This window comes from Gopherus evgoodei, chromosome 11 (assembly GCF_007399415.2).
Source record: "Gopherus evgoodei ecotype Sinaloan lineage chromosome 11, rGopEvg1_v1.p, whole genome shotgun sequence".
NCBI classification, from domain to species: domain Eukaryota; kingdom Metazoa; phylum Chordata; order Testudines; family Testudinidae; genus Gopherus; species Gopherus evgoodei.
Window position 1 is genome coordinate 33,584,809 of NC_044332.1, and position 576,716 is coordinate 34,161,524.

The 576,716-nt window shown below is 40.9% G+C and overlaps 3 protein-coding genes and 1 long non-coding RNA gene across 20 annotated transcripts; 2 read left to right on the forward strand and 2 right to left on the reverse strand.

The window, feature by feature from the left end:
- Nucleotides 1-83,508: 83,508 nt before the first annotated feature.
- Nucleotides 83,509-367,489, forward strand: PDE1A (phosphodiesterase 1A). 8 transcript variants are annotated; one of them, XM_030580763.1, is made up of 16 exons: nt 83,669-84,396; nt 261,024-261,137; nt 285,103-285,285; nt 286,806-286,872; nt 287,689-287,805; nt 289,119-289,259; nt 303,166-303,266; nt 308,263-308,388; nt 316,938-317,039; nt 317,155-317,275; nt 322,686-322,767; nt 325,665-325,785; nt 328,840-329,027; nt 342,933-343,214; nt 344,099-344,386; nt 348,458-348,855. In XM_030580763.1, exons 1-16 carry the CDS (start codon nt 84,293-84,295, stop codon nt 348,853-348,855), a joined length of 2,535 nt encoding a protein of 844 aa, XP_030436623.1. In that variant the 5' UTR covers nt 83,669-84,292. The 8 variants fall into 8 exon arrangements, with proteins under 8 accessions (XP_030436617.1, XP_030436623.1, XP_030436618.1 ...); XM_030580759.1 differs by lacking the exons at nt 342,933-343,214; nt 344,099-344,386 and adding exons at nt 363,451-363,570; nt 363,943-367,489 and having other exon boundaries at nt 83,684-84,396; nt 348,458-348,742; XM_030580757.1 differs by lacking the exons at nt 342,933-343,214; nt 344,099-344,386 and adding an exon at nt 83,509-83,557 and having other exon boundaries at nt 84,283-84,396.
- Nucleotides 367,490-376,902: 9,413 nt separating this feature from the next.
- On the reverse strand, nt 376,903-457,895 carry PPP1R1C (protein phosphatase 1 regulatory inhibitor subunit 1C). Of its 4 annotated transcripts, XM_030580380.1 has the most exons (6): nt 457,660-457,895; nt 454,742-454,802; nt 423,140-423,177; nt 419,227-419,287; nt 387,224-387,373; nt 376,903-377,329 (listed from the first exon to the last, which is right to left on the reverse strand). In XM_030580380.1, exons 1-6 carry the CDS (start codon nt 457,738-457,740, stop codon nt 377,241-377,243), a joined length of 480 nt encoding a protein of 159 aa, XP_030436240.1. In that variant the 5' UTR covers nt 457,741-457,895; the 3' UTR covers nt 376,903-377,240. The 4 variants fall into 4 exon arrangements, with proteins under 4 accessions (XP_030436240.1, XP_030436241.1, XP_030436243.1 ...); XM_030580381.1 differs by lacking the exon at nt 387,224-387,373; XM_030580383.1 differs by lacking the exon at nt 387,224-387,373 and having other exon boundaries at nt 419,216-419,287.
- A 10,833-nt stretch (nt 457,896-468,728) lies between these two features.
- ITPRID2 (ITPR interacting domain containing 2) lies at nt 468,729-529,432 on the reverse strand. Of its 7 annotated transcripts, none has more exons than XM_030579813.1 (19): nt 529,257-529,341; nt 528,334-528,573; nt 527,919-527,964; nt 519,178-519,227; nt 518,199-518,255; nt 516,380-516,419; nt 514,626-514,724; nt 513,882-514,090; nt 511,773-512,491; nt 506,151-506,223; nt 492,795-492,877; nt 488,064-489,251; nt 485,300-485,377; nt 483,557-483,684; nt 482,258-482,408; nt 480,842-480,907; nt 479,618-480,025; nt 470,524-470,639; nt 468,729-469,947 (listed from the first exon to the last, which is right to left on the reverse strand). In XM_030579813.1, the coding sequence occupies exons 2-18, from the start codon at nt 528,512-528,514 to the stop codon at nt 470,529-470,531; spliced, it is 3,687 nt and encodes a 1,228-aa protein (XP_030435673.1). In that variant the 5' UTR covers nt 528,515-528,573; nt 529,257-529,341; the 3' UTR covers nt 468,729-469,947; nt 470,524-470,528. The 7 variants fall into 7 exon arrangements, with proteins under 7 accessions (XP_030435673.1, XP_030435672.1, XP_030435671.1 ...); XM_030579812.1 differs by having other exon boundaries at nt 468,729-469,952; XM_030579811.1 differs by having other exon boundaries at nt 470,515-470,639.
- A 9,891-nt stretch (nt 529,433-539,323) lies between these two features.
- LOC115659941 lies at nt 539,324-563,144 on the forward strand. Its single transcript, XR_004002674.1, has 4 exons — nt 539,324-539,334; nt 539,929-539,932; nt 542,529-542,538; nt 563,059-563,144. It is a non-coding gene; the product is annotated as an uncharacterized LOC115659941 (long non-coding RNA).
- The last annotated feature ends 13,572 nt before the right edge of the window (nt 563,145-576,716 follow it).

Genomic DNA, 576,716 nt, shown 5'->3' on the forward strand with positions numbered 1-576,716 from the left:
CCCAATCCATTGACAAACAAACAAACAAACAAAAAACCCCACAATACATTTTCCTAGCTGTGTCTCCTATACATATACTATTAATATTTGAACAATCCTATTTCAGGCTGCTCAAGGCTAAGTCAGTTTCTTGGGCTGATCTTTAGTACAGTAAACCAAAAATTTACCCAATCTTTTAGGAAAACAAACAATAGAAAATGTGTTCTAAATGGATATAGCAACTATATATTTGCTCATTTATTCTTTCTGGTCACAGATCTGACAAAGATACTAGTAGTAGTAATAGCAGTTTAAGTAGTAATAGTATTAGTTTAAAATGTACCAGAAAACTAATCCTATATAAATTTGTCCATGCTGGTGGAAAGTAAAACCTTGAGGGACTATGAAATGATGGCATTAGGGAATTGACTAGATGGTACTGCTTGCATTAGAGTAATTTAACATCAGTCATCTGGTATTGCATCAAATTGGCATTGATTGATAATGGTTTCAAGTGACAGTGACAATAATCATTCTAAACACATGCATCCCCTTGAAAATACAGGCTGCATCACATATGCAACGGTGTTTTATTTTGATACTCACTTTTATGCTTATGGGGCAAGTCATGTCTTGGGTACCTTTTTTTTTTGTCCCTCTCAAATGCACCCTTTGGGGACAGGTTTTATTAAAAATGCCAGAAGGCCAACAGGCATGGATCTTACTTACACCTTAATCTTTCCTAACCAGCTTTTGTAAGTTCTTCTCCACCCAGCTAACCCTCATCTCTGACTGGGAGAAACAGATTGTCTTGTTTGCAGCAGGCTCTCTCTGTGTCTGTGCATCAGTCTGTTTGGGTGGAAGCCTCTGACTGCTGACAACATGCCCCTTCTCTTTTCCAAGGCCAACATTTTTAATGTTTAGGATCTTCCTTGATCCTAGGCTGTCAGCTTAGGGGATAGTAAACCATATCAACCTGGAGGGACACACATAGGTAGCTACTTCCCAACTGATGGCCCAGTCATTATCTAAACCCCTTTGAGGATTACCCCACATTTCTTATCTTTGCCATTGGTTCATTTCCCCTTGGTTTCTCTTAACAGAACTCCTTTGATTTTCTGTCTGGCAGTTAGGCAGTGTAATGTCCGGGCTGCCCAGAGGTGGGGGCAAGTGGGGAAATTTGCCCCGGGCCCCACAGGGGCCCTCATGAGAGTTTTTCGGGGCCCCTGGAGCGGGGTCCTTCACTCACTCCAGGGGCCCCGGAAAACTCTTGCAGGGCCCGGACCCCCGGAGCTTCTTCCTCTCCCGGTCTTCGGTGGTGAGGGAGTCCTTCCACCCCAGGGCAGAAGGACTCCCCACCCCTGAATTACCGCCGAAGCAGGGGCCCCCCCGTTGACGAAGACCCCAGGCCCCCTGAATCCTCTGGGCAGCCTTGGTAATGTCAAACAGACAACCGTTTCTTTTATCATTTTTACTGTGCAAATATTTGTAATGAAATAATATAAAGTGAGCAGTGTACGCTTTGTATCAAATACAACACAGAATATCAATATATTTGAAAATGTAGAAAAACATCCAAAAATATTTAATACATTTCAATTGGTATTCTAGTGTTTAACAGTATGATTAAAACTGTGATTAATCGCGATTAATTTTTTTGTTAGTGTGAGTTAACGTAACACCGACACAGACAACCTGCCAACCTGAAACATATTCTCACCAGTAACTGCACACCGCACCATGGTAACTCTAGCTCAGGAACCAATCCATGCAACAAACCTCGATGCCAACTCTGCTCACATATCTACACCAGCGACGCCATCACAGGACCTAACCAGATCAGCCACACCATCACCGGTTCATTCACCTGAACATCCACCAATGTAATATATGCCATCATATGCCAGCAATGCCCCTCTGCTATGTACATCGGCCAAACTGGACAGTCTCTACGGAAAAGGATAAATGGACACAAATCAGATATTAGGAATGGCAACATACAAAAACCTGTAGGAGAACACTTCAACCTCCCTGGCCACACTATAGCAGATCTTAAGGTGGCCATCCTGCAGCAAAAAAACTTCAGGACCAGACTTCAAAGAGAAACTGCTGAGCTTCAGTTCATCTGCAAATTTGACACCATCAGCTCAGGATTAAACAAAGACTGTGAATGGCTTGCCAACTACAAAACCAGTTTCTCCTCCCTTGGTTTTCACACCTCAACTGCTAGAACAGGGCCTCATCCTCCCTGATTGAACTAACCTCGTTATCTCTAGATTGCTTGCATATATATACGTGCCCCTGGAAATTTCCACTACATGCATCTGACAAAGTGGGTATTCACCCATGAAAGCTCATGCTCCAAAATGTCTGTTAGTCTATAAGGTGCCACAGGATTCTTTGCTGCTTTTACAGATCCAGACTAACACGGCTACCCCTCTGATACTTAACGTGTGTGAGTTAACTATGATTAATCAATAGCCGTAATAGATACTACACATAACTCCCTCATACTTCACAAATGTTGAAGCATTTTATCCAGGATGGCTAACTGTTGAGTTATTTACTGTTCAAATCGAGAGAGACAAACTAGTAACTTGATCTTTAGTTTAGATGAGTTTAGATGGAAACTAGAGGAAGGCAATTGTAATCAAAGCTTTTATTTAGTGTTTTTTTGTAATTATAATCTGGTTTTGATTTCTTTTTCAAGTTAATTAAATAAAAGTACAAAGGCTAAATAAGGGCCTGATGCTGGGGAATTGAGTATAGGGGTGTGTGTGTGTGTAAGAGAGAGAGAGAAAGAAGGGTGGTCAGGTGCCCAGTTTTCTACCAGAAAGTCTGGTCGAAAAGATGACCTGACGGTGTCTGGTCAGATCTACTGACTGGTCATGCACAGTCTGGTTACTGCTGGCAGGGGAGGCGCTGAGTCATCACCCGCACCAGCCCCTACTTAGCCAGGGCTGCCTTCTACCTGTGTTGGGTGGCTGTAGCTCCCAGCCATGGCTCTGCAGGCAACTCCTTCCTGACCTGGGCAGAAGTAGGAAAGAAAGGAGAAGGGGGAGGAGCGATGGGGAGGGGAAAAGAAGAGTGAACAGGGGCAGGGCCTCAGGGGGAGAGGGAGGAGATAGGGCAGTGGTGGATCCTCAGGGGGAAGGGATGGGGAAGAAGCATTACAAAGTTGGAAATCCTATGTGTGATGGACAACAGTCTCTGGAGTGCTGCTTCCTTGTCTTTGCAGAAGTGTAGGTTTGCCATAGGGTCAGGAACATCTATGTGACAGTCATCATACAATGTAATAGTTTGGGGTGGGTGTTTGTGATGTTTCCATCAAGTGGCTGGCCCATAGGGAGAATTACTGACTCTATATAAGGAAGATTTTCTTTATCTCAGGTATAGAAGCCTGTATTTTTGGAACTGAAGGACAAGATTTCTTACCCGCCTTCTCCAGGTGCATGTGTGACTTATTGAACTATCATCTCAGATGCCTGGATTTGGTACAAATTTTCTCTACTGGATGTCTGACTGGGGTTATGCCATTAGCTTACCTACGAGAAGCAGTATTTTTGCAGCAGGAAAGATTGTGTTTTGATTCTCCTTGTGCCATCTATGCAGCTGGTGTACATCCATGGCTTCTATACGTATAAGGCCAGAGATTTTGATGCCATGTCAAATATCTCAAGTAAAGTATAACTTCATCTAAACAGATTTTTGTAGAGTAAAGTTGAGCATCTCTGGAAGCAGAATTACTTAGTATGCACACTACCTATCCCATGTTTCATAGTTGTCTGAGAATGATTTAAAAAGATCTAGTACTGTCAATAGCTATGTAATTAGTGTTCACATGAGAAGAAATTTCTACATGGATAAGCTGAATTCTAATGAAGCTTGACAAACCATTTAATATGAGCTGTTCAGGCTCATAATCTCATGGGCACAAATAAATATTCAAAATTTTTACTGGATATATCCATAGGAGGTATATGTTTTGGATTAGGATACTTTTACAATGATCTTTTCTTAAGCAAATAAATATACATTAAAATACCCCCAAAACGTTGAAACAAAAGTTGATCCAACTGAGGCCAGTAAACTGAAAAAAGGAATGAAAGTGAGGAAAATCAGATTTATATAATAAATCAGATGAAATGGATATTTCTACCACATTACAAGGGAAAGGATCACTGACCACAGAGATGGTCCTTTTAGTCAAAGTGATTCTCTGCTAATCCAGGCCCATTGTGTCTGAAGTAAAGGTGGTCATAGTCCTCTTTCTTTCAGGACAGTGCATACAACCAACAATGGTAAGAAGCAATGATTTTGAAACCAGAAATTAATATGTTTGTGAGGTTTAATGCATTGCTATTTTTGAGGTGCTTTGGCGCTATGGAAATGGCTCCGAATAGTATGGATTTGCCAAGAATCGTAGGACTGGAAGGGACCTCGAGAGGTCTTCTAGTCCAGTCCCCTGCACTCATGGCAGGACTAAGTATTATCTAGACCATCCCTGACAGATGTTTGTCTAGCCTGCTCTTAAAAATCTCCAATGACTGAGATTCTGCAACCTTCCTAGGCAATTTATTCCAGTCCCTGACAGTTAGGAAGTTTTTCCTAATGTCCAACTGTAGAGGGGCAGCTGCCCTACCCCAGTAGAACAGGGGTTAAAAGGAGCTCTGGAGAGTGCTGTGGCTGGGATAAGGAGTGAGAGCAACTGAGAGTGTAGCTGACCATAGGTGTAGCAAGCTCAATCAGGGGCCAGCTGGACACAGTACTCCAGTTGAGGCCTTATCAGCATGGAGTAGAGCAGAAAAATTACTTCTCGTGTGCTGCTTACAACACTCCTGCTAATAAGAACATCAGAACAGCCATACTGGGTCAGACCAAAGGTCCATCAAGCTCAGTATCCTGTCCTCTGACAATGGCCAATGGCAGGTGCCCCAAAGGGGATGAACAGACAGGTTATCATCAAGTGATCCATGCCCTGTCACTCAATCCCAGCTTCTGGCAAACAGAGGCTAGGGACACCATTCCTGCCCATCCTGGCTAATAGACATTGATGGACCTACCTTCCATGAATCTATCTAGCTCCCTTTTGAATCTCTTTATAGTATTGGCCTTCACAATGCCCTCTGGTAAGGAGTTCCAGAGGTTGACAGTGCGTTGCATGAAAAAATAATGTTTGTGTTTGTTTTAAACCTGCTACATATTAATTTCATTTGGTGGCCCCTTGTTCTTGTATTATGAGGAGGAGTAAATAACACTTCCTTATTTACTTTCTCCACACCAGTCATGACCTCTATCATACCCCCCCACCCTTAGTTGCCTCTTTTCCAAGATGAAAAGTCCCAATCTTATTAATCTCTCCTCATATGGAAGCTGTTCTATACCCCCCAATCATTTTTGTTGCCCTTCTCTCAACCTTTTCCAATTCCAATATATCTTTGTTGAGATGGGGCGACCTCATCTGCACTCAGTATTCAAGGTGGGAGTACCATGGATTTATACGAGGCAATACGATATTTTCTGTCCTATTATCTATCCCTTTCTTGATGATTTCCAACATTCTGTTCACTTTTTTGACTGCCTCAGCTCATTGAGTGGATGATTTCAGACTATCCACAATAACTCCAAGACCTTTCTTGAGTGGTGACAACTAATTTAGACCCCATCATTGTATATGTATAGTTAGGATTATGTTTTCCAATCTGCATTACTTTGCATTTATCAACATTGAATTTCATCTGCCATTTTGTTGCCCAGTCACCCAGTTTTGTGAGATCCTTTTGTAACTCTTCACAGTCTGCCTGGGACTCAACTATCTTGAGTTGTTTTGTATCATCTGCAAATTTTGCCACCTCACTGTTTTACCCCTTTTTCCAGATTGTTTAAGAATATGTTAAATAGGACTGGGCCCAGTACAGATCCCTGGGGGACACCACTATTTACCTCTCTCCCTTCTGAAAACTGACCATTTATTCCTACTCTTTGTTTCCTATCTTTTAACCAGTTACCAATCCATGAGAGAACCTTCCCTCTTATCCCATGACTGCTTATTTTGCTTAAGAGCCTTTGGTGAGGGACCTTGTCAAATGCTTTCTAAAAATCTAAATACACTATGTCCACTGGATCTCCTTTATCTGCATGCGTATATCCCAGAATGATCAGATTATTATTATTTTTTTTGGCAACACTGTTACTGTCATAACTATAAAGAGAAAGGTAACAACCCTCCTGTATACAATTCTATAAAATCCTTCCTGGCAAGAGGCACCAAAATCCTTTTACCCATAACGGCTTAAGAAGCTCAGGTAACCTGGCTGACATCTGACTCAAAGGACCAATAAGGGGACAAAATACTTTCAAATCTTGGGGTTTGGGGTGGGGAAAGGCTTTTGTTTGTGCTCTTTGTTTTGGTGGTGTTCGCTCTTGGGACTAAGAGGGACTAGACCTCAATCCATGTTCTTCAAATCTTTCTGCACAAGTCTCTCATGTTTCAAACTTGTAAGTAACAGCCAGGCAAGGTGTGTTAGTTTTATCTTTGTTTTCTCAACTGGTAAATGTTCCTTTGCTAGAGGGCTTACCTCTGTTTGCTATAACTTTGGACCGAAGGCTAGAGGGGGTTCCTCTGGGCTCTTTGAATCTGATTACCCTGTAAAGTTATTTCCATCTTGATTTTACAGAGATAAACTTTACCTTTTCTTTTAATAAAATCCTTCTTTTAAGAACCTGATTGATTTTTCATTGTTTTAATATCCCGGGTTTTGGATCTGTGTTCTTCAGGACTAATTGGTGAGGGTATACTCCCAGCCTACCCAGGAAAAGGGGTGTAAGGACTTGGTGGGGGAGGAATTAGTCTCAAATCTGCCCAGAAAAGGCGGGGAGATTAGGAACTTGGGAAATATTTGGGGGAAGGCAGAGTTCCAAGTGGCTCTCCCCTAAGATTTGGAACAAGCTTGGTGGTGGCAGTTTACTGTTAACCTAAGCTGGTAAATAAGCTTGGGGGTCTTTCATGCAGGTCCCCACATCTGTACCCTAAAGTTCAGAGTGGGGAAGGAACCCTGACAGTTTCTATTGACTCATATTTGGCCTGCAATCCACTATAACCCCCTGGATCACTTTCCACAATACTCCTTCCTAAGGAGTCATTTCCCATTTTGTATGTGTGCAACTGATTTGCTCCTTCTAAGTGAAGTACTTCGCATTTGTCCTAATTGAATTTCATCTTATTTACTTCAGACCATTTCTCCAGTTTGTCCAGATAATTTTAAATTTTAATCCTATCGTCCAAAGCACACACAACCCTGCCTGCCCAGCTTGGTATTGTCCGCAAACTTTATAGTGTATTTTCTATGCCATTATCTAAATCACTGATGAAGATATTGAACAGAACTTGCCTCAGAACTGATCCCTTCAGGACGCCACTTGATATGGCCTTCCAGCTTGACTGTGAACCACTGATAACTACTCTGTGGAAATAATTTTCCAACCAGTTATGCACACACCTTATAGTAGCTCCATCTAGGTTGTATTTCCCTAGTTTGTTTGAAACAGAGACAGTATCAAAATCCTTACTGAAGTCAAGATATATCAGGATATATATCTACTGCTTCCCCCATTCATAAGGCTTGTTACCCCATCAAAGAATGCTAGTAGGTAGATTTAACACAATTTGTTCTTGACAATCCATGCTGACTGTTACTTATTCCCTTATTATCTTCCAGGTGTCTGCAAATTGATTGCTTAATTATTTGCTCCATTATCTTTCCAGGTACTGAAGAAATAAAGAAAATCTCAATGATTTCCAAGCATGTAGGCAGCGATTGTTCCAGACCCCATTAAATTGGTTTAAAAATCTCAATGATGATTAGGCAGTTAATTTTGTGATTTACTGGCCAGCATGAAAAATAGTATTCTCATCTTTTCCTTGTGCTCCCCACATCTGTTTTATCCACCTGTTCTATATAGTCTTTGTCACAATTTGAGGGGTTCTATGGCCTGCTCCAGGAATGCTCCTGAGGTCTCAAGCCTCTAGCCTTCACCTTTCTCTGGGCCTGAGTCTTGCTCCTTTCTGACTGGGAGTTTTAGGCTGCAGTCTCCTGTGGTTCACTGTGAGTAAGCCAGGCTGCCTAAAGGCCAGCACCTGCACCTTGCGTCCTCTTCAAGGGCTATGAACCGTGTGTGCTTCCAATTACAAATTACCACTCAGCTCCTCCTCAACAAAGAACATTTATTCAGCTTCACAAGCAGACAGAGAAGATATAAAACCAATGTCCTACACTCACATTAAATGTACCAGAAATACCCCACTAGTTCTAAGGGGCCCTGGTGTAGGCCCAAGTCCTTCCAACCCTTCAGCAGGGGTAGGAACCCTCTAGGATCAAAGGTCCCATCCATTTGCTGGGTCAGAAAGAAGACCCTGAGTCTGTTTAAACTCAGCCTTTTATACCAAAATCTTGTTTTGTCTCCCAGCCTCTTGAAAACAGGTAAAATGGTTATTCCCCAGGACGTCAAGCTTCAAAGTCAGCCTTGGGATATGGTACTGATCACTCCCTAGTGATTCCAGGAACACATGAATACATGTGACTTGTAATTGTACAAAGGGCTGTGAATGTGCTATAACTTATACCATTTTGCCCATGTCAGGTTATGATGGCTTTTTGAGGGTTTTGTGCTTTCAATGTAAAATACATGGCTGCATGTGGTTGCAATATCTGTCAGTTTTATTGTAAGCTCTTAAGGACAGAGAGAATCTCTTTATTATATATTTATACAGTGTGTAGAGCAATGGGGCCATAGCCCCTAAATACTGCTGGAATATCATCATGAACATTCAGACCTAACTGTGGTTGTATAATTTGTTTTCTAAAATGGCACCTACAGGCCCCAGTCAAGACTGGCGCCTTATGTGCTAGCTGCTCTACATACTCATAGTGGGAAATGGTCCCTGCTTAAAGTGCTTACAAGATAAATAGACCAGACAGACAAAAGGTGGGAGAAAGGTAGCAATATAGCCAAACCTGCAGAATTTTACACCTTACCGTAGACAAAGAACCTGCCAAGGCTGTTTAATGGATACATTTTATTTTTTTTTTCTATGCTTCCTTTTCTCTGTCTGTTTTACAAATAATGGACTAGACTGTGGAGCCTTTGCTCCACCCTGCTCCAGGAGTGATGCCTTGGAGATGAGGAGAAAGGTCGTGAATGGTTAGATGCTTTCTAGAGGCCCAGTTTTGCTTATGTAAGCCATTTAAAGTTTTTCATTCACCTAATTGGGAACAGGATCTAGTCCAGACGTTTAATGTGTGTCTTGAAAAGTGATGCTTTAAAAAAAAAAAAAGTTCTACATGTGTTGTGTCTCCATGATTGTCATATATGTGCTCAGTTTACAAATAAAATATGTAGTGGTGTTTTTGGTAACTGCCTGCTCTGCAAAACTTGTCCCTGCTGAGAGTCACCCTTTCCATTTTATGCCCCATCATAGTAACAAAGTTTCTGAACACCTAATTAGGCCCTTGATTACACCTGTGACCCCCTATTGTTTTAATGAGTTTGCATGTATAACAATTGAAATTTATGAAACAAATCTGTTGCTGATGCACAAGATGGAGAACTCAGCTCATTCAGTTGTAGCTGCGCTAGCTCTACAGTATTAGGAAGTGCCAAACTTACTTTTGTCACTAAAGTCAGCCGCTGTCCATAGGAATGTACTTGGAAAGCAGAGTTCTTCAATAAGAAGGCACTGTATTTGGACCGTTGCTTTATAGAGTTGATCCACATCTTTAGATGGACTTATGTGGTACATATCGGCCTAATATGGGCCAAGCACAGGAGTGAAATTTACTTTGTAATCCAATCCTAGGAAGTACTGGAGTTAAAGGAAGAACAGACAGAAAAGAAGCAATTTCAGAAAAAGCAAAAACAGAGACAAGGCGAGAAATATAGGGAAAATATGAGTGTTTGGTACTTCCATTCTGTCAAACTGTGAGGGAACATGACTAATTTTTCCTTCTTCATTATTGTTTAGATGTCCTCCAAGATTTTTGGATTCTTTGCCCAATCATAATTCTCTTAATCTATATAACATTCCTTCTCAGAACATTATTGGCATTGCCCATGCACGTACAACAGCTCTTTTTAGAGGGTGAGAATGGCTCTTGCCACCTAGACAGTGAGAGCAGGCATAATGTAAAGGGGACTTAGGATAAATGAGAACAGGCCTGATATTTATAGTCCAATAGTTAGTATAACTTTTGATACTGGTTTTCAAAGGCAGAAATCCTTAATTCTGTATATGCAGTGGCATGTGTATTATTGGTGTAATTTATCCCCCATCTGTATGAAATGTGCATTATCCACTAACACAGCATCTTTACAAAGAGAAAGTATTTTTCTGTCTTTGAAATGTATTATAGATTAGACAGACATAATCAGGATGCCCTGATTCCAGAAGATATCCTGACTACACTCGGGAATAAATCTTAGATGTATTTTATGTCAGAATGAATTACTCCATATTTTTGTCTTTATAGACTGCAAACCTTCAGATATTATCGTTTTTTTCAGTTTTAAGGTTTTATGTAAGGTTCAGATGTTTCTGGAGGAAAACAAAGACATTAAAAGATTAAGCTCTGAGTAATTCTTATGAGAACTGCAGAATTGCTGTAACAGACAGGAACAATAAACAATGAAATAATAGATGTATATATCAAAACAAAACATCGTATTAATGGTTAACAGCCACTTAATAGAAGTTATAACATTGATAAACTACAAATATTTCCCAGAAAATCCTTGATTATTATCCATGTTTTGTTTAAAAAAATGCCATTAGCATTGCCATGCACTGGATATATGCCGTATGTTTTAGCTTTTGGTAAATAATCATAATCACTCATTTCCTATTAAAAGGAAACTCCAAAGTGCTCAAAAAAAGGGGTTTCTATGCTTTAATGCTCATTTATAAAGATGGAATTGTAACATCCTCTTAAAAAAAATACAAACATTTTCTATCTTGGAAATATCAGGTGGTATTTTTATGCAGGGATCCTTTGGAAGACCAGAGAACTGAAGTGGGTAGCGACATTGCAATATTTTTATTAGATTTATTCTTCTATTATTAGTGGAGAATTTAGGTGCCTAACTTTTATTAAAAAAAAAAATCAGTGAACGCTAACTACATGAATCCTCCTACTAATGCTATTTGACATTATTGCAACACCTTCCACTTCAAAGATCCCAGCATGTTTCACAAACCTGTCTGTTACAGCTATCCCCTATTCCATTTTGTTTCTTACAGCTGTCCCCAGACTCCATTTTGTTTTCTGTTCTCCTGTGGCCGCCCTTCCCTGGCTGTTAAGTTGTTTACCAGGGCCACTGCCCTTCTCAAAGGGAGGGCCCCTTAAGTTGTTTAACAAGAGCCATGCCCTTCTCAAAGGGATGGCCACTTGTGCTGCGTGCTAAGTGGGACCACTGCCCTGTTCAAAGGGTTAGTCCTGTTATCACCTCGTTGAGCCTGGGCTTGGTGTAGAGTAGGCAATGTCCAGAGCTGCAAGACCTAATGTGTTTTTAAGATCCTGGGCATGAGTCATAGGCCTCATGTGCTCTTGAGTCACCTATTGCACAGGACTATGTCCAGGCATGTCTCTGGGCTTACCTTCAGTTTTTTCCCTGTGCCCCCTCCCCTGTGACAGAGGGAGCCTATCAGGATTACTGGCAGGAAACTGCCCAAGTTTGCCTTTAAAACCAGACATTTTTGAAACACACCTCAGAAAGGTTCCTGCATTGCTGCCTGGTCTGATCAGCCAGGGGTTCTGGGGGGTCCTTTCTCCGCTCTCGTTTTATTTTTGAGCGTACCTTGGTTTTTTGAACGCCCCCCCCACGAAGAACGAATTGCTACCTGAGAGATCTCCTGATTATTGAGACTGTACCGAGCCCTCCTTGCCTCTTCTGATGTTGCTGCTGCTTCTGCCTTTGCTGCTGCCTTGGGGACTGATAAGAATCTCTCTGTAAAACTTTCTATACTTTTATTTTATTATTTTAGCTGCTGGCTCTGTTTCCCCAGCACACAGACTCAAGCTAAACCTTGGTCTGTGTCTTAAAACCTCTCTTAAACTCCAGGGCTCTTTGCCGCTAAAAATAAGTTTGTGCCGCTGCTAAGCTCTGCTCCTGTGGGCTTTGCCTTGGGGCTCTCTGCTTTCAGCTGTATTCACCGCTGTAGCCACCATCCCTTGGCTTCCTTGGGAGCTGGGTCCTGGACACATACCACTCTGCCCTCTGTAACCTCCCCACAGCATAAGGTGCACCATAGGTCTTGTTTTTTTTAGTTTAATAAGTCATAGTTTGTTAAGATTGTAGAGCTTGTAAGTTTCACCCGCCTTGTTATAGTTTACTGTTTTGTTGCTCCCTATAGTTGCTTGTTATAGTTTTGCTTAGAATTGTGATATTTGTTGTTTTGCCTAGTCGTTGGTTAAGATAGATAAGGTTTTTTGCTGCTTAAATTCGCCTTCCTGCTGTCCTGATCTCTCCCTGAACTTTCCCGTGTCTGTTTTTCCCCCGCTCCAATCTCCCCCTCTGTGTGCTCCTCCATGTCTCCCTGTTATAACCCTTTGCTGCTTTTCCCCCGCATCTGCACTCTCTCCGAACTTCCCAAACCCCTTGCTGCTTCTCCCCCTGTATAACTTCCCAAACCCTTTGCCGCTTTTTTTACCTTTGTTTTTGGTGTCCGCTTGTTGCTTAAACCTCTCTCTAGCCCTTCTCCGCTGCCCCTCCCCTACCGAAGATCACCATCACGCTGCTCCATTGTCCTTACCCTGCAGGGCTTCAGAGTCTCTCGCTGCTTCCAGCCGCTCGTCTGCATACCACTAATCACTCACCCCCTCTCCTGTTTCTTGACCCAGCCTTTATATTGATATTGTATTGTTGTACTGTAACTCACATTTTACTTGTAATTATAACACCCTATTGGTTGCCTCCACTTTTCTGATATACTTTGTATTTACATTGATGCCACTGTGTTACATTGTGTATCTAGCTGTTAACTCATATAGAAGCTACCATTTTATTTTGCATTTCTTTTGGGTACACATTGCATTTCCACACTGTGTCTAGAGTTGCTTATTGACTGTACTGTATCCCATTGTGCTGAACCCCACTTGCTGTAGCCCACTATTAGAACTCCCTACACTGTTCAATAAGAAGAACCCCTCCCATCGTTGTCTATTGTAAACACCCTATACACCCCATCCCATCGTATTTCATTATTAAATTCCCACCACTTCCTTTTTTTCTCTTTAATAAAGAAATTAATTGAAACCCCAGCTGTGTGGTAATTGCTCCCCAAGATGCCATATACCTGCAGGCAGGGACAAAACCCACTGTATAGGAAGACAATTGACAGAAAACAGTGCTAGACAGTGGTGAAGGAAGATTATTTACTGTAATGGCCACAAGGAGAGGCATGCCTAGCCCATGGCAGATGCAGAGTATCTGGTACTAAGTACAGTCTCCTTCCACAGTGTGCCTGTAGCGAGGAGGCTGTGTGGCATATAAGCCCCTACATTGGTTGTATACCCTGGAGCATCATCCTTGGATGAAGGTATTCCTCTCTGGTCTATTTTTAGGTGAAACGATGCAGCACAAGTAGATGCTATGTACCCTAGGATCTGACAGTTTTGCATTTATTATGAGCTAAGCCTTATATAAGACAGAAAAGGCAGGCGTTTGAGAGCTAATTCAAATATACTGGAATGTAGAGTACAAATTGCCCAAAACGCACATGGAGAAAATTTAGGATAACACCAAACAAATGACAGATAACAGATGTTACAAAATCACCTACTGCTGTCTGAATAGAACCCTACAGCGCTAATGACTTGTTTGAGGATTCATCAAGACAAATACATTGTTTCAGTTTGATGGTGTAGCTGGTTCAAAAGAGGGAATTGCATAATATTCTGTGATTTATTATGTGTGTATGCCACTAGCATAAATATAGAGTGCAGTGGTGGGAAGAGCTACTATGCGTTAAAATATTACACATTCGTTTCTTTTCTGTGCATAAGAAATTGGCTTTTCTTAATTTAAAAAAGACTTTTTTTCTTTTTAAAGGTTGTGGCCTAAATTTGGGCAAGGAATAGAGTCTGATTACTCACATGAGTAAAGCAAGCAGATATGGCCCAGTGTAGCTAATAAAGAAAACATATAGTAACAACTATGAAGAGATAAAATATAATTGTTGATAAAAGCAAGACAGGATGATATGCATCTCAGAGAATTAGCTAGCAAATTTAGTGAACCCACCAGCCTGGGAAATTGGTAACAATGAAGATACTGAGATTCTAAGAAGGAAAAAACAAATCCTAGGAATTACCATCTGGTAAACTTTAATCCCTAGAAAAAGGATAGAACAAATATTGGGTGGGGGGAGAGGGGAAGTCTGCAAACATCTAGAAGACAATGGAATCAGGAGCAAACCCAGTAAAAGGACACAGTATAAAGAACAAATTAGAATACATAAATATGAATGTTTCTTTGGATCATATTACACCGTCTGGATTCCTTTCCTCCACTAATTTTGTAATGTGCAGTTGGACTTCAGTAAAACATTTCCTATTCAAAATATAAAATTAATTCAAATGATTTGGTTATGAACATTGCTAAAGGGCTATGGATAATGTCCTGTACCTGCAGGCATGGTTACCTCCACTACTGGATGGAGAGCAAAACAGGACTCCCAGGTGCAATAAAGCTGATTTGTTTTGTGCCACCAGAAGACTCTAGCCAGAGAACAGCTCAATCACATCCCTGCTTCTCTGCCCCATGTGGAGGGCCTGGTTGGGGAAAAGAGACATGACTGGAGCACTACTGTGCTCTCAGTCCCTGGCTGCTGGAAGGGCCCCTTTGGGCCATTGACAACTGGGGGTAAGTTAGATCAGCCATGATACTGTTCTAAGGGCTTGTCTATATGGGCAACTCAACTAGAGGTGTGACATCAATGCATATAAATTAAGCTGTGGTAAATTACCTATGTGGAAGCTCTCCAAGGAGAATTAAGGCCATGTCTACACTACAAACTTTGACTGACACAAGTTACATCAGCATAAAACTGCTGCAGTTGGTACATCGCTTGTGTGCGTGCATACTTAGTTCCTTGATTAGGCACTGCACATGCTCGCCAGGAGTGCCTGTGTCGATGCATAGTGTGGTGCACAATGGGTTGGTATCCCAGTATGCAACTCACCACCATCCAAGGCACTGTATTTTGGGAAGTTTTGACACACAGGCGGAAATGAGTTGTGTGGGTGACTGGAGCCAAGGGTCAAGTTCCCAGCATGCATCTTTGCCCATTTCATACTCTCATCCATATGCTGCAATGTTCACACCTTTTTTAAAAAATCCCACAAACCTGCATAGACCTTGTCAGCTCTGCCAGAAGCATAGAACCTGTGCAGCTCTGCACTGTTGTCATGAGTGTTGTAGCACAGGACATACAATCCTCCACTTTTTGCAAAGCTGCAAAAACCACCACATCCACAGGGAATGTGATGATTTTGTGGATGACAGATTGCTGTGGGATATAGCGAAAACGAATTCAAGGCTTTTGGCATTCTTGGAGTAGCTGCAGATGGTAGAGCGCTGCTTCTTGGCCTGAGAAACGGGTATTGACTGGTTGGATCACATTATAATGGAGGCTTGGGAATACGAGCAGTGGCTGCAGAAACTGAGGATGCAAAAAGCCAAATTTTTGAATCTGTGTGCTGAGCTGGCCCCAGCTCTCCACTGCAAGGACACCAGAATGACAGCTGCTCTGACAGTGGAGATGCGAGTGGCGGTCACACTATGGAAACTTGCAGTGCTGGATTGCTACTGGTCAGTGGGAAATCATTCTGAAATTGTGGGGACTGTTAAATGTGCAGGCCCATTAATTTTCTCTTGGTATGCAGGACTGTGACTCATGGCAAATTGCAGGACATAATGGATGGATTTGCAGCTAAGGAGTTCCTGAACTGAGGTAGAATAATAAATAGCATGCTTTCCCTATTTTGGCACATGTCTACCTCATTCCAGCATATATCAACAGACAGGCTATTTTTCGATGGTTATCCAAGTATTTGGTAGATCGTTGGGGATGTTTCACTGGCATCAATATTGGCTGGTCAGGGAAGGTGCATGAGGCAGGTATTTCTGAGAACACAGCACTGTTCAGAAAGCTGCAAGCAGAGACTTCCTTTCCCAACGGGGGATTACCACTGGTGATATTGAAATGCCAATAATGATGATGGTGGGCACCCAGCCTACCCCTTGCTATTCTGGCTATTCCAGTTTTTGACCCCTTGGGCAGTGGAGTTCACAGATGTGAGCAGAGCTGTCAGTGTCTGGCATTGTAGGACAGCTGCAGGAAGACTGTCAGGGTCAATATAGGTAATGCAATGTCTATGTATTCCCTAGATTTATGCCATCCAGGGAACTGGTGTTACTTTGTCACTGTAAAGGGGTGCTTACATTGGTGGAAGACAAACTTAAGTGTAGACACATGCACAACTGGGTCGACACACTAACTCTGTAGTGTAGCCCAAGCTTCACTTTACTCCTGAATGAGAGCATCCATACTCAGGGCCACCCGGGAGGTGGGGGGCAAGTGGGGCAATTTGCCCCAGGTCCCCATGAGAATATAGTATTCTATAGTATTGCAACTTTTTTTTTATGGAAGGGGCCCCCAAAATTGCTTTGCCCCCGGCCCCCTGAATCCTCTGGGCAGCCCTGTCCATACTAAGGGTTAAAACTCTGTAACTTATGTGTATGAGGTCAATTTTCCTTAACTTTCTTGCATGTCCCCATGTCTGCATGTCCTGACTCTCATGTAGGGCTGTTTTCAGGGTCCAAGAGCTGTAAAGGTGAGAGATCTTGATTTTCCCCCTCCCTGCCCAGGCTCCAGTGTAAAATGCAGCTTGGCAAGCCCAAGCAGTGGAACCCATTCCCTTCAGAGGAACTTCTCTTGAATTCTATCAATGTAGCAGAGGAAAATCAGACCCAGGGTATGCCTCCAGGCCAGCACATACAGAGGCCATTTGGGGCAAAAGAAAGTCTTAAATTGTTAGGCCTCTAATCTGCTTTATTGAATTAGTAAAGTTTCTTCGTTACTGTGCTGGAAGATTGAATTTCTTAAAGGTGCATAACTAGTATTTCAAATTTATTTAGGTTAACCAGGCAACATTGTCCCCTAGCTGCATTTTTGTAGCCAGGTTTCAAGGAGTATCAGAAGAATTCAAAGATGAGCTTCATACACTCAGTGAGAACTGAGCTAACTGGAGACCTCAGTCCTGATGGTTTACACATTCTCCCCAGTTTATACTGGTCAGATTCATTTATGTAACTTGCCCTTCCTGTACCGACATGGCCTACTGCACCCCAAGGACTACATACAGGGAAGGACGGCTTTAGTTTTCACAGCTGGAAGAACAGATTTGTGTCTAGATTCTCTCTTTAAAAGATAATGGGAAACATTTGTTCTGCTGTGTACAAAACCCTAATTACTCAACAAAATATTTTGACCATTCATGGTCATTATTGCTGTAGTTGACCATTTCAAACCAATGCTAGGAAAAATGGAGCCCTGGCTACACTGTGACCCGCTCCCACTAGGGTCTTGTATTGGGCCAGAACTCTAATGGTTATTTTAGTGGATCAAGCAAAGGCACATCCTCTTTGATAGGTTCATCATGCCCAATCATACCCCGTTTCCTCCATATGTCCAAATTCTAAGGGTAAACAAATAAGCAAAAGTAATAATGGAAATAGACTACATATGCTCAGATGCCCCATTAATTACATATAATTCCAAACCTTAGTAATGGACTAAAGTGTTTGGGTTTTTAATTAAATATTAAGATATCTACAAGATGAAAAAGAATGTGAAATAAGTTCTCTCATTCAAATCATGGGGAGAGACAGTTTATACTGTACAAGTGTATAGTCCTCCTCTGCGAAGGGTATTTTCTCCTATTTCCTTCCATATCAGTACTGTTTATATGATCTCTTCCCGAAAATATGAAGCCTAAGTTACTGCTTCTGTTGTGAAAGGTATCTTGTAATAGGATAATTACAGTTCCCATACTGGATTGTATTTATGTTGTCCATATCCTGACTTCGAGTGATCTCAATATTTCTCCCATACATACATCTGCCACCAGGATACTTAATCACACCATTCTGCCATTGATTTTAGTCAAACTTCCTGTTGACTGCACATGGAATGACTGCAGAATATGACTCAGCATAGATCAGTCAGTACTACATGTGATTCTCTGAATACCCAATTTCCTACATGACTGCAGCTCAACATATGTAAAATGTACTGCTTGCTGATTTTGTTAAAGGGCCATTATGCTTCAATAAACCATTCCTGTGTAGCTGTGGGTCAAGTCTGAAATTAATTTGATTGTGCATTTGAGAGCTCTGTCATACATGGAGTGAAATATGAACAGGTCTGAACATCTGGATACAATGAAAAAACTGAACTGATTTAAAAATTATTCTCCCACTTGCACTGAAAACATTGCAGCACTTGTCCCCAGAAATTAGTTTGTTCTCTTTCTTAATATCCTGCTTGCTGAGCCAGTTTGCAATCTGAATTCAACAGCAGCAGGTAGGGTTTCATTGTTAACCTTTTAAACTTTAGTATTATTGTAGTTTTTACTGTTTATATTGTATAAATGCTGCCTGCTAATAGTCACAGGATAACAATCCCTGCATGGGGTTTTGAAAAGGCAAATGATAGTCTATATAATTTTATATTTTTTTACTCACTCACTTTTTTATTTAATAAGTTAATTTATATATAACAGCACTCCCAAATGCACAGATACCCATATAATACAGCACAGACTGTCACTTGCTTTTTCAAAACACTATGTATATATTTTTGTGTGTACAACCATGGGTAAATCTGAATTTAATTAAATCTTCTCTTTTTTTTTTTAACCTCTTCCCTGTATGGACTCTTTAAACTGGTTTCCTAATGGCTTAAGTTGCAAAATCTATTATCTTGCGGTAAAAGATAATTTAACTGACAGTGTCTGGCAGAGCAGGACTATTAGATGCGTTAATGTAACAGTCTTTTAAAAGAAGGTATTCTGCACTGCGGTTATTGCAGGGCTGCTTTCCAGGTCCAGCTGAAAACTTCCAGAAGTGAACTTTTAAACTCTCAACACTGGGGCTATTGCTTCTCTTTTGCCATGCTATCTTCCTTTTTAAGTGCGGTTCCTAATCTGAAAAGTGACTGTGTACAAACAGCATCTTCCTGAACAGATCGTTGTTCGTGTTCTGACTTTAGTCACAAAAGTAAGTTTTTGACCTTGTTAGCACTTCAACATCAGTAGAGTAAGAAGAGAATGACCTAGAGTCCATTCCTTTTTTATAGGGCTGTCCAGAAAACGAGAATTCTGTTTTGTGAAAACATTTTGAGCTTTCAAAATTTGGTTTTGTCTTGCATTGGAATGAAAATTAGATATTTTTATTTTATGTATTTTATTTTATTTTTTTATGAAAAAACACATGAGATACTTGCTCCAAATCAGGTAGCAGAGGGACTTAAACCTAGATTTCCCATCTCATAGATCAGAGCCCTATCTTTTGGGCTATTGGTTATTCAAGGCTAGTGCCTTCTCTTAGTTTCTCAGTTCATCCTGGACCTATCTCAACAAATTAGCATTCTCTGAGAAGAAAATATTTAGTCAAAAAATTGTTGATCATCTCTACTTTTTGATACACTGGAAGCTGATTGTGCAACAGAATTGTTTACTGCGTTCAATTTTAGTGACAATAAACTGCACTTGACAACCCCATTGAAGACACTTGGTCACATTCTGCTGTCTATTTATACAGGGCAAAATCAGAGGAGTTACTTTAATCTTACACTACTGACAAAGAGGTTAGAATCTGGCACAATGATTTTTTTAACAGTTTGCCACGGAGAGGTTTCAAAGTGTGTTTTCTTTTAAGATGACATTGAAGAAAATGGAGTTCTTTTATGCTGCTCTAGGTGCACAGGAACGAGGGTGAAATGGCTAACTTGAGGCATTTTCCCAACACAGAGGTGGCATGGTGTCAGCAAAGACAACAATACGCTATAGAGGCATGTCTGGGACAGGAGGAAGAGTGCCTAAAAGGGTCTGTATTCCAGCTCTTCCGGGCTACAGAGCACTCCATAGAAAATAATACGAGGCTGTCATAAGTTAGAGCAACCCCAGAGAGCTGAATCAGTCCCTAGCAGTTCCAGAATCCCAAGTCAAAGATGACGTAAACCACCTCTGCCTTCTCCACTCCCCCTCCTTGGTGGTGCCTCCTGAGACTCATAGCTCAAAACTGGGGCCAACATTTCTGAATGACAATTAGAAGTAGCTTGAGACCATTTGGACAGTTGATAGTCTACATGCTATTTGTGCTATTTTTTGTGCTAGAGTGAGCTTGTTAGATACAAGAGGGAAGTTCCCACTCCCGACTACTTGTCTGCTCTCTCAGAGATGGCTTATGAGGGAGTGTTCAGCTATTTTGTGATTATAATATTTTTCTCTGATAATTTCTATGGCATGTTAGCCTGCTCTCTACATCAGCTCCTGAAGGCAACTGACATTTTTTTTCTTCATGAAAGGAATTTTTAATGGATTCTGTCGTAGCTGGAACTAGCCATCTTGTGTAAAAATTATAGAATGTGAGTCATCAACAGTGGGAGAACTTAGATCCTCTGTAGCTCTCCATATCTTCTAGGGCCACATCAAGAGTCATTTAATCGGAGCAGGACATGTTCATGCCAGATAGCTACAGAAGGGTAAAATTTTCCAGAAAACAACTACCATAGTCTGTATCCTTCAGTCAAATCCATGTCATGTTGTTAATGAACCTTCTGTTTCATTTTAACTCATTTAGTTCCTGCTACCTTAAAGTGAAAAGGATAAAGAGAGTAGTGGTAACTATTTCTCTCTCTTGGAAGGAATAAAGAGGAAAAAGAACTGAAAGATCCAGATTTCAGTTGCTTCAGGAGTTGCTTTTCCAAAGACAACACTTTTGTGTTAATATCAAAGAGAAACTAATCATTACTGGGATACCAGGAATCTTTAAACAATTATTCCTCATATTTCTTTTGATAGAAAATAGTTCTTGTATGTCTTCATTAGTTTTAAAGATTTATTGAGCATTTTTTCTTATGGAGAATAATGTATGAATATTCAACTTTATGCAGTTGCACTTTTATCCAAGGATATCAAAGTGCTTTACAAGCATTCAGTTCTCACAATATCTCTGTGAAAGAGAGAGAGAGAAACTGAGGCAGAGAAAGGGTAGCTGGTGGTGTTCAAGGTCACACCGGTAACTTTTGAAAGAGCCAGCAATAAAACCAGGTCTCTTGACTTCTTTTGACTAAAGCACAGGACTAGACCAGCCTTACTTAGTGTTCTTGCTGAAGGCTACCAGGCATGTGAAATACCTAGGACACTTTGTTGCTTGAAAACAGAACTGAACAGACATCTTGTGTTTTTTAAAGGCTCACATCTGGGATCACGATCCCTGCACTATCATTTTAAAAATGAAAGTTTGGTGCTGTGACATTTTGAGCAGAATGGCAATGGCAGGAAAATTAGTCTTCTGTAGTAAGCAGCAGCTACTTGAACCTTCCTACAGCTAATCAAACTCTCCCAACCCTCCAAATCCATCTCCTCCTAGAGGGATGGCTGAAAGGGAGTCTTAGTCAAAAGGTTATTTACTTTCCAGATTGTACAGATGGGCACTGCAGACACTTGAAGAAAGTGACACCCAGGATCAGTTTTTACCTTTATTGCACCAAGTGCAATCCTCTGATGGAGAGTGGGGAATTGCCTTTGATGCTATCAGCTATTGGTGACAGCAAGAGCCAACTCCTTTTGCCTTGGTGGTGTGAGCAGGCATATCTTTTTTTCACCCGTTCTCTTCTGCTGCAGATAGCTCAGAGTCAGATTGGCTTCCTGTATACTATATGAATTGCTGCTGAATGACATAAGGCTCTCTCCTGCATAGAGTTTAGCATTCTCTCATCTCAGGGCTGCCAGGGGTGGGGTCGGGATAAGTGGGGCAATTTGCTCCAGGCCCTGGGCCCCGCAGGGGCCCCCAGGATGTTTTTTGGGCTGCTGTAGTGGGGTCCTTCATTCACTCAGGGGGTCCCAGAAAACTCTCACGGGGTCCAGGCCCCCAGAGCTTCTTCCACTCCAGGTCTTCGGCAGCAATTCGGCAGCAGGGGATCCTTCCAGCCTGGGACTCGCTGCCGAAGTACCAGGTCTTCAGCGGCAATTCAGTGGTTGGGGGCCCCAGCCATCAAAGACCTCAGGCCCCCTGAATCCTCTGGGTGGCCCTGTCTCTTATTTGATTTAAACTAAAGGCTCTGCACTGAAGATTAGGAATTGAGCACCAGATCTCCTACATGCAATCAGAGACACTGCACCATCCCTTCTGGATTAGTTTTGAAAGTTTTGCCAAGCAATTTCAAAGCAGGCTCTATTTTAAGTGTCTTTCCAATCAAGAGAGAATCCTGATGCTTTTCTATTTTAAAAATTCAACCCAACAGTGTCATTCTTGTTGTGGGTCAGAAGGTCTTGTAAAAGGCCATGGACCAGCTTCCACACTGATGTCCATCCTCTGCAACCCCACTGGCATCAGTAAGACTGCATGGGTGTAAATCAGTGCAGAATGATAGTTCAGTGGTTTGAGCATTGGCTTGCTAAACCCAGCGTTGTGAGTTCAATCCTTAAGGGGGTCATTTAGGGATCTGGGGCAAAAGTCTGTCTGGGGATTGGTCCTGCTTTGAGCAGGGGGTTGGACTAGATGACCTCCTGAGGTCCCTTCCAACCCTGATATTCTATGTGACCCTACAACTGGTTTGGGTATTAAGCTATCCATTTTCTTCAGCAGGACTTAATTCTGCCGATTAAACATCTTGAGGAGTTTTAGCTGTCTGCTGTAATCAGAGTGCTGCCAGTGCTGGTATCCTGGTGTGTCTATTGGTGCCTGGTCTGAATGCCAGTAACTATGCAAAGCTGTATTTAAAAGAACCAGGTTTCTTTCCACCTTCCCCCAGCAATGTCAGGATTGAGTTCGACAGACTGCTCGGGTGTCAGTGAGTTAGTTCCAAGCTTCAGTTCCCCACAAGGTAGCATATTTTGTTGCTGAGCAATATTGTAGCCACAGTCAATGTGGGGGTTTGAGATTTTAAGATGCTCATTAGTCTTTCTTTTTGGCAGAGCTCATGCTCCCCTGGTGAACCTTTTCATAGCAATGCTGAATAACAGCCAATGGGCTGTGTAGTCAGTGAAATTACTCCAGAATTGAATTTGGCCCTTCCCTCCTCCCCCACACCACATGGGCTACCTTGTCCGTTATCTCATTTTAAAAAAATTAATTAGTAAAGAATGCATGATTTCAAAACAATAGTTACTTTATTTCAAAGGGGGGAGGGTGGCTGGCTTACAAGGAATTAAAATCAACAAAAGGGGTGGATTTGCATCAAGGAGAAACACACACAACTGTCACACCATAGCCTGCCCAGTCGTGAACCTGGTTTTCAAAGCCTCTCTGATGCGCAGGCACCTTGCTGTGCTCTTCTAATCACCCTGGTGTCTGGCCTAAAATGATTGTCTGCTGTTGCTTTCACGGAGGGAGGGGCGACTGACGACATGTACCCAAAACCACCTGCGACAATGTTTTTGCCCCATCAGGCATTGGGAGCTTAACCCAGAACTCCAATGGGCGACGGAGACTGTGGGAACTGTGGGATAGCTAACCACAGCACACCGCTCTGTAAGTTGATGCTAGCCATGGTAGTGAGGACGCACTCCTGTCATAACCTTAGTCCCAGATTTGGACCTTAGCGTCCAAAATATGGGGGTTAGCATGAAAACCTCCAAGCTTAGTTACCAGCTTGGACCTGGTACTTGCTGCCACCACCCAAAAACTTAGAGTGCTTTGGGGCACTCTAGTCCCCCTGAAAAACCTTCCCTGGGGACCCCAAGACCCAAATCCCTTGAGTCTCACAACAAAGGGAAATAATCCTTTTTCCCTTCCCCCCTCCAGGTGCTCCTGGAGAGATACACAGAGACAAGCTCTGTGAAACTACACAGAGTGACTCCCCCTCTCTGTTCCCAGTCCTGGAAACAAAAGTACTTTCCTCTTCACCCAGAGGGAATGCAAAATCAGGCTAGCAAATCCAACACACACAGATCTCCCCCCCTGATTTCTTCCTCCCACCAATTCCCTGGTGAGTACAGACTCAATTTCCCTGAAGTAAAGAAAACTCCAACAGGTCTTAAAAGAAAGCTTTATATAAAAAGAAAGAAAAATACATACAAATGGTCTCTCTGTATTAAGGTGATGAAATACAGGGTCAATTGCTTAAAAGAATATTGAATAAACAGCCTTATTCAAAAAGAATACAAATCAAAGCACTCCAGCACTTATATTCATGCAAATACCAAAGAAAAGAAACCATATAACTTACTATCTGATCTCTTTGTCCTTACACTTAGAAACAGAAGACTAGAAAGTAGAAACTACTTCTCCAAAGCTCAGAGAAAGCAGGCAGACAGAAAACAAAGACCTCAGACACAAACTTCCCTCCACCCAAAGTTGGAAAAATCCGGTTTCCTGATTGGTCCTCTGGTCAGGTGCTTCAGGTGAAAGAGACATTAACCCTTAGCTATCTGTTTATGACAACTCCGCCAACTTAATGCACTTAGTGTGGACATACGCAATCGACTGTATAAAATCGATTTCTAAAAATCGACTTCTATAAAATCAACCTAATTTCGTAGTGTAGACATACCCTAAGATTACACAGTTCACCCAAATGCTTGCATTTAGTAGTTATTGTGTTCAAACAATTAATTGTGAAGTATTGAAAATACATGAATATAAATTCCAACAAAATTGGAGCTAGGAATAATACTATCTCTGAGTTCAATGGAGTTTCCTCCACCCATTTTTTTTAGAAGTGCTTTCCTCCTCACTTATAATAATAATAATAGGAGATATACCAATCTCCTAGAACTGGAAGGAACCTTGAAAGGTCATCGAGTCCAGCCCCCTGCCTTCACTAGCAGGACCAATTTTTGCCTCAAATCTGTAAGTGGCCCCCTCAAGGGTTGAACTCACAACCCTAAATTTAGCAGGCCAATGCTCAAACCACTGAGCTATCCACAAAAGTGGATGAGTCACATGTGATTCAATTTATTTTTTCCTAAGAGTTATCAAGAGCACAGCCCCACTGTATTTTTCAATTATTTTTATCAACGGTTATACAGTGGTGACCATACAAAAAAGAAAGGGCACTGACCCATATGGAAGCATGCATTAGTACACTTCCAATATATGTAGCATGGAAATCTTATTTTGGGTTCTTCCATGTGAAATGAATCAAGAAAAGGTTTTAGAAATGTAAGCTGGACTTCTGGTTAATATCTGGATGTGTTGTTAGTCATTGAACATTTGTTAAATATAAAGTACAAGTAAAATTTATACTTTAAATATTGATACCCAGGGTCTTTTCCATGTGAAAGAATTTTACGGCTGGCAATGCTTAATTTCTCATTTTAAATTCTCACAGACAAATTTCCTGTTAGATGTTGATTTTAGAGTGTTAGATGACAGCATGATGCCACTGGGGGATTGTTTGCACTCAAGAAAATCCACTGGGTTGTGGCTCTACATTATAGCATCAGTTAGGTCTCCTGACATGCTCCAAAGCAAGAAAATAAAATGTAGGGTCTAGCAAAAATGGAATATAATAATGCAACCAAAATATTCCTTGGGGGGAGGAAATCCAACCGGGGGTGGCTACTCCTTATAAATACACCAGTGTATGATATTACTGGCCAGAGAAAAATGTAAGTTGCAAAAAACCCAACCAAACAAAAAATCCAATCCACAACAAAACACAGTCCTTAAAGATTTCACTGCTGTGGACCCTGCAATTTCTTTTCCACTGCAGAATATATTTAAATATTAATGTTCAGTTGGAAAATTGGATGGTCAATAGGAAGTGGCTGGGGCAGTACTGGAAATCCATTCCCCAACCCCTTTCTACCGAATATGTTAGGCAGCACTGAATAGTTAAAACTTAATATTGACATATGCATCTATTGCAAATAGAAATGGGGAGATTCTGAAAATGTATACTATATATTAACTGGGATGTTACATACATCTGAAGGTGTAATAGTTACTGGTATTACATAATTATACAGTTTGGAGTGATATGTATTGCGTAGTATTAGCTGTAGTGTTATAGTAGGTGATATATACCATAAGATGTGTAGGAATACAGCAACTGCCATACTGGAAAGGTGCTTTGACGCAACTAGTCCAGTGTCTGGCCTCTGGCATTGGTCTAATTACACCTATTATAGGGCAGATACAGGAATTCTTCCCAACTCCAGTCACAGATCAACACAGGTCCTCAAGAATTCTCACTAGATCTTCTTTCTTAGGTTATGAATCAGCTTTTTCAATATTTCCCCACAAAATGTGGTTAAAAGTAAGGATGAACTTGAGCCACAGATTTTCGTTCCAGATCTGAGCTTTCACAGCATTCAGGGATGCTCAGTTCTGGGGTTTGAGTTCAGTCTGTCAGGAGAACAGGGGTCCTTCACAAAGTCTGGAATCAGACTTTCCTCTCATTTGGAGATTTCTGGATTCTAGGATTAATTTGGCGCCGTCTTGAGTTAGAGCAATATTATGACCTGATTTAAATAGAGAAGAGTCAGTAAATGTCTAATGAATGCTCAGGTTTATCTCATTGAATTGTTCCTGAGTATTCCATGATAACACCCATAAGACCACTAAAATAAAGCATTGGCATCCAGAAGTCAGTTATGATTCAACTTTCAGCCTCTTTAGCAGGTTTTCCTGCTGCATATCAGTGCACTTGAGAACCTTAACTTCACTGATACCTAACTGCGCTTGATAAGTCTAGCAAAACAAACCCAGCTGCTTGCAAGTGACATGCCATTTTTTTTCCTAACTAATTGAGGTTTCCTGGCAGTGCTCATGGCTGTAGAATCTGAGAATCTTTGAACTTGAGAGTTCAAAAAAATATGATCGTATTCTCCTGCTCCACAGAGGCTTCAGCAGGGAACTGTGCCAAAAGGATTAATATTCATTTACATGCAGTTGATGTGTATGCCTGAACCATGTAATTTTAAAAATTAAAGGTGTTTTGTCTAGAACTTGTCAAGAAAAGCATCTGACTAATGCTGCTTGTAGAATAAATCAAGGAAATAAATGTGCCTAGGCTAAAAGGCCTTGGAGACTAACCTTGAGCTCTCAGATGTCAGATCTGTAGGAACAGGTTTGATGGTGTGCTTCACACTTTAGATATCACCTTGAAGCTGATTTTATACGAACTTTGCAGTCTCAGAGCCAATTCCCTCAGTGCTTTAAGGCTGGATTGGATGCTATCTTCCTTTTGTCATATGCACAGATAGCAGAAAGAGGTCTTCAGTGCAGAAAATGGTATGACAAACTGAATAGGTTGATGGATGTCCATTCTCTGTATTTTGTTTGCACATTGTGCTCTAGCCTTTTCATGGAGGAGATGAGAATGTCAAATGCTATGCTCAGGCTACTGACGGGTAAGGTGAGTGAAGAGGGGTCCTTGTACCTGCTTGGGTTTCCTACTTCAGTTAAAACAAAACAAAAACTGTCTGAAGGCTGATTATTTAACTTCCAGCATTAAGCTGCCACTTTAACAGCCCCACCAGGCCTTTCACTAATCTCTTTGCTTTGGTAGCAAAATATCTAACATCTACCTTGATGAGGATATAACCAATGTTGCAGAAACTCGGAGAACTTCCTTTCTTTTCCCTTGTGTTTTTATTGAAGACACCCTGGCTGGCATTTGAAATGGCCAAATTGCTAAAACCCAGAGATTCCGATGTGTGACTCAGATTAGGGCCAGGTAGTGTCTGTCCCTGCATAGCAGAGAAATGGGGGTGGGAGCAAGGTTCCAAGAACCTTCCCCTTGCTTTACACTCCTACAATGGGGTTAGCAGCAATGCTAGATTTTGTGCAAGGCATGCAAGTTTAGCACCTGGGGTGGCTCTATACGCCTCAGAGGTCACTAGACAAGAGTGAACCCACCTAGTTCTATCCCAGACTCAGCTCTACTGACAGTGCAGGGGTTGGAGGCTCATGCCACACTGCTAATGGAGTTGCAGTGTCCATTCTCATGTGTGCTACATCAGTGCCTTGGTGAGTCAGACAGAGGCCCAAATCCACCAAGGGACCCTGTCGTTATACAACCTAACTTTTAGGCACCTTGAGAATCACTGTGATTCACAAAGCCTGAGTTAGGCACCTAGAGGCCCTATATAATGAATGGAGAGAGATAGGTGCCTTAAAATGCAATCCACAGAACCAGCGCTCTTAGCGGGGAGCTGCCTAAGCTAGCCCATGGGAGATCTCGATGAGAAGGATTTGTCCTAAGCACCAACCCTCTTGTGGAGTTCAGTGCTTGAGTCTGGGCTTCAAGGAGGTGCCTCTCTGTTGCAATCCACAGCTGGAAACCTCACTTCTGCAGTCAGGTGGCTTAGGTGCCTATGCCATTTCTTGCAAGAAACAACCTAGGCACCTGCCCACTTCCATGTAAAACAGCTGAGAAGACAGGAGGTGGAGGGGTCCCACTAATCTTTAGCCCACTGGTTGGGGTACTCACCTAGGAAGTGAGAGAACCTGGTTCAGTCCCCCTCTGCCCCAAAGCAGGATGAGGAGAAGACATTAGAACGGGGTCCCCTACCTCATCATTGGACTATGCAATATTCTGACACGGGGCTCCCTCAATCTCTCTTCTTGAAGCTCTTCCATTTTATTAACTAATTAGATTTTAATTGGGACAGAGTGAGAATCAGTCTATTAGGGTGACTAGATATCCTGATTGTATAGGGACAGTCCCGATATTTGGGGCTTTGTTTTATATAGGTGCCTATTACGCCCCCATACCCATCCTGATTTTTCAACATCTCTATCTGGTAGTCTATAGTCCAGTGGCAAGGGCACTCACCAAAGAGGTGGAGAATTCCTCTTTAAATCTCTTCTCATCATGCTGGGAGAAAATTGAACCAGGTTCTTTCATATATTGGGAAAGTACCCCACCCAGTGGGCTGAATATTATAAGGGAGGCCACTGCCACTTCCTCTCCATCTCACTGAACTTTCAACTAAATTGACTGGCGGGACACTTTTGTTGCAGCATAAAGAGATTTAACCACACTCACGTAATGAGTGTCTTGGCTAACACTGCTGCATGGAGATTATCTTGAATCATATGAATGTACATGGACATTGTGTCACTCAATGAGGAAAAGAAACTTCACCTTGAAAGATGTTCATTCTCTTGCTATTTTAAACAAGCAAATGCAGAAACAAAAGAGTTGTCAATGAAAGAGTGGGGCATAGACGGGGTTATACATTCATTTGCTTTTTAGTGATTGCTGGTTTATTTCTTGTGTCCAATACTGTAGGATCATTAGTCCTTTGTATGAAAAGAGCCAGTCTCTCATGCAATGACTGGGGATAAATATGGTTGAAACTTAAATTAATTTTTCAACAGTTTAATGAATGAAGTCTTAAAAAGTGGTTTTCTGAAATATTTCAGTGATTTTTTTTTACAGACTTTACAAAGCACTTGTGTTGGATGCAGAATCTTTGAAGGTTTAAGTGTAGGAATAAACTGAGGAGGATGGCTATTTACTGTTCATTTCAACATCACGTTTTCCTGTAAACTTAATGGAATTTATGCAGCCTGCACCACTTGGCACTTTCTCAAGTCTGCTATTGATTCCTGGAATCTAAACTTCCTCAGTGTTGATCCTGGCCAGGGAAGCATGGACATGTTAGAGGTTTTATCTGATTTTCTGCAGATGGGACTGCAATTTCTTGGTTTGCACATGGTAGGGTGAACTGCATTGTTTACTTTCATTCCTGTGCCTGTTATTTCCAAGAAGTTTGATTCACTATGGTCCTTCACATTAATTCAATATTGTACTTAATCTTCTCTAAAGAAGATTATATCTGTTTCATGCATGTCGGTTTCTATGGACATGATCCAGCAAAGCACTTAAGCATATGTGTAACTAGTCCCACTTACTTCAATGGGATTACTAAGGTACTTAAGCACTCTCTTGGATCAAGGCATATGAAAGTAAGTTGAGATCAGTGGGCACGAAAAAGTCGCAGGGGCGACAAGCGTAAGCATTTGACTCTGCTTTATTTTCCAAATGTTTCCATCTTTCTCAGAACATTATTAGAAATAGAACTAGACAAAAAAAGCAATAAACAGACAGCTACAGGCAACACAGAGGAAAGAAATGCAGCTGCTTCTATTGTGGTGCAAAGAGCTTTATAAAGTGGGGGAAAAGCTCAGGAGCGTTTTTTATATATATAATTGTATGCGTTTTGGTCAGTTCATGCTGATTATACTTAATTACAATTTTTCAAAAATACAGCCTGTAAACTGACAAAGCAGCAGATGAAGAAAGCAACACAACCGATACTTCACTTTGTAAGCTCTTTTTAAAGAGAAAATGAGTGGAGTTTCTGGCACTTTCAACCACTCCAGTACACCAGCTTTCCTTTACCCGCCTGGATAATGGGTGTCTAGAATGCACAGCTCTTCTGGCTGGCAGGTTTTTTTCCTGCACTGGAATTCCACTAGAGCAGTGGCTCTCAACCTTTCCGGACTACTGTACCCCTTTCAGGAGTCTCATTTGTCTTGTGTACCCCAGTGTTTCACCTCACTTAAAAACTACGTGCTTACAAAATCAGACATAAAAATACAGACTGTCACAGCACTCTACTACTGAAAAATTGCCCACTTTCTCATTTTTAGCATAGCATTATAAAATAAATCAACTGGAATATAAATACTGTGCTTATGTTTCAAAGTATTGCATATAAAGCAGTAATTGTCTGTATGCTTTTTATGTAGCCTGTTGTAAAATTAGGCAAATATCTAGATGAGTTGATGTACCCCCGGAAGACCTTTATGTACCCCCAGCGGTACACAAACTCCTGGTTGAAAACCACTGCACTAAAGCAGAGTGCACCCATTAAAACGTGGCACTGAAAGCCGTTGCTAATTCAGTCTGTGCCTAAAGTTGTCCTAATTACAAACTAATCTTTCTTTCTTCTTCTCAATAATTGTGTGTATGAGAGTTCAATGCTTGTGACGCCCAGCAGCTCAGAAAGGAGAAAACCTTCTAACGTTCCTAAACTGAGGTGTCTCATGTTATGTAATAAGTGCGCAGTGCTACATACTGAACTCTCTGGGTTCATTTCTTTTCATAATTGAGATATTAAATAATTTGAGGTTACAAATAGAAAACACACCCTTGCAGTCGAAATGAAGAATGCAGCTCTGACCTAGAAGAGGAAACAATTGTAGCCTTGCAGTGGAGTGCAAATCAGTCTATAAGGTGCCCACAAGAGAATGTCTGCTGTAGACATTAGCAGAGTGGAATAGAAACATTCCAAGGCTGACATAATCAATAAAACAATGTGCACGTAGATGCAACCATAGCAACATGCAGTTGATAGATGAGATGCAAACAGGACCAAACGGCACAATCAAAGGTTACGGTTAAATCAGGGAAGATTACAAGTATTGCTTTCACCTACAAAGAACAGGTAGGAAAGGCAGCATTAAAGCATTGATCCCCAATTCACTATTGATGTCTGCAGCAAAGAAACAAGGAAAAGGCTCCAGAGTCTTAATTGCACTTTTGTAAGGGACTATGCCAAACAGTGGGTGTTAGTCCACAAATCTCAGCAAAAGACACAAAAGAGAAGATCATTTCTGGGCAGCTTTTATGCTTCCTCATGTTTCCAGCTCAGCTTCCCATGTAAATTATAGGAGTCTTAGGACATCTCAAACTCATGGACTGGCTGTCAATTGCCCTAAGAATCATTCTATTGACTGACAACAGCTAGAGAACAACAGCACTTTAGTCGTCTCTTCTCCTCCAACTCCAGGCCTTTCCCCAGGGCTTCACACTGCCAGAATGGCATAAAAGGTCTTGGCATAAGAGAGAATGAGCTTCATGGAATCTAAGTCACCAGATGAAAGAGTCTCCCATTTTGCTCTTTCCAGATTTGCACATATGGTACCAAAAGCATCACTTTTGCATGTTATGATCAACTGTGTTCATTAATCAGCTAGTGCCTCAAAGAATTATGGCCATGAAGTCAAAGCGAAGCTTAATCTCTGTTCACAAAATACACACTGCCTAATGCCAAAGCTCTTTGCTATAAATCTGCTGTAGTTCAGATCCCATATATGGTGCAGCTCCTCTTCTTCCAGAATTTGCACACTGCACCAAAGCCTTGCTTGCCAAAGATAAAGTTATAACTATTTTATGTTTAATTTCAAAATTTCATATTCCAAAAACCACTTGAGTTTTGTTCCCACTATTGTCACCAAAGGACGCTAAAGGACTGAGATTGGTTGTAGCATCCTCTGACATGCTACCAGTCTGGGAGATTACAGCTGCAGGCATGGCACATGTTCATATTTTTCTGGCAGTAATAGTTCCATAAAATTCAGCAATACAGAAATAATAATTAAATAGGCTGATGCAGCTGCCACTGAACTCAAGGAGAGATTTGCTATTGACTTTAGTGGGTGGAGGAATTGGCACATTTTCTTGGAATCCTTTGTGGTGGTCTGTAGAATAAAAAAGATATGAAAACCAAATGCCATATATGCTGCTAGGAAAGGGAGTATAAGGGGAGTTTAAAGAGAGTAGCTCTCTTCCTCATATGAAAAAAGTCTGCAAATGGGAAAGTCTGAGAACCTATGAACTTGAATCATTCACTCTTCATTTCAGTGGGGGGAAAACTCCAGGAGAAGCTGGTAAACTTCATCACACACGCACACACTGTACACCATCCTTCATTCATCATCTAGATTTTCTGCAGCACCAGCTGCCAATTTCAAGTACACATGTAAAAGGACAATTTGGAGATTCTTCAGAAACAAGCTGCACAAGTGGATCTTCCTGAACTCTCTTTGAACTCCAAATGAAATGCAACACAGTTATCTAGCCTAAACATTGTTTTAGTTTGAGAAGATTCATTTACATAATTTTTTCTCGGTCTCATATATGGTATTAGAAGAAATAATAAAGGAATGGAACCAGAATCTTCCCAATTTTTGGCTTCCTGTGCACTGATATGCAAGATAACGTCTTCATGACTTAGTTATTGTTAGTGAGCATGCATGTATGAACATCTAATAGAAGAGCAATAAACACTATCTAGAAGAAAGTCTGATGCTAAAGGTTGAGATTTATACACTGCAAGCCCTTGCCTATCTCAGCATGATTTGCCAGGGCTATTTGTTTGTTTTTTTTGATTAAGTGGAGAGGTAGCTGAAGTCTTTTTCCAGGTCTTTGGGACACTTTCACTTTCCGGAATAGAACATAAGCTCAAAAATAGAGGGGAAATGTTGGTGTTTATCTGTGCTTTATATGCAATTTTATGAAGTGTGATGGGATGAATGAGACTACTTAGGGATATTGAAGTAATGTCACTAATACCCCCGTCCAAATAGCCACATCTGAATTTTCTAACAAGGGATGGTGAGATGAATGCTGATGAACTTAACTTATGCAGTGTTGTTGTAGCTGTGTCGATCCCAAGATAATAGAAAGACAAGGTGGGCGAGGTCACTGGCAGCAGACAACTTCCAAGGGAGCAATGATAGGGTGACCATATGTCTCACTTTGGCCAGGACAGTCCCTTTTTAAAAACCTGTCCTGGCCGTCCTGGCAAAAGTGGGCGTTTGTCCCCTTAATCAGTTGGCAAGAGCCAACAGGACAAATGCCTACTTTTGTCAAAGTAGAGTGTAGAGGAACATGTGAGGGGTGAGTGGTGATGCCAGCCCTGCATGGGGCTCAGACAAGCAGTTCAGGCCAATGCTGAGCAGGGGAACTGTCATGGTTTAATCCCTACTCTGAACCTTAGCGTCCAAAAGATGGGATACCAGCATGAATTCCTCTAAGCTCAATTACGAGCTTAGAACCTGTAGTGCTGCCACCAACCAGGAATTCCAGTGCCTGGTACAGTCTGGTCCCCCCAAGACCTTGCCCGGGGACCCCCAAGACCCAGACCCTCTGGATCTTAACACAAAGAAAGTAACTGTCACCGTCGCCTTTCCCAGGCTTCCCCTCCCTGGGTTACCGTGGAAGATTACTGTGATTCAAACTCCTTGAATCTTAAACAGAGAGGAAAATTCACCTTCCCCCCTCCTTCTCAATCCCCCTCCCAGACTCTCCCTGACAGAGAAAGTAATCCTGACACAGAGAGAAATTAACCTTTCTCACCCCCTTTCCTCCTTTCTCCCCACCAATTCCCTGGTGGATCCAGACCCAGTCCCCTGGGGTCTCACCAGAGTAAAAAAAAATCAGGTTCTTAAACAAGAAAAGCTTTTAATTAAAGAAAGAAAAAAACAGTAAAAATTATCTTTGTAAATTTAAGATGGAATATGTTACAGGGTCTTTCAGCTATAGACACTGGGAATACCCTCCAAGCCTAAGTATACAAGTACAAATTAAAATCCTTTCAGCCAAATACAAACTTGAACTCCTTCCAGCCAAATACACATTTGCAAATAAAGAAAACAAACATAAGCCTAACTCGCCTTATCTACCTAGTACTTACTATTCTGGACATATAAGAGCCTGTATTGGAGAGATTGGAGAGAAACCTGGTTGCACGTCTGGTCCTTCTGAGCCCCCAGAGTGAACAACAACCAAAATCTAACAGCACACACAAAAACTTCCCTCCCTCAAGATTTGAAAGTATCCTGTCCCCTGATTGGTCCTCTGGTCAGGTGACAGCCAGGCTCACTGATTTTGTTAACCCTTTACAGGCAAAAGAGATATGAAGTACTTCTGTTCTATTAACTCTTACTTATCTGTTTATGACAGGAACAATCTTAGGCTAGACCCACGTGTCCCATTTTCCCTTGGGGGAAATATGGTCACCCTAAGCAGTAATCTTAACCAATGGCTGGATGACTGTCAGACATGTGGCCCAGATCAATGTGCTTTGGCCCCTCAAGGAGGAATACCTGCCCACTTATCACCTAAATATACCTGTTTGAAAACAGACTACATTAATGCAAACTAGGTACTTTTTTCATTTGTGCCAGCAGTGTCTGCACTGGGGAGTTAAGGAGCAGTATGCTAGTGCACTCTGTGCAAACTGTGGAGCTGTGTCTAAGACAAAAATTTCAGAACTGTCCTAACTGAACTAATTTCTATTCCTCAGTTTTTGAGTACAGAGTTGAGCAGCTGCAACTCCCATTGTCTTCACTTGGTTTAAGATGCCCGTCAGGCTTAAGATGTCTGAATTGGTGCATCTCAAGGAAAAAGGCACTGAAATCAGAGGTGACCTCTGGAAAATTTTAGCCACAGTAGGCTTGGAGACATCCTGGCTGTGGTGCACACCATTACATTTGTAGAATGTTTTAGTTTTGGAATGCAAAGTTCCAGCTGGGTCACTGGCTGTTCTCATCTTCCATATGAGGACCAGTGATATCAGGAAGCTGCATTTTCTTCCTCATTTCAGATTAGATTCTTAGAGGTGGAAATATTCCAACAATCAGTGTGATGTTGGCTTCCAGCCATTTCCTCTTGACAACAGCCAATTATTGCTTATTTTCATAGTCCCACTCAAGGAACAGTAGATCTCCTCTGTGTGCTGAATGAATGCTTTTGATGTTGAAGACTATAAACCAAATGCTTCTTAAATGGTGTTGTTACTGTCTCTTTCATTCACCAGTACCCACAACCATATACTAGGTTCATAATGTGAAAGACAGATGCAAGGATACTGTATTAACTCATAGCTGATTGACAAATGACTAGTTCTTGCTTTAAAACATTGGTCTGAGTTTAATGCTCATAGTGCCAAAATGATAGGCTGAGGAAGCGCTGGATTCTTCCTCAGAACAAGCACAGTACAGACATCAGCAGTGCAAGCTTATCCACACTTCTCTGACAACATGCTTTAGTTCCCTGCCTGGAGTGGCAACCCCTAAGGAGCATATCATGAAATGCTAGTCTACACCTCCATTAAGTTCTTGGTTTAAATTCTGAGGCCACCAGATTTGTCAAGTTTAAAACTTTTAGGCTGGCCTGGATCACAGGTGAATATGGCAGGTGAAACCTTCTTAACTATACATCCAGACACAGTTTAAGATTCTGTAATAGACTCATAGACTCATAGACTCATAGGTCAGAATGTGATCTTCTGTTCATTTAGATAAAGCATTACCTTTTGATTTTCCTCACACCTGGCACTTTAGAAACTGTCTTACTAAAATATTGTTTTTATTAACTTTTTAAAGGGAAAAAAGCCACCTGTCTGTTTTATTCCAACTTGTTCGTTCTTTATTGTCATTCTTCTTAAATTTCTTTTCTCCCCAAAGACAGCCTGTCTCCAGCATTGTTTTCCCAATCAAGTGCTTTCTTTTTTGTCTAATTAGATGACTCCAGCTAGCATGAACTATGCAATAGACTTAAACAACATCAGCAGCTGATAGCGTAGTGTTGCTTAACAACTTGCAGAGCAGTTCCTCCATTTGTGCTTAGTTACCATAGTAATATCTGCCCACTGGTGGTGGACCCATTTAGAGAGAAATTTAAATGAAAACAACTGTCAGTATAACATGGTTGAAATTTTAACCACACAAACATTTGGGAAACTCAGTTATTCCCAAAGCAACTGTAGTGAGGCTGACTTTTGCATATGAAATCTCTGGGTTTTGGATACATGTTTATTTTCTATGGGTCCAATTATCTGTTGCCCTGTCCCTGCACTGGGTGCAGAGATGGATGGGAAGGGCCATGGTGGCTGTGCCACTTTTGTGTTCCAAAGCCACCTTTCAACCATCAGCATTTTGGAGCTGTTTAGGAGCCTGCCGGCTCCCAGTGTAAGTTAGGGGAGCTTACAGTTTGCTTCCCAAGACCCCTGATGAGTGATGGGAAGCAGCACCGAACCGAGGGGGGTGGTGCTAGCACCAGCTGTAAGCCAGCAAAATAGTCCCTGACAATACACATGGGGTGTTCTCTGTGGGATGTTTGTTTCTTGATGAAGCACAGTCGGGTAGAGAATGAGGTGAAGTAGCAGTAAGGGATTTCTCTTAAGTTTAAGGCTTAACACAAATAGAAAAAAAATAAAAATTGGAAGTGCCTTCTTCAGGTATTTTACATTATGAAAGAATGGGGAGGGGACTCTTCCAAAGTAAACTATACTTGATGGAAAGATATGTCACCTGACCAAACTCTGCTATGAAACATGGGGGTCTGAGACAGAGCTAGGCTTGTGATTCTCTCAGCTATTCCTAATAACTGGGCGTGCTCCAGAGAGATCCACCCGCCTTTGGTGCTGTGTGTTTGTTTGTAGAGCGTCTGCCATCTCCATTAAAGGTATTTATGCCCCCATAGAACTGTCACTCTCTCCACAGAATTTGACTGGTCCCAAAGTAGTGTTCTGTCCAATTCTTGCTGTAACCATGGAGGGGTCTGTACCTGCAGTCTGGCCATCTAGGCAGAATCAATATTTTATGACATTAGTGAATCAAAATAGTTTAATAACCTAGTTAATGAAAACTTGAATTTTCAAAAAGAGCCTAAATTCAACTGGACTTGGGCACCTATGTCAAGTATAATTCCCAATTCTGGACCTTAGCGTCCAAAATATGGGTACTAGCATGAATTCCCCTAAGCTTAATTACCAGCTTAGATCTGATAGGCTGCCACCAATCAGGACTTAGAGTAGAGTGCCTGATAGACTCTGGTCTCCCCCCAAAACCTTCCCTGGGGGTCCCAAGACCCAAATTCCTTGAGTCTCACACTAAAGGGAAATAAATCATTCCCCTCCCGCTTCTTCCTCCCAGCTCCTTCCCGCCCTGGGAACACTAGGAGATCGCCTGATTCAACTTTTTGAATCACCACACTGAGAGGAGTGTTACCTTCCTCCTCACCCAGAGGCAATACAAGCTGCGTGAATCTAACACAAAGAAAATTTATCCTTCCCTGCTCCCCACCAATTCCTTTGAACCTTAACTAGGAGAAAAAAATCAAACAGTCTTAAAAGCAAAACTTTTAATAAAAAAGAAAGAAAAAAGTAAAAGGTTTATCTCTGCACTTTAGATGGTAAAAAGGTACAGGGTCTTTCAACTATAAACAATAGAAAGAAACTTTCTCCAGCAGAAACACAATTTAAGCTACTTCCAGCAAGTACACATATGCAAATGGAAAAAAACAAATTAAAAGACTAAGACCGCCTTTTCTTACTTACAATTCTGAATAGACAAGAGACTGTAGCAGGGAGATTGGCAGAAACCTGGTTGCACCTCTAGTCCTGACCAGGACCCAGAGAGAACAAAACCAAACCCAAAACCCACAAACAAAGGGTTCCCTCCACGAGATTTGAAAGTATTTTGTCTCCTGATTGGTCCTCTGGTCAGGTGTTTGCAGGTCACTGTTTGTTAACCCTTTATAGGTGAAAGAGACATTAACCCTTAGCTATCTGTTTATGGATCAGAGGGGTAGCCGTGTTAGTCTGGATCTGTAAAAGCAGCAAAGAATCCTGTGGCACCTTATAGACTAACAGACGTTTTGGAGCATGAGCTTTCGTGGGTGAATACCCACTTCGTCAGATGCATGTAGACTACATGCATCTGACAAAGTGGGTATTCACCTATGAAAGCTCATGCTCCAAAACGTCTGTTAGTCTATAAGGTGCCACAGGATTCTTTGCTGCTATCTGTTTATGACAACCTAGCTCTTTTAGGTGCCTTTCAAGATGTCAGGTGATGTCTATGCTACACGGAGCAGCTGACATAAATCACATCATTGTACAGCCGCTAACTTTTGTATATCGCTCAGGGGCATGGATGCATGGGTGCTTGTATCAGCACCGTGCTTTCTCACCATGAGTGCTAGCATCAATGCAAAATGTGGTGCCACTATCTGGGTCAGTGCCTTGTGGGACATTTTCTCAGTGATTTGTGGGACACCAGAGATTTGCTCAGAGATTTCTGGGAACTAGGAGTCAAGTCCCAACCATCCCATAATTTTCATGTCATTTAAAAAAAATCCCCCAGTCTCATACTTTTCAGAAGCACAGACCCCGCACAGTTCAGTGCAAATCTCATGAGGATTGCTAATACAGGATGCACCATTCTCCTGGGGACTGGCTGTCGATGGAATTTGATCAGCTAGACTCAAGGACTATTAGAAGAGCCAACCATCGAGCTATCCAGCTGAGGGATGCCTTAAAAACATTTTAGCAATCTGGCACAGTAGGGTTGTCTGTTTTTATGAAAATAGCATCTCTCGTGTATGAAGATTAAATAGGGATGGGTAATTGCCTCCTGCTATGAATAGTGTATTGCTTGGTAGAAACTGAGTTTCTAAAAATAGAACTTTATTGTGTGCAAAGAAACAGGCAACAAAATGTAAGTGCAAAGAAACACACTAGGTTAAAAATCTTTTACCAGCATGGTAACTGGGTGAACCAAACTCTAAGACCACAAGTAAAAATGGAAGTGAACATTTATGGTCATGTATTTAAAACCTATTGCAATGTAGTAGGTTGTAGCTACACATACCAATGGATATGTGTAGCTGTTTTTCTCCTTTTTGTCCCAGAGCATGGGTTGAAAGGGTTATGGATGTACACCATGCCACTACCTGGTATGTTGGGGCCATAGGGAGCACCAGCCATGGTGTTCTCCAAGGATTGGAAAGGCTGCTGAGTCCAGGGTCTTTGGGCAGGTAGGTCAATAATGCTCTGCAACATATGAGTTTATTGTGTGAGCAAACCTACAATGTCCTGGTGCATTTTCCAATGTGCCTTTTAGTCCTGCTGTTTCCATTATTGGTTCTTCTCCTTGGTCATGGTCATATTATTTCTCTGTGCTCATGGTCCAAGGCCCTAGTCCTCTTCTTTTTCCTCCCAAGCAGGGTTAGATGTTCAGCAGGCATGGAGGGGGAACCTCTCATGGACCCCATGCCAGAGGCTGCAGATTAAAACAGAGAAACAGCATTAAATTTACAGTCACAGTGGAAAGGGAAAAGATGTGTCCAAATTCCCTTAGATCATACTTATAATACTTTAAATAAAACGTGCTCATTGTGACTTTAGCTTTGGATTATTATCTCAGTACTGTACTGCTCTGCAGCGCAAACCAAACCAGGCTAGTCTGGAGGGGAAAGGCAGGTGTTCTGCTGCAAGGCACCTGTAAATGCTGTGCACCTCTCCCCAGGTATGAGTATAAGGAAAGTGCAATGAATATTGGCAGTATTTGGACAGACGTGGAGATTTTGGGTGATCTCTCACTCCTGAGAGTGACAAAGGCACAGAGAACCCAGCTGCTACTGGCATCCTGAAGCCACCCAGGCCTGTATGCTGTAGATCTAGCTGATCACTTGTTTAGAGGGTCAGGAAGAAATTTTTTCTCCACTAGGGCAAATGGCAGAGAACCAGGGAGGTTTTTTTTGCCTTCCTTGCAGCACCTTCAAGCCATAGTGGATTGAGTAGGAATGTGCTCAGTACCTAACAGAGGTACTGGGGTATTGCTGGTTGTTCATCACAACTTGTGGCTGGTTTCCAGTGTGGTTAAGATAATAAAATAAACAGTTTCCAGAGGGATTTTGGTAGTGGTCCTTGGGCTTATGTGATGGGGTGAGCACTTGTGGCCTTCTTCGGCTGAGGTCAGACATTGTGGCCCTTGCAGGTTGAGGACCCCAGTCTGCTGCACCCTTTCTCCTCTTCCTGGGGGGAGGGTGCTAGGTCTCAACCTAAGCTGAGTCCTCGGAGTAGGCTGAGTTGAGCCTATCCCATGTTATTGGTTATATGGTAAGGAGCCCTTTACCCCCTCACTGCAACCAATTAAATGCCTGGTAGAGGGAAGTATGGGTGATGGGCAGGTAGCACCTCTCCCCTGTGTTAAAGCATAATAAAATTGCACCCTACTGCTTAATTCCATGTGTCTGTCTGTCCTCATTTTGCTGCTGTGTCCACATCAAGTTGAGTTGCTAGGAATGCACATTAAAATGGGCAATCAGGAAAAGACATTTCAAAAACACAGGAGGGTTTAAGTGTGTGTGTGGGGGGAGAGAGCTGGGGAGGGTTCCCCTGGGATGGGGAAGACCCAGATTGGAGGGGTTACTGCCAGGGGGTAGCACCCCAGGTAAACGGGGCCAGGGAGGAACACAGGGGCCAGAGGACAGGCAGATCACCGGCCTGCAGAGGGTGCTCCAGAGCTGGAAGAGCTAATTCCCAGAACAGATCAGCAGGAGGTACCATGGGGTGAGTCTGCACATCTACAATTTTAAACCAGCGACAGTTATTAGCTCATCTATTTTGCTTTTAAGAAAAGATCCACTGGGATTCTTTAGTCTTTTAATTTGGATGCATGGTTCCAAAGATGGTTCACATAATTTGAGGATGGAATAATGGGCTCTTCTTTCCTGAAATGGGAACTGTTTGGTTGGTTAGGTTTTCTGGATTAAAATTCAATTTAGTTAAATGCTCAGATAAAATGATGCTTTAATTCAGTCTCCATACAAGCATTTCCCCCCCCCCCCAAGCAGTAATTGTTTGCTTTGCTCAGTGCATTAAGCAGTAATAATATTATTTGATATCTGACTTTCTAGACTCTTGTCTTTGAACCACAGTGTGAAAATCTCCATTTAGAAAGCAGTGTTTATTGACAAGACCTTAATTGCTCCATCCCCAATGATCCATTGTTAAATAGAATGAAAGTGGTACTATTGTGTAAACAGGAATAGGATGGAATATTAATTGAGTACTGGTGATGTATTTTTTTTGTAATTTACAGACTATCACTCTAGTTAATAACAAGACTTACTGTATCTATGGAGACCGTAGGAGGGGAAAAATAGCTTCTGCATCTAAGGAATGTTCAAGGAAAGAAAATGCTTTAGTTGTCTTAAAAATCAGTGCTGATGTCTTGATTGGTGATCTTGTGGAGCTCTTGGTGCTACAAAGAGGAAATCAAGGAAATGCAAGTAGAACTTGAACAAATTAAGGGGAAAAAGTGACCTGCAGTGCTCAATGTATTTTACATATGCACTGCTGATGATAAAGTGGATTTTAATTGACAAATCAAATACAAGTGAGTGAGTTACAAGGGTTTTTGCTAGACACTCAACTAGAGCCAGTTTGGCAAGTTGAGTTTACCCAATTTCCTTGTGTCTTGCATCCATGAGTTGCTACTTTTTTGTGCTTTAGCAAGTCTTAATTGAAGATGAACTATAAACCCACCACATTTAGATCTTGGTCCAGAATTTGGGGATTTTGGGATCAAGGGTTTTTCTGTGGGCTGATCTTTATTTTTAGTGAGCTTCATGCAATGGTCCTGTTGTTAACTGGGTGAAACCTTGTTATGGGTTGAGCTCAAACCTCCATTGAGATTGGTGGATGTGAACACATCCCTCAACTAACATAACTGTAAGGATATGCTAATCACAATGCCTCACCTAAAACAAAAGGCTATGTGAATCCACTCAGAAGTTTTGGACTATGTGGATGGAGGGGTATTTGCTGAGTAGTGTAAGGAAGGTCACCCTTGAGAAGTTCTAGGTTTGGGGTGCTGACTGAGAAGATGCTTGGGCATGAAAGCTAAGAAACTACCCCTTTGCCTTTGGTTCCTCCTGCATTCAGAGAAACAGAATTGTGTACATTCCTTGTAAATAAACAAAACTGCATCAAAGAAAATGCTTGACTCCACTGTCAATTTCTACTCCAACTGGAACATCCCAGGGCCCTGAATTTTGATTACTTACTTGGGTCAAAAAGGAGTCAATTCATTCTAAATAAGTAACTAAAATGGTCATAAACCAATGGTAAAGACCCCCTCTCCTGCAAGAGTTGCTTAATTCTAACACTAAACAAAACCCTTTATGGAAAACTGTATTGGTCCTAAAACCCGTCTCACTGCTTCACTGTTAAGTCTAGAACTTTACCTACCTCCTTCTGAGTAGGTTCTGATGTAGACTGAAAGGAACAGTACACACATCCTCACCTTTCCCCTCTCTTGCCTTTATTTTCTGTGTAAACCCAACTGTGACCAGAAAAATATGTAACAGAAGATAGATTGAAGGCATGTCATGGACTTTGCCACTTACCCATATCAATTCAAATTCTAATCTTCAGGAGAGTTTTTTTGTCTTTGTGATTTACCCGGATTATCAAAACCCAAAGGTGTAGACTCCTTTTCAATAGTTTAAATCTGCTTAAAAGGGCTATTTCTTTTTTGAGTGGTCCCTATTGTATTTCACTGAGGGTTATGTGCATGCGCCTGGAGCCGGGGCTTATGAAAGTAGTACTGTTTGACAATCTGTGCATGTGCCCTATACCACCTCATGGTTTCACTTGAGGTGATAAAGGGCGCGGCAGGCCACTAGCATGGGCCAAGTTGAAGCTTCTACTCTCCTGTCAGCCTTGTGACACACTTCCCAAAACTTTACAAAAATATCCTTAAATTATTTGTAGCTTAGATTATTATTTTTGTTTGTTTGAATTTTCCTTCTTCATAGCAGATTCAAGACTTGGGACGCTGCTTTGGTGGTATTTCCTGCTGAACTCCCTTTTCCCACCCCCACCCCAATACACAAGCCTCGGTTCTGGATTATGCCAAAGATGCCAGGGTTCAAAACCTGTGCTTCCTGCCCCTGTTCTTTTTCCATCAGTGATGAGCACCAGTGCTATTTATACTGCTTGGGGGAAGCCCACATTGCATCCAGGTGCAGTATCTGCCTCTTTTCCTGCCCATGCTCAAGAGAACCAGACTCTCCACTACAGGAAATACCTTATGGAGAGGGCCATGGGAATGACATTGGATCCTAACTGGGGAACCCCCCCTTGTACATCAGCCTTGGAACGCATACTATTATCATCAGTGTTATGTGGTTTTGGAACCAGATAAAGATGCTGACTGTTTCTTCTTGACTGAGTACCTTGATCAGTCTCAACTATGCAGGCTGTCAGGGGGCAATATTACCAATGACAATAACTAGTATGTAATATTTTACCTCATCAGTTTTGTCAGGATGGGGTGGAGGTCTCCTAGTTTAAACTTGAGGGAGCTTTGGGCTGCATTTCAATGGTAAACAAAGAAAATCTAAGATGTCTTTTGCACCCTAGAGTCTGGATGCTTATCTAACATTCCAGAATCCTCAAATTTGGTCTATTCTGGCCTGGCCTAAATTTATACTGTGGGGAAGAGGCGGTGATACAGAAATAGAGGGGAAGGGGCCATCTGGGACTAATGCAGAAAACAAGAATAAGAAAGATACCACATCCAAAACAATTCAAATTGGACTTGCCAAAACATTTGCCTCAGATTTTGATTTTTGTTAGCACTTTTTGAAGGCCCATGTAAGACATAAAACAAAGATACTTTAAAACTACACCACACAAGCTGTTGTCATCATTGCATTGATAGGGTATGAATAATGCATGTTATTTGGTTAAAAAGAAACCAAGCATTGCTAGGAGTCCAAACATACTGTAATAGCTCCATCTGAACTTACCCCTTTTCACTAGATAACACAACTGTTCAATGTTTAGATGAAGATGATTTGGCACTTAAGTTTTCCATTGGTATTTATAGGTGATGGGTTTAGAGAAATGTTTTGCTGCAGCAGTCCATAGTACAGGATGATATAAGGTTATCTTACAGGATTGTCCATGAGTGACTAAATCCCTCCTGCAAATGTTTTATAAGGTGTGAGTAGTGAAATGCTCCAGCCTTATTTTTCTGTGAGGAAGAAGGGAAATAATTTTTTAAAATAGTTCCAGGAACAGCCGGTGTTTATATGAGTCTCGGATGGAAGATTTCCAGATCCTCTCTGTAAACCTTTATATGAAACCATGCATAATGTATAGTTTACAATTTGGAGTCCTCAAAAATATGAGAACATTTGGATGTTCCAGAAAACGTTAGATTTGTGTCACAGAAGAAGTCCCTTGGAGAAATGCAGATGGTGTACAAAAGACTTAGAGAGGCGCCTGGAAAAGCTTGGTGAGCAATCTGAAGGTGAATTATCTTTAATTGATATCGGATGTGCTTTCATTGTCTTAAGTCTGATAATGAGCGTGTATGAAAGATTTCACTATGAAATGATACTTACTGCTTCTCTGTTAGAAGGGCTGTAACTTCAAACCTCCTGCTCTCTCGTCTTCTCCTCCAAGAAGTATTAATGAGTGGATGATGATTGAAAATAGTAAATGGTGGAGGCTTTTTAAACTGACATGACATGTTTCACTTTTCTATGTAGATGTGGAATCTGAACTGCACCAGGAGTTAAGTGAGTTGCTCAAGGTCACACAGGCAGCACTAGGAATATAACCTACATTACAGCCTGATTCCCAGTCCAGTCCCTTTACCTCAGAACTACTCTTCCTCTTTGTTCATTACTCAAATATCCTTCAGAAGATGTCATTTTTAACAGAGTAAAGATCCAAATGATGCTCAAAGAGTCAAGGAGCAGAAAATAGCTACTGTGGCCATAACCGACCTTTTGGAATAACAGTTTTTGATAGATACCAAATTGAATTTACTTAGGTCCTCGAAAGATGTACATCTTAAAGATGGAGTTAAAAATAACAGTGCATCAGACAGCAGGATTAGTCAGTTTGTGTCTGGCAGCCACTACGACCAATTTACTGAGGCATAATTTTTGGATGTTGTCCATTTCACAAGTAAGCCTCACCAATATGATCTTTCAGATAGAATCCCTTGGGAACTTTAATAGAGCTGAGTGAATTCAAATAAAATCAGACAATTCATTCTCAAAATATCACAATACTTATTCAGTAAATTATTCCACCAGCTCCTATTCAGACTTATCTGAATTAGAATATTTCATGCTTATAGAAACATATATTAACTGTCGTGAAAAAGTTCTGAAAGTCTACATTTGCAATGCCCATATTTCAAGAAATACACACTTTTCAAAAATTCAGTTTCCTTCTGTTGCCTATGACTCTTTTTATTTGGAAGGAATCTTCACTGTAATGGCTGCCCTTCTTTGAAATCGACACTCTTCCCTTTTATATTCAGTCACATAATGCAAAGCAAGTTATTTCAGTGAACAGGAGCTGCAAATGGGAGTTTTGTGAGGGAGTGTGGGAGCCAGATATACCTAATAAACATTCCTTAAATTTAGGCCAATAACCCAGCCCATCCCCCATACACACAAAGAACAAACAAAAAAATCAACCTAGCAAGATTTGGCCGAAATAATGCAGGCAGAAGTCCCGCAGCAGTGAGGGCAGTAACCAGTATATTGCATTGAATGCAACATATGTGTGCAAGCAACTTATGTCCCTCAGACATTAGGGGCATGTCTACACTACCAAGTTTTGTTGACAAAACAAAAATCTCCAAAGGGTGATCATACTTGCTCCTTCTGTCGACAGATTCCATTGTATGCTCTTGCTGTTTTGTCACCAAAAGGCAGTTTTTGGCAACACAGCTTGCCAGTGTAGACAAGCCCATAGAATGGGCTCTACAGACCAGAGTGGCTGAACTGGAGGAACTAAGGGGAGCAGAGAGGTACATAGATGTGATTTTTCTGGGACAGAGTAGAGTAGTCCCATCCCCAGTTGGACAGACTCTATGTTGTTGAGGAGGATGAAAATCTTGGGGAAGGAGAACATCAAGCTGGACCAGAAGGAAATGATCCCACAGTTGGGACCCTTCTTCAAGTTGATGTCGTGGTATCTTCTTGCATGGAGGTTCCCCCCACAAAGGGAGGAACCCTGGGTGCTGGAACAATTTTTATAGTGAGGATGCAGAGAGTCATTGAACCAAACTGTAAACCCTATATATAATGGAAACCACTTCAAGCCAGAGGGTACAGCAGCACCCCCTGCATCCCTAGTTCCAGTACCTATGGAGGGACCCCAGTTATTAGGAAGAGACAGATGATAGTAATGGGGGATTTGATTATTAATAATATAGATGATTGGGTTTGTGATGAACAGGAGAAATGCATGGTGAATTGTTGGCCAGGTGCAAAGGCTGAGAACCTCTTGAGACATCTAGACAGACTTCTGTGCAGTGCTGGGGAGGAACAGGTAGCCATGCTATGTGTAGGTAACAATGAATAGGGAAAGATAGGGGATAGGTCCTGGAGGCCAAATTTAGGCTGCTAGGTAAGAGATTTACCAGGACCTCCATCGTAGCACTTGCTGAAATGCTTTCAGTTCCATGCATGGGGCCACAAAGACCATCAGAACTGAAGGTCTCAATGTGTGCATGAAACTATAGCATTTGGAGGAGGGATTTAGATTTAATAAGAACTGGGAACCTTTTGGGAAGCCTATATAGGGAGGATGGGCTCTACCTAAACCAAAATGGAACCATGCTGTTGGAATGTAAAATGAAAAAGGTCATTGAGGAGATTTTTAAACTAAGGGCTGTTGGAAAACCAAGAAGTGCAGAGGAGCACACGCTTCAGAAAGACACAGGTATACTCTATCCTAATAATGAGGCGAGGAGAGGATAGAAGTTGGAAAAAGTACATGCAGGAGCTGATGAGAGTCAAATGAAGAGTCCCATTCAGTTACAGGAAGGCAGACAACTAAATATTGACAATTTATAAATGCTTGTATACAAATGCAAGAAGCCTGAATACTAAGATGAGAGAACTTGATTGCCTGGTATTAAATGAGGATATTGATATAGGAGGCATTATGGAAAGTTGGTGAAATGATGATAATCACTGGGACACAGTAATAGCAGGGTCCAAAATACCTAGGAATAACAGAGTAGGTCATGCTGGTTGAGGAATGGCACTATGTGTGAAAGAAAATAGAGTCAAAAAAAGCAAGAATCTTAAGACTCAAACTGTACCATAGAATCTCTATGGATGGAAATTCCATGCTTGAATAATAAGAATATAGCAGCAGCAATATACTACTGACCCCCTGATCAGGATGGTGATTGTGAAATGCCCCGGGAGCTAAGAGATGCTTCAACAACATATACCCCAATAATGGAGCATTTCAGCTATCCCCATATTGTCTGGGTACATGTAACCTCAGAACGGAATGCAGAGAAAATTTCTAGACACCAGAAAATTTAAAATAAAATCAAGTAAGAGGACCAACAAAAATGCCACCATGGCTAAATAACAGAGTAAAAGAGGCAGTTAGAGACAAAAAGACATCTTTTACCAATTGGAAGTCAAATTCTAATGAGGATAACAAAAAGAAACATAAAATCGGGTAACTCAAGTGTAAAAATATAATTAAGCAGGTCAAAAAAGACTTTGAACAACTAGCCAAAGACACAATAATCAACAGCAATTTTTAAACAGTAAATCCAAAGCAGGAAGTCTATCAAACCATCAGGAGGGCCACTGGATGATTGAGATGCTAAAGGAATACTCAAGAAACACCAGACCATTGCAGAGAAGCTAAATTAATTATTTGCATTCCCACACCCGAGTCATTCTTTTTAGGTGGCAAAGCTGAGGAACTGTTGCAGATTGTCCCAAAACCACCTCTAGAGACCTCAGTCTGATAAATTAAACAATACTAAGTCACTAGGACCAGATGGTATTGAGCCAAGAATTCTGAAGGAACTCAAATATGAAATTGCAGACTGACTAACTGTGGTACGTAACTACTGCATAAATCAGCCTCTGTACTGGATGATGGGTGAATAGCTAATTTAACACATTTTAAAACAGGCTCCAGAGGCAATCCTGGCAATTTCAGCACAATAACCCTAAATTCAGTACCAAAAAAAATTGGTTGAAACTATAGCAAAACAGAATTATCAGACAGGTAGATGAACATGGTGTAATGCAAGAATCAGCACACCTTTTGTAAAGGGAAATCATGCCTCACAAGTCTCCTAGAATTCTTTCAGGGGGTCAACAAACATGTGGGCAAGGATGATTCAGTGGATATAGTGTACTTGGACTTTCAGGAAGCTTTTGACAAGATGCCTCACCAAAGGCTCTAAAGCATAGTAGTCAGTCATGGTATAAGAGGGAAGTTGCTCTCATGGATTAGTAACTGGTTAAAAGACAGGAAACAAAAGGGGGAGGGATAGCTCAGTGGTCTGAGCATTGGCCTGCTAAACCCAGTGTTGTGAGTTCAATCCTTAAGGGGGCCATTTAGGGATCTGGGGCAAAAATCTGTCTGGGGATTGGTCCTGCTTTGACTGGATGACCTCCTGGGCTCTCTTCCAATCCTGATATTCTATGAAAAGGGTAGGAATAAATGGTCAGTTTTCACAGTGGAGAGATGTAAATAGGGTCCTCCTGGGTCTAGTGCCGTTTAACATACAGTAGACCCTCGTTATAATACCCTTGTCAATAGCGAACCTTGGGCGATAGTGAATGTGGTCCCTGGATCCCACCCACTGTGGTGGGGGGCTGAGAGCTCCTCCAGGCATGGGGCTGCGGCAGGGGGCTGAACAGCTTCTCTGGCCCCAGGGCCACTGCTGGGAGACTGAGCTCCTCTGGCCCCACTGGGGCCCAGAGTCAGAGGAGCTCTGTCCCCCCATTCCCTCTCACTACAACAAACCCCTGGGTATACTGAACAAATGGCTTAGATCCCCATGGGTTTGTTATAGCAATGCTGTACTGTATTCATAAATGATCTCTAAAAAGGGGTTAACAGTGAGGTGACAAAGTTTGCGGACAATAAAAAGTTCCTCAAGATCATTAAGTCCAAAACTGACTGTGAAGAGTTACAAAGGGACCTCACAAAACCCCGGGACAAGGCAACAAAATGGCAGATGAAATTCATTGTTGATAAATGCAAAGTAATGCATATTGGAAAACATAATCCCAACGTTGCATACAAAATGATGGGGTCTAAATTAGCTGTTACCTCTCAAGAAAGAGATCTTGGAGTTATTGTACATAATTCTCTGAAAACATCTGCTCAGTGTGCTGCAGCAGTTAAATAATAATAAAAAAAAGCTAGCAGCATGTTAGGAACCATTAAGAAAGAGATTGATAATAGGTCAGTAAATACCATAATGCCACTACGTAAATCCATGTTACACCCACACATTGAATACTGCGTGCAATTCTGATTGACCATCTCAAAAAAGATATATTAGAATTAGAACAAGTACAGAGAAGGGCATTACAAATGATTAGGGGTATGGAACAGCTTCCGTGAGAGGAGAGATTGAAAAGACTGGGACTGTTCAGCTTAGCAAAGAAATGACCTGGGATATTGTAAAGGTCTATAAAATCATGACTGATGTGGAGAAAGTGAATAAGAATTCCTTATTTATCCCTTCACATTACATAAGAACCAGAGATCACCTATGGAAAGTAATAGGCAGCAGGTTTAAAACAAACATAAGGACGTATTTCTTCACACAACACACAGTCAACCTGTGGAACTCATTGCCAGGGGATGTTGTGAAGGCCAAAAGTATAACTGGGTTAAAAAAAGAATCAGATAACTTCATAGAGGATAGGTCCAGCAATGGCTAGTAGCCAAGATAGTCAGGGATGCCACTCCATGCTCTGGGTATCCCTAAACATCTGACTGCTAGAGGCTGGGAGTGGATGACAGGGGATGGATTGCTTGACAAATTGCCCTGTTCCATTCATTCCCATTAAGGCATCTCACACTGGCCACTGTCAGAAGATAGGATACTGGGCTAGATGGACCATTGGTCTGAGCCAGTATGGCCGTTCTTATGTAATACATCAGATGTCACTTATAGGATAATAAATCTGAGATGACTGCATGAACTGGTGAGAAGGGATGCGCAAAGGAAAACTGTACTCTTCCTTTAAATACTCTTTCTTTAATAACAGAAAAAGATATAAGCTCTATGACCTTAAAAGTAAAGGCTGAAGTTCATTCCTATGGTTCAATAACTGTTGAATCAAAAGTGCAATCCACCTGCCAAAATCATTTTACTCTAATGAATATTTAAAAAAGGAAAGGCTGTTGTATCCTCCTCTATAGCCACTTAAGTAGCTTGTATAAAGGAACCCAGTTATTTCTTTTACAATTACTTCTTACTTGTTAAGACAATATATTTTCTATGCACCAAAATAAGCCCTATCTGGAAGTACAATGGTGTCTTAAGGTATGTGTTTATACAACAGAGAAAACCTGTGGCTGGCCTGTGCCAGCCAACTTAAGCTCGTGGGGTTCTGGCTCCGAGGTTGTTTCATTGCTGTGTAAGCTTCTGGGCTCAGGCAGGAGCCTGAGCTCTGGGACCCTCTCACCCCGCAGAGTGCGAGCTGGAGTCGGCTGGCCTGGGCCAGCCACAGGTTTTTCTTTACTGTGAAGACATACCCTAAAATGAATACCTCATAGAGGAATAAACATAGAAAAGAATAGACACTTTAACATGCCAAAATACATACCATAATAGAAAATGGACCTAATAAAAATGTATACAGTGAGTACATTTCTGTGTGCATCAAACTCAAAATACCGAGGTAAATTCTCTGCTGGTGTAAACTGCTGCTGCTCCATCGACTTAGTTGCATGGTACCAATTCATACCAGCATCTAATTTGGCCCATACTGTCAAGGGGTTTGATCCTGCTTCTGTACAAATCAGTGGAAAAGACACCCGTTAACTTTAATGGTGCCAAATCAAGCCCTAAAAGAGCAGACTCGTCTTAAATGACCGCCTTCTAGAAGATGTGCAAGATTGTCCCTTTATCATCTTTATTGTATATATGCTGTGTATATCCTTCACGTCAGTAGCCTATACTGAGAACTGTCATGCGACTTTTGCCTGGGATATTATTGTTATTATTGTATTATACCCAAAGCTCCCAGTCAGACTCATTGTCCTGGGGCTGGACAAATACAGAGGAAGATGCAGTCCTTGCCTCAGAGACCCCATTTCTACAAACCACACCTGTAGAACTTTTTACTCATGATTAAACTTATGCTGTTGTGTAAACGTTTGCAGGTTTGGAGCCCATTTTTCTTTTTGTTAACATACCTATTTTTTAAAGAAAATGTCCCCTCTTGTGTATGTTGAACTGCTGCCCATATCTCTTAAGTGTAGAATAAATTCTAATAGCTTGACTGGAAAGGAGGCTTCATTTTAGTTAACCTGGATGAAATATTGTTGCATCTGGACAGTGGTGGTGTTTGGTTCAAGTTTCATATGCTTCACACGTTCAAGTTTTCATTATGTTCACGGAGAAACAAGTGTCATGATATGGGATGGGATGGCCTGGGCTGGACTGAAGGGGATGGTCCTCCACTTTCTAATATATATATGGTTTTGAGAATTACGCTGCCAACTGGCAGATATACCAATTGCAAAGGAGTCTCTGTTGATGGGAAATTTGGAGTTTTCAGTGTTCAAATCAATATTAAACTTCCAGTATTTAGGAGATTGTTTTCCTGTAACAAAACTGTGTTAAACACTCTCACTAAAAGTTAACACTGTGTTGTAACCAGCTGCTAATGCTTTAGGGTGATAGCGTAGATTATTGTGGTAGTAAATTGATTTGTAACATCTGGAAAAATGTTCTCATGTTATGATTTGTGCATACATTTAAATTTAGTGCTGCTATTGATTAAGGTATAGAACCAAGCCTTTCTGCTACTTTAACCACTGGATCTTATTCCGTTTTTAAATCAGTGCTCCAGTTCATCAATTAAGTACTCTTCTCTGTAATAAAGTAAGAGCACATGTTATCTCCATGTGTGGTATTCATGGAAGGCTAAATAAAAGGAAAATTACATGTAAGAACATTTGGATATGATGTATTTGCTACTGCAAAGTTTAAGTTCATAGAACATTTGTACTCCACTGTTTCTTTCTGGAAAACATAAAGACTAAGTTCATTTCTGCAGATGAGCTTACCGCTAAGGAAGCAAGCAAGGACGGAAGACTAACAAATCTGCATTTCAAAGAAATACTAACACCAATGCCTTGTCCTTATGCAATAGTGCATTAAAATTCAATATTATGGAATTGTAAAGGGCCACTGTCAAGATAAAAATCATATAAAAATTCTTTACTTGTGTGATTCAGACCTTTTAGCATTGAGGACTTTTCAGCGGGAACATGCTGTCAGGAGTCAGGACTCACAGCTGATCTTGGGACCAGCTAACTGCCCTGCAGTGAACACTCTGATTGACCATATCACCTGATTGGCTGAGAGGAACCACCAGATCTGTTCTGAAGCCCAGCAGCAGCACTAGACTAATAGTTACTCAACGCTTACGCTTGCAGCAGTGTTTGTTCTTCAGCTAGCCTTCCTATGCTGTTCGGTTCCTGACTTTGGCTCAGACTCTAGCTTTGACCTTTAGTGCTGTTTCTGCTCTCTGATCACCACTGCTCTAACCCTTCAGCTTGACCACTCACACCTTGTTTTGTGACATCTGCAGTCTGCTGTGTTTTAAATCTATGACCCATCAACAGGACGATTGCAGCTGATCTCAATTGTTTGGGACAGCCAATGAAAAGAAAGGCAGTTGCACAAGGCCCAGTCCTGCAAGGTGCTGAAATCAGTCGAGTTAAGGGAGTTTAACACCTTGTATCATTAAGTCCTTAGCCAGCATACAGACTTTATCTTAAAAACAGCATCTTACATTGCTCTGAGAGCAAACAGAAATTCAGCAAATCATGCAGAATGTGAGTGTAACATGCTCAGGACCAGTATCAGTGAGGAAAAAGTCTGCTACCTTCTATGCTAGCTGAAGGAACTTCCACGTGATCTTCAAGGTAACTCCCTCCACCTGCCCCCCTCTGAACAGTGATTCAGAAATCCCACCTGATGGGTATTTATGACAAATTATTTGCCTACTTGGAGTGTTTCTAAACCCTTACACAAGTACCTTTTGGAATGAATGTTTAATGATCAAAGTAGAACAAGCTCTCTCTCTACAATGAGGGTTATGAGGCTGACTTCAGCTTTATTGAATTTATAACTTTTTCAAACTGACATGGCAAATGCACAAACAAACCAACCCAAATAATTCCTATACATTTTTGTCTTGTAGTTCTTGTGGTTCTCTGGCAAATTAGTGCTATTACTATTATACTCAATGCTAATTACTGAAATACCAATGGTCTGATTTTTCAGAGGTGCCCAGCACTCACAACTTCCAACAAAGAAAGTGTTTTGATACTTCTGAAAATCAGATGATATAAAAGTATCCATAGTTATGTAGACCCCAGTTCAGCAAGATATTTGAACATGGGTCTAACCTTAGGCATGCAAGCATGCTCATTGACTTCAACAGGCCGTTCATGTGCTTCAGGTTATGCACATGCTTAAGTACCTTGAAGAACTGGGGCCTTAGTTGTAGTTTTCAGCACTTATTTCTGAAATTCAGTGTTTAACATATGCAAATTTTCAGGATGTTTGTCTGGTTTAGCAGTTAAGAAAAAATATTTCCAAAATATCTTTGGCCATATTATTCTCTTTTACATTTTTTTTTGATTCACAGGGGACACTCTCTTTGCAGTGTGAGGACATGAGCACAAACAGCCAGACTGTAAGCAGCAACTGGAGAACCCTTGAGGAAGTTCCGACGTTTATCAAGCTTCTTACTGCATCATTGCCTGGATTTCTCTGTTAACTCTGGAGCACTAGGAATTCTAAAATCACTGCACACTCTTCCCGAAAACAAGTAAAATTATAAGCAACAAAACTGCACTATTCTTTCTCTGGACTGAGCATTTAACTTCTCACAAACAAATTCATGTGCTTAAGTGCTTTGCTGGATTGGGGCCAGAGAGATCATCTTCCTGCAGGATCAAACACTATATGTAGTTTTATGCAATGCACCAAAAATTAAAGGGTAATAAGGAGAGAGTTGAATAGATTTAATTTCTCTTATGTAACCGGCAGTCATGTAGGTCTGTCATTACTATTCATACCTAACATCTGTCTGGGGCAGTTGTTGACTGAAATACACAGCTTGATAAGGAACTCTGCTCGTTTCAAGAGCAATGATTGCTTTGTCTGACTCTTTCTCTTCAGACTGAAATATTAGACTCTGTGGTAGTTCTTCTATTTTGAATCATGGATATTGGGGATTGACTGATAGTGAGAATAATATTATGAAGAATTACCTAAGCGTTATTGCTCTCAGAAAAAGTTTTTGTTTGTTTTTCTGTTGATCTATTTCCTGTTGTTTTCATACGACCACTTCAGCGTGTCTAGGTAGATTCTGTTTCATAGTTTGGGTTGGCCTGGATGGATATTTTGTTTTGATTAGGCCTTTTTTGTCTTCACTTTATTTATTTAACTTTCTTGTTGCACGAACATTACAAGAGCTGCTCTTTTCATCATGTTATCAGACATTTTATTGATCACACAAGGTGAAACCAGAGCTGTTTGAAAACTACCAATTGCTTTTTTTGTGTAGGAAATCTTGAAAAAATATTATTTGTTTTTTTTTCCTGAGAGAAACCTCTGTTTAAATGACATAAATATTTTTGGTGTCAAAAATCCTGAAAATTAAAAATATGTTGGGACTTCAATGAGAAACCAGAAAATTCTGACCAAATTTAAAAGTTTTTTAATGAAAAAACCATCATTTTTGGTTAAGTGTTTTTTTAAAATAAAACGCTTTCCACCATTTCTAAGTGAAACTCACCCTTGTGCAGCTTTCAGTTTAGGATTGAAGTGGACTGTAAGTGGTGCATAGGCTTTGTTTCACCCACGGCAACATACCAAAGGGACAAAGAAGGTGGTCAGTCATAAGTTCTGTCTTCCACAGTTCCCATACCATATCTACATCTGTTATGCAGTATACTATAACCAACCATACTGGGTTATATTTGTCTGTATATCGAGGGTAGTCAATAGGCAGACCATGGGCCAAATCTTGACCACTAGATGCTTTTGAACGGACCCCAACATATTTTTATTTAATTAAGTATTATTATTTATTATATCTCTTGTTGTTGTTGCCGGATTTCTTATTTGGAGTCTGGACCTTGACCAAGAAATTTGGACCTTGACAAAAAATAATTGGCTATTCTTGGTATAGACTGTCTGATCCTAAATACACCACATTTATAAAGAGTCAAATTAGGAAAAAGAACTTCTCCTCCAGAGAGAGAGAATGATAATAAAAATAGCCACGCTATGGAAATGGTTAAATAAGATCGTTTCCTAACTCATGCCCGGAAGCAGGGCTAATATATGTACCAGCACGATCTAAATTACGGATGGAAGTAAAGTTAACCATAACTGCCTTGTTTAACGTGTTCATTTATGGCCTACTATTCTTCCCTTTTGGCTCTTCCCCTGGCTTTCATTATGTAACAAGACACACTTAAAAATCTTGGATCTGCCAGAAAAACAATGTTTGGCAAACTCTTTAAAAAGATGGGTATTTTGTCATTTTAAAATCCATGAAAGAATAACTTTTTTAAAAACAAATTAAATCAGTTGTTTCACATCTGACATGGCTGGGGCCGGCTATCTGAAAAATAGTTTAGAAGAAGGCTTTCTTGTGTTTTTTTTGCCTTCAGCAAAGACTTATAACCCAGTTATAACAATTCTGAACAGGCAGCTCAGGATTGCTTTTGAAGTTCAATCTGAGGTAGAAAGTTATTGATGTTAACTTTCTCAATCTCTTTATGAGGAAATATAAAACATATATTTAATAAAACCTCATTAGTGCTGCTGCTGGCAGAGAGCATGACTGAAGAGAAGTGCTCCCCCCTCCTCTCTTTCTGTCATAAACAGATAGTTAAGGGTTAATGTCTCTTTTACCTGTAAAGGGTTAACAAACAGGGAACCAAACACCTGACCAGGGGACCAATCAGGAGACAAGATACTTTCAAATCTCGGTGGAGGGAAGCCTTTGTTTGTGTTTTTTGGGTTTGGCTTTGTTCTCTCTGGGCTCTGAGAGTGACCACACGTACCTACAGGCTCTCTAATCTTCTATTCCAATTTTGTAAGTAGAAAGGCGATATAGTCTTTTTATTTGTTTTTTCTTTATTTGCAAATGTGTATTTGGCTGGAAGTATTTTAAATTGTATTTCTGCTGGAGGAGGCTTTTTCTCCAGTTTCTATAAGCTGACAGACCCTGTAATATTCCATCTTGAATTTACAGTGATTTTCTTTATTCTTTTTTTCTTTTATTAAAAGTTTTGCTTTTAAGACCTGTCTGATTTTTCCCCCTTGTTGAGGCTCAAGGGAATTGAGTCTGTACTTAACAGGCAAGGAGAAGGGAGGGGGATAGAAAAGGGGGGAACCCACCTGATTTCTCTATGTTGTGATTCAAGGAGTTGGAATCATGGTGATCTCCTAGTGTACCCAGGGCAGGAAAGATCTGGGAGGAAGAAAGGAGAAGAGGGAATCCCTTTGTTTAGATTCACAGAGCTTGAATCTGTATATCTCTCCAGGAGCCCAGGGAGGGAACATCTGGACAGGAGGAGGGGGAAGGGAAATGGTTTATTTCCCTTTGTTGTGAGACTCAAGGAATTTGGGTCTTGGGGGTCCCCAGGGAAGGTTTTGGGGGAGACCAGAGTTTATCAGGCACTCTACTCTTAAGTCCTGACTGGTGGCAGCCTACAGGATCTAAGCTGGTAATTAAGCTTAGGGGAATTCATGCTAATACCTATATTGTGGACGCTAAGGTTCAGAATTGGGAATTATACTATGACACTTTCCCCTTGCCTACTTGGTTTATGAAGAAGTGGCAGGGGGAGGCTGTGAAGAAATGTACTGGAGCATAAAGATAGACTCTGGAGTCTCCCTGAGAAACAGCTACAGTATGGATGGCTGGATTGCTGATGATGTTTTCATCTGATAAGTTTCTGAGGCAGCACTCATGATAGTACATTTATTTTGCTGCAACAAGTAACTGTTCTTGTTTGCTTTCTCAGAGTTATATTTTTTCAAAACAAAAGCCTAGAAGCTTTGAGAATAAAATAGTTTTCAGGTTTATTCATGTCCTGAGGTGGGTGGGAGGCAGGTGGGGAATGCTACTGTTTCTATTTTATATCCTTTAGATTTTCTATAATATCCATTTGTGATTGTAAACATATTTTAACTACTCAGATGAGTTTGCAAGGAGCAATATAAATAATACATTTGAGATATTCAGTTAATCAAGGATGTAATGGCATTGTTCTCTTCTTATCTCAACTACTTGCCCTGAGGGCTCTGGCCAGTTTTGCTCTTGGTGGCTGCCTGAGTGATATTGCTGCAATTGAAATCAGCTTAGGTGCTTGCGTCCAGATCCACAAATGTACTTAAGCATCTAAGTACACCACTTGACTGCTGTCTAATATTGTGGGTGCCTAAACTCATTGAGCACCTACATTTTCATTCTAAAAGTTCCTAGGTGCCTAAATTTCTGCCTCTAGGCATGCACAGTGGACATGTGCCTTCTAGGAGCCTGGCCATCTCTCTCTCGCATATGCCCCTTGTGACAGACCCAGGCCAGTGGGGTACAGGAGTCTGGTAGAGGGCAAATATACTGGTCACTGGGTGAGTAGTTTTCTGTTCCCTGATTGACCAGAGCAGGGGCTGCAATAGAGTAATCAGGAACCTGCTAAAACCAATTAAGACAGGCTGATTAGAACACTTGTAGCCAATCAAGGCAGGCTAATCAGGACACCTGGGTTTAAAAAGGAGCTCACCTCCCCCCAGTCAGGGGAGGAGGAGCCAGAGGAGAGGAAGTGTGTGTGAGGAGCTGGGAGTAAGAGGCACAAGGAGCTGAGAGTGAGAGGGTGTGCTGCTGGAAGACCGGAGTACAAGTGTTATCATACACCAGGAGGAAGGTCCTGTGGTGAGGATAAAGAAGGTGTTTGGAGGAGGCCATGGGGAAGTAGCCCAGGGAGTTGTAGCTGTCATGCAGCTGTTACAAGAGGCACTATATACAGCTGCAATCCACAGGGCCCTGGGCTGGAACCTGGAGTAGAGGATGGGCCTGGTTTCCCCCCAAACCTCCCAACTCCTGATCAGACACAGGAGGAGTTGATCCAGACTGTGGGGAAGATCACTCAGGTGAGCAAATCTGCCAATATGCGCAGGACCCACCAAGGTAGAGTAGGGACTTTGTCACACCCTGTACAATCCACAAATGGGAGAGATGCACCTTCCCCTACCTATCTTGCCTGCAGGGCCTCATCCAGTAGGTATGCAAAAAGGCTGCCTACTGGCTTGTGTCCCATTGAAAATCTGGACAAAGGAGGAAGCGATGGTGCCCACCTTTATAACTTGTATCCCAATGACTAAAGAACTCACCTGGGATGGGGATGACCTAAACTCAGTTCTTCCCTTTGCCTAGTGTGGGGGTGGGGGCTGTGAGCAGGGGCTGTCCCATCTCTCAGAAGAGTGTTGCAACCACTGAGCTATGGGATATTCTGATATGGAGCTCTGTTCTGATGAGAGGGTCAAAGGAAAGTTTGGGCAAACTGGGATATGGGCTGGGATGCAGAGAAGAATTTTATTTTTGCATGCTTTGGGGAATTACTTCATTTTTCTTTTCTTGGAGTTATTTTTTATATTTGGCTACATAATGATTGATTCAAAGGCACCTACAGTCTTGGGTGCTTTTTTTTTTTTAATCGATGGAGATAAAAGTAAATATAAAAAAATTCCATTAATCAGGATAAATGGGACCTTTGCATGCAGGCACCCATTTAAAAGTGTCAGAGCGCCTAAGCAAATACAAGTTTGGCCTTGCAAATAGTGGATTTTGCAAATGGGTGTGCTTGCAATTTTGGAGGCACCTTTCAAAATGTTCACTAAACTCAAATCAAATCTCTTTTGAAATCATAAAATGCTCAGCTAAGTGTACTTTCATTTTATCTTTTCTGTATAGAAGTGGAAGTGCCAGAAATCTTACAAGAAAGCCTGCACTCATGACGCTTCCAGCCAAATTTCACACATTGAAGAGCTTTGGATAAGCTGTATACAGCTTATCTCTTCCAGTTTCTATTGATATTTAACCAACTTCTATCTAATACTCCTGATATCTTTGTCACAAATTTAAAAACTTGCTTAAGATCACAGCATCTGTGGCAGAGGCCAAAATATAACTCAGATCTCCAGTTTCCCAGGTCTGTGCTTTAACCACTAGATCAGGTGGGCAACCTGCAGGCCATGGGCAATCCGCTGGTGGGCTGCGAGACAGTTTGTTTACATCGACCTTCCACAGACATGGCCGCTGGCAGCTCCCAGTGGCCACGGTTCGCCGTTCCTGGCCAAAGGGAGCTGCGGGAAGGGGTCTAGTGCAGGTGTCTATCACTGCCCTAGATCATACATACCCCTTAAATTAAAAGAGAAATGTTCCTTCGTAATTTATATATATAAGAAATTGCCAATGGTGCATATGGCATTCATATATTGAATAGAATAAACTGTGTTACAAAGGAATCTCAAGTCTTTTCTTTTTAAGGATATAGAGTACCTTAATATTAAATTACATGAAGTGTCCTGGAATGTTATAGCAAACCTCTTTAACATGCATATTCATATACCTTAAACATGAAGACATATTCACAGAAACCTTATTTAGTTAAGTTGCTTTTTATTGTCTTCAGTAGATAATGTGTGAGTCAAATGGCTTTGAATCCAGGGAAGGCATTACTTTGACTAGGGCTTTATTGAAATTAAATTTAGAGTTTGAATCAATGCCCAGGAATGTCGTCAGATATAACAGATTCAATATGTTAGTCCCTTCACTTAAAATGTGTTTTTAAAAACAAAGATAATTCTTCCAAGCCTTCAGATTTCTAATGCTTTCAGCCTTTGCTTAGGCTGATTAACTGTTATTCTTTGGATTATTGTACATTAGAACTACCCTGTTGTGTCTGTCATATGATTACACATGAATATGATGCATAATGTGAATATAATTTGTAGATCTTTATCTATGTGCTTAACTATCATAGCTGTCTTTTTATTCATATATAAAATAAATATTGGAGGGGTGAAGGTAAAGGCATGGGTGCTAGAACAATTTTTATGGTGAGGGGGAGTGCTGAGAGCCATTGAACCAAACTTTAAAACCTGTATATGATAGAAACCACTTCAAGCCCTAGGGTGCGGCAGTACACTCAGCACCCTTAGTTCCAGCACCTATGGGTAAAGGGCAGGGCAGGGAGCATAGTTGTTGTTGCACTTCAATAAATACTGGGATTCTTCAAAAAGCCAAAGACAGCACAAGATTCTCTAAATACAGAAGTATGAAGATATTGTTCCTCATTGCAAAATAGACAAAGGTTCATCTAGTTCAGTTTCCTGTAGTGGCCTGTATCAGATATACCTGGCCGGTTCCGTTTTGCCATAACAAGGGATTTAAGCTCTAAAGCATGAGACTTACTAGTTCTTTTTACTTTTGCCCTATCTAATGTAATAGCAGATGCCATTATTATTTATAATATCTTTTAAAGCTCTTACTAAGCTAATTACCTCACTTCTATATTGCAGCAATGTGTTCCACAGTTAATGAGTTATGTAAACCCTGATGCTGAACTGGAGATTACATGAAGCTTCATGGATTTCAAGGACCAGGTAATTTTTTAAGAACCTTAAGTAGGTGACATTTGTAAATATGAAGTTCCAACACATCATGGATTTTTTTTGCTTGCTGTAGAGAGTATGAAGGAAATAATAATGGGCCAGATCCTTTAGTGTAGTGCAGCAGCTTTGCACCAGTGTTAGAGGCACACAGGATGCCACACCCCTCCCTGCTGGTGCAGTGGGTGTGGACAGAGAAAAGGAATAAGGATTTTTTGCACTGTATTTATCCTTTTGTGCTCACCATACGGACGTTAGCTCACAAGGAGCCAATGGCGTAAAAGGCCTCAAATCCGAAACTACAAAGGCCACTTTTATCTCACCTGTGAATCCTTCTCCCTCTGCTCTCCAGTGCTCAATCCCCATGATCTGATCCATTGTCTCTTGACCATCTGTGCTACTTATTGGTGCTAAAAAAAGATAGGTTCCTGCTGAGATTCAATCTTTTCTCATCTCTGAAGTGACTCAAAGACTGCTTTGCTTTCTTATTATTGAGAAAAATGAAAGTTATGTTGCTCTTATATTTGAAGCCAGATAAAATATGCTTCCTTTCTGTCATGTTCCACATGTTCTTATGTTCTTCTGTTTCTCAGTCTTGTGACCTTGTGTAGCACTAGCCACTGCACTGGGAAAAACTGTTTTTCTCCATGTTTTTTGTTTGATTCTGTTTTCCTTCAATCTTGGATTCTGTTTTCTGGGCTCTAGCAAAAGCCACTTGACAACTCCCAGAAAAGCAAGTCAGGCACCAAATCCTTTCTACAACGTAAAGCATCTTTCTGCATTTTTACACTAATTGAGTGCAGCCTAAAATGCAATAGACGTTTTCAAGTGCAGTAACAGCCATTTATTCCGATTCCTATCCCCTCTACTCTTCTTTGAGCATCCCTCCAGAAGAAAAAAAGAACACACGTTACCTTTGCTAATTTCAAGAACTCTTTTTGCAGTCATCCCATCTTGCTTTAAAAGCTCCATCCCTCTTTAAAGCACTCTGATGGCAGTAAGAAAGGAAATCTGCCGATGATAGGGGAGTAAGCTGTAATCACAAAGATGCTATTACAAATTCCCAACACCTTGGGTGAAACTCATCTTGTATAGTGTGCCTGCATGAGGCCTCTGCACTACCAAACTACTTAAAATAGAACTGAAGTGCTGCAAAGGCCTTCTGCTAGCCATGCGCACAGGGACGATTGTCTCCTTTTTTATTTCTTTTCTGCTGAATCCCAAGTTTTGTTTCAAATATTGGCCTGGGTTGCACAATGGAGTAAGGTGAAGCAGGGTCCGCAGGGTATTGTATTCTCCACTGGACAAGCAGATGGAAGAGGGAAGGATGAAACTTCACCCCCCCCTTCAATATGCCGGCCAGGTACTTCCTTCCTGGAGCAGCTGGGAGACTGGGAAGCAGCTTGTGACTTTGAGTTGGTCTCTCTCCTGAGCTGCTTCAGGGATGATGCAGTAAGGTGCTAACACTTATGCTGGGTAGACTGTAAAGTAATGATATAACTGGAGAAAGGAGAAGTTCGCACTTGCCAAGGGTAACCTTTTAGATTTCTCAAATGTTAAAAAAATCGCTAAATTCACCACTTTTGTTTCACACAGTGTTCTTTGATTTCTTTCACTGAGACACTGACATCTTCATTAGGTGCTGTTTAAATATTTTCTTGACTATGTTTAGCATTTTTCAAATAATAAATGCATCTTCCTCTATTAAGCAAAAACTTCTTTTGATAACTCCTGTTTTGTTTGAATAAAACTAGAAAAGTATATTCTCTGAATTTCTCTGCAGCATATGTCAGTAATTCAGAAAAATGTGATTCCTTATGCTCCATAATGATCCATTAGAAGTTCAGCTACAATACTGTACCATGAAGTTGAAATCATAATTGATTTTTGTCCTGCTAATTTCATAGCCTTCTATATGCCTTTGAAATAAGAATGAGGACTGGGAATTGGATTTGACAATACAGTTTGACTCATGCAGTTCAGTTTCATTTTGCATTTGTTGGAATGCAAAATGAACTTGTGTGCAAAGATGTGTGGCGCATTATATAGAAACCTGAAAAGACTGAATTCTAAGAACATGTTGAGCAGTGGGTATCAATTTGTCTAGCTAAAAAATGAATAGGCAAGTGTTATCACTATGGACAAAGTTTACATACTCATTAAAAAATGTGTACACAGCAGAATGGTTTCCATATGGTGGACTATTCCATAAATGGCTTTATTTAGTGAACAAAAGGGAATCTTAACTACAGTATCTTAGTAGTTGTAGTAATTCTTTGTCAGGTGTCTTTACTAAAATAGTAGGAACCATGATCATTGAAAGCATAGATGACTTGGGAACCATAGAAAGTCTTGTAGCCCAGTTAATAAATATATCACAAAGACTGACAACAGTTGGAAAGGACCAGTTGCTGTTTGTTTGTTATCTTATAGTTAATATATAATAAGTCAGGGTAAAGACAATGTAGTTCCTTGGGGTGATATCCTAACCACTCTGAAGTCAATAAGAGTTGCCAGTGACTTCACTGGGGCCAGGAATAATTATTGTGGTGGTGGTGGCGGCGGAGGCTTTTTTAAAAACAAACTGTTTGTTTGCTTTCTGTGCAGTTTATAGATGTTAACTTTTTTTCTTCACATACAGATTAACAGGTTGGATAATATATGTAGAAAAAGTAATTGTGACCATTTTTCCATAAATGTTTACTAGGTCTTTTGTAGTCACCATGGATCTGATTTTGTTTTTGTTCCTATGCTGATTAAAATAATCTATACACTTTTTGTATACAAAATTATGAATGGCAATGACAACAATTTGGGAATCTCTGTACAATTTATGTATTCTGTGTGAGATTATGAATTCTGTATCTTTACCAAGATGCAAACACCATTTGAATGTGAAGCCTTTTGCCTTTTCTGTGGTCTATTTACTTCCATGTTGTCCTGAAATTCCAAAGGTGGGTGGTAAGAGTAACAAAAGAGGGCTGTTGACATAAAATGCTCAACCACTGAAATGTAACACTCTAAACTGGCTCCTAACTAGCAAAAATGATTTAGCAGAGGAGAGGTCACCTTGGCAACAAAATCACCTGGCAGGGGTTTCTGATCATGTGGGGAGGCTGGAAGGACAATACCTGAAAAAGGGAACTAAAGGTTTAAATAGGGAGGAATTGACCTATCTGGGATCTTTGACCATTTTGTCTCCCACTGTGGAGGAGAGAGAAGCAATTCAGTACATACTGGCTGCATGAGGCAGGAAGCTCTGCTTGCCTCCCTGAGCCCAGAGGATCCCCAACAGAGGCTAATCTAGAAAGGGGCACTGCTTTCAGGATGGATGTTGTTTTCTAATTGATCTGTACTTTCTTGTGCTTTATATGATTATGTAAAATAGCAGTGACTCTTCTGATTCTGTGCAAAGTATCTCTGTATGTTAAATGGTTCACAGTCTGTTTGCCTCTGGAGAGAGTTAAACAGTGAACCAGAAGCATCATGCCTTTGGGAGGGAGTTCTGGGAACGGGTATGTGTAAGTGTGGGGAAATCTAAAGTGCTGAGCCTAGAAGGCATAGGTATCTGGACAGCGAGTTCCAGTTCTCAGAAGGCAGTGTTAGACCCTGGGTCCACACTCAATGTGTGCCTACTGACAGACCTGTCATTGGATAGCTGGTCCCTGTGAGTAGACTGAGCTAAGCACCCCTGTATCACAGCAGGTGAGCTGAATCCAGCCAATTAAAAGGGGCTGGGCTACACCTGCACCTATTCAGGGCTCTAGAGTCCAGGCAAAGAGGAGAGTGTTTGTTTGGGCCAGGCTGCACCTAGGAAAGAAGCTATTGTGGAGATGAGCTAATGCTCTAAGGACTTGCCATAAGAAAGTGGCCAGGTGCTCAGGGAGGCAACTCTGGGGCTACTGCTCTAGGAAGGGATCCAAGTGACTAGAACTGGGAAGGTGCCATTAGCAGATTCCAGGGAGGGGTGTCCCTGAAATCTGCAATCAAAGAGTGAGTTAAAAGACTGTTTCCGGTTTGTTTACTCTCTCTCTTGTATTAAGAGAAAAAAGCAGCCTGAAGGAGACTTGGTGTGGCAGCACATACTTGGCTAACAGTTGTGGGATGCTGGGGAAGAGACCTGCATGGTCACAGACCCTAAAACTTGGGAAGTGGCTGGGCTCTGTTCAGGTTCCAGGAGGCTTAAAACATCTGGAAACTCAGGTGTTGAATTGCACCCACAGTAGTACTGTGGGTGGCCGAGGGGTGCACAACTGGATCTATGACAGTAATATCATCTGGAATGGTGTCCAAAGCATACACGTTCTTGTACCATACATTTTGTGACTAATTTCTTATGATAAATAGTCCTTATTTGTTAGCCTGCTCTTTAATTTGGGCTTTTTGATTTGGACTTGAAGGCTAAGGTTTTATATTTAGGCTTCTAAAACCATGCTTAGGCACTTGAATAAGTGCCTTGATTTTCATGTAATTTCTTCTGATCACTCAGCACCTCCTACTGAAGTTAATGAGAATTGTGGCTGCTTGGCACTTTTGAAAAGCAGTCCATTTATTTAGGTAATTCAGAGCTCAATTTCTAGATTTTTCAGTGTTTGTTCAGATAAGTATCTAAACTTCTGGAAGCTTATTCGGAGTGAACATTTGGAGGTTTTTGCATCACCAATAAGGAATGGAATAACTAGATATAATCAAAGCCTAATGAAAAGGTGTTTTGTTCTTTGATATAAATCAGTAAGATCAAATAAATACACTGGTACAAATCCTCCAGTGCTGTTCAACTACTTGATGCCTCTTCACTTTGTGTCCTAAACCCACATAACCAGCAATGAGAGGACCACCCCAATGATTCCTTAGTGGCATAGGCTCAGCATAGCAATTCATAAGTCACTCTCCTCTTGGCTGCTAATGTAAGACGCATCATACATACTAAAAAGAAAAATACCTTCTCCTGAAGAACTATCATGAGCAAAGGTGTAGGGCTTAAATGTCTTGATTTTGAAGACTGCTCTGGTTCTATATGAACTGACTGTGGCATGTCTGTCTATATGCTACGAGCCAGTAATGATAGTGAGGTCCTCCCTGGACAAAGGTGACCAAACTCTTCAGCAGGGGAGCAAACACCCTCTTTCCTCATCTTAAAGATGCTTTCCCCAACCTACGGCATTTAACTAAATTTGGCTTCAGCCAGCTTGCTCCCAACGAAGTCCCTGTCTTGGCTAGCAGCTTGCTGCACAATCTGGATTTGATAAAGGAGTGTGTGCTCTCTCATTTCACTGTCTACCCCAACACCTTCATATATGTTTTCAACAGTAGGGCATACAGAATATATCCTTGTGGATCTTCACATGAGGGAAATCCCACAAGGAAGAAACATCCTATTCCTTTGACCTCAATGGGAACAGCATAACACCCTTAGAAAGAAAATAGAACCACCTGAGTAACATTGTCTCTTCTAGGCAGGATCCAGAGACACAGTGACTAAATCTTTTGGTTAATTGTGTCAAAGGCTGCTGACAGATCCAATCAAATCAACATGGACATGTGACTTTTTTGTCATCTTGTGTGTGTGTCTACGCAATCTATTTCTAATTTATTAAATTAGCTAAGTTAATTTATAAGTATTTTAAATAAATTAGGCCATATTAATAACATAATTTAGGTTTAGTTATGCTGAAAAATTTTAAACTGGATAAAATAGATTCCCCCCCCCCCCCCGAATAGTTGATGGATGCTCTTTTTTAATTTGAGGGTAAAAGTTAGTCTTGAGTAGAAACTTGATTAATGCTCATACGGACTCAACTGAGTCTTAGTGGAAAATTTTAGTAGCTCAAAATAAAGCCTAAGCAAATTAAAATAATGAATCTAACGTATGCACCATCTCAAAAGCTTCAATAGAACTGCATACTGGTTTAATCATGTTCATTGGACTCTACGGTAAACACTGATCTAGTAAAAATATGACTTATGAAATGTCACATTTTCCTTCAGGCATCTTTCTATCACAGTGTAGTAAATAATTTTCTGTCAGTGTTATAAAGCACAGTTCCCTAAAGGACAGGTTACATGACAATTTGAGGTACTGACAACTGTCTACCATTATTAATAATAAAGATGTTGCAATTCTTTTGCTACATAAATTGGCAATAATTTGGTTGGCTCAAAAATATGCCTCTAAAATCTTGTCTATATAGTCAAAGGAGCATGTCAATGTTTTCAGTATATGCAGACTTGATTCCTTTATCTGAAAGAAAACCAAATGACTAAAAATGAGATCCATGTACAGTTTCACTTTTTCTCATTTAGTATTTAGACATCTACTGTAGTAGTTGAACCATTTCAGCATCAAACATTACGCTGAAATGGGTTTAGCTGTATGACAAAATGATGGTAGTTCTGAACATAAGGCAAGTCACCTGTTACTCACCACCTAGTTATTTCTTGCAATATAGTTCAGAATATTAATTTGACATGCCTCTTGATTGTCTACCTTTAGACAATCAAAAGTAGATATTTGTTAGCACTTATACAAGTAGTTTCCTTGAATATTATTATATGCTCACCACTATGAGTAAGAGTTACCCAGTTGAACCCAACAATGTCATAATTTTGGTAACCATAATTAGCTTTTTGAAATAAATTCCTTTTGTGTGAATTTAGTGTTTTATAAAAGGTGGTAAATTCACCTCCCTGGAGAAGAGTTACAGCATAAAAAGCAGCATTGTAAGCTTTCCTATTTTGTCACAGAAATGTGCCTAAATTCTCTTCTGGAAAGGCCATCTCTAAATCTACATTCCAGCTAATGCCAATGGCGATGATGAGTTATTTTGTTTTGTGTTGTTTTTTTTTTTGTGACATTTAGGCTTGTCCACTGGGAACTTGACTGTGAAACTAGTTTGGTTGTCTCATTTAACTTATATTTTCTGAATTTAGAAAACCATTTTTGGTCTTATTGAAAGATTGAAAAACACGCCTTATTGTTAGAAACTCAAGGAGCTCCTATCTCTTTAGCTTATCAAATAGTGATTTGATCACAGTCTAGAAATACCTAGCTGGGACTAGACAGACATTGGATAATAGAAGACAAAGGTTTAACAACATCCAATGTCTGTCTAGCTCCAGCTTCCAAATTCAGATTAGAAACAAGGTACAAACTTTTTTAGGTGAGGGTCATTAACCTTTGGTATAGTTTACCAAGTGGTGTGGTGGATTCTCCATCACTGTGAACATTTAAATTGAGCTGAATTTTTTTTCTAAAATTATATGCTGTAGTTCAACCAAAGGTATTGGATTTGAAGCAGAAATTTAATTCAAGGGAATCCCATGTTATGGAGGAGGTCAGATTAGATGATCACAGTGGTCCCATCTTGCTTTAAAATCTATTGATGATTGTACTTTACAAACACTCTTTGAAGACTTGGAACTGAAAGTCATTCAGTTATTTGAGTGCTAGGTTGCTGGCATTTTAGAGAAATATTCCAAACTCCTTCCCTACTCATAAAAATAATTACATAGACTTTACAAAGAAAAGTGAAAAATTGGCCTTACCCACCTGAGGCTTGCTCCTGTGAGGTACTGAGCAGCCTATGTTTGTTATGCATTGTTCTACATTGCCCTGTTACTTTTGCTTCTCTATCTGATTCTCCTGCCATCCTCTTCTTCATGAGACATGTTTGACCAATCCAAACAAAAGCTAATTAAGACAGCTATTTTCTAATCTGAGGTGACTGAGCACATCCTCACTTTTTTTGTCAACATCATTTGTATTTTGCAACCAAGACTTCATCCTCATGTCACCAGAGATCATACTAACTGACACACAGCTCCTCTCTGAATTTATCACCAGTTATTCCTTAGTCATTAAAGGCAGGTTTTCATCCACATAATTTTGACAACTGTAGCCTGAGATCACATTGATGGAGATTAATACAGGCAGGAATTATTTACCAAGAAATGAATACCTGATTGTAGTGTCTAATAACCACACCTATAGAATACAAAAATAGATAGGCCAAGAATGGTACCCTACTAATGTAGAAAGAATAGGCTTTGTCTACAGTAGGCTCTTTTTCTTAAAATGTCATTCCCAGTGCAGCTTCATTAAATGTAATAATGGTGGTGTGCTAGTGACTACTGACCTCAGTCACTATAACCACTGTGTCATTTAACCCTGTTCAAAGCAGAGCAAGATAACACAAGGATTAAAACGCTGGCAGATGCCAGTGCATGGTTTCCCTAGCACTCTCATCATTGCTTTTATCCGTGGAACAGCATCCAATGACAGAAACTTTCCAAGAAGACAGTTAAATGTAGAGGAAAAGCCCAGAAGTGCTTAAGGAAGGGATCAACCTCAGGGTGCTGGGAAAAGAGAATGGAAGTCTAATTTTCTCCTCTTATCCTGCATATTCTCAGTCCTACTGGCATTTTCCTTTTACTCATTGAACCCATCCCCCAAGATCTGACTTCATTGCTGAGGCACTGCTTTACCAATAACATGCATTATTTTCTGTCTGCTTTTCTGCCTGTAAAAGGGAATAGTTATAATTACCACCACAGAAAGTCAGTCTGCAATGTGCATGTATACACTGCATTTCCTGAATAGTTAATATACTACTAGTTACACATGACAATTAAATTAAGTTTCCAAAATCCCTTATTCCAAGTGATTTTGAAAATATTAAACTAAAACTTGCTTTTCTTAGGTTTACCTTTTTAACCAAATTCACACATTTCCTTTTAGGAAGTCTATTAGTAAATCATAAACTGTCAAAGAATCTTTGACCTGGGTTACATTTTATCAGTTTGTCTTTAAAACTTGCTTAAATTTCACTCTTACACTTCAGGTGAATTTACAGCATGGTCCAATGATATTAAACATCTAATCAGGTCGTCTGAATTTTGCTCTCTTCTCCTTAATCTTTGTGCACTATAGCCTGTTGGACTCATTTTTCAATGTGCTGCCAGTTTTAAGTATCAGTTTTAATACTCTAGTCATCTTTTTAAGATGTTTAAAAACCAGATGCCAAAGTCCATGTGAGAGGAATTAAGATAATACAGAATGTATTATGGGAAGGGTCTCTTAAACATCAGGCTACACAGCAAGTCTCTACATTTCCATAGTACATAGATTGTTTTGCATACTCCAGTCTCGAGTCACATAGATCAGTATTCCATAAAATCCCCCTTATCCCTTTACTATGACTTTTGGAGAACATTAATATAGCACAGTTAAGAAATGAAAAGTCAGCAGATGCAAAAGTTAAAGTTACACATTCAGGATTTATGGCCATTATCCCTGCCTCCTTGTATCTACATAACGTATGCATTTTATTCTACATTACATGATATATAATTGTACATCTCAATACAGTAAAATAGTTTATATTTTTTTCCAATCACCTAAGAGACACACTTGTATTATCTTCTGTTCTGCACTGTGTATGGTGAGCAATGTCCCCAGAAGTCATTTTTATCAAACATATAGAATAAATCAAACATACTATAGATGAATTATAACTGGAAGGGGTAATAGTAAAAATGTGCTGGTATACACAGGATGTCTAAATTCATTGCTGAGTCTGCAGTATTTATCTAAGTAGGATATAATGTTCTTATAGTGGTACCTGTCACCACAGTGTCTTCCGGGCTGCCAAGATAGAAGACACTATTAAATCACAGAAGGCCAGTTGTCTGTCTTCCTTTTCATTTTTTTTCGCGTCCTCTTTGCTTTCCTGAGTTGTCATTGGAACATAAGTCCAGGAAGTGGCTTTGTTCCGAAGGCTGAAAGATTTGCATCCATTCTTATCTCATCCTGTGAAGGCTGAGTTTCAAACCCTTGGCACTGTTGCCAGAAATGACCAATCTCCCCCACACTTACAAGCTTCGCCTTTGAAGCTGACCGCATCATAGTTCTTGAGGAAGTAGCTTTCAGGGTGAGATGGTGGTTGTGGAAAGAGGTTCTCTGATATCTTGGGCTGATTCCATGGAGGGCCTTGAAGGTTAACAGTGAGCCTTTGAATTATTTGATCTATGGAGAACCAGTGTAGGGAGCAGAGCACAGGGGTAATGTGCAGGGCTCAGTTGGCTTGTACGTACATCTCCAGTCTGAGAAATTGTTATTTCATGATATCCCTGTGATGCGAAAACATATATTCTGGAAAAGCAGATGGCCTTCAGGAGGCTATTGGCTCCAGAAGAGGGAGGATGTTTTGAAGGAAGCAGTAGCTGCTGCTCACCCCACCCACTAAAGCCACAGAGGAGGAAAAGGAGCGTAGACCACTGCGGCCGCCCACCCCAGTTGCCCAGACTAGGCCCCTTCCCTTAGCAATGATACACCACACCCAAGATGAGGGAAGTGACTCAGGCTGAGGGTAACCATCACAGCTGCCTGGGGCTAATGCTGGAGTCACTCCTCTGTTGGGCCAGGGTTTCCCTCTTTAGTGCCCGCTGCTGCTGCTGGAGAGGGAGGGGATCAACCAGCTGCTCTTGCACTTCTGGCATCTGGGGAAGGGTGGGGCCCCGGCCACTATTGCCGCCACTGCTGCTGCTTCTCCTGTGGAGTGGTGGTTCCCTTGCTGGTTGGCCTGACCTCTTCCTCTGGCATCCAAGAGAGATGTAGTGGTTTTTATAGCTGCTGCTGGTCCCCTAGCAGATGGACAACTAGGAAGGATACAGTCCATGGCTTCATCTTCTAGCCTGGAACTTCCCTTTTACTCACCCTACCCAGGGCTGGTGCAAGGAAGTTTCATGCCTAGGCGAAACTTCCACCTTGCGCCCTTCCCAGCCCTGCAGCAGCTCCCCTCTACCCTGACGTGCCCCTCCTCCACGGCAGCTCCCCACCCCCAGGCCCGGGGAGCCCTGCGGTACCTCCCCACCCTAGCTCACCTCTGGTCCGCATCCTCTCTGAGCACGCTGTCTTGCTCTAATTCTCCTCCCAGGCTTGCGGCGCCAAACAGCTGATTGGCGCCGCAAGCTTGGGAGGCAGGAGAAGCGAAGCAGCGACTGCGCAGCGGAACCCCTGAGCTGCCGGCGGTGGCCCGCTGACTGAGGGGAACCCCTGGGCTGCCAGTGGCAGCTCAGACTCCCTCTCGCTCCCAGGGCAACGGCCGCTCAAGCACTTTAAAAAAAAAATTGGAGTTTGCTGCTTTTTGGCACCCCCAAATCCTGGTGCCCTAGGCAACTGCCTAGTCCGCCTAAATGGTAGCACCGGCCCTGACCCTACCACCTCTACAACTCTCCAGCCAGATAAAGGGTAGAGGAATGTTTGGTCTGCTGTCACAGCCACATCTCCTCATCTGGTGAGCTGGGACAGGAAGGGCGTGACCACTTTTCTGTGGGTGGAGAGTAAAAAAGGTCTGTCTCTCCACCAAGCCCCCAGTCCATTGCATGGAGCAGTGGTTCTTTTGAGTCCTTCCTGCAAAACGTAGACTGCAGAGTGCCTCGGAGGTTTGCTTCCTGAGCACCATACAAAGTGTGCAAGAGCCGTTGCTCAGTACTCCCCTTTGACAATAACTATATATTGTGCCAATTGAAGTCTGTAGAGTAACTCTGGGTTTATGTCAGTCTGAGAGTAGAATTTGGCCCATAGGTTGGTGTAAAGCACATTCAGTGTGAGGTGTATGGCGTTTCTTTTCTGACAGGAGGCTCTGACTTGTTTGCATATAAAATGTCCTATAAAGATTACTAGTGACTCTATGGATCTAGCCAATGCAGTTTTCTAAAGTTACCAATGGTGCAGAGCTCCTGTGGCAAGAAACTCTGAAGTCTGTGGCAATGTTAATTCTGTTACTCTGTTCGTTTGTTCTAGTGCCATGCAATAACTTTTATCTTTAATTAAATAGTTGTCAAAAGAAAAAACCCACAAAGTGAAAAGTGTAAGTTTTAGAACCTAACTCATTTATCTTATTTATTGGCTCTTACATTCCTGGCTTCCCTGATGGCTTTCCAGCCAGTCACGGCTGAATAAACATCCATTCCACATGTTCCAATTAGAGAGACAGTGACATTTGGGCTGCCATACCTAGAGAACCCACCTATCCCTTGGCATTGGTAGGAGAGAGGTCAGGCACTCAGCCAGAACTGAAAGCTTCAAGAGAAGCTGCTGAAGGCAGCCACCAGTTTGCTATCTCCCTGCGGCGCACATGTGGAGGCTGGGGAGGAAGAAGAGGGCTAAGCTGGGCTCAACTTGGTGACATTGAGGATAGAGCCAAATTTAGCTGATCTAAAATTCAGATCCAGGAATTGGGGTTCTGCTCAGGATTTACCTACATGTACTTTCTGGTCTTTGTCAAATACGCATTACAACTTTGATGGAAAAATACTAGAATTTGGAGTGTACAGGCTCCAAAGTCCATGGTTATACAAATCTGATAGGGTTGCAAGTAGGGTGACCAGATGTCCTGATTTTATAGGGACAGTCCCAATTTTTGGGTCTTTTTCTTATATAGGCTCCTATTACTCCCCACTCTCATCCCGATTTTACACATTTGCTGTCTGGTCACTCTAATTGCAAGACTCTTCTTTTCATTTTCTCATTTTTCCCCAGCTTCTGTTATCCTAGAAGTACTGAACATACAATTGCAGATGTAATCATAATTGACTGTTTCCACATTAAGCTGAAAGAATATTCAGGGCCAGATTTGTAGTTGGGTCCACTAAATATGTACAAGCCACCCATTGTGCACGTAACTACATTTTTACTTACACAGTCATCCATTTGATGTTAATTACTGTAGCTATTTCCTCCCACAAGTCCCATATCTTGCAGGCACAACATATTGTAAATTTTGCCTCTAATATTTTTAGTTATTGGATTAAGGAGGTCATGACCACTTTGTTCTCCTTTAAAAAAAAATTAGGGCTGTTGATTAATCGCAGTTCACTCACGTGATTGTCTAAATTTTTTTATTGCAATTAAAAAAATTAATCGTGATTAATCGTAGTTCTAATAACATTGTGAAACAATAGAATACCAATTGAAGTTTATTAAATATTTTTGGATATTTTTCTACATTTTCAAATATACTGATTTTAATTACAACACACAATACAAAGTGTACACTGCTCACTTTGTTAGATTTGATTACAAATATTTGCACTGTAAAAATGATAAAAGAAACTGTTTCTTTTTTCAGTTAATCTCATACAAGTACTGTAGTGCAAGCTCTTTATCATGAAAGTGCAATTTACAAATGTAGCTTTTTTTGGTTACATAATTGCACTCAAAAACAAAACAATGCAAAAATTTAGAGCCCACGAGTCTACTCAGTCCTACTTCTCGTTCAGCCAGTCACTAAAACAAACAAGTTTGTTTACATTTACAGGAGATAATGCTGCCCACTTCTTATTTACAACCTCACCAAAAGTGAGAACAAGTATTTGCATGGAACTTTTGTAGCCGATATTGCAAGGTATTTATGGGCCAGACATGCTAAAATTCATAAGCCCCTTCATGCTTCAGCCACCATTCCAGAGGACATGCTTCCATGCTGATGACACTCATTTAAAAAAATGTGTTAATTAAATTTGTGACTGAATTGTATTTATCTGGATATATTTTACCCACATTCTGTCATATATTTCATGTTATACTAGTCTCGGATGATGACTCAGCACGTTGTTCATTTTAAGAATACTTCTGCTGCAGATATGACAAAATGCGAAGAAGGTACCAATGTGAGATCTCTAAAAATAGCTACAGCACTCAAACCAAAGTTTAAGAATCTGAAGTGCCTTCCAAAATCTGAGAGGGATGAGGTGTGGAGCATGCTTTCAGAAGTCTTAAAAGATCAACACGCCAGTGTGGAAACTACAGAACCCAAATCGCCAAAATGAAAATCAACCTTCTGCTGGTGGCATCTGATTCAGATGATGAAAATGAACATGCATCAGTCCGCACTGCTTTGTATTGTTATCGAGCAGAACCTGTCATCAGCAAGGACACATGTCCTCTGGAATGGTGGTTGAAGCACGAAGGGACATGTGACTCTTTAGCGCATCTGGCATGTCAATTATCTTGCAACGCCTATTATAACAGTGCCATGTGAACACGTGTTCTCACTTTCAGGTGACATTATGAACAAGAAGAGAGCAGCATTATCTCCTGCAAATGTAAACAAACTTGTTTGTCTGAGCAATTGTCTGAACAAGAAGTAGGACTGAGTGGACTTGTAGGCTCTAAAGTTTTACATTGTTTTATTTTTTGTACATAAATCTACTTTTGTAAGTTCAACTTTCATGATAAAGAGATTGCACTACAGTACTTGTATTATGTTAATTGAAAAATGTTTCTTTTTTTACAGTGGAAATATTTGTAAGAAAAAATAAAGTGAGCACTGTACACTTTGTATTCTGGTATAATTGAAATCAATATATTTGAAAATGTTGAAAACATCCAAATATATTTAAATAAATGTTATTCTATTGTTTAACAGTGTGATTAATTTTGATTAATTTTTTTAATTGCTTGACAACCCTAAAAAAAAATAAAATGGCCCCCTCCTACCTCCTCCCCCACCCCCAATCCATAGGTGAAGACGGTGGTCAGGTATGGAAAGCACTATTTGATGTACATCATTCTCAAGGTACCCATGCGATATTGTATGTCATTCACAGCTATATAAATCATGCCTGGAGGTATGATAGGGATGTCCTTGTTTGTTCTTTTGTATTTGCTTTCTTGCTGTGTTCCTGCTTGTAGGTTATATTGTGGTCACTTTTGGGATGCTATGTGCTGAGCCTAGTGGCCTGTTAGGCGATGCTGAGAGCTTCCTAATGAGGCTCTAGCCTGACATGCCTTGATCCCTAATACCTTTAGGATTCCTTGCTACATAAGAGATTGAAGTCCAGGACCACCATATTAGCAGTCTCTGAAATGCTTCCAGTTCCTTGTGCAGGGCCGGTCAGACAGGCAGAACTGCAGGATCACATTGTGTGGATGAGACAATCGTATCCAGAAGAGGGATTTAGGTTTATTAGGAGCTGGAGGATGTGTTTGGAAAGGAGGAGCCTAGACAGGAACAATGGGCTCCACCTAAATCAAAACAAAAACAGATTGCTGCCATGTAAAATTGAAACAGGTCATAGAGATGTTTTAAAACTAAGTGCTGATGGAAAGCCAACAGGTGCAGAGGAGCTCAACATTTGCATAGACATATCCCTTAGGGGAGGATTTATTAAAGAGGATGTTCTATATGTTAGAGTAGAGGATAGAAGTTGGAAAAAATACACACGGGCTGAAGAGAAACAGTTCAAATGAAAGAATCCCCTTTGATTACATCACATGAAGTCAGACAACTAAATATTGATGAATTTTATAAGTGCTTGTATACAAATGCTTGAAGTCTATGGTGGGTGCCTAGTATTAAATGAGAATATTAATATAATAGGCATCACAAAGTTGGTGGAATAATAATAATCAATGGGACACAGTAATAGCAGGGTCCAAAATACATAGGAATGACAGAGTAGGTCATGTTGGTGGGGACCATATGTGAAAGAAAGCATAGACTCAAATATAGTAAAAATCTTAAAAGAATTAAACTCTACCATGAAATCTCCATGGCTAGAAATTTCATGCTTGAAGAATAATAGTATAGTGGTAAGAATACTATTACTGATCACCGTGATGGTGATGATTGTGAAATGCTCAGGGAGATTAGAGAGGATACAACAGAAAACAAAACAACAATGGGGGATTTATTTTCAACTATCCCTATATTGACGCCTAAGTTACATGACACCTCAGGACTGGATGCAGAGATAAAATGTCTAGACACCATTACTGACTGCTTCTCGAAACAGCTAATCCTGGAATCCAGAAGGGGAGAGGCAATTCTTGATTTAGTCATAAGTGGAGTACATGATATTGTCCAAGAGGGGAACATAGCTGAACTGTTTGGTAATAGCAACCATAATGTAATTAAATTTAATATCCTTGTAGGAGGGTGATTATACCAAAAACCCCCACCACAGTATCCTGTAACTCCAAAAAGGGAACTATTAAAAACTGGGGAGATTTGTTAAATGGAAATTAAAAGGAACAGTCACAAAAGTGAAATTCCTGCAAGCTGCATGGAAACCTTTTTTTTTAAAACCACTGTAATAGAAGCTCAAACTAAATATATACCCATAATAATTAATAAACAGTAAAAAAGCAAAAAATGCCACTGTGGCTAAACAGAGTAAAAGAGGCAGTTAGAGACAGACATCCTTTTATAAACTAGAAGTCAAATCCTACTGAAGAAAACAGAAAGGAGCATAAACTCCAGCAAGTAAAGTGTACAGTTATAATTAGGCAGGCCAAAAAAGACTTCGAAGAGCAACGAGCAAAACACATGCACACTAACAGCAATTATTTTTAAAGTGCCTCAGAAGCAGGGAGCCTGCTAAACAACCAGAGGGGCCACTGGATGATAAAGATGCTAAAGGAATACTCAAGGAAAACAAGGCCACTGCAGACAAGCTAAGTGGATTCTTTGCATTGATCTCACTGCTGGGGATGTGAGGGAGATTCCTACATCCAAACCATTAGGTGACAAATCTGAGCGACTGTCCAAGATTGAGGTGTCAATAGAGGAGGTTTTGGAATGAATTGATAAATTAAACTATAATAAGTCACCAGGACCTGATGGTATTTACTTGAGTTCTGAGGAAACTCAAATATGAAATTGCAGAACTACTAACTATGGTATGTAACCTATTGTTTAAATCAGCCTCTGTACCAGAAGACTGATAGATAGGTAATGTAATGCCAATTTTTATAAAAAGAATCCAGAGGCGATCCTGGCAATTACAGGCCAATAAGCCTAACTTCGGTACCAGGCGAATTGGTTGAAACAATAGAAAAGAACAGAATTATCAGAGACACAGATGTTGGGGGAAGAGTCAACATGGCTTTGTAAGGGGAAATCATACCTCACTAATCTCTGAGAATTCTTTGAAGGGGTCAACAAACATGTGGATAAGGGTAATAGAGTGGATATAGTGTGTGTGGATTTTCAGAAAGTCCTTGGCAAGGTCTCTCACCAAAGGCTCAATGGATCAGCAACTGGTTAAAAGATAGGAATCAAAGGGCAAGAATAAAGAGTCTTTTTGTTTGTTTGTTTGTTTTCAGTGGTGGTGCAGGGTAGGTGGCGAAAGCTATGTTAAGGCTGCATTTGGTGGACATGTTTTCTAATTTAAATCCTTTGTGTGATGGTGAAGAGATTCCCCCCCCCCCATGGCATCTGTTCCATTATAGCCTTTTATAAATATCAAGGAGTTTTTTCTTGTTGCCATGGTCCTTGTGGAAATACAGTACAGCTAGAGGGAACATTTTCTTGTTTCCTTTGAGCTGTTCAAAGTGAATGTCTAATGAAACTATTTCAAACAATTGTTAGCTAGAACAACATTTCGTGCTACCTGCTATGTCCGTGTCTCATCACAGTCAACTAGTTATCTCCTTAACCTTTTCTTGGTTTAGTGGGAGAAGCTGGCAGTCACTGTGTCAAACCCAGATTTCTTAATGCCTTTTGCATATTCCTTCCCTGCATTTCCTCTAGGCTGAGAGCGATCACTTGGCAATTAGTTTTTTCACAGGTTCCATTGAAACGTCAGTCATGGCTCTGAAATGTCTAGATTGATGTGTTTTAAGATACTTTATTAGTCAGAAGGGGTCAGGAAAGAGTATCATTTACTCCATAATGGCTGTATGAAAACACCTAAGGAGGTTGATGGAAGAGACTTTTATCAATTGATACAGCTGGTTTGTGGAAGCTGAAAAGAGACACAGTGAAACCCAGAATTTATTCTGTTCCTGTGTATTTGTAGAGCACAAGGTTATACCTCTGATCCTCTCTCTATGGTAATTTTGAAGTTGCGTAATACATTTCACATCCAGTGCAGTGCTGGCAGAGTTTCCAAAGCTCAGAGTATCAATTTTGTTGCCAAACCATTTTACTAATGATGTTTCCCAAAAGTAGTATTTGCTTCTTGAGTCCTTCCTCCTGTACTTCCACAGCTACTGTACTAAGCACACATGCTTTTTAAATAGAGATGTTAGGTCACACATCTGAAAGATTTTGGGGTTTTCTCATTCCTTACATGAATTACTGGCCCAAGAAATTCATGATCTGCTCCAAATAACTTAATGATTCTGCCTAGTCGTCTTCTGCTTGTTCTGACCAAAAATGTATTATTTCCTTCTAATTTATTTCAGTTAAATGTCTCAAAGGCATGGAGGGGATTTATTTTTGGAGGGGAGGAAGGGATGAAGAATGTCGTCAAGCTCTAGTCTATTGTCTTTATCCTTCACTCAATTTCAATGTATCTCCATCTGAAATCTTCAGTTCTTTCCACATCTTCTACATGTATATGTGCTTATCACCACTCCCACAATACTGCCAGTGTTTCCTCTAGACTTGGCTATTGTAACCTATCCCTATGCCCTTCCCAAATGGTCTGTAAAGTGGGGTGTGAAATTTTTCACAGCCGTCAGTGATGTAGTTGAGTCAGCTTAACTTCGTAGTGTAGACCAGCCCTAAGTTTAGGCATTGCCTCAGGTTACATCTACACTGCACACCACTGGTGGCAGCATGTAGAGTATGTGCAGCTACATGGAGTGGTGAAAAGCTGGCTGCATCCACACTGCGAGGTGTAGTCATATATGTCGTTGAAAGACTCTGGTGGAGGGAGGCAGCGCCCCTCACCAGAGCCTTTCCTCGCTGGAGGGAAAGCCTTGCTTACTTCAGTGACTTCAAATTCCTCAGTTAGTTCCTGTCTCTCCTGCAGTTCTCCTGATTAGGGAAGGTTGCATCGTAAGATTGGAAAAAATGAGCGATAATGAGAGTATGAGAAATCAGTTCTTCAGGTCTCTTGCTACTTTCTCTTTCTGTGCTAGTTTTGATCTACAGGTACTGAACAGAATAGTGAATAATGTGGCATGTTTTGTTTCCTTTCAGGAGTAAAAGATTTATCTAAAATAAATCTCTAACCTTCCTCATCAAGACCTGTGTTAGCCCTTATCCTAGTCCAGTGGCCAACTCTCTAATCCATCTAGTTGCAGGCTTTTCCCTCTTTTTAAAGTGGATTTTTCTGTGTAATTTTAAACTTTGATTATTATTCAGTGTTCATAGTACAAGGAAGGATGTTGCCTTTTTACCTGTATATTAAGACACTGTGTCTTTCTTTCCTAAAGCCAACATTCCATTTATTCTTAAGGAAAGGATGTACTTTGAATCATGGAAAGGGTGGGGGGGGGGGGCATACCATGTTCTATTTCAGCATCTGATTTAAGTACTTGTTTGAGGATTAAGTGGCACAGTGACAATTTTATCAGGCCTTAGGTAGGGGGATAGAGCAGGGTGCAAAAGAAATTTTAAAATCTCCAAACTGAATCATTAGAGCTTTGCCCAGTACCCAGAGACTTGTTTTGAATGAACAGATATCAGATTAACCCAGGAATATAAAGCTAAACTTCAAAAAGATGCAGGCAAGGGATGAAAAGATTGTTTGTTTTTGTTTTTTAAAGAGAGAGAGGAGAATGGGCTCTAAAACCTGGCAAGCTGAGAACATGACACAAGTTGTCCAGAACAAGAACATGGAGAGGCCAGAGAAAAATATTTATTACTTTACATTTAAAAAAAAACACTCATCAGTTCAGCTGCCAGCCCCTTGGGTAAATGCCTGTTCCTAAAATAATTGCCCACTGGTTAGTATTTGGAACTAGTTTAGGCTAGATTTTGCCTAGAACACAGCCCACCATAAGGGAGCAGCCCAGGCAGCCATAATTTCTCACCTGATCAGGGAGGAGGTTGTAATTTTATTGCTGTCCTCCTGACCAGCGAGTTGATGAGGGCAGATCTAAGGTTCTGTCTGTTCTCCATCCGTCCTGACTCCTACCCATCTTCCTATGGAAATAGTGGGTGAAGAATACCTGTTTATCCCTATGTGCCTGGCTCCACATTTTGGTAATGGAGTAGATATCTGTCATCCAATCCTGTTTATTTAGAAAGAATGTGTACAGTCCTGTTTCCCTGAACACAGTAGGAATTAAACAACTAAGTGGTTTGTTTTGTTCACAGTTCTAAGCCTCTTTTAGCATCACTTTGTCCCAAAAGCTGTTTCTCTAGCTTTTCTCTGGACCTCACACTCAGTGCTTGGGCTGGCTGTCTCCTTGGCTTTCTACTACCTTCTTTGTGTCTGCTTCTGTGTGTTTCTTGATGCTTCTCTCTCTCTCTCACAAATATTCAAAACTCCACCAATCATCTTCTAGCCCCTTTGCGCCACATGGTTCATATTCTACTCAAGCCTTGCCATGCATCAGTGCTCTGTGAGGTGCTCCCATTGCTTCAGCCATCTGGTTTCACAAAGGAACTCAATTGCTTTTTACACTCATCCTGAATGAAAGGCAGCTGTTACACCCACCAGCTTCAATGCAGTTTCCCAATGTATAGCATTATTGTCTTGGTTGCACATAACCTCTGCCCTACCTGAGAGGAGCAACCAGAGCGTAACACCTGAAGAACAAGCAACATTTTCTCCTCTTCAGAATATCACTTTTGATATTCTGAACCACTCCTTCTGTTCCATTGGGGGGAAAGAACAGCGTAAACATGGTGTTACTGCCAATAGGAGATGGCACTATTTCCCATCATAGCATCGTACTACAGGGGAGAATGCGTTATGAGGAAAAATAGGGGCTTAAAATTTCCCTCTGTCCCTGGAGGATTGTATGAATACATAATTATTTTCTTTGCATTGCTTCAGATGCAAGGGAGTGAGAGGTAGGGAGCAGGAAAGAATTCACATTAGTGCTAGTGATTCATATCTGTTACTCCCTGGGAGGATATATATACTATTTCTTTAAAACTGTACCAAGATGCCATGCAGAACAGAACTGGGAGGTTTCTAGGAAGAAGTTCCTTAGTGCAGCAGCAAAAGAAGGACAGTGTTACAGCTCCTACTCTCTTTCTTAATCTAATAAGTACTTTGTACAGTGTTTAAAGATAGTGATTGTTTCTGTGGTTCTTCAGTTTTGTCATGTGGCACTCTTCACTGCAAGCAAAAGGGGAGGTCTGGATCAGGCACTGACTTTTCTGAAAAAGCCCCATTGAAATCTATGGGTCTGATTCTGCTTTCTCTCTTATGCCTGTGTGAATCAGGAATATGTCTAGTGAAGTCCAGTATAATGACACCAGTTTAAAACCAGTGCAAGTGAGAGGTGAAACCTTTTGGAAAGATATGAAAGGCATCAGCTAATGATCTCTCTGACAGAAATCAGTGAAGAAAGAAGAAGAGCCAGTACAGAATAGAGATTAATAGAACATAAAGGGGATATTAAAATGTATTTTAATGGAGAGGAAATCATCCTAGTATTAGGAAACTTATGAGGAAAATAAAGGGAAATGATAGGGGAACTTCAGTGACAGTGAATTATTGTGATTGTTCTTCTTTTTCATTGGCATTTTCACCCATCTCTGCCAGCCATTTCAGATGGAGATCTTGCATAACCTCACATCTTTGTTACTTTTAAACACACACAATGCTCTGTGGTTGAAACTGCTGCCCAGACAAGCTAGTGGTATCTGGGACTATTGGGATCTTCCTCCAGAGTTGCAGATCCGTGTCTATTCACAAAACAAGAGGGAAGATGTTTATAAAATAAAGATGGAATTTTGAAAAGTTCTGCAAACACAGTTGAGCAAGCAATGAAAGATACTGATGCAGAACTAACCTCAGTTCTATTGAAACAGCAGCTTTGGCTGTGTAACTAAACGCATGGGTCTGCGCTGTAGAGATAGAGCTGGCAATCTGCTGCATGGCTGGCAGACCACTTAGTTCTCATTCCTTTTGCTCTTTACATGCACTTAATTTTTTCTCTGGCGTGCACAAACAGTGCAACATCAGATTTTGACACACGCAAGCTATTGTCCCAAAGGATTCACTGAGCAGGCTGTCTTGCAGCTGCTGCATTTTCTACCAGTTAAATTGACAGTTTCCTACTGTGTGGAGTTGCTAGGAGAAGGTGAATAGTCATGATTACAGCGTATTCCTTCAATAACAACCTGTAGAGCTCTCTGATTACTCTTCTGAAGGGATTTATACATGTCTTAGAGTCCCAACTTAACGTTTGTTCAGTTATGTTGTTAAGAGGCTGGTAGATATTTATTCACTGAAGACCAATTCAGGATCATCTAAAGAGACAAAAGCTCTGGCATTTAAGCAGGCATTCATTTCTAACTGTGGTGCAGCTGATATTGGTTTCTACCATCTGCTTTCCTATTGCAGCCTGCTTCTCCAACCTGCACAGCAAAAAAAAATAAAAAAATTAAATTTTCTGGACTGCTAAAGTCATTCACATTTATCCTGCCTGGCAATGAATTCTCATACATTTTAAGGAAGCTTTTGTGCTTCAGTGCACATCCCTACAACAAACGAAGTGCATGGGGAAAGAGCTTGAGCCGTCAGTCAGTGAGTAGTATAGTAGCTGGCTCACATGCATGGAGTAGACTTGTGAGGTCAGAAGAGCTGTTTATAGTGCTGTATGCTTAGGGGGAGAAAGAGAGTGGATTTGTCTATCAAAGTGAATAGCAATTCAACCGGAAGCTTTCCTTAGAATTCCTTGTAATTCTGAAATGTTTTGATAGACGAGAGCTGCTCCTGTATAACGTGTGGCTCCTCTGGCGTTTGTAGTGGACTAAGGAATGCTTTTACTTGCTGCTGAGCCTGACTGTAACTGTGTTGCTGTAGGACAATTACCATGGGGGCTAGAGCTACCGAAACAGCCCGGGAACTGGAAGGCACCTCTTTAAAGTACCAAATAGGAGGACACACTGAGAAAATGTGGCAACGGCTCAAAGGAATGTGAGTAGATCCTCTCCTTGTTTTTGTGCTGTTTCCTGGGTAAGATCTGTTGCTTTTGAATGTGACTAATGAATACAGGGGAGAATTATTTTATAAGCAGTTACTAGTATTTAATAGCAGAATGAAGTGTCTTTTTAAAATATATGGTAGTTATTAGATTCAGTCACTTTGTTTAAGAGAGACATGGGCAGTAAAATAACTACTGTCCAAATCCAAATGCATGTAACCTCTTGTATCTGACTATCCACTACGCTGTGACATTATTTTGCATGTACTATCTTCAGAATCAGCATTTTTATGGCTATGTCACCATTAGAAATGGTTCCCTTTAGAGCTGGTACTTGTTCTCCTGGAAATGGTGGTACATTTAGGTAAGTATATAGCTGTCTGAGGTATTCAAATTAGCTGTAATTCACACTGCTTGGGTGTGCAGGTGAATTAGCCTATATTGAGAGGGTCTTCGATATTCATAGGGATGCTGTATGATTCCTGTCTTGCATGGGTTTCTTTTTTTTTTAAACACTTAGAGGCTTATATAGTCACTCAGCTAACATCTACAACATGCAGGCAATTTAAATGCCGAAGAATAAATCCATTAGCCAGTGTGTTCCTAAAGCCACAAAACTTTAATAGTTTTTTTAGAATGGCCATTGCTCTAAAGGCTAATGTCAGTATATGTTACACTCAGATATGTACGTTACTTAAATAACAGTTTCCCTCTTCAGTGTTTTGTGAGCAAGGGAACAGCATTAGCTTTGGGATGGGGAGGTTTGAAAGGCTATGCAACAGATGTAATCTAGCGTGTAAATAGCAGACGGAACATTATTGATTTTAATTTAAAACCTATGGTACATTACAGCATTTAGAGGATTAGATGTAGTACAGGAAGGTATAAATTACCAGGCTTCCTGTGCCCAGAGTGGGGATTCATCCTGAGTGTGGGAAGGAGAGTTTTTACCACCTGTTTGCCTGCAGTGTTCCTTCAGTGGAAGTCAGCTTTAAGTCGTGATCAGGGCACTTTAGGAAACCAGCTGGCAAAGACAGTTGGTTACATGCACTGAATTATTTGGCCACTCTGTCCAACTCTGCGTGCTTTTGGGACAGTGCTGGCCCCTGTGAACGCCAGAGGGCCCTGGTGGTAGAGGTGTTTCAGCCATTTTTTGTGCCACAACCTCACCTGATGGAGTTTCTATCACTGGAGACCACCACCAATCTTTATACGGACTTCCATTGGTGCAGACTTTAAGTTGACTTAGTATTTGTAAGGTTCTCTGCTATTACTAGCCTCCTAGATTAAATGTTTTCTTTCAACTGTCTCTAATTAGTAAATTGGGTCAGTTTTATTATGATAACTAATTAATGTAATAAAAAACAGCCTCACTCTATACCGCATATCAAAGCAATAAGGTTAATTCCTTTGAGAGTATGTAAAGCAAATGCAAGGAGTTTGAGGCTTATCAAACCCAAAAGGAATCTGAAAAATCACAATATGCCCATATTGTAAGTAGGAGCCAACCGCATAAACATTGTTCCTCCTATAGGACTTGTTAAAGCTAAAACATTTTACAGTATTCTAAAATGAAAAAATATTATTTTGACAGATAGAACCAGCTGAGCACTTTCCTCAGCCTCTCCTATGATTTCATTGTGAGATTGTGAATATTACAAGGAATATTGAATGAATTGAGTCTAAATGTTAATTGTTTCAGGGGAGCTCTTTAAAGACCATATTTATTCAAAGCAGGAAATAGTGAGGAAAGGGACTGATTTCAGTGCACACACAGTGGTATTAAAACAAGTGTTCCAGGGATGGGGTGAGTGGAGCAGGACTGCAACATGTATCGTGGTTCTGAAGAAGAATCTCTATTTATAAATTAATTACTAATTAGCTAAGGGAATTGACATCTCATAGGTGAAGTACATGAAGGTGTCTGTTAAGGGAAATGAACATAACTCTAAAGTCAAATTCCACTATTAGCTGTCCGTGCACGGTTCTCATTGAAGGTGATGGGAGCTAAGCTTGTGATTCCAGAACAGAACTTTACCCGTGGGAGCACAACAAAACCCATGATTCTATCTCAGTTTCATCAGTTCAAAACTGTGGTTTCAGTAAGGCTTTCATTGTCACTTGTGAGGAGACCATGAGGATTTCTCTGGCCTGCAAACTGGTCCAAATTAATCTTTGAGTTTCATATGAGTTTTATTTTGTTGTATTTAATTTCAATAATAAGAAGCTAGGTTGTGCTTAATAGCTGCATGCTGCATCTGTATGCATAGTTGGTTTGTTTTTTTCTGTCAGAATTTCAAATACAAGCATTATATATGTAGTTCTGCAGATTATTCCAAGATGAGACACCTTAGTTCTATCTGAAACCATATGCCTTTTGATTATCGGTGGAATATTTTGGAAGTATCAGCAAATGTAATTGTTTGACTAAGTATTAACATGCAAGTCATCAGCCCAGAATCCAACCAGAATAACTGGTTTGGGCATTATGGATATGGTGAGATAAAAAGTTTTTTCCTTCCAGGGAATGGAATGGCTTTGCAGGCTGTAGCAACCCTATTGCCCTAATACACTTCTTCTGTGGTGGAGCCCTGGAGATTTAACAGGATTGAAACCTTTGGCCATGCCCCATCTCCATGTGATCCATGTGGCCCTGGAGTCACCAGAGAGCTGATCTGCAGGCTGTGCAGAGGACAGTGGATGTGCACCTCTGCCTGGCTGCCCCAAATCTATCTGCGTTGCTTGTGCACGAAAACTGCTGGCAAAGTGCTGGCCTTCTGTGGCAGTGGAGAAGAGGGCCAGATTTGTCCCAAATGAATGATTGCATAATACTCGATTCTGAGTTCATAGGTGACAGGGTTCACAATACCACCTTCCTGGAATAGGAGTGTCTTGACCTGAGCTGCTGTTCCTTGAATTAAGACACTTTGAATATTAAAAGTGTGAAGTCCAAATGTGTTGGTATTTCAGGAAGAAGCCAAAACAAGCTGGTATCTCAGTTAATAAAACAAATAATAAATGAGCCAAATTATTCCTTTAATTATTCACTCCTTACACAAACTGCATTTAAAGGAATAGTGGCAGAAGTCTCAGACGCTGCTGGTAGAGCTCATACCGCCCGTCTGAACTGCAGTTTTATACAAGCATCATTTACAAAAACCTCCCCTATATCTTAGTGTTAGGAGCAAATTCCACTCAAAGAACTGAAGCTCATACATGAGAAAAGAATTTACCTTTCATATAGGAATATTTGGCCTCTCTTTATTGTGCTAGAACTTTGGAATCTAAAAGTTTGGGAGGGATTTAATTCAGGGATATGGTTAGGGTTCATATCTAGCTAGAATTGTTTCTATTATGCAACCTGTAATTGTTTTAGAAGGAGAAAGTGGGTTATGTTCATCACTGCTCTAAGACCCTCTTTTATGCTAGCTTAGCTGGAACACAGGGGCCATTGGACAGGTATAAGTCCTGGGGAGAAATACCTCTGTTGCGGGAACACCCTTTTCATCTTAGTGCCAACTGTGTAATAGGGGTGGGCTTGGTAGTGTTGGGAGTGGGAGGAGGTGTGGTCAGGTCAGACCTGCAATCTAGTGATTCTGTACTCCTGCAGAAGTCCATATAAACTGTTACAGTATGTGAAAGCAGTCCTAAGGGCTTGCCTTAGTGTGTACCAAAGGCTTAACTGGCCCTTACAGCCCCTGAATAGGGAAGGCACAAATGGTCTTCCCTCTGCTAGTGCTGGCATCAGTGCAGAGGTGAATCTGCTCTTCAGTCATTAATTAATGGAAACATTTAAAAGAATATAGACAATTGTCTTCCTCAGTTTATGGTTAATTCCCAAAGGAGAACATTTTAAAGGAGAATAATTGTCATACATTTTTAAGGCTAGAAGGGACCAGTGTGTTCACCTTGTCTGACCTCCTATAAAGGCTATGGAACTTCACCCAATGATTCTAGCATCAAATCCATAACTTCTTTCTTGTATCATAACTAACAAATAAACCCAGTCATCTCTCCTTTGTTTTTCTTAGTTTTCTGTACACGTTTTTACTTTATACTGCATTTGGTGCTTAAATTTGTTGGATTCTTTTTCTCTTCTGCTCCACCTGCTTGATCCAAGAAAGTTCAGGAAAGCCTAGACTATTGCTACTGCAATTATTGCTGTAGCAAACAATGTAATGTCATAAACAGAAGAAAGAAGATGGTCTCGAAGGTGGATGGGCATGATAAAAATATCTAGCTATAGAAAAATCTGATTTAATGTGTAACTATCTACGGTGTTGGCAAATTGCTGCTTCTTTTCTAACTTAAAAAAAAAACTTTAGAGGAAAATCAAAAACGCCATTAGGTAGTCTCAAGTTTTCATTAGAACTAAAGCTAAATGGAATTGAAGTAAAATTAAACCCGTTACATGTCAAATATAATGTTTGACGAGAACAGAAAAATTGAGGAAATTTTATTATAATATACCTAGAATTATATACATCCCATTAAGTCTATAGTTACAGTGAGAGATTTTTCCATTATAAATCATGAACTTGTTCTTTTGATTTCTGAAGGTTAAAGTAAAACGTTGCTGTGTCCGTCGGTTAAGCAAGACTTTTTATGTGGATAGCTTTGTAACCTACAAACATGATTTTTTTTTTTATTGTTCAGTCACTGTAGATGTTTTAGTACTTCAGTTGCATAACCATGTTAGCACTGTAGAGGGACTGGAGTCCTGGCTTAGCGTATTATGACAGTAATATTCTTTTGCCATTAGAAAAACAGTTCATCTGTTGTAATGTACAGGAGGCAGTTACCTGTTCTAGCTCACATTGAGTATTGCCACAAGTCAAGATTGGTTTTGATGGCTAGGTTAAGATGGAATCCTATAATTTACAATGGGTGGATGGATTGTGTAGAGGACTCTATTGAAGTTGGTTGTAAAACTGCAGAGTTAGGGCCCTACTTTGTAACATTCCTAGCTATGCCTAGGAATGCCAGTTTCAGGCCTCTATAGGTCATATCATATCAATTTTTATGTATTACTGAACCGTAGAGCATAAGCATAGTGAGATATTGTAAGGGATATTTTCTTGAAGATATGTGGAGGGATTGAAGTAAAAATGTCTTTATTTCAAAATTATTACAAAGAACAAATATCTAAAATATTACTTTAATTTAAAGAGTTGAGGGCTAATTTATAATACAAACTAGAAATAAAATCAATGACCTACAGTTTTCTGCTAAGCTCAGACTTCTACTTCCTTCCACATTAAATTTAGCAGTTTCTAAACTCTACTAAAAGATGTTTCCTTGTCTGTGTAACTCTGCCCTCTTTATAGGAAGGGATTACACATAATCCATCACCTAAATAATTATATTCTCCTTCTTCATATGACCACTTCCTCCTTGACTTAACTTGCAGGTGCTGCAGACTGTTTAATATAAACCCTTTAATATAAAATTCCTTTGGTAAAACCACATTCTTTACTTTAGTCAATAAAATGTCTACAACAAAACAGTCAGTTATTAACCTGCATTTTCCCAAAAGCCATTGGCTAGAGTTCACATTAACCTTCCATGTATAAGAAGCCTCTGCTTCTGGCGGTAACTCTATTACAGGGAGCTGTAGAACGCAACTTGCATACCTGGGTACAGGGCTGGATTAACTCTCCTGTGGGCCTGGGACTGTTAGATTTTGTGGGGCCCCTGTATACAAGCCGTCTTCCTAATTTAGAACAAAAGATAACAATTATGGCATTGAGGCTATTAATGCTGTACTAAACTTGCCTTCTAATTAACATAAGGCTGTTCTGTGGTTATATTTCAGTCTTAAAACATGTAAAATATAGTTGTTAATACAAAATAGCCTACTTCTTACCTTGGAACAGCTGTTATATTAGTTTCTTTCTGGGAGGGAGTTTGGGTGCAGGAGGGGGTTCCAGACTGGGGCAGAATGTTGGGATGCAGGAGAGATGCGAGGTTTGAGAGAGAGTTTGGGTGTAGGAAGGGATTCTGACCTGGGGCAGAGGGGGTTCAGGTGAAGGAGGGGGTGCGAGCTGAAGGCTCCGACCAGCAGGTGCTTACCACAGGCAACTCCCGGCCAGCCGGCGGTGCAGCAGAGTTCAGGCAGGCTAACTGCCATTCCATGCTGCTCCTGCCACATATCTGCGCACCCCTGCAGGCAGGGGGACCACATGTCTCCTTCACTGCCCGGACCTGCAAGCGCTGCCCTCCACAGCTCCCATTGGCTGGCTCCCAATTGGTCAATGGGAGCTGCAGGGATGGTGCTGGGGATGGGAGCAGCACATGGCGCCTCCGCTCTACTCCTCCCCCGTGCCAGAGACATGCCAGCAGCCAGCCACTTCCGGGAGTGGCGTGGGGCCATGGCATGCAGGCAGCTTGCTTGAGCCCTGCTGCACTGGACCCCGCTTCGCCCAAGGCCCTGGGCTGCAGCCCCTAAAGCCCTTGCATTAATCCAGCCCTGCCTGGGTAAGTAGGAACTTCTCATCATGTGTTATTTAATGACATAAGCAAATATAATATCCCTTTCCCTCTGTCCCCAGAAAAAAAAACACACACCAGAAAACAGAGCCCTAAAAAGGTACCAGTTAACAATGCTTAAATATATTACTTTGTATCCAATAGGGTAACCATTTGTCCTTATTTTAAGGAACCTTTTTTCTTTTGAAGTCAATGCACCTTGTATCAGAGGGGTAGCTGTGTTAGTCTGGATCTGTAAAAGCAGCAGAGAGTCCTGTGGCACCTTATAGACTAACAGATGTATTGGAGCATAAGGTTTCGTGGATGAATACCCACTTTGTCAGATGCATGCCCCATGTAGAATCCATGTATTTTTTACCAATAATGTAGCAAAGAATCCTGTGCTATTGTACAAATGGAAGATTTTGTACCATATAAAACTTTTGGCACAGATATAATATTGAGTGGGAGAATGTCCGTTAAATAAGCTTATGTATTTTTCAAACATTTGTCATTTATTTCCTTAAAATATATTGGTCCCTCTATATACCAGGTCACTCTAGGTTGCACATAGCAACATATATATTTAACGTGTATGTGTACATCAATCATCCACAGCTCCTTGTTTTTCAAGGGCTAGATCCTATCAATTCAGTAGAGAAAGCATGCATATGTCTAGGATAGAAACAAGGAACTTGATTTTAATGGACCAGATTCTTGGCTGATGTAGATTGGTGTAACTCCACTGAAGTAAAAAGTTTCCCAAAATGTTGAAGTCACTGATAAATACAAATGAACTCTGTAGCTATTTGGTAGCTTGCAGTAATCAAGGCTTCCACTGTATTTTCCTATAGAGGATGTCATGCTAGGAAATTTAATTTGTTTTGGAGAAAGCTTGGTAGATATTTTCCAATCTTTTTTTTTTAATGACATATAATGTAGAGGATCATTTTCAGGTGTTAGATAAGTTTTAGGTAATCCATTCAACCCCCACCCCCACTAATTAGTGCTAAAGCAGATGATGTCAGAATATTTGATAGCAATAACTCTTGCTTTACAGCTGCTCCTGAAATAATCCAGTTTATACAGAGCAGATACTTAGAGAAATGCAAGTGATTAAGTACCTAAATGTTTTGGATATCCACTTGATATAATTAAAACACTTTGAAATCATTTCTATGAAGGAGAGGCTGCCAGGGAGAACCAGGGCCTAACTAGTCTATGTTGGCCATGTAAACTACACCTGGAAGCATGTAGGTTCTCCAGGTGGAGGCTCTTTAGCCAACTAGCCAGGGAGCAGCTGACTTGTACAAGCAGGAAGCTGACCAGATCGGAAGGGGAATCCCGGGATGATGAGAGTTCTATTGGTGGGGAAGGCCTTGGTGTGTAAACTGTGTGGGAACCTCCAGGAAGAAGTGCAGACTCTTGTATGGGAAGAGCCCTGAGTTAGGACTTTGAGGTAACTGGGGGAGCCCAGAAGAAAAACTGAGAGAGACCTGGAGGAAGAGAGACAATAGGGAACCTCTGGTTGTTGGCTTAGAGAGGAGAACTGGTGGTGTGCCTTGGGAGAGGCCCAGCTGTTTGGGTCTGACTGTAGGTGGTGAGTTGAACCACAGAAATAGTGCTAATTCCTGTGATAGGTCCCTGGAGCAAGGGGTCAGGTGTCCAGGAAGGCAGTCCTGGGCCTGGTGTTCAAAAAGGGAACAGGAAACAAAAGACACCCACAGGGAGCATAAGAAACAAACACTAAAAGAAAAAGTCCAGCAGGGGTGGAACACCAGTTGCTGTTCCATTAGGACTCCCACGGGGCAAAGCTCGTGTATGTGTGAGTGCTCTGCTGAGAGGGAGAAAGAACTGTGAGTCTGCTCAGGAGAGATGAAGGATGTTCTGTTTACATCATTTGGAACTTTGAGTAGCCCAGGGTTTGAACTTTAAGTTACTTGGCCACAGGGCTGAGCCCTGGAAGACCCATCGAGAGGCATACGGCCTGCAGGAGGCGCTGCAGCCCAGAATGCAGTGAAATTTTTGCACTGACACAAGGGGTTCTCTAAAGGTGCATGCACCCCTTAACAGAGGCCTAATCTCAGATTTACCCAAACTGGGTTTATAACCATAGATGGCGCTGTAATATTCAAACTAAGCTTTAAAAGTGAACTGAGAGTTAGCAGTGCTCCTATTACTATTTCCATCCAGCCCAGCCTATTGCTGGCATCAGCTCTGGTAGTGGGGAAGAATATAAAGCTGGCTGCACTATTTCAATTACTAGTGCTGCTGCCATTCCATAACGATCACCAAATGACTGCATCCAGGATTTAGCATCTAATAGAACATAGTAATTCCTAATGAACTGACTCTTAAAGATAAACTGAAGCACCTTTAGGAATTTTGGCCTGTAAACTAAATTATTCAGTGTGTAAGTCAAGTAGTTTGTCACCTAAACTGCTATGTTGTTTCTGTGGATTCCACTAGAATTTTCATTCTTGCTGAATACAATGAAGACTGACTGATACTCTATTGCCTAAGGGTCTGAGCACACCACCAGAAGCCAGACAACTGAGGCTTAATCTAGACTCTGACACTGAGTCACTAAGGTATACATGTACAGTGTATGGTGGCGAGCCTCTCCACCCAGACTTCGGTGAGCTGGGGCTTGCGGTAATGCTGTAAAAATAGCTGTGTAGACAGTGCATTGAAGTTGTGGCTCAGCCAGGCTCTGAATCCCACCCAACTCCCTAGGCATCAGAGTCCGAGCTGCAACTCCAAAGCTCTGTCTACACAGCTATTATTAAAGTGTGAGGTACCCAGGCTGGGAAGTGTGTTCCCACAGGCTGTGTAGACATATCCTGTGTGGCCTCAGGGAAGGCATTTGACACATCTGATTCTCTTTCCACATTTCTGAAACAGAGAGAATAATACTTGGGTTTAGAGTCATAGTGTAAACCAATCAGCTGCGATGTAATTTCTGAAAACACTGCACAACTTCCATGAATATTTATTGCATTAGCTGATGCAAAAGAAAGGGCAACCCGGACTTCACCTGCAGGACTGCAAATATCACTGAGTTCACAACAACTCAGGGTCAGGATAGCTAGTGGATAAAGAAGGTAGCTGGGTTGTTCTTGTTGTTTGGAATCTAAACTAATAAATGCTTGAGGGGGCATCTATATCTCCAGTCTTGAAAGGGATTTTTTTTAAAAAGCTCAATGATGTAAGATTTCTTTGTCTTATAAGTTCTTATGAGAGCATGAGTCTTATAAAATCCAATATCCTTCCCGCTCACAAAAATGAAACAGGAAGACACAGCAAAGGAATGATACAATGTGTTCCTGGTCTAATTTCAGACCGCTCAACTTTGCCAGTATATCTTTAAATATTGCTTATTGGAGACCAGAAAAATAAGCATCAGGCTACTGGTTCTGAAGTAACTTTCTGATCGGACTAATGGATCTATATAAACATCCTCTCAAAATGCAGTCCTCCCTGTCAATCTCACAACAAATGACCATCACTCCTGGCCAGGAAGCGAGATAAATAAAGGAACCAAAGACTTGAATAGGCTGTAGCTCAGGCCTTATGTATAGAGCTGATTACACCCTCTGCATAGAAGTGTTCATAATCATAATATGCAGCAATTGGCTGGACTCTTCCCAGTAGCTTGTCAGCGCTATCCTTGAAAAGAGAACAGCAGCAGCGCTGGCTGAATATAATCCATCCAGTACATTTTGTGGCCAATTTTGTTGTTTGTTGAATAACTCTTTACAGCAGTGGAAGCTTGATTATTTCTAGTGAGACCTGTTGAGACATAGTAGAGTTTTAGGGCTCGCTCAATAGCGACCATCCAAGCATAATGCATGTGTTCTCTGGTGCAGTGTTCTTTAACAGGCAGACATCTAAAGGAGGATTTCCTGCTCCATTATCTATTGTTTGACATTGGCTGCAGTTTATTTGACCCAACGTATTTGCAGACTTTTGGCGCCCCCAGGAAAACAAGTAGCCTCTATATATATTATTTGGACGTTTCACTGGTATGAATTTCCCTGATATATAGTGTGTTTGGAGGCAGTGACATCGAAACGGTTCACTGCTGGAGTGATTTATGCCTGAAGACACTAAGAAACAGACTGCAATGCAGTATTTACTTTTCTTTTCTTGTTCACACACTGTATTGAAATACTTCACGGCGTGTGAGAATTCAAAGGAGGCGAAGCCATTGTAGGTCTTACTGTTGTTTCACTCTGCAGAGCTAACTGAGGAATCAGTATCAAACATTACTTTTCCTGCACAGTTGTGTATTGTGTTTCATCTCTTTGTTTTGAATGGTTTGTTTGGTTAGTGAAATGTTCTCTCACCTCTCTATTTTTAAATTGTTTTTATAAAAAGGACTGCTGACTCTGACTCTTCTTCCTTCTTACTGTAGCTGTATGTGAATATGCTCTGTATTTCCTAACCCAGACTATTCTAGATTGAGAGAGTTGAGGGGCAACCACCCTGATCTCTGTCACTGATCTCAGATAGAGTTGGGAGTTGCAAGCGTTCGCCCCTTTAGAGAGTCTTGGAATCTTTCACCTGTTAGCGGCATCTGTTCAGATCTTAGTGCACAGATAACCAAATCACAATAAGCGCCACCCCACTGAACTCCACTAGACCTTTGTGGAAACTGAAATTCCCATTCCACAGACAATTCTGAAATTATACAAGAAAATCATTCTGAAATGAGACAAATAATCCAAATTCTGAAATTTTCAGTGGAATCTCAAAATCTTTTTATGAAAAAATTAAAATGACACATTGTTTTGACCTGTTCAACATGTTTTTGAGGCTCCCCAAGGTGTCTAGGGCTCTGACAGCCTGCTATGTGGAGAGCCTGGGGCTTTGGAGCCAGGGCTTCCAGACTGCTGAGAGACTGTGAGCTCTGGCTCCAGGGCAGTCTACCTTATGAGCTGCCCAAAGGCCTTGTAGTTCCAGCTCTGAGGCATCCCAGTAGGCAGGTTGTTGAGGAGTGAGGGAGGTGTAGAGATGAGAATTATTTTCCTACATAAAATTTTCCCGTGGAAAGTGAGTTTTCTGTTGGAAAGTAATTATCAGCTCTATCACCCTGGTCAGTCTCAGCGACTAGGCCAAGGACTAAATAGGCCACTGAAATTTGAATGTGTCTCTCTACCCCTGGAGGTGCTTCATCTTTTGTTGACGCATTATGTAATGTTTCGTCTGCCACTGCCTGTGCCATTCCTGTTCTCTGGTAAAATGGGAGACCAGTCTCCAGGGCTGTCGAGCTTACCCATGTCTTAACTCAAAAATAGTTCAAATTCAGAGAGATGCCAGATGAGGAGACTAAGGGCTTGATCCTACACATTGTGAGCTTTGTCATTGAATTCACTGTCAGTAGGAGCAGGACCTATTAGCGGTGCTTGGAATCAAGCATAGCAAAGTGCCTTTCCCAACACAGTTCTGCAAATATACATTTCTGTCATAACTAGCCACCCCCTTTTTATTTCACTCCTAAGCTATTGAGCAGGCACTATTAATTTATTTTGAGAAAATAGGGACTAGAGTGAGATTACTAAACTTATATACATGAAACACACTATACTGATTATTGTAGGGGCCTAAGAACTAATGTTCTTTTTCTGTGAAGTTCCTGATTTGGATACAAGCATGGTTAAGAGACAAGCATTGGACATATACTCCTGAGCAAGAGCACTTACGTTTGGTGTATATGTTTGCTTCTTTAGACTGTCTCCAATCAGGAGCAGTGCCAGGGTTTTTCCGCCCTAGGCGGGGTCCTTCCGCGCTCCCAGTCGTTGGCGGCAATTTCTGCAGCGGGAGGGGGATCCTTCTGTGCTCCCAGTGTTCCGGGCACTTTGGCGGCAGGTCCTGGAGCGAGTGAAGGACCTGCCACAGAATTGCCGACGACGACCCAGAGCGTGGAAGGACCCCCCGCTGCAGAATTGCTGCCGCGGGTGGCAAAATGCCGCCCTCCCAAATCCTGGTGCCCTAGGCGACCGCCTAAGTCGCCTAAATGGAAGCGCCGGCCCTGTCTCCAATCATATTGTTTGTGTTGCACTGAAATATGCTGCAATAAGACTATATAACTGTTGTCATCTGAGACCTTCATGGAAACAAGCCGGTTATCTCCTGAGGCCATCTCAGGAAGTAAAACTGTAAATAAAGTATGTGGTAGGAGATAAGTGGGAAATGTAACTTAGAAGTGGCTACAGCTGTTTTCTGACTTAGGTGCATTTTAAAATGTTTGGAATGTTTCATACTAAACCTTTTGTGCAACCTAAGTACCCACTTTATGGGTAGATCGATTGCGCTATTTGTGAGAAACAGCACGCTTTAGAATCCCATCTCTTTTCTAATGAATTTTAAACAGACTGATTTTAATATTAATTGCTCTTTCTAAAAATACCCTCATGAAAAAATCAGTTGATTACATGCCACAATGAGACTTTTTATAAAATATGCATTTAAACAGATCAGTGATAGGTGCAATTGTTTCCCTTAATAAACTGGAAGTTATTAGATAGTATTAGTTAAAATAATTTGTTTTGGATCATTGTGCAGTTAATATGAATTGCACATTGAAAAGTGATTGTGTTCATTTGAATCCTGGAACTTCTCTATGCTGCCAACAACACACAAATGAATATAATGCATATAAATTCTTGCATAAAAGGGTTAATATGTTTGGGCTCCATATGCTTCTGAACTTGCATAATTATCTTCCTGGCTGTGTAACGAATAAAACTGTGAGCAGCTCATACAATTAATTTGTTGTTGGGTGAGTTATGTCAGATAAACTTTAGTATAGTAGGTAGGAAAAGATAAAGCCAGTTAATCAGAATTCACATTTTTATAGATGCCAGATAATGAGAGCGCAGGACCAATAACACCTAATTCTGGGTTTGTAACCCCCCTCCCCTCGCCAATACACACATTCCTTGGCTACAAATATGTTACGTCTAGCTCTGGTTATATCCTTTGGTTTGCCATAGGGAATGAATGGGGAACCCTCTCCCCACTACATATTGTGTAAAGATATAAATGGCACATGGGATTGCGGGTAGGGGGGAGGGGCAGTGATATGTCCACATGCCAGATGAGGGGGAAAGGAGGGCTGTGTTTGTGGGCTGAGACCCATAGCTGCTTGTCTGCTCTACAGATGGGCCCTAGCCAAAATATTAGAATACCTTTAGGGAAGTTTGTAGTTAAATCTAAACTTTCTGACTAGCTCTTATCTCTGTAATGTGCTGCTCCAAAACGTGTGTCCAAACCCCTCTAAACCTTGGGAAGACTGGGATCAGTTTCATCCCTAATCAATTCATGCTTTTTTAAGCATTAAGAATAAAGATTTCTAGGTCTAGTTGAAATACTTCAGTGCTTGCGTTGATGGCATTTATATTAGATATGAAATCAAGTTTTTTGCTTATAAAAGACAGATACCAAACCTTGGCCTGCCTTGACTTTTTATTTTATTTTTTTAAGGGGAGAGCAGAGGCACCTGACAGAAAGTGTGTGTATATAATTTAACTGGAGACTTGCCTGTCGATTAATGTTAGAAACTGCTAACATTAACATGTTAGAGCTGTGCAATTAGATGTGCTTAAATTAGATAACAACAAACATGTTTAAGGGTTTTTATGTTGTCTCTTTCCAGAAAACTGAGGTTATAGTTTGTTAGGCTCAGATGGGTGATCAATCTGAGGCTTTCCTGTCTCCTGTTTCTATATTTTCTTAAACCCTTGGGTCATACTCAGGTTTTCCTAGCTCTAGTTAAGACATACACCTCTACCCTGATATAACATGAATTTGGATATAACGTGGTAAAGCAGCACTCCAGGAGGGGAGGGCTGCGTGCTCCGGCAGATCAAAGAAAGTTCAATATAACGTGGTTTCACCTATAACTCGGTAGATTTTTTGGCTCCAGAGGATAGCGTTATATCGGGGTAGAGGTGTACATGACCCAGGCTATCCTCTCCTATTGTACCCCTGTTTAGTTCTACCACAGGGCTATATTTTATCCTCTAACATTGCATAGAACTTCCTTTCATGTTAATGCATTCTTCCTGGAGCATATGCCTCACAAAATATGATTGTTTACTCTTTCGCAACAAACAGCAGCAAACTTTTGGGAGATATATATACACACATCACACACACGCTAGGTTACTCGGGATCATGCCTGTTTTTCATGCTTAGAATGAGTTGCTCATGTAGAAGGGATCATATTCACACGTATAGCTTCTCATTCTCACTGTTACTATCTGGACATAATTAGACAAGGTGCAAAGTATGGGAAAATAAAACATTACTCTGTGTATAGGGGTGTTCTAATATTCTGCTACAGAAGATCTTCACTTCAGAAAGCCAAGGAATTACAAATTTCATTCTCTGTCATTCTTTATCATACTGTGGCATTGTATTGTTTGTGTGTCCTGTTTAGGCTAGTGCGCAATCAATGTTACATGAATGTAGGAACCACGTCCCCTAGCACATGGTGAAAGCAGTAGTGTCAAATAATCCATTTGACAGCTTCAGTCTCTGTTGGTGCCAGTCTCACTTGGCATACTATATTTGATAAACATTGCAGCCAAAGACCAAAGCAACAAGTAGGAGTTAGATGACTGGCTGATGACTGCATGCCATCTCCTACAAATCTCTGCAAAGACCTTCTGGCATGGAATGTTAACTCAGAATGTCTTCATCAGCACAAAACGAGCACCTTCCTCTTTCCTTGTAAGATGAGGCCTCAAGAGTTGCAGAGTCCTTAAATCATGCTGTTATCCAGCCAACATCTTGGGACCCCTTGTTGCTTATGGAAGTTGACACTTTATGCATATTTGTGTTTTCACCAAGAACTGAACTGTATTCTCAAGATTCATAAGTTTGCTTTACCAAGGATAGTTTAAAACAAACAAACAAACAAAAATGTCTTCAGCTTCAATAAAGGAGACCTTGAAAGAATAAGAGAAGTTTTAAAGGTTTGGCATAATACAATCATGCCTCCTAATGAGATGCAACTTTTCATTTTCACGTGCAGCATCTTCACTGGTGAAATAAACTGGAAATATACAGCATACAATGGTGTAATGTCCAAAAGTGACAATGGATGAGATCTTTCATAATGAAGCTTGTTTCCATTATTTGATAATGTTCACTATCAAGAGGATCCTCTTGGCACAGAAGTGTAATTTTTCTACCTTTATGCAGGCTATACTAAATCCATTTTTAGGGGGTACCTATGCCCTGCTGAAATTGGCAGACTACCATGTGTGGGGCTGCTGCCAGCTTTCTAAGTTGGCACGAGCACAGAAACAGCCACATGATGCATCACTTTTGAGTATTAGTTGATGAATCCCTCAAGATGCTGCCTATGTAAAGCAATTATGTGTATCAGCAAAAATGCTTCATGGCCTGGCTGTGTGTTCTATTCAGAGGTTTAGTCAACTGCATTAATTTAATCTGTTAGGTTACCCCATCTCATAGACTCATAGACTCCAGGGTCAGAAGGGACCAATGTGATCATCATCTACATGACCTCTAATAGCTTTGCTCTGCTGGGATCTTATGACACAGGGTATGTCTACACTATGGGATTATTCCGATTTTACATAAACCGGTTTTGTAAAACAGATTTTATAAAGTCAAGTGCATGTGGCCACACTAAGCACATTAATTCGGTGGTGTGCGTCCATGTACCGAGGCTAGCGTCGATTTCTGGAGTGTTACACTGTGGGTAGCTATCCCGTAGCTATCCCATAGTTTACGCAGTCTCCCCCACCCATTGGAATTCTGGGTTGAGATCCCAATGCATGATGGTGCAAAAACAGTGTTGCGGGTGATTCTGGGTAAATGTCGTCACTCATTCCTTCCTCCGTGAAAGCAATGGCAGACAATCATTTCGCGCCCTTTTTCCCTGGATTGCCCTGGCAGACGCCATAGCATGGCAACCATGGAGCCCGTTTTGCCTTTTGTCACTGTCACCATATGTATACTGGATGCCGCTGAAAGAGGCGGTACTGCAGCGCAACACAGCAGCATTCATTTGCCATTGCAAGGTAGCAGAGATGGTTACCAGTCGTTCTGTACCATCTGCTGTGCCATTGTAAATTGGCAGTGAGATGATGGTTCTCAGTCATTCTGTACTGTCTGCTGCTGTCATGGGTGCTCCTGGCTGGCCTTAACTGAGGTCGGCTGGGGGCGCAAAGACAAAAATGGGAATGACTCCCTGTGTCAATCCCTCCTTTATGGTTTATCTAAAAATAGTCAGTCCTGCCTAGAATATGGGGCAAGTGTACTAGAGAACCAGTGTATCAGAGAACCAGAGAGCACCAGAGAGCCGCTTCATGTCAGATCCCGCAGAAATGATGAGCTGCATGCCATTCATGGGGGGTGCCCCTGCAACAACCCCACCCGTTGATTCTCTTCTGCCCCAACCTTTCTGGGCTACTGTGGCAGTGTCCCCTATTTGTGTGATGAAGTAATAAAGAATGCAGGAATAAGAAACACTGACTTTTTAGTGAGATAAAATGAGGGAGAGGCAGCCTCCAGCTGCTATGATAGCCCAGGCAGGACATTAAAAGGTGTGGGGGGGGGAGAGGAGCCCAGCATCCCGCTGCTATGATAGTCCAGGCAGTACAGAATATTTTCTTTAGACATGAAGGGGCGTGGGGGGGGGGCTGATGGAACTAAGCCCCCAGTTGCTTTGATGAGGACGGTTACCAGCCGTTCTGTACCATCTACCGGGAATGACCGGGAGTCATTCCTATTTTACCTCAGGCGCCCCCGGCTGACCTCACTTGAGGCCAGCCAGGAGCACTCACGGGCTGATGATGACGATGGATAGCAGTCATATTGTACCATCCGCCACCGGGGAGGGGAGAGGATGCTGCTTTTCATTGCTGCAGCACCGCGTCTACCAGCAGCATACAGTAGACATAGGGTGACGTACAAAAAAGTCAAGAAACGATTTTTTCCGCTTTTCTTTCACGGGTTGGGAGGGGGGGTAAATTGACGACATATACCCTGAAAGACCCCGGACAATGTGTTTGACCCATACAGGCATTGGGAGCTCAGCCAAGAATGCAAATTCTTTTCAGAGACTGTGGGAACTGTGGGATAGCTGGAGTCCTCAGTATCCCCTCCCTCCCTCCATGAGCATCCATTTGATTCTTTGGCTTTCCGTTATGCTTGTCACACAGCACTGTGCTGTGGCGTCTGTCTATCATAGCCTGGAGATTTTTTCAAATGCTTTCTCATTTCGTCTTCTGTAACGGAGCTGTGATAGAACAGATTTGTCACCCCATACAGCGATCAGATCCAGTATCTCCCGTACGGTCCATGCTGGAGCTCTTTTTGGATTTGGGACTGCATCGCGACCGGTACTGATCAGAGCTCCACGCTGGGCAAACAGGAAATGAAATTCAAAAGTTTGCAGGGCTTTTCCTGTTTACCTGGCCAGTGCATCTGAGTTCGGATTGCTGTCTAGAGCAGTCACAATGGTGCACTGTGGGTACCGCCCGGAGGCCAATACCATCAATTTGCGGCCCCCCAACCCTAATACGATATGGTAATACCGATTTCAGCGCTACTCCTCTCGTCAGGGAGGAGTACAGAAACCAGTTTAAAGAGCCCTTTATATCAATATAAAGGGCCTCGTTGTGTGGACAGGTGCAGCTTTAAATCGGTTTAACGCTGCTAAAATCGGTTTAAACTCACAGTGTAGACCAGGCCACAGTCTAATGAAGCTGATGATGTCAAACTTCATGAGACTGCACTTGAGAGATCTGATTGCCACAATCCGGTTTTCTATCTATTTATTGCTTCAGTAAACCATCACCTTTGAGCAACACCCTTGCTGACATGAGTAAAAAGCTCTTTTAAATGAGAGAAACTATAATGGATTTTAAGGCCTAAAGGCACCACTATCATTGTCTAGTTTTGCATAACATAGGCTATAGAACCTCACCTACTAATGTCTGCACCAAGTACATAATTTAATTAAATCTAAATGTTAAAAGCACTAATGATGTGGTTCTGGTCTCACTTACGCCAGTGTAACTGAAGGCTACCAGGTTATATCATGGTAAAAGTGAGACAAAAACCAGATTTTACAAGTTTATTGTATGATGATATTTTATGAATGCACTAGAATTTGGTTTGGTTTTATCTGTCACTTCCTGTTGGGATCATTTGACCAAATGGATTACATTTTAATTTTCTAATTTCTGTTGGTGCTGATGTTGGTTGCATTCTTATTTATCACTGGGCCGTTCAGCTGATAGGGAGAGATTTTAAGTGATTTCTTGGAGTCTGTTTTCAAAAGAAGGAAACAATTTTGCACCTTTCTGAGTTCCATTTGGCTGCAGGTAGAAACAACATAGGAGCACTAATTGGCACCAGTAAGAATTTGCTTCTGAGCACATGTGAGTCTTGGGATTATTGCCACTCAGTGACTTTTAGGCTCTAGCCTGTCACTAGGTGAGTTAATGGGGACCCAGGCCCACATGGGAGTGATGTTAGCCCAGTTTGCCATTCATTTATTTTCAGTAATAATAATAATTTATATTTACATTACTTTTTCCATCTGTATCTCTCAAAGCACTTTACAAAAGTGAGAAAATATAATTACCCCCCCCACACACACTTTACAGATGGGGAAGTGAAGCACAGAAATGAAATACCTGCTGTGTGATCTAGTACAAGTTAAGTGGCAGAACTGCTGTTAGAAATCAAGTCTCCTTACTCCTAGTCTTACGCTTTATCTGCTGGATCATACTGCTGTCCTATTTTTTTCCTGCAGCCCTTTCTGGCATTACTGTAGTCATTATAAAGCCTCCTGATTTTAGTCAAAAAAACAAAGCCGCCTCAAACAAGTAAGTTGATGGTAATATTGCTTAAATGTTTTTCTTTGAGCTCTTCTAGATATCTGTAACTAAAAAAAATAGAAATGTGAGGGAACCTTATTTTCAGTCACTTGTCTCTTAAATGAGCTTGGATAGGCTCTCCTGATAAGACAAAGGGTTTTAAAAACCATTTTGCCTTGATAAACAGTTTCTGGGCAAAGTGTTATTTTGAATGTTCAGTTATTACCCTCTGATTGTTCCATCATATTTCCTACCCTTACACATTTAGGACCAAATTCTGCCCTCGTTTTCACAATACAACCTCATTGCACTCAGTAAGATGCATTCTACACATGGACATGAAAAGACAATGTACTATGTTGGGGAAAATGGTAGTTCTAAAGCCTTGAAGTGGTGTAATTATACTGATATGGTGAGCATAGAAATGTAGGGCTGAAGGAACCTTAAAGTCATCAGGTTCAGCCCCCTCGTCTGAGGCACGACCAGGGGAACTAGACCATCTCTGATTGGTGTTTGTTGAACCTGTTCCTAAAAATCTCCTACGACGGGGATTCCACAATCTCCCTGAAAGCCTAATCCACAGTTTAACTGCCCTTCTTAAATTAGAAAGTGTTTCCTAATATCTAACCCAAATCTCCCTTGCTGCAGTTTAAGCCCATCTCTTCTTTGCCCTCCCTTCAGTGGACATGGAGAACAATTGATCTCAGTCTTCTTTATAATAGCCCTTAATAGATTTGAAGACTGAGGAGGGATCTGATAGCAGTCTTCTTTTCTCCACACTAAATATATCCAGTTATTGTAATCTCTTCTCATAGGTCAGGTTTTCTAAACTGTTTACCATTTTTGTTGCTCTGTTCTGGATGCCCTCCAGTTTGTCCACATCTTTCCTAAAGAGTGGTGTCCAGATTTTGACACAATACTCCAGCTGAGGCATCGCCAGTGCCGAATAGAGCAGGATAAGTACCTCTTCTGTCTTACATATGACACCTCTGTTAATATACCCTTCTTTAGCCTTTTTTGCCACTGCATCACATTGTTGACTCGTATCAATTTGTGATTCACTATAACCTACAGAGCCTTTTCAGTAGTACTACCGCCTAGCCAGCTGTTTCCTATTTTGTAGTTGTTCATTTGAGTTTTTTCCTTGCCAAGTGTAGTACTTTGCACTTGTCTGTACTGAATTTCATCTTGTTGATTTCAGACCAATTTGTCAGGGTCATTTTGAATTCTAATTCTGTCCTCCAAAGTGCTTGAAACTCCTCCCAGCTCAGTGTCAACTGCTGATGTTATATGCATAGTTTCCACTCCATCATGCAAGTCATTAATGAAAATATTGAATAGTAGCAGACCCGAGACTGACCCCTGCAGGACTTCATTAGATATGCCCTACCAGGTTGACAGCAAACCATTGATAACTACTCTCAGTACTGTCTTTCAACATGCTGTGCCCACCTTTATAGTAAATTCATTTAGACCACATTTCCCTGGCTTGCTTATGAGAATGTCGCATGGGGCTGTGTCAAAAGCCTTCCTAAAATCAGGATCACATCTACTGCTTCCTACATGTTCACTAAGCCAGTAACCCTGTCAAAGAAGGAAATGAGGTGGGTTTGGCATGATTTGTCCTTGACAAACCCATACTGGCTATTTTTTATAATCTTATTTTCCTCTACATACTTACAATTTGATTGTTTAATAATTTGTTCCAGCATTTTTCCAGGTACTAAAGTTAGGCTGACCAATCTATACTTCCAGGGTCCTCTTTTGTTCCCCTTTTAAAGGTTAGATACTATATTTATTTGCCCTTCTCAGACCTCCATGAGTTCATGAAGATAGTTGCTAATAGTTCTGAGATTACTTCAGCTACTTCCTTAAATACCCTAGGATGAATATGAATATCATTAGGATCTTTCAACTTGAAACAAAGAATATCTAGATAAATTAGCTGTAACTTGTTCTTTTCCTATTTTGGCTTTCGTGCTTTCCCCCTTGCTCCTTGAGTATTTGGTCACTGTTACCCTTTTAGTGAAGACTGAAGCATTAAACACCTCAGCCACCTTGATGTTACAGCAAAGAGTCCTGTGGCACCTTATAAACTAACAGACGTATTGGAGCATGAGCTTTTGTGGGTGAATACCCCTTCTTTAGCCTTTTTTGCCACTGCATCACATTGTTAACTCATATCAATTTGTGATTTGCTATAACCTACAGATCCTTTTCAGTAGTACTACCACCTAGCCAGCTGTTTCCGATGAAGTGGGTATTCACCCATGAAAGCTCATGCTTCAATACGTCTGTTAGTCTATAACGTGCCACAAGACTCTTTGCTGCTTTTACAGATTCAGACTAACACGGCTACCCCTCTGATACTTGATGTTACAGTTACTAGTACTCCATCACTGCTAAGCAGAGGACCTATGATTTCCATTGTCTTTCTCTTGCTCGTAATATATTTAAAGAGCCTCTTATATAACTCCCTGTGTGGACATTTTGGCATAAGAGTGGCTTTATCTATTTATTTATTTTTGATATAACAAACTCCTTCCTAAAGAAAATAAGCTAAACCAAAAAAGCACTCGTATTGCAATAATAGTATATAAATTTTAAATTTGCACCTTAGATAATACTGAAAAAAACTTTCCCATATAGGCGAGGCCTAACAAACAAAAGGAAATTGTATCAGAAATACCAACAAGACCATTGCCAATGCTGAGGTTTTCTTAGGAAAACATTCGATTTTTTTCTCCTGGCAGTTGAAAAATAATGCAGTTGAAATAATGAGAGACTCCCATTCAAAGACCAGCGTCTTTACATTTGCACAGCACCATGCTAACTTAATTCAGAATTGTCTTACGAGAGATTTTTTCCATATAAATAGAACAAGACATTCTGATACCACTTCTGGAATATGACTCTCAAGCAGAAGCAGCAGATAAACTGTTTTCCTCTTCTGCTTCTTTCATAAAAGCATTTACTTCATGTAAAGGTTGTGAACTATGGGTTTTTTGGTTTAATATTAAAAGAATTAAGTCACACATTTAATGTTTGGGGGTGGGGAAATCATCAAAGGTAAGAGATCCTCATCCTCTTCTTTTTCTATAATAAGCATGTTACATCCACTGTGTGTTCAGTCACTTCAGTGTGGAGAAATGAGTTCTTGGTACGATTACAAGCACCCTTGACTGATATAGCAGTAAACTGCTATGCTGATACCAATCACCAATCTTCACTATCCATTCATTCGCATAAGATTTGGGAATATCTTGACTTTTCTTTTGTAGCTAGGGTACTTCTTTCTTAGATTTATATTAACATACTGAATTGTCACTGCCTAACTTTTCCCTAAAAAGCTCTTAATATTCAGTTCATATTACTATACTTTGTATGGTAAGTGATGGAGCTTGCTCTTGCTCAGACAGGATCTTCATTAAAAATGCTGGCCAGCGGTAGCTCTCCTGCTCTTTATAAAGCCACAAATACAACAATCATTTCTATACTAGATTGACTCTGTGCTGCAGTCCTTCTATTTTGGTATAACTTTGGCCATCATCCTGTTCTCTTTAGCTGGGCTCCTGCTCCAGTGTGGTTCACTATGGCAACATTGCTGTGCTATCTAGGTTTGTAGCAGATCAAGCTGCTTCTGAAACATTTAAATAGCTCTTTCTGCTCAAGCAGCATGAACACTGCAGTGTTTCTGCCACTGATATCTATTGTCCAGAGACAAAGAGCATGCACATGTGAAAGTATAAGTGCTTAATTTTCAGAGTTTGCAGTGATTTACATGGCCTTTGTCATGTCACTGTGTTGGAAAAGCTGTTTCTCCCTCCAGGAAAGGGGCAGAGGGAATATGATTGACCTTGTGCAGCTGAACCAGAACTTCCACGTCATGGCATGGTGGATAAATAAATGTCATCAGGGCTCAGGGAAACATGCGGTTTTTGCTGGTTTACAGTAATTCCTGGATGTTACCATAGGTACCTCTATGCAACAGGAAAAATAGGACTTGTAGGAATTTGGAACACAACATGACTCTTAATATAGAAATAAAGCTAATCTTTGAGAAGTGGAAAATGTTGGGATTTGCTTAAAACAAATGTAGGTCAGCTAATTGGGAAAGAAAGCAACAGGTTGCCAGAACAAAATTGTCACTAAAGGTTGTTACAAGTGGACATATGCCTAGTGATTCATGGCTTGATGCCATCTACAGTGGTTAGACAATGTTTCTGAGCTGATCTTTGGGGCCTGTGAAGATTTTGGAAACTAGAAATGTCAGGGTTAACCTCAGTATTCACTTTTAAAAAAAGCTAGTTCCTAGACTCTTTCACTGAGTTTAAACTTGAACATTTAAATTAGTCACTGGAGTGTAAAGTTTCGTGGATGTCTTATTCCAGACAGGGCTGGCTCTAGCTTTTTTGCCGCCCCAAGCGGTGAAGAAAAAAAAAAAGATAAAGCCACGATCGGCGGCACTTGGGCGGCTGCTCTGCCACGCCTCTTCATTCTTTGGCGGCAATTCGGCGGCCGGTCCTTCCCTCTGAGAGGGACCTGCCGCTGAAGACCCGGATGTGCCGCCCATTTCCATTGGCCATCCCAAGCACCAGCTTCTTGCGCTGCGACCTGGAGCTGGCCTTGCTTCCAGATGCCACTGATCATTTACAGTTTCCTCTCAATACATCTACTGTGTCACTCATGCCTACATACTCTTCAACTTTTAGGAAGGACCTCAGAAACATCTGATTATGAAGGGTCATGCTACCCAGGACGTCCAGTGTTGCTTGTGTGTATTGCAGGCAAATCATGCTCCAGATCAGCAGACGGTGTGCAGCTGAGCTGGCTGACCGCAGAGGAGGAGTAACTCTAGCTTGAGATGTTATGTGGTCCTAGTAGACTAAGCACAAAGTTGACAGAATGGGATTCCTTTGTTCAAATTTTCACTCTTACTCTGTTGGTAAAATAGAAATTATAAGGCTTACCTGCACTTCAGAGGATTGTTGTGTCAATAATTCAAAATGCTTGTAAAGTACTAAAATTTACCATTATGTGCTACCCAACCCCAGCATATTTGCGTACATTTCTCTTGGAAAAGTTTTCTTGCATTGACAATTGTGAATGAAACCAAGTATAAGCAGCTGGACTCTGAGGATCTGATCCTATTTCCATTGTATTCAGTGGGACTCTTTCAATTGACTAACATAGGCATTGGATCAGGCCTCAAATGAAAGCTGGATGGAACATCAGATCTGCTCAAATGTGCATCATGTCTCCATCTAGTGGCTGATATATAGATGGTATAGAACAGGTGTCCACAACCTATGGCACACATGCCAAAGGCGGCACGCAAGCTGATTTTCAGTGGCACTCTGCTGCCGGCCTGCGGTTCCGTCTGTAAATGGCTTTCCATTTTTTGCAGTGCACTGTGCAATCTTGTAACTTCCTTCTGTAGGTTTGGCTGTTACACCTGGTCTAATTTCAGTTGCTGATGATTTATGACATGCAAGAGACCAGGCTAAATAAACTGGTGGTCCCGTCTGGCCCTGGACTCTCTGGCTTATCTGGCCCCCATCACTACAGTAGCTGAGCAATTCACTATTTTTAAGACACTTACCCTCCCGGCAGCCATGCGGGGCAGGGCACTTGTTCCCATTGTACAGAGGGAACACTAAGGCACAAAGGAGACATTCACACCATGATAAAAAACTTGCCACACCAAGTCTCAGCCTGGGTCAGCTGATTCAGGCTTGCAGGGCTAAACTGGAACTTTTTACTACTGGTGATGTAGGACCTGTTGTTTTGGAGCAGAGGGTCCGAATTCTATAGCTGACACAACAGATGTGCGTGCACTTTAATTGGTGATTGGATATTTGAATGTGTGCAGACACAGATTGTGTTACAGTATGATATGAGTAACTGGCAATAGTGACTTCACGTACTGGACCTCTTGAGTATTGAGATTTATTCGATAAAGAACCTAGCATAATAACACATAACAAGTAAAAGATTGGTCCTTGCCCTAAAGAGGTTACAATCAAGACTTTAAATAAAAAGTGAGTCTACTAAAACACTTTGGAAGTGTAGCAGTAGAGGGGTTATAATAACCTAGCCATATGGTTATCCAGTGACATGTGCGTATCTTGATGGTTTCATATGGATTTGTATGTGACAGTACCTCCAAATACCTAGTTAGACAGGAAACTTAAAAAGATGATCTTGATAGGAGCAATTCTTAATAATTTACTGGATTGCTTCTGATCTACATAATAATAGAATTATTATTCCTTTTTATTAGTAGGCACCAAAGACAGGAAAAAGAGACTAAGCTAAGCTATGCTAAATGCCTTTGTCTCAATAAGCTGTGTAAATCTCGATACTCAACAGGAATCTATGCAATTGAAATTTAAGCCTTAAAATCATATCTTCTGTAATATAGTTTGAAAAGTCTTTGTATAAACTAAAAAGAATCTATAGTATGGATTGAGCATAACTGAGCTGCAATATGCAATTTATGTCAAAGCTTATGCAGGTATTAACCTTGATGCTATGCTGAGCAGATGAGGTGCTCACTTGGAGCACTTGTTAGAGTTCTCTCACTTGTTCTGTGTATCAAAATCCTATCAACCAGTTTTTTAATTTAACTACATTGACTTCAAGTAGATCCAAATTAGAAGAAAAACCAAGTTAGAGTAAAAGGATCCCTTGCGCCCAAGCTGTGTAAATTCTTGCGGGGGGCAGGAATCATCTTTTTGTTCTGTTTTGTAGAGCACCCAACACAATAGGGCAGTGGTCCATGACTGGGGCTCCTAGGTGCTACAGTTGTACCAATAATGATTGATTAATAATAATCCAGTATCACTTCATTTGTGAGTTTAGTTTCTAACTGTCTCCACCTGCTACAGCTGCCAAATGGCAAGACTTTGCAGGACCAAATTCTGCCCTCAATTGCCAACCACCCAACCTAAGAGGTGGAACATTTTATCTGGATCCTCAAGGTGCTGGACAGCTGTAGAATACATTGGGACTGTACATGTGGGTAGGTTCCTTCCCCCTGACTTGCTATGAGTGCTCTTCTGCCTATTGGCCAGCCAGAGGGAAATGGGAGCAGATTTGCCTTTCTCCTTGTTGCTCCATTTTAGCTGAAACCATCCTCCCTTCCCACAGCTATATACTATAGGAACTGTAGTATTAGGATGCTGTGGGTCTGACCAATGCCCTGTTCTAGGATCAGGTGGACTTTTTTTTTTTCTCATTGAGGCCAAATTGGCTGAGGCTCATTAGGCTTTTTTGCCTACGTCACAGTATCATGAACCCACAGATTAAATAGGGATAGGACTTACAAATATAATAGTAGAGAGACAAGGTGGGTGAGGTGATGTCAGCTATTAGATCAACTTCTGTTGGTGAGAGAGACAAGCTTTTGAGCTTATACAGAGCTCTTCCTCAGCTCTGGGAAATGTATTCAGGGTGTTGCAGTTAAATACAAGGTGGAACATATTGTTTAACATAAGTAGTTAATGCATATTTCAAGAGATCATTGAAAGTGAAGTGGGCCATTAACATGTCTCCAGTCATGGGGAGGGGAGGGAAGGAGAGGGTTAGTGGGTAACCAGATTTGTTGTAATAAGGCATAAATGCAGTGTGTCTGTTCAGTCCATGATTTTTTAGTAACTAGCAAAGTTATGAATTTAAGCTCCCAAGCTCATCTTTTGAAAGTGTTGTGCAGGTTTCACTAATGGACCTTAAGCTACAAGTAAAGGAGAAACTCTCACCTACTAAGACCCCGTGTGAAGGAGACAGAAGATACCAAAGAGGGAAGGATGAGAGAATTCAGCCAAGCAAGCTGAATCCTGAATCCTAGGAGTAGGCCAGAGGGAGTCTACCATGAGTTATGAACTATGTGATAGCCTTGTTAACCCCATGCTGGACCTACTTAACAGTCTAGTGGGTGGAGATGGGGAAAATTGCACCCCTTCCCTGATGTTAAGTTTAATAAAGTTGTGGTCTGCTCCTTAAATCCATTGCTGTGTCGGTCCTTGTTCATTTGTGTGTCCTGATCACTTGTGCAAGACTACTGAAGATAGGATTGCACAGGTGTAACGGAGGCAGAAATTCCTACTTTTTCATAGTGTCTATCACTGTAGTTCCTAAGCACTTTTGCCACTCTCTCTGTGACTGAACTATAGACCCTGCTATTCAGGAAGGAAATAACACTTTTCAAGAACCCACACTTTAATATGAACCATCTGGCAGGATTTGGGCTGATGTGAAATTCTAACACAAAAGAAAGTTGGAGATGCAGAAGACTGAGCTGACTAGTGCATTGCTATGGTGCAGCACAGGGGAATGTTTTTTATAAACCGAGCAGGAATTGGTAAGTTAAATATGCTGGGGAGCAGGAGGTATCCGTTCTTTGTGATCAGTGTCCAAGCGGATAAAGTTCCATAGTTCAAACCACCTGGTGCGGTACATAAAGGTCTTTGCATCTACCCCGTGGCTTGAAAAACGTGTTTGGTGATTAATTACTAAGCTGCTAGGTTTGGTAGAGGGTTTATTCCTTGAGAGTGAGTGGGATTAGAGGCTGACCTCCAAGAAGCTCATGGGAAGAGTGAGATTGGAGGAGTGTTAATTGTTCCTTTGGGAAATTCTGTGGGTGGCTGTTGGAGGCAGATAAAAAATAATTTTGCTGCAATCAACATTTTCTCTAGAGAAGATAGTAGGAGGGATGAGAGTATTGATGAACTTTTGAGTTACAGGATTTAGAAGACATCTTCAGAAGCGATGTTGCAAAGTATTTGGAGGTGGTTCTCCTACATCAGGCAAGAGGAAATGAGTTTGTTTTCTTACATTAGTTTAGGGAGAAAAAATTAAGAGGTAGAGCCAGGTGAGGGAAGAGAAGTTACGTTTAAAGTTTAGGGAGAGCGGAGTTTCGAAAGGTAAAATTTGAATGTAATCTAACAGTAGTATTGGATGCAAGGGAGCCAGTTTGGCAAGACAAGGTGAGCTGAGAGAAGTATTCGCTAATAGCAGTTAAGCCTAGGAGTCAGTAACGGAATCAACTACACATGACTTTTTTTTTCAATTGCTTAACTACACACTTTTAAAAATCAGACGTTTGCTCTCCTTGACAGCTGTAGCAACTCATGAGAGTCAGGCAACTGCCACAACTTTCATGGCGAAAATCTAGCTCCACTGCACTTGGTGGGAGTTGTTATAATTTCTACAGATGAGTATTGTAGCAGGCGATACTCTTCCGGCCAGGCATCGATGAAACTGAAATGAAGCTGTGAGCACCACGTCAGCTGATGTCATTACAGGCACAGCACGAGGACTCTAGTGACTGAGCCATTCTCATACTGCTGAACGAGGGAGCAACTTTGATGGTGTCATCATCTGAACAGCGTGCTGAGCTGACTAACAAGAGGGAACTTATAATTTACAGTAATAAAGTTTAAAGGGATGTAATAAAACAATTACAGGCTAAGACATCTTAATGGTAATGTATGTAAATAGACTGCATTAGAGGCACAAGTGATTCCTTACAGTGAATAAGAAGATTAGAGTGTGTTTTGTGAAATAAAGATTGGATCCCTAGTTGCATCTGTACTTTGTCTTTTAATCCAGCTCATCTTGCCTCTGCTAAAACTAGATTCATATTATCCTACCATTGTGCATGCTGTGGGAGCAGGCATCCTGCTTATCACATCACGGTACGTGATATTTGAATCCAATACTGCCTCGGGGAATGCTGAGGAGTTGGAAAGATTTATGCATACATGCTCTCTGGGTCACTAAGCTCAAGTGAGGCAAGTGTCACTGTTGGTACTAACTTTGCACAGTGTTTGTGTTCCGGATTTGGACAGTGATTGTCACTAGCCCTGTGAAGTAGGAGGCTTTTTGTCTTGTCTTCTACTCATACCTTGCTCACTTAACAGGATCTGCCCAGGTTCCGTGCAAGGAGCTGCATGTAAATTACTATTGATTCATTGTGACAATTGTGACTTACTAAACTCCATCATGTAGGAAGATGGAAGAAGCTCCCTGGGCAAGGAAACAAAGGTCTAGTCCTGAAGAAAGAAACTCTGGCAGCAACCAGACCTTGGAGGAAGGCCTAAGTTGGGGCTCATGTAGTGTTGTTTTGGCATAATTTATCTTACCTTTTTTAATAAAACTGGGCCTGGGGGGGCAGGGGGAGGGAATTTTGTGTGAGAGCTCAACAAGCTTGCACCCCTGCTCTTTGCATCCCTAGGTGGATGTGGAGATCATTACAATCTAGCTCTTAATATTAACTTTTGTGTTCTGAACAGTGATGGTTGCATGTGATAAACTGTCAATATGACTCTCTTTTCCAGATGAACTTTCAAGTAGGCGTAAATGCCATGATAAGCATGCTGTTTTCATGTATCTGCCGAAAGTTATCTCCTCTTTTGAGTCTTATATAACTACACTTTACTTTTGGCTGATCAAATAAGAGTGTTTAATTTTAAAGTATTTTTTCTGTATCCAGCTGTATTCAACATATGTTCAAAATTGGAGGTTTTCCCTTAAGATAGTAAGATGAGTATTTTTTGTCCTTGAAATTATCTACTAAACTTGAGACTGCTACTGTTTTTCCACATTACCAGTTAAGTAGCCACAGTACACTGAGGTTAAATAAATCAACGACAATTGAATCTATGATACTCTGTAGGAAAAGCAATATACAGGTCCCTTCCTGTTATAGGAGAATAACAAAAGACAAGAATCATCCATTAGATGCTGTAGCATTGCTTGCTCAGTCTACCCACAGGACATCTAGATGGCTGAACACATCCAGATTCATAGAGCTATAAGGCAGATAAGACTTTAAAATACATATTATTTATGTTCACTTTGGCCTTTATTCACATCAGTTCACGGAAGCTAAGCAGCATTGGTGGCTCTTAGCAATAAATAGCAGGAAAACAGAAAATATAGTACAGAAGCTGAAACCTAGCTCAAAAGTTAATATGCATTTAACAGTTTGTCTATGGCAACTTGTATGCACAGTAATGGCAACTGGGAGTTGCTTGATTAACCTGAGGGACTGCATGTGACTTAGTTTCCAGTACTTTAAGAAAACAGTAAGTTACAATTTAATGTCAAAAATTACTTTAGAAACATGACATTGTGGTGATTAATTATATAATCACTGCAATTGATATGTGGTTAATGAACCAACCATATCATCTAAACTTTGTGTTTAAATACTTCTATAAATGGTTAGTCTACTAGATGTTGCTATTTTCCAGTGTCTTAATGGACAACGGTTTTTGTTTGGTTTGTTTTTTGGGGAACACTCATGCATGTTATGCTTTATGCTTCTCTGTTTTAGTGCCAGGTTTGTTTTCTTTGTCTGAAGCTTTTTCTGCTGTGTGTGGGCATGGATCCAGACCCATTGCATGTTTGGTGCAGCAAGAAGTGCATGTGCTTTAGAATTTTAGTATTTCCTGACTCTGGAGTTCTTCAACTTGAAACTTTTCACTTAATTGTTTTATTTGGTGTGCGTGCACACACAATAGAATTGGCTGTAAGGAGCACCATACCCATAAACTCTTCCTCTTACATTTTCTGTTTTTTAACCTCAGCTGGTAGGGGGAGGGAAACCTGTTATTGTCTGTACCTTGTGTTTTATGAATCTATGTGTATAGATGGTTCACTCACTACTGAAATCTGCCCCTCTTTGTGGTGAAATGCAATCAGTATTTAACAACACTATGTGACAGTTTAGGATACAAACAGAACAATGTGATACGTTTCTGACTATAGGGTGATGTTAAGTCCAGGACCGTATTATTAAGTAGTGTTGTACAGTAATCTTGTAAGTATTGATATATTCAGACAGGAAATGTTTGTATTCTAAATAAAGCCTACAGCACAGTCATAGAACTGATTAGGTATCCAAAAACACTGAAGAAATGTAGTTACTAATGTTGAATTAAATTAAAGAAAAGGTTGCTGTTAGCCTGCTGGATAGAAAATCTGTTCCATGAAATGCGGGAAACATACTAATGCAAGCACTCTGAACCGAAACGAAACCCCACCAAACCAAACAAATGTTGTGTTGTTCTCATGAGGTATGACAACTGCAGAAGGAAAACCAATCTCGATCTTCACATTTCAAATAGACATCAGTTTTTATATCATGTTAATGAGAATCTTAGGAAAAAACTTACTTTGCAGAGAAAAGAGATAAGGAAACAACTAAATAACTGTTGTGTCCACAACCCAGGCGCGCATATCTTGTAGAGACTGTTATTTACATTAAAATAACTAAAGAGATATTGAGAGCTCTGACAGCTTATTCACCAGTCGTGCCACATATTTAGTTGCTAGCATGTTAGTTAAATTTTTAGAGTTCACTACTAGTAGTGTTGATTTGTCTGATCATTATTCACTGACATAAAATGAGAAATTCCAAATGATCTGAATTTAAATGTGCTACGTTCTGAGCAATTTACATGAAAACCTAGTAGCGTTAAATCTTCACTTTATTTAGCCCTCACTGACAATCCAAGTGATCATTTCATGGAAAGATTTATACTGTAGTTTTCTATCCTTCCTTGTTAGGGTCAGTAACAACTGCTTGAACTTTAGTCTATTCATGTCAGATCAGTGTATGGAAACCTCAAAACAAGACTATATGCTAGTTTGAAACCTCTAAGAGCTTCTTTTTCAATGCCTACTGCAAAACATGAAAGGCAAAAGAGTCAAAGCAAAAGTTATCCAAACTACTTATGGGGTCCATGTGACCATCAGTGCTGAAAGGCCACAAGGAGAGAGCTTGAAAAGACAAAGAATTCTTAGGGGAGGTAGGAGAGAGATGTTCAATACCTGGATGGGTGTGCCCATGGGTAAATAACTTACAATCTCCTTTCTTGGATTTAATTATTTTAAGTCAAAGTCTCTAAATGTGATTTTGTTGGTTTACTTATCAACAGCAAAGCAGCACTACTGTATGAGAGTCTGTACTCAGAAGGGACAGGATGTGTCTGTCTAAGCTTTAAACGAAGCTCTATGTGAAACTCAAACAAATGCTGGGATCTTTTGATGGCATTTTAATGATGTGTAGGCACTACCTTCCAAAGTCTTTTAGTAGGACTTAGGTGAATAACTCTTAAGCACTTTAGAAAATCCCACCCAAAACCACTAGTGTAGATGAGAGGTAGATTCTCTGGGAAAACTGTTCTCAGAAAGTAGTTTTCAGTGGTTCACAGTAATGCTGGAAGGGCATAAGAAGTGGGGTCCCGCAGGGATCAGTTTGGGGTCCAGTTCTGTTCAATATCTTCATCAATGATTTAGATAATGGTATAGAGAGTACACTTATAAAGTTTGCGGATGATACCAAGTTGGGAGGGGTTACAAATGCTTTGGAGGATAGGATTAAAATTCCAAATGATCTGGACAAACTGGAGAAATTGTCTGAAGTAAATAGGATGAAATTCAGTCAGGACAAACATAAAGTACTCCACTTGGGAAGGAGCAATCAGTAGCACACACACAAAATAGGAAATTACTGCCTAAGAATGAGTACAGCGGAAAGGGATCTTGGGGTCATAGTGGATCACAAGCTAAATATGAGTCAACAGTGTAACTCTGTTGCAAAAAAAGGTGAAGATCATTTTGGGATGTATTAGCAGGAGTTTTGTAAGCAAGACACACAAATTAATTCTTCCGCTCTACTCTGCACTGATTAGGCCTCAGCTGGAGTATTGTATCCAGTTCTGGGTGCCACATTTCAGGAAAGATGTGGACAATCTGGAGAAAGTCCAAAGAAGATCAACAAAAATTATTAAAGGCCTAGAAAACATCACCTGTGAGGGAAGACTGAAAATATTGGATTTGTTTAGTCTGGAAAAGAGAAGACCAAGCGGGGACATAACAGTTTTCAAGTACGCAGAAGGTTGTTACAAGGAGGAGGGAGAAAAATTGTTGTTTTTTGCATCTGAGGGTAGGACCAGAAGTAATGGGTTTAAATTGAAGTAAGGGAGATTTAGGTGGGACATTAAGAAAAACTTCCTGTCAGGGTGGTTAAGCTCTGGAATAAATTGCATAGGGAGGTTGTGGAATCTCTATCATTGGAGATTAAGAACAGATTTGACAAACACCTGTCAGGAATGATCTAGGTAATACTTAGTCCTGCCATGAGTGCAGGGCACTGAAGTAGATGACCTCTCGAGGTCCCTTCCAGTCTTATGATTCCCATGATTATAAATAAAAATTTAATTATGGGCCAGCTCTTCAATTTGCGTAAACTGGTATAGCATAGTTGACTTCAGTGAAGTCTGCGTCTCAAAGAATTAACCCAGGTGGTTGTTCTCCATTTTCTCCTGTAATGTAGTGATGCAGGAGTTCTTTCGTCTTCCCTGATTCCTGGAGTCCTCAATGAGTTCCTTCAGTTCCTTTGGTTTATGCAGCTAGGTGGTTCTCTGGATCTCTTCCCAGTTCATATCTTTGTTGGACAGGTATTTAACTTCTTTTCCTGAGTTGTCTTCCACTTCTTGTGCAATGCCATTGATGTCATTTTCTGTGCTGGAGAGTTAATATCCACCTTTGCTGGCACCGTTAAACGAAGCTTGTATCACCATTGGCTGCTCCTCTTGTTCTTCTTAGTTGCTGGCCTAATAAAATATGCTGCAAGGGATTAGGAAATGTGCCAATATGTTATGGATAGACTCCAGCCTTTTAATTTTAAAATAAGCCATACAAGAGAGTATAGAATGACTCATCACTTCCTAGCAAGCATAATTATCAGTGCAATCATCATTCATTATCTATCTATGCTTTAAAATGTGCTAAATATTACTGTAAATGCAGGAAAATACACAGTGAAAAATTAACAAGCACAGGTGTGCAATTAAAACAGGAAGCAGTCATGATTTCCAAGTCTGAGTACTGCCTGTCTAAGAACAACTGTTAAGAAAAAAAAATTGTGTATTGTAGGGTTAGGAGACTTGCAAGGAGATGGGAAGTAAACTAGTCTCATCAGCAGCTTGGACTTTATTGCCAGCTGACAACCAATTTTTTTTTACATTTCCAGTCTGCGTCTGCTGGTAGATCTTTTTACCCCCTGCTTGGAATGGCATCTCTGGATTCTGGTAAAACAAGGATTACACCTTTATAAACCAAGTTGCTGGGTTTCTTACCTTGTTTTAGTCAATTCATTAGTAATTGACTATAAATAAATGAGAACAGGCCTGCTTTTTTAACCAGATATGTCTACATCTTCTCTCTATTGTGACCCTTGTTTAAAAAAAAATTAATGGATTCTGCTTATAAGTGAACAATTACACAAGTAATTTCATGTTTAGGGTCAAATTCAGTTCTGGTGAAAACTGAATATATCCATCAAATGGTAACTTGTATTTGAAGCTCTTTGAGGATGAGACTAGCTCTTTGTTTTCTATTTATACAGCATTTAGCACTATGGGGTACTGAGTCATGACTGGGGTTCTTAGATGCTACTGCAATACACTTAATAAATGGACAGCTTCGCTATCCTACAGTGCATCAAGAAAATATCATGTAAACAGTGGTACATTTGCCACCTCTGAATTTTTTAAAATTAGAAAAACTCAATGCTATTACTTCTCCATGTTGGGGAGTGGCAAGATTCTCTACACTGTCTAGACTCTGCTCATACACATGGGGGTGGGGCACAGGGAATCAGTTTTAGGTCCCTGGCCAGGTAAAGATCGCTCAGTGTGACATTAGGTCAGTGGAGGATGAAATGTGAGGTAATTCTGCTCTGCCACACACCACCACAGCACACCCCTCATAATGGGGGACTGGTACAGGTGTTTGTTTTGTTGTTTTATCTAAACTGGTGTGCGTTTGGATTGAAGTGTTTGAGGAACTTCATTTGAGGTTAACAGGATTTGTGAAACCAGATATTATGGAGATAACAGAAACATGGTGGAATAGTCGTCCTGACTGGAGTACAGGTATTGAAGGACATGTGCTGTTCAGGAAAGACAGAAATAAAGGCAAAGGTGGTGGAGTAGCATTGTATATTAATGATGAGGCAGACTAAAGAAATTAGAAGTGATGGAATGGATAAAACAGTCTGTCTGAAGTAAAATCACTTTGGGGGAAACAGCTACAAGAGGTTCCCCTGATATAGTGCATGGGGAGTGCTACAGACCACCCGGATCTGGGGTATGGATAGAAATCTCTTTAATATTTTTTAAAGAAATAAATACTGCTGTGAATTGTGTGATTACGAAAGACTTTAACTTCCCAGATGTGGATTGGAGGACAAATGCTACTAATAATAGTAGGGCCCAGGTTTTCCTGCATGTGATAGCTGACAGATTTCTTCACCAAACAATTGCTGAACCAACAAGAGGTGATGCCATTTTAGATTTGATATTAGTGAGTAGTGAGGGCCTCATAGAAGAATTGGTTGTAAAGGACAACCTTGGTTTGAGTGATCATGAGCTAATTCAATTTATACTAAATGGAAGGATAAACAAAAACAAATCTGCAACAAGGATCCTTGATTTCAAAAGAGCTAACTTAAAAAAATTAAGAGAATTAGTTAGTGGAGGAAGCTTGGAATTAGCTTCTGCAGCTTTGACAAAGTATCTGAAGCCTGTATCACAAGCAAGAGGAAAAAATCCAAGAAAGGGTTGCAGATGAGCAAACTGGATGAGCAAGCATCTCAAACAGGTGATTAAGAGAAATCAGCCTGTAAGGAATGGAAGATGGAAGGAATCAGCAAGGAAAGCTGCCTCTTGAAGGTCAGAGAGTGTAGGGATAAAGTGAGAACTTCCAAAAGCTAAGCAGAGTTGAACCTTTCGAAAGGAATTAAAACCAATGGTTAAAGGTTCTATAGCCATATAAATAAGAAAACTAGGAAAGAAGTGGTACCGCTAAACACTGAGGAAGGGTGGAGATTAAAGATTTATTTAGGCATGGCCCAACACCTAAACAAATACTTTGCCTCAGTTTTTTATGAGACTAATGAAGAGTTTAGGGGTAGTGAGAGGGTGGCTAATGGCAGCGAGGATATGGAGTTAGAAATGACCACATCCGAGGTGGAAGTCAAACTCAAATACTTTAATGGGACTAAATCAGGGGGCCCAGACAATCCTCATCCAAGGATCTGGCACATGAAATTACAAATCCAATAGCAAGGATTTTTAATGAATCTGTAAACTCAGGGGTCATACACTACGACTGGAGAATTGCCAATGTAGTTTCTGTTTTTGAAGAATGGGGAAAAAGTGATCCAGGAAACTACAGGCCTGTTAGTTTGACCTCAACTGCATGCAAGATCTTGGAACAAATTTTGAAAGAGAAAATTGTTAGGGACGTAGATGTGAATGGTGATTGGGATAAAATACAACATGATTTTATAAAAGATAGATCGTGCCGACCAACCTAATCTTCCTTGAGAAGATAACTGATTTTTTAGACAAAGGAAATGTAGTAGATCTAATCTCCCTGCATTTCAGTAAAGCACTGAATATATTTCTATATGGGAAAGTACTAGTTACATTGGAGAAGATGGGGATTAGTATGAGAACAGAAATATGGATAAGGAACTGGTTAAAGGGGAGGTTACTAGTGGAGTTAGTCAGGGATCGGTTTTGGGACCAATCTTATTTAACATTTTTACTACTGACTTGGCACAAAAAGTGAGTGTGGGCTTATAAAATTTGCAGATGACACAAAGTTGGGAGGATTTGCCAATATGGAGGAGGGCTGGAATATCATACAAGAAGATCTGGATAACCTTGTAAACCGGAGTAATAGAAATGGGATAAAATGTAATAGTGCAAGATTAGGGACTAACAACAAAAATTTTTGCTATAAGCTGGGGATTTATCAGTTGGAAGTGACAGAGGAAGAGAAAGACCTGGGTATATTGGTTGATCACAGGACGACTATGAGCCATCCATGTGATGTGGCCATGAAAAAGGCTAATACGCTCCTACAATGCCTCAGGTGAGGTATTTCCAGTAGAGACAGGGAAGTGTTAGTATCATTATACAAGGCACTGGTGAGACCTCATCTGGAATACTGTGTGCAATTCTGGTCTCCCATGTTTAACAGATGAATTTAAACTAAATATGTGCAGAGAAGGGCAACTAGGATGATCCAAGGAATGGAAAACTTACATTGAGAGAAGACTCAAAGAGCTTGGTTTGTTTAGCCTAACCAGAAGAAGACTGAGGGGAGATATTATTGCTCTCTGTAAATACATCACAGGGATAAACACCAAGGAGGGTGAGGCGTTATTTAAGTTAAGTGCCAATATGGACACAAGAACAAATAGATATAAACTGTTCTTCAAGTTTAGGCTTGAAATTAGACAAAGCTTTCTAACCATCATAGGAGTGAAGTTCTGGAACAGCCTTCCAAGGGGGAGCAGTAGGGGCAAAAAACCTAACTGGCTTCAAGACTGAGCTTGATAAATTTATGGAAGGGATGGTGTGATGGGACTGCCTATAATGGTGTGTGGCCCATCAGCGACTGCAAGTAGCAAAAATCCCCAATGGCTGGTGATGGAACACTAGATGGAGAGGGCTCTGAGTAACTACAGAGAATTCTTCCCCAGATAACTGACTAGTGGGTCTTGCCTACATGCTCAGAGTCTAACTGATCACCATATTTAGGGTTGAAAAGGAATTTTCTCCCCAATCAGATTGGCAGAGACTGTGAGGGGGTTTCACCTTCCTCTGTAGCGTGGGGCACGGGTCACTTGCAGATTTAGTGTAAATGGTGGATTCTTTGTTTTTAAACCATGGTTTGAGGACTTTAGTACCTGAGCCAGAAGTTAGGGGTCTGTTACAGGAGTGGGTGGGTGAGATTCTGTGGCCTGCAATGTGCAGGTCAGACTAGGTGATCACAATGCTCCCTTCTGACCTTAAAGTCTATGAGACTTTCTATGAGCTTGCATTGTCCAGAAGGAAAGAGATGGCAAGTACAAGACACACATTTCTGGGGAAAGTCTGGAACTAGGAATTTGCTGGTGTTGCTCTGTGGTTTAATTTAAGGGGTAGGGGACTGGCTAAAGTACTCTTGCAGTGTAGCTGGGAGTAATTTTCATGCTGGAGGCTGTGTGTGAGTAGGCCAGAAGTGGATGTTCTCACAGCGAAACAGTGTAAAAGGCACCCCAGGTTGGAGAACTGAGGGGGCACAGCTGTTCATTGGCCCAGATTATATCCTGGGGAATGTCACAACAGGGAAATCCTTGATTTGTATGTGTGGGGGAGACAGGCAGTAGGGCGGGATGGACAGGGGTAGGCGGGCACAGGATTAGCACTCCTCGGGCTTAGCGGGACAGACTGGTGGCCTAACCCCGTTAATGCCTCCCATCTAATTTGTGCTATGCTGTTGCTTTTGTTTATTTTTGATAAAACAAAACAGCGTTCCAAGACAGGCTGGTGCTTTAGAGTGAATATTATATAGTGTCTACTGGCCAGGCTGATTCTGAGTTTAAGAAAAGCTTTTCTTTAACTTGCAATAGTTTTTTACATAGGGAAATTAAATAAATGGCTATTCTGTACATATGCGTTTCACTTTAGACTCCTGCATGTTTGTCCTTTGTAAACTTCAAAATAGCCTAAAACGATAAAGAAAATACCCTTTCTAAAATTCATTAATTCTGCTTTAGAGTAAGTATATGAGTGGGAAGACTTCTGAATAGTTGCTGTGTTCCTGCGTAATTTTGCAGAATGAAAGACTAGTTAAGTCCTTGACTACTACTTGTGGCAACCTGTGAGAGGCTGGCTTTTGAAATTATAGTGCTGTTTCCCTTCTCACACTCCATGCTCCACAGCCAGGGTCTTTTATTTTCCTGCATAAGCAGCTGAAACAAAAAAAGATGTTTTTCATTGCATCGATTTATATTATTATGCTGCTTATCTTGAAAGGTTGCACTGTGCTAACTGGAGAGGGCAATCTGTTTTTGCCCATGTTCAGATGTTTGAACATTTTGATTCTAACTCCCATTTATTGGGTTCAGATGCTACTTAAACAAGGATGTGGGAAAGGAGCAGAGAGCAGGAGAAAGGAGAATCCATTGCAAAAATAGGATGAAACATGAGTAGAGAGTGGGCAAAGCATTTTTTTTTTAAAACACAGACACACACAGGCCCAAATCTAGCATCTGCCCCGGAATCAGTTCTGGGCTGAAATCTTGGTGGTCTGAACACAATGGCAGAACTCATGTTGATGTCAGTGGGATAGGATTTCATCCTGGTGTAAGTAGACGCAGCTTCATGGAAGCTGATGGAGTCACTCCAGGGCTGGATTTGTTCTTCTGAGTTTTAGAAAAACATTTTTATTTTCTTTAAGAACTCAAGTTTGGAAATTATGGCCTTGACTGAGTCCAATTCTCAATAGAGAGAAAACAAATAACACAAATTCTTTCAGATTAAAATATAATATCCCAAAGCCTATAAACTGTAATGGGTTATGTTTTCACTAAGCTAATGCAAAACTGCTCACCAATGACATCTATGGATGTTGAGTTGCTCATTTAGGGCCTTTGAAAGTCCATTGAAAAATCCATATGTTGACTCCAGTTGGCATTGGATCAAGTCTCTCGAGACTTTGCTGTAACTTCATCTGAGCATGAATCCAAGCAGTCAGCGCACATTTTACTCTCCAATATTCTGTGTGACATACTATGTGAAACAAGCAGGATATTATCGGAACTCAGCAAAACTGTCTCAGTGGTAATCAGACATTTGCATTACGATCATTTACCAACATGTGATGTCACCCCATCTAAAGGCAGCACTACCTCTGCCATTCACAAGGCACTTTTCTATTTGAAAAGCTTACTGGTCATAAGGAAATGAAATACTCTGAAACCACAGCTCAGTAAGCCAGCATAGGTAAATACAGTGGCTGTCTGCTATGAATACTCTTGGTCCTTCAGTTTCTCTTACTGTAATCTGCAGATGTGTGTTTGCATTATAGACTGCGAATAAATGGCTGTGGTATCAGAGGCAGGGTTTGCCAGCATACTGGTAGAACCTAAACTTTCCTTTGCCTGCATAGATCACATAATAAAATTTATCAAGCAATATTATGCAGACTCAAAATCTGTCAAGAGTTTGAGTGATGGAGTGACAGGAACCACCTGCATCTCTCATGATGTTCTAGGATCGAAGTACTGATAGGATGTTGCTGCAGCATGCCAAAAGGTGAGAGTTTGGGAGCAAAAATGCTGGGGATAATTTGATGTCCATCTAGTGCCTATTGTCACTTGAAAAGCAGTTCCCAGTGTTTATGTTGAGGCAGTGCCATATTTATTAAAGTGGCTACTGAAAAATAATAAGGCATGTATTCACAAGATGACAAAATCAATATGAAGCAAGTGAAATTGATAGCTAACCAGGAGGGAAAAGAGGAGCACTATAAGAATTTTACTGCAGAAACATAGGTAAACTCATAATTAAAGCAAAGGGCAACAGTTTGGGAAGTCAGCACTGAAATGAAAGGGAGAATATAATCTCCTGGAACAAGTGGAAAATAAGACTTTGTGTAAAGCCATTTTAATCAGTAAATCTCAAAACACCTTACAGAGGAGGTCAGTAACACTTGCCCCATTTTAAGACATGTGGAAACTGAGGGACAGAGGGGAAGTGACTTGCACAAGATCACCCAACAAGGTAGTGGAAGGGACAAGAATAGAGCCCAGTCTCCTGTATCCCAGTCCAGTACTATGTCCAGTTAACACTATTTCCAGTTTGAAGAGAGAAGTCAGGATAGTTATGCTGTTAACCTATTGGAAAAGCCACTTGCATTTGGTAGCAAAAGTGAGAGGAGCACCTTCTGAGAAGTGTGTAACTTTCACCATAGGCACAGCTCATGCATTCAAGGTTATGTGCAGTATTCACAGTAAAAGGTGGACTCATTGTGAATCTAAAATCCAAGCATGCTCACATTCAGGTGCCACCAAGGAGAGGTATGTGAATTAGTTATTGGTCAAAGAAGAAGAGTAATGATATCCTGAGTGTATTTCCAGCTTGTGAAGCAAATCGTTTCAAACACAATTTCTGAAATGGTTGTAAAAATGACTGTCTTGTCTACACTTGCAATCAAATAATATTTAACAGTAGTTTAGCTGGAACTGAAGTATGACTCACTGTTAACTATTGCCAGTATTAATACATACCTCCATGACAGAGCTTTTCATCTTCTAATCTCAAAGGTCTTCACCAAGGAGGGTCAGTATCATTCTCCCCATTTTTGAAGGTGGGGAAATTGAGGCACAGGGGAAACATGGCTTGCCCAACATCACCCAGTAGGCCAATCGCAGTCCAGTTTACTGTTCTACACAGACCCTTAGATGCAGGGCCTGCTCCAAGGGTTTTGCCGCCCCAACCAGCCAAAAAAAAAAAAAAGTCCCGATCATGATCTGCGGCAATTCAGCGGGAGGTCCTTCGCTCTGAGCGGGAGTGAGGGACCCTCCACCGAATTGCAGCCGAATACCTGAAAGTGCTACCCCAAGCACCTGCTTGATAAGCTGGTGGCTGGAGCCAGCCCTGCTTAGATGCGAAGGTTCTCTTTTTTTCTGCCAAACGGATTGAAATGAGAGGGTTAGGTGGCTATGTTTGTGGATATCCATTTATTTAATTTCCCTATGTAAAATATTCTATTTCAATACCGTTGGCAAACAGTCATTCTCTCTGTCAGTGCTACATGAATACCTAGACCAATACATTTTTTCCCCATGAGAGCCAGAGCATCTCTATGGGTGATATTTGTCGCCCGCTTTTTTAAATAAAGATTTTTAGAAAGAAAACTAGAGTTTCTAAGGACATATCTGTTATGATTCCTGTTGTGTTTAAATCTCTGCCTTATTAGCATAAGCAAAGTGATTTGTACTAGAATGTTTTGTATTCCTAATTTTCTGTTTTTCACAATGTATCCTTATTTTATTTCTATTGATCTTACGCCTTTCTCCAGGGCCACCCTCTTATTTTTTTTCTAAAGATTGCTGTGCTTAAACAGTCCTAGCCAAGACTAACTCTCACCTCTTTCACTTCTCCTTAAGCTATACACTTATGTTGAATGCCTCAGTGAATCATACAGTTTTTCAGTGGTTCATGCAATCTCGTTCTTCACAACACTTTCTGGGAGGTAAAAGAATCTAATATATGAATTCACATAATGAATCTGTTTTTTAATTATCCATTTCTCCTCTGCATTGCTCCAAGTGTGAAGAATTCTGTGGTTAAATGACACTTTACAGACAAGCAGTGTGGGCACAGGCACTTGCTTATACAGAGTTCTCACAAGTCAGTGAGGAACCCAGTTTCATAAATGTCCCAACTGCTTTGTGAGAGAGGCTGATAAGTGAGCAATTATATTTTTAGTATCTGTCATGTAGTCATTAATTATAAAATGATCATTTCATTTTACCCACTATTTAATTGCTTAAAGTTCTTTCTTCGTTCCGTGAACTTGCAGAAGAAAGTCTCACATTCTAGACCAAATCAAAATCAACTTAATTTCCTGAGATGGTCTTTAACATCTTGCAAATTTAATCTGAGATAGATATTATGTTGTTAGCTATGAATGTTTAGATCTACCACTAACGGATATAGAACAAGGTCGTAAGAGTCTGCGTAAACAGGAAATTTATCCAGTCTTGCATTCACCCCAGCCATGGTGTGCTGGATCCCTGTAATCTCTACAATATTAAGGGTTTCTTCAAATATTAGAACTTGCATCCAAGAGTTTTAAACATGTTGGCTGAGGAACTCATTGGGCTGTTAATGGTAACCCTCTCACCCCAAGAGGTCTTGGAACACCAGGGCAGTTTCAAAGACTGGAAGAAAGCTGATTTTGTGCCAATTTTTAAAAAGGGTAAGTGGGATGATCTGGGTAATTATAGGCCTGTCGGTCTGATGTCAGTCCCAGGCAAGATAAATGAATGGCTGATACAGGACTTGATTAATAAAGAATTAAAGGATAATTAATGCCAATCGACTTAATTTCATGGAAAATAGATCATGTCATGCTAACTTAATATATATTTTTTAAATTATATCTCAAGTTAGGTTGATAAAGGTAATAGTATTGCTGTAATCTGCTTTGACTTCTTTAAGGTATTTGACTTGGTACTGTATTATATTTTGATTAAAAAAATCAGAAAGATTAACATGGCACATCTTAAATGGATTAAAAACTGGCTAACTGCTAGGTCAAAAATTATAGCTGTAAACACATAATCATTATTAAGCCTTTGTGCTCCTAGTGAAGTCCTGCAGGGATCAGTTTTTGGCCCTGCGCTACTTAATATTTTTATTACTGACTTGGAAGAAAACAAACACAAAATCAGAGGGGTAGCTGTGTTAGTCTCAATCTGATGAAGTAGATATTTACCCATGAAAGCTCATGCTCCAATATGTTTGTTAGTCTATAAGAACTCTTTGCCGCAAACACAAAATCATCACTGATAAAGTTTGCAGGTGATTTTTTTCTACCACAAAAGTCAGGGGAGTGGTAGAAACTGAAGAAGACAGGTGACTGATAGAGCTATCTGGGCCTCTTATAAACTGGGCTCAGGCAAACAATATGCATTTTAATATGACTAAATGTAAATGTATACATCTGGGAACAAAGAATGTAGGCCATACTTAAGGGATGGGGGAATCTATCTTGGGAAGCAGTTACTCTGAAAAAGTCTGGGGTTCCTGGTGGATAATCAGCTGATCATGAGCTCCCAAAGTGATACAGTGACCAAAAGGTCAAATGCAATGCTTGGACAGATAAACAGGAATCTCAAGTAGGCATAGAGTGGTTATTGTACCTCTGTATTTAGCACTTAGAACAGCTGCTGGAATACTACGTCCAGTTCTGGTGTCAACAGTTCAAGAAGAATGCTGATAAATTGGAGATGGTTCAGAAAAGAGCCATGAGAATGATTAAAGGGTTAGAAAACATGCCTTAAAGTGATAGATTCAAGGAGCTTAATCTATTTAGCTTAACAAAGAGAAGGTTAAGGGGTGACTTGATTACAGTCTGTAAATGCCTACATAAGGAACAAATATTTAATAATGGCCTCTTCAATCTAGCAGCAAAAGGTATAACACATCCAATGGCTGGAAGTTGAAGCTAGACCAATTCACACTGGAAATATGATGTAGGTTTTTAATGGTGAGAGGAATTAACTATTGGAACAATTTACCAAAGGTTGTGGTGGAGTCACAATCACTGACAATCTTTAAATCCAGATTGGATGCTTTTCAGAAAGACTTGATCTGGGAATTATTTTTGGGGAAGTTCTGTGGCTCGTGTTACACAAAACATCAAACTAGATTGTCCCAATGGTCTCTTCTGGCCTCGGAATCTAGGAATCTATGAAATAGTGTCAGTCTAACAAACAGATGGGTTAATTTACATGGACTTTATTAAACTTGCACAGAGAAAGTTCCAGCACTAAGCTTCAAGGAATTGTTGGAGAGGATACGAAATTAGAACTCTGTGTTTCTCCCTGCTCCTCCTACCTTCCCTGAATTAATTATGCAATTGGAATCATTTACACAATCTGCCTGGAAATAGCTTATTCTCTAAATCAGGGGTGGCCAACCGGAGCCTGAGAAAGAGCCAGAATTTACCGATGTGCTTTGTCAAAGAACCACAGTAACCTGTCAGCAGCCCCCTGTCAGCTTCCCCCATACCCCCAATGTCTCCCACCTGCTAGCAGCACCGCGAGTCAGCACCTAACCCTCCATCCCTCACTTTCCACCTGCCGCGATCAGCTGTTTTGTGGTGTGCAGTAGGCTCAGGGGGTGGGGCGGAGGCCTTAGAGGAAAGGATGGAGTGGGGCCGGGGGCTGGGGCAGAGCCAGGGGTTGAGCAGTGAGCACCCTGTAGCACACTGGAAAGTTGGCGCCTGTTGCTCCAGCCCCGGAGTCAGAGCCTATGCAAGGAGCTGCATATTAACCTCTGAAGAGCTGCATGCGGCTCTGGAACCACAGTTTGGTCACCTCTGCTCTAAATCCTTCTATTGAATCGCTACAAAAACACACTGCAATAAAAAATCATTGCTTCAGGTTCAGCCTGCCCCTTATGCAGGTGGGAAGGGCCCAATGATTCCCTCTCCCGTCCCCACCATGTGTGGTCCATGTAAGGAGCAGGTGGAATTCTAGTCCCTGCTCCCTCCCTACTCCCCCCAAGGTCGCACTGAGCACCAAAGAGAAAAGGGAGGGCTGGGATCATGGTCCTCTAAGCAGGAACAGAGCAGGCTGTAGTCCAGGCAGAGTGCTTGCTGAATGCAGTCTCCCTATGCAGTAGGGAGCATCTTGTGTTCTACTAGAATGACTCTGCTGCTCTCGGGATGCGTGGCTGTGCATTACAGGCACTATCAAGCCCATTATTTGTAGACAGTCCTCTGGTTTTGCTAGTGTCTTGGATGAACTATTGACACTTCCTATCATCTTCCTGAAATGACAGCAAGCAAAAAAGCACATTATTTAGGCTTTTGAATGTCTTCTAGCTTAGTTATATTTCTTCTAGAGAATGCGATATCTTATTGTCTCCCAGCTTTAGATTTATTTTTTCATGCAGCTGCAGCAGTGTTAACTTAATGCCACTCTAATTGGGTAGTTATAATTACCAAAGCACGGTTTTATGGAAACTCTTGGATTTATTTTTTTTAGACCCAACATACCAAAACACACCACACACATACAATGCCATTAAAATGAATACATCAGATTTGCTCTTAACCAGTTCTTAATCTGATCTAACTGCAGGAGATTTTCATTTCCCCAGTAATATGGTTTATTTTATTTTAAAATATTTTCCTGAGTTTGCTGGCATATTATTTCATGCTATGAGCCAAGAATGCACATTCACGTGGGTACATTCTTGCTTGTTGTCCCCTAGGCTAACAGATGCTGGATGTGATGCAGCAGTAAAATGTTCAACTCTTGTTTCCACTCATGGAAAATTCTCCAGCTTGTTCCCATTCATGGATCCTCTGGTTATTTTTTTGCATCTTTGGCTCAGAATGGTCCCCAAGTGCTTCCACCGCTACTTTTATCTATTTGACATCAAACACAAGCTCATTCAATTGTATCCCATGGTAACAAATGTTTGAAATCATTGCTAAACAGAAATATTGTTCCTATTACAGATGGACCTGAACCAAACCTCTGGATCTGAATACCCAGAGATTCTGGATATGAAATTCCCCAAATTTTGCAGCTGAACCCCAAACTCCAGACTCTCATATCCCTGGAAATTCAGATGTGGATATAAACTTTACAATTTGGACCATGTCTAACTGGAACCTTATTTGTAAGGGAATATGGGGGGAGGAGTGACACAGGTGAATGAGAGAAGATCATACAAGTCCTCTGACAAGCAGTAAGTTTTGAAACTAATCAGTTTAGCTCAGTCTCCCACCATCTCATGGTGAGCTAGAAACAAGTCTTTGGTTGAAACTAATATTCACAGCAGGAGCTGCTATCATGGTCTCTGTCTGCACTGGCAGTTTTGGGGAAATCTCCCATTGTAGCACTAGCACCAATGTGGTGATGAAAGCGCTAATGTATCTTAACCATTGAATCATCTAACCCATGCTTTAGAGGTGTTGTCTAACTGTGAGGCTTAGAGTAGATACCATGCTGAATAATGTCCTAGATCACATTGTGATGACAATGGGGGCTGGCCTATACTAGCATTCGGATCCTTGAACTATGCTGGTGCTAATGGCTGGCTATATGGTCCTTGACAAGTCATCTAATTTCTCTCTGCCTCATATGTTGTCTATCTGTAAAAGGGCATAATACCTGCCTCTCAAACTCTTTAGAGGCTTATTTAATTGATATTTGCAAAAGCTCCTTAGCTAAAAGGTACTATACAAGTGCACATTATTTTGGTATCTCTAAATGAAAGCAAAGAAAGCAATATGCTCAAAGTTGTATTGGGTGATCACAGAATATGCATCTTCTAGTAGCTTCATTGAAACTCATTAATACCTTTTTCTCTAAAAGAATGGGGAATGGCTCATTCCTAACGCAAGCCCATGTATGTTCTTCTCTATAAAGATGTTCTGATTAATGACATCCATCTGTTTGTTATCCTTTACTAAAGCAGTGTGAACAATTTGCTACAAATAACGAATAATTTTAGCTGCTTCATTTTTGTCTGTCTTCATAAGGGCCAGACTGTCAACCCTTTAATCACAAAATTACCCCCGCTGACTTCAATGGGACTAGTTATATGAGTAAGGGGCTTGAACTCTGGCCTTAAATATCCATGACCAGTGTGTGATTTCCTCAAGATTATTGGCAATTTTGAATTTATTCATCAAATTGCTTTGTGAATTAGTGTGTGTGCAAGATGGTGGTGGAGAGGGGATTAAATGCAACAGCTGACTGCAAGTGTCTGATGCTCAGTATTCCAAATTGGAGCTGTATTGGTTGGTTGTGACCAGGCATGTAAATCAGACAGTATTGTTTCTCTTGCCATAATGCATAAGCATAACTTGCACCAAGCGCTCTGCTCCCAATGCACATGCACATGCATATGAGTAAGAAGGGATAAGTTCACGGCCAACAGAGAATCCTTTTCATATCCCAGATAATGCTTCTGTAAATGTGCTTGTGATCACCCAGTTTTAGTTGTTATAGAATACTTTAGACATGGTGCTGTATCTGATAGGTAATGTGCTTGTTTATTTCACAAACAGTTTTGTTAAATGCTGTCTTGGCAAAAATAAAAATAAAACAAGCCAACTTGTTTCTTCCTGACAATCACCTGGTAATAGTAGAGCCACAAAATGCTTGACATTTTCCAAGGAACAGTCTCAAAGCTTGTGCAAAAATTATCAGTTTAACATATATTCATTAGTATTTTTTATTGTTTGACTGGACTGGATATTATTATCTTGGGTGTGCGTTAATTTAATTTGTGGTTTATATTGCCAGGATGATGGCAGAATAGCATTAATGAATATACATATTTCTGTGCTCAAAGATTTCAGCCTCAAGATCATGAAAAATCCACTGCTTGGATATTTACATCATTAATTTCAAATTAGTCTCATCAGGTCTTACCTGTTTGATGACAATTTGAGTAACAAGAGAAGCTTAAATGCATTGTACATGGCAGTGGGTTGTAGAAGATACTGAGACTTCTCTCTTTAATATTACTTTCTATCTTAAAACATTTTTGGAGGGATGAATCTGGTGCCTGTGAAAGTGAGACACGTAATGGACTAATTACTAGTGCCAAGTGTATTATGGATAGGAGCAGGAAAGAAAACTAGTAAATAAAATACATCTATCAAAGTTGCAGCTGATGCCAAAGTAACCGATGTAGGGGCAAAAATTCAATGTCATTTTAAAGGATCCAATCAGTCTTCCAGACAGCATTCTCGCTTCTATTGAGTTTGTGCATGGAGTTTCCTGTGGGCGTGGCTTGCATTATGATAGAGTACCTGTAGTGTTGGGAAATACTGAAGATGAACCTGATTTCTCCAGAGAACTTCTTTTGAAGAGTCCACTGGTTAGGATTTTGGAGTTTCTGACAAGTTCTAGACAGCTCTGAATGTCTGGGAGCTTTTGAGTCAAACTTTGTTCTTTGGTCTCAGTTCAAGACAGCATTTTTGTTCTGTGCTGAAGATTGAAGTTTTGTTACTACAGAATTTTTATTTCAGTATCCTGTTTTCAAAATTCCATTATCAGATATGAGGACTTCAGGAACTCCAAGTCTTGCAAATAATTTACTTTAGTTTCTGGATGATCTGTGCTGATGAGTATAGGCAAGTCAATATATCTGAAGAAGTGATTGGCTACAATAGCACGTGTATCCTTTCCAGGAAAACAAATCTGTGGCTACTATCTGCCAAGGTCTGTCAGGTAGCTTTGCTGAGATAGCGGTTTTGGTGATTTATTTTATTGTATTTTTTGTTACATACCTTGCAGCTCTCTACTAGGATCTGAATTTGCCTACTCAAACTCTGCACTTGTTTATACCTTGGTGTCCCTTGTGGATTTTAGAAAGCATCTCTTTCTTAAGTACCCTAGGGATAAAAACGTGCTGTCCTTTCGGAAGCAGGCCATCAGCTATGTGAAGGTCATTTTGGTTGGCCCTGCCAGCATGGTAATAAGTCTGTTGGAAATTGATTAATTTTTCACCTTCCTCTGCAGCATGGGGCATGGGTCACTTGCTGGAGGATTCCCTACATCTAGAGGTCTTTCAACCATGATTTGAGGACTTCAATAACTCAGACATACGTTAGGGGTTTGTTACAGGAGTGGGTGGGTGAGATTCTGTGGCCTGCATTGTGCAGGAGGTCAGACTAGATGACCATAGTGGTCCCTTCTGACCTTAAGTCTATGAATCGTTTGACCCCACCTTCTTTGGCACAATTGAGTTAGTTTTTTGGCAAGTCTCGTCCTTTAGTTGTTGATGTATGCAAATTAAAGGTAATCTCGTAGATGCCAGATTTGCTGCCAAAACATGGTCAGTGTGAACTTAGACATCTTTCTTTAAAGTTGCTGCTTCTTTTGTTGGTGGCTGCTTAATCAGAGCTACAGATAGCACTCATAGCAGCAAATATTTTCCCTAAAAGGTGTTCAGTCTCGAAAGTAAATCGCATCAGCTGTAGTTGAAATCTTTGAACCCTAGGTTTAAGGTCAGCCAATGGTTTCAAACCCAGTGATGGCACTAAGGGCTTGTGGTTTTTCTGTGTTTAAATCTAAGCTGAACAGATTGGCGTGGAGTTGTTCATGTGCCTGAAGGACTGCTAATGCTTCCTTTTCCAGGTAAGTGTACTGCGGCTTGGTATCTATGAGGCTTCTGGATATCAATGCAACAGGTCTCTTTCTAGCTGCTTTTGTGAGCACTGCTCCTAAACCATATGAAGATGCGCCAGCTGCTACTGTTGTTGGATAGTTTACTAGCTATTGTGTTGAAACAGGTGGAGCTGTCAGTAGTTTTTATTTTATTAAATGTGGTGGTTGTCTCCCTCAGATGCACATGTTGTGACCCTCACAGGTTTTTTAGATGAGCTAAATTTTGGTAGGAATTTCCCAAAATGAGCTTTCATGTCCAGGTGTCGTCTTAGACAAGAAATGTCTTGGGATTCAGGTAAGGTGAGTCATTAATGGCACCGGTTTCTAATTTTTATTCTCTCAATAGCATTCATAGCCCTGTGAAGGTGTATTTTGTTTAGTTTGCTTTTTGCCACTTATGAATTCCAGTTTCTCTATTAGGTGTAATCCTTTTATTGTTGCCAGCCTTAGTAGGGGTGGTGTTAGCCCTTATATTTCACATTTTTTGAAGAATTTTCCATTATTTCTCCAGTTTCCAAAGAAACTTGCCACAGACATCAAATGCAGTATTGCTAGTGCGACGTACAATTATATGTGGTCTTCACAGATCCTGGGATGGAGATCTGCAATGATTTTTTTTGGAATTGCAGAGACTGCTGCCCAAATATCACTTTTTTAAATTTAAGGTTTCAATTGTTAAGATTCATGCACGTGTACCAAGGTAGTGTCTCTTCTATTGAGAATGAGGAAATAGTCCCTAAAACTATGGACTCATTGTCGTCTCATAACATTCCCTCTTATATTGTTTCCACTATTCTTGGTGATCTGCATGTTATTGCAAAATGTCTCATTTTGTGGCATCTGATAATTTCTGCCACTTTTTACATTGTTGCCAGCTGTGACGTCTTGTCATATCTTCTGCACCTTTCCCTTCTTCCCTCATATTAAAGTTCTTTTGCATCCCACACTCTGATTCGCTATTCTTATGTATATAAATTTAAGACTGCTTTTCTCACAATTCTTTTCTGTTTATTTTGTCAGTGTTGTCTGATGCAGTCTCCCCTGTGTTGCTGTCATGTAAGTCACATTGCTGTTTCTCTTTCTCTTTCTCTCTTTCTTTCTTTTGCTATAGCTTTTACTAGTATGAGATCTGGATCTATCTGAAGCTGTGCTGATATTGGTGTGTCTTATGCCAACAACTATCTTGTCTTTTAATGTTTTGATATTTTCAACGTACAGCAAGACTATGAACTGCAGAAATAAAGGCCTTGGCTGTTTTTTCCCCTTCTTCCTGACACCTGTTAAATTTGAGCCTTTCATATACACCTCTACCCTGATATAACATGACCCAATATAACATGAATTCGGATATAATGCGGTAAAGCAGCGCTCTGGTGGGGCAGGGCTGCGCACTCCAGAGGATCAAAGCAAGTTCAATATAACACAGTTTCAGCTATAATGCGGTAAGATTTTTTGGCTCCCGAGGACAGCGTTATATCGGGGTAGAGGTGTATGATAATTTGTCAGCCTATGAAATGGGCATCAAAATCTTCTTTCACTTTGGTGTATTATTTTCCCTCCTCAGTGAGAGGTACAGCACAGATGTCATCATCAGCATTGCTCATGGCATACATCATGGCATTTACCTGGTGTCTGGTCCTTTTTGTATTAAGCCAGAAGCCATACAGAATTGTTGAAATCTCTGGATCCACCAAGGCCAGCTGTCTGAGTTGTCAAAATCAAACTTCTTTAAGAGTCTCTTGCATTATGGGCTCCCTTGCTGAATTGAGACAGTGCTCTGCCTCCTTCCTGCTGCCATTTTCATAAGTCTTCTCCCTGATTTTTCCATTTTCCCACTCTGGCAGTCTGGAGGTCTCTCTCCCTTATTCTTTCTTTAGAAGAAGGGATTCACTCATTTCTGAAACCATGTAGTGTGAGGACATAAACACACAGAGCCATGCATTAAGCAGTATGACAAGAACTCCCTGATTGGGAAATGCTTCCATTTATTAAGCTCCCTGGCATAAGATGTATACTGGTCTTCTCTGGTAACTGTGAAGGACTGGGAACTCTAACCATTCCACAGTTCACTTTTTTAGGGTTTGAAATGAACCCATTTGTCATTGGACATTTATCACTCTGATTGAAGAAGTTGGATCAAAATAAGTGTGTATTAAAATTGGTTTTAAAATCATCATCATCATTTTTCATCTATAGAAACTTGTTTTCTTACTGAAAAATGGGTTTTTGGTAAATGAAGAATTTCCACAGTGATTTTGATAAAAATGTCAAAGTTTTGATTAAAATTTTTGTGAATAAAGTTCTTAATTTTTCATGAAAACTTTATTTTTTTTAAACAGTCTGTTTATTGATGGGAGAACTGTCAGAAAAATGTTGACCTGCACTAGGTATAAGGCATGTTGATGGACCATGTAGAGAAGTTTGCACTATTACTGTGTACCTGTTTGCTGGATAAGCAAAAGTCTCCATTCTCCGAGACTGTCAATCTAACAATTTATATGAGCACTAAATTCATATGAAAAGTAAAAGTATGAGTAATAAAGCCAATTATATTGTACCCACATTAAAAGCTGCAGGAGAAGAGAACAAGCTTAATTAGCCTGCATCATAGAGGGGTGCTGGTACAGCATGCTCTCTTCCAGAAGCTATGAAATCTGCTCATTTAAGTAATCCCATTGCAGTATTTGGATAAAACAATGCAGACATTGATTTTCTGAAATGTGATTCTGAAAATATGAATGAACAAAGATTTCCAAGAGAGGAAAAACGAGCAAGAAATCCAAGTAGAGAGCATGAAGGAAACAATGACTCATTCATTGTTTATAAACTGAAACATGTTTGGTATGTTTAACTTTCTCTGGTCAGGTCCTTTTTTATTTTTCATTGCTTGCAAATGTTCAAACCATCTCAAAAAGGTGAGCATTATGGCCTGTTTTTTGTGTGCTGGATGCACTAAAATGATTGATTAGACCAGGGAAGTACTGACCCTGGGCAGAGTTTAGGAATTTGGCTTAAGGAACTCATTGGTGATGAACACAAGCATGGTCAGCTGGAATCCTTTCATGAGAGAACTTCCTTGGGCTCTCTAGGAAGGAGAAATATCAGCCTTCATTTCAAGGAAGATTCTAGGCCTTTTCCTTGTGAAGGTAGCCTGAAAATATAATCCTTTTGGGAGGACAGAAGATAAGAAGCAGCTAGGCTCCATTTCTGCAGCAGGAGGCTGTAGAATCCTGAAGACTTCCCCTCTCCCTTCACTCACAAACATATTTTTATGTTAGTTAGTTAAGTTTGAGGTATATTCCAAACAGTTGTCTCGCAGCTTCACCTTAATCCTCAAGATAGCCCTGTGCACGGTCTGTTCATGGTGGACAGCAATTAGTTATGTTGAGGGAGGAGATGCAAGCCATTGGAACACACAGCTCACCCCAAAATGCTAAGGCCTGCCATGCTTGTTAAAATTATTGTTCCTCTCTGAGGCTGGAACTGAGCTGGTTGCTGCTTACTCAGGCAGTTGCTGCATTGTAGGCACTCCCACCATTGATGAAGACATGGCAGCTACTACAAGGGGAACTTTTCTTCTGTCCCAGCTGCACTTTTAGGAGTGCACCATGTAGTCCCCCCCTCACCCAGAAGCTGCTCCAGCATATGGAAGATATGGGGCTGAGCATTATTGCATTGAGTGGGAGTTCTACCAAGATTGCAGCTTGCCTCTTTCCCCAGCTAGTGACTGCCTGTCCCTCTCCATCCTGCTTGGAATCTGAAGATATGGGAGGGAGCCATTACCTGCCCTAGAACCCCCACACCAGCCAAGTGAAACCATCTGATCCTAGCCTTCCATTTCCTATGTGACAAGGGATACTTGCTCCTCCACAAAAGCAGATAGGGAGACTTGCGTACTTCAGGAATAAAAGGGGAGCCATTCCTAAAGGATCCCCAAACCCACACCAGAGGAGCCTGCTACCCAACCAAACACCCCATAGCAAGATGAGCTACCTGGCAACCCTGCTGTCATCAGAGGTTGCATGGTGCCTACCTGTCACCAGTGCTGCTACTGTAAAGAACAACTGCCAGATAGGGATGCGCTGAGGAGCAGAAAACACTAGGTCACAAAGGAGGGGGCTGGAAAGACTGTTGAATTTGGGGAGGACTACAGAACTGCTAGCTGAATTATTTTTGTGGGGATGAGAAGTTCAGAATGTGAATTGTATTAATAGATGGGTTTGGAAGGTAGAAGGTTTGTTTTACACAGATGTGTCACCAAATTAGGTTGAAAACATTTGAAGGAGCCCCTTGTTAAAATGTTGGCAACTTACCACTGTGCATGCACTCTTTTAGAGATTGCAAGTTTGGGGAACGAGATCTGGAAGGGTAAACGTTAAGAGATAATTACCACCATTGAGTTCTTGCATGAACCTTGATATTTAAAAGCAATTTTTGTAATAATGGAAGGCTGTCTGAATACACTATGTGAATATCACTTGGCTTTGGAAGCCACAGGACCTGATTCTCACTTACACTAAGGCCCTTTACCCCATTCAGAATTGTGAAGGGGTGTGGTAAAGTGAGTAAAAACACATGCTACCAGAGTCCTATAAAGGGGCCTTAGTGTAACTGAGACCTAGGTCCACTGAAATTAAAGATGCTTACTCAAATTTAGTAGAACAAATGCACGCTAACGATTTCCGATAACTTATTTAATGCCGGCAGTGTATCCAGTTCACGTGCACTACCAACGCACGTGAACTGACTCGCATTTCTTTGCTTTCTAACTTAATGCTGGAGGTGGGAGTACTTGGCATTCTCATTTTTCATAACTAACTTTGTTTTTTCATAGTGATTTTTGTGATGCTGGACAGTCTTTTGGTCTTTGCTTGTATGTCACAATTAGTCATGATCTGATCTGTTTTATTGTACTGTACAAAAATAGATCCAGTCCCTGCCCTGAAGGGCTTACAGACTAAGGACCTGATCCTACAAATGGTGACGGGGTCTGCCTGCATGCAGTCATTTGCAAGATCAGGGCTTAAAGAGACACAGTAAATACACCTGAAAACCAAGAGAGAATACCAGTTGTCACCCACAATTATTCCAAGATCACTTCTTGTTGGCAACGTGACAGAAGTGGGTTTTAAAGAGATTTGAATAAGAGGTAGGAGGTGGTGGTGACTTGTTAATACAACAAAAGTGATACATTATTTCAAATGTAAAATGAAAGATGTAAAATCTGTGCAGTGCCTGCATTTGAGAACCAATACAGGGCCCATGTAAGAACCAAGTTAGGTAGAGAAATTATTTTAAAAATCATTAGTGTTAAGAATACTTTGAATAGAAAGATGAGTGTGATAAAAATGTTGATAGACGTACAGATTTCATAGTCACACACTGGATTTATGTTCATTTATGGTTATATCACATATCTGAGGGTGGGGTTGGACCCTTTGTGTCAATTTACCACTATTCATAGGGCTGCAAAAAGTAGTAATGGCAGCTTTCAAGGTGTCTAAATTAATTTTTAGAAACGAGCAAGGTGGCAATGCTCTGATGTTTGTTCCTGGTGATGCTGTTCCAGAGAGTAAGTTTCACTAGAAGGCTCATTCACCTTTAGAGTTTCTGCTGCTGTTTCTTTTTTGATTGCCAGTCCCTGGTAGTGGCAGCGGGACCAAAGAACAAAGAGTTGCCATGAAAGACACTCTAGCAGCAATTCTCAGATCATCATCTGTTCTCTGGTAAAATGTGTGCATACTTTTCCAGCTATCTCCCATGTTTGTCAACTAGATGCTGGAAATTTGATGATTGAAAGCAGAACTTTTCAGTATCTGTGCAGAAAAGAGAATTTTATCCAGTGAAACTCAGATTAGTCCCAGATGGGTCACAGATGCATTTTTTTTTTAAATTTCAGGCAGTGATTGTTGGCGCTAAAAATATTATTCCATCGCTTGATTTGAGACTAAGATCCTATAGCAAGTTATCTGAGGAGAAATTGTCTAAAATGTTAGACATATTTTCCTGTGCTTTGAATTTTTCATGTATCTCTAAATAGGAAGGATTATGTAATTCTCCCATGTCACTTGCTATGGCATCACTGTGATATAACTGATTGTTTAATATACTTTACCTGACTTTCCTACTCAGGCATAACTTCCCTCTCAACTACAACCACGGGCTGAAGGATTTGGACCCTCAGTTAAGGATAATAATCTATGGACTTGATAAGACAAGAAAAATAGGCATTCCAACTGGGAACTCCTGCCAAGTAGAGGGAGAAATGATATCAAAGAGGACTCTCAACTTTGTTTAAAAGTGAGATCCTGTAATTTGGTTTGGTGCTAGTGTCACTGATCTCTGCATCTGAATCCTTTCCACACCAACAAATGTTGCTTATAGAACAAACAAGGCTCCTCCATAGCTATCTTTCCTGAGCTGCTTTTTGCTTGTCTTCTATGTTAAGTTCCATAAATGGTTTTCCCCTCTGAATACTGCTCGATGGAGGAATTCCACCTGTCAGCCCCTTTTGCACGTTCCTCCAGATGCCATGGCACATGCTCTGGCTTCATTCTTAATGTGTCCCTAATATTTCCATCTTCTTTTCTGGATAACTGTGGAGATAAGGGGTCACTGAACTTTCTGACGCATCTTGGCATTTGTTATAATTTCATTCCATTTCTTACCTAGGGATTTCCTAAGGTCTTTGCTTTTGAAAGCTTCTTGATATCTCGCTGTACCTTCAGTGGATTTCCAACTTTCACATCACTGGATTAAAAAGGAAATAACAATTATGTTGAAGATTTGTCATTTAGCCTTTAAGCTGTAGATTTTTCAGTAACCAAATCTTATCTAAGAGAGGCTACTGCCTTGCCAATTTGGGACATTGTTTCCTTATGGATATCTCCATTGGCTTGCAAGTGACTACCAATGCACGTGAACTGACTCGCACTTCTTTGCTTTCTAACTTAATGCTGGAGGTGGGAGTATTTGGCATTATCATTTTTTAACTAACTTTGTTTTTTCATAGTGATTTTTGTGATGCTGGACAGTCTTTTGGTCTTTGCTTGTATGTCACAATCAGTCATGATCTGATCTGTTTTATTGTGTTTTGCCAAATGCACTGTAGCATGTTCTGTACTGTAGTTACCCTGAAAAGCTAGCCAGTTTTGCCTTAAATATGTGTTAGTACTGGCGGTGTTACTTAAATTTCCTTATTTACTAAAGGGAATACTGTAAATATTGAGGCAGCTATTTAGTCAGGGCCAGTGCAAGGAAGTTTTGCGCCCTAGGCGAAACTTCTACCTTGCGCCCCTCCCCCCAGCCCTGTGGCAGCTCCCTGCCCCCCCGGAGGTGGCCGCCCCAGCAGCTCCTCCCCCTGCCCTGAGGCACCCCCCCCAGCCCTGTGGCAGCTTCCTGCCCCCTGGGGAGCCGTGTGGCACCTCCCCACCCCAGCTCACCTCTGCTCCGCGTCCTCCCCAAGCATGCTGCCAGTGCTCTAATTCTCCTTCTCCTCCCAGGCTTGCGGCGCCAAACAGCTGATTGGTGCTGCAAGCCTGGGAGGTGGGAGAAGTGGAGCAGCGACCGTGCGCTTGGGGAGGAACCGCTGTAAAAAAACCAAACAAACAAACTGGGGGCACTGCTTTTTGGTGCCCCCAAATCTTGGCAACCCAAGCAACCGCCTAGTTCGCCTGAATGGTAGCACCGACCCTGTATTTAATTATCTATGAATCCAAATTATACAAATACTTAGCTAGTATGGTGCTTAATATCTCAATTTATCTCATCAAAAAGAGCTGGAGCAGCTCACAGCGGTAAATGCTGTGCCCATTATTGATGGTAGTAGCAACTGGCTAGTTTTTAAAATGGTGATCACTGTAAAAGGGGTGGAAACTATGTGCTGTGATTGCAGGACACCATACGCAGTAGTAATGCATCAATTTCTTCTTTCTAATTTTGCCTTCTTCCCTTTAGATTAATTAGCATTTGGCTGTTATTGAAAAGGTTATTTCTGTGCAATTTGGCCATTTCCCCACTCTGTCATTAGATGTATAGTATGTGTCAATATTACCTCTGGGGGGAACCCTTAAATTCTTTGTTCTTTCAAAAATGGTATTACACAGTGATACTGTCATTTTATGTTGTAATCAATATCTTTATTATTAGCATTATTTTAACTTCATCTTCTGTAGCCTGTCTGTACTGAATCAAGGATATTTTCTGACCCTTTAACAAGACGACATCATCTTTACTCTGAAGTTATAATGTTCAGTATACAGACATCATTATATGTATGCATTTAGAAAGCATATGACAAAACAATAATAATGTATTCCAGTAAAGACTGAAATTTTGTCCACCATGGCCAATAATAATATTGCACTGGCTCAGAGCCAGGAATGCCAGTTTTGACTTGTGTATCCCAGAACTATTTTAGCATCCTAAATCCCAAAGGAATTTTCTCCTTCCTGCTGTCTCTCCCCTCCAACCCCTCCCTCCCCTTACTTTTCCTCACCACTAAAAATGCCAAGTATAAAATCCTAATGAAAACTGACAAAATCCTAATAAATAAAAATAAAAGTAATGAAAATGTTCTCCAGAAAAGTTATTCACACTGACAAGTGACTGACTTCAATAGCCAATAGTCCATCTTCACTGGCGTCAGCAGGAGCATAAACAGTGCATATTTTACAGCGTATTGCCCTGGAGTCTGGGCCATCGCCCTCATTACCACATAATTGCAGCTAACTCTAACAGGCTTTTGGCACCCAACATACACCACCTTTCAATGGCCCTGACTCAGCTCCTGTCTTCTGCTGCCTCGTGATCAGACAGGAGCAAGATTGGGTCCTACAGCAAGTTGCGGGTGGGTTCCAAGGAAATGAATAGACTATCGTTATCCATTGTTGAATTCAGTGGTATGTAGTTAGTATGAAGACAGACAAATATTGATTGGAAAAGAATGCTGCTCTGGTTCATGATATCAAAAGAGTTTCAGTGAGGTTTGCTCACTTGAAAGAATCTATACTGTATCATGATATAGACTGGCAAGAAACCACTGGGAGAAATTCTTATTCTTGCCTTGTTTGGGGTGGGTGGGTGGCAACAATGGTTGTAAAGTGTAGATGTGGCCCAGCTTTGAAGTGTGTTGATTGTAGTATTTGTTGTGTTCCCCAGGAAACTGCTCTAATCCATGGCCTAGTACTTGATATTTTTTTCCTTATGGGTAAAATTTTCGGAAGGGCCTCTTTCCCACGGAAAGAAAGAAAAAAAAAGTTAAAAGGACCTAGGTTAAGTTGCCTAGACACAAAAAAAAATGTGACTGTCTTTTTGACTAGTTGGTACTAGATAGAATACAACTTGGTTGTTTCTCACTGTCATTCCCAGCATGAATAACTTGAAATTTAGAGATACACTGATGGTGCCTCTGTCTTTTGCCGTGGTTGATTACAGTCAGTTTGAGTCCTGCTTGTCCCTGCATGTTACAGTGCCTGTTAACACCAAGTGGTCTGACTCCAAAAACAAGCAATACATTGGTGGTGGGTGTGAGACATTTTCACTGTAATTCAATTTTGAGCTCTAGCAGCCCTAGAATTCAGGAGAGGCAACAGTGGCTGAAAGCTTGACCCTTGCATTTTTGTTAGAAAATGACATATTGTGGGTGTTGATTTAGCTTTTATGTAGGTACATTTATCAAATCAACTGATAGACCACTTGGTCTATTACAATATATGTATTAAAATGTATCTAGCTTTCTCCCAGACCCACATTAGCAGCCAATTGCATTGTTTCCCCTTATCTGTGGATTTAAGGAAGCACTTTAAAAGGACCGCTGCGTGCTCTCAGAACTTCTCCCACCCGTCAGGAAGGTTCATCCTTTCCCAGTTCGTCCTGGGTAACTGGACACTGTCAAACATCATAATCATGGCTGCTTGCCTTTTCTCAGGCTGCTTCTGCAATTACAGGCTTCCTGATTATATAATAATGTGGTTTTCCTTGCTGGAGTAAATTTTTACCAGCTCTACACCTAAGAACTGGCTGAGCAGGAGATAGGCTAGGATAGTAAATGGATTTTACTTGTGTATGCTCCTCTTCTAAAAAGAACTGAACCACAAAATTACAGGCATTTCTCTGACTGCCTATGCAGTCTGTTAAATAGATATAGTAGGTAAGACTGTAATATCACCATGTGGTGACTCTGGTTTTGGGCTCCAGGTCCCAGACTCACCTTCCCACCCAAAGATTCTTGCCTTGGGCACTTGGGAATTCCAGGGAGCCACTTTGTCATTCCCCTCTCCTCCAGAGTATGGTAGACGATGACTTCCTGTTCCCCAAACAGCCCCACAATTAGGATGATGGGGCAGGCTTGCAGAACATCAGGTTCCTTCCACACAAGGCGGCAGCAGGGAGCTCATGAGGATGTAAAAGCCAAGTTCACAGGTCTCATTATGAAATAGTTGCACCAATTTCTGTGAGCTTTGCTTTGAATATTTAGGCTTATGCAAATCTGAAACAAAAACCAAGAACATAAACCAAAGCCGCTGTGCTCCTGTATGAGCAGGAAAGTCTTAGCACGGAAATTAAATGTCCTACATGATGGCTTTGACGTAAGCCTCTGCTCTGTCTGTCTGTGTCTGAGAGTGAGAATTGTATAATTCATATTTATGAAAGGTGAAAAAGAAAGCCAGATCTTAGAGACCTTTACCACACATACTGCAATCGTAAGTAGTTTGCAAACTTTTCTATCCAGAGCCTGGATGAGTCACACCTATCTCCAGTACTGCCAAGTTTGGGAAGTCATTAGGTTAAGTTTCAGAATGTCTTTTTCCATTTGCTAACATCAACACACAGAAATAAATTGAGGATGTCCTACACATGTGTGTACTTAGAGTACTATAAGCTCAATGCAAACACAGTAGAGCTGTTGGGTGATGAAACATCATGAATCTGATCTGTGGCTTGATGAATCCTATTGAGGAATATGAGTGGCTATAACTGAATTCCTAAAACACTTATGGACAGTAGTGCGATATAGCAAATGTAATGTTGGGTATGTTGCACTCGGAATAAAGTTTACGCTTGGCATGCAGGGCTAACACGAAGTCCCCCATGTCACTTAAACCTTACAAGGGGGCTATGCCAGAGGACACCCAGCTGCATGGCTATGCAATGTCAGTGCAGAAGGGCCAGTTAGGTACAGTCTGGGGGATGTCTCAGAGCAGGCCAGCCATGGGGCTGTGGATCCTAATGAGATCCCATGAGCCCAGTGAAACTAGCAAGGACTTGCTGTGACTACTATTCTAGCTCAAGTACTGAAAGGCAGTCCCATATTGTGACCCTAGATTGGGTAGGTGAGTTTCACCTCCCTAGCTCCTCCATATTTTCTTCCCCACGGAGAAGTCGAATACTCAGGCTTTGTGCAGGTGGAGTGAATTTCACTGCCTGTGCACATGGCATATCCACCTACACATTTGCTAAAGGCTGTGCAAGGTACAGTACCATTGATTGACTATTCTAATATTTTTTGCATTTACGTATTAAAGACTAACTTCCTCTATGCATTGACTAAACAGAATCTGTGGCAAAGTACTGAAGCGAAAGATGAGATGGCAATCTCATTTAAATCTTTTCAATTTCAGACTTGGGCTTTTTTAAAAAATGAGTGTAGAAATCCATTGCTATAGGTAATTATTCCAGAATATAGACTTTAAAAAAATCTAACTCCAATTATATCTGTTGGACTTTGTGAACAATATGAGGAAGTTTAACACCTGTAAATTCCTTTGTATGCTAAATAAAAACTATGACACTCAGTGAATTAAAGCCCAAAATATCCAATGCAGATGCTTATAGTTAAGTAGCTAAATCCACATTTTTGCATCTAATAGTGTGGAAGCAGGTAGATGAGGGAGTGTAAAACCTAATGGATAGAGCTGGTCAGAAAATATTTGGGGTTTTTTCCCCCATAGAAAATTTAGATTTTTTCGGTGAAAAATAAAAAAAACTGAACATCTTTGTCAAAAACTTTGAAATGAAAACTGAAATATACAATTTTGAAATGTTACCAAGGTGCCTCACATCCCCATTCTCCCCTACGGGTTTGGTTTCCTAGCAGGACTACATCTCTGATGATACACCGCAGTCTCCTCTCTTGGCGAGGCTTTGGATTGCACGAAGGGAGTCCCTGTCTGTGATGAATCATGGGAGATGAGGTCCAGTTGCATAGAGGAGAATGGTAACGTGAGACATGGTACAGCTTCCATGAGGAATCAGAGTGGCATTTTCAAATTGAAACTTTTTGGGTTTGGATGTTCCTCTATTATTTTTTATTGTATTTATTAATAATAATAATATTTATTATTTAATCCACCCACAAAGTTTAAATTTTCCATGGAAAGCAGACAGTTCTTATGAAAGATGTTTTTACATCAAAACCTAAATTTTATGTCAAATATTTTTGATAAATATTTTGGCCAACCTTACCTGATGGACACAGGTGGGAGTTGCTGAGCATGGGAGGGTGGCCCTGTCACTCTTGTGACAATCTGTCCCTTCTCTGATCTCATTGAAGTTCCTCTACACATGTTGTTGGGGCTGGGGGATGAACTCTTTTTGGCATAATTCCTTTCTAAGCCACACAGGCATTTCACAAATAAATTATACTCCTTCCATCTGAAATGAATCCTCCTCCATAATGTGACCTTGTCCCCGACAGGGTGGTCCATGGCTATAGCTGTTGGGGGAGCTGCCTGAGGATTTTGGGGAGCTGGATTTTAATGCAAAGTTACAGGGTGTCTAAATGATCTCAGAGGATTCCATACTCTTCTCTACATCTGGGTCTAACTGAAGTATAGGAGAAAATACTGGATTACGGTGAATGACTGGAGAGAACCATCTGTCTGACCTTTTTAAATGGCTGCAAGATCTCAGCAGATACTCTTAGGTTTTCTCCATATAAGAGAAATTTGCTGCTTAAATTATTCAGCTAATGCAGAAACAGAATCTTTCATAGTGAGGGGATCAGTTTCTGTATGTTCCCTGGCCAACCCACCTGAAACTACTGATCTGCTTTATAAACAAGAAATATCCAATCTAGGAAGAGATTTTCAAAGACACTAATGGTAGCTAGATGCCTAAATGCCATGAAAAGTCAATGGGAAATAAGCGCTTACATGCCATGCGTGTCTGAAAATTGCTCTGCAAGAGTCTAAGGAAGAAGTGGTTGCCAGTAAGCGGTAGATGAGATTTCAAGGGGATGTCTTTCAAGAGAACATTTGAGATTTTACTAGGAGGCCTGCACAATGAGAGAGTGAGCACTAAATTGCTCAGATACCACTGTGACGGGAGCAGTGTAAAAACCTAAATAGTATTTCTTACTGATTATATGCATTGTTCTTTCATGGGAATTTTGCAGAATTAATAATTTTTAATATGCAATGTGGTTTTTTTTAACCTAAACACTTAAAAAAAATCTAGGACACATCTTGGCATGACTTATCCTGCTGTTTGGTTGTGCTGCTGTATTTATGACACCTCCAGATTTAATTTGGTTTTGTTTACATTGTATAATTTAATCATGTGGAATATCAATCTTAACGTCACAAAAAATAAAATTACAATGGCTTTCTTTGTGGCCTCTTTACCATTTCACTTACCCCAGTTTAATTGCATTACTACCGTTTAAGTTCCTCCTGATTTATGCTAGTTTGATGTCAGTCAGCTCTTAACATCTTGTTTCATCTGTTTGAATTCTCTGAAGTCTTTTGGTATAAACAACAGTGGTGCATTAGTGTAGTCAACTGAACTCGGCAGTCTTTCTTTTTCTCGCTCACGTAGAGAAGGTCTGGGTTTGTGTAGTAATGGTTCCACCAGCTGCAAACACCATACTCTGCTTCAGCCAACTGTAGGTTATTAGGTCACGAGTGCCAAAAATTATGAGCAGTGCTTCAATTTGCATAGCTATTATCCACATATCATTCAGAGTGAATAAAAGCCAGACTGTAAAATAATTACGATCTCTTGAAGTGGAGCCAGCCCCACAAACAAGATCCATCAGTCTTCATTAATTTGTATACTTTTTAGCAGAACAAACTTTCTGAAGGTACTTGCATGGGAATGTTGAGGCAGCTGCACAACTTTTATTTTGAAGAAAAAGTTGAGCCTCGGAACAGCGTGTTTGAGAGAGAGAGAGAGAGAGAGAGAGACTGCATTTAAGACTTTGACCAGCATGTGCGAGAAGTGTTCTCATGGCTGGAATACTCTAACACATTTTTACCTGGGTAACACTTGGCAAAGTTTCACACTTTCTTTCCACAGCTGAAAGGAATCCAGTACAATTCCCTGCTTCAATCAACTTGACTCCAGTGTTTTTGCATAGCCTGCACGGTTTGGTAGTGCACAGACGTGCCTGTCTTATGTGGCCTCTATGGCCCTTTTTTGCTCAACTATCAGAGAGAGGGAGGGAGTTTTTCCCCAGCACCAAAAATTCATTCTGTGTGCTCTCTGCAGCACAGTAGCTAAGAACAAGTTTCCAGATTACTCCCTGGGTTTTTTGGAGTTATTTTCAGGAAGAAGTCATCCCCCCCCCTTTAAATGGATGATTGTGTTACAATCAAGAAAAAGCATCTCCAAAGACCTATTTTTAGGTAAGTGATGCTCTTGTTACTTTGAACTGAAATGTTCCAGACTTCCTCCTACATACTTACTTATTAACTTACGTTAATAAATATACAGAAACAAAGAAAATAGTACAATGGATTGAGCCTCAAGTTTAACTTGGTGTGTCCCACTAAAACATTAGATGCTTTAGTAACTTGGAATTGTTCTTTCAGCTTATATTGAAACTTTGTGGACTTTTTTTTTTTTACTTCATCAACTTTTTCAGGTTTTTTTATGAGAGATTTTCCTTGTGAAAGAGGCACAGCACTTGAAAAACTTTTTTTTATTTACTAAAGCTCTGCCATCTCTGAATGTTTTCTGAATTATTAAGCCTTTTAAATGCAGAACATTGTTCTTGCTTGGTTTGGCTGATTATGTCTGAATGGCAGAATTTTCATGCTGGAAATGAGACACCTTTCAGAGTGAAGTAGCTTGCTCACAGGGACTTAAAGCCAAGCTTTACATGTGATCAAACTATACATTTTATAGCTAGCTCATAGGAATAATTATTCAGATGGGGAAGGAGGAAGATTAATGAATCAGAATTAGTTTTGTGTTTTGTGTGATCTTTTCTATGTATATCTTAATCTGTGAAATGTCCTGGTAATTTAGGAGATTGTTTTTATTTTATCTCTTTACTTTCTGATTTCTGGTATATTTAATTAGTTGTAAAGGTCCTTCGGTGTAGATCTGGCTAACATCATCATATACTCTAAAAATCCTCTCTTTACTCATCTAGCTTGAAAGCTAGTGAACTTGCATGGGAATAGCATTTTTCTACTGCTTTGAACAGGGATTCATGGCTGTAAAAAGCAAATAAAACTACAATAGTTCACACTTTTGTTTATTACTACTGACCCCCTAAAGACAGCGCTCAATCCTATTGGATAGAATACAATGATATCGATAGGGTATTGTAGCCAGAGTGTTGATATGATAGATAAATATAAGATTATAGATGGCACTATAGCATGTACAGGGTTGTAATTTAATTGTGTCATAAACTATGCAAGTACAGTAATCATTAGTGTCTGAGCTTCAGAGGAAATTCAGACAAGTACTTGTACCAGGATTTTCTACTGTTTGTTGTTTAAATATTGGGGGGAAGGAATCTTTAGAATATGATACCAGCAGAAAACCAGAACATTCTAAGGCATTGTGTAAATTAAATAGCTGGAATAGCAACTATAAACTTGAATAACTTGGATTCGCCACACAATATTCATGATGAATAAAACTGAATATGTTGCATTTATTAGATCAAAGACAAATATTTTTAATGTTAAAAGGTTTTGACTGAAGATTAAACAATGTGTAATATTTTCTTAATGTGACACCTTTCCATTCAAATTAATAGTTTCAGGAAAGTATATATCTGTTCACAGATCTATAATTATTTTTAAGATGCTCAGTAATTATCCAATAAGCTTTGACAAATGTTGTCTAAAACACACATTCTTCACCGTCTTTTGAAGCAATTATAGTCATGGGTGAATGAGTATATACTTCCTGGTATGTTTAGAGCACTTCTCTGATGACTTTAATTGCTGCCAGAGCTCAAGGCTGATGTAGCTAAGTCAGAGGCATATAGTTTACTGTAGCTGCTTCATGGAATTTTTCCCTAAGCATCTTCTGGGAGTAAATATTAAATGGACAGAATATTTCTATTTATTACTTTTTTACTTTTATTATTCAGCATTTCTCTCAAACCCATTCCCCCAAATCTGTTCTAAATGATGAACAGCTAATTGCTACTGCTGGCAACTTCACGGCCGTCGAACTAAAAAACCCTAACATGGACGGCACCCTAAGATTTCACTGAGTAGCAATTACTTCTCAGCCACAGAAACTGTGTATCTACTACAGAAATTTTTTAAGAAGTGTTCCGTCAGTCAAGACCAAATAGGAACAAAATCTCCTTGCAACATAAAAATCATCATATGCGGTAAATAAAGATCTTATCATATGAAATATTGTAGCTATGTTGGTCCCAGGATATTAGCAAGACAGGGTGGGTGAAGTTATATCTTTTATTGGATCAGCTTCTGTTGGTGAGAGAGAGACAAGCTTTCAAGCTACACAGAGCTCTTCTTCAGGTCTGGGAAAGGTACTAAGAGTGTCACAGCCAAATTCAAGATTTAGCAGATAGAATACGTGATAACTGCTTATACTGAACTAAGGGACCATTCAAGCTGAAGTGGCCTGTTAAAATCCCTGTAGTCGTAGTACAAAAAAGGGGGTTAGAGGGTTACTGTTTTGTTATGATAGAGACGATTTCTAGCAAAATTATAAATTTATTAAACTGTGGGTTTTTTTGTTGTGTTTATTTTCCTTCAAAATTTGGGGACCATTTGTCTTGCAAAACAAAGTACGTGTAATCAGAACTGTGAGGCTTTAGACCACACTTCTTTTAAAACAGGCATTTCTGAAAGTACAGATTAGATGGTTTCGTTAGGTACAAACTATAAAGTTGGTAGCTTAATCATTCATTCAAAGACTTTCCCCCTCAAAACATGTTGATCTATCAGCCCCATTAATACAAAAACTGTATTACCTGGCTATGTTGTGTCTCATTTTTATCAGACACTTTACAATACATACAAATCATCACTGTTGAAAGCTATAGTTGATCTTAACAAGTGCATATGAAACACTTTCCTTACTAACTAAAGTTGCATTCACAGTGGATATACAAATTACATTAATGTTAAATAAGGCTGGACAAACCAGTTCTGCTAAAAATAAGAATAAAATTGAATATTTGCCCCCCAAACAACCTTCAGTCACTAATTCCTTATGACAAATAACACTCTAAACAGGATAAGGGAGGAGAATTATATCTTCTAGAGGTCTTGATGCATCTTAAAGCCTACAAATAAATAGGAAATAGAATTTCAAGTTCATTTTCCCACATTTGATACTAAAATGAGGGAGAGGCTGGTCTTGTGGTCCACTCTAGCTGGGCCAGAAATGGAAAGTACCAAATATTTCTTATATATGTGCATGTGTGGGAGAGCTCTTTAAAAATTCCACACAGCTTTCGAGACCTAAGATATTCAGATAAGCCTCCAAAATTTTGCAGTCTTATCAAAACCAAACTTCCAAATATTTTGAGATTCACCTATCCCTTAATATTAAAACAGTTTGATAAACAGAACAAGGAATTTAAATAACACAACTCATGGCTTGGATATGCATTATTTTTATATTAATATTCATTACAAGGACATTCAGTATTTATTACTAAATCTGCTACATCTTGTGCAGATGGGTGAATTACTTCCGCTAATAATCAAAATCAACTTTCCCAAGAAAAGCAAAGTTGGGTCCCCATAGCTGTGACTTTTAAAACTGGACTAGAAAAAAGCTTTATAAAATACATTGTAGGGAATAAATTCAGTGCTGGTATGGGCATGGAGTAAATGACCTAATAGGTATTTTTATTCTCAAATTTCTGTCATTTTAATGAAAATATAAATCAACCCAAATATTTGCTCAAAGCTTGTATTGAAGCTAACCCTTTCCCCAGTTGGAAACCATTTACCTATTTTTTTTCTTCATGCAACTCTGGCTTTCCTGGTCCTGACTGAGACTGGAAACAGAAGGATCACAGTACCATGGGAGATTGTTCTTTTGGTATCATCATGCTGCCTGAAATAGATAATACCAGAATTGTTTCAAAGAAACTTTGATCTTGTGAGACTTCCAGAATAAAGAAGGTTGGGTAATAAATAAGAATTTGCATTTGATATATATACAGTAGTACCTTAGATCCAAGGATTTAAGTGTGTTTTTAAAATACAAATGCTTTATCTTTACAACACTTCTCTCTCTACCCCAATGCCTCCCATACCCCTGTGAGCCTGGCTAATACTATTCCAATTATACAGATGAAGAAACTGAAACCAGGGCCGGTGCAACCATTTAGGCAAACTAGGCGGCCGCCTAGGGCGCCTAGTGTTTGGGGGCGCCTAAAAGTCCCCTCAGGCGAGGAGGTGGAGTGGAGGTGAGCTGGGGGAGGGGGGTGCGCAGGGAGGGCTACCCGCAGTAACGGAGGGGGCGCACAGGGGAACAGCTCCCTGCCCCAGCTCACCTCCACTCTGCCTCCTCCACTGAGCACACAGCCTCTGCTCTAAGTCTCCTCCAATTGGCGCTGCACGCCTGGGCGGGGAGGAGAATTAGAGCGGTGCCAGCATGCTCAGCAGAGGAGGCGGAGCTGAGGTGAGCTGGATGGGGGAAAACCCAGGCAGGGTTAGCTGCTGTGGCGGGGGCGGGGGAGGTCTCCCCAGGCAGGGTTAGCTGCCGTGGCGGGGGTGGGGGAGGTCTCCCCAGGCAGGGTTAGCTGCCGTGGCGGGGGTGGGGGAAGTCTCCCCAGGCAGGGTTAGCTGCCACGGGGAGATGGGTGAGAATCTCCCCGGATGGGGTTAGCTGCCGTGGGGGGACAGGGGAGTCTCCCCGGGCAGGATTAGTTGCCGTGGGGGGACGGGGTGGAGAGGGGTTAGCTGTTGTGGTGGGCCGGGGGGTAGCTGCTGTGGAGGGGGCTCCCCAGGTGGGGGGCTGTTAGCTGCCATGGGGTGGCGGGGTTAGCTGGGTGGGGGGTGCAAGGTGGAAGTTTCGCCTAGGGCGTGAAACTTCCTTGCACTGGCCCTGACTGAAACACAGGGAGGTTCAGGGACAGAGGAAGTTGTGCCTGAGCTGGGACTAGAACTCATGTTTGCTGGTACCCATTTCAATACCTTAACTATAAACTCTGCTTTTCTCCCTAGAAAAGCATCAGTGCTTTTGGACGTTTATTCTGAACTGAATGGCCTGAACCTACAACATCTAGTATTTCACCCATCAATAATTAGATAATATATTTTCCTACTGATGTATCTGATCAGGATGCAATGGTGAGGATGAGTCTACGCAGAAGGTTTGGAAGTTCACTTTAAATAAGTGTCCCAAAAGTTGGCTGCTTATCTGAAACTGATGATGAATTTTTGAGACTCGCTCCTCGTTCCTATGCATGAGCCAGCAACAACTCCTGGCTCCTCTTTACTGTTATCTTTTAGCAGTACTCATCTTCATCTCTCTGAATCCACAACCCACCTAATTTTAAAGATTCATTGCAGAGTAGCCTCCCAACTAGATCACATCAGCTGCTGACCTTAAATTTCTTGTGCTCTGGAGACTACCTAGTGGTAGGGGACTTGAATTCAGCAGATGGTCAGGACCCAGCAGACAAGCTGTCTACCAGGCAATGCAGTTGGATATTCAAAGGAGTGGGCAGTCTGTTTAGAAAGCATTTCTCTGCTCCAATATACCACTTTCAGATATAGAGGAGCCTCAAACTTTCCAAAATTCTAAATGTTAATGCTATTTCAGGGCAGATAGCTTCCTTAACCACTGATGTGTAAGCTCAGGAAAGACCATTATTTCTGTGTAAAATACTTTTATATGGCTGTAGTATCAGAGCACTTGACAATCTTTAATGTAGTTCTCCACAAACACCCCTCTGAGGTGTGGGAAGTGCTCTTATCCTCATTTTACAGAGTGTCTCTCTGTGCCTCACTTCCCTAGGTGACTGGCTCAGGGTAACACAAGAAGTCTGCACTGGAGCAGGAACTTGACCCCAAGTCTCCCATGTGCCAGGCTAGTGCCCAAATTACTAGGCCATGCTTCAGATCTGTAATCTTGTCTTTGGTCTCCATACCTTAGATACCAGCAGACCTTAATCCTTTAGCCGCCTATTCTCGTCTATCATCGTCAGAGATAGGCCAACACCAAAGCCGGTTGTCTTTCCCACACGGCAAAAAACAAACAAACAACCACCCTCCCTCCAAATTTAGTATTTTAGATCAGAGTCTAGCTGGATCCAAACCACTTCTGGCTTTGCAAAGAGAGAATATCCCATTTGATAAAGATTTTGAAACTGAAGAACAAAATATGTTTTGCGCATATTAGACCCTTTCATATCAGGATCTCAAAGCATCTTGCTGTATTAATTCTCATGGTGTGTTTGTGAGGTAGGTAAATACGTGTGAGGAAACTGAGGCAAAGGGGCTAATGGACTTGCCAAAGATAACACAGAGAATCAGTGGTAGAATATAGAACTCCAGAGTGCCATGCTTTGCTAAACCATGCTCTCCTCCAAAATTCAAATCACCTTGTTTGCTTTTTTTATTACAATGGTCTTATATCCACTCACAAGACTTTTCCTGGATCTTATATATAAGATAGAGGGACAGTCATTGAGTTGAATGGAATGCCATTAATGAACTGTTGACACACATGCTATTTTATACATAACCATCCATGCTGATAACTTAATTCTGTTTTACAGAAGATGAAAGGAATTCAGATCAATAATTTATCAGAGATAAGAAAATACTTCCCACTCACTGGCTTTCCATGAAAAGACAAAGCTTGCACTTAAGATGGCACTGATGGACAAACAAAACAACAAATAATTGGTGCAGTTGGTCTGGTAGCATAAATTTTGTAATTGCATGAGATTGGACAAAATCTCAACAAGTTAGATTAAGAGTGTGCAGTATGTCCTTTTTGTGGGACACTGAGAAAAAAAGATATTCTGCACATTTGGTTCTGCTTCAATAATCCTAATAGTGCAGGGAAAGTTCAGAGATAAAAATGGAGCAGCTAAGTTACCTATCCCTAGCTTCTAGCAGCTTTTTAGATATTAATTGTGATATACATGGTGGATTATGTTCATGTGTGTACCAGTGTATGTCAGTCTATGTCTTGCAAATGGAATTTGCAGGCACAGATCAGGCATGTATTTTGTACTAAGTGAATGTAATTTTGAAGTTAAGGTGGTAATATTCCAAAATAAATGGATGAGTCTTAAAAGTGAAAAATTATTTTTCACTTGTAAATAGTGATTCCTCATTAGAGATACTAAATGGCTTGGCATGAAGTCAAGTAACAGCACAGCCACATGAGGTAGACTTTAAGATGGCCAGCCCTTTGAAATTTACCTGTGGAAAAAATTTCATATAGTAGAAGCAATAAAGCATTTCTTTAATAAAAGGAAAAAGAAAAGACCCTTATGATTATTCTTGTCAAAGCCAATTTTCTGAAGTGTTTACCTTTTAAAATCTGATTATATACGGTTTATGTCCTGGATTACCTGCTCTGCCAGACAACCCCATTCTATTCAATAAGGCAACATCACATAATGCAATTTGACTGGACAGATCTCAGTGTCTCAGCTATCATTTTCAAAAACACAGCATATTTCCTCAGCCAATATAACGATATGTGAACAACAAAACTATTTTTTAAACAAAATGATTTACTGCTATTGGTAATAATAGTAACTGCTTGATATGAAGCTCTCCATAGATAGGGTTAAACACAGGTAGCCTCAACATAGCTCGTCGACTGGTGTAAATGTAGCCCCAGTGATGTCCATGAAGCTGTGCTAATTGACATTAGCAGAGGGTCTGATTCAGAGACCCTTGCCCAAAGGATTCCACTAGAGCTGGCTAGAGCCCCATTGTCAGGGAGAGGAGATTTTCAAAAGCACAGATGAGAATTAGGTGCCTAACTTGGGGGTTGGGCACCTAGCTGCCTTTTTTGTATGCCTTTCAAAATCACCCCATATGGCTATAGTTTTGGTCAAGCGCGCACTCTTTTTTCTGTATGGAAACTTGCACAGAAGCCTGCTCAAGCCCTTTGTCATATTTGTTACTTGTATCGTGGTGATGCCTATAGGGCCACATCTTGTAAGCAGAAGCCCTGTTGTGCTTTGGACTGAGGGATTTTTTCCATAGAGTACCAGGGACAGACAGACATGGGGACATCACGCTGAAAGCAGGAGAAAATCAAAGAGGGTTAGAAAGGGAGCTGATTTTTCCAGCGACAGGACCAGGCACAGCAATGTCTTGTCTGTGGCTTCTGCATGTGGAATTACCTGTTTGTAGTCTTGTTGTTTCTGTCACTTCTGCTCTGTGTAAATAGGAATTGTGTACATATTATAAACAAATTAATTAGATTAGGGAATAGCTGGAGTCTCTAACTTCTCTTCCCAGTCCAAATATCCCAAAGCTGCTGTTTCTTGCCAAAAGAACAAGAGAACTTTGAGTTTAGCAGGCTCATTATTTTGCAGAACCCTGCCTGGGTATTTTCATGAGTAGCTAAAATCAAGTTCAAAAGTTGTGTACCAAACCTCTCTGCTGTTCCAGGGTGGAAGCTAATCAATGGGGATTTTTACATCAGCCATGTGTAGGTAGGCAATTCCACTAATGCTGTACACTAACGTGACAGTCATATCCTCCAGATTTCTGTACGGTGTTCGGTTTTTAGAAAATATTTATAGTGTTGCAATTTATAAGCTAATAAAGTAGCTTTTGGTTTGTTTTACTTAACTGCAGTGTAATAAACTATAGAGACTGCATGCTTTCTTTCAGACCTTATTTGTTGGCAAAGTCTTTCCTTTTCCCCCTTAAACAATATACTAAAATTTATTTTCTAGCAAAAAATAACTCTCCTTTCCAGCCAGCGATGTAATGCCCTTACATGGCTCTTTGCTGTTTCTTGAAGCTCAAAATACTCAACAGTTTTACTACAGGCAAGTGTACCCACCCATGTGGGAAAGCGTGAATGCTCAATCTTATTTACTAAAATCGTTCTATTTGTGGGTCAAGATCTCTAGTTCCCTGTGGCCCCAGTTCAGAACAATACTTATGCATGTGCTACATAGGAATGCTTTCCTGAATCAGGGCCTATTGGTTTGTTAATATTTGTCAGGAGGAGTATACCAAAAATTGGCACCTTTTTAATAAGTCCATGGAAAAGATGCCAAATCAGAGTCCTATGAAGTGGTTGACAATAACAAGGAAGCAATTCACTTATGTATGGGTGGCTTTATCATGTCACATGATATTTTCCCATTATTAGAATATTATATTGAAGTGGGCTGATGTCAAAATACTTTCTTGTGTAAATAACTGTTCATCTCACAGAACATGTCTTTAGCTAACTTCTAACCTAGGGTAAATGCATCAGTACCACCCTACCCACTCAGGAAGAACATCATTTAAAGAGCTGAGGCAGTCAAAATGGAATCATTTACTGTTTAAGTAAGCAGCCTAGAAAAGGAAAAGATTTTAGAGCAATTCAGAGAGTGCTTGTTAAAATGGGTTATTTATCCCCTTCACTTAAACAATTGTCTTCAAATGTGTCCAAACTGTTATCCTCCCTAATCCTCACAGTATGTCATTAATAAGTAGATGTGCTACAGTTTTAACAGGTTCATATGGAATTATGTACTGTAACTAATACAAATGTACATTGTCTGCCATTATTGCTAGTGATCAGTTAGTTGCTAATTGTACGTGAATGTAGCACATACACTTAATTAAGTGATTGATTATTCCCTGGGATCTAGAAACACCCTTTGCTTCTAGCCCTGAGCAAAGGGCCACATGTCCATGCACTGCTTCAGAAATCAGTGCTCCTTGCTTTAATGGGAAACTATTTTACTGCAGCTTTTTACAGGACACATCTTACTCCTCATCTTGCACCACCTCAGCGCTGCTGACCAGTGTGTTGGGTGGGGTGAAGCTTAAGGCTCAGCCTACTCCCCCCCGGGCATGTTCTACCCACCTGCTTGCTTATGGTGGGGAGTAGTGATCCCAAAAGATTGTGCAGGGGATAAGTTGGGGGTTCACATTCCCTTATGCTCCTGTGTGAGTACAACAGGATCACTGATGTCTGAACCCAAAGTTATTGTTTAACACTTAATTTTTAAAATGACATTTCATTAAATGGTTACTTCACAAGGCAGGAAGGTGAGGAGACTGACCTGGGGAGTCTTCATGGAAGAAGTGGGTTATGGGAAGAAGTCAAAAGAGGAGGGAGGGAAATGTCTCCATGCACAGGGGCAGTGTGAAAAGAAAGGTGTGAAGATGAGACTGGGAGAAGAATGTAGTGGGAGCGAAAGGAAAAACGGTCTGTGAGCAGTATAGAGAGCCAGATGGGGTGGGACAGTGGAAGGGAAGGAAAGTCGAGATGCAGGTGGCAGCAAGATGATGATGGTTGTAGAAGGTGAGATTGAACGTACTGGTTATGTGGGAACAGAGGTTAGTGGAGAGAGATGGAGAAAATGGCTTTAAAAATAGCACTGAGGCTGTGAGCCTGGGAGAAGAGGTGAAGGGTTTGAGTCGTTGGCCGAGCGAAGCAAGACCCTGCACTCAACTTGATAACATTTCTTTGTTTGTCTTCATGTAGTGTAGACAATTGATCTTTTTAAAACCAATTTTAAAACACGAGGGAATATCTGAGGCACCAGTGAGCCGAACTGTCACCAAAATCACTAATCAGAAAACCAGAAGGGAGACGTGAAGGACACATGAAGCCTTCCATCACAAGAACCCATTTCAACTGTAACCATTGTCCCACTAGAGTTTAAAATGTTAATGCCCCGAATGACTCCTCTCCCAGTCAGCAAGACAATAAATACCTTAACAAGTTACACATTATATAATTTTAACTATTTACATATTTAGATATGTCCCGGAAACGGAAGGGTAGCACACAGGGAACATGTATAACATGCCTGAGCAATTAAAAAAATATTACTTGCTCTCCCTCCTGAGAGATGCCTAACGGTTGTGGGGTTGGTTGTCAGCCAGAAGGGGAAGCTAGATGGAAAGGAGAGGGAATCAAACTTTATTCATTCATCTCTCTAGCATCTCTCACTTCCCAAAAACCTACACACTGAAAGGAAGAGAGAAAGAGAGGGCACCAGCTTTCTGTCCAAGCCTTCCAATCCAGGGCAAGACAGGGGCTTTGAAGGGGGGAAAATTGGGGAGACTGGTATAGGGGAGGTGAAAATGGGGGAATACAGAGACCCTGACATAGGGAAGAGAGGGAGAATGAAGGCACACACAGAGCCTTGGCATGGGGGATGAGAATGGGGGATCCTGGCATGGATGGGTATGCAGAGCCTTAGGTCTGAGGGACGGTACTGGGGACATTGTAGAAAGTCTCTGCACTAGAGTAGGTGTGGGCAGGATGGCACACCAGAATCTTGTGTGGGGAATAGAGGAATGCAAGGAGCCCATTGTGAGTGCATTGAGCTTGGGCTCCAGAAGCAGTGAAGTGTGTGAGCCTCTAGTGAATAGTGATAGAAAAGGAAGGAGAATAGTTTTGTTTTGGATAGATTGAACTTGAAATGCTGATGGGATATGCAGGAGGAGATGTCTAAGAGAGCTTGAGATGTGAGATAAGGAGTTGAGAGGTTGATTTGACAGTCAGTGGCAGAAAAATGGTAGGTAAACCCATGAAAGCAGAGGAGGTTACACAAAGGGGGAGGGGGATTAGACCGAGGACAAGGACATAACTTTTGAGGTTTGCCAATAAAAATGAGGGGGAAGAGAGGATGAGGATTTTCCAAATAAGAGATGGAAGGTGAATGGGAGTTTTGGAGAAAGCAGCTGCAGATCCTGTGGGGAGATAAAAGGATTTTGTGAGTTGTGTGTTGCATTTGGTCTGTGTGTTTTCGGCGAGTGCCGTGTGGCTGGGTTTTTGGGCCCCCGAGCAGGCCAAGAGAGAGAGGTCTTGTAAGGTCGTGTCTCTGTGGAGATCATATGATTGGAACTGTCATCAGCCCTGTAACTCCATTGATTTCAAGTCCCAATTCTCACAAGTGTGAAATCAGAATCATGTTTTATAAGAATAGAAATGTGCTTTGGCTCAGTAAGGAGGCCTTAGAAACATAGTCAAGGCAGTTTTATTGGAAGGCAGTCCATAGGAGATCCCAGTGAGAGGAGGCAGAGGAAGTCTGGATAGTGAGGGCAGATGGCATGCTCAAGTATTTTGTAGGAAAGGAGAGACAGGGCAGTAATTTTAAATAGGTGGGATCAAGGTGATGCCATTAAGACGACAGAATATAAAAGAGTGTTTGTTCTGTACAGAGATGAAAGGAGATAGATGCAAGAGCAGTTAAAGACATGTGAGGAAGGGAATATCATAATTTGCTTTTCTATCTTAAAACTATTTAGGTATATTGACACCGTTGTCCAAATGTTTGTATACAACTCATGCCAGTGTAAAATGAACAAATAGATTTTCAGTTATTTTTGTGAGGAAAAACTGATTTAAATGAAATGGTGTCTAAATTAGATTACTTTCTTTTACCTTTACGTAAGAACTGATCTGATTTCAGTTCAGACAGTAGACATGGGAAGAGAAGTGGCTAAGTGAGAATAGATGGGATCTTAATACCTTTGGAAATTTACAGTACGTATGGCAGCAGCATGCAAGCATGGTATGTCTAGAATCTAGAAGTCAGTGGTATGGATATGGTTCAGCCTCAACACTGAATTTCAAATACTTGTTTCAGTTTTCTTCCCCAGACTCAATGTTTCAATGTACTTTGTGTATATGAAATGTTTGGCTGAACCTTAAAGAAGTCAGCAGATAAAGTCATTAAAATCATTTGCAAACCAGGAGGGAATAACAGAGAGAGATCCAAGCCAACGTTCTATTTAGCACTGAATGCTATGGAAATCTTGAGCTCTCTTCTGAAATGCTGTTTAATTTTCCATTAAAGCAGTTCATGCTCACAAATGTACACTTTTTATTCTCAGATATTTCTCCTTTTATGTACATTATAAAAGCTAATAATGGAAAAAATGACACAAGCTGTCTAGTCACCTAAGAATGGGAACCATATTAAATTTACTTTTTTAAAGCAGGTAAAGATAGACATAGAAAACTGCTGTTTAAAAGGAATTTAAATGCTACTAAGCATTTTAATATGAATATAGTGCCTGCGAAGAAATACTGACAGTTACCAAGAAATTTTGCAGAGTCAATAAAGAGACCAGGAAACTGATTGCAGAAAGCGTTGTGACTCTTGTAACAATACAAAAATATTTACTTAGTTCTGCTCTTGAGTATAATTTAGAATTCATCCAAAAGCTGTGAATTTAAATAATTTGATCATGATAGACAACTGTATATGCTAAGGCTGACATTTAATACCAGATCTAGCTGGTATGACCTTTGTTATAGCAGGATTAATGAATATTAAAGAGGTGCCTGTCTTCTTTTATGTGATCTGAAATCAACATAGGTCTGATTTTCTAAACTAAGTTGCTAGTATGCAAAAATAGTATTAAAGGAATAGAATCTCCTTAATTCATAGTTATGCTGTACATTGGAAATATAGGTGCACTGGAAATGTCACCATTGGGTTTTGTGTCCTGCTGTGGTAATCTTACTGAATTCAGAGGCTGAGAACCACCTCTTCAGTAGGAAGAGGTGAAAAACAAGAACAACAGCAAAAGGTTTTGAAATTCCAGACACTTAACATTTATTGTTTTAACAAGATGCAAATATTACACATAGAAAGAAAAATATTTTCCATTACTTCGTTGTACAGTTTTGAAATTAGTAGACTATTCTGTGAATAAGTGAGCCATATTGGGATACATGAATGCAAAGAGGAACTGCAGTAATGACAAAATGATTTGTTGATTATATATTTGTACAAGTAATATTCCTTCTAGAATAAACCATCACAAAATATTTCCATGCGACTTCTGCAGAATGGATACTTATAAATCATTTTAAAAGGCCTCTAGTAAAGTTTATTAGTTTTGTAGCTTATTACAGTATAACAAACAAGTATCTGACATTTAGTGTCATGAGTTATTCCTACTATGCTAGCATCTAGAGGCCTGAGTCAGAACTGAAGCCTTACCTGCTAAGTGCTCTACAAACACAGAATAAAAGATACCTGGCCCAAAGAGCTTCCAAGCTAAGAAATTTTGATTGAAGGAGAGGGACTCAAGGCGGTGGTTATAGACAGCTTGTTCAATGAGTTAGGAGGTGAAGGGAGAGGTTAGTCAGTAGCTGGAAATAGAGGGGGATTCAAAGCTGAGTGTTCTTAGAATGGGGAAGGCAATAGTCTACTTGTATTGTGACGGGAAGAAACCTGATGAGTGTGAGACGTTAATGAAGGTGAAGAAGGCATTGAGTTGTGGCCAGGATGATCACAAGGTGGGAGGGGGTTAGGTCGCTGTGGCAAGTGTAGAGGGTGGAGGAGGAAAGCAGGCGAGAACTTTCAGTGAGACAGGAAAAGGGAGAAGAGAGTGATAAGTGGCAAATGAAAGAGAGTGATTTGTGGAGGGGAAAGTTTGGAAAAGTTGGCAATATCCTGCTCATTGAGGCCCCTGGGGGAGGATTTTTGGAGGGAGTCAAAAGGAGTGAATAAACTGCTGGGACTGTGGTGTGGGATTCAAAGAGAACGGATAAGTAGTGCTGCTTGATGAGGAGGATGGCAGAACAGATGAAGGAGAAAATCATTTGGTAGTGTAAGAAATCTGTTTTGGTCATGGAGTCTTTTTTGAGAGGCGCTCAGATTGTGTTGCAAGATCAGAGGAAATGGATGCTGGGGGGTGTGTGTGAACTGAGGTTGTGGGGGTAGACGTTGCTGTGGGGGAGAGGGGCAAAAGAGTCCGGCATGATTTGGACAGTGGAGTGGAGTGAGTAGACAACCGAGTCAAGTTGGGGGAAAGCATGGAAGAGGAGGTTGAGAGTGGCAGAGAAGTCATGGACATAGACTGACTGGCAATCACAAAAGTGCTTGGTGGAAAAGACAGGTAGGTAGTGCTGTATGACTGAGGAAACTGGTATTGGGAGACTTTTGAGTATTTAGTGAAAGCAAGGTCAAGAAAGTAGTCATTTTGGTGTGTTGGAGAGTGAACTCAGTGTTGATGGTCAAGTGGGCAAATGAGGATGAAGAAACAGGAGACTAAGCAGTCAGATGGAATATCACTATAGAAACTGAAGTTGATGAGGATGATTGGGGAAAGCTAGGAGTCAAAATCAGATGGGAAGATGGTTGGGAAGGATGAGGAGGGCAGTGATGATGGCTACATGGATGGGAAGAGTTTGGTGCAGTGTTGTTCAGAGGAGAAAAGAGCTAGAAGAGGGAAATGGTATGAGCTGGAGAGGATATGTCCACAGATGTGGAGGTGGTGACAAGGAAAGATGATGGGGTGGTTGTGATCATGGTGGAAAAGTAAGCCAAGTGTATGGGTAAACTGACACATTAATTAGCAAATGGTCAGTAATGTTTCTATAAGAATCCTGACCCTCACATGAAACCATATATATATATTTATGAATGTGTTAATTCCTTCATGTTATGGATATGTACAGTAAGTTGCACAGTGACAGTAGTGAAACACTCTTTGCACCTATAGTAATTCTTGTGACCTATTATATGTGTTGCTGCCATTCTGTGTGACATTACATCATCGTGAACTTTACCTCGATGGGTTGTTATGAAAAAGAGTGAGACTGAAACTAGATTAGTATTTTAGTCACTCTCCTGCTGACCTTTATAGGCTTGGTAATTCATCTGTATGTTTTTTGTCAAGAGCCACTGACTCCTTAAATTTACTCCAAGTTAAATTGTGACATCTACACAAAGAACCAGCTTTAACTTTCCATCAGTTCACAAACATTTTAAAAGTAAATCTTTTCCCTGATCACCTGAGACATTGGTTCTTGCCCTGCTTCCAAATTTGCAACATTGCCAAGATGAAGAAATTAATTCAGTATCATGCTTTCATTCTACTTTCCCCTTTCTTTGAATTGTAAGGTTCTTAGTATCTGTGTTCAACCCATGCCAAACTGATGGGTGGTGGTTATTACACAAACACAATATGTACTTCTTGAGCCACTACGTTTCGGCTGCTAGTCATGCTGAAGATGAAAAACATGGTGGTAAATGGTTGTTTCTTGAATTATTAACCTCCATGCTCTGAAAAACCTTGCCCAAAGCTGTGAATGTGTCAGAACAATATGCTGACCTCTAAATTGAAAACCAGCCACATGTTTTTTCAGGGCTCTGTGTGTAATTTGACTTGTAGTCACATTTTTACCCAAAGCAGGTAGGATGCATGGGTATAAAAAGGTAGCATATTACAGTTAGTCTTTATTGTTGGTAATAGTTGATTACTCTGAATTGTTTAATGATTAGTGTGAACCAGAACTAATGGCTTCTTCAGTGCTTTAAGAATTTAGAGATTGGTGGCATGGCTCAAAAAATCAAAACAAAACACAACCGTATTTATATAACTGAGATGACCAAGTAGTTAGTATTTTTCTACCAGTTTTGAGGGCGAAAAAGTTAAGCCACAAATTGATATTTATAAGTGTGATGGGTTCCCTCTGGGGTGCCACCTGGAACTGAGGTACCACTGAGCCCTCTGACCCACCAGCCTGGACTCCCTCACACACTGTGCTGCTGTGACACTCTGCACTTTCACCAACTTTCATACAGATAGGGATACATCCAGCTGCAATTACATGGAGGCTCTTTAACCACCAGCTTACCAGCCTGGGACCCCAGAGCAATGTCATCCTCCCCTGATCAAATCTGGCCAGTATATGGGTTTAATACAGGGGTTGGCAACCTTTCAGAAGTGGTGTGATGAGTCTTCATTTATTCACTCTAATTTAAGGTTTCGTGTGCCAGTCATATATTAACCTTTTTAGAAGGTCTCTTTCTATAAGTCTAGAATATATAACTAAACTGTTGTTGTATGTAAAGTAAATAAAGTTTTGAAAATGTTTAAGAAGCTTCATTTAAAATGAAATTTAAAATGCAGAGCCCCTCCAAACTGGGGGCCAGGACCCGGGCAGTGTGAGTGCCACTGAAAATCAGCTTGTGTGCTGCCTTTGGCACGCATGTCATAGGTTGCCTGTCACTGGTTTAATACCTGGTCTGCCTCTCCCTCAATGTGAAGAGAACAATGCACATTTATGGTAACCAAGCAGAGATTTTCCCCAGCGTTCAAGTCAAAGCTCACTAGTTTGTATTAAAACATAAAATAAGTTTATGAACTACAAAACATAGATTTTAAGTGATCATAAGTGACAGCAAACAGATCAAAGCAGATTATCTAGTAAATAAAACACAAACTAAGTCTAAGATACTAGAAGGATAGGATATGAACTAGCAGATTCTCACTCTGAGAGATGATACAAGGTGGCTGAAGATTCTTAAGGGGTAAGCTGCACTTTCTTTATAGCTTGGAAAACCCTGGCCTTTCATACACAGGCTAGAAATCCCTTTAGTCTGGGTCCAGCACTTTGTTCCTCAGGTCTTTCCGGAAGTCTTTTTGTGTGGGGAGTGAAGAACCACAGTTGATGTCACTCCCTGCCTTATATAGTTTTAGCATATGGCAGGAATCCTTTGTTTCAAAACTTCGTTCTCAGACAGGTTTGTGGAAAAATACTTACATCCCAAGATGGAGTCCAGAGACATGTGGTCTGGTCACATGACCTTACAATGTTATAGCAGTCATTGCTGGCCAAAATGCCCACAAGAAGGTTAAACTATTCTACAGTCCATTGTCTTCACTGATGGGCCATTAACCCTGTCTGGCTTCTTCATTGTTGTATCTGAAAGGCTGGCTGTGGGTGTTTTCCAGAGTAACCCTATTTGAAATACAGATCCCTAGTCAATATTCATAACTTTAGATAAAAAATGATACATGCATAAAAATAGGATAGTCATATTCAGCAAATCATAACTTTTCCAGTGACGCCTCACATGACCTATCTTGTACAAAATACATCATAACCATTCCATAGCCATATTATAATATTACTATGACAAATATGGGGTGCAGTGTCACAATGGATGCATGCAGATTTTAAATAATTTCAACAATGGCTAATATAGGTGGAATGATTGCCCCTCAAGGACCTAAAATAAAAGGTATAATTGATTACCTTTCCCCTTCCATGGGGGGAGAGGGAAATATACCTCCAAGTCTCCCATTCCCCTTTTAGAATGGAAGAATGGTTTTAATGAGTCCATAGCCTAATGTAAAATTAAATCAAATCAACAATTAAAGAATTTCTGAAGGGTCCATGTTTCATACAGTAACTCCTTGCTTAACGTTGCAGTTATGTTCCTGAAAAATGCGACTTTAAGCAAAACGATGTTAAGCAAATCCAATTTCCCCATAAGAATTAATATAAATAAGGGGGTTAGGTTCCAGGGAAATATTTTTTCATCTCTCTCTCTCTCTCTCTCTCTCTCTCTCTCTCTCTCTCTCTCTCTCTCACACACACACACACACACACACACACACACACAAAGTTTTAAACAATTAATTTAATACTGGTACACAGTGATGATGATTGTGAAGCTTGGTGGAGGTGGAGGAGTCAGAGGGTGGGATATTTTCCAGGGAATGCGTTAGTGCTAAGTGATCTAGCAATTGGCTGAGCCCTCAAGGGTTAACTCTCACACTCTAAAAGGCAGCAGAAATGGAGGGAGGGGCGACAGCATCGCAGACAGAGACAGAGACACACATCATGTGTGTGGGAGACAGAGATGCGCATTTCCCCTTCAAGTACACCGACCCTACTCTTAGGTAGACTGCCTTGTTAATTAGATCAGCTTGCTGAGACCACAGCTGCTACCAGCAAGGTCCCTCTGTCCTGAACCCTGTCATATGTCCCCCCTGTTCTATGAAAGATGGGGTGAGTAGGGTGCAGGAGCAGGGGGGAGTGGGACATCCTGACAGCCCCCCTCTTCCTCCCCTCCCCCCACACAGCAAGCAGGAGTCTCTGGGCGCAGCTCCAAGGCAGAGGGTAGGAGCAGTACATGGCAGTGAGGGGAGGGACAGCTGAACTGCTGATTGCTAGCCTGCTGGGCAACTGCTGAACAGGGAGCTTAGGGGAGCAGGGAGCTGATAGGGGGGCTGCCAGTCCATCCTGGTTCCAAGCCCTCACCAGCTAGCTCCAATGGGCTGCTCTTCCTGCAAGCAGTGGACAAAGCAGGCGGCTGTCAAACGACGTTAGAAGGGAGCATTGCACAACTTTAAACGAGCATGTTCCTTACTTGATCAGTAACGTAACAATGAAACGACGTTAACCGGGACGACTTTAAGTGAGGAGTTACTGTACTTATACTTAATTGCAGATCTTGAATCAGATAATTTTGATTCTGATCCAGATGTCTAACACTGCAAATTTCTGTAGTGTTTGTATACAGGGGTTCATTTGTGTCTATCTCTGTTGAATTGACTTTGTTCAGTTAAATATATTTATTCCCATGTATATTTGTGTGCTGGCTAACACTCGTGGTGGTTGACCTACTCCTAGCCAGACTTCAGTTTCCATATCCTTCAGATAATGTTGTCATCTGAGGGCCTGGTGCCGTTTCCACTGAAGTAAATAGCAGTTTTCCTACTAACTTCAGTAGGAATCAGACTGGACCCTAAAGTCCAGCATTCTGTTTATTTTAGCCAGGTGTCTGACAAGGTGTTAAGGGGGGACTGTCAAGTAATCCAGGCCCAAAGTTTAGGTTTCATTTGAACAAAAACACACTAACTAGGACAAAAGTCTCTGTTTGTTCAATCTCAGTTTGATAGTTTAGTCAATGGCTTGGATTTTCAGGGCTGTTAAAGGAATTTGGACACTCAATTCCCATTAATTTAAATACAAACTGGACAACCAGTTCTTTAGGCAGCTTTGACAACCTGTGTATATGTACATGCGTCTATCACATCTGTGCAGAAAAAGAACCATTAGAATCAAAATCTGCCATGGGTATCTTGGAGAATTTTGCCCCTAGTGTTAATGGTAGCTGTTTGAAACTTCAAGTAGAATAGCCTTTTGGTGGCATTTAACAATTATCTTGCAAACAGAGAAATGCGGTAATAATGCATGGTGAGAATAAGACATCTCCCAGAAATTGATGCTAAACAAACCAGTCTAGTTTCACTTTGAAGCAGAATGAAATCCAAATAAGTAAACACACAGCATGAACAGTTAGATTGGAAAACTCTGTTTAAATAACCTGAGGGGGTGGTAACTCATGCTGAGGAGTGTTAAAATACATTATTTCTATCCTGACAGTGTTCCTATAAAGCACAACTGTTCTTTTCATGAAAGTGTGCTTTCTTTATTAGCACTTCCTCGTGAATATTCATAGAATAAAGAGTAAGTAGATGAACTGCAACTACTACTCTTTGCTAGCCTCAACAGATCCATTAATGTGTACCTACAAAACTGTCAAATGAGGCCTCCTTATGAAACTTCCAACTATACATTTGTTTAAGCTTGCAAATTTATTTAGCAAGAAAGACTGATTTCATTATGCCCAAGGTGTGACTTTTTTTTCCTAGGGTGGTACCAATTTGTTAGACTGTCTATGAAGTAAAGGCATGATCCTTCAAAGTCTTATTCCCATGAGTAGTACATATTCACTGAAGTCTCACTGAAGTTAATGGAACTATTTTGTGAATGTATCAGCAGTTTCATTATTTTGCTTGGGATTGAAGTTAGGTTGACATGCCTACGATTACGTAGTTCCTCCTGTTTACCTTTTTTTAAACATTGGGATGCCATTAGCTTTCTTCCAGTATTATATGACCTGAATAAGTCATCTGACTTTTTCCCAAATACAGAATAGAAATAGTTGAACATTTCTGCCTTTTCTGGATTATTAATGACAATTCTACCATATCAATCTAGTAGTGGACCAATGTAATTGTTAGGATTCTTTTTGTTCCTGATATATTTGAAAAACTCCTTATTGTTTAACTCTGCTAGCCATGGATTTCTGTGCGTGTCCTACTGCTTCCCTTATACATTTTCTTCATTTTCTAGCTTATAACTTATATTTATTACTATCAGGTTCCTTTTTTCCTGACTTATGTTATATTGATGTGCTCACTTCCGCTCTAAACCAGACTATTTATTTAAGCAGCTGAGTCATCTTTCTTAATTTGTGAGATTGAGGCTTTTGGGGCATCTTGTAAAATGTTCTTCAACAGCTCCCAATTATCATTTACATTTTTCTGTTTAATTTCTTTCTCCCAACTCATTTGGCCCATAGTTGTTTTCAGCTTTGTGAAACTGGCCCTGTTAAAGTACCAAGAGGAATTGGAATTCCTCATTTTATGCTGCTTTGATTACTGTTATGTCCTAAACAGCTCTCTCTCTATATATATATATTCCATAACAGTAATCAAGTAAAGTTTACTTGCACCTGAGCAATCTCTAAATTTTAGTTCTATGATCAATTCCTCTTTATCACTATGAGGTCTATATAGAATTCTCTCATGCTGAATGTAACACTTTGAGTTCGGATATTGTCCATAGGTACTGTCTCTCCAAAGTGCTGGGGGGTGCTCAATCCCTGGCTCTGCCCCAGGCTCCACCCCCACTCCGCCCTTTCCCCCACGGTCCCACCCACACCTGACCTCTTCTCGCCCCCGCTTCACCCCTTCCTCCAAGGCCCTGCCCTCCTCCAACCCTGTCCCATCTCTTCCTGCCCCACTCCACCCCCGCCCCGCCTCTTCCAATCCAGTTCCACTCCTGAGCGTGCCACATCCTTGCTCCTCCCTTCTCCCTCCCAGCCGCCTGCATGCTGCAAAACAGCTGATTGCAGCAGGCAAGAGGTGCAGGGAGGTAGACAGAGGTGCTGATCCATGGGCCCACCGGCAGGCTGGATGCACTGGGGGGTTAGGGGGTGGAGCTGATAGTGGGGCTGCCAGTGGGTGATCAGCACCCACCATTATTTTTCCCCATGGGTGCTCCAGACCTGGAACACCCATGGAGTCTGCGTTTATGATATTATCAACTATAATTTTTAGGAATTCCAAGGAAGTTTTACTACTAGCATCTTGAGGCTTCCAGCATGTGTCACCCAGATTATGCATATTATAGGTAGGTACTTAAGGAGCCAGTCATCCTGCTCCCTTGTGTGATCTGGTTATCTGTAGCAGACACCAACTACTACCCCATATGGTACTTTGTCTGTTAGAACATTCATACACAAATATTCACAATCATTTGCTTCTGAGTTTTCAGTGAAACACACAGAAAGAAGTAATACCATTTTTGACAGTGTGCCACACTATCTTTCCTCTTTTGCCTACTCAGTCTTAATAGGTTATAACCAGTTATTTTAACATTCCAAACATGTGACTCTTTCCACCATGTTTCAGTAATACCAACTAAATCAAATTTATGCTCATAAATGAGCAATTCCAGTTCCTTTCGGTAATTACCCAGGTTCCTAACATTAATGTGCAGACAATTAAAGATTTTTGTCTTTTCATATGCCTTGATTAATTTTGTTCTTGACATCTTAATGTTTGTGCTAATTTATTCCCCCATTTAGCCCTTTTGCTATTAACGTCCTCCTGACCAGCCTAGTCAGCTTATCCTCTGAAAAATTCATTCCCTTTTTGCTGAGATGGAGGCAGTCCAAACTATATAATTCCCTCTGCCTACAGAAATCGGTCCAGTGTTCCACAAAATCAAAGCCTTACACCGTTTACCTAGATCAGGGGTAGGCAACCTATGGCACGTGTGCCGAAGGCGGCACGTGAGCTGATTTTCAGTGGCACTCATGCTGCCCAGGTCCTGGCCACCAGTCAGGGGGCTCTGCATTTTAATTTAATTTTAAATGAAGCTTCTTAAACATTTTAAAAACCTTATTTATTTTATATACAACAACATTTTAGTTATATATTATAGACTTATAGAAAGAGACCTAAAAACATTAAAATGTATGACTGGCATGCGAAACCTTAAATTAGAGTGAATAAATGAAGACTTGGCACATCACTTCTGAAAGGTTGCTGGCCCCTGACCTAGATAATGGTTTGCTTCCAGAATCTTCTGCTTTCCTTCTTCCATTGCTTGCAGGACAGGAAGGATCTCCAAGAAGATCACTTGGATGTTTGTCTCCTTCAGCACACTTCCTAGTTGTTGGAAGTCTGCTATAATCTGTGACGTATCATGTGATGCAGTTTCCTTAGTGCCAATATGTGCTATCAATAGTGAATTGTTTCCTGACTAATTTAGAAACTCATTCGATTTTGTAGTCATGCCTTGTGCCTTGACTTGGGGAGGACAACACACGATCCTGTAGTCCTGGGGTTCTCAACCTTTTTCTTTCTGAGGCCCCCCACAACATGCTATAAAAATTCCATGGCCCACTTTTGCCAAAACAACTGGCTTTCTGCATATCAAGGCTAGGGCCCGCATTAGGGGATAGCAAGCAGGACAATTGCCTGGAGCCTCCTGTCACAGGAGGCCCCTGTGAAGCTAAGTTGCTGAGGCTTCAGCTTTAGCCCTGGGTGGTGGGGTTTGGGGCCCTGGGCTTCAGCGCCATGTGGTGGGGCTTTGGCTTTCTGCCTTGGGCACTAGCAAGTTTAATGCTGGCCCTGCTTGATGGACCCCCTGAAATCTGCTTGGGCTCTGGAGCCCTGGTTGAGGACCACTGCTATAGTTGACTGCCCTGGCAGAATGTCCTTTCCATTCTTCTAACCACAGAATCCCCAACAGGGCTCGCGTGTCTTCTTTGGATGGTTAGAGATCTCTTTGTGGGTGCACTTGGTGATCTTGTAGGTTGGGCTGAGCAGCCATCCTCAGGAACGTTATATGCAGGTCTGTTCCATTTGACCAGCTGGATTTTCAGCAATATTTTCTGCAGTTATTATGCTGAGAACTTCATAATGATTGAATATTTCCAGTGCTGTGGAATTTTTTCTGGTTCTCTTCTCTTTGGTCACAGCCTGCCCATCGTCTTCTGCCTCTAGCAGCATAGGATGTAACTGGTCCTTTTTTCACATGGCTACAAACTGCCAGTCCTTCTCAACAGTTTCTACATTCTTTGATTCCTTGGTGGTCAATTCTTTTCTTTCTTGAATAAGGGGAAGTGATGCTTCCTGAATTTGTTTGTCCAGGTAATCCTTAACCTCTCTGATGCTTTGCTGTGTCAGTACTTGGTCTTTTGCAAACCATGAATCTTTTCTTCTAGCACAGCCACCAACTTGCAGTTCATAGAGTGGAAATCCCTCCTGGCTTTTGACAGGAAAGAAAACATGTCACAACTACTGTTCCTTTTGCTGGCCATAATTATATTGAATGTAGAACTCTACCTAGAAAGAGAGTGTTGGAATTATTAATAATACTTGAAATTATTAAGACTGATATGGGAAACTACCAAACACTAATTTAACTATAAATTCCTTTATGAAATCCAAATGCCAAATGGTATTCATACAATTGCAGTAAAATGTCTAAATAATAAGCAATTTACTGCACTCATTACAGTAATAAAAACTTTTTATAAGCATTTGATCAAGATACTTCAAATGGGCTAAACCAAGAGATGCTTAGACCCATATTGGTTGGCTCCAATGTGTTCAGGCAAGTATTAGCAATGAATTCTTTAAGAGTTTTCTTTTCATAGCCTTTCACAAACAAGTGCTGTCATCATCAGTTACTGACTTTAGCTAAAAAAACAATTTGAGACAGTTCACCCCTATTTCCAGTCTTAATCCAGTAAAGATTTACAACAGCCATTCTTTCCAAGGCCTTTTCTCCCCACCTTCTTGTTGCCCAAACATTTTTCCATTGCACCTGAGTTCACATAGGCTTTAACACTGGTGTATGGGGTGTCAAGGGCCATGTTGTCTCATTTTAAGACAGATTCTCTTTGAGTTATTTAAAATCATCTACAGTTACCCCTGTCAGTTAGAGGCCTTCTTTTTAGAAACTTGCCCTACTTCATTCCTTTTGGCCTTATAATTAATTATTTTCAAGGCCTTTCTTCTACTTCCTAGTCAGGGCCTTTCTTTACAACATATTTTTCTTAATCAAACTGTAGCTGACTCTAACTGTTTAATTTATTATTTCTACAGAGAGCCTCTCCCTCTCTAAACTGCCCCCCAAAACTCCCATTTGCCACTGCTGTTCCCCTACTGGAGAGTTCATTTGGTAATGGCCTTCTATACTAAACGTTGCTATTTAGCTCTAGCCCGTTGCTAACAGGGAGGGATTAACCACTCAGACTTCAAAATCTGGGATTGATCACAGACCCAAGGATTCCAGACACGTAGTCTCCACAGACACAAACTTACAGACCTATTTCACTTGGCCCAATCATGGGCCCAAAGGCCCCTCCACCTGCCCCTCATGGAGAACAAACAGACCAGACCAAACCAAAAACACAACTCACCAAGTCCCTTTATCTCCAGCACAGCACCTGCTTCTGTTCCTCCCAAAACTTCCCTCTTCTCCTGTTTACCTGCCCAATTTAAAGGTCCTGTAATTTTCACTTCTGCCATGGCTACCCTTAGTATCATTTCTATTTCTCCTCCATGAGGGCATCAATGCTCTGTGTACTAGTGTAAGTTGACTGGTGGGACTTGAGCCACTGTTTTGCCCAGCTCAGGTTTAGGTGACATGGTGGTTAAAACACCTGCTGCTGGTCTATGTAAGCACTGCCAGCTTTTAGGACAAGAACTCCCTGCTACACGCTGACTTTATTCTCCAGCTCTCTGTTCTGGCAGAGCTCCACTTGACACAGGACAGGAATGAGGTGAGGTGAGGGCTGACTGGAAGTGTGGAGAGTGGTGTTGCTGCTATGTGCAGTGAACTGTTTAAAAATAGACCTTTGTCTAATCTGTGTTGACTAAATAAGTAGCTGTTTTAACTATCAGGTACTGAGTCATAAAATCCTAGGAGTTAGCGAAAGAGGCCTATTAGATCATCTAGGCCAGTACCCTGCTAATACAGGATTTTTCCCTGTTGCACATTTTTCTAGTGGCTTGCCCAATTTAGTTTGAAATAGCCTAAGCAATGTGATTGCCATCCATTCCTTCCAGAGACTCAGGAAGCTTCTTCTCAATTTTCAGCCAAAATTTTTCATTTCTTAATTTCATTGTTACTGCTGGTTGGACCCCTTAATAATTCTTCCTCCTTGATGTTTACACTCTTCAGATACTTGTAGACTGTTATAGTCCCATCTTCTTTTGTCATGATTTAACCAAAATTGTACACACTTAATTGTACACCCTTTATCTCCAGCACAAAATTATACACCCTTTATCTCCAGCACAGCACCTGCTTCTGTTCCTCCCAAAACTCCCCTCTTCTCCTGTTTACCTGCCCAATTAAAGGTTCTGTAATTTTCACTTCTGCCATGGCTACCCTTAGTATCATTTCTATTTCTCCTCCATGAGGGCATCAATGCTCTGTGTACTAGTGTAAGTTGACTGGTGGGACTTGAGCCACTGTTTTGCCCAGCTCAGGTTTAGGTGACATGGTGGTTTTCAAAATTTTTCATTTCTTAATTTCATTGTTACTGCTGGTTGGACCCCTTAATAATTCTTCCTCCTTGATGTTTACACTCTTCAGGTACTTGTAGACTGTTATAGTCCCATCTTCTTTTGTCATGATTTAACCAAAATTGTACACAATTAATTGTTTTTTCCCCCCTGATTCTCCCAATTCCTCTTTCGTTGCTCTTCTGTGAACTCCCTCCATTCAAGCCTCTTGCCAGAATTTGGACAGCACAAAAGGTACTTACAGCCTCCTTTGAGCCATCTCCCTCTGTGCTGCTCCTTCTGTGCCACATCTCCCAGGGTGAATGGCACAGAATCCAAACCAGTGTTTAGATCTATTGCCTCATATTTTGTTAATTAAGGCCTCCTTTTTCTCTTGTTTAATCAGCCTCAGGGCTTGATCCTTTTAATATGCACAAAATTGGTTTATTAGTGCATGCTACAACCTCACAAGTGTGCTGAGCCAGACAAACAGGACTCTTGTAAGTAGGGGTGACCAGATATCCCAATTTTATAGGGACAGTCCCGATTTTGGAGTATTTTTCTTATATAAGCTCCTATTACCCCCTAGTCCCTGTCCTGATTTTTCACATGTGCTCTCTGGTCACCCTACTTGTAAGTAAGTATAATTTTTAAAAAATCCTTCAAAAATGCTCCAGTATCATGGGGCACGTACATTACTAGAATCACCCAGAGCATGCTGGATCATTGTACATTTCTACTCTTCAGCACTATATAAGGATCGCTCCATCTCTTTCACATACTCCACACTCAGTCATCACAGGAGATTAGAGACACACAGAGGAAAGATGCAACTTAGACTTTCCATAGCTACTGTATTTAAATCTTAAAAAAAAACAGCTTTCCCTGTTGTCAGCATCAAGTTTTGGATGCATCCCAGCTGGGCTGCTATAAATATTGTAAACAAAATAAGACAGGAAATTCTTTTTCCCTTTTGTCCTGGCCCACATGCACACAGTAGTAGCTGTTTCCACATTGTTTATCAGAGTTCAAAGCTTCCTGTCCACAAATCAGTCACTTCTAGCTCCTGGCTCGCAGTCATTTCAACTGTTGGGTTCCGTCATACAGCTATGTTTTGTTCATATAAAAACTACATTCATGCAAATTGTCCACTTTCATTACACAAAGAAGAATTTTTATATATTACAATGTAGAAATAATAGCTTATACTGTCTTTGAGGCTTAGGGTGCTATTTTCAAAAGACGTAAGTGACTTGGGAACAAAAGTCCCATTAATATTTCCCTCTCCTTCCTCTCCCCCCTCCCCCGAACTTGTATTCTAGTGTCACTGATGCTTTTGCAGGTTCCATCCATTCTTCCCCTTGTCTTGCTACTTTGTCATACAGGATTCCATTCTGGCAAATACTTTGAGCAGATAATCTTTCCTTATTGTCTGAATGTAGTTTCTACATTCTAGCTCAATGGTAAATTTCCACCTTATTTCTTTGAGTTTTCTAGATGCAGTCTTGAAGGTCTTTTTAATGCCAGTATTTTATGTGACCAATCTTAGTTCAGTCACATTTAATAGGTTAGCTATGATTTTTATAGCTATCTTGCTTCATTTTTAATTTGTCACCAATTACATACATGTAGCGCCAAGAAGGTTTTTTGAATTCTAAGTCACTCTGTCACAGGTCATGGCAAAGGATAGTCCCAAACAACAAATATTAATAATCCTGGCTAAAGCCTGCCAATAGGGAGGTTCAGCTTCCCCCTGCTCCCAAATCTCCAACCACCCTTCTTCTGCACTCAGTGGCTAGGGTCTGGTTGACAAGTTACCTCTAGGGATAACAGTACCACAACTAGAAGATGAGCCCATTTTTTCCTTTACTGATACTGGTCTACCAATTTGCATTATGTGGGAGTCCAAGGGTTTCACCTTCTTGAGGGATAGTGATCTCAGTGAGTGGCATGCAGTAATGTAGACTCTTCGTATAACTTAGGGGCCAGGCAGGCAAGTGGCCAAGAGCCATTGGGCCCTAGCTGTTTAACATAATATCAGTATAGAATTCTAATCGGCGCGTGAAAGATTCTTAGAGTTCTGTAAGCGTACACAGCACTTTACAAAACATGGTTTAAGGACAGCAAGGCAAGGACTTTCAATAGAAAGTGGCATTTAGATATTATGATGACTATATAATGGTTTGGTTCATCAAGGCACTTCAGTGCATATTTCAGCATATGAGTAGCCCCACTAATTTCAATAGGATTAGTCACATGCTTAAAGTTAAGCATGTGCTTTCATGCTTTGCTGAACTAGGGACTAAGAGACTTGTATGCCTTCTCTCATATCAATCTATACATTTATCATGCGTTGTGTGGCCAAAAGGATTGTTCCTCACAGCATTATGGAATATAGTTGTTAGGCAACTGTAGGCTTTTGATTTGTTCATTTTCGTAATAAAGTTCTTGGCATAAATACAGTATGAGTACTACCAAAGAGGCTTGCATAAGATGCAGCCCACTTCCAAAACTCTGGATCTGTGTCACTCGGTGAGCATTGATAGAAATTCAGTATATTTCCTTTATGAAGCCAGGGTTGGAACATTGTACAGTAAGTCAGTCATTTCTATGGCACCCGAGCTTCAGCTTCTGCTTCATTGTGTTGTGGCTTGAACATTTTTGTCCCCTTGAAAGTCTCTGAATTGTTATCAGACAACACTTGAGTTATTCGCTCTGTTTGACAAAATCACTCATATTATTTGAACATTTGTTGGCAAGTCAATAAACAGAAAAGATCATTCTGAAGAAGCTATCAGTGAAAAACCTTGAGGCAAAGGCCCTCACCTGCATAAGCTGTAAAACAAAACTCCCCACTTAAGTGTAATATTCTTATGTATTTGAAAATAGTTTGAGATTTATTGAAGTCATTTCTTGATTCAATCTCCAAGCGTAGAGCCATCTTAGCCTTGCACAGAGATATGAGCCTTCAAAAGTTATGCGCAGAATAGTTTTCTGTGATCTTCTCCAACATATGGCAAACACCTGTTCCATCCCTTCAGTTTATTTAGCACATATAGGAGTTTTCTAGTCTCCTTATCTCTGTAGCCTCCAAATGTCTCTGGCATAACTTTGAAGCCTAATGATAACAATTTAAAGATTGTCTATTCTGATTGATGATTTTAACAGAAATATCCCAAAGGTTTGGATATTATAGACCTTAGAGAATGCCCCATGATACACAGCCTGTCAGCCTTGCTGTACTAGCTTTAATATATCATTGGAGTGGTAAAGACCTGCTAGATCATTGTTTACTTCCATATGAAGAATATAATTTTCAGATTCTTGCAGAGGTCAGAATCTGCAGAAATCCTTCTAGAATGGAGGTCAGACTACTGGAACATCAGACTTCATGATATGGTATCAAGTGAGAGAGGAATACCATCATGGAGTATGTGGGATGCACATGAACATTTTCATCTTTTTTCAGAATCAAAGGCATATCCCTATTCCATGGTCTCAGATATTAACAGTATAGATACCATTGGGCAAGGAATGCATCTGGCAAAAAGATTACAATGGCTGTTCCTTGCATGTTAACATTAAGAAAGCAATATTTCTGTGCAGACTCAAACTCTGAACTAGGTAGACAGATCAAACATCTTTCAAGAAATACCACCTGTGAAATCAAAACTGAGGAATATTGCTATATCATATATTTAAGTGCCAAAATATAAAGAATTTCTAGCCTTGGATCAAGTGCTTTGTGGAATAAAGGACTTTCATTTTAGGCCTTGATCCTACAGGCAAGTGGACTGCAGCTCCTGTGTAGAGCCCAGTTTATTTTCATATAGCTCCAGGTGAACAAAAGTTGTCTTGCATACTATCAATTGTAGGCTGAGGTCTTTGACTTGTGATTTTTTTTTTTTAACCTCAGCAACAGTCATGATGGAAAATTAGGGTTATGCAAAATTGTGAAAATATTTGCATTAGCTGTCACTAAAGTTTTTCAGTTTTAGCTAGGAGAATCTTGTACCTGTGACATTTTGCCAAATGAGTTTGTATGAAACTTACAGAAATAAAAAAAATCATAGTTTAAAAAGTCTTTTTGAATTTTTCATGCTATAAGACTTGTGTGTTCCTAATTTTTGGTGGAAACCTGAAAAAAGTCAAATTTGTATCCTGTCAGTTGTGTATGGTATGTGTTGCGATTCCTGTGTGTTTTACTACTAGTTCTAGAAAAATAAATTAACTTCAACCTGAGACTTAGAACCTGAAGGACAGGCTAAAAACAGCTTGAAAATTGTAAGTCAGGCTTAGGAAGGTGCACAGAGTTTCACACCAAAAGTAACCAGACAAATTTTGTTCTCACTTTCCACTTTGGGTGCTGAACTTCAACCAGTAAACCCCCAAATTCCCACTCTACCCAAAGGCAGAGAGGTCAGTTAGGATTGGGTTTTTCAAATGAGGCTAAGGGAATCCATTAAACACCTTTGGAAAATTCCACTCTAAAATTGACTGTATTGCGGTTGCAGCACTAGTTGTAACCCAGTCTGGGATGCTGAAAAACACCTTATTAGCTGCCAGTGAAGTCAGGAATATGGGCCATGTATCCAGCAGAATGCACACCTGAGGGACACACGATTCTCAAAGGTGTTTACACGTTACTTTATTCTTGAGTTTCCAGGTGGAGGTAACTGAAGGTATTCTCATGGGCACAACATTAGTAATATACATTTGATGACCTAAAACGTTGAGAAGCAATAGATCAAAGGTCCAGCAAGTTGCAGGAGTTTGTATCCTGTTCACCAAGAGTGAAAGCACTGATCCCCATAGGAAATAAATGTATACACAGAAGAATTTAAGATGATGTTTTTGACCTCTTTCCCTGATACAGCTTGAGGTCTATAGGGGTGCCTGAGTTGGAGTTCTTCTTGTATAAGAAATTGGGAAACTGGCAGAGTATTCTCTGTGAGGGCAGGCCCTCACCTGTAGAACTTGCTTCCATACTCCTTTCTGAAATAACAGTAATTTACCGCCTTCAGGGTCTGCTATAAGATAATGTTTGCCCTAGGTGTGAAGAACCAGGAAGACTCTGGTGGGAGTAGATAGAGGTTGGGTTCTCAGCCTGGGGGTCATGGGCCCCTGGCATGGCCAAAAATAGATCTGGTTGGAAATTATTTGCAAATGTCCACATTTTAAATCAAGTTTCTTGAACGATTTCTGGTGGCAGCCACCCTTCCTTTTTGAAAGGTAGATGGGAAGGGAGTTCCAACGCATTTTTGTTGTAACATGGGGTTACTGTGGAAAATTTTGAGAACCAATGCCAAAGAGAAAAGGATGGGAGCGGAGCAGTCTTTAATGGGGGGAGAGCTAGCTCAGTGCTTTGAGCATCATCCTGTTTAACCCAAAACTGTGAGTTCAATCCTTGGGGGGACCATTTAGGGATCTGGGGCAAAAATCTGTCTGGGGATTGGTCTTGCCCTGAGCAGGGGGTTGGACTAGATGACCTCCTGAGGTCCCTTCCAACCCTGATATTCTATGACTACATGTGTAATTCAAAAGGAATAAATAAGTGACCTCATATCTAAGTCTTTCTCTCCCTACCTTCTTAACTCTGTTCCTGTTCCTTCCTTCTGAGTTTTTAAATGGTCAGTAGATATTTTAGAGTTTCCTTTTTCACTGTTCATGAAACGTGCCAACTATAGTAACTTCTTGCGTGATAGAGAGTGATCATTAGGGCCAGGAAAGCCTCAGTTCATTTATGGGATGTGTAGACTGTTCTCTCCCTTCTTGTTTCATGATAACTGCTCTGCCTTCCACTCAAAACATTTCATCCTAAAAACTTCAGCCTGGAGAGTATTTCCAGAAACAAACTGTTAGTCTGAATGTGGACTGCAATAACATAGGAAAAGTAGTTAGGAGGAAATGATGCTCTAAAACTGAAAGGAAAATATCTTAATTTTGAGCAAGTACATTTCCTGTGGATCAGATTTCTTCTTGAATGTGAGGTCAGGGCCCACTGAAATAATGGTGCGAACCTGCTGCCACAGGGTAACCCAACTATCATGACTGTGTTCCATCTAATGCTTGTGTGATGTTTTCTGCTCATGCTGCATGGTAGGGAGAATGAGCTGTTACATGCAGACTGAGCTCCATGGTGAAAACGTGAGCCAAGTGGGAAACCAGGACAAAGCTCAGTCACTTTATAATTGAGGGTTTCTGATTTTAACTGATAAACCACCTTCCTCTTTGGAGGTGGAGGGAGAAAAGAAAAACAAATTTGTGTTCATTCAATAACCACCAGAAATGATTACCCAATTAGCATTGTCTTCAGCTCTTTCCCAGTGCAGTTCATTTGTATAAGTGATGAACCTGCTTCTGGGTTAGTATCTAAGGCCTTGTCTATATGAAGCAGTAATGTGGAATATAGGGATGTGATATTTCTAAATTGCACTAACAAGTCGTGTATTAACTGTCTGTGTAGACCCCGGGGGTGTTCACTAAAGGTTCCCTAGCATGCTTTACGGTAGTGCAGTTGGAAACAATACTATGTTAAAGCCCACTAGGGAATAAACGCACAAAACTAAGGGTTTAATAAAAAGGGTACAAAGCTTTAAAAAGGACATTTATGTAATTTTTATTCTATGTAAAATTAAAAGTAAATCCTATTTAAAAAAGAAGTATGTGGAAAAAAATCTCAGTACAGTATCTGAAAGCCCCAACCCCATCGCCTCTGATTTTTGAACACCAACTTAGAAATAAAAAAATAGCTAAAAATATCCCTTCCCCAAAAATGAAATTAGTAAACCCAGAAGCTATCTATATATTTATTAGAGACGGTGAAGGTTGCAACACCTTTAGTTAAGGTTACATGAGACTTTTCATTGTAAAGACCTTGTTTTTTCAGTTGCTTATAACTTTAAATTTGGCAAAGTGTTTGAGTTGAGATTTTTCATGCAAGGTGTCTGACTCAGGATGAATTTTTTTGGGGGGAAGTTTCTGCCAAAACAGTTAAGTCATTTCTGAGAATGAGCAAGGGGAAAGTGTTGGTTTTTTGCCATGTTTAAAAAAAAATCTGGTGACCTTTTATTTGAGAAGTGTTAGCATCTGTAGGCTTTGGAGCAGGGGCTTGAAATTTGGCAGGGAGGCACATTTTTGTCAGAGATTTCTTTTACTAGCCTCATGAAGATTCATCCAAATCTGGCAGTTTTAAACTCTAAAAACAATTTCAGTTCACATATGTTCAATAGAGACTTGTTAAGAGTAGTAGCTAAATTATCTGAAGAGTCCTCCTGCACTGACCGTGCTCCATGTCCTCACCGCTCCAGTGTGCTGAATGGGGACTGCACATGTGACTCACAGAGCAGTTCAGCATGCTCAATCCTGGGGATGCAGAAGATGAGCAGTACTTTCCCTATACAGAGGCACCAAAACAGCCCCACTGTGCTCTTTGTTGGTTTTGTTAGCAATTCCGTTTTGAGATTTTCTATTTCTGCAAACCCGAGCTCAGTGCTAAATTCAGAGGTATCAAACTAAACTGAAATAGGGCTTGCAAATTTTTTTTCTGCTGAGAATTCTTAACATATCCTGGGATTTATTTACATAGGCATAAAAAAATTAAGGGCAAAGAAGTCTTTCTTTACATATATTCTTTTGAGGTCAGCACAATTTCATCAACTCTGCAGTTAAACAGGTTTTGTTCTGACAGCTACACATACAATATCCTGTAGTTAGCTAATAGTCCAAAAGGGTTAAAGCTGAGCCCTTCGCTGAAATTTTTCAGAATGAGCTACTGGCTGGTACAGCTCTAATAATCTAGCAGTTAAACATGCACCAGTACAAATCTTCTAGGTTTTCTTTGAATAAAAAAATCTCTTGAATTACAGGAAGGTGTGAAAGAACAAACCAGTACCATTAAATGTTTCCACAATCTGTCATCATCATGCCTAAAAAGGGCCTTGTAATGTTTGCTGTAAAAGCGAGAAAAGGGAAGTATGGAAAATGCATACTGAATTTGCTGCTGCAGAGCAGAGTAACAGCTAATTTACCAGCAATGAGACAGAAAAGCAGTTTGAAACAGTTAATTTTTCCTGCAGTATTTTTTCCAGAAACATTTGTTCTAGCTCCCTTTTGTCTCACTCCCCAAAAGCAGTATAGAGAGCTATTAAAACTTGTATCAATATAAGAGCACAGTACCATCACCAGGGGAACGAGAATGTATAAACAGTGTCATTGCTTGGCAGAGCTGCAGACTATCCTACTCCCCCTTTACTGGGTAGCTTTTTCATGTGATGTGACCGTCTGAATTTTCTCAGATGAGGAGGTTTATAGAAATGCAGGGAAAAAGAAACTCATGGGAAAATGCCTTTTGTAACCTTTTCCCTGTTACTTTTCTTGACTGTTTGGATTTTTATTCTCAACTGCATCATGTGTGTCTGCCATAGTATATGATTAATAATTACTCAGTTACTATCTTCATGTGTAAGTCCAACAAAAAATTACTTCACAAAATGACATCACAGCAGTTTCTGATTGATGGGTGTGGGGCGGGGGTTAAAATAAAAAGGCTAATAATAGAAAACGAGTATGAACTTAGCCATGTGAGCCATGGACACCGGGAACTCATTTCTGTCTGACATAGTGCAGTTGATGATTATCCTAGAGTTTTGTTTAAATCACGTTGTTTTTGTGGTTTTTTTGTAAAAAACCTTACGTAAATGCTTTCCCTCGCCCATAAAGTAACCACAAGCCCCAGATTGAGCTGTTTCATAAATGGCTTTCATAGACTGATTGTGCCAAGATAGTGTAGGAGACTTAGCCTTTGCAGTAATTAAGACAGAGTATAATTACTGTAACATTTTTTCTAACTTGCATATAGCTCAGCGAATGATGTAGTAGCATTAGCATTTCATTTAATAGAGACTAATTGCCAGGACAGCCCTGTTGGCATATTCAGTTGAAAGACTTGTGGCTGAATAGGCCTGGAGGGTGAACTATCCACTTATTTCTAGATCTGGTCCCTCTGGATCAGGTTCATAGCATATTGGTGGAGCATCATGGGGAGAAGCTTGAAGCACTGTATTTGTTCTGTGCTAAAGGTCCTTATCTGGCTCCCATTGACTCTAATGGTGCAGGACAAGGCCCATATGCTAGATTTCATTTGAGGGCGGGGGCTGTCACTTGGGCACTTCCCATGAGCACTAAAGTCACACTGAAAATAATAATGAGCCTGTTATTGAATACTTGAGCACAGAAATCTACATTCAGCTATCTTAAACATTGTGATCTAAGAATGTGTGTGTTCTGGCTTAAAATGTGCCCTACAAATGCCTTCAGAGTGGCATCCTTCCATGCACACTATTAGCTTGTAACTGATATTTATCTTTAAACCGCTATTTATTTTAGAAAGTGAGGGTCACATCACAGTTTAAATAACATTCTCAAGCTGCTTATAGTGCTGTGTAAGCCTCCTTAAACAAACCGAGGGCAGTGTCTCTGTGTATGATCACTGGTGCATGCCCAGGTGAAAAACAGTCACATGGGAAATGGTATACAGAAAATGGTTTTCCATGCTGGGCCAGTCAGCAGTTATGAGTCTTTCCCAGGATGGAGCAGATAGGTGCAATGAGGGTAACTTGAGAATTTACCTACACTCCAAAACACCTTTGAAGGTCACAATGTTGCCACTCAGCTATTCTACTAAATTTAATAGAAAAGTTCTTAGGGAAAAAAAATTACAAACCCATTTTTTAAAAAAGAAAGATAATGAAAAATGCAAACCAAGAGCTGATTTTTTTCTAATGATTTTGTGAGTTAGAGTAACTTTGAAAATTCCCCTTTAATCCCACTGAAGTTAATTGTCTGGTTTTTTGTGCTTTATTTCAAACTCCTCCAAATTTAACATCCTAATATTATAGCTATTTTATATTCTTTTTCTCTAATGCAATTTTTCTTCTCTTGCAAAAAAAAGACTTGGTAAATAAACATTGTATTTCCAATCTTCCCTGTCTGTCCATTGTACAGGGCTGCCAGGCGGGGGGGAGGGGGGGCGCAAGTGGGTCAATTTGCCCCGGGCCCCGCAGGGGCCCTGTCATGGTATAATTCTCCACTCTGAACCTTAGTGTCCAAAAGATGGGGTACCAGCATGAATTCCTCTAAGCTCAATTACCAGCTTAGTACTTGTAGCGCTGCCACCAACCAGGAATTCCAGTGCCTGGTACACTCTGGTCCCCCCAAAACCTTGCCCGGGGACCCCCAAGACCCAGTCCCTCTGGATCTTAACACAAGGAAAGTAAACCCTTTCCCTCACCGTTGCCTCTTCCAGGCTTCCCCTCCCTGGGTTACCCTGGAAGATAACTGTGATTCAAACTCCTTGAATCTTAAAACAGAGAGGAAAATTCACCTTCCCCCCTCCTTATCTCTCCCCCTCCCAGACTCTCCCTGAGAGAGAAAGTAATCCTAACATAGAGAGAAAATTAATCTTTCTCTCCCCCTTCCCTCCTTTCTCCCCACCAATTCCCTGGTGGATCCAGACCCAGTCCCCTTGGATCTCACACCAGAATAAAAAAAAACAATCAGGTTCTTAAACAAGAAAAGCTTTTAATTAAAGAAAGAAAAACAGTAAAATTTATCTTTGTAAATTTAAGATGGAATATGTTACAGGGTCTTTCAGCTATAGACACTGGGAATACCCTCCCAGCCTAAGTATACAAGTACAAGGTAAAATCCTCCCAACCAAATACACATTTGCAAATAAAGAAAACAAACATAAGCCTAACTTGCCTTATCTACCTAGTACTTACTATTCTGAACTTATAAGAACCTGTGTCAGGGAGATTGGAGAGAAACCTGGTTGCACGTCTGGTCCCTCTCAGAACCCAGAGAGAACAACAACCAAAAACTAACAGCACACACACAAACTTCCCTCCCTCAAGATTTGAAAGTATCCTGTCCCCTGATTGGTCCTCTAGTCAGGTGACAGCCAGGCTCACTGAACTTGTTAACCCTTTACATGCAAAAGAGACATAACTATCTGTTTGTGACAGGCCCCCACAAGAATATAGTATTCTATAGTATTGCAACTTTTTTTTTATGGAAGGGGCCCCCGAAATTGCTTTGCCCCAGGCCCCCTGAATCCTCTGGGTGGCCCTGCCATTGTATTTGTTGTGATGTTCTTATTTTCATTCAGAAATTGTTTATTAGATAGTCAGAGCACAGGTAAACAAACCCCAAATCATAAGTTTGTATTAGTGCTTTTCACGTCTCCAGTGGCTGGTTAAACTACCTACCCATAAACCTGGGTGAGGGGAACCAAAATTAGTATTAACACATTCCTTATCAAGTTGTGCTCTGCCCCTCACTGTAGATTCATTCATACAGATCACTCAAGTAACATCACTATGAGAAAAGCACTCTTATGAGTCACCTTGTGCAATGGACCCCAAGTATATGCCCATGGACTTTTTAAGATATCAGTGTGCTATCAGCTTTTTCTCTCTGAGCATTTGTGTAAAGAAGAGCAGGGAGTGCTGAATAAAGACACTGGTAATATCAGGGCTGTTGCTGGAAGTAAACAGAAATGTGAGTATAGTGTGTGTGAGGTGGTTGCTTGAAGGAGTGGGGGAGATGGTAAAGATGCTGGTATTATCAGACTACATGGACCATGAGACGGAACAATAAAATTGCTACCCACTGCATGAACTTGAACCGTCCTGTGAGTTTCCAAGGTACTGAAATCCAGCGTGACTTTTACTCTGAATATGTGCAATAATTCCCAGTGCGCTAAGAAAGGTGTTTGTCTAGTGCATTAGTTGGATGCTCATGTTGTGTTATGAAAAAAATATTGGTTGAAGGCTAGTTGTATGTTACTGTGAATGCATGGCTTTGGTAAGAAATAGCCTCTGGTATTTTGCTGGCTTAGCAGGGACTGCAGCCTTACTAAAGCAGAACACCCAGTGAAATGAAAGGAGCTTTGAGTGAGCAGGGAGTGCAGGATTTGACCCTGAATTAGTAGATCTACCTTTCTATGCAAGCATTCATCTAGACACATGGTAGTCCCAACAGTAGGGGCTACAGTGTGTTTAGCTCAAGAATAATTTAAACTGTGGGTAGCCCTCTTATCTATGTTCAGCATGCTCTGTGAATGTTGTTTCTCATTCCCAAGTGTCACAAATTTAATACTCCTAGGTTATTTAGTTATGTGTAATTGTATACAGTGCTCAATTCAGGTAAAATTCTTTCTTGTAAAGAGAGCTTAATTACCACTTAAATCCCATGTAAACCCACAAAATGTAAGCTTATACTGGCCCTTTGAACAGATTTCTCTTACAAAAGACAAGGAAGTTTAATACATTTGAAAATAGATCACTTTTTACGTGTCTATTTAAGGACAAAACAACGCAAGGATGTCTTTCAGTTGATGAGCATTCATATTCCTTTTTGACTTTGACACTGCATACTACTTTAGCTGAATAAAGTTTTGCATGGTATACTGGAAATATAAGCCACAGAACAGGGAAAACCATTACAAATCCTTAATAGCAGCACTAGCAAAGCTTCCCTTGCACAAATAAGCCTCCTGGGTTCCGTGGAATTATTAGCCCTTTCTCACAGTTACTTTTCCACAGCACTGTAAAGCTGTCTCTGCATCTCAGTGTTCAGTAGGATGGTTTTAAGTTATTACAATCAAACTCTGACCTCTGACTGTCCTCAGAATGAGCAGCTGTTACATATTAGATATCTTTATTATATGAATAAATATTTCTGTTATATGGCTTGTTCTCTATGCGGTGTTGTTTCAAGATGGTTACTAAATTCCTTTTCAAATATTTTGCCAAATCTGATTAGCTTTTCAAGCCAATTTGAGGTTTTTGTGACTAAACCTGAATAAACAACCTAATTTCAGAAAGCAACATTTTCCACATTAGAAAGATTAGTTAGTAGGTGATGTTAACTTTTGTTTCTTTGTGATGTAAGCAGCAGAAAAACAACTTTGCTCCAGGCAGTTAAGTTTGGAGGACTTAAAGTAGGTTTTATTTCTTTGCAATTAGTTCAAAGAGCAAATCAGAATGAAGTGTGTTCAGCAAGTATAAATTAGTTAACTTTGTAACTTTCATTGAGCCATTCTGAATTTGTTTAATAAAACTAAGAGTAGTACAATAATATACATTACATTAATATAAGAATTTTCTGATGAATTAAAGCCAAATGCTAATATTCAAATTCTGTCTACAGTTACCCCAGTGCACTTTCTTTGACGTTAGTGTGGTTTGAATGTGTGTTAACCAAGGGCAGAGTTTGGCACTAGACTTAAAATGTTCTGTTTACACAGAAAACTGTGTTTGCAGAAAGGAATGAGTATCATGATGCTTCTTAAAAGTTCTGGCACATTATTAAGAAGAAATATGTAAAGGGATACTGCCAAATTTAAAATAAAAGATATTTTCCCATCTACTTTATTACAAACATCTATTTAGATTATAAACACACAGACACACCTATATGAAAACTCTAGATACCATGAAAATTATGTAAACTCACAGCCCACATAGAACTTGACAACATTTTGCAGTAAAATTAATTAATTTACTCCCTAGTAATTCAAATCAGCAGAGCACAGCACTGCCTACTTCATCCAAAGCTCCATATGCTCAGCCCTCCCCTAAAGCATAAACAAACAATAGTATCTTAGAAACTATAGATCAAGTTTTGCTGGGATACATTATGCCTGGGGGAATTCTGCACCACTGCGCACATGCTGAATTTTTCTCCCACAGATTCCCCCTCCCCAAATGTAGATTCTGCTGGAGGTGCACTGCAGTTACACCTTTTGCCCACCAGGGGTTGCTGTGGCACCAGAAGAAAGGGCAGCCAGCTAGTGGAGAGGTTGCATTCCTCACAGTGGGGCCAGATGAGGAGGCACGGGAGGGACAGAGTGGGACACACAAGGCTGCTGGAGGATCACAGACTGGGGTTCAGAAAGGCTAATGAGGAGACAGAGTGCAGCGTGGGCTCAGGAGCTAATAGGGCTGAATGGGAGTGGGGCTGCAGGGACCACATGGGGAGAGAGAAGTGGTGGGGCTGCAGGGACACATGGGAACAGAAGGAGAAGAGGTGCAGGGACACACGGGGACCAGTGCAGATGTGCCTGACTGAATGGGAGAGGCTAGGGGTTAATCAGGGTCTGTGTAGGAGAGGCTCCTCAACTCCCTAACCCCTCCTCCCCCTCCCCACAAAAAAACCTGTTCCATACTTTTCCCACCCACACCCAACCACCCTCCAGGATCACTTCCAGGTTCCTTCCCAGCAGTAACGTCTCTCTCTCTCTCTGTCTCTCAGCTCCTCCTTTACCCTGATTCCCCCAATCCTTTGCACTGCTTCTGAGGGGTTTGGGAAATATATTTCTGTATTGTAGTTTAAATGAATTATTACTCAAAGTACTGTATTAATATGCCTCGTAAGGAATCTATTTTATCAAAAAAACACATTTCCAGAATCTTTTTTGTCTATATTGTTGCAGATATACTTGCTGACAGGTATTTTGAAATAAATTACCAACATAATTGAAATTGGTATGATTATATTGTTATTTTGGCAAATAAAATGTGCAGAATTTTGAAATATTGTACGCAGGCTTTTTAATTTTTTGGCACAGAATTCCCTCAGGAGTAATACATGCATTCACAACTCTTTGGAAGTTCAATGAGAATATCTAAGGGTAAAATATGACCACCTAAGTGAAAAATTTTTGGAACCTGGATATTCTCCAGTTGCAAAACTATTTTTATTTGCTAGCATTTGTGAAAATGGAGACAGATATCTTTATTAGTTCATTTACCCGATCATAGTAACATGATCATTTTTATGTACTGTACAGTCTGGGAACTATATATTCCTGTCATATAGCTATAGAAATTAGAGATGGAAAGGACCTACTGGCATTGGGTCAGTCAGCTATTTCCCAGGCCAGTGCAGGAGTATTCGCCAAACTACATTTTAAGTATTGTCTAGTCTAGTTTTAAGCTATGTGAATTCCACCACTTCCCCAGGGATATTGTTCTGCAGCCTAATGCATTTCACTACCAGGAAGTTTATCCTGATATTCATCTTAAATTTTTCCGTTCTTGGTTTTATTCCATTAATGTCAGGTATCATACTAAATAACTATTCTTCATTTCTGTTTATATCTTTCAAATATTTGTAGACCTATATCTCCATCTACTTAGTTGAATGATTTATGAGAAAAAAAATTATTGTTGTTCCTCTCTGAACAGCCTCTTATTTGACTATATCGGTATGGCTACATAGTGGCTAGTACTGAATAGAGTATTCCAGGTTTGACTGCACCAGCATCATTAAATGTGCTGCTCTCTCTGTGCCCTGAGACATGGTCCCTCTGTGTATTCAGCCCAAAATTGCATTGACCTTTTTTAGCCATATCACATTGTGAATTCCTGTCTTCTCTCTCTGACCCCCTACCTCAGAGTGACTGATTCTATCCCACCGAGTATAGTTATATTGTGTATCATTTTTTCTCACAGATGTGCTAAGCTGCAATGTTGAAAGAGAATTTCATTTTGTTGTTTTACAACTACGTTTCCAATTCCTCGCTGGGCCTCTTTTATTACTGGTATTTTTCTGTCCTGACTAGCATTTATAGCTCTTTGTAATGTGCAGATTTCATTAATGTGCTGCCTTCCACATCATTACTGAAAATGTTAAATATGTTTCCCAAAATGTACAGCCAGCATAGAAGACACATGACCCCAATCTTGACATAACTTTTGTTTTTTCAGCCAGTTTTCAGTCCACACAACTATCTTCCTATTGGAATTAAATTTTCAAGTTGATTTAATGAGACAGTATCCAAAGCTTTTCTGAAATCCAGTTATGTAACATCTACTGTGTTCCTTTCATCCACTAATTGTGCAGTTCCATCAAAAAGGCAATCAAGAGTTAATGTTGTTTGTTTCCTTTTAATGCATGTTTTGTTTTAGCAGGATTAGAAATTAGCAATTTTGTCAGTTATCAACCATTCATTCTATTACCTTCTTTTATTTAAAAAAATCAGTATTATGTTTGCTTTTCTCAGATCCTTCATTACCTTCCTAGTTCCTGATTTAAAAAAGATATATATTTGTCAGTAGTATGGCAAGCTTGTTTGCTAATTCCATCCTGACTGGCTGATTTGGAACCATCATTGATATGTTTGAACTACTTCTGTATCTTCATATCCTTATTGTGATTGTAAAAGGTCTGATCTTTAAGAAGAAAGCAAAGCCTGAGGAAAAGGGTCTTGGTTATGTGAAATTCCAAAGGAGCTGGAGAATGGGCTCCTGGCCCTTAAAATGGGAACAAAGCCCAGCCACCTGCCCAGCTTCTGAATCTAGTAGATACAGGCGAATATCACACTGCTGCTCTCCTAACTGTTTTTGTGCAAGGTAATGCAGGCTCCACGTGAACCCACTGGCTTCACCCCTAACACACCCACATTTAAATCATCCCCATGCCTTGTGGAAACCATGCTGAAGGTCTCCTCTGTTGTGTACATGGAGATGTGGAGTCTCCCTGCACTGATGCTCTGCCAGCTTGGCCGCCCAGGCTGTGGAAATACATTGTTTCCACAGCTTTGGGGCCCACACACATGAACTCAGATTTATGGGACTTTCGGTTTTCATTATTGTAGTGCTTCATATTTTTACACATAAACACAATGCCCTTCTTGCCCATTAATCAATTCTCTTCTGACCCTTTGGTGCTAAAATTCAAGAAATCCAATTTTTATCCCCAATTCTCTAAACATCTTCTCTCCAATTAAGGTCTGAAACCACTTACACTTTCTGCCTCCACAGAATATGGTTATTCCTGCCTCCTCCATACTTTCATGTACTAAACACATTTCTCCTTTTGGACCCTCAGTGTGTGAACATTCTTTCCTTTATTAGCCATAAATCCATCCTTACTCCTCTAGACCCCCAGAATGTCCTCATTTCCTTCTGGATGGATGGGATGGGGTTCTGGTTCCCATTCTGCATAGCCAGGAGGGCTGCAACCTGTTCTAATGCTGACTCTGACCTTTACAAAGAAAGCTTGGTTTATTTTAACTAAATTAGACATATTAGTCCCCTTAGGGGAATTAAAACTAGATGTTGGTTAGATCGTGACCTCAATCTTGTTATGAAATGCTTGGAATTGAAGGATTCTATAGGAGGGAAACCTGCTGTAGCAGGCACCATGTGGCAGAGTGCCAAGTACAAGGAGTACCAAGGAGTTTCTGTGAGGCAGGGGCAACTGAGGACAGAATAACAAGGTAAACATTAAGAATAAAGAGACGTGCCAATACTTAACCTGTGGCTAAAGCAAATTGAGATCTCTTAGGCTGACCGGAATAAAAGTCAAACCTTAGATCAGCATCCAGGACCAGACTGGGCCTGCTATGCAGTGGAATAAGGGGGGGGAACAACCCACCACACCCTTGTGAAACTGTGTGAGAGCTCCCAAACCTTAGGTAATGAGAGATGGGAGAGTAGAGGTTGCATGTTCTTATTCTCCCCTCTACCTCCTACGACACAAGCATGCAGATGAGGGAAGGATCATTTGGGGAGAGCAGTGAAAGCCTCAGCAGTGGGGACTTCCCAACTAGGTGGGGAGGATGACTCGGCACTATATGTGCTGGCCAGTGGAGATCTGTTGGCACAGGAGAAGGAATATGCTATGCCCAATAAAAGGTTATAGCGAAGTATTGGTTCCTCTAATCAGGAGCAAGCCTGTGACATAGTGCAGGGAGTTGGTAGGTGAGCCTGCATTCTGATCAGTGACATCCATTAGTTCCCCACACTCCTCAAGAAAGCTGATTATCTAATTGCCTTTAATCAGGTTGGCAGGTTGGGAGAGCCAACCAGCAAATTAGCCATCCGCTCAAGACTGATAAATAGGCAGAGTAAGGAAGTTCTAGGGGAGAAAGGAACAGGGCTAACTGAGCCCAGTCTCAGAAACCTCAGGGAAGGGAGATCTCTGCTCCTCTCAGACCCTGAGGGGAGGGCCGAAATGCAAGTGCTCAATATAGCTCTCAGTGCTTCTTCTACCTGTGACTTACTATGACTTTTTAGCAGAACATGTAATAAAATCAGTCTCTTTATAAGCACCTGAAAGAAAATATTAATCATAATCCTTAATGTGATAAACAGGTATAATGTGATAAATAAGGTGAACTTTAGTCCCCAATGATGCAAATGCTTACACATGTGAGTCGTCCCACTGAAGAAGTAATAGTCAATCATTTAAATATTCTTGTGTATTAGTTAAGAGCTGAAGTGCTTTTAGGTTCAGGGACTTGTTTTCTTTCTTTTTATTATAGTCAGCTTAGGCCTCATTTCAGGAAATTTCTTAAGAATGTGCTTAAATCTGTCCTATTCAGGAAGGCATTTAAGTGTGTGCTTTACTTTAACCATGTGCTTAAGTTTCGTCAATAGGGATGCTTTCCTGAACTTAATCCTTGGTGGATAAAGGAAAATGCAGTGACTTGTATCTCAGCTTTTGGTAAGGCAACTTATAGAATTTTGCACAAGTCTTAGGGAAATTAGTGAGATTTGTATTTGATGGATGAATGATTAGCTAAAAATAAACTGAACACTGAGTATTAATTGTTCAATGTCTATGATGTGTTCAGTAAGGTTTAACAGGGTACATTCTTCATCCTCTAATTATAAAAATATTGAATAGTAGTGAAGTCAAAGGAAAAGTTAATCAAATTCAGATAATACACCTCTCTCCCAATAGAACGCGACCCGATATAACACGAATTAGAATATAACACGGTGAAGCAGTGCTCTGGGGGGGTGGGGCTGCGCACTCCAGCGGATCAAAGCAAGTTTGATATAATGCGGTTTCACCTATAATGCGGTAAGATTTTTTGGCTCCTGAGGACAGCGTTATATCAGGGTAGAGATGTACTAAGAATACTTATGGATTCTTCAAAATTGGATAGAATTTTTGAAAAATGTCCTGAAATCTTTAAAATCTGATTCAAAACACAGTTATTCATAGGCAAAGGAATAATAAAATTCACCAAATAAAATCCAGTGAATATTAACCAGGCAGCAGAAAAACTATGGTGGATGCCCATCCTGAAATGTGTGTACTCCTTCTGCTTTCAATGAGTGGCCTTACATGTTGCAAACAGTATTGCTTTGAAAGTCATCTCAAACCAAAACAATGTCATTATACTGAAATACCACACTGCAAAATGAATATGTTTTGCAACATATTTTTATGTAATAATGAAGTAAAATAAGATGATGCAAAATTGTGACATTATTAGGCCCTCAGAGACTGTTTTTCAGTGATGGAAAAACAGAGCAAGAGGAATTTTGATAGTTTCCATATTTTGTAATTTATCTTACAGGAAATATTACCCCTCAGAGCCACAGCAAAGGCTAAACAATTGAATAAAATGAAGCTATCTCAAAAAAGCAAATAAGTAATTGTTTTAGGGGCTACTTAAAAAAAAAGAAGAAAAAACAAAGTTCAAGAGAGAGCAGCAACATAACTTGTTTGAGAAATAGGATGTGAGGAGAAAGGTTAAAATAAATGCTCAGCTAGAGAAAAGAAATTGAAAGGGAGACTTAACTGTCTACAAAGATGTGATTAAAAAGGACAGATAAATTATCCTCCATCCAGTGAATGAATGCTGCACAATGGATAATTTAAATATGATGAAATACATTAGAAGTATAAGAAATATTAGGCAATTAAGAGAAGCTGCCAAGGCAGATCATGGACTCCCCATGACTAGAATACAGTAATCAAATTTATTTATCCCTCTAGTAAGATGATTTTAAAAGTGATAAGAGCCTTTGAATTTAGGAACAAGTAGTTTTGTAAATAGAATAAAGGCATGTTATTTCCTATACTTAGATTGTTCACCTTTCCTTTTAAATTACATGATCTACTTAATGAGGTTTCAAATATATGAGCAGGAAAACCAATGACCTGAAGAAAAACTTTGAGGAAGCACAAAAGCTTGTCTTTTTCACCAACAGAAGTTGGTCCAATAAAAGATATTACCTCACCCACCTTGTCTTTCTAATATCTGGGACCAGCATAGCTACAACACTGCATACATGAAAACAAGTTATTTTCTTTCAGTGCAAAGGGGTTAAATTAGATAAACCTTAGTACCCAGCATTCTATCAATTTGTACAATGCATTATCAGCTAGTTTTTAAAATGCTAACATTAACCAGGTGTGACTGAAAACACCCTATAGTTCTACCCTATAGTCATATAGTCAATAGCATCATAGTGAAATGTATGTAGCAACATTATAAGTAAAAACAATGAGGAGTCCTTGCGGCACCTTAGAGACTAAAAATGTATTAGGGCATAAGCTTTCGTGGGCTATAACCCACTTCATCAGATACATGGAGTGGAAAATCCAATAGGCAGTGTGAGAGACCCAAACAAGTGGGGTACAGGAGTTTGGTAGAGGGCAAATATAGTGGTCACTGGGTGAGTAGTTTTCTGTTCCCTGAGTGACCAGAGCAGGGGCTGCACTAGAGTAATCAAGAACTTGCTAGAACCAATTAAGGCAGACAGGCTGATTAGATCACCTGCAGCCAATCAAGGCGGGCTAATCAGGGCACCTGGGTTTAAAAAGGAGCTCACTCCAGTCAGAGAGGGAGGAGCTAGAGGAGAGGAAGTGTGCGTGAGAGGAGCTGGGAGCAAGAGGCACAAGGAGCTGAGAGTGAGAGGCTGTGCTGCTGGAGGACTAAGGAGTACAAGTGTTATCAGACACCAGGAGGAAGGTCCTGTGGTGAGGATAAAGAAGGTGTTTGGAGGAGGCCATGGGGAAATAGCCCAGGGAGTTGTAGCTGTCATGCAGCTGTTACAGGAGGCACTACAGACAGCTGCAATCCACAGGGCCCTGGGCTGGAACCTGGAGTAGAGGGCGGGCCCAGGTTCCCCCCAAACCTCCCAACTCCTGATCAGACACAGGAGGAGTTGATGCAGACTGTGGGGGAGATCACTGAGGTGAGCAAATCTGCCAATAAGCGCAGGTCCCACCAAGGTAGAGGAGGAACTTTGTCACAGCAGATATAAATACACAGCACATGAAAAGATGGGAGTTGCCTTACTGAGTGTGTGGTGGGGTCAGTGCTAACAAGGCCAATTCAGTTAGGGTGGATGTGGCCCATTTCCAACAGTTGACAAGAAGGGGTGAATATCAACACAGGGGAAATTATTTTTTGTAGTGACTCAGCCATTCCCAGTTGTTGTTCAGGCGTAATTTGATGGTTGGCAAATTTAATTCCAGTTCTGCAGTTTTCACTGAAGTCTGTTTTTGAAGTTTTGAAGAATTGCCACTTTTAAGTCTTTACTGAGTGTCCAGGGAGATTGAAGTGCTCTCCTACCGGTTTTTGAATGTTACAATTCTTGATGTCTGATTTGTGTCTATTTATTCATTTGAGTAGAGACTGGGCAGTTTGTCCAATGTACATGGCAGAAGGGCATTGCTGGCACATGATGGCATATATCACATTGGTAGATGTGCAGGTGAACGAGCCCTGATGGTGTGGCTGATATGGTTAGGTCCTGTGATGGTGTCCCTTGAATAGATATGCGGACAGAGTTGACAACATGGTTTGTTGCAGGGATTGGTTCCTGGGTTAGTGTTTTTGTTGTGTTGTATCTAGTTGCTGTTGACTATTTGCTTCAGGCTGGAGGGCTGTCTGTAAGCGAGGACTGGTTTGTCTCCCAAGGTGTGTGAGAGTGAGGGATTGTCCTTTAGGATAGATTGTAGATCCTTGATGATGCACTGGAGAGGTTTTAGCTGGAGGCTGTAGGTGATGGCTAGTGGCATTCTGATACTTTCATTGTTGGGCCTGTCCTGTAGTAGGTGACTTCTAGGTATCCTTCTGAACTGTCAGTTTGTTTATTCATTTCCCCAGGTGGGTATTGTAGTTTTAAGAATGCTTGATAGAGATGGCGTAGGTGTTTGTCTCTGTCTGAGGGATTGGCACAAATGTGATTCTGTCTTAGGGCTTGGTTGTAGACAATGGATTGTTCAGTGTGGTTTGGATGAAAGCTGGAGGCATGTAGATAAGTATAATAGTCAGTAGGTTCCCGATATAGGGTAGTGTTTATGTGACCATCATTTATTTGCACAGTAGTGTCAAGGAAGTGGATCTTTTGTGTGGACTGGTCCAGGCTGAAGTTGATGGTGGAGTGGAAATTGTTGAAATCCTGGTGGAATTCCTCAAGGGCCTCCTTCCCATGGGTCCAGATTTGGGGACGATTCATACTTTTAAGGCAATGGCACTGCTATGGGTACCCACATAGCCCCACAGTATGCCAACATTTTTATGACTGACTTAGAACAATGCTTCCTCAGCTTTCATACCCTAGCACTGCTATTCTACTTGCGCTACATTGATGACATCGTCATCTGGACCCATGGGAAGGAGGCCTCGTTAGCATTAACCCCCCACTCGGTAAGGCAACTCCCATCTTTTCATGTGCTGTGTATTTATACCTGCCTACTGTATTTTCCACTCCATGCATCCGATGAAGTGGGTTATAGCCCACGAAAACTTATGCCCTAATAAATTTGTTAGTCTCTAAGGTGCCACAAGGACTCTTCATTGTTTTTTGCTGATACAGACTAACATTCTGAAACCTGTCACATTATAAGTAAAGTTATGAATTCCCCTTTGATGATGATGTTAGCACATGTTCAAATCCACATAGTCCTGGCTAGGCGGCAGTTGTTAAACAGGTCTGTCCTAAACAAACAAACGTATTTACTTCAGTTTACATATAAGTCATAAACAGGGTCCTTGGAACAGCAAGAGGGGCTAAACTGGTTCCTCAAAACCAAAAGACAAGCTGATGCTTCTAGCCTGGTGTCAAAGTTGATTGGCAAGGGTTCTTTGGTAATGAAGAGGGGGGGAAACAGATTGACCTGCCTTTTAGCAGACAACAAGGAACCTCTTTCACCATGAGACACCATGTCTCCATCCTCACAGCTGGAAGGAACTTTATCTAGGGGTGACCCTCAGGAAAACATATTTCAAAGGGTCAAAAACACTCCAGGTTATCTTTTACTCTCTCACTCTCTCTTTTAACCTAAGAAGACAAAGGAATGAGCATTTTGACTTTGGGAGGGATCCTGACTTTGGGAGGGATCCTGATTTGATCAGCAATGTTACTGGGAACCTGTTGTAAGGATTTTACATTGAACCAAATCTAGCTTTTTAAATTTTAGCTCCTAGAAGGCATTTTATCTTTTTCTCTTGTAACTATTTCTGATTTCAATACTTTATAATCTCTCTATGTAACTAAATAAACTTTTTATTTTTAATTCAAAGTAACCCAATGTTGTGTTTAAATTGAGCTGTTTGGTAACTCCATTTAAAGTAGCAGGCTGTTGGGTATTGACCCCTTACAGGAGCAATGGACCTGTAATATCTGAGCTGTCCAGGAGAAGGCTGGATTCTGGAGAACACACATTTTGGGGAGAAATTGGGACTGGGAGTGTGATGGGGTCACCCTGAAATTAGTAATCAGAGCTGCTGAAAGCCAGTGAATGCCTGGTGTATTGCTGAGAGGCTTCTGGGATCAGAAGATAAAAAAAGTTAATAGCACAGAAGTACTTTATATCTCTTTGCCTGGAAAGGGTTAACAAGAACAGTGAACCTGGCTGTCACCTGACCAGAGGACCAATCAGAGGACAGGATACTTTCAAATCTTGAAGGAGGGAAGTTTTTGTGCTGTGCTGTTAGTTTTGGTTGTTGTTCACTCTGGGGGCTCAGAGGGAGCAGATGTGCAACCAGGTTTCTCTCCAATCTCTCCAATACAGGCTCTTATAAGTTCAGACTAGTGAGTACTAGGTAGATAAAGCGAGTTAGGCTTATGTTTGTTTTCTTTATTTGCAAATGTGTATTTGGTTGGAAGAAGTTCAAATGTGCATTTGGCTGAAAGGAGTACAAATTTGTATTTTTGCTGAAAGGATTTTAATTTGTATTTGTATACTTAGGCTGGGAGGGTATTCCCAGTGTCTATAGCTGAAAGACCCTGTACCTATTCCATTTTTTTTAATTTACAAAGATAATTTTTACTGTCTTTTCTTTCTTTAATTAAAAGCTTTTCTTGTTTAAAAACCTATTTTTTTTTATTCTAGTGAGACCCCAGGGGACTGGGTCTGGATTCACCAGGGAATTGGTGGGGAGAAAGGAGGGAAGATGGAGAGAGAGGCTGATTTCTCTCTGTGCCAGGATTACTTTCTCTCAGGAAGAGTCTGGGAGGGGGAAAGAGAAGGAGGGAGGAAGATGAATTGTCCTCTCTGTTTTGTGATTCAAGGAATTTGAATCACACAGTGATCTTCCAGGGTAACCCAGGGAGGGGAAGCCTGGGAGAGGCAACGGTGGGGGAAAGGGTTTACTTTCCTTGTGTAGAGATCCAGAGGGTCTGGGTCTTGGGGGTCCCCGAGCAAGGTTTTGGGGGGGACCAGAGTGTACCAGGCACTGGAATTCCTGGTTGGTGGCAACGCTACAGGTTCTAAGCTGGGATTGAGCTTAGAGGAATTCATGCTGGTACCCCATCTTTTGGACGCTAAAGTTCAGAGTGGGGATTATACCATGACATTGGACCAGGACTGCAGCTATACACAGGCACTCAGGGTGTGACCTGCGTGCTGTTTGTGAGCTACAGCAGCAAAGCATGGTGAGGCACCCAAGGTCACAAGGCAGGTGGTGACACAGCCCCTCACTGGTCTGGATTGCACTCAAGAATGTGACAGCAGGCGATGGCAAATCTATTTGTCAAGGATTACGTTCTCTTACACTAGTCTACAATTTTTGAGAAGTCGTCTGCTTCAGAGATAAAATGTGATATTTATTATGTATTTTGATGTGCTGAATTCAAATATGACAATTAAAACAACTGATTGGCTACTGTTTCTAAGATATTTAAGTTTTTACATTTTATGTCTATGTATATTGTGTAGATAGTAGAGTTTTAATCATAAATTGTAAATCTAGGTCTTTTCATGTGTTTATGGTTGCTTTACATGATAATATTTCACCTGTCCTGTTTATGTAACACTTTAAAAATCAGCAAAAGGGTTATATAAATAAAATTTCTTATGAAACAAAAGGCAAAAAACTATTATGTACATAGTTTAGTCCTATTCACTGTCTACTCGGCGCTTCTTGGCTTGTCTCTTGTATTCATTAAATGAAGCATCTCTTGTCACTGTCCAGCAATAGTCTGCAAGCATTGATGGGCTCCATTTGCCCTGATAGCCTGCCAGGAGATTCCACTGCTGTAGTCTGGAGCCCAACAGCTGCCTTACTCTAGGGTAGTTCCAAATCCCTGACAAGGTCATTCAGTTCACCTTGTGTTATGAGGTGTGGTTCAGAGGAGGAGGATGGGAGAAAATGTGGGTCCTGTGACATTGATGGTTCAGGACCAGATGTTTCATCCTCTTCCTCTTCCTCATCTGACTCAAGTGAGACTGATTCTGGTGCATCAGGAACCGGCAGTCCTTCTCTGGGGGGTACTGGGCGTATAGCTGATGGAATGTTTGGATAATGCACAGTCCACTTTTTCTTCTTTGACACACCTTTCCCAACTGGAGGCACCATGCAGAAGTAACAATTGCTGGTATGATCTGTTGGCTCTGCAAAAGGCACTGCACTGCAAAAGGCATAGATTTCCTTTTCCTGTTCAACCACTGGCGAAGATTTGTTGCACAAGTGTTGTAGCATATGTGTGGGGCCCACCTCTTGTCCTGATCTCCAATTTTGCAGCCAAAAGAAAGGTGATAGGCTTTCTTAACCATAGTGGGTATACTGCGCTTTTGTGATGCAAAAGTCACTTCACTACAAACATAGCAGAAGTTATCTGCACTGTTCACACAAGTACGAGGCATCTCTGCTCACTTTGGCTAAACAGAAATGTGTCCCTTTGCAAAATCAAACACTGACAAATAAGAAAGCCCGACACTGTGTGATTTCTAGAGCTGATATAGGGCAATTTGTTTAGCAGAATGATGTAAGCTTCGTTATGATTGCATCATCCATGACTTCTAGGAATAACGATGCAATTCATATCACGTATGATGCAATACCAGCTTCAGATTGCATCATTCATTGTTTTGCCTAAAAAGCAAGTACTGTCCAAACCCACTCATAGATTTATTCATAGATCCAGTCAAAGATGTATTTTAGTCATTTCTGGTTTAAATTGAGATCCCTTCCCTTTATAACTCACTTATCCTCTGCCATTCCCAAGTCAAGGGTCGTATATACTGACCCAACAGCATATCTTGAAAACTAGAGCCAATCAACAATTTTAAGCATCATTTTCATTCTCAGTGACCCCGAATTAGTAAAGTTGGACTACATTTATTTCAGAAGCATTTTGGCTGTAGAGCAGTGTTATCAGAGAGACTTATAGACCAAACAACTTTCTGGTATGAGTCTAGCTCATTACATTATGATATGAGGTACGTTCCTATTCCTGAAAGCTCAGGACTCAAAAAAATCTCTCCTGAGCACATTGTTCCTATTTGTGTAGTTCTTACTCAAGCAAAAGTCCCATTGAAGACCATTATTATTATTAAGTAAACCAAAGCAATGTCTTTATTTTAAGCTAGCTGAAGTTAACTAAGGACCTGGCACCTCTTCCTACATAAGCAGCAAAGAGTCCTGTGGCACTTTACAGACTAACAGACGTATTGGAGCATGAGCTTTCGTGGGTCCAAATTTATGGGTCCAATCTTAAAGTTCAGGCATGTATGGATCTGGGATATTAGTTTAGCCCTTGGACCAGTCCTAAAGTTTGGATCTGGATCCATAATTCAGGATAGTAAGTCCAACCCCAAACTCTGGATCCATCTTTTATGTAGGATGTTGCATTGCATAACACAAAAATCCCCACTGTACATTCACCAGTTCCCTCTAATAAACACCGTGATATCAGTGTTAATAAAAACCCAAGTATTTTAATTAAGAGTTTTATGATGCTGTGTGGTCTCTGTATTTTAACAAAAGACTCTGAGCTAGGAGATTCCTGCTGATGATCCTTGCTCATGTGTAGACCTCCCTAGGTATCTATCAGTTCAGCTGGAAAGTGGAAGGAAGTGGGAGACGTTCAATTGGCTTTGCATCAGCCTTTACAATCGGCTATTCTGCTACAAGCCTACTATCAACTCTAGCACTCTGGTTCCTAACTCCAGTGCCACTATGGGTAAAGTACATAGTTTAAATGGTGCGAAGCCACTCGACCTATATGTTTATAAGCATCAAGAACTACCTTGGTTCTATAGAAATAATACAAACATGAGCACAAATACAGCTAAACTGATATCAGATTCTAATCAGTGAACACAGTGAAGTGCTTGACAATACAATGCCCTTTATGTCTACAATAGTATAATTCATGGGAAGCACAGTACCTCTGTTTTTCTTGGAAGTAAAGTTACCAAGATTCTGCAGTATGATGTATGTACATCAGTTTTTTTCTCATGTAACACAGGAACTTTAAAAAAAGCTATTAGACCTCTTTAACCTTCCGCAACTACATCTTTGAAATCTTTCCACAAAAAACTAAACATTTTGCAAAGTGACGAGAAGAACTAGACATCCATTATATACCCTGCAATTTATTCAAGAGAGTGCTGTACAGCAGCAGAAATGGTACTGAAAAGTGACACATGGAATAAGAGAGAGCATGGACAAGCTACTACATTATTACATTAACTTCAGAGAAGGGAGTTCTCTAACTGAGTTTAAGTACTTTATATTCATAAGACTTCACTGCCTGTCTTTTTGTGGAATGTAAAGTGCTCTTATCCAGTGTGCAGTTCCAATAACAGCTTACTTATAAGTCGCACTAGTTGGTATCACCCAGGCAGATCAAGAGAGTGCTTTAAGACTTCAGAAAGATAGTAACGAAGATCCTGATAGATAAATTGAGGCAAATTTTTAGTAACAGCTTCTAAACTTGCATCCAAAAAGTATGTGTGTATTTGAAATGGAAAAGGGAGTATTAGCATATTCAAATAGGACAGTTGGTTGGTTGACTGCCTCATTTGTGCACACACAATTTGCATTCCAAATTTAGAGTCTGACTTGATGCTGGCTGATAATTTGAGCCCGAGAAACTTCCTTGGGGTAAATTTAAGTCTGGTTAATCATTTATTCTTTGTTTGCTGGTAAAACATAATGACTTTGTTTGCAAAAGGTTGTAGAGAATGGTAAGTGCTTGTCATAAACTTAGCAGAGTTGTTGACAAAATCTTGTGAGCATTAAGGTCACATTAGGGCCATAGTCTGCCCTTGGATTCATACAGGCAGCTGCCATTGACTTTAATGAGAGCTGCCCACATGAGTCCACAGTTAGAATTTTGCAGTAAGTTTGGCATTGCTGTGGCTTCTTGTGAAGTAATGAAGCAGTTCTTAGAATTCTTGTAGTTCTCTTCCATGTAAGAATCAGGAGAATTCTTGTCCATAGGAAGAGAACATTGTGTTTAATTACTAGTTTGCGCACAACAGAACCTAGAAATGAACTGTTTTTTTCAACAGATCTTTTAAATCTTTCTTTTAAAGATACATAATCTGAGATAGGGGATCTACTGTAAAACTGCAGAATTGGAATATGGGATTTTTAAAGCAGCTAAGTGATTTAAAAGTTCGGTTTCTGCTGACTTTCAATGAAAGACCATCTGCTTTAGAGTCCTTCTTTCAGCTATGTACTTAAGCAAGTTCACAACTTTACTTAGGGATGTGGTGGATTCTCCATTCCATGACCTCGTTAAGTATGTTTTAGATGTCTTTCTGAAAGATATGCTGTAGCTCAGCCAGAAGTTGTGGACTTGATGCAGGAATTGCTGGATGATATTTATAGTCCTTGCTTGTTATGCAGGAGGTTAAATGAGATGATCATAGAAGTCCCTTCTGATATGAAAATCTATGAAGTTTAACCACATGCAGGGCCGGCTTTAGGAAGTGTGGGGCCCAATTCGAACAGTTTTGACGGGGCCCTGACAGGGATGACTAAAAAAAAAAAAAAAATCCAAAAACACACATGGGGTTTGTACTCACTGGGCAGTGCTCCGAGTCTTCAGCTGCAGGTCGTTCATTTACTCCAGGTCTTTGGCGGCACTGAAGGACCCAACACCGAAGTGCTGCCAAAGACCTGGAGCGTGCAAAGTACCTGCTGTCGAAGTGCCGCCAAAGACCTGGAGTGCCGCCTGGTGAGTAAAAATTAAAAAGGCACCTCTAGCCAGGGACGGGTTTCTCACTGGGTGCGGGGCCTTCTTAGGCACTGGGCTCGATTCGAGGGAATTGGTGGAATAGGCCTAAAGCCGGCCCTGACCACATGAGCAGCCACATTGATTTAGATGGGACTGCTCATGTGCTTAAAGTAATGCATATACTTAAGTACCTTGCTGAATCAGGGGCTAAATTAGCCTTTTAACTGTCAGCAGTTGATCCAGTTTTTCCACCAGAAAATCTCTGCAGATCAGTTGTTCAAGTTGGCAAATGGATATTGGAAATGGTCACATAAGAGTGTTTGCATCTCTTGTGGGGCAGCGGAGCTTGGGTGAACTGAGTTAGGCAGAGTGAGGCCAGAGTATTTGCGAACAGATCCTCCTCTCCATCTTTGGGAAGTTGGGAACCACATAAAGGCTTTTGGAAGCTACAGGAGAACCTCAGTTACGAACACTAGAGTTACGAACTGACCAGCCATCCACACACCCCATTTGAAACTGGAAGTACATGATGAAAAAGCATCGAAGACAAAAAAAAAAAAAAAAGAAAAAAAGAAAAGGACATTGCAGTGTTAAATGTAAACTACAAAATAAAAAGGGAAAGCCATGTTTTTCTTCTGCACAGTAAAGTTTCAAAGCCTTATTAAGTCAATGTTCAGTTGTAAACTTTTGAAAGAAATACCATAAAGTTTTGTTCAGAGGTCTGGACAACTTCTCTTCTGAAGGTGTTCATAACCTGGAGGTTCTACTGCACTTCATCTAGCAGTGGCTCCACAATCGGTACCAAAGACTGCGGGAGGAGATTCATTCATCTGCTCAGCATTAGCTTAACTGCTTGTGACAGGCACTCCGCTCAGGATTTGTTTCTAATGGAACTGGAAACATTGAAATGTTGTGTTTCAGGTTCATTAACTTTTACAACCTACTTTGTGCTTTAGCAAAGTAAAATATGTATATCTCCGTTAGAGTCAGTTAGAAGGAAGATCAGGCTGCAGTGCCTTGGCATAAATTGTTAGTTCACAGTCCAAAGGAAAAGGGCAGTTAAATGATCAAACCCTGCTTCTTCATCAACCCCTTTGTTACAGTAAAATGAAAGTTTTAAAACCATGTGTTTGAGAACTAATCTGAAATAGGTAGTAAATTATGATAGGTCAGTACCTGGGAAACATCATCCTTTCATTTTGTGATCTAGTGCCACTCATCCTCTGACAGAAAACAAGCATTCTTCTTCCCACAAATTTTGTAGCATTGTATTAAATATGGCCTATTTCCCAGCAGCTTTCAAAATCATTTTATTTCTACTTAACAAATTTGGTTTGTGCGCTATAGAAGTAAATCTTGGCAGTGAAAACGGTTTTGAATGTCTAGAAAGTTGCTCAAAATATGACAACCTATTTATGAACTTAAAAAACAAACAGAAAATTAACTGTGCCTTAGCACTGTTTATTAGAAAACAGTGGAATTGGCAATGACAACTGCATCTCTGCCCTATGAAACTGGAGGGGAAGGCAAAACAAAACAGTGCAATCAGGAGTTGGACAATACTGCTAGTTAGGTATTAGGGTAAATGGACAGAACATGCTGATGAGTTATTCCTTGGGCTACATGAAGAAGTCTCATTCTTTAGAAGATCCCCTGAAAAGTCATGGGGAATTGTGCCTTTTCTAGACAGGAGAAAAATGAAACATTTTTCCAGTATTACTGAAATTGTTTGGGTTTTCTATTGGGTAGAAAGCTTTGCAGGCCAAAAATAAGGCCTTTCTTCCTTGGTGTCTTGCCAGCATAGAAAGCGGCTTTGGTTACATAAATGCAAGTGCATCAGAAACTTGCAAGACTAAGAGTTTTTTTTAAAAACAAGAATGGATTTTTTTTTTGGTGTGCACAGATTAAATGAATTCAGTGATAATTTTCCAAGATTGAAGGAAATTAACAAATCTGCTGAGATCTGAAATAAAATGTCATGAACATTTCAGAGTGGGCAAAGCTAAAATAGTTTTTTCCTCAACTCTGCTTTTTAGATATTGGGGTTGTGTCACTTTAGAACTCTCAACTGCCAACAGGTAATTGTCTTCTTTAAATGAGATTCCTTGTGAAGTTTCAGTTAATAAATTCCAGGATTTTTAGGGTCAGAAGGGATTGTGATTGACTAATCTGGTATCCTGCATAACACTGGCAGAGGACTTCCTTGAATGAATTTCTGTTTCAAGTCCAATAGCTCTGGTTGAACTACAGCATATCTTTTAGAAAAATATCCAGTCTTGATTTTAACCATTTCCACTGATGGAGAATCCACTATAACCCTTGGGAGGTTGTTCCAATGGTTAATTACCTTCACTGTATTTAAATAAATTGTGCCGAATTTCTTGTCTGAACTTCTGCCTTCAACTTCCAGCCACAGGATCTTATTGTACTTTTGTCTGCTCGATTGAAGAGCCCTTTATCAAGTTTTTGTTCCCCATGTAGGAATGTACAGTTTTGATCAAAACACCCTGTAGATGTTTCCTTACATTGAATTATTTGAGTCCCTCTCTAGGAGCTACGATAAAACAAATTATGAACACTAATGCAAGGCATGTTTTCTAACCCTTTAATCATTCTTGGGGAATTTCTCTGAACCAACCCCAATTTTTAAATCTCCTGGAAGTGTGGACAACAGAACTGGACACAGTATTCCAATAGCATTTGCCAAGTAGAGCTAGTATAATCTCCCTACCCCTACTTGATCTATTCCTGTTTATACATCCAAAGATCACATTAGCCCATTTAACCACAGCTTTGCACTAGGAGCACATGTTTAGCTTATCATCCTCCGAGATGGCCCAATCCTGTAAGTATGTCCTACATTATTTGTTCCAGGATGTGATCTTATTTTTGGCCACACGAAAATGCATATTTGATTGCATCCAGTTCACTAAGCGATCCAGACCGCTCTCTGTTCATGACCTGTCCTCTTCATTTATCACTTGCCCCAATCTGCAAACAATGAGTAGTGATTTTGTTTTCTTCTGGCTCATTCATAAAAATATTAAATAGCATAGGGCCAAGAATTTGTATCTGAATGATCCAACTAGAAACACACCCACTGAATGACATTTCCCCATTTTAAAAAATGGTGTTTTTGATTTAGTACTTGACCCTTCTTCGCTGTGTGTTAGCACCAAACTAGTGTCCCAACCTGGCATGAGGGACACTGTCCTACTGAAAATGTCATTGGTGAAATAAGAGGTAAACAAGATCTTCTTTATTTTCTGTTGCACATATTTGCAAAAATAAGGTGTGTAACACCAGTACCCTGGCCAAATACCAGCTTGATGGTATATTAAAATATGTTGCCTACCTCTTTAATTCTTACTGTTATTTTATCTTACATTTACATTATAGAGGTTCTAGTGAGGATCAGGGCTCCATCATTCTATGCCCTGTACAAACACACACAAATACAGTCCCTGGTTGAAAGAACTTGCATTGCAGTTACAAACAATATTCTTCACTTCTTGTGTTCAATCATGAAGTGTTGCTAAGAGTTCCTAGACAATTGTTCCTTCAGATAGTACCATTTTTATGGTGACCAGAAATATTGCTATGAATATGAAGTTTTAGAGCAGAAAAAATTGGCAATTGTCACTTACATTTGTTTGCCAGGGTTATGCAAATCAGTATAAAAATTCTTAAATGGATTTGGTACTAGAAATAATTTGCAAATTTCTGAATTAAATAATTCTTCATCTGAGTTATAAATATTACAATCAAATATACAATTTGCAATTCACACTATCTTATGAATTGAGGTATCTTGACTACCTAAGTCATGTTAATTTACATACGTTACTATGTAAATTGCATATTTGATTGCAATATTTATAGCTTGCTCTGTTTTGGTCAGTTACCTGTGCCATCCAACCGGAAAACAAAAAATAATACCATGTGACTTACCAACCCTGTGCAAACTTTGAATTTTTCAAACAAAAATATAGTTTTGAAATTTGCTTTTGACAAATCTTAGAACACTTGATAGATTTACTTTTGACTTTAGCTTTGTATAGTTTAATAAGGGTTTTGTGACATTTTGCAAAGCACTTTGGGATCCATTGGGATGAAAGGCTCTAAACCAAACGTGCAAAAAATGAAAGCTTTGATTCAGGCAGGAGGTGATCCTGAAAATGTTCTGAAAACATGTACTTTAAAAAATTGATTCAAGGGAAATAAACTATCATTGTTTCAGTGACATTAATGTAGGATACTCCCACTTAAGCTGTCATCATCCACCACAGTGAAATCTGGAAAGAGGCAAAGCTAGGCTTGATAGTGGCTTGCTCTGCAATAAAATTCTGAGCAATGATGATGCTGTTGCCCAGGATGTATCGACTTCCAGGGCACTGATTTAGTTGCTTGCAACTCCCTATTGTGATACCTCCTGGGGCTACTCCTGGAAAGGCTCTTCTCAGGCAAGGTCTTCTGCAGGCATAGCTATGTCAGTAGGGGGTGTAAAGAGGTGTGAACTCTGATCAACAAAGCTAGGCAGACATCCCTAATACAAGCACAAGTATCTTGGCAGTGCTGCAGATTCCCTGGTATCACTCGTTTTGCTTGTGGGGGGTGGTTTTACTCTACTGGTACAAGCTTTGCTGGCGTAGCTGTATCCACATTAGTAGCACTTTGCTGGTGTAATATACTAGTATTCCTATATTGGTAAACGCTTTCGTAGTGTAGGCAGGCACTCCGAAGGAGAGTTTTCCTGCTCCTTCTTACTTACCCCCATATTGCAGTCTCTAGAAGAAGTCCGAATTAAGAAGGTTTAAGTTATTGAGTCAGCTTGCTAGAAGACTGCTTAAGGTTAGAGGTATGCCCTGGGACCTGATGTGTAGGGTGTGTGTGTGTGTGTGTGTGTGTAGGGGGCTTTAGGTTTGTTCTTTGAAGCAGGGGTAGGAGCTTGCCAACCTATTGGTGTGTTTCAGGGATTTATTCCAGGTTAACTTGGAGTTTTAGGGCCTCTGAAATCTCTGTTAACATTTACTTTCCACTATAAATGACCATTCAGCAAAAAAATTATTATGAAACATAAAAAACATGTTATTTCTTGATACCATATTTAGTATAGTATTTTTAGGAGAAAATGTGTATTAGGGCATAATATATGCATGGTCAGACTGACAGAAAATTGTACGTATTGGTACTAAACTATTTTATATGTACAGGTGAATTGCCAAACAATTTCTGACTCAAATATTCTTAATGAAATTATTTTTTGGAAGGCTTCCAACAATACAAAGGGAAATAGATTAGGAAAGTTTATCTAACTATTGCTATGTCATGTTTGTAATAATCACTCAACCCCTTCATCATTACAAAATGAAAAGGACTATTTATTATTGACACTAGTATGTTATTTTTGGTCAAAGATTTAGTTATGAAAATAATGTAAATATCCTACAATGTGTAGTTTGCAAATTTCGGAGAGAAGCTAGTAAAGCCTTTTGCATTAAAATCTTTTCTTGAACACCTGCCATGTTCTAGTAAGTTTATTTGATTTAAAAAGAAAAAATCAACAGAACCCCTAATTCTTGTGTAATTTCTTTTAGCTCATTTAATTTTATCTCACTATTTGTCTCTCATGCCCAACAACTTATGCATTATGAGAAAACAAAAGGAACATAGTAAAAAGTAGTATTGCACCATTAGTTAAACAGAGGCTGCCATTTATGTACCAGGCCATAGCAGGATTAATTTGTGACTTTTCCAAGGCTTTTTCTTTAATAAGAATATGTAGAGAACATGGGGTCCCTAGAATCTTTCTACTACTTAGCTTATTCTTTTCTTTGACTTTAAGATTGAACATATGTGTCCCTTAATAGTGCCAAATGAATAAGCAAAACAGCCAAGTTGTAATTAAAGACTGGATGCATTCTGACACAAGAAAGCAAAACTATAAACTGTTTCCTATTTAGACCTGCATGAAGTTACGTGGCACTTTTTAAATGAAAAAAAGTTCTTTGGTACAACAGGAATTATTGTTTGAGGAATGATGATTTTCTAATTTCTGAGCTCAAATGCATTCTGAGAGGCATTGCTATACAGGGATCTTTCCTTCGGAGGTCACTGAATTGCTAGAAAACCAGTATACAATTATTAAGTTTAACTTGAGTGCTAAGGCAGGACTGTATCCGAAAGAAATAATAGCCTGGTAACCCCAGCTCCCCTCTTTTTTTCAACTGGCAGTCTGTGTAAAACAAATCACATGCTATACCAAGAAATAATTTGGTCCTGCATGGTTTCTTGTGTCATTCCAAGCACACAGTCAACCTTTTTCTAAAGCACTTGGTAAGAGACACTGGTAAATATAGCAATATCCAAGTTTAGATAAAACCACTGGAATCTTGTAAAATTAAGATTACAAGGCTTGCACTGATGGGAATGCTTTATTCTTAGTGCAGCATCCACTATGCTGTCACAATGGACTATATTTGTAATGATAACATAGCCTGCTTTGTTAGAACATTACCATATAGTGGTATTTTCCATTGCATCACAGGCTTTGTATCCTGATATAGCTCCCAGTGCTTTTTTTCAGTTGCAGTTAGGAAACTTCTAATAGTGTAATTAACCTTGCAGTTAAAATATGCTAAGCCAGGAACCCATTTCACCAGCATATTTATCACTCACAGGTGAAAAGCTGACTGTGAAGTCAATTCTCAAATAATTAAGAAATAAGCAATCACCACTTCCGTGTTTATCTTTCAGGCTCTTTGTAATGAGCCTAATTTTAATTTTACTCCTGACTGACACTCAGGGCCGGCGCTTCCATTTAGGCGGCCTATGCAATCGCCTAGGGCGCCAGGATTATTGAGGGGTGGCATTTTGCCGGGGGCGTGGCAGGTGGCTCCGGTTGACCTGCCGCAGTCGTGCTTGCGGAGGGTCCGCTGATCCCGTGGCTCCAGTGGACCTGCCGTAGGCATTTCTGCAGGCACGACTGCGGCAGGTCCACCGGAGCTGCGGGACCAGCGCACAGGGCGGTGAAATGGCCGTGCGCCTAGGGCGCTAAAAATACTAGCGCCAGTCCTGCTGATACTGGCATGAGAGAGCTCAGAATCAGGCCTGATATCTCTTGCTTGAAGTTTGAAATTAATGAGCTATTCAGGCTAGTTTCAGTTGTGTCTTCCTGTAGTGTTTGAGTTCAGTGGATTAAGTTGAATGAGGATTTTGAGCACTGGATTTTGAGTGTAGAAGATTTCTTGGTTTGCAGGGTTGAGTCATGATTCAGATGCCCAACTCCTAAAACTTAGTTGGGCAAGGAATTTGTTTTGAGAAGTCTCAGAATGAACCCAAAGTAACAGGAAGAGAGCACATCAGTGGTTTGACTTCTTATATGGTGTGTCTCTTGATTCTGCTGGTATGACCCACTTACATGGCCTTGGCATTTGTCTACAGTGCAATCTTTTCTCCATATATGGTACAAGGGTATGTACTATTGCTGATGCTATGGTCTGCTGGTCTGCCCCACTGATGCTTCATCTAATCTGATGGTGTCCTTGTGAGAAATAGCTTTAATATTTCCTAATAGTCTAACTTGATGGAGTTGTACTGTGTACTCCATCACTCTTGGGCAAGTTGGAGACAGATTTGTTTATTTAAATTGCTTTTACTTTTCTTATGTAGCAATAATGGTGCCCTGAGCCAGAAGAGCAGTCAAGTATTTTCTCACAGCTGAACATTTTTTACAACAGCAGAAGCTGGTGGCTCTAGTGTTTACACTGTTAGGGAAATGGCAATGGAAGAGTGGAAGTACTGTTATTGTAATGGGGTTCACTCCTTGCTGGGGCACTTCTTTGTGGCCATATCTGGGGATTAGCTCCTTTTAGACCTGACACATTCCCCTGCCCCCTTCTGACAGTTCATCCTTTGTTCCTTCTCACTCTCCAAGACTCACAGTTCTCCTCCCCCTGTGTGACTCAGCCCTCCAGCCAGGTCACTGTATAGTCCTCCGACTCTAAGGTATCAAAGTTCCACTGGATTGGCCATCCACATGCCATTCCAGTCTTCTCATCCAAGATTATGTCCTGTGCCACTTTTCTAGCAGCTGGCAGGGGAACCTGACTTGCCCACCACTCTGGGTTCTAATTAGGTCAATTAACCTTATATGTTGCACCTGAATGACAGCCCATGTCCAGCAACTATAGTGTGCTTGCTCCCAGACCCTGTCACTATTTCCCTTGACTCCTTCTTACTTCCCTTCTCTATCTTCTCCTTACCAGCCCAAACTCCCTCTTCCCAGGGAGAAAGTGTAGAGTATCTCCATTCTTTGCCTCCTTACCAAACTCTGTCACCCCAAACAAACCTCCCTTCTTCTGGCAAGTGATTGCAGGCTACTATTCCTGCAGGCCCCTTGGCTTAGCAGCTTCATTTCTTTATACAGGCCCAACCTAATCCTTCCCAGCTCATCTTCATCTTTCTTTAGGCTTTATTGAGCCACGACTGTCTGCCAGGTGCAACATATAAGGTTTATTGACCTAGTTTAATCTGCTCTGCCTTATGTAAGGTGGACACATCATGACAGTCACCTACACAACATTCAGAATTTGTCAGTATTTCTTGTTGCATGTAGAAAGCCAGAAATACTAATGAAGTTCATGGGCTGGCTTAACATGAATGAAAAGTTTAGTCAACATCTATTTATAAAACTGTTCGATATTTCATTGAAATGTGTGGTAAGTTAAAATAATATCAAACCAGTATAAAATCATGAATGCACATACCTAATAATCTAATTTATTCATAGTTTGAATATATTCACTTTCAAGTTGTTATCGCTGTGCTAACAAATCTTATTCCCTCCAGGTAACAGGAATACTGGAGTGTATATACAGTAGGCATGTGCCCATGCATACATATGTATTTGCATATCCAGATTTCTTACGTCTCTCTGAAAAGTCAAATGCTCATGGAGTTAGATATTGTACCTCTCTATTAGGTAAAAATGCCTATCTAGGCATATGAAAAATATAATAGACTCTGGAGAACTTTGTAAAACTCCACCAACATAAACCACCCATTTGTATTGTTGTAGCATCTAATAACCCTGATCAGGGCCCCATTGTGCTAGTCACAGTATACAATTTATATCCTGTAAATTATGTAAATAGCAATTTCCACTATTCCACTGCACTGAGGTTAGCATAACTCCTGTCAGGCTGGCTAGAGGAAAACTTCCTTTTGCATCATCTGGTAGAGCTATTTGCTACAGTCCTGTTGAATTCTTGGCTGAAAGGTATGAAGGAAACGTGCAGTGAACAGTGCTAGGGCATTCTGCTAATAATCAATTAACTCTATTGCTGGGTCCCTAGTTGTGAGCCACAAACGCCTCTTCTCTCTCTGAGGGTTAGTTTGACATTAAAGTGTCTAGGTTGCTCTATTTTTCTTTCCATTGGAGTCATGTATCTTAAGCTATTTTAAAAATCCTGTGGTTTTTAACTGAAAATACCAATGTCAGATCTCGGACACAGCTATAATGCATAGAAAGGTCTGACTGGACATTCAACTTTAGACTTAAAATTGCTCTGACAGCATAAAGAGGCCTTAAAAGGGCCCTACTATAAATAAGTTTCAGGCCCACTCTGTCGTATGGGCATGATTCTCCACTCTGTTACTCTGGTTTCATATGTAGCCAAAATGATCTAAAACTGGCGTAACAGAGTGGAGAATCAGGCTCCATTTGTTGAAGCAGGGTTGCCAAGTATTATGAAAGACCGGTCAGGCATGTGTCTTATTAAACTAGCCTAATGGAAATCTTTCTACCATTTCAAAAGCACGCAGTATCTTCTCACATGTTTTCCTGTCTCCAGCCAGCGCATTTACAAGACTCCCCTTTTGTTTTTCAAGCCCTGCTGCCACAGTACCATTGCACAGTCTCTCTTATCTTTAAAGAAATCTAACCCCTTTCCTATTTATCTTGAATAAGGTTTCATTGATGTGGAGATTGACTATGACCCAGAATGCATGGTTGAGAAGCAAATATCTGGTTTATTCCTGTTTTGGGATGTAACTGATTTTTTATACGTATATTTGAGTATCTGTAACAATAGCACAGAAATAAAACTCTCTTGGGTTCTATTGTACAACCCACACTCACATCTATGAACATGTTTATCTCTGTATCTTGAAGCCAGTGGGACTACTCGTGCATAATTGCTCACTAATGTGCGTAAGGTGTGCACAGTCAGGCTTTTAATGCTCTCTAGTTTGAGGTGTGCAGCAGCTGTGCTTCTAGGCGAACCTTGTTGAAAGATGTACTGTTGAAACTCTGAGCTGCATGCAGTCCTAAAGGAAGAGTGATAGCACAACATTTCTGCAGCTATTATCTAATGTTACAAAGAGACTCTCAAGTCTAACCTCCAGTCTCGCAGTGTTGGCCTCAACACCTGGGAGCTCTTAGCCTCTGATAAGATTTGATGGCTGCAGCGCTGCCACCTCAGACTGAAAGCTTTTAAGAGCTCACGGGATTGCTGAAATCTAAGATGTGTGAGGCGTAAAGCTAAAAGCAGTGCACGTTCATCTACAATTGTCTTCATCTGTGGCACTTGTGGATAAGCTGCAGGTCCAAAACTGGTTTTTGGTCTCATTTCAGGACCCAAGTGACTGTAGCTCATCAGCAGAACTTGATGGGAGACACCATCATCTAGATGTGAACATATAAATTCATGCAGGCAGAGTTACACTTCAAAAACTGAAAGATCTCCCGCCAATTCAGAAAGTGTACGACTTGTGAAAGGAGCAGTAAAGGACTAGACTATATGGCATCTCCCATTGAGGCCAGATTTATGTTTTGTGGGCCAGAATGACATGAAACAAATACACTTCTTCCTGCTAAAGAAGCCTGCCGGTTTGTGGCTTTTCCAGCATCTTCATGTTTAAATGATAAACACAACTTTGAAAATATTTCTGTGCACCTGGGGACTGACCAAAGAAAACAAAGAACAGAACAGGAAATTGTAATTCCAATGTTCTTTTACACAGAAAGCTTTTCCCAGTCAAATTTGATTTTTAGCTGAGGATGACCCGACTGGTTTTATCTATATGTACTGGCTTTTAATGAGGTCAGTATAGGTATTTTGGTTGACAAATGGTAAGTGTGCCTCTATGCATTCTATGTATATCCAACTCCTTTCTCTCTCTTTTTTCTTAATTCTCTTAGGTCACTTGCTGCCTATATTGGTTTCACCGTTTCTCAGAGAGCAGAGTATTATGAGTTACAGTGAAATATATCCCCACAGAGAAGCCTTCAGAATGCAAAGGTCTATCAGACCAAACCAGCAGAATCATTTTTCCTTCTTCCTAGAACAAAATCATTGTAATAGTGACTTTTTTGTTAATTATTATTATCTTAATGTTTTGGTTACAGGAGACAAGCATTAATGGCAGCTTTCATAACATCACAGTTTTGTTACAACTGGCTTGTATTTTCTAAGGGACAATAAACCCCTTTCTTAAAAACACCCAGTAAAGCATTTAAGCACATGAATAATCTCACTGATGGCAATAGGGGGCTACTTACATGCTTGACATTGAGCACATGTTTAAGTGCTTTGTTGGATGGGGGCCTAAAATCATGTACTTGTAGAGCTGGTTTTAAACAAGAGTTTGAGTTAGGCAAATTCTCCCCTCAGATATACACAATTTCTGCTGAAGTCAGCCAGGATTTGAGCAGTTATCTCTGAGAATGGAGTTAGCCTTTTAGGGCCTACAGTCAATGGAAAGACTCCTATTAACTTAAATGAGGGTTGGACCAAGTCCGTAGAGCACAAGACAACTGTATGTGGCATTATAGAGGGGTGATCATGATGGACCTAATTTTGTACTTATTAATGTGAATAGGGGGCTTTTGCTGTTGACTCTAGTAGAAGCAGGAGCGGGGGCAGAAGCAATATGGAGTGAGTGCATGTGTGTCTGTGTTACCCTTCCTTTAGTTGGTTCTAGCTTAGAAAGGACATAAAGATTATAAGCAACCTGTTGGACCCTAACCATTCATTAACCATTTATTAATATCTCTATTAATTTTTTTAAAAGCAGCAAAGAGTCCTGTGGCACCTGATAGACTAACAGACGTATTGGAGCATGAGCTTTAGTGGTGAATACCCACTTCGTTGGATGAACTGTATATAAATGCAGCCTTAATCTAATATGGTACCCTCAATAGTATCTTGCTAAGTAGTTTTATTTCTCTGCCATTATAGACCTCTGTGCATGTAACCCTTATTGCTTTTTTTCCACCTTAAACTCTTTCATGCCCACTCTGCCTCCTTCCTTTTGCACCACAGATCTACCCAATACCATCAAATAAAATATCGACAACAAAAACTAGGAAATAACTTGATGCCTACTATCCGAACAAGTAGTCCCACAATGTTGTTCTTTGTATTCCCTTCTCCCTCTCTTCACCTCCTTTACCTAGTGTCATCTGTTCCCGTGACCTGGCCTGTCTGGTCAGGATCCAGTTGGATTGTAAACCCTTCAGAATAAGGACCAGGGACCAGATCCCTGGCATAAACAAATGCGCTGATGGAGCAGAGCAAAAAGATTTTAAAATTTCCCTCCATATGCTGCTGATGGAGGAAGCATTCTAGATTAAGTTAGGGCAGGGGTCCCCAATGCGGTGCTCCATCTAAATGTGCCTGCGTCCTGGCCAGCGGTCAAACATCCTTCAAAATGCCTCCGAAATCGGTGGCATTTCGGCGGCGATGCCTCTCGATGACGCTGCTTGCTGCCGACAAGTGACGTCATCGTGAGGGTTCGCCACCACCAAAATGCTGCCGAAATTCAGCAGCATTTCGGCAGATGCTTGACCGCCACCATGGTCCTTCATCTGGCAGTCACCAGACGAAAAGGTTGGGGACCACTGAGCTAGGGACTACCTATGTGTCCCAAACAGAGAAGGGCTAGAGGATACTGTGCTCTAATGATCTAAACTGGCACAAAAATCTCTATTGGAAACATGGTTTAAGAGCTTGATGCAGTTGAGGATCAAGTTGTTTGGGCCTAATTCTCCACTGCACTGCAGTTGCTGTAGACACCTAGAAAGTGGGTGTAAAATGCTTCCATTCTAGTAGCATTATGCACCCAATTTGAATTCACCTTCTACTGATGTAAGTCATGATGAGGTACAAGGCAATAGAGAGTTAAACCCTGAGCCTTTACTCACTACATACAGGGCCATGCATATCTGTGGCACTAAATACAAATGTTAATAATGATATTGTATCTCACCTAAGCATAAAACGGACAATGAGAACAAACTACTGTGACAGATTAGTGTAATACAATTATTGAGAAGAGAGTTAAACATATGAGCATTCTCATTTCTAGATTTAGAATGGTCATTAAGGTTAGCAGCTAAATCAAAAAATTTATAACCATCATTGTGAACCCAATCCTGCTCTCATTGAAATCTGTGAGAAAGTTCCAATCAGTAAGAGGATCAAACCCTCGGATCCTGCAGTACAAAGGCTACGTAGATGTAATTTTATTAATAACAATGGAAATATACTAAAAAAAATGTTACAAAGTACAACAGTGTTTATACTGTAAAAAATGAGCATTTGTTTCTATACAATGACTAACATATTAAAAAGATTCCATAAGAAGTGTGGATAGGATAATCTTGATATATTTATATGGATTGTTTTTTTTTTACAAAAAAACCTCAAAACACTGAAAGGTCTGGAAAACCTCTTAAATTACTTTTCTAAAGTTCCTATAATCCTATTTATAACTGAAAAGTTTCCATGTTCACTGACTGATGTAGGTCTGCAAAATACTGTTTAAAGATTTTTCTGCTTAAATATGATTTATGAGTGGATATATTTTGGAATAATGCCAGAGTTTAAAAAAAGTGGGGTTGGGGAAGTGCTAAGGAGATTCAAAAAGACAACTCAAAATCTTGGAAGTGATTATTCACTGCAAGAAAATGTTGGAGGGGGCAGGAGGATTGAAAGAAAATACCATGTTAATATTTAAAGAAGAGATCACATGTAGAATTGAGTATTGTAAAGGATATTATGGAAGAACTCAATAGTCGTAAGATACTATTAATTTCACCCATTCAGATGAAAGGAATATATGGATTACTTTCATTAAATGTGTCTTGAAGCCTTTCAGGATCAATCAGTCTCCTATGCCTTTTGTGAAAGATAACGGGTTTTCCTCTTGGCTTCATTTATGGCATTACAATAATTCTGTAGCAAAATCAAGGCAGGGGTTCTGTAAATTTAGTTCCCCAGATTTGGGGCCTGATCCTGGAGCATGGAGTGTACAGTATATAATTCAAATCAGCCTATAAGTGTATTTAACCAAGATCTCTCTCCTGTTCAAGGCACCAATCCATATGGGTCAAGAGTCTGCCTGTGACAACAGATCTCATTGTAGGTTTAGGGCCTAGAGTTTGTGCCTTTAAATTGAGAAGTTAGAATTTACATTCTTTCATTTGTACCTCAGCTGATGGCAGATGTAAAAAGTAGACACTGTTCTTGAAAGGTTAGGCCCACTAGGAGATTAACTTCCAACCTCTGAACTGAGGTTTAACTCACTTATTCTTGGAGATATTATTGCTCTGTCCTAGAGTTCAGAAGACCATGGGTTACTGCAAAAAATAACTATATTGGAACAAGAACTGACCACCCACAATGACCACCCTGGTTCTGAGGAATAAAGCAGAGGGAAGAGGAATTCATGTATTTCTCTTTAAAGGTTGGAATTAATTCAATAATTTCAGAGACACAGAAAATTATATAACAAAATGTCAATAGTCCAGTCAATGTTTTATTTCAATCATATATACAAGATTCTTATATTATTACCTCTAGTCCTTCAGCTCAAATTTCAGGGTTCAAGTCTGCTGACATGGGGCTTGTACCATAGCTACTTATACAGCTGGTATCTGCTGTACAAAAGAGCTTAAGAAGTAAAAGTGTTACTCACCCTACTAATATTTTGCATTCACAGTTCTTACAAATTTGCAGCCGTGATTTTTAAAAGGGTTCCATCTTGCCTCAAGGTTTTGTGTCAGCAAAACTGCAGGTGCAAATAATTGTACGGAACAATGTAATGCAGTTGCAAAAAGACTAATATCAGTCTGGGGCGCATTAAGAGGATTGCCTTGTGTAAGACAGTAGCTGTCCTGCTGTCCTTGACACTGAGACCCTAGCTGTGTCCAGTTCTGGGCAACACATTTCAGGAAATTTGTGCACACACTGGAGAGAATCCACAGGAGGAGAACAACAATGAAAAAGGTGTAGATAACCTGACCTATGAGGAAAGTCTAAAAAAACAAAACCCTGGGCATGTTTACCCTTGAGAGAAGACTGGGGACGGGGGGAACCTGATAAGCCTTCAAACATGTTAAGGGCTGTTATAAAGAGGACAGTGATCAATTGTTCACCATGTCCAGTGAAGGTAGGACAAGAAGTAAAGGGCTTAATCTGCAGCAACAGAGATTTAGCATAGATATTAGGAAAAACTTTCTAACTGTAAGATAGTTAAGCACTGGATTAGGCTCCCAAGAGAGATTGTGGAGTCCCCATCTGTCATAAACAGATAGCTAAGGGTTAATGTCTCTTACACCTGGAAAGAGGTAACCTGAAGCACCTGACCAGAGGACCAATCAGGAAACCAGACTTTTTCAGGTCTGGGTGGAGGAAAGTTTGTGTTTGAGTCTTTGTCTTGTGCCTATCTCTCTCTCAGCTATGAGAGGATCTCTGTTTCCTGCCTTTCTAATCTCCTGTTTCCCAGTTGTAAGTACAAAAAGATAGGTTTGTTCTTTTGTATTTACATAGTATAGTTGCTGGAGTGCTTTGAATTGTATTTTTTTAAAATAAGGCTGTTTATTTATATTTTTTTTAAGCAATTGACCCTGTATTTGTCACCTTAATACAGAGAGACCATTTTTATGTTTTGTTTTGTTTTTTTACATAAAGCTTTCTTTTTAAGACCTGTTGGAGTTTTTCTTTAGTGGGGAACTCCAGGGAATTGAGTCTGTGCTCACCAGGGAATTGGTGGGAGGAAGAAGTCAGGGAGAAATCTGTGTGTGTTAGATTTACTAGCCTAACTTTGCATTCCCTTTGCATTTGCGAGGGGGGAAGAGAGATTAGCTCTCGGTACTTCTGTTTTCCAAGGCTGGAAACGGGGAGGGTGGAATCCCTCTGTTTAGATTCACGGAGCGTGCTTCTGTGTATCTCTCCAGGAACACCTGGAGGGGGGAAGGGAAAAGGTTTATTTCCCTTTGTTGTGAGACTCAAGGGATTTGGGTCTTGGGGTCCCCAGGGAAGGTTTGGGGGGACCAGAGTGCCCCAAAACACTCTAATTTTCTGGGTGGTGGCAGCTTTACCAGGTCCAAGATGGTAACTAAGCTTGGAGGTTTTCATGCTAACCCCCATATTTTGGATGCTAAGGTCCAAATCTGGGACTAGGTTATGACACCATCATTGAAGGATTTTAAGAATAGGGTAGATGATCATTTGTCTAGGATGGTCTGGATATATTTGGTTCTGCCTCAGCAAAGAAGGCTGGATTTGATGACTTCCTGAGCACTATATTTCTATGATTTCACTGCCTTTTTATGACAACTTTGATTTTTCTGCATGATATTTTTTCAATGAAGTTAAATCATCCGGGCTGTGTTAGAAATGAGGGTTGGCTAGAAAACTTCTAAATTTCATCTAGAAAACATACATTCTCACAAGAAGTTTTGGTTTTTTGACAAATCAGCATTTTGGGAAGATAAATGGTTTCTTTGGAAAATTCCCTGCCAGCTCTATTAGAAACCCAGTATTTCCTTTTGTAATTGACCTAACTTCCAAATGTCACACAGCTACTATGTGATCTTCCAAACAAACTTCTGGTTTTTGGTTTTTGTTTGCTCTCTAATGATAAATAATTTAACTGTTAAAAAACAAAAACATTAATCTGGGGCCTCATAGGGACCTTTTAATCTTTGCAATGGTGACTTAACTGATTCATCATCATCATTAATTCCCAAATTCTGGCTCTAGACAACTTAAAACTTTGGGGAGAGGGAAGGTTTCAGAATTTAACCCTGCTTCTTTATCTGCAATACAAAGCAGCTTCTCCATAACTATGATGGGTTAAATCAAAGCCCCAAATCAAACATTTGCACCTTTAGAGGTTTGAAACCCAGATCTGATTTTGCAGCTAAGACCCATCTCCAGTTAAACGAAATTAACGTGCATGCATACTGCTGTATACCATAGTATTTGTAGCTCAGCATGAGCATCATTCATAATCCAGTGGAACATTCGTATACTCAGTTTAAAGAATAGCAAAGATTCTTGTTAATTAGAGGTTTACCTGTAAATTATATAACAAATTGTGTATTGTAAGGTGAATTGCAGAAGTACATGAGGGTAAACAATTGGAACAGAGAAAAATGTAGCTATGTGATGTATGTTTATCCCCAAATGTACTGAATGTTGAAGGAAAAAACAGTCTCATAGCGTACTGCTAGAACAAAATCAAGGTAGCCCACTGCTGTGTGAATGGCTTCCACTAGTGACTGTTTCCAGGCCATACACTCACATAGTGTGAGACATTGTGCAAATGTGATGTTTAGTTAACACCATCAATTAATCCAAATGTTTTAAAAAAATGTCCTTGGTGCAAAATGGCTTAGTTTTCCTATATGTTCGTTCATATATGGCAGAAACCCTTTGGACTATTGATGATGTAATGCTGTACGATTTTGTTCTTTCAGAGACAGTTGTGTGGGCCAGAGTAGAGGCACTGGTGTTGAATAAAGATATAACTGATCAATCAGGAGCATTAAACTTTCTTTTCTGAATGAACTTGATTAAGACTCAAGGAACATAACTAGTTAAGGTGAGATAGGCAAGAGTGGTCAATGGACACGGAACCTCAGACATGATAGCCTAAAAGAAATGGGTATACAGCAAGGCTTAACGCTATGGAGAATTCAGGTTTTATAAGTGTTTTACCCCCTCTCTTTCCCATTTATCTTCAATTTGTATTGTCTTCCACAGCTGCTTCATCCTGTAAATGACAAATTTAATCGCAATTCAGTATTTAATTTTTTAAAAGTCATTATATAGAAATAACTTGGTACAATTCATTATGATGATGCTTAAATGTTGCTGATATTTTGTCATTGGATGCAGACTAAAATTTTTTTCACAAAAGGAAAGCAAAAGAAGTTGAATCAGGATTAAATCCTCTAACAACTCACTTGTTATATGACCTACATTAGGCTTTTTAAAAAGGTATGCCAATTCCTGCATCTCTTTGACTTTTAAACATTACAGCAGTATCCACAGTGAATCAGATTGTCATCTGAGGTTAGCTCATTGGGTAATTTAAAGTAGCTTTGCCATAGAGTATCTACTGTTTACACTGGCTTTCAAAATTTACCCAGTACATAAACTGTTGCCTAAGCTTTTCATGTACTCTGAGTATTATTTTGAAGTCATTGTTTGTGCATCTAAGTTTAAATCTTAATCCAAAATGGCTAACTTCAGGCTGTTAGCTAGAATATACTGTTTCCAAAGTTCAGTGATGATCAACATCAAATGAATAAACCAAAAGAATGGAAAAGAACAATGTAACAATGCAATGGTGTCTTGTCTGCTAGATAAATACTAAAACGCAAAGCATTTATTATTATCAATATTATTTAGTAAATAAGAAAATATGCCAAACTTATGGAATGTTATGATGCTTTTCTGTTCTGTTAATGGACTGAAGACATCATTTTGTCTGATGGTAACGTCACAGTTGCTCACATGGCTACATTCTGACAGCTGCAGAGAAAAAGATTTTGGGGCTTCAGCCAATTGACAGCCATTTTGTTCATAACTACAGAAATTCCATTAAAAGTTTATAGCATTTCTATAAATGTTGAAGATTTTTTTAAGGTTTAGACTATCCATTAATCCGACTCTGGTTTAAGTTATTTTCTGCTATGGACTAGGCAACAACTGATCCCACTTCAGTCTTGGGAAAAGCTGAAAACCATGTGTCATACATGTTTGATCATAATTTGAGATGGAGCCCAAACCCCGATGCCAAACAACTCTAAACTTTGGATTGTACTAGGATTTCAGAATCTGAACCCTTATCTGATTTACACAGCTGATCCCATGGCCCGTGATGGGCTGAATCAAAACTACAGCTCAGACACCCCTCTGCTTTTAGGGATACGAGATCCAAATCTGAATTGTGCAGTTCTCACCCATCTTTAGTTTTGATACTATTAATTTGCATAAATTAATACAACGTGTCACAGCTACAAGGCAAGCTGCATCTTTTAGTCCCTCTCAAATGCATCCCTCTGGGGACAGGTTTTCTACCTTTACCTCTCTCAGAATGGAACAAAAGCAGTCCTCCCACATGTTCACTGGATGTGTGGGGGTAACTGTGTTTGGTACCTGCAAGCACTTTTCCTCTGGGAGCCTGTGACAGCAGCTGATTAAAATGACTCAAAAACAGCTTCTTCAAAACAAAGCATTATGTATTCATTCAACCCCACGGTACATAGCAATCAGAGACTGTGGTTAAAACAATAAAGTGTTAGACACACAATTCCTGTACCTAATCCTTAATCTTCCCTGGAAAGCTTTGGTAAGATCTATTCAGCCCAGTTACCTCCTTCTCTAGCTAGAGAGAAGCAGAGTTCCCTGCTGAAGCATCTCTCTCTCTTTGTTTCTTTTATCCCTGTCAGCCCTCATTGACACTTCCTGGACAGCCCCCAGCAACTCACACAGCCCACCTCCCTTTTCCAGTTTGCAGTCCTGTAATGGTTTAGTATTCCTTTTGACCTTGGGCTCAGGCCTGGAGAAAGTGAGGCTTGCCAGCCTGGCTGGAATCAAGCAGAGGCATTCTCCAATTCATAGCTCCCACCTTGTTCCATATAATAATACTCATGAGGTTCTGATTCTCTATATTTACTGCTCACTCAGTGCAGATTATTCATTATACATTTCTGTAGTCTCAGATTAGGTATATGGAACAGGATAAAATTATCCTTTTTTTTTTTTACATATGTACTTGAAGTGATCTGAATATTTGATCCTGTGTAATTAGTTGTGCTATTGGAGATGAAGGAGAACCATCCCTGTGAAACAGTCTTATATAGAAGTAAATATATACTTGTATGATGCTTGCTTATCCTCAATTGTACTGAACCATCCCTATGGAACTCACTCCTGGTAGTCAGAATGACCACACAGCTAAATGCAAACTTTGATTTCACTTTATTGATTATTTCGTGCACATGGGTGCACATGCATACTTACACTACACACGTGCATATGTATCTAGACAACCATAAAAAAAACAAAACTAGCAAAAACCAACGTACTGAACAAGTTATTTCACCTCAAATCTGAGAAATAACAGCAGTGACATCTCACCCTGTATTTCTATTTTGAAATACTTGGGAGGCACTCAAATACTATGGTAGTGGGAGCCATATAACACCTAGATGGCTAGATAGTTGTGATGGTACAAAGGAGCTGGAATTTCTGTTACACCAAGAATGGGATGTGGCAGAAAAAGTGGATGCACCATAGTCAGGCAGACTGGAATTGTGCAACTGTAGAGGCTCCTGTTACTGGGGTCCGATGCAGTTCCAATGGGGGTTAAAGGTGACTCTCCAGCAGGAACCCAAGGAGGACAGCAGCCAGAATACAGGGTTGAAATCCTAGATCCATTGACGTCAATGGCAAAACTCCCGGGGTGTATTTAACATTTCCAGAGGCTGGTTTAGCTGCATAGGCCCCTGTATACTAATGTAGAGGTCCAGTTCCCTCTGTGCTGCACAGCTGCAATTCACATTCATTTAAATAGGAATTGAGTCTGTGTAACAGAGGAGAGAATAGGACAACTAGTTTGCCTATCTATAACTTATACCACACCTAAATTTGGCCCTGTTGATACAGTTCAAATTGGAAACACACTGCAATATCTTTAAAGGAATTAAAATACTTTTATAGTCCTATAATATAAATTTACTGTACAAACAAATTATGCTCTCTTTCACAAGTACATGCTTTTCAAAGTCAATGCTGAAGACCCAGTTTTGCACTCCCTATTCGAGTAATGATCCCACTGATTTCACGGAGAGTTTTGTTTGTCTGAGGATTGAGTAAATGGATGTAAGTGCTTTATATGGGTTGAAGGTCCAGTTCCTACCTGGGAAAAGTAGTTTTAGATTGACACACCATTAACTTCCGTGGAATTACACCAGTTTACAACTAGTCTAGCAAAGCAAAGAACCAGATTCTTAAGGTACTGTATACAAATGGAAAGTAGCATAATGAAGAGAGACTGGGTTAGTCAATGCAATGATATCTTGAGTCCTGTTCTTATGATAATCCTAACATCTACTTTCAGTGCTGGAAAGCAATTCAATACTGACCTTTCAGCCATATACCAACTCTTTCCCGGTCCTTTCATTTATTTGGGACTTTTCATTGCCTCATATTGTATTTCAGTGCTGCTACGGAAACTTAATGTTGATAGGCCAGATCCTTGGTTGGTTTAAATTGGTGATGCTCCATTAAAGTTAATAAAGCTATGAAAGTTTACACTTGCCAAGTGTCTGGCCCAACACTTTCAGTTTCTCCCAGATGTGATGACTTAAAGAAGCAAAATGCAGTTCTTTCTAGGCCAAGGCTAATGTGCTGTTTTGTACTCTTATCATATATAAAAATGCTTTCACTACAAAGCATGTTGAACAATATTTATTATACGAGAGCTCTTTAGAAATGCATTGACAATTTTCACATATAGTACAAGGTTAGGGATTCACAAACAGTTTGTGAGGTGTGTTCCATTATTGCCACTGTTGAAGCAACAGTTTCCATAATACCATTAGCATCTCTCTTCAGCAATCAGAATGAGTTCTGTAATTGTAAGAGATTATAAATCCTATAGGTTTGACGTGGAAAAGTCCTATTACAGGCTGTCAGTGCAGAATTGTCCCCTACCATACAATTTCTAGTGTTTTGTCCCGTCTAGACTTTAAATGTCACAAGTGACAGGCTGTGCAATAATCTCCAATGGAAAATGATGGAAACCCTAACCTGATATTCAGCCTAAATGTTCCCTCTCTTAATTTTATCCCATCACTCCTAGTTTATATCTCCATGTCTTACCCTAAATAATTCGTCACCACGTTTCAAATCCTTGTAGGATCTACCTTATTTTGGCTGTCGCCAAATTGTCGATATTTCATTCTTGTAACCTTTCCCTAGGAACCCCTTTCCCTCTAGTCCCTTGATTATTTTACTTGCTTTTCTGCGAACTATCATATAATATTAAAGGTAGTGTGTAAAGTGGGAACTATTCATCCTGATCACAATCCAGCAAAGAATTTCAAACAAGTGCCTAACTATAAGAACCTGAATAGCTCCATTAAACCAAAGTGCATGCTTATGCCCTGTGCTGGAGAAGGACCTATAGGCAAAACCTTATTCAACATTTTGCTCACTTTCTTTCTCAGCCTCAGTTTATCCAGTGAGGAATGCAATACATTTGCAGAGAGAAGAGAAGATAATTTAAATATTGGTGTTAAAGATGAGAGTTATGGGCCACTGATAACAGAACACTTACAAACTGCTTTTAGGGGTGGGAGGGTGTTTGGAAAATGCTGATTTGCTACAAATTTTAAACCAGCATCTGTTTTTTGTATGTTTTTCCTTTGTACCTGTCTAAGGCCCTTATTCAGGAAAGCGTTAATTTTAAGCATATACTTAAGTGCTTTCCTGAATCAAGACTTGGATTACCCCAGTGTTAAAATTGTCCATCATTGGCTTCTTTTTTTCTCTTGGGTGGACTATCCACCCCTCTTCTCTGAGTTGTATTAATCTTTAGTATAAAGTGAACAATGTAGCTGTGATTACAGTACTCAGACAGGATGTCAAAAGTGAAGGTCATTGTAATAAATGTCTGGTATAATGGATTTTGAAAAGCAACAGGAAAGAAAAATGTTTATTTGAGGAATGTTTTGCCTGCCACATTTTATCTAGTTATACTATTTTAATCCCTCTTGCAAATCCTTTTTATGGATTATTTGGACTGTGTATCTTCTATTTATTAAACGTACAAGGCTATTTCTAAATCCACACACAGTCCAAGATTTTAAAGGAAATATTTAAAAAGCAATTTCTTCATGAGATAGAATCAAGACCTTCACTAGATTTACTATTTTGCAATTCAAACCTAACCTAGTTCCTACTTGGAATGAATTTGATGATTTTGCAGAGGCTGAAGGATAACAGTTTATTTGGTAAAACTATTACCAAAAAAAGCATAACTATCCCGCAAACCTGTTAGTCAGGGTCCCAGAGGCAGAGCTTTCCAGGAGTCAAGTTTCCAGACAGATTTCAAGTCCTTAGAAGGATGCACAAGGGGAAGTTGAACAAACATTAGGTTGAATATTTCAGCTACCCAGAGATGCACAGATCTTCAGAATACCATTTAAGCTTAGTAAAAGTTTTTGAAAATGGTTTGTATAGCTCTGAGTATCTAAAGGTCCATTCTGTTTTTTCTACTGAAAATGCTTTTTGTGCTTTCATTTATTTTGTGGTGAAAATGACTAATTACAGACAGTTGCACAAGTAATTTAAATATAGCTAGATGCACTTGGTTATTTGGTTAATTTTGAAATCAATAGGGGATTCTGCATAATGTTACAGTCTGAGCTGTAGGTGCATCATTTAGGGCAGGGGTCGCAATCTTTCAGAAGTGGTGTGCTGAGTCTTCATTTATTCACTCTAATTTAAGGTTTCACGTGCCAGTAATATATTAACCTTTTTAGAAGGTCTCTTTCTATAAGTCTATAATATATAACTAAACTATTGTTGTATATAAAGTAAATAAGGTTTTTAAAATGTTAAAGAAGCTTCATTTAAAATTAAATTAAAATGTAGACCCCCCTGGACCGGTGGCCAGGACCCAGGCAGTGTGAGTGCCACTGAAAATCAGCTTGCATGCCACCTTCGGCCCACGTGCCATAGGTTGCCTACCCCGATTTAGGGACTGACTGAGACAATCAACCTGTCAGATAAAATGAGAGCATTTTTGCCATAGGAACATAGTAAGGAACAACTAGTAAAACCTTGTTCAATAACTTACTTTCTACATTATCTTTTTGACATAAAAAGAAATTGCTTCTCATTCTGCCTCATGCAGTTCAGCAGCAGCTATTTACATGAGTATTGCTATTAAACTGCAGAATTAGTCTTATTAATAGTAATATAAACTAATGCAGAACTAGTTTTTTCTTCCCAATATGTAAATTTGAAATCTAGGACCTTCTGTAAATTAGTAACCCTATGAATATTGCACATGGAGTTGCATTGATTTTATACCAGCTGACTCTCAATTGACAGTATGGCATATGGAGCTAAATTGACTCCCGTGGACTGACTCCTGATTTATACCAGTCTGGCTCTTGATGCCTATTAAAAATTGGTAGAAAATTATCAACTTTAACGGTCAAGACACAACTAGGTGTTTTGCTTTGACTCTGACCTACTTCTGAACATCCAAGTGAGAGTTTATCAGTCCTAGGAAGATTCAAGTATTCCTAATTTCTAAATTGTCTTTTTTAACATTCTCATTGTTTTGGTGTCATTAAGTGCAGTGGAATACACAGTGGTCAGTTATCCTGGAGTAAACGTTGGAACCTTTCTTGATATGTTGCATGGCCGTTTGATGGTACGTTATTGCCTTAGCTTTCTTATGACACAGCCCATATGGAATAGCAAGAAATTTGGAGTCTGATCCTCCACTTGATTATACCAGTTTTGTGCTGATGTAACACCAATGAAGTTAGTGGTGATGTAGCTGCATGCATTCAGTGTACTGGAGTGGAGAATCAGGCCCTATGTGAAGCATGCTTTCGTCTTCTCGGAAAGGCATGGCACATTCCAGAAAATGCTGTAACTACACAATCTCTGGTTTGTAGAAGTGAATTCTATTCTGTTGTGTGAAAAAGTTAAGTAAAATGTTATCAGCTTTCACAAATGCAAAAATGACATTTATGAGTGAGTGTAATCTATGCATTGGTTTCTGAGCCTCAAGTCTTCCAGGCATTGTCATAAATCAGTTATGATGCCTTTGACTGCTAGGTTCTGAATTCTGATCGCCGATTTAGCTGAAATAGGTGTGAAGCCTGTGTAGCCAGACAAATCCCAATTGGCTGCACATACGAAAAGGATCAAGAGATTAATTTTATCCTTTTAACTTACAGTTTGTGCTTACTAAATTGGCTCAGTGAAGATCTTCCTGTTTCAGGTAGCAATATAAGACAAAATTACACTTGGGGCTAAAAATGCAGTTTCTGAAACAAATCTCACCACTTTTTGGAAATCCCGCATCACAAACGTGGAGCACATGCATAATTGGGACCTACAAAAAAATAGCAGCAGCATGTTTTTAAAGAGTAGGTTGAGAATCAAGCTGATTTAACACCATGTGTGCAGATTAGCTAAGAAAATTTTAGCAGTAATTGCAATTAGCAATTCTCACAAGAGATGCAGAAGGCATAGGGGAAGAGACTCAAACTCATGTATGTCCTGATTTCTTTGCTCTAGGCAATCATAAGACATGCTGTCATGGTATAAACCCCCACTCTGAACCTTAGCGTCCAAAAGATGGGGTACCAGCATGAATTCCTTTAAGCTCAATTACCAGCTTAGTACTTGTAGCACTGCCACCAACCAGGAATTCCAGTGCCTGGTACACTCTGGTCCCCCCAAAACCTTGCCCGGGGACCCCCAAGACCAGACCCTCTGGATCTTAACACAAGGAAAGTAAACCCTTTCCCTCACCGTTGCCTCTCCCAGGCTTCCCCTCCCTGGGTTACCCTGGAAGATCACTGTGATTCAAACTCCTTGAATCTTACAACAGAGAAGAAAATCCACCTTCCCCCCTCCTTCTCTCTCCCCCTCCCAGACTCTTCCTGAGAGAGAAAGTAATCCTAATACAGAGAGAAAATTAACCTTTCTCTCCCCCTTCCCTCCTTTCTCCCCACCAATTCCCTGGTGAATCCAGACCCAGTCCCATGGGATCTCACACTAGAATAAAAAAAAACAATCAGGTTCTTAAACAAGAACAGCTTTTAATTAAAGAAAGAAAAAGAGTAAAATTTATCTTTGTAAATTTAAGATGGAATATGGTACAGGGTCTTTCAGCTGTAGACACTGGGAATACCCTCCCAGCCTAAGTATACAAGTACAAATTAAAATCCTTTCAGCAAAATACAAATTTGAACTCCTTCCAGCCAAATACACATTTTCAAATAAAGAAAACAAACATAAGCCTAACTCGCCTTATCTACCTAGTACTCACTATTCTGGACATATAAGAGACTGTATCAGAGAGATTGGAGAGAAACTTGGTTGCACGTCTGGTCACTCTCAGAACCCAGAGTGAACAACAACCAAAAACTAACAGCACACACAAAAACTTCCCTCCCTCAAGATTTGAAAGTATCCTGTCCCCTGATTGGTTCTCTGGTCAGGTGACAGCCAGGCTCACCGAACTTGTTAACCCTTTACAGTCAAAAGAGACATGAAGTACTCCTGTTCTATTAACCCTTAACTATCAGTTTATGACACATGCATTGGGAGAAGAGCCCTCCTTCACAGAAAAATAGAAGTGTAAGACTGGAAGGGACCTTGATAGGTTATCTAGTCCAGTTCCCTGCATTGAGGCAGAACTAAGTATAATCTAGACCGGGGCAAGCAAACTTTTTGGCCTGAGGACTACATCGGGTTTTGGAAATTGTATGGAGGGCCGGTTAGGGGAGGGGAGCGTGGGCTGGTCCCCCCCATCTGTCCACCCTCCGCTCCTCACCTCCTGACGCCCCCCCCCCCCCCGGGACTCCCATCCCACCCAACCCATCTTGTTTCTTGACAGTCCCCTGGGACCCCTGCCCCATCCACCCCCCCACCCCCTGACTTCCCCTGGAACCCCTGTCCCTGACTGCCCTTCGCCACCCCATCCAACCCCCCCTCCTTCCTAACTGCCCCCCAGGACCCCTGCCCACATTCAAACTCCCCTGTTCCCCTCCCTCTGACCACCCAACCCCAATCAACACCCCTGCCCCCTGACCACCACCTCGAACTCCTCTGCCCTCTATCCAACCTCCCCTGCCCTCTGCCCCCTTAGCGCACTGCCTGGAGTACCGATGGCTGGCAGCACTACAGCCACACTGCGCAGCACAGAGCACCAGGTCAGGCTGGGCTCTGCAGCTGCACTGTCCCAGGAGCTCGCAGCCCCACCGCCCAGAGCATTGTGCTGGCAGCGAGGTGAGCTGAGGCTGCAGGGAACAGCAGGGGATGGGCTAGGGGCTGGCCTCCTGCGGCAGGAACTCAGGGGCCGGGCAGGAGGGTCCCGCAGGCCATTGTTTGCCCACCTCTGATCTAGACTATTCCTGATAGGTATTTGTCTAATCTGTTCTTAAAAACCTCCAATGACAGAGATTTCACACTCTCCCTAGATAATTTGTTCCATCGCTTAATACCCTGACAATTAGGAAATTTTTCTTAATGTCTAACCTAAATCTCCCTTGTTGCAATTTAAATCCATTGCTTCTTGTTCTGCCCTCTATGTATGAGAAGAACAATTTATCACTCTGTCTAGCACTGGACACAGTTGAGACCTTATCAGTGCTGAGTAGATGTGGAAAAATTACTACTTGTGATTTGCTTACACCTCTGCTAATACATCCCAGAATAATGTTTTTTTGCAACAGTGTTATATTATTGATTCATATTTAGTTTGTGATTCACTATAACCTCTAGATCCTTTTCTGCAGTACCTTCCTAAGAAATCATTTCCCATTTTGTATTTGTGCAGCTGATTGTTCCTTCCTAAGTATAGTACTTTGTATTTGTCCTCATTGAATTTCATTCTGTTGATTTCAGACCGTTTCTCCAGTTTTTCAAGATAATTTAGAATTCTAAACCTGTCCTGCAAGTGCTTGCAACTCCTCCCAGCTTGGTATCATCCACACACTTTATAAGTGTACTCTCTATACCATTGTCCAAATCGTTTATGAGGATATTGACGAGAAGTGGACCCAGGACAAATCCCTGCAGGACCCCACTCGATATGCCCTTCCAACTTGACTGTGAACCATTGATATCTGCTCTCTGGGAATGGTTTTTCCAACCATTTCCAACCAGTTGTGCACCCAGCTTATAGTAGATTCCCTAGTTTGTTTATGAGACAGTGTCTAAAGCCTTACTAACACTGATATATATTATATGACCACTTTCTGCTCCCTCCACAATATTTGTTACTCTCTCAAAGAAGGACAGTAGGTTGATTAGACATGATTTGTTCTTGACAAATCCATGTTGACTGTTACTTATCCCTTATTATCTTCTTACAAAGTGATTGTTTGATTATTTGCTCTATTATCTTTTTGGGTACCAAAATTAAGGTGTATAATTTCCTGGGTTGTCCTTATTCCTCTTTTATTGATAGGTACCATGTTTTCCCTTTCCCACTTCTTTCAGTTCTCTTCCGTGCTCCATGAGTTCTCAGAGATAATTGCTAATGGCTCAAAGGTCTCTTCAGCCAGTTCCATAAGTATTTTATCAAGACCTGCTGACTTGAAGACATCTAACTTTTCTGAGTAATTCTTAACTTTGTTCGTTCCTTATTTTAGTCTCAGATCTTTCCCCATTTACACTGTTGTTCTTGGTTAGTCGTTTGATCACTGCTAACTTTTTTTTTGTGAACACTGAAACAAGAAAGGCATTTAACACTTTGGTCTTTGCTAACTTTTCTGCTATAGTCTTCCATTCATGATAAAAAGAATTTATCGAGAGTCCTGCTCCACTGGCTCTCTTCTGGCCAATGTTCTGAAACTCCCATCAAGTCGGTTTTAGTGTATGAAGGGGGAACTTTGCTGCAGATAGTGCTGACTGAGTCAGGGGACTCTCCAAAGGCTGCGGAATGGCCGTTCCTTGACTTCTACTATAGTTCACCCCCTCCACACCTATAGAGCCTGAACCCTGTAGTCTGGGGTTCTGGGAATTCCATAGGATGTGAGAGAAGGCAGCAACGTGCCACATGACTGCTACGGGCCTCTTCCTGTGCTCAACAGGTTTTTGCTTGATTTTGCTACCACCACAGTAGTAAGTGTTTTGCAGAACTGGCCCCTATATACATATATGTCATCACTGAAATGCCGTTACCTCTAGTTTGAAAGGCAGCAATTATGTGTAATACTAGAAGAAGGAAAATTATGCCCAGTGACACCAAGACAACTCTCTACTCTTACAGAAGTGCCTATGAGATCTCTACTATCCATGCAGATCAGTCAAAGCCTAGTCTGTTCTTACGGACTTCTCCAAAAAACTGACACACCCAGTAAAATGCATGGGTCTCATTTGACTTCAGTGGGACTACCCTCACAAGTAAACAATATCCCTGATTGCAAACTATGTACACTAAATGTTAGTATGTGAAATCAGCTTTGCATATAATTTATAATGTTAATTTTACATTTTACCTTGTTTGATGCTCCATGCAGATCATGGTAAGGTGATATAGGGGAGTCTTCATTTAATTGATTCTTGTTTTACGCATTTATACAGCTCCTAGGTGTGTGTTAATCCTTAATGGTTCTATTCCTCATTACCAATGCACTGCTTTTACATATTTTTGATTTGGCAGTTCTTCAGCAGAACATTTATTTTTAACAATTTACAATACCAGAAGCTAGATTTACACAAGTAGCCTATTGAATTCTAGCATCTCCTATTTTTTCTTTATTCATTTTAATTTCAGTATTATAATTTTAAATAAAAGCCTATTCATGTGTTTAAGTTGCTATATACATTACATGCATTATATTCTTCCTACAGTCTCACGGAGATGGCAATGATTTTACTGCAAAATTGTACTGTAATTATTACTGCTGTTGTGCTGGTGCATTTGTCTTGTTCAGCCTTTTAAAGAAAAAATCTCTTCCTTAGTGAAAACTGTTTATTAATTTTTCAGGACAATTTTTCAGAATAAAAGACACAGAAATGAATTTGGTAACATTTTTTTCCAGGCCACTTCAGCAAATTCGTTTTTAGTACTTTATGCTGTGGAACATGATAGTTCATAATGCAAATCTTTTTATTTCTTTAGATTTATACACTTATCCCTTCAGAAGGAGTCTGAGTCCACTGCTCCTGATGCTTTTTGACACATTTTGAAATACAGTTTGAAAAATAGTTAACCCATCCTTAGCCAATAGTTAATATCACATAACTTTTACTTTCTGTTACTGTGATGGCTATTTAAAAACCATATGTTTTTGAAAAACTGAGACTCAATTTAAAAAAAAAACCTTTTCTAAACCAAAAATACGACTGAGGGCTCAGACGGAGCGTAATTACTCTTTGCATTAAGTAAGTTAGCCAGCTAGTGAACATGAGGGTATTTGCCTCTTTTATCTGTATCTATATCTTCCTTTCTATTGTGTATTATTTTAACTAGGTTGCTTTTGCCATTTCTATTGAACTTTTACCCTGCACCACTGAGTGGTATAGGTGTGTGTTTTTGGTGGAAGTGGGAAGGAGAAAAATATCCAGTGACTATATACTTAGACACTATTTTTTCAAAGTAATAGCACACAATTACTCTGGGAATATTATTTCTATTTCAATAGCACTCAAAGGTCCTAGTCAAGGCTCCAGTCGTGCAAAGACAAGTCATGTACAAAAATGTAAGCATGAGAGTCATCCCCCTGAAGTCACTGTAACTATTCATGTGCTAAAAGTCCAGCACTTCTGTAAATCTTGCTGTGTCTATACAGACACATCTGGAGACATTGTCCACGCTTTGAAGAGCTTGCTGTTTTACAGTTGAGGACATTCTGTTTCCAAACTGCACTCCACTACTACTGGAGCAAAAGGAGAATCTTGTTCCAATAGAAATATTTTAAACAGCAACAACCACAGTAATAATAGTAATAATTAACTAACAGTTTTAAACCATTCAAAAACCCAGATGACCCTGCCATACTCAACTACACTGGACCTGATTCAGTGCCCACTGAAGTCAATGGAGTGATTTCCATTAATTTCAATGGGCCTTAGATATGGGGCATAGATATCCTAATTTGTAAATATTTGTGGTGAAATCTTGTTCATTAGGGTCCTGATCCTGTTACTGGATCTCTGCAGCAGACACTTGAGTTATGAAGACTTTGACTACTTATTAGGGAGGGGAAGGGAAACACCTATCACATGTTTTTGCCACAAAAGTCATGGCTACTGCAAATATACAGCTTTATTTATGGAGGTTGTTCTGTGCCCTTAAGGAAGAGAATTCTGTCATTGTCTATCAAAGATATTCCCTCTGCCACCACAAATCTAACTAATTGATCTCTGGTATATATTGCAATCAAACTGCATGGAGAATTTATGACAAAAATAGTACATACTTTAATTTTAGTGAAGCAAAGTTGTTTGCTCATGAGTTATTTTATTAAAGATCAAACACAAGTTTACTAAATGTCAGACAGTAGTGTCCTTTGATCATTCGACAGGGACTTCATTTTCAACGTGCCACACATCAGTCTGTCCTTAGTATCACAAAAAAGGCTTTAAAAAGCAAAGACACACCACTTTATTTCATTATTATTATTACTGATTAAAGTCATTTCCTAACAAGATTTCCAGTTCCGACTGGTGAAGTATTTAACAAAATGAACGCCAAGTGACTTTTAATTTGATAGCTCTTTCTGAAGGAAGCAAAGAGAACTTGCTCCTTTGTAGCATGAAACTGTCAAAGCATGAGTTTTAGACAAAAATATACCAACCCAGACTGTCTCACCCCTAGATCTAGGCATGAAATGGACACTGCACATGGAAGGAGGTGGCTGAGCCATCCCTGTAAAAGAACCATCACCCTTGCCTGGTGTTGGGGAAGAAGAGAGGAGAAATAGTGGGCAAGGGAGAGGAATGTATGGGCTATGGATGGGGGAAGGGAACACATCATCTCTTCCCCCTTCCAGTACTACAGAACTTGGTCAAAAAAGATAATATAGCCCAAGAGTATATTGTCCTTTCCATGAGTTCCAAGTGTAGTCGTGGCAGGGAGTTTTTTCTGGCAGTGCTGTATGGGAGACAGGCCATTAGTAACCAGAGCCAGTGAAGAGGTGCATATTCTCTGTATTGCGTAGGTGGCTTCACACCGTTTCCCATGGATTCACCAGGTTTGGGGGCTTATTCCACAGGCTGCCTGGTGCATTTCTTGTGAGAAGGGTAAGTCTTGCCCTCTGACAAGCTGATGGGAGGGAGATCTCTATGAGAGAATATATTTGGAGCTTTCCATTTCCTGGCCACAGGTTTTTCCGTGCAATGAGGTGATCATCTAATTGAATTGTTAGGACACAAGAGCTAATAGTACTTGAACTGTTCAGACGCAAGTGGTAGTCCATACTGAGTATAACTCTGCTTCATCATAGTACTTATTTGTGTCATATAAAATCATGTTTAAGGTACGTAGAAACATTAACATCTAAGAGACCCCTCTTGTCAAGTTAAGCATTGTTATCTGCCTGGTTTATTGTTGTTTGGCCATGTCAGCTGGCCTCTGCTGAAGGAAGGATAGCAGATTATGTGAGCTAATGGTATAATGTGTGTCAGCAGCTCACTGTGCTATGTATGTTCAACAATATAGCAACCCATTCATCACTTTACTGTGCTGGTGTTCTCAAAAATATGGTGGGTATGCAGGCCCCATAAGATCCATCTTGCAGGAATCCTGAGAGTCTAGACACAGTCCCAGATCTTGTCAAGGGAAGGAAGAAATCCAAGTGGCTGTTTTACGAGATTTAAAGGCTTCACTTTTGCTTTAAACAGCTCTTTTGAACACAGTGATCAGAAAACTGTTTGAAGCAAAAATGGAGCTTTTAAGCTGCTAACGTGGCAATGGGGAATAAGGGATGCATGCAGTTTGGTGTGTTTGTTGGATTAACTTCAGTGTGAGTTTAAACCTTCCTAAAAAGTTTTTCTTCATCTTCAGGCATGATTTTTGACAAGCTGGATATTTTACATTTAATTTTCAGCTTGTTTTTAATAGTGAAGTTAGCTAAATTCTAATAAAAACTTTGACATATAAATATTCTGCACATATTTGAGAACTTCCATCCATTTAAAAAAATCAGTCTCTCTGTCTCTATAATGTGCATATGCAGAAGGAACTGTTATGGGCAAAATTAAACACTGGTGTAACTTCAGTGATGTCAGCAGTATTACTTCTAGGATGAATTTGGATTTATATCTCCAGATAACAAAACAGTGAAAGCCAATAAAAGGATAATCTGCAATTTACAAGTCAGTATTACAGATTTTACTTTACCTGTGTTTAATTTGCTCACATGGCTGTTAGGTGGGAGTATGGCAACTGAATGAGAGGAAGGGAATACTCATGGAGGCTTGAATCCTATGATCTATGTTACGATGAGCAGGGAAAGACTAGATATGTAAAGGCAAAGGGGAAGATGTGAGACAAATGTACATTTAATTTCTATCTCATTGGCTATGAATAGGGTGTTTAGAGGGGTGCGGGATGATGTCTTTTTAAGAGATCATACTTTTAGATTAATCTTGTTTAATACAAGGTAGATAATAAAACTGTTACCATCTGTTAGAGCTGGGCAGGAAATGTGTTTCATGCCCCCCAGGAAAATTTGAAGTATCTCAAAATGTTCCTGTTCCAAGTCGGGATGGAAATAAAAATCTCAAATTTCTAAAAAATCTGAAAAAAAAATTAGTTTGGGTCAGGTAAAACATTTGTTTTAATAATTTCTGAATGTTTTGTTTTGATTTTGATTATTTTTTTATTTTTAAACTGTTTCACTATACTTCACTTAAATTTTGAAATGAAAGGTTGTTTTGAACCAGAAAACTGGATTTTTTTATTTAGAAAAGGTCAAAACAATATTTTGATAATTTAAAACTTTTTCATAATTTTTACAAGTTGAAAAATTACTTGAAACGGACCCTTTCCTGCAAACAGTGAACAATAGTTTACCAAAAAATTCCTGAGCAGTTCTTCCATCCATTATTTGATTCTGGATGAGGCTCCTGACTTTCCATGTGTCAATGAATATGGGCTTTTTGATGCTGGAGGGCTCTTATTAACTCAGATGACCTCAGAGCACTTCTCTTAACAAGAACTGAGTGTGCTGATGAGCTGATATGGCTGTGTTTTTGACGGCTGATTTTAAATTCAGACCTCCCAGATCCATTTTGATATTCTGTCCATTTGGTATGCGAGTCCTGTCACAGGGTGAAGATAGAACTAATATTAGTGCATAAATCACCTTACTTGCACCATAGTATCCTTGCTTGAGTTGGTAAATGGTGCTTTGAGATAATCTAAATTATTCATGGTGACTTATGTAGCAACCTGCTGGAACCTGGAGGGAGGAGCACAAGTTGCAAAAGGGAGAAGAGTTTTTGGAGGAGGTACCAGGAAGTCAGTCTGTGTGCACATGGCTAGAATGCTGGCTGATCTCTATTAATAGTTCTTTTAATAAAGAGTCAACTGAGTTTTACAAGCATGGTGCCCTCTCATGTTGTTATCAAAACATGGTACATGAAATAGCTTAAATGTCCAGAGTGATGGTGCCTCCTATAGTTCACTCTAGGAATTCAAGGCCACTCTGACAACATGGATCTCTCAGCAATTGTCTGGTTCACCCTGTATAACTGGGTGTTCATTGTGTTCGGTAGTATGGGATTAGAGAGCAGTAGGATGGAATTGTGTCCTATCATGTCCCTACCATGTTCCTTTCATTCTGAAGCAGATGCACACCTTTGCTGTCAGGGAGAGGGGGCTGTTTTCATAGATTGTCTTCTGTATGTAATGAAACCCTTTGTGTTTCAGAAGGCACTTGGCAAAATCCTGTCATGTCAATAGAGCATTCAGCTATTGTTTAAATGGAACATTGTAATAATCTGGTGTTTTTCATCATTTATGCAGAGGATGTGGGAGACTGGGGAGGTTTTTTGCTTAGGATGCCTGTTGTTTTTATGGTTAAGTTCATAGAATCATAGACTTTAAGGTCAGAAGGGACCATTATGATCATCTAGTCTGACCTCCTGCACAATGCAGGTCACAGAATTGAGGTGTTTTAACTTTTTTGTATTATAAATGTTTAATGTACCCAGAGGATTGAATAGATGCAACTGGAAAAAATAAAGTGTTAATAAATGCAAATAAACTAAACAATCTGATCCATGGGGTCACTCAACTAGGCGTGGACCTGAAAAACCTATTTCTGTGGAGGCATCAAATTAGCTTCTTGCATCATTGCATCAACAATCATGTGCTGATAGTTTCTTATCAGAACTATTGGAAACTTTTCTAACGAAACTTAAAACTTGGCAAAACTCACCTGGTTTTCATTACAAACACTTGGACCAGGTTAGTTGAGAATTTTGCCAAAGTTCACAAACATTTTGTAGGGCTTGGGTCTGTTTATGGTCTCACACGGAAATCATTTAAAATTTTGTGGTTTTTGCATGGTTTGAGCCCAATATTAAAAAAACTCAGAAGTTTTGACTGAGTATTGCTTCAAGTTTTCCTATATGTTTGAAACCCAAGTGATGCTTAATACATTGGTGTTAGATACTATGGAATTAGACAGTGTGGAAACCCATATGATCGATGCATACAAAATGAAGCCACACAAAGAATTTACACAATCCCCCTGTGAAACAAAGCCACTTTATTTTGCTCAAATCTACTCAATCTTCTCACACCCACCTTACTTCCACCACCAAAATAGTCTTTGTCTCTATCAAAATGTAGATTTTGGTGTATAATATATATCTGCAGAAGCCAAAATTTGCATTTTAATCCTCCAGTATGGAGTAGTTTCAGTATATCAGAACATCAGCTGAATTTACAGCATATTGAATATTTATTTCCTAATGACTGAATCATAATTACAGATCAGAGTGTACCACTGGTGGTGCTTAAAATAACAGTGAAATAGATGTGATTCTTGAAACCCTTAGCAACGTTTCCTGTGCATATGCTCAGTTACAGGAGAGCCTCAAAAATAAGATCACAAAACCCATTTGCTGCCCTTAAAATGTGATATTTTTTACATATTAAGAAATATCCTTCTCGCATTTCACAGTATTGGAAGACAGTGGGAGATGCTACCCAAAAAATAGAAAGAAAATGTGAGATAACCAGTAAGAAAAGAGTGTTTTTCAAGTTGGGACAGTGGAGTAAGAATCCGGAGACCTTAGTCCGGCTCTGCCATTGACATACAGGCCTTGTCTTGACTGGCAAAATGGATGTTTTTCTGTCTTGGTAGCTTAACATGATCAAAAAGCCCTGTAAAGATGCTTGAAGCTATGTTATCTGGCCATGTCACAGCCTAGTCGCTGTTGATGCTATTCTGAGACATTAGTTTAATACTCAAAAAGAACAGGAGTACTTGTGGCACCTTAGAGATTAACATATTTATTTGAGCATAAGCTTTTGTGAGCTACAGCCCACTTCATCGGATGCAACATGAAAGCTTATGCTCAAATAAATTTGTTAGTCTCTAAAGTGCCACAAGTATTCCTGTTCTTTTTGTGGATACAGACTATCACGGCTGCTACTCTGAAACCTAGTTTAATACTGACTCAGAAGGAAAAAACACATCTACTGAATCTATATTAGCATTTCCTTGGTCTTTCTTTGAGGTCTCTCATCCAGGCATGTGATCAGGCCTGACATTGCATAGTTTTATATGATACAGGAGTGATTCTCAAACTTCATTGCACCACGACCTCCTTCTGCCAACAAAAATTACTACACGGCCTCAAGAGTGGGGGCTAAAGCCTGAGCCTGCCTGAGCCCTGCTGCTCCAGGGTGGGGGTGGGCAGGGAAGCAAAAAGCCCAAGCCCAAGGGCTTCATCTCTGGGCAGGGAGCCTGTAACTGGAGCCCCACTGCCCAGGGCTGAGGCCAAAGCCTGAGCCCCGGATGGGGGCGCTCAGGCTTCGGCTTTGGCCCCGGGCCCCAGCCAGTCTAACGCTAGCCCTGGCAACTTCATTAAAATGGGATTGTGACCCACTTTGGGGTCCTGACCCACAGTTTGAGAACCACTGTGATACAGTACATCTCTGGTCTTCATTTTTCACATGCAATATTCATTTTGCATCCAGCAAAAACATCCATAAGGCCATTATTTCTTTTGTTAAGATGCATAAAGATTTCTAGACACAAATATTTTTAGCAATGATGACTAGAGAAAGTAGGAAATTCAGGTTTTGTGTGTAGGCGCACTATCTGGTTGTTTAGTACTGTGTGCTATATGATTTCTGTTCCTCTGATATTTTTTGATGTATGGTATTTTTCTGTTTTTGTCAGAAGCACCATACTATTCAGATATGTGCCTTTTGTTGTTTTAGGAATGCAATTAAATAATAGATAGTCCTCCTAGTAAACTATAAAGTTCAGCTGTTTTTGAAACACTTATGGGAGGGAGGGGGAGATTATTTTTATAGGGAATTTTAGAAGTCAAAAGAGAAATAGGCTAGTTTGTTTAGCTGGTATGATTGTTCTGATATTGGGTTATTATCGTCCTATTTCTTGGTTCTCCTCTAAATGACTGAAGTATTTTGTGCAGCTACCTGAGCTCAGAACTGATATGGGTCCAGCCATCTTTGGTTTGTTTTGTGAGGGGATAGGGGATTGTTTAAAACAATCAGTCTTATTTTTAGTGCAGTGGGATGATGTGTTCTTATAACTGATGGGCCATTGGTGGCAATGTTTTGAATAATGATATATTTGCTGCCTTTGGAAGCTGGGAACTATTGGGTGAGTAATGGGTTCTGTCAGCTGTGAATATTATTTAACAGGTTATTGCGGATGTCGCCTACAGGTGGTAAAATTAGTTTCCAATTTGAAGGCTAGGTAATTGGAGGAAAATTACAAACTTACTAAAGTTACTGGAGACTTGTAAAGAACAAATCATCACTAATCACATTATCAGAATAGCTAAACCTCCTCCCCTGACTTTCAATTCTAAGATGCAGATTATTCCCTTTTTAGGTCTTTAAAAGTTCCTTTGAAGGGATCAAATACCCATATTTTCATATTTATGAGCAGTTATTTACTTTTCTAGACAGTGGCTCAATATTAAAATTTCTAAATAAAACATGCAATTATACACTAAATTAAACATTATCAAGTGCCCGTACTCCACTAAATAGAGAAGTATTTTCCAATTTTATTTTTCAAAGGATTAATACATTTTGCACACAAGGATTATCTCAGCTAGTCCTGGGAATTACTGCAGTATAAATGTTAAATGATGATAATAAACCTCATTTTCCCTTTGTTTCTCTAAGTTGCCTATTGGTATGTTAAGATTGTTACCCAGCCATGATATTGGTGCTCAGCAAGCACCCAACTTCAGTCTAACAAAATGTGCTACAAGAGGGGGTCTCTTCCCACACAATTTACCAATTGCAGATGTCCTCCTCATCCAGATTCATCCTTGCAGACTACAATTGCTAGTTTTGGAAGGACGTTACTGATCTTCCTAAAAAGATTATGCTTTGTTGTCCACAAATCTAGCCAAGAATTTCTTTTGCATGATGCATCAATTGCTCTGCCTCCTTTTTTTGTCTTAATTTCAGAATAGTTCATTTTTCTTATTTTATTACTATGGCCCCCTTCCTTCAGTTTTTATTATCATTATTGTTTATTATTTGTTAGCAATGCAGTTTGCAGGCCATAAATCTCCATCCCTGAGAAAGAGGTAACGGCATTCATGTCTATGTATTTGCCTAATGACTTGTCTTATATTTCCTTTGCATTCAGGAATTCAATTAATTCAAAGGAAAACTAACACTTAATTCAAAGGAAAACTAACACTTTAACAGAGGGAAAAAGTCCAGTACAACTGGAACAATAATTCAGTTTTGGAACTTTCTCCTTTGTTCCTATCATTTCCTTTGTTTCTTGATTTTTGGGCCAAGTGTGTTGTAACTACTTGTTACTTTGTCTCATTAATTGGCATATTTATTGTTTCCTCAAGCATTTGATCTCTGTACTAAATCTGTCAGCTCCTCTGCCTTAATCTCTATGGATATTTTGTTTTCATGCAACATTGAGTAACTATCTGTTGAAAGTTCACATGCCATGCTCACCCATTTAATTAGTTTGGCTGCTGGGGGAAATCATTCTATAACCTTTGCTGTGTTCTAGGTAATTATAATCATACAAATTATCCCTATGGAGTGTCCTACTCTGCCTGCTCTGGATCAGCTCCACACACTCTACCAGGCTTATTAATGCAGGAGACAAAAGTGCCATCAGTACCCACTTGTTATCATTTAATTGTACATCCTCTGTCCTTTTGTGATTGCCTGGCCTGTTCTGAATCTCTTAGACATTGCCTTGTGACACACTGTCAACAGCTGAAGCTTCTGTCTGGCTCTACCTTCTCTACACAAATATGAGCCATGATTCTAAATCATAGAAATATCAGGCTGGAAGAGATGTCAAGAGGTCATCTTGTTCAGCCACCTGCACTGTGGCAGGACTAAGTATACCTTGACCATCCCTGAAAATATGTTTGTCTAACCTGTACTTAAAAACCTCCAGAAATAAGGATTCCACCTTGGAAGCCTGCTTCAGAGCTTAGCTATCTTTGTAGTTAGAAAGTTTCCCCTAATATCTAACCTAAATCTCCCTTGCTACAGATTAAGTTTATTACTACTTACCCTACCTTCAGTAGACATGAAGAACAATTGATCACTACTACCCTCTTTGTAACAGCCCTTAACATATTTGAAGACTGTTTTCAGGTCCCCCCTCAGTCTTCTTTTCTCAAGACTAAACATCCTCGATTTCTTTAACCTTTCCTCACAGGTCAGGTTTCCTCATTTGTGTTGCTCTCCTCTGGACTCTCTCCACTTTGTCCACACACATCTTTCTTATCACGGCACCCAGTCATGGACACAGTACTCAGGCTGAGGCCTAACCAGGATCAAACAGAGTGGCACAGTTACCTCCCGTGTTTTACATACAACACTCCTATTAATACACCCCAGAATCTTAGCCTTTTTGTTAGCTGCATTACACTGTTGACTCATCATCAATTTGTGACCCATTATAACCAACTGATCCTTTTCATCCGTACTACTGCCTAGCCAGTTATTTTCCATTTAGATAGACAGGAGGAAAAGGGAGGAGGTGTTGCCTTATGTATTAAAAATGTACACACTTGGACTGAGGTGGAGATGGACATAAGAGATGGAAGTGTTGAGAGTCTCTGGGTTAGGCTAAAAGGGGTAAAAAAAAAAACCAAGAGTGATGTCATGCTAGGAGTCTACTACAAGCCACCTAACCAGGTGGAAGAGGTGGATGAGGCTCTTTTTAAATGACTAACAAAATCATCCAAAGCCCAAGATTTGGTGATGATGAGGGACTTCAACTATCCATATGTATTTTGGGAAAATAACACAGCGGGGCACAGACCATCCAATAAGTTCTTGGATTGCATTGCAGACAACTTTTTATTTCAGAAGGCTGAAAAAGCTACTGGGGGGAAGCTGTTCTAGACTTGATTTTAACAAATAGGGAGGAACTCGTTGAGAATTTGAAAGTAGAAGGCAGCTTGGATGAAAGTGATCATGAAATCATAGAGTTCACAATTCTAAGGAAGGGTTGAGGGAGTACAGCTAAATAGAGATAATGGATTTCAGGAAGGCATATTTTGGTAAGCTCAGAGAGCTGGTAGGTAAGGTCCGATGGGAATCAAAACTGAGGGGAAAAACAACTGAGGAGAGCTGGCAGTTTTTCAAAGGGACACTACTAAGGCCCAAAAGCAAGCTATTCTGCTGAGTAGGAAGGCTAGACAGTGGGGCAAAAGACCACCTTCGCTTAATCGCGAGATCTTGCGTGATCTAAAAAATAAAAAGGAGTCATATAAAAAATGGAAACTAGGACAGATTATAAAGGATGAGTATAGGCAAACAACACAGGAATGCAGGGCCAAGATTAGAAAGGCAAAGGTACAAAATGAGCTCAAACTAGCTACAGGAATAAAGGGAAACAAGAAGACTTTTCATCAATACATTAGAAGCAAGAGGAAGACCAAGGACAGGGTAGGCCCACTGCTCAGTGAGGAGGTAGAAAGAGTAACAGGAAACTTTGAAATGGCAGAGATGCTTAATGACTTCTTTGTTTCAGTCTTCACCGAGAACAAGTTAAAAATTACTTAGAGAAGTTAGATGCCTGCAAGTCACCAAGGCCTGATGGAATGCATCCTAGAATACTCCAGGAGCTAACAGAGGAGGTATCTGAGCCTCTAGGGTATTATCTTTGGAAAATCATGGGAGACAGGAGAGATTCCAGAAGACTGGAAAAGGGCAAATATAGTGCCCATCTATAAAAAGGGAAATAAAAACAACCCAAGAAACTACAGACCAGTTAGTTTAACTTCTGTGCCAGGGAAGATAATGGAGCAAGTAATTAAGGAAATCATCTGCAAACTCTTGGAAGGTGGTAAGGTGATAGGGAATAGCCAGCATGGATTTGTAAAGAACAAATCATGTCAGACCAATCTGACAGCTTTCTTTGATAGGATAACGAGTCTTGTGGATAAGGGAGAAGCAGTGGATGTTGTATGCCTTGACTTTAGTAAGGCATTTGATACAGTCTTACATGATATTTTTATCAATAAACTAGGCAAATACAACTTAGATGGGGCTACTATAAGGTGGGTGCATAACTGGCTGGATAGCCATACTCAGGGTATGTCTACACTATGGGATTATTCCGATTTTACATAAACCGGTTTTATAAAACAGATTGTATAAAGTCGAGTGCACACGGCCATACTAAGCATATTAATTCGACGGTGTGCGTCCATGGTCCGAGGCTAGCGTCGATTTCTGGAGCGTTGCACTGTGGGTAGCTATTCCGTAGCTATCCCATAGTTCCCGCAGCCTCCCCCACCCTTGGAATTCTGGGTTGAGAGCCCAGTGCCTGATGGGGCAAAAATCATTGTCGGGGGTGGTTCTGGGTACAGCCTCACCCCTCCCTTCGTGAAAGCAGCAGACAACCATTTCGCACCTTTTTTCCTGGGTGAACTGTGCAAATGCCATAGCACAGCAAGCTTGGACCCTGCTCAGATCAATACCACAATAGTGGACGTTGTAAACACCTCACGCATTCTCGTGCAGTCTATGCTGAACCAGGACCTGCAAAGCCAGGCAAGGAGGAGGCGGTAGCTACGGCAGAGCGGCGGCGAGAGTGATGAGGACATGGACACAGAATTATCTCAAACCGTGGGCCCCTGCGCTTGGAGATCCTGCTGGTAATGGGGCAGGTTCTAGCCATTGAACGCCAATTTTGGGACCGGGAAACAAGCACAGACTGGTGGGACCGCATAGTTCTGCCGGTGTGGGACGATTCCCAGTGGCTGCGAAACTTTTGCATGCGTAAGGGCACTTTCATGGAACTTTGTGACTTGCTTTCCCGTGTCCTGAAACGCCATAATACCAACATGAGAGCAGCCCTCACAGTGGAGAAGCGAGTGGCAATAGCTCTCTGGAAGCTTGCAACGCCAGACAGCTACCGGTCAGTCGGGAATCAATTTGGAGTGGGAAAATCTACTGTGGGGGCTGCTGTGATGCAAGTAGCCAAAGCAATCATTAAGCTGCTGCTACGAAAGGTTGTGACTCTGGGAAACGTGCAGGTCATAGTGGATGGCTTTGCTGTAATGGTATTCCCTAACTGTGGGAGGGCGATAGATGGAACCCATATCCCTATCTTGGCACCAGGGCACCCAGTACATAAACCGCAAAGGGTACTTTTCAATGGTGCTGCAAGCACTGGTGGATCACAAGGGACGTTTCACCAACATCCACGTGTGATGGCCAGGAAGGGTTCATGATGCTCGCGTCTTCAGAAGCACTGCTCTGTTTAAACTGCTGCAGCAAGGGTATTAGTCCCCAGACCAGAAAATAACAGTTGGGGATGTTGAAATGCCTATAGTTATCCTGGGGGACCCAGCCTACCCCTTGATGCCATGGCTCATGAAGCCATATACAGGCAGCCTGGACAGTGGTCAGGAGCTGTTCAACTACAGGCTGAGCAAGTGCAGAATAGTGGTAGAATATGCATTTTGCCGTTTAAAGGCGCGCTGGCACACATTACTGACTTGCTCAGACCTCAGCCAAACCAATGCCCCCTTTGTTATTGCTGCTTGCTGTGTGCTCCACAATCTCTGTGAGAGTAAGGAGGAGACCTTCATGGCGGGGTGGGAGGCTGAGGCAAATCACCTAGCTGCTGATTATGCGCAGCCAGACACCAGGGCGATTAGAAGAGCACACAAGGAAGCTGTGCGCATCAGAGAAGCTTTGAAAATGAGTTTCATCACAGGCCAGGGTACAGTGTGACTGCTGTGTTTGTTTCCCCTTCATGAACTCCCCCACCTTTATTGACTCCTTCCCTGTAAGCAACCCACCCTCCCCCTTCGATTACAGCTTGATTAAGGAAATAAAGTCACTATCATTTAAAAATCATGTATTCTTTATTAAAAGTCATTCCCTGTAAGCAACCCACCCTCCCTCTTCGATTACAGCTTGCTTAAGAAAATAAAGTCTCTATCGTTTAAAAATCATTTATTCATTATTAAAAAGAGGCAGAGAACTGACAAGGTATCCCGGGTGTGGTTTGGGAGGAGCATAGGAGGGAAGGAAAAGGCCATTAAATACATTTCAATGTAATGACAGCCTTTTGGTTGGACTGTCCACTGGGGTGGAGTGGGCGGGTGCACGAAGCCTTCTCCCACGCGTTCTTACACATCTGGGTGAGGAAGATATGGAACATGGTGAGTGGTGAGGGAGGTTACACAGGGGCTGCAGCAACACTCTGTGACCCCACTGCTCTTCCTGAAGATCCACCAGATGTCGGAGGATATCAGTTTGATCACACAGCAGCTCCAGCGTTGCATCCCGCCACCGCTGGTCTTCCTGCCTACACCTCTGATCTTCCTGCCGCCACCTCTCATCTCGAGCGTCTCTCCTATTCTCACGTTCATCCCTCCTATCCTCACGTTGGTCCCTCCTGTCCTCACGTTCACTGGCATCTTTCCTGTACTTTGCTACCACATCCTTCCAGTCATTCAGATGAGCTCTTTCATTGCGGGTTACTTCCATGATTTCTGAGAACATTTCGTCTCGTGTCTTCTTTTTCCTCAGCCTTATCTGAGAGAGCCTTCGGGATGGAGTAGAGAGGCTTGAAAAATGTGCAGCTGCATGAGGGAGGGAAAAAAGGGAGAGAAGTATTTAAAAAGATACATTTTACAGAACAATGGTTAAACTCTTTCACAGTGAACAACACTATTCATCTTACATAGCACATGTGATTTCACTACAAGGTCGCATTTTGCATCTTAATATTGAGTGCCTGCGGCTCTGGTGTTACAGATCTCACAGACGCAGGTCTGGGCATCACAATTCAGCTTGCATGCGGACATGGTAAGACATTGTCTTTCGGCTTCTCCAGCCTTCATATACACAGTGCCCTCTGATGCTTCTTCCTGTTAACATGCAGCAGCAGAAGCCAACCCTCCCATTCAATTCTCTAGGATCATTGCTTTACCCCCCCATCACCACATGGCTGGTAACTGGGACGATTCCTGCTAGCCAAACGCAAAAAAGCTTAGCGCAATCCTTCCTCCCCTCCCCCCACTTGGCTACGTGCAAGGAAGGATTTATTTTAAGCAACAGCCCAGTAGGAAAATGTCCATCTCTGTCCCCTTAATTAAATTCCTGACTTTCAACCAGGTTACCATGAATGATATCACTCTGCTGAGGATAACAGAGCGAGATAAAGAACGGATGTTTCTTGAATGCCAGCAATCACCGGGACCATACGCAGCTATGCTTTGTCATGCAGCGATACCCGATTACTTGCTACATGCATGGCGTGGTAAAGTGTCCTACCATGGTGGACGGAACAAGGCTGCCTTGCCCAGAAACCTTCTGCAAAGGCTTTTGGAGTACCTCCAGGAGCGCTTCATGGAGATGTCCCTGGAGGATTTCGGTTCCATCCCCAGACATGTTAACAAACTTTTCCAGTAACTTTACTGGCCGCGAATGCATCCCAAGCCCTCATGGCAAATCAATCATTAAAAAACATTTGCTTTTAAACCATGTTTTATATTTACAAAGGTACACTCACCAGAGGTCGCTTCCATGGCTTCACTGTCTGGGCTAGTGGCTTGGGAGGGCTGGGAGGGTAATTCTGTCTGAGTCACAAAAAGCTCCTGGCTGTTGGGGCTAATGGAGTGGTGTGTGCTCGCTGCAAGGTTGTCCTCCTCTTCCTCCTCCTCCTCCTCATCTTCCCCCCTCCGCAGAATCCTTAGCCATGGTTGAGATTACAACCCCCACCTCGGAATCCACGGACAGGGGTGGGGTAGTGGTGGTGCAGCCCCCTAAAATTGCATGCAGCTTATCGTAGAAGCGGCATGTTTTCGGCCCTGACCCGGACCTTCCGTTTGCTGCTTTGGTTTTCTGGTAGGCTTGTCTGAGCTCCTTAACTTTCACTCTGCACTGCACTGAGTCCCTGGTGTGGCCTTTGGCCATTATAGCCTTGGAAATTTTTTTAAATATTTTTTCATTTCGTCTATTGGAATGGAGTTCTGTTAGCACTGAATCCTCTCCCCATATAGCGATCAGATCCAGTACCTCCCATGTGGTCCATGCTGGAGCTCTTTTTCGATTCTCAGGAGATTGCATTGCTACCTGTGCTGATGAGCTCTGTGCGGTCACCTGTGCTGATCACAGCTCCACGCTGGCCAAACAGGAAATGAAATTCAAAAGTTCATGGGGCTTTTCCTGTATACCTGCCCAGTGCATCCGAGTTCAGACTGCTGTCCAGAGCGGTCACAGTGGTGCACTGTGGGATACCGCCCGGAAGCCAATACCGTCGATTTGCGGCCACACTAACCCTAATCCGATATGGTAATACCGATTTTAGTGCTACTCCTCTCGTCGGGGAGGAGTACAGAAACCGATATAAAGAGCCCTTTATATCAATATAAAAGGCCTCGTAGTGTGGACAGGTACAGCGTTAAATCGGTTTAATGCTGCTAAAATCGGTTTAAACGCGTAGTGTAGACCAGGCCTCAGAGACTAGTTATTAATGGTTCTCAATCCTGCTGGAAAAGTATAACAAGTGGGGTTCCGCAGGGGTCTGTTTTGGGACCAGCTCTGTTCAATGTCTTCATCAGTGACTTAGATATTGGCATAGAAAGTACGCTTATTAAGTTTGCAGATGATACCAAACTGGGAGGGATTGCAACTGCTTTGGAGGATAGGGTCATAAATCAAAATGATCTGGAAAAATTGGAGAAATGGTCTGAGGTAAACAGGATGAAGTTTAGCAAAGACAGATGCAAAGTGCTCAAGTAGAAAGGAACAATCAGTTTCACACATACAGAATAGGAAGAGACTGTCTAGGAAGAAGTACGGCAGAAAGGGATCTAGGGGTTATAGTGAACCACAAGCTAAATATGAGTCAACAGTGTGATGCTGTTGCAAAAAAAGCAAACATGATTCTGAGATGCATTAACAGGTGTGTTGTGAGCAAGACACGAGAAGTCATTCTTTCGCTCTGCTCTGCGCTGGTTAGGCCTCAACTGGAGTATTGTGTCCAGTTCTGGGCACCGCATTTCAAGAAAGATGTGGAGAAATTGGAGAGGGTCCAGAGAAGAGCAACAAGAATGATTAAAGGTCTAGAGAACATGACCTATGAAGAAAAGCTGAAAGAATTGAGTTTGTTTAGTTTGGAAAAGAGAAGACTGAGAGGGGACATGATAGCAGTTTTCAGGTATCTAAAAGGGTCTCATAGGGAGGAGTGAGAAAACTTGTTCACCTTAGCCTCCAATGATAGAACAAGAAGCAATGAGCTTAAACTGCAGCAAGGGAGGTTTAGGTTGGACAATTGGAAAAGTTCCTAACTGTCAGGGTGGTCAAACACTGGGATAAATTGCCTAGGGAGGTTGTGGAATTGCCATCTTTGGAGATATTTAAGAGTGGTTTAGATAAATGTCTATCCAGGATGGTCTAAACAGTATTTGGTCCTGCCATGAGGGCAGGGGACTGGACTCGATGACCTCTCAAGGTCCCTTCCGGTCCTAGAATCTATGAATCTATGAATTTTATATTTATGCATTTGATTTTCTTCTTCCTAAGTGGAGTACTTTGCACTTATCTTTATTGAATTTCATCATCTTGGTTTCAGAACAATTCTCCAATTTCCCTTCTAGTTTGGTGTCATCATTCACAAATTTTATAAGCATACTCTCCACTTCATTCCCAAAGTCATTAATGAAAATATTGAATTGTACTGGACCCAGGACAGACCTCTGTGAGATCCCACTAGATACATGCTCCTAGTTTGACAAAAAGCTACTCTAAGGGTACGTCTATACTACCCGCCGGATTGGTGGGTAGCGATCGATCTATCGCGTGTAGTGTAGCATGATAAATTGATCTCCGATCGCTTTCCCATCAACTGCTGAACTCCAGCTTGGCGAGAGGTGGAAGCAAAGTTGATGGGGGAGCCGTGGCGCGCTGTGAGGAAGCAAAATAAATAATTTTAATTCGATCTAAGATACGTCAACTTCAGCTGCACTATTCTCATAGCTGAAGTTGAGTATCTTAGATTTCCCCCCCCACCCCCAGTGTAGACCAGGCCTTAGTGCAGTCTTTCAACCAGTTGTGCACCCACCTTATAGTAATTTCATCTAGATCACATTTCCTAGTTTGCTTATGAGAATGCTAGTGGGACCATGCCAAAGCCTTACTGAAATCAAGATATATCCTGTCTACTGCTTCCCTCCCATCCACTAAGCTAGTAAACCTGTTGAAGAAGGCAGACTGTATCAATACACTGCTATCTTCATAATGTCATATTGTAAGGTCAATGTGGCTGACAGGCAGATTTCCCAGAAGGCCCCGGGATTTATAGGCTCCCATAGAACCCCTCCACTGGGTGGTAATTTAAGCATTAATCCATATCCAATCTCTGCATGCCCCAACAAAATTTAGAACCATCTATATGGAGTGGGATGCACCAGTGGAGAAGAGTGGGGCTAGGAGCTGGGATGGGGATACTAGGAGGGCTGACCTGGCTCACCTCTGCTGCCTATTGTATTTTTAATTTAACAGTCTATGCTGTGATCTGAGATTCCCTACAATGCATGCCATGGCAATATAACAAATTCAAACACTGAGGGAGCAGTGTACATGGCACCAAGTACTGAGGCACTCTGGCCTACTGGAGAACCACAACATGAAGTAGTGTCAGTGGTGTGCCTATCTCATCTGAGGGAAGAAAAGAGAGCCCCTGCCCCTACATCTTGTGATATTAGTGTTAGGCAGATACTCTATATGTGCAAAGAGCGGTGGCGGCAGAATGGGTTGGGGAGGGATGAGGATGCAGGCATCTCTTAAGTTACTGGTTTTCATTGTGGGGAACAGGCATCTCTTGGAGGGGGAGTGGAGGAGAGACATCTGTGTGGACATCTAGATCCATCTCCGTCTCCATGTGGCAGGCCTCTCTACGTGAATGACGGGGCAGCAGCATTTGTGAGTGGTGTACAGGAGAGAGTATATTATGGATGAAGGGAGAGATTGAGGTGCAGTGGTTAAGGAGAGACTGAGAAGTTCAAAAGTGAAAATTAGAAAAGCGAAACGGATGGTTAGAAAAGAGTGAGAAGACAGAAGAAAAGGGAGAAGAGGAAGAAAATAGTAAGGAAGATTAGAAAGAAGGAATGAGAAAGTGAAAATAAAGGGGAAGAAGGGTTAGAACAATATAGGAAAAGAAAGGGGGTGGAGAAATAGTGGAGACAGTGTCAAGAAAAAAACAATTATTGATATTTATTTGTTGAACACAGTAAGTTCACCACTGTCAGAAACACAATCCCTGGCCTAGAACTTACAGTCCAAAACCCTGATCTTGCAAAGAGCAGCATTGACTTCAGTGGGGCTCCAAGTGAGTACAGAGATACACCCACAGGTTTCACTTTTCAGGACTGTGCTATTAAACTGAATTGCCCTGGCTTTACTAGCATTTGTGTGAGGAATCCAAATGGGGAAATCTTTAAAGTGATTTGAGAGCATATGTTGTGCTGTCAGACAAACTGTTTCCACAAGGGAGGAAGAGAGCACAAGAACTGTCTCCTTCCCCTTTAGGCCTCCGTGCCAGGACCAGAGACATTCCTAGTCCTTAGGGGTTAGCCCTACAGTACAGTCAGCGGGTACTGTGATAAGGTTGTGCCCTATACATACCTGCGATAGAAGGGGGGGGGTTCTTGATGGTCCTGTGAAACAGCCAGCAGATCTGGTTCTGCACTCTCTAAAAGGGTGCAGCAGCAGCCAGTTCTCCCACAGAAACCATGCCTAGTTCAGACACAATGTCTCAGGCAGCTCCTCCTAAACAGGTGCACCTTGTGTTGGTCTTCACTTCTTTTCCCTCACTCCACACACCATGCTTCTCTGGCTTGAAGGCTTTACTTCTAGAACTTCCATTGCTAGGTTATCTTCTGTGATATACAGTTCAATGGGTAAATGACCAGTTAATTAAGATGACTAAAAAGAACACTATTCCTATCATTTCCTCTGCTAATCTGATTTGAAAGAGGACTTTCCACCTACTGGTCTGATAATTTTCATGTTTACATTTGACTGTAGTCTCTTTTAGTTATTCACACAATTAGATCATAGTCATTCATTGTCTTTGCCGTCCTATTGAACTCTTTGTGGTTATCTCTCCATCATCTTTGTGACCCTGGGCTGGCTACTGTATATCTTCTGCATTAGAGCCAAAAATACAAAAATAATGCAGGTTTTAAATGAGATGTTTTGTTTTTCTGCCTGTAAAGCATCTCTTTAAATTACAGACACTAATTTGGATTTTATTTAACTTTCAGAATAGACATTAGGATTTTTTCTTTCAGAAAACCCTTGCCCCATTTTTATGATGAGAATGACCTTGGCATGAGACAAGGTTCATTTGAAAATGGAATGCTGATTTCTCTTTCCAACGCTTCATGTGACTATAGCAGTATGCTACCAGAACTGCAGATATGATGTTTTAGTTGTAATAATAATAAAAAGACATGATGTCTCCTTATAGACTAACAGACGTATTGGAGCATATTGGACATATTGGAGCATGAGCTGTCCTGGCTGAATACCCACTTCGTCGGATGTATATCATGCATCCGACGAAGTGGGTATTCACCCAGGAAAGCTCATGCTCCAATATGTCTGTTAATCTATAAGGTGCCACAGGACTCTTTGCTTTTACAGATCCAGACTAACACAGCTGCCCCTCTGATACATGATGTCCCCTGTTTCTGTTTGTCCTGTATGGGCTAAGTCCTGCCCATGTCAGATCAGGAATTGCAAGAGTAGAAGCAGTGCCCAATGTATTCTCTCAGTAGGGTGATTTTTAGCTAGAACAGGTTTCTTACAGGGAAGGCTAGGGGCTGCAGCATGGAGAACATTTTGAAGAGCACCTAAATTGTGTCATTCCCTTCCCTTTTCACAGAGAAGGACACACAAAATATCACACCTTCTGTCAGGCTGCATTCCCCCGCTTCCCATCCTGGTACACAGTTCCCTACCCTCAGATTCTATCTGTATTTTAAAATTCCTTTTCCAAAAGAAGTTTTACAGGTTTTTCTGTTTCATAAGGGTATTTTTCTACAGGGCGAGTCTGAGAGAAATAGCACAAAAGGTGCTCAGGCCCCACCCTCTCCCTCTGTGCATCTTCCTGCTTGTCTCTTCAGCAGACAGCGTCAAGTGTTGAGGTGAAGTATCTTATCTTTCAAATACCTCTGTGGACTTGTAGAGGACTCCCATGGGGGAAGAATCATCCCCCTCACTGTTCCTATTACCTTGTCCACATGGGCCTTTTGCCCCTTTCTGAGATCTGGGGTGGAAACTTTCCAGGTTTCCATCGCTTCTCTGTTCTGTGCAGGGCGCTGAGGAGGAAAGAACTACTCTCCCTTGGTTCTCCAGGTTTTAGTTATTCCCCAGCAGGGCCACCTGGGGTGGGGGACAAGTGGGGCAATTTGCCCTAGGCCCTGCAGGGCCCCCACAAGAATATAGTATTCTGTAATATTGCAACTTTTTTTATGGAAGGGGCCCCCGAAATTGCTTTGCCCCAGGCCTCCTGAATCCTCTGGGCGGCCCTGTTCCCCAGCCTCCATGGAGGGGATTCCCTGCCCACCAGGCTTCTCGTTCTCTCTAGTACTATGTAAGATTCTAATGTGTGAAGAAAGGGGGCTCATCCAGCAGGCTCCTGTTATTCCCCAGCTCCTTCTGGAGATCATAGGAAAAGGAGACTCTTCTGACCCAAGCTTTTCTGCTGCTCTTACTGAAGAAGACCCTTTTGCAGAAGCAGAGTGAGCTCCCCAGACCAGCAGTCCATGAGAGTCATCATGTTAGTCTAGGTGACAAGTACACCTTTCCGTCAGCAAAACTATGAAACTGACAATATGCAAAGGGATGACAAGTGCATAAAATAAACAAAGTGTGTTTAGGGGATTGGGGGGAGAGACAGAAGAACATTATTTCTTATTAAGTTTCTACTAGAGTAATTTTAGGGATTTCTTGTAATTATAGTGGTAAAAAAATTTAAAACATTGATTTTTTCATGTTCTTTTAAGTTCTCCATCTCAGGGTCTTTAATAAAGCCCCATATTTATATCTTCACTGATGCTCTGTGGCCTCTGCACCTCATTAAAATACAGCAGGGAACTCTTTAAAATGTTTGAGTAAACACATACTGATGAACCATAAGTGCTTGATGCTTTGGCATATGATGATTCTTTTTCAGTAATAAGAGCCACTCAGTCACTTCCTGCAGATTACTAACATCCATTTAACTAGATGAGCTTCTGCTTCTAGATATTTATTCTTTACTTGAACAAATAAGGAAGTCAAACTGCATATCAGTTATTTAAATAATACAGCACTGTTATTTTGAATCTTCTCTCCCTTCTTTATGCATACATACATACAAATTAATCTCTTGTGTTGTGAGGCACAATTCCATTAGCTTCTGAGGAGTTGCAGCTGCTTATAGTGGGGCAGAATTTGGTCTATTGTGTGCCCTGATTATTACTAATTTATACAGAGTCCCTTCAGAGCTGTGAAGGTTAAAGTGGGCTCACTGCACATCATTCTGCCTGAAGTAGTTATGACTTCATGTCTCCTGGGAAAGTGTAATGGATCTCCTAGGGGGTTATTGCTTAAGGCTTAATTTTTTGCTTATTCTGCTATAAATTAGAACCTGTACTTGAGATAAAAAAAAAATAAACCACCCACTCAGCTAATGAAAATGCATGTGCAAAAGAAAGCAGATTTCAGTATTCCATCCAGGAACAGGTGGAAGGCATTGGGCATTAAAATATGTATGTATTTATATATGGCCCTGGACTGATCTACCCAGATAGCTGCAGACAGAGCTGAAATAATTTAAACCTAACTGCGCTGTTCATTTTCTTGTAATGTTGGTGAAGTCAGAACTGATCACTTTAATTTTCAGGTGGAAGGGTTTAAAAGGCTAGTTTGGTACAACAGAGTATCACATGTGTATATATATGTTACAGTACATAAAGTGGACTGATTCTGCTCTTACTTACACAAGTGTAAATCAGGAGTTGAACTCAAGGGGGTTGCCCTGGTGTGAAACAGATTCAAAACCCAGATGTATAATGAACCTCAGAAATTCTGGTACCCACACATGGTATAAATCAACAGTTGATGAATGCCAGACTGTTTTTGCTGAAAAATTGGTAACCTCTGATGGCAATCCTGTCCTAACCTCAGAGTCCTTGTAAAGCCAGTTTAAAAAATGCAGGTGGTTAATATCTATTTCCGCAAAGAGCTGCAAGTGAATATGTACCAGCTCCGGTTGTTATTGACATCAGTCGCACAACTATTGACTTCAGGGGAGCAGTACTAGTCCTTTAAAAACATTGCTTATCAAGAATATCCCCATGGGCCTGTGTTCTTCAGGGAAGGCTGAGACTAGGGTTACCAATTTTGGCTGGACATATTCCTGGAGGTTTCATCACATGATATAATTTTTAATTAAAGATTAATGTTTAATTTCTGGAGACCCCAGGACAACTCTGGAGGGTTGGCAACTCTAGCTGAGACCAGAACATATCTGGACTCATGTCAGAACAATATAGAGGAAAAAATAGCTTGGTTTCTATGGTTGATTACTTAGATTGTAAACTCTTTGGGACAGAGACTGTCCTTTTGTTCTGTGTCTGTAGCGCGTGTAGCACAATGCAGTCCTGGTCCATGCCTGAACCATGATGCTGGTGATACTAAGATAGTGCTTTTATACTTTAAATTTATTGTAAGAGTTTTGCTGCATATAGCATTTTAATTTTAAGTCCGTAAATTTTAATCAAGAATGATCCAATAGTGAGTACAGGCCTAATAAAAATCATAAGGAATGGACATTGGCTCCACATTACTTTTAATTAATTAACCTTTATCTTAATGTCTCACTGTAACTACAGGGACAGGAAATATAACTGCTTTTTCACAAAAGGGGCAGAAATATGAAATTACTTCTGAAGGGAGATTCAGATATTTAAATACACTTCTTCAGCCAAAAGCTTGCACTTCTACATTAGCTTGAAAAAAGTCAAGATAATAGTTTTAATAAAATTATATTAAAAGGAATGAATTGGCATATTTCATTTTAAAGATATGCTTTTGTCATGTCATATAATCCTGTGGTTCATTTCAGCATTGAAATAAAATAAATTGCCACATTCAAGAAAGGAAAATGCATCTTTGAAAAACCTGTACACCGTTTTTCAGGGGATTAATTTTTTCCCCATCAGTCTCAAAAGTTTTGTCTGGTCAAGTAGGAAGAAAAGGGTTATGGCTCCTTTAATGGTTCACCACCTCTTTGGGGCTGGGAAGGGGGCATCATCTGAGCTGCAGGCTGGCAGGAGGAATTCAGGTAAGCCAGTGGTTCTCTGTGGACCATATATGTCCTGTTCTGCCAGACAGAGCCCTCTCCCATATCGGTTCCTCCCGCACGTGGGATTGCAGTAGGCCAGGTTTTTGTGATCTCCTGTGGCCATTGCACTGATCGCCTCTTTTGAGACTGGTAAGGAATTTCCCCCTCACTTCCAGATTGGCTGGAGCAGGAATTTTTGTTTTGTTTTCACCTTCCGCGCAACAGCTCCAGCACTTGCCTAAATAGGTTAGGAGGAATGGTTCAAGTTGTCACAACTTGGCAGGTGCCCAGTGCAGGTACTCGTTCCATAGTGGGTCCAGTTCCCTGATAAACTGGGATGGGAAGTGGATTTAGGGGAAGGCATCCCCTAAAGAATCCTGGGAAGCAGGGTCAGGGCTTCTAATATCTGGCACTATGAAGAGACAAGTCCATTTACCCTTATATGAAGTGAGGGTGGTGGGATCCCAGCGACAGTCTGGGAACAGCTGGCGGGGAGGTGGGGGAGTGTGTGCTGATAACAACTGTCATAAACAGATGGTTAAGGGTTAATGTCTCTTTTACCTGTAAAGGGTTAAGAAGCTCAGTGAACCTGGCTGACACCTGACCAGAGGACCAATAGAGGGACAAGATACTTTCAAATCTTGGTGGAGGGAAGTCTTTGTGCTTTTTGTGTTGTTCATTGTTCGCTTTTGGGGCTAAGAGGGACCAGACATACACTCAGGCTTTCCCTATCTTTCTGAATCTGTCTTTCAGATTTCAAAATTGTAAGTAATAGCCAGGCAAGGCGGATTAGTCTTATGTTTGTTTTCTTAACTTGTAAATGTGTTTTTTTGCTGGAAGGATTTTTACCTTTGTTTGCTGTAACTTTGACTCTAAGGCTAGGGGGGAGTCCCTCTAGTCTATACGAATCTGAATACCCTGTAATGCATTTTCCATCCTGATTTTACAGAGATAATTTTTACCTTTTCTTTCTTTAATTAAAAGCTTTCTTTTTAAGAACCTGATTGATTTTTCCTTGTTTTAAAATCCAAGGGATTGAGTCTGAACTCACCAGGAATTGGTGGGGGGAAAGGAGGGGGATGGTTAATTCCTCCTTGTTTTAAGATCCAAGGAGTTTGGACCAGTGTGAAGCCTCACAAGGCAACCCAGGGAGGGGAAAGTCTGGGGGGAAAAGGAGGGGGATGATTAATTTCTCCTTGTTTTAAGACCCAAGGGGTTTGGGTCTGGGTTCCCCAGGGAAAGTTTTGGGGGAACAGAAAGTGTGCCAGACACTAAATTCTGGCTAGTGGCAGCGTACCAGATTTAAGCTAGTAATTAAGCTTAAAAGTGTTCATGCAGGTCCCCACTTTTTGTACCCTAAAGTTCAAAGTGGGGGAAAAACCTTGACAACAACCTTCACCCAATGGATACAAATGATTAAGGAAGGAATTGTGACATGCATTGTACAAGTTATTGCCAGGTAGTTCTCAGAGGAGTTCAGTTAATAAAGTTGTGGCCTAATTAAACTACATCCCTTGTTCTTGTTTTTCTTCCTGTATGTCTGGGACAACAGTGAACTGTCATTGATAGGACTGAAGTTGCATTGCTTTGTATGGTTAACTTAAGCAGGCTCAGAACTGAGTTTCCCCCCATCTATGGTAATGGGTGGAATCTGATGATCTAATAGCTTAGTAGGATAAATTGATTGCCATGGACACTTTAAATGGAAGCATTTAACTTTTGGGTGTATCCATGTTTATAATGCATAAGCATGTTCTCAAAACCAAAACAACACACAGGGGAATATGTTTGGATTTTTCTAATGCTATAGTTACCATCTTGCATCTGGCAAAAACAGTGAATCCTCGCTAAACAAAGGAAAGCAATAGAGCTTAACTTTAGTTTAATAACAAAAGCAAAATCTGAGGCTAAAATGTATTGGAGGAGAAAATAAAAATGAAAACAGGAATTGAAGCTAAGGCTAACATTTCACTGAATCTTGTTGACAGATGATTGTTTTTAAAGAGCAGGGCTTTTAGAACTAAATCAACTTCTTGCTAATATTGTACATTATGTATAAATTAGAGACATAACCTTCATAGGTATAATCATATTAAAAAAATATTTGTGCTAGTAATTATTGAGCTCCTCTGATTTTACTGAAGTTATCTTAATTATCTCATCTTAATATGTTACAAATTCACAAAGTTGTAAAAATGCACTGCTCATTACTGCTATCTGTGTTCTAAAAAGAGGTGCTTTTTAATAGAAAAGAGACAAGATAAAGGTTTCCTGCTTGCATTGTGGACAATTGTGTTATTTCCTAAACTCAGAATAGAATAGAGCTACTAAAATAGTTGCTACATTTTTATGAATCCCAGAACATACAATGATGTTTATATTTTGGGTTTGTTTTTTTTTAATAGATTAAGATGCCTGGTCAAGCAACTGGAGAAAGGTGATGTTAATGTGGTGGATTTAAAAAAGAATATTGAATATGCAGCATCTGTGTTGGAAGCAGTTTATATTGATGAAACCAGGTAAGTTTTCAAGGGGGAAAAACAAGAGTTTTATGATGGGGGCTCATATTCTACCATTGGTGTTTGCTCTTAATTCTGACATCAGCTGGTGCTCAGCAGAAGACATAAGGACAGAATATGGCTCTTAGGTCTTAAGAGCAAGCGAAAGAATTTAAGATTCAGGGTATCAAATGTCACCTTCTGGAAAGCTTGCTCAGTTCCCATTTACTTTAATGGGAAAATGGGTGAAGCACAATCCTATGTCATGAGAATTTATGATTGGGTGTAACTGAAAAATCCAGAAGCCAGATTCTGATACTCTTCATCACTGTGAGGAGTACTTTACAGCACGAACATGTCTGTTGAAGAGGAGAGATGTTGTCAAGTGAAATGCTAATGAAGCTAAGTCTGAGAATCATAATCTGGCCCACAATAAAGAACTTTATAAAAAACTAGGATTTGTTTTATTCTATTTTTTACAAATATAAAAACTTGATGATTGTTACTAGAACTATTACTTGCAATTATTTTTTTTAAATGGTTTGACTTTAATGAGACTGTAAATTCTAAATATTCCTATATTTGATTTCTTGAAATAATTCTAAGACTTGCCCTGTAATTGAAGTTAAACTAACTGTAAGGCAACTTTCTGGTGTTTCCCTCGGTCTTATATTTCACTGTGCTGACCTTTTAAAGTTTTCTCCTGAACTGAATGTGCTTCCAAGAATGCCTGCCAAAGCTTCTCCAATATTGTTTACATGTTGAAAATGTGTCTGGTCCTGTTTCCTTATTCAATTTAAGAATGCCTGACCTTTTAATAATCATTTCAAGGACTTAACTCATCTCAATGTGCTTAGTGCACTATTGGAGGGTGCTCGATATTATGGTGACGAGTGTAGCATTAGAACCTTTATAGAATAGAATAGCTTCTACATTTAGAAAGATGGATGGCAATACTCATGTAATGTTTCTGTTCCCTTTCCATTAATGTGAAACCTTCACATACCAAGCATTACACATCTATAATTTTGAAGGCTCTCCCATGGGGGAATTGTGGGGCTTGCTCCACTCTGAAAAATGAGAAAACGAAATCACTGCAAAATAAATTGACCTTCAGCAGCAGTCTGTGCACAGTAGTTCACTTCACAGACTAATTCTTGTGTCAGAAGGAGCCAGGCAGGATCAGCTGCTGCAGTGCCCTGTTCCTGTCCTTAGCATGTGCATATTCCTGTAAGGGATTGCAAAGCTGCAGCACCAGAAGGACTTTACTGAGTAGCCTGTTCACCATTACATAGTCCTGAGAGACACTTTCAAAAGTGCCCTGATTGTCCCCAGTTCCGCAAGGTACTTAAGCACAGGACCTAATGTAAAGCACATTAGGAGCCTCATTGACCTCTGTCCATGTGCTCTAAGGAAAATTGTGCTTTTAAGTTAGGTATGTGCTTAAATATTTAGCTGACTTGCAGATGTAATGAGCATTTACAAAGCTAAGACAAGTTCCAGTGCCCAACCTGAAAAGCTGATCCTAGAGCTACTACTGACCAACCATCTGCAAAGATGCTAAGGTTGAAGGCTTGAGGTTCAGGCCTTGTCTTCATGAGAAAGCTACGCCAATTTAATTTAATTCATTTTATACTGATTTAGTTAAATTGGTGCAAACCCCACTGCAGACATTTACTTCAGTTTATCTTAAATCAGTTCCTAATTGACTAAAGCTAAACCAAAATAAACCTGCTTTAAAGTGAACTGAGTGTCCACTCAAGGCTTTTGGTTTAATGAAGGCTGTTTAAAAATCACACCCTTTAGCCTGTGTGGTTTCCTCAGGTGGTCAAGCCCTCAGAAAAGTGCTGCACATTTCTTTGGGTTATGCCTTTCCTGATAATAAATCAGTGGTTCTCAAACTTTTGTACTGGGGATCCCTTTCACATAGCAAGCCACTGAGTGCAGCCTCCCTTATAAATTAAAAACACTTTTTTATATATTTAACACCATTATAAATGTTGGAGGCAAAGCGGGGTTTGGGGCGGAGGCTGACAGCTCGTGACCCCCCCATCGTAATAACCTCATGACCCCCTGAGGGGTCCCGACCCCCAGTTTGAGAACCCCTTTAATTTTGTTTTTTAAATCTCTCCAGTGTGCCGTGTCCACTGCCAGTTATAAACAATTATTTTCTCACAATTGCCTGTGCAGTTCACTTCCCCAGGAACCTTTAGAAAGTTATTTACCATTTTACTTCAAAGGGGACCGTGCAGTTCATAGTGATTGCTTCTTCTATTGCTAAATGGCCAAAAAAAGCATGTAATTCCCATTACTAATAATGGGAGCTATGTTAAATAGATTTCAGCATAGTCAGCTGTAGACAAAGGCATAAAGCACTGTTGGTGAGGGGAAAGTATTCTCTCCATCCACTTCTCAAACACTGTGGTTAGAGGGATGTACCATTTATAACCCAGTTCTCAGTAGGAGTACCATGACTATGTACATAATGTGAGTTTGGGCTCCTCTCAAACATGGGGTACTGTGGGGATATGAACAAAGCCATTATAATGAATTATCCAGGTTTTTATGGCTTTGTGTGGAAGGACATCACTGAGCAGGTCTAAGCACCCATGATGGCCAGCAGGTAGAATTTCATACAAACAGCAGGATAAAATGCCACACAAACGTATTTTGTGGCTGGAACAGGTGCATTACATTCACTATGAGCAAATCCTCAAATGACTTAGTCAGCATTAGGGGGCTAGCAAGCTTATTTTGACTGCCCAAATAAGAACAAACATAGACTCATAGATTCTAGGACTGGAAGGGACCTCGAGAGGTCATCGAGTCCAGTCCCCTGCCCTCATGGCAGGACCAAATACTCACTAGACCATCCCTAATAGACATTTATCTAACCTACTCTTAAATATCTCCAGAGATGGAGATTCCACAACTTCCCTAGGCAATCTATTCCAGTGTTTAACTACCCTGACAGTTAGGAACTTTTTCCTAATGTCCAACCTAAATCTCCCTTGCTGCAGTTTAAGCCCATTGCTTCTTGTTCTATCATTGGAGGCTAAGGTGAACAAGTTTTCTCCCTCCTCCTGATGACACCCTTTTAGATACCTGAAAACTGATATCAGGTCCCCTCTCAGTCTTCTCTTTTCCAAACTAAATAAACCCAATTCCTTCAGCCTTCCTTCATAGGTCATGTTCTCAAGACCTTTAATCATTCTTGTTGCTCTTCTCTGGACCCTCTCCAATTTCTCCACATCTTTCTTGAAATGCGGTGCCCAGAACTGGACACAATACTCCAGTTGAGGCCTAACCAGCGCAGAGTAAAGCGGAAGAATGACTTCTCGTGTCTTGTTTACAACACACCTGTTAATGCATCGCAGAATCACGTTTGCTTTTTTTGCAACAGTATCACACTGTTCACTCATATTAAGCTTGTGGTCCACTATGACCCCTAGATCTCTTTCTGCCATACTCCTTCCTAGACAGTCTCTTCCCATTCTGTATGTGTGAAACAGATTGTTCCTTCCTAAGTGGAGCACTTTGCATTTATCTTTATTGAACTTCATCCTGTTTACCTCAGACCATTTCTCCAATTTGTCCAGATCATTTTGAATTTTGACCCTGTCCTTCAGAGCAGTTGCAATCCCTCCCAGTTTGGTATCGTCCGCAAACTTAATAAGCGTACTTTCTATGCCAACATCTAAATCGTTGATGAAGAGATTGAACAGAACCGGTCCCAAAACAGACCCCTGCGGAACCCCACTTGTTATACCTTTCCAGCAGGATTGGGAGCCATTAACAACTACTCTCTGAGTACGGTTATCCAGCCAGTTATGCACCCACCTTATAGTAGCCCCATCTAAATTGTACTTTCCTAGCTTATCTATAAGAATATCATGCGAAACTGTATCAAATGCCTTACTAAAGTCTAGGTATATCACATCCACCGCTTCTCCCTTATCCACAAGGCTCGTTATCCTATCAAAGAACGTTATCAGATTAGTTTGACACGATTTGTTCTTTACAAATCCATGCTGGCTATTCCCTATCACCTTACCACCTTCCAAGTGTTTGCAGATGATTTCTTTGATTACCTGCTCCATTATATTCCCTGGCACAGAAGTTAAACTAACTGGTCTGTAGTTTCCTGGGTTGTTTTTATTTCCCTTTTTATAGATGGGCACTATATTTGCCCCCTTCCAGTCTTCTGGAATCTCCCCCGTCTCCCATGATTTCCCAAAGATAATAGCTAGAGGCTCAGATACCTCCTCTATTAACATATGTAATTTCACACTGGTTTGGAAAATTCCCATTCCTCTCAGGCTACTTTCCTAAGGAGACTAGTTTTATGTCCTGAGACTATTAAAATATTTTCGAGAACTGTAACTAAATCTTTGAATAAAAGACTTTTCGCTCTTCTCTGACCTTATGCAAAGCAACATTTATTCTTAAAACAATTCCCTGTAGGGTAATCTCATTTTTCACAGTACAAAATTGAAAGAAACCTGAGATTTTTCTCTCTTTTTTACTCTTACTGATAATTTTTATTCTCAAATACAACTTCAAAATGAGTGCTGACCTCAGTTCACAAGCTCACCAAGTTCTGGCAGCATTCCCTTTTATAAATGTATGCCGAGCTATAAAGTGACCCTGCCAATATTTTGTGTTATACACACACAAATACATATAACAGTTTTTCTTACCTCTGTTACTAATGGCTTGTTAAATAATAAAAACGGAAATAATTTTTAAAATTTACTTTTCATCATTTGTTATTTGTTTACTTATTGCGTGTGTGTGTGTGTGAGAGAGAGAGAGATAGTTTGATCCATGACAGGTACACAGTCTGCACCCAACCCTGAGCCAGTTCACAGCCTTATATTTACAAAATATTCTCTCTGGTGTTCCTTACAGTCTTGATTCTGGACCACTGAAATCAATTTGGAAATTAAAAGGGCTATTGTTCAGCACAGGGAACTGAAATCTCCATTATAATATATTCATAATAATACTAGCTCTTTTACATAGCACTCTGTCATGAGTAATGCAGAAAAGGTAACTGCACTTTAATCAGCCTTAGTGGTAAACTGTATTCCAAATCCCCAGTATAAAGTTTTTAGGTATAATCCATAGACAAATTCTATCCAGTCTTTGGAGAGGAAATTGGTCATTTGGCAGGAATGATAAAATATTAAGTCCCAGTGAATGAAGTGGGAAGAAACAATTCTGTGTGGTCACAGTTACTACCCATCCAAGAGGAAAGCCGGTGCTTTGTTCCACACAGGGTTTCTCCAATGAGAATTTGGAATGGAATTACATTTATCTCTTAGTAGATTAAAAATAATAGCCTAGATCATCAAAGGATGGGTTAATCCTTCCTCCTTGTAGTACTCTGGGAGCATTTAGTCCCAGATATTTTGAGCCTGAATATACATTTCTTAATAATGGAAAACTCAAATTGACTTCAGCAAGAGATTTGCTTACTTAAGGACTACAGCAGAGCATTCTTTAATTAGCACTTTACTTAGTGGCTATTTGTCAGCAGGTACCTTTATCAGTCTGTTTTCATACACGCTATGTTGAATCCAAGCTCAGTCCCTTCCTGGGATTTCATTTATTAACAGAAAAACTTACAATAAAATAATGTAGGCCCTGATCCTGCAAATATGTAATGTGTAGCCAACCTGCTGCTCTTACACAGAGCACAACTGAAATCAATGGGGCTCTGCATTCCTCCTGTGTGCTACACATTACAAGATAAGCCCCATAAGGTTCAGTTCAAACTTTTTGTCCCAGACTTCACTGTTCCTAGGGTTCCTCCCTCCAGACTGCTCATCCCACACCCTATATCCTCTGTAAGAGCCACTCTTACCTCTCATATCCAAATGAGGTAATAAGCCACCTGCCACATAAGCCAGCAAAACCCACCCAATCCTTTTCCAAGCAGAATCAACACATGCTAACAGGATGGGGTGTTTTGGATGAATATTGCCAGCCTGTTATTTTATGACTTGAGCTATTGCTATCCATATTTGTACATTATACTCCATTCGAGTCAGAGGAGAAGACTGGGTCTGCATAGAAAAGTTGGATGTATATTTCTGTAAGTAAAATTGCCAGAGCCTTGTTGGTTTATTTACAGGATGCAATACATATTGAAACTGGGGTTTAGAATGAAGCTGTTTAATACAGTAAGAAGGAAATCTTTCAGGTTCTCCTGTTTTCCTTCTGTTTGGTTCTGTGTTGCTCTACACTCTATCGTATCATCTGAGAATGTGGTAGAAAATGATTCCTTTTAAGATTTTACTATCCTTTTCCAAGAAATATGCTAATAACTTCATTTACGAAGTGCTGAAAGTAATCACCTTAGAAAGTAGCCTGGCAGTTGGGAAAGTCTTCCAGAGTGATGTGAAATTATGCTTTTCTTTTGGGCAGTGATTGTAAATGTCTCATTAAAAAAGCTGAAGCCTTCAGTCTTCAAAGGAGGCTTTTGACAATTTCTGAGTGAGTGAGAAATCTTAAAGCAAAAAGAAGTCAGAATGTGTCAAGGACATGTGCATGGTAGGAAAGCTGGTTATTATGAGTTTAATAGTCTGCCACTCCATTTTAAATATTCCTATGTTTCTGTTTTAATATCCAAATGGGAAATGAAAAACATAACAATGAAAGTAAGTTTCTTAAAGTCACCATCATTTTGTAGTGATACTTGTTTAAGTTTGCTGATTTTTGCTATTCTTGATCATTAGAAGTTGCTGCAAAAGTTTCTTTTTTAAGGAGAAATGAAAATGACAGTAATTGAATAGAAGAGCTGCAGTCTTAATTATCTGCTGAGAATACAGATTCAACAATGCTCCCGTGAAACTGCCATTTTGTATTCTGATGTCAACACGTCTCATGTTAAAGAAGCCTCAGGTGCTGCAAAAAATAGTGCTGGTTATTCGTGAGGTCTCTCTTGGTTAGTACTTAACCAATGCCCCAGGAGAGTGTGAGGGAGCACTGGACACTTGATTTTCCAGGAAAGACATAGGATCTGATTCTTCTACCGTTTAAACATGTTTTTGCTGGGATTCCATCTGAAACCTTTTCCACTTGGCTTATCCAGAACATCTTTTCCAGTTGTGGAAGAATACTTCAACCAGTTCTCTGGGATCTAAAAACTCAGTTTGAATCCAGATTTTGTCAGTAAGGTCCTTTATTTGGCATACAGTAAAGCTATGCTGAGGTGATCAGATTGAAGCGTAAGTGGTGGATATAGGACGTATCACACATCCAAAGGAAGACAGAAAACTTCTTTCTTTATATATATTTTCACAGTACTTTGCATTTACTATACATTGCATCACACGGTTTGGGACTGGCTTAGTTACTTTGAAGGAACGAATCCCTGCACAGCATGCTCTGCCCATGCATTTTCCATGTGGAATCTGATCTTTACATTCAGGTTTGTTGTCCATTATCCCTAGCATTAAGGTGTTCCTGCTTATCTTAGCTAGCATAGACATTCTGACTCCAGCATACTGCTTGTTATGACTCTGTTTACAACTTAACTTTCCATTCACTTTCCCAGTCCCACCCACTAAGGCTACATCTGCACTACAGCACTTACAGAGGCGCAGCTACACGGCTTGTGGCAGAGACACTGAAAGTAGATAGAAGAGAGTTCTCCTGTTGGCTTAATAACACCTGCCTCTGGCAATGGTGGCAGCTATGTCAGTGGGAGAAGCTCGTGCCGATATAGCGCTGTTTACACCGGCGCTTAAGTTGATATAATTTATGTCGTTCAGGATTGTGGCTTATTTTTTGGTTCAGCCACCAAAATGAAAAATCACTATTCCCCCAGCTCTAGTCCTTACTACAAGATCCATGACGTGTTTTGCAAGACCAGAGATAATGCTGGTGTTCTATCTGAATTCCACTTTGTTTTCAGATTCTACTACAATGAGAGTGATAGAAATGCCTGTAAATAAATACATTCTATTCTGCCTGTCTAAGCCAGTGGTTTCAGTTGAATAAATTATTCTTGGCTTTGTGTTGAACTGTTGTCTAGTGTCCTTTTAAAGGTTGCAATCACTAAGACCTTTTACCTGAGAGGTGTCTGTGTTTCAGAGGTGGATGAAGTAGTAGGTTAGTTTGCATATAGCTAGTAATTAGTTTGGGCACTGTTGGTTCTTTCTATGAAAGGAACTACATACATAAGTTTTTGTATTTTTGAAGCTGAGAACTGACAGTTGCTTGCTACAGTTATAACTAAAGATGGAATCACTATGTGCTTTAGAGGTCTTGAAACAATGCAGGATAACTCAGTGATATACTAAATAATCTTGCACACATTGCCTTCTGAAAAGAAGGTCGGTGTTAAAATTAATCATGCAGATGAACCTGAAGAAATGAAGGGCAATAATGTCACACACTTTGTGACTAGTGCCGTAACAACCACCCTGGGTCATAAATGTTCAATGTATATTTCTGGTAATTGAATGCACTTACCACCCACTTTCAACCACCTGCGCGTTAGCAGGTGATGCAACTATCATCCTAATCATTTTTTAAAATCTTAAAATTTGAAGCTAAAGTGAAATAAGAGTTTGGGATATGATCACATCTCTCATGGGTGGTGGAGGCATACGTGAGTTACTGCATTCCATCCCAAGTAGGTGGTGGTAAAATCTGTATACCACCGCACAATCATGCAGTCTGAATATGCCACATATATTACAGAAAAACTATTTCAGAATTTTTTCAGCTTTTATTTAATTTTTGGGCCTGATCCTGCCCCATGCAAGGGTTTCTTGTACTGCTGCAGCAAGGCAAATGGAGCATAACATCAGCTGAATCAGAGGGATCCCCAGGCATAGTACAGCCAGTGTAGCCTGCTCTAGACCAACTGTCTGTCAGCCTTTAGCCCCGGGGATGGAGGATGTTGGCCTAGAGCTGCCCTGTGCTCCTATGATCCCCTGCTACTACAACAGCCCCTTTGTGTCCATTGCATCTAGTTCAACTCAGAGCAGCCCTGAAGCTGCTCCAGATTGCACAAAAATCTGAAAGGAAAGGCTAACCTGGATGAGACAACTACAAAGATGACGTAGTCACATTTGTTACCCCTACCCCCAGTGGAGCTCCTGTGCCTTTTATTGATATTATTTTCCACATCCCTCTGTCTGTAAAGCATGGCTCCCTTAATTACTGTGGCCAGTTTTTTGTAACTGAAGAACATAAAGTTGGGTGGGCGTGGTGATACCTTTTATTGGACCAACTTCGGTGGCTGAGAGAAACAAGCTTTTGAGCTACTCAGAGCTCTTCTTTGGGTCTGGGAAAGGTACTCAGTGTCCCAGCTAAATACAAGGTTGAACAGCTTGTTTTGCATAAGTAGTTAACTGACATTCTATGGGATCATTCAAAGTGAAGTGGCCTGTTAATATTCCTGCAATAATAGAACAAAGAAGGGAGATTAGTGGGTTTCAAATTGTGGTAATAAACCATAAATCCAGTGTCTTTATTAAGATCATGATTTTTAGTGTCTAGCAAAGTTATGAATTTAAGCTCCCGGCTTGTCTTTTGAAGGTGTTTGTGCAGGCTTCCTTTGGGTATGAGGACTGAGAGCTCAGATGTGGAGTGGTCATTTTGTGAAAAGTGTTTGAAAATGGATAATGTAATGATTTTGGCTTATCTTTCTGTGTGAGTGTAGTGATTGTCCCCATAGTTGTTGGGGCATTTAATGCAATGGATGACATACAGTACACCATATGTTGTGATAAGCATATGTAGAAGAACCCAAAGATCTTGAAAGGAGTGTTGTGGAAAGTATTGTTCATTGTAGCAGTGGAGATATGTCTTGAGGTTTTGCATATGTTCTGGCAGGGTCTGGTGCGGCTTTTAGTTGGTGTATGCTGACTTACAGGGAGCTTGCTTCTGATGATGGTGTTAGCGAGGTGTATGTGAGGGGGTCTTTTGAAGGCCAGAAGAAGGTGTTTGGGAAAGATTTCTTTCAGGATGTGGTTCCCATCAAGTATAGGTTGTTGTTGTTTAATGATACCCCAATGGGTTCCAGTTTGGAGTGGTAGGTTACAACTAGAGGTGCGAAGTTGAAGAGTTGTTTTTCTGTATTGAAGCAGGTTCTCTCAGGGTATTTGGATGGCCTGTTCCATGATGTGATCTACTTCTCTAATGGAGTGTCCTCGTTTGGTGGAGGTGGCTTGAAGTGGGTGACAGCATGTATCTAAGACTTTCTCCTCAGAGAACATTCTCTGCTATCTGAGGACCGCACTGTAGATAACAGATTTCTTAGTGTGTTTGGGATGTTTACTGGATCTGTGAAGGAAGGTGTGGTGATCTGTGGGTTTCTTGTATATAGTTGTCTGTAGGGTTCCATTGTTGAAGCTCATTGTGGTGTCCAGAAAGTTCATGCTGTTTCATGTTTTGTTTATATATATATGTGTATAAATGTTGTGCTGGAAATCTGAGGAATTTTTTTTAATAAATGTTTTGTTTGACTCAGAATAAAATGTTATGTTTTGTTTACCTAAATTGAGACACCTACAAGCATAATTTTGCATTCCTATGTCACCAGTGTATGTTTGACTAACAAGGTTCAGTGAAGACTTTTGCTGAAATTTTTATTTTATTTCCTCTTCTGAGGTCCTAAGCTCCTATTGAAAGCACCTGACAGGAGGAGTTCATCATAGTGCTGAGCGAAATTTTTTTGACCAAAACCTTTTTCAATGAAAAATGCAGATTTGTTGATGCTAAAATGTTTTTCGAATTTCTTGGTTTCATCAAAGTTGTTCGTTTTGAAAAAAAAAAAGCTGAAAAAAATCAAACTTTTGGCATTTTGAAAATGCAACATTTCATTTTTTGTATAAAATCATTTTAATTTTCAAAATTTCCTTTTATTTGTGTTGTAAAAATCAGAAGTGTTAAAAATGTTCAAAATCAAAACAAAACATTTTGATTTTTGTCTAAAAGAAGTATTTTGTTCAACCTGAAATGAAACTTTTAGCCTTCTTATTTGCAGAAAATTTAGAAATTTTTGTTTTCAGACCAACCTGAAACAATTTTTAAAAAAAATTTTCAAAATTGCTAATGAGCTGAAAAATCTGCACAGCTCTAGTTCATCACTTGATATTAGGGGGCAATTACAGTCTCTATTTTCATAGAATATATAAATTGCTAAGTCCAGTTGACTCTCTAAGCTATAATACAATTGATTTTGTCCTGAAAACAGGGTGATGCATTTTCATAGACCAGGAGTAGGCAACCTATGGCACCCATGCCAAAGGCGGCCCTCAAGCTGATTTTCAGTGGCACTCACACTGCCCGGATCCCGGCCAGCGGTCTGAAGGCTCTGCATTTTAATTTAATTTTAAATGAAGCTTCTTAAACATTTTAAAAATCTTTTTTACTTTTCATACAACAATAGTTTAGTTATATATTATAGACTTATAGAAAGAGACCTTCTAAAAATGTTAACATGTATTACTGGCACGCGAAACCTTAAATTAGAGTGAATAAATGAAGCTTCGGCACACCACTTCTGAAAGGTTGCTGACTCCTGTCATAGACTCTTAGGTCCTGTCCATGCAAAACCAGATGTGCTTGTACTGAACCCTCTATGAGGTCATCAGCATAGTGATCTACTTTAGTACATCTCTTTGCAGGATTGGTGAAATCTTAATATCTAAAATAGATTTAGATATTTACTTAAATTTAAAAATCATACTGCCCCAATCCCTCTACCCCAAAAAATTGACTGATTAAGTCATTCATTTCTAAATGAAAAAAACAATGTGTATTACATGGTGCATCCATGAAAAATAAGAAGGGTTAGTGTTCGGAAGGTGACACAATTCATTTTAGAGGAGATGGGTAATATATTCAAGCAGATTGTGTTTTAAATTATGAATACCTAGAGAAATAAATCTGAGATTTCCAGAAGGATGACCAAATATCTGAAACAGATATTTACTGTGAGTCCACTGAGGGAAGGACACCTGGTCTGGCATTTATTGTCCAAATGGCGAAATATAAACTAGATGACTCCTCTTTGTACTTGGACCTGACAGATGGGTAATAGAATGTGATGATTCCATAAACAAAAAATTAAAATGTTGATCTACTTAAGTTTGATAATGTAATTTGAAACTACAGTTCAGATGAGTTTGCCATGACTTCATAGTACTCTTCTCAGGCTCCATCGTGTGACATGGTTGAATGTACTCTACCAGAAGTAGCCTTGCCCGCCATAAGTGCTTCATTCAAAGAAAATGATTCTGTGCACCCATCAAGAGAATTCACAAAAGATACTTCTGTGAAAACTGCTATTAAAGAAGCTTGTGTTGTCAAAAAGCTTTCAAGCCTTCTTAGCTTTACAAAAAATAATAATAATTTAAAAACTCTTTTAAAAGATCTTTTGTAATAAGCTGCAGGTTTTTCTTAGAGGTGAGTTTAGCACAATTACTGGGGATATGAAACACCTCTAAAATAACTGCAAATATCTGGGATTTTGTCTAAAATTCTGCAAATTTCCCCCCTCTCCTCCCAGTTCATATATGATGTTTAGTAAACTGATCAGGCCATTTTCAAGTAGTTACTGATTTTTACTAACTGAACATTATCTTTTTTAAAATTTTTCAGTCTTGTCCTAATTAAAAATAATCCTCAGTCTCTTTTATAATATCTTTCACTTGCCCGTTCCCTTCTCACCAACCTTGCATACTGCCTCAAAAGATCTTCCTTGTCTTCCCTTCCTTCCAAAATCTTGTGAGGGCCAACAAAAGGCAATTTGATAGAACATTCAAATATTTGCATTTTGAAAACCTTCAGCCTTATCTTCTCTGAAATGAGCTTTTTAATCAGAGATGGCCCTGGGCCAGACACCAGATACAACCCTCCTGGATTGTTGGGAAAAATTTGGGCTATAGATCCACACTTCTGAACAGAAAAGGCAGCTGAAAGAGGAAGGGTCATTTATTACATAAGATAATTTTTTCACTAACTTCTGTAGCAATGAAATCCAAAATTAGACATTTTATGTCCAACCACTACTCTATCACCACAGTGCCTATAGTTCTGCATATCGTTTTTACCATTTATTGCTATTAAGTTACTGCCAATAATGTCAGGACAACTATTCTAATCATGCTCCTTGGAACCCCTTGAGAGGCTAATATGGAGGTGGACTCTTCCCTGTAAGACTGATAGTTTTTTGCTTGGGCAAGAAAGTCCTATTTCTGCTCGAGATGGCCTCAACCACGTTGTATTTGATCCAACTTCAATGGAAGTGAATGAGAGTTTTTCAGTTGACCTAGGATGGGAAGTATTTGAGAATTGGATACAACTGTGCACATTAATTTAGGGAGAGAACGGTTAAGCCAGTAAAATTCATGAAAAGTCATGGCTGGTGGTTAAAATGCGAATGAATTTGCCGTTTGGACTATAAGTACTTTATCTTCCCATGGATTCTTAAGTTCTCTGTATGATAAGCACTTTATTTTATAAACAGTTTCCAGGGGGTTGATTCCAGGCTTTATCAGTTGACTGAGTTGAAGAGCCAATTTCCCCCCACTATGCATAACATTGGGTGCTGTGGAAGCCACAATATATTTTACTGAATTAGAACTTCAGTATCTTCACAGGCGGTATGACAGATCAGCAGTAAGAGTTTATTTTTTCACCATCGGATAATTTTAAGTGGTTTAAATTTGGACTCATTTTCTTATCTCTCATCTCCTCCATAGTACATTTTATGTATTCCTAAGGGAGAAGAAATGTACTTCTGACTATTCCATTATTATATTTAAAATTCTAATTAAATGAAAAGGCTGTAAATTAACAATACTTGGAGTCTGAAGAGTTACACTCTGTAAAAAGCATTCTACCATGACAAATAGATCAAGTTGTTAGTTATTCTAAGTACAATATTAATTTGTCTCATTTTTACAGTATGTTTTAAATGCTCTGGGCCATATTCTATATTCAGTTTTCGCACATCATTCCCACTACTGTCAATGAGAGTGCCACCCAGGGAATGAATATAATTAAATGCAAAATCTTAACACACCCACATTCCACATACTAGATATATTAAATATAAGATATTATATATGCGCAGTGCCAGAGAATTAATGTTACGTCAGTAAAATAAATCTTAGATTTAGCATTTCTTGACTTTTTGTGTTTAGCTAATTGTTACATTAATATAAGGGATTTTTGGTTCGTTTTTTATATCGTTTAGTTTTTAAGTAGAGTGAATATTACCTGTTTATGCATACTAAAATTTAAATAATTTCAACTAGCTTTGAAGTTCACACCTCCCAGATATTTATAGGATTCTGGGGAGCAGAGTAAACAACTTAGTGAGGTGAATAGGATAGAGGGGAGTGAGGAGCTCACATCTGTGCTGCAGTTATTTGACTGGATACATTTTTATGCAAGGCTAACTTTACAAGACAGTTGCATAACTGAAACAATATGAGAGACATCTGATTCCCTATTCTGCAAATGTTTATGCATGTGGGTATTCCCATTGAGCAAAGTCAAGGGTGCAGCTGGGGAAAAATTTGGGACCAAAACTTTTTTTTCCATGAAAAATGCAGATTTGGCAACAATGAAATGTTTTGAGAATCTTTTTGATGTCACCAAGTTGGTTATTTAAGGGGGGAAAGAATAATAAGTTAAGAAAAAATAAAAATGTTTTTTTTGGTATGAAACAACTTTTCATTTCAAAACTTCCTTTAATTTAGTTTTTTTTAAAAAGTTCAGAAACATTTAAGTGGTTGAAATCAAAACAAAATATTTCAGTTTTGTCAAAATTAAATGTTTTGTTAGACCAAAATTATATGTGTATTTTTACTTTTTGATTTTCTGAAAATTTCAAAAATTGTGTATGGTCTGACCTGAAACTATTTTTTTTTCAACTTTTCAAAATTGCCAACAAACCTCATTCTCCTGGTTCTACTCAAGAGTCTTCTCACATGTCTCCTTAAGTAACGTGTGTATGCTTGCAGAATCTGAGCCTTAATATGGAGATTGATGATGCATGTTTTATGGTCAGTCTCCTGCAGATCATCCCAACATCAGTTTCTGGTTCTTTGAGGCCAGGAAAGTATCGTGCACATGTGTGTATACACACACAACCCCCCACAAAAACCTAAGGCTTTCATTAAGATCTGCTAATTTTTAGCATGATTTTAAGTGAATGTGAAATGAAAATTTTAAACAAACATGCTCAGAAGTGATCAGTTTAATCTAACTTTCTGATTTGTAATTTTTTTTTACTTTTCATAAGTAGTAAAGAGCCTGGTCCTCACTTGTTCCAAGCAAAATTTGGAGGTTTTTCCTGAGTAACTTTGAGTTATTGATAAATGAAAAAAGTCTAAAAACAAATTTTGTAGTAGTAGTGTTTTTCCCCTTTCACTTTCCAGTAACTCAAAAGCAGCTGCGAGGATTTTCCTCAAATCAAAACAAATGAAAGTCATCACCTCTACTTTGTGAATGAACCTGGAAAGTTTCAGCCGCAAAGGAGAGTTTTTTCAGGAAATTAGGAGCAGATGCACAAAGTCCTGCCAAATTTTAACTCTCAAAACCTATGTTCTGTCTTAGTCTTTTCTTTCTAACAGTCATTACTTCTTTCTGTCTCCACTTTGTAAATACTCTTTCTGCACACACATAGCTAAGCCACGTGCTTTGAATCCTGTCTCCTAGAATTCATTCTGAATAATATTTCTTTGTCTCTGTCTTCTTTTGTGAGTGCAGGGGCGTTGAGAATAAAGTTGACAGCTCTAGGGATTAATGCTGGTTCTGTTTTTCCCTGCTTATTATTTATATAATGTCTTAACTCCTTCAGAATCAGACCATGAAAAAATCTTTTGCTTTAAACTTTGTGATCTCAACACTTCTAGTACAACTGAGATTTTCTATTTCCTCATTTTGTTGTGCTTATGGTACAGTTCCATGGTTCTGTTCTCAGTGTCACCCAGTTCTTCATGTTTTCTTTGACTGTAGGCACTATTGTATGTGATGATGATACTATACTTGTTCGGTGTTGTCTTTTCAAGAGACTGTACTTCAAGTTTAGTTGACATATCTTTCTTCTCCAACAAACGTATCTTTGAAGTACTCTTATGTATAAAGTTACTATCTGGCAATTCTGAATTTTGCATTACACCAAGGGCTTCCTGCTGAGCAGCCTGCAGGCGAAAGTCACAGGTGGGTTTGGAGGCAGGTCTGGCTGGCATGCTCTCTTCACCTGCAGTGTTTAATCATATTTGCGGCAAAGGTGTTGAATACTTAGATGGCCCCATTATAATCTTTCATGTGTGTGTCTGCCGTTTTTGAGTCTTAAATCTCTCTGTGAGGTTATGGAATACTATTATCCTCGTACAGATGGGAAACTAAGGCACAGAGAGACACTCACTTGCCTAGAGTAATAAAGGAAGTCTACGGTGGAGCAGGCACTTGAACCCAAGTCTCCAAGATTGTAGTCTAGTGACCTAATCACTGAATGGTCTTTCCTCTTGCTCCATTACTTGCAGTTAAACCCTGTTCGGCATCAGTTCAGCTGTACTCGATCTCTCAGCAGAAGGTAAATTCCCTAGAATAGATAAGGCCTCTGTGTCAAACATAACTGTTAAATGTGCAGGAGTATCAAGAAGGTGGAATAATTTGAGTGTCCGTGAGGCTTTCCAACTAATCTATAGCCAATCCTGGTCTTAATTAACATGAGTTCCACTTATCTGTACAGTAATAACTTTCATTGGAAAAAATCAATAATTCTTTGTTCTTTTATTGAAATTTTGTAAGGAAATGGAGATTTGAAGTGTATAGGTAATCAGAGATTACAGGTAAAAATACTCTTTAGTATGAAATTTTTGTATGTTAAATGATGCCATCCACATGGGTATACCATAGAGATTACACAGATCAGTGATTACATTACAATGATCAGTAATTGCATCAGCGTGACCTCATAATACATCTGCTCCAGAACCACACTGTTGTTGTTACTGCTATGTTCAGAGCAACCGTAGTAATAGTAAGAATGACCTTCACTTAGGAGAAGGGGCCATACAATTTACTTAATATATTTAATGTAGTGATTTACTGAAGTGGGCTAAGGCACAAAAAGCAGCTACAAAATGACCCAGGATAAAAAAGACAAAATTGGTGTCAAAACAAATTGCAGCTCAGCCAAATCAAAAACAGACAGCCATAAGGTCAAAAAAAAAATTTTATCCACTGTTATGTAAGTACTACATTAATATTTCTAGTTGATGCACACTTCTGTTCAATTGTTCCTTGTATCCCAATTCAGTCACATTTGTACTTACGTGTATTTTGTGAATAATACTTAAGACAATCTAAAGTTGTTTATAATATGCTTTAATGAGATTTTTATGACTTGGGAAGTATGTTTCAATTTGGGCAATTTTCAGTGTTCATTTACAGTGAAAGTAAAGTGAAATGTTTACTTTAATGCATACTCATGAGTCATAAGATCTGTATGTTATAGCATAGACTTTTCCAGAGTCCTGTACCTAACTAATGGTAGGGTGTTTACTGGTGGCCTAACTATTCACCTATATAAATGTAATTAGATATCATTCATTAGCATGACTAAGTGAATAGATTTGGAAGTAGACAAAAATAACAGGCTTTATTAGACAAGAGTTGTGTATTTTACGTAATAGGTATACAGTGAATTACAATGAATAATGTATTTGTTAGAGTAAGGCTACTTGTTTCTTTTGTGAGTAAGTAAATTATTTAGTTTTCCTTGGTTTAACTCAAATGTATGTTTGTTTGTTCATCTATATATCCAGCCAGCAAGGTATCTAGATTCTTATATGGCTCTTTACTGTAGTACCTCAGTGCCTCACAATCATTAATGAATTTAACCAAAGGCCATTCATATTTCCATCACCAATGTGCAATCTACATAATTCCCTACTCTACAATACCTTATTTCCCCAAAAGTCTTAGGTGTCTCTCTAAAACCCTTAGGAAAAAACAGTTTGTAGTGCATGTACTGCTGTAATTACAGCTCTGTGAATAACCAATTTTTTTTTTCAGTGAGTGAACTGAGGTGAAGGGGGGAGAGAAAGTTTAGGGCCAACTTGAAACAAAAAAAAATCAATTTTTTTCTTTCAACTGAAAAGGAAACAAAAAAATAGTTTCAGCTCAAACAAAACACTTTGTTCAATGAAATAATATGGGTTAGCATTATAGGCAGTGGTTTCAAATGCACCAGTAACCTAAACATTATCAAGATTTTGTTTGTTTTTATAGGAATTACAGCAAAGGAGAGTTTTTAAGGAGCAATTTGAAGGAGGATAATGAAGTAGCTTTGCAGATGTTTACAGGGAGTTCCTCCCTAGCAAGAGGAGCAGCACAGGAAAGGCACAAAGGTGCTTGTTTGAAAATTTAACAAGTGTGCAAAGGAGACTATTACCTGCACCAGTCAGAGGCAGGAGTTAACAACTTGATAGTAAATGAGAGATAGGGTGGGCGTAGACTATGAAACGTGTTAATAGGGAAGATAAGTAGCTTAAGTTTGATGTGATAGAGATGGGGGAGTCAATGAAAGGATTCAAGAGAGGGGTGACATGGTCAGTGTGATGGGCTAGGGATATGATCTTTGCAGCAGCTTTCTGAATGGATATGAGTAGTTCAAGATTGTCACGGTCAAAGAAAAGTATGTTGCAATAATTGAGATGCAAGATAATGACAACCTGGAGTTTTAGCTGTGTGATTAGATAAGAAAGGCCACATTTTAGACATGTTCTGCAGAAAAAAAATGTAAGATTTTGGCAAAGCCTGGATGTGAGGATCTGTTGAGAGGTCTGAGTTGAAGAGGATGCCTAGAGGACAGGCCTGTGGTGGTGTTTGCAGTGGTTGAGAAAGGAGTTGGGGAAGAGCTTAGGAGGAAAAGTTAAGAGCTCTGTTTTAGCCATGTTGAGTTGACAGCTAGATCCATGAGGAGATGTCAAAAAGTTTGGCTAAAAGAACAGGAGTACTTGTGGCATCTTAGAGACTAACAAATTTATTTGAGCATAAGCTTTCGTGGGCTACAGCCCACTTCTTCGGATGCATAGATTGGAACATATAGTGAGGAGATATATATATATACACATACAGAGAGCAACTTTCATAGAATATTAGGGTTGGAAGAGACGTCAGGAGGTCATCTAGTCCAACCCCCTGCTCAAAGCAGGACCAATCCCCACCTAAATCATCCCAGCCAGGGCTTCGTCAACCCTGACCTTAAAAACCTCTAAGGAAGGAGATTCCACTAGCTCCCTAGGTAACCCATTTCAGTGCTTCATCACCCTCCCAGTGAAAAAGTTTTTCCTAATATCCAATGTAAACTTCCCCCATTGCAACTTGAGACCATTATTCCTTGTTCTGTCATCTGGTACCACTGAAAACCGTCTAGATCCATCCTCTTTGGAACCCCCTTTCAGGTAGTTGAAAGCAGCTATCAAATCCCCCCTCATTCTTCTGTTCTGCAGACTAAACAATCCCAGTTCCCTCAGCCTCTCCTCACAAATCATGTGCTCCAGCCTCCTAATCATTTTTGTTGCCCTCCTTTTTGGCTAGGAATAGGCCTTTGGAGACTTTGATGAGCAGTTTCAGTTGAGTGCAGTGGGTGAAAGCATGATTGGAGAGGGGTTTAAGACGGAATTGGAGGAGAGGAACTCCAGACAGTAATGGTAGATATTGAAGGTAAAATGTTCATTCAGCTGGGTTCTTTAAAGAGACTAATAATGCATTAGGAAAACTTACTAAATCCTCTTAGCTATCCCAGGAAGGGAGCTGTACCAACTTATAATAGCTGAGGATGTGGCCCACTGTACAATGTCTGTATTGCAGCAGTTGGTTTCCTAGTTTGTTAAGCAGGAAGGAGAGCCATTTAGGATATGTTTACTCTACACACCACTGGTAGCAGCGTGTAAGGTCTGTGTATCTACATGCTACAGTGAAAAGCAGGCTACATTCACACTTGGGAGTGTAGCTACATGTGTCAGTGAAAGGCTCTGGCAGAGGGCTGGCAGCCTGGAAGGGCTTCAGCATCTCTTTACCAGAGCCTTTCTCTGCTGCAGGGAAAGGCTCCAGCAATGGGGAGCAGGCAAAGCCTTTTCCCTCTCTCACTCATTCCAGAGCCTTTCCCCGCTGGGGGGAGTCTTTTCCTGCAGAGAGGAAAGGCGCCAGCACCGGAAGCAGCACGACACCACACTGCTAAAAATAGCAGGGTAGACAGGGAGGCACAGCTTGGGGTGAGTAGAGTGTGAATGGTATTTACTCACCTCTATACCCACAACCTTCAGATGTGTTCTTACTCTACTTGTCTAAGCCGTGCCTCATCGCTTACGCTGCTATTTATACCTGTGCTGAGGTCAGGTATGTACTTTACATGCCCCCGAAACAAGCATGCAGTGTGGGTGTACCGTCAAACTGTCTCTTGCATGTAAATTGCCACCCGGGTATCTCTCATGAGAAATAAGGGGTCCCATGAGAATTGCTGGAGTGTGCCTTGAAAGAAGGCGGGGAAAACTAAACAGTAAAAAGAAACAACTTGGTTAAAAAGGCAATTTTCTCCCATTCCCCTGTTATTGTGCTGTGTTCATATAGAAACTTCTGTTAACATCCATCACAGGCAGACTAGGCCCTATCTTTGTGAGGGAATAGTAAAAATGGCCAGAGAAAACTAAATTTACAACCAGTTTCTAGTTTTTAATCTCCTTTCAGAGGAAAAATAGCAAGCTCTTCCATCCCCCACACAGTGTCAGAGAAAATGGGTTTGTATGTGATGGTTATGAAGAATTTGGAAAGTATTCAATTGTCCAGCCTGGAGGAGCCCTTTTAATGCTACTTCACCATTCCTTGGGCTGGAATCCATTGTGGAAAAGGACTGGAAAAGTTAATAGGAATGAAACCGAGAAGACTCAAGCCAAGAGGGTTCTAGAGAAATTACTTTCTAACTCTGTAGACTTTACTAGAGAATATAGGATTTTGGCGCTATCCAATAGAATTGTATAGCAGGTACAAAATTAAGTATTAAATTCAATAACTTTTGATGGTCCAAAAATCTATAGAAAAGTTATTTTCTATGAAATTCTATAGGACTTTTGGGTAAAGGATGGGGACTTCAAACCCTGAACACTCTCAGTACATGGCTCTTGCCATTGCTTTCAAGTTAAGTGCTCCCACCCACCATGCTCCTGGCCTGCCCTCAAACTCTTCTGCTGTAGCCTACACACAAAGCTGTTCATTTTTGTTTTTTACCAAATTTCCCAGAAAAATGTCCAGGTTTTGAAAAAGCAGTCAGGTTTTACCCACTTTTTTAACCCAAATTTTGAAAACGCTTGCACTCTCCAGACTTGGTTCCCCCTCAGGTAATTTCCATTGGCAGCTGCTGCTGCATAGTGGCTGAGCAGGATGGGCAAGGAGTTGGGGTCTGATAGCAGAGACCACCTGACCACTGCAGTGACAAGCCTGTAAAGAACAGAAGACCCACATTACCCCAACTTCGCCATCACCTTCCATACATACCAGGTAGCCCTCACCGCTCTGGCTGCTGGCTCTTCATTTTGGTTTTTACTGACTTTCCCTCCACCCCCATCTTTTCTGTTTTTTTTTATAAGTACAGATAAGTCCTAAGAAACTTTAAACAAAATATAAACCAAAAACAAAGGACCAGCTGCACCATACATGGATGTGTGCCTGTTCTGCAGCAGCCTAATTCCCATGCAATTTAAGATCCACATTGTGTTATACTGAAGTGCCTTCTGCAACTGTTACATTGCAGGTGAATTTAATCCCATTTGAGAAATAATTTGAACACTTATAAAATGATTGAGGGATTATAAGATTTTTTTTCCTGGTTATATAAAACATATATCAAATGCCAAATAGTCAGGATTATAAACATTGCAATTGCCCCAAAGATGTTTTATAATAAAGGTGAACTATTGGGGATTTATGTGGATTACACTGTAGTTTAAGTTTGGGGAACAAGATCAATTTGTGCCTTCAACCCAGGACCAACGGGAGGGGCACACCTGCTCCAGAGATGCCCTGTTTATAAAGGCTCCCTGGGCTTTCATCCAATTTGCCCGGAACTGTGTGGGAGATAGGTATGTATTATCATCCCTATTTTACAGATATGGAAATGGAGGCACAGAAAGTTAGGGCCTAAATATTCATACGTGTGTATATATCAAAATCCATATTGAGGCATCTGCTACTTTCAGAGATGCTGAGCTGGATTTAGGTGCCTAAGGGCTTGTCTTCACCACGGGGGCAAGTTGACCTAAATTCCAGTACTCCAGCTTTGTGAATAATGTAGCTGGAGTCGACGTAGCTTAGGTCAATTTACCACAGTGTCATCACTGCCCTGCGTCAACAGGAGATGCTCTGCAGTCAACTTCCCTTACTTTTCTCGGGGAGCTGGAGTACTGGAGTCGACTGGAGAATGCTCTGCCATTGTTTTAGTGGGTCTTCACTAGACCTGCTAATTCAGTCCCTGCTGCATTGATCACCCCGTAATGAAGACCAGCCTTAACTGGAGGCAGTGTGAAGCTGGGATTAATCCCTGGTTCTTCATCATTGGCTTCCCCTGAAGACACAAGCAAGGGAAACTCTTTCTGGTTCCAACACAACTCTGCTATCCGATATCCGAACGTCCTTTCCTATATCATTTTTTTTAAGAATATGAGATTAGCTTTTCTAACCTTTTTTATTAACTGAGAGCCTTGAGTGCCCAAGTTATTGTTATCCTTTGTGGTACAACACCTTTTCCACCACTACTGTTTTTTTCCTTTCTAATAGGCTGTCCAGACCTGTGCACAGCAAGTATTCCAAATTTAGCCTCATCAGTCATTTATATAATTCTGGAGTAATTTGTTAGTGATACATAATGGATGTGCAATTTTTGTGCTTTACCAACAGATGCCATACTCAGAGCTGTAGTAGTTTGAAATTGCTCAGATGTTCTGAAGAAAACTGTTGACTTTCTAGAGGCGTAGTATTTTGTCTAGGGCTTTTAGACAGTTATCACTCCAGTACAGAAGGCAAAACTTTTTTTTTGACACGGACCCAGAAACAATGAAACACAGTCATCATAATATAGTTAAATGTGGACACTCTATTTTATGCCAGACTTGCAGTAATCTTTCTGCTTTCATGCTTGAGGTTGGAGAGATGAAATGAGGAGAGGCACAAGCTGTTCTAGACATAGAGGCAAATGCCCACCTTGCCAGGTTTTGATGGTTCAAAAAATTTACAGAAAAATTTCCATTTGCTATGAAATTCTGTTGAACTTTTCTGTAAATGGTGGGGATTGCCAACCCTGCACACACTCCCAGCAGGTGGCTGTGGCCATTGCATTCAAGTTACTGTGCACCCAGCCACTGTATCTGGCCTGCCTTCCAACTTCCTTCTTTACTGGCCTATACAGACCAATGCCTAAGCAGCCGACTGGTCATAGGGACCTCAGTCAGACCTTACCTAACCCACCAACCACACTGGAACATGCTGCACTTGCAAGAATTGTAACTTAAACACCAAAAAACAGATGTGGTGGGTTGGACAACATGTGATCTTCCCACACCCTACAGCGTAGGAAGCGAAGGGGGTGGGAGGTGAGGGAAAGAGGTGAGATTAGAAGCTGTTCCCACACGTGAATGGCAAAGATGGGTGGAAGGAAGAAAGGAATAGGAGGCATGTAGAATGCTGTCACAACTGCTCCCTGTTGAGCTCCCTTGCCCCTCTCCCTCACTCCCTCCCATCCTCCCCCACCCTAAAGGATGTTTCCACTGCTCCAAGCCCTATCAAAGCCCTTCCCCAGTGAACAGGATAAGTGTTTTGTAATGAACCAGAGACAATGCTACAAACTAGTCTAATTGCCATTAAAACTGCACATTATCACCTGGTCACTTATTCCCTCCTCGTTGCTTCAGTTTGACAGATTCTCCGTTATTCATATCTTTTGTAGGAGACTTTTGGATACTGAAGATGAACTTTCTGACATCCAATCCGATTCAGTCCCACTGGAAGTACGGGACTGGCTGGCTTCTACCTTCACGAGGAAAATGGGGATGACGAAAAGGAGACCCGAAGAAAAGCCAAAATTTCGAAGCATCGTACATGCTGTACAGGCTGGGATATTTGTAGAAAGGTGATTGTGGATTTTAGTGTGATAGCAGATAACATGTTTAACCACAGTGGTGCTATCCGAGCCAAATGCTAGGCAACAAATGGGACCAGGATGCGTACCAAAATTGGAGATGACCCTGAACCAAATATCTGGGAAAGTTCAGATCTACATCTGAATGCCATCTTTGCCCCATCTTTCTAATGGTCTGTCCTGATTTCTAAATGAAACTCCTAGATACCAATCCTCTTGAACTCTGGAAAGTTCTGGACCCAAACTCCATGGCATAGACCTATCTACATCAAAATGTGCCAAAGACTCAACATTTACTTTTTTATTTATGATTTTGTATTTTTTTTTCAAATACAGCAAATATACCAAAATACCAGATTTATCAGAATACAAGTAAATAAAGATGGTTAGGAAAAAAGGGAAGGGAGGGGACGGGAAGTTACATAACTATCTAAAGGGTCTATATTAATCATAGACCTCTAAAAGTCAGCCCAAATTGCTTTGAATTTTTCCAGCTTTCCCTTTCTGAGAAATACCAGTTGTTCATTCGCTGCGACATCAGCCATATTTCTGAGCCAGGCATCAATATTTGGTGGGGATCAACTTTTCCATTTTTGCAGGATTCATTTTTTTGCAGCCAAAGCTGCACTCTGGAACCACGTTGCCTTGTTACCAGGTAATTTCCAGGTATCAGGAACATATCCAAGCGTGAAACTTCAGTGAAAATCCAACTTAGCATCCAATATGAAATTGGTCCTTTGACACCCCCACTTATCAGAAATTCTTGATACAGGAGGACTGCCAAAATATATGAGCTAAAGTAGCACAAAGGGAGTTAAATTTCCAACAGCATTTATGAGGACCATTACCTATGTGCAGACCAGAATATTTGCAAATGTGTCTTTTTGTGAAAAAACCATAGTCTCAGGTCTATAGTTGCTTTTTTTACATTAGATAAATTGTATTCCAATGGGTCAGAGATAGTTGTGTATCCAGATCTCTATTCCAAACAACTCAAATGATCTATCTTTGGCAACTCCACATTTACTTAAATAATAACACAATTAACTTAGTTATATTTGATATTCATGGTTTCATACTAAAATTAATTGAGCAGCACTGTCTTACACCAGCTGAGGATCTGTGCCTGAATATTTTAATACCTGAAGCCCATATGTAGGCCCATCCTTTGGTAGGAGACAAAGCAGGTGAATCCGTGATAGTGGTACTGATGACCATACTAAACTAAAATAGCATATTTTATTTATTGACATTGTGATATAAATAGCTACAACAATTACTTAGAGGAGCAAGAAGTATTCCTAGCAATGTAATATTAGACCAGAAAGTCACACTTTGTAGTACACAGGATCCTTCTTCAAAGCCAATGAAGTTCATAGAAAGACTCCCACTGAGTTGAATGGGTTTTGGATTAGGCCCTTAATTCAGGAATTATAAAAGAGAAACTGAAAAAAGAAATGTTTTTAAATGGCATAAGTACCACCTAATAAATAATTCATTTGTTCTTTTAGGATGTACCGAAGGACCTCTAACATGGTTGGTTTGGCATACCCAGCAGAAGTGATAGTAACATTTAAGGTGAAATCAGTTCAATTGTTGTGTAATTTCATTATATTTGTATGTATGCTAATTATTTTTTTAGGATGAAATTAGGGTGCTTTTTCTGAAAATATTATGGCCATATGTGGTACTGTAGAAATGAATATGCATAAGAGATAAAAGCCATATTGAAAAATTCATAAATAGCATATGATGATATTTATTATATCTCAATTTCATTATGATTTCATTTAGATATTGTTAGAGCAAGAGAACAAATTTGAGTAGAAAATTGCTTTATAAAATGTACCTGTCACGATTTTATCAGCTCCGAATTATAATAAAAATCCAGTGTCTCAGAGAGCAACATGTTTCCTTTTTGGGGATTTGGGGGAAGAGTAATCATGTTGTATATAGCTACAACATACAATTGACAATGGTATTTCTTAAGCAGGAAGGTAGTATGTAGCCTGTTTCCCTAAAAGACAAATGTTATAGTGTTTACCATGATTTTTTTAAAGTATTTATGGCATAGTCTATGCAAAAGAGCATTGTGTGGAACAATTTATGTGTGTAAAGTTGTTCGGGTGTTTGAAATATCAGGGCCTTAGACTGTGAGCATACAAAACAGCTTAGCAGTTTTTCCTACAATTATATAACTCAGGATACATGGGTTTTTTTCTAATAATTTTCCTAACTAGGTTTGTTATTAGTATTAGAATAACCCTTAGTATGAGTAACATGAAATAAAGGGAACCTGTGATTTTGGGGAAACAGATATTGTTTTAAACAATTCCATTTATTAGATGGGACCTATTTAAACATATGAAAGTGTTGTTTTTTTTAAATCTGCAGGATGTTGATAAATGGTCATTTGATGTGTTTGCCCTAAATGAAGCAAGTGGAGAGCACAGTCTGAAATTCATGATGTATGAGCTGTTCACCAGATATGACCTTATGAGCCGTTTCAAGGTCAGAAGCATCTCACAAAATTCAAATAGAAAAATAAGACATACATATTTAAAATATTAAAAAATCGGGTTATGTTTAAAATTATATTTTATTGAACAAATGAAGTACAGAATTGCAAAGTTTAAAAGACATCACATACAGGACATCAGACTATATTCATTGTAATAACAATAAAGTTCCACCTAATGTTGTCTACAGTCATTCTGCTGCTGTTGAAATCCTGAAAAAGATTGCAAGCTAAGCAGGTCTTCAGCTTTTGGATGGGAGGTCCCCAGTGCACAGCAGAGTGGTGCAAAAAGTGCACAGGTAGCTTGCTTCCTTATGAGTTTGTACCGAGCCCATGTCCCAGACTTGGGAAGGAGACACGGTGCTGGTAGACATGCAAACTTTGGTCCTGAGCATTTGAGATAGCTTAGATCACAATCTGCGGACCTAAATGCTCACTGGGGTTTCAGCTGAGTGCTATAAACTTCCTCTTCCTGTTCTAGATTGTTTTAATGGCGTAGTGTTAAACACCTGCCACATGCCACCCTAAAGGAGGCTACATAACAGTGCTGTCTGAGGGATATTGTATGACTTAACTATTTCATATTTGTAAAGCACTTTGATAGCACCTAAAGAGTGCTATCAAAGTGCACAATACTTTTTTATTTATTATTATTATGATATTGAACTAAAGTTTCACTGTCATTGTGGAAACCCAGTTTTCAGTATATCACACAAAATTGCTAGGAGTCTTGTCTTAGGAAAAAACTTATTATTTAACTGCCTAAAAAAATATAGAGCTAGATTGTGCCTGTACTTCACAGCCCTTCCTTGTGCACTGTGTGTGGCCCACACTGAGGGAGCGTGAGCTATTGAAGTCAGGGAACACCATTTGTAACCCTGACCTCCTGGTTAGGTGATTGGGGCCAGGATATAAAGATCAGTCTTCTACTAGTAATCCTATGTGTCATACCTTTGTTACATGAATGCCTCATGAGTTCCTAGACATACACGGAGAATGCTCCCCTACTGCACCTTTCTGGGTACAATCCATTCCCCCTTATATGCTGGTGCCACACTGCACGTAGTGTAAGCAGGGGAATGTGTCCCTTAAGGGGAGCAGGAGCAGAGCAGTCTGTGAATTCCTCCAGTGCAGATCAGGTTCTAGTCCTTTATGTTTTAGTAATTTGCCCCAACACCTGGATATTTGTGAACTGGTGTATCAGAGTTGCACTGTGTGTTAATTTATGTTTTAGTTATTATACCATTGACTTTGTAGCTGTTGCAAGAGAAACATAGCTTATTATTCTAATGTTTGCTTCTCACAGATCCCTGTGCCCAGTCTTATTTCATTTGCAGAAGCTTTGGAGGTTGGTTACAGCAAATACAAAAATCCGTACCACAATCTGATCCATGCAGCTGATGTTACTCAAACCGTGCATTACATAATGCTTCATACTGGTATCATGGTAAGAAGTACTACAGAACTCAGCCACTTTAGTTTCTCAAATTCACCGTTATATAGGTATCTACCTGGTTATCTATATGCAGGTTTACTGTTGCTACAGATGTCAATAATTTTAAAGGGGGCTTTATCTAGAGATGGGCCCAAACTCGGGAACTGGCTCTGAACCTCATGTCTCTATAGAGATTGCATGAAAATCACAGCTATAATCACAACCAAAATCAGGGACTCTAAATCTAAATGAGAGCTTTCTCAAATTTCTGATACTTGGATTTGGTGTGTGATCCATTCTGCAGACAGATTTGAGCTGCATACTGTGATACAAATCTCAATCAGGATCTGGGGTTCTGGGTGTGGGGCTGTTTCTAGCCACGGGGCATTCTCTCCCCAGGGAACAATAGTGTAGTTCAGCCGTACACATTGAACATGTGGATGAGGCAGCCTATTCATTTTCCTTTCTTTTTAGAACTCAGCAAAGGGAAATATGCTATAATATGTGGATGATTCTCCCTACATAAGTAAAAAGGCTTTAAAGAGGAGCTTCTCTTAATTTTCCCTGGAGCATCCCTGGAAGTGATTAGTGTGTCCTAGTAACCTAGAGGAGCATTCATCCACAAGGATGGGCAAGTGTTGTTTTCATTACCAGCCCTTACCCTGGAGGTTTTGCAGCTTTAATCTCTGCTGAGGGCTCTGCAGGTAAGGGACTGCACTGAACCAGTGCATCCCTTGCTACCTGCACAAAATTCTCTATTACTTACACTCTCTAGGGTCACCCACCTTTACCAAGTGTAGCGAGGTGGTCACCCGCTCCTGCCTTAAAAGGCTTTAAACAGTCCAGGGAGAGGGCTTTGGCAGGGAATGAAAAGCAGGGCTGATGGGGTGAAAGCAGCCTCAGCTTGGGGCCACGCCCCAATCAGGCCGAGGCTGGCTTAATGAGGGCCCAACTGGCCCTTATAAGAGGGCTGGGGCTAGAAGCCACAGAGAGACTCTCTCTAGCTTTGAGGGGGAGGGATCTGGCTTCAAGGAGCTGAGAGAAGGTACCTGGAGTGGAGCAGAGCTAGGGGAAGGCCAAGGGAGCTGGGGAGCTCCGGCCTGGAAACCCACCAGGCTGCGGCTGAGTGGAAGGATTGCAGGGGGCAGCCCACGAGTAGGCAGAGGCAGCAGGTCCAAAACTTCCTTGCCTATGGTGAGTGGCTTTTACACCGTAGTCTGCCTCAGTGAGTGGGGGCTCGATGGTGACTGGCAGTTGCCCATGACTGAGGTGAGGTGGGGATAGAGGGTTGGGGGTTGCCCTGGGTGGGGAGACCCTGACAACTGTGGGGGTACTGCCAGGGGGCAGCACCCCAGCCTGAAAGGGGCACCAGGGTCCAGGAGGGACTCGGGCCTAGCAGCAAGCGAGACACTGGCCTGCAGAGTGTGCTCTGGAGGCTGGAAGAGCTAATTCCCTGGATGATCAGCAGGAGGCGCCACAGGGGTGAGTCCTACCCTGTTACACCAAGTTCCTAGGGTTCAAGGCGTAACCCTCTTAAATTAGGCACCCACCCTTACCCAATTCCTAGGCTCAGGGCATAATTTTGTGCAGATTTGCAGGACCTTTTACCAATGGAAGAGTTTACCCAGTAATACCCTTATCATCTATCTATTAACCATCACCAAAAATAGCCCACACTACACATACAGTGCTCACCACTCCCAGTCCCAATAAAACAGATGAACTTTTTTTGATGACAAGTCAGGATCAGGTCCAACTGGGGGACTCCAGTTTCTGCACAGTGTCGTGGGCAGAGTGCTGAGGCCTGGCAGCTCTGATAGGGCTCTGTCCTGGAGCTGGTTTCCAAAGAGCTTCCTTTTGGACCCCAGTTTATATAGTGAAACTTGAGAACTGCTTAGCTGTACCTTAACCAATCATTATACTAAAATTTTACTAACCAATCCTAACATAGTGTAACAAAATTCTCTAACCAACCGTACCCTACCACCTTAATTGATTTACACCTACCAAAATTAACTATGTAACAGACAGAAACAATCAAAGAATGAGACACAGGTCATACACTCAAACAATAGAGAAGTGGGGACCATAAAGACAAAACAATAAAGAAATGGGGATTTCACAACAACAATTTTTGATAATTGCTTTCTTGCCAGGCAGGATGCTGTCAAACTAAGTTTTCCTTAACCAGCTTAAGATCCATTGCTTTATCTGGTGATGGTGGGTACTTTTAGGATGGATCTCCTTCTTAACAGCCCGATATTACAATGTTTTAATGTAATTTAGATGGAATGTGAGGATGTAACTTCCTGCTTCTCAGTTAATGGCTGCTGCTGTCCTAATACAGCTGCAGACAAAGGCCTTAGGCTTTAGACCTTACAATATGGCTACAGGAAAAGGCCTTATTACACTCTTAAACATTCTGAGGTCACTTGCTTCTCATAGAGCCTGTGGCAGCCAGGAGATTGCTTTGCCCTTCTACAATGTCCCAATGCATCCGTTTGTTGTCTTGCCTTTGGCAGCTGAAGCAGGTACATACACTCATCCTAACGTGCAATGTTTATACTATTGCCCTTTGACATTGCTTCAGTAAGGAATCTCCACACTACAGATTTGGTTAGTTAGACACTTGTTAGTCCTGACTCAGAATTCATGTTTCATCTCTGTCAATTATCTTTTGGGACGCTTTTAGTCCTGAGTGTGAACGTTGTGTTTTAAAAGACAGAGAATGAGAATGGAAGTGGTAACAATATATTATGAGACTTCTGTTTGTAAGATAGTAGAGTACAAAGCACTTGTGAAAATGGCAAGTTTACAGTTGGCTTTACGGGTTTTCAAGTTATGCCGTGATATACACCTTGTAAATCACTGAGGTTACATGTAATATAGGTGCCTGATACTTCCTCATTGACTGACAATGGGAAAAGAAACAAGCCCAATGACAATATAGAATTTGGTCTTAGTATTCTAGGAAATTTTGATTTCCTTTCTAGAAAAGTGTCTAAAGTATCAGACATTTAATTCTAATACTGTAAATGTTAATTATAATGTGTCTTACAAAGCGAGGGTCAATATCTGCAGTCTTTTCTTAGACACAATTCCCACTGGTGTCACTGGGAGCAATGACTTCAAGTCTCACCCTGAGTGATTAGTTAATACATGCCTGTAAGGAGCCTACCTGTCATAGTATCTTTCCCCAATCTGAACCTTAGAGTCCAAATGTTGGGGTACTAGCATGAATTCATCTAAGCTTAATTATCTGCTTAGATCTGATAAGCTGCCACCAATCAGGAATTCAAGTGCCAGATACACACTGGTCCCCCCAGAAACCTTCCCTGGGACCCCAAGACCCAAATTCCTTGAGTCACACAACAAACGGGAATAAACCATTTCCCTTCCCCCTTCTTCCTCCCTCCCAGCTCTTTCCTGCCCTGGGTACACCAGGAGGTCACCGTGATTCAAACTCCTTGAATCACCACACAGAGAGGAATGTTACCTTCCCCCTCTTCCTCTTTTCCCTTCACCCAGAGGCAATACAGATTCAAACTCCGTGAATCTAAAACAAAGAGGAAATTCACCTTTCCCTTCTCCCCACCAATTCCCTGGTGAGTACAGACTTAGTTCCCTTGAGCCTCAACAAGGGGAAAAATCAGACAGGTCTTAAAAGCAAAACTTTTAATAAAAAGAAAGAAAAAAGGTAAAAGTTATCTCTGCAATTTAGATGGTAAAAGTTACAGGATCGGTCAGCTTATAGAAACTGGAGAAAAAGCCTCCTCCAGCAGAAATACAATTTAAAATACTTTCAGCCAAATACACATTAGAACTCTACCAGGCAGATACACATTAAATTTCTACCAGCCAGATAAACATTTGCAAATAAATAGAAACAATCAAAAAGACTAAACTGCCTTTCTACCTTTGTACTTACTAAATTTGAACAGAAGATTAGAGAGCCTGTAGGTACGTGTGGTTACTCTGAGAACCCAGAGAGAGCAAAGCCAAACCCAAAAAACACAAAGGCTTCCCTCCACCGAGATTTGAAAGTATCTTGTCTCCTGATTGGTCCCCTGGTCAGGTGTTTGGTTCCCTGTTTGTTAACCCTTTACAGGAAAAAGAGACATTAACCCTTAACTATCTGTTTATGACACACACCCCAAATCGTAGACAGTGGGGAGCCTCACTGGCGGTGATTTCTTCCTAGAACTTTAGAATAAACAGATTAATACAACACATGCACCTCTACATATACTACTAAGTATGTAAACTACAATACTTTCTACATTTGAAGGACTTATTTTAACCAGTGGATTCTGGGAAACTCACGAGAGAGTGCGTCAGCTACTTTGTTAGAAGCTCCTGAAATGTGTTGAATTTCAAAATCAAAATCTTGGAGCGCTGAACTCCATTGAAGCAATTTTTTGCTGTTTCCCTTGGCAGTATGAAGCCACTTTAGCACAGCATAGTCGGTTTGTAGCTGGAACCTCCGTCCCCAAATGTATGGGCGTAGCTTTTCCAGGGCGTACACAATGGCATAGCATTCCTTTTCACTGACTGGCCAGTGACTTTCCCTCCCAGACAGTTTCTTGCTGAGAAACACGACAGGATGGAAGTTGTGATCCGGTTCTTCCTGCAAGAGCACTGCTCCTATACCACACTCAGATGCATCTGTGGTTACTAGGAATGGTTTTTCAAAGTCCGGGGCCCTTAGCACAGGGTCAGACATGAGCATTGCCTTAAGTTGGGTAAAGGCTTTTTGACACTCATTAGTTCACTTGACTGCATTCGGCTGGGTTTTTTTGGTCAGGTCAGTCAGTGGGGCAGTGATTTGGCTATAGTGTGGTACAAATCACCTGTAATACCCGGCCAAGCCTAAGAAGGATTGGACCTGTTTCTTGGACTTTGGGACAGGCCACTTTTGGATAGCATCCACCTTGGCCTGTAGGGGGTTTATGGTTCCTCGACCCACCTGGTGTCCCAGGTAAGTCACTTTGTTTTGGCCTATTTGACACTTTTTGGCCTTAACAGTTAGTCCTGCCTGCCTGATGCGCTTAAAGACTTTTTCCAGGTGTTCTAGGTGTTCGGGCCAGGAGTCAGAAAAAATGGCCACATCATCGAGGTAGACAACTGCATATTCTCCCAATCCTGCTAGTAGACCATCTACCAGCCTTTGGAAGGTGGCGGGTGCATTTTCTCAGCCCGTAAGGAAGCACATTAAATTCATACACCCCCGTATGGGTGATGAATGCTGACCTTTCCTTGGCAGGTTCATCTAGCGGTACTTGCCAGTACCCCTTGGTTAAGTCTATTGTAGATATGAACTGGGCACATCCCAACTTTTCCAATAGCTCATCGGTGTGTGGCATTGGATAGCTGTCTAGACGAGTTACCGCATTTAGCTTATGATAGTCCACGCAAAAGCGTATTTCCCCATCTGGTTTGGGTACCAGAACCACTGGAGATGCCCATGCACTGGTAGATGAGCGTATGATACCCATCTGTAGCATGTTCTGGATCTCCCGTTCTATTGCAGCTTGGGCGTGAGGAGACACTCCTAATCAGGTTTTTATTACCTGTGTCAATGGAGTGGTATGCCCGTTCAGTCTGTCCTGGGGTGGCTGAGAACAATGGGGCGAAGCTAGTGCACAGCTCCTTGATTTATTGTTGCTGCAGACATTCCAGGGTGGTGGAGAGGTTCACCTCTTCCGCGCCACCATCAGTTTTTCCTTCGTAGTAGACACCTTCAGGCCACTCAGCGTCATCTCCTCCCTGGACTGTAAACTGACAAACCTGTAAGTCTCTGGAATAAAAGGGCTTGAGAGAATTAACATGGTACACTCTGGGCTTTGGGGAGGAATTGGGAAATGCTATGAGGTACTTAACAGCTCCCAGGCGCTCTTGGACTGTGAACGGCCCTTTCCATGATGCTTCCATCTTATGGGCCTGTTGCGCCTTCCAGACCATAACCTGGTCTCCTACCTTGAAGGAACGCTCCCTGTTTAGGCTTTATCATACCAGGCCTTTTGCTCTTCCTGAGCATCCTTTAGGTTTTCTTTAGCAAGGGCTAAAGAGTGTCGGAGGGTGTTTTGTAGGTTGCTTACAAAGTCTAGAATTTTAGTTCCTGGAGAAGGCGTAAACCCCTCTCATTGCTGTTTCACCAACTGTAATGGCCCTTTAACCTCGTGGCCATACACAAGCTCAAACGGTGAAAACCCTAAACTGGGATGTGGTACAGCCCTGTAGGCAAAAAGCAACTGCTGCAACACTAGGTCCCAGTCATTGGAGTGTTCATTGATGAATTTACATATCATGGCCCCCAAAGTTCCATTAAACCTTTCGACCAGGCCATTGGTTTGATGGTGGTAAGGGCTGGCAACAAAGTGATTCACCCCATGAGTTTCGCAAAGTTCTTTCATGGTCCCTGCCAGGAAATTAGATCCTGAATCTGTAAGGATGTCGGAGGGCCAACCTACCCTGGCAAAAATGTCTGTTAGGGCCTGGCACACAGCTTTAGCCCTGGTGTTGCCGAGGGCTACTGCTTTCGGCCATCGGGTAGCAAAGTCCACGAAAGTCAGTATATACTGCTTTCCTCTGGGGGTCTTTTTTTGGGAAAGGACCCAGAATATCCACAGCTACTCGCTGAAATGGGACCTCAATTACGGGGAGTGGCTGGAGAGGGGCCTTGACCTGGTCTTGGGGTTTTCCCACTCTTTGGCACACCTCACAAGACTGGACATACTTGGCAACATCCTTGCCCATTCCCTCCCAGTGGAAGGACTTCCCCAACCGGTCTTTGGTTCTGTTCACCCCAGCATGGCCACTGGGATGATCATGGGCTAAGCTTAAGAGCTTTTCCCGGTACTTAGTTGAAACCACCAACTGTTTTTGCGGATGCCAGTCTTCCTGGTGTCCACCAGAAAGAGTCTCCTTGTATAAAAGTCCTTGTTCTACAACAACCTGGGATCGATTAGAAGAGCTGAGAGGCGGTGGGGTGCTCGGTGCTGCCGCCCAAGCTTTCTGAAGGCTGTCATCTGCTTCCTGCTCAGTCTGGAACTGTTCCCTTGAAGCTGGAGACACCAGTTCTTCCTTAGACTGTGGACTTGGGCTTGGTCCCTCTGGAAGCGATGTAGGTGATGGGGTTGTTTTCATTGCTGGTGAACCGCTCTCCGCTGCTGCACCAGGTGGTATTTCAGGCTCTGGCTGAGCCTCTTAGGTGTGGTTGTCTGCTGCTTTTGCCAGTTCAGGCTCGCTTGCGCCCTCCGGCGTTGGGGTTGAAGATGGATTTGCAAACGCTGGCATCAGTGCTGGCAACGGTTCTGGTGCTGGCTGCTTTTCCAATTCCTGGTCTGGGACTGGAGGCACTGTGGCTGTTTCAGTCGTTGGTAGGGGATCCGGGTCCACTACCTCTGTCTGGGTCTCTGGTAACACAGACGGGGCCTCTGTGGATGGCTCAGGAATAGGAATGGGTCTGGAAGCTTGCCTGGTTTGGCTGCGTGTAACCATTCCCACTCTCTTGGCCTGCTTCACCTGGTTGGCCAAGTCTTCCCCCAGCAGCATGGAGATGGGATAATTGTCATAGACTGCAAAAGTCCACATTCCTGACCAGCCTTTGTACTGGACAGGTAGTTTAGCTGTAGGCAAGTCTACAGCTTGTGACATGAAGGGGTAAATTGTCACTTGGGCCTTTGGGTTCATGAATTTGGGGTCGACGAAGGATTGGTGGATAGCTGACACTTGTGTCCCCATGTCTCTCCACGCAGTAACCTTCTTTCCACCCACTCTCAAAATTTCCCTTCACTCCAAGGGTATTTGAGAGGCATCTGGGCTTGGGGAATCTTTGGTGTGATGGTGGTGTAATGAACTGCACTCGGTTGGGGTTCTTTGGGCAGTTGGCCTTTATATGTCCCAGTTCATTACACTTAAAGCATCTTCCAGCTGACTGGTCACTGGGTTGAGGTGGGTTACTGTGAGGTGGGAGAATAGGGCGTCTGTGGCTTTCCTTGGGTTGTAGGTGGAGTCTTGGGCTGCCCTCGGTTGTAGGGTTTATTGTCAGTGTGCCCCCTGGGGTATTCATTCCCCTTGACAGTAGCTTTTTTCTTTTCTGCCACTTCCATCCATTTGGCTCCAATCTCCCCTGCCTCAGTTATCGTTTTGGGTTTCCCATCTAGGATGTACCTCTCTATTTCCTCAGGAACACCATCTAAGAAGTGCTCCATTTGTATCAGGAGGTGCAGCTCGTCCATATTGTTAACCTTTGTTCCTGATATCCAGGCTTCATAATTCTTTGCAATGTGGTAGGCGTGTCGGGGGAATGACACATCTGGTTTCCATTTTAGGGTTCTGAACCGCCGACAGGCGTGTTCAGGTGTTATCCCCATTCTGTATCTGGCCTTGGTTTGAAAAAGTTTATAATCGTTCATGTTCTTTTTAGGCATTTCAGCCGCCACCTCTGCTAAGGTGGCCTCAGCTTTATCATGGCCTCTGAACAGTGGCCTCAGCTCTATCATGTACTGATTTTCAGAGATGCTGTATCCATGGCAGGTCCTTTCAAAATTTTCTAAGAAGGCTTCAGTGTCATCACCTGCCTTGTAGGTGGGAAATTTTTTGGGATGTGGAACAACAACTGGTGAAGTGTTGTTAAGATTGGCTGTGTTCTGTTGCTTAGCCTGTTCTAATGTCAGGGCCTGCTGGTTGGCTTCCCTCTGGAGTTCCATCTGTCTTCGGTGGTCTGCCTCTTTTGCTTCTTGTTCTCTTTTGTGGGCTTCTTCTTTGACTGCTTGTTCTCTTTTGTGGACCGCCTCTTCTTTGGCTATTTCTGCATTAATTAGTTCTATCCGTCTCCTAGTTCGTTTTCTTTTTCTATGGCTTGTTGCCTTGCCCGTTCCTGTTTCAGGGTGTCCTTGATACTCATAGTTTCTGATGTCTTGTGTTGGGACACCCTCTGCTGGTTTACTGTCTGAACTGCTGCTTCTTTGTTGCCTTCTTGGGGTTGCTTAGTAACAGAGTCTTTCTACTTTTTCCACTAGCTACTCATGGTAAAGTAAAAAGAATTAAAAAAAACTTTTCATTTGCAAATATGTTCTGCTGGAGTCTATTGCTGACCACTTAAGCCTGCTTTGTTTAACAAAAGACCCTTGTTAAACCTTAATGTGCCTTGCCTTTAGGCCGTTTCTCTGGACAACCAGAAAGGAGCAAGGAAAAAAAAATTTCTCTGGCTGTAGTTTTAAAACCTTCTTCTCTCTGCTTACAAGCAGCTAGCAGAGAAAAAGAAAAATATTATTCCTACTGGCTTTTGGATTCCCTCTTTCCCACACACTGCCACCATGTCGTATCTTTCCCCAATCTGAACCTTAGAGTCCAAAAGTTGGGGTACTAGCATGAATTCCTCTAAGCTTAATTACCTGCTTAGATCTGATAAGCTGCCACCAATCAGGAATTCCAGTGCCTGATACACTCTGGTCCCCCCAAAAACCTTCCCTGGGGACCCCAAGACCCAAATTCCTTGAGTCTCACAAGAAAGGGGAATAAACTATTTCCCTTCCCCCTCCTTCCTCCCTCCCAGCTCTTTCCTGCCCTGGGTACACCAGGAGATCACCATGATTCAAACTCCTTGAATCACCATACGGAGAGGAATGTTATCTTCCCCCCCCTCCTCTTTTCCCTTCACCCAGAGGCAATACAGATTCAAAATCCGTGAATCTAAAACAAAGAGGAAATTCACCTTTCCCTTCTCCCCACCAATTCCCTGGTGAGCACAGACTCAGTTCCCTTGAGCCTCAACAAGGGGAAAAATCAGACAGGTCTTAAAAGCAAAACTTTTAATAAAAAGAAAGAAAAAAGATAAAAGTTATCTCTGCAATTTAGATAGTAAAAGTTACAGGGTCTGTCAGCTTATAGAAACTGGAGAAAAAGCCTCCTCCAGAAGAAATACAATTTAAAATACTTTCAGCCAAATACACATTAGAACTCTACCAGGCAGATACACATTAAATTTCTACCAGCCAGATAAACATTTGCAAATAAATAGAAACAATCAAAAAGACTAAACTGCCTTTCTACCTTTGTACTTACTAAATTTTGAACAGAAGATTAGAGAGCCTGTAGGTATGTGTGGTTACTCTGAGAACCCAGAGAGAACAAAGCCAAACCCAAAAAACACAAACAAAGGCTTCCCTCCACCGAGATTTGAAAGTATCTTGTCTCCTGAGTGGTCCCCTGGTCAGGTGTTTAGTTCCCTGTTTGTTAACCCTTTACAGGTAAAAGAGACATTAATCCTTAACTATCTGTTTATGACAGCAGACTATTACCACTATATAAATATGAAGACTAGAAGAAGAAAGCCCTAATACTGAAATTTGACCTCAGCCTACAGAGTTCAATGACACCCAGAGTGTATCCCTGAACACTGGATGGAGGAATACATTGCACATCAGAATCCTTGCTATTGAGTATTTGCATATCAGTACCCAGAATGCACTCAGGCGTATTGAGTTCTGTCCCACACTCCTAGACTTTATAGCTATTTCTTGTCCTGTGTAACACCATAATAATTTGTGCTGCCTATACAAATGGTTCTTAATTAATTAAGGCCTGTTTTAGATGGTCACAGTTGAAAATATTTATTGTAACGGTTCCTGGATGAGTTTTGTCACTGTTAGTGGGACAGCAGAAAGCCAACAGTATTTTCAAAGTGATGCAGCCTACCAGGCAAAATAATATTTTCGGAGTGTCAGTGCTTGAAAAAGGCCCTATTGATGCCATTGCCCTGCAGCGTATTAATGTCATGTAATAAAGGCTAAGTTAGGAGATGGTCCCATGGTTAGAACCGTAATCTGGGGCTCAGCATACCCAGTTTCAATTCCTGGCTCCACTATACACTTCCTATCAGCCCTTGCACCAGTCACTTTGTCATTCTGTGGCTCAGTTCCCCCTCTGTAAAATGGAGATAATAGTACTTCCCTTCCTCACAGGGGTGTCTGGAGGATAAATACATTTAAATGAATGTGAGCCATATCAGTACCTCACATAGCTAGATTGTACCACCCTCACCTGGGGGAGCTTGACAGTACAATGCACAAATGTTGTTATGTTTGTCTTTTCTCCTGCTTCTGTCACTTGCAACCTTATTTACCTGGTGAGAGTGACACACAGTACTGCTCACAAGCTAATTGTTTTCACAGCAGGCATCCCTTCTAATGCCTTTATCTGCACTGCCACTCTCCTCTCTGACATGTGCCTGGGATATTTCACCCACCTTTGATGTTGTTCTATAACGGGTGCTCACTGGAGTGGATTTATCAGTTCAGGCATGTCATTTGTAGTCTTTCTGTGTTTTCTCTGTAGCTTGTGGAACTGAGACAGAGAACTGCCAAGTATTGATCCTGTTTTTTCCCTCTGCACTTCTCTGGGCCATGGATTAAAGTAATGATAATGTAAAGCTGGGTTTTAGAAACCTCACAACCTCTAATCCTTTTTATAGAAGACATACATCTTAGTATCCTTAGTTTTACAGTTCTCCAGAGAATTGATGTGTTTCCAGTTTGCCAAAAACCCTAGATAGTCAGAATTCTCTTTTCCCAACTGTAGTATTTAATAAATGAAAACAAACAGACAAACAAACAAAAATACATTATTGGACCACTGAGTTATGAAAATCAAGAAATAAAAAAACTTTCAGGGTTATGAAAGTCAATAAATAAAGAAAATCATACTAACATTAATTTACCCAAAGTAAACACCTAATGGACTCTGTTATCCAAAACTTTCAGCTAATCAGAGAAGCTGCCTTTTCTGCTGCTATCTTAGTCCAGTCCTTGGACTCATACTGAAGATCTCGGTCTGGGATAATTCTAGTATCTGAAATCTGAGTCAAATAACAGATAAAATCTTTCCCTGGCCCTGATGTGTCTCAAATAGCTGAATACCCATCTGAAGAAGTCAGTGCTAACAAGGACCAGGTGTCTTGTCCAGCCAGGTGTCTATTAGACATACAAAGTCAAGAATCATGGGAGATGGAGAATTAGCCTCCAAACTTGCATTAAACCCCTGAACTGAAGGGTAGGGTCAATATTATCCGATGTTTTCAAAGATTAATCTCCAGATGAGACAGGTGGGACAGATAATATGGGTCTACAGTTAGGAACCAATGAATCTGATCCCCGAGATACAGATTCTTGTAGAATGTAGAAAATTGTATGGGGATTCTAAAGTCATTGTTTGTTTGTTTTTCTTTTTTATCTTGTGAACAATGCTCAAAGTAAGGGGAAAATGTGTTGTGATACTCCCACTTTCTTACATTTCCCACTATACCTTGTTTTTTATTTTTTTTCCCAACTCTGAGCAATGAAAAGTGGAGATAAGACATAACTATCTTTCCTATCCTCATTCCATGTCTTACATAAAGGCAGATGTTTGGAAGATTTTTGCCTTGTATTTCAATCTGTTAAAGGGACCACGTGTGTTTTATCTGAATACTTAACTGAATATTGTCTTCCCTACTGTAGCTACAATATTTGCCAGTATACAGTTTCACATGAAATTTGTCTGCAGTCCATAGACACCTTTGCAAGAAATTCTCTACTAATTATAGAAGGATTTTCCAGCAACTATTGTGGTTGCTAAAAAAATGATTTTATGAAGAGATGCTTAAAGATTTTCTGTTTAGCTTTAGTTACTAATAATGTATGAGTTTCTCTTTCAGTTGTTCTGTTGAAAACATTGTGGAAGTCAGTCCCAACTCAGGGCTTAGTTTTTATAATACAAAATACTATGGAGGTTGTTGTTTCCTTTTTTAGAACTTCTTACAGTACTTTCTCTCATTCCTTAACTGCAGTTTTCATAAATCTATATAGCTTCACCAACTAGTCAGTAGTCTCAGCATTCAGACAGTCTTATCTTTTCTCAGCATGTCCCACTACGTTATTCTAAAATACTAGTGAATCTTTACTGGCTGTTTTCATCCTCATGAAACAATCCGTGGTACTCATATCCATGCAGCTTATGAAACAGCACTTGTACCTTGTATGATATGAACCTGGTGCCATAATAATAATAGTGGATGGGTGAGTATAGTATGTATCAAATCCAAAGAGACCTTCAATTTAGTGAAAATTACAAAATGGGTGTAAGACATTTTTGGCCAAACCAGGCATATGTGTGGTTAATTTGTAGTCGTTACTAGATTTGTACTGGGTTCACTCTTAGATGGATACATTTCATCTAGACTGAGTAAATGTGTTCTGCAAGACAATAGAACTCGTATCATGTGTCTTTAGAAATGCAGCAGCACGGAATAGTATCAGATAGCAAGTAAAAAAAATATATAAAATTGCGTCACAAGTGTACCAAGCAGACCTCAGTTTAATACAAAACTACTGTTCTAAAATGGCAGTATTTTAACTATAAGAAGAAAAAAATAACCCAGTTTCCATCTTGCAAGATTGGTAAAGTCTATGTTTAAGGTTGATGATGTACTTGGAAAAACACTGTGCATTGTTCGTCTGAGGGTCAGATCTTACACTAAGTGGGAAATTACAATTGTAACTTAATACTAAGTTTTACGTGTAATTAATTTTGCAAGAGACAAACATTGGCTGGCTGACAGAAGACCTCATGTTCAAAACCTCTGCCAAATGTGTCACACGAGCTTTTATCAAATAATAACTATTTATTTATTTTTTTTAACATATAAGTTTTACATTGCTGTTGCACATAAATGGCCCATCCTGGTCCCAATGAAGTCAACAAAAGCTGAAGGAGACTCTTGTAGTGTACAGTATTTAGCAATGTTCAAGATTTTATGATTCAGTAGGAAAAGAGAAGTAAGGTTTAATTAAGCTACATGTAGAAACATTTTCAATAACGTAATATCACAGTTAAGCTGTTGTACAAAATGTGACTGATTTTTGCTTTTATTCACTAGCACTGGCTCACAGAACTGGAAATCTTAGCTATGATCTTCGCAGCTGCAGTCCATGATTATGAGCATACTGGGACCACAAACAATTTCCATATTCAGACAAGGTAAGTGTGCTTCACCTTGTGATAGTGTGTCTGAATGCAGCTGTTGCAGCACGATCTAGGAGAAAAAGGAAGGCAATTTAGTGGCATAGATCTGAGGTTCATACCCTTTGGATCACAGCTGCAAGGCACAGTGCCACTGGCTGTGGTCAAGATAGTACCTTAATACACTGAAGAGGAGATTCTTGACACTCATTCAGCTGGAAATGCTTCACCTGACCAGCAATTTCTCAGAATAGCCTTGCTGTGAACATTGAAGTTCTGCTTCCTAAAATGTTTTACTACTTTGGACACAGATGGCAGTCAGCTTTGCAGCCCTTACTTACCCATGTCATCCTTGCTCATGTGAGTAGCCTCCTTGGCTTTATGAGCAAGGACAGCATGTGAGAATAAGGATTACAGGATTTGGTCGCATATCTTTAAAGTGCAATCTTCACGTTGCTGTTCATTGGTATGTGAGGGGTCATGGCAAAATGCTTGGAACACTGACTGACAAGGATGCCAGTTGTACAGAATATTTCTGAACGTTCTCTCTTCTCATTATCCTTTGTACCCACTCCCTTTATATCTGGCTTAGTAGCTTCTTATAGTATCCCATTAAGTCATATATTTGAAGTAGGCCTCCCAGTCCCCAGACACCCTCCCGGCCCTCCTCCATATCTCTCCTTAAATGCTGCTTCCCCTCTAGCAATGTCTCCAAACCCACCTGAACTGTTATTTGGGGTGTCATATTTGTTTGTATTAAGTTGCAAGATCCTTGAGACACTAAGACATTTTCGAAGACACAAATGACAATTAGGCTTCGGGGGTAGGGTCTGAGGTGCCTTTCTCTGCCTATTTTGAGATCCTCTATATTGTGTAGTCCAATGGAGAGAGCACTGGACTGAGACTCAGAAGACCTGTGTTCTAGTCCAGGCACTGCCTTGCTATGGGATACTGAAAGTCTCTTTGCCTCAAGTTCCCTCCTTGTTAAATGGGGGTGATATTTACCCAGCTTTTAAAAATATTTTGAGATCTACAAATGAAAAACACTGTAAGTGGAAATTTAATGCTATTGCAGTAGAAAAAAAAGGTATAAAACGCATAGCAAGCCCTTTCCTCCTTAATCCAGAAGTGCGGGTGGGGTTGTGCCTCTCATGATATGGCATATGGAGACATTTAATAATAATTAATAATAGACTTAAGTATATTTTTGCTGAAATGACTATATCATTTAAAAGTATGTTGGGCAGGGATTGGTTTGTTTTAACTATAGAAAAAGTTGTCTTTTTCTTTAAATACTGTAGGGCAGATCCTGACCCACTGCTGCCCTGAGATTGCCCAGAGTAGGGGAACATCTGGTGGTGCTGTCTCTATCACTGCAGTTTGGGAAAGGGGTGTGGGCAGGACTCTGTATGTCAGATATCACTGGCTTCCATAATGACCCCTTGGCCCATAAACACAGCTGGTATGAGTTAGAGCAGCCAGGCATCATTGGAACACAGTGCCCCACCCTCTAATGTGAATTAGATTGGGGAACTGGGGATCAGTCTAGTGCAGAGTGGCTCATCAGGCACTTTTGCACCCCCTCAGCTGTACTGAAATACCTAACAATTATTTCCATCACTTCTATTTTGGCAAGAAAACCACTCTTCATAAAAGAGAACAGAAGTGTTCTTCCACTTAGCTAGGTTATACTGCCTGCCAGTGATACGCTTTAAATGCTGTAAGGACTGCATACAGGTTAATCAGTTGATGTGCTTTGGGACATATGGTTTGATAAATCTGATGATGAACAAATTCTATGTCTGCAGCTAGATTACGAGCAAAAGCCCTTTCCTCTTCAACATACTGGTGCATTCACACAGTCCAGCTAAAAATAAATTGTTGTATCACTTTAATCAGTTGTTCTAAGTTTAAACTGCTTTTCCATTTTAGTCTTATATATTTTGGTTTGAAGTACTGCAACAGTGGAAAATAAATTAAGTCGTTAAACTGAGTTTTACAGTTAAATACTTACTCGTACATGTTGAATCTGACCCTAAAAAAAGAGATCTATTTGCCTTTCATCCATGTTTCTATTGCTTCAGAAAGGTAGAAAAAATTACCCTCAGAGTCGTGTCAAATCTCTGCACTGATTAAAAACAACCATGATTAGCTATGTGGATCAAAAAAGTGTGCTTCACCAAAATACCTGATTGGCAAATCATAGATTTTCCCATATTAATAAGAGACTGGACAGAAACACTGTCAATATTTAGGTAGGATATGCTTTGTTCACTTAATCAACAAACTTTACAATCCTGCTTTACTTCTGTAGTTTCCCTGGTACCATGCCATATGCTTTTAGCTGCCTCTGATCAGACTCAAAGCAGTGTTGCAAAATATGTAGTCTTGTCTGGCTAATCAGGACACTTATAAAACAGAAGGCAAAAAGAGAGAAATAGAGGAAAGAGAAGAAATAAGGTGGGAAGGGAAAATGACACTTGAGGGAGGACATGACAGCAGGAACCCAAGTCTCTTTCCTGTTGGTGTTCAGGATTTAGCCAAAGCCGGGAGAGGTAGCAATGTTATCTGGTTCCCTCTTTCTGGTCTGGTCTGGTCAGGACACCTTTCAGGAATGGGATGATGAAATACCAGCAGTGTCCTTGTGGTTTCTGGAGTCCCAGGAAATGACGAGGTGGCAGCCCTGATGGCAAGGGCATAGGCCTTCTAGCCCAACTGGCATCCTAATTCCCCAACAACGTCAGTTTTTAAGGACCTCCAGAAGTGGAGATGAGAGGAATAGTCAACTTAAGAGTACAGGCCCCTGTGCAAATCTCAGGTTGAGCATCCAGAAAATGGGGAACACACAGAAGCCACTTGCAAAAAGTTCGGTATAAATGACTTGCCTGACATCTCACAGGAACTCTGTGGCAGAGGAATGATAGAATCCCATTTTTCAGGATGACATTCAACTGCCTAATCTATGAGACCATTCTTTCTCTTCATGCAGTCTCCTACCTCATTCACTATACACCTTTCAACTTCTGTAACAAATGAGGCAGACATTAACCACACAGTGGTGTCATTAACTACACAGCCTGATTTATTCCCAGAGCACCTTAATTCTGGCATTTCCTAACTCTTGAGTGCTTAATGGTGTGTGTGTGTGTGTGTGTGTGTGTGTGTGTGTGCGTGTGTGTGTGTAATTTCCTAGTTTTGTTTTTTTTTTTAAATGAAACTGAAAAACAAATTCCATGATGTGGAACCATACTGATCATATGGTTCTGAGCAGGGTTACAATCGTTAGTTTCACAATACAGGCTTCTACCACTTGAGCTAACAGTGTAACCAACAGCAGCCAAAGGTTATCATCCTCTGTGTGAGCCGGCCTTTAGAGGGAGATGAGGCGTACATTTTTGCCAGTGGGTTTCACAGCTATTTGCAGACAGCAGAGGAATGATGAGATTTATTCCAGATTCTGAGAAGTGCGTTCTCTAATGGTTATGGACTCTCCTGTCTCTGTTGTTCCCAGGCCTGACCCCTGCTATTCATGGCCCCTCCAGCCTGTCTTTGTCTAGGTCTCCCACCCCCACTCCCCCACTCAGCTCATCATCTCTATCCCAGGCATCCAAACGCCTCACCAGCTCCGCATCCTTGACTGTTTTCCTTTCATCCCCCTGGCCAAATCTTCATCTCAGCCACCCACCCACACCCTTGTCACTCCCTTCGCCACACCCTTTGGCTCCAGCTCCTCAGCCCTCTGCATTCCTTTCAGGTTCCTTCCTCCTGCTCCTAATTGCTGCCTGTGCACCAGCTATGGGGGGAGTGGGGGCATTGACATGAAAAGAAAGATCAGTTCTCATCCCTAGTGCCATAAACTGCCCCAAGTGGCTGGGAGGAGCAATTGCAGGAAGAGGCCTGCTCGGGCCCTGTAACCCTGAACTGGAGGATGCTTAGCATGGGTGGAATCTTCAGCGAATTTAGCTGCTAAACTCTAAAATGTCTCTACAGATCATGTGTGAACTGAGATTTTCAGAGGCTAATAATTTGATCCAATTCAGGTTGATTTTTACAGGTCAACCTCCTAACATTATGGTTTCCCACATCTGGCACATTTCAAATCCCCACTCCAAAATATGGAGGCTCAAGAACTTCTCTGTGAAATGGTGTTTAGAATTTTTTTACAAGGGCAGAACATATATTTCCTCTAACTCCATTTGAGAAATACCTGAACCATTTGTGCTGAAATTCCATCCACCTCTTTCTAACTCCTCATTCTAAAATAAAGTCAGCCTGAGGTAGATATCTAGCATGGATTTAGCCCAAATGGTTGAAATTTGAGAAAGTTATAAGCAATTGAAAACAAGGTTTTATAATGGGAACTGTCAGACAACTTGAAGTACAGGTCTCACTCTCTGCCCCACATATAATATCATATAAGTTTTATTATAATTTTTTTTTGTCAAAGCAAGCCTGATTTTGTAGTCTTTCCTTAGGACTCAGGCAAAACTGCCTTTAAATTCAATGAAAGTTTTCATTGTGTAAGTACTATAGGGTTGGACCCTTATCCTGTATACCTCATGAATTAGCTGTTTTATTGCTAACCAATGTAATGGGTACAAACATGAAAAAAGGCCCCTTTGATACCACTGGATGTACCTGGTCCAAATGCTTGTGAGACAGGTAGAAGAAGGAGTAATATTGTTTGAGGATATTATTTTTCTCTTAATTCCTCAAATTAATCTCTGATGTATTAATTACATATTATAAAGAGAAAACGATATATTCAAAATCTGGTTCTTGCCCTTTACAGTAGCTAATATGGCAAGTAAGTTCAATTACCAGCATAGTTGCACCTTTTTTTTTATTATGAGGAATTATCTGTGAGATTTTCTTTTCAGATCTTTATCTTCTAGGACGAAATAAATGTCATGTCAAACTAACTCAACAGACCCTTTAATGGCAACAGAGCCCCTTTCTCTCTATTATGCTAACATCAGTGTCCTGTTGCTAATCATACTTCTTTTATACCTAGGTCAGATGTTGCAATTTTGTACAATGATCGTTCTGTTCTTGAAAATCATCATGTGAGTGCTGCTTACAGACTTATGCAAGAGGATGAAATGAACATTCTGGCAAATTTAACCAAAGATGACTGGAGGTAAGATCTATTGGGACATTAAGGATGATTCCAATAAATAGAAAGGGTAGGTCTTCTCCTTTGCACCTCATTTTGGATATGTGTACACTTTGAATTGTGTACTCATATTCATTCTAACTCTCTTTGAGCTAGTGCACTAAAATCGAATGTAGTCCTGGCAGCACGATGGGCTAGCCACCCCGTGTACATACCAGTCCAAGACCCTAAGCATGAACTAAAGGCAACTAATCCATCCCACTTTCATGGCTATGTTCTATTTTTAGCACACTAGCTCAATAAGAGCTAGAGCAAGTATATCTTCTCAAGCTGAGAATCATACCGCCAGCCTGAAGTGTAGACATGCCCTTTGAGCTCTAGCTGAAACTGAAGAAGCCTTGGAAATGGAAGCATGTAAGAGCATTGGAACTTAAATGGGCATTAAAAAAGATGGTCAGAATCATAACTGACATTTCACAATAACTCGAGCCACAATATCATAAATGATAATTGTCAGGACTGCCTTGAGATCTTCCATTATTAAGAAAGTTGCTATGGTGTACAACAGTGCATGCAGAGAATTCAAATCACAAGCCTTCCTGTGTTACTATTGGTAGAGCTGTTATCATTCAAGTACGCCTAAAATATCTAACCAATAGCTGTATTGCAGTGTTACTGGCAGGTGTGCTGTATCTGGAGAACATTGCTTCCAGGAATGGTGTCCCTAAAGACAGAGTGCCAAATTCTGCTCACAATAATACCTGCACAATCCAATTGTCTTCGGAGGAGTTAAAAATTTGGCCCATCATGTACATAAAGCTGCAGTACTTGGCCCAGACAGAAGCCTCTTTCTGTAACACCTTCTTGTTTGCGTGTATTAATTTATTTCCTCTTTGGAATCAGACCATCGTTAGACAGTTCAGTTGCATGTAGCTGAATTCAGAGATGGAATGTGTAAAACTGGCTTACAGACAATCAAGGTGTTAATATTTAACAATACAGGGAGTTAAAACCTATTGATTTTTAATCCATTAATTACCCTTAATTGTTGCAGCACACCTCATACATAAAATATTTTTTTCATCTCTATGATTGAAGCAGACTGCTACATGTTTTTGACTTTATTTTTTTCTTTCAGAGCACGCTTACTCTCATTCATTGTCCTTAAATTTTTTAAATGAATTTAGTTCTGGACAAAGATCAATAGCTCTGAAAGCTGATTTTAGATTTGCACTATGAGAGTATTCTCTTACCCACACTGCCTCTATCCATATGACTTAACATAGTTCTGGAGGCTTCTACCTTCTGAGGATTGAAAGGATAGTTCTGTCTCTGTGATCCCTCTGCTTAGACTGCCACTGAACATACGAAGAAAGTGATAGTGTTTTGGGATCCTAGAAGAGCCAGCAAACAACTTTCAGATGCTGATACCTTTCAATCCCTAGCAGTCTGTGTCACTTAGAGAGTGAAAGATTCTGAATCTTTATGCCGCTTATGTGGAGGTGTGACGTCAGTAGTTTAACTTTTTCTCTTTATTTTTTCCCCTAGATATTTTATCCTAGCTAGATGTTTGTCACACTCATTAACATGTTATCGAAGTGCCTTAAGATATATAGGACTAGAATCTGGTCCAGCCGAGCTACAGTCAGTAAATGACTGGGGCAAAGACATCTCTGGGCTTCCCTGAACTTGGGATCACCAAGGACTAGTCCCCAACATAAATCAGTGCAATTTGGGCACTGACTGAATTTACACCCAGCTGCCCCCAGAGGCCACACTAGCAGCCTGGGATCAACAGGACCCAGTGCATTCCAGCCACTCCTTCCTCAGGTGGCTGTGGGAGGGGAGATAGGAATAGAATAGGAATCCCTATTGTTACACCAATTATATTAGACCAGTAAAAACCAGCAGGATCTTATTAAAGGGGACAAGGCAAAGATGCCACATTTATTATGATAACAATTTGATTTATGACTAATAACTAATATCTTAATTCTTATACACACACATTATACCTAATACCTATACACACACACACACACACATATTCACACACACACACACACACACATTCACACACACATCCATCAGATGTTCTGCAGCTGCTGCATAGTTACCAGTCCTGAAGATAGCTTAAGTTCATAGCTTGATTTTGTAGCTTGGGTTCGTAGCTTGTGGCGGCTAACTGGCCAGGAAAGCCAGGCACAAGGACAAGCTGGATCTCTGTTGGGCAGGCACTGATGTTCTTCCATGTTGGCAGCAGAGTCTCTCATCTCACCCTTCTTTTTTATAGGCTTTTAGTTTGGATTCAAAGTCTATAGGTCTTGCTGTGTCACGCTGCCTCTGGGTTTAGATTGATCACCCATCAATTGCAGGCGTGACTTTCAGCCTTGAACCTGGCTTTGATCTTCCTTCTGTTGTTCTGTTGTCCTTTTCTTTTTAGGGTGGATGCTTCTTACTTTGTTTAGGGCTGTTGTCTAGGTCTTCAGCCATTGGTATTTGAACTTTATCTCATCAGGACAGGCTGGGGCTGGAGGTTGATTCCGTCATCCACACATACCTCATTCACACATCTAAACTAAACTAAGATTACAGCAGGGTTTGCAAAAATGAAGGTTGGAGGAAGCTTTTACAAAATGGAGTGAGTGTTTTAAAATGGGGTTTGAATTACAATATGGAACAGAAGTTACAGTATAGGCAAGTGTAGTGAATGGTGAACAGAAGTTACATTAATAAAGTGAACAATTAAAAACAATTTCATTTATCAGTTCTACACTATGACAGCAGAAGATTTTCCAGTGCTGGGAGAAGCCTCCAGTTCCCAGATCTGTCAGCTCCATGCTGCTTTGCACTGGGAGACTGGAGCAGAGCAAGTCTCAGGATCTGGACTGTAATAGTGTAGTTTTTGTAGCATATACATGTATTTCTAAAATAGTCTTTTCTACCAAGACTGATCAATCTTCATACTAACTTTCCTTCTTTTTTATGCTGGACTGTACACAATGTGGCTCCTTTATGCTCTCTCAGTGGCACTCTGTCTCTTTCTCTTACATTTCTCTTTGCTTTCATGGTAATTTAGTATGCTCTTTCAGAAGTTGTTCAACTACTCTCCAATTGTGCTTGCACTGGCTTTTGAAATATCTTTTATTGTGACCTTTTCTGTATTTCCCATTTATTTTAGTGATGTTTTAGTATAGATATTTGTATCAGAATTTCTTTATATGGAATGGTTACACAGAGTCCAGATTCTGCTCTCTGTTGTACTCATCCAACCCATGTGAAGCCAGCGAGGTTGCATGGCAGCCATAGGGGGCAGAAATTTGGCCCCTTTAATGAGAGTATAAGATATGTATTTAATGGAGGCAGGAAGCCCAATTATTACATGTAGGTAGGTATCATTAATTGTGAAGACTTCTGAAAATTCTGCTATGACATCACTGATATTCAGACATGGAATAAAAGGATTTACTTACCTGAGCTAAAGTAGGGCACCCAATTCTCTATTTGGTCACATAAATCAGCATTTAATATCTCTAATATCTGTGCATGCCTAAGTACTGATTTGAATACCCATGCAGTTTGTGGAACTGGTTGACCTAATTATGAGGGTCAGATTGGAAAATTATCACCTGGTATTCATTTTGTAAGTTCAAAAATATTCTTGTTTCCCTGTTATTATTTGCAGTGGTTCAGTAGCACAGTGGAAAATCCGTTTAGCCACTTGAAAGAAGCACTTCAGGTTTTTTAAATTATTAATAGAATGAACTTTTTTGATTCTCTTTATTCAAATTCATGCCATTAAAATAGCTTTGAAGCTTACAATAAAGCAAATTGGCAGTAAATTGAAATGTTAATTTGTTCAACTTTTTCAAAACACGTCGTGTCTGATTCATTTCTTAAATACTGTCAGACCTGTTTTCTTCACTTGTACTGATTATTTTTTTAATGCCCATGCCTGGTTAAACTATGGCTTTGCTAATTATTTCATCAAGATAAAGAAAAGTGATTGAGTTTTTTTTTTTTTGCGTTACCATTTTTTTCTACCTGTTAACATCAGGGAGAATGTGCTAATAAACTGTCGGGCTCAATTAAGTTTAAAACACAAGGTTTGGGTCTGAATCAGTGAAATGCTGCCAACGTTGTAACAAGGGCTTTGTCAAGGTTAATACATGTGACATTCCCCAAGTAGTATTAGTCATTCCTCACGCTTTCCCTCAACCAAACCTCACCCACCCCCTCGACACACACAAAATCCTCCTTTCCATACTCTTCTCCCTTACCTACCTCCCCTCCCCCAAAAATCCAGCAATCCTTTTACCCTCCTTTCAAAGAGGAAATAAATGAATACATGCAAATAAGAAGGTGTTACACAGAGAGGCTTCTGTCTGGGCCAGTACTGCAGCTTAATGTACATGGTGGGCTAAATTGTGCTCTCACATCATGCAACTCCTCTGAAGACAATTGGACTGTGCTGGTATTATTGTGAGCAGAATTTGGTCTCCCTTTCCACACCAGCCATTATCCTTTGATTCGCCGTGCTTCCACCTCCCCAGCAGTATAGGGGTACTCTTCTAAGTGGCTCACACAGCAGCAGCAGTGCTGGCAGATGGGTGCCCTGTGGTCTTTGGCAGTAGTGGTGGTAGGCATCTTGTCCTGCAACCTTTGGGTGTCGGATAGGGCGACCACTTTTTCAAAAAGCAAATGTGGGACACATGCAGGAACCCCACCCCCCTCCATGGCCTGACCCCTTGCCCCTCCTCTTCCCTCAATCCCCCACCCCCTGGTCCTCCTTTTCCCCATGAGGCCTCGCCCCCTGGCCTGGCTGGAAGCCAGAGTCAGGCTGTGATAAGAACCACCCAGGTCCTTCCACCTGCCTTGTGCAGGGGGCTAGGGTGCCCGAGAGCAACCTCCAGCCTGTATCCCCACCTTCTTGGATGTGCCACCAAAGGCAGAGGAAGGGTCTAGGGCTCCCCACAGTGGTCCAAACACCCTGGGCAGCTCTTACCACAGCCTAGCTCAGGCTTCCAGTCTGTCCAGGGACAACCCTTGAGGGGAAGAGGAGGAGCAGGGGACAGGGCCTTGTGCTGAGAGAGGGATTACTCTTAAAAGTGAGCTCAAGAATTACAAGTTCAAAGGAAAGAAAAATCTGTAGAAAGAGGGAGTAGAAGTTTGTTTCAGGTTTGTGTTAGGTTTTTTTTCTTTCCTGTTTTCTCCCAAAACAGCAGAGTGTAACTAATATAAACCTCTCAGTTTCCATGCAACTTCTGCCTGTTTCTTACAAAAACTGTCTTGTTTCATTTGAAGTTCAAAGCAATGTGCAGGAGGAGCAGTTGGGATGCAAGTTAATTAGTGTCATATCAGAGGTCAGGCAAGGTTGCCATGGTTGCACATCATTATTTGAATAGCAAAGGGAGGCCTGAATCTCCACTCAGTTATACCAGTGCAAATCAGTAGTAAATCCATTGAAATTAATGAGTGACACCAGCTTAAACCTACTGTTGAGGGAGTTCAGTCTCAAAACTTATAATAAACCATCACATCTCCTCCAAACAGAATTGTAATTAACTCATATCTTAAAAACATAAACATAGAATTTCACATTAATATTTAACAAGGTTTGTTGTAGAACCCCCTGAATACCACATTTTATTCACAGACTCAAACTTTAATGTCACAAGGGACTATCATCATCTAGTCTGACCTCCTCCACATTGCAGGTCACAGAACCTCACCTACTCACTCCTGTAATAGACTCCTAACTGCCGGCTGAGTTACTGAAGTCCTCAACTCATGGTTTAAAGACTTCAAGATACAGAGAATCCACCATTTACACTAGTTGAAACCTGCAAGTAACCTGTGCCCCATGCTTCAGAGGAAGGTAAAAAAAATCCAACCCACCGGGGTCTCTGCCAATCTGACCTGGGGAAAATTTCTTCCCAACCACACACCTGGCGATGAATTAGACCCTGAGCATGTGGGAAAGACCCACCAGGCAGACACCTGGGAAAGAATTCTCTGTAGTAACTGAGAGCCCTCCCGACTGTGCTACTGTAACAGTCAATAAACTGCTTCCGGTCCTACACTCCCATCAGCATTCACACAGGCAGGGACACACCCAGCTGCAGTTGCGTGCAGGCTTTGGCCAGCTGCTGCATGAACCAACAATAGAGAGGCTACAGCCAAGATAACCCCCAGCTTCCCTGCCTAGGACCCCAGAACTGTACCATCCTGTTCTGGTCAAAACCCCAACCAGTACAAATTTATTACTCAGTTCTCCTCTCCCTCAATGTGAAGAGGAATGTACACAGTACACTCGTGTTAAACCAAGTTGAGATTTTCCCCGGACACTTCAGTTCAAAGGAACACTGGTTTAGATTAAAACAAAAGTTTAACTACAGAAAGACAGATTTTAAGTGATTATAAGTGATAGCAAACAAATCAAAGCAGATTACCTAGTATATAAACAAAACCGCAAACTAAGACTAAAATACTAGAAAGACTGGATATGAATTAGCAATCTCTCACCCTGACTGATGATACAAGCAGGCTTGCAGATTCTCAAGGCACAAGCTACATTTGCTTTACAACTTGGGATCCCCACCCCGTTCCAAGTCCTTTTCTTTCGGAGCTTCTCCAGGTGTTGAGTTGTGGGGGACTGAAGTACAACAGATGATGTCACTCCCTGCCTATTGCGGGAACCCTTTGTTCCAAAAAACAGTTCCAGCCCAGTTTGTGGAAAAATACAGGCACCCAAAATGGAGATCAGTGTCTTATAGTGTCATGTGGTCTGGTCTCATTCCCTTGCATGCCCTGCCAAGCCATAGCAGCCATTATTTACAGTCTGTCTGGAGCAATCTCAGGAAGGTTCACCAGGTGGGAGATAAGCTTCTCCTAAGGCAGGGGTTCCCAAACTTGGTTTGTGGCTTGTTCAGGGTAAGCCCCTGGTGGGCTGCGAGACACTTTGTTTACCTGAGCGTCCACTGATACAGCCACTCGCAGCTTCCAGTCTCTGCGTTTCGCTATTCCCGGCCAATGAGATCTGCAGGAAGCAGTGGCCCCACCCGCACCACTTCCCACAGCTCCCATTGGCTGGGAACGGCACACTGCAGCCACCGGGAGCTACTAGCGGCCGTACCTGTGGATGGTCAGGTAAACAAAGCATCTTGCAGTGCGCCAGGGGCTTACCCTGAATAAGCCGCAAACCAAATTTGGGAACCCCTGTCCTAAGGCCTATTGTTTTTCCTAATGGCCCATTACCCTGAGCAGGCCCTTCCCACCAGCTGTCTAGGCAGAAAGCATTTTGCCTAATGAGTGTCACCCAGGTGTAAACACATTTGAAACTCAGATACATAGTCAATATTCATAACTTCAGATCCAAAAAGGATACATGCATACAAATAGGAGAATCATATTCAGCAAATCATAATTTTCCACTGATTTACATCATAATCATATCATAATTGTACCCCCATGATAAATATGGGGTGTAGTGTCACACCATCTCCAACATGTCCTTGATCTAATTGATGCTGCTGTTTTTCAACAGTGAGTTCTCACAGAAAGGTCTGATACTGGGACCTTCATAAGCTGCATTATCAGTGGTTAGCAGTAGAGTCCAAGGTCTCAGTACTACAGAAGAAAGAATGTTAAGATCACAGAAGAATGCATAAGGTTGCATGCTTCATAAACACACATTTCAGGTTATGTATTCTACCCTACATCCTTCCACCTACCTGCTGCTCCCTTTCACCCTAATGGGATATGTATACAGCATGTCAGTTAAGAGTCAGTGAGTGAAGAAGCACTTGTTACCAAATCAGCAATTGCTAGTGATGGGAGTTAATGATTTATACTATATATGCATATGTTTGTGTGTTTATTGAATAGAAGGTTGGCAGACAAACCTTTGTCCTTGAAAGAAATAGGTACAAGCTGTAGATAAAATTTAGAGCTGTTCTAACTTATGCCAGTTTGTAATGGTCCATAGTGTTAAGCTCATGGGGTATTGGACACAGGTGCTGTTCTGACCAAACTTGAAAAAGTGGAAAAGAATAAAGAGGAACTTTAAATAGCCTGAATTCCTAACATTTCAGACTTGACACTTCTTCATCTCCTAAATGGCTCCTGAACCTTCTAGCTAATAATAGCGTTGTATCTGCTGTACACTAAGTTGGAAGCTTATATCCTCCTGCTGTTGTAGTGGACCCAATGGTCTAATTGGTCTCCCCTCTTTCTGAATGTGATGATCCTAGTACTGGAGTAAAATAAGCAAAAGAGTTATAGCCAGGATTGCACTTAATTATAGTTTGTGCACTAGAAAAGAGGAATCACAAACCAGCATGACTCTAAAATAATAATTGCAGAGCCGATTTTGTGAAGTATGCTGCTGCCACAGAATCCCTTTAGGGACTTGAGGTTCCAGTTGTTAATCATGTCTTGAAGTGCTTTTTTTAATTAAAAAAGTGTTCATTTTTGTTTAGAAAGATATGAATTAACCAGTGCTTCTCAAGCAAACGTTCCGTAAACAGAATAAATGAATTGTAATTAGTAACTTTGCTTTTGATTGCTTTTAGGGAACTGCGTAGCCTGGTCATTGAGATGGTCTTGTCAACAGATATGTCAGGACATTTCCAGCAAATTAAAACAATGCGACATACTCTGCAGCAAACAGAGGGGTAGGTTATTTTCCATTCTGTTCTTTAGAAGTTTTAAACGAGTTAATGCACAAGAAAATACTTTAAATAGTTGCTTTTGTTCTGAGATAATTGGAGCATGTCCTTGACTTAACAGGATAGACAAAGCCAAAGCAATGTCTTTGATTCTACATGCAGCAGACATAAGCCATCCAGCAAAATCTTGGGAACTGCACTACCGGTGGACAACGGCACTGATGGAAGAATTTTTTCGACAGGTGCCATTTTCAAAATCTGTTAACATAGTTAAAGTATTAGTTACACTGTTAGATATTTTGTAATTCCACCTGCGAGAATACTGTCAGTTATAATTTAGTAGAGTGATCAGAATCATGCTTGCCTTACTCTCAGAAGTAGTCCCACTGTCTTCAGTACAACTACTCATGTGAGTAAGATGAATAGGATGTTGGTTAATATCAATTTCGGCTGATAGCAGGCTCCAAAGCATTAGCTTTTTTCTTCTCTAACGGTATTATAATTTGTCAAGCTGATTTCATTCTTTAGACAGAGATCTGTATACACTCTGAACTAAAAAGAGGCATTGGGTAGGAGGGAGTACCTGGATATGTGAAGGATGTGTGTTCAGCAAAGAAGGCAGATGAATGTTGTATCCATATCATATTACATAAGTCTTCTCTTTTCCCCTTCTTGTGAGCTAGTGCTGTGCATATCCCACATAGGGATGGTGGATTTTTCCTTTCTTGCCCTATGTGGGCCTGATCTGGAGACCACTCATGTCAATGGGAGTCTTTCTATTGATAATGTGGCCATAATATTGGAATCAAACACAGTGACTCAGCAACGTGACAGTATTTTTTTGTGGTGGTGAAATAGTCGTACAAAAGACAAAAATGCAATTTAAAAAAAATGTGTGGTGTTGTACTGTTGCCAGCTTCTGATTCAATAGCAACATGTGTTTATTTCACAGAATGGAGAATTTTTTCTAGTAACAAACAATGAGTTTATCTTGAATCACTGAGCAAGTGCAATTAATGCTCATTTTAAGTAAAGATGAAGGGATTTGATAATGTTTACTTTGTTTTCACCTTTCTAGTCACTCCAAACACTTGTTGCTTGTAAACACAGAGAAAATTCTACTGTCTAGCAATACCACTGAGCAAACATTGTGTAGTTAGGGGAAAGCAAACATTTCAAGTGATGAAATGAAAAAAACAGGACATTTCAGGTGTCTTGCAAGAATTGTCTAGGATCCTAGGACATCATGTGAAACACTGGGTTTGTCTCGATAAAAAGACCACCTGTGATCACTTTACCAATTAACTATGAGTGAGTGATTTTTGCTTTCTGTTGTGTTCAGGATTTGGAAATTGCTTGAAATAAGAGAAAAATATATTCTAACCCCACCTTTTTATTTATCTCAATATTGAGCATCATTTTGATATGGGCCGTTAAAATGGTAACAAAAGAAGCAATAGCGGAATGGGAGAAATAGGTAATTTAATAGTAGGGACACTTTAGAAAAATGCATTTTGCTGTCTTCCATGTTTTCCTAATGCTCAATTTTAGTCTATGCAACTAGGCTATGCCTTCAGTATTAAAGTATTATGGGAGAAGTAGCACTTGGTAGAATATTCTAGACACTTCTTAGGAAGAGATTAACATTGAAATTAATTTGCTTTTAAATGGGCAGCTTTTGGTGGGGTGGGCATGAGATGATCACCAGAGGGATAAGAGGCATTTCCCCACTGTTCTGTACAGCATTTGAATAGTTCATTTTAGAGCACCATAATTATTTTAAATTAAAATATAGCCTTACAAAAGGAAAAGAAAGTTGAACATATAGATACTTCAGTGTCTTCCTGAATCAGCAAAGTAACTAAAGCAACTATTTCCCTGTATTTGGGATATAACATGCATCCCTATGAGTCTGGGCCCTGGACAAAGTTTTAAAACAACGATTAAATTAAAATTGGACCTAGCGGCGCAGAGAGAAGCAGCAATGTTATCACAAAAAGAGCTATAAAAAAAGCTGATCAAAACCTAATTTAGATAATATCATAGCACCTTCAGTGATTACATATTTGACAAGGCACATAAGGAAAGATAGATATTGGCTGCCTGGCTCATCTAGATCGTCCTTTTGCTATGTTGTATTTTGTGGCTTTCAAACAGGAGTAGTCATACATTAACCTGGAAGGGGTCAGGGCAATGAATGAGTCAGTAATTTACACCATCTGCTCTCGAGAGTTCTCTCTCAGTTCCTAAAGATGCTTACTACTGATTTTGAACAGTAAACTTCAGGACCTTATCGATTCTTTGATTTGCCTTTGGAGAAAGTGGAGAACTGGTGCCTTAATCTAAATAATGAATAAACCCAGTCCTGTAGAAATGTTGAGCAGCAGCAGATCATTAATTAAGTTCAACATCTGGACTTGAAGTCGGGAGTTACCAGTCGGTGCCTCTTACCGTAAATAGAAATGATGGTGATATAGAATGCTGGAGGAAAAGGGGAGAACCATCAACCCAGATGAATATTGTCAGAAGAGGTCAGAAATGAACAACTGTAGAAGGGTTTTAGACATAGGGAGGCAGGATACATAGACTCCATGGAACAGTGAGGCAATATGTTCAGGCCAGGGCTGTCACATTAACAATATATAGTTCTGTTCTGCCTTGGTCGTTGAGTAGGCAGGATCGGTTAACACTTTAGTTACTACTTTATCCTTTCACTATTTTTTGTCACTGAAATACACATATGCATTTCATAATTATAAAAATATGAAACTCTCTCATAGCACCTTCATTTCAAATGTACACAACAGAAACTGGGATAATATGCACTCAGCTGAGACAGGATATAAGCTGCACATATCTCTAATATGAACAGTTCTGGTTAATGTTAGTGAGAGATGAATCTCCAAAGCTTCTAAAATATGTTGCAGACAAGCACAGTCAAGGGGAGAGTGTCTAGTCTTATAGTCTGTATACAGCCAAAACTCCCACCCGGCGACTTCAGTCAGGGCTGCCCAGAGAATTCAGAGATCCTGGGGCAAAGCAATTTTGGGGGCCTCATCCATAAAAAAAGTTGCAATACTATAGAAAACTATATTCTTGTGGGGGCCCCACTTGCCCCCACCCACCCCCACTGGGCAGCCCTGACTTCTGTGCCTGTATAAGAACTGCAGGATTGGGTTATAACATTTAGCTGAACTCAGAGCCCATGGAAAGTAGAAAATGTGCTGGAATTTCATTTCCTTTTTCCATCCAGATTGGGAATTAGATGATAATAGCTATTTCACACTAGTTTGGTTTGTCTGTTTCTGGTCTCAGCCAAAGCCAGAAAGTGCAAAGCCATAAAAAATATAAGTAATAAAATAAAACTTAAACTTACAATTTCTGAACAAGATTCAGTTTGAGTTTCACATGAAGGCTTAATACTTTGTTTAACTCAAACTGGTTTGATAAATTAAATGGATGTAATAAAAGCAGTACTTGAAATATAATATGAAGAGCTTGAGCTCTGACATCCAACTTGATGTCTGTTAACCAATCTGTCTTATAAAATATGTGATGATGATGATACCTTAGGACTGCCAAGGAATTGGAAATTTATTTATTGTGTGTTTATTGCATTCTGTACTACATTGGTCAGTCAAAAAGATTAAATTCCAAATAGTAAAACACTGTTCATGTCAGAAGACCCAAGTATGATAAAGACATTTCAAGGCTTTGGAACTTAAATTTTTAAAAAATGTAATTTACCTGCTTACACTGCAATGCAGACAAAAGCAGCAGAAACTAAGAGTTTCTGAGAACATAGAAGTTTTTAATATGCAGTTTTAAAAGTGGGCACAGATGGAAAATGGACATTATCTTAGAAAACTTTATTCAACTGGCACTAAGATTTAAAATACATATCCGTAATAATTTCAAGGGCAAAGCCTTAGAACATTATCATAAAAAAATTGTTTTCACTTAAAAAAACCAAACAAACACAAACCACACCCACCCATTTCAAATGCATAATGATAAAGAAACATACAGCTCAGGTCCCTCAAACAACCACCCAGCCCTGACAGCATTCTGGTCTGGGTTTGAGTTTATTTAAAGACAAACAAATAAAATTTCAACTTTCAAATAATAATTTTTAAGTCATTTAATTGATTTTCTTCAAACTTAACTTGCTTAACTTTAATATCTCATGAGAATTAAAGATCATGTCAAATCTTAAGACTGTGTCATGTACTGCAATTTACAATATAAAAATTGTTTAAGAAATTACAGTTTTTATTATATATTGTATGAAATGTCAAAAATACATAATGCAGTAAAGAAGTATTTAAGGCATAAACTCGAGGTAGTTAAGTTTTTAGATTTTTAGTTCTGTGATTTTTACTCTTGCATGGAATTTCCTGACTTTTGAGTTCTCAAATGTAATGTTACTTTATCCCTGTCAAAAAAACCAATGTTAATGTAAGTAATAAAATGTTCCTGATGTTAGATAATTAGGCCACAATTCCAATGAGGAGTTCTGGAGGCATCTTAAGCCATGGTTGGTTAGCTCAGTTTTGTTTTTTTTTAGTAAAGCCTTTAGTGCAGTAGAAGCCCATTGAACCAAATCCTCAGCTAGTTGAAATCAGTGGAGCGCCTTCCTTTATATTCATGTGGTTCACTTCTGGGGACCATTAGCTCCTTTTGGTAATACTACCTGCTCCTGCTCTCTTCTGTTCCCTATAATCAAATTATGGGTACCTTCTATATGGGCAGGGTGAGGAAAGGGGTCCCTGAGCACTCTACCTATTTCAGGCATAAAACACAAGGTCAGCTATAATTTGGTCCTCTGTCTCTTTTCTTTCTGTCTGCGCCACCGATAGATTTTTTTTTACATATATATTTTCTCTCTGCTCTCTTCTTCCAGCTCTAGATATCTATCCACAGCTTCACTTAGGTTATGGAATTCAATTGGACTTTAAGGGAAGAAGTGGTGAAACCCTCCATTTCTATCTGAAGCACATTCTTCTATCTCTGAGGCTGTTTTTAAGCAGTTGTATTGAAATTATTTTTCTGTGCTTTTCTTACATCCGCTCCTTATTATTGTTCAGTGCTAAATGATAAGAATATCAAAGGTGTATATTTTAAATGCACCTGCAAATGGACTTAATGCTACAATTACAAATTTATCAATGAATTTCCAGGCAAATGTGGAGCCCCCAGCATTCTAAAATGCAGTTATATAACTGGGAAAATATCAGAATGGTCGGCTTCCCCTTCTCTCCTGGACTGTCTCTTCAAGAGAAGTTAAGTTGAATGATGTCTGGGTGCTCCAAGTCCAAGCTGTGAGGCTGCAGAAGGTCTCCTTATAAAACATGCTTTTTATTTTCCTTCCCTGACATATACTAAATCACAGTGGCAGATGCTTTAGTCTTGACGAGATCTTTGCTTTCAGTATATTCTTTTCAATGCAAATTGTTAAAATTAAGTTATAATGTTGACTTTTCCTTTTCTTCTCTCTTTTTCATTTAAAAAACAATATTAGATTTATTTTACCCACAGCTTGTTTTAATTTAGGAAAAGAAGTAAATTGTATAAGTAATTGGTCAGAGAGCAGTGTTCAGGCTTTCTCCATTGTATATGTATTCTTATAATATGAAACATTGCTTTTTCCAGGGAGACAAGGAGGCTGCTTTAGGTCTACCATTTTCCCCCCTCTGTGACCGCAAATCTACCATGGTGGCTCAGTCCCAAATAGGTAATGATCAGTGCTGTTTTCTTTTTCTCATAAATGTAGGAGCATGTAGTGTTGTCATCCTCCATTCGCACACTGCACACAATGTTTTCAAAAAGCTGTAGATACTACTATAAATGGCACATTTCTTCCTACACATTTACTCACAGAAATCAGAGCTTATTACACTAGTGAAGTGCTGTCGTCAAAAGGGACAGTAAGCTCTTTCAGCATGGCATATGAAGCATATGGGACAGTATGTTTGGTGGTTAGATCAGGGTACTTGAAATCTGCACTCTTGGGGTCCAGATATTACTATAGACATTTTAGAACTTGGTAAAGCAAAGAATGGAGAAGTTGTCACCTACTCAAAGTCACAAATATCTTATTGCAGTGCAGACATACCTTGTGGCTGGCCTGGGTCAGCTGACTTGGGCTCGCAGGGCTATAAAATTGCAGTGTAGACATTCAGGCTCAGGCCAGATTCTGAGACCATCCCTTTCACAGCATAGATATATCCATAGAGTCAAGCTGGCTGGATATAAGTAACTCACTGTTTTCAAAAGGCCCTTCAAACAAGCTCCTGGCATCTATCTCCAGCACTGCTGGTGACTCACTGTGTGACCGTAGGCAAGTGATTTCCGGTCTCACATAATCCAACTGTAAAATGGATATATTATTATTTATGTTCCCCCATTCAATGACTTTTAAAGTCTTATAATCTCAGCCCTTTTAAATTGTTCATCTGAAAAGTCATGTAAAGAACCTAGTCCATATTATTAACCAATAAGAATCAGAATTTATTTTTAAATTTTACATAGAGAAGCATGACACACCTATTAAATATTCTTTTCTCTTCTTAGAAAGAACCAGACTAGGTTCCACCCCCCAAATGCCAATTTCTAAGGCAGTGTGGTATTGTGGATTAATAACTGGAAGTTAATAAAACTCCTGGCTTCTAATACCAACTCTGCTGCTGATTGGGCCTCTGATCCTGAAAACATTTATATATGAACGTGAGTGGCCCCAGTGAATTCAATTGGACCACTCAAGTACAGTAACTCATCACTTAACATCCTCCCAGTTAATGTTTTTTCATTATTAGGGCGCTGACCTATCAGAGAACATACTCCTTTAGAGTCCTGCAATGTTCCCTTATAACGTTGTTTGACTCCCCGCACCCCCTCCTGCCAGGGAGCGGGGTCGAGGTGCCTGGGCTTGCCCGCTCCACCTACCCAGCATTCCAGCCGGGGAGCAGGCAAGCCCTGATGCCCCAACACCATTCCCCGGCTGGAACGTGTGGTGGGCGGAGCGGGGCAAGCCCCCACCACCCCAACCCTGCTACCCCCCTCCCTCAACCAAGCTTTGCAATCATCACTGGTGAGTGCAATATTAAATTGTTTGCTTAAAATTATTTAAAACTTATACAATGTATATAATGTCTTTTGTCCGGGGAAAAAATTTTCCCTGGAACCTAAGCTCCCCTATTTACATTTATTCTTGTGGGGAAATTGGAGTTGCTTAACATTGTTTTGCTTCAATTTGCATTTTTCAATAACATAATTAGGATGTTAACTGAGGAGTTACTGTAGGTGTTTGCCTGGTTAGGACCTATTCTGATTAGATATTAATCATTTGTATTTCAGTACCACTTAAGGGCCCCAATGAAAGATCATGATCTCATTGTATAAACACCTAAAGAAAAGATAGTATCTTCCGTGAGGAGCTTACATTCAAAGTAAAGAGCCTTAATGTGTAGCCTTGGGATAGCAAATTAGGGCCTAATTTTTTCAAAGGTGAAATGCAGGCCCTTGCCTTCCCCCATCATCTGTAAAGTAATTATTTGCATCCCTATTTTAAAGTTTTATGGGGCCAATAACAGGTATGAACTCTAAAAGTTTGCTGAGGAAAGCGTGCCTTGAAAAGTGCCTTTCACAGATGTCAACACATCCCCCCCAAATAATCCTGGGACTGGGAGATCCTATATGTTAAGATGTCATATCCTTGAACTGAACAGTATCCTCCAGTATTATCTTGTAATGTAATACGTCTCCCATTCCATTTCCAGCCAGACTCAAGTGACAACGTACTTGAGCTTATACCTGTTGCTCACCTTTGTGCTGAGTTAGAGTGTGAAGAGAGCCTGAAATCCGTAGCAAATCTCATGTTCTACCTACATTTTGTTTGCTAAGTGCTCAGCAGAGGATAATGCCTATTCTCTCTAGTTATGTCATTCTCTACCTTGATGAGCACTTTAAAATGTAAAATACATTGTTCAGTGCTGACATCTTAGAGCTGTGGGATGAATGCTGTCTCCCAGGGATATTACTTATTCTCTTCACTGATTTGACAGAACACTCCTACACACTGTGAAATAACACTTTACTTCCACAGAATAATAAACAGCAATTTGGAATATTGACTCATTGGCATAAGGCTCTGAATGGTAACATTGGTAGACTGACTTCTTGCCCACTGGTTCTGTCATGGCTTCCCTTTTATTCAGTAATTAATTGCAGTCTCCAATGGAAAGCTTATTGTGAAATGCACAGGGTTCAGTGGAGACAGGAGTGAAAAACTGTAAATATTAGCATTTAGTTACTTCTGTACCTCTCCAGGTGTTTTTTTGTTTCCTCAGCAGAATAACTACTATAGAAATTACACTGAGAGAGAAAAAAAGATCTCAAGTATATTGAATCTGGATTGCATTTGTATTCAGAATATTATCCTGATATTAAAACCTTGAAGTCCAATTTTTTCCAACTTGATCAGACATTATGGATGTCATTGGGTGACATTTCTCTTTCGTGTTTTGCTAATCTGGTTTCTGAAGTTGGAGCCAGAATAAAGACAGAGACTAGTCGTTGGCTTTGAGACCCATAAAAATGTACAACCTGAATTCATCTCATTCTGCTTTTCAGGTTTCATTGATTTCATAGTAGAGCCCACGTTTTCTCTTCTAACGGACTCAATGGAGAAAATTATTATTCCTCTTATAGAGGAAGCTTCAAAGTCTGAAAGTTCTGCCTTTGGGGCACCCAGGTTTGAACATTTTCTCCTTTTACTTTGTGATTCTTTGTAACTAGGCATTAGCAACAGCAGCATAATTATTTTCTAATCTGTTCATATTTTCAAAAGTCTGATGTGAATAGTTATACTGTGTTACCACCTAGTGGCTCTGTCTTGTAATTGCAGCTGTCTACTATGTTCTTGTACTGGACAAGGACACTGCACAGAAGGGCAAAAAACGCAATAAAGAACAAAGTACCCACCTCTAAGGACTTGAAGTTGAATTTTCTTCTGGACATACAAAAAGAAAATGTTTTCTGGTTCTTTTCCATCATAAAAAATACTGGGCCATTTCTTCTTAAAGCAAAACCCAGGAAGTGTCTATTATCACATTTTCTTTTTAATGTGTGGATTTAACCCTTCACTGTAGTATACCACTATAAAAACACTGCAGTGCAATAATTTCTTAGTGTATTGGTTAGATTTGGTAGTGTCAGAATGATGTGGCTATAACTTTGCTTTTTTAGGTTTAACTTATTCTTTGTGCATTTCTGTTGTGGGCAATGTTCCCAACCACTTTGGGTAACTGTGCTAGACTAAGACATCAGTGGTGTCACATACTATTTAACTGCTAACTTTTACTCCAGTTGGAGTTCAGGCAGCTTCACTCCCCGGTTTCACGTTAGTGTGCATAACTGAATGAGAGGTGAGCAGAGGCTTTCTACTGGGTCTTGCACAGAGGTTCAACATTAGGCACCTTGTCATGGTATAATTCCCCACTCTGAACCTTAGCGTCCAAAAGATGGGGTACCAGCATGAATTCCTCTAAGCTCAAGTACCAGCTTAGAACCTGTAGCGCTGCCACCAACCAGGAATTCCAGTGCCTGGTACACTCTGGTCCCCCCAAAAACCTTGTCCAGGGACCCCCAAGACCCAGACCCTCTGGATCTTAACACAAGGAAAGTAAACCCTTTCTCCACCAGTGCCTCTCCCAGGCTTCCCCTCCCTGGGTTACCCTGGAAGATCACTGTGATTCAAACTCCTAGAATCTTAAAACAGAGAGAAAAATCCACCTTCCCCCCTCCTTCTCTCTCCCCCTCCCAGATTCTCCCTGAGAGAGAAAGTAATCCTAACGCAGAGAGAAAATAACCTTTTTCTCCCCACCAATTCCCTGGTGGATCCAGATCCAGTCCCCTGGGGTCTCACCAGAGTAAAAAAACAATCAGGTTCTTAAACAAGAAAAGCTTTTAATTAAAGAAAGAAAAAACAGTAAAAATTATCTTTGTAAATTTAAGATGGAATATGTTACAGGGTCTTTCAGCTATAGACACTGGGAATATGCTCCCAGCCTAAGTATACAAGTACAAATTAAAATCCTTTCAGCAAAATACAAATTTGAACTGCTTCCAGCCAAATACATATTTGCAAATAAAGAAAACAAACATAAGCCTAACTCGCCTTATCTACCTAGTACTCACTATTCTGGACATATAAGAGACTGTATCAAAGAGATTGGAGATAAACCTGGTTGCACGTCTGGTCACTCTCAGAACCCAGAGTGAACAACAACCAAAATCTAACAGCACACACACAAACTTCCCTCCCTCAAGATTTGAAAGTATCCTGTCCCCTGATTGGTCCTCTGGTCAGGTGACAGCCAGGCTCACTGAACTTGTTAACCCTTTACAGTCAAAAGAGACATGAAGTACTCCTGTTCTATTAACCCTTAAATATCTGTTTATGACACACCTGATCCTGCAGGCCTTGTTTGTACAAAACTCCCACTGACTGCAAAGGGAGATTTTCTTAAATAAGAGATGCAGAAGTAGGCCCTATAGAAGGAATGGGGAGCCTGGAATATTATACACTGAAGTCTGTGCCAGCATTGATGCACATATACCAGTAGCTGGAGACCACTAATTTATTGTAGCCCATACACCTTCTGGGTGTGGTGTTTTGTCCCAGCTAGTGGCACTGAGAGCACTTAAAGAAAGATAAAATGAGTCTGTTTTACAGCCTTAGCTAACAGCCAGTTGGTTTTTAACTTATGCAGTAGAGGCTCGTGCAACCAGAGGTCCCAGGTTCGATCCCACCCGCCGACGACCGGGATCTGTCGGCATTACATAGGGAGTAAATTTTAAGTTGTTGACTGAAAAAAAAATTAGAAATACACCATATCCTTTCCATTTAACACCTCTGGGGCACAGGGAAGTTTAATTTGCAGTTCCTTACACCATACTTATACTTTCATGAAATATTACTTGTAACTGTACTTTTTCTTTGCTGGGAAAATTGGAGCCCATTTATGTGCATACAAGCATTTACTCTTTTGTGCTAAATCTTTCAGACCATATTAGGCAAGCAGTATTATGTGGAAAACAAATACTTGTAGGGCATGACTTGGGGCATGGCCACAAAATAGCCCCCACCCTTTAGTGTTAAGAGAATTAATTTTGAATGTTATCAGTTTCTCACATGTACAATCACACACTCTCTGACCTGATGTACTAACTGTTGCTTGGTGGATAATGCCAAATTTTCTTCTTAATATTTCAGCACATTTCTTAACACTTAGTCCTGCTTTACTTGTGTGTTTTGAAGCAATGGGGTTGAAGATAATTGAACCAAATCCTGCCTTTAGATTACATGCACAGAGCTACTGTGGTGTGTTCGCAATTGGAGCCAACCACATGCATCTGAAAGCAGAATCTATCTGCTCTGTCATGTATTGCTTTTCCGGCATGGATCAGCAGCAGATATCTCTCCAGAACAGCCCCACTCATTTCAAAGAGTTGAAGAGAAAGGTGCTACCAAACTTGGTATGTTAAAATTCTTCCAAGTACTTAGCCAGGAGGTTGGAGCACTGCCCCATTTTCATAGTAATTTCCTAGAAATGTGGCATTAAGAATTGTTCACAGGAAACAATTCACTTCATAAGGGAATGTGTCTTATACTTTCCTTGACTAAAGCCAGTTTTCTAGTTAGTGATTTACATATAGATCCTAAGGAATTAACGTGAATGAGCTATTTTTACGTAATGGAGACCCTCAACTCTTTTCATAATGTAAAGTTTTCTTATTTCTCTAGCCAGCATAGCTTGGGAGGAGTAAGCAATGCTGATGTGCAAAGAAGACCCAGTGTTAAAAGTACTACAAGTGATGGAGGGACTTCCACAGACAATTCTTTAGCAACAGTAGACCTATCAAGCTTTAAGGAAAACTTGGTGCAGATCATTCAAGAAAACAAAGGAAGATGGAAAGAGTTAGCTGTGCAAGGTATGATAAACCCATGGGGAATATTCTCTAAGTTATTCCCAAAACCCTCCTCTACCTACAGCACATGTTCATTTTATCCTTCAAACCCCCTCTTGATCTATAAAAATGCATCTAGTTGTCTTACGTGCATATTTTTTATTTATAATGTTTGCAGTGGTGGCTTCACTTTTCAGCTTATTACATGAGTTTGCAATTCTTTATGTGCAATATTAATCCTGTTTATGTTTTGTCCTGTGAAACACAAATAGATTTGTGTGAGTGGGGGAGGAGAAGAAATGCCAGACATTCCATAGTAAAGCACTGGGCTTCTCAACAGCCACTTCTTCAGAAGGTGCCATTTAGAAAAGGGCTAGGGGAGGGAGGGGAAGGGATGATGCAATGTCCTACATTTAATTATAACGTTCAGACTGCTATCCACTTTGAATACATACTGTATTAGCCAAAATCACAGGGTTCAAAGTATTCTTGCCTGCCACAGCAAGATTAAATATGAAGACTTTTATAAGCTGCAGTATAGGAAATGTGCTGCGTACCTTGGTACTCCATTGTCCAAATTTTTTTATTGCAAATTGTTACAACAATGTGGTTATATTCAACAGGGCCAAAATGTTAATGGAAGCTTTGTGCTCAAAGTAATGGAGGATCAGGCTATAAATCTTAAGAAACGTAGAAGTTAAGATGCAGGATTAAAAGTGGCTTTATTTGTTGTGGGAAGCAAAATGTAGTATTTCAGTCTACGTGGGATACCACTCTAAAAATCATTTAAGTGGATCTATGGATCTAAACATCTGGGCAGTCACAGAATGCACCAGATCCCAATAAGGTTGAAAAATGACCCTTTAGGTGTCTGCTGAAAGTGTAAAAATAAAAAATAAAAAAAAGTCACTCAGTTATAGGGTTAGCCAATGTTTCTTCAGTTTTGTTTAGTTGTCTTCTCCAGAATAAATGCTGTTTTGACAGATGAGCTCAAGGTGGAATTTGAATCAGACATAATGTATTTGGGCTATAGTACCTTCCTAGTACTACAATAAGCTATGCTCCTTAGAGCCACTCTGCTGCAAGGTTATTCTGATCATAGAAAAAAAATCCTCTTCATTATAAATCATTGGAGTAACAGTTGATTAAAAATAGCTAGATATGCAGACGTCATCTGTAAAAGGCTAAACAGATTTATGAATAGATTTGGCTTCTTTCAGTCAAACTGTATGCAGAATCCTCATTATGCTGTGTTTGGGGTCATTGTTCACTACTCAGTTTCATACTGAGGTGGTTATGGCTGTTGTCTGTTGATAATCTGATGTTTAATATATAGCATGGTCTCCCCAGTTGATAAGGTGTTATGCCCTGTTTTGTGTAATCTTTCGTTCTGTCTGAAGGTTGGAAGTTTGGTTTTTTGCTTACTTGTTTTGCTAAGCATATTTGGAATTAGATTGCATTATAGAGCTATTTAATCAGTTATTATGTTTGAGTGTTGCAGTCATTGTCTTTGTTTACCTTTTTAAAAATAAAATTAAAAAAGAATATTACAAACTATGAATGAGTGAGTCATACTCAGTAAACATGTATATGGGCTTAGATTTAACATATTTTGGAGTACACCTATTACTGTTTCTGGCTGGGATTCCTCTGTGCAGAGTGACAGCACAAGGCCTTTTTAAGGCCTAGGGCTGTCCTTAGCCATAGGCAGGTGCCTAGGGCACCACTAGGTCTGGGAGCACCGCTCTGCGAGAGCCTGAACAGACAGGAAGCAGTGGAGCATGTAAGAGCAGGGCTTCTGGGTCCTAGAGAGAGCCAAATGCAGCACAGTCTGAGGGAGGGGATTGGCTGCTGGTGTCTCTGGGAAGGGGTGGGGGAAGGAAATCACCTGTGAGTGTGACTCTTTCCCCTGGCGTGAGATGAGGCAGGCTTGGCAGCTCTGGCAGTATCCTTTGTTGTCCCTCATAACATCCATTCTTCTCCCCTCTGCCCCACAGAGCATCTCCCTGTTTCTCCCTCCCCCCACGGAGCACCCCTCTCTCCCCCCCTCCCCTCCATCAGGGCTGGGTTGGTGAGGTACTGGTGGGGAGGGGAGGCTGGCTGGCTGCCTGCTGAGGAATGACAGTGAAAGTAACTCACTTCCTCGGCAGGCAGCCAGGATTGGAATGGTTGCACAGGGCTGGGCTGGGATAGCCAGATAGCATGTGCGAAAAATCAGGATGGGGGGTTGGAGTAGGGTGAGGAGATGTCCCACTTTTGTAGGGACAGTCCCAATTTTGGGGTCTTTTTCTTATATAGGCTCCTGTTCCCCTCACCCCTGTCCTGATTTTTCACACTTGCTGTCTGATCACCCTAGGTGGGGGTAATTGGTGCCTATATAAGACAAAGCCTCAAATATCAGAACTGGCCTTATAAAATCAGGACATCGGGATCTGATCACCCTAGCTGGGGAGCGCATCTCTCCTCAGGGCTGGCAGTGATCCATCTCATCCAGGTGGCTCCATGGGTGCCCCGTCCCTGATATCAGATGCTGTGCTAACTTCACCATGGTCCGTTGGGCTGGTGATGGTGCCCATTGGCATGTGATTGGGCCTGAGGTTTGCTGCTGCTGTTGCCACTCTGCACGCCAAGAGGTGGATTTTGGGGTCCTGCAGTTTTCCACCTATCTTCTCCTCTACTGCAGCTGTTGGACCAGCAGGCTGGGGGGTGAGCCAAGCATGAAAGCAGTACTGTGTTGCCATTTAAAGTGTCATTTAACAACTTTGTTTGCCAAAAATGCTTGCTAACAATCCTGAATTCAATTTCAATATTTTTTTTTAAAAAATCAATATCTTAGCCAAAAACAGAAAATTAAGTTGTTGACAATTATTTGTGACAAGTTTGGTATGGGGAAGGAAGTGGACCAGTTTTCATCAGAGAAACAAAAAATATTGACTGACTTTGCTAGGGCCCTCTTACTGCTAAATAGAGCCCTCCAACAACTGTAATATGCTCATCTCCTTACTAGTGTATAGAGCAGGGGTTGGCAACCTACGGCACATATGCCAAAGGTGGCACGCGAGCTGATTTTTGATGGCATGCAGCGGTGGGCTGAGCAGCTCAGCCCGCCACTGCTCTGGGGTTCCGGCTGCTGCCACATTGCCACCCAGGGTCCTGGCCACCAGCCCCACTCAGCGCCCACTGCTGGCCTGGGGACCCCCAAGGAACCCCAGGCTGGCAGCAGCTGAGCAGATTGGCAACTGAGATCCCAGCTGAGCCACTCAACCCACTGTCGGACTGGGGTTCCATTCACTCAGCTGGCAGCAGGCTGAGCGGGACTAAATTCAGTGAAATAGGAAAACAAGAGCAACTAATGACAAAGTGCAAGAGCCTAGAGCAGTGGTCCCCAACCTTTTTCATCTGGCAGGTGCCAGATGAAGGACCGTGGTGGCGGACAAGCATCTGCCAAAATGATGCCGAATTTTGGTGGCATTTCGGCAGATGTTCGTCCTCCGGCCAGTACGTGGGTGCACTGAGAGGCCCCTGCGGGCACCGCGTAAGGGACCCCTGACCTAGAAAGCCTCCTGAAGCACGGTGATCATTTTGATTTAAATGGACTTGAACTGTACGAAAAATTGAGTTGTTACCACATGCAAAATCAATGATGGACATTGTACAGTTTAGTCATACCAGCAAACTTGTTGACATATATCCTAAGGTGTACATTGCCACTCGTATTCTACTGACAATTCCTGTAACAGTAGCATCAGGAGAATGGAGTTTTTCAAAACTAGAGCTCATTAAAAACTATCTCCGCTCTACAAGGAGTCAGGAACACTTGACTGGTCTTGCTATTCTTGCAATCGAAGACGACATCATTTTGTCTCTGTCATACGATGATATTATTACTGATTTTGCAGCCAAAAAAGCCAGAAAGATTGCTTTTAATTAAAAACTAATCCTTATTTCAATACCTTTTCATATAAATTTCCAATAAAATGTTGACAAATTTAAAAAAAAAATTTTATTTGCATCATTCTGTCAAATCAGAATTTTTTCTATAGTGCTACTTCTTTAGTGCTAGTCCATCAGCATTACAGTGTGCTTATTTAAGTTAAACTGGTTTTAATAACATGCATGTGGCAAGTTTTCCAATACTGTAAGCTTATGTTTGTGTTGCTAAGAGCAAGACAGGCACGGGGGCACCAGTTTAATAATCTCATCTAGGGCACCAGAAATCCTAAGGACGGCCCTGTTAAGGTCTGAACCATTTAAGTAGTTTAAATGAGAATTTAATGGTCTATGTATCTTATACTGGCCTTCCACACAGGGGTGTAGAATTGTAGCAGGTAAATATTAAAGGTGCCCTATATAGGAAGAATGTCTCTTATTGGAGCAGTATTTGTGCCACAATACTGAAGTCATAAAAGTCCTTAGTATTTGTAACCAAGCCTCTGAACACTCTTTTTGTGGCTTCTACCTCTGCTTTGAACAATTACATGCTTACATTTCACTACTTCTTCAAATAGGCTGAAATCGAAACCTCTCAGCTGAACACCATCTGTGCTATCATGCACTTTATCATGCACTTCTGAACACAAATTGACAGTTTAGCATGCATGATCCTTAAGCCAAGCTTATAGGGAATTTAAGTAAACTGAAATGGCTCGTGATATTTACTAACTACTACTATTAATAAACACCCTGCAAATGTCATCTCAATAGAGTGCTTAGTCTATTGAAATGTGTACTGGGGATTTACTGTAACATTTGTAGGAAACATATGGGTCTGTTGAGTCTCATGTTGTGTATTGGTAGGCACAAAATGGATACATGTTAGATGGTTGAACATCATATACTTGATTCCATTATGAGGACTGGTAGCTGTTGTGACAGGCTATAGTATCCATCTGCATGTTGGAAAGGGCAAGAGGGTATCTGGGTTAGATAACCTTGGGGTTCTATACAGAGAGAGGCAAGGGTTACCCAACAGAACTGCAAAACAGCTAGAACCTGAGTCTCCCAGGATGCCAGCCTGGAGCCATATAAAAAGGAAATGCAAGCTAGCAGCAAGGGGAATGGGAAATGAGCATGTAATGGCTTTATTGGAGAGGGTTAGCTCCTCACAGAGGCAGTGCTAATATCTTCAGCATAAATCTCTGGGAATTTTTTTGGCGCTATTTTGCTTGCAGCGAGTTTAAAGGCCCTATTTTCTTCCTCTTCAGAGGAGAGAAAGTGTGTTTAAAGACCACTGACCAGATTTTGCTTTATAGTCCAAACCCTTTTCACCGCTCAGGGTTCTCTTCACAGCTGTAAGGGTTGGGGACTTAATGTTCTTAAATTGGAAGCTTAAATTCTGGTACACAAGTTAAAGTTTCTGTAAGGGGGGTTACTACTTATGGCTAGTGCTTCTCCTTGGATTTAGGTTTGGAAATCCTTTGCATCATTGGTGCATCCCTCTTGCTACTCATTGCTCACTCCATGATGATCTTTCTTCTGGTAACTTGGCCTTCTGGCCAAGTCACGGTTCAGTCCACCCCTTCTGGGATTATGAAGTCCTACAGGACCACTGTCCAGATGCCTTCTCTGGACAATGTTCAGCCCCTCCTCGGGCTATTCCCGGACAATATCCCACGATTTACTCTTCCTCTGGACTTCCTCCTTGTTCCTGAAGGCTTCCCTGTAACTGTCCCTGCAACCCCATTCTGCTTTCAGCCTCCTGGTTTTGTAGTGCTTTCCCAACCGGGCTTCATTATCCGTTAGCCCTGGCCCTCCTTCTCTCCTGTGATGCCAGGTGACCTAACTGGCCTCTCAAACCCTCATTTATCTTACCTGGGCTGGTATGGGGTGCACACCCCATCACTGGCACCAAAGAAAAGAACCAAGCCAACTTACATGGTGCTCTTGGGCCTCCAAAGTCAAACTCAAAAATCTTGCAAGAACTAGAATTTTACCTCAACCTGAATTCATCTCAGCCTAGTTAGAGGTCTACCTGCATTCTTCAAACGTCTGCTCTTTGTGGTGTGATCTATGGCACTTTTAGATCTTATGCTGCTGCCCCTATCTCTGTTGCTTCTTGTAAAGTTCTGAGGTTGCTCTGGGTTTACTACTGAAGTTGAGTCTTATCTATATATTAACTTTAGCATGTAGTGAGGAAGGAAATACTGGCAGTAAATCACTAGCAAGCAACAGGGTGTTTCATTGCCACTGTCCTTCTCAGCTGGATAATTTATTAGCAACGATAAAGAGCTGGATGTATTATTAAGAAGGCTATATCTATTATAATGGAAGATCTGTGCTAGCAGCCATTCCTGCTGTTAGCAGAGATCTTCATACATGCTTCCCAAGTTGACTGTGACAGTAGTACCTCTGCTGCTGAAAAGGGCCGTCTGCACTCCTGCCTGTAGACTGCACACACCGGACATTGCTTTCCGCACTGCCAACTCAGTTCCATGGGCTTGAGAGGAATGGCCTCTCTTAAAAATAACAACAAACAGGTCCAATTAAATTAAAATTTTAAAAAAGGAAGGAAACTAAAAATTCCTGAGTAGGAGCTGAACTCTTGCCCCCTACCAGGCTGATATATTATCTTGAAAGCTATAGCACTTGCTGGGATGCAACTCTGCCCAGGTTTTGGGGCTGATAGTGTCCGTTGTGTACCTGAGCTGGGCAGAACAGAGCAGGGGATTCAGGCCCAGCAGGTGGTGGTGTTGTCATGGGCATCTTGCATGAAGATCTATCAGTAGTCAGGGCTTCTTGCACTGCCCCATTGTGAAGAGAGAGTTACTAACTCTCTAGAATATTGATTCAGAGTAAACAGCTTGTGTGTAGAGTAAAGTGCTTTATCTTGCAAAGGACCCCTGTTGGTAAGGAAGGTGTTTACACACAACCTACTTAGACAGCTGTTCAAGAGCTTCCTTAACAGAAGGCCCACTAAATGAATTACTCAATTTTGCTAAAAAGGCCATGTCTTGTATAATTGATGGCATAGGAGCTCAGTGCTCTATAGCCTAAGGGTCTTCAACCTTTCACCACTGGAGGATTAGTGGAATGTTTCTGAGGCCTTTAAGGGGACTCAGTTAACAGTGGATTATCATAATGATCAAACATCTGAGATTCTAATGTGAAAGCCTTGATGTTTAATTAATATTCCAAACCCCTAGTAACTATATAATCTGTCTTTTTTCTCTTCAGCACTTTTATAATACAGACTATTCAATCTTGTGCATATTTCAACAGATAGCAGTGACAGCAGCTGATAATTGCAGTGATGATACTTGATAACAATTTGACTGTAAAGACACTCTGACAAGTTTTATAGGTTGCTCCATTAGAGTAAATAATCTCTAAATTGATTTTAGGGACTGGGAGTTATTGATCTATTGAGAAAGCAGGCTATAACACAAATGTTATGACAAAAGGTTAAAAATACTACATAAGATCACTCATGTAGTATAGCTTTCCTCAGGACAAAGAAGTTGAAACACAAACAATTGTAAATTGACAGTGATTGGTGGAATCAGTTATTTTCAACTGAATATACAGTTCCACAAAAATAATCATATCTAGCACCTGCACAGCATTTTCCATCCTTAAATGAAAAAGCACAACGGTGCTTAAGTATCATTATCTGCTTTTGAGGGGAAAGATAGATGAGGTGATATCTTTTATTGGACCAACTTCTGTTAGTGAAAGACAAGTTTGAGCAACACTGAGCTTGTCTCTTTCACCAATAAAAGTTGATCCAATGAAAGGTATTACCTCACCCATCTTCTGTGTCTCTGGTATCCTGAGACCATCACTGCAAACAATTATCTGCATTTTGCAGATAGCAAACTGAGGCGCAGTGAGGTTAAGCAACTTGCCTTCGGACACACAGTGAGTCAATGGAAGAGTCTGGAATAGATCTAGAGACTGCCAGTTCAGTGTCTTCTCTACTGCAGCATGCTGCTGTTTCACACCTGAATGAGCTGATCAGAGTAAGGGACATGAGTGGGGCAGTACAGGGAACTTTGCGTAGCTGCTGGTCTTAGTTATTGTTCCTTTGCAGTGGAGGATGGAAGACTTCATTCTCCGAGAAATTCAGTCTGGCATCTTTTATGGACACTAAATTCACATGTTGGGCCATATTCCCTGATGGTGTAACTCCACTGAACTCTATCAGTCTACTCTAATTTCTTTTAAGAAAACTCCTCTGCCATGCATGCTACTGAATTGTTGGAGGTTTCAATTAATACTCTACAGCATGTACATCCAGTGAAGTAGTGCCTTATTTCTACAGCATTCCTGTACTTTAATTAAGAAAATGTATTCTATAAAACATGATTATATAGAAAACAGTAGCTAGAAGACATATTATTTTAAAAGAAGGATAATGTCATTGAAATGGAAGTATCAAGACGTGATAATTGTTCACAAAAGATGATGTATAGTGATTAGAACTGGTCAGAAACTGCTTTTCTCCCCATCACAGACAGTTGGCTTTTCAGCAAAAAAGAATGAAAACTGAAATATTTTGATTTTGAAATAATAGCATGCTGCCTCATGGGAGTTGTAACTTGGATGATCCGTTTTCCCTTTATTCTCCATAGGGTACACAATGCGTCATGGTCTTGGTTCTCTCTTGGTGAGGGAAAGTTGTGTGTCATGGGAGTTCCATGGCCATCCTGTCTTGTGGGAGATAAAGTCTGGTTGAGAAGCTCTGAAGGAGTCCCCGGGGTGTAACCTGCACTGTGAGAAAGCTGAGCCCTCTGTCCCATCAACCTGGGGCTGGTCTTCACACTGTGATGCTGATGTCAAGTTATATATCTCTGGCAGATACTGCACTTACAGAGCCATCCATGGGCAGGGACACACCCAACTGAGTTACATGAATGGTCTCCCAACCACTCATGAACCAACAACAGAGACACTCCAGCCAATTCTCCCCAGTCTTTCACCTCAGAACTGTACTGTCTTGCACTGGTCAGAAGCCTGGACAGTGTAAATTCATTATCCAGTTCTCCAATGTGGCGTGGACAAACACTAGCCTTTGTAAACTGAGCTGAGATTTCCCAAGCACTTCAGCCAAACGTATTGTTTTAGGTAAAATAGGTTTATTAACTACAGAAAGATGGATTTTAAGTTATTATAAGTAGCAAGTGTAGAGATCAAAGTTGGTTACTGAGAAATAAAAATAAATGTGCAGCCTAAGTTCTATGAACTAAACACAATTTGAATCAAACAGTTTCTTACCCTGACAGATGGTACAAGCAGGTTACAGATCCTCAATACACAGACCAGGACTACCTTCCAGTTCAAAGTCTTTGTCCTTCAGATATTCCTCCAGGTGTTGAATCGGGCTGGGCTGGAGAGAGGCCAAGTGATGATGCCACTGTCTCTCTCTTATAATTTCTTCCAGCTTGCTGGAAAGATCTTTGATGTGATGCAGGGGACTGGACTAGATCAGAGGTACTCAAAGCTGGTCCACTGCTTGTTCAGAGAAAGCCCCTGGCAGGCTGGGCCGGTTTGTTTACCTTCTGCGTCCATAGGTTCAGCCGATTGCGGTTCCCACTGGCCGTGGTTCGCCGCTCCAGGCCAATGAGGGCAGTGGGAAGTGGTGGCCAGCGCATGTCCATTGTCGTTCTGAGTGTTGTATACCATAATTTATAGATCATTGTTATTAAACTGGAAAAATATACAATTCCATATGCATAATTATTTGGCAACGGACAAGTGTAACCCTTCTGCCCCTCTGAGTTGGCAGCAACAAGGGCCGGGTTCAGTATCCAGGGTTTCCCTTTCAGTAACACAATGCATAACCGGCTCGAGCCCCCACCCAGTGACCTGGGACACTCACATACCACACCCCCCTGGGCGCCTCTAGGAGGCAATACTTCCCCTCTCGCAAGCACGGAGTCTGAATGTAGCAATATCTTTTTAATAAAGGAAGGAATTAATGCAGCATCCCATTGGAGAAACACCACAAACAGGGTTATAACACAAACCATAAACAAAAACCCACCTCCAAGTACTTTTGGCACTGTCCTTTTTCCCCTTAGGGTTTTAAGTCCAATCACCCCAAAGTCCAACAACCCAAAAGTCTCTGGTCAATGCCACCCCAGAGTTCAAGAGTTCATCTGTAGAGGTCCCTCCCCCCAGCCTGGATAGAAAGGGGCACCTTACGTGGTCCTGGGCCAACTGCCCTGCCTCTCCGTGGGTTCTGCTTCCGCCTTCTCCACGAACTGCTCCGCTTTACCAGCTGCTGTACGCTGCTCCTCCAGCCGTCCTCAGAAACTGCTCCGCTCCACCAGCTGCTCTGCTCCATGAGCTGCTCCGGTTCTCTCTGCAAACTGCTCGGCTCCGCTCGCTCTGTGGGCCGCTCCACCTGTCCCACAGCTACTCCGCTCTGTCAGCCACTCTGCTGCCACCAGCCGTCCCGTGATCCGCTCCAGCCATCCCCACAAACTGCTCCACTCCGCTAGCAGCTCTGTTCCACAGTATAGCTTTGGGCTCCCCACTAGTTAGCACCGTACTCAGTGCTCTCAGCTCAGTGATTTTAGCTCTTAGTGATTCCAGCTCACAGTAGGGGAGCCCCAGTGCTAGTGCACCATTAGCCCAAAGTGACTTCAGCTCAGTAACTTGCATTTAAATTCTTGAGGGAATAAAAAAATCAACTCTGACATTCCACAGTGGAGAGAGGAGGGGGTGCAACTGGTGCTTCTAGCTCCACAAGGAGACTACACCACCAGGCACAAATACCTGTCCCCAACCTCTCTCAATTCTCTGGGTTTTGGAACCCATGTCCCATGTCTAGCCAGTACCACCCAACTGAGGGTGAGCAATTTGTCACCAAGCAATCCCACAGCTTGGGAGTCTGGGATAGGGTGGGCGTGCCTATGCAAATACACTCTCTGAACTTCTTTCCACCAGATGTCAGTGTAGAGCTTATCCTGACTCTGCTTACACAAGTATTTGCCAGATATGCTCCTTATTAAATATTTCTTCTACTTTCTAAATTATTATGAGTTGCCTGGGCTTTTTAATCAACTGCCACTTTAAAACTCAACAGTAAAGCAAAAATAAAAGCAGAATTAAGCCCAGCTTTCCGTGCTGAATGCCTGTTAATCAAGCTGCTCCTCATGCATGGGACAAGCTCCCTGTAAAAATCCACAAAACAAAATCTTTATTCTCCTCCAAAACCCTCCTCAAAACTCTCCTTAGACATGATGCCTACAGAAAACCTGACAACAGTTAGGTTGCTGGGGTGCTGAGACCACAGCCCATCACATGGACCAATATGTCTTATTGTTTCCTTGTGCTCACCCTGGAGTGTATTTGTATCCACTTACTGTCTTTTGTCTATGCTCAGATCGTAAACGACTGGGACTGGCTTTTTGTTTTGTGTCTGTACAGCATCTAGTGCAATGGGAGTCTCTGCCTGGGCCGCTAGAGTAATAAATAATAATGATAACCAAACTTGGAGGGCATTCAATACGCAAATAAGTGTTAACTAACCCATAACAAATATTTTGTCTGTCTATGAAATCCTTGGAACTTCCTGGTTTACTTAAGGTATCCCAAAATATATAATGCTATGCTGTGACATCAAAAGAACCATGGCTTACGCAGGTTGCAGTGGAATTTATGGCATTTGTGATGTCATGTACTGTGATTAAACTTGTTTCATAACCTGGAAGTCAAAAGATATAAATAGCTATGAGATATTGACATTTATTGCTAGCATTGGAAGTGGCAGAAAGTCAGTCAGAATGACTTGCACTATGATATACTTTCAGGAAAATAAGCTTGTTAGGTTAAATTCCTCTGGAATTTACTTTCTTATGATTTATCCGTTGATTTTCATTTTAAGTTTATATGAATATATAGCATGTAGAATTACTGATTGGTTAGCCTACATAGAGAGCATATTATGTTATTGCTTGCAATGTCATTTCAGTGATTTCTGTTGGAAAGAATCGTTGTAGGTATTTTTCTCACCTTTCTTCATGTTTGACAGCAGTGCAAGTCAACATGATGACAGTTTCCATCAGAATTGCTTTGATTCTGGGATAATAGGATTAGAATCTGTGGCAATGGAGGATGTTGCAATTTGTTAAAAAAATCAAATATTTTGAAGTATTTTGGCTGTGTATTTATTAAGATTGTTACGATAATAAAACACAATTTGGAAAAAAAATCAATTTTTAAAACAATTTGGAAATGGGCCTTTTTTATATACCAGATAAATTACTTGTGGACAAACTAACTACATAGAAGTGATGTAATTGTTTCCAGGGATTCTTTTTCTTTATCAGAACCAGTTTGCATGGGTGTACAGGCCCTGCATTTTGAAGAAGACTATGTTCAAACACAGATATTGTACCTATGTCAAATCGTTTCACCAAACTATAGACAAGGTTTGAGTCTCAAGTGTTTGCATCCATTTGCAGAAATGTCATTGGAGTTTTTCTTTGAAATTTTACTAGAGACTGTCCTAGAAAATTCCATTGTTTTGTGCAATGTTCTTTAATTAACGTGGGCCAGATTATTAAAATATAGCATGGTCAATAGTCCTATCTATCTATCTATCTATCTATCTATCTATCTATCTATCTATCTATCTATCTATCTATCTACTCTTATCCAGGGCCGGCGCTTCCATTTAGGTGACCTAGGCGGTTGCCTAGGGCATTAGGATTTGGGGGGGCAGCATATTGCCACCCTCGGCGGCAATTTGGCGGTGGGAGGTCCTTCCGCGCTCCGGGTCTTCGGCGGCAATTCTGTGGCGGGTCCTTCACTCGTTCCGGGACCTGCCGCCAAAGTGCCCTGAAGACCGGGAGCCGCGGAAGGACCCCTCCCCGCCACAGAATTACTGCCAACAACCGGGAGTGCGGAAGGACACCCGCCTAGGGTGCCAAAAACCCTGGCCGCCACTCCTGCTCTTATCCATAGCAAGTAAAACAGTTTGCAGGAAGTATTCATTGACCATTGGCAGACATGAGGTTGTAGTTAATCAGTACTCATTCATTAACACAGAACACAATTGAATGTGGAGCAGTGTCAGGTCTGTTCAAAGTTCAAGTTTCACAGACCTCTTAACCACCAGTTTCCATGGGGTTTGTGCAGACAATGGCAAGTTTTTGTGAGCCCAAAAGGCAGAACTGAATGGAGAAGAGGAATATGAAGATCCTAGAGTGGAGTTGTAGGTTTCCTAAAAAAAATGTTTTGCTTGGCCACGAGCTACATGTTATCTGTCATGGGGAAGTTGAGTGGAGGTGATTCACTGTGATGTAATTTCACGAAAAAATAGTTCATCAAAATGTCACTAATGCAAAAATCTATAGCTTTTTTCTGTTCTAGTAAGACATTTGTCATACTGACAGTGATGATTCTAGTTCACAAAGTTTTGACATACAACTGTTTGGAGGCCTGCAAAAAAACGTGAGCTCACGCAATGGTGATTCTAGAACGATAAAACATAAATATACAAGGTTTTATAGAGACCAACTGTAAACCAGGTTCCCTTCCCATTGGCAGAGGTCAGGAGGGACCTTAATAGATATTGTTCATACTGAAGATGGATTTGTTTTCTCTCTCCAATTTGGTAAACTGTTAGCTTTAAATTGCTTCAGTGCTACTGGTGATATTATGCAAACCAATTTAGTTATTTTAGTCTATCTATAAGTAAAAAAACAATAATTCAATTCATCAATGATTTTATTTATTGGAGTTTTGCACTATAGAATTTTAATTATCTGTAAGTAGTTGCAATGTAGGCTGAATCTTGATGTACTGCTTTACTGCAATTTAAATTTTTTATTTTCCCCTTATGCACTCACCAGCATTTGTTGGTAGACACTCTAATGGTACAATAACTTGAACCAGAAATGCATCGTATACATATAAGACAATTATTCTACAGATGAGTGGTTGCAAGTTTACCTCTCTCTTTCATTCACCTTCCTACAGACATATCAGGAAAAGAAAGTAACAGAAGTAAAGACCAAGGCAGTAAAACAGCAGACGTAGGAATACAGGAGAAAGCATCAAGACGTAGAGAAGATTCTGTACTGTCTAATAAATCCTGTCCTGTCTCAACTCCACTACCAAATGTTCCCAGTGGTTCTGTAGTACAGTACCCTGATAGTAACACAGCTGAGCCAATGGAAATCAACTTTTTAGTTTATAATGCAGACTCAGAGCTTCTACAGTCACAGGACAGTGATACTATGGAGACCACAGAATCATATGGTAATCCATAGTCATTAACCACATTCCCACATGGATCAAATGCTAATAAATTTAGAGACAGATGTTGTGTTTATGCATAAGTGTGAGTGGGTATTAGTTCCTGGAGGGATTTAGCTTCTGAAAGGAGTTCGTATTTTCCTATAGCTTTGCTTTAAGGACAGAGTAAGATGCCAGATAGTCTGTAATACTTGTTGATTCTTTTGATTCCTCCACAATGATCAAGTGAGTTGACTGCTTCTACTCACTGCGAACAACAATACAAGAATGAAGTTGCAAGATTTCAGTGAAATAGCCAAGTTACAGGCTATTTTTACCTCTGGGATTAATGACCTTCAATAAAGGATTGGCTAAGTGTTCCTTTGTGTAACTAGCAATAGGTGAGGCTGCTGCCAGCTTCATTTAAGTGAAAGCCCTTGATAAAACACTATGCAATTTAATTGAAAACAGGTTGGGATGTTTTAATATCTTATTTTCAAAGCAACCCATTTTAGAGGTTGCAATATCCTCCCTGAAAAATATATTGGGTCAACCTACTTCTCTTGTCCTAGTACCAATGCTACCTCAGTCTTGTCTGGGCTGAATCACCAAATAGCCCCAATCCCAGCCCCATCCTCCTTTAGAAACTAGTGCATCCGTCATAGCAGTGGGATCGGACAAGGCAGAGTCAGTGAGCTGGATACCAGCAGCATGCAGCAGATACCACAGATCATATTTTCTTGCTAGTCCTCCAATATAATGTATAGCTCTTATATAATAAAGGGATATGTTTTTAATTGTTATGGATATTTTCTATCTAGCATACAACATAATCCATGAACAGCTGAAGTATTCTATCAGCTAAGGATTCCTAGTTTTATTTCTCTCTTTCTATTCCTGTTTTGCAGAGGATTTCATAGGGAATGAACCTGCAAGGAGTAAGGAGGGTCGGGACATAGAGTCAGATATACAAGAGATGAGAGACATGATACCAAGAACAAGGAGTCTGGGTCCTAATGAGAGTGATGATATCATCATTGAGGAATATATACCTGACTATCCTGAACCTGAATCCCAACCATTAACCCATGCCTGTGATTACACTGCCAAAACTTTTCAAGAACACACCACTAAATTTTCTTTTTTTCAGGCAGATTTAACTAAGAGTGACATGGAGATTTTATCACTGTGGAATGGTAATCACTATTCAGATTTCAAGACTGATTAAGCAATAGTTGTAGCATAAATCTTGGTGGAAAAAATACATGTAACACACTTGGAGGGATGGATATGCTATCAGCCTGCTCTAGGTGTCACTGAAGCCAGTGGTAGTTCTGCCATTAATCAGTTACAGTCCCATTCCTATTAAATTTACTGTGTAAGTTAAATTAGCAAGTTAGCTGATGGGTGACCAAGGGTAATAGTATAGTCAGAACCCAAACAATTTGTCATGATAATCAAAGAATTTTATGCTTGTTGAGATAAGAATACCAGACTTGTTCTGGCTATCAGGCTGAGCAGACATACAGTGGTTGCCATGGTAAGTCCAACATTTACCTACTGTTTTTACTCCATGGTATCCAAAATCCACTGTATGTTCACATTCTTAGAATTGAAAATAATAAGCTTTCACATATTCCAATTTACCAACATCTGTTCGGCCTGGTCTACACACAAAGTTATACCAGTGAGTGATGTTTCTCCACATGCCACCTTAATTATATTGGGGAATCTTAGATTTGTATAAAACTAGGTAACTTCTGTGTGTAGACAAGCCAATAGTAACAGAGGTAAACAGCCACACACTAGCTGTCCTACTTTGTGATTCAGATGTCGCCAGCCATAGGCACTCACTCAACCTGTGGTGAGCATGATGTAAACATTTAGATAGATAGATAACTGATCTCAACCAGTCAGAGGCACTTTTAGAAACAAGGGCTCAGTACAATAATAATCTATAACAGACCTTCAGTACTGTTTAGATGAAAATGCTAATTTTCCTTTGTCAACCCAAGTTTTGGAAGAACATAAATGACTTTTTTCCAAGACCAGTTCTAAGATGCTCAATTTTTCATTGCACAGACTAAGATGTGTGAGAATATTGGAGGTGAGGATATTTCAAAAGATTAACTTCTGATATGAACTTGAGCAGTACAGCCATCAGTTGTACCATAGCAAAGTAAAATTCTGTTCTGAAGTTTTCCTGAAATACCATCTCAGGTCTGCAAAAACTGCATTTCATCTTTTTTCCTGGCAGAAAACTTTCTTATCCCTGAGTTGAAATAGTATTCCTTCTTTACAGTACTAGAAATTTAAATGGAAAACATCTTAAAATAATATTGGAATATAACATCCTCAAAATTAGAAATCTTAGATTAAAAATGGAAAGTATTGAAATGCATTTTTAAGAACACTTAAACTTAACTCTGTTCCCATACTGTGTTATAAACAGGGCTGTCGATTTAATTGCAGTTAACTTGGGCGATTAACTCAAAAAAATTAATTGTGATTAAAAATATTAATCATGATTAATCCCAGTTTTAGTCACACTGTTAAACAGTAGAATACCAATTGAAATTTATTAAACATTTTAGATGTTTTTCTATATTTTCAAATATATTGATTTCAATTACAACACAGAATACAAAGTGTACAGTGATCACTTAATTTTATTATTTTTCATTACATATATTTTCACTGTAAAAATGATAAACAAAAGAAATAGTATTTTTCAATTACCTCATACAAGTACTGTAGTGCAATCTTTTTATTGTGAAAGTGCAACTTACAAATGTAGTTTTTTTGTTACATAACTGAACTAAAAAACAAAACAGTGTAAAACTTTAGCGTCAACAAGTCCACTGAGTCCTACTTCTTCTTCAGCCAATCTCAAAGAGAAACAAGTTTGTTTACATTTACAGGAGATAATGCTGCCTGCTTCTTATTTACAATGTCACCTGAAAGTGAGAACAGGTATTTGCATGGCATTTTTGTAGCTGGCATTGCAAGGTATTTATGTGCCAGATATGCTAAACATTTGTATGCCCCTTCATGCATTGGCCACTATTCCATTCTATTGTTTAACAGTGCGATTAACCAAAATTATTTTTTTTAATCATGCAATTAATTGTGATTAATGTTTTTAATCACTTGACAGACCTAGTTATAAACAGAGGATTATCTCCAGTTACTGTTTGTTCACAGTGAGGACAGGCTAAAATTGTTTGAATGATGCTAATGGTACATACTTTCTAATAGCTAATTTATTTTAATTTTTAAAGTATTATATTCATTTATAATTTATCATTTCCATGCTTTCCATTTTCTGTTTTGTTTCATAGTTGAACATTCTTTTAAATTCCCCTTCAATTTATTGATACAACTTAAACTTTGGTTTTTTGCCTTGGAATTTCCTTGGCTTTCTGATAAAGTCAAGGAAAATGCTTGTAGCTCTACCACATGGAAGCATATATTCACCAGCAAGTATGATATGTAAATTAGTTTCTTTGGGACAAAATCCTTAAGTAGATTATAGCATGAATGACATCTGCTTTAATTAATACAGCTTGGTAGAACTGCATGAAAATTGCTTCCAAACTACACCTACAGATTTTGTAATGTCTTTTAACACAGCCGGTTCTGCAGCAGGTCCCTAGAGGAAGCAATAGCTATGAAGAGATCAAAAGTCCCCTCAGTTATAGAATCCAGGAGAAATTTCCTGTTTCTCTAATGTTTGTAAGCAGTTTGGATCAATAAACCAAATGTGAAGTTCTTCTCTTTTTTAAAGCTATAACGGGCTAAAAAAAATTATAAGAACTGACAAAGAAGGGAAAGCACCTAATTGTTCAAACTTCCATATATTAGCAACATCTAATGAACTTGCCTCAGATTTGGAAGGAATGTTTCTCCTGTGTCCCACTTCCTCGGCCAAATTGCCCTGCAAAAGAACATGTCCTGAGGATCCAGGAGAGTAGTATGGAGGAGATAAATTCTGCTTATAATGATAATGTGGTTACAACCTGTGCCGCAGGATGCTTCTACCTCTCCATAATACTATGTGATCAGTTTTGGTCTGGGTTTAGATTTGGGCACTCACAGAACTGAAGTTTGTTCTCAGTCAAGCTAGCAATATCATGCTAGCAGAACAGGAACAATATTGTTGGGCCTGCTTTCCTCCTTTAATAACAGTGAAAACAGTGGGCTTGGGAAATCACACAATAATCCCCATAGAGTTCGTGGAGTTACAGGTCAAATTCTAATGCTCATCATTTTATAAAACTGGAGATATTTTATATCTGTCAAGAGATGTGAAAGCTGAACCTAAGAGATAGGAAAAGGCAAGTGTTCTAATAATAAAGAAAACCTGTGATTTGGCCCTCTTCTTGTCACCCCTTCCATCCCCACCACCAAAGTGTGCTCTCTATCCCCTCCCATACAAGTCTTCTCCATCCTCTGCTCTCTCTATCCTCTGACTCCTCCTACCAAACTCTCTCTCTCACACTCAAGTTATGTCCTCCTGAACTTCCCTTTTCTCAGTTCCGTGCCATCCCCCCAACCTTTCTTTCTTTACCTCCAGTTCTCTTCTTGCAACTGAGCTTTGGCCTCCTGGATCAGTCTCTCCCTTCCCTCACTGTCTGTCCCTCTGAAGTACTATTTTTTTGAGATTTGTCCCCTCCCCACTGTTGCTGCTGTTATTGTTAAAGCACAAATGTGTAACCTCCTAAAGCTCTCTCCATCCTGGGTTCTCTTTCTTTTGCTCTGATATCCTCTTCCTCCCTCCAGGGTTCATTCCCTCTCCTCCAGAGCTGCCACAGCTCTCTTCACTCCCTTCTTTCTGCAAGGCCCTCCCTGTCTACCTGTCTTGGGAGCTCCTAAGCTCTGCTTCCTCTAGCATTGCTGCCATAAACAGCATTGCTAAATGGAATGGCACTCGGCAGTGATCTCATTCTGTTTCCATCATTTCCATTCCCATGTGCACATGGTTTTTCCTGGAATGCTTGCCACTCCAGCTGCAGATGGAAGTACTGATTATAGATCAAACACCAAATCCAGCCACCACCACTTCTGTTGCACCTGTGTAACTGAGATCAGAACTTGACCTACTTTAAACAAACCAGTGCACATGTATTAACACTAAAAGCGACAAAGAATTCCCATGTGCACAATGTTTCCAAGTCCAACTCTAGGACAGAGCTATTGCTAAGAAATCAAAGCAACTGCAGCATATATTTCGTATCTAATTTACATATTTTGTTCCCTTTCTGTAGAAGAACTTGTGAGAAATGTTGGTGAACAGCAAAAAGACCAAAGCAGAAAACCCGCAGATGCACAATTACAGGAGGAAACAACCAGGACACAAAATGAGAGTAGTCAGGGAAGCGATGACACGCCTTTACCAAGAAGCGTCACTCCCAGTTCCTTCGTCCTACAAGTTATAACTTTCGACTGTCCTCCTAGCACATCCAGCTCGGAGAAATTCACTAACTCTGATCCAAACCAGAAAGATCTCACCGAGGCACAGCAAGAAACACAGCCCACTGACCCATTGAATGGTAATATCTCATCACAAAACACACATCAGTCTAACGAAGTGGTGCAGGGCGGAGCTGCTGCTGTGTCTGTTACATCCCTATTAAGCTTTGATATCCATAAAATGTCCAATTAAGTAGTTGTTCAAGCCTGCAGTTTAGGAATGGCCCTTCCTCAGACATATGTAGAAACTGAAATGTCATCAAATAAAAAACATTTGACATGAATAAATTTAACCTTTTTGATATTAAGTATTTGATATTTAATAGTAAATTATTTGGCCTAAAATACCAAAAATATGACAGTTGAACTCATAATTTAAAAATAATTTTAGATACGTATTTGCAGCTGTAGAAGTTTTAAGTTACTGGGAAATTACATAAACTCTGTAGAAACTGCTTGTCATTTTCTTTTTGAATAGGTAATTCAGCTTTGGCTATTGCAGGGCTTCTCACTTATTGTGGGCACTTATGATCAAAACTTCATTAATCAAATCATTTGTAATAAAAATTAATACAACTTCCCCCATTTATTTTGATCACTTTAAGCAGGTGTAATTTGATCATTAAAATAGATATAAAAAGTTGCCATTTCATTAACAAGGAAGGTGAAAATTTGGAATGTTAAGGGGGAAGGGGATGGAATAGCCAAAAACCCACGATGATGCAATATGATGAAAACGAAAAGGGTTTTATTGACATAGGCTGTGGTCTGCACATATGATCACCAGTGCCAAGGTGTCCAAGCGACAGTGGAACTTGATCTAAGCAGAAGGAAGGTATTGTGTGATGTTCCATTTTAACTTACAAATTGTACTGAAATTGATGATAAAGTAAGCTTTAAAAGAATGGGACATTGAGAAGAAAGTATTACCTCTAAGGGTACGTCTACACTATGAAATTAGGTCAAATTTATAGAAGTCGGTTCTTTGGCAATCATTTTTATATAGTCGATTGTATGTGTCGCCACAAAAAATGCTCTCAGTGCATTAAGTCGGCAGACTGCGTCCACAGTACCAAGGCTGGCATCGACTTCCGGAGCGTTGCACTGTGGGTAGCTATCCCACAGTTCCTGCAGTCTCCACTGCCCATTGGAATTCTCGGTTGAAATCCCAATGCCTGATGGGGCAAAAACAGTGTTGCGAGTAATTCTGGGTATGTGTCATCAGGCCCCCCCTCTCACCTTCCCTCCATGAAAGCAACAGCAGACAGTCGTTTCGCACCTTTTTTCCTGGGTTATCTGTGCAGATGGAGTCCACACAGCTGACCGTCACCGTAAGTCTCCTGGCTGCTGGCAGACATGAGATTGCATTGCTACACAGCAGCAGCTCATTGCCTTTTGGCAGCAAACGGTGTGTTACGAGTGGTAGCCATCATCATCGTACTCCTGGGTGAGGTCCGTTAGGGGCGCCTGGGCAGACATGGGAGTGACTCAGCCAGGTCATTCCCCAGTTGCACTGCACCGTCTTCTGCCAAGCACCCAGGAGATGACGATGGCTAGCAGTCAAACTGCACCGTCTGCTGTCAGCTAAAGATGTAAAAGATAGATGGAGTGGATCAAAACAAGAAATAGACCCGATTTGTTTTGTATTCATTTGCTTGCTCCCTCCCTCCCTCCCTCCGTGAAATCAACGGCCTGCTAAACCAACGGTTTTGAGTTCAGTCCTCGAGAGGGGCCATTCTGTGTGATAGTTGTTTGTGTTTCTCTTTGATGCAAAGCCACCCTCTTTGTGGACTTTAATTCCCTGTAAGCCATGTCGTCAGTTGCCCCTCCCTCCGTCAGAGCAGACAATCGTTTTGCACCTTTTTTCATCCCAGACACCATAGCACTGGGATCATGGAGCCCGCTCAGATCACCACGGCAATTATGAGCACTGTAAATACCACGCGCATTACCCTGGAGTATATGCAGAACCAGAACCTGCAAACGCAAAACCAGGTGAGGAGGTGATGGCAGCATGGTAACAAGAGTGATGAGGACAGAGACATGGACATAGACTTCTCACAAAGTACGGACCCCGACAATGTGCACATCAGGGTGTTAGTGGGGCAGGTTCATGCTGTGCAACGCCAATTCTGGGCCCGGGAAACAAGCACAGATTTGTGGGGCCGTATAGTGTTGCAAGTCTGGGGCGATTCCCAGTGGCTGCGAATCTTTCACATGCGTAAGGGCACTTACATGGAACTTTGTGACTTGCTTTCCTCTGCCCTGAAGCACCAGAAATACCAAGATGAGAGCAGCCCTCACAGCTGAGGAATGAGTAGCGATAGCCCTGTGGAAGCTTGCAATGCCAGACAGCTACCAGTCAGTCAGGCATCAATTTGGAGTGGGCAAATCTACTGTGGGGGCTGCTGTGATCCAAGTAGCCAACTCAATCAAAGAGCTGCTGATATCAATGGTAGTGACTCTGGGAAATGTGCAGATCATAGTGGATGGCTTTGCTGCAATGGCTAACAGCAGGGAACATTTCTGTTCAGCCACAGCCAAACAGCCGAGCAGGAACGGGCACCTCTGAATGTCCCCTTAATAAAAGCACCCTATTTCAACCAGATGACCATGAATTATATCACTCTCTTGAGGATAACACAGCGAGATAAAGAATGGATGTTGTTTGAATGCTTGCAAACACCAGAACCATCCGCTGCCAGGCTTTGTTATGCAATGATTCCTGACTACGTGCTACTGGCCTGGCGTGGTAAAGTGTCCTACCATGACGGACGGAATAAGGCTGCCCTCCCCAGAAACTTTTTGCAAAGGCTTTGGGAGTACATCCAGGAGAGCTTTATGGAGATGTCCCTGGGGGATTTCCGCTCCATCGCCATACATGTTAACAGACTTTTCCAGTAGCTGTTCTGGCCGCGAATGCCAAGGCAAATTAATCATTAAACACGCTTGCTTTTAAACCATGTACAATATTTACAAAGGTACACTCACCAGAGTCTCTTCTCCACCTTCAGGGTCCGGGAGCATGCTTTGGGTGGGTTCGGGAGTTACTGACTCCAGGTCCAGCATGAGAAACATATCTTGGCTGTTGGGGAAACTGGGTTCTCCACTTCCTTGCTGTGAGCTATCTTCAATCTCTTCATCATCATCTTCCTCATCCCCAAAACCCGCTTCCATGTTGTGTGATTCTCCATTGATGGAGTCAAAGCACAGGGTTGGGGTAGTGGTGGCTGCACCCCCCAGCATGGCATGCAGCTCATCATAGAAGCGGCATGCTGGGGGCTCTGATCCGGAGCGGCCATTTGCCTCTCTGGTTTTTTGGTAGGCTTGCCTAAGCTCCTTAAGTTTCACGACGCTGCTGTGCGTCCCTGTTATGTCCTCTATCTTTCATACCCTTTGAGACTTTTTCTAACATTTTGGCATTTCATTTACTGGAACGGAGTTCAGCTAGCACAGATTCGTCTCCCCATATGGCGAGCAGATCCCGTACCTCCCGTTCGGTTCATGCTGGAGCTCTTTTGCAATCCTGGGACTCCATCATGGTCACCTCTGCTAATGAGATCTGCACTCACCTGCATCTTGCCACGCTGACCAAACAGGAAATGAGATTCAAAAGTTCGTGGGCCTTTTCCTGTCTACCTGGCCAGTGCATCTGAGTTGAGAGTGCTGTCCAGAGAGGTCACAATGGAACACTCTGGGATAGCTCCCGGATTGTGTCCACACTACCCCAAATTCGACCCAACAAGGCCAATTTCAGCGCTAAACCCCTCGTCAGAGGTGGAGTAAAGAAATCGATGTAAAGAGCCCTTTATGTCGAAAAAAAAAAGGCTTCGTCGTGTGGACAAGTCCAGGCTTAAATTGAGGTAACACTGCTAAATTCGACCTAAAATCGTAGTGTAGACCAGGCCTCACTCTTCCTTCTGGGCTGATGCTCCTTCACATCTTTGCATGAGCCATGAAGATCCAACTCTCTCCCCTGGTGTATTGTACATTCTTGCCCACACTTACACAACCACACACTGAAGGGCTTATGATGGGCTAGATTGTGTGTTCTCAATCCATTCTGAGTAACAAGTGACTGCATTGCCCCAGGAAAGACCAGAGAATGAATTGGGGCTCTGAGCTCTACAATTCATCCCCTGCTTTCCCCTTGTTCTAAGGGAGGAATAAGTTACTCCACTCCATTTCATGGACCCTCCTGCTCCCTTCTTCCTCCACCCTCACATACACCCAGCCATTTATCATGGCCACTGAGTGAGGGGAAAGAGCCAGAGCTCCTCCCAGTCCCTGCCCCTCACCAATTTATTTGCTTGCAGCAAGGAGTATTGGGAGAGTAGCCCTTGTTCTCCATGGTGCAGCCAGGGTCATAATCTGATCAGAGCTGAATGGTAAAGTGAGGATCAGGGCCTTATTCTGCTGCAGGTGAAGAAAAATAAGGGGACTGAGTGAGAACCAAACAAAGTTGCTGCTTAATTTTTCCCTGTGTCTTGTACTTTAGGGGCTTGAGGTCATCACATGCTCTGTTCCCAGCTCAAACATTGGGTTCAGGTATGTCTTCTCTGAGGCTGAGCCTTGTGAGGCTGGGAGATGAGGTGGCACTGCCTGAGCATCACTGCATGGAAGTATAGCTTAGCACACCTCTCAATTGTCCCTCATCTTGAGAGATCTCCCTCATTTTATCCCCAGCATATCCTACACACACATTTGATGTCCTTTCATTTTTATTGTTGAAAACTGTTCATCAGAGTAAAGGATCACAAAGCTACTGTTCTAGACTGGATTATTTCTATGAAAAGAATGAATCCCCCAGTACTTAAAGTTTCTTAAATGAATATTTTTTGTCTCTTTCATTTTGAGTTTATGTCACACACTGCATGCTACATTTGGGCCTTGGCAGGTTGAAAATGAAGTGCCTTAGAAAGGTATAATGCCTGCTATGCACTAGAGGAGGAGCCCAAGGAGAGGCACTACTTGCTGTGCCCATAAAACAGGTATAACAGCCATCTTGTACTAAGGGTCATTACCGCACCACCAGTGCTATTTCTGCAGCACCTAGATGTTTCTTGGAGTTCTTCTGTCCAAACATTGACTCAGTCAGATCCTCGATAGCTTGAGAAATCTGACCAGATAATGGAATAAATTAGTATTGGTTGTAGGCATACAGTTCTTGCAGCATAAATTCCACCTTTCTTGTGCAATGAGCATATCATTATTTACAAGAACTCAGTGTTATCAAAAGGAATTCCTTCAGCATGGTAGGAAATCCCCTGTAGGACAGGCAGAATTTTAAGGCATCAGGACTGCAGTTTATGAAATTGGTAATAGCCTACATTTGATTTAGTCCCCATTGGAGTTATTTACTTTCCAAAGGTAAAATGGTTTAGAAATTATTTGTTTTGTTGGAAGAGGGTAGAAAAAGGAGGATGTGCAAAGCTGCAATAGACCAAGGAAGTGTTTTGGGTTTGTTTGTATGCTTGTTTTAGAGAGAAAAAAATAATGAAAGGGCTAAAAAGGAAGAGAGTGGGAGGGCAATAACTGAGTTTAATGAGGAGATGTGAATAATGTCAGTCAAGCTCCTGAACTGCAAGGCACAGATTATACGCCTACATCCTGCACCACTGAACTAAATGGCCCGTACAGAAGGCTCATTTCTGTATAAACTGACCCTAGGACATGCTATAAAAAAAGCCAGAGGTAGGGATTTGTAAGCCTAAAGTCTGTCATGGCAGTAGCAGGTTTATCCTATTATTAGACTGTAGTAGCAATAGTGACACCACCTTTTTAAGGTCCAGGTCACCTCCAGAAATTGATTTATGGTCCAAAACATCAATTATGTCTCCTCTAATTTATCTAACAGTGATGCATCTGAGCCTTCACAGTTAAATATCTGGCTGGAGCAAACATCAGGGCTAGTGCTGCTGATCCAGGAAGCTCAGCCACAGTATGTGAGATTCATTACAGATTTTGAGATAATAGCTGAATTGCGATGAAGGTGACTTTAGAAACTAAGTGAAATGGAAAAGGGCTCATATCCAAGACTGCCACCAACTGTTAATTGTCATCCCATTAGCAATGATGGGAACATATAAAGAGTATTGCTCATTGCTGGGCATGCTGTTGATAGACAACGTGCTAAACTATAATTATTTTAGTGCCATTCTGAGTTCTGAAACTTACTTCTACCTCATTTGAAACTATTCATCCCAGAGACAATGCAGGCCGGCTGACAGCCTGCCTCCAGGCAGAACAGTCAGTGGGTCCCCACACATGCACAAGCTGGCAGTTGTGTTGCACCTTACTGGCTGATGCCCAGCGAGCTGCTGGCTGCGCTGCTGGGTGCACTCCTCCAGCATGGCCAGGGTTCCACATGCCCACCTGGTAGGCTTGCCAGCTGTCTAATCATGCCAACCCAAAGCCCTTTGCTCCACCCCCTCCCTGAGACCACACCCCTGTCCCACCCCTTCTCTGAGGTCCTGCCCCCTGCTCACTCCATTCTCCCTCCCTCCATCACTCACTCTCCCCCACCTTCACTCACTTTCACCAGGCTGGGCAGGGGATTGGGGTGCGGGGTGCTGGCTCTGGGGGGGAGTCTAGGTGTAGGAGAGCGTACAGAGTCAGGCTGTAGGAGAGAGTTTGGGTCTGGGGTGTGGACTCTGGGCTGGTGCAGGGAGTTGGGGTGCAGGAGTGGGTTAGGGGGTCGGTGCTTACCTCAGGCAGCTTCCGAAAGCTACTGATACATCTCTCTTGCAGCAGCTCCTAGGCAGGAGATAGAGCAGTTCCAAGTCAATGGGAGCTGCAGAGTCAGCATTTGGAGTGGGGGCAGCTCACAGAGACCCTCTGTCACCACCCCCAGGGGCTGCAGGGACATGCCGGCCCCTACCGGGAGTAGCACAGAGCAAGGGCAGGCAGGAAGCCTACCTTCGCCCCACTGCACCAGTGATGGCTGGGGGCCCCCAAGCCCTTTTAACTCGCCCGGGCCCCTGGGCAATTGTCCCCTTTGCACTCCCCTGTCAGCGGGCCTGATACACTGTATGAACGTGTTTGCTTATTTATTCATTCATTCATATTGAGCTACTGGTGGAAATATCATTTTATACAGCTATAAAACAAGTTCCCTGCTCTCAGGATCTTACAATCTAGTTTACTCTGATTTGTCTTTTATGCACTAATGAATGTGCACATCTAGAGCTATTTTCAGACTAACTGAACCAGGAGATTATGCAGTAGGATGATACAATATAAGAATCTGGACACTGCATTTAGCTGTAGCTTAAATTAAAATGATTTTTTTTTTTTGCATAGCAGGCATTTCTGTATCCAAGTTGAATGAATGATCAGCTGCAGGCATCATACTGTGAGACTTCCTTTCATTAATCAATGTTGAATTTAGTCTCAACCATCTGCTTCAGTGATTGCTTGCCTCCATTTTCCAGCATAGATAAAAGTCACACTATGGAATGAAGAGTTTCTAATTTTCTTAATTAAGAAGGAATGTTGGATATTAGCAAATAATTAAAGGCACATATGAAATAGAAGTAAATCCATAATTTGACAGCACTACCTATTTCAAATGGATTTTATGTTTTTTGTGTCTATTTGAGATTAGTGAATAAATCAAGAAAGTATGAGACTTTCAAGGCTGATAATATATTTGAATGCTCAGTTCTCATTAACATTATCAGAAATTACTAGGTTATACAAAATATTCTTGTTGCCTTCAGCAAGCTATCAGAGGCTGAAGTCAGATAATGTATATTCTGTGGGTGAGCTCTTGGCTGCGTTGAAGTTAAAGGGAGTTTTCACCCTAGGTGGTATTTGAATTGTATTTGTTTTCTGATCATGATAGTCTGATTTATTTTGTAAATTTAATATTTCATATTTATATTTTTTCTTTTACAAAGGAAACCAAGAATTAAAATCTATCAGAAGTACAAACTGTTCCAGTCAGTTACAATCACTGTTTTCCAGATATAAAATGAATTGGTTCTGCCCAGACTGAGTAGCCTGCAGTTTCAGTAGGTTAGGTATTTTGACTGCCATTCTCACTTCAGAAATGTGTTTGATACACCTACTAAACCATTCGTTTGGGAAAGAAATCACTTCAGCACACCCTTTAATCTTTCTTTACCATGGGCAGTTGTTCTGATCTCAACAGTAAATCAATCTGACCTACCATTTGTAGTTTAGAAATTTTCCTGGCCAATTCCGATATTTTCAGTTTTGTGAATCTAATAAACAGAAGAGATCTGGTGTAATTCTTGACTAAGGCCATGTCTACACTGCTCTACAATTTGGGTTATGAGGATATGAATTGCAGTACAGACCAAAGTGCTGTGCTGTAATTCCTCCATGTGAACACTGTGGACATGAATGTAAAGGTCCCTAATGTGCACTAATGTAGTCCTTTTAGGGACCTTTAAATTCATGCCCACATGGGGGAGCTACAGTGCAGTTTATTTACACCCCCTTTTTCTGAACTGTGCTTTTTCTGAGCATGGTAGACAAGTCACCATGCTCTGATGTTACAGCTCCTTTTAATCTAGTAGAGTTTAGCTGTAGCAGGTTAAAAAGTTTCTACATAAAGTTCTTTGCTAATCGCTATTGTGATATGGAAAACATATTACATTTTACTGAGATTAGCTGAAGTCAGTTATATGCCTACAGAGGTACCATAGATGATAGAATTAAATAAAGCTGGATTTGAACTTCTTTGTAGCAGTCTGATTTTACATTTATATTGTTATTAATTGCATTACAGTAGTGTCTGAAACTGAGGTCATGGCTCCCTTGTGCAAGGCATTGCACAAATACATAGCAAGAGGCAGACCCCGTCCCTAGAGAATTAAAGAATGATGTTACCTGTGTACTTACCCATGTAGAGTGTGTAACATTGTGTCAGTGCTATCCGGAAAATAGACAATATGCAAAACTCCAGTCTGTGCAATTAAATTAAGATTAAACGAATTTGCAACATCCAATACCAAAGGGAAATCCCAGCCTTAAAAATAAAATACTTTGCGTTTCCGTTTCAAAACTATCATAATTCAAAATAACCTCTGCACACTAAAACTAGCAGACCAGCCTACAGTAAATCCATTCTACCTGGGGTGAATTACCTTATCCTGTCACACCCTCTAACCAAGTATTTAGCGCAAAAATATAAAATAAAATAAAAGCTTGATCTAGAATCCCCACAATGTGTTGGGTCACTGTTTTATTTCAAAGCATTGTTGATTAAAATTGTGCTAAGTGATTCTAGAAGGAAACCTTAATGCAATGGTTCTTAACCTTTATTGCAGCCTGCACCCCTTTGGTTCTCAAAATATGTTCTCGCACCCCTTAAACCTAGATATATTTTTTGTTTGTATATTACAGTAATCGTTAAAAATTTATAATGTTAATAAATACATAGGTTTGATGAAACAAAGTAGTTGTACTTCTGTGCCTGTGTTTAATTTATGTTTCCGATGATTTACCTTCTAAAAAAATCTGGCATGTCTCGCACCCCCAGAAAAGGCGTGCACCCCAGGTTAAGGACCACTGCCTTAATGGAATACAAAATTTAACCATTTAAAAGGGAGGAGATAGAGTAATCCTTTACAAAAAAGTCTTTCAGAAATTGATTCACTATATAAACTAATATAATTCACCAACAAGAATATTATAAGTGTGCAAATGAACAACTTTCTAAAGCAACTCATTTTCAACTTTCTTGTGTATATCATATATAGAGTTTATTGAAATTTTTCAACTGGAAAATTTCCTCACTGGTAAATGTGGTTTCATCAAAGTCTATGTTTTCTTGGGAAAATGCCAGTTTTGTAGAAATATTTTAATTTTCTGTTCAGATAGTCAAAACAAAAACATTTCTTTTAAGATGACATTATGAAACTAAATGAAAATTTTGTTTTGAAATGGTTGCCTTAATGTCATTTTAAGTCAAAATACCAATTCAAAACAATGTTTTTTATTTTAAAATGTTTGAGTCAAAAATATACAAACCTCTGCAATTTTTTGGAACATTTAGTTCTGTGAAAATTTTTTATATTCTAACTTTTCCTCCCAATTCAGAATGAAAACAAATGTCAAAATATCTGAATTTCCCTAGGATGGAAATTCTGTTTTCCAGCCAGCTGTAATCATGTCCAAGTTTCCAGTATTCGTGCAAGTATCAGTCAGATAGTAAGATGCAAATCACAGCTGTACAGAACACTAGGTGATCAGTGTTTATTGCAGTTTGTGGTGTATCATGCTGACATTTGTACACTCTTAGGTGACAAAAGTGTGAGACAAGTAATGTTTGAGTACAGAATGGAATTAAGGAGTGTACCAAAGAGAAAAAGGAAGACAGTTGTGTTGTTTCCTCCTGCAGCTCATGTAAACTCTTTAGTCCCACTGGAAAAACGTGATTGCAAGGCACGCCATGCTATCAGAAAAATCAATATTTGCTTCCTGCTAAAAATGTTTTCTCCTTGGGTGGAAAGGGAGGGTTGAGGGAAAAGCAAGTCAATGAGTTAATTAAGAGTCAGATGTGGAAGAAGACAATGGGATCTCCGTGAGCAGGAACCGGTGACCATAGAAGTGAAAACTGAGGTAGTTGAGAAGAGCTACCTGTTGAAGGCTCCAGGGAGTCATGAATGAATAAAGTATGCCAGCAGTGAAAGTGAAATATAGTTCCAATCTTCTCACGTATCTGTTGTTACCATTGGACTTGGTATCCATCCATCCTCCCCATAAGGCAGCTAGTACTTTTTCATTTAACTTAACAATGTAAAACTTGTAAACTTGCCATGATATTCATTGTCTTTACTGTATAAACGTCAATAACAAAGAACACATTATTATTATTTGTATTCCTATAGTGCCTAGGAGTCCCAGTCATAGACCTCATTGTGCTAGGTGCTGCACAAAGACAGAATGAAGAGAGAGTCCATGCACCATAGATCTTACCATCTTAGTACAAAATGAGACAACAGAGGGATACAGACAAACTGAGAGAACCTTTACTCTATGTAACCATTGAGAGGAAATCATACTTGCTCTGCAAAAAGGGAGAATATACACAATGTAAAACTAAAAATGACTTTAAAAGGGCTGTGGTAAAGAAAAGAGTTGAATGGAATACCCTTAAATACATATTTGTCCTGTAAGTCCACTCAAGGTTTTATGCTCTGTAGAAGAACTAGTATTTTATATTTACAGATTTTTATGAAAATATTTCTATAAAATGGGGTTTGTTTGGGATTTTAAAAAGAATGTCTACCAAATATCTGTAACCCTAGTGCCCTAGAATATGGGGTAAGGTTTGGTTCGTAAAACCAGTGGAGTGTTGGGGAGAGGAGTATAGGGAGAGAATGGACTGGTGATCAGTTTGTACCACATCATGCCTTTTTATCACAGGGAGGTGTAATGCCTCTAGAAAAGATGATGGAGGCAAACTCCACAATGGTTCTTGGGACCCCTGGGTAAAAGGTTCATCCCTTCTTTCCAGCGATGGCCTTTAAGTCACCAGCCATAGTACATGCAGAGTGGGACCCTGACTATGCCCCAACCCACACAGACATGCTCTTTTTGGATGGGTGTGCATCACCCTAGTGTTCCCTTTGCACTTCTGGGACCACAAGAAGTTACATTACCGTTACCTCCTTTGGGTGTGCTAGCAGGGAGGGCATGTCTCCCCTGGGTGATTATAGCCTTTTTCTTTTCATGCATGGGCAAATTTGGCTTCTGATCCAACCCAGAGTTAGTTGCTCCAACAAACATCTCTCAGTTTCTCAGACATTTTTGCATGTACTAGTTAGATATCTTTCTATCTGTCTGCATGTCTAATGTGCTGCCCATCACCATAGTACCTGCCCACCCAGTCCCAGCTCCCATGCCAGCAGTTTCCAAACCCTGGTCTATGGAGCACTTGCTGGTGCTCTGTGGAGAGATGGCACAGGTGATTCTTGTTTTATGCTGAGAAGAACAGAACAGATGTAAGGGGAGAGTAAATGAAGAGCACAGGGAGATAGCATGATTAATTTTTTTAATAGGATTAAAAACTATGCTTTAAAGACAACTAAACTACACAATTTCCTAATGGAAATGAGTAAGCAACTACTGCAGTCACTACAAAGATGTGAAGGGATTGTAAATTCAGGGCAAGGTGGTGTCACCATGCCTGCACATAGAGCAGGGTGATGGTCCTTGGCACCGTATATCAACTAAGAGGAGGTGCATGTGATGGCAAAACTCGGGATCTGCTGTCCTGGCATCTATCTGAGATTTAACTCTTGCAGGCACTCCTAGTTCATTAACCAAACCTGCTTCCTGCTCAGGCTAGCATTCATGCAAAACTGACCATCAAAAGTTTCCAAGGAAACACTTCCTGAAAAACAATTTATCTTTAATGTGTCAAGAAATACCAACGTTTAAGAAGCCAGTGAATCTGTGATTAAAAATGACTGACTATAGCATCAATCTTTGACAGTAGAGGACTATCCAGTAACTGCCAGTAGTATAAAACACACATGGGCAGTATTAGTTGATCACTGAAAGCCTCCTGGAGCATAAACAGATAGAATAGCAGCAGGAAAATCCACATCAGCAATGTGGCAATGTAATTGATGTTGGCTCAGATGACATCAGTTGATGACTCTCTGGCATATAAGTGTCAAAGGAGACATGGTAGATTCCTGGACCCCACTTCATACTTTTCCCTGCACTGGGTGTAATTATTTACATCAGTGCAAAGAGGTATTTGGTAGTATTTTAATCTACTTTGATGCTGGTGTAAGGCGCTAAACAAGGAGCAAAGCAATGCTGAATCACGGCACTGATCCTTCAATTATTATTAGGAGAAAAACATATGCTGATGTGGATAAAGAATAAGGTAAGATCAAAGTACAAAGCAATTGAGCTTTGATCAAAATGCTGCTCAGAGAAGCCTTGGCTGAACCATACTCCTTTGGAATATGCAATTCCATCAAAATCAAAACACTTCACAAAATCATATCAACTTTGCTGGAATTTAACTTTGAAGGGAAAATGGAGGGGAAAAGTTCCAACTATGTCCAGATGTCCTGTTTTGAGATTCTAGGAACAAACATTTCAGTTTCTTGTTCTGAAACTTATTTTTTTTCCATTTTTCATTATAGCTTATAATACGAACTATAAAAAGTTGAAATCAAACTGAAACAGGTAGTTTGACCCAAAATGAACGTTTCTTTTCAGAATTTTACTTCATGGGAAATTTTGAAATTCTCAGTTTTTATTTCGGTTAGAATGAGGCCAGATTCAGAAATCTTGAAATCCTTTGTGAAATGGAATTTCCATCCTTCACACGGCTCTGATAAACATCTTTAGAAAGGAAGACAGAGGGGGGCTGACCTAGCTTTCCAAATACTAGAGCATGGCATTCAGATATGTGAAACTGCAAGGGACTGAGAGCAGGGGTGAAATCCTGGCCCCACTGAAGTAAATGGCAAAACTCCCACTGTCTTCAGTGGCACTAAGATTTCACCCATAGTGAATTCAATGCTTTTCCTCCTCCTTCTGTCTCCTTCCCTCTATGATAAACTCTTACTCTGACACTTCTCTACTAATCATTCTGTTTTCAAGCTAAATTCCTCTTCCTTTTGTTTCCTCCCACTTGCAGACTATTGTTTGTCCTCCCTTAAAGACTCTTCCTCTACTTTAATTCTTAGCTTCTAATAGTGCTTCCTTCCTCTTTCAAACATCTTCCTCTGCCTTTCTCTATCTCCCTATCTGGTTTTCCTCTACTTCCCTGTCCTATGTTTCTCCTTGCTTTCCTTCCTCCACGATCTGCAAACTGGCTGTAGGTTTTATTGGTGCAAATCAGTGACCACAATGTGCATTTCATTGCTTAGAACTGAGCAGCTAATTCATATTCTATGTAGGGTGGACATATTTCACCTCTTTCTATAGTGGCAAATTGTCCAGTTTTTAATTTTTTATATTCAAAAATATTCACAGATAATTTCTATGATCTAAATACTGTTAATTGGGACTATTCAAGAGCTGAAATTCAAGCTGTGTTGCCTAGTTTTGAATGAATACATAAGTCATGTTGTATTGTTTCAGTTAGCAGACTGGACAAATGGAACTCTTAAAATTAGGCTTCGATTGCAAATTTACAGTATCATTGCTTTTCCAGGTGAAGCTCACCCCCAAAGTGGATTTAAGTAGCCATCTTCGCAGGGGTGAATTCTCCCCAAGAAACAGTTAAAATTTGTACAGAAAATATATTTAATTTTTTTCTAATACTTCATTAACAATAGACTAATAAAAATTGCTTTATGTTTGTCTCAATTAATGTTCTGATCCAGCGCTTTCATTCTGTGTCTTTCCACATGAGTAAATGAAAATGATTAAACTCAATCCCACATATTCACTCTGAAAAGGAAGTAATGATTGAAATGTAAGTATAAGATAGGCAACCTTTGGAAAAGGAAGGAAAAATGTCCTACTTAGATGTAATACTACAATATGTTATCCACAAAACAGGTTCATACACTTCTACCTTGATATAACACAAGCCGATATAACACAAATTCGGATATAACGCCATAAAGCAGTGCTCCGGGGGAGAGGGGGCAGGTCTGTGCATGCCAGTGGATCAAAGCAAGTTCAATATAATGCGGTTTCACCTATAACCCGGTTAGATGTTTTGGCTCCTGAGGACAGCATTATATCAAGGTAGAGGTGTATTATGTATGAAAATGTAAGCACATTCGGTTGACTTGATTAATGTCTTAAGGTACCTTCCCATCTGTGTGTTTTTCAGGTGAGCCCAAACACTGTCAAAAATCAGAAGATATAGTAAAAGCCACTGAACAAAAACACGCTGTGATACACAACTAGATTTGCTACTTCTTAAATGCTTCTGACATTTTAGTCATGAGAGGTAATTTTACCATTTTTACCATGTCATAATTCTGTAGTGTTTTGGTTGTAAGCATTGCAGAGGGATATTAATTGATTTGTAGTATTAGAAAAAATATTTCCAGTGGCATTTTAAAAAAACTATAAAAACATTTGTTACTTGTAGGTTTTTTACTAATTTGGGGGCCAACTGACCCTACAGCATCTCCTTAAGAAGTGGGACAGAGTAGAAGAGGGAAGGACTGATTAAAAGAGTACCTTAAGTTTCTTTGAATTCTCTTTTCCAGGCTAAATAATCTATCTGAAATGTAGCACTATAAGAATTGTAAATACTTGAAGTGTCATGGTAGAGCGCATGTCACATCATGTATTTTCATTTTAATTCTGTTTGCAGGAAAAATAGAACAGCACTACAAGCTCCTAATTCAGCTTTCTGTGAGGCTGTCATCTCCTCTATCTACTCGTTCTTGGACCATGCCATTTTTATGGACAACCATTGGACAAAATAATGATAGTAAAAACCATAAAATCCTGAGCTGGTAACTCAAGGCACTTAACAACTCTCAAAGTTTCAGATGTATTTGTAACTGTTTTATTTCCTCTTCTATTTTGCCTTCTTAAACCTAGCCGAATACTTTTTCAGCCAAAACTTGGACTTCATTTTATTCGTATCACTGAAACCAGTCATTGCCAAATGAGCATGAGATACATGTTGAAATATAAGGCACTTATCATTTGCACTGCTGGTAACCTTGATCTACATCCAACGGAAATGGAAAGCCAAAATGAAACTGCCACAGACAATTGTTTATGCATTCGCATTGTCAGATTTCTTAAAATGTTTGGAAACAAATTAGAATGTAGACTGTACAGAGAAATATTAATGTTGTACTAAGCATCCCATGTGAACAATCAATGTATCCTGATGCTGTGGCTGCAATTTGGAGAAAACGTGGTGTTTAATGAAACCAGCCTTTGAAATGTCGGTTGTAAACCTGTTAAGTAATTGTCAATGCTAAGATCAAAATATTCTAATGGTGTTCAGTAGGACCTTGGCAGTGGAGTCACATCTGCCATGGAGTTAGGTGTATATTGTTTGAGATCATGGCAGAGGAAATAGATACAAGAATGTTCAAGTGACACATTGGCTTCATGTAAGAAAAAACGTATAAATAGTATTTCAGATGGTATTGTGGCCCCTTACACTGAGCAGGAAGGGAAAATTTGGAGCCTTGTGGGTGATTCTGTTCATATGAAAACTCAGTGACAAGGAGTCAGGATAATCCATGCTGTATTTGGTTTATTTCCACAAATATTCATACAATCCTGTTTTCCCGAGCAGCAGTAGAAACATACAGCAATCAGGCAGTTAGTTTCCAGCCAGCACAGTGCCCAAGGAGAGGCTCCCTCCCTGACTCAGCTTCCTTCCAGGGTCACATGACTACTTCTCCTATCTCACTCCCTCTAACTCACACAATCTGCAATCAACTGCTCGCCCCTGCATCTGGAATCTAAAGGGAAACCCTGTAGCTCCACACTGCCCTCTGGGTTGCATGTTCTGAGCAGATGGCTTAGGCCGTTAAACTTACAAGACTCCTTTAAGAGACCTTTGGGTGGTGACCTCCGCAACCAACAACCCTTCATAAGCAGCCACTCGTCCCTTTCACAACATTATTCAGTGGGTGTGAAATTCACTCCTGTCTAGATGACCAAAATAAGACCAATGTACTATTTATTTTGGGACCCTAAGTGGGACTAAAGTGGAGCATAGGCCTCATACTGGTCCTCAGCAAGGTGAATTTCATCCGGGTTGAATAAGGACTAATGCAATAATCACAATTATGTTGATTTTCACTTGTGTCTGTATTTTTTGACTCTGCCTCTTTTTTGGCCTGCACACATCTGAGCAATTGTGATTGAACTGGGTATATTTCAAGCTCTCGATATTGGGGTTAAAGGACTACCAAAAGGTGGAACTCATGTCATTCAACACATAAGCCATATATTCACTATGCATATTTAGTGTGCATAGTTTTAATTTAAGAAATATTTGTGCATAGAGGGTGTAAAAACTGCATTTAAAATGTTTTTGAATCCAGTCCAGAGCTTGTATTTAGCATGGACTTTCTGTACAGTGCAAATAACAAATGAAATGTTAACATGAAATTGTATTATATACATTATAACATAACTGTTTTTTGGGGGGGTGGCGTGTTTTTTTTTTCCTGAGTTAAGGATTTATATATATACTCTGCTGGAGTTTGGGCAGATCATTAGATACCTGAATCACTCAATTGTACCTTCTCATTCTTTCATTGAATGTTTTTTGCCCCCTCTTATAATATACTATAAATAATCTAATGGTTCCTTAGAGCCATTATGACAATGAAAAAGACAGTATGGTCATATCAGAAGTAATTTTGTAAATTCTGAGCCGACTAGGTACTGTGGCAAAGCTTCCTTTGAATTCAGTGAAGCTTTGCCTCAGTAAGAGTGGAGTCAGAACTTTGGGATTTTGCCGTGTGGAAAAACATGGGGCTAGATTTTTCAGATGTGCTGAGCATCCGCAGCTCACACTGAAGTTGGTAGGAGCTGCAGGTGCTTGGCATCTTTGCAAATGAAATCAATGAAATCTTAGTGTTATGAGAGAATACCAGTATTTTCCAAACATGCTGTTCATGATTCATGGAGACTAAAAGCTTTGCACAAATGCATTAAAAGTTTGACCCCCACATTTCAACTTTTGACTTTTTTCAGAATTGAATTTGACCTCTCTGCTGTATCTATGTCCAGTAGTGATTTACACACAGCAGACATTTGTTACTGAAAATGTATTTACCAGCAGAATTCACTCCAGAATCTGCAAGGCACTGTGTGCCTTGTGTGAGGTGTTCAGCACACTCCACTCATATTGAGCACCCTCAACTCCTTGCCTGGGAGTTAAGCGAGCTATACACCTCATAGGAGGTATTCGGCACCTTCCATGACTGGATCATTAATCTGCAAATGTGTCTTGTGTATAAATAACCTGACTTGCCAGTTTATATTCAATTTTTAAGCATTGTGATGGACTGCATTGAAATAGTGAAGAAGGATGCTCCATTTTCTCAAGTATGTCTTCTAGTTAACATAAGTTAAGTTTCTTTCTTTCTTTGCAGTAAGATTGTGCCAGTGTTTGACCCAGATCCTGGGTTATTTATAGAGGTGAAATTTACCTCACTGGAGAGAACCAACTTGAAACCTATGCGCCAACTCATTTGACTCTTCAGAATATGGCATAAGGGGGACTTAAATGGTGTATAAACCTTGTGCTGAGGCCTCTGTAGGAGGATGAATTTCCCTCTTAAACATTTGAAGATGCACTAACACAATATTGCCTGGGGCTATAAGGAATGGGGTTTGTGTATGCATCTCCCCTAGGGCAGTGTTTCTCAGCTGGTGTGCTGTCAGGCCTGAACAGGTGTGTCACAGAATTTTTTGAAAAAACTCCATGTGAGAACAAAAAACCTTCCCATGTATTTTAATTAGCATCAGAGCTGGATTGCATTCTGTACTTTTGCTGTCTGGGACAAGGCTCCTTTCAAATATTATGCATGTGTCACATTCCATTTCCCAAAGTGAGGTTAAGATAGCAAATTTTACTCCTGTGGAAGGGTGGTGGGAATGAAGAAAGAAGGGAGGAAGGCACCTTCTCATTGGCCATCTGCCTCACTGCCCTGCCTCCTCCAGAGGCAGAGCAACCAATCAGAGTCAATTTCCCTCCCTCCTCCTGGCCTGGGAGCAACAGGTCAGCTCCTCTGTCCGTCCCACTCCCTGCTGCTGCTACCGGCTGAGTGGCGGGGGGAAGATCCCTGGAACCACCCCTGTCCCCAGCCTGCAAGTGGAGTGTGAACGCTGCTGCAGCACTCCAGGGTTGGAAGGGGGGAAGAACCCCAGGAGAAGCAGAGATGGGGGGGCTGAACTGGGGGATGGGGTTGGTCGTACTGGGGGGCATAACTGTTGGGGTGGGGGATCTAGGAAGACAGAATTGGTGTGAGGTGGGGACTAAGGAGATGTGGGGCAGAACTTGTGGGGCAGAATTGAGGTCTTGCTGGTGTGAATGTGTGAGTCAACTGAAAATACTTGTCACAGTCTGTGCAATAAAATTAATGATATTAGATTCTAGCATCATTAACTGTATTGTATAGACTGTAAATGGCAAGGGTGTTAAACTGCTTAAACTGAGAGGATAAGAGGGTGAGTTCATCTGGAGACAATATGGTGGTCTGCCTCAAAGTAACATGGTATCAAGGTGTGCCACAGCAGAGAAAAGTTTGGAACCACTGCACTATGGAAATTCACTCCCAGAGCACCATAGATAAGCATAGTCCTCAAGTTTCATTTTGTATTTTTATCTTGAGTTATCTGACGAATATATCCTGTAATATAGTTATGGATTATGATTTAGCCAGTATTTTTATTTAATTCTCAGCCTACAACTCTTGTGTTTTTATTCTGCTGTACGTGTCCGTATTTCCTATGATAATATTGCTAAATAAATCATATTTGAGGGCAAGGATTGTGAAACATTTGAGTATCAATACAAGTTTGCTTTACTGAAGCATGTTTGATCATTTGCATATGGATTGTCTTTGGAACAAATGACACAGCATAAATGGATTTTACCAAATCCTTCTCCCTTTTGTGACTCTGCACTTTTTTCATGCCGCCTCCTAGTTGCCAAGCAATTTTGCTTTCCTCAAGGCCATCTTGAAATTAACTTTTTTTTAGCTGGCCTGCCACAGTTAACCTTTGCATTTATGTTCAGACTTGGGCTTGTCCCCCTAAATATTACTCATATTAAGGAAAACATAACCAGCTAAACATGGGATCTTGCAAACCCTGACCCTGATTGGTTCCATTAAAGTCAATGGGGCTATTAGTTTGAGTAAGGGTTTGCAAGACTGGACCCACATCTGGAGCAAAGGGCTTAATCCAAAGCCTACTGAAGTAGATAGAAAGACTCTCATTGACTGCAGTGGACTCTAGATCCGAATACCTGGTTCCCATCCAACTCCCATTGAAATCAATATGAAATTTACAAGGGGAGATAAATAAAATCAACACATTTTCTCTATTATATCCCATCCCTCTTTATTTGTCTGGTCTATGTCTACTTTAGACTGTGAGCTCCACAAGGCAGATTTCTTATCTTTCTGTAAGGCTGTAAAATGCCATACAAGGCACTATAGAAATAATAAATAATTTAAAATAAACAATGATATTCAAGACTTCAGTGGTAAGGGTGTAATAATAGATATTTAATCATGTATTTTAACTGAATATTGGTGTGTAGTGATAGCCAATGACAGCAAGAGAGAAAATTAAATACAAAACAAATGTTCAACTGCAACTGTCAAGTAAAATCACAGTACGTAAGTGTCCTATCTAATTCTTTTTCTGAGGGTCTTTATAGCTAATGTGCTATTTGGTATTTAATTAGTATTATCAGATGGAACCCATGCAAATGTGTTAAGCCAAAATCTGTGTTCACTTATGTGGGTGTAAATCCTGTGGAATTCCATAGATACCAAAAGAGTAAGTCAGGATTTGGCTTTACACTGAATTAGCTGAGAGCAAAATTTGACGTGTCATGTTTTACACTGGGATTTTCAAATGCCCCTGAAGGATTTAGGCATCCAGCTCCCACTGACTTTGAACTCCCATTGACTTTTAAAAATCACATCCTTAGAAAACCAAGATAAGCAAAATATTGGTTTCTGATGCAATGTAGTGGTTTTAATTTATTTTTAAGTAAAAAAAAAATTAAAAATACATAGCTGCTTTATATAAGCTGCATTATGGGAAAAATATTTGGGACATTTAATTTCTCTGGGATTTGATTTAACTTTCCTGCTCATTTATTTATTTAGCAGGGCTCAAAACAACATTGTAAAAGGTGCTTTTCTCATGCCCAAGCATGGTGAATCTGGTATGAGTGAAGAGTTGTACTTACTTAGGCTCTGATCCTACAAAATCTTACACATGTGAGTCATCCTAAATCCTACTGAAGTCAATCAAACTATTCATGTTCATTGCAGGACCGGCACCTTAGTCATTTTAGGCTGAACACCCTTGCAAAAAAGTTCAGGTTTTGATTATGCAGCTACTTTGTTTATAATATCTTTATTCCAATGAAACTGATGCTGCCATCAGGAGAGTTTAGCCAACACTACAGCCCTCCAACAGAGATCAAATGGTCCACATTTTAGTTCATTACCACCTGTCATTTACTCAAGTGATGTAATTAACTAATTAATATTCAAGTGATGCATAAAGACTGACAAAACTAAAAGAAAACATAAAGGTACTGGAAAAACATGAGATGCTGATAAAGCTGCTTTTGTCTTTTAAATATCACTTGTGCTCTTGATCCCTGTTATATTGTTTTGGAAGACAGGATACTGGGCTAGACGGATGATAGATCTGACCCAGCATTGCTGTTCTTATGGTCTAACAAAAAGTTTGGATTTTTTTTTTGCTTAAAAATGATGGCTTGTGTCAAAACTTAGCTAAATTTATTTAAAACAAAACAAAAAGTGTAAAAAAAACCCTAAACATAACTAAAAAACTATAACCACAAAAATTAGTTTCAGGTCCAATAAAACTTTTCATTCAACCTCAGCTGAATTTTTTTTCAGTTTTTCATTTCAGAAAGAAAAATTAAATTCCTTTGGGGTCAACCCAAATTATTTTTTTTTTCAGATTTTTTCAGTTCAGTTCTACTCAGAACGTCATGAGCAATCATTTCAAATCCTGTAAAAATGTAAATTATTTTATTACTTGAAGAATAAATGGATTGATCTCCTGGGCCTAATTCAAGAACACAAGAGGTCAAATTCATCCCTGAGCTAACACTATTGCAGCCAGTGATATGATATGAGGGATGTGTTCATCCTACTGACTTTCTCTATTATTCGATTATATTATTGGTTATTTTCTATACGAGTATGGCTAGTCCTGTGAGGTACTAATGGTTGCCTGAGAGGCACTGCATGACATCAAGTCACATTCAACTACCCTATTGATGGGTGTACTCTGCACCTCATGGGATTGGGCTGTTAATTGGGAAACATAAACAACTCTATACAAACAGAGATATTCAGATTACCTTTATCTCATTTGAATATTAGTGTTTATCTTTTTCAGCGAGTACATTTTTATTGATCTAGAAAACATCTGTGTTAAGTGTTTTAACATAGCTTTTATAAGGTAGCTTTTGCTAGAGCAGAAAAATGGGGAGTTACATTGAGGGTGCTATTAAACAGATAGAATTGGTCTTGATTTGGTAGTTCTTTTTCTTGTCTGTCTTGAGAATGAGGACTGAATGGGGACCTGATAATGGTCTCCAATATGTTAAGGGCTGTTTATAAAGACGATGGTGATCAGTTGTTCTGCATGTCCAGTGTAGGCAGGACCAGAAGTACTTGGCTTAGTTTGCAGCAAGGGAGATTTAAATGTGATATCAGGGAAAAATGTCTAACTATAAGGATATTTAAAGTACTGGAATAAGTTACCAAAGTAGGTTGTGGAATCACCATAACTGAAGGTTTTTAACAATAGGTTCAACAAACACAGGTCAGGGAAGGCCTACTTACTAGGAGATGGACTAGATAACCTCTCAAATTCTATTCAGGTCCTACATTTCTGTGATTCGTGTGTATTGTCATGTGAATAATTCCTAGAAACTTGATACTTCTAAATTAGAGATTTACAGAAAAAAACAATCCCCCACACATGCAATTCAAATATTATTTATAATTGACCTTCATGTCAATTTTTTAATATTCAGTCTGCTGAGTGTTTAAAAAAGCAATTAAAAGACTCAAATAATGTTAAAACCCTCAATACATGTACTAAACAAATGACATTCAAAAGAGGGAATCTAAGTCCCATTAGGACAGAAAAAGAAGGATGAGAGCAACATATGGCAGTATAATTAGCATGATTAGGGAAGAACATCAATTGAACTAATGCTGCAGGAAAAAATGCAATAAGAAACCAACTGCCTTGAAAACTGAAAATATGTCTGCTTGAGAAAAGCAGACTGAGAGGCTGTGGCATTTGAAGCTGGTGTGTTCCTCTGCCATTGTTAAAAAGGTAGGCAATTATCTGCTAATTTCTTTCTTCCACCACTTATTTGTCTTGCTGCTTTAGATTTTAAGCTTCTCAGGATATGGATTGGCTTTTAGTGCCTATGTACAGCATGTAGAACAGGAGTGCTGGAAGAATTTTTATAGTGGAGGGGTGCTGAGACCCATTGAACCAAACAGTAAGCCTTGTATATAAGGGAAATCGCTTCAAGCCAGGAGATGCTGCTGCACCCCTATCACCCCTATGTGTAGCACATTAGGCAGATAACAGTTCATATGAATTAACTAGGACATTCAGAATCATGCTTCAGTAATTCCATAAGCCATATATATAAAAGAAGTATAATTAGTGTCTTATTAGAGTGCATCAGAACCAGTACAGGCGAGTATCGTCACTAGAGCTGACCACAGAAAGACACTGCTGTTTTGTAGCAACTTTCAATGTTTCAAAACCTTTAGAACAGTGGTCCACAAAATTTCAGGGTCATGCCCTCCCCCTTACCCATGTCTTCCCCACTGCCCTGGGAGCCAGGGCCAGGATTAGGGCTGTGGCTCCAAGGAGGAGGGGGAAGAAGGTGGGTCAAGGGCACGGCTGCATCTGGGGGCGGGTCTGAGGCTGGGCCTGGGAATGGAGCTGTGGCTAGGGGCAAAGGCTGGGGGTGGGGCTGGGGCTGGAGCTGGTAGCGAAGCCCTGGCTGGGGCAAAGGCAGGGACAGGGATGCAGCTGGGGGGCATAGCGGAGCTCGTGGCGCTCCTTCCCTGACCTCTATTGGGGCTGGCCTGGACTTGCCATTCCCCCACCCCCAACATCCGTCCATGCTCCCCCAAGGGACTGTGCCGGCACAGCTGGGGGACCACTGCTTTAGAATGTTTTCACAAAACTGGAAATGTTCATTTTTGGATCAAAAATCTAAGGGGAGTGGAGGGAGGGTGGTATAGTAGTCCCAGGTTCAAGTCTCTACTTCCCTTCCTGTTTCAGATCACTCCAAATCTGCCAGAGCTTGAATCTGCGTCTCTCACATCCAGGGCTAGTACAGTGAATACCAGGCACTAGAGCATAAGTCTCTGGCTCTCTTCCCCTCTCCCCACAACAAACTGTGTGACAACACAGTATGTTTTGAGAAAACACATGTGCTAACTGTTGCCCAACTTCCTCTCTCAAGCATTGCCCTTGGCCTCTCCCCAGGTGTAATTATACCCTCTCTTTACCAAGTCCTATCTCTCTCTCCAGCTAGAATTGATTCCTATTCCTATTGTCATCTTAGTCTGTAAGGTCTATGTGGTATCCTAGACTGCATAGTCTTTGTGATGGGATTTTTTTTTTGATTAGTAGCTACTGCAGCATATTCTGGGTCCTACCATAATTAATAAAAAATAATCCCCACTGCCCTGCCTCAGTTTCTTTCCTTTGATGTGACCAGTTAGATAGGGCTAAATTACCGGTACACACCAGAAAGCTTTCAGTAGGGTTTGCAGTGAGATTGATGGGAGGAAAAGCTTTCTGGCATGTGTTGAAGCTGCTGCCAATAGGTAGCAACTAGAAAGAAGCCCCGGAGTTTTGCTGACTGGTGAAACTGCAGGCAGGGAGACACTAGCAAATAAACACAACTAAACAGCAGGAAAGGGTGATGCGCAGTGTGCACATTTCAGTAGGGCAAGCACAGGTTTGGTTGCTCCCGCCCTCCCACCTCTGCCAATGGTGTCTGTATAGTTTTTCCCGTTGAGTGGGACAGAGTTGTTTCAGGGCCCTCACAAAACCGGCATGACAACATTTTCCTACTTATTAGTTACGCAACCTTTACTGTATTTCCAACGTGCTGTAAGTGCTAGGATCAAAGTGGTAAGCCACATAGACATGTGCACTGAAACGTGACTACCCTCTTTCAACTCCATGAATCATTTACGGAGACAGGGGAGCAATTGTTCTCCAGTGCTTGATTTGGGAATGGGGACTGGGCTTGAAAAACCAAGCTACTCTGTGACATAATGCCAGATTTTAAAGGGTCAGAAACTATGGTTCCTCCTGAGTTATCAATGGTGCTACCAAATTTCCCAATCCCAAGAGATGCCCACAAGAGGAATTTAGCTAGAGAAAGGCTTCTCTGCCTCTCCATTACATCTCAGAAAGAATCAGGCAGCAGAAGTGGACCTTTTGGCTGCTCTCCTGAGAGCCCAGATAAGGGAGGATTACCAGTCACTCGCAGAAGACATCAGAACTGGTCAGGAAGTTGCAGGTCCTCCCACAGAAAGAGCATGTTAGATAAGGGGAAGAGCTAAAGCCTGCTAAAGAGATGGGAATTTGCGTGAGGAGCGAGGCCCAGAGGATAAATTGTGAGGAGCAAGACAGAAGTGATTTGGGAGAAGCTCCACAGTAGGATATGCTCTTCAGTTACATCCCACGCGATTTGGATACATCTCTGAATGAAACCCTTATTGGTTCCCCCTTGTGCCATGCAAACCTAGAATGAGCATAAATGTACAGCCTGCAATCACAGAGAAGCTTGTCAAGAGCTAGAGTGGGACCAGGGCCGGTGCTTCCATTTAGGTGGCCTAGGCAATCGCCTAGAGCTCCAGGATTATTGGGGGGAGGCGGCATTTTGCCGGCGGGGGTTGGCAGATGGCTCCGGTGGACCTGCCACAGTTGTTCCTGCAGAGGGTGCCCTGGTCCCACAGCTCCAGTGGAGCTGCCGCAGGCATTCCTGTGGACGGTCCATTGCTCCTGTGGCTCCGGTGGACCTCCTGCAGGTGCAGCTGCGGCAGCTCCACTGGAGCTGCAGACCAGCATGCGGGGCAGCGAAATGGCTGTACGCCTAGGGCCCTAACAACACTAGCGCTGGTCCCGAGTGGGACATATTGCTATAAACTGCGCTGAAACTCATGAGGGAAACGACTGCAGCCACAGACAGTGGCCAGCTCCTCAGCTATTGTAAACTGGCACATCTTCATTGGCTGCAGTGGAACTATGGCAGCTTAGCACCAGCGCCCTCACTTTTAGAGCTGAATGTTAAAAGCCCTGGGTAATTTTACCACCATTAATGCCACTTTGGAGTTCTGTTATTAAAGGTAACAATACAGGTAATTAAACCACATGTTTCAAAGCATACAATGGTCCTCTCTAGGGGTCATCCCTCCTGCACAGACATACACCATATCCAATGTTGCACACAAGGCTGGATAGAGTTAGGGAGGGGGTTATGCATTCCTCTGAAATGTCAGATGTTGGCGACAGGACACAGGCATGGCTGGATCAAGGACTGAATTTGGGATAACAGGGCTGTTCCTTTGTACCTAAAAATATTAATCATTCTACTTAGCACTCGTATAGTCTCTTTCATCCGAGGCACTTCCAGACATAGCAGCCTCAAGTCACCGCAGAGAAAAGTCCAATATTGCAGCCTACTGGCACTGACAATAATACAGAAAAATATGTGGACAGCTGAATGTACAGAGGCAGCAGAGCTCTAAGAGCAACAGGTGCAAGGCCATCTCCTGTATACATACACTAGAACAGTGGTTCCCAAACTTGTTCTGCCGATTGTGCAGGGAAAGTCCCTGGTGGGCCAGGCCGGTTTGTTTACCTGCCCTGTCTGCTAGTCCGGCTGATCGCGGCTCCCAGTGGTGATGGATCACTGGTCCAGGCCAATGGGAGCTGTGGGAAGTGGTGGCTAGTATGTCCCTCAGCCCACACCACTTCCTGCAACTCCCATTGGCCTGGAGCCTGTTATCTGCCTAATGTGCTACACATAGGGATGATAGGGGTGCAGCAGCATCTCCTGGCTTGAAGCGATTTCCCTTATATACAAGGCTTACTGTTTGGTTCAATGGGTCTCAGCACCCCTCCACTATAAAAATTGTTCCAGCACTCCTGTTCTACATGCTGTACATAGGCACTAAAAGCCAATCCATATCCTGAGAAGCTTAAAATCTAAAGCAGCAAGACAAATAAGTGGTGGAAGAAAGAAATTAGCGCCACATCACACATGGCAAACTGGGGCACAGAATGATTAAGTGAGTTGCCCAAAGTAAGTAAGTTGGTCACAACCAAAATCTGTGGCAGTGCTGAGAAATAAACCCACCTCTTCTTGGTCCCAAGCCAATGCCTCAACTTTTTTTCTTTCAAATATTTTATGAAGGGAAGCTTCCTCTTTGGTTGTATTATAAAGAAACCTCAGTTCAGCACTGTGTCTACAGCACAAGTGAAGATTTCTTCTATTAGTCAGCGCTTCATTACATTATGGCCATAAATATCACTTGGAATGTCTATGACGGGAGCTGCAATAAAGAACTCATATACAGATATCCTCATATACAGAGTAAGATATGGCTGTCAAACAAAGAAACACTTGTTACAGAGCCTATGAATGCTAGGTCTTTTTGGAACAGTGTCTGTTTAAATTTGAGCCAAACGAGCGCTCAAGGCATTGACAAAAGAGTCTGTGTTTTCTTATCCTTTATCTGCTTTCAGTAGCTTGGCTTATCAAGTGGGACTCAAGGGTATGAAAGGCTAAATTCAAAATGAATCTTTATACCAAGGACAACCTTAGCTAATACTGTTCTACAGGTTGTGAATGGTTGTCCTTGGTTTAAAGATGGACCATTAAAAATAGGGAACAATATGTTAAATACAACTTTAAAGAAGTATGATTTGTCCACCCCATCTCATTTTCTGCTCCTTCATAAGCTTTCCTGATGTTCAGCACTCACAGAACATGACATGAGCTGTCAAATGGTAACAGCACTATTGAACCAGGCCAAAATTGAATCAGCTCTCTTAGAGCAGAAAGGCTCTGCAGCCTATCGCCAATATTTTGAGGCAGTCAGTCTCCACCAAATCAAAGATTTTCCTAATGTCCTCATATGCTTGTCTTCAGTAGTAAAAAAGGAAAAAATCAGTTAATGTATCATTGAATGACTGACATGACTGAGCAGTATCAAATACATACTTTATGGAAAGCAAGAAGTGGTGAACTGTTTTATGCAGTACATACCCTGAAAGCTACAAAGAACTAATGCAGTGCAGAATAAAGCAGGCATCTCTGCTTTAGCTTGGGTTTGAAGTATGTTACTAGGTGTAACTCTAATATGCGAAAAGATGCCTCTGGTCTAAAGACTCACCTTACCTAAAAATTTCTCTTCAAGTTAGACAGAAGCACAGCATGACATAAAATCATGTCTAAATGAATTTAGTATTTATTTGTAACTTTTAAATTGGTACTATTTACAATAAGTCTTGGAGTACAGATCACATTCAGTAATTAAGCTCTGGCAGTACCGAAGTTAGATTACTAACATATTTGCAACTTACATTTTTAAGTCATAAAAAAGGAAAGAAAAATGACTGTAAAATAAATGTTTATCTTTAGTTACAAGTAGCACAGGACAAGTTTGCAGAGTGCTGTAAAATCCAGTCAAGGAATACTCCCCAGAAAGCATCCTGCTATGTGTGCCTGGAGTGGTGAGATGAAGAATGTTTCAGAAACACAAGCAATGGAATTCCATGTTAAGTATGGAAAGTTTAGCAGTTCAGTTATTCACAATAACCTTTCTTACACAATGCTAATTAATGGTCCCATTCTTCTTCTCTTTCATTGACACCCTCTTCTTCCTCTGGGAATGCTGAGTCGTTCTGGCTTTTCAGATGTTTAACTCCTGCAAATACAAAGATTGTATTTAAAGACACATTTATTGAAATCAGACTGACTGTTTAAATCAAAAATCCCACAAAACAATGGAAAGGTTTTTTTTTTAAGTGACCTCATTAGTGCTGTCTTTCATAACCTTTCCATTCATACAAGCATTACATATTAGACTTTTTGTGATAGAACAGTATTTTCTTCTATTCCAGGATTCCTGACAGCATTCCTGGATTGGACTAGCAATATCACACTCCCTCAAGTTAAGTACCTGAAAAGCTAAAATAATGGCAGATGGCCATCAGAACTTAGAACGTCTGTCTAATTGTGAGCTCTGAAACGCATCTCTTGGAGAAGAGATGCATTGCAGACACAGGGCCCAAATCTTTGTACACTTGGTCTCAGCCGCTCCTGATCCCTCTCCTAAATGAATTCACCTTTTGTGTAAATTAATTAGAAGATTGTACAGGTTACTCATCCCTTGCAACATCCAGAAAACTGGAAAGTAACTACTCTGGGAACTGCATTTTGCCATTGCTACAAATGTGTCACTTCCAGGCAAGCCAACAGGAGTTTTGCAAAGGACTTTTGGATGCTATGTTCATCCTAGCGCATGTTCATTTGGTGTAAGGAGCTCCTGGCCCTCAGAGACTGAGTATGGGCTTTGGAGGCTATGATGGCGGAACTGGAGGAGCTAAGGGAGGCAGAGAGGTTTGTTGATGAGACTTTCTGGGACACTGTAGAATTGTCCCACCTCCGGTCAGACAACCCCTGTGCTGTTGAGGAGGATGAAAGGCCCAGGGAAGCAGAGCTGTTAACAGGAGCAGAGGGAAACCTTTCCATATTTGGGACCCTCCTTCCAGATGGTGTTAGGGTATCCTCTCGCACTGAGATTACCTCTCTGGGGGAGGGAACTCCAGTCACTAGGAAAAGGCAGGTGTTAGTAATGGGAGATTTGATCATTATAACCATAGATAGCTGGGTTTGTGATGACCAGGAGAACCATATGGTGATTTGCCTGCCTGGTGCGAAGGTTGAGGATTTCTCAAGGCATCTGGATAGACAAGTGTCGTGCTGGGGAGGAGCCAGTGGTTGTGGTACATGTAGGTACCAATGACATAGGGAAAGGTAGGAGAGACATCCTGGAGGCCAAAGTTAGGCTGTTAGGGAAGAGACTGAAATCCAGGACCTCTCTGGTGGCATTCTCAGAAATGCTCCCAGTTCCACTCTCAGGGCCATTGTTTTAGTCAAAGGGGGAAAATGTGACCTCAAATTTCATGCCTATTATTCATGTCTGAAATTACTCCTGGTCCAAAACAAACATAAAAGACCTCTATGACCAGGTCTCAGCACCACCTCCACAGCCCACAATGTGTAGTCACTAAATGTCTGGGACTGTATTTAGTTTCTGACTAACTCACTTGCCAGGCAGACATGTAACCAATAATCAAAGCTGACATGACTGGCAGGGATACAAAAAATAAAATGTTTGCTTAAACAAAATTTTCTTCAGCAGTTGTTCCAAGAGCTCAAATGTGTTTTTCCGTACAAGTCATGCATACTTTCATTTGCCACCTCAGCATCCCAAAATAACCATGTCTGATTTGTAGCCATTCCATTATTATAAGCCTTAGGCCTTGTCTACACTTGCAGCAGCATGTAGGAGATGTATAGCTATACACTGGACTGCGTAGCTTCAGGTGGCAGTGAAAGGAGCTGATGGGGCAAGGCAGCAAGGTGTTACACTGCTAAAAATAGCACTGCAGATGTGGGAGGCACTGCTTGGGCATGTAGGGTACATTCCCTAAGGTTCTGGTGTGTCTGTACACTACTTGGCTAAGCACTGCCTCGGTCTATGCTGCTATTTATACCCATGCAGGGTCTGTACTCTACACACCATCATAAGTATAGATATAGCCTTAGAGGCCAAGATTTTCTGAAGTGCCCTCTGAAGAGCTCACAAGATTTTCCTCAATTTTTTGGCACCCAAGCTTGAGACACCTAAAAGGGGCCACTTTTCAGAAAGTGTTAAGGACCTGCCCTCTGAAAATCAATGGTTCAAACTGGACACCCAAAAATGGAAATGTCCCCCTCCCACAAAAAACAGAACAAAACCAAAAAAAAGCCCCAAATGCCTAGTCACTTCTGAAAATCTTGGCTATTGTCATATAAAAACTTGATGGAACATAATGAACGTTATCAAAGGGATGTATTAAGCCTATAACAGGCTCAGATCAATATTTGTGTCACAATGGAAAAGCTTCATACTGAGACCCTTTGATAATAGGAGGTGCAGAAAGGCTAGCTCAAGTGCTTTACCCTTAATCTGTTACTGCTTCTGTTCCAAGATGGGACTTGATTTCCCGTTCATAGCATGTGGCAATCCAGAGTGTGTCCCGTCACATGTGCCAGAGATACCAAAGTGAAAGAGAGCAGCTCACAGAAATCTAGTAGTATTGTCAGTGCCATAGAGCTGGTTGAAAAGTTTCTGAAGGAATGTTTTTTCCCCAATGGAAAATTCTGATTTGTCAGAAGCAAAATGTTCTGCAGTAACATGTCAGTTTCAATGAAAGTTTTGTTTAAAAGGAAAACTTTTTTTTTTAAATGTTTTCATAAGGTCATATTGGAACATTTAGATTTTCTTTTTCAAAATGACTTTTCATTTCAATCTTATTTTATATTGCATACTAGAATATATATATATATTTAAAAAAATCAAAATCAGAATGAAATGGTTCGCTATTATCAAAACAAACGTTTCAACTGACCCCAAATTATTTTTTCCCCAGAAGTTCATTTGGCAGGAAACTTAATTTTTTACTTTTGTTCTGTTTCATAACAGAAAATGTTTGGACATTGTGGTATTCCCTGAGAAATGAAACATCCAGTTCCTGCCCAGCTCTAGCCATCAACAACGGCAGACAATGTCATGGTAATTCTCTTAGCATGTGGTACTGTATGAAACCAGCCAGTTCTAGTCTATTACTACACTAGAATTGTTGTTTTTCTGAAGCGTAAGGGTTAAATTGTATGGATTGCATGAAGAGCAGGCAGTTACAGTCCATGGCACTTATTCGGTTTCAATAACCTAATGTGTTCTATGAGAAACACAGGTTAGGCAATTTGGCATCTTAAAAAACATGAGGACAGATACTTGTCACACTTACACTGATAGAAATCTGGAATAACTTTATTAATTTCAGTGGACTATGCCAGGCATACCTGAGCTCAGAATCTAGCCCATGGTTCTGAACCTGAGGCTACCTCTTCACTACCTGCCGTATCGGTGGGTAGCAATCAATTGCTCGGTGATCGATATATTGCGTCTCATCTAGACGCGATATATCGATCCTCGAAAGCGCTTATATCGATTCCGGAACACCACCAACCCGAACGGAGTTGCAGAGTCGACAGGAGGAGCTGCAAACATCGATCCCGAGCTGTGAGGACAGTGAGAAATTCGATCTTAGATACTTCAACTTCAGCTACATTATTCACGTAGCTGAAGTTGCGTATCTGAGATCAATTTTCCCCCGTAGTGTAGACTAGCGCTGATAGTCATGTACACTCAATCCTGTATAGGTAAACATTCAGATTTCACAGGCACCCTTAATTCTGGCATTTCCTAATTTTTTTAGTGATTGACTTTGCAATCTAAATGTTTTTAATGTAATTTTTGAGGGTAATTTCCTAGTTTTTTTAAAAAAGCCAGAAAAAAATAAATATTATGTGGCATCAAATTAACCACCTACGTTCATCAGCAGCATTGGAACTATTAGATCTACCACATCGAATTCTGTCACCTGAGCTCAGATAGTTACCAATAGCAATAATATGTTCTTGTCCTCTGTGTGGACCATCACTGGAGATAGATGGGACACATGATTTGGCAGTGAGTTACACAGATATTTGCTGACAACTGAGGAAGGGTGAGACTCAGAAGTCTTGAGTTCAGTTGCAGGCTCTGGCATGGAGTGTTCTCTAATGTCCTCTGCCTGTTCCTTCCAAGTTTGATCCCTTCTTTCTGCTTCATCCATTCCAACCTGTCCCTGTCCTGCCTCTTCCCCACCCCTGACTCCTAGCCCTAGTCCCATTCTCCTTATCTACCCAGTCCCAATCTCCGCTCTTTAGGCTTCTCATCCCAGTCTCCTTGCGCAGCTGGTCCTAGTTTCCTTCTCCAAGCTCCCCATCTGAGTTCCACTCTCTCCTCAGTCCCAGTCTCCATGCCTGGGCATTCCAGTCTCCCTGCCCAACCAGGCCCAGCCTCCCTTCCTGGTTCCCACTTCTCCCCACCAACTCCCCATCACAGTTTCTCTCTTGCCCCACACCAGTCCCAGTCTCACCAGACCCTCCTCTTGTAATACATAGGAACTGTGAGGTGATAGCACATGCTCAGTGGAATCTCTGAAGATATTAACTATTAAACTGTAAAATGTCTCTACTGAGCGCGTGCAAAAAGATTTTTTCAAAGAGATTATAAATTGGCCAAGTGTGGGCTTTATTTCACAGGAAAAGCAAAAGGCATACCCCTGACACAAAGGCCACCCCCTTGCCAAATTTCAAGCCCTTGCACTAACACATGGATTCAAACAGCCTCCCAAAAAGAAGAATTTTCCAGCCTTGCAAAACAATGCATTTACTCCCAGCATCATTCTGAGAAACAGCTGAACCTTTTTAGTTGAATTTTTTCCAAAATGATCGGCTTGAGGCAGACACCTGACATGAAAAAAAAAAAAGTTAAAGTTTGGCAAAGTTGTAAACAACTTAAAACAGGGTCTTGTAAGGAGTGTCAGGCAACCTCAATAGGCAGTGCTACCAGCCCTGTCTCTAATATTGTCAATCAGTTCTCCATGCTGTGTTGTCATCTTTCCTGTTACTGTCAAGAATTACAGCACCCAAATCACTGGCAAACAGTTATTCAGATTTAAATCAAGCAGGCAAATTATGGGCCAACTCCTTCAACGCAGTTCTGCTTTATCTAGCATGTTTTAAGCCACTTGCATCAGACTGCGTAACTGTGAAAAGTGAAAAAAAAACCAATATTTTGGGTGCCCACATACAACAAGGACAATTGCTTTAGATAATGCCTTTAAAGAAGAGAAATACTTGTGTTCTAATTCCCCACAAATGTAGATTTATGAGCATTCAACTCAAACCAATGTGATGGCTCTGCAAATTCATCTCTTGTTGTTTTTCTCACTGGAGATGCTATATATTGCACATTTGCTGTACCTGTTTAATGAACACAAAATAAAAAGATCAAACAGAAATTGCTAGGAGGCAGAATAGTTAGTACTGCAGGTTGGGGGTTTTTTAGGACATGAAACAAGAGCTACGCCTAAAGGGGAGGACACAGGACATAAGACCAGTATGATGTAGTTCCGTGGAATGAAATTTTGGTAAGAGTGAAGTTTATTTTTTAGGATGCAATTACAAAGTGGGAGTTACACTATTGAGCGAGCATTGCACACTGAACTTTGTGTCTCATGTAAACTTGTGTTTTTCATAAGGAAACAGATCTCCCCGACCTACAGCCCACCATCACCTTTGTCACAAGACTCATTATATTACACAATAAGCTCCAAACTATTGCACTGCAGTTTTCCAAAATGAAGGCAGGCCCATATGATCAGTGGTCTTACGGAATGTGTCACCTAGCTACACAGTAAAACAAATTAGAGTGCAACCATGTGCAGATGGCGAAACATGTGATAACATCTAACCATGGTTAATAAACAGCTGCTTCCCTCTCCCATGCCCCAAGTTATACTCTATGCACTTGGTGCCAAGTTTTCTTGCTGCAATACAGAAACAACCAGTGTCCAGCAGCTAACTGGCCCACTGCTTACTCACAACAATTCTGACACTGGCAAAAGTAGGCAAAAGTCCTATTGACATTGTCAGCATTAACTTACATGAGCGATCCAGATATTGTTGGGAAAAGTTTGGAACTGTTGCACCCCCATAAATGTTTACAAATGTTTAAAGAAACAAATTCACTTAACTGGGACTTTTTGCTTTCATGTTGTTGTGTATTCTCAGACGTGAATGCTTTTGTTGTTGTTGTTCAGCCTTGATGGAGGTTACATGACTTCCTTACTGTCCTAGGATGCTTCTAAAGCACCACATGGTGGAGCCGCTTAATCCACCAGGACAAAATTCTAGCTTTTCCACCTAATCTGCAATGAACAACCGTGACTGCAAAAATGCAGAAAGTCACAAAGCTGTGCCTACACTAGACCTCTAAGATTTCCCAGCATTCTCCATAGCAGCAGCAATGGTACAAAATATTATGACAAGGCCAAAGAGATACTATAACAGACAGTCATTCAGAGGCTGTGGGAAGAGGCCTTTAAAGCCTCATCAAACTCACTTTCTAGGGCTTTTTAGATTATGTGGTTTGAACTACCTGACTCAGCAATAAGCCAGAGATAAGCAGATAATAAAATAATATCCTACATCGCCAGAGATAATGGACTTTAAGTTTTCTGAACTAGTTGGGCCAGTCTCTGAGTTGTGCCCATAGCTGTACCCAGTACCCTTTTATTTAGAAGTATCTAAATTGTTTACTAAACAATCATCTATCCGGTGATACTAGGGTAAAAGTTTTGTAACCTTGGTCACCATCATAGTCTTCACAACTGATTCCACAGCCGTGTTAATTAAGTAGGAAACAAAACTGGAAAGACAAAATTAAATTCTTTTTATCCTCTCTCATTCTGATCCTAATGCATGTTACATTAGCAATGTACTCCGCACCCTCTGCCCTTTTTTAATAGTAAGAAAGAGGTACCAGAGCAGCTGCTGTTCAGAGGTTATCTATATCCATCAAAACAAGAGTTTACCAAGGTCAAACCACAAATATAGACTCTAAAATATCACTCAGAAAAAAAATACAATATTAATGTAATGGGCAAAATTCTAGGCAGCAGATGTTGCTCTGTACATGTGAGAGTGCTAAGATCAACATATACAGTTTTAGATTTCATAATAATAATTGTAACGGGATATGTCTGAGTGCTGATCCATAAATGAGTCTCCCTTGCCCTCAAATATCTGTTTTTTCAGACTGTAAGTAATCCTGTGAGTTCATCTTTACACTCATGCTCTCGATCAGTTCTGCTTATATTCTGCCCTAAGGTTATTTTGCTTTCACAATATGCTCTGCCCTGAGCCACTTCTCAGTTTGCTTCACCCCTCTCACTCTTTGCTCTGTTGACACTCTGCCCTGAGGTTGCTCGCTCAGAGGATGTTCTGTTCTGCTTCTACTCTGGCTGCCCTAAGGTCACTCTGTTCACACTCTTCTTGCACCATTACATTTGCTCTGTTCATTTGCTGCTCCACAGTCCCTGTGCTCAGGTTTTAAATTCTACTCTGAAACGTCATTTCTTGTAGGTGGTTTTGCTCTTCTACCATCAGTTCTACAGCACTATCACTCATAATGCCATTCTGATTTCCCTTGCCCCTTATTTATCTCCTGCTTCCCCAACCCAACCATCAGTTGGTGCCTTTAGGCTGCTGTGCTTTAAAATTACTTTGCTCAAAGTCATTCTCTAGCCCACGCCAAAAGAAAGACTGCACAAGTGCTGCTTTTTATTTTACCTTAGCCTTCCCTTTTTCTTGTCTTGCTTTCTTAACCCCATCAGGCCAAGAAGTGTTTTAATCAAAGGATCAGATTTCACTGCAGATAATTTAATCCAATTAATGCTGATGAAAAAAGCCTGAATGCCAAACCATTTGCAGCAGGCGTGCACTAATACACTTTGAACTGGTAATGCATTTTAGATGAAATCACTGCCTCAAAGCATATTTGAAGCAGTGAAGCAACTTTATGACATTTCCATGGTCACATCATAAAATCTGCGATGGTTAACCAATAGCTTGACTTTTGCTTTTATCCACCTGATCAAAGCACTAGATTAGAAGGTTAATCAGTAGCACGAGATGTGAAATTACCAAATGTTACTGTAGTTACATCTGTTCTTAAAATTGGAGATAAGATCTGGGACTGATTTAATAGTGTGAGCCTGAATTAACATTGTGTACCCTGCCGCCTCCCCGTTCCCCACTCACAAAGCCCAAGACATGTTTGGATTACACTGTGACACATTAGAAATATAATGGCTATTTGCAAAACTCAGATTTAGATCTGTTTTGAACACCCTAGTGTATAGAGCAGTGTTTGGATACGAAGTTTTGGGTCTAGGCCCATCTCTATGAGAAACACGCAGGCCAAGATTTTCAGAAACGACTACTGATTTGAATCCCCAACATGAGACATTTTGAAGTGGCCAAATTTTCAGAGGGCAGATGCTCAGTCCTGTGAAAAATCAGGTTTCTTTAAATTGTTTCTAGTTGGACATTCAAAAATGGAGGTACCCCCCAAATCACTTTTGAATATGTTAGTTCATTTATTTTTGACAAAAAACAATAGTTATTTGAGGCAAATGGAGCACACATGTCACAACTCATTAATGCCTTTGAAGGATGTGGAATTCATTTTCTTATTTTACTTTGCTTAAAAAAATGGTCCCATGTCTCCACAGCTGAGGTTTGCTCTGACCCCTAAAATCAAAAAGCTTACAATTAAAGCAGGCACTTCCGTACAGCACAGTGAACAATACGGGAAGAAAACTGAGGCACACACAGGTTAAATGACTTGGTCCAATGTCACATAGGACTAGGTGGAGCCTCAGCTCTGAGCATGAGGTGGTGTGTAGCTGTGCCATGTCAAGGGGGACACTGAAAGAGAGTCACAACTCCTTCTTTGCTTCTGCTCTTGAAAGTAACTTTTCTCCACATGGAAACAATGTGCTGCTTGCAATGAGGCTACTCCCCTGGCGTGTCCTGCCACTTTTCTCCCCAACCTTCTGTGCCCAGGGTTGCAATCCAAGACAGTTCTGCATGGACACCCAAAGGCTGTTGGAATTACATCTCTTTGTCCCACTATATGATTTCACAGGACACAACTGATGCCAGTAGAACAATAGAATTTCTAGTGTTCCAACAGGAATTAGATTTCTAGTATCTGAATAGAAGACACTTCTGTTTTATGGAAAATAATTTAGAGATAGAAAAACAAGTGTTCTAGAAATATCATCTTGATCTTTTTTATTTTCAGTGTTTTAGTACATCTTCAGAGGGCTAGTTACCAATATGGTCAAAGAATATACACACACACACACAAATCAAGTCCCTTATTAGCAATAAACTCAGTTGTATAGATCATTATATTGGCTGGAGCATGCTCATTCACCTGGTACCACTTTGTGTCTCAGAAGTGGAGGGTTTTGTATGTGTGTGTGCATGTGTTTTTTAAAAACAGTTTATAAAAGCAAATTAAAATAGGTACCACATGGCCAAGGAATGAGTCTTGAGATCACAGTGGACACCAAGTGCCTCATAGTGGTGATGTACTTGGTCTCTGGGTTCATTCCACACCTCTGAATACCTGTCTAGAGAAAGAATGGGCCAGGTCCTCCACTGCCATAAATTGGCATCATGCTACTGACTTCAGTGAAACTATGCCAATTTACACCAGCTAAGGATCTGGCCCCTCATACCTTGCCAAAGATTTGTACCCCACACTTCTATCCCACAAGTACCAGGCAGTATCCACAAAAAGGAGAACACAAATGGTTTACACTGGGAGAGGAGGAGAGGGACAGGCGGGAGCACTGCAACACCTGAATGCCAATGTGGTACATCCCTCATTCATCTCAGAAAGGCCCAGCAACAGAAACTCCCACAAAAGTCCCATTACATTCTTTGTCTTCATTTTGTAGTGCCTAGTCCAACTCCCATAAAAGTTAAAAAAAAAAAGTCAGAAGTCATTGGCATTGATGTCAATGAGAAATTGGATAAAGCTTTAGCTATCTAAAAATCTATTGTGCATCTTGAAGCACCCTACCTGGAACAAACGGTGCTTGGTGCTGAAATGGTGTATCTTTCCGCCTTGGTTTCATAAGCTGATCATCTGCCTCAGTTACTCTCTGCTGCTGTATGGTGCCTGAGGAGTGGTGATTACCATTACATTTAATAGAATCTGCCTGTTCACTGCCTGCAGATGTAACAGATTTAAAAACATAGTAATAAAAACAAAAACCTAAGCACTCCTGTTATGAAAGAAATTACTTTTTCCTCGGTTATGTATATATACACAATAAAAGTGACAAACCTTCAGGACTTGACAAAATGTCTCAACCTAAGTATTTCAAAATGGCTGATTTTTGCTGCCTTCCCTGAATCCCCTTATAGGCCTGATTTTCAGAGGGTCAGTGTGCTGCACTTTCTGAAAATTGGGCCCCTTTGTGGTGTTTGAGGTAGAGCACTGAGAAATTAACGGTCCCAAAAGCACTTGCGCCTTTGGGAAATGTTGACATCTCTATACAAAAATCTGTTCTGAACCCTTAATGCACAACCTGCATGGATATTTTAAACAAAATTATATTGGAAAATGAAAAATATCAGAAATAGTTGGGTTTTATTAAAGGCTGTGAAAGTTGACTTAGGGCTTGATCTGCTAAGAGCTCCCCATACCCACAATGCCCTCCTACTTTAATGAGTGAACTGCGCTGGGAGTTCCTGTAGGATCAGACCATTAGTTCCCTTATTTGTATTTTTTAACTGTTTTCTATCCATGAGATGACACCTGAAGCAGCATGTCAGGCTGTTTACATGCTCAGCTTTTAGACCCAAGCATATATTAACCCAGCAGCAAACTCAGTCTCTTAGGTCTCTGGCGTGCCTGGCATCAGATGAGGGGGAACAATGCTGAGGGCTGCTAAACTTGATGCTTTGAAAGCTGTGATCCAGCAAGTTGAGAGGAGCGGGTGCTGCAGAGAGGTGGGGGCCTGCAGGAACTGTACCCAGCATAGGGCAGGAGACACTGAGCCTCTCACTAGGAGCGATATTGCTTTCTTATAATCATCAAGTGCATTTCTGGGCTATGGTCAGGACCAAGTCCCTCACAGCTGCCCTTGTTTTCAGGTTCTTCTAAGTGCACCTCGCAGGCACACATGAATGAGCCATTACTCCGGATTGGCAGGAGGAGTGACTGAAACTCCTAAAAAATGGTGGCTAAGCATAGCAGCGCTGTCACTGGACTGTGCTCAAGCATCTCGGCCCTGGCTACACCTTCTTAGGTACAGAGATTAGTCACATTGCTCAGCCTGCTGCACATTTCTGTACACCAGGCCCAATTGTGCAAGGTGTAAAACACCTTCCTCTGTTGTTGACGTCAGTGAAAGTTGACGGCACTCAGCATTTTACAGGACCAGGCCCACTAAATACAAGCCTCCTTCACAGGCACAAAGCATGTGGCAAGCATGCTCCTTCTCCACATTTTTCAGCAGCTCAGCAGCCTGTAGGCTCCAGCTCTTGCTGCTTAAATATCTTCCATTCTCCCTGCTCCAGTAAGAATTCAGGAAGAGAAAATGTGTGGATTACTGCCTTCAGCTACCTGGTGGTTCAGTTCATTTCCACTACTCGGCTAAAGGTCAGCAAGCATATAGGGCAGATGCTCAGCTGGTGTATATTGGCATAGCTCCATTGAACTCAGCTTCAGTGAAATCAATAGACCTATGACAGTGACACCAGATAAGATGCTGTCCCATAATGTCAATGCTACTGGCCAAACAGTTGGCACTGTTTAGTTTAATTTTTCAGAGAGTCGAACATTTTCAGCATGATGTACATCATTGAATTATTTTTTAAACAAAGATTCATATGTTCTGTATAGAAATGTAAAACATACATGATGTGCAAAGAAGTCCCAGTTTCACATTTCAATAAAATCCCTATAACACATTGGAAATCATTTTAATTCCACACACATACAATTCATAATAGTTCCATATACTTTTCTGCTCTTCCAAATATTTTACATACATACATACTCTGTAGGCTATATTGCACTGTATATGTTGGCCAGGTTCTACATAATGTAGATGCCAAATATGCATTATTGTACTTAATTTTTTTCATATGACAAAGATTTAAGAAGCACATCTCATTATGGTTCATGGAAAACGTTTAGCTAATTTCCCACACACCACAGTGGAAAAATATACCCTAAGCCCTTCAACCTTATTAATCAAAACTCCTCTGACTAAACAGTTTAAGTTTTATCCTAGCTATATTAAGTCCTTAAATAGTTTAAGATGTACTGAAGAAAGAGATCCAGGCAGTTGTAAAACAGTAAATCAGGCAGCAAGAAGGGAAGTGATAGAGTTTCCCAAGTGCCTATTTTGGGCTTTCTTCTTTTCCCTTTGCATAAGTGACTTGCAATCTGTATCAAGGGGTTGTTCTGCAAGGTTTATTCATTTTCACTTAATTGCCTTGTTCAGGCAAACGGCCACTGCAGTCAGAGCTCAGTTGAGGGAAGCATAGTTAATGGGAGATTGACACAGTGCTGAGTGCCAGGTTATAACTGGGTGACTGTATAGGGAGGACGCTAAAGGAAATTCCCCTTGTGCCCTCCCTTCCATCTCTGAGTACAAGGATGACTTGAGTCTACTGCCACTGCTAGCATTTGATGTCTCACAGATTGTGTGCTTATGCCCCTACTCACTTTTTGTGCCAGGCAGAGTTGGCCCCATTCAGGGGAAGCACACATGGGCCCTTCTTCAAGGCAGGCACAGCAGATGTGCTCCCCAGATGCTCCTGAAGGCAGCATATCTGTCTAAAGCATAATGCTTCTAGGAGCTCTCCTAGATGCAGGGCAATATCACATCATCTCCTACCCTCTGCTCTATGGTAGTATCACAATTGAACCCTAAATAAGATATATCCCTCCTGCTAGCTTTGGCCCGCTGAGTCATTGGGAGTTTTGCCTGAGAAAGAACAAAGTAATAATCAAGAACTTCAGGCTTTGGCCCATGATGCAGACCTTAGTTATGCCACCCTTACTCAAGTGAGTCAGTGGTCTGCCTGAACACAACCAGGGTTCTTACACTGTTTAAAATACAGGGCTTGAGCCAGCTCCTATGGAGGTCAATGGGAGTTTTGTCATTTTCTTCACTGGAAAGAGGAAGCCTATACAATACTTGATTTTAAATTTTCAGTTACAATTAGAAATCGATTTCAAACAGCAGCAGTTTACTCACAATAATTGTGTGTAAAATATCAAAGACAATGCTAACAATGGATCTGGCCCCAAACTTAGAGTTAAAAGGCACAACTGTGTGGTTTGTTGACATACAAAACCTGCATTATGGTCATTCTGATTTAAAGTAACTAAGGAAATGCAAATTTAAGGCTCATTTCTTAACAGGTGTTGGAGTGCCTACAGATTACAGCACACGCTATGGATTCCGTGGTATTATCACCAACCAGATTTTACAACCGTGGATAAGGAAAAAGTGCCAGCTTTAAGCATGTTAATGTTTTAGTGCATTGTAACTCAGTGACAAAAAATGTACGGTTAGTATAATATGGGGTGGTTGTTCCCTACCTCTACACAGGCGCGTGGGGAGGAAATGAAGGCATGCAGGCAAAAGAAATTATTCAGTAACACAATCTAAGCTTTCTATAGCGTCCACCACTGTGTCATATACAAATAAAACAAATAAAACAAACTACTGGCAAACATGATGGTTTTATGTGGGTCACAGCTGGAGTAGCATCTCTAGAATATCATCACCATACCCAGCAGAGCACCATAACCATCACAAATGGTCATTCAGCAATCATGCAACAGGAATGAACTCATTTGCTAAATGCCTGTTAAGTGTCACCAAACTGCCCTCTTAGCTCCTGTTAAGTCTTAAATTACAAAAATCAGGCTTAATCCTCCCCACACTAAAATCAATATGCCCCTCGTCACTGCTGCCATAACCAGCACTATAAGTGGCCAATAAAATGCACATTACACGTGTTTGACTGTTATTCATTTTATTCGCTCAAGTTGCACTTTCCATTCCCTTTCCCCTCCCTGCATTTAAATGTTTCTTTAAGCAGCATTAGTGTGATACAATTAGCACAAAGCAGCAGCCTCAACACAAAAATGCTGTTGTAAATCCTCCACAGATCGAATAAAGCATGTACTAGAGATTGAGGTCAGTTTACCTTGTTACTGACTAGTATACATCTCTCACTGACAGCCTCTAAAAGTGTAAACAGTTAAGGCTTTCATAGCTCCAAGCAACTCTTACTAGTATGTAAACATCTCATTTTGCTGATTCCCTAACACCCTCACTAGCCTTCCCACTGCACAAGTCAGCCAGTCTTTAGACGTCAGATAATAAGCAGAAGCCCCTGCAGTCAGCAAAATAGATGTTTCAGCTTATAATAGTCTCCACTTGCCTTCAATTTAGCCTACTGAAAGCAAGATCCATTTCTCAACTGATCTTTCATAGGAAGGTTCTCGGGCTACTATTCCAACAACTTCAACTAGACCTTGCACATAATGATAGTGTCTCATATATGTGCAAAGCTCATCTCTTTACTCTCCACAGGCACTGGCTTGAGGGGTCAGCAGCAGAGGTTGGATGTCTGCATTTGCATGTGAGTTGGAGTTTTCTGGCTGACATTTTGTCATCTCAGTTACCCATAAACACATAATAGCTGGCAGCTAGTGCGCTTAAATTAAATCAGTAGAGACAGCTTTTCAAAGGTGCTGTGCCCACAGGGACGCTGAAAATCATAAGCAGAATTGCACCTATGAGCTGAGATTTCTAAGACCAATTGTTCACTTTGTGACTTGTTAACCTTTAAGAATAAGAAAATCAAGGGACTAAATCCACAGAGGGGACATAGGGCTTGTCCATCCAGCAAGCCAGGGGTGTGACTGTACAGTGACCTAGCCTGCTGCATACTAACTGGCCATCTAGCTTCTGCTACAGACCTTTTAGTGCAGGATTCAGTTAATACATGGCAGGCTAAGGTACTATACATTTACATCCTGGTTACCGCACACTATCTGGCCATGCAGACAAGCCTTTCAGTTCGGCATTTCAATGTTTAACTTTAGGTATCCTGTTGCCTAGTGAAATCCTCTGCCCTTCGTTAGGTACCCAGGCTCCCTATGCAATGCCTGGGGCATAAATGGAATTCAAAAAAGCCAGCACACTTAGGGAGCACCTAAGCTAGCCACTAAGCTCTACCCCTCAAAGGAAGTTCAGTGCCTAACTCCAGAAGGAGGGAAGTATTTATCTCCACTTCGGGCTGACAGCTGGGAAACTTCTCCTTGTGTTCAAGTTTTGGATTATGCAGCTAATCCTTTCTGAATCTACCCAAGGTCTTTTAAAGACAACACTATTTACAATCCCGTATAGAGCTAGCTGTCAGTCTCACGACTGTCAAAAAAACCCACCATAAAGTATTTGTCCAGGGGGTTTCATCATACGTTTTTTAGATTCCTTGTGCATTTCTGGATGTAAACGTTGAATATGTGACTGGGCAAGTAACAGGGCTCCTTTCTCCGCCCTTGGAACCACCTCCACCAGATGCTTCTGAGTTTGTAAGCACCAGTGTGTTATTTATTAAGTCCACTTCCCCAGTACAGCCGTGTGCAGCAATATATAATCGGAAGCAAACTTGCCCCTTAACCCCCTCAACAGAGAGGGAGAAGGCAAGAGCTCACCAGTCTAGAGTCTTCCATCACACCTGGACTCCTTGTCAGTCCTGTTTTGTTTCTCTGCCCCTTCCTGCTGGGGCACAGCCTTGCTTTTCACAACAGGAACCCCCATGGCACCACTGCTGGGAGCCTCTCTTGGTTTCTCTGAGGCCCAGCTCTCTGGCAAGGAGCTGCTAGGTGGTAAGCCCTGCCACTGCCTCTCCTTTCTTCAGCCCTCTCTGGCCCTTGGTTCCAGCTCTCCCATATAGAGCTAGCAGGACTCACCCCCTGCTGCTGCTCCTCCTACCTTCCGCCCTCTGGCTTGGGGACACCAGCCAGCAAACCCCTCTTGCTACTGTCCTGCCTTCAGACCTTTTCCAGGAACCACTTTCTCTTTCTGGCCATACTCATCTCCTGCTCTTCCTGACTGACCCAGTGGGCTCTGACTCACATCTTTTATAGCCCCCCTTGCCCTCTTAATTGACCCCATTGGGAGCATCTGGACTGGCGCAGGAGAGCTGAGCCAGTTTCTTTTAATGGGCCAGCCACCCTGTTACAGGGTCTCTCTCCTGATAGCTATGTTTGCACTCAGGCAAATCTTTTATTCTCAGGGAGACAAATATTGTGTAGATTTTCACCCCATGCAACCCCACTAACTTCAATAAGGTTACACTGGAGGCAGAATTTGGCCCAGGCTATGTAGGAAAAGGAAAGACTGGGAATATGGAGGAGTTTAAATTTTACGCTAAAACTATTAACAACTATTCTACAGAGGGACAGTTTTGCACTGATTTACATGCTGAGAAACTCTGGTGAAGTTGCAGAGATAGACTTACACTGCAAAGTCCAGATCCAAATTGAAACTCTCTCTAAATCAAAGACTACTTATAAACTGAGGTTTGGTTCAGCTCATTAAATGGGGCAGTTGTTAAGTTGTGATCTGGATCAGAATCCGGATCCAAATTTCACCAAACATTTTGGCTGGGGCCCTTTTCTATACAGATGTTTTGCTGAAACATACAATGTGCTGAATTCCCACTGGAGTCCCATTGACTTCAATGGGGTCACATGGCTGTAATTCAGTGCAGAATTATTTAAGAGCTCTGAATGCGAAATCTTTGTTTCATTCTGAAGTGAAAAAAACACTCAAATGTTCCCCTAATTCTAATAATAACAGACTTTGTATAAAAATAACACTAGGCGTCTATTCTTTTGCTCTCCCCATGGAAGTGACATCTGTTGCAATGCACAACACTGTTAGTGTACCGTATCAGACGGGACATCTGGATTTTACAAGTGCACATAGTGCACATAAAAAATGATATGGCAGTCCGAGGACTCCGTTTTGTGTGGCTGCACAGAGCTCCACTTTTCCAGGGACTTCATACTACATGCAAAAACTGGCCCACCAATCCATGTGTCCTTCTCAGTTCTAGAGCTGGTCAGGAACTGGAATTTCCATTCTACAGGATAGTCAGAAAAAACCTTTCTATTCGAGAATGAAAACAAAATTTTAAAATTCCCCGTGAAATCAAAATTAAAAAAAAAAAGTCAGTTCAGGACCACTGAAATGTTTGGTTTTGATAGTATCAAAACATTTCATTTCAATGTTATGTTGATTCATTACATTTAGACGTCTATAAAATGTATGGTATATGTTACATATAATACAGGGGTGGCCAAACCACAGCTCACGAGCCTTTTACAGTATAGTGTGGCTCACGGAGCCCTCCCCCCCACCATTATCCAACTACTAGACTTGGAGGGGTGGGGGGAGCTTGGGTCTTCTGCCCTACAGTAAGGTGGTGGGGCTAGGGGCTTCTGCCCTGCGGGAATGGGAGGCTCGTGACTTCTACCCTGCAAGGCATGCCTGGTCAGGGCTCTCAAACTTCTGAAAATTATCATATATGGCTCAGAAGGTCAGTAAGTTTGGCCACGTCTGACATAATATATTAAAATTAATACTTTAATATAAACATCAAAATGAAATTAACTGAAGGTATTTGACCTTTTCCTGCTGAAATTGTCACAGTCCCACAAAACATTGCGCTTTATGTATAACTCGCATTTTTAATGGAAAACTGTTCCACTGAAATTTTTTTTTATGAGCTCTTCTCAATCCCCCTTTGGCGGACAAATCTGATTCCAGTGTCTGTGGGTCACAGTGCAGCTGGAATTCCCCAACTGCTGTCCTCTGCTTGAAAAGTTGCACTGTGACGCTACCATCTCACTTCCTGGCATATGCCAGAGACTGAAACCTCAAACAGGGGAGGAAAGGAACTGGCACATCTTGAGTTCAGAAAGTATTTCACAGGAAGGCAAGAGGCAGCTGAGGACTGAGGAGAAGGACAAAGAGAGAGATACATGGAGGCAGAGAATAATCGAAGATGAGACCCATTCTTCCTGAATTCAGCAGAAGTAGTCAGAAAGCACTTTGGTAAGGCGGACTTTTTAAACCCAAAGTGGCATCAAAATCTTTCCTAGAAAAATTCAAATATGTGTTCAGTCAATAAGCTAACTACTTTCACCTTCTGCAAATCCCATGCACTGAGAGTTTCAGATTAATTGATCCAGTTTACTTGTCAAAAATCTGAATTGTATGTGCTTATCTGTTAAATTTGCTGCTCAGTCCTTCACTGAGCAAGGATGATTATCTTCATTATAATGTTCCTATCAAGGATGTGATGGCAATGGAGAAACACCATTCTTGGTCCTCACACAATCAGACATTGATAAATCAGTAATGGAAGGATGCACTCTTTTCTACATACGTAACAAATAAGGCAATCAATGTGGCAATTGGAAACAAAATTGATGGGCCAGCTTGCAAATATATCTGCAGTTAAATGATCCACATTGCACCTGCGGTTTGGGTGGTCTTCAAGTAGCAGGCGAATGCCATTTTCTTTACAATATACCTACTCTAGTTGTATTTTTTGTACATAAGCAGAAATCTGCCAGGAAGAACAAATCTTTTCACTTTCACCACTTACTTGTCTGGGGTTTGTTGAGATCATCTAAACAGCTGGGATCCATTTCAAAAGAGTCTGACTCCAGATGAACATATGCTTGAATGTTTCTCCTCTCCTCTCTGCAACTAGTATTCTATTTAACCAAACCATAGTTTACAACCCGATTTAACCAGGTCTACCGAACTATTCTAGGTATTCTAGGTTATCATTACAAGGACAAAGCCAGCCATCATGGTTTTATTAACCCTTCAGTACAGAGGATAAGGATTTCTTCATGCTAAGAGCTAACACATCCTGGATTTGCATTAGAGAAATCCTAATCACTGTCAGCTAAAGATGCTGCATCACCCAGCTACTGACTGACGTATGCCTACAACGCAAAGAAAGAGCATGTTCTTAACTTGGGTTAGCTATGACACACTAGCTAACTGGGGTTAAAATCACAGTGAAGATACAGGAACCTGGGGTTAACTCAAGCTGATAACCTGAATTGCTGCATCTTCACTACTATTTAAACCTATGTTAACTAAGAGGGTTCCCTATGTGGGATGATTTAGTTGGAGATTGGTGCTGCTTTGAGCAAGGGTTTGGACTAGATGACCTCCTGAGGTCCCTTCCAACCCTGATATTCTGTGATTCTATGTCAGGATCCTGGGCAAAGGTAGGCAGGACTAGTGGTAGGCTCTGAAGGCAGGGGTCAGAGTCAATGTCAGGGTTAAACAGTCAAGCTGAGGGTCAAGTTGGAGTCAAGAATCAGGCTGAAGGTCAATACCAGGTACCTGGAGCTGTGTTGGGGTCCTGGGGGTCCACTGGGAGTTAGAATCCTAGTCAGAGTCTCTGAGTCAATTTCAGAAGCACAGCAGTCATGACAGCTAAATAGGAATCCACACTGTTGCCTGGCCACTTCCTGTTATGCCTCATGGTTATATTTAGGATCAAGGAGCCAATCAGGGATCACAAAGGCAATTGTCAGTCAGATATCTTGAGGTGGAATTTCCCATGGTGGACAGGCTCTGAGGTCACTGTGGTCACAGGGAGCAGACAAGTTACAGCTGCTGCTGGCTGGGGATGTTGGTTGCTTGATAGCCCTATAGGCCCACGTTCAAGTCCTGCTAATCCTTACAATGGACTCATGTTAAGAACACACCTTTTTGTGAGTGTGTGGGGAGCTGCTGCTGTTATATAAGGCTGTGGGTCTGGTGGCAGAAACGGGAGGTCATGCTCCATTTCAAAAGGCAGAATTCCAGACAGCAGGGGGCAGAACAGACTATATTAGTGGCTGCAGTATCTCCATCTGTTTGAACATGTTTAAATACAAACAATGTAATTGTTTAATGCAAGCTCCTCATGTCTTAACCAGGCCTGAGATCATTCATATTTATAAGGAAGTTGCTGTATTTACAAGTTAAATTGCAAATCTCTTTACCTGTCTTGCTAGGTAGTAATTTCCTCCATCACCAGTAATAAAGGTTCTGTAGGCCAAATTAAACTCTCCCTAACACCTGCGCAATCCTATTGTCTTCAGATGAGTTCCTCGGAGACAACTCTGCAACCCCATTGTTTTCAAATTCAGTCCTCATTACAGGCAGGTACAGTCCTATTGCCTAACAGATTCTCATATGAATGATCATTGGATATACTGATCATGTTCAGTAACATAAAAATCTTAGAAACAGCATTGAAAGGCTATGCTGTGTAAACATCAGGTTTGAATTATCCTGACTGCCTGAAAGCATGGAGTCAAATCTCAGACAGGCCAAGCCTTCAACCCCATAACATAGATAAATTGGGTATTATAGCACTTACTAGTGGATGTGGGGGAGGGGAAAGCAAGCAATATCCTGCTTCCCATGAAAATTGAAAATCTCATGATATTTTTTCTTTTTTAAAACAGCAGCAGTTAGCCACAATAGCCTTGACTAAAATTTTCCCTTCCTGTCAGCTCAGCACCCCCATTTGTGTGCCAAATGGCCTCTTTGCTGCTGCCCTCCTTGCAAGTGTTAGATTTATTTATGTACACAATTTGTGATGGGCTTTGGTATCCTTCCGAGTGAGGTGCTATTATTATTATTAATGATGATGATGAGTATATCAGAAAAGGCAGGCTCAATTGTGAGTCCAAACAGGGAAATAGGATACAAGGAACTTCCTTCTTATTTGCTGCAGGAGGCTGGCCACAACCTGAGACTTAGAACTCCCTCAACAGACAAGCTAGTGTCCTGTGGGAACAAAGCTTCTCAAAAGGATAGAGATGAGGCAGTCCAGTGACTGGCTGGCCACAGGGGGAGCTTACTCTAGCAAAACAGTAATCTATGAAGCTTCTCTGATTCCCTGATGAGCTTCTGCCCAGAAAATTCCATATATCCCCAGCTGCATGGCTTCCTGCCACAGATTTAAAGAAACAGTACAGATTATCCTTACACACAGAATGCTTCTAAACTCCACAAGAGCTCTTCTTAAGGGATACCGCTTCCCAAAGCTTCCCTGAGGCTGGTGTGGTTCTGCACCAAGGCTTTGTATAAGTATCATGAGTCTTGGAATATATATCACATAAGAAACAAGCCTCCCATCATCTGTGTAAAAATACTTTCTGTTTCCATGATGATTCACCTGCCCAGCTGTGAAAACTGGGTTTATGTTCTCTTTTAGAGCTCTGCAGAGGCCAAGTAGCCCAGAAACCCTATCAGGTGGGAACCAGAGCTGCCCAGGAAGCTGCAAAGCCAATCAGCCAGAGACCCAGCCAGACCAGGGGGCCCACTACCTTCCACGTAAGCTGCCAGGGACCTGGGCAGCACTGGGAGCTGCAAATCCCAGGGAGGTGGAAAGCACAGTAGCCCAAGGACCAGGCCAGCCTGCCAGTTGGGCTGTCTGGGAGCCAGAAAGCGAGGGAGTTGGAGGCCCTGCTGCCTGGCAGGCAGGCAGGTGTGTACCTGCCTGGCTTCTGTTGAGAGTTTTGATGCAATAGGCATGTTCCCGTGGAATGCTTTGATTTTGTCAAGTCAGCATTTTAACCAGCCCTATTTTCTTCCTCCTATATTTACAGGGTTAGCAATTGAAGTGTTGACCTAAATTTAGCTAGGGCACAGGACTACTTTGCTATAAGATACAGGTGTTCCAGAAGTGTACTAAGAAAGTAAAATTAATGCATACTTCAATCAAATGAAAATACATCAAACAAAAACATGCTGAGTTGGTGCTATTGTTTTAATATCAGTGGTTTCACTTACCTGAAACAGACATGCAAGTCAATTTTTCTTAAAGCCTATCACCTTACTATTCAAGCATCAGAAAATACCATAGCTACAAAGTGTTTGAACTGCACTGGATACAGCCAGGTCCCACTCTACTGTACAGATTGAGCAGGCAAGTTGCCAAGGGCAGCAAACCATTAGGGACTGCAAAATCTTTAATGACTCTTTATAGTGTGGGTGACTGAATGCTGTGAGAGACATACATTTTCCAGTTGGCCTAAGGTAGCAAAATACTCTACATCCAGCACTCAGAACAACAAGAATTTAATTGTGGAAGCACATTATTTGGCACTTACATTTATACCCAGAGCCTGAAAGAAACCACTGTGGATTACACTGAATTTTTCAGGTAAAAACAAATAGTAACCTGTGTGAGCAAATACCACTTTACTAGTTTTCTCTGCAAAGTACAAAAACAAAAATTCAGTGCACTTGCACCTAGATTTTTCAGACCCTGAGCACACTGGTATGAGAACTATGCTATCTGCAGCTGGGTTTGAACTCTGTTATACTTAACAAGGTTCTAACTAGAAATGAGCTTGACCCATATCCCAGGACCCAAATATCCCTAGGACCTGGGGAAATAGTTATCTGTAAATGATTAGTAATTGCTGTCAAACTAGACAAAATAATGTTGAGGTATCAGACAAAGCAGTTCTGTGGTCTTTAAAATCACTTCTATCTTTTCTGTTATAACCCTTCTTTTCTATACCTTAAAATAGTTACTATGATTCCTTTACAAATTGAATTTAGTAACTGATCAGAAATAATAATAATAAAAACCACGTAAGAGCCACTAGGGGGAGCATTAGTGCCAAAAAACATTTTGGTAACTTAAGCATTCCATGTTTATACTTCAGCTTTTCATATTCATAACAATCAACCAAAGGCCGGTCACCACCCCAGAGGGCTTGAGACGTGGTGTCAGAGAGAAGGGAAGTGGTTAAGGTGCTGACCTGGCATCTGGGAAACCCAGATTTAAGTCCCTGCTGTACTACAGACTTCCTGTGTGAACTTGAACAAGTTACATAGGGTAGGCCTACATTACCGCTTAAGTCAATCTAATTTACATTACTCACAGGTGTGAAAAATACCCCCCCCCCGAGCAACACAAGTTACAGCAACCTAAGCGCTGTCCACACCACACTCTCATGCCAACATAGCTTCTGCCTCTTGCTGAGGTAGAGTAATTATGCTGACAGGATACACTCTCCCATTGGCATAGATCATCTTCACCAGACGCGCTGCAGATGCCCCGGTGTAACTCTTCTAGTGTAGACCTGCCCAGAGTTTCTCAATGCATCGGTCCCCCATCTGTAAAGTGGGGATAATTCTGCCCTCTTTCATAGAGGTGTTGTGATGATAAATACTAGGGCTAGCTGGAAAACAACAATTCTGTTTTGCAAAAAATGTACAAGTTTCAAAACGTGGTTTTGTTCTAGTGCAGAATGAAAACGATGTTTTTCAAAAAAGTTCAGAGTGAGACAGAGACACCTCCTAGAAGAGCCTGATGGTGAGGGCTGGGATCTTGGAGGCCCAGGTTCAAGTCCCTGGTATGCCTGATTCACAGCAGGGACTTAAAGCTAGCTCTTCCCCATCCCTGATGAGTGCTCTAATCCCAAAACTATTGGTTAATCTGAGAGGTATCTCAATTCCAGTCTGGACTGTTGAAATCAATACATTTCCTTAGAACATTTAGGTTTTCACTAAACTGCATTTTTCAGCAGAAAGAGGTTTTATTGACGTTTCCAACCAGCTCTAATAAATATATTACAATGCTTATGAGGTGCTCAGATCCAAGTACCTTAGAGACAGTTAGGTGTTTCATATAGTCAAGAAGTTGCTATTCTTATCAATTGGAATAACCCTGGTGAAACCTTCTCATATCAATTGCACAGGGTCCTGTATCTTGGCCCTGGGCTAGATTTCACCTCTTTAGCCTCAGCACTCCGCTTGCATAGATTTCTTCCTGTGCCCACAGTACCTAGCAAAGGTGAATATTAGAGGTGAGTGAAGTATTCACAGCAAACAATCTAGCCTCTTTTTCTGCTTCTGGATAATTATGAGTTCACAACTTCCTTGAAATTAGTCATTATCCAACTTTCTGAAAAAAATATTTACTCAGCTGCTTGATCAGAAACAGGTCACTTTCAGTATTCATTGTCAAGCTGCACTGGTTCATCGTGACTGGCCATATAATTCACATGGTATTCTGATGTTTCACTGGGAAAAGCCACAGGCATTTAGACTCTCTCAGGAAAAAAGGGGCAGGTTAGAGAATTGTAGAGGATAAATAGGATTAGGGAAATTTAGAAGAATTTAAACCTTTTTTTAATGGGCCTTGCTTTGCTCAATTTGTCATTACTGGAAAAATTAAGGTACTGTAGCGTTCACAGAGTTCATAGCTATTAAGTTACTGTACGGTTCATAGGGTTCCTGGACAATCACACCTTCCTGGACAATGTAGACGCAGCCTGCTTTTCACTGCTGCATAGAGCTACACTGCCCTGCGCAACCAGTGGTATGTAGTGTAGACATAGCCCTCGAAAGCTAGAGCTATCACAAGCGTGGTATTTAACTTGGACACTTGCTCAGGTCAGAGAAAACCCAGATGGGAGAAATCAAGATAAATAATCTTGAGGCATCATTCCAGAAAGAACAATATAATGGAAATCAACTCCTCTCTGGAATCCTGCTTGGTTTTATTCAAGTTGCACAGAAGAACCCCATCACTGTCTTCTGCTGTACATACTCACATGAATATTTACATGAAGTCATGGCAGTTTCTTATGTGAAACACACTTTTTCAAAAGCCCTCAAAATCATTGTTTTTTTTTAAGGACCTAATCCTGATCCCAAATGAAGTTAATGGGACACAGCCCACTGACATTAAAGTTGAAGGACTGGGTTTAAAGGTATGTTTTCTTAAAGAGAGAGAGAGGGAGAGAGAGAGCGAGAGAGAGAGAGAAATAGTTAAAAGCCTTACTAAGATTACACTCTTAACTGGGGCAATTTTGCTCTGTCACTCACTGCACACATGCACTCAACAAAAGCTGATGTAACTGGGAGCATGCAAAGCTCAATATGGTGCTTAGACAGTACTCGCGATTTTCAAGTTGTCTTTACACAGCTTTACTTTTGAAAACTGGAGATTTTCACAATTAAAATAAAACTCTATATAGATGTGGAAATATCTCTCTCTATATACACAGCTGTTCTTGATATAGATCTAGGGGGGATTTTAAAAAACAGCTAAGAGACTAGGAGTTATTTTAAATGAGATAAGCAACAAAGAGTCCTGTGGCACCTTAAAGACTAACAGATGTATTGGAGCATAAACTTTCGTGGGTGAATACCCACTTCATCAGACGCATGTGGGTATTCACCCACGAAAGCTTATGCTCCAATACATCTGTTAGTCTATAAGATGCCACAGGACTCTTTGTTGCTTTTTACAGATCCAGACTAACACAGTTACCCCTCTGATACTTTACATGAGATGAACTCCTAAATCACTGAAAAGCTTACCCATATATTGCTTGTAAAACAAGTTATCACTGGAGTCAGGGGATACTGGCATCTGTCATGTAATATGGATATTAACCTTTAATTAACCTTAGTCAGATGATTGATGACAGGAAATAAAGATTAATAATCTTGCCAAATGAGTGGCTGCCGTGGAGTCTGTTATATCTTCTTATATGGAATGATCACCTTTTGTTAAAGCGCTATTTTATTTCAGCTCTTGTAAAAAATTTTAATTAATTAATTTGGTAACATTGCAAAAGTTATTGGAATTTGTAAATACTTGTACATTTCACCTCCAAGTAACTAGAACAACACAGCCAGTTCTTCCTGCACTTTCTAGTTTATATATTAAATAAAACACTGACTCTCGCATATTTTAATTCTGATGCCATTACCTCCGAAAAAAGTTACTTTTTTAATGTTGCTGTTTACTGCTTACAAGCAAATAATGTCACAGCAGTGTTTACATTGTTTCTCTATGTCTCAGATAACGAATACTCAATAATGTTAATTATTCACAAGCTGTAAATGCTGATGTGTAGACAAACATTTTTTTAAAAAAAACTTCTCCTCCTCCTAGCAAAAGAATAAAGTTACACAGTTGAAAATAAACCACATTAGCCATTATTATCTGCGAAATTATCTGCGAAATTATCTTGTGGATTTAAGGCTGAGCTGCAGATTCCCATCGACTACAGTGTGCATTGGATTAGGCTCTTAAACTACCTATGGAAGTTTAGGGACTGATAGTAGTAAACTGTGCAATCTTTTTTATATCCACATGCCAGGTAATAGAGGCAGATAGCAAGCTAACACAAACATCTCCATTTTGCTGTATCACAGATATCAAGCTTAATCTCAACTGAGCACCTCGTTCTAACAGTAACTTGGTATTTATTGCCACCAAGGTCGGAGCCATTTTGAAGCAGAAGCTGCCAGCTGTGTGAAATGAAATGTGCTCAAGGCTGCCAATGGTCGGAAATTAAATAGAGACTACAGCAGTGTCTGCCAATTTTGCAGCCAGAAGCAGAGTGGTGGCTGCCAGTTGAACTTGAGGTGGCAGTGTGGTAATGTAGCCCATTCATTCATTCAGTGACTCACTAATTAATTTAACTCAAATTATTTTTAATTGTATCTTTGAGTCATTCTTCTGCATGTTGGGGCAGGGGGAGGGGGAGAACAAGGGCACCAGAGATGTAGCATCTTTACAAAGAATACACAGGAACATCCTGTCATTTGCTATAATAGCATTAGAGGAAGCTCCGTTGCTTGTTCCAGTACATTAGATGGGGTTTCTCAGGGAAGCGTGGACAAGGCCGTGGCGCAGTGAGAAATGTGCAGCATGATTCTTGTGCATTCTGAGTGAAACATTCATGATGAACATAAACAAACCCAAAGCATGTATGGGGGTCTGAGCCAAAGCAGGTATGGAGGTGTGAGCCAAAATAACATCAGACTCACTGATACTAAAGCTGAATATACATTTTGTGATATACTTAAGCTGCTCACTTAGCGAAAGAAAACCCCAAGAAGGTATAAGACTACAGGGTAAATTCCCCTCTCTCAGTGCTTCAGGATTTACATATGTAACTCACACTGGCATCACAGGAAGTTACACACATGAAGAAACACAGCATGCTGATGGTGCAGTGCCACAGTGCATTAATATTAAGTGAGTGAGGCACACCAATCCCAGCACAGCAAGGCAAATCCTTTCCCCCCTTCTGTTGCCATGGAGAGCCCCAGAGCTGAATCAGGGTAATGCGGTTGCACAAAGGGAGGGGACTGGGTGTGGAAGGCAATGCAAGTGGTACAGCAGCAGCAGCAGCAGCATGCAGGAAGTGAGAGGTCAGTGAGCTAAGAGAGAGATGCTGCTACTGTAATATGGCTCTTCCCATTCACCACCTGCTCCATAAGAGGGTTAGATAAGGGCCGGTGGACACTACTTAGGCCACTGAAGCCTTTGCAGAGCAATCCCAACCATCTAGCCAGTAAGTGCTCAGCTCCTAAGGCCTGTTTCATTTGCAAAGAGTAGGAATGCAGGTTAAGTTGAACAAGTGGAACTTGATTAAGCCCTGAGCACTGCTCTGTCCATGGGGCTGAATTGCTTCCAGTCTCACTGTCCACATTCCCTCTTTCCCCCATGTCCTGTCCATAACAGACCCTCCTGGGAACATGGGCCCTCTGACTCCAATTCATAGATCTCCAAGGCCAAGCACTGCCCACTGAGAAGCTAATAGATCAGTATGTGTGTGCTCGGAAAGTGCTGCACAGTCTCTCCTTGACCTGTCCTCCTGCTGGGCTACATTCACAACATCAATACTAATTATGGGTCATCAATCATTTCCATTTTAGAGATGGGGGAGAAAGGAGCTGCACAAACAGCACCAACCTAGATTTGTGCAGACTGATGGACCCTCGCTCATCTTCAGGAACATCCCAGAATTCAGCCCAAGTGCAGATGAGCTCTTTGTGGAATGTTTTCCCCCCACCCTTCAAGGCTCTTCAGTGACTGGAGCATCTCCTTCTCCCCAACTCTCTCTGAGGAAGTAGCACGGATGCTATTATCATCCTCGCCCTCTAATTAAACTTATTCTAGTATATAATGCAGAAATGTTGCCTCCAGGGAACTACAGGCTGTGATGACTTGGGCAATTGGTCTACGTACAATTAATGATATTATGAACTCTGCATATTTAAGCTCTTGTGATGATTTTTACTGTATTCTTACTTCATATTTCTTGTGCTAAGGAGCAAGGAGTGATGCTGGTGCATCTACCTTTGAAAAGACAGTTGTTAAGGGCTAATGATAAGTGACTAGACCTGGCCCATACAGAAAAATGGGATGGCGGAAGTCTAAGGGTAAAGACAGTTTTCTCCAAGGTCTCAGCACCAGGTTATGAGCTGTGGAATTTCCCAGAAGAGAAACAAAGAAACCAGGTGTTGGTACAGCCCTTTACAACACAAATGCTCAGAAGCTGGGGAGGGAACTCACAGACACATAGGAAGCTTGAGCAGGGGAGAGGAACAGAGAGTCAGGCTTTCACAGCAGAAGGGTCTTGTTAAATAGAGGACCGTCTTAGGAAGAAGGGAACTGGCTGCACAGGAAGGAGAGACTTCATGATTTAGAAGACAAGATGTGCAGGAGTGGGTGATGCTATACTCCTAGAGGACACTGACCTAAGCCCAGAGAATGTTCCAAGTATGAGGAAACTGGGGTGGGGTAATACATAGTGGTGTTTTCTTGTTTTGTCTGCATCTGTTCATTTCTTGTGCTGCTAAAGAGAAAGTAAAAAGCAGCAAAGAGTTCTGTGGCACCTTAAAGACTAACAGATGTATCGGAGCATAAGCCTTCGTGGGTGAGTACCCACTTCGTCAGACGCATGTGAAGTGGGTATTCACCCACAAAAGCTTATGCTCCAATACATCGGTTAGTCTTTAAGGTGCCACAGGACTCTTTGTTGCTTTTTACAGATGCAGACTAACAAGGCTACCCCTCTGATACTAAAGAGAAAGTGTGATTGTTTTTTGGAACCCTTGCGAAGTCTATGTATCTGTGATCACTATTGTGCGTCGCTGAAGAGGTAAGTGTAAACCTGAGTATCCACAATGTTGATGTTGTGGGAAAGGGAGTGCTTAAGCAATTAGGGAGTCTAGGGGGTCAGTACTGGTCCTGGCCAGGGGCCTTGGCAGCTGGGGCACTGGACCCCATTTCCATCAAGAGGTGGCAGACAGGGGCCCTGGGCCCAGGAAACATGCATGAGAGGCCCAAGAAAGAACCAGTGTTGCAGCCTATTCAGTGCAAGGGAAGCTTAAGGGCACATGGACCCAGGATGGCTAGTATGGGACCCCAGTGCAACAGCCTTCTGAGTGTGCAGCTTGGAGGACCTCTGCCAGGGCTGTATGACACTGGCAAAAACATTGTATTTTCCTTTGTAATATAATGCAATGTTTCTTGCTGTTGGCCTAATTTATTTAACTAGGGTTGGAGACCTGTATAGTTCAGAGTGTTTGCTAGCATATGAAGCCTATACTTAAACAATATACAGTGTTCCATGGATATTGGCTGTTCCTCATGTCCTGAGGCATGTTTCATGCTTCTGACAGTCTGGCTAAGTCTAACCTGAGATTTATGTGATTGAAGCTGCAGGGAACCCTGAGCCTGGCGATTCTCAAGGGCTCCCTGAATTCAGTGTTCACCATTCTCGCAATAAGCAACAAAATCTCCAGGCCACATCCACATAACTTCTTAACCTGCAGTCACAAAGTAATGAGATGCATCAGACACCTTCCAGTTGGCCTAAGGGATTCCAGATTTGGCTCGTGGCCACATATTGTATTAATTGCTTCTAATAAATAACATATTTCAGGAGGGACATCATGCTTTTAATGATTTATGCTGCATGTTGTTTCCTTTAGAGGAAAGAGCAAGCAGGAATTTCACAAAATGAGTTCAATCAACCATCACTGTAAATGCTAGAGCTGTTCATGCATCAAATCCCTGTATCTGAACACTAAAACTTGATGGAAAACAGATTTTCTGTCCTCTGGAAAATTTCAATTTTTTTTTTAAATCCTGATTCGGGACAAAAGCCAAAATTTTGAAAAATTTTGCAGAGAAATTCAAAAGGGAAAATTGTTTCTAATCAGTAAATTCAAAATACTGTGTTTTAATTTCAACCCTTTTTGAAGTTTATATATAAGGTGAATTTTTTAACAAAGCCATTTTGAAATGGAGAAGTTTCCATTTGCAACTTGCTAAACTGTTGTGTTTTGACATGTTTCAGATTATTTTTTTCAAAATGAGATTTTGTCAAAAATCAGTACAATTTCACAGGTATTTTGGGTTTAATCAAAACTGCATTTTCTTATGGAGAACTGTTTACACTAAAAGTTTTCAACCAGCTCTGTTGAACACCGCTTGAAATGGGAGAGTTCAAATATGGCTCTTATACCAGACTTCACAAAGGGATCCTAGCTCTATAATAGGCCAAACCAAAATCCTATCTCTAAACATCCCAGGGCTTTGAGAAAGTTCAGAGTCAATCCAGTTCCATACTTAGTCACTTGAGTCCATCTCTAGAACCTACCTTTATTCCTAAGCAGACCAAAAATACATTACAAGGGGTAATAAAATCAGCTATTTTCCTGGAGTTTTTAATGAAGCCATGAAAACCTTGTCACACTAACCAGTGCTGTGTATAGAGGAATAAAACCTGATCTGCCATAAAATTCAAAGAGGGACAATGGAGCCAAAGTCACCTTCTGACTCTGAGTAAAGAGATTAATTTTGGGTTGTTGATGGCTAATGGCAATGCCGACTCAGCAAACAAAAAGAGCCACTCTACAGGCTTGAGCCAAAGCCCTCGGAAGTCAGTGGGAATTTTTGCATTGACTTCAATTGCTTTTGGATCAGATCCTATGGTAGTTTCCTGGGCAGGAGCATCAGAGCAAATGAAGAATTCCTATTGCTCTGCCCCGTTAGCATATCCACACAGGGTAGCCATAATTTGACCCATCAATGGTGAAGTCTGTAAAGTGCTTTGGGTTCTTGTAGAATGGAAGGGCTTCTTGGTGTTTAAACAGCTGGTAGTACTGATAATGATAAACTGTAGATAACGTAGAGATAGGTGAACTCTGGCGAGTCTGGGTTTTGTGAACACCTCACACAATGTTTCCTGGCATTTAAACCCAGGTTTCCTTTTGGGGGTGACTCGTACAAAGCCACACCCATTTCTCTAGATAAAGGGAAGCCTAGCTGGGTGCAGAGGCAGGTGTGGGGATGAGCAGTCACACGTAGCAGCCCTAAGACTGTAGATGTGCTCTTTTCATTCTACATTGGTAAGATGCACCGAGGGAGCATTACTGCATGGGCAAGTGCAGTCTGCCATCTGCACTGGCAGCTTAAAGTCTCTTCCCACAGAAGTCCCTACCCATATGGGAACACCATTACCACCTACGACTTCTCCTCTGTGGGATCAAGAGGAGGAGAAAGAATGTCCCATGTGGTTCCCCATGGCCCCCTTTCCTCTGCCCACAGGCAGAAGCATGAAGTCACCCTAAAGACTCACATTCCCACTTGCTTCCCTTTCCTGGGAAGGGCACATTTAGATCTCCCAATATAGCTCCTGGATCACTTTAGCTGTCCCTGATTTGGATTTAGAGAGGCAAGGAGGGGTGGAGAACAATACTTCTCCTCTCCCTTTGGACCCTGAGCCCATGACGAAGGGAAATGAAGATCCTTCCTTGCTTTGTTAGACTGTGAGATCCTACACGGAGAAGGGTAGATTGGCAGATATGGGGAGCAGGACCCAAGTAATATTGGGTCATTCAGTGGGACCAACAGGACCCAAACAGGGACATTTCAATAGGAGCTAGGCCCCTAAATACTATTAAACATCTGGCCCATGGTTACTTGTAGTACAGTCACCATCTCCAGAGCACCACTCATGGCATGAGGTATCTCTGCAGGCACACTATCCTCATCACTCTCTTAGGTCTCCCAGAGACTATTCACAATCCAAAGTATTTAAACAAGATTCCCAGGGTCTAATTTATTGAGTCATTACACAAATTTCTGGTGGAAGACCCAATCTCTTCCCTTTTGGCTAAATAATTACACAGAGCTTGCGCTCAATTTCTCCTTAATCCCTTTAAATTGCCCTCCACCAGTTCCAACCAGACTTTCAAGAAACAAAACTCAGAACAAAACCTTCATAATAAAATCCATTGCTTGAGGGCTTCTCTGCTGGCATGTGATCTTCCAGCCTTCCTCCACAGGTTGGAGGTCAGGTCACCCCACCTTAGTCCTCCCTTCCCTGACCTGTCTCCTCTAGTGTGTCCCTTGCCTTCCTACTTCCTGAAGCTCCTCCAGCTCTGTCCTCTGCTTCATCCAAAGTCTCTCCCAGGCATCTCTGTTATCTATCCCAGAAGCCTGATTGGGTCACATGACCATCTGCCTTTTCCTACCTGGCAAAGAAAGTTGGTGATGTCACAGGTGGGGCTGAGAGTCATCTCTTCTTAAGGGCCAGCCACCCAGTGACTTTGCCATATTGGGTCAGACCTATGGTCCACTTAGTCCAGAATCCTCTCTCTGGCTGCCAAAATCCTGTTCGTCACAGGGAGATGCAAACCTGCGGATGTGAGCAGACAGGGTTCAAGAATGAAGGGAGTAGATGTGGGGGAATCAGGACTGGTGTGTATGTGAGTGTAGAGAGTGGGAGCGGCGTGCAGAGTGAGGAGAAGAGGCCCCAGGAATGTGTGTGGTGTGTGTGGGAGGGTGCTGGTTGGGGGAGATAGGCAGGACTGTAAGTGGAGTTGGGCAAATACATTTAATAAATAAATAAATCAGTAAATAATAATAATAAATAAAAAATCAGTGGACTTTTGAACACAGAGGACCAGATCCTTATCAGGTATAAATCCATACAGATCTTTTGAAGTCAAGGGAGCTATGTTGATTTACGTCAGCTGAGGATTTAGCCCATACTATGAGTGGGTTTGAAATTAGAAAAAAAAAGGCCCCTTCTCTGTTTGCAGTATATTATTCATTATTGGTAGTATTATGAGCTAGGAAGGGGAAGTGGTGGATATACCAAAAGAATGATGTGATGAGATAAAGTAAAACTATAACATGCTGAAAATATTCAGGTAAAACACAATTTGGTGCAACAGGAATATTAGCATTGACTTAGCAACCGTCAAGAGAGAGGCGAAAAAAAGAGAGACATTTTCGACAGTAAAATGCAAAATGACTCTTGACATCCATTAAGCACAGTAATATAATACTAACAAGGATAGTGTACGGAACTGTTATCTGGTCTGCTGTCTGAGTCACTCTGCAGATATCTTCTTAAATCAATAGCACTCACATTAATTTTTCCATCATACTGCATTCCAGTAAAAAGCAAAAAACAAAGCCCGCAACCTAGGATGAGTCAGCTATTTCCTACCCGAGGAGCTCTTTGATGCTCTTTCATATAAGAAAAAATATCCAGAAGAAGCCAAAATATAGACAAATATTTGCAAATAATGACACTGTCAGTTGTACCATCATATGATTTTGGAATTTGTCACAACTCACAAACCGGCGTATTGCAATTTACAAACTACAGTGGGTACAGTGGAGCCAATAACCAGCCAGAGAAAAAATCCGTGGAAGCCATCCTGAAAAAGCTGTGTAGTCCAGTTTAGGTACCTGCTGCAGGGAGCAAGTGAGGCCCCCACTTAACTGTCATGATCTGGATGTAGTTCATGATGATCCCAACATATCAACGCTGATAGGTGGGCCCTGTGGGCCCCTAAAACTTCTGCTATAGTTTAACCAGGGTGCTGCATGACCTATTGATCACAAGTTACTGCTGCCTGTGGCACCTATTGCTTCCCATCTTTTTAATCTAATAAATTAATAATATGTTTTAATTTGGTATCACAAAGGACAACTTAATTTACTGTATGCAGTGTAGTTGTAGCCATGGCAGGCCCAGAATGTTAGAGAGACAAGGTAGGTGAGGTAATATCTTTTATTAGACCAATTTCTGTTGGTCTTTTCACAAAGCGATCACTCAGTGTCTGACCTATCAGTTCTCATCCTTAAAGGAAACCTGCCGAATACGTTCAAAAGACAAGCCTGGAAGCTTAAATTAATAACTCCACTAGACACTGACAATCATGGACTGAACAGAGACACTGGATTCAGGGCCAGCACTACCATTTAGGCAGCCTAGGCAATCGCCTAGGTTGCCAGAACAATTGGTGGGTGCCATTTTGCCAGAGGGGGCGGCAGGCGGCTCCCGTGGAGCTGCCGCAGTGGTGCCTGTGGAGGGTCCGCTGGTCTGCGGGTCCGGTGGAGCTGCCGCAGTTGTGCCTGTGGACAGTCGGCTGCTCACGTGGCTCCGGTGGACCTCCTGCAGGCACGACTGCGGCAGCTCCACAGGAGCCGCGGAGCACCAAACCCTCCACAGGCATCATGCGGCAGCTCCACCGGAGCCGCGGGACCAGCGCGCGGGGAGGCGAAATTCCCGTCCACCTAGGGTGCTCAAAACCCTAGCACCGGTCCTGACTGGATTTATGGTTTATTACTACAATCTGTAACCCACTAACCCCACTTTTTGTCCTACAACTTCAGAGGTGTTAACAGGCAATTCTATCTTGAATGGTCTCTAAGAATATGTGCTAACTATGTCCGCTAAACAATCTTTTCCATTTTGCATTTAGCTGTGGCACTTGGAGTATCTTTCCCAGACCTGAAGAAGAGCTATATGTGGTTTGAAAACTTGTCTCTCCCTCACCAACTGATGTGGGTCCAGTAAAAGATACTACCTCATCCATCTTGTCTCAGCTTACTTTACTCTTGTTTTCTCTCCCTTCAACTGCAGCCCTAAATGCCCACTCCATTAAATTTCATGAAATCAGTACATCAGTAATCGCTCTCTGTCTTGGAATTTCATATGCATTTCAAGAAACTTGCTAGCAATACAATGAGGGGCTTGCAAAAAAAAAAATAGCCCAAGGAAACAAGTTAGAGGTCTTGAGTCAGACATAAGTATAAATCTTCTTGGGTTCTCTCTGTTGTTTCTTTAGGACACTTTTCTATTGAAGACACAAGATAAATTGTACCCTCCATTACAATATGTCTTTCTCATAGTGCCTCAGTGTCTACGGCTGCTCTGTGCTTCCAGGCTTTGCACTCATATGGTTGCATAATTATTGTGGGCTTAGGGTTATCTGAGAAGTCAATGTTAAAACTCCAGTGCAATATAGCAAATGGTAGCGTTTATTGCTCTTTTCCAGTAGTAGTGCTATTTTAAGGCTTGGGGACAGGAACTGAGATTTATTACTCATCTCGGAAGTGAAGGGACAGAATGTATTCCTGTCCCATCTCCCAAGATTATTCATTAATAACAGCAATAGAAGATATAGAGCTGCCTTGTCCAGAGGCCTTTTGTGGGTAGTCCGGCATCCAAAAATCTCATTCTCTTTTGCCTTGTAAAGTAGACTTTCTAAGCCAATTGGAGAACAAATTAATAAACTGGGCCCAGTGGAAAGCAAAACGTGCAAATGTTTTGAGAGTAATTTATAGTTATGGGCCCTATTATCAACATATTGCTAAAAAGGATCTTTAACAGCAACTAAAACAGAATGATTTAATTATTCCTAGCTCTTTACAGAATTCTGCCTTTTGTAGACCTATGTATTTCAATGTCTATTTTTATTATACTTTGCTTTTTAGTCCCTTTGCCTATACTAAATAACATGCAAGTTATCATAACAAATGAACAGAGGAAGACATCAATGGATTTGTGTCATATGAGTTTTCCTATTAGTGGTAAATATTAAGCCAGTTGGGTCATATTTTGTCATCAAATACACCATTGTAAATTTTGAGTAATCTGGGCTACATGGGCTTTGAGTGGTTGACTAAAGTGTGAAACAGGGGACGCTTTGAGCGGGGGCAACTGCTTTGAGCCAGCAGCCTTATAAAAAGGCAGCCAGTGGTGAACCTACTGAGCAGTCAACAGAGAAGAAGTAAACAGAGAGAGTTTGCCTGGGAGGTCACCTAGGGAGAGTGCCCACAGAGTTTTTGCCTTCAGACTTCTGGGAACAGTAAATATATTGTCTGATCAGGCTCTTGATACATTATAAGGAAGAAAATATGGATAGTGAGGGCTTAGCTGTTGTGACCTGCACAAGATGTGCCATGTTTGTCTTTCTCCTGGAGAACAGAAGTGACTGGGTCTGTACAAAGTGCAAGCTGGTCTCTGTACTGGAGGAAAGGTTAAAGGACTGGAGGTTCAAGTCTTGACTCTGCATTGCATGAGAGAAAATGAAGACTTCCTGGGCAGAAGTCAGGATTTGGTACTCTGGGTAGAACGTGCCAAAAAATCAGAGAGGGCAGTGCAGAGGGAACTGAAGAACAAGGAAGAAAACTGGCAGCGCATGACCTCCAGGAGAAGGAAGAAGAGAATCAGTATACCTCCAACACAGATAGAGGTAAGCACCTGCATTCAGGCTCTCTGCACAGGTACTACTGCTGAGAGTGCCTTGGAAGAGTCATCTGAGGCTAGGGATCAGAGGGAGACTGTCAACCGGATGGCATAGGATGCATTGTCCTAGGAATGGGAGTTCCACGACCACCACTCCCAAGAGGGTGTCCCCTAAAGGGGACAGAGTCATCAATCTGCCATCTGGACCAGGAATCCTGAGAAGTGTGCTGCTTGCTTGGAGCTAGAATTCAGAATGTGATGGAGAGTCTGCCAAGACTCATCAAGCCCTCATGCCACTACCACTTGCTACTTATCCCCAGGAGCACCAACAATACTGCCAAGAATGACCTTGAGCGGATCACTATAGATTACATGGTTCTGAAAAGAAGGAGAATTTGGGGCACAAGTGGTATTCTCATCCATGCTTCATGTTGAAGGAAAAGGCCTGGGTAGGGACTATTAAATCATGGAAGTAAAAGTATGACTACACAGGTGGCATTGGCAAGAGGGCTTTGGTGTCTTCAACAATGAGTTGATGTTCCAGGAAAGAGGATTACTGTGCTGGGATGGGCTCCATCTATCAAATACTGGGAATGGCATCTTTGGACATCATCTGGATAACCTGAAGAGCTATAAACTAGGTCTTATGGATGATGGTGACAAAAATTCATCCAATGTGCATCTAGACTCAAGTAATGAAGTCAAAGGGAAGGGGCTAAATTCTGGAAAAGGAACTAGAAACCACAACTGCATTAAAGAGGCAAGAAGACAAGCAACAAGACATTAAAATAGTCGTGGTATATGAAGACAATTATGACTTAATATGACTCCTTCCATGATTGAAGTACCAGCACTGAGGGATATAGTTTGTTCCAGAAGGATGTCTGGAGGAAAAGGAGGAGGCATCATGCTGTATGTCAAGAATGCATACACTTGCTCTCAGATCCAAGAGGAAGTGAGTGGCCGACCTACTGAGAGCTTTAAGGTGAGGATAAAAAGAGAAAATAGTAGTAGTGATGTTATGGTGGGGGTCTATTATAGACCACCAAATCAAAAAAAGGAAGTGAGTGGGGCATTCACAAGCAGGTAACAAGATTAGCTAACACACATAAGCTAGTATTAATGGGGAAATTTAACTTCTCTGATATCTGTTGGAAGTCTATTAAAGCAAAACATAATTTGTGCTGCAAGTTCTCAGTTTGTGTAGGGGACAATTTTTTGATTCAGAAAGTTGAGGAAACAACTGAAGGTCATCCATTTTGGACCTGGTGTTGACCAACAGAGATGAATTAGTTGCAGATCTGAAGGTGGTCAGGAACTTGGGAGGAAGTGATCATGATCTGATGGAATTCAAGATCCTATCGAAAAGATGACATGAAACAGCAGAACAAGGACACTAGACTTCAGAAAGGTGCATTTCAACCAACTCAGAGAAATAGTAGGCATGGAAAGACCAATTAGGAAGAAAAGGAGTCAAGGGGGCTGGCAGTTCCTAAAAGATGTAATATTAGAGGCGCAGCATCAAGCCATTCCTATGCAGAGGAAAGATAAGAGCCACAGGAGGCCAATGTGGCTGCATAAGGAGCTTTTTAGCTATCTAAAAACCTAAAGGGATATATACAGGAAATGGAAGGAGGGGCATGTCACCAAGGAAGTATACATGGGAATAGCACAAGCGTGTAGGGATAAAATCCGGAAAGCCAAGACAAAGAATGAGTTACAGATGGCAATAAATGTTGGAGACAACAAGAAGGGGTTCTACAAATATGTCAGACAAAACAAAAGATCATTGATGGTGTTGAACTGCTGCTCAATGGAGAAGATGAGCTGGTAACAGAAGATGATAGGAAGGCAGAGCTGCTCAATGCCTACTTTGCTTCAGTCTTCTCACAAGAAATAATACGTGACCGGATCACTAGCGAAGTTACCATAGGCAATAAAGAGAAAGGGATGCAGATCAGGATAAGTAAAACAATACATCAGAGATTATATGACTAATTTGAACAAATTCAAGTCAACAGGGCCTGATACTATTCATCTGAGTGCTGAAGGAATTAGCTGAAGAAATCTCAGAGCCATCGGCAATAATATTTGTAAACTCATGGATGACAGGAGAAGTCCTGGAAGGAGAAGGGCTAATGGAGTGCCCATTTTTCAAAAGGGGGGAAAGGAGGAGTTGGGGAAGTAAAGACCAGTCAGCATGACCTCAATAGCTGGGAAGCTATTAGAGCAATGTATAAAACATTCTATTTGGAAATATCTGGAGGATGAAAGGGTAATCATTAGCAACCAGCATGGATTTACAAATCATGGCAAACCCACTTGGTTTCCATCTTTAACAGAGTAACTGGTTTGGTGGGTGGGGGGAATGCAGTGGACCTAATATACTTGGACCTTAGCAAGGCTTTTGAAACACATGACATTCTGATAAGTAAGCTGGAGAAATGCAGGCTCTGTGGAACTACCATTATGTGGATACATAATTGGTTAAACTACCACAAACAAATAACTATCAATGGAATGGTATCAGACTGGAGGGAGGTCTCAAGTGGGGTTGCACAGGGATCTGTTTTGGGTCTGGTGTTATTTAACATCTTTATTAATGACCTTGATATAGGAATAGAGAGAGATTGATCAAATTTGCAAATGACACAAAGCTCTGAGGGGCAAGGGGAGGAGGACGGGATGGGGGGTGGGGAAAGGAGGTTGCAAACACTTTGGACGATTGAGCTAAAATTCAAAGGGATCTTGATAAATTGGAGAGCTGGGCTGTAGACAATAAAATGAAATTCAATAAAGACAAATGTAAAATGCTTCACTTAGGGGAAAAAACCCAAATGCACAAATACAGAATGGGGGATAACTGGCTCGGCAGCAGCACTGCTGAGAAGGATCTGGGAGTTGTGGTGGATCACAACCTCAACAAGAGTCAACAGTGCAATGCTCTTGGAAAATAAAAAGTAAATGCAATTTTAGGTTGCGTTAATAGAAGCAGGCATAGCATGCAAGTCATGGGAGGTGTTAGTACCATTCTACTTGGCGCTGGTTAGGCCGCAGCTAATTTTGGTCACCAATATATAGAAAGGATGTGAAGAAACTGAAAAGAATGCAGAGGCAAGCAGCAAAGATGATCAAAGGGACAGAATGCAAGCCATATGAGCAAAGGCTGAAGAACTTGAAAAGAGGAGTTTGGAAAAGAAGAGGTTAAGGGGGAACATGATAGCAGTATTCGAATACTTGAAAGGTTGCCATAAAAAAGATGGAGAAAAGTTGTTCACTGTTGCCACAGAGGGCAGGACAAGAGGCAGTGGGTTCAAAGTACAGCACAGCAGATGTTGAATAAATCTCAGGAAAAAGTTTCTAACTGTACGAACAATAGGACAATGGAACAGGGAAGTCATGGAAGTGCCTTCACTAGAGGTTTTCAAAAGGAGGCTGGATAACCATCTGTCTTTGGATGGTTGAGACACAACAAATCCTGCATCTTGGGAGGAGGTTAGACTAGATGACCCTTGCAGTCCCTTCTATCCCCATGGTTCTATGATTCTATGCTGCCTCACAGTTTGGACTATTCAGGAATAAAGAGCAGTGCACACCAAAGTGCTGCACTGTAACTCCCCTGTGTGGACATTGGGTGCATGAACTAAAAGGTTCCTGGTTCACATTAAAGTGATTCATTTACCTGATAAGTTGTTCAGGTTCACGGTGCTGTACCTGGGAGCAGAATCTGGCCTGTAGTATTAGGGATAACTTTGTGGCAGTGCGGTGTTTTGCTTTGTTTTATTTACAAACCATTTCAGCCCAGCTGTGAGCTCTTCTACCTCAGAGAAAATCATATAATTTTTAACTAGAAAATCTGTCACTCTGCAGTGAGGAACTAAATAGAAATTAGCCATTCCTACATCTATCCTAAAGAATGAACAAGCAACTCTAGTTTCTACACATACCTGATACCCCAAGATGATATTAAAGCTGTGGGCCCATGACAACCAAGATCATCATAAGGAAATACAGAAACTGAATTTTTGCATACACCCAGAACATTTTTACACAATATTTAGTTTGAATTTAGTGTACAGCAATACAATATGTGAGGTTAATAGACATTATTCCCATACCAAGGCTATTTCTTTTAGAAAATCAATATAATTGGATAGAGCAATATATTTCTAATATCCAGTAAATGAAATTTTAACCTAGAGCAGTAAATAATTACCCCCGACGTGGTACATAATTCCCATGCACATGGGTAATATCATTATAGCTACTACTGTGAGCAGAGCTGGAGATTTCAAATTATGTAACAAGTTATATGTACCTGGGTTATAGGTTAAACTACCATACTATAGTATGAGGTATTTCATAATTATTTAGCAAAGAGTCCTGTGGCACCTTACAGACTAACAGACATTTTGAAGCATGAGCTTTCGTGGGTGAATACCCACTTCATCAGATGCATGAGATGAAGCATGTGTCATGCATCTGATGAAGTGGGTATTCACCCACGAAAGCTCATGCTTCAAAACGTCTGTTAGTCTATAAGGTGCCACAGGACTCTTTGCTGCTTTTACAGATCCAGACTAACACGGCTACCCCTCTGATATTTGACATAATTATTTAGTAGCTTTATAGGAAATAGTGCTAACTTACACTAATTCTACTTCTTTACTATGTGATCACTTACATTTATTAGAAGCAATAGTAGCTGAGGACACTCAGCAGTTGGCAGGAGACACTTTCTACCTTGCAAGAATGGACCCTTGCCTGCACTATGAAAATGACCCAGTGCTGACAATAAGTGTCAGTCAAAGGTGAAAGTGAGCCTGTTCTGAACATACTTAGCTGCAAATGTGGCCAAGGACAAACACTGTTCAGCATCATTCAGAAACTATGGCTAAGTTCACTAGTCCTGATCACTACTTCCACTCCTGTTGCTCATATTCAGGTCCAAATTCTGAAAATCTCTAAGGACCAGATCCTTAAAGGTTTTTAGGGTTAACTTCATTTGAAATCAATGGCAGTTAGGCACCTAAATACATTAGAGGATCTGGGCCAAACCCTTCCCAGGAGATGCTGAGAATTCTCAGTTCCTCATGACATCAGCCTAAGAGCTCTATACCTCAGAGGATCAGATCATCAGTGTGCAGCTTTGGCCTTCCATCCTTTTAGCAGCTGCCCAACAGGCAGGATACAACACCAAGGAATGCTCTAAATAAGAATGAATGAGCTATATGAGCCAGATCCTGCGAACACTTACTCATGCAAGTGGTTCTATTCAAAGCAATGGGACTAACTGCATAAGTACTGGTCTGAACAATTTGGATCTAAGCATGTGTTACTACAGGCTGGTGATAGCATTTAGAAGTTGAGAAGCAATGACTGTTTTATACCAGTGCTGCTAGGATACTTCAAGAGGAAAAAGTGGCGAGAAATTAATTCAAAGTATGAAAATGCGTAGATAAGAATTAAAGCAACCAATCATTCCTGGGTTGAGTTATCCATGGGCAAATGTACTCATTGTTTATCTAGTTGTTGATTTTTATTTTAGTGAGATGGTGGAAAACCAATGGGCAGAAACAAAACATGCATTAGCATAACGAGAAACAGTACCTGAACAGTACCTTTGATGGCAGGAGGAGTGTACACACTCTGCTTTCTCTGCTTAGGGGAGGCATTCTGTGACTAGGAATAAGAGAAAGAGGTTAAAAAAACATAGAAGGAAAGTGTCAAACCATGTCAGACCATTTCTTGGGTGTGTGTGTGTGGAGGGAAAGAAGTCTGCTGGTTATCAGTTATGCAGTCTTTCTACATTGCCTCTTTTACCAACATGGCTTGTATTGTTCACATAGCCCTGTTTTCCCTCTGAGTTCCTGTTAGTTCTGCTCCAGTCAGTGGTAGACAATTCAGACAATTATTATCTAATATGGTGGTGTGTTATTCTGGATATGCTTCCTGTGTGTTACAGTAATATTTCATGTAGCATGCCCTCTTGAATAAGGCATTTGCACTTCTGATAGAGAAATATCTATGTTACTTGGAAAACAAACTGGGAGATTTGCAATTCCTGGAACACTTTTCTTGCCTTGTGGCATATATATTGTTCCCCTTTCACCTGATTGCAGCCAACCCATAGTCTATATGGGTCTGAAGTAACCCACAGAAACTGAATATATACCCATCTACATCTACAGACTTTGTAGCCTGTGTTGATATCCCAAACTAGAGCACCTTTACACTGTATAATTGCTCAGAATTCACAAGGGTAACTGTATCAATGGCAAGGGTTCTTCATAAAGAAGGTATGTTGTATGAATCAGATCCCAGTTCCTGGGATGCCATCTACCTATACGAAAAACCATGATTTGATACAAAGAGTTGTGTCTAAGGCCTTGTCTACACTTACCAGTAGATTGGCACTGCTGCAATCAATGCAGCGGGTGTCAATTTAGCAGGTCTAGTGAAGACCCACTAAATCAATGGCAGAGCACTCTCTGGTCAACTCCAGTACTCCATCTCTGCGAGAAGAGTAAGGGAAGTCAATGGCAGAGCACCTTTGGTGTAGACACTGCAGTAAGTCGGCCTAAGCCACATAACTTGGGTCAACTTACCGCAGTAGTATAAACAAAGCTTCAGGTGCAGTTCTTTTGGTTCCTGGGCAAAATAGGCCTAACTTTGTTTTAAAACAAGCCTAGATATAAAGAAGTGTTTTTCAGCATTAAAATAAAGTAGCTTATACAACTTACATGCCATATAAAATTGATACCCATATGGGAAATATATCTTTACATGAACTGAAAGAATGAAAGCTTTATTTTCATCATCATTCAGTAAAAGACATAGTACAACCACATAAATAAATAAATAAATAAATAGTAGAAGTGATAATCCAAAAGAAAAAAGCCTCCAAAAAAGTAACGTTCACATGTTCAATTCTAGAATAATTAAAGAAATACTGACATTCATAAAAGTGCACAAACAAACTGATGAGACACCTTTTTTTCCAGTAGATTGTGACTGGGCAACAAAATGCAGATGAAATTCTGTGCTGAGAAATGCAAAGTAATGCACATTGGAAAATATAATCCCAATTATACATACAAAATGATGGGGTCCAAATTAGCTGTTACCACTCAAAAAATATCTTGGAGTCATTTTGGATAGTTCTCTGAAAACATCCACTCAATGTGCAGCGGCCATCAAAAAAGTGAACACAATGTTGGGAATCATTAAGAAAGGGATAGATAATAAAACAGAAAATATGATAATACCACCATATAAATGCATAGTATGCCCACATCTTGAATACTGTGTGTAATTCTGGTTGTCTCATCTCAAAAAAGATATATTAGAATTGGAAAAGGTACAGAGAAGGGCAACAAAAATGATTAGGGGTATGGAAGAACTTCCGTATGAGGAGAGATTTAAAAGTTTGGGACTTTTCATCTTGGAAAAGAGACAACTAAGGGGCAATCTGAAAGAAGTCTCTAAAATCGTGAATGGTGTGAAGAAAATGCATAAGGAATTATTATTTACCCCTTCAGATAACACAAGAATCAGAGGTCATTCAATGAAATTATTAGGCAGCAGGTTTAAAACAAACAAAAGAAAGTATTTCTTCACACAATGCACAGTCAAACTCATTGCCAGGGGATGTTGTGAAGGATAAAAGTATAAATGGATTAAAAAAATAATTAGATAAGTTAATGGAGGATAGGTCCAGCAATGGCTATTAGCCAAGATAATCAGGGATGCAACCCCATGCTTTGGATTTCATTAAGCCTCTGACCGCTAGAAGCTGGGACTGGACAACAGGGGATGGATCACTCAATAATTGCCCTGCTCTGTTCATTCCCTCTGAATCATCTGGCATTGGCCACTGTTGGAAGACAGGATACTGGGCTAGAAGGACCATTGGTCTGACCCAGTATGGCCGGTCTTAAGTTCTTATTGAAACTCTCCTAAAACAATAAATAGTTTAAACATTCAAATTATATGCTTTTAGTGGGGCTTGATGTAAAGGAATTCTGCTGACACATTTAAGTTTGGTACAACACTCAGGCCTTGTCTACACTCAAAGTTGTACTATACCAGTGTCTAACTAATGTGTAACTATACCTGAATAGCTAAAGCTATTGTGTGGATGTAATTATACTGGTATAAAAGTGTCTATAACCATCTATGGAAAGGGACTAAGCTATACTGGTATAAGCCCCCTTTAAATGGCATAACTACATCTATATTGGGAGTTGTGCAATGTATATCTAGTTTCATAAAATGTCACATCACTGCCCAAAACAATTATGGAGGTACAAAAACTGGGTAGACAATGCCTAAGAGAACTATTCTTTCATCTTATCAATTTCCTATTGTATTTTATTATAGTGATGCAATGGAAATTCATCGTTTTCTTAAGAATTCACTTGAAAGGCCTCTTTATATTTCTCTGTGTGTTTGAGATTAGTACACTGTCAGTGTATTTTCTAACAGATCTAGTCTTTCAACAGACATTCATTTAAGTTGGTGCTTAGGAAAAACACTTTCATATAAATATGGCCAATGCTATTATCCTATTATATCATAATGGATGGAAAGATGCTGTTTATGAATAAAACATTTGTTGTATTCAAAGAGTGCTCTTGATGCTCTGTGTGTGACATGCCGTTGCTCCTCACCACAGCAAGGCTTCAGGAGTCTGTATTTGGATCTATGTCTGAAACAATACTGCCTATTGCTATTTAAAGCAGTGCTTGCCTCCTTAAAACACCAGAACAAGAGAAAGAGATCGAAGGGAGGTGGGAGAATTTGGGGGAGAAAGAGATGGGACTGGAGGAGCTAACCTTAGACTTCATTGCAAACTTAATACTTGAACTAACGTCCACTGAAGTCAATGGAAAGATTAATTGATTTCAATGAGCACTAGTTCTGGCCCTGATACAGAATTAGAAAGGAAGCTTGCAATCCCTAATCTCCCCTGCACTACTGAATGGCATTTGCTGTGCTCATTAACCTGAATAGAGACTAATCGAGAAATTGACCAGAACTAAAGGAGCAACAGGTATTTGTACAAAGCCATTTATCTAGAACAGGGGTCGGCAACCTTTCAGAAGTGGTGTGCCGAGTCTTCATTTATTCACTCTAATTTAAGTGCCAATAATACATTTTAACCTTTTTAGAAGGTCTCTCTCTATAAGTCTATATTATACAACTAAACTATTGTTGTATATAAAGTAGATAAGGTTTTTAAAATGTTTAAGAAGCTTCATTTAAAATTAAATTAAAATGCAGAGCCCCCCCGGACCGGTGGCCAGGACCCGGGCAGTGTGAGTGCCACTGAAAATCAACTCGCGTGCTGCCTTTGGCACACGTGCCATAGATTGCCTACCCCTGATCTAGAAGCTTCATCCATTAAAAGCTGTGTCAGTTATGGAAGCCTGATAATATAAACAATTGTATAAACCAGCAAAACAAGAATTAAAATATTTCAAAATGGTGGTTAAATAATAGCCCACAATTTAAAAAATATAACTAACTTACTTCTCCTTGTGAGTTGCTCTTTCTCTTCTCATCTATTTCTATAAAAGGGAAAAGATTCAATTAGAGAAAAGGGAGTACCAAAAACTTGTTTTTTCCAGGGTAAATATTGTGAACCGTATTCTGATCTCAACAGTATTTCCACTGTAAATAAGGAATAACTCCACTGATTTACAAGTTTCTCTAGCCTTTGTCTGTCCTGTAGGCCAAAGAGATCAACACTCTCTAAACATATAAGTGCTTTAGCCAGATTTCCAGAAGTGCTCAGCACTCAACAGTTCCTGTTCAGAACAACAGGTGATAATGGGCTCTTTTGAAAATCTGTCCCTTAGATTGCAAGCCTTTGGGACAAGAACTCCACCTTCTTTTATGTTTGCAAAACACCTCGTAGTTTATGGGTACAACTAGAAATTAATTAATAATCATTCATACCAACTACAAGTTGTTAAATTATTAATATAACAGCAAAATGACATCACTGAGGAGTACCTTATAATTATACATAAAATTAGCAATTCTAGATATAATTATTTCTAAATTTAAAATTTAAAAGTTTCATGATAGCACACTGGTTTAGGGTCAGAAGTGACGATGGAGTGTTTCTTGTTATTACATAGTGCTGTTGGTTAATTTACATGGTATACACTGTCTCCATCAATGACCTAAATTTAGTACTTCTAAAGAAAGTAAATACCTCTTATAATTTATGTTACACTATGCAATGCTGTGCATGGGATAGGAGGTCAATTGCATCCTAACACCTAGTTGCAATCAGTTTAGGCCCTGTTGCATAAGATTTAATTACCTTTCTATTGTCACAACTTGCATGTTGTTAGTGGTCAAAAAGTAAGTTGTCAATCCTCAAGGATGATTCGCCAGTGACTGCACTATCTATTGGGCAAGACCTTTGATGCCACATAATTATAGAGCTCTAAAATAAAGTGACATTAAAATATAGTGCAACAAATCTCTCACCATCAAGACACATGGGCCCCACCCTAATATCTTCCATCCTAAAATGCCCCTGTGCACTTCCCACTAAAGTCTGGTGAATTTGTGCATGTGTACCTGAAGAGAAAATAGGGCCCAGTGTGTGTGTGTGTGTGTGTGTGTGTGTGTGAGAGAGAGAGAGAGAGGGAGAGAGAGAGAGAGAGAGAGACTATTGAATCAGAGCCAGGAAGAATTTATTTAATTAATTTATTTATAGTGTTTTCTATGGCACTCATCTCTTTGGTGTCTGAGAACCGCACAAACATTAACTGATTAATTGCAATTCCTTTACATATGACTGCATAAGACATGCATTAAAAGAACTGATATTCCACTGTATAAAGGGTGAATTGAAACAGGCCCTAAATATTAGAGTTCATTCCTAAAGAAAGAGGCAGCCTTGGACCAGCAGATAGGGTGCTAGGCTCTGAGTGACGGGCCCTGTTCCTGCCACTGGCCTGTTGTGTGACCTAGGGTAAGTTATTTTTCAGTTACCTGTCTATAAAATGGGGATAGAGATACTTACCCTTCTTCTTAGAGCTCTTTGAGAGCTAAAGATTGAAATCACTAAATAGGAAATCATTAATGTGGGTAAGAGAGACATTTGATTTCAATGGGAATTGAGTGTGTCAAGGATTTTCATGATCAGGACCCTGTGTTTCATTTTGAGCAGGAGTTTGAATTAATCCAAAGCTCAGAACAAAGGCTAGCGAAAGCTGAGTTTGGTGACATTCCATCTTAAATATGCTCAGGATTGTGAATCTCACAACAAAACTTGAGCTGAACCTTGGGCTGGGAACAAAACCTGAAAGCAGTAACATTTTGTCTGGTTTCAAGTTTCATTACTTAAGGCTTGCACAGCTCTACTCAACAGAGCCTGCACTTTTGCCTTTCTTTTCAGCAGGGTCACATTACACTTCTAAGCAATGGACATTGCTGCTAAACTAACCTGTTCACCTTATTCACAGCTGCACATACACTGAAGTCAGTAATACGAACAGGATTTGACCATGTGTGGGTTTAGAAAAAGCCACTTAGTTGCTCTAATGCAATCAGCACCGAATATCCAGCATAGCACCTCTGTGAAAATCTGGGAATGAAGAAAATCCATTCGATTATTTTTTAATTAAGTCCCTGAAATCATATGACCTGATTGTGTTTGCAATTTCAGTAGACTGGGGAGATCAGGAAACAGAAAGGAGGGGATCCAGCTTAGAGCTAAAGGAGACAGGCTTGGGGGAGCAGCCACAAACAGTGCCTTCAATGAGTTGACAGATGAAGGGAAGAAAGAAGAGGGAGCCATGGTTGGAGAGGCAGTGGTGATGGAGTTGAGTGGGTAGCTAGATATCTTTACTAAATTGTTCTTTGGGTACTATCTCCCCTTGAGAGAGTTCAAAGAATGGTTTAAAACAAGTCGTAAATATTGGAGCTGATTAATAATGAAAAGTGAAATCCTGGCCTCACAGAGGTTAATGACAAAACTACAGTGGGGCCAGGATTTCACCCAAGGTCTGTTATGATTATACAGAAAAAAAGACATTTATTTGGACTCACATTTAATATGCTGACAATTACCTCTTTAAGAATGAAAATTATTTTGGTCAGGCTTTTATGAATTGAAATTTCAGGCTATTTACACCTGATATAATTTCCCTTACAGATTTCATCACACTCTGTTATTTGTAAGTATTTTTTGTGTTCTTCCATCATACAACTATACATCATTTTGTTACATTTTAAAACTGAACATATGGCATTTTTCCATACTGGATTTTAATGTGGCATATTAGAAACGGATTTGGATAGCTGGGAACAGACTTGTATGTACCTAAGATATTTTAAAGCAGATGCACTCGAAATTAGTGGTGAAGGTTTGATTTGATTTTACCACACCTTTGCTGAAGAAAGGTGGAAAGACTTTATCGACTCTTAATAACATTTGAAGCTCAAGGGATTCTAAAGTCATGTGAATTAAGTAAAGCTCAGTCTCTGGCAGAGTAAACAAAGACTTCAAATATAGAGCTTCACTTTGCTCAGTGGTTTCAGAAAGAGCAGGGTTCCATTTTTATAAATCCAGGGCTCAAACCTGAAGCCCTGAGATGAGCACTTTTATCAGTCTATCTACATAAGTAACAGTCTTGCATAAGGCCTGATCCTGAAGTGAGATTCATGGAGGTAGATCTTCGCACTTTTGTGGAGCTCCATTGAAATCAAGGGGGGGTCCAGACAGATGCAGGAGTCTGGCTGCCCAGATCCCATTTCAGGATCAGAGTCTTGCTCATTGCAAACTCCCACTCACTTTCACTGGCATTTGAGGGAAAGGTGCAAGATTTGGCCCAGTGACATTTCTGCAAAATGGAGAGAGACACATTGGGGAATTCTTTTACTGAAAGTCTTCAGTGCAGATCAATTTCTAATGCTTGTTAGCACAGACATATCCTCATACCCACATCAGCATGCAGTTAGTTGAGTTGCACCAGAGTCAGCCTGTTATAAAAGAGGTTAGAAGCTGGCCATGCTCTGAGTGGCAGTCAGAATGACCACAGCTATATTTGATTATCAGTTTCCAAGCAAATCCCTATTAGTTTTGCAAAGAAACATGACCATCCTGTGCAGAGAGCAATGTGGTCTCTTTAGAATGAGAATGGAGACAGGAAACATGAGCATTACACATCTGCCTCCCTTCCCTCTTCTCCCATCGGATAGACTTAATGCACTCATGGCGACTGTGCAAGGCACAAAGTGACATATTGTAAATGACTTGGCCTCTGATCTCACCGGTGGGCTCCCCAATGGAGTCATCCTGCAAAATCATATCTCATCAGACTAAGTAATCTGCTTCCTCCTCCACTCGTAAGAACAAATAAAAACCTTTGCTGCAGTTTTCCATTGGGCACAGGGAAGGCAGAGCAGGTTGCAGAGAGCAGCTGCCGGCACAGAAAAAGCTCAGTGAGTGGCAGGTATAATTGCTGAGAAATGTGTGTGCGTGCCTGCAGTTCACTCTATTCCACTAGGAGGCACAATTGGGTCACACTAGACTCTCCCGGCAACCCTGCCCCTTGCAATATTCCTGTACAACAAAGGATCAATTTCTGCCCTGGGTTCAGCCTGGGCAGCCCAACTGTTTATAAAATAGCAGAGAGGAAGGATGAATTTGCTGTTATGACGCTGGACTGGGACTCAGGAGTTGAGCTGGTTGAAACTGTTGGGTCTCGCCCCCCAGTGAAAAATTTTCATATTTCAAAAATTTTCATTTAATTTTGGTTGGGTTCATTTGTTTTACTTTGGAGATTAAAATCATACTCTCTTACTTTTTTAATTTCAATGCGCTTTTCCCATTGGAAAAAGGAAAGGCATGGAAGAGTGAAACGAAGTGGAAAATAAAGCACTTGCGGTCATTTTCTAATTTTTTTTTCCCCAGAGGAAAAAAGCAAGTGTCACTTGGTGCTTCTTTCTCTCATTTAAAGAGACAGACCAGCCAAAATTAGAGAAAGTGCTACTTTGAAAAGGGAAAGTGCTACTTCCACTCATTTTTACCTTGTTAAAACATTTCCCCCCCAATTTTCTAGTGGAAACAGGTAGAGGCCATGTTAATGGCAGTCAGAAACTTAATCCCCAGAGGCAAGGCTGACATTTTTTACTCCAAAATAAATTAGTTATTTCATCAGTTTAGTCAGTAAGACTTGTTGAAAAAATTCTGTTGAAACTGTTTTTTGATGGAAAATTGGATTTTGTCCCCCAAAAAGTTCATTAAAAGTTTCTGCTTTATTTGGAAAAGTTAATTTTGTTATTGAAAAACCATAAACTGAAAAGTAGTTTTAGGCTGAAAAATAAAACTTTTCACTTTTTGGCTGAATATTTTTTGTGTTTTGTTTTTTGTTTTCACTAAAAGGTCAAAATTTTCCACTTTCTGAGCAGCTCCAATTGTCTGTCTGTTTCTGAAACAGCTGCATTCCGATTTCACTACTCCTTCATTTGGGCTTGGCTTTTCCCATGCAGTGAGAAGTGCCTGCATACATTACTACTGCAAGAGAAGACACAGTGGAGCTAAACGAAGTGATGGAGCCCCAAGGAAATGGGTCTGGATAGCTGATGGCTGGTTTGGGTGCACAGTGGATATGGTGCTAATGGCCTGGAGCATCCCTCAAGCCCTTTTTACATGCATATCCCTCCATTGCCACATGGAGAAGAGGCTCAGCCACCAGTCTGTGGTGCCATCCTTCAATCCTCCTCCAGATATGCCCGCTTTTCAATGGGGCTGGGGGAATCATCAGCTGGAGGGTTTCTGGCTTCTTTGCAGTGCCAGTGCTAGCCCATTGAGGGCGCTAAGTAGAAATACCCCCTCCCCCATACACACAGAATACATACTAATAATTTATAGGAGGCCCCCTTGAGCTGCTCAGAGCACTAAGCAACTGTATAGTCGGCTAATGCCTAGTGCCAGCTCTGCTACTTTGTGACACTGGAACAAGCAAAGCAGGTGGAACAGAGCCAGGAATCTGGCTTATTATGTGAAACGTTACATTGGAAGGGATTTTAAATCTTAAACTAGAACGAATCAAAGGTTACCGCTCCTAGAAACTCGTTCAACCAGTTTTTGTTTCATTAGTATTCACTTGTCAAAATTTCTTTCTGGCAAAATAATGCCATGTCTCTCAGAAAATATGAATTGGTTATTTTTATGTCAAATAAATGGACCAAATGCTGATGTCTGTGAATTTGACTTGTGCTGAAATTTTATCATTTTCTTAGGTGGAAGAAAAAAAAAGATTCACTTCTTAGTTCTTTATGTCAACATGACCATCTTGGAGTGTGAATGAGGCAAAGGAAGCCTTTCTCACTAGGGGACATGGAAGGCCTTGATTCAGGCACTCAGTGGACATGTTCTGTTTGGATTTTCTGTGTAACTTTATGAAAGTCCCTTAGGCCCATGTTTTCAGAAAACTGCATCTGCAATAGTGCACCTAAATTGTACAGACAATAACTGCAGTTAAACATACAATCTCAGTAACTGCATGAGCAAATGACTAGTTTCTGACATAACTGGTAATTTCTCATGCCACCTATGGGAGCAGATGAATGATCAATTTTCTGAAAATGTTGGCTTTCCTTTGTGTGCCTCAGTTTCCCCCTCAATAAAATGAGTGATAGCTACCTACCTGTTTCGAGGGGATATTATGCAGCTACATTAACTGGTGTTCAGAAAGCATTTCAGATGGAATGTAACTTAGAAATTCAATGTCTTAGTATTATTTATTTTCTGCCTCCAAAACGGCCTTTATTTTCCACACAACCAAAAAATCAAGCCAATTTCAAAAACGTTACATTCTCTGCTCTTAACCTGTAGTGATGATTTTCCATGCTGCTCTAACAACTTCTCAAGTTCTCTTGTTGCATGACTGAGCTAAGAAATTGAAAAATATCTAGTCAGGCAAACACGTGAAACACTTTCATAAAGTGAATTGTCTGGTTTCCTTTTGTCCATGTCTCTTCAGGAAAACTCTACTGCCGAAGCATATGTAATTTCATTTAATTACTAAGAAATACGGCAAATCCTGCTGAGCATTAGTGTGTGCCTCTGTAAACCTCTGCACTGAACAAGTGCCTCATTAAACTACAATATCCCAGCTGCCAGGGTGAGTGTAGCTGGAGGGAGTTTTTTCCTCCTTTGTCCTAGGGCTGATAAGAGAGTAAGTATTCTACAGTTCCACTGCATTTCATACTCTAATCAGCATCTAAATTATTGCTTGGTCTTACAGGGAACCCTAATAACACGATTTGTTCAGGAAATATTAATAAAAATATAGGGTAGAAGCACCAGCCCAGGCCATTCTTCCCTTGCTTCTTCTACAATGTACTGGTGGTAGGTTGGTAGCATATGAAACCTACTGTAGTGTGTTGAGTCAGGCACCTTCACCAATGGAGCTTCCTGGAGTTTAGGCTAGGAGAGACTGTATGGATCAATGCCTTGTGTGCACAGGGGATTTCTAGAGCATAATGGTGTTAATCTGAGAAAACAGAGTAAGTAACACAGTGGCACAGTTGGCTGATGAATGCTAAGAACCTGTAGCAGTCGGTCACCCAAGTTGCCTGTCATTTTTAGGCCTTTATACTGCAAAGAGCTTGACTTGTGTGAACACTTACGCCTGCCCTGAGCCCCACTGAGACCAACGAGATTCTGCAAGGATTGATCACTCTCCAGGGTCAGGGCCTTAATCAGTATTGCTTTAATAAATTGAATAAAGTATATCACTGTTGGTGGCTTTTACAAAAGTCATGACAGTAGAATCTAATACAAAGTTACATGCCATGGATTTTCTAAGCTAGTGACTAGGCCGCCTGTCCTAAAAGAAATAATAATAAATATTCTGTATGTATTAGGTACCAAAGCCTCTGAATGCCTTACTTAAAATAAAAATAGTTAAAACATACTTAATGACTCAAATTAAATCCAGGCACTGCTGTAAAGTAATGTATTCAATCTAGACCCCTACTCCTGAACCCACAGACATCTACCTGTGTTTTACAGAATTTACTACTTGCATGAGAGGATTCTCCAGCTTTATGTCAATGTAACTTCAATGGGGTTGATTTCAGCATAAAACTGAAATATCACAGTTACCTACCCACAGAAAATTAAACTCTTTCTACACAGTTTTTACCATATTATAGAATGCTATGCCAAGGATAGAATTCTCTCTTCAATAATTTAGGATGATCCAAAAGCCGATTGAAAAAACATACAATTTTCTATTAAATTATATAAGACTTTTCCATAAGGCAAAAACTGTTGGGACCTGCAGAAAGAGCTGCAATGTAATGGTGCCAGCACACTCCTTGAACACTGAGGAAGGGATCTCCATTGAAAGTCTGGCATAAACTACTGTGGAGAGGTGCACAGGGGCGGGGCAGGGGATGGACCGTTGGATCTGAGTTGGCACAGATCAAGTGGCATGGAGGAGCTCTGCATTGCAATCTCATGCTCTAATCCCAGGCAGGAGACTAGATTTAATCTCCCTAGCCTACCTGCACTCCTCCATCATATAGTCTGATGACTCAGGCTGTATGTGAGAGAAATGCATGTGCCCTGGTGTATTGTTAATTTAGCTCTAATATTTACATATTACTCTGCACAACAGACACCAGCCCAAACACAGTTGGCTGAAGTGTCCCCATACCTAATCAACCTCAACACAGCCCCACTTTGTACAGCATATAACTCCAGAACCTCCTGGCTCTTTATCCCTGCCAGATGGTTTCTAAGACCCATTAACACCAGGAATGCCATAGGTCAGATGGACCAGCTGGTTGCCCATTTAAAAGCTTTGCCTCCAGATAAATTAGCCTGATCATGTTTGCCTAGTTCTGCATTTCCGGCATCAGTCATTAAGGAGTAAACTTTAGCAATGCCGACCAGGAGCAACCAAGCTCTTTGTTAGAATAAAGCCCATCTAATAGCAATTTTTAAAATTAACTTTAAAACAAAAAAAATACAATAGAGCCATTTCCTCTAGACATGCTAGTGTCTGCTGCAAAGACAGCCCCATGGGAGCAAGTCTCTCTACAAAATCTGGTAGGAGTGCTGGCTGCACAAGAGGGGCAGCAATACCTAGTGACCCAGGGATGACTGCATAATAATTCTAGACGTGAAACAAAACCCTCTTTCATAATTTACAAGGATCAACATTCCCCCAAGACGTACATACTGAGACTCAAGGGAATATGGAGCCATCTTAAATCTCAAAAGTAAATCTCGATGCATTTGTGTATAACACTAGACCCTCAGAAAGAAGTCATAGTGCCTAGTTCACCACTATGATATTCCAGCTTTATTCTAGTGTAGCTCATGGAAATCAGTGGAGTTACACTGGCATAAAACTGGAATATCACAGTGGTGAATCAGGCCCACGGTTTTACCCCCACCACACACCCACAGATGACTTATTATAATAGGTACAAAAATGTCATCTTCTTTTTGTCGTCATCTTCTAATTCTTCCCCAGATGGGCCAACCTTTGATCTGTTACACTGGAGTAAATCCAAGATAATTCCCATAATCAGTGGAATTACCCCAGATTTCTGTTGGCGTAACTAAAATGGGCATTTGAGCCTGGGCTTTTTCACTCTCCTCTTCACTTCTTTGTGTTTTGCCTTCTACTTAATGCCACCCCAAGAGTCTACCTGCCATCCTGGACACTCTAGATTGCACTCTACAGCATAGGCACAACTTCTGTGTTTCACCCATCTTACTAACCACTTTGTAAATTAAGAGTTTTTTTAAAATGCACAGTCAGGAAGCACGCACTCATACATGCATGGGTACAGGAAAGACCTTGCTTTGCACTGAATTTATGTTGAGCAAGTCCTACTGGCATTGGCGAGCATTTACTCATGCAAGTAGTCCCAGTGATATACCTCATCAGCTGTCTCTCTACAGGTGGGAGGCTTGGAGTCCTAAACATGGAGAGAAATGGTGATATAATGGTGAGAATCTTCTGGTGGTCTCTTTTGCCTGCTTTGCCACCCCCTCTGCTGTTAATCCAACTCTTCCCTTGTTGATCTCTTTAAACTGGTAGAGACATTTGGTAAAAGGCTGGCCTATGTGGTAGGATCAAGGTTTCACCCCCTCTATCTGCTCATTGTTTTAAATATAAGTTTTTTTAATTTACTTTAGATCAGAGGGGGAAGGGCTAGATTTTGGCTCTGAAGTAGAGGAAAGCAAGGGGCAACATTTTTTAGTTTCTGCCCAAAACAGCAGAAAGTTTGTATTAAGGATTATTAAGACTATGAACAGTGGGGTCTTAGAGTCCTCTAGGATGCTTAGCAGATGTGCATCAGAATTGGAGCTAGTCAAAAAAAATTGAAATGGCAACAAAAATTGTAATAAAATTTTTTCACAAAAAATGGCAAAAACAACTGATGGAATGTTTTCAGTTGTATTTTTTTGCCAATTTTTGGTCAGCTCTTATTACAATAGAATGAGCCTCAGAAAGACTGTTGGCAAAGCTTGTATTTTTAGAAGATTTTTCAAATGTAAGAGCAGTCTCCTGACATATAGTCACTAATCAGTCATATGGGAGCAATTACATGCTTAGTATTTCTTATGTGAGGAAGAGATCAACTTAGGGGGCTAGGGGAGACACAATTTTAAAATAAATCTCCTCTTGTAATAATTGATGAAGAGATTGGCTTTAAATCACAATGTAAACATTGCTAATTTGAACTTAAGGCATCTTAGCAGTTCTCAAAGCAGCACCATCTCTCTTTGTGTGAAATAAAGGGAATTGCCTTTCAGTTAGGGCGTGATAAAGGAGTGAAACTGGAATAAGTGAAAGTGTTTTTCTTTTCATGTCTCTAACATGTCACGTTGTGTGCAGGATACAGTTTAAAATGTCTTACTAGCAGAGATAAATTATCAAAACTAAACGATTCATTGAAACATCAGGCATAATTTAGAGAGAAACTTCCTCGTACAGAATTCGCAATTGATCAAGTGAAGAGAATTCTTCAGATTTACAGAAGGGAGAAGTCCCTGAGAAAGCCACAAGGTGTCACTGTTTACAGAAGGTGCATTTCAATGTCTAACGGAGAGTTGCTTTATAGCTGTGTTTAATTATTTCATTCTGAAAGAATATCAATTTAGAGACAAACACATTTTTCCTGTTTCCAACACAACAAAAGTTAAATTTAATCATAGACCCTCAATGTTTCACATATGCCAACACCGTACCAACATCTATTGCATCTTGAATACCTAGAAAAACTTAAGAAAATATTTGAGAGACTGGCACTTAAGGGCCTGCATCAGCAAAACAAAAACAAACAAACAAGAATTCTCTGCTCCCTGCCCATGTGAGGGGAGCAATAAATATAAACATATAAATATAAATGAAATCTTGGCTTCCCCCAAGTCAATGGAAGCTTTGCTATTGACTTCAATAGTCAGGATTTCATCCAGTGTAAGGAAGTGTTTTGTGTCCCATGTGCTGGATAATAACACATAAAGACTTCATGCTTGTAAAATGAAACTAGCTCTTAAGAGAACTATTTACAGTGATGCTTCAATTGCAGTTATATGCTCACAGAATGACTTCCTGCCTCCTTCCCTAGACCCTTCCATTCTGCAGCCTGTGCTGCTCCCTCCAAGTTCCATGAAGGTTGCTACAGAAAAGTCCCTAAACCTACAGAAGTGCAAGGATTCCATTTCCCTAGCTTCATCCATATAAGCTTTATATGTGTTGAATTTAAAATGTTTCTTTAAGGAGCATTGTAGCATTTAGTTAATCAAGCTAGCTCATTGGGAGAACACCTTGTAGAGATATAATAGGTGCTTATTTAAAAAAAAAATTTATCCCCTAGATTAAATCATGTTTTTGTAAGAAGTTCTGTCCAACTCTTCATATACAATATTAAGGTTCAGCTCTGATTAAAAACTTTGAGCATACCACAACATTTATATCTGAAGATGGAAAATAGCCAGCAATTGTTACTGTTAATTTCCTTCTAACTTTGTGTTGGACTGAAAATCCCTTTGATGTTTTAATGGTTTTTTTTTTTTTACAGAGTTCTGATCTCTCCACCCTGGACACACTGTTCTGAATGCTAGATAAACCTTAAAGATACCTAAACTTTGCACTAAATTAATGGATTAGCAGATGGGTGGACTTGTCATTTCAAGTTTTTCCTCTGGGATATATTTATTATTTGGTTTTGTACATGCCTTTTTAGAAGAAGGATTTATTCCTAACCTTTTATTTATCTATTATTCTCGTTCACTGAATCATTTCATTACTGATCTTTGTAAAGCATAATGTATATGGTACTAAACATACAGGAAAACACATTGGAGCTATAGCTCCATAAATTAGATTATGTTTCTTCCTATCTATAGCTAATCTAAACATTTAGGGACAGATTTTTTCACCTTTACTCACATTGATTAGTGCTTTATTCTACAACTAGTCCTACTGATTTCACTGCTTGGACCTGATGCAGTCATTACTAAATGAAATCTTATAGCTAATCACAGTGTCCATAGAAATCTATGAATCTTCGACTCAGTGAGAATAAAAGTGACAGAATCTGGCCCTTGGGTGGTATTTTACTAGTCAAATAAGTATATTCTAACCACAGCAAATGCAGGAAAGGATCTTCATTCAGGAAAGTATTTGCACATATACTTAAATTTAAGCAGGTGCTTAAGTGCTTTGACAAATTAAGGACATGCACTTTACTGAAATTTCAGTATGAAATCTAAGCAAAATGCATGTTTCTTTGGCCACCTTTACTGTTAAAACCATGTTTAAGAAAACTGTTTAAATGTTTCTGATAACAGATTTGTCTTGTGGTTTTGACTTATCATCAGAGGAATAGATTTCTATACCACCAAACTACTCTGCAGAAAACCAACAAGAAGAAACTTGACTTCAGTATCAGGGAAGCTGTCACTGAGAATGCTGGCATGGAATGATAGCTGGGTGTCTACCAAATGACAGATGGTCATCAGTTCTGTGTAATAAAGCACTTTGAGAGGTCAAGGTATTCAAGCTGTACCTAGGTCTACATTGTTGAATTCTGCTAATTATGGATTAGATTCTAATTTTCTGAATATTACATTACTGCACAAGTAGGCCCGTTTCAATGAATGGAATCACATCTGGTGTAATCCGCACCTTATCTGAGTATTAATGTGGTGCTAAACCTCTAAGGAGAGAGACATTACCGTGCCATGAATGCTCATTAATCTATAATTAGTGTCTTGGCCAAGATTTAGGAGCCTAAATTCAGGCTACTGTGTCTGAAAATCTTGGCCTACATATCCAACTGTAATTGAAGCAGGAATAGATCACTCATCTTTTCAATGAAGTAAGATTTTGGCTTTTCTCTGACCACTCTCTTAGCAGCTTGCAACTGAGTGTTTAATCAGGAAAACTTCTACTGAGCTTGAGTAAGGCTGACTAAATAATGATGTAACACAGAGGTGAAAGTAAGGCAGTATGGCTTCCCCAGGCTGGTGATTTAAAGGGCCTGGGGCTCCCTGCAGTGGCCAGAGTAGAAAACAACCACACGCGCAACAAGCATAATTTCACCTGCATATGACAGATACCCTAGCCTGAACTTGAGGGAAATGGGGTGTGAGCTGCACGGTGATCATCCAGGCTGATATTCTATAATCTGTGCTGGGACTATTGCCAGTTTAAGGACATTGTAACTAAAAACTCACAACTGACCTTAGGCTGCAGGACTGTTTCATTGCAGAGTAGACTTCCAGCCTTGGGCTCTAGGACCCTGCATGGTGGGAGGGTCCCAGAGCATGGACTGCAACCCAAGCATGGGAGTCTACCCTGCAATGAAACAACCCCATAAACCTGAGTCCACTGGCATGGGTTAGCCACAGGTTTTTAATTGCAGTGAAGACATACCCTAAGTGACTACTAGAGACTATTCACAGAAACAGATTTTAATCTTTAAAAAAATCACACTGGATTCTTGATTCTAAGAGTTATATTCAGGGACCAGAAACACCACCATGAGATCAATGTGACCAGTCAAAACATTGACACAGCCTGACCTTCAAATTTTGCTTATTAAACATTTGCAACTAATGGCTTGTGAATCATGCAATAGTTGTAAATAAATGAATCCATTGCAACAAATAATTTTGAATAATGAACCCATTCGAGAAAACTGTAACATGTTATTGATAATTTTCAATATTTTTTTCAACAGAAAAAGAGGCTGAACTAACTGAAAAATTATTCCCTCAGAGTTATGTGCTCAGTTATAATAATGAAATAATAATAATAGTTAATCCTTTCCACACTGCTTACTTTAAAGAAAAAGATCTTCTGTTGGATCTAATTTAAATGTCTTATAGGCAGTTTGAAAATATAAATACCAGTGAGGCAACACAAGAAAAATGAATTGCTAATATAAATACCATACCAGCTGGACCCCATGATGTACATTTTGAACCATTTCCTAGCAGCATAGTGTACAAGAATCAATGATGATGAAAAATAGCTTACAATTGGCACAGGGCTGGCAATCTTTGCACTGGAGTTACAGCTGTAATAACCATCATTTTGAGCTATTTCATTCTTTTCTCTGAACTGTCTGAGTATTCCAACCTCTAAACTAAAAAAAGTCAAAATTGTTCACGTCATACTATGGTTCATAGAACCATCAAAAATACATTTGAAGCTGAATAACAAAACATTACATATTTTGGAGAGAGATGACAATTTGCTGTGGAAAAAGAAACAAACAAATACATATCATAACAATAGCCAGTGGTTTGAGCTTTACCCATTATTGGAACCTTTGTACCTTTCCTTCTTTTTAAATAATACCGCAAGGATTCCAGTAACAACTCATTTTATAGCTAGCTCTTGTCAGCTACTCTCTCAGTTCTTACCATCATAAATTTTGCACATTAAGCTCCTCAAATGCCTGTATCAACAATGCACCAAGCAAGTTCTTACTAGTAAAACTCTTTGGCTTTGAAGTTCCTGCTACAGAAAGAGGAGAGAAATATAGGTTACTTAAATTAATTTCTCATTTCTGTATATAGGTGTGTTCAGAGTCAACAAGTTGAGGCTCCATAATCCCGTAGGCAAGATGAACGTGATCAAACTGGATGGATTTAGGAAATGACAAGACAATAATCTGTTAATTTAAACTAAAACAGTCTGTGATTTCCTAAAATTGAATCTTGACTAATCTCACTAATACCAGAGATTGGAAAGGTTATGCTTCAGAAATGACCCTGTATTTCTTTATGCCGGCATCTGTAACAACATGATCAGGAACATGTCGCTGTGATTCACATGAAATTAGTTGTCCCACCCCCCAAACATGATATGCTATATTTATTAGTTCCTAAATCACACACTGACATTGACATTTCTGGGTTCTTGACAGTGGGTTATCTAAGCACATATATCTCATATATCTCTGCGGCCTACTGTGTGTTACATGAAGATGATCAAAATTAATGTTTGATGAACCTCAGAATGTCTGGGTCAAGATTTTTAAGATTTGGGTTGAGATTCAGGATGGTTTACAGGTTACAGAGTGGTAGCCGTGTTAATCTGTATCAGCAAAAACAACAAGGAGTCCTTGTGGCACCATAGACTAATAAATTTATTTGGGCATAAGTTTTTGTGGGCCACAGCCCACTTCATCGAATGCATGGAGTGGAAAATACAGTAGGGTATAAATAGACAGCATATGAAAAGATGGGAGTTGCCTTCCCAAGTGGAGGGTCAGTGCTAATGAGCCAATTCAATTAAGGTGGAAGTGGGCTATTCTCAACAGTTGACAAGAAGGAAGGAAAAATCACTTTTGTAGTGCTAATGAGTTTGATGTAATCAAGGTGGCCCATGGTTTATGTTTTCCTAGATCAATTTCCAGATCATCAAGAAGTAGCTCCCACCATTCCAATAATGAATAGATTTAAAAATATTTAGTGACATCAATAGATGGCTTCAAGACAAACCCTATGGAAATTGTACAATATATATTTTTGCAAGATATAACCAGCAAAAGATTCTAGTGTCCTGTGATGGAGTTTACAGACCCCGCATTAAGGCTGAGATGGGGAAGGGTTGGAGCAGTACTGGGCAAGGAAAGTTCCTCCCCTCAGACACTGCCAAGCATGTTCCTGGGGAAAAGGTCAATATAACAAGAACTCCAGCAGTACAGGCAAGATGGGGAAAGAGAAGCCATTTCCTTTAGTAGCGCTGCAGCAGGAGGGGAAGAAGAACCGTGTAAGGAACACCAAAAGGACACCTGCATCAGCCCCTAGATTGTGGGAATGTGAAGCAGAAGACTCTACCCAATGGCAGGCATGCCCCACATGGACGCATCAGGTGTGGTAGGCAGTGGCCCAGGGGAAGGTGAGCAGGAGGTGGGCTGAACCCAGGCTATCACATGCTGTTTCACTTTCAGAGCCCTGGACTGTGACCCGATGGAGCAGGAGGACCTGGTCCCCCTACCCATCCCAGATTCTCCTACTCCTAGCCCTGGGACAGGCAGGACTATGAGTTACTGGCAAGGAAGCCAACCCAGATAGACTCCGTCCAGTAGTTCTAGAACACATTGAACTGAAAGAGAGACTAGAGTCGGAGGCCCAGACCACTAGGCCTACTGACTAGACAAACAACCTCCCTACTTTCCTAAAAGTATTCAACAAATCCTTTCTCCATGGCCTTTCCAGGGATTCAGAAAGTGCCAACAGACAACAGGATTGGTATAGATCTCTTGCTCATTGAATCCTCATCCCCAGAATGCTATTGAACTACACCCACGAGAGCTCCATCTGCACTCCCAAAGAGATGTATCTACAGGCTGGGCTTAGCCAGGCCTAGAGAAAGGTCGGATCAATAGTGCTGTGACTCCATCAGCCAACCTCTTCACACAAAAACAGCAGTAAAGATGCAGCAGCACAGACTTCAGCGCAGGCTAACAGCTGTGTGAGTATGTGTCCAGTGTCCTTGGCGTGCTTGTACAGTCCTAACTGAAGCCCATGCTATCACATCTTCACTGCTATTTTTATCCACATTAGTTAGATTAAAGCTAACGTGGGTTTACCTACCCAAAGCTGCAATAACACCTCTGTGGCAGCGCAGACATATACTAAGTGACAGGACCTCAGCAAGGTTCACAAGCAATGCTTGCAACATGCTGAAGCAGTCTTTCTTATGTCACCGAACAGTTCCTACTGAGAGGCTTCCACAGTATCAGGGTAAGAGTGGAATGTATCATGGAGCTCCCTGCCTTATTTGACTCTTCCCCTGACTAGGTCCTCCCTAGAAGGTTCTGTTGAGCCTACCTCTTCTCTGCTTGTAATAACAGAGTGGGGAATATGGTCCTCAATAACATGTCTTCCTGAAAGCACATTAAGCTTCCTAGCACCACTTACATCCTGTCAAAAATACATTTTGGTAAGGTAAGCTCTAGAATAGTGAGGCACTTGTTGATTAGTTATAGTATGGGTGCATTCCAAACATTAATGAAAACACAAAAGAAGGGAAATCACAGAACCTTTGGGCAGTCTTCGTCACATTTCTGTTCTATTGTTTCCAATTCTGAAGCTATTTGCAGTAAAAGAATACTGGAGTAGATGTGCGAACAGCTGGGGGTGGAAATCGGAGCAGTATCTAACCCTAACCTTGCTCCAAAGCAGCCCTGAACATGGCAGATAGAGGCTTGACTGGCATAGTGTTGTGTCCTAGCATCCAGGCTGCTCAAATTTGCACTGGGAGACCAGACCAGGTTACAGCCAGTGCAGGATCAGGGTGTGCAAAGGTCAATAATACACCATCTTTGCATATGCACCCCATCACCTCCTGAGTTGCACTCTGCATTCCTCAGTCACAGTCAAGCATCTGGTCCTGTATAGCTGATGGCAAGTTTTATCATCACGCAATTTTACATTTTTGTCCAGAGTCTCCGAATTTAATTCAGCTGTATTATATTTCTACTCTCCATTTATTTCAAAGCCTAGCTTCAAGTACTGTTAATGTATATAGAAACACAAGCTTTCTCTCAGGAAGCTCCACAAATGGATCTGTCATGACTGATGCCTAAAGTACAAAATAGGTGTCTTCTGAATACAACAAGGTTAATGCTAAAAGCTGGTCATTTATCCACATTATCTACCTATCTCTGGTTTTATTCTGCACTTGTCACCATGGTATCTGTGGTGCCTAGTTACGCACTAAATATAATACAAATACTTTGATTAGAAAAGCTAGCTAGTTACAGGTAGGCCATATTGTACCTTCCCCTTTTTTTTTTAGTAGAAGTCCCCTTTGAAATCAATTAGGAGTTCCACCTAGAAACTGATGACACAGTCCAGCTGAGTATATATCTCCTAGGATCTTGGGACAAAATATTAAACTTTCTGAGGATAAAGAGGTGAATGGTTGTTATCAAAGTAACTTTCTCACCCTTACACAGTTCTGTCACTGTGCATGCTACTGTTATCTCTCTGAAATGACATTGCTATTAGTCATGTTAATAATGCACCCAGATGATAACAGAAATAAATAGTCAAAGATCATCAGTCCCTGACAGTAAATTATAAAGCAGCTGGAGATTTGTAATATGAAGCCATATATATTAAAAAATGGCATGCAAATAATCCCCTAGGATTGAAGAAGGCTGTTTCTATGGTGCTGTTGTATAAGATTGAGGAAAATAAACGAAGGGTACAAGGTTCATTTCTAAAATTATTTCCTTTACTTGCCGATAGTTCCATTTGCGTTGAAGCCAATCAAAGTGTGAACAGATAGCGTCACGGCACTTACCAGAAACAGAAATTTCAGATCTGCACGATAGCACCCAAAAGTGTATATTGTATCTGAGGGTTTGGGTCAGCCCTTTACATAGTTTGCAATTTGGATTCAGAAATAGGCTTGGATTCCAGACTTCCCCTCTCCATTGACTGCAAACATTTTTCAGAGCTGGGGGCTGGTTTGAGTTCATGTCTACTTTTGTTATAGTTTTTGGTTTGGGGGTGGGAGTGTTGGACTACACAGTTAATGACTACATCCAGCTACCACGGTCAAAAAGCAGGTTAAAAAGTGTCACGTGTCATGAAAACTGTTCCCATGACAAAATTTTGATTGCTAGTATAAGCTTTAGTTAATCATTACAAGTAAGCAAATAGTGATAAAAATGTCCATGGATGCTCATCTAGATTAAGAAGTGAATTCTGATTGGCCCATGCTCCCCATCTTTTTGTGTTCATCCCCAATCAGTCCAGCTTTAACAACATAAACACTTTCAAAAAGTATTTGAGCTCAAATATTCACTGAAAGTATATTGTATATTTCACAATTTGCAAATTCAGAGTGTAAGCTACTTGCCTATGTCATGAGATATTGTTTCCTTTCTCATATCCGGTGAGTTATAAAACTAACAATGAGATTCCAAACTGCATATAACAATTGAATATCCACCTCCAGCTTTGTCCAGTGTTTGTTAGTCACATTAGTTATAACTGCTTTAGGGTCCAAACTTGCTTTCTGTTACTCAAACTTGGGGTACAGCAGGTGAGCTCCTTGACTTCAATGTATCACATGGGCTTTGGCCCCCCGCAAAGATCTGTCCTCCTTTCTATCTCCAATAGTCTTTGAACTATTGCCGAGATCCCATATTTCATGGCTGTGTGAGGTTGAGATGACTTAACTGATGGGGACTGATTAAAAATAAACAGAAAAATAAATCACATGCTTTCTTCTTGAAGTTACAAGACACACAGAGACCTGTATTACGGTTGTGAGAACAAATTAGGCCACACTTTGTAGCATGATTTTGCATATGGGAAGGGTCTGAATCAGCCAGGAGAGGTCACTAGATATAGGAGTGTGAATAGCTCTAATATTTATTACTTTCTTTTTCAGTGACACATGAAGGGATCAATCCTGAGAGGTGCTAGGTACTTGCACACTCACTGCAGTTGGTGGGAGTTGTAGGTGTTCAGCATCTCTCAGGGTTTGGCCTTTAGATTGTATTCAAGAAAAGCTGGTGTTCAAAGGGTGTTCAAGGCCTGGTTGAGGGGGATGAGAGCTACGGAGGAGTGTGCATGCTCGGCGCAAGGAGCATGTGTTTGGTTTTCTACTGGAGCATGTTGTTGGAGGATCCTCCTCTGAACGTCTGTACTCAAGGGAAGGGCCTCCACAGATATTCTGTCAGAGTTCAGTGCTACAGTATTTGAAAGTAGAAGGAAGCTTGGGTGAAAGTGATCATGAAATCATAGAGTTTGCAATTCTAAGGAAGGGTAGAAGGGAGTACAGCAAAATAGAGACAATGGATTTCAGGAAGGCGGATTTTGGTAAGCTCAGAGAGCTGATAGGCAAGGTCTCATGGGAATCAAGACTGAGGGGAAAAACAACTGAGGAGAGTTGGCAGTTTTTCAAAGGGCCCAAAAGCAAGCTATTCCGATGGTTAGGAAAGATAGAAAATGTGGCAAAAGACCACCTTGGCTTAACCACGAGATCTTGCGTGACCTACAAAATAAAAAGGCGTCATATAAAAAATGGAAACTAGGTCAGATTACAAAGGACGAATATAGGCAAATAACACTGGAATGCAGAGGCAAGATTAGAAAGGCAAAGCCACAAAATGAGCTCAAACTAGCTATGGGAATAAAGGGAAACAAGACTACTTTTTATCAATACATTAGAAGCAAGAGGAAGACCAAGGACAGGGTAGGCCCACTGCTCAGTGAGGAGGGGGAAACAGTAACGGGAGACTTGGAAATGGCAGAGATGCTTAATGACTTCTTTGTTTCGGCCTTCACTGAGAAGACTGAAGGAATGTCCAATATAGTGAATGCTTACGGGAAGAGGGTAGGTTTAGAAGATAAAATAAAAAAAGAGCAAGTAAAAAATCACTTAGAAAAGTTAGATGCCTGCAAGTCACCGGGGCCTGATGAAATGCATCCTAGAATACTCAAGGAGTTAATAGAGGAGGTATCTGAGCCTCTAGCTATTATCTTTGGGAAATCATGGGAGACGGGGGAGATTCCAGAAGACTGGAAAAGGGCAAATATAGTGCCCATCTATAAAAAGGGAAATAAAAACAACCCAGGAAACTACAGATCAGTTAGTTTAACTTCTGTGCCAGGGAAGATAATGGAGCAGGTAATTAAAGAAATCATCTGCAAACACTTGGAAGGTGGTAAGGTGATAGGGAATAGCCAGCATGGATTTGTAAAGAACAAATCGTGTCAAACTAATCTGATAGCATTCCTTGATAGGATAACGAGCCTTGTGGATAAGGGAGAAGCGGTGGATGTGATATACCTAGACTTTAGTAAGGCATTTGATATGGTCTCGCATGATATTCTTATAGATAAACTAGGAAAGTACAATTTAGATGGGGCTGCTATAAGGTGGGTGCATAACTGGCTGGATAACCGTACTCAGAGAGTAGTTATTAATGGCTCCCAATCCTGCTGGAAAGGTATAACAAGTGGGCTTCCGCAGGGGTCTGTTTTGGGACCGGCTCTGTTCAATATCTTCATCAACGCTTTAGATGTTGGCATAGAAAGTACGCTTATTAAGTTTGCGGACGATACCAAACTGGGAGGGATTGCAACTGCTTTGGAGGACAGGGTCAAAATTCAAAATGATCTGGACAAATTGGAGAAATGGTCTGAGGTAAACAGGATGAAGTTCAATAAAGATAAATGCAAAGTGCTCCACTTAGGAAGGAACAATCAGTTTCACAGATACAGAATGGGAAGAGACTGTCTAGGAAGGAGTATGGCAGAAAGAGACCTAGGGGTCATAGTGGACCACAAGCTTAATATGAGTCAACAGTGTGATACTGTTGCAAAAAAAGCAAACGTGATTCTGGGATGCATTAACAGGTGTGTTGTAAACAAGACATGAGAAGTCATTCTTCTGCTTTACTCTGCGCTGGTTAGGCCTCAACTGGAGTATTGTGTCCAGTTCTGGGCACTGCATTTCAAGAAAGATGTGGAGAAATTGGAGAGGGTCCAGAGAAGAGCAACAAGAATGATTAAAGGTCTTGAGAACATGACCTATGAAGGAAGGCTGAAGGAATTGGGTTTGTTTAGTTTGGAAAAGAGAAGACTGAGAGGGGACATGATAGCAGTTTTCAGGTATCTAAAAGGGTGTCATCAGGAGGAGGGAGAAAACTTGTTCACCTTAGCCTCCAATGATAGAACAAGAAGCAATGGGCTTAAACTGCAGCAAGGGAGATTTAGGTTGGACATTAGGAAAAAGTTCCTAACTGTCAGGGTAGTTAAACATTGGAATAGATTGCCTAGGGAAGTTGTGGAATCTCCATCTCTGGAGATATTTAAGAGTAGGTTAGATAAATGTCTATTAGGTATGATCTATACAGTATTTGGTCCTGCCATGAGGGCAGGGGACTGGACTCGATGACCTCTCGAGGTCCCTTCCAGTCCTAGAGTCTATGAGTCTATGAGTAAGGCATTCCTGTACCCTGGGACATGGCATGGAATGGACACCAGCATTATAGAACTGATAAGAAATATGGCCTCTAGTTACCATCAGATCATGTAGTGCAGTAGGAGTTACATGAAGCAGTAAGGTCTACCATAATCTTTTGCATGTATGCATCATTTGTTTCACTCTCTCCTATCAATGCCCCAGTTTTATACAGGCCCAGTGATGACTTGAGGGCATGTCACTTCTCAGCAGAGATATTGTGTTGTATACCCAGCAAGGTTCAGGAACTTAGACTAGAACCTCTTTTAGGCTAAGATCTGGGCCCTAAGCCTCAGCTCGGCAGAGGCACACAGTGCATCTCAGGAGAGGAGTGAAAAGGCAGCATTAAGCTATCTCTGGGCTATGTGCTGAGCCAGCCCCCCATGCAAGTTAGAGAAAGCTGAAGGCTGCTTTCCTGTATACTGGCTACCTGTGACTGCAAAGGCAAAGGCTACCTGTGACTGTTACAGCAGCTACCCGCCATGCCCTGTACATCAGCTTCAAGGAGGGTTGTGGCATAGGAGGCATTAAACTGGCTTTATGCCCTTCAAGGATACCTCTATACAGGGCTCCTTCCTGGGCCAGTTAAGCTGCTAGTTGTGGCACTGGAGTTGTGCAAAGTGGCTGTGATGCAGCTGAGGATCTGAGGCCCTGGTCTCCTTTTCACCTTCAGCACAAACAGCAGACTTTGAGGACTATATAAATAATGAACCCAATGATACGTGTTCTGTGAAGGCTAAAAAGCCATGTTTCTGGTGAATGTTTACATTCCAAACTAATCCATTTGTGATCTCAAGGAATAATATGGAGGTATTGGAGTTTCCCTCACCCAATTACTAAGAAAGATAAGTAAATTACAGGCTAAAAATTTAAATTGAGGATAAGTCAGTAAGAGGCACTAAAGCTTCCACAAGCAGCCAGCCAGCCAGCCAGCCATTGGGTAATTACATTTGACAAAACTCTATACAAATATTGAAGGGTGAGGGGGACCCACTTACTTTTGCTTTCAGAGAGGTAGCCCTGCTGAGATGTCAAACTTCACTTCTACAGAAGCCATCACTGAAGCATTAGAGCTCAGCTAGCCCCTGTCTTTATTTCAACTTGTCATTGCATATACTTCCTGGCAAACACCCAGGCAATGCTTTGAGGGTCAGACTCAAATTCCATTGAGCTCAATAGGAGTTGGGTCAGGCCCTGTGACTGCAAAATTCTTGAAGGTTAAATCCACTCCTGAGATCAGCAAAGGGGGACATTAAAAATATCTTCTGTAATATCTTACTTAACTAGCAGCTACTTACACTGCACCCAGCACCATGGTATCTGAGCCCCTCTAAGATGGTCCAAAATTCAACTGCTGCCGTGGCTTACTCATCCCAAATGCAAATCACCTCCCTGTGTTTGTCACCGAGCAGAAAATGTGCCAGAAGTATAAAATCCTCACTCTCATCAAAAGATTGAATGTACTTCCTGCACATGTAACTCTGGGAGTGTCTGCTTTTGCACAAGTACTCAGCAAAGAGAAAGCTTTTCATGCCTGCACTTTGTCGCTAATGTTTGGAACATGTTAGCTGTTTAGAAATATTTCCTTTCTGGGCTGTACTAAACCCAGCTCAAATGCAGCTTTCCTGAATTTGTTGGAAAGCATCGCTGAGCTGTTTTGTAAGAGCCAGATTCTGTCACCCTTACATTGAATTGGGTCTTCCTCTATGAGTTATCCCACTGATTACTTGCTTAACAAAGCCTAGCATAGTATAAGGGTCAGGTAAGTAATCTGAACACAAGCTGTCATCTAGTACATAGATGGAGAAATGGGATGTTTTACCACTGTGAACATTTTGATCCTATTAGAAGTAGCTATACAAGTGCACTAACGGTAGGATATTTATCTCAACTGTAGGATTTTGCTTCTTGATTCTGAAAATCCCTTTGACATACATTTGTTCTTCTCTTGTTTTCATCAATGTCACTGTGTCATCCAGCCCTGCTAAAACAGTGGTTGCCAATGTCGTATCTGTACCAGCGCTCCTAGTATTGCTAACATGATTGGAGCTGCACCACTATTAGCAGGGGAGGGGGGGACTGTTCATTTTCATTGCTCTTTTCATCTGTTCCTCAAGTCACAGAGTTAAACTGAAAGCAGAGCCAACTTAAATGGTATTCATACATAGCATGGAGCAAAGCCAATTGCTCTGACTTAAAAAAATTAGGTAAACAGTAGTTGTGAATGTCAGTTTTTAGTGATTTACTGCTTTTCTGAGTATTTTATAACCAAGTTAGAAGCTCAGATTTGCAATTGAAAACAGCTGTTATTGGCTTACTCACTTTCAGCTTCCTGAACAGTGAGCAGTTAGGGCCTAGGCAGCCAGAAGTCTAATGCTGGGTAAGCTCAAAAGCTTCTCTCTCTCACCAACAGAAGTTGGTCCAATACAAGATATTCCCTCACCCACCTCCCACTCCAATATCCTGGGACCCACACAGCTACAGCAACATTGCATACATTTGAAAAATATCTCAGAGCACAAATTGTGGGCCCTAGATTTCAGTCTTTATTTAGGTTTCAGTGAGAGTTTTACCTGAATAAGGACTGTAGGACTGGCCTTATAACTGCATACAAATATACATGATGTCTCCCACAGGGCACCTGATACAGTTCTTATTTACTGCTATATATTTGTCTAAGATGAAATTTAAGCTGAATTAGACAAACTAAATCCACTTATTAAAATGTGTAATCCAATAAATATTAGTCCATTTCTTGTAATAGGTAGGTGTGATGGGGTAGTCTGTCCATTAAGGGTAGCCTTGGGATCAGCCCACCCCGTCATGTGGTACGGCCCTTTAAGATTTTGAAAGATCTGATATATATACATGGACCTAGGAGATATTGGTAGAGATAAAGTTGTTCAGGAATGAACAGTGCTGGGAGGAAAGCTGATCACTATGTCTTTAAGAGCCTAGGGCCAGAAGCCTTGCAGAATGGGTGAGGCAAGGCTCCTCTCTCACTCAGCCAATTGGGGGTGATCTGAGAGAAGGGGACCATCATATATGCTGCCTCCTTCCTCATAGCAGGGCAGACACCAGCAGGGGAAGGCTGGCCTGCTTAGTGTGCTCAACCTGAGAATTAATTGAGGGAAAGGGGCCATCTGACGGAGAAGCTGGCTAAGGCCCGACAGACGTTAACTCACAAAACCACCACCACTACCACACACAAATTCAGACAAAAATAAAAAAAAATTGTCACAAGGGAAAAAATTCACTTCTCTACCCACTCTGGTAGCTAGCTTCTATTCTGAAAAGTTCTTAGCAGATGGATGGAACATGCAGAGCTACTCTAGAGGGACAGGGAACTCAGCCCTTTGCAGAGGAGTCACAATAGCTATAATGTTACACCATTAACCAGCATTTTCAGTGTGAGGGAGAGATGGGCCTGGACTGAGGCTCCCATGGTTATGGAGTAGAGGGTGATCCCTTTATACGAGTGGGGGACTGGTTGCTTTATACACAGTTCTCAGAATGTGACCTAATTTAGCCCAGCAGACCAATTGTTTTTGCTGGGACATTTGGGATATAGTGCATATTTTTAGTGACTCATCAGATAACAGTTCCCAGACTTCCGTATGTGACAAATGGGACTTTGCCAGAGAAACTGGATTGAGGTCTGTCCATTCCTAGGAATTAGCATCAGGGGTCATATTGGAAAAAAAGGAATAATGTAGAAGTATTCTTGCAAGTTCCACCCACAAAATTAACGCCACCTATTTTGGAAGCAAAAGTGAGACATCTCTATCAGTAGATTGCGCAGATGTTCATAATATAATAACAGGTCCTCAGCTGGACTCTGCTAGCCTCCTGGGCTTTCAGACGCCCTGTGAGAAGTTAAAATATACCCAAGAGCTCTGCTTGGCTCCTCAGGTGTGGTTTCCCTTTGCTGGGGCTCAGATGTCTTGTTGGGCTCTGCTTGGCTCCTTCTTGATTGAGCCAATAAGTTCTAGTGTTTTCCCAAACCCAAGTCACTCCTGATGCCAAAATGAGTTGAGTTGTCACTCAGAGTAAATGACATGCATCTTCAGAGTAGTACAGTACACTCCTTCACTTTCTTACACACTTTGATGAGCAGTGAAATAGTTACCAATGTTGACATGTAAAGTATCATCACTGGCCTCTGATTTAACATCTACTGAGATGAATGGGTTTTTTCCCCCACACCTCAGAGCTATTGTTTCAGACTCTCTGAAAACTCAGGCAGACACAGTTACATGGGTTTGCTCTTGGTTCACATTTCTGAAGTTATCTTTGCAACAATCAGAAACACAGACTTATGTTTGCTTTTAAATGAAAACAAAGGTTCTAGAGAACAAGATGACAGGTTACAGGAGGTGCTGGCATGTTGTGGTACTACATACTCCCTCATTTCGAGCCCTGAGTACCATTCATATGCAGGGCTAAGAAGCCCAGAAGTGCAGCAGAGGAAAAAAGATTTAGAAACAGGAAACAAAAACAGAGTTTAGAAAGAGAGATTTTTACCCAAATATTCAGAGTTATGTTGAAGGCTTTAAGATCCAGTAGGATTCCCAATTCCTAGCATGGCTTCAAACTCCCTACACACTTTTGACACAAGCTGGATGGATTGTGCCAGCAGATCATTTGATGTTATAGTGACTCAGAGACAAAGCCAGTTCATACAAAGAAATAGGCGGCATATTCTGATCAAAGTGAATCTCAATATATTTAAATCTGAGCTGTGATCTGAAATGGTTTTGCCATGAAAAGCCATTTTTTCCCCCCTAGTTATCAGTTTTTTCCTGAGCCATTGCAACATGAGACTCTGCTAGTATGCAGCTTTGGTATATTTTCATTTCAAATGACAGTGATTTATTCTGCATTTTAGCAGCCCAGGCATGATAAGGAGAGAATAGTTCATGATTATACCCTGGTTGTTAAAGCAGATTGTATACAGGGAAGGTAGGTTCTGGTTTCTGTTGCTTTCAGCAACACTGTCACAAGATACCCAAAGAAGAATCGAGAGAGCTGTGCCTAATCTCAGCTGAGGCCCTAATTTAGCAAAGTACTTGAGTGTGTGTTTAACTGTAAACAGTACTAAAATCCCTATCCCTTCAGTGAAACACTTAGGCACCTCCTGAAGAGTTTAGCTGAATCAGGGCCTGAATTGCTTAGACATTATCATTTTATTTTCAGTGTAGCATACTCCATAGCTCCCTTTTTCTCTTTAATTAATTTTATGCTAAAAATGTATTTCAAAGAAAGAATACAATGTTTAGTAATAAAATAATAAGGTAAATAATTAATACTAAGAATCAATAAAAGATTGTCAGCCTGGGCTCTTAAATGTGCATTGAACCTAAGCTGATGTGATTCTCATAGCGCTCCAGCCCCCTTCCGGGAGCCCCTCACTAGCAAGGAAAGAGCAGGATTGAGGGAAGACACTAATGGGGATAGCTTGCAAGGAAGCCAAGCTGTCCACAGAGACACTCTCTGAAGTGGGGAAAGGAGGGGAGGAAGTGGATCTGAGGACAGAGCCAGTTGTGACAGGGTGGTTATTTCCCATGTACTACAACCATAGGGACCCTGCTCCTGTGTAGACTGTGGAACATCTAAACAGAGTTTCAAAATTATGGAGAGAGGCAACCAAAAGAATAATTATAATACTGACATTCAAAGTATATTGTGCAAAAAAACCCAATACTTTGTTATCAGCTGTAAACATCTAACTACAACCATACACAATAAACAATATACAACAAAGGAGAAAACTTTGGAGGCTAAAATTCTGATTGCAGCAAAGGAAACTTTGCATAGGAATGGCCTACATTGTGCATAGCTCTCTCCAGTTTCATTAGTCCTTTGCTTTCATAAACATCACATTTATCCCAAAATTGAAAATAAGAATACATTAAAATGCATATTAAATACAATAATGTGCCAGATCCTCAACTGGTGTCAATGAAAAACATAACTCCTTTGAAGCTATAGGTCAATTTGGATTTATTATTGGTAACTTCCTACCACAGTCATAATATTGGCAGAATGCCCTCCATCAAAAAGATGTCACCAGGATGGATGTAGATGATGCTGAGTGGGTTTTTTTAACTTTCATTTTTTTTTAAAGTGATGTTTTGTCCTCTACAGGAAGTTCTGTAGCTATTGAGAATTTAAATCCTCTCCTTTGCAAATTATTACTGCAGTTATATGTGGCCATCTGATGGTTCCTACACTGTGTGCAGGGGAAAATACACCAATCAATGTTCCCCTATGCTGTGTGTATCTCTTGAAGCCAGATCCACAAACAGCCTTTAAATCATTTAGTGTGGTCTGGTGTTCACAGTCTCCTTTGATGTAAATGTTTAGGAAGCCAAACAGACTTGTCTTATAGTTTCTGAGAAACTTACCATTAGTTCAAAATTATTTATCCTGAAAGCAGGATGACCTCTACTTATGTCAGTGCAGATAGACTCCTGGTTTTGTACTGGAGTTTGTAGGAGACATGAGGGATGGATGAAATGGCTCAGGAAAGGAAAAAGCCATTCTGACCTTGAACCATTTGTACAGCACAACTCAGATTGAATTTATTATAAAGTTGGTCAAGGTTCAAAATAAGTTTTGTCTCTGGTTTCCAGAAGGGGCTGCAACAAGACATGCCAAAATATCATAAAAGCTGTGCTCTAATCAGCTGCCTCTGGGAGCAGATACACCAGAAATCGTGCAGGAGAGCCCGTTCTTACAAGACTTCTACTTCATTTTTTTCAAGAGGTTGAAAGTCTGAATAAACTTTGTTGAGGCATCTCAATCTTTAAAAGCACATCCAAATCTGAACTCCTAACCCTTAGAAACACCCTTCCTCCAAACCAAATAGTGAGGCTTCTATATACAAATAAAGAGGGAGGGGACGTACAATTGCACATATACACACTCACATCCGTATATATAAGAACTCTTTCCCTCTCTCTCTCTCTATATATATATACACACACATAAATCATACATGTATGCACACACACCACTATACACATGCACATATCAAGCATTCACATGTAAATGCACTCACACACAATTTTACCAAGACATACCGTTTCTGGGAAAGCTTTAAGACTTCATTTTTGAAAATAGTTCTAACTTTGCAAAAAATTCAGAAATAAATAAGATACTTGCCTACTTTAACCAAAGACTGAGCCAAGTGTACCAATGATTTGCATGTGTCAATGTTCTATCCATGGCATGGTTAAAATTTCACTGATACTTGCTGCAGTACTAAATAGTAATAAAAAATGATTTATTTGGAGTTGGATTGTAAGCATTATATGAAAAGAAATGACAGGCATGCACCAATTTGTTTACAGTAAAAATTTCTGTAAATCAGAGAGGTGTCTTTATTCTCTGTTTGTTTTTGATTTAGTGCTGCAACAGGGCTCTGTTTACAAAAGGAAATGTGAGTCTATTTAGAAAGAACTGCAATATGGAACAGCAGTCAAGGTGAGTTTGTTTTAAATTAAGGCCTAGCAACCCTGATGTGGTGTGTGCCACTGAGTCAGGAAAAGGTTAGAGACTGAGAGCCAGATCCTTCTCTGTCATGTGACTACTATGAGCTGTGCAGCCAACATATTCTGGCTTTAATCCCTATGTGTACAGCTGTGGAAGGATCATCCCTCAACTATCATTGATGTTAATGGGAACGGAAGGTGCTCAGAACCTTGAAAGATTGAACCCTAAAAGAACTGAGATAGAATTTTTTTCCTTAGAGACTAGTTCTAAGTATAGAAACCAAACAACCTATTAGGGCAATGAGAACAAATCCGAATTATTTTTAAAACGTGCTCAAGGCAATTTCCCTCCATTTAAAACAGGAAATAATATTAAAGGGGACTGGTAACACAAAAAGGGAAAATAGATCCAGCATTTTTTTCCCTAGACTCTTATGATTCCATGTTTACTAATGCACCTAGAAATTTGTCTAACAAACCCTTCCCACCAATTCATTTGTGTGTTTCCAGAGAGGCGAATACCCATTGATCTTTGGTTAGGTTCTTATTTGCTCCCCTATCCTGTGGATCGTAGAACCAGTGACCAAAACTATGGCCTTTATGATCCCAGTTGGTATAAAGGATCTGTTATTATCTTTATTTATATTGGGACTAATTTGCTACTTAATCATAAAGTGTTATCTCCAGAAATGGCATTTCAGGAGGTAAATTATAGCTCACTAGAAGCAAGGTATCACTTTTAGGAGAACTATTTCTTTTTCTTGTATATATGTTACTCATGGGCCCAGTTCTGCTACCCTTATTCATGTCAGGTAGTTTCAGACCACTCAGATAGTTCTATTGAGATCAGTGGGATTTCTTACAGGGTAAAGATCTACTCATTGTTCACAAAGATGGTAACTGGGCCCTCTGTCATTAAATGGAAAATTAAACACACTCCTATATAAAACTAATCTGTAAATTGCAGCATAAAATTTGTCAGCAGGAATAATGCAAAGTTACATTTATAGAAAATTGGAAATGAACCTTTGTAAATGGACTGGAGCCTTTCAAAAAAGCTTTTAAAAGGGCAGTAGTGAAAACTGATTGGGAAATTTGTCAACTGCATTACATTAATGGCACAGTAACAGTAAACTGAGCTAATCTTAGATCATTCATTCTATTGACAGGCCTTTATTATGGAGTGGTACTAATCTCTCCATAGTTAGGCAGATCTCCCTTATAAGCTTGATTTTCAATCCCCACCTCGGAGGAGAAAAGAAACTAATCATCCTGAAATTGTGCATGCTGCTTCTCATCCCAAGGCCATTTTTCAGGGAAGTTTGGTTAAATAAAAACAGATAAAGAGTTTTAAATTCTGATATTTCAAAGATTTTGCTGAGATTTACTCTTTAAAAATAATTCTAGTGCTTTCTTTAGCTCATTGTGTCTCCAAAATGGCTTGGTCTAGAAACTCCAGTTTTGCTTTAGCAACCTTGTGGAGGCATAGGTATGTGATTAAGCATGTCCTGGCCCCAAATCATCAACTCTCCCAAGAAAACTTCTGAGGGGAGTCTTTGGTGAGAGGACAAGCTCCACAAAGATTTTTTTGTCAGAGCAGAGAGAGAACAGACACTATATACTTCAGCAGAGAACTAGAGAATGGCCCTCCTACCTGGAAGTATCTAGTTTTATTAAGTTCTGCACTGCAACTGACCTGGTTTCCTCTAGGAACTGGAGAATCAAGAACTCTGTTAGTTTAACTTAACTCCACAGATTCCCCCCAACATCCCATTGGTGAAGGGGAGAGTGTGTGGAAGGGGCAGCTGGGACCACTCCCAACCCACAGAGACAACTGAGCTCTCATTCCATGTGCAACAAGGAGAGTCACATGTAGGGTGGATTGCTGGCCCTACTGAAGTCAAGGGGAGTTATGCTATTGACTCCAGTGGGGCCGGGATTTGTATAGATTCATAGGTCTTTACTGTGAACAGATGTATGGCCCATGATCTGGCATTTAGCACCATGAACGTAGTGCTGATTTTCTTTTCTTTGAATACACTTATTTCCTAAACTCATATTGCAGAAGACAGGCCTTTTGTTCCCCTACATCAGTCTTGTGATTTAGAAGATACATTTTTACTTACCTGAGGGTGAGTGTTCATTCATAATAACTAGTGATGCTGGTGTGGGCCTTCTCTTCCTGATCTGTGAAAAACACAGGTCCAAGCAGAGTCATTAAACATACCTGCTACCCTACATCCAAAACAAAGAATACGTTGTCAGGAGTCTTACTGAACAATGTAAATGGCAAAAGTAAGCACATGGAAAACAGCTTTTAAAATGTAGTCTGAATAGCTGTGAGTGTAATAATGATCAGAATCAATTCAGGTACAACATACTGCAGGATCAGTGTCACTGGCCAGGATTTTCAAAAATCCCTATGTGATTTAGGACCAAGTCACCTGAGTCACTTAAAGTATGTCCATGCTGCACACTCCTTTCAGCAGCATGTAGAGTACAGGCACTACATACCCCATTGGCATGGCTATGAGTAGAGTGTAGATGGTGAGGCATTGCTTAGGCAAGTAGAGTAAAGGTATGCCAGGCCTGACCCCCGTGGGTAAGTGCCCAGCACGACTCTCTACTCTCCAAACAATAACTCTCCCATCCACACAGTTATTTGGAGCAGTGTAGTGTCCTGCTGCATCCCTTCTGCTGGAGTTTTTCCCCGCTGCAGGGAAAGGCAGTGGGGAAAGGCTCTGGCAGGGGGAAGGCAGCAGGGACAGGCTCCAGCAGCTGCCAAGCCTTTCCCCACTGCCTTCCCCATCAGAGCTTTTCACTGACGCATGTAGTTACACACTGCAACGTGGACAAAGCCTGCTTTTCACTGTGTTATGCAGCTACACCTACCCTGCCACCACAAGTGTAGACACAGTCTGAGGTCCTTTGGAAAATATAACCTCTTATCTCTACTTCTGGGTAAGAAGCTAGGTTGCTATGTGAACATGGATTTCTAGCTCTACCGCAGTTATCACCAGCAATGATTAACTGAAATCTCTTTTTTAAATCTCTCTTTCTATCACTGACGTTGCTCTGACTGTGAAGCATATAAGCAGAGCAAAGAAATAACAACTAGATAAATGATGTCAGTGAATACAGGAACATTAAAAAAAAATCCTATCAATCTATTTCCAAGCAACTAAAAAAACCCAAAAAACTAATATTAATATTTCCAAAAGGAAATTTCTTAAGCATACTGCATATTGCAGCTGTTTATATAGTTAAATCTGAATTGCCATAATATGGGTTCCTTTTTAGTTAAAATCTTCGCAAGCTCGCTTGTGGTTTTATGGTTCTATTAACATCCAGTAGAAATATTAGACAATTAACTAACATGATGTTGGAATAGTCTCTAATAATGGACGTATCTGGGAAGAAAGCTTTTCTAAACTTTATATCACAGCCCCCAGGCTCCTGGCACTTATGCAGCAGAATATAATAGTGTGCTCAAGAATATTTAACCCAGACACCATTTTGAGACAATCTCTCTGTCGATGTGTTGGCCCTTTTTTAAGTGCTTAGGCAACATCTGCACCTAGCCAGGGCCCAATTCTACTCTCAGTGGAGGAAATCCACAGTTACTCAATAAGGTTCAGACAGTTACTCCAGATTGTATTGATGTAATTTCTTCAAATATCTAAAATAAAACTATAGGGCACCTAGCCCATAAATAAAAAGTGCAACATGATCAAAAGGGCTTCCCATAAATGTGGGACAGAACTTGGTTCATAATACTTTACAGCCCAGAGGAATTTAATTACTAACCCAATTCTGCAGTCCTTGAAGGCAATAACTTTCATTGGTTTCAAAAGGTAGTGGGCCAGGTCTTACTCAAGTTAATAGAAGGATCATTCTCAAAATTATAAATATATTTTAGTAAAACCATCTCTGGACAGGTTGAAGGCTGCAGGAAGTTCTTTGCCTGTACCCCCCTTCCTCATCTCCCCTTCCTCCATGGCCGCCAACAACAACTCATCTCTTCCTGGCAAAGCCCGCCTCCTCTTAGGAGACATTACATCAGAAGATAAGGAAAAAGATGTCTGTCCTCCAGATGTAAATGATTACACTGCCATCACTCTACAATGGAATTGTCAAAGCCCTATTACGTCTTTGGTATCATTTAAAACTAGATGTATCAAAACAACAGTAAATTTACAACAGGGAACAATGATATAGTAACACTGATGGACTAGACCAACTAACAGGTATTATCCACCTCTGCCTTCTAAGATTTTATGGTTATCATTCCTTAAATATAGAAGTAGCTCTACACATCTATATATGTGTGTGTGTGTATAACTAATAAGAGGTCAGCCTGTAAGAAATGCAGGATTGGACAGTTTATAAATTTACAGGTGAGTCAGATTCAGCTGTCATATATACATACAGTATATCTATATTTCTGAATGTGTGTATGTATATATAGTCACACATATAGCCACATACATACGCATGAAATACTTAGCAAACAGTAACAGTGACGTAAAGAATTCAGTATTAGAAGTCTTAAAATGTGGGGGAATAACTCAATAAGTTACTATCTTGCAGCATTTAAATGAGTTGCTCCAACACCAAAATAAATTGCAAGCAGGCAATCTCTTAACCAGGATCTGCGATATTTCCCTTCAACACAAATTATAAAATGTATATTTTGGTATATATGTAACAATACATTTCAGCTAATTTTCCCATATTGATTCAGCTTGATATTATGTCTTTAGATAAAGTGTGCTTATCTCTTGTGCAAAACATGTTAAAAGAATAAAGTCAGACAGCTAATATATACTTAGAAAAACCTGTGCGAGTTAAAATGTGCATTCTCACAACAGAACAAATCCTGCGCCGTGTTACATTGGCTGTCCCAGCATAACTACATTGATTTCCATGGATTTAATCTAAATTTACACAAGTGTTAACTGGAGAAGAATTTAGGCCATGAATATTACCTATTCTCATCCCACACCCAGTCCCTCAGGTAGTGAAAGATATCTGTCTTCCTTACCTGTTCAGCTGCTTCAGGATCTATTTGACTCTGAAATAATGGCACAGCAAATTGGATCTTTTTAGGACTGTTTGGCTCCATAATAATGATGAGGAGACTCAGAAGAGAAAAGAGCCCAGATTACAAGAAATCTGAGAGTCGACTCAGTGATTATCCCCTGGCACACTCCCTAAAGCCACACTGAATGCCTCCTAATAACAGCTGTAACTCCCGAGTTAGCAAGTGAATCTGCAGGAGCTGAGCAATCCCTTATTCCATATCCACAGTGATGCCTCTGGCTGGCTCTTCCCCCCCCCCCCCGCCCCTTCCAATCCTTCAGATCCTCTCTGCACAAAGCTGAAAGGAACAATAAGCTAATTGTGTACCAAGTCACTTCTACATATGCCAAGCATTCACTCAGAAGCTAATTGAAAATGCAATACTAGCCTTGCATGGCCTGGTGCCCTGGGATTTGAAAAAGAGGATCTATCCATGGTACATTACTGCTCAAAAGTGCAACGTAAGCTCCCTTTGAGTATTGCTGATGGGCCCTTAATTATTGATGAACAGAAATCGGGAAGTTTTGCAATTTTAGGGGTGGAGGTAGCAGTAGAGCTGGGTAGGAAGCAATAATTTCATCTCTTTTATAGTAGTTACAGAATGCCTCCCTCTTCTTGTGCATCACTCTTTAAAACATGCTTCTCCCAGGAAGCTTTTCAGTGATAATTCTACATAGACAGCTCCACTTCGTTCCTGAACCTTTAGCTGATGGATTATGTGGGCCAGCCCCATATTATCAATCTCAGCTTTCAGACCGTATGCACTTTGGAGCAACGACTGTGCTTTCCTCTAAGCTTACAGAGCATCTTGCATCTAGCAGAAGCTTGATAAATAATAGCAATAATAATTCCTTGTGAATCTAATTTGTTTTTACTCTGCATTTCACCGGCATACAAAAATAGTAGAGGAGGAGCATATTCGGAAATCAGTGACCAGAGCTATCCGCTTTGCTTGGATTACGTGACCTCTGAATGGAGGTGTGCTGTAGCTGTTGCAATGTTTCCTGGACTAAAAACTGCAGCTATGGCCAGAGCCTCTCACTGACAGTTCATGGAGCAAAGGAGGGGGGGTGAGCCTGCAGCTGAAAATGATGCAGTCCATCTCCTGTGGCATGTAGCCACCAACTAGGGAGAAAGAGCAAGTGAGATGAGGAATGAACAACAGTTTAAAGAAGACAGACAGGCACAGAGATATACTGGAACAACTTTAGCTAGGATGAAGATTAATGTAGTTTAGGGCTTGAGAATGAATGAAGAACAGTTAGATTAGGTACATGGAGTGACTGTGAATGATTTGAATAAGGAAGGAGAGTGACTGTGCAAGATGAAGGGAGGAAACAATTTAGTTCAAGTCAAGGATTAAAGGAATTTCATTTTTAACCAGAGGTAGGTCTGTACTGCAAACTTTTCCCTAGTTTAACAGCATTCAGATCTGAAATAGAGATGGGGGAAGCTGTAGGGTTCAACTTCATTTGAACATCATCAAAATGTAGAGGTGGTTGGAGCTGTGACAGCGGGTTTTATCACCAGGGCTGGAATTTTCAAAAGCTTGCTTCATTAGCCTAACTCTATTCTCGTGTAAGTCAATGGACATGTCACTATTGATTTCACTGGAGCAGAGTTAGAACATAAAGAAAATACGAACAGAACTAGAAATAACCAAAAACCATACTATCCTTAAACACAATCGTAAATCAGAAAGTCAGGAATGGACCATCTGTTTGGCTTAGATGTATATAAGTGACAATGCAGTAACTGCATACTGTGGCCATGTATTTGGATTTTTACTTCAAGCAGGAAAGTAATGATGGAGGGCCCAGTGGTTAGGGCATTAATTTATATCTGGGTTCAATTCCCTGCTCTGCCACAGTCTTCTTGCATGACCTTGGGCAAGTCACTTAGTCTCTCCGTGCTTCAGTTTTCCATCTTAAAAAATGGGGATAACAGTACTTCCCTTCCTCACAGTGTTGTTGTGAGGATACATACATTAAAGATTGTGAAGTATTTTGAGATCTACTGATGAAAAGTGCTATATAAGTGCTAGCTATTATTATATAGACAAATACCCACATTTGTTAGGTAGGAAGGCATGTGTTCCTTAGAAACAATATAGGGGCGAGAATATATGTGGTTGATTTGAAGGTTAATGAAATCAAGGCAATTCACAGTGACAGCAGAAACTCCACTCAGAGCTCTGGTCCTCCCCATCTAGTGTCCCCATCTCCATCTGTGGCCATCTCTTGATGCTTCATAGGAAGGAGAAAAAAAAACCAGAATACATTGGGGGGGAAAACTTCCTCACTAACCCCTGAAGCCAACCCCTGAAGCCCTGAATTATAAGGTTTTAGGAATATCAGACATGAACGAGAAGGGGTTCCCAGGGCTGCCGAGCCCTTCCCCTATCATCACAAGCAACCCCATCAAACAATCCCACTCATAAGTTTGTCCATTTCTTTCTTAAAACTAAATACATTGTTTGCTCCCAAAACTTGTATAGGGAGACTGTTCTATTTTGGGAAGTTCTATGATGTGTGTTATACAGGAGGCCAAACCAGATAATCACAATGGTCCCATTTGGCCTTGGAATCTATTAAGCCTCACTCCTCTGGTGGCTAGAAACCTTCTTCTAATTTCCAGCCTGAATTTATTGATGACCAGTTTGTACCCATGTGGTTTTGGGCCAACATTGTCCTTTATTATTTGTGTCCATTTATCCTTTTCCGTAGAGACTGTCCAGTTTGGCCGATGTACATAGCAGAGGGGCATTGCTGGCATATGATGGCATATATTACATTGGTGGACATGCAGGTGAATGAACCGGTGATGGTGTGGCTGAGCTGGTTAGGTCACATTCACCATGCAAGTGAATGAACCAGTGATGGTGTGGCTGATCTGGTTAGATCACATTCACCATGCAGGTGAATGAACCGGTGATGGTGTGGCTGATCTGGACAGTCTCTACGGAAAAGGATAAATGGACACAAATCAGATATGAGGAATGGCAATATACAAAAACCTGTAGGAGAACACTTCAACCTCCCTGGCCACACTATAGTAGAACTTAAGGTGGCTATCCTGCAGCAGAAAAACTTCAGGACCAGACTTCAAAGAGAAACTGCTGAGCTTCAGTTCATCTGCAAATTTGACACCATCAGCTCAGGATTAAACAAAGACTGTGAATGGCTTGCCAACTACAAAACCAGTTTCTCCTCCCTTGGTTTTCACACCTCAACTGCTAGAACAGGGCCTCAGCCTCCCTGATTGAACTAATCTCATTATCTCTAGCTTGCTTGCATATATATACTTGCCCCTGGAAATTTCCACTACATGCATCTGACGAGGTGAGTTTTCACCCACGAAAGCTCATGCTCCAAAATGTCTGTTAATCTATAAAGTGCCACAGGATTCTTTGCTGCTTTTAACATTTGATAGGGGCCACTGCTGGAGACCAGTCTGATTCAGTATGGCAATTTCTCTGTTCACTTTAAAAAAAGGCCAATCGATCACATATGTGAGACTGAAGGAGAAGTGAGCAACAGAGCCTGAGGTCTGTGTTCGTCTCTCCTGGTGAAGTAAATTTGTCCAGTACATTTTAGGGGTTTTGACCACATCTCAAAATTATTAATATCTAAATGACTCAAACCTCTTACCTAAATATGATATAGCCATTTTCCCTATCACATCCCTTCTGTAATTTTCCAGTATAGTGCTCCCTCTCTCTGAGCCTATTCTTAGTATCTAGGTTTATCGCATGTTGTAGCATAATGTGTTTGTTATAAATTAGGAGTTTAAATGGACCTTAGTGGGGTTTTCAAGAGGTAGAACATAAAATAATAGCCCTAAGCCAGTTAGCAGAGTTTATCAAAAGGAAACATTCATATCAACATGCAAAAGGGTAGGAAAACCTGACTCTGAGCTCGTATTTACCTGTGTAACCCCTTGGCTTCATCAGTGTTCCCCGTAATTTATAGCACTGTCAGGGAGATCACAGGCAGTCTCCACCCAGAGAGAACTTGCATTTTCTATGGTCTGCATAGTACACTTTCAGCTATAATCCAGGATATGTAAGCACTGTCCAATCTTTTAGCTCATCAGCTGACTGCTGTTTTTAGTACTCAAGCTGCACTTTACCATTTACTGTTTTAGTTTCCTTCATGATTCAGCTAAAACTGCCAGGAAAAGAAAAAACAAATTTGCAATAATCAAACATCATCATTTAGTTTAAGGATATTTCCCGGTCTGTACCATCCCTTATACTGAGGCTGTGAACCTGCCGGTGAACTGGATGTGACTTTTTTGTGCCCTTTGCTGCAATTATCAGCTATCAAAGTATGGATCTTTATGGACTTTTGTTTGACATGTTTTTATTCTTTTGGGAGATACATTTGCATTAACCATAGATTTAGGCCACTCCATGTTATTAAAAATGAAACTCTGCAAAAATTAACTTTAAACACTACAACCCTAAAAGGGTTTGTCCTCTGTTCTCTTTTCAGACCCTTCCTCTGGCCTTTGTCCTATCTTCTCAGCTTGAGCCTTCTCTGACTTGAGATTTTTAGGCATCAGATTGATAAAGTGGAAGAGCAAGGACCACTTTGAAAATTACTGTCCTCAAGGCTTCACCTCCAGGGAGCACGATCCAATTTCTCTGAAACCAATGCAGAGAAATGTAAGTTACACTTCTGTGAACCTCCAAGGTCTTTTGTGCTGCAGGGAGGACTCAGCTTGAGGAAGGGCAGGTGTTGTTTGCACTGTACCTTCTCTTGGGGGTCTTGTCGAAGGACAGCTTTGTAGCTTGGTAGCAGCTCCATTAGTGGGAACCCTTGCAAAGAGGTGGTGAATCAGTTTCCTAGTCAAGTACTCTGACCACGCTCTCGTCATACCTAGAACTATCCACTAATGCAGCTCCCCAGTGCATGGAAAGCTGAAGCCATTTTGCACAGCTGCAAGCTCCCACAATAGGATGTTTGGGGACATTTGGCTAGGGCCTATGCTGGCTTTGTAAAGCCTTATGCTTTCTCTCCCCTTGTGTCCTATTCTAATGACCCATCCAAACATTGTATTAACAAATAAGGAAATATTCTTGTGATATGAGTCTGGAGTCTTACTTTAACGCCCAGTGCATGGATGGCCACAACACAACCCCCTCTTTTGTTAGCTATGGACTGAACATGGAGAATAAATTACGTATTCACCCCCACAGATGATCCCTCTAGGAGTGTGGACGTGTTGGCAGCATGGTGCAGGAAAGCCTGCTGTACTGCTACCTATGTTGTACCTGGCTGGTGAATAAACAGATTTCATACTCCAGAGCTCTCAATCTGGCATTTTCATAATCACTAAACAGACACATATATATCTAAAAAAATAAAAGCTAAGCTCTCAGGCTTGTTCCCAATCACATTTTGGAAACACAGTGGAAAAAACAAAGCATTTAAACTCTGAAGAAGTGAAAATGTAGAGCAGATGGTGTCTGTTTTGGCAGCAATACATGCTGCAGCAGGCCGGCAAAGTTGTAGGACAGAAATCTGTATTGAGCATACACAGAGGCCAGTGTTACATGCCAAGATGCTTTTGTTTGTCCAGTAGCAGCTTGGTTGGGTCTCTCCTGAAACATGTCTTTCCTTCTCCAGTATTTCTCCATTATATCCAGTGTTCACACATACCTATGTGCCACATGAATACATGGATTCATGTGTTAGCTAATAGAAATTTCATTTCATAAACTACTATTTCTACTTATTAAATGTCTTTGGGTGAGGGTGAATAATACCTAGGAGAGTACAAATAATAATGAGCTTTACTGTTATGGTAATTTGATAGCTAAGAATTGATACTATGTCTTTAATTTAAGTAATTTTATTGGGCTTAACAGCTCTCCAGGCTGTCAGGTAATATACAAACGTTTACTGATAGATGCTTTCTGCTGTTGTCTGTAGAATCAGCAAGGCCAGGTTATAGGAAATGAGCTAGATAAACGAGACGCAGACTCTTTAGGCAGCCAAATGTCTACTATGGACTATATTTCAACATCGCAGAGATTAACATATTGGTAATTTAGTTTTGTATATTTATTTCAGCAGGAAATCATGATAGATTTTGGTCCATTAGTGAGAAAATAGTAAACCTAATGTATTTTCCAATAAACAAAACCCACGTTGCCAGTTAGTGCAGACTTAAAATGAAGTCATTACCTCCAGTCCATACTAAATCATTAATACACCATTTTATATCGTATCTTTGTGTTAAACATGAAGATATAAAACTGAGTTCCCATTGTTATTTTTAATATTTTTTTAGGATATTAAGGTTAAAATGCAACATGCAAATAAATATTACAAGGCAGAAACTACCACAATTTCAGAGTTTAAACTGGAATATACAGTCTACAGACAATAGGGTACCAAATTCTGAAGCCATTTAAAAATCATTTGAACTTCTGAGATCTCAGTTCCATTTGACTCTGACAAGACATCACTTCCAGGCTGTTGTATTGTTTTTTGTATTCATGCTCCTAAGCTACAAAGTGTAGGATCAAGCCCCAAGCTGTGGGCCTGTACAGTTTGGAAAAAATTTGAAGAATGGAGGCCTAAATCTCAAACTCTTAGCCATATTACTCACCAGTTTTTAATAGCCTATATTCCCATTAACTGTAATGAATAGCTTGTACTACAATCAACCCAGCTCTTCTCCTCAGTTCAAATTCAAGAGCTTTATAAAATTCAAAACCCAAGAGTTTTAAACACTGCTATGAAAACTACATCTCCTTGCTCTGCTTCTCATGGTACGGGTCTTTGTTTATGAATGGGTGCAGTTTTACAAACACTTGCTGCACTCTCTAAGAAAAATAAATCAGCTCCATTGTTTGCATTTTTGTCATGATCATAGTGTAGCTTGTGTAGGTGTGCATTTGTCAAGCCTTTTGTTAATTACACATATTTAAAACAAGTTTTTCTTAAACTAGAATTAGCCTAGTCATTGTCTATTCTTCAGCACAAGATATTTCCCTCCCAAGCCATTTTCTGTTTCTCTGCTATGTCCAAATAAAAGCATGGAAATGACTATGTGTATTTTTTTAGAAAAATAAAACAGAATAACTGCAGAATATACAAATGAGTCATAGCAAGACACATAGGAATAGCAGCAACATTTTGAAAAATAAACTCATTTTTAGGGAAGCAGCAAATAATTACTTAACCTTCATTGTTTTAGAAATAATGATAGACTGGCATCCACTGCGAAACGCTTCATACTCAGCAAAGCAGCTACTCCCATGCCCAGACAATGCTTAGCTTTCAATATGCTGTCCTCTTACTACAGTAATACACTGTACTGTGTATAGATAAATTCACTGAGCTGGTCCTCCCCCTTTATGCTGATGGAGAGGGAGAAAAATATCTGTAAAATAGGTAAATCTACTGCATGGTGCTTTACCCCCAGGAAAAATCTACCTCAGAGGTGTGCTATATATAAGTTACTTTCAGACTGCCAACTCCTTGCTCCTTCTCTTTTTAAAATGATGCCATGGTGCTTACCATTACACTACTGTGGGTGGGGTTTATTTTACACAGTTAACTGGATCAAGTTACATTCTAAGGGCCAGATTCTGAATTCCATTATACCAATGTCAATCTGGAGTAAAACCTGGTTGTCAGATTTCACTGGGCGTCAAATATGCTATCATTTTGTTTGTTAGTTATGCTTGCTTAGAGTGCTGAAGACAATAGACAAAACTATACATGTTATATTGTACTGTAGGTGGCTGGAGGATAACAGTGCCATTTTGTGACAACTTTTGCAGTTTCAAAATTTGTTCTTATTCCACACTGGAATGAAATAAAAGCTTTCAAAAGTTTTCTCCAAACAGAGTCGTGTTGAAATGTATGATTTTAGCCTGAAAAGTCTAGTTTTTTTAATTGGAATTGGTCAGCAGTGATCAGAGAGCCCTGAATCTCAAACCCATCCCAATGGAAATTTCATTATGTTTCAATGAAATCACACATTTAGATTAAATTTCATTCAATCAAAAATGTTTTGACCAGCTGTAGATTTTTGAGCAGTAGCCATTTGATTGGCAGTTCACAAAAGCCATAGGAAGACACAAACCGTGCCCCAGAAGGTTAGACTGATTACGCTTGTCAATGGCTGAACTAGGTCACGGATGATCCAAGTTAATTTCTCTTGTCAGAAGAGACACCAACCAGGATTGGCTTAAAGCAATCCAGGCTTCTAGACACATCATGACATGGGGCACCTCTTTTGACCCTGCCTCTCATTGTGTCCAACTCTACACTATTAAGAGCCAACCCACAAAAGAACCTACCACTAAGCTGCTGAGGAGCCTGCCACCACTCCTCTTTGGGCATAGTGGGGTGCAACAAGATGGCATGGTTTTCCCACTATGAGCAATGGCAGAAACAGCAGCAGAGTCCTCTCCCCCCCCCCCTTAGCAGCATCAGGGGCACCTCCCTTCCCTCACAGAGAGGCACCAGAAATGTCTGTGGAGAGCCCTCCACAGTGTTTACCTCAGATATATCTACTTGTGGGGTGGTGGCGGTTAGGTCCAGCTTCCTCTTCCTCCTCTGGCTGAACACAGAGTCCTCTGCTGGGTTGGTGTTGGTAGTACTCCCCGAAGCCTGGGTCTTGGTGTTAACATCCCAGAGAAGACAGGCCTGGGACAGTTCACATCTTTTTGAGCTATTGTTTCTGGCTGTTTGAATACTCAGACATACGTCTTTGCATCAATTGATCTCTGGTCATGTCTTGAAGCTTCTACAACCAAGAGGGCTAGAAACATACTTTATTAAAATGGAAGACAAGATTCGGATGTAACTCTGACTCCAGAAGCTGGGGCCCTAACCTGTCATGGCTATGCCTTAAGATAGTCTTTTCACTAGCACTCGCCAGTTTGTAGCAGTTGCTGTGCTCTAAAGTTCTTGGCCAAGATTTGCAGTTACCTTAGAAATTCAACCGCCCAGTTGCAATCCAAATTCCTATGGCGATTTTGCAAATATCAGCCCTTGGTTTTATTTCTTTGCTGACTAGCAGTCATTACTTCACTATAACACGGAAGCTTTGGAAATGATCTCTGGTAGTTATTACAAATTTATTCACAGTGAGTTTAACTGGTGAAAATTCACTAACCATGAATATAATTGTGTCACTCAGCATATGATTCATATCAGATTGTGAGACTGGCAGGATAAGACAATATTGATTTGTGATGAATGGGAGCTATTTAAATCATTTAAACAAAATAAAATGCATCCTCCCTCATAAAGTCAGGGTTTTTCATTACATTTGAAGTGGCATTACCAATGGGTAATGCACCAAAGCAAAGGATGTTTCCTGTAATAAATGACAACTATTTTTAAGACATAAGCAGAAGTTGTCAGAAAAAAATTGAGATACAAGTTAGGATTAATTTGCATGACAGCAGTGGTGAGTTTTATGAATAAATATTAAAAAACGCCATTGAACTGGAAAACATTACATGATCAATAGCCCTAAAAAAGGGTGAAGTTCATAGAATCATAAAATCGGCCATACTGGGTCAGACCAAAGGTCTATCTAGCCCAGTATCCTGTCTTCTGACAGTGGACAATGCCAGGTGCCCCAAAGGCAACGAACAGAAAAGGTAATCATCAAGTGATCCTTTCCTGTTGCTCATTCCCAGCTTCTGGCAAACAGAGGCCAAGGACACCATCCCTGCCCATCCTGGCTAATAGCCATTGATGGATCTATCCTCCATAAATTTATCTAGGTTTTTTGTGTGTTTGTTTGTTTTTAACATAGGACTAGAAGGGACCTCAAGAGGTCTTCTAGTCCAGTCCCCTGCACTCAAGACAGTACCATCAGGATTACAGGCAGCTGAGCAGTTTAATTGTCTCTTGGTTTTTATGTAGATTAGCATAGTATATCTATTTTAAATTGCACCAGAACCTCACTAATCTGGCTTGCGTCAACAGAATGAAAAATTGGCACTGTCTCCACCTTCCAGCAAATATTAAACAGCACATTCTGTATGAGTGAGATCCCACGTTCATATAGGTTCTGACCTACAAACCCTAAGTAATCTTGGTTCTTCCTAGCTGAAGGACCAGCACTCTCTCCCTGACCTGCTCCCACAGCAGAGATCATGCTATCCTACCAAGCCGGGGGGCTGCTGGCAGAATGTTTTCTCTGAAAGCCCCCTTCCTTTGGAGCACTCACCTCCACCCTGGTCTGAAACTTGTTGACATTCCAGGCATGCTGCCATTAAGCAGCACTGGAAAGAGATTAATGCAGCTGAGGGTGGGAATTTGGTTTGGGGGAAGAGTGTGATGTGGGAATTTTAATTTATATTGGGTCTACTGAATAGTCAGATGTAGTGGAGTGATGCAGGGGAGGGGAAGAAGGTGGTCATCCACTGCTATTCCGATTGCTTGGCTAAATTTACTTTCTTGTGTTTTTAAATTGACAGCAAAGGTGCACAAAGTTCTGTCTGGATGTTCTTTGAGGTGGAGTTTTGAAATGTAAGTAGAGTATTTGGGCATGCAGGTTATGAATTAAAACAGAGCCCCCTTACTGCAAGTTACATCCTTACGCTAACTCCCTCCGGCAGCATTTATGCACTGCCATTTATATTTCAACATGTAACATCTAGGGTCGCTTTTCAAGAATGCTCTGCATCCATAAGTGGGGCCAAATTTCAAAAGCGCTTAGCCTCCAGCAGTTTCCACTGAGAGAAAATGGGAATTGCAGGGTGAGGAATTTCTTTTAAAATCTGGTTCTTGGTGCACTTAAAGACTTAAAATTTAAATTTAAATATCTTAAGTGTCTGATAAATTCAGCATATGAAGCCTTCTGCAGCCCCCAGACTTAAGTTATCTATCGTTATGCGACTCTTCTGGTCCACATGTCCTCATTTTCTAAGGAGGACTGTCATTTGATCTAAAATAGATGTTTTTAAGCAAAAAAGTAGAATGCACAAAATGACATCAAAAACATACCCGACTGCATCAATGTAAAAAAACACTGGCAAAGACTGTGTGTAGGCAAAATAAATACTTTATTGGTTTAATATTCCTGTTTTTAGAAATCAGCCCTTAGGTGTGTCTTCCAAACATATTTATAAATCTTTCAGATAAGCCTTTTTATAGAATATTGTTATACCTTTAACTATTCTTTGATTGAGACTTTGACACAATATAAACATTTTTAACAGCTGGAAATGACAAAGGCACAAAGGAGAATCCCAGCAACATTCAGACGTTGTGTTACACATCCACTAAACGTCTATCTGACCACACACACAAAACATCCCCCACATTTGAACCCCATTTACTTTCAATTTTATCCATTAGAACAAATACATTTTCATTGGCCTAAGCTACAATACAACCAGTGAGGGGTGATGGTGTGGGGGGTTAATTTACTTTAATCTCCCCATAATACAACCAAGGTCACCCACCCACTCCAAGTCACACATCCCCAATACTTTTCCAAGAGCAGTCTTTTTATTGTATTTTGCTTAATAAAAGACAGAAAAGAACTTCTCTTGATATAACCGAGAAGTAGTGAACACATACAGTGTTTAACATAAGGCACATTTCCAAGGAGTGGGAGGACTAGTAGGGAAGCAAAATAAAATTAAAGTTATCTTCTGCACAAAGATAAAGCTTTCAGTGTAAGAACTTTAAGTAGTTTTAGGTAACCTCATATCATTCTACCACTCTGCTAATAGTAACCTCCCCAACAGTTAACAGAAATTTTTACAACAGAATTTTTTTTCTTTTGAAGTGGCACTAAGTAACAGCAGTGGAAACAAATATTGGTTGTTTCAAGCTCTCAAAGTGAATCAGTTATTGCACAGTAAATACCTCATAGAGGTCAGTGTTTTTTATTTAAAAAAAAGTTAGGCTGAATATGTATGTTATTTATAAATTGGTTAGATCAAGTTTCATGACACACCTCTCCACAAAGAAATAAACTACACACAAATTAACAATAGGGACGTACAAATAAATATTAGGTCTTCCAAAAGGGCCATACTTTTCTTGATGGTTTATGGAAAGTAGTAAACTAAGCAAAGTGTCTAAATCACTAGATATGGACTCAAGAAGAAATAATAAGGAATGCATCATAGAACTAGGCATTGTATACAGTAGCCTATCTCAGCAGCTGTAGTGATCCCAAGTACATAATTTGATGCCTTCACCAGTGTACATCATCCAAGAGCAGAATTCCAGAGCTTTGCTGGTCCACACGCCTACCCTTTGGAGAAAGAAAAGGCAATGAAACATCTACCATTTAAGAGCAAGACTAGATTCATGAAGGAGCATGACACAGTGTTGTCCCTTTAAAACTTGCCAATTGCTTAGATAACTAAACATGTATTTTTATTTAAATAGCCTTGATATTTGCAGTAGTCAAGATATGGTCTATAGTGAATACACAGCTGCATAAGGGAGCACTGTAGACACTGAAGTAAGGATGTTACATATTAAGTAAAACTGGCAGGTTTAAGGGCCATCACTGTCAGGTGGCTGGAGCTTCCAAAGCCATCTAACAGATTTAGGCATACATCTTTCATTAATTTTAATTAAACTTCAACTGAGCTGATGTAGTTTAGGTTTCAGGGGAGAAGAGCAATGTAAGACTTCACTTTCTTGTGGCTGTATAAAAGGCTTTTCTATTTTAACTGTGCAAGAATCCTTAAAAGTGAATCTAACACTTTCAAATACAAATATTCTATATAATGAAAAATTCTTCTGCAGCCAGTTGTTCCGTTTCAGTAAGTTAAATTAATCAATCCAGCAAAATTCATAATAATTACCTGTAGTACCTGTTTCATGGCTGCGTATCTTGCTTTGCATTAGCAGATCTACCTGGGGATGATACAGCTGCTAATAATCCACTTACTATTTCCCGTCTGATTTCACCAACAATAGATTCTTTGATCTAAAAAAAGATTATATAGAGTTATAAGGTCATTAAGTTATACACAACTCCGCAGAGGGTAAAATTGCACAGTACAGTAGACATATTAGATATTAGCTGCATATCCTAGGAGTCATAGTAGCAACTAATGTTTTAAAAAATACAGGTGGAAAAGAGTCTCTATTGCAAAATAAGACTATCTGAATTTCAAGACTCTGAAAAAATCATGGCATTGTAAACTAAGTAACTTTCCAGACTGTTTACATTTATATTTGTTTATATCTAGGGTTACCAGTTTTAGGTTAAAAACTGATAAAATGCTGACCACCTACAATTGGGAGAATAGAATTTTAGCAAAGACGCATTGAAAACACCCTAAATGGAGCAACCTTTACAGTGTGAATAGATCTCTGGATAAGGTCCACAGGACTAACGACACCTCTGTCCCCTATCCCCACTTCAATTTATTAAGCAGTTCATCTAAATGGTGGGTGGGGTTTTGGATAGGACGACGATTTAATAAATCAAGGAAACAAAATTTACAATATTCATGAGGGTTTATTTTTAGCAGAAAAACACCTGCCCACTCACATTACCAGTTTGCCTTTGGAATACTACTTATGCTGGCAAAGGCTATTTCACATAGTTTCTAATAAAATCTGTTAATTAGGCTTACATATAAAAATGTAAAGGTGATTGAATTCTAGTAATATCCTAGTCGGAGATGGGGAGGAGCAGAGAATGAACAGATCACTACAGGCTTCAGTAAAGAAGAAGCAGGAGACAATGATGAGCAGACAAGGTGGCACTACAGCAGTGTATTGCACTGATCTGACATGAAGAAAAAAAAATGATGAGCTACTAGCAAGCCTGGGAGATCTTCACGAGCCAAGGCAGATTTAGATGCTCTTTGCCTTTGTTACACTTAACGGGTTTGATGCATGGCACGAGTATAACATAGGAGAGGACCATCAAATCCAGGTAGAGGAATAAAGGCTATTAGAAATCAAAGGATATCATCTGTCAGTGTCAGTAACATTAACAATATATTCTGTCTCAGAATAAAAGGAGGTTATTTCTTATTTTTTTTAAAATGCAAAGCCACACTACTTCCTGACATGATTAGTAAATCCTAGACTTAAAAAACTGTTCATATTGTACATTGATAAACATTCTTTTCAATGTGGCAGAGAGTTTGTGTGGTTTCATTTTAATGAACATGAGTTAGAAGCCCAGAAAATCCCTAATCCTGATTTTGCCAATAGTTTCTTATGTGTCATGGGCTAGTCTCAGAATCTCTTCATGATCCCCCATCACTAAAGTGGGGGCAACGTTTGCTTAAGCCAACATGCCAGGGGTGTTGTGATGTTTGTCTAACCCTTTCAACGTAAAGCTCACTATTACTATGAAAGGCTCACTATAAAATTCTTCTTCTCTCCCTTAAGGAGTACAGTGTCCTTTTTCCGTGCATGCCAGGGAGATTAAGTGACCAAGTCAGCAAGGCTACCCCAAGACTACTTATCTCTTATTCTTCTTGGCAAATAATTCAAGCCTTGAACCGTTAGTGGCAAAAGCACTGAAACTATAACTTTATTACCATGCAGAAATGCAGGCCCTAAAAATATTATTCAGGAATAGTTTTTCATCGGGATAGTTTGCTGACTTTTGTGCATTCTTAACTGGTAAGACAGAAAAACACTATTCATCGATCAACAAAACATTTACAGAGCAGTGGCACTAATCACCACAAACCTCACAGATATGTGCGCGCGCGCGCACACACACACACACACACACACCAGAATTTGGGGCAGCTGTTAATCTGACAGGCACCCATCTGGTTTTAGAGTTTCTCTTCCTTCAGATAATCAGATGAGCACCAGGTTAAACTTGGAGGGGAAGGCACAGTAGGTAAATAGCTGTTTAGGGCCAGTGAGCAACTAACATGGAGGTTCCCTTGACCATATGGCAGTTACAGCTGTCAGAATAGGACACAGTGCATTCTTAGCCATCTTTCTCCTATAGTAATACGGGTCCCAGAATCCATTCCAAAACATACATTCTGTGCCCTCTCTCCAATAGGGTAAATAAAAATAAAGGCTGATTTCTAAAATAAACTGATAAAGCCTGCCCAAATTAACACAGATAATGGGCTAGGAGGAAGGATGGTCTTGTGGTAAGGAATAGGACTTCTCCTGTTCTATCCTAACTCTGCCACAAGCTTCCTGTGTGACCTTGGCATATCACACTAGTCCTGTGTTTCCCCACTGGGATATAAAACATATTCACCTCCCAGGGGCTACATTTGCTAACATTTGTAAACCACGGAGATCCTCAGCTTAAAGTTCATCAATGTAGTGCTTGAGGATTGCACATCACCACACTTCCCTGATTGTGAGTGATTTCCTAAATTACTCCCGATTATGTCCCTGAAGGACATAAAAATAAAAAAAAAGCAGAAGCACTTGTTAGAAACAACATTTGACGTTCACTGGTAAGACATGGACACCTAACAAAGAGCAACTGCTACTCTTCTGAATCTCCTCTCAGCTTTTCTACCTTAGTTCCAGTCTCTGATCCTGAGGTGTCTCTCCATCCCTCTTTAACTAAATTCCCTCCCAATTACTGACCTTTCACCTTATGACTTTCCTCGACTTCCTGATGTCTGAGTGTCTCACAGTCATTAGCATATTTACCCTGTGAGAAAGGGCAATATTGTCACCATTTTACAGATGGGGAACAGAGGCATGGAGAGACTAAGTGTATGTCTACTCTACGAAATTAGGTCGAATTTTTAGAAGTCGTTTTTTTAGAAATTGTTTTTATACAGTTGATTGTGTGTGTCCCCACAAAAAATGCTCTAAGTGCATTAAGTTGGTGAACTGCATCCACAGCACCGAGGCTAGCATCGACTTCTGGAGCATTGCACTGTGGGTAGAGGTGGGTAATTATCCCACAGTTCCTGAAGTCTCCACTGCCCATTGGAATTCTGGGTTGAGATCCCAATGCCTGATGGGGCAAAAAACAGTGTCGCAGGTGGTTCTGGGTGCATGTCATCAGGCTCCCCTCTCCCTCCCTCCATGAAAGCAATGGCAGACAATCGTTTCACACCTTTTTTCCTGGGTTACCTGAGCAGACGCCATACCATGGCAAGCATGGAGCCCATTCAGCTCATCATCTCCTTGGGTGCTGGCAGACGTGGGACTGCATTGCTACACAGCAGCAGCTCATTGCCTTTTGGCAGCAGATGGTGCATTACGATTGGTAGCCATCGTCGTCGTATTCCTGGGTGCTCTTTTAGCCGACCTCAGTGAGGTCAGCCAGGGGCACCTGGGCAGACATGGGAGTGACTCAGCCAGGTCATTCCCATCTTCTGCCAAGCACCCAGGAGATGATGATGGCTAGCAGTCGTACTGCACTGTCTTCTGGCAAGCAGCCAGGAGATGATGATGGCTAGCAATCATAATGCAACATCTTCTGCTGAGCACCCAGGAGATGACTACGGCTAGCAGTTGTACTGCATCGGCTGCTGCCAGCCTAACATGTAAAAGATAGGTGGAGTGGATCAAAACAAGAAATTGACCCGATTTGTTTTGTGAAATCAGAGGCCTGCTAAACCCAGGGTTTTGAGTTCAATCCTTGAAGGGGCCATTTTGTGTGACAGTTATTTGTGTTTCTCCTTGATGCAAAGCCAGCCCTTTTGTTGATTTTAATTCCCTGTAAGCCATGTCATCAGTAGCCCCTCCCTCTGTCAGAGCAATGGCAGACAATTGTTTTGCACAAAACCAGGCGAGGAGACGACAGCGCGGTCATAGACTTCTCATAAAGTACGGGCTGGGCAACGTGCCCCGGCAATGTGCACATCATGCTGATGAGCTCTTCATGAGCTCTGCAAACTCGCTGGCCAAACAGAAAATGAAATTCAAAAGTTCGCGGCCTTTTCCTGTCTACTTGGCCAGTGCATCTGAGTTGAGAGCGCTGTCCAGAGCGGTCACAATGGAGCACTCTGGGATAGCTCCTGGAGGTCAATACTGTCAAACTGTGTCCACATTATCCTAAATTTGACCCAACTAGGCCGATTTCAGCGCTAATCTCCTCGGCGGAGGTGGAGTAAAGAAATCGATTTAAAGAGCCCTTTAAGCCAAAAAAAAGGGCTTCACTGCGTGGACAGGTCCAGGGTTAAGTTGAGGTAACGCTGCTAAATTTGACCTAAAGTTGTAGTGTAGACCAGTGTAGACAGTGTAGTCGTAGTGTAGACTAAGTGACTTGCCCAGAGTCTGCAGCACAGTGGGGAATTGAATCCAGAACTCCTCAGTCCCTAATCAGTGCCTCAACTATAAGATTAAACTCCATTCACCTTCCTCTTCCCTTCTGCATCAACTTTAATCTCCTGGTCCTCATCTTCAAGGACCTGTAGAACCCTGTTTCAGCTTCCATCAATATTTATTTCCTTCACTGCAACCCAATATTCCTTTTGTATTTATCCCCTATCCCCTTCCACGGGCCCTTCTTCCAGGCTGCCAAGGATGCCATTTCAATCCCAGTGTTTTCAAGCAATCAACCTCTCTTCTTTCAGATCCGCAGGGGTATGTCAACATGGTACACTAACCCCAATCCCTGACTCGGGTCTGGGCCATAGTCCCCTTTCCATCCATAGAGAAATCTGTCTGATTTGGGTCAGCCAGCATTTAGCACCCGTGTCCTAGGATCCTGCCAGGGAGGTGAGTCATTTATAAAGCATTAATTCCCCCTCACCTCAAAAAGCAACCACCACCATGGTGCTGCACAGTTAACAATGAATTTCTTGCTGGTGTGAAAGTGCCAGACTGACCACCCTGGCATACTGAAGTCCTCTATTTATCTACAGAAGATGTAGAATATGAATAGAAGCTTCCCTTCACTGCCCTGTAACCTGTCCTGGAAGAACATCCTTTAAAGACTGAAAGGCTTAGTCTCCACGCCAGGTAATCTCTTGGTGCCTCTTCTGAGACTACTCACTAGTGCCAACAGTAGTGGCAGTTTTATATGATATAATATGCAAGCATGTAGGGACAGAATCAGACAGGCTATAGCACAAAATGAGTTACATAAGTTATGAAGGACATGAATGGCAATAAGAAGATACTCTATAAATTCATTAGGAATAAAAGAAAGATGAAGGAAAGTGTAGGTCCCTCCTAGCCTTGCATTTCTATGATTCTAAGTACTGAGGTAACTATATTTGTCTCTCACAAGCCACTGAAGAGCCAAAAGGTTGCAACATTTTTTGGTCACTACCAAACTGAGCTCGATTTGAACAGGAGACACAGAAGGAAAAGAATCCATCTCACATAATCAGTCAATTCCCTGAGCCAGCTAATGTACTAATACTCCATTCATTCAAACAGGGTGCTTACAGGATGTCCAACTTCATTAAAGTACAATTTCATTAAAATTCTTCCACACCAGGGTACGGTCAAATAATCATCATCCTCAAAACCAGATTCTTTAATTTTGTTAAACAACATGCAGAATAATAAAGGACCCAGTTGCACTTCTTGCAATGCTGTGAACTAAGAGACAAGAAGTAAGCACTGTATGTGATATTTCAATGGAGGCAAGAGTGTACTTTCATCAAACAAGACGAGCAGTGTTCAGTCCTTTGACATTTATTATTGCTGAATTCCCTTCTGTGGGAGTGAGTTCATTTACTCTGAGAGCTAGCAGTTAAAGGGTTGTGGGTTTTTTTAACCAGTAAATAGTTATTGGTCAAAGCTCCCATGCACCACAGTCCACCCAAGCATATTCTGAAGCACTACATACTTTCTCCTTCCCCAGCATGAGATCATGTGGCTATACAGAAGGGAAGGCATTACTTAATATGCAATGGGCTTTAGAATTTGTGAAGGCATATATCAAGAATGCATACTAATAGATTTCCTTTCCTTCTCCAACAAAAAAAGAATTCCAGTGCTAACAATGGAATTACACAAGCATAACACGCTTCAGTTTGTGGTAATTTTAATACTTATGAAATAGAAAGATTCTTATGAATAGTATTCAGTAGCATTTGCAGACTCTGCAAAAAACTTCCAGACACCCCTATGCCAATTCACCTAAATCCTGACCTTCAAAAAACAGTTCCTGTTTTGGGCCTGAATCTCTCCTGAGTAGGCTGCTAGAAAAGTTAAACTGTGTGGCAACTTTGTTGTGTGTTCAAACATCACCTGTGGAGTGAGTCCAGGTCAACTAAGTCAACATATTTGAATCCCAGTCTCTGGGGCTAAAAGCCTATTGCACTGATTGTACAGAAGCCTCAGAAAACGCAGACAAATGCCATGAATCTCTCTTCAGAGTGTACATCTTTTTTTATTTGCTATCACCTAAAAGGTTTAAAGAGAAACTTTCACACTGAAGTAAAATTTGAAAAGAACATTTCCTGAAATAACAGCATACTTTGACTCCATTTTTCTCTGTTCCCTGGGATACTCTTACATACTGTTTGAATTATAACTTTCTCCTTCCTCTATCAGCTTCTTCTTCGGCAACATCTGGCAATGATATCATAATCCCACATATGACATTACAGTCTGTTGCCAAAAGAACCATAGAGATGTCACAAATGCAACATTTAGGGCTTCTTTGGAAGACTAATGCAGAACGGTAAAATGGGCTGCAAGAGAGAGATCTCTTGAGCATGTCATGAAATGGCCTCAGCACATAGCACAAGTAGCAAGAGGCTCTTCCAAAGGGATTAAAAGGAAACAGATTAGAGAACAGGAGAACTTGGGATGTCTTGGTCTACCTGGTCCTGTCACCTGAATCAAGTAGGCAATTTCCAGAACTTCTCTCATCTTTCCTTGAGCGACTCTACTGATCGCCATTAAAAGAAAAAAACAAACCATTTACCACACAGTCACTTCAGTTACTTTCTATTCTATGTAGAGGGGCAAATGGTGGAATCTCAACGCCCCCTAGTGCAATGGCAGGTAGCGAATGTCTACTTAGTGGTGATCACAGAAACAATGATGCACTCACTCCAGGCATGTGTGCCTCACTAACAGCCACGTTGGGAAACCTTTACTCACATTGCATAGGGTCACACTTTACAAATAGTCCCAGTTACTTCAGTGGAGCTACTCATGGTGTAAGGTACTATTTAAGGTAAGCGAGGGTATTGAAAGCTGGACCCGTCTGTTTGACCACCCTGCCAAGTGTTTTCCATAATAGCCAAGCTAGATGTATCCTGTTGTAACATTAGTACGTCAATCAGTTTTAACATTGGTGTCCAGTCATTGTACTGCAGTTTTCTCTCTTTTCTTTGTCTAGTTAGGCAGTTACCCAGATCTAAACAGACTAAATTCCTTCAGTCTCTTCTCGGACTAGAGGTCATGCTCTCAAGAACTCGTATCATATTATTTACCATTCTGTGCTCCATTTTACAGTGTAAGCATTCTTGCTTATCTAAGTTTAATGGCACAGAAAAATTCTGGGTGTTTGAAAACTTCAAGGATTTTTTATTTTCATTGTTTAATTTTTCTACCAGAGCACAAAGTTTCAGTGCTTTCATGGAGTTCAGTGCTTTTGTGGAGAACTGAGGGAGCTCAGAACTTTGCAGTGTTAGATCACTTTACATCTTCAAAGCACTGTGCAAATATTAAATATCCTTCACCCCACCACTGTGAAGCAGGCAAGTAAATAATATTCCCACTTTACAGGTGGAGAAACAGACAGAGAGGTGGGGTCACACTGCAATCCAAGCTATGCTACTAGACTTTGGGAGGGAGTAGGGAGGGTAAAGGAGCATGAGGCCCCCCTTATTCCTACTTATATAGGCTATCTGCACTGTGGGTGGCAACACAGAGGAAGGAGGATGGTGGAAGGCAATTTCCCTAGGGCTGCTACTTTTCCTTCCACACAGGCAAATGGAGCTAAACTGCCCTGCCTGAGGAAGTAATTTGTACAACTGTACTATGTATAGAGCTGGATCAGACTACTTCCCCACCCCCAACATCCTGAAACAACTGGGGCCCAAGTATTAGACTGAGGCTCAGGGAGTCACAATTTGGTCATGGTGCACTCCTGGCACAGCATAACTGCATGCTGCCCTTTCCCAGGGTTCACAACAAAGCCACAATTGAGCCTTAAGTGACCTGCTGAAGCCAGTGAGTCATTTTCAAAGCTGGGATTAAAACTTTCTGGTTCTCATTCCTATGCTCAGTGCACAGAGCGAAAAGTCCACATTCCCACAGGAGAACTTCCAGGAGAAAAATCTTTGATTTCCTTTTCCCTGGTATTTTGGATGTTATGAAGTTTAAATTATCATAGCCAGTTGCATGCAATTAAGAAAATGTGTCACTGTCCTATTTTAAAACCAAACCTGCAGAAGAAGAATGTGGCAACCAACCTCCTTTTCTTTCACAGACAGCAGATAACGGGTCCAAATACATGCACGCAGATAGGGATCACTATAATGGTTCAGAAGAGCTGGAGTCATTTCTGTTCTGACCATGGCTCACTCCAGTCACACTTCTAGAATCAGCAATGATTTGGGTGGAGGGGCAGGGAAAGAGGTGGAGTAGAGTAATCTCCTTAAAATTTACTGTTGAGACCTTTTGGATACAATGTTTCATCAATAAATTAACCCCAAATAGCCCTTACTGCCAGATGAACTTCAGAGAGAAACACCTTCCAGAATAATTTTAGTTTGAAGTCTGATATGCTTTCAATGCTACCAAGCAGAGGCACTGGAGGGCTCTTCCCTACCATCCTCATGGTACTAATAGTCATCCTTCATGTGCTGTTAACTGTTTTGCTGAGATATAACAAACAATTATGGTTCAAACCATTGATGGCTGACAGCAGGTCCACTGCTGCAGGCTCCAGTGAGTTTGCAGGGAAGGCGGGGGGAGAGGATCCTGCTTCCCTGTGTCAAAGAGTTCAGTGTAGTACAACTACAACCTCAACTAAGCCACATTTTAAAAACCTAGGATCCCAGTAGACTGACCATCTTTACTCACCTCCCGTATGACTTGCTGCAGCTCCTCGTTCTCCACACTTCTGTGAACGTCATCAACTGAAGGCACAAGAGGGACTTTTTCAAGTTTTTGTTCCACCTCTGATTTGGAGTCTCCAAACTCCTCAGAGCACTCAGCTTGGTGCTCAATGCCTGCTCTTGCCGGCGGGGTCGGTGTTAAGGCAACAGATGCTCGGTATAACCTCTTGCTTTGAGTCTTGGATTTTCCAGTCAGCTCAGATGAGTTTACAGCAGCTTTTCTACTTGTGTGACTGGAGCACACTGAAGAAGAATCTGAGTTTCCATGAGAGAACATTGACTCTGATCCCTCTGCTGGAAGAGTTTCCAAACCAAACTCTCCCAGTCCCAACTCTGACTTCAGAAACGACTGCTCTCGAATAAGTTCAGAGACCTAGGAGTGCAGAGAAACCAGTTTATTTCCCCTTGTATTTTCTATAATGACTTAAGATGACAACAACTAGAAAAATGGTACTCAGTGGTGCTTTGCCTGTGCACCTCACAGACAAAGCCGATTCACACTGTTCTGCAGAACCACGTAAGTCATGTGCAGACAGGACTCTCCCTATTTTTCTTATGTATTCAATCACTTAGTCACTCCATGATATGTATATGCTTTGCCTTTGTGACTGCAACCAAGGATCATAAGGAATAATCTTTTATTAAAAGCCAAATTAAATAAAAATGACTGTAGTGCTGCAAACCACTGACTTTTGTAAAAATGGAGGCACCCAGTTAAAGCTGATGAAAACTATTCCTAAGTCTTGAATTGTTTCTCTCCCTAGTAAAGCAATTGAAAGATGCCTATGTTTCTGCAAATTCTGGACAGCTTTTTTTATGAAGTCTGTTATAGTTCTCTTTGTCTAAATCTAAATAAATTTATGACAAAAAGGTACTTATCCAAGGCTCCTGGAACTGCAAATAACTGATCAGAACTGAGAAGTACCACAACCACCTCACCACTTACCAGAAATAGCCAACCAGTCTCAAGCAACACCTGCCCTCCATACATTTCTCCTAAAACGTAAGCTAGATCAGGCAAATACTTACGGACATGGGTTTTTTTGATCACGTGAGCAGTGCCACTGTTTTCAACAGGGCTACTTATGTGGGTAAGTGCTTGTGGGATCAGGCCTCTAACGAATACTAAACCTGTCCTGCCTTTCCTAAGAAAGCCTTTTCTAACAATGTTTAAAACAAAATTACTTACTGGTTCCATTACGTTCAGTGGAGAAAGGCATGATAGATTATCAGTGCTTCTGCTGCTATACATTCCCTGGAATATTAAGCAAAATTAGGATATTGAGGTTTGGTTTTTTAAGCTGTCAAATGTTAAAAAATAATATATTGTGTAGTAGGAAACATTCTGAAGAAGTAAAAACATGGAAATCAGGACACATATAAAGCTCATCAAAGAGGGTCTATTTCAGTCATTTTAAAAGCAGGCCTTTTTCTATGAGAGGTTTTAAAATATATGTATATTTATAATACTCCAAGACTTTAAATTTGGCTTTGGATCACAGAAATCTCAGATTTTCCTGTTCTTCCTGAGCTTCAAAAATTTCTCTGAGACAAGAGTCCTACAGAGGAGGATCTGGCCTGTGTCCCTGCTGCTCCTGCACACAGAACTTCTGTAACAACATTGGCTGGGAGAGATAAGAGAAATGATCAGAGACTATGTCATTCTCATCAGTGCCCAGTGCCATGGTCTGAGATGGAGCAGCAGAAGCAGATATACAAGAGCAGTACTTTGTTGAGATGGTGGTGGAAGAACGAGGTGGGGGGGGGAAAGGAGAGTTTCTCTCCTACTCCACCGACATACACGCGTATGACTCTTCTCTTTCCTAAGGGAATGTTGTGTTACTAGTGTTTCCTTAATTGTTTAGCAGGGGCACATACATAATTTGTAGGATGGTGGCAAAAGAGAAGCAATGAAAGGAAGCAAAGCAGAGACAGAAAAGGGGAAAGAAACCTGAAGAAAGATAGCACAATGAAAAGTAGAGGCAAATTTGGGTTTATGCCCAGTCCTTCATTCACTGGGTGGGCAACACTGGAGGTAGCACATTCGACCTCTTTGAAGTATATGCATCTCCTGTTGCTCTCCACAATGACCTTTGGCTAGCAAAACAAGCAGCATGGATGATCTCCTGAGGGACCAGCTCCAGGCCCTAGGGTTGCAGTGATGCATGATGGTTAAGGTTGTGGGAGTCTAGGTAGATTTCTTGGGTGGAAATTGAAGAAAACAGGAGAAACAGGAGAAGAATGGCAGAAGCGAAGAGGTGCAAAATCCCAGGGTGGGAGAACAAGATCTGCACAGCCCGGTGTTAATAGTTTAGCCTCAAAGTGGGGGAACACTGTATTTTAGTTTGTTTTTCCTGAGCTTAGACTTCCTATTCACATTTGAAAGACCCCCTGACAGAAAACAAAGTGTCACTTCTGAACTAAATTAAAAACTCATCTCCAAGATTCAGCAGATTATTTTCCCAACTAGTTAAGACTTTGGTTGGAGACTATCCAAGCTGGTGTTTTCTGCACTGTAAGGGAGACCTTGTGTCTTACTTCAGTATGCAATTAAAGTAAACAAGCTGCTAAGATATCTGAATACTTATTGCAGAGCAACACGCACTGTAAGTGTCTGAGGTCTGTAAGGTGAAGACATATGTAAAGTTCTAAGCTGTTCCTCCAGAGCAAGCAGACGTTCCTCTAACTGCATTTCTAGCTCCTGTAGCTCCATGCGGACCGATTTTCTCAAACTCTGGAGTTGATCAGCTTCATATCTATATGCAAGTAAATTATAAAGAACAACAGCATTTTGTTAGCAAAGAGCCATAATCCATCACATCCTATGAAGCACCGTGGCAGCAAGAACAATAAAATCCATGGTGTACCTCAGGACTGAATGATGCTCCTTCACAAGAAACCTGCTGCCACCTGAGCATTACTGAAGGGGAAGGGAGCAAAAGGTCAACTCCATCTCTTTTTAAGAAGGTGGCGTAGGGTGGAGGGGATTAGTTCAAAGAGAAAACTTATGTCAGTGGCTGTCTTTAAAAGAAAAGGGGGTTGGTTGCCACATTCCTTTTCTGCATAACAGGGAACGTGTTCCACAAGTTTAAAATTAAATTCAATATAGTCAAGCATATGGAGTTTAGAGATTTTTATACATTTTTTTAATGGATTCATTTTAAAATTTAGAAAATCAACAGCAACATCATGATCAAAATTTATTTCTCCTGCCTGGTTCTCTCTTCACAAGCAATGATAGCAACAGGGTCAAGAGGCCATTATCAACAGGCAAACTGTTCGTGAATTTAATTAGTTTTGAATTAGGCAAGTCAAGAGCTGCTTTAAATGTAAGAAGTAGATTAGCAATATTTAACACTGTTCCAGATCATCTGGATGAAGCTCTTCCTGAAATTCAAGGTCAGGACAGTTAAACATAGCCAAAATAATGAGTGCCATTTTTAAACTGCACGTGGGAGCTGGGGGCTGAAAGAACATCTGAACACTTTGCAATTTATTTATTTCTGTATAAAGGGGGGAGAGAAAAAGATCTAAACCAAAAACATTTGAACTAAAAAAGTTAAAAGTGGCATTTGATAAAAGCTCATTAAAACCCACAACTATCAAAAATATGCAGGGGAGTGAGATAAGGGTTCTGGTAACTGGTGCAAAAGGTAGACCAGAAAAACAAGAAAAGAAGAATTACAGGCATGGGGATGGGGAGACAATAACCAAAATGTGAGAGAAAATTCAGGCCTTGTCCTGCTCAATGGCAAGTCAATGAGCAAATTGCCTTTAACGTCAGTGGGAACAGGAGCATGCCTCTTATCATATAATAATTTTTGTTGGCCCAAATAAGTTTAGATATGTGCTTATTTTCTCCTTTTTTTAAAAAACAAACAAACCCATATACAATTATATTTACCTTTCTTCTTCACTCATGTGCTGATAAACTGTTGTTTGCTGACGTAACATAGTCAATTCCAAATCCATCATTTGTGTCCTAAACAAGTTTAGACTCCGCCTCACTACTTGTAGTTCCTGGAAAGTATTCTAGAAAGGTATGAACAAGAAGGTGTCAAACAGAATTTTGTTTATAGACCCTGATCCTACAGTTGGATCCACATAAGTGGACCTCCACCTGCATGCAGAGCTCCCTCCACTGACTTTCACATAAAGGCCCACCCATAGGTTACATGACTGGAGTCACAGGATGAAGTAGTTTAGACTCAGAAAAGCAGCCAGTTTAAAAAACTTCTGAAAGATTTGGGCGTAACTTTTAGTGTCTGACCCTGCAGATACTCACTCCCATGAATAACTTTCAACATGTTAGTTCCACTCACTTCAATAAGACTACTCATATTTAAAAAATTACATACGTGAGTGTTTGTGAGATTGGGACCTTATCTGAAAACTGTTATGTCCCCTCTCAGTCTTCTCTTCTCCAGACTAAACAAACCCACTTTTTTCAATCTTCCGTCATAGGTCATGTTTGCTAGACCTTTAATGATTTTTGTTGCTCTTCTCTGGATTTTCTCCAATTTGTACACATCTTCCTGAAACTTGGTGCCCAGAACTGGACACAATACTCCAGTTGAGGCCTAATCAAAGCCGTGCAGGGGGGAAGAATTACTTCTTGTGTCTTGCTTACAATACTCCTGCTAAAACGTCCCAGAATGTTGTTTGCTTTTTTTGCAACAGTGTTACACTGTTAACTTATATTTAGCTTGTGATCCATATGATCCCCAGATCTCTTTCCGCAGTACTCCTTCCTAGGCAGCCATTTCCCATTTTGTATGTGTGCAACTGACTGTTCCTTCCTAAGTGGAGTATTTGCATTTGTCCTTATTGAATTTCATCCCGTTTACTTCAAACCATTTCTCCAGTTTGTCCAGATCATTTTGAATTTTAATCCTATCCTTGAAGGCATTTGCAACCTCTCTCAGCTTGGAATTATCCACAAACTTTATGGCATTATTTAAATCATTGATTAAGATATTGAACAGAACCAGAGCAAGGACCAATGACTACAGGACCCCACCCGATAGCCCCCTCCAGCTTGATTGTGAACCACTAAAAACTTCCCTCTGGGAATGATTTTCCAACCAGCTTATAGTAGTCCCAGCTAGACTGTATTTCACTACTTTGTTTATAAGGTCATGCAAGACAGTATCAAAAGCCTTGCTAAAGTCAAGATATACCACATCTGTTACTTCCCCACTATCCACAAGGCTTGTTACCCTGTCAAAGAAAGTTATTAAGTTGGTTTGACACAATATGTTCTCGACATATCCATGCTGATTGTTACTTATCACCTTATTATCTTCTAGGTGTCTGCAAACTGATTGCTTAATTATTTGCTTGATTATCTTTCCAGGTTCTGAAGCTGAGCTGACTAGTCTATAACTACCCAGGGTTGTCCTTATTTGCCTTTTGACAGACTAGCACTGTATTTGTCCTTTTCCAGTCCTCTGGACTTTCATCCATCTTCCATAATTTTTATAGATAATCGCTAATGGCTCAGATATTTCTTCACTCAGCTCCTTGAGTATTCTAGGATGTATTTCATCAGGCCCTGGTGCCTTGTGTCTGTAAAGTACACAGCACATTCAAAGGTACTAATGAAATATTACTAGTTACTAATAAAAACAAATGTACTGTTCCTTACTTCATACAGAGGTAGAATGGATGATCTGTGAGTACTGTAGGAGCCAACAGCAAGATCGTGTCCTCTCATCGCAGGGTACTAAAAAAACAAAACAAAACCAAACCACTGTAACTGAAAATGCCAATAAGACCATTTTACAAATCAGTCCTCATGCATTCAGACACTACGGTGACGGGCAGCAGTACAGAATCCTAAAAGAGACGGTCAGCTGTGCTGAGTTTGATAAGGAAACTAAAACATGCAGCACCAGTCAAACAACAATGCCTTTGTGGCAATATGTGCTCCAAAATTGATATAATTATTATGAAGGGGGGGGTTGATGTGAGGAGGAGCATGCAGAACAGCCTTGAAAGAGAAGGGAGACAGGACATCATTGAAGCATGCTTTCCAGTAGGCTCAGTGCCAGCAAAGCACTGAATTAAAACTTGAGATAGAAAAATAACCATATAGAAGTTATCATGTTGGCTAGAAGAAACAGGAAGGAAGGATATGTTTGGGTCTATACCATTTGTTTAACGTCTCTGACATTCTAGTAATTCTGACTACCCTGCTAATGCAACATAAAAATGGAATACAAGCAATCACCACCTGTAGGGGTCCTAAAAGGATTTGTATAAGCAAACAAAAACAGGGCACCATTTTCACATTATGATCACATACGCCTTCACTGTGCAGATCTGCCCTTTTTGTATTTTATGTCAACCTGTTTCCTGCATCCAAAGGTCCCTGCCTTCATAATTTTTCAGAAAACTGCTTCTCTTTGTTTTGCTGTATCCAGGAATGGTGCAGCAAGGCAGAATTTGCAAAGTGTTACACATACACACATGCTGCAGTTGAAAACAATTGCAGATAGCTGAAACATTCAAGAAAAATGTGGTTTGTCCAATGTAATTCTGAAAGAGTTCAAAGGGCAACTGATATGCCACAGAAAATCTGAAATACATTGTAAGAAGAGGTTTGCTTAAACATGAGTTTTATAAGGCTTTAGTCCCTCTCTTCCCCACTCTCTGGGAAATTATCTGTTCTTCTTTATCCCTGACCTGAAGCTGCCATCAAGTATTTGGAACTTTTCAGTCATCTTTGCAGCAATTGCTTGTAATATGACAGAGGACAACTTTGTACAAAGAATAAAGAGAAGCACATAAATTATCACGCAAACATCTCCGGTAAGAATACTGGTGGAGTGAAATACAGTAAACAGGATAGAGACTCTGGCCTGGCTGAAAATATGCTTAGTGTGGGATTGGGATGTATGGGTGTCAAGCCCTGTCTACATTAGGATATTTTATAAAAATTATTCCCACCAATGCTCATTTCCAACAGCTGATCTGGTGTTCTCACCAGCAAGAATCCTAAGATGGACAATGTACAGACATGGCTCCAGTGGCTTCTTCTTCACCAAGTTTAGTTAACATGATGGTGAAAAGACTGTAAAGCTTCCATAGCCTTGTCTATACATGCTTCCACTGGAAGGAATTTCCCTGTAAAATTCTCAATCTAGACATGAGGTCACAGTCTGAAAACACTTACTACCAGCACAGTGTCTAGAGTCCTGAGCAGTCCCAGTGGTTTCAAAGTCAGTATAGTCAGCCCTGTGCCAAGACTGGATGCTAAATTTTGACAAGTGGCAAACACCACAAAAGGATCAATAACTTCATCATCATTCATCGATTCCACTGGCACCCACACATGTACTAGGCACTTTCGACAGACAGAACTCCTCATCCCTGTGCCAAAGAGCATACAGACTGAGGTCCTGGACCTGCAACAATGTGCGTACAAGCTGATGCCCTGCCCCACATCAAACCCATCAAAATGAATGGGGGTCCACAAGGGCATAGGAATCCACCCACAAACATCACATGACAGGATTGGGGTCCAACACCCTGATCCTGCAACTGCTCTGATCATGTAGACCCCTATGCCCAGGCAGAGGAGCCTACAGGATCAGGGCCAAAGTTAGCCAGCTAAGAAGGTATCAAGCCAGAGAGAAGGTGGAGAAAGAAGGATATCAATAAGACTATGAGATTAATCAGCAAGGGCTAGAGCCTGGCATAACTTGGTAAAGAGTGGGGTTTACATTTTAAAGTATTTATTCTGAGTAATCAGATGTCCAAGCTGGCTAGTTTCACATATGCATTATGGCAAAAGTGGGTCTTAACCAGGGACTTGAATGGAAAGAGTGAAGCACCTTGTGGATCAGCTGGGGAGCAGAACAGTGTTCCATGTACAGGGATGGCACAAATGGATAGACAGAAATGTTTGTGTGATACAGGAACTAATAGGGTATTGAGGCTGGTGGAGCAGAAAAGATGGAGAATGTAAAAAAGAAAATGTTGGCTAACTGAAGTCATGGAGAGAAGAAGAGGGAATTAAGCAGATCCTTGAAGGTGAGGACAATGATGTGTTAAAAAAAAATCTGAGCAAGTCTAAGTTAGACAACACAGTTCATTTTTTCATAATTTCATGAAGAACAATCATCACTGCGTAAATTGCACTAAGGAAAGCCAGTAAAAGGAAAGCCAGCTGGGGGTTGGAGAGATGATCTTATACAGAAGCTCATAATTAACATCAAATTAACCCTGCACAAAATGTCATATTTTGGAGTCATCATGTTACAACTTGATTTATTTGACAGAAAACACACGGGATAAATCCAGGTCACATTTAAGACTAGATTAACATTTTGCATTGACTTCAACAGCAACAACCACCAAAAAAAAAAACCTTTTTGACTGCAGCTCTGAATTTGGTTTCCTCTTACCTGAGAGAGATTCTGCAGAGAGTTGCGGATATCATGCAGGACTCTGCGCAACTGCATTTCAACAGTGGAGGGTGGGTTAATAGCATGAGGCCGATGAGGATATCCAGCATGCCTTGGAGAGTAGGGCCATCCAAAAACAGAAGCTAGTGCACTGCAGGAAGATCCTGAGACGCTTGGGATGCTATGGTTGCTCAGTGTTCTCATATGTTCACACAAAGGCCTGTCTTGCCAATCAGAAGGAACAGAGTGGAGAGAACATGTTGACTGAGATATGTGTGCTGGTATGGACAATGGGCAGCTCTGTAGTCTGCTGTGACTGGATTCATCCACCGACCTGTTCAGCCCACTCTGGGAAGTTTCTTTTTTCATGGATGAAGGGGCAATGAACAGTGTGGATTTACATGTAGGTGGACTGTCATTTGTCTCAGTCACTGATTTCTTGTCCTCATCGACTAGTTTCTCTTCCCCTTCGGGTGTATACTTGTAGGTGAAAGAAGGGGGACTGCACAAAGTCTCTTTTCCTGGAGATAACCGGACATTTACAGAAGACACAACTCTCACAGGATTCAGTAATGTAGTAGGGAGGGACTGGGACCGCCTTAGAGGATAACCTGACCTGGCAAACTGGTGCCTCTGCTTTAAGAGGAGAAGATCTTTTGACATGAGTAGAGTGCGCCCTACTCTGGACTCAGAAGTGCTGCTGATCTTTGTCTGGGCTCTTTGCAAAGCAACATTAACCTTATCCACAGCAGAAGAGGATGAACTGCTGCTTTCAATGGATGCCATTGATCTGAGAATATGGTGTGTTTGGTACTGAGGAAACTCGCATTCACTGCTTTTGTCCAGATCACTCTCACCACTGCCTTCCTCTAGTAATTCAGATTCCTTCTGCTGAATGGAAACCTCTTCACTTTCTGTACTGAAATCCCTTTGACCCGTATCTGATGTCTGAGTCTGCTTGCTTTTACTATTTTGGCTCTCATCAGATACATGTTCCACGATTTTCTCAACATCTCCTGTTCTGTTCTTAGAAGGTACTTCCACTTCTGTGAGGAGAAATTCCTCCTCTTCCTCAAACTTATTGAAGTTCGTCTGTTCTTTGTCTATTGGCGTCTTAATCTCCTCACCAAGCGACTTCACTGTTGTTTCACTGTCACAGCTGTCAGCGCTGCTTCCCATGCCATGAACCTGTGAAAGGCAAAGCAGAGATGGGAGAAATGCCAAAGGAAGTGAGAGAACACTAAGAATACAACTTCTACCTTAATAAAATTCAGGCTAGCAACAGAGAAAGTCCATACTTCTGGGGGAAAATAATCCTAGGTATTCAATTGGAGAGAGAAATCTGGGAATCACTAATGTTGAAAGAAGTCTATTGGAGGGGAAGTTAAATAGGAATATGTAATGAGATGCGACACTGAAACAGGCCAAGACAAATACAGTAAAATACATGTTACAAAGCGTGTGATCCAGGGTCCTTTCTATACAACTTTATAATATTAGGTTCTTATTCAACATCGATACAATAAGGTGATAATTGTCTTGGAAATATCTAGGTATATAGAAGGAGTGGACATCAAGGAGTGAGAAGAATTATTAGATTAGTGCACGTGGTGTCTACGAGGTATGGGATGACATTAAGAATGGGAAAACTTAAGCTGAACACATATTTCATTTATTTAAAAAACACACACAAAATCCCAGTACTGTTACACGGCTTAGAACCACCAAGTTCCATGTTACTAGCCCAGGGATGGACAAACAATAGTCCACTGGCTGTGTCTGGCCCATCAGACCTTTTAATCCAGCCCTTGAACTCCCACCAGGAAGCAGGGTCAGGGGTTTACCCTGCTCTAGCTGAGGAGCAGGATTGGGGGGCTTGCCCCGCTCCATGAGTGCCATGGCTCCGCACAGCTCCTGGAAGCAGTGGCATGTCCCCCCTCTGGCTCCTACACATAGGGGCAGCCAGGGGGCTCTGCATGCTGCCCCCACCCCCAAGCGCCAGCTCTGCAGCTCCCATTGGCCAAGGTTCCTGGCCAACGGGAGCTGCAGGGGTGACACCTGCGCACAGGGTGGCGTGCAGAGCAGTCTGGCCGGTGCCACACCTCCACATAGGAGCCAGAGGGGGGACATGCTGCTGCTGCTTCCGGTAAGTGCTGCCAGGAGCCTGTACCCTGACCTCCTCCTGTGCCCCAACCCCCTGCCCCAGCCCTGATCCCCCTCCCGGCCTCCAAACTCCTCGGTCCCAGCCCAGAGCATCCTCCTGCACCCCAAACCCCTCATCCCCAGCCCTCACCCCCGCCACACATCCCAATACCCTGCTCCAGCCCAAAGCCCCCTCCTGCACCCAGAACCCTTCATTTCTACCCACACCCCCAAGACAGAGCCTGTGCCCCCTGCCATTCCCCAACCCCCTGCTTCAGCCTGGAGCCCCCCTCTCCAACCCCTCTGCTCCACCCCAAATCCCTCATCCCTGCCCCACCCTAGAGCCCGCACCTCCAGCCGGAGCCCTCACTCCCTCGCACACCCCAACCCCCAATTTTGTGAGCATTCATGGCCCACCATACAATTTCCATACCCAGATGTGGCCCCACCCCTGTGCCACTCTTTGGAATTTACCACTGTTATCCTCCCTTCCTCTCCCTCCCACTGTTTAATCAAGCTCACTTGTGACTCCTGTCTTAAATTAGATTGTAGGCTTTTCATGGCAGGATCTGTGTCTGCATATGCATTTGAACAGAGCATAGGTACAATGGGGGCTCCCAATCCTAACTGGGACCTTTGGACACTACTGTAATAAAAATAATAATAAAAAGGAATAGTAGGAAAAGTTTCCTGAGGGCGAGTTCTATTCGACTGTAGAATGGTTCCCCTGGGGAAGTGATACCAGACAATGGGGTTTCTACATTTAAAAGCTAGATTGGACAAGACACTAGGACAAATGTGTATAGGGTACAATCAGGGGCTTGCCATGGCAGTGGTATTAGAAGACCCAGGAAGTTTTTTCCATCTCTAATTTCTATTGCTCTGCACCACTGTAAAGATTCTATCAATTTGTTTACTCTTACTAGATCATTTATGGAGTATATATCAGACAATAATCTCCATCTCTACTTTGCCCTGAACAGAAATTTCAACCATGAGCTACTCATAGGTATTAATCTCTTTGTTGCTTCTGTTAACACTGCACAATTATCACAGATAAGTTTGGAAGGCAGAAGTAACGTAGAATGCCAAAGGAAACTAGCATGCCCAATGTTTTCCCACTGCCAATAGATGTTAGTATTTTAGTGAAATACCTCATGTAAACTAATGTAACTTACAAAGTTTGCAGAGCTGTCTGTGTGCTGTTATATCTTATTCATCCACAAGTCATCTCCACAATCTCAAAATTGTTGGAGGGAGAAATCCTCCAATTTCCCCTTGATAGAGGAAGTCCTTGATATACCGCTTCAAAACAACCCAAAGGAATGCAACATCTGCCTCAGAAATCTTTATTTTAGAATTTCGAGGAGTGGGAGATGTATTGGCAGCTCCAACTTTTTCAGTTTCCTCTTGTATCTCAAAGGAGCTGTTAGAGTAAGTTATTTAACAGTAGATGGCACTAATTTGCCATGATTTTAGAAAACAATCTATACTCATTTTTATTCCTTGAGACTTTTTCCCCAAGTTCTCTCCCCTAGCTGCCAAGCTCTCACTTTCTTTTTATATTACCCTAACCACTCACCCAGATTTTTTCATTCAACTATGTACTTGGTTGAAATGAAACCATGAAGGAAATAGTCTAAAAATTCCATAGCACAAACCAATACTGTCTTGTTCCCCGTAATTTCTTGATGTACCCATTAAAACAAGTAAAACAGAAATCAAAATATAGTGTGTTTTTCTAATGAACACAGACAACCATCATTACTGGGGCCTATTTAGGCCACTGAGAACTTATGGTTCTATTTAGTAGAGTACATGGGACCTTAGACAGGTTTTATAACTAGTTTGAAGACCAGCACGCACCAGGGAATGATTCTACTCTTACTCTAACATAAAAGCATTGACTTCAGTCAATTTACTCTTGATTTATCCCAGTGAGGGGGAAAAATAGACATCAATATATGAAAACTGAATGATTAGCAGAAAAAATATATTGTCCTATTTATATTAATTTTTGCTCAGTGGATATTATGAAAGAAGGGGAAGCAGTTTTAAAGGCTCAGCCAATGAGCAAAGGTTTACCAAAAGTCAGTGAGCAGGAAATATTGAACTTAAAGCTTATACAATGGTCTCAAGTCATTCAGGTCAAATCATCCATCTAGAAGACTTTAAAAAGTCAATGCAAAGCTACAAAAGAAAACCAGACAAGTCCAGTCCTGAAATGGAAAATCTTGTCAGGATCCAGGACTGACAAACAAAACAAAAACAGTATCACAATAATCAGCCACTTCTCCAACCACAACACATCTACACAGCTAGCGGCAGCCCATAGCAGTGAGCTTCCCAGCTTGGCTCAACAGACTTGGGCTCGAGCTACAGCACTAAAAATAGCAGCAGAAGACATCCCCTTCCCTAGCCTTCAGACCCCAAGCCACAATGCATACACAGCTATTTTTAGCGAGCTCCACAAGTCCAAGTCTGCTGACCCAGGCGTGGAGGCTCACTGCCGTGGGCTGTGTAGATATACCCTCAAAGCCCTAGTCATGGGTCAGGAACTCATTGTGCTAGAATCAACGAGCAGCTTACCTGAAGCGAAAAGCAATCTGTAGATGAATCTTCAGCAAAGCCACTGCTATCAGAATGCTGACTAGCAGTTCGCAACAGATGGTCTGTAAAGGAAAACAACAAGGAGACTATAAGATGTTTGAGACAGATTTGGCAAATTTCCTGCAATATCCTTGGGAGATTTTATTGAATTAAATGTAAATATCTTTTGCGGTCCATTGTATTAAATGAATGGTTTATGTACCATTGTGGGCTGGGATTGTATTTAACCTCTCTAGGAGGGAGATGGGGTGTGAACCCTGGGAAGTGGTATAAATGTCAAAGGATATTGAACAATGTGCCAGACAAGAATGGTTTTTAGAACAACAGGGTCAAGTGCTTTTCTTGGGAATTTCTAGAGGGAGGTGACTGCAAATTCCCCACTGTCCTCTGGTTACACAAAAACCCAGCCTTTTGAAGCTATGCCCTGAGGAGAGGATCATTGTCTGCTGATTATGGAATTTCAAGATCAAAGGCTCAAACTGTCTAAAGGAAACTCTAACTTATTCATGGGTTTGCTTATTCTGAGCTCAAGTGGTTATGAGCTGGTAAGCCACAAAAAAACTCTTTGTGGAGGCTGAAAGACTAACTCCTGCCAGAGCCCCTGTTGGAGTTGGGGAGCCTGGCCCATCTAGGCATTCTGGCTTGCGGGGAAAATTACAGGGTAGCCAGAAAACTGTGCAGCCTTCACACCCCAGTCAGGAGGAAGAAAGATGCGGGTCTTTCCCAAGAGAGGTGATGGCTCTGAGGAGCCAGGAGCCTAGAGCTGGTGTCCTTGCTGGACCACAGAGAAGGGAACTGTGTATATAAGTTTATATACAGAGACTTTTAAATCAAAGCACATTAATTCTATGCTATGCTGAGATACCAAGACAATAGATGCCTTTGAAAGCTGGAAGCAGAATGGTCCCGTTTCCAAATCATGCATCACAATAAGCAAAATTTGGAGGCAACATGTAGGGTTTTTTGGGTCAGGGGTTGCTTTTAATCATGAGGGAGTACAAAAGACTCTCTCAAAATGTCCTGCTTGGGGAATGCCCTGGGATACTGGCCATCTTTTACATTTGTCTTGCCTGTGTTTGAGGGTGCAGAGAGAAAAATGCATTACGCTGCTGCTGCTGCTAACAACCCCTTACTTCCTCCAAGGTTCACTCCCCAAAGCTGAGCCAGTGGCCACTCAGATACACATGCAGTCAGTGCTCCAGTGGTTTGCTGCACTTCCCCCCTCCCACCCAACAGCTGCAGCAGATGGCAGGTCTATTCCTTCCTCTAGTGAGGGGGGAAGGGGGACACCACATGAGATCACTAGCCTCTACCAGCCTATCTCCCAGTCTAGACCAGACTGCAGGGAGCTGAGGGCAATAAGCAGTCATAACCTCACATTACAGCATGGCTCAGAAAAGGCCGCACACACACTGGGCCTTTGCAAGTGGTTGTCAGGCCTCCGAAAAAAACAAGAGACATTAGATTTTGTTTTTATCCCTGACAGGCTCAGAGTGCACATGCAAAATGTAGTCTGAGAAAATGCCCCTGAAAAACATGACAATCAGGAGATCAGTCTAAGCACAAAGGGCAAGATCCTCATTCCTGTTCCCTTGCCTCATCCCCATTTCCTCTGCTTTAGGTAAAAGTTCCTCTTAGGGTATATCTACACAGCAATAAAACACCTGTGGCTGGCCTGAATCAGCTGCCTCAGGGTATGGCTACACTCGAAACTTCAAAGCGCTGCTGCGGCCGCGACAGCGCTTGCGGCCGCGACAGCACTTTGAAGTGTGAGTGTAGTCGGCTGCGACAGCGCTTGCGGCCGCGACAGCGCTTTGAAGTGTGAGTGTAGTCGCAGCACTAGCACTGGGAGAGAGCTCTCCCAGCGCCATCCGTACTCCACCTCCTCGTGGGGTTTAGCTTGCAGCACTGGGAGCCGTGCTCCCAGCACTGCGGCACTGTTTACGCTGGCGTTTTACAGCGCTGTATCTTGCAGCGATCAGGGGTGTGTTTTTTTCACACCCCTGAGTGAGAAAGTTGCAGCGCTATAAAGCACCAGCGTAGCCATGGCCTCAGGCTTGTGGGACTTGGGCTGCGTAAATATTTGTGCATGAACTCTTGGACCCCATGAGGGGCTGGATTCCAGAGCCTGGGCTCCAGCCCAAGCCCAAACATCTACACCACAATTTTTAACCCTGCAGTCCAAGCCCAAGTCAGCTGACCTGAGCCAGCCAGGATCATTCCATGAGTCTTTTATTCCGGCACAGATGAACCCTTAGAGGTAGAGAACAGAATCTCACCCCATGACTTCAACTGTTCGACTGCCATCACAGAACAAATCCCAGTTCAAAACAACACTAAAACACATTATGAAGCAGCTTCTAAACTGCTAGATGCCCAAACAAGCACAATATTTTATATTAATTTTAATGAAAATTTTACTAATGCAAAATTAAATAGCTAAACACAACAGCACGTGCACAGAAGTGCCATTAACTAGAAAACAGGCAAAATGCCCTTTTAACTTTTGCATCAAATGTTTCCCGCAGTTCCCTACAACATCTGCACAACCCAAAGGCACTCTCTGTTAACTTGATAACAACCGTACCCAGGAATGATGAACTGCTTTCCACCTCAGGACAGAAAACCCAACCCAACTTCCAAAGACAACAGAAAAGCTCTCAGTTGACTTTGTTTAGAATTGGATTGGGCTCTTTTTGAGTCCAGCATACAGTTAATACTTTCTTTTAAAGTTTCCTCAAGTTACCATCTAATTACACTTTTTTAAAGCTAGAAAAGACACAATACAAAATCTGTCTTTTATTGTTGCATGGAATCACGCTATCTAATCTTAAAATGTAAGATTACAATGAAGTCTTCCGGGTTCAGATAAGGTGTATACAAAGAGGGGAGTAGTAACTTATAACTGCAAGTTTTGCAGCAGACAGCCATTGTACATTTCACAATAACACTTCTATAGTACAGAACTTTATACACCTATGAAGTCATGCTTCCTAAGATGTAGACATATATATTACATATGTAGCAAAAACTTTTTGCAGGACCAAACAGCAGTATCGCTAATGGACATGTTTTCCCCAAAACATTTCATAAGGAATGAATGCTCTTGCATTCTTCAATCTGCAAAACAGTGTTCAAAAGATGCTAAAACATAATTACACATGCTAGTTAGCTAACAATAACTATTATTCATTATTGCCTACAAGAGAAAATATACTGAAGTGAGGAAAATGTTAATCAAATCAGACTTCATATGCAAATAAAGCATCCTAATTGACTATAATCAAGATAGTTAAATCCAAAGCAGACTACGAAGAGTTACAAAGGGCTCTCACAAAACTGGGTGACTGGGCAACAAAATGGCAGATGAAATACAATGTCAATAAATGCAAAGCAATGCACACTGAAAAACATAATCCCAACTATATAGATAAAATGATGGGGTCGAAATTAGCTGTGACCACTTAAGAAGGAGATCTTGGAGCCATTGTGGATAGTTCTCTGAAAACATCCATGAAATGTGCAGCAACAGGCAAAAAAGCTAACAATGTTGGGAATCATTATGAAAGGCATAGTTAAGAAAGAAAACATCATATTGCCTCTATATAAACCCATGGTATGCTCACATCTTGAATGCTGCATGCAGTTCTGTTTGCCCCATATGAAAAAAGGTATACTGGAATTGGAAAAGGTTCAGAAAATTATTAGGGGTATTAGGGGTATTGAACAACTTCCATATGAAGAGAGATTAATAAAACTGGGACCTTTCAGCTTGGAAAAGAGATGACGAAGGAGGGGATATGATGTAGGTGGAGAAAGTAAATAAGGGAGTGTTATTTACTCCTACTCGTAACACAAGAACTAGGGGTCACCAAATCAAATTAATAGGCAGCAGGTTTAAAACAAACAAAAGGAAGTATTTCTTCACACAATGCAGTTAACCTGCGGAACTCTTTGCCGGGGGATGCTGTGAAGGCCAAGACATAACACGGTGCAAAAATTAACTAGATACATTCACAGAGGATAGGTCCATCAATGGCTATTAGCCAGGATGGGGAAGGGGTATGAAACCATGCTCTGAAGTGTCCCTAGCCTCTGTTTGCCAGAAGCTGGGAATGGGCGACAAGGGATGGATCATTTGATGATTACCGGTTTTGTTTATTCCCTCTGAAGCACCTGGCATTGGCCACTGTCAGGAGACAGGATTCTGGGATAGATGGACCATTGGTCTGACCCAGTATGGCCGTTCTTATGTTCTCATAAAGCTGTTTATGAACTTCAGAGCTATTGTGCATTGATTCCTAATATTTCAGATAAAAACATTCACCAATGTGTGTACTGGTTTCTTGTTTCATGAAGTTTTATTGCCACATTGCTAAAGCCAGTTAGTAAGTTAAATCACTTTCTGTTGCGTCACATTTTTGCATCTGCCTCAAGGTCCCTCAGCAACTACTTCTTTGGGGCAGGGGGGGGGGGGGCACATCTCTTTCCACATTTCACCTGTGTTGACAATTTCACAGATGTATTTAATTTTGGGAGGACATTTTGAGGTTAATCAGGCAAGGCATTTTTAATAGACAGGATAACTTTTATCCAAGTGTGAATCAGTATTCCTACCTTACTTTTCCTTACACGAACACACCAGACCTTATCTATATTCCCTTTATGTTCCAAAAACACCCATCTGCCATACTGTGCAGATATTAAGAAAGAGTGCTGTTGATATTCCTTTATTATTGGAATTGCCTTATTTTGGCTCTGGTCCATAATAGAATTATCATCAGCTACTATGCTGGGCTATACAGACATACAATAGTACCCTCCTCACAAGTGCATATGGGTTTCAGATACAGATTCAGAGACTCTCCTCCCTTTCCACCATTTTGGAGCACATATTTGACTCTTACAAGTTAGACAAAGGTGTAAAGGACACACTGAGCTAGACAGCTTATGGATAAAATGGCACAGACCCCAGGCAACAGTGAGTTTTCCTGGAAGAGGGACAATCGTACAAGTTGCCTGCAACCCACATTCCACAATCGGACTGCAGGTGTCCAACTCAGCCCCCCCCAAAAGGTCAGTGCCAGCTTAGGAAGGGCATGCCTGGATGTGGAAAATGTGCACTGCCTCTGTTATAAAGCTTAATTTAAAGCTACCTTCCAACACAGAACACCAGGGAGCATGGCAGTTCACCCGGTGTTCAGTGACCTCTGTGTTCAGTGACCTCCCATACATTTAAATTGGTGTAATTTGTACCAGCCAGAGGAAGTCAGTCAAGCTCATTGCATCTCCACTGTTTGCACTGTGCCATAAGCACCATCTCTTCAGAAAGTCTGACAAGGACCTCTTCCCCAGCAGATTGCAAGAGGCCATAAGGGGATTATGAAAGAGAAACTGGGAAGAGCAGCAGCCAACCAAGATGAACAGATAAAGTGGAACAGTTAACACAAGTGCCAACTAAACTAGGAAAGGAATGAAAGCACCCTCCCTTAAACCATTAAAATATTCAAAATATGCCAGTGAAATTTATGCATTCAAACACATTTAGGCCGACAAAACTCTTAAGAAAAGAGAATACATGAGTCCCTGATTTATAAGCATGTCTGCATTTGATGGGTGCATGGCACGGTAATTAACAAACAGTGGAATAACTAACTATGCTCTACTTTACCCTACTTGGCTCTCAACCAACTAGGATTCTCATCATTCCAACAGTCCAGTCAGCTAAATGCAGCTTACCTAAACATCAGAATAGTGTTTCTGCTATCATCTGCCTAAGTTTGTGCTTCTGGTAGAGAAAAGAGAAAGAAGTGCACTGAATCTGTTCATTAACATCTAGCAATATTTGGGTTATTTGCTGTAATGCTTTGCATTATTGATACTAATGAACCCAAATGCAATAAGCTTTTACATCAATATTCCAGATTTGGGTGGGAGATGCCTAGCTATGGGGGCCTAAGAGTACTCTCACCTCAGTACAGGGCTGGCCTTACCATAAGGCAAACTGAGGTGACCGCTTCAGGTGGCTGACTGTGAGGTGAGGAGGGGGCGCCACTAGGACCCAGAGTGTAGAAAATTGTGTCTGCTGCTGGTGTATATGTATTCTCTCTGCTCTAGGTGCACAGAGATGGTGGAATGCTGTGCTGGAGGAAGGAGGGCACAAGAGACATAACAGGCAGGCAGGAGAAAAGGTGAGAGGGAATAACAGAAAGCAGCAGGAGCTGCAGGGAGAGAGAGGAGGAAGAGCCTCTTATGTACCTCTCTAACACCCCCAGGAGCCTGGACTGATTCACACCAGCTTCTCAGGGAGCTTCCTGTTTCCTGCTGCTTCCCTGCACCCACTTGAGGAGAACAGGCAGTCGACTGAAGTAGCAGAAGCCAGTTAGGCCCTTAAGACACTGATATCTTCCCTCACTCAGGCCCTGCTACCAGCCTGCTTATTTTTCCCCTTCAATTGAGTGTTGAGAGCCAATATAGCTGGCTAGGGTGACCAGATGTCCTGAATTTATAGGGACAGTCCTGATTTTAGGGTCTTTTTCTTATATAGGCTACTAATACCCCCCAGTCCCTTTTTTCACATTTGCTGTCTGGCACAGAACAGTCATGAGTGAAAGAAGAAAACGCCCCTCTGGGGCAGCATTCAGAAAAAAGAAAGCAAGCAAAGAAAGCTTTTCTATCTAAGCAGGAAGGAGCTCTCCTGAGATACACAGACACAAATGTTCACAGTGAGCCTTCTGGCCCCAGTGAGGATGTGAGTGGTGAGGAGATGACTGCTCTTCCAGTTAGTCAGAGTGCAGGTGACCTCGCAGCTACTACAGCAGAAAAGTGTAGATCAGAGAAGAGTGTGGTGGAGGTGCAAGAAATAGCTGGTGCAGAGTTTAGTTCCTTAAGTCTAGATCAGTGGTTCTCAAATTAGGGCTGCTGCTTGTTCAGGGAAAGCCCCTGGAGAGCCAAGCCTGTTTGTTTACCCGCTCCCAGCGGCTGTCGTTTGCCACTCCAGGCCAAAGGGAGCTGCACAGCCAAGGGACATACTGGCCACTGCTTCCTGCAACCTCCATTGCCCGGGAGCTGCGACTGGCCGAACCTGCGGACACGGCATTTAAACAAACCGGCCCGGCCTGCCAGGGGCATTCCCTGAACAAGCAGCGGCCCTAGTTTGAGAACCACCAGTCTAGATGATCCAGGACTGTGGACCCACTTGAGCAGTAGCCTGAGGGACTTCCTTGTACTGCATGGGCCACAGCAAGTGAAAAACTTCATGTTCCCCAAAAGACAACGAAAATAGAAGTTTCCATCCAACACATTACTGTCATGAAAATCCCAATGGTGACAAAGTGGAGAGGCCATGGCTTATGTACTCAAAAACCCAGAATGCTGCATACTGTTTTTCTTGCAAACTCTTCCAGTCTAATGTTCCAGCCACATTGGGTTCTACAGGAACAAGGACTGGAACAATCTGGCTAGAAATCTGTCATGCCATGAGAAGGCAGCAAATCACCAGAGAGCATTCCATAGGTGGAAAGAGCTTGAGATGAGACTAAGGTTAAAGGTCACCATAGATTATCAGCATTAAGAGAAGATTGCATCAGAGTCTCTTTACTGGCAAAATGTTCTGAAAAGGCTCATTGCCATTGTGAGAATGCTCGCTACCCAAAACCTAGCACTGCGTGGCACTTCAGATCAGCTTTATGTTCCAAACAATGGAAACTTCCTTAAAATTGTGGAGCTGATGGCTGAGTTTGATGCTGTACTCCAGGAGCATCTAAGAAGAGTCACCACCCAAGAAATGTATACACACCACTACCTTGGAAAAACAATTCAAAATGAGATCATACAGTTACTGGTAACAAAAGTCAAACAGAAGATTGTGGCAGATCTGAAGTCAGCAAGATATTACTCTTTTATTCTGGACTGCACACTGGACATCAGCCATACGGAATAAAAGACTTTAATGACGCATTTTGTAACAACAACAGAACCTAGTGAAAATGTCCCTGCAATGGTGACTGTCAGAGAGCATTTTCTAGAATTTATTGACATTGATGATACTACAGGAGCTGGTAATAGGGGAATTGTGATAGTTGACATGGGAGGTCAGGGCTACGATACTGGTGCCAACATGAGAGGAAAGAACAGAGGAGTGCAGACACGGATCTGAGATTTAAACCCTTGAGCTTTTTTTGTCCAATGCAGTTCTCATTCATTGAACTTGGTGGTCAGTGACGCAGCATCAACTTCTAGTGAGGCTGCTGAATTTTTTAATGTAATTCAAAGCATCTATGTATTTTTCTCTAAATCAACTCATCGATGGCAAATTTTGACACAACATCTGGGAACATCCTCTCTGACACTGAAACCACTAAGTGCCAGATGATGGGAAAGTTGAATGGAGGCAATAAAGTCTATCAAACACCAAATTGGGAAGATAGATGATGCCATAGTTGCCATTATGGAGGATAATGCTATGACAGGAACTGTTCGTGACCCAGACTGTGGACTTTCAGGAAGCAGTTCAAATCTTTGCAACCAAGGCCGCACGGAAAGCACCACTTTGATTATTCAAACAGATAAAAATGCCAGTGTTTACTATGCAGATAAGAAAAGTTACATTTGCTGTTCAGGCGTTTGAAAGTTAAGCGTTACTTAACATTTTTGAACAAGACATTTTAAGTTGTTAGTTCTCCTTTATTGGGATAGGTAGCAGAGCAGTACCATGAGAAGCAGAACAGGAAGAAGGCAGTATTGAGACTTTTCAAAGTTTTGGCCCAAGTGAGGGACATGGGGGCATTATTTGAGCTCCCCGCCTCAGGTGCCAAAATGTTGTGGGCTGGTCCTGTCTCAGTGCCTCCTTTTTCCTACTTGGTACTCTGCTGACTCTGCCTGGGACAGGAGCTCAGATCACTGTCTAAAACCAAACATGCACTAAACCGTGACAGCAGGAGACACTGCTATAATAAGCCCTGACATGTCTTCCCTCAAGAAAAGAGAAGGGGCATCACAGCACCTGGAGGGCATGAGCGTGAACTCCCCCAAGTATCTGGCTAATTTCAGGTCTCTCTTTCTGTAGATATGTACGTGTGTGTACACTCCTACACACCCTACCTGGAGCACTAAATATCAACTGGAATTAACGGTGGTGTTGCCCTTAATGTGTACTACTAGTCCATTACTATGGCCTTCATTTTCAAGAGTGACTCCTGATTTTGCCTGCCAAACTTGAGACATCTTGAAGGGGTCTGATTTTTGACAGTTGGCTGCTCAACTTCTAAAAGTCAGGCACTCCTAAGGAACCACAGGCTGGGTATTCAAAAATCACCAGATACTGAAAACATAGTGCTATGTCTTTTACATCCCAGATGTACAGCCTGTATTTGTGAAGCTCTATTCAGAAGGTGCCGGAAAGAAGTCGCTGTTGCATAAATGCAAGTCATCGTTAAATAAGAACTTTGTTTTCCAACTAACAAAAGCTTCCTTCCATCTAACTTTGTAATAACTTTTTATACTGGACATTTAGCAGCACTTTATGTTTACAACACAAAGCAACTGAAGCTCTCCATTCCTCTCTACAGTCTCCCTACAAAAACCCCACAAGCAAAACATAGCTAGATTTGCGTTATGTAATAACAAAAGCCAATTCTGAGCATATTGGATAAACTAGTTCACTGTGATTTACAAGACATAACTTAAAAAGTACAGCAACCTGGTCTTACCATGTTAAGGGATATTTAGCATTCTCAATGCAGTGTTTGACAAACTACGACACTAATCACAAAACAATACAATACAACACAATAGCACTCAGGATAGTTAAGTCCCAGGCAGACTGTCAAGAGCTACAAAAGGATCTCTCAAAACTGGGTGACTGGGCAACAAAATGGCAGATGAAATTAAATGCTGATAAATGCAAAGTAGTGCACATTGGACAACATAATCCCAACTATACATATAAAATGATGGGGTCTAAATTAGCTGTTACCACTCAAGAGAGAGATCTTGGAGTCATTGAGGATAGTTCTCTGAAAACATCCACTCAATGTGCAGTAGCCGTCAAAAAAGCTCACAGAATGTTGGGAATCATTAAGAAAGGGACAGATAATAAGACAGAAAATATCATATTGCCTCTACATAAATCCAGGGTACGCCCACATCTTGAATTCTGTATGCAGATGTGATTGCCACATCTCTAAAAAGATATATTGGAATTGGAAAAGGTTCAGAAAAAGGGCAACAAAAATTATTAGGGGTATGGAATGGTTGCCATATGAGGAGAGATTAATAAGACAGACTTTTCAGCTTGAAAAAGAGAAGACTAAGGGGGGAATATGATAGAGGTCTATAAAATCATGATTGATGTGGAGAAAGTAAATAAAGAAGTGTTATTTACTCCTTCTCATAACACAAGAACTAGGGGTCACCAAATTAAATTAATAGGCAGCAGATTTAAAACAAACAAAAGGAAGTATTTTTTCACACAACGCACAGTCAACCTGTGGAACTCCTTGCCAGAAGATGTTGTGAAGGCCAAGGCTACAACAGGGTTCAAAAAAGAACTAGATAAATTCATGAAGGATAGGTCCATCAATGGCTATAAGCCAGAGCGGATGGGGGGGAATAGTGTCCCTAGTCTCTGTTTGCCAGAAGCTGGGAATGGGCAACAAGGAATGGATAAACTGATGATTACTTGTTCTGTTCATTCCCTCTGGGGCACCTGGCATTGGCCACTGTCAGAAGACAGGCTACTGGGCTAGATGGACCTTAGGTATGACCCAGTATGGCCGTTCTCATGTTTTTATGCTCTTAATAATTTGCAAGCCACTTTAAAAAATAAGCTTGCCCTTTATAATAAAAAACAGTAATTTAAAAATGAAAAATGTGTGCTAATGGGTGACACTCGCTGCTGTAGAATTCAGTACTGCTTAGGCATGTTTTAATAATCTTCTGCCTATTTCAATGGAGAGAAAAATAACCACCCATTTTTAATTTAAATATTGTACATTTTACTGCAGATCCTCTTAAAAATGCCTTGCAAAGTACAATAAACAAATCAGAGAAAGCAGCCACAGTCCTCCTTTTAGAAGTACAATGTCATAATAAGTATCTTCTCCTTTTATATCCCATAAATTCATAACATTCTGTTCTGAACAGCACCACTCTGGTATAGATAGAAAAATATCCTTCCAAAAAACAGATACAGGCCTGCGTCTGTGAAGAGTACATGTGAAATATGTATTTTTGGTTTGGGTGCTTACGTACAACAGAACCATGCAACTGAAACAGATTAGTGTATGTTAAAATACTTAACAGCAAATACGTTGTAACAAAGAACTAGGGTTTCCACTCAGAGCGAACTGAGCTAAGGGATCCCTAGCAAGGCTACGACTCTTGTTCGGAGACAGTGGCCAAGATTTTTTCCAACGCAACTATGCCTCCATATTTATTGAGCACTTGCCCTCTGAAATCAGACCCCTTGTCTCAATTAGAGTACCCAAAAATCACTAGTCACCTAAAATGCTTCTCTTCTTGGAGCTTCACTAAATTGGTATGGCCTCGTAAGACTCTTACACTAAGAAACTAATGTTTGTGAATAGTCTCAACTTTTATGTTAAGGTGACAGTTTTGCTAACATTATAATAGAGAAGACAAATAGAACTGACCCAACAATCAATAAAGGTAAATATTTAACAAAACAGGGAAGTAGATGGCTCGCAGTATGATAATGACACAAAGTCTGCTGAGGTTTGGCAATTTTGTTTCCTATGTGAAACAAATATTTGGGCTCAGACTACTTTCTAGCCGATAGTAGCTGTCCCCATCACAATTAGCACCCTTCTTGGTAGATTCAGCCAATAACATGCATAGGCGTGAAAATTCACTGTTTTTTCACTTCTATGCAGGTGTTCCCAGAACTGAGTTGAAGCACAGTGGAGGGGCAAATGGGAAAGCATGTACTGCTGTTGCCAATTATACCAGTTCTGTGGCTATACAGAAGTTTTCCACTGCCAGGGCTGTCTGGCACCTTTCATGAGCACCAAGTTTATGCAGGGCTTTGGGCACATTTTTTTTTTTCCTGAGGTGGGTGGAGGTCTATATAACACACCTTTAGTTAGAAACAGAAGACTTTGTTTTGGGTGGAAAAAGTGCAGCTACCCAAGGCTTTGAACTTCCTTCAATGTCGGTGAAGACCTGACAAACAGGAAACCTTTTCAAAAAAATCAGATCTTTACCATATAAACTGCATAGAGCTTTTTACCTGGGGACAAATATCATATGTACCTAAAGACAGGTATACCGTGTGTGTACAATCCTGAGGAAAAATAAATCACGATGGGGATGCTGTGAAAGAGGTTGGTTACTGACAGAACTTGTCACCTTCTCTCTTCCTGTCCTACTTTTCACAACAGAGGAGTAGTCGTCAATGCAACTGTATATGTATTCTGTGAAATACTGCAGTACCTATACAGGAAACTATCCTTATTAGGCAGTTTTCAATCTTCAGAGTTCACTTCAAGGTACCATCAACCGCGCCGAATGCAAGTCTACGGCTCTTGTTGGAAGACCACTTCGTTTTATACAATTTAAATTTGTTAATCTCTTAAATTGTTGCTTTGAACAGATTTCTATCTCTTTAGTTTTTGCTGGGGCGTGATCAGGTGTCCATGTACACATTCCCTAAAAGAACCATTCACTTAGTCTTTCATTAAATACACACGCATCAGCTGAAGATTAACTTCATTTGCCAGCTTTGCATGAGAAGCAATAACAATGACAAAATGAATTTAAATCTCTGCCTTGCCCCTCTCCCTGCCCAAAATAAAAAAGAACGTCATTCAAGATGAAAGCGTGCAACAAATGTGCTACATAAACTCCCTGAACTGGGTTGCCACCTGAAGAACTAGGATTTCCACCTAGTGCATTCACATTGGCCCTTTGTGTAGCCAAAATGCAGCTGTAGTATAGCAAATAGTAAAAAGCCAGATATACCATATAATTTAGGTTTAAAACAATATAATTTTAGTTTAAATGGGAATCTTAAATTACAAGATCTGGATAGGAAAAAAACCTACAACCTCAATTATCATTTCAGTTTCACTATGCCATCATCAATAGTACAAAAGTCATAACATTAATTGAGGTTACAGAGCTGCATCATCTCCTGTAATTTAGGGTGCCACTTTGCAATTACCTTCTGTGATTGTAAACGTAATTAAAAAGCAGCCCCTCCCTCCCTTTTTTTTGAGGATTACTACTTAATTAGTTTTAAATCCCAGAGTCAGCACTTCAGGATTCAGAGACACTCAGGATTGCACTGGCTTCGAGGACTGGAAGTCTACTCACCTCTTCTTGATTTGTTCAAGTGTAACTGGTAAGAAGTTGGAACAGGTGGTCCTTCTCCCTCTGTGCTTTGAATCTAGAGAGGAGAGGAGATTTGTATATTTAGTTATACCAGTGGAACGTGTTCCTGCACCTCAGATTGTATACAGTTTCAGGCAATCTTTTTTTATCCACCAGGTCAGCAATGACAGGTAGAAACAGTTATTCTAATGCATCTTAACTCGCAAATTAAAATAATGCTCAATGTAGCATTTAAGATAACTGTAAAAGAATACCAATCCCTGCAACAATGCCTCCAGTTTTGCAAAATAATGCTTCTGCCTCACCTTACATTAATTCCCATAAACACTAAGTCACCATCCTGTTACAATATTCTGTTAATATTTAGAATCTTATTACTCATTGACATAAGACTAAAATAGTAATCTAATTCTATCTTTACTATGGTACATTGCTCTTTTCATTCACATTATTTCATACCCATTGGGAAATGCAGTTATTTTTAGCCCCTTGCATGAATAAGATGATGATGTGTGAATAAAATACATTTAGTGTAGTGAAACAAGTGGCCATCTTGAAGTAAACACACTCCCTAGTGTCATCTTGAAAGGTGCTGAGTATTTCACTGCAACATGAGTTTAATTAGGAGGAGTTCAGCTCCTGCCGGGATTGCATCCATACTTAGTTACATTATTATTTGTAGAAATGCGTCTTGTGTTTCCCAGTACATAAAATGGAAGATAGCATGTTGTAAGCCATGAAAATTCCAAATGGGAAACTTCAAATTACATACCATGGAAAATTAATCCTACCGCTTAGTCCTTTTGCAAAACAGTAAAACTTATTGTTAAGTAAACAGTTCTCAGATGACCGTTCAAACAATGAAAAGAATATGTTTAAAATCTCAACAGAAAGGCCTTTGTTTGGTTTGAAAGCCGTAATACATTTTCTTTTTGGTATGTAACAAAAGATCCATTAGTTCGCATGCAAGGCTAGACTGTAAAAATAAAAACCTACAGTAATGTACTAGTCTAACTAAATTCAAAATTAACAAGGAGAGAAACTTCAAACTGCATCTGTAGCTAGATTCAGCTAAATATACATACATATATATATATATATATATATATATATATATATATATATATATATATATATATATATACACACATACATACATACATACACACACGATATTTCACACAAAAATTGGCATTTTGCTCATTTGAAATGTGTTTGTCAAAAGCAAAAAATATATTTACACTGACATGATCTTTGCTGCAAGAATAAAGCAAAATGCTAAACACATTTTCTCAATTACAGGAGATTCAGGAAGTATTCAACAGTCTATGGGTCTGCCCTTGACTTCAGTGGGGAAAAGACAGCAGCTCCTACTGACTTCAAATGGGATTAAAAACTCTACATTAAGAATAGCATCAGATCTGTTCTTCTTGACTGTGCAGACTGTCTCAAGAGGTAAAACAATCACCTTCTCAAAATGAACGCTACTGAAAAAGAAGTTCCAGCTGTAACTGCGTAATATGAAAATCGATATAAAATATTTAAAATTACCACACAAACTATTTCACAAAAGATTAGAGTAAAGCAGCGACTCCAAAGGAACTCATCCTTGAGAGAAATTTTCAAATCCTCTAGTTGTCCTTAAATGAAGAATTGGGATTGCATTCTCCTCTTATAATCAATTCCTCAAAGAACAACTTTCCTCTATTTGTTAATTAAGTTGGTTGGCTAGAATCCATGACCACATCACTAAGACAATTTATGGCTGTCTAAAGTACATCCAGCTACAATGTCAAGAGGAAAAAAATAAAACACAGAATGAAAAATATAATCACAGAAGCTACTATATATTCTTCTATAACTAAAATAGTTACATTTTAATGTATTCAAGCTATAATCTCTGCTATCACTGTTGCACCATGTTGGAATAACCATGACGGAAATAAGAGTGTCAAGAAGAGAAAACAATTTTTTTTTGAAGAGCATTTGATTCCTTTATAGTTTCACAGATTACTTTAACTCGTGATATTCCACATTGAAATATTTATATTATATTTTACTAGGGGAAAAAAGTCAGCCACTGAAGTGTCTTTTTAAATAAACAGATCTTTGTTTGCACTTGACCTGAGTTCACCCACTTCTCAACTTTCTCTGTTTGACGCGGAGGCTTAAGATGTTAAGTACTGATAAAATTGCCTTGTTTCTGTTTTCTATTAAAATCAGAGCATGTGTTATGAAACTCCAATGTATTAAAATGGAAACTTCCAGTGTCAAAAGGACGTCTTAAAAGGAACATGGAGATTTCTCAAAACACGAGGTGAAAAACTGCTCTTTGCTTATTATAGCATTTAAAATGACACAGAATACAAATTAAACAAGCAGGAGCAGTTTGAGCTTTACTTATGAGAAAACAGAAACTGATAAATTATATCAAAGATAAAATGTGCTTGTGGGGGGGGAATTCTAAAACACTTTGTCAAAGATCTTAAGATCTGAAGGCTGCTGAGCATCTTCAATGCAGCACAGGACCTAAAATGCTGTATTCAGCTCACAAAGTGACTTCTTGACTGAGGACTGCAGGTCCAAGTCCTGTGCGTTTAATATTTTTTCTCAGCAAAATCTTAGGCCACTTTAACCCCAATGCAAGCAAGTTCAACTCCACTTACTTTAACCTGAGCAATGCCATTACTAAAATTTAGATAGGAAGTGCTTTGAAGAGTGCCTTGTAGGAAAAAATGAATGCAACGCAACTTGCACAATAGCTGATGTTTTCATCTGCTGGAAAGGCAGTTTGTAAAATTCCAGTTTTATAAGACCACAAGAATGGGATACAAGAAAAGCTATTCCTTCAAAACTCATTGGGCTCCATTAGTTCACAATCAGCCACCAGTTACTAATTATCAGTAACTGGTCATTTGTACTATCTTTCTTGGCAGCTTTGGCAATGAGAAGTGATTCACTGAAATTGAGCTCAGCAATCCTTTCGAACATTCTAACCTCTATGGAGGGAACATTCAGAAAGATCTGAGCGAGGGGCACTGCAGTAATGCATGGAAGGCATGGCCGCTGTTTACTGCATCAATCATAACCAACCTCACTCTTACTCATCTCTTGGTTTTATCCACGTTACCTCTCATTTTATACTTCGATTAGGTATAATCTGTACTTAGATAATAACTTCTTTGTGGCAGGGACTTTGTTGCACGTGCCCCTAGCACAGTAGAAGCCTAAATCTAGCATCACAGGCCCCGATTCCACCCCCTCAAAGAAAGAGTAGACTGATTCAACGCAATTCCTGGTATTTTGCAAAATACAGCTACTTGTTTAAGACAAGTTACATATCAGGGAATAAATATTTTAATTAAATTAGTTTTCTTTTTAAAAAAAATTTGAGAAAAGTCAGTCTTACAGACCCTTTGATTGCACTGGTCTTCCAGGAAGGACACCTTGGTTCTCTTCCCCTTTCTTTGTTTCTGATGGCTAGGCTCTGCCTTTCGACTGCCAATCTCCTTTTCATCTTAAATGCCTTCCACCGCCTGACACTGGCTGAGCTACTGGATCAGAGTTGTGTTTGCAATCCAAGTGTGCTGTCTCGCAACACAGGCCCATTCTTCAGCCAATACTGAAGCTCAAGACAGACCTTAGTGAATCTAACTGGCTAACTGAAGAGAGGTTGCTTGAGGGAAATCCTGCTCTGACAAACTCCCACACTGGCTAGCTTTACAGTCTTCCTAATGCAGCTGACCAACTAAGCATTAGAAAGCATGGGAAGAGCTTCCTTAATAGATTCGTCATCTTTCTTAATGTGTAGGTATACATTCCAAACAAAGCTTAGGAAAGAGTGGGTGGAGAGTTATTTTCATTGCTTCTAATATTGTTTATTGTTCATTGTACCCTCTTTAAAATGCAGGAAAATAAAATTAAAACTACCAGATAACGTTCAGTTTTGCTGAAGAAAAGTAAGAATCCCTCCTGGGGATTAGAAAGCAGTTAAAATGTGTATAAACAAAAAAACTCACCACAACTCCATCCTACATTGTACTTCATCATGCTAAAACAGCTGTGTTTATGCACTGATAGCATTGCAAACTATGTCAACTAGAGCTGCACAAACTCATCAGTTTTGGGTTGCAGAGGTTTCAGCAGTCCCTTTTTCAGTTTTGGGTCATGTTTTCCTTCAAATCCAACTCAAAGGAAAATTCAGTGAAAGACACCAAGTTTTGTGTCATTTCAACTTATCCTCCTATATTAGCCCAGAATTGCAAAAGATAAAAAGAATCTCAGGTTTCTGATCCTCATGTGTGTAACATGTGTGTAACAAAACCTAACAACGGTCAAGTTTTCCTTGGTTGCGTTAGAAAAGCTTCATGCTTTTCCAGTGCCATCATAGCAGCAGACACAGAATTTGTTAAATCCTGATTGAAAAGAAGACATGCAATCCTTGTTATCTGCTATTTGTGTTTTTTCAATCAAAATGGTGGGAGATTTTGTTTGTTTTGTTTAAATCACAAAGATATTACATTTAAATTCTGAAGGATTTTTATCATCACTGGAAATGACAACTTAAAATAGGTCAAATTTGGAGACTAAGCTACTTGACAGTGTCCATTTAAAAGCTCTCACAAAACATCTGTTAATCCATAGAAGAGTGGTTTTCAACCTGTGGTGCGCAGACCCCTGGGGGACCACAGACTATGTCTAACATTTCCAAAAGAGTCTGCTCTGCATCTCTATTCAAAATTGTTAGGGGTCCGCAAATGAAAAAAGGTTGAGAATCACTGAGTTAGATTACCTTATGGGATTCTGCAACCTCTAATTACTGTGAGCAGTTCTCACTTTCCAAAAAGTAAAAAAACAAATCATTTCACTAACACAGAGGTGAAAGGTTTTATCATCTGTTAAGATGTAAGCTAATGTTCCTAACTCTCCTAGAACAAGTGATATCATTAACACTCAGCAGAGCAGGGAGCTAGGCTGCTTACACTACTAGTAGAGCCAAGGACGTCATTGGTTGCAGTAGAGCAAACTCAGAACCACTAACTCAAATCACAGCAGGCAAATAAATGGAGGAACTAGACTAAAACCAGGCCAGTCAGTTTAGTTTCATTGACATCAATGAAGCTATGTCAGTTTACACCAGCTGAGGTTTTTGCCCTACTGTTTCTGACCATTTTTCTAACCTATGTATTCAGTTGAAGGGTATAATCTCTAACAATTTTTAGGGTTTTTTTTAATATCTATTTCAGTTCAAATTTAAACTGATACTACTAGTCAACTGTAAGTAGTTACTAAATAGAGAGAAAATTAGATTTTTTTTAATGAAGTTAGCCTTTTTAAAAGAAAAACAGTAATTAAAATGATAGAGGAAAAACTAGAAGCTTAAATAAAAATACCCACAAAAACACTTCATGCAAAATCCAAAATCAGTTTTAAAAGAATATCTTTTCCTGGCATGGAGCTGCACATCAAACAACCTTCTGTTTTACCAGCCTTTTGGGTTGTTTGGTTTAAAGACTGTCTTGTCTCAATGTTTCCTGTGGCAGTGTAGGGAACAAAAAAGGCTATGTCAACTCGGTGCAAAATAAGGCATTTCTTTCCACCTACCTCTTCCATCTCAAAGGAGTCCTTCTGCGGTAGCTTTAGAATAGTTACAGATGGAGATGCTATGGGAGCATAAGGTTCTTTATCTGGAGTTGATGTAGGTGGATTTTGCAGCTCAGTGCTATTTTCAAGCTCATTATTCGTAGATATATTAGCATCACTACTGAAATTGGAGGAGTCCACAATACTAGATTCTTCAAACAATCTATTCTGGTGACTTGGTGAGTCAGTCTTTTGCTCATCCGTATGAGGCACATTATCATCCTGAGTTCCTTGTTTGTCACTAATTCCAGCAGAAAGAGTTGTGTCATTAAGTATGTCTATGAAATTGGGCTGATTACTAGATATCTCCTCTTTTACTGTAGCCAAAGATGGAGAATCTTTCTTTTTTAAGTGTTTTGGTAATTTTGATTCATTTTTTACATCATTTTCTTCAGTCTCTTGGCCAGGTAGCATTTTCTCTTTTTCAACAGCTGGGGGAGTAATGCAGCTGCTACTTTCTCCTGCCTGCTGGGGTATACACAGATTGAGTTTTGATAGGGTCTTCATTAAACGACTTGCAGTATTGCTTCGATTTAAAGGAGCAGGGTTGGAGGTCTCTTTGTTGGAAGACACTGAATTTATGCTGCCAATTTTCTGCAAAGGAGTCCCAGAAACTTGGGAATATAAGGAAGAAAAAGCATTGGCCACAGTAGTAAGCACTTCAATCTGACGAAAACGACCTGAAGCACATGAACAAAGCACAAGTTAAATTTTTAAGAGAACAATTGATGGTACTGTGTCTAATATTTGTCCAGTCTAGCTAAGAATGTCGTAGGACTTGCAACTAATTCTTCTCTCCGGAATGACTAAACAAAACCACCACAACTTACAGTGCACAGGTAAAACCATATTTCTGAACCCCAAATATCTCTCTCCCTTGTCTAAAATTAACATCAAAATTCACTTTGGATGTTGTGAACCCTCATCTTTATGGTCATCCATTTTTATTCAGGTCTATGTTCTGAGATTTTTGTAAAAGTGAGATCACCTGTCCTTATATATGATTTCAAGAGTATATTAGCAACATGTTAAGAATGTATTGTAATACACACTTATATCGAAGCTGATGTCTAAGGTCAAAATTTTAAAAATGTATAGATAATATTTTATTTATGTAGAAGCTTAGCCTCGATACCTACAATTTAGAGTCTTGGGGTATAAAGAGGTATTGATTCTTTGTATGACACAGTATATAAATACTAGCTTAAGAACATTAAGAGTTATCTAGAAATATAGGCTGTCTTTATGATATTTTAAAAAAGCAACCCCGACACGTCTCTTTCTGAAATTATCAAGGGCTCTCAAGAGCTGTTTATAATGCTGCCTAGTACTGAAAACTACAAGTGATCCCTTAAACCTTACAAACTTCTAATTGTTAAGAGCACTCTATAACTTCAGAAAGAGAAAGGTAGGGAGAGCTCTTATAGATACATTAAGTACAGAAACACAGGTAAAGTAAAATTGTGAGTACTGACAACACTTAGTCAGTTTTTCCCACTCCAAGTACTCCTGTAATGGAATGCCTCAATTACTCTATTTCCCCCTGCCCCTCCTCTTTCAATACTAATTTGATGCTCTGAACACCGATGGTGGAGTTCTCAGAAGGCTCAGCTTTGGCCTAACTGTGCTTCCAGTGAAGTCAATAGGAGTTTTGCCACATGGAACAGAATTAGGTCAACACTGAGCACTTTTTAAAATCTCACCCTAAGCGTCTACAGGACAAGAAAAGGCTCTGGAGTATTTTTGTTGTAGCTTGTTTCAGTGCTTTAAAATTGAAATGAAAGATGGCTTAGCAGAAACTCTCAAAAAGGCCAACATAAAACTCAGAAGATGATGGATAATGATGGGGCACCTTACTTCCCTACCCCAAAAACCTACCCAAATACGTACACATCACCTCTTGGAATGGTTACAATTAAACTGGAGTTTTACTGCTGAGTCTCGATAGGACCAAAATTTGGCTCTGAGACTATAAAAGCTTTACAGATTACTGGTCTACAGGTTCCATTTTCTGGTTGTTCACAAAATTTTAAAAGCTTAAATTAACCTTCACTTTAAAAGTATACTTACTTGTTAAAGCAAAATTTGGATTTTCCACTTCCATACGCTGCATTTGGGCATTCAAAAACACTTTGATATCAATCCCTCTGGCAAATGATGATGAATTAAAAAATCTTGATGGGATTTTAGAAGCAATATCTGGTTCATCTCTTCCAAATCCAAGGTTATAGAGTACTTCTTCAGGGTCTTCCTCATAAAGATCCAGTAATTCAGAAACACTAGACAAATGAAAAACAAGAGATTTTTCTACACAATGGCTCTCTTTAGGACATGGTCCCTTCAGTCTGGTTGCTATTTCAGCCCCCCAGTCTGTGCCCTACTGAAATTTTGCGTCCTGCAGCACAGTGCGATGGGCCCAAGTCATAAGTTTTCAAGGCATTTACACCTGGCATTTCTGTTCAAGCCATTAGAGAGATGAACCCAGTCAATGTTCAGATCCAAACTTTTTACATATTTATTTATAAACCCAATCCTTAATCCAAAAGTCTTGAAATCTGAAATGCTTCTTAAGTTCAGGCATTTCCAGAGTTCTGGCCCAACTGTCCTTATTTTCTGAGAGCCACAACTGGAAAAAAATGTCAAGTTCTTTCAAATAACCAAATTAATAGTCCCTCTTTTGCTACTAAGTACAATAACACATATAAATCAAGCCAAGTCCATTTATTTTAGGGATAGAAGTAGTAACTATTGGCAGAAGAAGAATGATAAATCCCACTGAACTGTGCCATATCCTCCAAAGCATAGTTCTTTTACCTTGAAACCGTTGCACTGCTTCTCCCAGAACCAGTGGAATTCATACTTCTCCCCTTCTGGTGGAACTGATGTCTCCTCTCCTTCGCCAGCATACCATTGCTGTCATACAAATGGACAATACTGACATGATGAACTGGTTCCTTGCAGTGATTCAATTCTCAGTCTTTAAGGAAAATTAAGTCTTCACTTTCAGAGAATTTCTTTTCCTGTTCAGTATTATCTGGTTTACATTAGCTAGGTCTCATTTTATAAATACACAGAAATAATTAATTCTTAGTCCCTTAATAAAAAATATACACCCTGAGAATCCTAAAGCAAGAGATGCAAACTAATAAAACACTACTGCAATCTCCCATAAAAACAGTCCCATCTCCCTTCCTGCTCTCACCCTCCTTCAAGCCCACCTAGAAGTGTCAAAAGTATCCCTTACTTCAGCAGGCTTATGTTCTCCACTCCCTTACCTCCCCCACAGGACCGCCTCTTCACACTGGACCTGGTCATGGCTTGCTGCTTGTGTTACCTCACCTCTTAGATGCTGATTTCAACTCCCTAACCCCTGCTGCTCCCTGCTGAAAGGAACAGATTGAGGCCCACGAGCAGCACGAAGCAGGGGAAGCCCCCCAGACAGGCCTGGGAATTGGTTGTGCTTCCAGATTAGGGGAAATGGAATGGGACTGGCTCCAACCAAGACTCCCACCCTGATTTCTCCTCCCCAGTTCCAGACTATCTCCTCCCTACATCCCCAGCAACTGGTGCTGCCTCAGCATTTTCCAGTGTCGTACAGACTAAATGACTTTCCCTGAATGGCATCAGCATCACCACCCTTTTGGGGAATAGAGATTTTTAACCATTAGACAATGGGAGTTTCACTTGCAAGCAATCTGGCAGAACAGTCACCTAGGAGCTAAGGGAACACAGAGCAGCTGGGTCCATTTATATAAGGGCTCTTACTGGACCTAACTGAGGTGAAGTAGCAAAAGGTCTTAGGCTATGTCTACACTACCTCGGTAAGTAGACCTTACACTACACAACTCCAGCTAGGTCACGTTACCATGGGATGTCGACAGGGGAAAACTCTCCCGTTGACTTACCTTACTCTTCTCATCAGGGGTATAGTACAGGGTTGACTGGAGAGCAATCTGCTGTTGATCTGGTGGGTCTTCATTAGACCCACTAAATCGACCGCCGATGGATCGATCTCAGAGCATCGATCCCGGCTGTAGCGTAGATGTAGCCCGAGTCTACTTGCGTCTGACTGCACTTAGAACATTGCTTTGGGGGTAACCGGGAGGCCTTTCCCTAAAGGCTCTCTCCCAGTACAGTCACCTGCCCCCCTTACTCCCCCCAAAAGAGGCTTTTTCTAGCCAAGATTCCATCTCAAAGGTTGAAAGAAGGAGCAAATTTTCCCTTGACACTGTCCAGAAACAGATTGAGCATTTGAGTGGCGGATGAGGGAACTGAAGTAAGCCACTTATCTCTTGCAGAAATGTTGCTTTATGTTCAGAGATTTCCCCCTTTTACTTGATATTCCAGATTAAATGCGATGGAAGTAAAAGAACATATTTATGGGATACATTTTTGTGAGTATTAAAGTCGTTTCCCCCCCATATTATTAGTGACATCTTCTTTGTAGGAGTAAACTCTTCTGCATGGAATGGTTCTAGTACTGGGACTGCCTAGTTTACCTCTACCTCATAGTTCAGATAATTTTATTTCAATATTCCCCTAAAGCAAAACAAAAATGAGATACTTGCCATGTTTCCATTTTTGCATCACTTTGATGTAGATGATTAGCTGCAGGAAAATAAAGGAAAGAATTGTACATAAAGCTCTTTGGCAAAACAGCACTTATAATTGATAAGAAATAGTAGCCAACAACATATGAATCCAACAGCATATGTTTGTAGATGCCACTTCACCTCCCAGAGTCCATTCTTTACACATACAAGTGTACAATCAGTATGTATGCACATTTGTAATAATAGGTGTTAGTTGGTTCTATCCTTTAGAGTTGATCAAAAGTTTTTTGAAAAATATTTTTCTGTTTTTTCTGCCTCCCACCTTCAGAAAATTTTGACATTTGAAAATTTTCAGCCAGCTCTAACAGCTTTGCCCTTTTCCCTTTCAGTCATATGACCAGAGCTTGGATTGTTACTTAAAACAAAGGGGAAACACCTCTCTAAAAAATCCTTTCTATGGCAGGCGGAATAACAAATGAAAAGTCTATTAAGAGGAATCTTTTTAATCCCACTTACTCTAATTCAGTAAGTGATATGGACTAAATTAATTACATCAAGTCAACTGTCAAATAAATTGCTTTCCTCGTTATTTTTAAAAGACTTACAAAAAAATTATTTCCTCTCCCAAGGTCCAACTCTCCTTCTGTGGTGTTGATGGCAAGACTCCGACTGACTCCAATAAGAACAGGGTTGGGCTCAGATCAGATCTGACAGTTCTCAAACACTTTTTAGAATTGCAAAAATTGTTGTCAACTTTTTGTATGCGCCTTATTCTGCATGTATGCAGAGAGTAGCTGGACAAGCAGAACCCAATCTGTGAAGTGCTGATCTGCCTCTGCATGTATGGAACTTGAGCATGTTTGGCAGCTCTCAGCACTGGACCCTCAATGCAGATCAGCTATTCAGCTCGGGGCCTCTCTGGCAATTTAAAACATTCAAATCACCAAAAGGCTGTGCAGGCCACATTTTTTAGGTCAAGAGGTTTAAAAAAAATAAATAAAAAAAAAAGAAAGCCTGCTCTGAGGGGCCACCTCTCCTCCTCCTCCAAAAGAAAGAGGGGAAAAGAAGAACTAGTGGGAACAAGCAGAGAGAAGCAGAACAAACAGTAAAGCAACAACTGGAGATACAAGGGGGAAAAGTGTGAAAACAGACAAGATCTAAACCGCCTTCCCCTTTGTTTTTATTTTGTTTGGTGGTTGTTGGTTTAAACACTTATCTACTGGTTTTTATTTCAGGGTTTATTTAATTCTTTCTCCCATCTTTCATACTCTCTTCTCTTTCCTTCCTCCTTAACTATCAGCTATTAGCTGAACACTTGATGCCAAATTTGGCCATCAGAAAACTCTCACATGCCACTCCCACTGGTTTCCATGGAACTGGTGCACGTGTCTGACCTCCATAACTGGCCCATATAAAGAGAGCACAAGCATTAGCGCAGTCATTTTTCTCACTGCTTGCACTCTTTCCACCAATACTTTGGACTGTTTCATTGCTGTCTGCACCAAAGCACATGAAGTAGCAGCAGACAGCTGCTCCCTTCATTACGCAGACTCCTTCAAGGCTGGCTCTGCCCTGCAGGAAGGCCAGGTCACAACAAGTTGACAAAAAATAAAGAAATAAAGTTTGGATGAAAGAAAAATAAATAAATAGGTTTGATTTGGGTTTTTTGCAAATATCTTATCTTCCCTTTTGCTTTCCAGACAGCTTTACCATCAGACTTTGACCAGACTGGAAATAATGACTTTTCAAAATAAATTCAAACTCTTGAATGTTACTTAAATAATAATTTTAAAAAATGCTTGCTTTAATAGTCAAATAACCCTGCCACACCCACCTTCCGCTCCCAGGGATAAGTCATCTTCAAAACTTCCTCCATTTCTCACCAGCATGCCTGAAAATGTACATTTGGCAGTTCAACGCCTATATAGTGCTGTAATGTTTTCTTTCCAAAAGCTCATATAACATTTTTTAGTTTAAACAGAGTTAATGCTGTAGGATTTACTCGGAACATCTTTACAGATCGTTTATCATTTACACCTTGATAATGTACAGATAAAGCCTATGGTATTTTGAAGTTACTATTCACATCACAGAAAAGCTTATTTTAAAAGAAGAGCTAAAAGAGTGAGAGGTCACTCTAAAGCTACTAGAGGGGCCAGATGAAGAACAATTCCACGTCAACTTGCAAGCTAATTAATCATAACTACTTACCCCCTGGTACCATACCTAATGTAAGTACTCTGCACTGGATGTTAAGTTACACTCCAGACATCTTACCACAGGGCTTCAGGGTTAATAAATTAGCCCAGTCATCCCCTTTCTTCCACTGGTATATACTGCGAGTTCTTTTTATATGCTCTGCAACTACCTGCAGATTCTTGCTGTACTTTGAACTTTCAAATTTTGTTCTGCTCAGATAGTAATTTTTTCAGGTGTGGCCATTTCAGTTAGAGCAAGCAAAGAAACACAGTACGAAAGTTGACCTAGTTCTAAGACTGTAAATTAACTAGCTTCCCCTTTCCCACGCATGCACGCGCACACACACACACAGCTTCTGCAGAGATTTTGCATTTATATAAAAGCTGAAGCACGGGAATAGTCTTTTTAAAGACTTCTTCAACTCTTGAAAAAAAAAATCTGACCCTTTTCCCCTTCCCTGAACTTCTCCCTCAACTGCACAAGAATATCTTAGCAAAATCAAGATAGCCATAACATATGCATCTGGGTAACAACTGATTTTAAAATCATAAACTAGGAAAGCAGAAAAGTTCATAATAAAAGCAGCTATCCAAGAGCACAGAGTCTTTTCTTACCCTTCAACGTAGGATTGCTTTGCTCATCCAGGGAGGCTCCCAGAGGCGTTCTGAAACCACAGAAAAGGTTAATGCTAGTTTAAAACGTTGCTTCTTCATGTCCTTCCTTAAGAGCTATAACCAGCTTGTGATAAGAGCAGTTGTGCCTCCTTCCTCCCCCAGAAAGCCTGCACAAATGCACAGGGACTGACAATAACTTACTAAACAATCTCCAACCTCCTGAATAAACACTTGTGAAAAAAACAGGTTGATAAAACTGGCAGCACTCATACCTACGAATGTTAACACAGGAATCAAGATTAAGGCAAACGTTAAGAAGGCCACAGGCATTCTGTAGGTTGTGAAAGAAAATATGGTGTGTTATATTGTGCCCACACTACCAATAAGAATGAATTGGAACAGTGGGGGTGGCACTACGCAGGAGGAAATTCATTTTAAACTCATTTACACTTTAAACGTTGACACCTGTTTTTCCTACACTGAAATCCGATGGATAGGTGAGTAAAGGTATGAAAGACAGACAGACAGGCAGACACACACACACACACACCTTCTCCCTCCTTCCCCCCTCCCCCGGCAAATTGTAAGTTCTTTTGGTCAGTGATTGTCTTTTTGTTCTGTGTTTCTAGTAGGTGCAATACAATGGGGTCCTGGTCCATGACTAGGACCACCAAACACTACTGTAATACAAAAAATAAGTAATAGTAATAATAATAACACAAAGTCTAATCAGAAACGAGAACAATCTGAGACCTAAAATATCCGTCAAGTCATTTGCTAGCTCGGATACTGGATCAAATTCTTTAGCTTTTTTTCTAGGACAGATGTAATCACTATTTCAAGAATGGAAAGAGGCTTTTTGAAGGGCCCAAACCTGCAGTCTTTGAAGTCAACAGCAAAACTCCCACTGACAAGAATTGGACCCTAGTGGAGTTAGTATTACTCATCCTGTGTAAACTAATTCAGTTCATAAGCTCTTTAAACAGACCAAACATTAATACAGAGCTGCCACCAATGTAGACAAACGACGGCTAACAAGAACCTGCTATGCAGTAAAGCAGCTTGGTACAAACCCAAGACATGAAATAAAGTAAAATATGATTAAAGAAGGGCAAATCAGATGACTTAAGTGTTTACATCATGAATACTTCCTATATGGGCAAGTGAAGGTTTTTCAGTAGACAAGCAGAGAAAATTGCCCAAAGTTACTCTGAAATAAACAAAAATGTGATATGGTATTTGTTCTGGTTCCAAAATTAAATTCTGGAATGAAAAGCGTGTATTTGTTTCCTAACACACCCTTTATTTTACAATGCAAATTGTTCCTCTGGAACAGTTTACTGTTGCTACATGTTGTCCTTTGATAATGAGTCTTCAGAAATAACTTGTTACAGTGACATGCCAATTAAAATACTGACAGTATGAGTAATATTTACTCAGCTAGGTGACAGAACAAGCCTTTAGAAATTCAAATCTTTTGGAATTTTGGGTCTCTCGTGGGAGTAAATAGGGCTCTAAGTGACTAGGTTTTTTATTAAATCTATTCAAGTTACAGCAAGTCTTATGTTCTGAATTAACAACCATGCCTATTGTTTATATCCTGGTTTTAATGGCTAAATTTCTATTCTCCCTCTTCTTCCTTGGAGGCCACTTCAGCATGTCTTACTTTTTAGCTAGACAAAGTTACTGGCGGCAACTTCCTCAATTGATGCCAGTAGTGTGCATGCACTGGCTGGCAGAGAATGGTAAAAAGCAAGCAGCAAAACTGGCATTCTCCCTCAAAAATAAAGCCTGTCACCTCTGCAGCCTGTTAACAGCTACTAGAAAGAAACTTTGGCAAGCAATCTGTCTGCATCCCTGCTTGAATCTCTACACACACACACACACCCCACCACTTTATAGTCCATTCCATTGAAAAATTGTACATTTAAAAAGAGAAGAGCATAAGAACAACAGAAGCCCTTTGAACAACAGCAAAGCAACTGGGATATGTTTTTTAAGGAATATTTTCAGCAGCATGGCTCGTAAGTCAGCTGATTCAGGTTTGCTTTCAAGTGCATTATGTTGCTAAACAGGAGATTTTAGAGATCTTTCAATATATCCTCATACTCAAGAAAAGGCACATTGTACACTGAGGGTGGATACCATACTGCTACGGCAGACTCCGAAGAAGCTGCCTGCTTTCACAGCCCTAAATGAAGTAGCATGAGTGTGGAGTAGATGCAACACAGGGCAAGGACAAATGGAAAACCAAAGAATCTGGAATGCAGAGCTTCATAAAAGTCTTGACTTGCACTGGAATCAGGGAACCAACATGACTTAGATCCCTCAGAGAGATGACAAGACATCTCCCAAACATTCTAGGTGCAGTCAGGAAGAGTGGGGGAGGGGGAATTCTCTGGGATCTTCTACTCAACACCTCCTCTCAAACATTTACCCCTCTCTTTACACCCACAGTGCCCATGACTGTAGGCTCTATGTCCTGATCAGGTAGATTAGATACACATGGTTGTGCCCATAGTGGACTTTACTGAGAATTCTGCTTTTCACCTTCCACAAGTTGTAGAAAATTTCTGTTGGGTTTGTTTGACCCAGTATTGGTTATTTTAGGAAAACTTTAACAATTAATGAAGATCTTGCATTGTATTTTAGAAGTAGTTAAAACTTTGGTTGTTAAAAATCATAGTTTGGCAGCCAAAGTGCAATTAAATAGTGTGTCCATTCTGCCTCAAAAACTCAAAACAAAAAAAATATGTTCTCGGTCAGATTTCAAATCCTCCTCTTTCTTGAATATTCTACATGAGAAAGTTCCTAAACACTTTCCAACAGGGTAAGCTATGTTGTTATTATTATAGAAGACATTTTGGCCAAACAAAAACACTCAAATTCAAAAAATAAAAACCATCCTTGAGTTCAAATGGAGGATTTCCTCCTTTCTGTTTCAATGTAAGATGGGTACACAGCTGATATTTTATGTTTATCTTAAACAGCCTTAGTCAATGCACTAAATTCTTTTAAATCATTTCAAAAACAGTGGCAAAACTGAGATAAATGAAGGAAGACCTTCCTACAGGGATGACAATTCCATGAAATGGAGCTGAAGTGGGATGTTTCTTAGGCCTCGATGAATATTGCCACAATGTGATGAGTGCTTTTCTACCCCAATAGCTGTAAACAGGTTTATACATATATAATTACACATACACACACATATAAATAGTGGAGCCTGGTGTGATGTGGAGAGACTTCTGCATAGCCATGAACTATTTGTACAACAGATGAGAAATTTCAATGATTAGAGTCCCAAACTGCTAATGCATACCACAGAAACAGTCAACCAGTAAGTCCATTTTCCTTACAATGACAACATTGTGGATAGTCTTTTGAAACAAAAAATCTTACAAGCAGAGCTCGTTACCAAGAATGTTGATGCTACTTCATTTGAACTAATACCACTGCAAAACCTTTCGGACTGGCCAATCAAATTTGATCCTACTTTTTCTAAAATGTCATATAAACCTAAGAACAATAGAAATGTATTCATTCATTCCTATGGGGAAAGTATTTTTCGTATTTTTACACACCAAACAACAAGGTATTTTGCTAACTCCTGAGAGCCAGGACATGTAATTAACTAGAAACAGAAATAAAATCAGTCTATTTTTGTTGTACACACTTGGAGAAGTCCAGATTATGCAACAGTATAGTGAAAAGCACGTTAGTAGATTGTTATAAGAAATTCAGTTACAATCCAGGAAGATAGTTCCTGTAATGCAGGTGTTATTTTTAACAACACAATGTAAAATATGTTCAAGATTTTTGATATTGTCTTTAACCAGCAATGTGGACAGAAAAAGAGGAAAACCACCAGGGATCATCGAGGCAGGGCCGGCTCTAGGTTTTTTGCCGCCCCAAGCAAAAAAAATTTGGCTGCCTCCTACCCCAGCCCTGGGCTCCCCCTGGCACCCTCCTACTGCCCCAGCTCTGCCTGGAGCCAGACACGCTGGTCTGAGAGGCACAGTAAGGGGGCCAGGGGGTTGGAGAAGGGGCATGGGATCCCATGGGGCAGTCAAGGGACAGGGAGAAGGGGGGGCTGGATGGGTCGGGGGGGGGGCCTGTCAGGGGGCTGGAGTGTGGACAGGGGTTGGGGCAGTTAGGGTGGGGGGGTCTCAGGAGGGAGAAGTCAGGGACAAGGAGAAGGGAGGCTTAGATAGGGGGTGGGGTACTGGGGGGCAGTTAGGGGCAGGGGTCCCAGGAGGGGGCGATCAGGGGACAAGGAGCAGGGGGGATTGGATGGGCTGAGGGTTCTGTGGGGGGCAGGAAGTGGGAGGGAGTGGATAGGGGACGGATCTACCTCCCCGTGGAGTGTCCTCTTTTTTGAATGTTAAAATACGGTATCCCTACCATTCACAGTGCCACCTCATTCTAGCAGGGAGCTCTCCATTCACAGCAAGCTGCAGCAGAGGTCTCAGCTACCTCACTCCCTCCCATCCCTTTCCTGTTGATAGCTGCCAAGGGAATGCTGGGAAAAGTAGTTATTTCCCTGCTCCAGGGCTGGCTCTATAGGCAGGAAGCTAACTAAGGAACTACAGCTCCCAGGGCCCCCTGTTGGTTCTCAGCCCCCAGGCTGGATCTCTGCTGCCCCTGCAAATGTGCCGCTCCAAGCACCTGCTTGCTTTGCTGGTGCCTAGAGCTGGCCCTGCATCTAGGGCTAGAAGAACTAGCCCAGCCCATTCCCTTTGATTACGCATGCACATATGCAGAGAGAGAGTAGCAGACGCCTTGTCAAAAAGTAAATTAGATTATTGTCTCTCACCACCTATAATAGACAATAATATACATTTACGCACAAATTTAACTGTGTACTACCTACAGTCTTGAGCAGGGCTTTGGAGCTGTGCTCTGGGTCTGCCCCAGCTCCAGGCAAAAACCTGCAGCTCCACTGCACTGGAGCTGCTCCATGCTCCGCTCCAAAGCCCTGGTCTTGAGAGTATAAACCTGTGAGGAGCTGTGCACTTATCCAAAGTGCTGAGAATTCCCAGCTCCCACAGACATTACTGGTAGTTGCTGGCACTCAGCACATCACAGAATCAGACCCTAATTGCCTATTGGTCTGATCCTGCTCCACTGAAGTCAATGGGAACCACTGATATTAACAAATCACTTGAGCTTTGCAAAAGCCAGCCACAAGAACAAAGTTTGAATAGTGTGTGGATATCAATAAGCTGCAGGGTGGAAGGTCTATGCATTTAAGACTACAGAGAGTACAACATTTTTATGTAATACATGAAAACTAAAGGAACAGTGTCAAAGTAGGATTTGCCAACTCTACAAAAGAGGCATATTTAATTTTTTAGTATAAAGTACAGAATTGGTCAGCAACAACATTTACAAACAGTACATTTACACTTGTACAGGATCTTTTATGCAAGGATCACAGAGGGCTTTACAAACATCCGTTAACTAAACCATGCAACATCCCCGTTAATCAACTTTTTTGTGCCTTGCTTTCCTCAGCTGTAAAATAAAGAAAACAGCAATTTATGTGGCTTGCTCAAAGTTACGCAGTCAGTCAGTAGCAATGAACGAAAGCCAGGAATTCTGGCTCCCAATACTCTGATCTAATCAACAGACACTACTGCTTCATAAGTCTTCTATCCTGCATAATGATAATAATTAATAATAAAATCTAACATTATATAGGTTTGTGACTTTAGTTATTAAGTATGCATATTGTCATTATGTGGATATATGTATAATTCCTTTAAACCTGTACCGAGAAGCTAAGAAAGGAGAAGATTCTAGACAGAAAGTCTGTGAATAGAGACAGACTAGCTTTCGGAAGAATCTCTCCCCCCTGCATTCTAGTAAAGCTTCTAGTTTAGCACTAGACCCGTGTAAAGAAAAGGAACATACTGATTTGGTAGCCACTATTTACCAAGATTTGCTGAAGTTCTACTTCTTACAAGACCCACAAGTCATTAGGTCATAGAAAAGTTAAGGCATCTTGTCTAATTTTGGCATTCTGAAAAAAAATAGTCACTGACAATGGACCACAATTTGTCAGAAGGGAATTCCAAGTTTTGGGGATACAGTATGTCAGCAGCCCTCTCTGTCCACAAGGGAACAGGTCACCTGGACTGCACAGAGACTTCTACAACAAAGACACCATATTAGCTCTGCTGAGCTATATGGTAACACATTCATCAGTCTCTAGAGTAAGCCCAGCTGAGTTGCTCACTGGGTCAACGGATCAGACTAGCACTACCAACCTTTAAAGTGAATTTTCACCATAAACTGTTATGTCTAAAGGATGGCAGTGAAAGATAAATATAGGAGGTCCTGAACTTTCTTTAACTATTGGGATGCCACCCAAAGCTCACCTAACATTAAACTAGGACAACTATCCTTGATAAAATTGAAAGAAGAAAAATATTGGACAAGATCAGCTATTGTCACTGGCTACAGCTGAACCTCAAAATACTATATGGTGGAGACTGAAGAAAAAGCTTATTCTAAATCTAACTGAACTGTTTTGTGACAATAGCAACAGTGGTATTCATTCCACAGTCTTAGTAAAAGTACATAATTAGAGCCCTACCAAATTCAGTTGATTTTGGTCAATTTCAGTCATAGAATTTTAAAAACTGTAAATTTCACTGTGTTGTAACCTTGGGTGCCCCAATCCAAAAGGAAGTCATGGGGGGAGGCAGGTGCGCCAGGATTTGGGGGGCACTATTTTCTTCGGCAGCGACCTCGGCGGCAGGATCTTTGGCCGCCCCGGTCGCCGCCGGCATTTAGACGAAAGGACCTGGGGTGGGGGGAGCGGGGAGGGCCAACTGCAGCAAGTAAGGGAAGGGACGGCATGCAGGGGGACCCCCCGGCCCCAGCTCACCCCTGCCCCACCTCCTCCCAGACCACTGTGGCCGCTTCACTTCTCCTGCCTCCCAGGCTTGCAGCGCTAATCAGCTTAGGTGCTGGAAGCCTGGGAGGCGGGAGAAGTGAAGCGGCCACGGCGTGCTCGGGGTGCTCGTGCACAGAGCAGGGGTGAGCTGGGGCAGGGGGGGTGCCTCAGGGCGGAGAGCTGCCGCAAGGGGGGCACCTCAGGACAGAGGGGGGGTGCTGCTGCGGGGGGGCGTGAATCAGGGCAGGGGTATGGGGGGGGAGGGCGCAAGGTGGAAGTTTCGTCTAGGGCGCGAAACATCCTTGCACCGGCCCTGGGGGGAGGGGGTCACAAGGCTATTGTAGAGAAGTCGCAAAATCGCCACCCTTACTTCTGCGCTGTTGCTGGTGGCAGCATTGCCTTCAGAGTTGGGCAGCCAGACATGAGCATCTGCTGGCCAGGCACCCAGCTCTGAGGGCAGCACCACCACCAGTAGCAGCGTAAAAATGAGGGTGGCATGGTATGTGGTTACGGAGGTCGGTGGTCGCCCCGCCCTACACACAAAGCCAGCCCAAGGTCTGTTTAACCCCTGAGCACCAGGGCGGGACAAGGCTGGAAGCACCATGGCCAAGGGCTCCTACTGTATGCCAGGTTCCAGCTTGTCCTCACCAGGCTGGTGAGAGATGGGGCTTCCTCCTCCCCTGCAGGGGCCGCTCCCGGGGCCCAGACAGAGCCACCTCCAGGAACCTCCCCCAGCTTCAGGAAGCTCTGCGGCTGCAGGCTGGGAGACCAGCTCTGAAGACAGTGCTACTAACAGCAGCAGCGCAGAAATAAGGGTGTCATGGCAGGATATTGCTACCATTACTTCTGTGCTGCTGCTGGTTCAGACGTTGCTTTCAAGCTGGGTGGCTGGCCAGCATCGACCACTCTCCAGCCACCCAGCTCTGAAGCCACCACAGAAGTAAAGATGGCAATACCACAACCCCCCTACAATAGCCTTGCAACTGCCCCACAACCTTTGTTTGGGTTGGGACCCCCACTTTGAGAAACACTAATCTCCCACATGAAATCTGTATAGTATAGGGTAAAAGTATACAAAGGACCAGATTTCATGGTCCATGACACCTTTTTCATGGCATGAATTTGATAGTGTCCTAGAGATAATCCTTTAGGGAAGTCCAAGCCTAAGGGACAGGAGTCTATATATTTGAGATTAGATACATCATGTCAGTCAGTCAAACAAAGAAAAAGGATCCTCAGGGCCAGAAGGTGACTATATGTGGGAGAATGGTAAAGCTGATGACTCAGTAATCTGTTGCTAAATGTTTAGTAATAAAGGGGAGGAGAGAAAGGGATGTGCACTGTTTCCTTAGAAGTGTAACATGAAGCCAGTCAAGATGAGGATAGGGAAGGTTTCAAGAGGAGCCCTGCAGTCAGTCAGGGAGAGAGAGAGTAGATTTAGGGATGACACTGTTTTCCTTAATCTTTGCTCAGTATTAGAAGAAAGTGACTCTGTAATACTTTACCATTGTCACATGACAGATAGTTGATTTTTCTTTCCTCTCAGTTTGCCAGACAGCCACACTGATACATGCATTGCTACTCTAGTAGCTTATTAATGGTACACTTATTCTCAAAGAAGAACTTCAACTGTTCCCTAATAAGAGAAAGCGCACTACCGACAGAGTTAAAAGTAAAACTGCATGCTTTGAGGGCCCAACCCTTCAACTCACACTCACATAAGTAAAGGTTGTTAAGTTCAGGTCCTTTAGCTAATGAAGAATTGTGGACACTGCTACTTAGACATATGTCATTATTTAGAGCAGTACTGGAACTTCTGGTTTGCAGAAGTACTTACCTGCAATCTTTAAGCCATATGGCGATCTTCTCATTTGGAATATTACCTTTGGGAGAAAAGAAAGGGAAGGAGGGAGAAAAGCAAAGAGTTGTAATTGATGCTCTGTGCATTCCAGCTGTCTCATAAAGAAAGACGAATGGAGCCTTTTAAACACCACTTACACTACTGCCACACAAACAAGACTGCTGACAAGAGCAACAAAAAAGGAGACAACAACAAACAAAAGAAAGAAGAATAAAACTCAATGGCAGGCCAAAAATCTGAGAATTAAAAATACTTTTAACCCCAGACTGCGTCTCTCACATCTGGTGCAACCCAGCAACGCTTCCATCAGGCAGGGCTAATGGACGGGCCGATTCCAGTCCCTGCTTTCCCCCCTTCCCTGCCGCAGTGGAGACAACCGGACAGGACAGACCTCCTTCTGCAGCCAGGAGCAGTTTTCCGACGGTGAGCTCGTCCTCCCGCCGGGCCAGCTCAGCTGCTTCTGCCGAGAGCTCCTCCGCCTCCGATGCCTGCCAGGAGTCCCTGCTCTTGGCCCAGGCCTTTCTCTTCTGGCTGGCCCCGGGCCACTCCTCTGCCCCCGGCGGCTCCTCCATCAGGACCGCGGCTCCTGCGGCTGCTGCTTCACTTCACAAGGCGACGGCAGCAAGGCGCCCTGCCGGGCACACGCGAGCCGGGTGAGCGCGCCGAGCCCGGCTCAGCCTCGCGGGACGCGAAGCGAGGCGGCAGCGCCTTCCCACGCGCGGGGACGGGCTCCCCGCGCTCAGCCCCGCTGGATAACGAGCAGCCGCGCCCGTAGTCACCCAACGCCCGCCAGCCCCCGGCAGCCGGCGCGCCCCCGCGCTCAGCATCGCCCCCCGCCGGCCGGCCGGCCCCCGCGCGACAGGCGGCTCGCGCCCTCGCTCACCTATTGCAACACTGGGCGGCCCTCCAGGTCCGCCCTGAAAACGATCCCACGTTTGGCCGCCCCCGCCCGGCCGCCCGGGGGGTCGCTGCAGCTCGCTCCCCTCCCAGCCTCGCCCCAGCTGGCGCCTGTCACCCTCCGCTTCCCCCAAGTGGCGGCTTCCAGCCGGGGAGCGCAGCTCGAGCGGCCGCTAGGCAAAAAGTAACCAACAAAGCGGGGAGGCGCCGCCCGGCCGAGCCGCGGGAGCCGAACGGCAACCCGAGAACTTAATCCAATCAGGTGTTCCTCAAAGCGCTTCCCTCCGCGGGGCCGGATCGGGCCCCCTGCCCCCGCAGCCAGCGGCGGAGTCCGTGGGAGGACCGAGCCCAGCCCGGAGCCACCCTGTCGTGCCGGGGGGCGAGGAGCCGCTGCTCTGCGGGGCTGAGCCGTATCACATAGCGGGCCCGGGGGAGGAGGATTCACCCGCCTGGGCTGGAGCTTGCGGCGGCCAGCAGGGTCCCCTCTGAACTTCCTCATACCGCTGCTGGGAGAAAGTTTGCGCCCACGTTGATGGGACCCAAGCAGAGCCGCGCAGTCTCCGCCTGCCGGGCACAGCCGGCTGCACGCGGGGGAGCGCCCTGCTGCAGGGACCGGCTTCCCCTTTCTGCATCTGCCCCCTGGGGCCAGGGTAGCCAGTGACCCCCTCCCTCCCGCGGCGCGTCCAGAGGCTAGTGGGGAGGTGATAGTGCAGATAAAGACACGGGGAGGGCGATTGTTGTCTGTCTCCTTGGAAATCCACAGTAAAATCCTCCTGCAGCGTCAGGGGCTTTTTAAACGGGGGGCGGGATATGGGGCGATTGGAAAATCGACGCGCTCTTGCTGGGGAGCAAAAGGTTATTGACCCCATTAAAGGCTCGTGGCAGCCCATCCGCTCTCACGCCACAGTGTCCTCACCTGCTTGGGGAGGGTGAGCTGGTCCAGCTCACAAACACACCCAAGAGGGAGGGTGGGGAGAGGACGAGCAGAAGATATTAAGAGCTCGAAGAGTGAGGAAAGGGCACACTGGAAAGAAACATGGCTTAAGAACTAGCCCGAGAAGAGCGAACAAATGATGAGAGTGTAGAAAAGTGAGTGTGCAAACATGCAGAGGAAGGAAAAATACTGATAAAGGAGAAGGGAGAGGTGGATGACAGGAAGAGAAAGAGCAGAGATGAGACATTCAGCATTCCCTTCTGAAGGCAATTATATATTAATTTCCTATATCATGTCATGGACCTAGGGAGGGTCCCATTGTGCTTTAGGACCTATAAACAGAGAACAAAAGAGATGAGCACCAGGCCCCAAAGAGCTAACAATCTAGGTTATATTCATATAAAATAGTTTGAATCTGTTTTAACAGTAGCTCGGTTGTGTCTGCTGAAATCAGTGAAAATAGTCCTGAGTTTAGATGAAGAGACTTGACTCCATCTTCCCAGATCTAACACTGTGGAGGCTATAGATCACTCTCGTTTTTCTACCAGAGAGGTGACAGGCCATTAGCCCAGTAATGTTTCCTTCTTCCCACCCCTTCCATCTAAATGCACACTGTAGTTAAAGATAAGAGACAACCGTACTCAAAACGTTTCATTTCTAAGAGTCTAACTTTAGTAATCCTCTTTCCTGACTTAGCACAGGAATATTGGCCGAGAGTAAGCGAGGAAGCCCTTTTAAAATCTTATTTAAATTCCAATTGAAGTAATCCTAAACTTGCTTCTAGGAAGATTAAAGCATCCAGTGATTCCTGAAAATCCAACAAACAATATAATCCGTGACGAATGGAGACTCATGTCCGGAACAAACCAGTGCCTAAGAAGTCACTGCACATACCAAAGAATGTGAAGGGCTTTAGGGGTGAAATCCTGGCTCCATTAAAGTTAATGGTAAAACTCCTAGGGACTACGCTGGGTTATACTCATTATCCGAGGCAAACTGAATCCCTGTCAGTATACTGTTGCACACCTGTTAAAAGCCTCACTGGTTTTTATAGTGGTCCACCTATACGGAACTCATAGCATATCAGAGCCTAAAAGGTTCAGATTTTCTAGAGTCGTATTTTAGACCCTGGATAGGCAAGCCCCTATTATCCATTTCCACTAGGGAGCTTAGGGAATTACCTTCCATTGTGGGGAGTGCTTAGGGCTGGCACAAATGTGTCCAAGTCCCCACCTCCTGCCCCTGGTATTCTAACAAAATGTGCAGGACCAGAAAATTGGGAGGTTAACTACTCAGAAAAGCTCAAAAATTCACGCCTTATTAAAACATGGCATGGCTGTAAAAGCAGCAGCAGCAGCCAGGAGAGGTAAGAAAAACTTTTAAAAAACCAAGTCTGTCCCACAGATACCTTCAGAAAGAGGGGCTAGACCTCTAAGTACTGATAGTAATGATCTCCTGAGGCCAGGGTCCTCTGTAACTACAAGTTTGGCAGGCCTGTCATCAACCCTGGTTTTAGTTTTTGTAGACAAACAGAATAGAGACATTTTACTTAAAAACTAATCTGCCTATGGAAGTATCAGGGTCATCATGATAAACAAACATATTTCCTGCTGTAGTTGAGAGATCATAGCAATATGGTCTCATTTCTCATTTTCATCTTTCTAGAAGTTTCTATTTTTTTTAAAGATAAAATGTCTTTTTTTCATGAATAAAACAATTTTCAGTCCTCATTGCATCTGATACTGTATGTATGTCTTTCTAAGACTAAATATAATATATGGAGATATACCTATCTCGTAGACTGGAAGGATCCTGAAAGGTCATTGAGTCCAACCCCCTGCCTTCACTAGCAGGACCAAGTACTGATTTTGCCCCAGATCCCTAAGTGGCCCCCTTAAGGTCAATGCTCAAACCACTGAGCTATCCTTCCCCCAATGCTATAAACCATTGGGGAGGAGAGGAAGAAGGATAAATCTTCATTTTTCAATGTATTGTGATTAAAACAAAAAAAATGAAGTGAAGGAGTATCTAATCTAATTTTTTTAAAATATTTTATCACAATATCCTGTTTATGTTTTGAGTTGGGGCTATTTATTATAAAGACATAAAAAAGCAGCCTGACACAACCAAAGGTACGTTTGGAACTTCTCTTTTAATCATCAACATCCAGATTACTGCAACTACATTATAGACTTCTATCATCTGTTTTGCTCAGATAATATAATTATCATGCATTGTTCTGTGACTTGAGCAGAACAAGGAGATGAGTAGATGGATACAGGCTAAGGCCCCAATCCTGCAAACACATGTCCATAACATTACTGTCTGCAGAATCATCTCACTGACTTCAATAAGATTAGACACTTGAGTAAAATCACCCACCAGCAGTATTTGGAGGATCAGGGCCTTAAATCTGATTTTCCTTGATTTTGTTAATAAGGAACAAGCATAACATTACTTCAGTGTAATTTGGAGATATACTTTGTTTCAAAAATGAATAATTGAGATTGCAATATCTTATGAGATGTTACAAAATCACTGGGAAGTGTGGAAAATCACAATTGTTACACTTGTATTGGGAAGACAATAGCTTCCATGAAGCAACACACACATCTGAGTTTGTAACAGATCAACAGCATGAAAACTCTTACAAGTCCATGATGTCAATATATGCTTAGAGAGTCCATAACCGACAGATTACTAGCTTGATTATCTATAATGGCTTGTCTGTTCTGTCAACAAATACTCAGAGGTCTTTTGAACTGTAGCTCATACAATAGCTTTATGAAGTCAAAAATCATTATGGCAAGGCAGTACTACTTATGGACCCTGTCTTGCATACCCTGACTTCATCTGCTTAATGACTGCAGGATCAGGTCCTATATGCAGTAGATATTTTCCAAAGGCAAATAGCTAGGTGAATTTTTTGATTGATTGTTTGCTTTTTAAAGTAATAATCTATATTTTAGATATAACAGCAGAATTTTCATTTAAAAATAAACATAAGTGATTTTCAGTTATAAGTTAAAGAACATCTTTTTAACTAATAAAACCCTATTTGTTATATGGATTTTTAAAATCAGACATACTTTTTTCAAAATTGTTTTAAGTATTCAAATCATAATTTAACAGTCAATTTTCAGCAAACAGCATTCTGTTACATTATACGATCAAATTCATCCCTGTGTAAGCAACGGTAACTTCCTTGAAATCCAAGCTTCACACAGTTAAATAAGGGATGAATTAAGTTGTCACATAATTCAAAACAAGTTTTCACATATCATATTGGTTTTGTAATCAGAACTCAGAGACAGAGAATACCACTCTAACCCATCACTCAGACCACATCATCTCTTCTTTAATCTCTCCTCTTGTCTCTTCTTCTCTATCAGGTCAAAATTTAGGACATATTGCTCTGATTCTCACACTCATACATAACAGATCCTCCCAATTTCTTCAGCCTTATCCCTTGTCACGTTGCCCTGGCCACTCCACTCTGCCAAAGATATATGAGAAATTGGCATCTTTCTCCCACAAGCATCTCCATACTGCTCCCTGTGCTTTGAAAACCTTCACACACTTTGGTCTGCCAGGCCACCACTGATCTTTTGAGGCCCTCATGAAAATTCCCCTCTTTCAGAATGTCCACAATTAGCAAGTCATGAATACCCCCATTTTTATACCTCTGTCACGGTCATCTTTTTTTGAGTACATATTATTTTTTTAAAAACCACCTTCATTGAATCATCACAATCAGCAACAGCCTAACCTAAATAACCTGATAATTGTATTGTTGAGACACACACTGCATCTTTCTTTGCATATATGATATACATACTACACCTTTAGACACTATAAAATATAATTAAAATGTATAGGTTACTTTCTTCTAGCTATTGAAGTTCGCTTTTAAAATAAAAGCTGAAAGCAAAAGGATAATCACCTCAGAGTATACATACCTCTTCCCCTAACCAAGCAGAGAAGCATGCCTGAGCTGGATCTGTCAGTATTGTAAGACAGATGTTCTCTCTCAATATATGGAGAAGAGTGGATGGAAAATAATCTGCCAATTCTGCTCTAACAATTTAAAGTATTAGGGGACAGTTTCTGTGGCTTTCTAGCAATGTTTCATTGGATTAATGACAAGCACCTTTTTTTATAAGGTAGGAAAACAATGCATTATCATTAGTGCACAATGCATTTCTTCAGCACAGTAGAACTTGTAGGGCTATTTTCTAATAGAAATTTTCTCAGTTTTAAGCAAATGGTTTGTATTTCTAGGACCTCTGGCTGGAGGAGGAAGGAGGAAAAAACCCACTTCCGTCAGGGCGTTTACAAGAACTATAGCATCGCCTGTTTGAAAAGGAAGTTTCTAAAGGAAGAGCCGGATATCTGTATTCAAGTGGATTACAGCTGCACCACCAGATCAGAATGAAAAAGCTAAGACCAGCACACAGCAATGTAATAAAACAAATACTATAAAGAAAAAGAGAATAAAAGAGGCTTTCAATCTCCCTAAATGTAAATGCACTCATGTCAGCAGATGTGTCAGCGGGTAGCTGTAATTTCTGAGGATATTAAGATCTCTGCCAAGAAAGCTGTATAAGAAAGAACTTGCAGGCAGAAGGAAACTAAGCCAATATGGTTCATTTCAGTGTTGTCAGATCCCAAATTATTCCTTTTACTTTCTTCAGCATGGTCAGTCTTTTCTGAAAATTATTTTCTTGGGTCTTTTCTTTTCTTATTTTTATGTCTCTTGCTTTCACTTAGCTGTCTTTCTTCTTAACTTGAGGTTCTATTTCTGTCTCATCTCCCAATCTCCAATAAGTTTTATCGGTGTAATGGGTTATCTGGATACCTGTATTTATGAGGCTGCCAGACTAGTATAATACCTTGTGAATGCACCCACACAGAGTATTCTGCAGAGTTCTATAATCCATATGTAGAATGTATGTAGAGGGAGAATACTAAGGAATACAGAATACTAAGGAAAGGCAAGTCATTTCCTTGGTATGCGTGCTGCAAGAACCATTTTTTTTAAAACCTACTATTTTAATTGTTTCCTGATAAATATGTAGGATTGTAAAGCATTTTGGTTTGTAGGCTTAATTACAAAATGTGTAGGTTTTAAGCATTAACTACATCCTTTCATATATAAAGACAATTACTGCTCTGATTTATTAATTTCTGGTATTGCTCCACATGGGTAACAAAGAACCTACTTGAAACTATACATGGAAGATAAAGAGAAATCAAGGTAATTATTTGCCCTAAGAATACATTGCCCATTTATTGCACCTCTCATAGGAGGATCTCAGAACACTTTAGTAATATGATGAATCCCAGTTCTGCACCCCTTGAAGTTAATGGCAAAACTGACAGACTTCAATTAATTAAGCCTTACAACAACATGCCTGTGAGGTATATATCAATAGCCTAGTTTTATATATTCCACTATGGTTAAGTGAATTGTCCCAGAGGCAGAGGCAGGAACAGAACCAGGAAATCCTGGGCTATGTTCTAACCAGGATATCACCCTGTATTTCCTGAGATTTCTTTTTAGAAATCTGTTGGCTGGATATCCTGCCATAGGCATAACTTTAAAAAACATTCCTGAGAATTGTGGACTACTCACAGTCCCAAGTGAAGTCAACCGGAGTTGGGTGTGCTCATAAGATCAGTCCCTTGGCCATCATCTGTAACTGCCTTATTGGCTGCACACATTCAGTGTTAGCTGTAAGAAGGTGCTACCAGCTATATTTACCTTTCCATTCTATGCCAACTCCATCTTGTGTCTGACTCATCTCTAAAATTAAAATGAATACTTTTCCTTCATGGGAAGTATAGAAAATTCCAGATGTGATGATAGAGTGGATTTAATGGCGTCAGCAGAGGTGTCAGATTATCATATACAAAAAGCCGGGGAGGGTGGAGAATCTCCACATTAAATGTAACTCCTCAAGTAAACAACAAGAGAGAGACACACCCTACATATATATATATTCTCAACAACCAAGATGCATGCAACAATCTTGTGCAATTCATATCTATTTTATATTTAAAAAAAATAAGGACGTGCTGAAATTTGAGCTCTAGTGGAACAAAAAAGTTCCACTGGCATGGAAAGGCATAATGTTCTGTGATGGAGAGGAAGAGCTTGATATGGGGGGAGAGTTAGATTTGGAATCTCTCTCTCTCTCTCTCTCTCTCTCTCTCTCTCTCACACACACACACACACACACACACTCTCTCTCTCTCTCTCTCTCTCTCTCTTACTTTTCTGACCAATTCCTGGCCAGCAAAAGGCTGGAATGTGCAAAACGGGATGGAAGAAAATTGTATCACCGTTTATGTTGCATTCTCAATTAAAGAGAATAAAATCATTTTAACTCCCTTCTATTAGACACATGGTAACTTCTTTTAAGTGCAATCATAGTAAATACTAATATCGTTGAAAATTTTTAACTACTTCAAGAAATAAAAGCTTTTTTTATTTCATGACATCATGATCTCTTCTGCACTGATCAATAATCTCTAAAGAAGGATTTATTTATACAATAGCTCACGTAAGCACTCCTTTAGGAGTCACTGTGCTTTTCAAATGTATTTTTTAATAATAGGTACTTACTGGTCAGACTGGTGTAGCTCCAACAGAGACATTCCAGTCTAACAGGTACATATCGTAGTTTCAAAATGTTTATAAATGGAGACTGGATAGTTCAGCATACAGTCTATTTCTCTAGTGGACAGGTTACAATCTAGTCTGATCCAGTACTAACCAAGAATCATTGTTGTCTTATAGATCTTTGGTGGTTTATGTGAATTAATCAGAGGGAGGTGACACAACGAGCTCCCACTGAGCAGCAGGCCAAATCACAAATGAATGTCATATTTTGTACTAAACAGGAATCTTGTTGCAGTCCCAGGGCCCAATCTGGCAAGACTGTTGTGCACAGGAATCTCATTAATGTATTTTTAAAGTTCAGTACATGGCAAATACAGTATTGGGCTCTTAGGTACTGGCAACAGAGAAAATTGAATGGGAATGGAGACTGAGGGCTGCTCTACGCTAAAGCTGTAAGTCGACTTAAGTTACGTAGCTGAAGTCAATGTAGTTTAGGTTGACTCACAGTGGTGTCTTCTGCTGTGTTGATGGGAGACACTCTCCCGCCAACTTACCTTACACTTCTCGGAGCACAAAAGTCGACAGGAGAGCGCTTTGCTATCAACTTTGCGTGTCTTCACCAGACCCGCTAAATCGATACTGCTGCATTGATCGCAGCAGTGCCAATTTAGCCTGTAATGTAGAGATGGCCTGTGGTGCCCAGAGAAATGATTTCTTCAGACAGAAGTAGAGGCACTTTGGTGGGCCAAATTTGTCTTTTCACTTTTCCAATAGTTAAAGGATTTAATCAATCCAGCCTTTTTCACAAGGTCTATATTAATTTTGACTTTGGTAAATGCTGAGTCAGTCTAGTTCAGGTGACTCCAACGCCTCAAATCCTGCCAGAAATTTTTCCTCCAATTCCAATGTTATATATAAACAAAAAAGAAAATATAACTAAAATATCTAAAAAATAGCTGATATCTCTTTAAAATAAACTTTCACCTGGACTAAAATGTTGCTAATTTTCCATGTGCTAAGAACAGGCAGTATCTGCTTCTACCCTAAGTGGTTGTTAAACCCATGTAGTTCTGTTTTTCTGCAAATAGGAAAGGTCTTTCTTTTAGCTAGCTCGCCAGTCTTCTCATGCATGCATAAACTAAGAGGTTGTATCTTCTTTCAGAGATCATAATCAGTACTTATGGAATTGAGTTCTGATATCACAAGTAAGAAATTATAGCTTATAGACATGATAGGAGGAGGCTGATTTATTAGAGACAAAGGTACTATTTTTGCATGTAAACGTTGTATATTTAGGTTTGGGCTAGAAAAGATACTATAGGGCAGAATACTTCCAAAATGAAGGTGGGAGATAAGAAGATACTTTCTCTGAGAGTATTTTATATCATCTTGTATTTCTCCTGCTATGGCACATGAGAACATAAAGATGACAAGCTCATCGACTGACCCTTCTCATCATCTCCCATACGCTCAACAGTAGCTACCTAAAGTAAAGTAGAAGCTCCAAGGTTTCTTCCCACAAAACTGTAGTTTCAAAATGTTAAGCTGGATAAAAGTTTAAGTTTCATGCTGTATAAGAGATGTGCAATTGAGAGAGATTAAACCAATCCATCCAGTAGGGTTTATTAGAAGGGTTTCCATGTGAGGAAGCTGTGGAAAAATCTGCCTTTTGTGGTAGAATATCTATAATCACCAACTCTGGATATTTCCCAGCTGATGCACAGTTTCCATATGGAATACAAATAAAGCAGTAAATTCACATTTTCTCATGATCCCCACAAGCTTTTTATTCTGTCCTCTCTTCTCTCTGTACAGTTACCCTGTGTGTTCATGGAAACACGAAGCAGTTAACAGCACTGACTTAAGATTATACCCAGAGCTTTGCACATCAGGTGAATTTTATGTCTTCTGCACAAAGGCCAAGAAAGGCCTTATCAACACAGGAAAAATGTATCACATCAAGAAATGCGTTAACAAACCCATGTTAATTAACATAACGTTATAATGTGATTTTGCCCATTCTACGGACAAAGACAGTTGTGTTTAAAAACATGTTAGCTGGTGGTGGCTATTAACCCTACATGATCCACATCTCTGCTTGGTTTTCCCGCTCTCCCAGTCCCCATGGAGAGAGCGGTCATTGTGCAGGTCAGTCCCATAGTGAATGTAAGACTGCTGCTCCACCCCGCTCGCATGTTAAGTGGTGGTTTCTCTATGTTTTAGTCTCTGATGATCAGATACATTTCATACTTTCAGTGTAAAGTGCCTGAACCCCAACCTGCAGCATTCTTGCAAATCCAACTCTGAACAGGGACTGGCAATCAATTACAAGCCATCTGTGATTTTGTGAAATAGACAAACATCCACTAACAGCTATGTTGTCATGACCAGATGCCTTCCCTAAGACTGACTTTCTGTTAATTTCTGAAGACAAGATATTTATATGATGCCTTTCATAATGAAGGAACCTAAAGTGCTTTACAAACAGAAACATATACAGGACAAAGTATCCACATGGATAACTTCCTTTGCCACTGAATATGGCAGCTGTTTAATACCACACTACAATTTAAGACCAGAAATAGTGAATAATAACTTATCCCATTAAAGACGTAGAGGAATTTAAGTCCCATCTACACTGACATTTGAAACCACAGTGGCACCTTTGTAGAGAACAGTGTTTAAAGAAGGTCAAGCTTCTTCTTTGTCTAGAGTACTTCTCTAACCAGACCTGTGTTTAAACTTAGTTTAAGAAAGGTACTAACTGCAGTAGTCATCTTAAGAAGAAAGCCTGTAAGTACTCAAGTTAAATTTGGCTAGAATGCTAGAGTTAATGCTTTTACAGTTGTGAAAATGACCATCTTTAAGGATCACAAGTGCTCTGTTTTAAAGACCAATCACCCAAAAGATGGTACCTGCAGCACAAAAGACTCATAGTACCTACTTACTCACCAACATGAAAATGCTTCACTAAGGCCTTGTCTACACTGGCAAGTTTCTGCACAGTAAAGCAGCTTTCTGTGTTGTAATTCCCAAGGTGTACACACTGCCAAGCCACTTAGTGTGCAGAAACTGCGCAGTTGCAGCACTGTAAGAAAACCACCCCGATGAGAGGTGTACAGCTTTCTGCGCCGGGATACAGCACCGCGGTGCCACTGTAGACACCCTGGTCGATTACAGTGCTGTGATTGGCCTCCAGGAGGTGTCCCATAATGCCTGTTCTCGCCTCTCTGGTCATTGGTTTGAACTCTACTGCCCTGCCCTCAGGTGACCAACCGTCATCCCCACCCCTTAAATTTCTTGGAAATTTTGAAAGTCCCCTTCTTGTTTGCTCGGTGATGCATGCAGTGGTCTCATCGCATCTTTCCAGGTGACCATGCCTGCTCCATGTATCAGGTGATCCACCGCTTGGAGCAATGCCAAGCTGCTGGACCTCATCAGTATTTGGGGAGAGGACGCTGTCCAGATCCAGCTGCGCTCCAACCATAGGAATTATGATACCTATAGACAGATTTCACAATGCATGACAGAAAGGTGCCATGACCGGGATACACTGCAGTGCAGGGTCAAAGTGAAGGAGCTGCAGAATGCCTACCACAAGGCGCAGGAGCTGCCAGTTCTACAAAGAGCTGGATGCAATACTCAGTGGCAATCCCACCTCTACTGCAAAGGCCATTGTGGATACTTTGGTGGCTCGTGTGCCACTCGAGAGTGGACCAAGACAGAAGGAGGAAACCTTGGACCAGGATGTGGAGGGAGAGGGGGACCCAGAGGCAGAGGATGACTCGGAGGTCAGAAATGCATGCAGCCAGGAGCTCTTCTCAATCCCAGAGGAGGCTAGCCAGTTACAGCTGTCAGATCTTGACGAAGCGCAGACAGGAGAGGAGCCCCCTGGTAAGGGGCTTGGATTTTGGGAATCATTGAAGCGAGTTGTTGGGGGCAGGAGGGTTGCAGAAAGCAGGCTTGTGTCTGTATGATGCGCATACCACATGCCTAGTCTGAGCGGCAGAACAGGATGTTGAATGACTCCTTCATTTCATGGGAATCTGCCTCAGTATTTCTTGGAGATACTGGGCAATCCAGCTGCAGGTTCTTTGGCAGAGATGTTTTATTTCTTGACCCATTAAGCATAACTTTCCCGTGCATCAGTACCATCACTGGGGACGACACCATTGCTGCACACAGGCGAGCTGCATAAGGGCCAGTCCTAGAGAAGTCCCTCCCTTGATTCCCTGCTCACCCTCAGCAGCGAGATCTTCCATAACAAACACAGTCTGTGGAATACATGGGGACAGGAATGATTATAAGCCCCCTGCCCCCTACAGTGCCAACTCTCCTCAGGAGCCATGTGCCCAGTGTACAGTACGGTTCTGGAACACTGATTTCCCCTGCCCCTGTGGTTACTCACCATTTTGAGGGTCTTGTGGCTTGCCTAGGGTCAGCCAGTTAGTGACAGGTATGTGAACAGTGGCTGTGTTTTAAATCAGTGAAATGTGTGTTGCAAACAATACTGCTTCTGTAAAATGTTGCATTTTGGCTTCACAGATATGACCTTGGGAGCCCAGCCTCCCTCTTTGTTATCACCGGCTGAACGGCTGTGCAGAATTAGAAAGCGGCCACAAATAACTAAAGAGGACTTTCTGCATGAGGTCATGATGCACTCCACGGCCGAAAAACAAGAATTGAAGGAGTGATGGGACAGTGAGAAGAGGGACTGAAAGGAGAACGCTGCATGCCAGAATGAAACCATGGAGCAGCTTTTAAACATGATGGAGTGCCAAGCGGACATGCTCCAGGCGATACTAGCATTGCAAATTGAGCAGCTCCACTCCTGCCCTCCCCTGCAGCTGCTGTCACAAAACTCTTTCCCATGCTCCCCCCAGACACTGCCAACACACTCTTATCAACTTCCTGGCTCCAGTCGGTACACACTGCATTCCGCTCATGCTCCATCACAGTCTAGTACCCACTGCACTCAACACCCATCCCTCTGCAGTTTAGCCCTGCTGAAGTACAGTACCTGCTGCACTGTACTCCAAAAGACAAGGTTGCATACGATACCTGTATAGACACAAATCTTTAATCGACCCCAGACCTCCCCCTCCTCCTGGGACCCTACCTTCCCCTATCCCATCAGTACCTGATGTGGTTTTTGTTTGTTTGTCTCTGTCCTCTGGTTGTTTTTTAATAAAAGAATTGTTTTGGTTTGAAAGCAATCGTCATTCCATTATTGAAAGCAAACAGAGCCCTGCAAAGCAACAGACAATTTTCTTACACCTTCGTAGTGCATCATCTGCATCAATCACAATCACCTCCTAGCATTACAAGCACTGCACTCCCGAGCATAGCAACAAAGATTAGTGACTTTCAGCTTCAAATTGCTGCCTCAAGGCATCCCGATCCTTACGGCCCCACGCTGTGCCCCTCTAATAGCCCTGATCTCTGACTGTTCAAATTCAGCCTCCAAGCACTGAGTAGTCCAGCCCTGAGTGAAGCTGTCACCCTTCCCTTCACGAATATTGTGTAGCGTACAGCACATGGCTATAAGCATAGGAATATGGTCATCGGCCAGGTCCAGCTTCCCATATAGGCAGCACCAGCGGGCCTTTACATGGCCAAAAGCACACTCAGCAGCCATTCTGCACTTGCTCAGCCTGTTGTTCAACCGCTCCTTGCTGCTGTCAATGTGCCCTATGTATTGGGTAGGCAGGGTCTCCCCGCATCACAGTAGGCATTTCGACATCCCCTACAGTGATCTTCTGGTCCGGAAAGAAAGTTCCTGCTTGCAGATTCCTGAACAGGCCAGTGTTCCAAAACACGCGGGTGTCATGCACCTTTCCAGACCAGCCTGTGTTAATGTCCCTGAAATGCCCATGGTGATCCACAAGTGCCTGGAGAATCATTGAGAAATATGCCTTCCAATTAACGTACTCAGTGGCTAAGTGGTCTGGACTATGGGTGCCATCTATCGCCCCACCACAGTTAGGGAAGCCCATTTGTGCAAAACCATCTACAATGTCACGCACGTTGCCCAGAGTCGTGATCTTTTGAAGCAGGATGCAATTAATGGCCCTGCACACTTTCATCTACACAAGTCCAATGGTTGACTTACCCACCCTGAAGTGGTTAGTGACTGATCAGTAGCAGTCTGGAGTTGCCAGCTTCCACTGTGCAATCACTATGCACTTCTCCAACGACAGAGCAGCTCTCATTCTTGTGTCCTTGCACCACAGGGCTGAGGCAAGCTAATCACACAGTCCCATGAATGTGGCTTTCCTCATCCGAAAGTTCTTCAGCCACTGCTCATCATCCCAGATGTGCACGATGATGTGATCCCACCACTCAGTGCTTGTTTCCTGAGCCCAAAAGTGCCATTCCACTGTGGTCAGCACCTCTGTGAATGCCACAAGCAATCTGGTGTCATAGCTAGTATACGTGGCAAGATCAATGTCACACTCTTCTTGCCTTTGTAGTTTAAGAAATAACTCCACTGCCACTCATGACGTTAGTGAGAGCGAGCAGCATATTGGTCAACAGTGCAGGATCCATTCCTGCAGACCAAAGAGGCAAAGCATGCAGTACACAAACTGTTGAAAGATAACGCCAACTGCAGACAGAAGCACAGGGATTGCTGGGATGCAAAGCAATGCATCATGGGGCATTGGGACAGCTGAAGAGCATAGTGGCAGAAAAGGAAGAGATGCTCTGTGGGATAGCTGCCCAGATTGCACCACTCTGAATACCGCTGCAAGTGCCACGAGTACGAACATGCTAGTGTGCAGGCAGCTGATAGTGTGAACACACAACAGCTGTTTCCCTTCAGCTCTCTCTGAGCGGCGCTGTAATTACCGGCACTGTAACTCTGCCAGGGTAGACATACCCTTAGTCTTTGCTACCTTTTTATCATCAAACAGAAGCAATGCATTTGTGCATCTATGCACACACAAAACGAGATAACACCACTGTTACAGTAAGAATACCATTTTTAAAAACCGTGAAGAAATGAATCTTCACAAAGATGAAGTGGCATTAGAGGAAACGTCTTCCTTTGATAAGGGAAGTCCTTTCTTTTATGGAGACGAGTGATGAAGGAAGAAACTCTATCACAATGATCTTTTTAGGAATGGCGGATTACGAACTGCTGTCTAAAACCAATGTGCATGTATTTTCAAAATCATTAGAAATACATAATAGACATAAGGATTGAGCAATAGAAATAACACCACCACCTAGCTGTTACATAGCACTTTTTACCCATAGATCTCAAAGTGTTTTAAGAAGGATGTCAGTCTCATCACCATTTTATGGATGGGGAAACTGAGGCCCAGGGAAAGGCAATGACTTGCGCAAGGGCACCCAGTAGGCCCATGACAAAGTCAGAAATAGAACCCAGGAATCATCCCAGTCCAATGCTTTGTCTGTTAGGCCACACGGATCATTTAAAACCCAACCCCAGAACAACAGACAGACTTTCAAGACATGTCTCTATTTTAAACTCTTATTTTATATGCAAACTGTTACATATACTTATCATAAAAACCAAAACAGCCCAATATAACGCAACACAATATACTGTATAATTGAGCTAAAACCAAGAGGTAGTACATGCTGCAATTTCTTTTAATATATCCATGTGCATAGCAGTTGACCTGGCATTATTGTGCACACAACAAGCTAGAAGCTTTTTATTTGCCAATTATTGTTTGTAATAAAAGAACTAAGTCAAATGACGCAAGTGCCCTTTTTGCTGTCATATTGTTTGCTTTAGCTGTAACTGGCTCTAATCCAGTGGTATCTTTACGTAGGCTCCTGTATAATTAAGATTATAGGAATGGATTGAAGATTGAAAGGAAAACGCTGATTTCTTTTTGTGGGGAATGCACTGATTTCCATATTCATGCATTTTCAATGAGTGTGGCCCACACTATAAAGATTACCCCACAGCAGTTATCTTCACTTCCTGATAGTGCAGGAATATTTTAAATACTAATCCCACTTTAGACTTCTGTCAGACTTTTGAGCTAGAGAGCTTCTGAGCTAAAGATCACTTTGGAGATATCAATTCATTTGGCACAGGCATTTGACATTATACCTAATTTGATATTATACCTAATTTTATAATGTTTTTCTTTAATAAAATCCATGGAAAAGGATCTCAGCAGAAACACACTGCACACATTAATACCATCCCGTTTTGACAGAAAGAAACACACCCTTTTGTAGTAACTGGCAGAAGGTGTGGCTCTGAACACCAATCCTAGAGAACCAAAGGCTTGTTTACATGGGGAGTTAAGATGAATTAACTAAAGCATGACGGTAGTGTACCTCAGGCCGGGTTTGCTGTGGGGGAAGAGGGGGAAATCGGTCTAAGTTACGCAACTTCAGCTATGTGAAGTTGACGTACTTAGATCTACTTACTGCGATGTCTTCATTGTGGTAAGTTGATGGCTGACACTCCCCCATCAACTCTGCCTGTGCCTCTCACCCTGGTGGAGTACTGGAGTCGATAGGAGAGCGCTTGTCAGTCGATTTATCGCATCTAGACTAGATGCGATAAATCAACCCCCACTGGATCGATCGCTGCCCATCAATCCAGCCGATAATGTAAACAAGCCCATAGTAAAAGTGCATTAAATCAGTGTGGACACTCTCATTCAGATGTGAAGTGGCCTTAGTTCACTGTAGCTTAACACACAAAAATAGGGTCTGTCTACACTATGAATGCTACTGTAGCATGGTCTAGTGTAGACACTACAGTGATAGAAGGGGTTCTCCAAGAGTTAGTAGCTACGTCCACCTAGCTGTCTACACTGGGGTTTAGGTCGACTTAATTACATGGCATAGGGCATGAAATTTTTCATAGCAATGAGCTATGTAGTTAAACTGATCTAACTTTCTAGTGTAGACCAGCTGATAGACTTGTGCAGTGGAGCCTCATAAGAATGTATGGCCTGTACCAGGAGTCTGGTATAGCCAAATTACTATTCTGAACTCAGGTTACTTTACTTCTGCATGTACTTTAATTATTCATTAACTTCACAGCTTTAGTTAATTCATCTGAACTTTCCTAAGCATCCCCACGTAGACCAGCCCCAAGAGAAACAGATAACTTATTGAGAAAAATATTGCCTTCTGAGATGTTTGGCAACCGCTGTACAAAGGGACTAAAGCATTCACAACTAGACAGCAAGCTTATTTGAATAAAAAAGGAAGCCTCTGCTTTTCCACTGTTTGTGGAAAGCAAGTCTCTTTTCTTAGGAATCCTATGAAACTTGTATATCAACCTACCCCCAAGGGTGGTGCCTGCTGATAATAGCTTATCACTGTAGTGAGGTTTCCAGGATACTATATATAGTAATTTGACTAAGCCTGACTCCTCCCACATTCCACAGGACACACCCCATAGGTGCCTAAAGAAGCTCCTCTGCCCAGGGCTATTTTTGTGTTCTGAGCTATACGACTCCTTACCAGCAAACAACTTGGGCTTATTCTAGGTGTTTTGAGTCAGGGTTTTTTTTTTTGTTTTTTTTTTAAGTTGCTATAATTTGTAACATGCAAGCCATGGAAACGTGCAGATAAAGCTCAAGATACAATCCTTCAATTTCAGATTTGAAAATGTTTCTTCCCAGGAGAATTTACCCCACTGGCTTAGTTCAACTTCCACCAGATATGAGCTGAGTTCCTAAGTCACAGTGATACCTACCAGTTATGCAAAATTTGGCAATAGTTAAATTAACAATTATTAGTTTCTCTTCCACATCACCTTTTAACGCTGTACAATGAATGGTATCCTTCCTTATTCAATTTAATGTCATTAAGAAAGTTGGACAGATGCTTAGGAGAACAATATTTTTAAAAGCCCAAAGCCTGAAACTACATACCCATAGTAAAGGAGGTAGAATAGAGTCTCAGCCACTTTTGTGCTACACTGCTTCTATGTATTTTGTGTGTAAACTAAGAATCAGTTCCTGCAGTCATTGAAGCGGCTGGCAAAAGTCTCCCTGGCTCCATTGGGAGGAGAATTAGACCTAAAGGTAATCAGTAAAGTCTAAATGAACAAAAACATAACATAACTTTACTTTTCATATTTGAAAGTGACTCACTGAATAATGCCGAAGAACAGTGCTGTAATAAATGCTTTCTGGTGAGACTTAACTCTGAGGAATATGAAACTAGGGACTGCTTGACCCAACATGCCTCAGCTAAAATTGTATCAAAGCAATTATAAAACCTGATTAAACAAGGCTTCATTCCCACATGCAGCTCCACCTTTCTGACTTGGCAGGACTGTAAGCTGGTAACACCCTGTTGGTGGTTTTCATAAAGCATTTACAGTAGCAATTAAATGCCTACGAAAGTACAGGAAAGGATTTCACTTTTATTTCCAACATGCTGGTGGAGGTTAAGGAATGTGTGTTTTCAGACAAAGGGTGGAATTTTCAAAAACATTCTTCACTGGCATGATCCACTGATGTTTCATTACTGACTGTATGGGAGCAGAGTCAGACCAAGGCAGAGTGCTTTTGAAAATGCCATCCAAAGTGTTAGAACATGAAAATGACACATCCCATTGTAACGCTCTCATCTACAGAACTGATGTGCTTCACATTAGGCCCAAACTCTCTGAAACAATTTGCTAGTAAAAGATTCACAGTGCAAAAGTCAATTAAAAAAAATAAATAAATTGCCCTCCATAAATACAAACAAGGACATAGTAGTTTTATTTGTTTTCCAACATTCCCTCAATGTTCACATTACAAAGCCTGTTACTGCTTAAGCTAATATTTTCCATGCTTTAATTTTACTCCAATATACAGGTCCTTGAAAATCTGTATACTCTTTTGAACCTGCTGTAATCAAAATAGATTTACTTGCTGGACACGTTTCAACAATGTAGTCTACTGTTTGCTGCAAAAGTTTAATTCTCAGCATTCAGCAGTTCAGGGTTCCAAGTTAGATGCCATGAAGTGAATAGGAAATTTGATGTTTCAAAGCCTCTTAATAAGATTGAAAGAGCAGGGTCTAAAATTTTGCCCATATAGTCCTCCTTCAGGGGTATATTTAAGACCTGTCTGTTCAGTTCTAATTTATTTTTGTCAAACAAACAAACCCTCTTTGTTTTTCTAGTTGTTACAAGTGGTGGAAAGCAGGAGGTGCAATCTTATGTCCTGTTAGCCCAAGCTCAGTATTCCTGCCTCAGGGAGATGTCCTTGAAGGAGGCCTACATGGCAAAGTGCAAAACAAACTAATTTTTCATCTCTTTAATGAAACAAATAGGAGGAGTTCATACAGTTAAATTAGATGAGCTGCAATCTTAATGTACATTTTAAAAGCACCAAATGGCTGGAGAATTTGGGGTGGGGGGGCAAACACTAGCATTTCCCTTCTCTAATTATCATAAAAATAAATTTTGCAACAGTGAAGGAAATGTGGCAAATGTCTTGCCTATACCCTTTCCCTATGTCTGCTGAATAAGTTAGTAGCACCCATCTAGTTATGAAGAATGGCTGCTATTTGTAATGTACTGCTTCCAACTAATTTCAAATAGCTCTAAAAAGAAGATTCTGGTTTGTTTTAGATACTTTATTTCATGCTTTGCAGCCAAGAAAAGCACAGAAATAATTATGAAGATAAGGAATCTTCAGTAAATCTACACATTTATACCTCTGGGATACAGTAGCCTAAGAATGCAGAAAAGAGATATATTACAAGAACAGAGAATTTTACAAGGACAACTATTATGACAATGGTGCATTTTTATGGATTCATTGAAGCAGCTCTTGACCAAAAGCGGCAAATTGTTCTTCTCAAAAGAGTTTCACCGTGTAGAGTTTTAGAAAATGTACAAATGTGTGAGAGGATTTCATCTCTGCCACTGTTTTGTGCTGGAAAACTTAGGAGTCAGGGCTGCAACTTATTGAGGGTCTGGAACAGAGGTGGGCCAACTACAGCCCGTGGCTGGATCCGGCCCGGGAGCCGTTTTAAGCTGGCCCACAAGCTCCCACTGAGGAACAAGGTCTGGGATTTGCCCCGCTCCAGCGCTCCAGCCAGGGGGCCACACCATGTGGCTCAGCCCTGCTCTGGCACTCCAGCCGTGGTGCCACAGAATGGCCCCACTCCAGGGCGCAGGGTCGGGGGCTGAACCACTGTGCACCTAGGAATGAATTTAGCCCCATGACTCTGGCAAAAAGTTGCATGTGTTTGGTTCCTTTGGATTTAGAATGATCTAAGGAGGATCCCCCTGTATATACCAAAAATCCCGATTAGGATACCTTCAGACCATTTTTACAATTTAACATTCCCAGTTCAGGGCCATCTTCTCTTCTAGGTGGATTCTTTCCAAAAGGGGCCAGGAAATTCAGCACGTTGGGAGTCATCTGCCCCTCAGTAGACCAGGCACATGGTATGGACAACGAGTCCAGCAGTTCTTATCCAACTATGTGTCTCCACACAGTTGCCTTATTGGCCTCTCCCTATTCTTGCACCTCTGCACCAATGTAGCTTGTGAAGGAGATGGTGCCGCTAGCGGACTCCCACTGTGACTGGGGCAGCAGCTGCCCCATAAAGGCATTCCCACAGCTGTTAGTGCCGCTGGATTTCGGATCATAAATACACAGGATGTTGAGGGGTACATGCCAAGAAGAGTGGCTGCTCTACAGTTCCACCACTTTCTGATCTGTCCCAGTCTCTGAAAAATCATGGAAGAGTTTCCATGGAAGTGGAGAAGCATCCCCAGGCCAGAATTCAACAGCATGTGCTCTCTTTGGTCATGAGGAAAAAATGTTGCCCTAAACCAGTGAGTAGTACAGGACATGAAGAGAAAGTTAATATGTGGCTTTCTTTAATTAGAACGCCTAGTTATTGAGGTTTGACACTGGCTAGCTTTAAATAATAAAATTACTGCAGCACTGTGAAACCAGAAGCACACTCATTAGCAAAGAGGTTTAATCTGTCTGTTTGTTCTCACTTTAATAAAATAATAACCCTGGTACTAAAAGATTGTTTGAACTTTTTAAAAAAGCTTCATGCAAGTGCCCTAGAAACACACGACTAAGTACTGATTAGCTGATCTACATCTTTTTAGCAATGCTAGAAGAATAAAGCCATGTACATAATCTACTCAGCTTAGTTTCCTGGATGCAAAACGCATACTGACTGTACAGTTGCCAGTTCTGTCACCTTTATGGGATCTAAAGTGGCTGTCAAAATAGCAGACACCGCTGCCAGGGGTCTTAATGCTCCCACTGTGGACTTTGAAGCTATCCCATTGGAAGTCATAAAAATACATAAAGCACGGAAAATCCAAAGCTTTGGTACATAGTAGATTAATCAATCTTCATACTGAAGATGCCAGTTTTCCCAATGGGTAGACTATGCTACAGATTGTGTGTCAAAGATGTTCTTGGACCATTCACTCACTCCCACAGATTCACTGGTTAGGGCACTCACCTAGAACTTAGGAGACCTGGGTATAATTCCCTGCTCTGCCAGAGACCTCCTATGTTATTTTAGGTAAGTTGCCTAGTCTCTCTGTGCCTCAGTTCCCACATCTGTAAAATGGAGGTAACAGTACTTCCCTATGTCAGAGGGATGTTATGAGGATATATACATTAAAAATTGTGGGATGCTCAGATATTATAGTGATATGGGCCAAATAAGGGATATAACGCCAAGCTCCAGGTATCCCTGAACCTCCAGCTGCCAGAAGCCAGGATTGGATAACAGGGGATAGATCACTTGAAATTGCATTGTTTTGTTCATTCCCTCTGAAGCATCTGACACCAGCCACTGTCAGAAAACAGGATACCAAGCTAGACGGACCCTCGGTTTGAGCCAGTGTGGCCGCTCTTTATTACTTAAGAGAAACAGAAATACTCACAAGAAGATTTTAATGAATCTGTGAAAATAAAATTCACTGGGGCATTTGGGGCCACAGTGCAGCAGGAAAGCTATGGTTCCACTACATGGAAGGCAGAGAGTGGAATTCTGTGACTTCTATGCCAATTCATGAGTGGGTCCCATTGGGACAGCAGAGGGCAAGATGTTGTGGTTGGTGCTTTAGTTACATTCATAGCCACTGAGTCTGTAGTTATACAGATCCACAGGCCACATACCTGCACATCCCTATGCCAGTCCAGGGGCTGAAGTAGCACCTAGAAGAGGCTGCAGAGCTGCCCTGTCCACAGGTAGGGGCTGGCTTCCATCTCCTTCACTCCCTGGCTTTGTGGTGGGAGTGGGTGGTGGATTTCAGGCTACGTGTACACTTCTGCAGTAAGTCAACCTACGTTATGCTGCTCCAGCTATGTCAATAATGTAGCTGGATTCAACGTAGCTTAGGTTGACTTACTGCGGTGTCTACACCACACTGGGTCAATGGGAGACAGTCTCCCATCGACTTGCCTTACTCCTCTCATTCCCAGTGGAGTACTGAAGTTGACCGTAGAGTGCTCTGCCATCGACTTAGTGGTCTTCACTAGACCCACTAAATCGATCCCCAGTTCATCGATCACAGGAGCATTGATCCTGCTGTAGTGTAGACATAGCCTAACATTTTATGCAATGCTTTTGTTCCTCCATACTGAAGAGACAAGTCATCTTAACATTTCAGGAGAATCTACAGTACCTTATTTTTAAAACTTTGATCAGTGTTTAAGACTTCAGACTACTTCTGAGTGTGGGTTCTCTGTAGGCTTATTACTATACCAGTACATTGCAATGATAATACGGCTTCATGTTATTAATCAATCTTCACAATACCTCTGTCGTATAGGAAAGTGTTGTCATCCCCATTTCACAAATGGGGAAAGTAAGGCAGAGAGATTGACTTCTCTCAAGGCCACCCAAGGGGTCAAACAGCAGAGCCAAGAATAAAACCCAGATGGTCTGACTGTCAGCCCTGTGCTTACTTCTCCAGAGCATGCTGTCTGCTAATTTTACAGCACCAGCCTGTAAAAGTCACTCTGGCAGCAGCAAACACCAAAATAGCTCATGCTGATTACAGTAGCCATTGATATTGCCGAACTCAAGGACATAAATTTTCTGTTCAATTGTCACTCAGTTCAAGATCTTTATTCCCCCAAGTATGTGAATAGGATGAAGTTTGGGGGTAGCTTTCCAGTGTTCCTCTGGGATAGTGATCGTAACACAGCCATCAGTCACATCAACAACCCCATCAGTCATTGTCATTACCACAGACACTTCTTTACTTCACATCTGTACAAAAAAATGTAAAAGCTTTTTAATTCTAATTCAGGCAAACTATTACACAATGCGAGAAACACACACACACACACACAAACACACACACAAATCATGCAAATGTAAACAATGCAATGTTCCCTGAGAGAAATGGGGAAATGGGTATCCCACAGAAACTTTTTATTCCATCCAAAAGAAAGAGTGATGCAAATTTATTTTAATCATTAATTCCAGTTAGCTATCACAGTACCTGAGAAACTGCCATATGGAACGTATTCCAGGATGGTTTCTACTTGTAGTGACCTAGAGCCTTCCATGAAATGAATTATGATACATAAGCCAATATCAAGGTGGCCTTGTTTTCCCCTCCCCTAGAGCTACAAATACATCAGCTATGCACAGAGCCATTACTGAACAGTTAATATGTCTCGTAAAAGTCTGAGTAAAACCTACTGCAGCCACTTGGAACAGAAGCATTTGAACAGAATAAGAATTAAGGTAGTGAGAGACTCGGAGGAGAAATTCCAACTTTGTAACGTTCCACTTTCTTTCTTCTCGTCAAAGGTGACAGAATTATTGCAATTATATTTTAGGATAGACCGAATGATACAAAGCATGAGGAGTTGTGTTACTTTGTCCTTTAATTACTTTAAACTCTCAACTCACCCCCTTTTTTCATATCTCCATAAAGAGAAAGATTAATTTAGATACAGCCATGACAAGGCCATTTAGAACTGTTTGTCCGTAGTTCTTGTTCAATACACAGGGAAAATGGAAACACAGCAGCCGGGTACAGTATCTCACACCACCCTTGCTGTTGTTGGGTTTGAAAGATTTGGGCTTCTGTTACTTTTCCAAAGGAGTGTTTGTTTGGGCTATGACTGTAGGTGCCTGAATTTTACTGTTTTGGTCTGAGAAGTTATAAATAATGCAGCTAGAGAGAGGAAGTAAAGTTTTGTGGGTAAGGCACAGGAGGACTAGAAAACAATTCCTTGTTCTGCCACAGATTTTTTGTGCCTTGCTGGGCAAATCACTTAGGGTGGGATTTTCAGAAGTATATAAGGGATATGGATGCTTATCTCCATTTGGAAATGGGTACCTAACACCATTAAGCAGTTTGAAAAGAGAGATTGGAAGGATGGTCCAGGGATTAGGGTGCTAGACTATGACTTGGGAGACCTGGTTCCAATTCTCTGGACCTCTGTGTTACTTCAGGCAAGCCACCTAGTCTCTCTGTGCTTCAGCTCTGAACCTCTAAAATGGGAATAACAGCACTTCCTTATCTAACCTTGGGATATTGTGAAGATATACACATTGTAAGGTAGCCAGTACAAAGTGCATGCTAAGTACCAAGTATTATATCATGTGTTTCAATACTTCTAAGATGTTTACTAGAAAGATGTATGAAAAGACAAAGATTGAAGTCAGTTTCTGATATTTCCAAACTATTACTGAGTAAAGAAAAAGGCAACTTTCAAGCCCAAGAATTCTAAAATTAATCTCCACAGGTCGATCATGAACAAGTTGAGCTGGAATTAGGCTATGCTGAAAGTAATGTCTGGCATCTCCTTTACATACCACAGACATACTTGCAGCAAACAAGCAAAGAAGTAGAAATGTTGAAAGAAATTACAGAGGTTTCTGTCCTCTAAAAGTCTCTTAGCAGGACAGTACCCTTTCCAAAAGGGATAAAAATAAAATCACCAGTTTAGTAAAAAAGTTTTTCTACTGGAAAATGCTAAAAATATATGTAGTGAGCAACATGGCATGTAGGTGACTCAATGGGATATTTTCAATTTTAGAACTGAAATGTTACAATTAAATTTGGGTCAGACTTAATCTTTAGAACCTTACATTTAGGGCCACACTTCCAACATGGCCTTAACTAAAATTTCACTTTTGCTGGGGCATATTGTGGTTACAAAAATTGCAGATACAAAATGTCAACCACAATTTCAGTCACTTTGACCTCTCTGTCTCTTATTGCAACACCAAATCAGAGACTTTGAGGTCTCTGTAACACAAAAAATGGTGTCCATTATTATTTGTGGCTGGTCAAATGGAAAGAATGGGCTGGAAATTTGGCCCTGAAAAGGGCTAAGAAGACTTTGGGAAAAGAGTGACAGCAAGTGATATCACTGAATACTCTGATCTAGTGACAAGTGAGATTAACTCCACCAAACAGTCACTTTGTTCACCAAACACATTGTGTGTGCAGCCACCAGAAATCCATTAGCTTTAAAATGATAAGACACAGCAAACACATTAACAACTTCTGTGTTCATTGCTTCTGAACTAATTGGAAAGCTGACAAAACATTTTCCCTTCCTCTTCTCAGAAAGCACTCACTTCTGAGTATTCACCAGTGTCTAGAAAAAACACAAAACACCTCTACAAACAAACGCAAGTACAAGTCAGGGATCCTGACAACAGAATACTGTAAATCTGACTTTTTTCAGTAAGCTCTCAAGGCCTCTCCATAAAGCAAGTTGTTTTGAACACCTTGTCTTCATTCCCTCAAGGAAAATAGCTTGAAAGGAAATTTACCACCTCTGTTAAGTCACATTTCACTTGATCAGTGGAAAACGATAGAGATAATTTCTACTATTTCTCTATTATGTCACTTTCTACTATTTCTCCATTATGACAGGAGATAAGGCTGTCTTTTGGTCAGGTGGCTTAGACAACTGTCCATCTGCACACAATTGTGCAAACCTCTTTATAATTTGCTAATTTAGAATCAAAATAGAAGCTGGCGGTTCCCTTCAGATATACATACTTTTTAGAAAGTGTCTTAAGCAGCACAAGGTCATTAGTTTTACTTAGAAACTAGGAGGGGATCAAATTCCTGTAATTTTAGCTTTGTTATGAGAAGAGGGAAATATTCACTACATTTTAAAGTTTCCAGCCTGCATTCTACAGTTCCATACAACTCACGGAACCCTTTAAAAAAAACCATTTTGCATGTTAATGACAATAGAAAACTTTTGTAAAGGTTATGTACCACATACACTTTCCACATCAGTACATTGCTATGCATCTCAAACACATGAGAAGGAATGATTGCAACAAGAGTAATAATTTAAACATGGGAACTTTCAAAAGCAAATGAACAGCTGAGTACCTTTCATATTTTTGTGATCCTTGTTATTTTTACCATCCACTGATGTATTAGGCCTTGAAAAAAGGAAATGCAAGTACAATGATCAAAGTCTGCAACAAACAATGGCAAAGAGATTAGCACCAGGAAGGAGGCAGGAGGAGCAAGGATCACAAAAAAATGAAGTGCAAAAACAAGAAAGGGGAGAAAACCTGGTGCCTTGCTGCACTCCCACTTCCATCTTTCAATGGGACTGAAGAGCGGAAAGCAAAAGTGAAAGGGGGGCGGGGGTGCATGAGCCACTGGAACAAGTGAAATCAGAACTTCACTAGAGAAAAAAATTGCTTTGACTTCTAATTGAAACTCACAATGGAAAAGAGAGACAGAGAGGGGATGAGCATGTGAGTGCAAGCACATGTAGAAATCAGTAGAGTGGCAAGTGAGGCATGTCTTGGAGATGCATTCCTTGGGAAGCTGGTAGCCAATGAAGGAGTAGGCTGATGTAGTTATACCTGCATGTGAATGGGGATTTGTGAGCATCAGCACTTTCAGCGTGTGCTCTGGAGACAGATAGGGAAACCAACAATGAAAAAGCTGTAATAATTAGGATGTAAGGCAATCAGGGCGCTGGTAAGTGTTTTGAATAATGTAGGAGGACAGAAATAGGATGCCTTGAAGATGTGATAGTGAGATCAGCATAGTTCTTTGCGAAGAAAGCTGAAGTTTCTTGCACATGTGACAAACAAGGGAGGAGGAAGCAGAAATCCCTTAAGGATGCTATCCTTACTTGGGAGAATAACGTGAATTTGGAAGTAGTGAGCAATGGTGGAAAGGCAAAACATGTTAACAGAGCACTGCAGGGCAACCTTCTATTTCCCTTTAAGGGCTGGAGTTATTTTTTTCAGTCCATCTCTTGCACTCCATGTTTACCCCCATGTATGGACATCACATCTTTTTTTCTCGACTCAGGCCTTTGGAGTTCTTCCCAGAGTTGTGGAAGAGCAGAAAGTATTGCTCTTTTAATAGGAAACTAGTGTAGATTAGAGTTAGATATTTCCAATACTTCCAAACAATGTTTAGATTCCACAGTGACAGGCAGCTTAGAAGTGTCCAAGCTAGATGGAAAACTCCTACTGAAAATTCAGTTTCCATATTAAAACAAAAGGGATATTTCCCTCTTGACCTGTTTTGATTATGAGATACTATCAGCATTTACTGATATTGTAAGCCACTAAGTACAGTACAGCTGCAATATGCAAAATATCTACTTTTTCCAAGCAAGTTAACTTGTGTTCTAACAACATGAGGAACGGAATGGAACTACAGCTATATTGTTTGATAGCATCTAGTTTAGGGGAAGATATAGCCCACAATAAAAATTTCAATAAAGCATTCATAACAAGTAGATGCAGTGACATACACAGAACATGCTTAAAGGCTCAAATTCACTGCCTACAGAGACAAATTGTGACGTGTTCATGTAGGATAACGCAAGAGGTTTTCCTCCAGTTTAATTTCTGACAGTTACACTGGGCAGGCATCAGTTCACCTTCACTACCTACTGTTCTACACCTTCGAACATGTGTCAAAGTATGGCACACTTAACTAATAAGATGACAGCCCAAAGCAGACTGCACTGATCATTATACAATGTCTGCTCAGTTTTTAAGGTATATGGGGGCTATTTATATTACAGTGGTCACCTAAAAAGCATAGCCAATTTTCCTTCAATAACTAAGTTACTTTATCTAAATTTTACTCAGTTAATACTCCAGATAACTAGGCAATAACCTTAGTTAAAGCAAACTTGGCATGTTCTAAGAACAATTACTATAGATGGCACTATATAGCCAGCAAAGAGGATTTCACGTGATCATTCAATTAAGAGGCCTGTAATGTGCCTGTAATTTCTTCTGGAAATAGCAGAGGGGGAAAAGGAAAGGCAGAAAATGGCCTGTTTGCTAGGCTAACTACTAAAATGTAGCCATTACAGCTGGTCAGAAATGGTTTGGCTGAAAAGGTTTCCAGGAGAATATTCTGTTATAAGATTTTGATACAGAGTCCACCTCGCAATGCACCATGTCCAGCCACATACAGCACAAGAAGGGCCAGCTCCAGCATTTTTGCTGCCCCAAGTGGCAGGGGAAAAAAAAAAAGCCTCAATTGGCTGCAATTCGGCAGCAGGTCCTTCCCTCCGAGAAGGACTGCGGGACCCACCACTGAATTGCCGCCGAAGAGCCGGACATGCCAGCCCTTCCGATTGGCCACCCCAAGCACCAGCATGGTGTGCTGGTGCCTGGAGCCGGCCCTGAGCGCAAGGACTGAAGAGCAGATTCTCCCACTGAAACAACAGGAAAAGTCTAATGTAGGTTGGAAGAATGGAAGTACACCAGCTGTAATGCAGTCACTAGGAAAAGGCAGGTGTTAGTAATGGGAGATTCAATCATAAGAAACATAGATAGCTGGGTTTGTGATGACCGGGAGAACCGTACAGTGACTTGCCTGCCTGGTGTGAAGGTTGCGGATCTCTTGAGGCATCTGGATAGACTTATGTGTAGTACTGGGGAGGAACCAGTGGTTGTGGTACATGTAGGTACCAATGACATAGGGAAGGATAGGAGAGATGTCCTGGATGCCAAATTTAGGCTGCTAGGGAAGAGACTGAAATCCAGGACCTCTATGGTGGCATTCTCAGAAATGGTCCCAGTTCCAAGCGCAGGGCCAGGTAGGAAGGCAGAGCTTCAGAGTCTCGATGCATGGATGAGACGATGGTGTAGAGAGAAGGGGTTTAGATTAATTAGGAACTGGGGAAACTTTGAGGATCGGGGGGAGCCTATACTGGAGAGATGGGCTCCACCTAAACCAAAGTGGAACCAGACTGCTGGCCCTTAACGTTAAAAAGGTTGCAGAGCAGTTTTTAAACTAGGAAATGTGGGAAAGCCAACTGCTGCAGAGGAGCATGTGGCTCAGACAGAGACTTCTCTTAGAGGAGAGTCTATTGATAAAGATTCTCTAGGTTATAGTCAGGAGCAGAGGATGGATAAGGATAATGTAAGGGCCAGATCGGATGAGAAACATTCACATAAAGAATCGGACACAATACTGGACAAATTAGTTGAAACAATAGTAAAGAATAAAATTGTCAGACACTTGGAAGAACATAAATTGTTGGGCAAAAGTCAACATGGTTTCTGTAAAGGGAAATCGTGTCTTACTAATCTATTAGAGTTCTATGAAGGGCTCAACAAACATGTGGACAAGGGGGATCCAGTGGACATAGTATACTTAGATTTCCAGAAAGCCTTTGACAAGGTCCCTCACCAAAGACTCTTATGTAAATTAAGTTGTCATGGGATAAAAGGGAAGGTCCTTTCATGGACTGAGAACTGGTTAAAAGACAGGGGAAAAAAGGGTAGGCAGAAATGGTAAATTCTCAGAATGGAGAGGGGTAACTAGTGGTGTTCCCCAGGGGTCTGTCCTAGGACCAGTCCTACTCAACTTATTCATAAATGATCTGGAGAAAGGAGTAAAAAGTGAGGTGGCCAAGTTTGCAGACGGTACTAAACTGCTCAAGATAGTTAAGACCAAAGCAGACTGTAAAGAACTTTAAAAAGATCTCACAAAACTAAGTGATTGGGCAACAAAATGGCAAATTAAATTTAATGTGGAAAATGTAAAGTAATGCACATTGGAAAAAATAATCCCAACTATACATACAATATGATGGGGGCTAATTTAATTACAACAAATCAGGAAAAAGTTCTTGGAGTCATCGTGGATAGTTCTCTGAAGACATCTATGCAGAGTGCAGAGGCGGTCAAAAAAGCAAACAGGATGCTAGGAATCATTAAATAGGGGATAGAGAATAAGATGGATAATATATTATTGCCCTTATATAAATGAATACTGTGTACAGATGTGGTCTCCTCATCTCAAAAAAGATATACTGGCACTAGAAAAAGTTCAGAGAAGGGCAACTAAAATGATTAGGGGTTTGGAACGGGTCCCATATGAGGAAAGATTAAAGAGGCTAGGACTTTTCAGCTTGGAAAAGAGGAGAATCAGGGGGGATATGATAGAGGTATGTAAAATCATGAGTGATGTGGAGAAAGTAGATAAGGAAAAGTTATTTACTTATTCCCATAAGACAAGAACTAAGGGCCACCAAATGAAATTTTTGGGCAGCAGGTTTAAAACAAATAAAAGGAAGTTCTTCTTCACACAGCACATAGTCAGCTTGTGGAACTCCTTGCCTGAGCAGATTGTAAAGTCTAGGACTATAACAGCATTTAAAAGAGACCTGTATAAATTCATGGAGGTTAAGTCCATCAATGGCTGTTAGCCAGGATGGGTAAGGAATGGTGTCCCTAGCCTCTGTTTGTCAGAGGGTGGGGATGGATGGCAGGGGAGAGATCATTTGATCATTTACTGTTAGGTTCACTCCCTCTGGGGCACGTGGCATTGGCCACTGTTGGTAGACAGGATACTGGGCTAGATGGACCATTGGTCTGACCCAGTATGGTCATTCTTATGTTCTTATAATGAGACTAGCATATCAGGATTTACATCCCTACTCATAAGAGGAGTGCTATGAGGTGATTCACTGATACATATGGTCAGGACATCAATTGCATGTGTCTCCCAAAAGACAGCTGCACAGTGCCCCTCAACACCATGTTGTGTTTTTTCAGTGCTGACTCCAAAGAAAGTGTGACACTAGCTATCTTAGTGACATCACTTCCTACAATGATTGTTCCATACAGGTCTACCATCCGACTACTGACTCAAACAAATGCTGTTTACCTTGAGAGTCTGATCACAAGACCACAACACAAGGATTTGTGACTGCACAATGTGTCCCAAAGAAAAAAGAAGCTATCTAGAGAATTAAAGTGCCCCTTCCCCCCAATACACATTGTAAGCAGGAAGGCAAGGGGACAACTGTCCCTCCACCCTAAGGAAAAGAGGAACTGGAGCAGAAAAAAGGCTGACTGCCCACTGGAACTGACACAGTCTTTCTTTACCTACAGCTGATTGATACCACCAAACCTTGTGTAATTGGAGAGGCATGTAGACTCAGCAGGGAAATTGGAGCATCAGACGGAGGCTGTGTCTGTTGTCTGCTCCAGTGGTTCCTCCAGTTATGATCTACTTGATGCTTTCCACCTCAGCGGACAGAGAATAGAGTTGATCCACAACAGAAGAGCTTCCATAGGCAGTATGGTATGAGGCCTGAATGAGATGGGAAGAGGTGGTTTTACAAGAAGAGAGATGGGGAGCAGGAATAGGTTAGAAAGAGACAGGTGGGAGTAGAGAAAGTGATGAATAATTTAAATCAATGGTGCTGACTATTTTAACAAATACAAATGGTGCAATCTCAAACTAGAATATGCTAAGTGGTATGAATAGAAGACACATTGGCAAAAAATGCATTACCAAACATCCATTCCATACAGCATGATTAACTCAATAGGTTAATCTCTGATGCAGAATCAGGATTTCCTGGCACACATTCCAAAGCCAGCAATGGGATGACACACCATTATCACTGGCGCCAAAGAGCAAATCTATGCAGTGTGACAGACCCAGGCCAGTGGGGTGCAGGAGTCTGGTAGAGGGCAAATTTACTGGTCACTGGGTGAGTAGTTTTCTGTTCCCTGAGTGACCAGAGCAGGGTCTGCACTAGAGTAGTCAGGAACTTGCTAGAACCAATTAAGGCAGACAGGCTGATTAGAACACCTGCAGCCAATCAAGGCAGGATAATCAGGACATCTGGGTTTTAAAAGGAGCTCACTCCAGTCAGGGAAGGAGGAGCCAGAGGAGAGGAAGTGCGTGTGAGGAGCTGGGAGCAAGAGACTCAAGGACCTGAGACTGAGAGGGTGTGCTGCTGGAGGACTAAGGATACAAGTGTTATCAGACACCAGGAGGAAGGTCCTGTGGTGAGGATAAAGAAGGTGTTTGGAGGAGCCCTTGGGGAAGTAGCCCGGGGAGGTATAGCTGTCACACAGCTGTTACAAGAGGCGCTATAGACAGCTGCAAATCCATAGGGTCCTGGGCTGGAACCCAGAGTAGAGGGCGGGCCTGGGTTTCCCCCAAACCTCCCAACTCCTGATCAGACACAGGAGGAGTTGATCCAGACTGTGAGGGAGATCACTGAGGTGAGCAAATCTGCCAATAAGAGCAGGACCCACCAAGGTAGAGGAGGAACTTTGTCACAGTGGTACATTGTGGCATATATTTACAGCATATACATTAGCAAGTAATTTGTGATTATGCTTGACAGTCATCCTATAACAGCTTTATTTTAGACCATGAAGTTTTTTTGTTGTAGGTTGTGTTTCATTTTGTTTTGTAAGCACGACATCCCTAATCTTCATTGAGAGTCTTTTTTATTTCACAAATTTCCCCAAGGCATAACCAAACAGTGGCCCAGCAAATAGGTTAATATTTTTTAAAATATGTAACAAGTTTGAACACTGGTTCTTAACTAACAACATTCTCTGTCTATTATTACTGCTGGATTTGTGCCGCTGTTCCCACAGGGTAATTAAGCTGCTACAGCATATAATTCCTAAATCCTCCAAGAAAAATGAGGAAACTAAAGCTGTAAGCATAATGTCCTGCATACTCTAAGACAAATATCTGTTTCTTGGCAACTAGAAAAACAATTCATTTGAATTAACTGACTGCAACTAGTCCACATCTGCTGTTAAAACACTAAAGGAAAAATATTTGAGTGCTTTGAACTAATGCTAATGTGCTAATAATGATATTGCACAAAGCACAGATTAGAGTGCTTGTAAAAAGAGTTTAAATAATACAGCGCACTGTCCATTTTTAACTATTTCTAAAATTCTTGATTCAGTAGTTTCACTTCCTGTCCACTTTATACCAATCTCATCTCATTGTTGCATCATATTTGCTTGCACTATAGTAGTATCTCTTACTGCAGAATTACAATGTAAAAAATAATCATATTAGGTAGAACTCCCCAATGAAAAGTATGTAGAGTTCTTATTAAAGATAGTTGGTGCAATGTAAAGCATAGATAGCAATAGGGTTAGAAGTGTTATCTAAGACTTGTCTGCACAGTCCAGACTAGGGGATATGTGCTATTGCACTCTAACTGCCCCATTTAGACCCTGCTGGCATGAACTAAAAGGTACCTAGTACACATTAACCTATCCGACTACGTTAACATGCACTAAGTGGTTTTGAATTCATACTTGCAGGATCTACATAGGTCATTTAGATGACACCCCCATGGTCCAGGCTGCAGCACTTTGCAGACAAGCCCTTAAAAACTTGGTTTTCTAGATGAATTCTGACTTTGGTAAATACTCACTGTCAATGATTTTCTTTGCATGAGTAAGGATTATTTATGTGGGTAAGGGCTATGAATCAAGGTTGCAAGATGGGTTCCCTGTAATTTCAAATGGAGACTATATTCTTGCGCACTTCTTTCCTAAACTCTGTGTCATGCTGTTGTGCACTGTTACACCATCTGATATGTTTCATTGCAGAAGTGGCTGCAGTCCAGTGATGCGCTAAAGTGATCTTTATATTTGCATATCAGGTTAAGGCCAGATACTGCTTTCACTAAAGTCAGTGGGAGCTTTGCTTTTTGGAGGAGGATCAAGCTTTTACTGATAGTCCTTTGGGCTTCTCAGGGTAAGCATAAGAATTGTGCTTTCATAGACAAAGTCCAAAGAACGTATTTTCTGCCTTCATGATTTATTTCAGAATGAAAAAGCATGTCTCTATGGCCAGGAGAACCCAATGACTCACAGAATTGTCAGCCTTGAGAGATCAGAATTCATGAGTCAAACCCCAAAAACCATGAGATTTTTTTTTTAAGATTATATTGTGGGTTTGGTTTGTCTTTTCATGTTTGAACTCGCTTTGCTTCTGTGAGAGTGTGTGTGTCAGTTAGCGTTGCCCACTCTCCCAGACTCATTGGATAAGGTGATTTTAGCCCCCCACTGCAGGACCTTTCACCCTCACATCTGCCCATCTACTGCCCAGCAATTAATCCTGTCTCCCAGTCCCCCATCACTTCAGCCTTCACCCAGCCCCTGTCACCAGCAGTTCAACACTATCCCTCCCTAGTCCACCTGGGGTTTCTCAGCCACTCTCTCAGGTCTAGGTGGGGGCTGCAGTAGCATCCTCTCCCTTCCTTTCCAAGCGAGGAGGCAGCTCCTGAGGCTCTTCTCCCCAGGCTGCTTCTCCCCAGGCCAGGTGTTGCAGGGAGGGGGGCAGAGGAGCAGAGGCATGGTCCTGGCTTGTTGCTCACATGAGGGGTGGCTGGAGGAAAGAGGAATTAGGTGGCAGCAGAAGGGATTTCTACATGTAAGAGGTGCAGTCAGGGCCGGTGCTACCATTTAGGCCAACTAGGCGGTTGCCTAGGGCGCCAACATTTGGAGGCACCAAAAAGCAGCACCCCCAATTTTTTTTAAAGCCTTTCCGCGGCCACTGCGCTGGGAGGGAGAGAGAGACTGAGCCACTGGCAGCCAGCCCAGGGGTTCCCCTGGGTCAGCGTACTGCTCCAGCAGCCAGTCCAGGGGAACCCCTGGGCTACCTGCCAGCGGCTCAAACTCCTGCTCTATCCCATGCGATTCTTCTCATTGCCAGTGGTGGCGCCGGTGGCTGGGCAGAGCTCCGCAACTCTGCTTAGCGCATGTGGAATGAGCCGGGCGCGACAGCTGGGCTTCTGGAGCAGAGGTGAGCTGGAGTAGGGAAGTGCCGGACTGCTCCCCGGGGGGGAGCTGCCACGGGTGAGGAGGCGCCTCAGGATGGAGGTGGGGAGCTGCCACGGGGGGGGGGGGCGCCTCAGGGCAGAGCTCCTCAGGGTTTGGGGGCAGGTGGGAGGGCGCAAGGTGGCAGTTTCACCTAGGACGCGAAACTTCCTTGCACCGGCCCTGGGTGCAGTACACATAAAACAGAAAGGCATCCCCTTTCAGTCATCTATAGTAACTACACACACCTCAGTGCATTATTATTGAAACAGAACAAGACTTTAAATTGTTCGTAACAAGGCCTCATCATAGAGAACCAAGTTAGCAGCCTGCCTCTTAACTCTGAACATGTATATTTAATATGTTCTTTCAGGTATGGACTGAAGCAGAACACATTATACTGCTTTAGCAACACCCATTTATTTAAGGTACACCAGCAAGAAAAGTTTGCAGTGTCTCAGTCATTCCTATCTTCCATATTTCTTCCTAGCAGATTCTGATCTTTAAAGAGAGATATTATTTATCACTGCAGTAGTGGGCATGTAAAGGGACAAATCTATCAACTACCGTACATGAACTGCACCTTCAAATACTGAATGTACACATAAAAAACTAGAGTCTACTTTCTCAAAATGTTCCTAAGTTCATAAACAATCTTCTGCAAATATAATTTATAGGTGTATTTTGCAAAGAACATACTATTACTATTTTTTAAAAACAGCAGAACACTGTTCAGTTTCTATGCATATTTTGTTTGCTTAAGGAAAACTAGGTTTCATGTAAATCTGTGTACTGAAGAAACTGATCACAATAAAATTCAAGTCTCCAAAGCTATACACAGAGGATACTTAACCTTGGCTAATAGTCTTTCTTGGGATCTTTCATTCCCATCCTCCACTTGTAATAAAATAAATATTTTGCATTTCTACAAGATCTCAAAGTGTTTCACGAATTCCAACTTAACCCTCAATTCCTATGTAAAGTAGGTAAATATCCTATGCATTTTGCAGATGGATAAACAGAGGCACAAAAAGGTTAAGTGTTTCATCCAGGAGCAGTCAACAGAAGAGTTAGGAACAGAACCAAAGAGTCTTGGTGCCCAGACTCCTGGGCCAACCATTATACCACATTCTTCTATTGATCCAAGTCCCCTGGATCCACCTCTCCTATTGCTAAAATGCAATGTAAGTATCATGTGACATCATGGGGATTTCACAGAACACTTAGGGAGTTCCCTCATTCTCATAATGAGAGCAGGTCTTCACCCACTTTCCTTGTTCTCCACCTTTGAAGCACTCCATGCCCACTCTGTCTCTAGGCATTGGAGGGAGAAAATCTCCATTGTTTTTCTGTATTCCAATTCCCCTCCTATGTTCCTGCTGCACATCATGGTCACTCTCAATTTGTCTGCGAAAAAAGGAATGGGATTCATATCTTGGGCCACGGCAACACACCTTGATTAGTTGGACAGTAATGCTGAGTAATGCACATTACTGCCTGTGCAGCTCCCAAACTCTGCTAGCCTTGGGAGCAAAACACCAATACCAAGAATCCATGCTAGGTTCTTGCACAGCAGGACAGAACATTACCACTGGGCTGGCCTGTGTGTAGAAGTCATGGCTTTTGTAGTATATATCATACAAGATACAAATATTTATTAGTATCTTTAATATAACCATGTTTTCTACCTTGCCTGTTTTGGAGCAGTAGATGAAATTAACACATAGGTAAAGATGTATAATTTAACACTAATGAATACCATAATAAAGCTTCTCTCCTCTCCTGATGATGAATTTCTTGTACTCAGATTTTGTCAAATGACAGATACTACTACCAGGGAAATTAAACACCGAAACCTGCAGAAACTCCGGCGACAATATTTGTTTAAAAGCCTGCTGAACTCTGGAAGTTATGACAAAATGCATTATGTAAGAAAGTCCTGTAACCCAAACAGATATATTCTGGTTAACATCATGTTAAGCCTTACTTGCCTGAAACACCAGTTATTATTAGACTGTTCAGCAGAGTATCTACAGTACAGAATTTTTTGTTCATTTCAGCACTACAGCAACCAAAAAAAGTCCAATCAGTTATAGATTCAGTCAAACATCAAATTGCTCTTTTAAAAAAAGGATAAAATTCTAAAAGAGGATTACGTTTGTTTACTTCACCTTTGAAGAAGTATTGTTGCTCTACTCCACATTGCTCCAGTCCTAATCAAATGTAGCTAAGGGGTGTATACTTAAGAAATAAATCTGGAAGTCAAATGAGAGGTAGGACTTTGTAATGTATTGGTCAGGAAAATGGAGCTGATTACGCCCTTTTGCTCTCCAGCATTGTGGAAGATTTCAGCGTATATTTGTTTGATTGTACTGGCTGAAAAATTCATTATGGTTAAAGAATAGCTGTTAAGAACCCTGTTCAAGAGTTTTTGATAAGCAATAACACAAGAGGGAGTATTGCAAAAGGGAGTTTAGATTCAGACCAAATGCATACTACTGCTGGGCTTGTTTCCAAATAGGATAGCACTACCTCAGGAACTCAGATATGACCTGTAGATCAACAGATCTGAACTAACGAAGTGCAACTGTAACAAAGGTAGTTTTGCGTGTACATTTGGCAGGCAGTCACATTTTGTGAAAAGTATTTTAATTTGTAAATTAAGCAGTAAAGAAATGTAACTATATTTTCAAAGTCCACGAACTGCTTTTGAGGTTTTATGGAACAAATATTTCTGTGTCTGACCTGGAAATATATTTGGTTACTGAATGACAGGCTTTATTCCATATGTCATTTCAAATAACTACTCAAACCACAAATAAAGATGCAACAAAGACAAAGAGCTACATTTAAAAGTTGCTTTCAACTCCCCAAACAAATGTTACTACATAGACATAGGGTATAGCTTTCACGGAACAAGTTATGCAACAACGTATCTGGTAAAAACTTGGGGGTTATTTCTTAATACTACAACAATAGTTTGCATTTACTAAAGTTGAAGTTACACATTGCTATGAAAAACATTGTGACGGAAGATTATTCTGCCTACCAGTTTAATTTCACAGCAAGAGCTATTACAGCTGTAGCCAACTGAAAGACTTGAATTGAACATGGTTTTCTATCCTTGGAGGAGAGGAAGGTGATTGGGAATAGTCAACATGGATTTACCAAGGACAAGTCATGCCTGACCAACCTGATCGCCTTCTATGATGAGATAACTTGCTCTATGGATATGGGGAAAGCAGTAGACACAATATTTCTTGACTTTAGCAAAGCTTTTGATACCATCTCCCATAGTATTCTTGCCAGCAAGTTAGAAAAGTATGGATTGGATGAATGGACTATAAAGTGTGACAAAGTTCCTCCTCTACCTTGGTGGATCCTGCACTTATTGGCAGATTTGCTCACCTCAGTGATCTTCCCCACAGTCTGGATCAACTCCTCCTGTGTCTGATCAGAAGTTGGGAGGTTTGGGGGGAACCCGGGCCCGCCCTCTACTCTGGGTTCCAGCCCAGGGCCCTGTGAATTGCAGCTGTCTATAGTGCCTCCTGTAACAGCTGCATGACAGCTACAACTCCCTGGGCTACTTCCCCATGGCCTCCTCCAAACACCTTCTTTATCCTCACCACAGGACCTTCCTCCTGGTGTCTGATAACGCTTGTACTCCGTAGTCCTTCAGCAGCACAGCCTCTCACTCTCAGCTCCTTGTGCCTCTTGCTCCCAGCTCCTCACACGCACTTCCTCTCCTCTGGCTCCCCCCTCGCCTGACTGGAGTGAGCTCCTTTTTAAACCCAGGTGCCCTGATTAGCCTGCCTTGATTGGCTGCAGGTGTTCTAATCAGCCTGTCTGCCTTAATTGGTTCTAGCAGGTTCCTGATTACTCCAGTGCAGCCCCTGCTCTAGTCACTCAGGGAATAGAAAACTACTCAGCCAGTGACCAGTATATTTGCCCTCTACCAGACTCCTGGAGGCCAAACTGGCCATCTATAACACCAGGGAGAGGAAGTTGGCCGACGGGATTTCCTGCGACTGTAGGGCCTATTTCCGTTCCTCCGTCTGCTCACGCATCCGGGCAGAGTTCCTCTTGGCGGCGTCCACTGGCTCCCTTGACGCCTTCGAGGAGCAGTAGGCATTGTCCGGGGTTCTCTGCTCGGTGTCCCCATCAGGTTCCCTTCGTTTAGCCCTATGACCTCACTCCCGATCCTGTTTTTTCATTAGTTGTCCCCCGTAATTACTTGGTGTCCCAGACATGTGGGTCCTCCCCTTAGGCTTTAGAAGTGCCCGCCCACCCCCACTGGATGCCAATAGGACCAGACTCCTGGACCACACTGGCCTGGGTCTGTCACAGTGGATAGAAAGCTGGCTAGATTGTTGGGCTCAACGGGTAGTGATCAATGGCTCCATGTCTAGTTGGCAGCCAGTATCAAGCAGAGTATCCCAGAGATTGGTCCTGGGACCTGTTTTGTTCACATATTTATTAATTATCTGGATGATGGGATGGATTGCACTCTCAGCAAGTACACAGATGACACTAAGCTCGGGGGAGAGGTAGATATGCTGGAGGGTATGGATAGGGTCCAGAGGGGTCTAGACAAACTGGAGGATTGGGCCAAATGAAATCTGATGAGGTTCAACAAGAACAAATGCAGAGTCCTGCACTTAGGATGGAAGAATCCCATGCACCACTACAGCTTGGGGACTGAATGGCTAAGCAGAAGTTCTGCAGAAAAGGACCTGGGGATTACAGTGGATGAGAAGCTGGATATGAGTCAGCAGTGTGCCCTTGTTGCCAAGAAGGGTAATGGCATATTATTGGGCTTTATTAGTAGGAGCATTGCCAGCAGGTTGAGGGAAGTGATTATTCCCCTCTATTCGGCACTGGTGAGGCAACACCTGGAGTACTGTGTCCAGTTTTGGGCCCCCCCACTACAGAAAGGATGTGGACAAATTGGAGAGAGTCCAGCAGAGGGCAACAAAAATGATCAGGGGACTGGGGCACATGACTTATGAGGAGAGGCTAAGGGAACTGGGCTTCTTTAGTCTGCAGAAGAGAAGAGTGAGAAGGGATTTGATAGCAGCCTTCAACTACCTGAAGGGGGGTTCCAAAGAGGATGGAGTTCGGCTGTTCTCAGTGGTGGCAGATGATAGAACAAGGAGCAATGGTCTCAAATTGCAGTAGGGGAGGTCTAGGTTGGATATTAGGAAACACTATTTCACTAGGAAGGTGGTGAAGCACTGGAATGGGTTACCTAGGGAGGGGTGGAATCTCCATCCTTAGAGGTTTTTAAGGCCTGGTTTGATAAAGCCCTGACTGGGATGATTTAGTTTGTGTTGGTCCTGCTTTGAGCAGGGGGTTGGACTAAATGACCTCTTGAGGTTTCTTCTAACCCTAATCTTCTATGATTAGAAGATTAGGGTTGACAGTGGGGTGAATGTCTCACACGGCTCGTGCATCTTATCAAAGAGAACCATGTTCTAGGGTTTGAAATTAACACTGAATATGATATGGAATTTTCTGATAATCTCCTCTGTGCCAAAAGCCAGAATAGCCTGAGCCATGCACCTAGACCCAGATCAAAATGCATTTTTCAACCTCAGCATTCAAGAGGCCTCCGTAACAAAATGTTGGACTCAAAGTGTCATGTCAATCAGAAGAGAGCTATCATAATAAAACTGTTGTCTTCTACATTTACAAGCTCCCTTCACTTTATTTACATTATTCTTCACTTTTGTTAATTACAAAGGAAGAAAAAGATCACTGAAGGAATACAGCTGCAAAGGAGCATATTCACATCCCAGTAAGATCGTACCTTCTCAGCTGTATTTTTATGGTGATTTACAAGTTCTCAGTTTAGAAATCTATTTCCAATATATGAAAAATCAAAATTCCAGTGTCACCGTGAGACAACTCTAAGGCCATCCTACTGCCCTACTGCTATGTCAGTAATGTACAGACAACAATGCCTCTTGGCACTCTTGGCCAAACAATGTGAAGGGAAAAGTTGGTTTTGATTTCATACAAATGTTCCGAGCCAGCTATTGTGAGCTCACAATATTAACCCCCCAAACAAAAATACACCAGAATCACCACTGTTTGCCAGGTTTATTTGTTGAAAACAGACAAAACCAATGAGTTTCTATGAGTCCTTGTCCTCAGCATCAGAATTTGGTCTACATTTGCAAACCTGGTCCAGCGAAACTGGAGAGGAGCTTGAAACAAATTGTCTGATCTCAGCACCCAAGTACAGACCACGATTTAGATTTAGCTCTGGCTCATCTCTACACAACACTAGTTCTATTTCCATTTTGATTTGGGTGATAACGGTGCTGCTGAGCTCAAGCTATGACCAAATAAAGCCCAGAACATCTCCAAGTTGTGGATCTAGAAAGCTACAGTTGTAATATTGCATAGTTATATCTCAGATCACACACATTCCCTTAGCATAGTGCCCGTATAGTTGGCTATTATTAAACTTTTCATAATAAAACTATAAGCACCTGGCATACAGCCAATGTACTGTTAGTTCCAATACAGTATTTTCAATGGACAAAATACAAGGGCACTGTGCACACCTTCTGCTGTCTAGTACGATATACATAATAAAAATAAATACTGCCAAGACCATTTTTCAGTACTTGGAACAGGTTCACTTGGTCATCTATAGTTTATTACTCTGCATGAAACTGGTGACAAGTTTGTAGGGAAAATGTTCAACAACCCAAAGTGCATGGTTTTCACATCTATATTTAGAGGACCTGAACCCCTTTCTAAGACTGGCTTGTGAAATTCATATCTACATTATAAGAACACAAGAATGGCCGTAGTTGGTCAGACCAAAGGTCCATCTAGCCCAGTATTCTGTCTACCAACAGTGGCCAATGCCAGGTGCCCCAGAGGAAGTGAATCTAACAGGTAATGATCAAGTGATCTCTCTCCTGCCATCCATCTCCATCCTCTGACAAACAGAGGCTAGGGACACCATTCCTTACCCATCCTGGCTAATAGCCATTAATGGACTTAACCTCCATGAATGGTTGTGAAGGCTAGTCCTAGCCTTCACAACCTCCTCAGGCAAGGACTTCCACAAGTTGACTGTGCGCTGTGTGAAGAAGAACTTCCTTTTATTTGTTTTAAACCTGCTGCCCATTAATTTCATTTGGTGGCCCCTAGTTCTTATATTACGGTAACAAGAAAATAACTTTTCCCTATTCACTTTCTGCACGTCACTCATGATTTATATACCTCTATCATATCCCCCCCGTTAGTCTCCTCTTTTCCAAGCTGAAAAGTCCTAGCCTCTTTAATCTTTCCTCATATGGGACTGTTCCAAACCTCTAATCATTTTAGTTGCCCTTCTCTGAACCTTTTCTATTGCCCTTTATCTTAGTGATAAATTAGCTATAAATCTTAGTGTCTTATTGATTCAAAATAAAATCAAAATATAAGAAAGGACTTTCTTTTTTCTAAATCACTGTATAAGAGAGGAGTGTGGAGAAGTTAATTATTAGTGAAGTGAGCTACCCATCATTTTCCCAACCTCAGATTGAAATGTATGTTTCATTTCTATATTATGGATAGTGCACTATCAAATATTGCTTGATTGTCGTACTTAAATAAAACTTCAACTGAGTTATTAGACTAAAAACATTCATTAGGTAACATCTTATTAAATTCAAACACACAATCAACTTGTGCCTTCAAATCCACTCTTTGGCTTCTATTGAAATTAATTACTCTCTACAAAAATCAAATCAGTGAGTATGTCCTCGGTTGTAGATGAAAGAGGTTTTTTCTTTTCTTTTTTGAGGAAGTGCCAATAATGCAATTTTCCTAAGGTTTACCAGTATCTTTTCTCTTTTGTTAGTGTGTATTACAGTATTTGTCATTTTGGGGTATAGGTGAGAAATATGACCGTGGTCTCAAAGAAAAATGGGAAACATAGGTGGAGATAACAACTTTGTGTAGAGCTGAGATATCCAGCTAAGATATGTGGCTTTCCCCAAAGCACAAGGTCTTCTTTTCAGATAGCTCAAGTCTGGTTTGTTTCCCTAAAAATCAGGCAAATTAATAAGCCTATTAAATGGACAAGGACTCTGGGTTACCTAGAAAGAGTAATATGGCCTGCTTCAGGCAACCATACTTTAACCACGTGAGCATTCCAATCCAAAATAATAGGTAGAAAAAGTTTATTTTTCTTCATATAAAAATGCAGGCTGGGGAGATCTCCCCTGCTAATGCATTTTAAAAGCCCAGTTTAAGTTTATGATTAAGAGTGAACCCATTAGTCTGGTTTCTATTAATTGTGTGTGACTTGCTGATATCATGATCACTCAATGTTGCTTTAGATCAGTGGCTCTCAAGCTTTCCAGACTACTGTACCCCTTTCAGGAGTCTTGCATACCCCCAAGTTACACCTCACTTTAAAAACTACTTGCTTACAAAATCACACATAAAAATACAAGAGTAACTGCACACTATTACTGAAAAAATTGTTTACTTTCTCCTGTTTACCATATAATTATAAATAAATTGGAATACAAATATTGTATTTACATATCAATGTATGTTATATAGAGCAATACAAACAAGTCATTGTCTGTATTAAATTTTAGGCAAATATCTAGATGAGTTGATGTACCCCCAGGAAGACCTATGTGTACCCCCAAGGGTACGCGTATCCCTGGTTGAGAACCATTGCTTTAGACATCCTGTGACGGGATCTCTGGGGTGCAGCCTGGAACTGTGGGACCCTCCCTTAACTCTCTCCATCCTGGGCTGTCTCTCACAATGCCTTGCTAGTGACCAGCAGCAAACCTCCCAGGCGCTGTTATCAATCAGCAAAACAGCATGTGGAGACCCCAAACTCAGCTAGATTGCATGAATGCTCCCAAGCCACCTATGCATCACACAGAGAAAGGCACCAGAGCCAAATCCCACCAGCTTCTAGCACTGTATCTCAGGAATATACCATCTTGCACTGCTCAAGATGGGCAGTGCAGATTTATTAATTAGTTCACCACTTCATCAATGGAAAGTGGATATACACCAGCCTTCGCAAAACCTGAGTAGATTTGCCACACACTTCATACAACCTTACTGGTAAAGATAAACAGTTAAATAAATGTATTGACTATAAAAGGTAGATTTTAAGTTATATTAAGTGATAGGCAAAAAGTCAGAGTTAGTTACCAAAATAAATAAAATATAAACATGCAGTCTAAACTCTGAACCCTATTAGACTGGGCAACAACTAGACTAAGCAGTTTTTCTCACCTCACTGGATACTGCAGTCCTTAATATACAGATTTCATCCTTGAAATCTGGGCCAATCTTCTCTGTTGGTGTCCTGTCTTCTTCTCAGTGTCATAGTTGCTTCGGTATTTCAAAATTTGATAAATTTCTAATTTTTCTCAGAAGTATCACGGCTCATTTTGACTTATGGAGAGAACGTAATGGAAGAGGGAGAGATATAGCCAAGTCTGAGAGACAGACATCGATATTATATGGAACATACTGACAGTCTATCTCTATATTATGAATGGAATATGCCATAATTGTGTGGTAAGTTTCATTTTTACACAGTTCCCACTACAGGCCATGACACCAAGTCAGGAAGCAGCCATGCCTTCTGGTCTCCTCTCTAGAAGGAGCATGTGGATTGAAACTGGGTCTTGTCCCCTTAAGATTCCACAATTTGAGGTCCAGCCAGGGCACAGATGCAGAGGAAGTGCTGAAAAGAAACAGGGCCTGCCAGATCTTTCTGCTCAATGGGAGCAGTGAGTGCCCCAAAGGAGAACCACTGTCTGCTGTTCTGGGGCTTCTCTCGTGCTGTATGACCAGGTGCTGGAGGATTCTGGCCAACTTTGCAGTCAGATGATATATTTCAACTGGGCAGGGTAAGGGTGCCTATAACAGCGGAAACTCTTGATGTAGGCAGTGGAAGCTGTTGATGCATTGCTGGTGGTGGGCTCCTCTCTTGATACTACTATTTCAAACTCCATTTCCTTAGACAGTCACTGGCGTTTATAGGAGAGGAGGCACTTACATCAATAGTTCCCACCCACATGGGCTCTCTAATGTGCTTTACTCTTACAGTCTTATTGCTAGCAGTACACTTCTCAGTGGCATGTACCTGTAAGGAATTTTCAGCTCCAATAGAAATATAAATGCAAAGCATTGCAGTTAATCTGTCTACATTGAAATAATAATGGATACAGTGTTTTATTTGCATCACCTTCTACATGGAATAGATTTAAATGTCCGGTACTGCTGAAGCCTGGCTCAGTGATACAGTGTAATATGTACACTGAATAGGTGTTAAGTGAGCCTATTTAAATATCACCACTCCGGCTGTTCTATATCAGTCAGGCCTGAAGCAGAGTGCTCCAAGTGTTACTCAACAGCTTAATTAATGTAGGCATGTTTTGCTCAATAGCCATTGAGCACATTCCTTGCATTCTTTGGCTTTATGTTTTTTAAATTGCAATTAAAAATCACTTTACTGGAAGCCCAAGGAAGTTAAAAGCCACCTTGTTCAGCCTTCTGTCATTTAAGGATGCTTTTGTGATTAAATGACCCTCAGCCAAACCTATAGCATATTCAAGAGCCTAACAGAATGCAAAAGAAGTGTTGTTCTCTTTAGCACCCTTCTTAGCCAGATAGCAAATCAATTTACAAATAATGATTTACAACAGTCATTATGCTCTCCGCAACAGTTTAGGCACAGTCACAAAGGTCATTTCTGAGTGTTTAGCCAGTGGCACCCATCTTGCAGGAAAGCAGGTGACCTTGTCAGTAAAAGAGCCCAATATAAGACTGTAAACTTATTAAACTAGCATTATGGACTGCGAGCAGAGACTGAGGCCTTGTCTGCATAACAGAGTTAAGCTGACTTAAGTTATGTTGACGACCATATGCTGCATTAATTACATTGGTTGTGCACATCCATGCAATGCTCCTTGTGTCAGTGTAGCACATCCACAGTTGGTGCTCTTGCATTGACAGAGAGACCATTGCATCATGGGTAGCTATCCCACTATGCAATTCACTACCCTCTGCTATTGGGAGATCTGGGAACGGATTGCAGTGCATCATGGGGTTGTGTTCACTGTCCCATGATGCAGTTCTCTCTGTCCCATCATTCGATGGTCTTCCGACTTCATTTCATGCCATTTTTAAACAGCCGCTCTAAACTGTGCGTCTGCCATCTCTGCCTGAAAGCATGGATCCTGATCTGCTGACCAGTCTGGTGAAGAGTGTTATGAATACAATGCGGCTGGTTCTGCAGTATTTCATGAGATGGAAAAGAGAAAGTAAATCTGTGGTGCCTGCCCTGCTGCATTCAATGAAAAGAAACAATTCAAGATTGCTGCTAGCATTCATGGAGCAGCTGCACACAGTGGACCATTGGTACTTGGCTCAGAAAACAAGCACTGAGTGATGGGATCACATTGTGATGCATGTATGGGATGATGAGCAGTGGCTGAAGAACTTTTGAATGTGCAAAACCACCTTCCTGGAACTGTGGGCAGAGCTCACCACTGCCCTGCAGCACAAAATACCAGAATGAGAGCTTCCCTCACAGTGGAAAAGTGAGTGGCAATTGCTGTGTGGAAGTTAGCAATTCCAGACTTCTACCTGTCAGTTGCAAATCAGTCTGGCATTGGAAAGTCCACTGTATGGATTGCAGTGACACAAGTGTGAAAGGCCATTAATCGCTTCCTACTATGAAGGACTGTGACTCTGGGTAATGTGCAGGAAATAATTGATGGCTTTGCAGAAATGGGATTCCATAACTGTGGCAGGGTGATAGATGGCATACATATCCCAATTTTGCCTCCAGAACCACTTGCGACAGAATACATCAGCCGGAAGGGCTACTTCTCCATGGTCTTGCAGGCACTGGTGGATCACCATGGCCATTTCACTGACTTCAATGCAGGTTAGTCAGGGAAAGTTCATGATGCATGCATGATGGACTGTATAGAAATGTGCATGCTGGGACTTTATTTCCAGACCAGAAGATTCCAATGGGGGATGTGTGAATGCCCATAGTGATCCTGGGAGACCCTGCCTCTCCCTTGCTCCTGTGGATCATGAAGCTGGGAACCTAGACAGGAGCAAGGAGAACTTCAGCAACAGGCTCAGTAGTTGCTGAATGTTCCTTTGGCTGATTGGAAGGTTGCTGGTGCTGCCTTTTTGGCAAGTTAGACCTCAATGAGGAAAATATTTCGATGTTCATAGCAGCCTGCTGTACTCTGTATAACATTTGCAAAGTGAAGGGGGAAAAGTTTCCCTAGGGGTGGATCACTGATATGGATCTCTTTTTTTCTTTTTTTTGGCAAAAAGAGGTCATGGCTATGAGGAACAATTTCTCGGTTCAGGCTCTCACAGCTGTGTGTAACTCCAGCTTTCATCTTGAAACCAGTCTCTGGAGTGGATTGCAAGGGGAGGATAGCAAGGGGAACGTGCAAGGAATGTGTGGGGAGAGTTTGGGAAGGTCATGGAACAGCATTCTGTATTAGCTGCAGGGGGAATCCTGCATGCATGTACTAAAAAATACTTAACTAACTTAGGACCACAAATCCCATTGAAAGCCAGAGTTAAGGTTAAACTTAAAATAAATCCAAACAAGTAAAGGTACAACAATGCACAGATAGGGCCTCCAGACAATTTTAACTCTCCTGTAGTGACACCAGCCAATAACCATATGACTAAGGCATTTTAGCATTTGTGGACCCAGATTAAACTGTTGTTTTGGGGTTTCTTAAACTGTATAATAAGGAAAAGTTATAATAAAACAAATACTACATCGTACATTATTTATTCAAGATCAAGTTAATATTCAAAGAACATGGTTAAAGATTCTGACTTGCTGGCTGGGGACACTTCCTCCTCTGAATACACTATAAGGGGTGACCAAACATCTGATTTTTAAAGATACATTAGGTTTGTTTTTGTTTGTCCATCCCCACCCCCATGGAGTCACTACAGTAAAGAGTTCAGTTGCTTGGGTGCCCTCACTGTACATTTCCACATCTTAACATGTTTGGAATTCTTTAACAATAACTCTGAATTTCCTGGGTTTATAATTGAATTTTAGGATAATTGCAGCATCCCTATGAAGTATTTTCCTCTCAACTACTGGTATATATATATACTCAACCTTAACTTCAGTTTAACACAGTTCTTGTCTGGGAATCTCTCTGTTATTTTTAATTTAAAGTTTCATACATGTACACTAAACAAGAATCAAGGGTGTTATAAGGTAATATTTTTAACAATT

What these genes read in the sequence shown, in the direction of transcription:
- PPP1R1C (XM_030580380.1), bottom strand. Translation starts at nt 457,740, where the DNA reads ATGGAGCCAAACAGTCCTAAAAAGATCCAATTTGCTGTGCCATTATTT. An exon ending in AGAGCAACTCACAAGGAGAA is followed by an intron (nt 419,288 to 423,139) that starts GTAAGTTAGTTA and finishes TCTTATTCCTAG; the next exon opens with TCACAGAATGCCTCCCCTAA. An exon ending in CACTCCTCCTGCCATCAAAG is followed by an intron (nt 387,374 to 419,226) that starts GTACTGTTCAGG and finishes TTACATCTGCAG; the next exon opens with GCAGTGAACAGGCAGATTCT.
- PDE1A (XM_030580763.1), top strand. Translation starts at nt 84,293, where the DNA reads ATGGGGGCTAGAGCTACCGAAACAGCCCGGGAACTGGAAGGCACCTCT. An exon ending in GCTGGGATATTTGTAGAAAG is followed by an intron (nt 285,286 to 286,805) that starts GTGATTGTGGAT and finishes TTGTTCTTTTAG; the next exon opens with GATGTACCGAAGGACCTCTA. An exon ending in ACTCTGCAGCAAACAGAGGG is followed by an intron (nt 317,040 to 317,154) that starts GTAGGTTATTTT and finishes TTGACTTAACAG; the next exon opens with GATAGACAAAGCCAAAGCAA.
- ITPRID2 (XM_030579813.1), bottom strand. Translation starts at nt 528,514, where the DNA reads ATGGAGGAGCCGCCGGGGGCAGAGGAGTGGCCCGGGGCCAGCCAGAAG. An exon ending in ACTCCTTTGAGATGGAAGAG is followed by an intron (nt 506,224 to 511,772) that starts GTAGGTGGAAAG and finishes TCTCCTCTCTAG; the next exon opens with ATTCAAAGCACAGAGGGAGA. An exon ending in CTTGAACAAATCAAGAAGAG is followed by an intron (nt 492,878 to 506,150) that starts GTGAGTAGACTT and finishes TTTCCTTTACAG; the next exon opens with ACCATCTGTTGCGAACTGCT.